The sequence below is a fragment of the Podarcis erhardii genome (genome assembly GCF_964252035.2).
Source record: "Podarcis erhardii genome assembly, chromosome: Z".
NCBI classification, from domain to species: Eukaryota; Metazoa; Chordata; class Lepidosauria; order Squamata; family Lacertidae; genus Podarcis; species Podarcis erhardii.
This window is the reverse complement of record NC_138504.1, coordinates 50,073,026-50,637,016: the sequence shown is the minus strand read 5'-3', so window position 1 is coordinate 50,637,016 and position 563,991 is coordinate 50,073,026. Positions and strand designations below refer to the sequence as shown.

Below are 563,991 nucleotides of genomic sequence, written 5' to 3'. Positions count from 1 at the left end.
CATGAGCTTTGGAGGATCCAGCACAGGGGGCTCACTTAATTACCTCCAATTGTATATGACGTTGTCATGTTGATTTACTAAATATACGTGGGAAACCTCTTTATTTTGCCAGCCCATAGAGGATATAATCCAGAGCTCCCAGGAGCAGCTCTGACACCAATTCCCTCTGGTTATGTTACCTGTCTTTTCCACCTGCAATTGCACCGATGAAGCCCGGAAGGGATGTCAATAACTAATTTATTCATTTTACTTCTGATTTATTATAAAAAGGAGAAGATGTCAGGGCAACTTGTATCGAGTGACAGTGAAGCTCGCAGTGCCTTCAGAAAAGTCTGTGCCTTCAACAAGTAGGGATCAGCACATGCCCCAGCCCAACATCGCATTTCTTGATGCAATAATAATAGGGCACTTCAGAGGTCCGTGGTTGTGTGTTTGATGGCCAGGAACATTTTTGTTCCTTTCCAAGACACTACCCCCCAAGCTGGGACCATGCAAATTCTTTGCTTGCTTGTTTGTTTACATTTCTATCCTGACATTTCACCTGGCAGGACTTTTCACCTGACAGGGCTTTCCACACCGACTCACACAACCAAGGTCCTTGGCACATAGCTCCCCTGGATTGCCAAAGTGTCGCAAAGATGATGGGCAGTGTTTCCAGACAGGTGTGAGGAACATTTTTTGGTCTGAGGACCACATTCCCCATTCAAGAAGTTTCTAGGGGTGACAAGGCAGTTGTGGGTAGAGCCAGAGGCAAAAGGTGAGCGAAACAACAGGTGTGGCTCTTTTTGCATATTTTTTATTGCTCAATTTCCACATAACAAATTATCAAACCATATAATCGCCTACATAATTCCCCCCCCCATGGACCTCCCTCAGCTCCTCTCCCTGATTTCGCTGCACATATTTTCTCAGCATATTATAAAATTGTATATATCCTTACATATCTGTCCATCATGTTATCAATAATAAATTTGTGTATGTTTATTCAAAACCTGCCAAGGAGTCCAGATTATTTTGTTGTGTTTTTAAATAATTTGTGAAAACTTTCCATTCCTCCTTGAAATCACAGTTGTCTCGCAATTTGTATGTCAGTTTAGCCAGTTCTGCATAGTTCATCAATTTTTGTTGCCACTGTTCTTTCGTCGGGATTTCCTCATTCTTCCATCCTTCTGCCATCAAGACTCTTGCCACTGTTGTAGCATACATAAATAAGTTCTTTATTTTCCTTGGCAGGTCTTGTCCTACAATCCCTAACAAAAATGCTTCTGGTTTTTTTTTTACAAATGTCATTTTAAACATTTCCTTCAATTCATTATGTATCATTTCCCAAATGTTTAAAACTTCTTTACATTCCCACCACATATAATAAAAAGTCCCTTCTTTGTCTTTACATTTCCAACAAATGTTAGAGCTGGTTTTATACATTTTTAGGTGTGGCTCTTATCTTTGCACGGGCGGCTGCATTCCCTCTCTTCAGAGGCCAGCACTTCCATGAGGAGAGGCAAAGAAACCCCTGGCCCTGACCCCTAGCGCCACTGTCAGCCCCACCACAGCTTCACCTGTGCCAACACCCCCACAGTGTCCTCACCACCAAGCCTGTACCCTCTCTGCTGTGCCATGTGGGGGTCAGCAGCATCACAGGCACAACAGTGGGGACACGGGGGGAGAAGTAGGTCAGCAGGGCGTTTTGCCTACAGTGTCTAAACATCCCAGGGTTTCCCCTGCCCAAGCAAGGGATTTAGTATGTCCAGAGGAGGTCACTCACAAACAGTGAATGAAGTAATAAAAAATTAAACAACAAGGTTGGTGAGGGAAACTGGACCCTGAGCTTTGCTACTGTGTAGGTGTAACCTTCACAGAAACAGCAAACAGCTCTGAGGATGCTCACAACAGATATGGGTCTACCAAAAAAGTAGACTTGCCAACATGGCTGGATTGCCATCATGAGAAAAGAAGGAAGAGGGATACTGCACAGCCAGGGATAAGAGCCAGCAGCTTCATGAACATACACATTTACTATCACATTGCTTGTCTTCCTGGAGACAGTTGGCCATTACAACGCTTTTGGACTGAGATGGGCTGAGTGGTGCAGATAGCTGGCCAGGGAGGTTGACAGATACATCTCCCTGACCCTCTATAAATTCAAATGGATTATGGATCATTCCTATATATGCTATTGCCTTTTGTCTGCACCCATCCACTTCCCTGCCTCTCCACCCGAGAGGAACATGCTGAAAGAAGGATGTAGCTTACAGTATTATTGTTATTTTGCCAACTCGATATAATATGAAAATATGGAACTCACCCTTTTAGAACTCCCTACTGTTGGATCCCCAGAAGGCTACCACACTCCAGGACTTTTCGAAAGCCTGAAGACCAACCTGTTTCATAATCAATAGCTGTGAAGGCTGTGGTGGTTCCTTCCATTAAACATTCTGTTGAAATTGTGTTTTATATCATGGACTGTGGATGTGGTTTTTAATGTCTGCTGGATTGTTAATTTGATATTGTGGATACTGTTCTAAATCTTACTATGTGAACTGCCTTGGATGAGTTGTACTCAGGAAAAACAGCCTATGACGATTTTTAAACAAACAAACAAAACAGTATATTTCCTATCTAAGGGAGATATTATTTTCAAAACTTGTAGAATACTTTGTGCATGACTCTTCTCACAGGCAAACTCTGTGCCACAGCAACACATCTGGGACTGCCGATAAACTTTGAGTACAGAAGGAAATATTGGGCCCATTCACACCATCAGTTTAAAGTACTATGATGCCACTTTAAACATTCATGGCTTCCCTCAATGAATTCTGAGAGTAGTACAGTGGTACCTCGGGTTACATACGCTTCAGGTTACGACTCCGCTAACCCAGCAATAGTACCTCAGCTTAAGAACTTTGCTTCAGGATGAGAACAGAAATCGTGCAGCAGCAGCAGCAGCGGCACAGTGGCAGTGGGAGGCCCCATTAGCTAAAGTGGTGCTTCAGGATAAGAACGGTTTCAGGTTAAGAACAGACCTCTTAACCCGAGGTACCACTGTAGTTTGTTAAAGGTGCTGAAAGTGGTTTCACAATTAATTCCTCTTCACAGAGTGATGGCTGTATCTTTGTACTTTTGTTCTTCTAGTCTGTGATGCTTTTTGGTTTACATTTTTTATTCTTCTGTGTGTGTGTGTGTGTGTGTGTGTGTGTGTGTGTGTTATGCTTGCAGCTCTTTGTTGTTGTTAACAAATCAATAAAACGCTGTTTCGTGGGGGAAAGCCACCATTATTTGGCACTCATATAAGTGCCCGTTCTGCCTATTGAAACAGTTGAGTGGTCGCAAACTTATTAAAATCAAGCCTGTTTGAAAGTGCTGTGCCTTTCATCAAACCTCCATCAACCACCAAGGCTGTTTCTTGCTTTGTACTCACTGGCCTCTGATAAGTTGCGATGCACAGCATTGGTCAGACTGAGGGGTGGGGATACTTGTGGTTTTCCAGGTGTTGTTGGACTTCTGCCAGCCCCAAACAGCATGGCCCTTGTCAGGCATGATGGGAGTTGAAGTCTAGAAGTCTCTGGAGGGTCACAGGTTCCCCATCCCTGGTTAATTCTGAACAGAGTCACTTCACAGGGGCCTGCCCAGCAGTGTGGGGAAATCCTCAGCGTCCTGTCAGGGCACTTAAAATATTTTCCAGTTCATTGGCTGGCAGCTGAGCTGCCCCAGGAGATTACATGAGCAGCTCTCTGGGCACGGATCCATTGTTACACCACAGATGCTTTTGTGGTCACCGCTGGTGTGATACCCTCTGAGTTGCCTGGCAAGGAGAGTGACAATTTGGGCTGCTTGGAGCACTTCTGTAAAGACCTGGTGCCAATCGTGCTTTTAAGAAAGAAAGAAAGAAAGAAAGAAAGAAAGAAAGAAAGAAAGAAAGAAAGAAAGAATCAACAGATTTCTGAATGAGCAACTGCATTTGGAATACTGAGTACAGTGGTACCTCTGGTTGTGAACAGGATCCATTCCGGAGCGCCGTTCGCAACATGAGCAGAACACCACCTGTGTCTGCACGTGTGTGGGTCGCGATTCGCCGCTTCTGCACATGATGTCATTTTGAGCATCTGCGCATACGTGAGCGGCAAAACCCGGAAGTAACCCTTTCTGGTACTTCCGGGTCACCACGGGGCGCAACCTGAAAAGACGTAACCTGAACCGAGCGTAACAAGAGGTATGACTGTATAGTTCTGGTTGCCTTCCCTCAAAAAGTATATTGTAGAGTTGGAAATGGTCCAGAAAAGGGGCAATCAAAGTGATTAAGGAGATGGAGGGACTCCCCTGTGAAGACAGGTTGTAGAGTTTGGACTCTACTCACCTTGAGATGAGGTGACATGATGGAAATGTGTGAAATTATGCATGGCACATAGAGAGTGGACAGAGGAAAGTTTTCCTCCCTCTTCCTAACACTAGAACTCATAATAATTCCCGCACAGGACAGCTGCCTATTCCCTTACAACTCAATAATTCTATGATTCTATTGTTCCAGCAACACTAGATTCAGGATAGATAGAAAAGATGATTTCTTCATGCATCCCATAGTTGCACTATGAAACTTGCTACCACAGGAGGCAGTGATGGCTCCCAACTGGGATGGCATTAAAAGAGGACCAGGCAAATTCATGGTTGAGGAGAGGGCTACCAGTGGCTCTCCATCCACAGTCAGAGGCAGCAATGCTCCTGAATACAGTGGTACCTCGGGAGGCGAACGGGATCCGTTCCAGAGCCCCGTTCGCATCCTGAACAGAATGCAAGACGCAACAGCACGTCTGTGCATGCGCGGGCCGCGTTTTGCCGCTTCTGCACATGCACACGACGTCATTTTGACTGTCTGCGCATGCGCAAGCGGCGAAACCCGGACGCAACATGCTCCATTACTTCCGGGTCACTGTGGAGTGCAACCCGAAAAATATTATCCTGAAGCATATTTATCCCGAGGTATGACTGTACCAGTTTCTGGGAACTGCAGGAGGGGAGAGTGTTTGTCTTCCTCTAAAATCCTGCTTGCTGGTTTCCCACAACCATCTGGTTGGCCACTGTGAGAACAGGATGCTGGACTGGATGACCCCCTTTGGCCTGATCCAGCTGGGCTCCTCTTACATTCTGAACAGCTATCAGCCATGAAAACTAAAGGCTTATTCATTTAGTTCTGATGTTCCATGATTTCTTCGGTTCGTCCCATGATATCTAGGCATGCATCTGATGGGTTTTTCTATTGCCCCCCTGGAAATAGCTGCTGTTTACTAGTGAATCAGAACAAAGATCAATCCACAGAAAACCCAAGAGACGTTTGTTCAAATTCAGCAGTAAACAGTGAGTTTTCAAGGGGAAAGCGACAGAACACAAGAAAAACCTATCAGGCAGACGTGTGTCTAGAAATCAAGGGGCAAACAGGTGTGGATGAGCCCTAAATGAGACTTCAATGGCCAGAGGCAGTTTACCTGTCAATTCCGAGCGACTATGGGAAGAGGCATCCTTCTGAGAAATGATAAATGCACCAGAGCTCTGCTTATGTGCTCATCTGCCACTCTAGAGGGTGCTAAGTCCTGGTCCCAGCAGACCGGCTTCTCCCACCTCTGCATACAGTGGACCAACATGCAGCTTCCTGGGCAGAGACCACAAAGGCTCCCCAACACCCCCCCCTCTGGCAGGAGCCCCCTTTCTCCCCCTCCCCATGCATTAGGTGCACTCTCCCTTCCCACTCTCCACATGCTCCTTTCATCAGATGCCTTTGAGGTTCTTTAGAAAACAGTACTTAATTAGACCCAGTTACATCCACTGGTGCAGAGAGGCTTCTGTCTGATCTTAAAGGCTTCCCTGTCAAAGCAAAATAATAGTCCCAATTAAATGCATTTTGTTTATTCTGTGAAGTTCAAAAAACAGAGGGGCAGCATGCTCCCTCTTGCCCTGTTCTGGAACATGACGAAGTTTGCGCTGCGCTTGCAAAACAGCTGCAGAGAGGACCAGCAACAGCAGTGGGCAGGTCGACCCTGAGGCTCTGGCAGCCGATTCTGGGCCAAGGACCGGGGGCTGCCTGGGGGTGGGGCCTAGCCCAGAGCCTGAACAAGATGGCTCTGCCCCATTTCTCCTCCACTCCACTACCCTGAGCAGCTCACCACAAGGGCGCCCCAGCATTCAAGCCCCAGCAGATCCCATTGCACACCACCCAACTTTTCCAAAGCCAAAACTGGAGTGTGCGTCTTCCAGGATGCATTCCCGGGTGAGTCAGGTGACCCGTGCCACACTCTCAACCTGTGGCGGGGGAGGGGGGGAGATGGCCAAGTCACTCTGCACAGAGCTGACCCCATGCCACCACAGCCTTTTCCACGTCATTTTATTTATTTTATTTAATAAAATTTACACACCACTTGAGGGACGCGGGTGGAGCTGTGGGTTAAACCACAGAGCCTAGGACTTGCCGATCAGAAGGTCGGCAGTTCGAATCCCCATGATGGGGTGAGCTCCCGTTGCTCAGTCCCAGCTCCTGCCAACCTAGCAGTTCGAAGGCACGTCAAAGTGCAAGTAGATAAATAGGTACCGCTCTGGCGGGAAGGTAAACGGTGTTTCCGTGCGCTGTTCTGGTTCACCAGAAGTGGCTTAGTCATGCTGGCCACGTGACCCGGAAACTGTACGCCGGCTCCCTCAGCCAGTAAAGCGAGATGAGCGCCGCAACCCCAGAGTCGGCCATGACTGGACCTAATGGTCAGGGGTCCCTTTACCTTTACCTTTACACACCACTTGATTGTAAGGAAAACATCTAAACTGTTCACGAAGAGGTTTATCAGTAAAAAACAACTCTTTTAAAAGCATTCAGAAGATAAAATCAGACACACTAAAATACTGTTCTCTTACAGATGTTCAGCATGTCTTATGTGGCACCTTTAACAGCACTGATTCCACGGGGGGAAGTGGCTGAGTGCACAAAGATAAACAGGTCACAAGTTGTTAAGGGCTCCATAATGTAGTAATAGTGGCACCTTGAAAGTAGCCTGCTAGCCAACTGGCTCTCTAGCCTCCTTGCAAGGTGTTGGTCTGGCCTCCGTGCCCCGACCCTCCCTGCGGACTGCTGAGCCCCCATCACCAGAAGAAGGAGGCGGGCAAAATCCCCCTTTGAGGTTTTGGCACCCCTGAAGCCTCCCAGCGCACTTATCTCACCACAGGTAAAGCCATGACTCATTTTTCCTCTCGCCTGCTGAGGCTTGAGGTCGCTTCTTAGAAAAAAGGAGATGGGGAAGAATGCGCTAATCTGTCACCAAGAAGAACAAGATGTGTGATTCTCCATTTCTACTCCCTCTTGCTTTTGAAGAGGTGTTTCATAACTTTCACTTTTATTTTATTTTATTCCCTCTCTTTTCAAATCCTTTTTCTCCCTGCAGGTATTCAATAAGATGGACAATGAAATTAAACATGAAAAGTTTTAGTTCAGAAAAGAAAAGAAAAATCTAGATCCGTAGCTGGGAGATACCTTCATTAGCAGCGACAGCCAAAAAGTCACAAAACCGCATAACTTTTCACGGGGCAAGACATTACACAAAGTAGGAGGTGGGGTGAAGAAAATACCCCCAGAAGTATGAAGATAAGGCTGGGCAAAGTGTGTTTACTCCCAGTTCCAAGAAGGAGACCGCAGGTTGCCTTCTAGACCAGGAGTCAGCAAACTTTTTCAGCAGGGGGCCAGTCCACCATCCCTCAGACCTTGTGGGGGGCCGGACTATATTTTGAAAAAAAAGAAAAGAATGAATTCCTATGCCCTACAAATAACCCAGAGGTGCATTTTAAATAAAAGCACACATTCTACTCATGTAAAAACACGCTGATTCCCGGATCGTCCACAGGCTGGATTGAGAAGGCGATTGGGCCAGATCCAGCCCCCGGGCCTTAGTTTGCCTCCCCATGTTCTAGACCAGGAGTCAGCAACCTTTTTCAATCCACTGTCCCTCAGACCTTGTGGGGAGCCGGACTATATGGGGCAGGGGGAATGAACGAATTCCGATGCCCCACAAATAACCCAGAGCTGCATTTTAAATAAAAGGACACATTCTACTCATGTAAAAACACTCTGATTCCCGGACCATCCGCAGGCTGGATTGAGAAGGCGATTGGGCCGGATCCAGCCCCCGGGCCTTAGTTTGCCTACCCTTGTTCTAGACCATCACTGTGTTTGGAAAGAATGGGGAAGGATAATTGATTGGAAGCTCTTGTGCAACAAACCCACTTCCCCCAAAGACCAGATGTTTTGTGGCAAAGGAAAGAAACTGATGAGGAAGCTTGGATAACAATTCCTTTTGATGCAACATCACCTAATCTCCTTGAGAACAAATCAGGATGAATGCTCATTCAACAGATACACTGTAAGGATGTTGCTGCCATTTTACCATAAGATTGTAAGAGGAGCCTGGCTGTGTCAGGCCAAAGGGGCCCATCCAGCCCAGCCTCCTGTTCTCACAGTGGCCAACCAGATGCCCAGAGGGAAAGCTAAAAGCAGGACAGAAGCACTAGAGCACTTTCCCCTCATTCCTGCAAAGAAAGAGGCAGGGATGGCCACCAACCAAGTGGCAGCTTTGAAAGAGGATTAGACAAATTCATGGAGGAGGAGGAGGAGGAGGAGGAGGAGGAGGAGGAGGAGGAGGAAGAGGAAGAGAGGGCTATCGATGGCTGCTAGCCAAAATGACTATGCACCGTCTCCACAGCTGGAGGCAACAGTGCTTCTGAACACCAGTTGTGGAAACCCCGGGAGGGAAGAGGGCTGTCTCTGTGCTCATGTTCTGCTTACTGTTTTCCCACAGGTGTCTGGTTGGCCACCATGAAGAAGAAGAAGAAGAAGAAGAGTTTGGATTTGATATCCCGCTTTATCACTCCCCTTCAGGAGTCTCAAAGTAGCTAACATTCTCCTCTCCCTTCCTCCCCCACAACAAACACTCTGTGAGGTGAGTGGGGCTGAGAGACTTCAGAGAAGTGTGACTGGCCCAGGGTCACCCAGCAGCTGCATGTGGAGGAGCGGAGACGCGAACCCGGTTCACCAGATTGCGAGTCCACCGCTCTTCACTACTACACCACACTGGCCAACATGGTGCTGGAGCAGATGGACCCCCTTTGGCCTGACCCAGCAGGTGGTTCTTATGTTGACAGACCTCCAAGGTCATCCACAGGGCAGCCATCTTTTAAGGTGGAGGAGATGGGCGCTGACCACGATGTCCTTTCTGCACCAGAACCCAAAGGTCTCAACGCACTCAAATGCCTCTTCTCTCCTTTCCGTTCTTCAGTTCCCCTTTTAAAGTGTCAATAATGGGAGTGCTTACTGGGACCCCTGAACAATTCAACCCTTATATTTTATTTATAACCACTGGAGCTCAGAAAACAGTCAGAACAAGGACACAAAAAAATAAAATAAAACCATAACACTTTAAATAATTGAAGGCAAAGGTATTAAAAGTACACAGGCAGTTACAGTTGTTGCAGAAATTCATCCCCACAGACCTGACGGTGCACACAGTGGCTGCATTTTTAATTTTTAAAACATATTTCTTTCGGAATTATCCAGTAATACAAGAGAGCCGCATTTATGGGGTGATAAATTACTGCAATAAACTGCCTGATGTCCAAAGGCAGAGGGAACCGAAGGAGGAAGGCAAATGGGCTGGCCCTGGAGAGCCCCAGGAGACCCGTGAGCAGGGGAGGGAGAAGGGGGCTCCTAGCGAGCTCTTGGCCTTAATTACTGGGAGGGCTTCATCCTGCCTGTTCTTGGGGGCCCTTTTTTGCTTCAGCTTCAGATTTCTTTTTGTCTGTCAGCCCTGGGTGTTGTGCATATTGAGAGGAGCGCTGAAACTGGAATCCCACACAAGAAAAACTCGCTTTGCCACAGAAAAGGGAATGAGGAAGTGGGGGAAAAGAAGGCAATCCTAGCTTGCATCAACATAAGTCAAGTGTCCAAATCAATCATAGCACTACAGTGGTACCTCAGGTTAAGTACTTAATTCGTTCTGGAGGTCCGTTCTTCAACTGAAACTGTTCTTAACCTGAAGCACCACTTTAGCTAATGGGGCCTCCTGCTGCTGCTGCACTGCTGGAGCACGATTTCTGTTCTCATCCTGAAGCAAAGTTCTTAACCTGAGGTACTATTTCTGGGTCAGCAGAGTCTGTAACCTGAAGCGTATGTAACCTGAGGTACCACTGTACTCTATTCAGCCCTGGTCAGTTCTGGGCGCCAGTTCTGTGTCCAGTTCTGGGCACCACAATTTAAGAAGGATGTTGACAAGCTGGAAGGTGTGCAGAGGAGGGCAACCAAGATGATCAAGGGTCTGGAAACCAAGCCTTATGAGGAACAGTTAAAGGAGCTGTGTATGTTTTGCCTGGAAAAGAGGAGACTGAGAAGAGATATGATAGCCATCTTCAAATATCTTAAGGGCTGTCACATGGAAGAGGCAGCAAGCTTGTTTTCTCCTGCCATGGAGGGTAGGACTCAAACCAATGGCTTCAAATGACAAGAAGGGAGATTTTGACTAATCATCAGAAAGAAAGGAGATTCGGACGAAATATATGGAAAAAACTTTCTGACACTAAGAGCTGTTCAACAGTGGAACGGTCTCCTCGGGAGGTTGTGGGCTCTCCTTCCCTGGAGGTTTTTAGGCAGAGGTTCGGTGACCCTCTGTCATGGATGCTTGAGCTGAGATCCCTACATTGCAGGGGGCTGGACTAGATGGCCCTCAGGGTCCCTTCCAGCTCTATAATTCTCTTATTGCCCTTCCACGTTGTCAGGACTCAAACATTCCGAAGGAGCCTTTGACAACCTGCTGCCCTCCAGATGTTTTGGACAGCAACTCCCATCAGCTCCCGACCAGCATGGACTTACAATGGTGGGGTTGATGGGAGTTGAGTGGCACCAGGTGGGGGGAGGCTGTTCTAAAGGAACTCTTGTAAGCTCTGGCTGAAAAAAAGGCCCTGGGATCAAAGGAGGCAAAAGCCAGCCTCTTCCTCTCCTTTTCCCTTGATCCCCAGAGTGTCCCAGGTTCACTCCAAGGCATCGCCAGATAGGACTGGGAAGGACCTTGTTAAGTTGTGGGTGAGCATATCAGACGCCACAGCGATTCTTCAAACAGCTCTTGTTTATTCACAGGCCAGGACAGAACTGAACTGAAGGGTTCAGCCAGCCTGCTTATATAGAGCTCCAGTACAACGTAACTGTAACAACTTTCTAAAACTATCCAATCACTGAACGTCACTTTTGATCCCTTATTTGCATAACTATCTACAGTATCCCCCTGCTGGCCCAGGGTGAGAACTTCAGTACATAACAGACCTTCCATTTCAAACCCTGTGGTGCCACAACTGAGGTAGATGGACTCGGTCTGGCTCAGCATAAGTCAGCTTCCTATGTTCCTATGTTAAGACAGAAGACAGAAAGTAGGAAGTTATTCTGAGGTGTGTCTGCACAAGAACCAGTCTCAGTAACCACTTTACTGCTACAAAACCAGTACAGTCATACCTTGGGTTACAGATGCTTCGGGTTGTGTGATTTTGGGTTGCGCACCGCGCCGAACCCAGAAGTACCGGAATGGGTTACTTCCGGGTTTCGGCGCTTGCGCAGAAGCGACCCACGCATGCACAGACGCGGCCCTGCATGTTGCGAACACAGCAGGTTGTGAATATGCTTCCCGCACGGATCACGTTCACAACCCGAGCGTCCACTGTACAAGTAGGGATGGCATAAGAGGATTGGACGAATTCATGGAGGGGAGGGCTATTGATGGCTCTGCTCCCACAGTTGGGGGCAGTAATGCTTCTGAATTCCAGTTACTGGAAACCACAGGACAGGGAAAGAAGAAGAAGAAGAGGAGGAGGAGGAGGAGGAGGAGGAGGAGGAGGAGGAGGAGGAGGAGTTTGGATTTGATATCCTGCTTTATCACTACCCGAAAGAGTCTCAAAGCAGCTAACAATCTCCTTTCACAACAAACACTCTGTGAGGTGAGTGGGGCTGAGAGACTTCAAAGAAGTGTGACTGGCCCAAGGTCACCCAGCAGCTGCATGTGGAGGAGCGGAGACTCGAACCCGGCTCCCCAGAATACAAGACTACCGCTCTTCACCACTACACCACGCTGGCTCTCAAGTGTTTGACTTGTGCTCAAATCCTGTTTGCGGGTTTCCCAGAGGCATCTGCTTGGCTACTGTGAGACCAGTATGCTGGACTAGGTGGGTTCCTTCGACCTGATCCAGCAGACCTCCCAACGGTGAGCAACAAGGGAGCAAACAGAGCACAACGCAGCAGATTGGGGAATGGCCTGCCTCCATTTTAGTTCAGTGAGATGACTTGGAAAGACACTGTTTTGCACAAGTGTCGTCCTGCACCAGGCAGTAGTCAGGCAAGGGCAGACGGACTCAGCGCCATCCGCCTTCTCCATGATGGGAAAATCAGACCCCAGCTGCACATGCTGCAGAATTTCCTTTGGCCTCAGCCTGCACTTCACCTCGGGACTCTGGAAGAAGCTCAGCGTTTTTCAGACAGTGTCCTATTAAGTTACCCTAAAGTATTTTCAGAGAGGGTGTTCTCTTGCTTGCAATTCTGCTTGAGTTAACAAGAAATGACAGAGTTGGGGATATATATATATATATATATATATATATATATATATATATATATGAGCCCAAGAAATGACAGAGTTGGGGATATATATATATATATATATATGAGCCAGGCAAGCAGAAATCTAACCGGAAGGCAGACAAAGCAACAGGAACCAACTTGAAATTACGTGAATAAGTTTGTGCTTGTTCTGAGCTGCTCTCCCAGGGCGAACAGCGCCAGAGGTCGCTGTTTTGAAAAGGACCCAAATCACTCATCATGCTGAGTGACTCAAAATCCATTGTCATGGTTTTTATGCAAAGTCTTTTCATTTGGGGGGGGGGAATACCTGGGCTTGGAATTATCTGGGCCTCCAGAAAGAGGCTGTTCTCTTTTTTAAACAAAGTTTTGTTAAGACCTTTTATAATACATTACAATATAAAAAGCTACTGATCAAAAACAAAGCAATAAAGAGAAAAGAGGAATACAAAGTGAACCCTCCCATCTCTCACCTGGGAGCTTCCTTCCACCCTGGGAGACCTTCCCTCCCCCCCCCCGCAGGGTCCTGCCAACTATCCACCACCTTCATCTCCATGGTAAAGGTAAAGGTAAAGGGACCCCTGACCTTTAGGTCCAGTCGTGACCGACTCTGGGGTTGTGGCGCTCATCTCTCTCTCTTTAGGCCGAGGGAGCCGGCGTACAGCTTCTGGGTCATGTGGCCAGCATGACTAAGCCGCTTCTGGCGAAACCAGAGCAGCGCATGGAAAATCCGTTTACCTTCCCGCCGGAGAGGTGCCTATTTATCTACTTGCACTTTGACGTGCTTTCGAACTGCTAGGTGGGCAGGAGCTGGGACCGAGCAACGGGAGCTCACCCCGTCATTGCGGGGATTCGAACCGCTGACCTTCCAATCTGCAAGCCCTAGGCTCTGTGGCTTAACCCACAGCACCACCCGTGTCCCCACCTGCATGTCAACCCCATCTGTGCTCCTCAAAGGAAGGAGGCTGTTCTGGGCTTCTCACCTCATCATCACCCTCTGCTGTTCCTGAGCAGCATCAAAGCAGCAAGGGCAGTGAAAAGTCTGCTGATTCCTGTGACCCTGGCTAGCTGCCTGAAAAGTCACCGAGCACTTGGGCTTCCTTGGCAAAGCATGAGGCATAATAAGAGCATGAGAAGAGCCTGCTGGATCAGGCCAGTGGTGGCCCACCTGATCCCACATCCTGCTCTCAGCAAGCAGCAGACAGAACATGAGCACAAGAGCCACCCCCTCCCCTCCTATACTTTCTGGCAACGTACAGTGGTACCTTGGGTTACAGATGCTCCAGGTTACAGACGCTTCAGGTTACGGACTCCGCTAACCCAGAAACATTACCTCGGGTTAAGAACTTTGCTTCAGGATGAGAACAGAAATCACGCAGCAGCAGTGGAAGGCCCCATTAGCTAAAGTGGTACCTCAGGTTAAGAACAGTTTCAGGTTAAGAACGGACCTCCAGAACGAATTAAGTACTTAACCCGAGGTACCACTGTATTCAGAAGCAGCACTGCCTCCAACTGGGCAGGCACCAACTCTAGGGGGCCGAGGTGTCTTTGACCCCCTCAATATTAGTTTTAAGGGGGCTGGGCCCCTCAATATTGAGGGGGTGGAGGAGGCTATGGAGCTGAGCATGGCACAGCGGACTGTCTCGCCAGAGTGGTGCATGCTCTAGTTATCTCTCGCTTGGATTACTGCAACGCGCTCTATGTGGGGCTACCTTTGAAGGTGACCCAGAAACTGCAATTAATCCAGAATGCGGCAGCTAGACTGGTGACTGGGGGCGGCCGCCGAGACCACATAACACCGGTCTTGAAAGACCTACATTGGCTCCAAGTACGTTTCCGAGCACAATTCAAAGTGTTGGTGCTGATCTTGAAAGCCCTAAACGGCCTCGGTCCAGTATACCTGAAGGAGCATCTCCACCTCCATCGTTCTGCCTGGACACTGAGATCCAGGGCCGAGGACCTTCTGGCAGTTCCCTCACTGAGAGAAGCAAAGCTACAGGAAACCAGACAGAGGGCCTTCTCGGTGGTGGCCCGCCCTGTGGAACGCGCTCCCATCAGATGTCAAAGAGAACAAAGAGACATCTGAAGGCAGCCCTGTTTAGGGAAGCTTTTATATGTTTAGCAGGTTATTGTATTTTAGTGTTTTGTTCGAAGCCGCCCAGAGTGGCTGGGGAAACCCAGCCAGATGGGTGGGGTGTAAATAATAAATTTTATTATTATTATTATTATTATTATTATTATTATTATTATTACTATTATTACTATTATTACTATTATTATTATTACTATTACTATTATTATTATTATTATTATTATTATTCAGTGGCTGGCTCCTCCAGACATTGCAACATCACAGGCATGTGACATCACATGTGGCTATGATGTTAGCTGCCTCCTCCTCCTCCTCCATGAATCTGCTTGGTCCTCTTTTAAAGCCATCCCAGTTGGCGGCCATCTCTGCCTCCTGTGGGAGGGAGTTCCACAGTTTAGCCACGTGCTGTTTGAAGACGAAGGAACTTCCTTTTGTGTGTCCTGGATCGTCCATCATTCAGCTTCATCTACCAGTTCTGGTGTTGGCAGAGAGGGAAGAAAACTTTTCTCTCGCCACTTTCTCCACGCCGTGGGGTGCTCTGCAAGAAAAGAAAAGAAATAAACGCCCCCTCCAGCAACTGCGTAAGGCAAATCTGCAGCATCAGCCCCGGCAGGCAGAATCGCTAAGCGGTGCTGAATGTCTGTGGCATGAACAAAGCCATCGCATTAATGCGCTTCTCTGGATTCCTGTCATGGGAGCCAAGCCTATGCAGCCCAGTAATGATTGCGTCAGTAATCTTGGGACACGGAAGAGGGAGGAAATGGCAAACACCAGGGCCGCTAATGGGCGGTTGCCATGATCAGTCACAGATCGACTAACGGGCAGTTATGAGAGATTTTCATGTAGCTTCTCTCTCATTCTTGCAGTTCCAGAAGGGGGGTGGGGAGGCAGCTGGATGGACTTCTTAGAAGGACAAGGGTGCCCACTGGCAACCGCAGGGGGTACCTAGAGGCCCACTGGGCAGAGCTGTAACTATGGGGAGGGGGGCTAGCCGGGGGGGGGGTTTTGCCCTGGGGGAAGACATTCACGGAGGTGCCATTGAGGCTCCCGGCCCCTCTCTCTCTCTCTCTCTCTCTCTCTCTCTCTCTCTCTCTGTGTGTGTGTGTGTGTGTGTGCAATTGTGCATGGGAGGGGGTGCCAAACTGGGTCTTTGACCCCGGTGAAATAAAGCCTTGTTTTCCCTCTTTAATGGGAATAATGGGAGGTGGAAACGAATTGACTGGGAATCCGCACAGAAATATATATGCCTGCTCTGAATGAGCCACAAACAAAGCAAGGGATGGATTTCGAGAAGGAAGGGAATGGGTCACAGGTTTCGTGCACATTGATCACATGGATAGGGTGAAATGTGAAGTGTTAGGAGTACTTTGTGCCATAAATAAATACATTGAGAGGCTGGCCAACAGTTTCCCTGAAAGACTGGATATTTATACAGAAAGTGGGAGTGTGCTCTTAGGGCAAAAGAAACACATTGGATCAAAGTGAATGGGATACATTCAAGGAAAAACATTTTATATTTTACTGACTGTTGTAAAAGTCATATAAAGGTAAAGGTAAAGGGACCCGTGACCATTAGGTCCAGTCATGGCCGATTCTGGGGTTGGGGCGCTCATCTTGCTTTATTGGCTGAGGGAGCCGGCGTACAGCTTCCGGGTCATGTGGCCAGCATGACTAAGCCGCTTCTGGCAAACCAGAACAGCGCACGGAAACGCCGTTTACCTTCCCGCCGGAGCGGCACCTATTTATCTACTTGCACTTTGATGTGCTTTTGAATTGCTAGGTTGGCAGGAGCAGGGACCGAGCAACGGGAGCTCACCCCGTCGCAGGGATTCAAACCGCCGACCTTCTGATCGGCAAGTCCTAGGCTCTGTGGTTTAACCCACAGCACCACCCGCATCCCCAAAAGTCATATAGCACACCCAATTTAAATATAATTTAAATAAATGTATGCCACAAAACAGAAACTCAGACTGCACTGATCTACTGGGTGTACAAGGGATAAGGTGGCTCTCAAGCAACCTGGCTGCCCTAAGGAAAGTCCTGTGGTGCTCAGAGACAGCCCTGGTGGACTGGATTTGGCCTCTAGGCCTGAGGTTCCCCACTTTGCCTTAAAGACACCACACCCCTGCTTTTCAATTCATATTTGGCTTTGACACCTCTACAAATAAACACGTACATAATCAAATCTCCCCATTTGTTTTGAGCCCTCTAACTGAAATGTGTGGAGTTTAATTTGCTTTAAGGAAAGATACTTTGTTGTTATCTTCCCGCTCCCACACACACACATCCATGTGCACAAGTCTTTTTGATGAGCACCCACTGGCTTTTAAAGGGAAACTGATTAAATGAACATAATGCTGTGATCTTAAAGGAAGCCGCTGCACAACTTTTACAAGGTGCTGCTCACCCACAAGTAATTAAAACCTATCAAGGCCACCTGGGAATAAAAGTGAAATGAAGTTAGAGCCCCTGTTTAAGACAATTAGCGGGAGACAATGATCTCGCAAACAGGCTAAATGATTGAGGCTCCATGCAACTGGAGTGAGTGCTTCGGAGCCAGACAGTTAATAGCCCAGCGCGCCACCAGGGAATCAGCTGAAAAGCCATCAACGTGGGATAAAGCATCCCCTACCACTCTCTGGAAACCATTTGGATCCATTAAGGGGGGGGAACCATCTGAATTGGCTCCACCTCCCTGCAGAGGAAAAGGGTCACATAGAAGTGCAGTTGCACCAGGAAGTGATCTGACCATGGCACTTCTTTTGTTTCACTTTTACTTAGATCACCCACGTCCATAGAGGTGACCACCAGGTCTAAGGCATGCCCGTGACTATGAGTACGGCCAGATTTATTCAGGAACAGCCCCATGTAGGCCATGCTTTCCATGAAGTCCCAAGCAGCCCCTTGTAAGGTGGTGTCAGCATGGATGTTATAATAATAGTTGTTGTTGTTGTTGTTGTTGTTGTTGTTATTAATTTTTTACCCCACCCATCTGGCTGGGTTTCTTTCAACAGAACATTAAAAACAGAATAAAACTCCAAACATTAAAAACTTCCCTAAACAGGGCTGCCTTCAGATGTCTTTTAAAAGTCAGATAGTTGTTTATTTCGTTGACACCTGGTAGGAGGGCGTTCCACAGGGTGGGTGCCACCTCTGAGAAGGCCCTCTGCCTGGTTCCCTATAACTTCGCTTCTTGCAGTGAGGGAACTGCCAGAAGGCCCTTGGCACTGGATCTCAGTGTCTGGGCTGAACAATGGGAGTGGAGACACCCCTTCAGGTATACTGGGTCAAGGCCGTTTAAAATCACCCAGGACCACCAAATTAGGTGTCTCCAGGAAAACATCCGCCTTGAGCTGAAGCAGCTCAGGCAGGGAATGCTTGGTGCAGCGGGGAGGTCGGTACACCAAAAGGAATCCTGTACTGCCCCTATTGCCAACTTCCAGAACATGCACTCAGAAAACTGGGTCTTCCCAATAGGACGCCTGGTACAAACTAATGACTTCTTAAAAATCACTGCAACCCCCCTCCCCGCCCACATGACCTGGGTTGCTGTGCATAAGAGAACCTGGTGGACAAGCAGCGGCAAGGACAGGCCCATCTGCTTCATCCAACCAAGTCTCTGTCACGCATGCCAGGTCAAGTCCTGCATCCACAATCAGGTCGTGGATGGCAGTGGTCTTGTGAATCATTGACCTGGCATTGCACAGCACCACCTTCAGGTCATGTGGGTCTCCTTTGTTGTTTCCAGTATCATCCTGGTCAGGACCAGATCCGGAGGCAGGGATAGTCTTCAAACAATGACTAAACCTGCTTCCTCAGTGATGATATGGTGTGGTCCCAGCATAACCTCTCCTCCTACCCATAATCCATCAGAAGCAGAGGAGGAAAGGGAGGAGATCTTTGTTGGTGGTCTGCTAGGATGTCCCAGCAGAGGAGGGAGAGTCAAGCCAAGCAGCCACCAGGCCACCTCCAGAAGTCAAGGTTGCCCTGGAAATCAGGGAGGCACATGAGCCTGAGTCAGACAGTGAGCTGGCTGCTGTGGCGTAAGAAGGGGTGTGTGGTGGGTGCAGGCCGCCCCCGGTGTCATCACTGAGGGGGGTGACAAAATGGCAAGAATATGTGTTTTTAAAATAAAATCTTAAAAAATTGGGCTCATGACACTTAAAAAAACCAAAACTCCTGCACCCACTGCACCCCCCCTTCCTATGCCACTGGTAGCTTGGTGAGGTGGGGGGCACTGGGCACCACACTGCGGGGCCTGCAGCGTGCCTGAGTCATGTGTCTCTCCTGAGGGGGAGGCTGTGGAGAGGTTCCACACAGTGCGCCCTGCCTTGGCTCGCCCTGCCCCCGTTGGCAGCTTGCCCCTCCCCCGGCTGCAGGATGCCAGCGCCACACTGGGCACCCGAGCGGCTAGCTACACCACTGGCTGGCTGAGCCAACTTAGATCACCTCTCCATGCATCAGCACAAGCAGACTCAGCCCCCTCATGAAAGTTCCCACCCACTGGCCTCATTGCTTGGGACAAGAACAAGCTAAGGGGGGGGGGTGTCAGGTGTTAAGACAATGTCTTAGTTTGCACCTAGCCATGTATCTTGGGGCAGATCCACACCACACATTTAAAGGTAAAGGTAAAGGGACCCCTGACCATTAGGTCCAGTCATGGCCGACTCTGGGGTTGTGGCGCTCATCTCGCTTTACTGGCCGAGGGAGCCGGCATACAGCTTCCGGGTCATGTGGCCAGCATGACTAAGCCGCTTCTGGCAAACCAGAGCAGCGCACGGAAATGCCGTTTACCTTCCTGCCGGAGCATAAACTAATAATTCGTTACAAAGATTTTCTCTTTTTCATTCGACAATAATGTTGATCCTTATAATTTATCACTTTGTAATCTCTGTCAGAGTTTGTAATCTCTATTTGAGTTTGTAATCCTTGTCAGAATACATACTTTTGAATGGATTCGTTTTTGTTACAATTGACTATTGATTTGTGAGTAGGGACCACGCCCACTACTGAAACTTACATTGGCCTGAGTTCTTGGTGTGCTTTTTTCTTGGTATATTTAATAACAAGAACTCCAACTTATTTAACATCCTAACAAAGGTTAGCACCCTTAACAAACTACAGCTCCCATAATTCTTTGGGAGAAGCCACACCTGTTTAAAGGGGCATCATAGTGCTTTAAATACATGGTATGAGTGTGACCCTGGGTGCATAGGTACATATGTATGCGAATCTAGAAATAATTATGACAGTGCATCTCACCCCAGCGGGGAAAAGTCTAACAAGGTGCAGCCTGCCTGCTGGCTCCTCCTGTTTCCCAAGCCCCTTCCTGCTGTCTCTCTTTCCTTTAAACCACTGACTAGTTCCCAAACTTTTTCAGGCCCCCAACCCCTTGGTCTCATAAACTCATCTCCAGTGCCCCCTACCCTATCCTTTGTTGTTGTTGATGATGATGTCGTTTAGTCGTGTCTGACTCTTCGTGACCCCCTGGACCAGAGCACGCCAGGCACTCCTGTCTTCCACTGCCTCCCGCAGTTTGGTCAAACTCATGCTGGTAGCTTCAAGAACACTGTCCCACCACCTCGTCCTCAGTCGTCCCCTTCTCCTTGTGCCCTCAAACCTATCCTATAAAAAGCATTATTCAGAAGATCGGTTTGCACAACCCACTAAGAAAAATAACGCAATAAAATTCAAAACAGCAACAACAATTAATTGCACATCTATTCAAAATCCAATTACAGTGGTACCTCGGGTTACATACGCTTCAGGTTACATATGCTTCAGGTTACATACACTTCAGGTTACATACGCTTCAGGTTACATACGCTTCAGGTTACAGACTCCACTAACCCAGAAATAATACCTTGGGTTAAGAACTTTGCTTCAGGATGAGAACAGAAATCGTTCTCCGGCGGCAGCAGGAGGCCCCATTAGCTAAAGTGGTGCTTCAGGTTAAGAACAGTTTCAGGTTAAGAACGGACCTCCGGAACGAATTAACTACTTAACCCGAGGTACCACTTTAAAACTATTTGGTTTAATTAATTCAACAAAATTGATGAACGTGATACCATTGTTCAAAAGTCTGATAGTCATTTACGTGTCCAGGGTTCCCCAGCTGCACCCCTGGTAATCCCATCGCACCCCAGGGGGTGGTAAGACCCACTGTGAGAGCCCAAGCTCTAAACTGAACTTGTACCAGATCATGGCTAGGCAAACTAAGGCCCGGGGGCCGGATCTGGCCCTATCGCCTTCTAAATCTGGCCTGCGGGAGGTCCAGAAATCAGCGTGCTTTTACATGAGTAGAATGTGTCCTTTTCTTTAAAATGCATCTCTGGGTTATCTGTGGGACATAGGTATTAATTCTTCCCCCGCTTTTTCCAATATATATTCTGGGCCCCCACAAGGTCTGAGGGACAGTGGACCAGCCCCCTGCTGAAAAAGTTTGCTGACCCCTGAACCAGATGGTCCTTGAAAGAGAGGACTGTCTTCTGTAAAGCAGGGAGCATGGTCACCCTAAGCAGACCACGTGGAGAGCACCAGCTCAGCTCCAACATACGGAGGCACCAAGAGCCCAGTGACAGCTTTAAGGCTGGTTTATTCTGCGGGTGCCATTACAAGGGGGGAAGCACGTTTGACCCGCTGAAGCCACCGCGGAGCCACTGCAGCCACGCGGGTCCCCAGCCGTTCTTGCTGGCCCCATTACCAAGGCCGGGCTATTTGGAAGCCAGCACAACAAATTCCAGCTGTCTCCCGCCGAAGTGGCCTGCTCTCTGGGGACCCACAACCCTCCTGCATCAATATAATACTTGAATCACACTTGTATATCACATTAGCACTCCTGCCTCCTATTTTCATCTCGATCCCCCAACATTTACTCCTGGCTCTAAATTGTTCTTTATAAAAAGGTCTGCAGGGACCTTGTTATTTTTATGACTGCAATAAGCCAGTTCCACAGTCAGGGCAAGGGCGGGGGAGGAGGGGGGGCAGCTCCAAAAGGCGGAGAGAGCCCAAAAGTCAGCTCCAGAGATGGAGGGGGGGTCTTGCCAAAGATGGGGAGAAAGTGGTGTCCATCCAGGAAGCGGGCCTGAGCGTTGCTGACCTTTGAGAAAAGAGAAACTCTCTGGTGGTGGTGACGGGGTTTCAGTAAATCCGGGACTATTCTCGGCAGCATATTTAGCTGTATGATTAAGCTAGCTTCAGTCTGGGAAATTAGCAGGAAATAAAAGGGGGGGAGGGGGGAAGTGCCCCAAGAGTTCTCAATGTTTCTTTTTAGATCTCACAAGGCAGCGATTGATGTGCCCATTGCACTGGGCCTTCCTAATATTTCATTGCCCATCTTGTTTGATTTTGGTTCAAAGAGCTCATTATCTAGAAGTATTATTCCTCCTCCTTCCAACCACCAGTCTACCCCCCCCCCCCGCCCAAAATAAAACCCTGACCCAGAAAGGAGTGTTGGGGAGAGAAGGTTATGTACCTAGTGCTGAATGCAGAAATACCAAGTGCTTGGCTAATTATTATTTCACTGAGGTTTGGTTGCTGAAAAGCTGAATCAGAAGCCCTGCTCGTTATCAGTTGTAAAACATAATTTCCACAGCTCCATTAATTAACTACCGAGAAGAAAGAGAAGAGGAAAGGAGAGGCACATAAAGAATTCATCATTGCAAGAAGTTCTTTTTGCTCAGAGAGGAGATGTGATCTCGGAAGGTGAGGGATCGGTGGCCTCTGTAGGCCTCCAGAAAAGCAAACAGTCTGGCCGGCTGATGAAAAGCACAACAGTACTCTTGGGCACGTGCAGAGTGCCTTTCCTCACCACTGGAAAGGGTTTGTGTGTGTCTCTTGGCAAACATTTCAGAAGCAGCAAAATTCTTTGCCAATTGCCTCGGGAAAGCTTGGAAATGTAAGACACCTGCACAACTGAAATAGTTTCTGCATCTGCTTCATGGAAACTCTTTATCAAAGGAAATGTTTAACACTTCCTGCTAAAAACTGTTTGGGGCAAATTCCCTACCAGTGTTCTCCATTGCCTCTGTGAGGGACAGATTTGATTAGACACAGAGGAGCATGACACTACTCCTGCATTGCAGGGGGGCTGGGCTGGATGACCCTCAGGGTCCCTTCCAATTCTGTCGTTCATCACTTTACTCCCGCTTGGCCGGGATAGCCTGTGTGGTGGCTCAAGGGAGAAGATGCAGCAACGGTAATAAAAAATGGTGCTGAGAGACAGCTGGGAGGCGAGTGACATCCGAGAGCAGGATTGCTGGGTGTGGGGGAAATTTGTGGGTCCCCCTCCTCCCAGAGGTATTTCTCCTCCCCCCCTTGAAAGCTCCTCTTTTGATGAGAAAAGTGAAACGGAAGATAAGAGCATAAGAGGCTGCAGGATCAGGCCAAAGGGGGCCCATCCAGTCTAGCATCCAATTCTGCGCAGTCAGGGGAAAAACAACGCTGTCCAGGGTTGTAAAGACTGTGGAGAGAATAATTGGGAGCACTCTTCCCACCTTGGATCAAATCTACGCTTCCAGGTGCCATAAGAAAGATGCAGGGATAGTGCAGGATAGTGCCCACCCCGGAAATGATCTCTTCCAGCTTCTGCTTATAAAGACTAGGACTAGCCGCCTAGTCTGCTTATAAAGACTAGGACTAGCCGCCTGAGAAACAGTTTCTACCCAAATGCAATTTTGGTTTTAAACGCCGTGTAAGGCAGTCTCTATGGGAGTATACTGTACAGTGGTACCTCGGGTTAAGTACTTAATTCGTTCCGGAAGTCCGTTCTTAACCTGAAACTGTTCTTAACCTGAAGCACCACTTTAGCTAATGGGGCCTCCTGCTGCTGCCGCGCCCCTGGAGCACGATTTCTGTTCTCATCCTGAAGCAAAGTTCTTAACCTGAAGCACTATTTCTGGGTTAGCGGAGTCTGTAACCTGAAGCGTATGTAACCTGAGGTACCACTGTATTTAATTATGGGGTATTTTTAGGGGGGTCAATCAGGCTGGGATAGTTGGGATAGCAGGTTTGTTGTTTTTTGAATGCCTGATGTAGATTTTTTCAATTTCATTGTTCTGTATGGGCCAATGACAATAAAGATGATCGTATTGTATCATGTCATAGTGGCCAACCAAGTGCCCCATTGGGAAGTCCACAAGAAGGACCTGAACACAGTGGCTATCTCCCCTCCTGTGGTTTCCAGCAACTGGGATCATGATTGCCTCCCACCATGAAGCATAGTCATCATGGCTAGTACCCATTGACAGCCTTAACGCAGGTGGTGCTGTGGGTTAAACCACAGAGCCTAGGACTTGCCAATCGGAAGGTCGGCGGTTCGAATCCCCGCGACGGGGTGAGCTCCCGTTGCTCGGTCCCTGCTCCTGCCAACCTAGCAGTTCGAAAGCACCTCAAAGTGCAAGTAGATAAATAGGTATCACTCTGGCGGGAAGGTAAACGGCGTTTCCGTGCGCTGCTCTGGTTCTCCAGAAGCAGCTTAGTCATGCTGGCCACATGACCCGGAAGCTGTACGCCGGCTCCCTCGGCCAGTAAAGCGAGATGAGCGCCGCAACCCCAGAGTCGGCCATGACTGGACCTAATGGTCAGGGGTCCCTTTACCTTTACCTTTACTCTGCTACAGTCATGACATTCAGGTGTGTTCCACCCCCAATGTATTTCACTTTAGAATAAGGGTGGGGAAGCTGTGGTTCCGCCAGTTGTTGAGGGACCTCTTCTTCCCCCATCTCTGACCATGCTATAGGAAGCTGTCTTGTACTGAGTCAGAGCAGTGGGTTCCTCCCCCCTCCCCCCCAGCAGCACCTACCTGGAGATGCCCCAGAGGACTGATGCTGGGACCTTCGGCACGCAAGGCAGATGTTCTGCCACTCAGCTACATCCGTTTCCCATCCGAGGAGACCAGAGAGGTCTGGAGGGACACAGGTGCCCATTTCCATTTGGGCACTAAGCCTTGAACAACACACCTGAATAATCCAAAGGTTGGTGTAAGTCAAGAAGCTGCTGGCTCCAGGTGGACTCCCTGAACCCGCTGTGGCTTCTGGGGAGTGAAACTAGATGCAAAAGCAGCTCCTTGACTTCGTTCAGCAAATAATTTGGGTTTATAATTTGATTTGATAATGCTATGTATTTTTATTGGGTGCTCTTGTTCTGTTTGTAGGATGTTGGATTCGACTGTGGTCTGTTTTTCATACAAAAGAGGGGAAAATTTTTTATTCAGTTTGCATTTAAAGGCAGGTCTACCTAAATCACACTTTCTGAAACAATGCGAGGACCCAAAACACAGCCATCCTTCGGAATCCACCCCTCCCCCATTTTGCAATGCTGTTATCCAGCTAAGCAAAGTGTACAAAGGTCCATATGCAATAAATGTACATATAAATGCATATATTAGGAGGAACATACATTCAAAAACGCATAATATTAGGGGAAATCAGTTCAGAAAATTTGGTACATTAGGCAAAGTGACTTGCAAAAGTGCTTGCTTTAGGAGAAATTCACACTAAAGCTCTGATGGCATTAAAAAAACAACATCACAGATCACTGCAGAAATGTGCAGAACTGAGGTTTAAGGTAGGAAAAATGAGAAACTGAAATTGTTATTGTTGTGAGCTTCTTTCACCTCAACACTGTTGTTGGGAAAGCAGGAAACCCACATTACAGCCAATCCAATTGAACTGGAACGGAAACTGACAGATTTCTCTGTCCTTGATGTTTAGTTACTTCTTTTAATGGACGTGCCATAGGTCTTCTTTGGGTGTTTTTGGTGAGATGTAAATCCCCATAGAACCAGAACGGCATAGGGACCCATGCCTTCCCTGGTTCTTTGTCTAGACAAAAAATCTCTCTCTCTGTCTCTCTCTCTGTATGTGTGTGTGTATCTCTGCTGGTGTTCAACACATTGCCTGATTCTGTGTGCACAGAAGCTGAGGTTTTGTTTTTTGATTCCCAGAGCACAGAATAGGGCTATTAAAGAAGACATCCATTTGTCTCCCTTTATCCCATTTCCTCCTCTCCTGATTCTGTGGCATGGGATGTGGGAATCAGCTTCTCCGAAAGGCTCCACCATAGAACTTGCCTTCCAACAAAAAGAAAAACACACACCAATAAATAAATTTTATAAAGGGGCAAGATTAGATGCGCATGCACAAAACATTTTTTTAAAAAAATATCAAGACTCCTTGCACCCCATTTCCCCCTTCTTCCTGTCCTGGACGCCCCATGCCCTCTGCCTGCCCCTCAGGTCCAGCATGTCACAGGGGGCTGGGCCTCCGCAGCCCCCTCTCCTCCTCCTCCCCCCCTGCAGCCCAAGAGAGGAGGCTGGTGGAGGCGGCCAGGGAGATAGAATAGGGTGCTGCTCCCTTGCAGCCACAGCTGCCTCTCGGGACAAGTGCCGCTCATCCACTGCACCGCTGGGGGTACATTTCAGGATCAAATCAGAACCCGGGGTGGCTTTTGTAATCCCAGGAAAATCAGGACACATGGAGAATATGCATAGAGTCCACAGTGTTTAGCTGTGTCATGAAGTTTTGTTTTGAATGTGGAGTTCGTCTTCTGGAATTGATTAATCTCTTGCTGAGCGGGTCGGGAAGAGCATCCCCACCCCCAAAATGATGTAGTATTAAATGCTCTGTTTTTAGTTTGGTGATTTGTGTTTTAATGGTTGGGCCATTGTTATTTTAACATTTGTCTTTATCTACATAGACCACTTCCTGCCCCAACCTAGCAGTTCGAAAGCACATCAAAGTGCAAGTAGATAAATAGGTACCACTCTGGCGGGAAGGTAAACGGCGTTTCCGTGCGCTGCTCTGGTTCGCCAGAAGCGGCTTAGTCATGCTGGCCACATGACCCGGAAGCTGTACGCCGGCTCCCACGGCCAATAAAGCGAAATGAGCGCCGCAACCCCAGAGTCGTCCGTGACTGGACCCAATGGTCAGGGGTCCCTTTACCTTTACCTTACATAGACCACTTTGAGAAACTACCCTGTGGAATGGAAAAGTGAGGTATTATTTTTTCAGAGAGATAGAAATGAACATATAATCCTTATTAATACTTATGTTCTTATTCCTCATTTTGATTCTAGTCTCACGCTATACAGTGGTACCTCGGGTTACATACGCTTCAGGTTACAGACTCCGCTAACCAAGAAATATTACCTCGGGTTAAGAACTTTGCTTCAGGATGAGAACAGAAATCGGTCTCTGGCGGCGCGGCGGCAGCAGGAGGCCCCATTAGCTAAAGTGGTGCTTCAGGTTAAGAACAGTTTCAGGTTAAGAACAGACCTCTGGAAAGAATTAAGTTCTTAACCTGAGGTGCCACGGTAATAACAACAATGACAATCACAACAACAATAATAACCTGCATTTCAAAACGCATTTTCATTGTGCCCACTGCCATAACATTTCCGGTTGAAAGAGAAGCAAAAGGGGCATGAGGTGGGCTATATCTCTGGCAAGAAATGCAGCCGGCAGAGGCTATCAGCCAAGGTCACTTTGGTGCCCGAGGCAGGAACCTCTGAAGCATCTCCCCCTGGCAGCTCTGCCCAGAACACACGCCCACTGAGCCTGGTTGCCTTGGAAGGAGTCACTCCGCCCATCACCACCATCTCTGTCCTCCTCTTCAGACCAAGGAGGAAGGCTGGTCCTGCCGCCCCAGCCTCTCCCAGCCCTTGCTCCTTGATTGAGCTCTCTTTCATCTTGAAAGGCCTCTTGGTGCGCCTCCCTTTCCCGCTTGCTCCTGCCCGCTAACCAATCTTCAGACTGCACAGCAATTCTCTTCCTCTCACCGGCTCCCCACTTTTAGACAGTAACCTGCGATGTGGGATGCTGTCAAGGACCCTCTTGAAGTTCCAAGCCCCTCTGTGGCTGCCACTTTGCCTCTTGTCTACGCCGACAAGGAATGCATGTTCTGAAGAAGAAGATTGAGGGAGCGGGGGAGGGAGAAGACATTTCCAAAAGTTAGTGAAGCAGAAAAGTTCCTTTCCGGAAAGCACTCTGGCTACCTTTGGTCAAGCTGTGCTTTTCTCCACACGCCACCTTTAATCTATTAAAACATTTTCTAAGACTTCCCTTCACCTGAAGGCAAAGTGAACTTGCCAGCAAGACCCCGCTACAAGGCTGGGTCGCTCCTCAAATAATGGCAGGAGGTTGGCCGCCTTCCACCTTTGAGGAATCTCCGGTGAAACGTGCCAGCTTTGTGAAGTTGCCTTTCTAATTTGGAGCTGCAGTTCCTTTAACCTTTTAATAAGAGAGACGGAGGGGAGGAGGGAGGGGCCAGGCCTTCTGCTTTGTCTCTTCCCGCTCTGCCCGGCTGCAAGCAGAATTTTCTGCACTGCCCTTTGAGGAAAAAGGCCTCGTTCCCCACCTTTCTACTTAGCAACTTTGGTTTCAAGCTGAACCACTTCTGTGAAAAAGGTTCTCCCTGCCGAAACTCCCATCCGCCTCATCAGCATTTCTGTTCTCAGGTTCGGTGTGGAAATGAAATTGCAAACTCTGGTCTCTGGCCGTCTCTCTCCTGGCTGTCAGAACCCCGAATACCACCAAATCCTGCTCTGTGCTTCTACTTAAAAGCTGCCCCACAATTATCAAGGAGTCCCATATATTCTGCCTGCGTGCAATCGTTCCCACAACGTTATCCCGTGGCTGGATTCATGGCCTCTGCCGAGAAACAGCAGTAAAACTGTCTGGAGTTTGCCATTTTACACCTGCCTGTTCGCTCTCGAGAGTCTCTGGAGTAGCTGTGTGAACTTCAGCCTCACAGTCTCCTTTCTTCCTGTTTGCCCCCGAGGTGCTGGTGGGGAAATCACTCAGCCAGCCATGGTGGTGGTGGCGGCGGTTACAGCTCTTGCATCCCAAACAAAGGTAGGACCGTTAAGCTGGCCTTGTGACATGGGATCCTCGCCATCACTGTTTTTTGGATTGTTGCAAAGAGCCAGCCAACATATTTAAAGTAGCCTCACATTTAGAGCAGCCTTAGTTAAAACATATCACAGTGGGCGGTGTTTTATGTCACCTCCTTTGCACATCTGCACTTCCACATCATGCTGAAGGAGCTGCAAGTTTTTCACTGGGAAAGATTAAGGTCCAGGTAACATGAAAGTCAAGACAGGGGTTTTGTGGCACAGCCAAGGGGAATCTGATGGAGGAAATGGGGTCAGGAGGAGCGGAGAGGTCAGCCTTGACCGGCATTGCTAACCATAAGGCCAGTCAGGTGGCTGGGAGGAGCATCAGTACTGGGGAGGGAATGATGAGCCAGACTCCTAAAGGGGCACAGCTGTTAGAAATGCCAGCGTAAAGAGGCAGCAGTGCCACCACACAATCAGCACAATCCTGAAGAACCAAGGTCTTGGCAATATATATATGCAAGGCTCAGGCCAAAGTTACCAAATGGCTGCATTCACACATAACACTAATCTGTGGTTTGTATTAACTATGACTTGTTCCAGAAATTGTCTTGCAGATGAGCAAACTGTGTCTGGAATAAAGCAGATCAGTTGGAAAAGTTTCACTGAGGGAAAACTGAAGAAGAACGAGGTACTGTATGTGGGAGCTTTGTCTTATTCACAGGCCTACGCAGGGGTGCAACTCATTCAGAACCACTTTTCCCTCCCCCAAGTGTCAAATTTCAGCCGTCTTCCTCACGGACAGCTAACTCCCACCTGAGTAGAACCTTCATGTCTTGTCCCTCCATAGCTTGGCTTCTTTTCAAGTTGCTTTGTGCCTCTGTGGTTTGGTGAGCCTCTGAGGTGGGGTGCACAAACAAACCTTGTTTGAGCAAGGATGTTGGGTACGGGCATAGCACCAGACCATAGTTATCAAAGAATGCTATCATTCAGAAGTGAACAACAGGCCATGGCTTCACATTGTGGTTTGTTGCCAGAAAACAAACCATGGTTGGTCTGAAGTCAGACGGGTGGTCAAACAAACTACAGTGGCTCAGCATTATGTACAAACTAGCCCAGTGAGAGGGAGTTGAAACTGGACCAAGTGGACAGAAGACAGGAGGAGCAAAGGAGCTGTGTGGTGGCCCAGGGAAGTGAAACAAAGCAGCAGCGTCCCAGAGGACAATTCCCACCCCTGGAGACGGGGAGACAGGGAGAATAGGTAGGCCAAGAGCTGGACACGTTCTCGTCCTTCTCCTCCACTGCAGAACTCAGAACATCAGGATGTATTTCCCACACGCCCCAGAACGGAGCAGAAAATTAAAGCCCTCCCCACTGTGTTCCTTGCTAGCATTGCAAGCCAAAGCTGGCCGACCAACCTTCTTCAAGACGGTGGCACCCCCGTTTCAGACTGCTCTTCTCCCCCTCTCTTTTGAAATATGAGTGGACAAGGCAAGATCATTCCATTGTTAGTGCAGCTAATGCAGCTCATTAGATTTGTTTTAAACTCTGGGAAGCAAATGAATATCTAATGAGATTTCCCCCCCAGGTGTAATTAGTGACAAAGCATCGCACGTTTCTCTAAATATACCCCCCATTTCTCCTTCTCTCCGCCTTCCCCCCTACACTTAACTGAGTACAGGAGACATGGAAGCTGCACTTCCATTTAATGAACTGAACAAAGCAGATTGGAAACTAAGAATATTTTAATTATGTTTATTTAGCCTTCAGCAAAGGATCAGAGAGATTGGTCCAATCAAATTAATTTCAAAAATGTGCCCATATAAAGTTGTCCAGCCGCTGGAGATGTCCGCATGGATCATTTGTGGCAGGCTGTGCCCTGAACGGACAGTCAGTTGGCTAAACAATGCGATAGCCAGGATATAAGGCCTTGTTTAAAGAGGAGAAAGACAGGAAGGAGACCCAGCAATAGATTTTTATTCATCCAACAGAAAGCGAAAATGGTGTTCACAATTCCCACAATGATAGATAGCAGTGTCTTCGTGTGTTGACGTGATCAGCGTTGATACAGAAGGGTCTTCTCTAAATTTGGCCAAAGATGAGGGTTACACCAGCATATATATTTCTCGTTCATTTATGTCATATAACTTTTACACTGCATTGTAAAAAAAAAAAAGCCTCAAAAGCTTCAAAACAGTTTACAAAGAGAATAAAATGATCAGTAAGAACAGTAAAAACAACGCTAAAACAATCAAAAGATAAAATTATCAGTAAACTAAAATCCACATTAAAACATACACTTACATGAAAACATGAGGCAGGGAGTTCCAGAGGGCAGGTGCTGCCACACCAAGAGACGGAGTTCTCAAACCGACCTCAGGGGAATTATGTGGCATGTGCAGTGGTGCCACTGCTGTGTCTGCCCTGGAAACATCCAGGGATTGGTGCAAGCACGGCTGGAGGTGTGGAATGGCTCTCATTGAAACTGCTTAGCATGGATGGGGAACTGGGGAACCTCCCTCCGAATCAGGACCCTGCAAAAATCTACCTTCCCTGCAAAAGTCACTGATTTGCTAGAAATGAAAACATCTTGGGTTTTAAACTGTGTTAGTCCAGCTCAGAAGACTCCCATTGAAGTTAATGGCTATGACTGATTTAGGTCCTTGAGCTTCAGCTGGATAATAATAATAATAATAATAATAATAATAATAATGATAATAATGATAATAATAAATTTTTATTAATACCCCCGGTGGATGCTAACAACAAGCTCAATTCTCTAGGTGCTAATCTTTATTGTGGATGGGGGGGAAACTGGATTCAGTCCACATTTAAAGGTGAGCCCATCTAATTCACACAACTCTAATCAATATATGAACCAAAACGCAGCTGTTCTTCGAAATTTGCACTTTTCTGAATGTTGCAATGCAGTTCTCCAACTAAATAATGTGCAGGAAAGTGCACATACATATGGGAATTACATACCCAAAGTGAATTATATTAGGGAACATTGCTTTCCAAAAATGTTTATATTAGCATAAATGTATGTGCAATAGAATCATAGAGTTGTAGAGTTGGAAGGGACCCTGAAGATCATGTAGCCTGACCAGGAATATGCAGCTGTCCAATACGGAGATGTAACTTTCAGCCTTGCCATCATCAGCACCATGCTCTAACCAACTGAGCTATTCAGGCTAGAAGATCTTTTAGGAGAAAATGCTGGTGAAAATTCACATTTCATAGGAAAACGTCAGCAGGCTAGAGCAGGACCTCAAGGTTTGTAAAACTACAAGCAAATATATTATTATTATAGGGTTGCCATATTTCAATAAGTAAAAACCAGGACATGACAAAAAAAAAAATATTATTCAAAACCACCAAAACCACAAATTTTTTTATTGTCTTGTCTAAGATCCAGGAAAAAGCACCACCTTTCAAAAATTCCCACCGTCAAGTCCACCTTTCAAATCCCGGTAATGTCTGGAAGAATCTGGACGTATGGCAGCCTTAATTATTATTATTTTAGCAGGGGGAGTAATGATAGCCTAGTGAGGACTGAGCATGCTCAGTGGGCGTGGAATGCTTACTGGCTCTTAGAGAAGGGAGAGTGCAAGACTAGGGCGGATATAGTTGGCTGGTTGGAACCCTGAGCAAGAGCTGTTCAGGCTGCAATATTTTATTGCAGGCCCCACGTGTTATGATAGATGCAGAAGGAGGCCGCCCTCCAAATGCAATACTTGAACCATGCGCTATTTGACTGGCCTCTGCCTGACCCAGCAGGGCTCATCTTTTGTAAAAGAGAATGACTTATTCAGCTACCATTGCCACATGCCTCTGTGGAAATGAAGTTCCCAGAAGAAAAGCTGAAAAATTGTTGTTGTTTAGTCGTTTAGTCATGTCCGACTCTTCGTGACCCCCTGGACCAGAGCACGCCAGGCACTCCTGTCTTCCACTGCCTCCCGCAGTTTGGTCAAACTCATGCTGGTAGCTTCGAGAACACTGTCCCACCATCTCGTCCTCTGTCGTCCCCTTCTCCTTGTGCCCTCCATCTTTCCCAACATCAGGGTCTTTTCCAGGGAGTCTTCTCTTCTCCTGAGGTGGCCAAAGTCTTGGAGCCTCAGCTTCACGATCCGTCCTTCCAGTGAGCACTCAGGGCTGATTTCCTTGAGAATGGATACGTTTGATCTTCTTGCAGTCCATGGGACTCTCAAGAGTCTCCTCCAGCACCAGAATTCAAAAGCATCCATTCTTCGGCGATCAGCTGAAAATAAGCTCCCTCAAAAGCCTGCTGGAGATGTCCCTTTCATATCACTAAATGTAAGAACCATTAAAAAAAAAAAAAAGTTTTTCTGGAATTTTTCCACCACATCAGCAATTGAACAAAAATAGACTTTGGAAGGATAGCAGTTGGGAGTCAGCAGAAATCTTCACTCTCCTTAACCACAAAGTCCTTCCTGGAAGATTTCCGGGGCAAATTGTCTTTCAGAAAGAGCTGATGGCCAGGCTGGTGTCGCAACCTGCATCTGTCCTGCACCCCTGCCTCTTGGTTTGCTCCTGCAAGTTTTAAGAGGATTTTTGAAAAAACAAAACCCTCCAAGGGCCTTTCTGTACCAAAAAATGTCACTCCTCGGCTGAGTAACGGATAGGAGAGTTAAAAGGGCATCTTCCTCCCCTCCCCCCCTTTCCAGATCCGGAAACGTGTCTTGGAATCCCTCTTTCCCCTATGGATTGGGTCTCCCTCCCACCCACCCCATGTCTAGATAGTCACATTGCATCTTCCTCTGACAAGTCCCTATGTGCAAATTGCCTGCCCCCCTCCCTCCAGAGTTCCACTAAAAGGAGAGCTAATTAATTCTGACCATCCCTAATGGTCTTCTAGGTCAAAAAGAAAATGGAGATTCAACTGCACTAATTTGATCTCTAATGTCTTCGTCCCCCACATTCTCTGCCCGATTAACTTCTTGAAATTTAGTTTCGATAAGTGGAGGCAAGCAGGGCAGAAACTTCCAAAGAGATTTTCTTCATGAGCAGCGGACGGACGGAGCCTCTTTGGACCTGCAGGGAGAGAGCAACCTTAATTCAATTCCTCAGCAGCCTTGACGGATGTGGTCGCCTGGGCAAAATCTGGGTCACTCTGAAGGCCCAGAAGATTTTGATATGTACGGGAGGAGAAATATGAAACGAGGAAGAAGTTGGTCGTAGTTTTAGTAGCGCTGCAGCAGCAGTGGCAACTAATAATGTGGAAAACACTTAACAGGAGTACCATGAAATGAACCGAAATGTAAGAACAGGAGCAAAACAAAGTCAAGCAAGGGGTCAAGCAGTTCGCTTTGCTGTGGGCTGCCAGCTGCCGACCAACCCACCGCCAGGGGCTAATAGCTACCTCCGTGGCCCTGCTGTTGGTGTCAGCAGGGTGAGCCCTCTGCAGAAGGAAGTAGGGAGGTTTTTGCCAACTGCAGCTCCAGGGACAAAGGGAATTTCCTGCTCTGGGGGCCTGGGGAGGGGGCCAGAGGGTGTGTCCTGCTTGGCAAGCTGAGTGGAGAGGCAGCAGGCCGGGCAGAGGAAGCCAGCTTTCTCCCACCCAAGTCTCTGCCGCCCGATGCTTAGCCAGCGCAAAGCATTCTCCCCAGCCGAGGTCTGTTCGACCGGGGCCCTTTGACCAGCTCATTGTTCCCTTGCCAAAGGGCCACACACAGGAGGGGAGAGACAATGCGGCAGCCCTTGCATTCACCCAGAGAGATTGGGGGCGGACGGGGGTGGGAGAGCAGGCCTAGAAAGTGTTTGCTGCTCTGAGAGAGCCTTTTCAAACCCCTTCTTGGCGGACGCAGAGTGACAGTTGAATTGCAGCCCCGCTTCCCGAGAGAGCCAGATATTCCCCTCGGCCACTTTCGCCAAGAGCGACACCCCCCCCCCCGTTGCATTCACACAGCTCCCAACACAGCTGCAGTTGTTGGGAGGTCTTGCCATTGTCTTGCCCAAGAAGAAAGGTTCCCCACTCCCTCCAGTTCTGCTCCCCCACCCAAAACCTTGCAGACCTCTATTGCTGACCAGAAGATGCAAGATGAATGGAAACGTTAGCCAGAGACGTTGGGCAAGTGTGAAGAGGGGGCCTCTGGGGCTCTGTGCCCTGGGCTCACCCTGGGCTCACAGCTGGAGGGGCAGGGGGTGGGGGCAGGAGGAGGGCAGCTTGAGGAACCAAAGACCTTGAATGTGGAGAGGAGGGGAAAGTTAGCAAGGGCACAAGCTGCATGGGGTTAGGAGGAGGACACTGGGAAAAAGAACCAGAGAATCATAGAATTGAGGAGTTCGAAGGAACCTCAAGGATCATCTAGTCCAACCCCCTGCAAAGCAATAATCCCGACTAAAGCATCTATGACAGGTGGCCCACCTTTACCCCTGCTTTACAACCTCCAAGGAAGTGGAGTCTACCATACTGTCATTTAGGAAGCCAGGGCCATAATTACAGATGCAGCTAGAGATATGGGCACATGTAATAATAATAATAATAATAATAATAATAATAATAATAATAATAATTTATTATTTATACCCCGCCCAGCTGGCTGGGTTTCCCCAGCCACTCTGGGCGGCTTCCAACAGAACAATAACCTGTTAAACATTAAAAGCTTCCCTGAACAGGGCTGCCTTCAGATGTTTTCTAAAAGTTTGGTAGTTGTTGTTCTCTTTGACATCTGGTGGGAGGGCGTTCCACAGGGCAGGTGCCACCACCAAGAAGGCCCTCTGCCTGGTTCCCTATAACTTGGCTTCTCGCAGTGAGGGAACCGCCAGAAGCCCCTCGGAGCTGGACCTCAGTGTCCAGGCTGAACGATGGGGGTGGAGATGCTCCTTCAGGTATACAAGACCGAGGCCGTTTAGGGCTTTCAAGGTCAGCACCAACACTTTGAATTGTGCTCGGAAACGTAACACAAGCATCCACACTGGCTGCCCACTTAACTACTGAGCCAGGTTCAAAGTTCTTGTACTTATTCACAAATCCCTATGCAATTGAGGTCCATGGAACCGCCGGGACTGGGCTGACCAAACTCTTATATTCCAGCTCCACCACTGAAATCATCTGCAGGAGTGTCACTGTCTGCTCCTCAAGTTGGTGAGGCTCATTTGATAACAAGAATAAACCAGCCTTTAGTGTCATTGGGCTAGTCCTGTGGAACACTCTGCCACTAGAGAGTCAGCCTTCTGCGTCAATGCCAGCTGGGAAAAAATTCCACCAAGCTTATGCAGGCAATTATAAACACATCCTTCCGCAACATTTTATAGCTGATGATTGCTTTTAACTTTTCAGTTGTTTTCATTGTATGGTTTTATGTTTTTATTGCTGTAAACCACTTAATTTTTTGTAATGACACTTTTTAAAATAAATAAATAAATGTATAATAAATACAGTTTGGCCTGTAACTATGTTTAGAAAGTGAACACTGGTAAGTAGTGGTGAAAAAGGAACCTTTTATCATATGTGATAGATGTAGGGGAACCTTCAAATTTGGGATAGAAATATTTTGTGAACCGGGAAAAGTTTCCAATCAGATGATTCAACCAAACCCTCAGATATCATCACTGCTGTTGATTTTTAATAACTCACCTCAACAAATACTTTTTAAAAATTTAGTAATAAAGGCATTGGGCCCAACCCCCAGAGGCACCTCCAGTTGAGGCTGGGAAATAATCTAAAACCCCAGGGAGACTGCTGAAATTCAGGGTAGTAGAGGAAGCACTGAGACAGCTATTAGGCAGACCTCTGCAAGGCAGCTTCCCATGGTGCTTAAGGGAAATGCAGGCAGATGGCGTTCGTTGCACAAGAGGGTTTCTGTTTGAGCAAGAAAGAGAACTGGGGTCACCTCAGTGGGCCTTTGCACACATGTGTACATTTGGTGCATAAATGTATTCCTGTCACTACTGATTTTAAGCTTGTGGTGTGTATACAGTGGTACCTCTGGTTGCGAACGGGATCCGTTCCGGAGGTCCGTTTGCAACATGAAAAGCCCACAACCCAAGGTGCTGTATCTGCACAGGTGCGCGGCGCGATTTGGCACTTCTGCGCATGTGCAAGTGGTGAAACCCGGAAGTAACCCTTTCCAGTACTTCCGGGTCACCGCGGGCACAACCTGAAAGAATGTAACATGAGGCAAACGTAACATGAGGTATGACTGTACAACCAATGAACTCAGACCCTTCAATCGTCCCTATTTTCCAGGGCTGTCCTTGATGTAGAGAAGCTGTACCGGTTTCTGATTTGATCCCGGAATGTCCCACTTTCCCCTAGGATGTCCCCATTTTCCTTGGAGAAATGTTGGAGGGTATGGAGTTATCCGACCCCCAAGACATCTGAAGGCAAACTTGTACGGGGAAGTTTTTTTTAATGTTTTGTTGCGGTTTTTAATATGTTTTTATATGTTGGAAGACAGCATCTTAAAAAGTAGAGACATCACCTTGCCAACAAAGGTCCGTATAGTAAAATCTATGGTTTTCCCAGTAGTGATGTATGGAAGTGAGAGCTGGACCATAAAGAAGGCTGATCGCCGAAGAATGGATGCTTTTGAATTCTGGTGCTGGAGGAGACTCTTGAGAGTCCCATGGACTGCAAGAAGATCAAACCTATCCATTCTGAAGGAAATCAGCCCTGAGTGCTCACTGGAAGGACAGACCCTGAAGCTGAGGCTCCAAGACTTTGGCCACCTCAGGAGAAGAGAAGACTCCCTGGAAAAGACCCTGATGTTGGGAGAGATGGAGGGCACAAGGAGAAGGGGACGGCAGAGGACGAGGTGGTGGGACAGTGTTCTCGAAGCTACCAGCATGAGTTTGATCAAACTGCGGGAGGCAGTGGAGGACAGGAGTGCCTGGCATGCTCTGGTCCAGGGGGTCACGCAGAGTCGGACACGACTAAACGACTAAACAACAACAATATATGTTGGAAGCTGCCCAGAGTGGCTGGGACAACCCAGTAAGATGTGTGGGGCATAAATAGTAAAATTATCATTACAGTGGTACCTCAGGTTACATACGCTTTAGGTTACAGACTCCACTAACCCAGAAATAGTGCTTCAGGTTAAGAACTTTGCTTCAGGATGAGAACAGAAATCATGCTTCGGCGGCGCGGTGGCAGCGGGAGGCCCCATTAGCTAAAGTGGTGCTTCAGGTTAAGAACAGTTTCAGGTTAAGAACGGACCTCCGGAACGAATTAAGTACTTAACCCGAGGTACCACTTTATTGAATATGGGATGTCCCTATTCTCATCGGAGAAACGTTGGAAGGTATGTGGAGGGCATTTTCTGAGTGCAGGCAGTACAGCCATTCGCCACTAGATGTCAGGCTCACAGCCGCAACAGAACCTTTCCCTCCCCAACTGGATGTTAAGATGCTGTGATCCTCTGTTTAAAGGTGTGCAAAAAATGAGAATAAAACAAATGAAAGAGAGAAGGGAGGGGAGAAAGGAAGGTCCCTTTTCTCAGAAAAGCAATTTCTCAGACACTGACACTGCCCCCACATAAAGACCTGAGCTCAGCGGCAGAGCACGTGTTGTGGGCATCTCCTGTATCCACTCCTGGCACCTCCACCTGAGAAGAGCCTTGCGAAGGATGGCTGTGGGTCACCCCTGACCCTTCACCCAGCTGACTGGTGAGATAGAGCTCTACAACATCTGGAGGGTCCCAGGGTTCCAGCCCCTGTGCTAGACATGGTCTCATCACGTGCTGATTGCAGACCAGCTCACCACCTAAATCTTCCCCCTAAGAGCAAGCTTTAAGTTGGCCACACATTCAGAAGACTGAGAAAGGATAGGATTGTTGTTGTTGTTGTTGTTTAGTCGTTTAGTCGTGTCCGCCTCTTCGTGACCCCATGGACCAGAGCACGCCAGGCACTCCTGTCTTCCACTGCCTCCCGCAGTTTGGTCAAACTCAGGCTGGTAGCTTTGAGAACACTGTCCCACCATCTCGTCCTCTGTCATCCCCTTCTCCTTGTGTCCTCCATCTTTCCCAACATCAGGGTCTTTTCCAGGGAGTCTTCTCTTCTCATGAGGTGGCCAGAGTATTGGAGCCTCAGCTTCAGGGTCTGTCCTTCCAGTGAGCACTCAAAGCTGATTTCCTTAAGAATGGATACGTTTGATCTTCTCGCAGCCCATGGGACTCTCAAGAGTCTCCTCCAGCACCAGGATTCGTATCTCAAGGGCTGCCAGTCGTGGAAGATGGAGCAAGCGTGTTCTCTCCTGCTTGTTCTCTCCTGTTCCTGCGACCAGAACCAATGGATTCCAAGTACAAGAAGGAAGAACTTTCTGAGGATAAGCGCTGTTCTACAGAGAAGCAGATACCCTTAGAACAGTGATGGCCAAACATGGCCCTCCAGCTGTTTTGGGACCACAATTCCCATCATCCCTGACCACTGGTCCTGTTAGCTAGGGATGGTGGGAGTTGTAGTCCCAAAACAGCTGGAGGGCCAAGTTTGGCTATCACTGCCTTAGAAGGTGGTGGGTTCTCTTTCATGGGATGTTTTTAAACAGAGGTTGGGCGGCCATCTGCCAGGGATTATTTAGCTGTGGTTCCTGCATTGCAGGGGGTAGGACTAGATGACCCTCAGGGTCCCTTCCAACTCTACAGTTCCATGATTCTGTGATTTGGTGAGACCTACATTCAGTTGTTGCTGCACATGTCTTGGGTTCAGTGTGCTCTCTCTTCTCTCAGCTGACCCAGATCCTGAGGCAGACTGAGGCAGCTGCCTTGGGTTACAGAATCCAGGGGGTGTCTCTGCAGATGCCCCTCCCCACAGCCACCGGAGAAGAAACGTCTGCTTCCAGTGAGATCTCACAGGGCTCTTGCAAGATCTTGCCAGAACCCAAAAGCCATAGCTGTGCGACCTCGGAAAGTGAGGCTTCAGCAGCAGCAGCAGCAGCAACAGCAACAGCAAGGCAGCAGAACTGGATGGGTCACCCCAAGCCCAGATGGGGAAACAGATGATTTCATTGTTTCAGAAACTCCTAGAATTCATGTTGCTGCCTCACCAACGAGAGACAGGATTTGAGAACCAAACTTGTTCATTTTGGCAATTCAGCCTCCCCTCCCTTTCCCCTGATTTGTTTTTATTCCTCTGAATGAGGATGACTGCTGCAATCTGTTTTTAGACAGTGCCGAAGCCACAAGATAAAAGAGGCAAAAGGAATCTGCTCATCTGCATATTTAACGTCTTGCGCTGCAGTCGCTGCATAATTTAAGCCTGGCATTAAAAACGCTGCCCAGATTTTAAAGGGTTTCTGTTTAAGCAAACGAGGGCTGCTCCACAGACAGTCTATTTACTAGGCACTCAACCTGATTTGCTGACACAAAGCTCACACGGAGGTTAGACTATAGCTGGTCTTCGTTGAGCATTTGCTTTGATTTGTTTGTGGGGAAGTTATACGACGGTGAGCTTTCATCCTGGTTTGCCTGTGGGATGTTAACGCATCTTCCTATAAATCATTCATCACCCACATTCAATGCATTTCTCTGTCACTTTCCTAACTGCAAAAAGAACCATGAAATAATTTAACAACAATTAAAAGGAAGAATTTGAAATACATACACAAATACATACAGGACTCCCCTCACATTATACAACTTTTTGTTTAACTTCAAACTGCTAATAATAATAATTTATTATTTGTACCCCGCCCATCTGGCCCGGTTTCCCCAGCCGCTCTGGGCGGCTTCCAACAAGAGATTAAAAATACATCAAAATGTCACACATTAAAAACTTCCCTATCAGCTTCTATACAAATAGTAGTCCAGGGTAATAACTTATATTAATTGGTTGTTATTTTGTATGTATATTTAAGCACAAGCTTCTGGATTAGAGTGGGATATTTCATAATTTATCCTTATGGTGTTGTTGAAATAGTAATAATAGTAATAATAGTAACAACAACAACAACAAACAACAATAACAACTCTCACATTTCTTATTTTAAAATGGGTGTGTTGCACTGGGGAAGGTGTGGGAGACCTCTGACCAGATGTTGCTGAAAAAGCATCACCATATTTGCTGGCCCTGGTGGGAGTGTCATTTGGCAAAATCTGGAGGGCCAAAGGCTCCCCTATAACTACACTAAGTAAAGGTATAGCAGCACTTTCAACCCACTTTAATTGTGGAAACCTGATTTCCACAGTATGCACTTGCATTCTATGATATCTCTCCTGCAAAATACCCCTGAGCAACCCCTAACTCAGACACCTGACAGCTGAGCAACCATCTCTCCCTCCTTTTTAAAACACAGGATGGTTGCATGTTATGTGATGGTTCCGTTCCAAGGGTTCCATGTATACACAAAAGTCATGTATGCCAGTGGTTCCAAGTTAGGGGTCCAGGGACCCCTGGGGGTCCGAAGAATGTACCCGGAGGTCCGCGGCCCCATCCTCTGCCTTCCCCCAACTACTTTTTTGGTCATTTTTGCATGGTAATTACACAAATTTTATGGTCTGTTTTAGTGCTGTGCGGGTTTTCAATATATTGAAAATTACAGATGGAGGACTTGACCTGGCACGTGTGACAGAGACTTGGTTGGATGAAGCAGATGGGCCTGTCCTAGCGGCTGCTTGTCCACCAGGTTTCTCTTATGCACAGCAACCCAGGTCATGTGGGCGGGGAGGGGGGATTGCAGTGATTTTTAGGAAGTCATTAGTTGGCACCAGGTGTCCTATTGGGAAGACCCAGTTTTCTGAGTGCATGTTCTGAAAGTTGGGCAAGAGCGGCAGTACATGATTCCTTTTGGTGTACCGACCTCTCCACTGCACCAAGGATTCCCTGCCTGAGCTGCTTCAGGTCGTGACGGATGTTCTCCTGGAGTTTGGTTGTCCAAACATTCATGCCAACATGACCTTACAAGGGGCTGCTCAGGACTTCATGGAAAGCATGGTCTTCATGGGACTGTCCCTGAATAAGTTTAGCCCAACTCATAATTGTGGACATGCCTTAGACCTGGAGTTCACCTCTATGGATGTGGGTGATCTGACACTAAGTAAAAGTGAAGCAAAAGAAGTGCCATGGTCAGATCACTTCCTGGTGCAACTGGACTTCTCCACGACCCTTACCCTCTTCAGGGAGGTGGAGCTGATTCAGATGGTCTGCTCCTGCCACTTAATGGATCCAAATGGTTTCCAGAGAGATCCAGATGGTTTCCAGACAGCCAATATGGCCAACTATCGCCCAGTCTCAATTCTTCCATTCTTGGGCAAGGTGATTGAGCAGGTGGTTGCTGAACAACTCCAAGCGTGCTGGGACCATTTGGATCCCTTCCAACTGGGATTCTGGCCTCATCATGGGAGTGAAACTGCCTTGGTCGCACTGGTCAATGATCTCCGGCAGGCTGGGGACAAAGGTGAAAGCTGTTTCCTAGTTCTGCTGGATCTCTCAGTGGCCTTTGATAGCATCGACCACAACATCCTTCTGGACCAGCTAGAGGAGCTGGGGGCAGTGTTATGCAGTGGTTCCACTCCTTCCTCCTGGGCTGTGTCCAGAAGGTGGTGGTGGGGTGAGTGTTGAGACCCTGGGGCTCTCACCTGTTGGTGCCTCAGGGTTCGGTGCTCTCCCCCATGCTTTTTAACATCTACATGAAGTCGCTGGGGGAGATCATCAGGAGGTTGGGGCTGGGTGTTCATCAGTATGCGGATGATACCCAGCTCTACCTCTCTTTCAAATCAGAACCAGTGAAGGCAGTGAATGTCCTGTGTGAGTGGCTGGAAGCAGCTGGAGGACGGATGGTGGTTAACAGATTGAGGTTGAATTCTGACAAGACAGGAGTTCTGTTTTGGGGGGACAGGGGGCAGGTGGGTGTGGAGGACTCCCTGGTCCTGAATGGGGTCACTGTGCCCATGAAGGATCAGGTGTGCAGCCTGGGAGCCATTGTGGACTCACAGCTGTCCATGGAGGCGCAGGTCAGTTCTGTGTCCAGGGCAGCTGTCTACCAGCTCCACCTGGTACGCAGGCTGAGACCCCTCTGAGGCGGTCCCTCTGGACTACTGCAATGCACTTTGTGTGGGGCTGCCCTCTGGCAGCTCCCTTACTGTGAGAGGTTACAGGGAACCTGCGAGAGGTTACGGTAAGGTTACAGGGAACCAGGCAGAGGCCCTTCTCGGTAGTGGCACCCGCCCTGTGGAACGCCCTCTCATCAAATGTCAAGGAAATAAACAACTATCTGACTTTTAGAAGACATCTGAAGGCAGTCATGTTTAGGGAAGTTTTTAATGTTTGAAATTTTATTCTGTTTTTAATGTTCTGTTGAAAGAGTGGCTGGAGAAACCCAACCAGATGGGTGGGGTATTATTATTATTATTATTATTATTATTATTATTTGGGGCAAAATCGGTTTTGAAATCATACTGCGATAACAATTTTAACCCAGCAATACGCAGCAATATCTCACTCCCCCCTCGAGGGAGAGCTGGCTGATTTCAAGGCAGTGTGGCATGATGATCTCAACCGATAATGCTACTGATCTGAGCTGCCTTCCCTCACGCTGAGGGAGACCAGGGCGGCCGATTGTGAGGCGCTGCCTTCCCCTCACGCTGAGGGGGACCAGGCAGCTGACTGTCCTCCTTTCAAGGCCCTGTAGCCCTACCTTCCCCTGGCAATGGGGCGGAGCAGCTTTTCTCAGTCAGCAGGAAAGCAGCAGCAGCAGCAGCCACAGTGGATGTGCATCTTTTTGGGCTGCTCTGCTGATGCCCCCCCTCCCCTCCCCTCCCCCTCACTTCCTCCTGCTTCCCATCCAATCTCCGGGCTGTTCCTTCCCTCATCCCCATGCCTGATCTCCAGTTTCAGACATCATGATATTATTATTATTATTATTATTATTATTATTATTATTATTATACCTCCCTGTACCCCGGGGTCTCAGGGCAGTTCACAGAATAAATATATATATCAGAATATCATGGTGTTCAGTTGCTGATATAGTGTTCAGTTGCTCAGCCCTAGTCTGTTTTTTAGTATACCTGAAATCCTTTGTTTATTAGGGGCTACCTCACATTTTGTTCATGAAATTGCTTTGCAGAGATAACTACCATAGAGTTATCAACATTTCCCAAAGGTGGAGGGTGTCCCCATGGCTTGGTGTTTGAAAAATAGGGGGTCCTCAGTAATTAGGTAATTGGGAACCACTGGTGTGTTCCAAAACCCCTGGAGCCACCCTGTGGCTGGCAGGTGAGGGGGAGAGAGGAAGTACCCCTTTACTCCCAGAGCCTCTGTACTGAATAGGCCGGAAGGAGGAGAGCTTACAAGCTCTTTTTGCACTGGATAACCCAAGCAGAGTCAGGATAAAAAAGATCTCTGCCTTGCCTAGGGGACAAGGTCTGCTCTGGTGCTGGAGAGCTGGGAATCTTCATGCAAGATCTCAGGTGGCCCCACAAGATCTCTCAAGAGCACCCCAGAGCCCATACAGTGAGTGGGTCTTGCCCTGTAAGGAAGACAGATATCTTTAAAGGCCTTTCCACACTGGGTAACTCCAAGCTCTTTTAAAAAGAGCTTTCTCCTCCGTGCTTGGACTTGTGCAACTTCCGCCAGACCACCTTCAAGTGTGCATGGTTGAAACTGTGCAAGTTAAATGCACATACGATGTGATCATATTGGGAAATGGAACAAATGAGACCCGAAAGAGAATGCAGTGCTAAATGCTGCAGAGAAATGGAGTATTGGTGGGCCTTTTTGCACCTTATGCACCTGGCAAAACCAAGGTTTGCCACTGAGGACACCACAGGTGGCTCTTCACATATGTGAGCATCTGCAGTCATGTCCTCTTGCTCTTCATGCTTTGCAGGAAACCCCTGCTGGTGCCCCGAAAGGCCTCTGTGGGGAGCGCATTGGCAAGCCCCATTTTAACATATCAATGTTCTCCGCCCTGGAACCTCAAGCAGAACTGAAATAATAAACAAACAAAGTGGAGACCTGCAACGTTTTGTTGAAGTCTCACTTGTTTCATCTTATTTCAAAAGGGAGGGAGAGGCAGTTTCGAGCTCTCAGCTTAGAGGTCCCATTTAGAGATTGTAAACGGATTTGGTGGCAAGGTTGTGGATTCCCAAGGCACATAGGGAGGGGCAGCACATCCCTACCCTTCCAATATTGCCCCCCTGCCCTACCCTTGCTGAAGCCTCCCTTACCTAGGCTGCCTGGTGGTGCCCATGAAATGGCAATGTCAGCAGTGAGTTCCGGCCAGATCTCATGAGATATCAGCAAGATTTCATGAGGCGTCTCCAGAAGCTGCTGCCACCACCACTTCTTCTCCAGAGACCGACACCTGACAGGAGTGCTGCCTCTGGGGGTTCCACTGCCCGGGGTTGCTGCCTCAGCCCCCCTGACTAGCATCTGACCTCTGGAGCATGCACATCCTGCAATCAACGTTGCCTCCTTGTTTTCCTGAACTCAGAGTCTTGGTGTGATTCTGTCCCAGGGCGAAGAGTTCTCCTCCCAAAGAGATTTAGTGTGCAATGCAGTTTCTGTTGGTGTATTTAAACTCCAGGCGCCATCAGAGAGCAGGGGCCATTCTGGCTAGACTGGTAGAGGTCAACATTAGGTAACAACAACATGAGCAGCTGGGGATGAAGGCAGGCAAAGGTGAGGCCAAGCAGTAAGTAACTAATTACGATTGATAACCTGCTGATCTGTCGCTGCTGTTATTATTTTGGCTGCAAAAAGAACCACCAAAATGATGACGGAATTGGAATAATCCTCCCCCTCCCACTACTAGGAAAAGTTTAAATATATGGAGCTTTTCAATTTGGGAAGAAGGGGAGACATGAGTGCGTTGTGTGAAGTTTTGCATGATGTGGAGAAAGCAAATGGAGTGCTTTCTCTCTCTTGGAGTCATCCGGTGAAGGCAAATGTTGTGGCGTTCAAGACAAACTTCTTCACACAGCATGGGATTCAGAGCATAGTTACAAGCAACACACCGTTAAACTCCCTGCCAAAGGAGGCAGCAATGGCCACCAACTTGGTTGGCTTAAAAAAAGAGGATTGGGCAAATTCATGAAAGACAAGGGCTATCAATGGCTACTAGGCAGCATGGCAATATTCTGCACCCACTGTCAGAGGTATCCTTGCTGGGAATCGCAGGTGGGCAGAGTGCTGTTGTTCTCGTGTCCAGCTTGCAGGCTTCCCAGAAGGACATTTGGCTGTGAGAACAGGATGCCGGGCTATTGGCCTGATCCACTATGCTGTTCTTATGCTCTTGCACTCAGGTTGCGCTTTGCGGCTTCCTACAGGCTTCTGGCTTGCCGCTGTGAGAACAGAATGGTGAGCAAGATGGGCCCCCCTTGGTGTGATGCAGAAGGGCCCTTCTCAAATTATGATCTGCCCTATCAGCCAGGCTCACTGTCTTGCTTTGCCTGGGCATAGAAACCTCTGCCTCCCTCTCCCTCCTGCTTGGCACCGCAGCCCAAGTCTCTGCCTCCATGGCCCCCTCAGTCACTCCCTTAAAAACCTCCCTGAGCTTTGCACCTCCTTCTCCTAGGCCACCTGGCCACCCGCAATGGCAGCCTGGCCCTTCTTGACCAGCTGGCGTCTGCCTGGCGCAGCTGACGGCCAGGGCTTCCTTCATCCTGCTTTCTGGTGGCAGGTGCCCTTCCGCCACACGTGGCGGGTTGTGGATTCCCCTCCAGTCCGTCCTCTGTGGCCAAAGAGGTGCGAGTGTGTTGGCGAAGCTGAGACAGACAGCTCGATCGATGTGGCAAATCCCCCGTCCCTTCCCCGGCAGCTGTAGCCCAATTAAACCCAACAGTGCACAGGTGTTTGCCGTAATGACTTTAACATGAAAAAAGCAAGGCTCCCTTTAGGGCCTTTAAAAGAAGAAATGTAGAGCTCTTAACGTTTTATATACCAACAACATCAAACCAAAGTAGGAAATAATAAAACGAGGGAGGGGGAGGGGCGGCAAAGGGACCACGTGACACGCCGTGGCAGCCTCAGCCAGGTGCTAATTAAACAAGAGCCAGCGGAAGGAAGGAGGCAAATTTCTCCTGCCCCCAAGGGATGGTCCCACTCTGGGGAAAGCCGGAAGCACAGCAGCCTCCAGGATTCTTGGCTTGTTTCATGGTGGCTGCCTGCACCTTGCAGCACCAGTTCAGTGACTCAGCGTCACCCACTGCGAGGGCGGGAGCTGGGAGACAACAGAAAGGCAGTTTGCCAAGCTGGGTGGACACAGACCCAGGCCACATCCATACCACCTGTTTAAAGCACTCAGAAACCTCTTTGAACAGACATGGCTGCCCCCAAAGAATGATGGGAGCTGTAGTTTGTTATGGGTTCTGAGAGCTGTTAGGAGCCCCCTCCTCGCTTCCCATCCAGAGCTACAATTCCCAGTTCCCTGGAAAGAAGAATCGACTGTTAAGCAGTCTGGGAACTGTAGTTCAGTGAGCTGGGAGCTATTTCCAGAGGGCTTGGGCTGCCTCACTAAAAGTCCACTTTTCAGAACAAGCTAAGCATATCTCTGGGGCATGTGGCACCCTCCATGGTACCCCCATGTGAGCAGCACAGTTAGCAGACAGAGATATATGGGGGAGGCAGTCCCTTAGGTAAACTGATCCCAAATCGCTTAGGGCTTCAAATGCAAAAAGCAAAAGACTGGAAGTTCTCTACAGCCTACCCTGTGTCCGCCCTGTGCAGCTTTCTGCCCTCAGGTATGATGGGGAAGGTGCTCTCATATTGCCTGGGTAGTCCTGGGGAAATAGAAGAGTTCTCAGCAAGGGTTTAAAAGTTGAACAGAAGTTGCCTATAGGCACAGAATGTTCCACGAGGCTGGACTGATAATGCTAAAGGCTTATTTGTTGTTGTCCAAAGAGCGTCACCAACTTGGGGAACAACCAGAGAAGCCCCTGCAGACGATCTTGGTGACTGAGCTAGGATAGAAGGGTTCAGGCGCTCCCTGAGGTACCCTGGACCTAAATTGTAAATTAAGACAAGGGCTTTAGTAGTAGATGGGTAGCCAGAGCAGATGCTTTGAAAGGGTTGGCACATCTTGTTGGCCAGGTGGCCCCTCAGCAGTCCGGCTGCCGCACTCTGCACCAGGTGCAGCTTCTGAATCAACCCAAGGGCAGCCCCACACAAAGCGCATTGCAGTAGTCCAGCTTTGGGCCTACCAATGCATGTGGAATTGTGGGGGCACAATCTGTCACAAGCAGCAAAATACCTTGGGTCATGCCCTGTTGGACCAGGCCTCCTGTTCCACTGAAGGGTTCACAGAAGGATTGTCATTGTCTCTCCACCAACGCCAAACGATGCAGGAGTCAAAAACTCCTGCTGTACTTTGAGCAAGCCCTCTAGGGCTTCAGCTAAAGGAAAGACACAAGTGTGAGTTGAGCTGGGATGGGATTCAAGAACGCTCACTAACATCAGCATCTCCAGTGTTGTCAGACTTCGCATTTTATATGATGAAACACATTTTAGTTCAGGGGTCAGCAAACTAAGGCCCATGGGCCGGATCAGGTCCAATTGCCCTCTGGATCTGGCCCATGGACAGTCCTGGAGTTGCTGCTTGGATTGGCACAATAACCATTTTTTTAAAAAAAATTGGGCGCCATTTCCCCCTGAGATTTCCCACACACACACACACACACCGTGACGGCACCTCCTCCCTCCCTCTTCCTGGCTTCTCCCTGCCCTGCAGAGGAATAATAATAATAATAATAATAATAATAATAATAATAATAATAATTTATTATTTATACCCCGTCCATCTGGCTGGGTTTCCCCAGCCACTCTGGGTGGCTTCCAACTGAATATTAAAAACAGTACAGCAAGGGGGCTGGGCTTTAATAGGAAGCCACGCTGCCCGCTGGGGAAAGCTGGCATGGAGAGGAGTGGCGCTGCAGAGCGGCGGAGAAGGTAGGCAGGGGGATTGGAGGGCTGGGGGAGAGAGTGAAGCCCCCTCCATTGCATGCATGTGCGCACACATGCGCATACACAGTCCGGCCTGCAAAAAAGACTGGGGGACAGTGAACTGGCCCCCTCCCAAAAAAGTTTGCTGACCCCTGTTTTAGTCCATTCATCTGCAAAGTTTATACTGTAGTTTGTTTTTCCTCCTGGAGAGAAGTGGTTCTCTACATGAAGAACCCTCACCACTCCATTGCAAACTAAGCCTCAGGAGGAACAGTTGAGGGAGCAGAGCATGTTTAGCCTGGAGAATAGAAAACTGAAGAAGATACAACAGCCATCTTCAAACACATGAAGGGTTGTCCCATGGAAGACTGAGCAAGCTTGTTTTCTTCTGCCCCAGAGAGCAGCACCCGAACCAATGGATTCAAATTGCAGGCAAGGCCCTAAACCTTAGGAAGAAGTTTCTGGCAGTAAGAGCTGTCCAGTAGTGGAACAGACTCCCACAGAAGCTAATGGACTCCCTTTCCCTGGAGGCTGGTCCTCTGTAAGGGATTTTAAAGCTGTGATTCCTCCATCAATTCTGTGGGTGGGTGTGCATTGTGTTGGGGACTCTCATTTGCTCTGACACCCATCTATTCTGTCTTCCACCAGCAGCTCTGAACAGCCCCCTAGGGGCTTACCCCCTTCTTGCTCTCCCAAAACCCTTTCTCAACAAATGCAGGCAATGATAATGTACCCCTGGGCAATGAGTGCAGATGGCGCCAGTCTCCCTTCATCAAGAAGCAACATCTGAAGGAAGCCGACAGAGCGACATGGCGCACATCACAACATTTCCCTTCCCTTCCCCTCCATCTCCATTTCAATTTATAGTTCACACAAGCAGCTTAAACACGCCGATTTGAGATCAAAACAGAACTGGGGGGGGGGGAGAGACTTCAGAGCATCTGTTCTATAGGAGGATGCCGTGTGCCTGGAGATAATTTTAGACGAACGTGTTATAAACAAGATCTGTGGAACTTCACAGATCATGGCGAGCTGTTGGGACGGGTGCATGTGGGGCTGACTTACAGATTAAGTGTATAAAATGTTTAGCACGGAGCTGTGAAGTCAACTTTTCGTTTGTTTTAAGAAATATTTGAGGCAGGTCAGAAAGGAGAGAAGACGAGTCCTTTCGTGGGTGAACCAAAACAACTGAGGAACAGAAGGAAGCAGGCACTTATCAACAGGCAAGTGTAAGAAATGCCTTTTCAGATCAGGTTAAGGTCAATCCAGACCAACTTAATACAACATGGTGTCCTCCAGATGTTTTGGATTACAACTCCCAACTGGGCTGGCTGGAAGAAGAAGAAGAGGAAGAGGAAGAGGAAGAGGAAGAGGAAGAGGAAGAGGAAGAGGAAGAAGAAGAAGAAGAAGAAGAAGAAGAAGAAGAACAACAACAACAACAACAACAACAATTTATTTATACCCCGCCCATCTGCTTGGATTTCCCCCTCGAGTAGGAGGAAGATTTTCACCTTAAGACAAAGCCTTTGGCCATTTTCAGCTGGCATTGGTAGATACAGTTCCATATTTAAAATAGTTCAAACCCATCTTCCAGGGCAGACTGTCCTCCCAATGATTTTTGCAAAGGTTTAACACATGCAACTTAAGTGTGTTGTTGTTGTTTTTAACCCTCTCCAATAATTTTATAAGGAGCATTTTTTTATTCATTTTTAACGTCAACATTAAGCAGTGTAAGAGGATAAGAAGAGCCTGGCTGCTGGATCAAGGCCCATCTAGCCCAGCCTTGTGCTCTCACAGGGCCAGGCAGATGCCTCTTTGCAGTGGCTCTCAAAGACATGTCACACTGGTGTGTCAGGAGAAGATGGCAAGTGTGGCAGGAAGATTCAAGGACAACCGAAGGAACATTTAAGCACCTCAGTGTAGTATAGTACTGTATCGTATCAAAATATATTTTATTATTTTCTTAATATGGATAAATATCTTCTCAAAATGAAGCACTGCTAGGAGTTGTTTCTTTTTGTTTTCCACCATGTATGTTATCAATAAAAAAAATCAATGTAGCACGAGCAAATTTTTATTCTGAAAGTGTGGCCCAGAGGAAAAAGTTTGAGAACCGCTGCCTCAGTGGGAAACCTGCAAGCGGGATTTGAGCACAAAAGCACTCTTCCCTCCTGTGGTCTTCAGAAACATTGCAGAGCATGGACGTCACATGCCATTGATAGCCTCCTCCTCCTCCTCCTCCTCCATGAATTTGTCCAATTCTCTTTTAACGCCACCCAAGTTGGTGGCCAACATTGTCTCCTGCTGCAGCCTCCATTTGTGCACTGCTTGAAGATATATTGCTGAGTTGAAGATAAAAATGGCTTTTTAGGTCCTCTGAAGACCAGCAATGATAGGGCCAGACATATTTCCCTAGGACAGGTGGATCAGAGGTGAGAGGTGAGCATTGAAAAGGACCTGAACAATGGGTACTCACCAGCCTTTCACTGGTGACCCAAAATTCAGGGCCCCTGAAGCAGAACTCAAGACTCAGGGAGGTACATTTGGGTACAGGCAGCACTTCAGGCAAGACCCTCACAGACCCTCTAGTGAGGAATGAGAGTGGGTGGCCACTCTGCTCCCACCCTGGGCTTCCCAGAGGCACCTGGACTGCTCATGGTGTGAGCAGAATGTTGGTGTCACCCAGCGGGGCTCTTCTTATATTGTTGCGTGTGAAATTATGCACGGAGAAAGCGAATGGGGAAAAGCTCCTCTTCCTCTCTTCTATAACACTAGACCAGGGGTCAGCATACTTGCTGCGTCTTGGGCCAGTGTCTCCAGCACCAATTGCGCGGTGAACCGGAGGGTGGGGGAGCGAGTGCCCATATGCATGTGGACACGCTATTTCCGGCACACTTCCAGGTCAGAGGAGCAACGGAAATAGCTTGTGCGCATGTGCACGGGCCTCCTCCAACCCAGATTTGCACCGGAAACAATGCTTGCACATACGCACAAGCTATTTCTGATGCTCCTCTGACCTGGAAGTGGTCAGCCGTGTGGCGCAGCGCCAGTGAGAGCAGGTGGCCGCAGCGGGTGGGGGCACCGCGGGCCGGATAAATGAGTCCCTCGGGCTTTATCCAGTCCGCAGGCCTTAGTTTGGGGACCCCTGCACTAGACCTCATGGGCATTCAATGAAGCTGAATGTTGCAGGGTTCAGGACACATAAAGGTAAAGGGACCCCTGACCATTAGGTCCAGTCGCAGACGACTTTGGGGTTGCACGCTCTATAGGCCAAGGGAGCCGGTGTTTGTCTGCAGACAGCTTCCGGGTCATGTGGCCAGCATGACTAAGCTGCTTCTGGCGAACCAGAGCAGCTCACGAAAACGCCGTTTACCTTCCCACGAGAGCATTACCTATTTATCTACTTGCACTTCGTGCTTTCGAACTGCTAGGTTGGCAGGAGCAGGGACCGAGCAATGGGAGCTCACCCCGTCGCGGGGATTCAAACCGCCGACCTTCTGATCTGCAAGCCCTAGCCTCAGTGGTTTAGACCACAGCGCCACCCATGTCCCAGGACACATAAAAGGAAGTCCTTATTCATGCAGACCATAGTTGAACCATGGAACTCGCTCTCACAGGAAGCAGGAAAGGCTACCCACTTAGATGGCTTCAAAATTCAGATTTAAGGTGCTGCACTGGCTCCCGGTGGAGTACAGGGTCAGATTTAAGGTGCTGCTTTTGACCTTTAAAGCCTTTCACGGCCTAGGACCCTCATACCTACGGGACCGCCTCTCCCGGTATGCCCCATGGAGAGCCTCAAGGTCCATAAATAGCAACACCCTAGTGGTCCCGGGCCCTAAGGAAGTCAGATTAGCCTCAACCAGAGCCAGGGCCTTTTCAACTCTGGCTCCGGTCTGGTGGAACGCTCTGCCTCCTGAGACCAGGGCCCTGCAGGATCTGATTTCTTTCCGCAGGGCCTGTAAGACAGAGTTGTTCCGCCTGGCCTTTGGCTTGGAGCCAATTTGATTCCCTCCCTCCCTCTCTCTCTTTTTTTCTTTTTCCTTCTTTTCCTTCTCCTCCTGCGATGGGCTACATTTTAATATTTTAATGTTCCATTATTTTAATGTTGTATTTTATTTTTGTTTTTAAGTTGTAATCATTCTTCTTGTTTTTATTATTGTTTGTAAGCCGCTCTGAGCCCGGCCTTGGCTGGGGAGGGCGGGGTATAAATAAAAAATTATTATTATTATTAAAAGAGGATTGGACAAATTTATAGAGAGGGCTGTCAACAGCTACTTGCCACACTGACTCTGCTCTGCCTCCACAGTTGGAGGCAGGAATGCTTCTTAATGCCAGTTGCTGGAAACTGGCAAAAGGGGGGGGGGGCTCTTGCTTGGCTCTTGCTTGCAGGTTTCCCCCAGGCATCTGGTTGATTGCCATGAGAATGGGATGTTGGACTGGATGGGCCCCCTTTGGCCTGATCCAGCAGGGCTCTTCTTAGGTTCTCATGCAGGGGTCCGCAAACTTTTTCAGCCGGGGACCAGTCCACCGTCCCTCAGACCTTGTGGTGGGCCAGACTATATTTGGGGGGGGGGGAATAGGAATGAATTCCTATGCCCCACAAATAACCCAGAGATGCATTTTAAATAAAAGGGCACATTCTACTCATGTAAAAGCACACTGATTCCTGGACCGTCCATGGGCTGATTAAGAAGGCCATTGGGCTGGATCCGGCCCCCAGGCCTTAGTTTGCCTACCCATGTTCTTATGGCTTTAAAGGCCAGAATTAGCACGTTAAACTGGGGTGCAGAAAAATGAATGTGAGTCATGTGGAATTGTTGCAATGTGGACAGATACCTGTCTCTCCAGCCCATGGTGGCTCACTGCAAATTGGTTCTGTTAGTGATGCAATTGCCAAGCTGAAAACTGTTCAAATCTCCCCTCTCTCCCACTCTGCAGCTTTTCAAAATGACATTGTATTTACATTTTGATTCCCACCCCCACCCCACCCCCCAAAATACCAAAAAGCAATGAAAGAAAAGGAACACACTTTTTGTACTGAAATATTGAAAATGTCAAAACTTGTTTCTGCTTTTCTCCGGCAGTGACAGATGTTGGTATCCTCAGTTGTGAAACGACACGTCAAAATGTCTAGTGAAAACATCAAACACAAGCAACAGCACTGCAGAGGATTCAAAGCTGAGCTCCTTGGAGCAACTGGATCAGGAAGGATGAACTGAGAGGTGGGGTGGGGTAGGAGGGAGAGGGTGATGGGGGTCTTGCCATGGCAAGAAGGCCTGGCATGTGGGGGGGGGGAGACTGAGTGAGGAGGAGGAAGGTTATCTAGTTCCAGTGCTCTGATGAAAAAGGGGCCTGTTCTGGGTCTTTACTTCTTCTCTCCATTTTTTGCATTGAGTTGCTGGGGACAAATTTGATTCCATTTGCATTTAGAGGCAGACTTACCTCATCTGCACTTTCCTAAGCAATATGCAAACCAAAACACAACCGTCTTTCAAAATTCACACTTTTCTGAATTTTGCAACATAGTTCTCTGGCCAAGTAATGTGCACAAAAATGCATATATTAGTGAAAATAACATTAAAGTGTGTTATGATATAGAGTAGTACCTTGGGTTACATACGCTTCAGGTTACATATGCTTCAGGTTACAGACTCTGCTGACCCAGAAATAGTGCTCCAGGTTAAGAACTTTGCTTCAGGATGAGAACAGAAATCGCGCGGCAGCAGCAGGAGACCCCATTAGCTAAAGTGGTGCTTCAGGTTAAGAACAGTTTTAGGTTAAGAACGGACCTCTGGAACAAATTAAGTACTTAACCCGAGGTACCACTGTATATGGCTTTTAATCCTATCAAGGCAGATTCCGCTGAAGCCAGGATGGCCAAGGACCTGGAGACCACGATGGCCAAATCTCTACCTGGCCATGGAGCTCTAGACCTGTGACCACTGGGGACCAGTCGCTGCCTCTCAGCCAAACCTACCTCACAGGGTTATTGTGGGAATTAAGTGAGGAGTGGGGAGAACTTTCTTGAGTTCCCTGGAAGAAAAGGCAAGATAGAAATGCAACAACAATAACAACAACAATGGAAATACTGGACAAAAATGTGTACATTTGGCAAAATTACATACAATTTGTGTATATGTGTAGAAATTCACTGATTAATTTTATGAGGGTTGTATTTTTTTTAAGCACAATCTGATGTGGAAATGCAGAGAAATGAACTGAAGATAGGAAGAAATGAGAAATTGATAGAAACTGAAACCGTCATATTTGCCTTCCCCAGGTCACATAATTCTTCCAGTGCTTCATCCTGCAAAGGGGTCACTGGCAATAGGTTGTATGAACTAACTAGAATCCCCAAGAATGATTATTATTTTGGGGAGTGGGGGCAATACAGTATAGCATTTGGATGACAATGATATCGTGTGGATGGAGTAAAAACAAACCACCCTCTGGAAGCCCCCATGGAGCTGTCTCATCCAGGGTTGGGTCTCCTTCCAAGGTCCTACAGATCCACCTTCCTAATCCACATCCACATCAGCCTGCAGTGGAAACACCAGAGGGAGTGAGGATCAGGGCCAAAGAGCCCCTTGGGCTACCAGCTCCAGGCCACAAGGTACATTTTCCTACCTTGAAGAAAACTCCAATTTATGGGAGAGGTTGTGGAAAGAGGATTTAAAATTTACAGCTTGTTGTGCATTGAAGGAAAACTGTGTGGAAATGATGTACCGTTGGTATTTGACTCCAGTAAAGTTGACAAAAATGTACAAAAATGCATCTAAGTTATGCTGGAAATGTAAGGATAGGGAGGGTACCTTTTGCCATATGCAGTGGTCATGTAAGGCAGTAAAGGGCTTCTGGGAAATGATATATAATGAATTGGAAAAAAAAATGTTTAAGATAACATTTACTAAAAAAAAACCCCAGAAGCCTTTTTACTAGGCTTAACAGGAGAAGAAATACCATGAGACCTAAAAAGACTTTGTGTATATGACAACATTTGCAAGAATGTTGTTAGCCCAGGTGTGGAAGGAAGAGAAGGTCCCGAAAAAAGACGAGTGGATTACCAGACTGATGGACTATGCCAAAATGGCAAAGACGACTGTGAAGATCAGGCACCAAGGTGACAAAAAAAGTAATCAAGAATGGGAAAAATTTGTAGAATACCTTAAAAACCACTGTACTGTAGTTACTTAGAAACATTAACCGGATTGATATAGCATTTATGAAGTAAAATGGACTAAAGTAGTAAAGATGAAATAGAATGAATAAATATAATTATATGCAAGAAAAGAGGGTAAAATATAGAAACCGGAGGGGGGTGGGGGGAAGTCCGAGGGATTTGTATAATCTCAGTACTGTATATATGAAAAATGTTTGGAGTGCATGGAAATAATGTTAATATAAAAAACTGAAAATTAAAAAGAAATTAAAAAGAAAAGAAAAGAAAACTCCAAAATCCACCGCTGGGCAACACCTTCATTTTGGATCAACCAAAATGTCACAAAACAGAAAGTGGAGCTTTTGAGTTCTCCAAAGCCTTTTCATCTGGCTGGGATGTTATGCAAATCAGGAGGAAGGGGGGGAGAAAACAAGGAAAAATAGGAAGCAAATAAGTGCAAGAATTAGGCTGGGTGTTGAAGCAGACTGATTCCAGCCTCTGTTTGGAGCTGTAGGGATCAGGCTGGATTCTGGAAGCAATGGCAGCTTCTCATTTTTGAAAATGCAAAAGGCCGCTGTTACCCAGCCTTGCATGAAATACACAAGTTCCTGGTTAGACAGAGAGCAGAAACAGAGACAAAGGGCAAAAAAGCCCTCTTTTTTGGCGCATCTGACCTCTTCTTTCCTTCCTTTTAAGCTGGGGGTGCCAAAGATGGATCATGCAGGCTGTTCTGCACACAAGGAATGCGCTCTGTCTTAAGTTTCCAGTCCTCATTGAGGTAAGTGGGTGGGCAACTCCAGCTGAAACCTCAGAAGCAAAAAGGAAAAGGCAGGGCCAGGGCTCGCCTTCCCAAGCTATTCCACCACCACCACCACCCATGTCCAGCTCATGTGCTTTCCATTGGGGCCATGTGGTTGGTGACTGTGGGCAACTGGATGATGGACTAGATGGGCTCAGTTCAGCTTGATCCAGCAAGATCCATCTTATGCTCTTAAGCTGTAGAGAGATAGATGAAGACAGGAACAGATATCTGAATGGTGCAGGCAAGGCTTTTAAAAAATGCTGTCCTTAGCATACATAGGTGGGAGAGGCCATTTGGGGTTCTGGCTCAGGCAGCAAAATATCTTGGACTGGGACAGGGATGGGGATAGGAGATGGAAGAAATCATTCACAGTTCTTCACCACAGTCACCTTGTGTAGTGAAGTACCAGCATTCCAGGTCAGAGCTCTTCACCAGGGCAGCAAAGAGATCCCAGGTGTTGCAATAGAGTTAACTCTGCCCACCCACCCTGGCCATTGACTCGCCTCATCATGAAGGCCACCTGGGTGGTGACTGTCTTCTCTCGCCCTGGACCTTAGCTGCCTTAACTGTTGGCCTTGGGTTCTTGCCACTCACTTGACAACTCAGCCCAAAGTGAACAAAGGAAGAAAACTAAGCAGAACTGTGAAGACTGCACAACTGTGCAGACTAAGAGGCAACCTGAATATTTGAGGCAACCTGAATATTTGCATTAATTGAAAGTGGTTGCAGGATCCAGTCTTCCCCAGCACAGAATTTGGATCGCTCCTTAGCACTCCTCTCCCTCTCTATCCGGACCCCATCAGCCACTTCCACTTGTCAAATCACCTGCAATTTGAGCCAGAGAGCTGGCCGACTTCTCAGAGTTTATATTTAAATAAGCCCTTCTGCTGAACTCAGGCTTAAATATATCTCCCTTTAATCTGATAGCATGAGTGGAAACCCGCAGGAGGGAGGGAGGGAGGGAAGGAGGGAGAAGCCCACCAGGCAAAGGCATCTGTAGCAGCAACGCTTGCAGCTGCTGCAGGATTTGAGATGGTGCATTTGGGCAGGAGCTTGCATTAATACTCGGGGTGGGGCTGGAGGGGGCAACCCAGGATCTTTGGCTGTGTTTATTTCTTCACTAACAAAATGAATTGCAATATGGACAAATGCCTGGTTCTGCACTTGGGCAGGGAGAACCAGCTACACAAATACAAGATGAGGGGTCTTAGTGGACCACAAGCTTAACACGAGTCAAGTGTGGTGCGGCAGCAAAAAAAGCAAATGCTATTCTAGGCTGCAGGGATGCAGGTGGCGCTGTGGGTTAAACCACAGAGCCTAGGACTTGCTGATCAGAAGGTTGGTGGTTCGAATTCCCGCGACAGGGTGAGCTCCCATTGCTCGGTCCCTGCTCCTGCCCACCTAGCAGTTTGAAAGCATGTCAAAGTGCAAGTAGATAAATAGGCACCGCTCTGGCGCGAAGGTAAACGGTGTTTCTGTGTGCTGCTCTGGTTCACCAGAAGCGGCTTAGTCATGCTGGCCACATGACCCGGAAGCTGTACGCTGGCTCCCTCGGCCAATAAAGCGAGATGAGCGCTGCTACCCCAGAGTCGTCCGTGACTGAACCTAATGATCAGGGGTCCCTTTACCTTTTTATTCTAGGCTGCATCAACAGAAGTCTAGTGTCAGATGCAGTGGCGTAGCGTGGGGGGTGCAGGGGGGGCCAGCCGCACCGGGCGCAACATCTGGGGTTAGGGCAAATCCACGGGTTAGGGGGCGCAAATCCACGGGTTAGGGGGCGCAAATTACTTGCCTTGCCCCGGGTGCTGACAACCCACGCTACGCCACTGGTCAGATGCCAGCTGGAATATTGTTTCCAATTCTGGACAGCACCATTCTATTTTTTTTTATAATAATATTTATTAAATTTTCCAATAAAACATACAAATACAAAACAACTACAATAAAGACAAACACAAACAACAACAAAAAACAACAAGAATAATTTCAAAACCTTATTTCTTAACCTTATTTCCCCGACTTCCTCATACCTCACCATTTTGTATTCTAGTTTCATTATTCCATCAGCAAGTCCCTTCCCTTATTTCACCATATAATTTTACTAGTTCCATTTCTTTTCTTACGCTAATGTCTCTGAAAACCAATATATTTTTAAAATCCTTGTCAAACTAACATTCTTCAATCTTATAATATTTATTTAAATAGTCCTTGAATTTCTTCCAATCTTCTTCCACTGTCTCCTTCTCCTGGTCTCGGATTCTGCCCGTCATCTCTGCGAGTCCCATGTAGTCCGTCATCTTCATCTGCCATTCTTCCAGAGTGGGTAGATCTGGCGTCTTCCAATACTTTGCGATAAGGATTCTTGCTGCTGTTGTAGCATACAAAAACAACGTTCTGTCCTTTTTTAACACCACATGGCTTACCATACCCAGGAGGAAGGCCTCTGGTTTCTTCAGGAAAGTGTATTTAAACATCTTTTTCATTTCATTATATATCATTTCCCAGAAAGCCTTAATCCTTGGGCATGTCCACCAAAGGTGAAAAAAAGTACCTTCATTCTCTTTACATTTCCAACATTTGTTATCTGACAAGTGGTTAATTTTTGCAAGCTTGACTGGGGTCATGTACCACCTATATATCATTTTCATAATATTTTCTCTCAAGGCATTACATGCCGTAAATTTGATGCCTGTGGTCCACAACCTTTCCCAGTCAGCAAACATAATATTGTGACCTATATCTTGCGCCCACTTGATCATAGCTGATTTAACAATTTCATCTTCCGTATTCCATTTCAACAGCAAGTTGTACATTTTAGATAAATTCTTAGTATTGGATTCTAACAGTTCTGTCTCCAATTTAGATTTCTCCACCTGGAAGCCAATTTTCTTATCCATCTTATAAGCCTCCATTATTTGAAAATAATGAAGCCAATCTCTGACTTTATCCTTTAATTTCTCAAAACTCTTCAATTTAACATTGCTACCCTCCTGTTCTAAAATTTCCCAGTACCTCGGCCATGTGGACTCCATATTGAGTTTTTTCAAAGCTTTTGCCTCCATTGGCGAAAGCCATCTTGGAGTTTTATTCTCCAGTAGATCTTTATATCTGATCCACACATTAAACAATGCTTTCCTGACAATATGACTTTTAAAACCTTTATGAACCTTAACTTTGTCGTACCACAAATATGCATGCCACCCAAAAAAGTTATTAAAACCTTCCAAATCTAAAATGTCTGTGTTTGTGAGAAGCAGCCAATCCTTCAGCCAGCAGAAAGCTGCTGACTCATAATATAGCTTTAAGTCTGGCAGGGCAAATCCCCCCCTTTCCTTTGCATCAGTTAAGATCTTAAATTTTATTCTGGGCTTTTTGCCCTGCCAGACAAATTTGGAAATGTCGCGCTGCCATCTCTTAAAACACTCTGTCTTGTCAACGATTTGCAATGTTTGAAACAGAAATAACATTCTAGGCCATACATTCATCTTAATTGCTGCTATTCGGCCAGACAAAGAAAGTTTCATGTTAGCCCAAATTTCTAAATCTTTTTTCACTTGATTCCAACATTTCTCATAGTTGTCTTTAAATAAGTTCACATTTTTAGCCGTCATATTAATCCCCAGATATTTGACATTCTTAACCACAGTTAGACCTGTTTCCTCCTGAAACTTTTCCTTCTCTCTTACTGTTAGATTTTTCTCTAGTACCTTAGTTTTTAATTTGTTTAATTTAAATCCTGCCACTTGACCAAACTCTTGAATTAATTCCAAAACCCTTTTCGTACTAGATTCTGGCTCTTGCAATGTAAGTACCAAGTCATCTGCAAAAGCTCTCAGTTTATATTGTCTCGCTCCGACCTGAACCCCTTTAACCAGCTGGTCTTTTCTTATCATATTCAGCAAAACCTCCAGGACCAAAATAAACAACAGTGGGGAAATTGGGCACCCCTGACGTGTCCCTTTTTCTATCTTAAGTTCTTCTGTAATAACATTATTTACAATTAGCTTTGCTCTTTGTTCAGAATAAATAGCGCCTATACCATTTTCAAAACCTTGACCTACCCCCATCCCATGGAGATTCTTCTTCATAAATGCCCAAGAAATATTGTCAAAGGCTTTCTCCGCGTCCACAAATATCAGAACAGCTTTTGTATTTATATTAACTTCTAGCATTTCCAAAATGTCTATTATGTTCCTTACATTGTCTGATAGATGCCTTTTCGGGAGAAAGCCCGATTGGTCCCTGTGAATCTCCCCCATCAAAACTTTTTTCAATCTTTTAGCTAGGATGTCAGCAAAAATTTTGTAATCCACATTTAATAGAGATATTGGGCGGTAGTTCTTCAGTTGAGTCTTTTCAATCTCTGTCTTCGGTATAAGCGTTATATAAGCCTCTTTCCACGTATCAGGTGCTTCTTTCCCTTCAAGAATTTCATTACAGACTTCCTTCAGTGGTTGTATTAACCATTCTTTTAAAGTCTTGTAATATTTGGAAGTCAGTCCATCAGGTCCCGGAGATTTGCCTAGTTTCATATTTTGAATGGCGTCTTCTATCTCTTGTTCAACTATTTTCTGATTCAAAAATATTTTGTCTTGACTTGAAATTTCCTTCATCCCATTTTTCTTCAAAAATTGTTCTATGTCAGTCTCTTTTTCTGGCCCTTGTGCATATAATTGCTTAAAATATCTCTGGAAGCAGCATCTGATTTCCTTTGGATTGTTGATGTTCTTTCCGTCCACTTCTAAATTTGTTACTGTGTTCAATTTTTGTCTCTTCTTCAATTGCCAAGCCAAAAATTTCCCACATTTATCCGCAGATTCAAACGTTTTCTGTCTCATTTGTTTAATTTTCCATTCTATCTCTTGGTTCATCAATTCCATATATTGGGTTTGATATAATTTAATTTCTCGCAAAATCTCCTGAGACTTTGGTTTTAATCTCAATTTCTTTTCACCTTCTTTGATTTTTTCTAAAATCTTATCCTTTTTCTCATTTTGGCTTTTCTTCTTTATTGCATTTTGTTGAATCAAGAAGCCTCTCATAACTGCTTTGCTTGCTGGACAGCACCATTCTAAGGCTTGTTGACACTTCCACTTGTCCCACCACTTTCCACTGGGGAAACCCTCTCTTTACCATTGAATCAGAACAAGCATTCATCAGTTTTCCTGGGGAATTGGTGGGGCAAACAGAAAACTGCTTGGGCCCTTGCTTTCTAGGCACAGGACAAGTGGAAGTGTGGGCAAGCCCTAAGAAGGATATTGGACAAACTGGAGCATGTGCAAAGGAGGTCTGGAAACCAGGCCCTATGAATAATGGTTGAAGGAGCTGGGTATGTTTAGCCTGGAAAAGAGAAGATTGAGAGGAGAAGGGATAGCCATCTTCAAATACCTTAAGGGCTGTCACATAGAAGAGGGAGCATGCTTGTTTTCTCCTGCTCTGGAAGGTAGGACTCGAGGCAATGTTAGATGGCCATCCATCCTAGATACTTTGGCTGAGATTCCTGCCTTCAACCAGGAGGTTGAAGTAGATGGCGCTTGGGATTCCTTCCAGCTCTACAGTTCTGTGATCCTAGTATCACAAATTGTGCCCCAGGGGAGTCTACAAGGGGAGTGACACCAAGAGCCATATTCTCTTCTAAGAAAGCTTTCAAGAATTGCATGCTACTGGTGGGCAGAGCCAGAGGCAAAAGTGGGCGGAGCAAGGAATGCAAATTTTCCCCTTTACACAGTGCGGTAGTTTCTGCACATGTGCTCCGGACACCCCTCCAGGCAGGAGGAGAGGAGGATGACCAAAATGATTATATTACAGTATATCAATTTATTTTTTTTAAAAAAAACCACACACACGTTTAGAACTTTTTAGGATGCTTTAGGATTTGGATGTTGTCTTTGTCCATGGAGTCACGAAATTAAAAGACGCCTGCTCCTTGGGAGAAAGGTGATGGCAAACCTAGGCAGCGTCTTAAAAAGCAGAGACATCACCTTGCCAACAAAGGTCCATATAGTTAAAGCCATGGTTTTCCCAGTAGTGATGTATGGAAGTGAGAGCTGGACCATAAAGAAGGCTGATCGCCGAAGAATGGATGCTTTTGAATTCTGGTGCTGGAGGAGACTCTTGAGAGTCCCGTGGACTGCAAGAAGATCCAACCTCTCCATTCTGAAGGAAATCAGCCCTGAGTGCTCACTGGAAGGACAGACCCTGAAGCTGAGGCTCCAGTACTTTGGCCACCTTATGAGAAGAGAAGACTCCCTGGAAAAGACCCTGATGCTGGGAAAGATGGAGGGCGCAAGGAGAAGGGGACGGCAGAGGACGAGATGGTGGGACAGTGTTCTTGAAGCTACCAGCATGAGTTTGAGCAAACTGTGGGAGGCAGTGGAAGACAGGAGTGCCTGGCGTGCTCTGGTCCAGGGGGTCACGAAGAGGCGGACACGACTAAAGGACTAAACAACAACAAAGGATTTGGATGGCTTCAAAAGAGGAGTGTGGCCAATTCACAGAGATGATCCATGGCTACTTACCTGGGTGTCTCCACTGTGTCTTCACAACCAGACTGCCTCTGAACGCCATTTGCTTGGAATCACAGCTGAGCAGGGCTGGAGTAAATTGCCCTAGTTCATTGCAGGGGTGGTGGTTTTTGTTATATATATTCCACCTTTTCTGCTGGCAGGGACTGAAGACTAAATGATACTTTGGGTCCCCTTGGACTCTGCAATTCTGTGATTCTATGAGAGTTCTGCTGTACTCAGATCCTGCTTTTAGGGCTTCCCATTGGGTCATCTGGTTGGCCACTGTGAGCACAGGAGGCTGGACTAACTGGCCAATGGCCTCATCCAGCAGGCTCTTGTCATGCTCCCCTCTTCCAGTAAACCAACTAGCTCCCTGTGCATAGACCAGCACATGAGGGAGGAATGTTCAGACCCAGCCTCCTCTCTGAGGCAGACCTGTTTTGCCTGCCAAAGTTCCTTCAATTATGCTGTGTGTGTGTTCCACGCTGTAAAAAGGATAAATCAGGGACGTATCTCAGGAAGTGTTTTCTCCATCTCAAACGCATCAAAAATATTGCTGACACTGATCCATAGCTGGGAATGTCATTTCTGAATAAACATGATGTCATTCCCGTTCCATTCATACTCCTCCTGGACAGCTGCTGTCAGCATCACTGAAGAAAAATGCCACCTCACCAGTGACAGCTGCCATTTGAGCTACTTTGTGGATCAGCCTTGCTGGGAGCGGAGAGTGGGAGGGGACAGAGCCACGGGCGGGCGGGCGGGGGGGGGGCAGTCATGCAGATGCTATTTAAAGTATATTGCATCCCGGTGAGAAGTGCAAGAGCTCGTCTGTGGCCAGAGCCACGTTCTGCTTAAACCAAGGCAGTGGCAGACAAGCAAAGCTCCTTGCCTTGCTCTGCAGAGAGATTTAGTTCAGGGCACCAGATCTGAAGTTGCAGTGGTGGGCTTGCAGTGTGTGTGTCCGTTTGAATGATGCCCTGAGACCCTGAGACCCTTCCATTTATTGGAGTCCCATACCTAGTGAGGGATGGAATCTAAGAGGGGATCCTACTGCTGAACTAGTCAGGCAGGTTTCTTTGTAAGACGTGGCCTTGGCTGGCCACCGCAGTGTCCTCGTCAGCCTCCAATGAGAGGCTGTGCTGCAAAAGCGACAAGCAAGTGATGGGGCCCTGCAGGAGAAGGGGTTTCCTCCACCCACCTCACCTAGCTGCTAGAGAGAGGGGGGTGAGAGCTGAGCTTAGGGTTGGACTTGGGAGAGTCTGCAGTGGAAGTACTGTAAATTGGGAACAGCCACCATCAATGCCTTTCTTTGTGCCGTGGCTTTCTGAACATAAAGACGTGAAAAGAGCCCTGCTGTATCAGATAAAGGCCTGCCTGGGCCAACATTCTCTTCTTACACTAGACAGCTAAGTGCCCTTATGGGAAATCCACAAGCTAGGCGTAAGCGCAGCTACAATAACTTGCTCACGGTCCCCAGAACATCCTCAAATGCATCCCAGGGCATGTATTCCTTTTTGGCCAGCATGGATGCAGGCAGTGGAACTCAGTCAGAGAGAGGACAGGTGATCATCAATGGAACTAATAAGATCTGTGCAAGCAGGGTGATATGGACTGCCTCTCCCAATGTGAACAGACCTGGACCATCACCATTTTCCATGGGAGATGAGAGCGGGCCTTTTCCGTGGTGGCTCCCCACTTGTGGAATGCTCTCTCCAAGGAGGCTCACCTGGCCCCATCATCTCTCTAGGCACCATTTCTTTTCCACCAGGCCTTTGGCTCTTAATTATCTCTGGCGCTTGAGTGGGGTGGGGCGCTTGAGTCCTTCCTTTTAAAAATAGGAATGGGCTTCATATTTTTCTATGTTTTGCTTTATGCTGGGTTTAGTGAACGTTATTTAATTATTGGTGTTACTTGCTTTGAGTTAGTTTTATATATACAGTGGTACCTCTGGCTACGAACGGGATCCGTTCTGATTTGCCGCTTCTGCGCATGCGCATGACATCATTTTGTGCTTCTGCGCATGTGCGAGCGGCGAAACCCGGAAGTAACCCTTTCTGGTACTTCCGGGTCACCACAGGACATAACCTGAAAGAACATAACATGAAGCGGACATAACATGAGTTTGACTGTAAAAAGGAAACTACGTGCTTCTCATTCTCTCCATTTTATGGAAGGTCAGGCTGAGAGAGTGAGTGACTGGCCTGAGGTCATCCAAAGTGAGCTTCATGGGCAAGTTGGGATTTGAACACTGGTCTCCAGGGTCCGCGGGACGCGGGTGGCACTGTGGATTAAACCACAGAACTTAGGACTTGCCGATCAGAAGGTCAGCGGTTCGAATCCCCGCGATGGGGTGAGCTCCCGTTGCTCAGTCCCAGCTCCTGCCAACCTAGCAGTTCAAAAGCACGTCAAAGTGCAAGTAGATAAATAGGTACCGCTCCGGTGGGAAGGTAAACGGTGTTTCCGTGCTCTGCTCTGGTTCACCAGAAGCGGTTTAGTCCTGCTGGCCACATGACCCGGAAGCTGTACGCCAGTTCCCTTGGCCAATAAAGCGAGATGAGCGCCGCAACCCCAGAGTTGGTCACAACTGGACCTAATGGTCAGGGGTACCTTTACCTTTACCTTTTACTCCGGGGTCCGAGTCCAGTGTTCTGTCCACTGCACCACACTGGCTCTCATCTTCACTTCTTCCCCGTGCAGACCTGGTGAGCCTCAGTCACTCAGCTCCATGCCACCAAGTCTGGCGTCCATCCCGCATGGGGGAGCATATGCTTTTTTGCAGCTGTGATTGCCGTGCTAATAGATTCTCTTGCCAGCCATCCTGGCCCATTGCTTTAAGTGTTATTGCCACTCTTGTTGCTTAACGGCTCTCAGGGGTCATTGTTAGGCAGCGTCATGCGCAGATGGCAGAGCAAGGGCAGTGGCGCTGAAGTTCCCAGCTCTCCCCCCACCAAACGCCACGGCTTCTTTGGACCCATTCTTGCTCATCAATCGTCACCGTGATCTTGGGACCTGGAAGCAGACTGACAGCCGTCACTTGTGCCAGCCGTGCAACTCAGCAAGCGTTTTGTCTGCAAGCTTGGTCGTTGTCTTGTCTTGAAATGAGAGATAGCATGCGATGCTGGCTGCATTCAGAGGCAGTAGGTGCTTCTGAATGAATGCCAGTTCCTGGAGACCACAAAGCAGGAGAGCTCTCTCCCCTTGGAGCCTCTTTTCAAAGTTTCCAGTGAGTATCTGGGTGGCCAGAGTGGGAACAGGATGCTGGGGGGCATGGGCCTGATCCAGTATGCTGCTCTTGCGCTCAGGCCCTGCTTCTGGACTTCCCACAGAGCTTTTGTGAGAGGTGGAATCTGGAAAACCATGAAGATGACCTAAGGGGTGGGAGGGAATAGTATGACGCCCAATATATTTCCCTGCATCGAGTTGGCATCATAGACAAGGGCATTCAAAGAAGAAAGGAGGCATTATCTTAAATGCGAAAAGTTCAAAGAACAAGGAAATTATAAAAAAACAATTTTGACAAGTTGGAGTAGATCCGACTTGTTTCAATAAGCTGCTATTATGAATTTTAAAACAAAAAAACAGTAACAGGCATTCAGAATTTCTATTTTATATCCTGTACTAATGTATATATTTTAAATACATGTCAGAATTCCTCACCGGAGGCAAATACAATATTTATGTGAAGCAAGCGAAAGACTTCAAAACCACTCTGGAGATGTTAAGCAGCCGGTTTATTTACAGGCTTAGAATAATTCAGGGAAACAGAGTGACAATAACGTAGACACACACACACATTGTTTACCGATGCATTTATTGTGGCCCTTGCAAAAAAAAACCCCCACATCTCTTAGAGCAATTGGGGAGGTGGGGAGGAAACCTATGGTTGGTTTCCCCACTTCATTGCTGCTCAAAGTTAATAAGAACCTAAGAGGAGCCCTGAGGCTGGATCAGGCCAATTTAGTCTAGCATCCTGCTCTCACAATGGTCCGCCAGTTGCCTCCCTGGGAAACACACCAACAGGACACCACAACAACAGCCCTGTCTCCACTTGTGAGTCCTGGAAATTGCTATTCAGAGGAAACCTGCTTCCGACCGTGGAGGACAGAGCACAGCCGTCCTGACTAGTAGCGACTGACAGTCTCTCCTCCATTAATTTTTCCAGTCCTCTCTTAAAGCCATTCAATGACTCAGCTACATTAGTAAAGAAAAGGCATTTTATATGCATTACAACACTGTGACACCAGATGGCGCAAGTGGAGTTCCGTCTTTCGCCAATGTGATTTCCCACTTCGAGGTTTACAACACGTTTTCCTGGTTTTTATTTTTTTTATGTGTCCAGCCCAAGATGGTGGCCATCACTGCGTCCTGTGGGAAGGAGTTCCACAGTATAACTACATGCTTCACGAAGGACTTTCTTTTGCCTGTTCTGAATCCTCGAACATTCAGGTTCATTGAACATCCCCGAATTCCAGTGTTATGAGACAGGTATAAAAAAATCCCACTACCCACTTTCTCAACACCTTGATTAACGTCATATACTGCTATCATATCTCCTCTTACTTGCCTTTCCTCTAAACCCAAAATTCCCAAGTGTTGCAACCTTTACTCACAGAGGAGGTGTTCCACCCCCTTGAAGATGTTAGTCCATAGCTGAGTAAAAAATGAAAACAGGCCGTGCCTGGTTGGTCTCTTTGTGCAGAGGGGATTCCACCAGGGGCGTGTGGAGCACCCTGCTGCCTTTGCATGCAGGGCCAGCCAAAAACATTTTACTGCCTGAGACAGAACAGCACCCACTCCCTTCCCACTGGTCAAGGTGTGTTAGTATCCAACACTGACCCAGCTATTTTGGCTCCTGAGGCAGAACACCTGACAAGCACTTCTCTCTGAGGTGGGGGTTAAAATAGCACAATAAGGGTGGTAACAATTTGCCACCCATTCATAACACTCAAAATGAGCTGCCTCCGTCTTAAAGGGCAGAGCCAGCCCTGCAGTTTTAGTTCATCACATTGGGGCTTGTTTGGGTGAATTCCCCAGTGGATCAGGCCCTGTCAGGGTCAGGCCAGCCTGCTTCCCTTTGTTGCTCAAGACAGGTTCACCTCTTCCTTGACTCCTACTGAAGGCCAGCTCTTTATTAGCCTACCTGGGACCTGGGGGTTTTGGGTTACACCGACAAAACTGAAGGGAAGATGCAAACAGCAAAGCAATGGATTTGCAGCTCAACTGAGCGCAAAAGCTTGTCAACGTGACCTGAAGGCTCAAGTACAGACTGTGTTGCAGTGGGATGGCAGGGAGGTTGGTTGCTGCTGCTGTTGTTGCTGCTGCTGCTACAGAGCTATGGAGCCCAGCTGCAGAAACACAAACACCAATCCCTCCCCAGGGAAGCACAGCTGGACTGGTCTCCCGTGGAGACTATTCGGTCTAGGAATAAAGAGACGCCCCTTAGAATTTCATTAGGAGCATAGAAAGCCTTACACTGAGTTGGACCATGGTCCATCTAGGAGGAGCTGGTGGCGCTGTGGTCTAAGCCTGGGTTTGCTGATCAGAAGGTCAGCGGTTCAAATCTGCACGACGTGGTGAGCTCCCATTGCTCTGTCCCAGCTCCTGCCAACCTAGCAGTTCGAAAGCACACCAGTGCAAATCAATAGGTACTGCTGCAGCGGGCAGGTAAACGGCGTTTTCATGCGCTCTGGTTTCCGTCATGGTGTTCCATTGCACCAGAAGCAGTTTAGTCATGCTGACCACATGACCCACAAAACTGTCTTTGGACAAATGCCGGCTCCCTGGACCTGAAAGCAAGATGAGCGCTGCAACCCCATAGTCGCCTTTGACTGGACTTAACTACCCAGGGGTCCTTTACCCTTACCTTTAGCTCAATACTGTCTACACGGACTGGCAGCATTGGCTTTCCAGGGTTTTAGGCAGGAGTCTCTACCAGCCATATCTGGAGATGCTGGGGACTGAACTTAGGACCTTCTGCACTGAGGAAGAAACATTTGTGGGCAGCAGCCTATTGCATCAGCTGCCAAAAAGTGCATCAAGGAAGTGGTCGGCACAGACACAGATTCCCCTTGTTTGGGACTGGGAGCTCCTTAGGGACAGCAGCTGGTCATCACGGACTCTGTAGAGCACCATGAACACATTGTTTTCAAATAATCGGCTGATCTGCTGGTGCTGGGTCTCCATTCCTTCTGCTTTGAAAAAATAGTTTGATCCCAGCTTTTTGTCGGTTACAAAGTTCTACAAGGAAAACCTCTCTCTCTCTCTCTCTCTCTCTCTCTCTCTCTCTCTCTCAAGCTCAGGTTGTTTGTTTGTTTGTTTGTTTCACCAAGCACTTCAACACACTTATCTTTCTTTCACTCTTAAAGCTCTGTGTCTGAGCATCCTTTTTTCCCCTCCAGAGCTTTCCCTGTGAAAACCTGCTCTTTAAAGCCCAATAAGAGCAAACTGCAATCCATGAAAACCCCAAATGGATCTTTGCTTCAATTGAGTGCTAAAGAGCAGTTTTTCGCAGGAAAACTTATTGCAGTTATTAATATTGCACATTTGGTAGCAATAGGATGAATAAAAACTGACTCCTTGAAATAAGAAATGTCCAGTCCAAAAATATGGTTCAAAAGCTTTACTAGCAGAAGTTGCTTCAAAACAAACATAAAACAAATAATACTACATCCATATAGTTGCATAATATCATGTGCTGATCCCAGCCCAGGTAGAACATCTAAGAAAAATGAAATAACTTTATCCAGAGCTGAAATCAAAGCTCTGCCTTTCCCACACAATCTCCATTAGCCTGAGGCTGTGTTCTCCTGGAGAGAGATTAAGCACATGTTCTTTCTCTAAGCTTCGTTATCTCTACAGAGCTTCAGAACAAAGAACTATGCTATGCTATGCTTTTAGCAGTATACATACAGGCATATACAGAGTTAGGTAAAGGTAAAGGGACCCCTGACCATTAGGTCCAGTTGCGAACGACTCTGGGGTTGTGGCGCTCGGCGCTCATCTCGCTTTACTGGCTGAGGGAGCCGGCGTCCAGCTTCCGGGTCATGTGGCCAGCATGACTAAGCCGCTTCTGGTGAACCACAGCAGTGCACGGAAACGCTGTTTGCCTTCCCGCCAGAGTGGTACCTATTTATCTACTTGCACTTTGACGTGCTTTCAAACTGCTAGGTTGGCAGGAGCAGGGACCGAGCAACGGGAGCTCACCCCGTCGCGGGGATTCGAACCACCGACCTTCTGATCGGCAAGCCCTAGGCTCTGTGGTTTAGACAACAGTGCCAGAGTTTTTTCCCATTAAACAATTATACTTAACAAAGCTCTGGGGGAAAAGAGCGGGAGAGAAAATGCTCAGACACAGAGCTTTAAAATACAGGCCTTTGCCTGGAAAGTGCAGTGGATAAGCCCGAATTGAGCCTGGAAAAGGAAAGGAAGAACAAACATGCAGCTGCAGAGAGTAGCTCTTCATTTTACTCCTGATTACCCTGCCTTTTTTTAAAAAAAAAGAAAACTGAAAAGTCAAGGATTGCCAGTTGCTACCTATGCACCAGGAGTAGGAAACCTGTGGTCTTGCAGAGGTCATTGGACTCCAAATCCCATCAGCCCCAGCGAACACAGGCAATGGCCAGGGATGATGGGACTTGGAGTCCAGCTGCAGGCTCTATGCTCCCTGCTGTAGACAAGGCAGGTTTAGCCATAATAATATCTGTGGAAGGTCTTTTAGACTGATCCAGCAATGCTATTGTGTTAGCTAAGAACAGAGCCTCCACATTCAGAGGCACTCTGCCTCAGGACACCAGGTGCTGGAAACAAACCGCGAGGGAGGGCTGTTGTCTCTGTGTGGCGGCTTCCAGGAGGCATCTGGCTTGATGGGTGAGAGGCTGGCCCACCTTGTTCTGAGTATGCAGTGCTCCACTTACAACCCCTCCTGCCTTTCTTTTAGGCAATTCCAGTTCCAGAGATGCTATTACCCCAAAGTTCCTAAGGTGTGAGTGCAGGGTAACAGCAGGTGGAACTACTGGAGACAGAAAAGCAGGTTGCAGCCTCTGAATGGGCAGGCTGCTTGGGAGGAGGCAGTCTGGGTGGGGAAAGAGCCAAACTTCACAGCAGCCTAGAGGGTCACAAGCAAAAGTTTGATTCTCCTGGATAAGAACTGCAGAAACAAAACAACGAAACTTCTTCAAGTCAGGCCCTTCCCCTGGACCTTCCTCCTTCTCCTCTGTGAAAGTTTTTACATGAAGAGGCCAATGTAGTAGTAGTAGACCTTTCATTGGCATCACATGCAACATCCAAAACAAATCAATACAGAATTGCCACTTCCCCAGTGGCACAAAACATAAGCTGAAAGAAAGGAGGCAGAGCAGTCTATCGTCACACCTCTTGGTCTCCAGGGGGATCAGACGTCTGCAGTGTATTTCGATGACAAAAAACCAAATAGAGATATTTGGCCACTAGCTTGGTGAGCTCCTGATCATTCCCCAGTAATAGAAAATATATGACCTCCGACTCTGGTTTCCATTTGGGGATAGAGAGTTGATCTAGAAATTGCTGACGGAGATCAGCATATAGTTTTCAGTTGAGAACCAGATGTGTGAGGGTTTCCACCAGGTGGTCTTCACATGGGCAAGTTCTTTCTCCTTCCACCCTGCCTGAGAACCTCCCCAACGGAGGTTGGATGGATTTGAATTAGACCTGGCCAGCGAAAATGCCCTTCTTTCTTGAGGGTTAAGCAGAAATTCAAGGTAATTGTGGTTAGTTTCATGTGCCCAAGAAGGTTGAAAATAAAGAGGGGAACAATGTGTGATGTGTCTCTTTAACCCAAATAACATGCAGCCGAATTCCTCCTCTCTCTCCCCAAAGAAATCAGAGGCTAAATCAGGCATGAAGTAGCAGCTAGTGGGGAGGCGAGAAGGAAGTCCTGCTTCAGCCATTAGAAGGAGGCTTTCCCTTCACCTCCAGACACCTAGTGCCCTGACTGGCTGCTCAGGTGTTGGGTCCACAGTCCGCTCTCCAAGCAGAATGGTGCTTTCTGAATGCGACAGGAGCCAGCGGGGTTCTTCTGCCACAGCCTGTGAGCGTGTAATGTGTAGCCTGGCTACAGCAGCTAGCTGCTAAAAGGTAAGGGGGAACACGAAAAAGGAGGGGTGCGGAGGATAAGGCAGATTTTGACTGCCAAGGGAACATGCACCAGGATTTCCTGGGACCTCTGAGATCCAGCAGCAACCTCTCGTTTTGGAAAGGAGGAACACAGGAGCCTTGCTGCGTCAGACAAAAAAGTCCACCTGGCCTTGCGCCCTGATCCCTGCAGTTGTCAGTAAGATACCTCCAACCTAGCCCACAAGCAGGATACGAAGACAACAACCCTCCTTAGCTCAGTGTCTTCAGTCCCGGGGCTGTAAGGTAGACTGCCCCTGAATATGGAGACTGTGCTCTTCGCTTTTATAAGAAGAACCCGCCAGGATTAGAAGAGAGGTCCATGGCAACTGCATCCCGCTTCCCACAATGGCCTGTCACGAAGCCCACAAAGAGGGAATGAAGGCAGTCTCATCCCCCAACTCTTGCTCGACCTGCCAGGCAACTGGTATTCCGTGGTGTACTGTGCCTGGACCTGGAGGCTCCTCTTATCCTGTGTAGTCAATGTGGCTTGACATCCTTCCCATCCTCTGCTCTTTGGGACCTTATGCATCACCTTTATTAGTAGTAGTAGTGGTATTCTTGTTGTAGGTATTATTATCTCACATTTCTCACAGGCTGGGGTTCAAGGTGACTCACAACTTTTAAAACCATTACAGAATGCAAAGCAGCAGAACAAACTAATTAAAAAGCAGTGGTTGAAATAACCAGGGTTAAAGTACAGTTTGCCTTGACAGCTGCCCGGTGGCCAGCATCGCCTTCACCTTCGTTTCCAAAGCCCTGTCCTGAATAGGAAGGTCTTGGCCTGCCCAGCAAAAGGGTAACAAGAAGAAGGGAGCCAGCCTAACCTCTCTTGGGAGGGGATCCACAATCTGGGAGCAGCCGCAGAAAAGGCCCTGTCTCATGTCACCACCAGCTGTGGCTCTGATGTTGTTGTGCCCAAGAGAAGGGACTCAGTGCCTGATGTTCTTAACACCTGGGCAGGTGCATAGAGGAAGACAGCCTAGGCCCAAGCCATATACAATTACATGCAAAAGTCCCATGTACATTAATTTACCTGTCTGTGCATCTCTCTGCAGCATCCATTCATCTGCTCTGCATAATTTGCCTTCTTAAGTTGTGGACCATATGAGGTCAAACAGACAATCCATTGTTCATCTCTTCAAATATCCGTATTGCTATGACACTTCCCTGACAGATGGCCTTCCGACCTCTGCTTTAGAAACCTAACTGGAGGTGTTAAAGCAGAGGATCCATGGCCATCTGACAGGGATGCTTTAGCTGCAGTTCCTTCATTGCAGGGGGTTGGACTAGATGACCCTTTGGGGTCCCTTCAAACTCTACAGTTCTACACCCTTGTGCAAATCAATTGAAACAAAGCATGTTTTCTATCTTACTCGTAACCCTGTACTCAAGACAAACACGAAAAGTCAGTTGATCATTGTGGTGTCGGAAACCTGCAGCCAACAGAAGGAATGATGCGCTTGCCACAATATATTGAGGTTCTACGAAAGAGAGCTATCCCAGAGCTGGAAAAGAGGTACTGGGATATTGCAGCAGGACCTAGCCCCCTGTCGCACATCGAAAGTGGTGAAGAAATTCATGACAGAGCAGCAAATACAGGTACTTGATTGGCCAGGGGATCCCCAGACATCAATCCCATTGAGAATGGGCTATATGCAAAAGTTGCCTCTTTGCTGTAGACTGTACGACTCTGGAGAAGCTCATTCAGGCGCTGATTCAAGTGTGGTACAGGGATCCAAAAATCAACAGTGACTGTTCGAAACTAGTAGACTCCATGCCAAACTGTTCAAATGCTGCTTAAAAATAGTGGAGGTCATATCCGTTACTAATGTACGTATATTTGAGTTTTGTACATGCATATGTGAGTTTTGTAGAATAAACTACATGTTTTGTTTCAATTAATTTGCACAAGGGTGTGTGAAAGGAAATAAAATCTGGGACATTGGCCTGGCTCAGCGTGAGGAAGCGTCCTTCCCGTTGCCTAATCCCGCTCTTCTCTTCAGGGCCGGTGGCTCAGGAACGCACAACTAGCCAAGGAGAAAGGGAGGTGATCAACTGCTTTATGGCATTCAGTGGAGGCAGGTGGGGAATCATCCAGCCACTGATCAAAAGCTCTCCACTCTGTTTGCAGACAGCTCTGGTGAAGGAATGGGCAGAGCAATGGTCCCCTGGCTGGGCTTTCTTCGAAGAGGCTTGAAGGAACAAGGTTAGTGGCGCAGGCAAGGGACGGTGCACAACGTGAAGGAGGTCCCATAAGCCCCACCTTGTGTGGTGCTGGACTAAGAGAAGAAAGGTGTCCCTGGCAGCAGGTACAATGGGCACAGATCTGGGTTCGAATCCAGTCAAACTTGTGAGCTCCTTGCCAGGCTGTGCTCCCCACCGTCCTACCTCAGCCTCAGTTTCCCCTGCTTGCAACGTAGCTTAGCAGCCTCCTTCCGAGAGCTTTTCAGTGAAGAAAGCAATCAGATCTATATTGTGCTTTATGTGCCAGCTGCTTCTGCTTGCTGCCTCCCCTGACAGCTCAATAACTGCATATGCTCATAATCTTAACACTTTCCTTCTACTTCATAGGGCGGTGGTTTGTTTCTTTCACAGGGTTTCAAGATGAAGAGATAACTCAAACGGTCTGCAGTCCAGAGCAGTGGTTTTCAAAGCGGCTGGTACTGTTCCCTGGGGCATGACAGTGGGATTAGGGGAGGGAGGACACGAAGGGGGAAGTGGGCAGCAGGGGGCACTGGACGTTGATCAAGTTTATCAGTTAATTGGATTAATTAAGTTAAATAAATTGGATTAATTAAGCTAAATAGTTTTAATTTGATTTTGAATTAATATGCAATTTATAATTGCACTTCTGAATTTTATTGCTGTGTTATTTTCCTTAGTGGATCATGCAAACCCATTGTTTTTGTTCTTTTTTTATTGCACGTTTTGAGTGTTTATCTTGTATTTTTATGCTGTGAACCACTCTGAGATCTTCAGATGAAGAGTGATATACAAGTTTAATACAGTGGTACCTCGGGTTAAGTACTTAATTCGTTTCGGAGGTCCGTTCTTAACCTGAAACTGTTCTTAACCTGAAGCACCACTTTAGCTAATGGGGCCTCCTGCTGCCGCCGCGCTGCCGGAGCACGATTTCTGTTCTCATCCTGAAGCAAAGTTCTTAACCTGAAGCACTATTTCTGGGTTAGCGGAGTCTGTAACCTGAAGCGTCTGTAACCCGAGGTACCACTGTATATAAAACAATAACAAACAATAATACAAACCACTATTATGACTAATGCATTTTATAGGGTAGGGTGGGTGGCACTGGAGATGCGTTTATGGAACCAAGGGGGCAGTGGCCCCCCCCAAAGGTTTTGGAAAGCACTGCCTTAAAACGTGAAGCAAAACAATCCCCCCCCCAATGCTCCACTGGGCTCAGGTCAAGCATGCAACATGCACAGCTCTGCCCCCACCCTCAGTGGAAGGGAATGGGCGGGGGGAAGGCTGCTAAGGGGAAATGGCCAAAGGAACTTCCATTGCTGCCACAAGCCCACTCCTGCCTGGAACCTGCCACCTGAGGCAGCCATGCCACTTTGACCAACAGTAGGGACGGTCCTGTGAGGCGTGCTAGCAGGGAGGACATAGCAGGCTCAGGTTCCATTATTCCCCTCTTGTGGAGATGGCTCCCTCCGCTCTCCCCCGCAGCCCGTGTTGTTTTCACCTGCAAGACTCATGATGTGTTGCCAGGGACGGTCTCAGTGATGCAAGCCCAAGGTGTTGTTGCAGCAGTCAGCTGGCTGGCTGGGAAAGCCTTGGGGGCAGCAGCAGCGTCAGAATATTTCTGGAGCTGGCCACCTCGAGGGAGGAAGAGCAATATGGAAAAGAGCCAGGGAAAGACGCCGTGAGGCAGAGAGCAGGTGGCACTAATACGGGGAGGGAGCGCTGAAGACTGTACGACTGTTTAGAAATCAGATTGGGCGCAAAGGGGAGGCGGTTGAAGAGAAAGCCTGGAAGGGGGCCGGGAGCAGGACTCAGTTCTCTGGCTTTTTGTTCTCTTTAACCACCAGGGCCAACCCAAGACATCTTGCTGCCCGAGGCACAGGACAAGATGGTGCCTCCACCACCACCACCCGCCACTTACCAGGCTGGCAATCAAATCCTTCTTGAACGCTAGCAGAAGCCTCCTCCACCCCACCTGAAGAGGCCAGCTTAGGGGGCAATGGCACCCACAGCTCCCTCTGGTCCTGGCTGCCCCATATCAGCTTTCGGCCGTGGCAGCTGCCACCCTCTGCCTCATGGTAGGGCCGTTCCTTCCTGCAGAGGTGATTTCTCTCCCAGGGAAACCACAGAGCTGCTCTTCCTTCTGCCTACCAATGAAGATCCACCTCCATCCATTGCTGATGGGATGTGGAAATAGTCCTTTCTGTCCAAAGGGATGTTCAGCATACAGGTACATGGGGTGGCAGGAAGCCTGGGGAAGTAAGGCCACCCCTCCCCACACACTGAAGCCCCTAGGATGCCACTTTGAACAATCACAGCACCCCCCAAATAATTCTGGGAACTGTCATTTGTTTGGTGCTGACAGCTGCTGAGAGACCCCCGTTCCCCTCACAGAGCTACAATTCCCAGAGTGCTTTTAACAATCGCACCCTCTTCCCAGAGGAACTCTGGGAACCATGGCTCTGTGAAGGGAAGGGGGGAGGGCTCCTAATAACTCTCAGTTACCATAATGCTTTGGGGAACCATAGCTGCTTAAATTGGCACCACAAGGATTTAAAGGTGTGGTTTGAATGTGGCCTGACTCTGCCCAGAATGGAGGGAGAAGTGCAGGGCAGCGGCGGCAGGTGATTGGCGTGGCAGGAGAGGATGGAGAGTGTAAGTGGGAAAGTTCAAGGACAACCAAAAAAACATTTCAGTGTAGAATGGTAGTATCCATGCCTCTCTTCAAGGGCCTTGGCGAAAAGTGGCCAAGAGACTGATGTGGATGAATTGGAAAAAACAAAGATAGGATGATACCCTTTAATCAACAGGCGCAGACTTTGCTTGGATAATATTTGGAAGGACTTTATATAAAAAAGTAGTCGGCTGTTAACATTTGCATAAGTATTAGGATAATAACACTATACCAATTTATATAAGACTGTATGGGAATATCGTATATTGCATTTTTGCACGCACACGCACACACACACACACACACACACACACACTTTTCAATATGTGTGTTTGTTGTTCTCCCCTCCCTCTTTTCCTTCTTTTTTCTGTATCACTTAATTTCTTTTAATTGGAATCACTTTAATAAAATATAAATAAAAAAAAGAGCCTTGGCTATTCTTCTACAGATCTCAATGACACATGGTTTTGAACAGGGATTTTCAGCTCTGACAAATGTGAAATATCGGAAAAGAGAAAGGCTTCTTTGTGTTGATGAAGGGAGGAGAGTTTGTTTGTCTAAAATTAGACTAAATATACCCCTCCTCACAACAGTGTTGTTTTGGGGATTAAAGAAGGAGGGGAGAGCCATGCAGCCCACCTTCAACTTCTGGGAGAGAAAGTGGGATATAAATGCAACTAATAAATAATAAGCTGAGAATAGTGAAGGATGAGCAATGTGCATAAAGAGTGGAGGCATTCAGTCAGTGATCCTTGGCATGGCAAAAGGGATGACCACACAAGAGGGTCCCTGTTTCCATCTGGGAAATGGTGCAGGGGGCGTGTGGAGGTACACAGGAACCTGACTCAAACAGAGTTGGGACATTGGTCCATCTAGCTCAGAAGCAGTCACCATCATTCCTGGCCCCGTTGGCCATGGGAGTTGGAGTCCAGCAACATCTGGAGGGCACCCATGGGCATGGTTCAGCCTTGCAACTTTCTCTGCGTGGCAGGCAAAAATTATTTCCTCATCCAAACGCCTTTCCCATTGGGGAGAACTGACCTATTTACTGAACTTGGCTCATGCCCCTGCCATGTTCATTCGGGGTGTGTATGTGAAAAGGTCATGTGTCTGAACAGAATAAGAGCCCTGCTTGTTCAGGCCCATGTCCCATCCAGTTCACCATCTTGTTCTCACACCAGATGCCCTAATGGGCAACCATCGGGGAGGATCTGACCACAAAAGCCCTCTCCTCTTCTGTGGTTTCCAGCAACTAGTGTTCAGAAGCATCACTGCCTCTGACAGTGAAGGTAGCACACAGCCATCTTGGCTGTATTTTGAAAGTCAGAGGCCATTTGATGGACCATCATCAAGGCTGTTATATACTCCTCCATTTAGCCACCATGTTGGTCTTGCCAATGGGAGGTCTTGAAATGGATCCATCCTTCCTCCACTCCTCCCTCCCTGCCAACCTACAGGCATTTGTACACACACACACTCGTACACATGTAGCCTTCGCCAGCCTGATGCCCTCCAGGTGTTTTGAACTACAACTGCCAGGCTGATGAGTGTTGAAATCCAAAACACCTGGAGGACACCATGTTATGGAAGGCTCCCTTAATGGGCCCGGCATCTCAGGCTGGGGCTCCTGGTATTCACAACAGTAACCAACATGAACCATTTTCCTTTAAGTGGTTTTATTACTGGTTAGATTTTTACAAATTCTGATAGCTGAACAGACTTTTCACTTTTAAAATTCTAAAACATCAGAACAATCAATGAAGGGCTTAGGACTAATTCAAAGTAACAAAACTCTTATTAACATTTTTTTTCCATTTATTTTTTCTTCTTCTTCTTCTTTGTGTTTGTTTGTTCTTTGCCCTGGTCATAAATACACAGAGAGGAAAAAAGGAGATGAGCATGGGTGGGGGGCATGGGTGTGATCCAAAGGATGGGAGAACAGTATATAAGGCACATGGCAGTCTTTGAAAATTACAGAAGCTTTAGCCAACTTAAATTAATTGCTGTTTCCCTCGCCCAGTCCACAAAACTGTACATTGACACAAATGTTGTGTGGCAAGTTGCTCTTCCAAGTGAATCCTCCGTCCGCCCTGTGACCGTCACGCCAGACCGAACCGTGCTGCTGTTCTCCTTCTCCTCAGAAATACCCTACGCTGTGGCTAGCCCAGCTGTGAGAAAGTCTCTAGTAAAAATACGCTTGGAACTCAACTAAGAGTAATTTCTTTTTCAAAGGAAAAATAAGAAGAAGGGGGGGATGAAGGAAGGGAGAGAGTCATCAGAAAAGATTTGTGAGCGTTGTCTGTGAAGGGCTCCGAGATTCGTGGACCTCCAAGCCCCCGGGCACCGAGGTCAAGACCGAGGTGACTGATGGCATACTGGGGTTTGTCAAGTCCGTTAAGGTAGTGGGGGTGCTGGACGGGCTCATGGAGGTGTTGGAGATTTCGGAAGCAGGGCCCGAAGGCGTTCCGGCCTGGAGGGTTGAGTCAGACGTCTTGTCCACCCCTGTGTTCTCTTGGCGTAAGAGGTTCCGTCTGAATTTAGCACGTGCATTTTGGAACCAGACCTACAACCAGTCAACAGGAGGGTGGGGGTGAAGGGGGAGAGAGAGAGGGTGGGTGGACTATCAGTGGGTGGTTTCATTTCAAAGCCCCAATTGGTAAGCATGAAAAAATATACATTTACAATGCGGAATGGATATTTTGAACAACAACTGAAGCATTTTCAAAACAAGACGAAATAAAATATTGAAATATATGTTCATATTATTCCTTGCAATTTGTAATATTTCACTACCATGTGCTCTTGTTAAGCATCAGTATTGTGGAACAACTCGCCCCTTCCATGGTTCTCTTTTGCTGGCTGGAAAATACATTTTTATACGGGCAGACTTTTGCCTGCTAATTCTTACCTCTGGTGGTCATTTCTACCTCTAATCTTTTCCACTGTCAGTTTTTAAATGCATCCCTAACGCTCCGCATTGTATGTATTTTTAATTGGGGGGGGGCGAGACCCTAATTTTTAATACATTTTAATTGTTTTGAAGTGTCACAAGCCATCCTGAATAGTGCATGGACGCCAGGAAGGCAGGATGAATTTTTAATAAAAAATAAATAGCTCAGAAAAATGATACGTTGTATCTAACTACATTTTACCCAGAGTAGACCCACTGAATTAAATGGGCATGACTAACTTAGGTCCATTCACTTCCATCAGTCTACTCTTCAGCAGAACTTAAGACAGAGACACCCAAACACCTTGCAACTGTATGTACAATAATAAATTAACGATAATTATAATAAAAATATTAAGATTGTACAAGTTGGAAGGAGAAAATATCTTGGCCCCCCTGTGGGGAAAACTGCACATTGTGATTCAAGAACAGAAGTGCTGACAGTTTCACCTGGCTGACCAAAACTGCTTGTGTCCTTGTCTAAGCGCATTGATGCACAGGAGAAAACACGTTACTGATTGATTGGTTTTCATTATTGTGTTTAAATCCAAAGCCATGTTTCCCAGGAAACATAAGTACCTAAGAAGAGCCTGCCGGATCAGGCCGACGGCCCATCTAGTCCAGCGTTCTGTTCCCCCCGTGGCCCATCAGATGCCCATTGTGGGGAAGTCATTGCTGGCTCCAGTTGAGAAGGCAGAGTGAAGTCATCATGGATAGCCCTCTCCTCCATGAATTTCCCTTATGCTTTTCTAAAGCCATCCAGGCTAGAGGCCATGACCACTTCCTGTGGGAGCGAGTTCCATAGTACAAACAACCTCCATCGGTTTTGCCGTGACAGCTCAGCTCCACCTGGCCTCCTCTCCCCACAACTCTCCCCTGGAGGCGGCCACCCTGTCAGGCTGCCTCAGTGGGAGAGATATGAAGCAGGAGACTCGTTCCACCTGCTTTGATGGAGGCCAAGGTCCACCAGGGACCTCCTGCCAGCTGATCAACACAAGAACAGTTTTGGCTTTCCTCTTCCCCCTTCCCCCTTCCCCCCTTTGTGTTGTATTTTTTATTATTATTATTTATTCGAATGTAAGCCTGTGGATAGGGAGTGTCTTGTTTTGATTTCATGTAAGCCACTCTGGGAGCATTTTTGGCTGAAGGGCCCAGAACAAATGCTCTACGTAATAAATAATCTCTTGCCTTCGCTGACAACAATCACATATTCAAGCAGAGAGCACAAGACAGGCTCAAAAGTCTCTTAAGCCTCATGCTTCAGGCCTTTTAAAAAAATGAAATGTGGATATACCACCCTTCATCCAAAGATCTCCAGGGGGTTCACAGCATAAAAACACAAGATGAAAACAGAAAATACATAAAAAGGAGAACAAGAACAGAACAAACCCATAACCCCTCCCTCCCACAAACCCATTTCAAAGGATATAGGATGTTGGTCAGCCAAAGGCCTGGCTGGAGAAAAACCTTTGCCCCTGGTGCCTAAGGGAGTATAATAATGCAGCCAGGTGGTCCTTCTTGGGAAGAGCATCCCATAAACAGGGAGCCACCACAGAAAAGGATCGTTCTTGTATTGTCCCCCTCTAGACCTCTCATGGAGGAGGCACGTGAAGAAGGGCTTCAGGCGACCATCACAGGGTTCAGGGAGGTTCATATAGAGAGAGGCAGTCCTTGAAATATTGAGGTCATGTATTATTTCTACTATTATTATTATTTTTAGATTTATGGTACATGCAGGCTTCAAGGAAGTCATGTTTTAAAACGAGTAAGTTGCTTATTTATCAGAGGGAAGGAAAAGGAAGCTGGGAAAAGACTTTCACATTTGGCTGCCCAAGGCACACAATCCTGGGGGTGTTCTGTTCATTCACAACTCTATCTCTTCTGAGTCAGCCTTAAAGTAAGAAACAAAACAATAGGGGAGGTCTGGGTTTCTGGGTTCCTGGCCTGGATGTGGCCCACTTTGTGGAAGGAAGACAAAGAAAGAATTGCTAGTCACCCTGATTAACAACTTGTAGGGGAAATCATGCAAAGCTTTATGGGTGTAAAACATCCCCCCCCACACACACGTCAGGCTGATAAAGATGTGTTTATGGCAGGAACATATCCAACACCCATTTCATTTCTGAAAAATTACAATTGTTTGATTGGGAAGAATACTTAGATTCCCCCTTCTTAGTTCTCCAATGGGCTCCTTCTAGCAGTCCATGTTGTTGTTGTTGTTGTTGTTACCACATCTCTTTCCCTGATGGGACTCAATGTAGCTTACAGATAAAAATGAAACTGTTTAATGAAATTGTTAAAAAAAAGTAAAAATGGTTAGAACTACATACATACATACATAAAATCTATTAAAACTATAGAAATAATTGCAATAAAAACATCACGGCACCAGCCCTTTCATTAAAGCAGTCAGTTCCCAAAAGCCTGTCAAAATGAAACAATCTTCACTTCCTGGCAGAAGGACAGCAAGGAGGGAGCCAATCTGGCTTCTCTAGGGAAGGATTTCCAAGGTCGGGGGCAGCCACCGAGAAGGTCCTCTACCATGTCACTCCCAAAGCATGCCTGCGAGGATGGCAGGAGTGAGAGAAGGACCTCCCTGAAGATCTCAGAGAACAAGCCACTTCATATGAGGGAATGCAGTCTTTCATATACAGTCTTCCATGTAGCACAAAGAACTGCACTAAAGACGAGACATAGAATAAATATTATTTAGCTCAGCATTACCCTACATGGGGCTACCTTTGAAGTCCCATGTAGGGAACTACAACTAATCCAGAATGTGGCAGCTAGACTGGTGACTGGGGGCGGCCGCCAAGACCACATAACACCGGTCCTGAAAGACCTACATTGGCTCCCAGTACATTTCTGAGCACAATTCAAAGGGTTGGTGCTGACCTTGAAAGCCCTAAACAGCCTTGGACCAGTAGACCTGAAGTAGCATCTCCACTCCCATCGTTCTGCCCGGACACTGAGGTCCAGCTCCGCATTTCCCTCATTGCGAGAAGTGAAGTTACAGGGAAACAGGCTGAAGGTCTTCTCTGCAGCGCTGCCCTCCCTGTGGAATGCCCTCCCATGTCAATGTCAAGGAAATAAACTTCTGTATAGGGAAGTTTTTAATGTTTGATGTTTTGTTGTGCTTTTATTTGTGCTGGAAGCCACCTAGAGCAGCGGGAGCCACTAAGTCAAATGGGCAGGGTATAAATACTAGAATTATTATTGTTGTTATTATCCCCTTATGGAGGCCCAGTTCTTGTTGACCAAAATTTCAAGTGATGAACTTGTGAACCAGCCCTAAGTGGTGTTGGGTCAAACTAAGCCAGAGGCTCCATTCCTGCTGGTGTCCTTCCACTGATTCCATGTAAGTTTCAGCTCTGTAAACTTACTTACTTCTTCACCCTCCCAAAACCCAGATACATCGACATCCTGGAAGCTTCCTGGCAGGTCAGGAAAAAGTTGGATTTCGGCTGCTCAAGGGTTGCATTAATTTTTATTACAAATATCCCACCTTTTCCCCAGACCAGGGCTCATGGCTGCTTATGCAAATTAAAAACAACACAGACAAAATACAAAAAGCTAAAAACATATAAATGATAACTATCAAAAAGTGTTTAAACTCTAACAGAATTAAAACAATATAAAAAAATTTATTGAAATACAGATAATAAAAACAGCAAGGCACTATTAAAAGCCATTTCCTTAAAAGGCATTCGGTTCTGAAAGGCCTTTCAGTATAAAGCAGTCTTCAGTCGCCGGTGGAAGGACAGCAAGGAGGGAGCCAGTCTGGCTTCTCTAGGGAGGCAGTTTCGACATAACTGGATGTGACGCCATTAGCAGAATTAGCTTGACAAATTGCTTCGCCAACTAAGAGCAGCCACTCAGCACCAGCCACAGAATCAAGAAAGAGCTGTCAGTCTGTCAGTCTTTTCCGTTTCCAGGCCCTAAGTTCCCAAGGAGTTCTGGCTCCAAGCTGCTCTTCACGCAGTAGCTCTGAGCTCACAAAAGCCCCATTCCCACTCAGTGAGAACTTCTGGACATGACTCTGACCACTTAATAATAATTGTGTTCATCAATAAAGCTGGGACGGAAGGTTTTTTCAAGCAGACAAAAGTAGCTGGATCAGTGTTTCAAAAGTTCTGGCACAGTGTCATAGTGTGGGTTGCTAGCACCCAGGGCAAGGCAAGTATTGAGCCCCCTAACCCACAAACCATTCGCACTCCTTGACTGCCTCCCTCCAGTCCAGTATCAAACCCCTTACCCCCACCCCCACCCCCAGCACATGTATTTTAAGAAAATACTGATGTTATTGAAGTAAAATGCATTAAATGCTAGTATATTAAAAGTGATTTAGAATCACCTGCTTTTAATTTTTTGCAAATTTTTAAATACTAGTATTGAAATCTACATTGAAATCTCTCTCAGTTGACAGTATTGCTATGTTACTCAGTCTTTCTTGGCTCATTGTAGATCTCTGACACGTTTTGATTAAGTTTTGAGGAACTTCTTTAACAACTGGCAGTTGTAACAGTGATAGTTAAAAAGATTCTTAATGTCACAACAAAGTTAGTCAAGCTTTCACTTTTACACCCACTAAAGCAAATCTAAAGCTGTCCAGTTAGTAATCTTCCTTATACAAGACAATATGGTGCCAAAGGCAATTTAGGAAAGTTTTTAATGTTTGATGTTTTATCATGCTTTTACTGTTCTGCTGGGAGCCGCCCAGAGTGGCTGGGGAAACCACTGGTATAAATAAATTATTATTATTATTATTATTATTATTATTATTATTTTCCCAGCAATCATAGCTGCAGCATTAAACTCTGCATACTTAGCACATGTGTGCTGAATTTGTTCAATGATAAAATCATCTTTTTCTGTATCCAACAATGTCTGGATTTGCAAGAAAGCAAATCGCTGGTAAAGCATATTCATCTGTATTGTACATTTTGTGATTTCTGCCTTATGCCAATTACCAGAGCAGGGGCAAAGCTGGGGCTACACAGCAAAGCTGGGGCTACGCAGATGCTCCAGCAGAACCAGTCTAGTCCTCCCACACAATCCTGCCTCACCGCTGCCTTTTTTCTGCAGAAGCTGCTGTTGGGAGGGTGACAGCACAGCAGTGCTCCACTGGACTCCTGCAAAACCACTTTGGGCACAGATGTATTTGCATACCCCAAAAGTGTCCTTTCTTCTATTTCCTCATACCTGTGAAAGCTATCCAGGCACCTGAAATAGAGGGCCTTTAACTACCACAGCAAGAATCTGTCAACCAAAACTGGCACATATCCAGCAGCAAAACACCATTAATATGCTTCTAAATGAGATCTGGTTAGCCTCAATTACCAAACCCACAATGAACAAAATATTTATTCAAAGGCTGAAATGAAGCCACAGCCTGTTATCCTCAAGGAAGAAGATTCCTATTTTGATTGCTAAACCTGCTGCATATTCTACAGCTATCAGTCACAGCATTAGCAGTGGGCACAGAATGCCCAGGGCCTGGACCGTAATAAATTACTACTTCTGCAGCAATATACCCCAAAGCATTTCATCCCCAGTTGGTGGGGCAACTGTCTTAAGGCACAAAGGACGGCTGCAGGGCAGGGTCCCACCTTCAAGTAACAATACCGTTACTGAGATGTTCTACTAAACCCTGATGGTGCTTAAGCACGCTGAGGGAAATCCCATCATGTGATGAGATGCCAGGGTAAGCAGGTGAGTGGCAAAGTGGGCAGCTCACAGGCCCGTAGGCAAAAGCTCTCTTATTAGGGTGGTGGCAAAAAATGACACACATGCCAAGTGCGGTGGAGAAAAGGCAATCACTCTCATCTTTTCCTGGCCTGAAACATGGGTGTAGCCAGGGGGGCAGGCAGGGGCAGCTGCCCCCACCTAAATCAATAAAAATGCATAGCTAAATGATGTTCTGCACCCCCCCTAACAAAAGGCCTGCCCCCCCCCCAAGAAAAATCTTGGCTATGCCCCTGCCCAGAAACCAAATGCCTTGGAATGTAGCAAACACTTTCTACAAAAGACAAAGTGCTTCCCTGATACCATAATGAGAAACTCTACGTTGTTCTGCGCCTTCAGACTCGGCAGGGGCATTCAGAGGAGCCCCGATCCAAGCATCTCTGGAGCCCTAGACAATCTGAAACACAATCTCCCCCAAACCACTTTTTGGAGGGGCCTGCAGGGCCTCAGAGGCCATCGCCTCTCCTTCCCCTGAAGATGCTGCGTCCAGCCCAGGGACTGACCTCAGCTAGAGTGCAAGAGCTTGCCTGGCCCCTGCGAATAGTGAGAGTGCTTCCCCAGCTGGCCTGTGGTGGGAATGCCCCTGCTTAAAGCTTCAGCTGCCAAACGTGGGGCTCGTTCACTCACTCACAGCCACCTCTTCCCTTGGGCTGAAAGGAGGGATGCTGACATTTCCTTCTTCAGCAGTTGGGGGCGAAAGGCAGGTCGCTCCAGGCGTGGCTGAGGCTTGGGGGTAGGGACGCATTTGTTGCCCAACTTGCACCCCTACAAATTTTGCACCTTGTGCAACCACCGCAGTACCTCCACACACTACACCACTGGACAGGCCTGGAATGATCTGCAGTGAAGAGCATTGGTAAAGCACTGGGAGGTCTCAAACAGGGTGCTCTGCCAGTGGGTTCCTGGTGCCAGAGCCTCCAAGGCCCTGTTTTGGCTTGCCAAAGGAAAGAGCTGCTGACCTGCCCCCTCACCTGGTGTAGCGCCATCCCTGCAGGTGCCCAGAATAGGATGCTGCGAGCTTGGAGCAAAGGTCAGGATTCAGCCCTGCTTAGACCTCCACTCAGAAGACCAAGGGGACCAGGACCCCTCAGCAGATCTCCCTCCAGCCACACTGTCAGCAAAACCGGAGGAACTGTTGGATCCTGACATCCCTGGCCCAGGACCGGAGGTCTTGATGCCTGGATTCATGGCCAGCTGTGAGTCACCCACGCACCAGTTTGTCACCCCAGGAGGCTGCAAGCCAAGGCAGAGTGTCAGGGCTGCTGGCAAAGTGCCCGGCCAGAGGAGGGGGGCAAGGAACTGCCTGAAACAGGACCTGGCTGAAAACCAGGCAGGGATGGAGCCACAATGTTTGTTTAAGAAGGCAGTGTCCAATATAGACAGATGTTGGAAGTGTAATGCTGAGAAAGCGCAAGCACATGACGCATCCCTTCTGGCCTGAGGTTGTTCTATTTGCCAATTTTGCACTGGCAAAACCCTTGATAATTGCAGGTGTACACTTTTAAATCATATTCCTGTGCTTATGGGGATTAACAGCAAGACAATAAGTATGGACTTTGCAAGCCCTTATGGTTGCTAAGTGAGTTATACTTTGAGCCTGGAAGGACAGGTGTCCATCTTCTATTACACAATGACCTGAGGAATTAACTGCATTAATGCTGAATTTAAGATGCATGCACTTGTGGTTACTGTATCCGTAACGTGAACAGTTGGTGGCTTTTTTTGTTGTTGTTTAAGTTAGTATTATCTGTATATTATTATTATTATCATTCAATTTACTCCATGTGATTGTAAAAAATCACCTAACAATTTACAAAAAGAACAATAAAATCATCAGGGAAGTCAGCTCTTTAAAATTTCCAAAAAATAAAATAAAATCAGCAATAAACTTGAAGATTAAAACATACATCAGCATCAGTATTATTATTAGTATTATTATAAGTTTCTTATTTCTCTTCCTTTCTTTGTCAAATCTGCAAATAAAAGAATTAATAATAAAAACTAAGCAGTGGAGCCTCCAGCTCTGATGCAAGTCTAGAAGGCTTCACCACTGACACAACAGCTCCCCTAGAGCCTCAGCTGCCAGCACAAAGCCTTCCTGGACTAGTAAAATGAACACCAGGTCACTTCAACAGCGCACAGAGTTTCTCACCAGGCCCTACAAAGTTTCTAAGCATATCCATGCACCTGATCATGTGGGTATTAGGCCACAAAAACCTATTCCACAATAATTCTGTTAAGTCTTAAAGGTGCTGTTTTTGCTGCCACAGCAAGAAAACCCACTAGTTCGATGAATATTTTGACTCAATGTGCAGCAGCTGTGGAAAAGGCAGATTCCACGCTAGGGGTCGTCAGAAAAGGGTCTGAAAACTAAACTGCCGATATCATAATGCCTTTATACAAATAGCTTTTGTTCAGTTCTGGTCAGCTTGCCTCAGAAAGGAAACTGCAGAGTTTGAAAAGATTCAGAAAAGTTGATAACACCTGGACGGGAAAGATTAACGATCTGGGAGCTGCCAAAATAACAACTTTCAAAGAGCTGGACAGAACTCTGGAATTGGATGCAATTAAAGAAGCAGTGCGATGAAAAAAAACAACAGCTGAAAGAGTACAATATACGGACAAATCTGCACTCCATAGGGAAAAAAAGTATCTGTTTTCTGACATGAATGAGGATCGCAGAACTAGAGTCAAAACGTGGAGATATGGAATCAGATATGGAATTATGAAAAACATTGATGATGATGATGAGAGGCAGGACTATGATGTTGAAAGTGCTTCGGAATTCAGACCGTGGGAAGCCAAAACAAAAATTATCATAATTTGGAAGACAATTGGACTTTTTTTAAAATTGGATTTAATTTGATATGTTAATTAGATGTTCTTATTGGGAAATTAATAAACGCTTTAAAAAAAATGAAAAGATTCAAAAAAGGTCAGCCTCAAGAAGTGAGACCCTATGAAGAACTGTTGCGATACGTGAGGTTTTTAGTTTCGAGAAAAAGCAAGGAAGAGGGGGAATGATGGACCTGCATAAAATTACACACACAATGAGGAGAAAGAGGCTCCACAAACCTTTTCCTACCCCTCTCATAACACCAGAAGTTGGGGGCATCCAATCCAGCTGAATGATGGAAGATTCAAGACTTTTCATGCAGCACACAGTTTAGACTGGGGAACTCCCTCCCACAGGAGAAAGGGGTGGCCACCAGCAGTAACTACCCACGGCTACCAATCGCGATGGCTGTGTGTGCTGGCTCCAGTACCAGAGGGATGCAACTTGCCAGGCTTCACAAGAGGGTCCAGTGCTCTCGCACTCGCGCCCTGCCTTCGTGCTTTGCATAGCTGCCTGCCTGGCCACTGTGAGCAAGGAACAGGACGCTGAACTAACTCATCCAGCAGCCAGGCTCTTGTTCTATTTTATAATTATCTTTCTATCTCACTTTTCCTTCAGGGAGCTCAAAGTGGCATACACAGTTCCTCCTCCTCCCCATTTTATCCTCACAACAACCCTGTTAGGCTGAGAGAGCAGGACTGACCCAAGGTCACCCAGTGAGTAGGGATTTGAACCTGGGTCTCACTCTCCCCAGTCCAACACTCTTACCACTACACCACACTGGCTCTCACCGTATGGCAATCACAGAATCATAAAATTGGAAGGGAGCGCAAGGGTGATCTAGCACAACCCCCTGCCATGCAGGAATCTTTCCGTCCTACCTGGAGCTTGAACCCATGAGTCTCATGTTCTACCAACTGAGCTATCCCACAGGCATAAACAGAAGAGGCTGTCCCAGATCAGACCAAAGGTCTGTCTCTCCTGCAGCCCAGGCCTCAGGATGGGTTAGACGTGAGCATGTGGTCCAGCCAGTGCCGGATTTACGTATAAGCTAAACAAGCTATAGCTTAGGGCCCCACCCTCTTGGGGGCCCCCAAAAAATTTAAAGGGGAAAAAACCTGGATGTACATTTCCAAAATATAAGATAAAAAAACAAATAAAATGGCTTTAGATACCTGTTAGGTCCATAAATTACCACATAGCATATATTCAACACAAAAAGCAGCAGCAATTGTTGTTGGCAAAGGACAGCTGGACATATAAAGGCCCCATTACCTTCAGGAGCCGAGGGCCTCACCAAACCTAAATCTGGCCCTGGGTCCAGCACAAGGCAGGATGAGGGCTGGGTCAGGGTTCAGAGCAGGATAAAAGCTTCTGAGGGCCAGAGGCAGACAAAGGTCAGGATGGAAGCCAACACCCAAGCAGAGGGCGCAGGAGGCTGGAAGAATCATCTCGGAAAGGGTTTTATAGGGCCAGGTGCACCAGGATTGGCTCAGAGGTGGGGTCAGCTGACAGAATCTTGGTCAGACTGGCATGACAAGCTAGGGGGCGCACTTGGGGGCCGGAGTTCATTCCACCAGGCTTGCAGCAGAAAAGAGCAGATAGCAGCCGCCATTTTGCAATATTCTGCAAGAGCAAATTCCATAAACAAACTATTTCATTGGGTGATCCTGAGTTCTTGTATTATGGAGGAAACAGGGTGGGGGTGGGGAACTTTCTCTCTTAACTTTCCTCACATTATATGTCATTTTATAAATTTCTATCATGATTGATTCCCACCCCTTCAACTTTTTAAAACTTCTCCCAATGCCCAGAGGTGAGAAATTCAAAGTCCTCCAGATGTTGTTAATAATATTTATTTATTTATTTATTTATTTATTTATTTATTTATTTATACCACGCCCATCTGGCTGGGTTTCCCCAGCCACTCTGGGTGGCTTCCAACAGAACACTAAAATACAATAACCTATTAAACATTAAAAGCTTCCCTAAACAGGGCTGCCTTCAGATAGTTGTTCTTCTCTTTGACATCTGGTGGGAGGGTGTTCCACAGGGCAGGTGCCACTACTGAGAAGGCCCTCTGCCTGGTTCCCTGTAACTTGGCTTCTCACAATGAGGGAACCACCAGAAGGCCCTCGGAGCTGGACCTCAGTGCTCAGCTGAACGATGGAGGTGGAGATGCTCCTTCAGGGATATTGGGCCGAGGCCATTTAGGGCTTTCAAGGTCAGCACCAACACTTTGAATTGTGCTCGGAAACGTACTGGGAGCCAATGTAGGTCTTTCAGGACCGGTGTTATGTGGTCTCGGCGGCCGCCCCCAGTCACCAGTCTAGCTGCCGCATTCTGGATTAGTTGTTGGTCTACATCTCCATGGAAGTCAAGGTTCACGAACATCTGGAGGGCTACAAGTTAGCTACCCCTATTCATCCTCATCTGCAATATTCCCAGTATGGAGACATCCATTTGGAGAGCCTCACCATCCAGCAAAGGATTTCGCAATCCTAAATAATTTTTGAGTCATTCACAGGCTTGGCCACCCCTGACTCCAGATTGATTGTTTGGTTGGTTATTTAATTGTTTGTTTGTTTGTTTGTTTGTTTGTTTGTTTAAAACAAAATAAAAAAATTCCTTCCAGTAGCACCTTAAAGACCAACTGAGTTAGTTCTAGGTATGAGCTTTCGTGTGCATGCACACTTCTTCAGATACGAATGGTATTGGTATCTGAAGAAGTGTGCATGCACACGAAAGCTCATACCTAGAACTAACTCAGTTGGTCTTTAAGGTGCTACTGGAAGGAATTTTTTTATTTTGTTTTGACCATGGCAGACCAACACGGCTACCTATCTGTTTGTTTGTTTGTTAAGCATACCACCCTTCATCCATATATCTCAGGGTAGATTTCACAACATAAAAATACAAGATTTAAATACAATATTAAAAAAAAACCTCAAGGAAAAAACCAAAACAGTACCCCCCCACATACCTCTTTCCACAAACCCATTTAAAAGTAGGATATTAATCAGCCAAAGACCTGGTTGAAGGGCAACATTTTTGCCTGACACCTAAAGATGTGTAATAAAGGCAGCAGCCGAATGCCCCTGGGCAAAGCATTTACGAATAAGTTCTATAGCCTCAGTTTCTGATCCTCATATCTCATGACTTTTAGGTTTACTTATTGTGAAGGACTCTATCAAAAGTTTTTCTGAGGACTCACTTGCTGCCTAGGTAGAAGTAGACCAGAAATACTGTATTGTTGGTGATTTGTCACATTTTATAACCATAGTGCTCTGGTTTATTTTGTAATCTCTCTTGACCTTTTGCCTGTTTCCCCTGCTTCCTTTTGTGCTTAATAAAATTCACAGTTCGACTAGCAAACTCTGTGTAAGTTGCCAGCTCCAGGAGTATGGAAATCCACACATTTAAAGTTCTAAGATAAGAGTGCATAAAGCCAGGTTGTTGTTTTTTCTATTCTCACGGAGAAGCAGAGATGGAACGCTAGCCTTGCGCTCAGAGAAAATTGCAAGACAATGGATGGAGAGACAAGGCTCACAGATCCAGAAACCCTGCATCTAATTTTTAATTGGACATCCCTTGATGTCCCCCTAAAGAGGGTGGTAGTGACAGGAATGCACTGCAGAGCTGTTGTGCGGCAGTGAGACCAGAAAGGGAGCTGGAAGGCTCTCTTGAGCACTGCCCCCTTTTCCACACTACGAATGCCCAAATATTTGTGAGAATTATACTCCCCTTCCCACTGCGGAGAAGGAGTGCAGTAGAAGAGACAACAGCTGCAACTCTCCCTTAGAAATCTTGAACATTTAACAGTGACGGACATCACCTCATCGCAGCTATCTGCCAATCACCCATTCCCACCACCCTTCTGAGTAATACCCCTCCCCACCTTCTCACTATATAGAAAGGTCCGGTGACTTCTGTTTCAGTGTATCTGAAGAAGTGTGCATGCACACGAAAGCTCATACCTAGAACTAACTCAGTTGGTCTTTAAGGTGCTACTGGAAGGAATTTTTTTATTTTGTTTTGACCATGGCAGACCAACACGGCTACCTATCTGTAACTGGGACATCACCTCTGGTAAGGATGGGCAGCACAGAATGGGCAGGACAGTGAGGGGGTCTGGAGACAGTTGCACATGGCAGTTCATGGCAGACTCAGGACCACTCACACATTAAAGCTTTATGCAGTGTCAAAGTGCCATCCCATATCCCAATTCCTGACAAATATTAATCCGGGCTACTAGTTCCACAGCTTTTTGATTTATGGGGTTTTCTGCAGAAACAGGGCTCCTCCCGACTTTTGCTTGCACAAAGTTCACATGGTGGTTAGATGGGGGGGGGGGTTTCCAGGCTCTATTGAGGGCTCATTCTGTTTTGTTTATGAGGCATTTATAGGACACTGAGCTTCTGCCTGATTTGCTGGCAGGATTTTTTATCTTTAGTCATTCTTTCATTCCTCTTTTTTCAATGCACCCCCCCCCCATCAAAAGTCCATGAATTATTATTATTTTGTTAGTGGTGAGTTTGCCTCACTGGGATAAACACTTAAAATCCTCAAACCTAAAATTTCCAGTTTGCATTTGAAACTCTCCTTCAAATATTGAAAGCCTGAAGGTCCCCCCGGGGTGGGGGGAAGATTGAATGGGGAAAATGATACAGGACAGCATTATGATGAGGGTGTCCTTGTTCACATGATGTGCAAACATGAATGACGACAGAAGCTGCACCTCAACCACCACACACTGATAGGCAGAAGACCCAAACTCCCAAAAGGGCATTGGCTTGCATTATTAAAACAACAACAACAACAAACAACATTTATTTACATATCTATGAAACTTATAGTGCTATTCATAAAACATATCAGAACAGATTACAACAATTATATGTAAAACCATGCAATAAAAACCTAATAACGTTTTTAAAATAAAAAATCAGCTAACTATTATGCAAATATATATTCTTCATTACGTGCATAAGCCTAACAGAATGTTAAAGTTTTCTGCAGGCATTTAAAAGGTTGGCACAGAAGGCACCTGCCAAATCTCTGTCGGCAGAGCAATTCCACAGGACTGGGGCAATGATTCTAATGGCTCAGTTTCTTGTTGTCAAATGAGCCTCACCAACTCAGGGGATTATGAATTGAGACCAACATATCATTATTTCAGAAAAACTCCCCATACAATTCTGGAGTCACAAACTATCAGAGGCTTAAATCCTTAAGTTAATACTGTCCGGGGTGGGGGGAGATACAGAACAACTTTTGTCCCCCTGAAATCTCCTTTCCGTTCACAAAGAAATCTGCATCTTCATTGGGAAATATATGAAAGAAAAGTAGACACCACAGAATTGCATGAAACAGAAATCCTCAAAGAGAAAATAATTGCCTTGGTGGTGTAATTGGTTTATTATTTCTTATGTGTATCCTGTCTTTCTTTCTAGACAAGAAACAAGGAAGCAAAACAGGAGAGAATGAAGGAATAAGTCACAGCACCCACTATCCTGAAATTGTAAACACATTCTGCCCCACCTGACTACACATTTTGCCATGCACCCCTTGCAAATTCTGGCCGGTGTCCAAATAATACAAAATTCAGCATCCAAAGAATATCCACTGAGAAGGCCTCCCTGCTCTGCTTAGGAACACCCCAGAGACATATGCCCATCACTGTCCAAAGAACATTTCAGGTAAAGGCAAGGCTGAAAGCTCAGGTCCAGGAAGTCACCCCCAGGTGATGGTTTGAAGCTACCTAAAATCATCACCTTGCTAAAGCCGAGAAGGTTCGGGAGTGGTCAGTGCCTGGGTTGGGTGGTCACATGGGAGCCACACCTGTACACTGCCTCGGGTTCCATGATGGAATAAAGTAGGATATAGAAGAAGCTAATAAGAAAGTGAATAAATAACATCTTGAAGTAAACTGGGTTTTTTGCGGAGATTTAATATATTTTGTTTTGCATTATGATTTGCATTTAAATTCTTACTTCTTTGCTGCACTTATCTGCTGAGCAATAACAGGACATTCTTATGACGCTTGGAATCAAAGGCTCTGTTGTTTGCAGGGACAATTTGTTTATTTACATTCATTTTCTCAATGAACTACATAAAGACATTTGGTGAAGTGTTTGCCCCAAATCTTGTAATTTTTAGGCTTAACTTTGTTGCCTGGTGCTGCTCCTGGCCATAAGAGCAGCATGAGACACAAGGATGTCTCCCTTAGAGCATGAATGTCCAACCAGTAGATTGCAATCTACCAGTAGATCCCCGGCTGATCCTGGTAGATCGTGGGATCCTTATTGTGTACAAAAAGTTACGGGGGGAAAGCTCAACAACCCTGGGCAATCCACCCACCCCACGCACGCTCCTCCTCCCTCCAATGCCAATGGGTAGATCACTGCCAGTTTTTTAATACTGGGAGTAGATCACAGTCTCTTGGGAGCTGGACGTGCCTGCCTTAGAGGACAGTTCTGCTGCCCCTGTGGATCATGCTTCATGGGTGGGGTGGGGTGGGGTGGGGTGGGGTGGGGTGGGCCGGCCCTGTCTGGTGGGCCAGTGAGAGAACAGGATGCTGGACTAGACAGACCTTCTGTTGACCCAGCAGGAGTTCTTTTTATGTTCCTTTGAGAGAGGAAGCGAAGAATAACCTTACGGTTCAAATATGCTCCCCCTTTAATTGCCTCCCCCCTCTAAATTAAACAGTTTCCCAAAGGTGGAAGACTGTCTTTCACTGGAGATTTTGAAGCAGAGATTGGATGGCTACCCTGTGAAGGATTATTTATCTGTGATTCCTGCGTGTTGGGGTTAAATGTCCCTTGGGGATTCCTTCCCACTTGACAATTCTGTGATCTGGTGCTGAGCCTCTCCAAGCAAGGAAGGTGTTCCAGTTGCTGATCCTTCTGGTTATCCTTTCCTCCTTCATTTCCAGCTCTATGCAGTGGTACCTCAGGATGCAAACGGGATCCGTTCCGGAGCCCCATTCGCATCCTGAAGCGAACACAACCCGTGACTGTGCATCTGCGCATCCGTGTGGCATCATTTTGAGCGTCTGCGCATGCACGAGCGGCGAAACCCGGAAGTAACATGTTCCGTTACTTCTGGGTGGCCGTGGAGCGCAACCCGAAAACGCTCAACCTGAAGCTACTTCAACCCAAGGGTTGACTGTACTGCCATGTCCTTTTTGCTAAAGGTGACCATAAGTGCACGATGGACTTGCTATCAAGGGCTTTTGGCCATGGTGGCTCTGCTCTGCCTCCGCAGCCAGAAGCAGCCGTGCTTCTGAATACCAGCTGCTGGAAACTGGCACAGGAAAGAGAGAGTGACCTTGCTCTCAGGTCCTCCTTTCGGTTTCCCAGAGGCGCCTCTTTGGCCACTGTGAGAACACGATGTAGGGCCCTCCCCAGATAGGGCCCTCCCCAGATGCAGCCGGCTCTACTTAAGATATTGCAAGGACAATCTGATTACTGGCGGCTTTATTGCCTTGTTTGTCAGGGAGACCCGCATGCCTCCAAACTGGACCAATCAGAGCCCAGCCCCCCTTAAGGGCCGAAGCAGCCACGGACCCTCTAGCCGAAACGTTCCCAGGCTTTCCTGCTGAAAAATCCCAAAACAATTACGTCCTGCCTCTGATAGCCATTGTCATTATCAACATGCTCCAAGACCCAACTGATTCCAAGCAAAAAGCACAAAGCAAACTCGTCATCATTTGCAAACCTGCCAGATGTGAATATTTTCAAAGATTTGCACGTTTTTATTTAAAATAACCACAGAGCCCTTTCACCTCAAGGCTAGCTGCTGTATTACCTGAGTTTCCCTCATAGTCTGGAAAGGCTGAAGGCTGCCAGTCTCCCCACAGAAGACTCTCTCAACCCTGATCAACCTTGTAGCCCTGAGCTGCTGCCTTGAACACAGGAGGCCGCAGGTTAGATCCCGGTCATCTGCAGGCAGGGCTGGGCAAATACCCTTTGGTTTGCTGGTCAGCATGGACGGGGGGTGGGGGGCGCTTCCTAGGCTATCAATGAGAGGTTTGCACCATCAAGACCCAATACTTGTTGCCTCCCAGTATTACCCTTCAATAACAACCCCTGCCTCCATTAAGTAAACAAAGAATTCCATGCCTAGTGTTAGATACTTCACTGTAGCCACTTTTCTTGAGAGCCAGTGGTTATAGTGCTGGACTAGGACCTAGGAGGGACGCGGGTGGCGCTGTGGGTTAAACCACAGAGCCTAGGACTTGCCGATCAGAAAGTCAGCAGTTCGAATCCCCGCGACGGGGTGAGCTCCCATTGCTCAGTCCCTGCTCCTGTCAACCTAGCAGTTCAAAAGGACGTCAAAGTGCAAGTAGATAAATAGGTACCACTCCGGCGGGAAGGTAAACGGTGTTTCCGTGCGCTGCTCTGGTTCGCCAGAAGCGGCTTAGTCATGCTGGCCACATGACCCAGAAGCTGTACGCCAGCTCCCTCAGCCAGTAAAGTGAGATGAGCGCCGCAACCCCAGAGTCGGCCACGACTGGACCTAATGGTCAGGGGTCCCTTCACCTTTACCTGGGACCTGGGAGCTCAGGGTTCAAATCCGCCCCAACTCAGCCATGAAGCTCACTTTGGGTGACCTTGGGCCAGTTACTGTCCCTCACCCTAACCTGCCTCACAAGGTTGTTTTGGTGATTACATGATAAGGGGAGGGGAGACAATGTGAGCTTGGGGGGGGGGGAGGTGGGATGAAAATGCAATTTAAAAATAAAATAAAGCTTGTGTCCTTCACATGTTTTGCAGTTTCTCGGGGAACTGCTTGTTGCCTTTTAGTTAATTGTTTCATCATGGTCTGACTGTCGTTAGGCTCCAGTGTGTCAGTCCCCTTGAGCACTTCTGCAGGAAGTGGAAAGGCAGCTGAGCAACCGCTTTAATGCAATCATTAGATGCTTATTGCTGGAATGGGGTCTTCACAGGGGCCATGGCTCAGCAGCAGAGGATCTGCTTTGCATTCAGAAGGCGCCAGGTTGATTCCCTGGTACCTCCAAACAGAAAGCATCTAAGCAGCAGGAGGTATGGTGGAGGCAGCTGCTGCCAGTCAGAGCCAAGATGAACAAGGGGTCTCAATCAGTCTAAGTCAGTTTCATGTCGCCCACGCAGCATGAAAATGGCAATTGTTGTTTATTTTAATGCTAAGATTCGTAGAACGAATTTCAGAACACTTTGATCTATTTGTCTGGTTCATCCAGGTGACCTGTTTATTGAGCTTTCATCCTGGTTGGCTTGCACAAAAATTCTGTGGAAGTCAGACTATGCCTGGTCTTTGTTGAGCATCTTTTCCATTTTTTTAGTGAAACAATGCATATTCACCCTGACTGGTTTGCACAAGGGTTTATGAGTCTTCCCATTAAACCACTGCCCTAAACCATGACTGAGTTTCCTTTACGTACAAAACAAAACATAATTCTATGCCAAGGCAATTCAAGTTCTGAATACTGTGCAGTGTATACATTAATAGGCAACCGTAAATATACTTTCTCCAGGTTTGTATAATTATGCAGCTGTTAATACTACACATTATCACACAGGAATATTCTGGATTTGTTGGCTGCCTTCTGTACCCAGTGCTACTGAATCGATTGCAACACACACACCCCTGATCCCCTAAAATGTCAGTGTAAATGAATCCAAGTGTATGGATTTGTTGTTTGCATCTTGCTTTTTCTCTATGTATCAGGATTTTCCAGGCACTGTGCACCACCATCTGCCAGAAGTTCCCTTCCAAATTCCACACAGGACAATCTGGCCACTCTCTCCACACCAAAGAATAAATGGACGCACATCTGATACTAGAGAGGGTGATACCCAGAAACCAGCAGAACATGACAACCACACAGGATCTTTATGAAGTCATTTCTGACCAAAGGAACTTCCAGCAGAAACTCCCAGTGGAAAACTCATCAGAAAGTACAGGATTTAATCCTACTACAGGAGGGGAGTCAATCGACCAATGCCAAGATATTTGCGTTATCGTCAGTTCCACTTCATGAATGGCCACGGTAACTATTTTACATATGTTTTCAGTTTAACCCAGTTATCGGTGTTTGCATTTCATTTTCCCCTCACCTCACAGCTAATGTTTTCTGTTTCTGTTTCATCCCTATGAGTATATGCCTCTAACAAGTGAAAATGGCACTGCATGCATCTGAAGAGGAGGCCACTAGCCCACGAAAGCTTATGCCGTAATAATAATGCCCCTTCTCAGTGCAGAAGTCATTCAATCTCTCTCTCTCTCTCTCTCTCTCTCTCGCGCACACACACAGCACTTTGCTTAGCATCTAACCTGATGAAGAATTTTGCTGGACTCAGAACCTTGCTCGCCATATTGTGGACATTCAGGTTGGTCCCTGTTGAAAGGACCTTGCTACTTTTATTTGCTTGCTTTAACCCTTGCTAATATATGCAATCCACCTCTCTTTCCACACAGTTAGTTGGGGGGCTTTCTCTCTCTCTTACTTGGTATGCAAGCATTGGCAAATGCACACCCCTGCTGTGGAATAAATAATGGTGCTCTGTCATGTCCCTTCTCCACTACTGGCCTGGCCTGGCTGAAGGCCCTGTCCTAACCAACCCAGTTTTTATCCCACTGGGCAAAATGCTGCCCTTTCCTGTCTTTCTTTCTTTCTTTCTTTCTTTCTTTCTTTCTTTCTTTCTTTCTTTTTTAATTTTATTTTTTTATTAATAATGCACACACAACATTACAAATACAACCATTCAAATACCGACAATACAAATACAAACATAAATATTCCACCTACGTGACTTCCCTCCACCCGCGTTCGTCATTTCTTATATCCTTATTTATATTGCAATTTGTAACTCTCATCTTTATTATTGTTATTTAACTGTTAATTTGTTATCTGTATCAACTTTACAAGCTTAATCTAAACATATCAGCATGTTATCTGAATCCTGCCTTTCTCTCTTCCATGGTCGCACCCTCAGGAGAGAGAATTCTGCAGCTGCTTCTCAAAACACAGAAGTCTGTGGGTCAGGTGGTCCCTAACCTCCTCCAGTGGGTCTACTGTGCTCACTCATGAAAAAAAGGCACTCTGCACATGTTCAGAAATCTGGCTACCTCTACTTCTTTACACACACCCAGGCTGGTGCAGAAAACTGGCTGGGGGACACAGAAATACTGGAGTCCAAAACACTGATATACCAGTATTCCCAACACTGACTGGCAGCAATAGTTCTCCAGGATGGATTACAGGAAGCAGTAAATCATCAGAAGCAGGAATTCCTTTTTAACTTGCACATCTCAAATTCTAGAAAACAAATAAAACACATCGCCCCCCCCAAAAAAAAACCCTCTACGTAAGGGATATCAACCATAAGCAAGTGAGGTGGTCACATATTTTTGCATATCAGCCCAACCCCTGCCAAAAGGAAACTTCTAGCAGGGCTTAATTCTTTTGTGGTGATGGGTCACTTGAACTCAACACTCCAGAACCTGCTTCCCATACCTGGCAACGTCAACACTATGGAAGGCAGGGAGGCAATACAGATGGCAGAGTCCGCTGTGTATACAACTGGGCTTGCACACTGCTTGGAGATTTACTTATTTATTTTCGAGCATGCAGTTTTATAAATTTTCTAAACAAATAAATAAAACTAAAATGACGCAACCTAAACCACCATGTCCCTTGGAAAGGGCTTGCAGACTGAACTGTTTCCAGGACACCCAGCAGAGCTTTCCAGCACACAATGACAGCCATCATCACAGACAGTAGAGGAAAGGAGAGGGAGAATTCTGGAGGGCAAAGGTTAAGATCAGCCTCTCTGGCAGGTGCCCGTCAAGGTGGTGTCAAAAGCCAGGACATAGCTAATGTTTGCTCTATTGATTTTACCTTTTTTAAAAAATACTTTATGTATATTTGTTTTTAATTGGTTCATGGGGAGTCAGTCACATTTTATATACATTTGGACTTGTACACTGCTTGGAGATGTTTAGGGTTTTTCCAGTTTATAATTTTTATAAATATAATGCAGCCTAAGCACCACAATCCCTTTGCCAAAGGGCCTCATGGGATGGCGAGTTAGGCCTAGGGGGCAGGAGGAGGCAGCTGGGGAGCCCCAGTGCCAGAGGGGGCTTCAGTGCAGAGATGGGATCATTGGTGGGAATAGGGCAGAGAGAGTCTCTAAATCCAAGAGACAGGATTTCCTGTTCCACGCAGGTGACTTGCTCTTGCCCACCCCTGCACCAAAGCCAGAGGCACACCTACAAGTTGGGTTCAGATCTGCTCCTCACATCTCATACAAAACTGACTTGTGGAACTCATCGCCACAGGATAACCACTAACATGAATGGCTTTTAAAATGGTTACCTAAATTCCTGGAGGCTGAGCCTCTGAATAGCTAGTTGGTAGAAAATTAGAACAGTCCCATAGGCTGTTCAGCCTATAATTCTCAGATGCACGCTTGCCTTTCTTTGTACAATCCCGGTTTGACAACTTGGGGAGGGTTTGGTAAATGATGGGGAAGCTGAATTCCGCACAATATAGAGCTGTATATGGTATTACAATGCTCTTACATTTTTTCAGCTCAACCTCCCTGCAAGTCGTGTCTTTCCATGTCTAAATTCCTCTTACTTATTAACTGATCTCCTTAGCACAAGCTGATTCCTAAATTCTGTACCATCATCTACTCTTGTGGATGGTTGCCATTAAAACATAGCCTGCACATCTGCCTGCACAGTGAATTCTGTTCACTTCCCTGACTGCAGAAGGGATGCAGCTCAGCGGCAGAAGAGCTCAGCTGTGCCCGCAGAAGGTCCCAGGTTCATCGCCTGGCAAGGAGAGACTGTGTGGTACCCTGAGCTCATTAGATCAGCAGCCCTCACTTGGTGCAAGGCAGCTTCCAGGGATGCCAACCTGAATAAAATATTGGGGAGGCAGGTAAGCCCTGCCCCACACAATCAATCACACGACACAACACACACACACCCCCATTTGAATAGCAATGCCCATCAACTGTGTCGGGGGCCTCAAGTATTTTATGGGGGGGGCAGGGTGGCAAAGGTACCTCCACCCCGAGAGGTTGGCTCCTATGGCAGTTTCCCGTGTTCCTCCAGGCATCTTGTGTTTGCTCAGGATGACAAGCAGTGAGGCAGTTAATTAATTTTAGACTTCGGAATTAGTGGTCTTACTAGTCCTCCTTTTCCAATGCATACGACTTCACTTACTTCGAAATGCAGGGAGCCAGCCTGGCTGCATTTACACCCTCTGCTCATTCCTGCAAGAGTTGGGTCCCCTGGACATCCACCCAGGCAGCAAATTCAGACTTTGGACTCCAGGATAAGGCAGTCGCAATTCATCTGGAAAACTGATGAACCAAAGCAGGTTGTCTAAGCAGGATCTGTTTCTGGAAATGTGATATTTTATTTCATAAATGAGCAGGGTCCCATCCTCTATTACCTCGCTATCCCTTTTTAGTGCTTCCAGGCAGGTGTTTGCTGTGAAATTGGTGCAGCGAACGCCTGCAAGGCTTTTGCAGTGTCCAGAAACATGCAAACATCCTGCAATCCTACCTGATTTAATTCAGATTTGCCCTTTTCAGAGGAAATCTAATAAAATTTACACATTGCTTGTGTGTGTGTGTGTGTGGAGAGAGAGAGAGAGAGAGAGAGAGAGAGAGAGAGAGAGGTGTAAAGGTTAAGTCCAGTCTATGGGGTTGTGGCGCTCATCTCACTTTTAGGCCAAGGGAGCCGGCGTTTGTCCACAGACAGCTTTCCAGGTCATGTGGCCAGCAGGACTATACTGCTTCTGGCACAACGGGACACTGTGACAAGTGCCAGAGCGCATGGAAACACTGTTTACCTTCCCGCCTCAGCGGTACCTATTTATCTACCTGCACTGGTGTGTTTTTGAACTGCTAGTTTGGCAGGAGCTGGGGCAGAGCAACAGGAGCTCACCCCATCGCAAGGATTCGAACCGCCGATCTGCTCAAGAGGCTCAGTGGTTTAGACCACAGCGTCATCCATATATATATATGGTGATGGTGTTGGGGAAGGGATTGTAGGGTTAGAAAGGACCCTGGGGGGTCATCTGGTCCAACCCCCTGCAATGCAGGCATGTCAGCTAAAGCATCTGTGACATATGGCCACTCAACTTCTACTTAAAAATCTCCAAAAACCCACCTCCCCAGGAAGACTTGAAACTTTAACCTTCTGTAGAATAAAATAGCACCACTGGTTGACTCTGAAAACAGAGAGCTAGATTAGCAGTAGCTCAGCACCCAGTACAACAGGGGTGAGATGGCTTCAGGCTTGTTCAATCTTGTTTTGTTTTGTTTTGTTTTGTTTTGTTTTGTTTTACACTGAAACCCTGCTGCTACCCACCAACTGCAGCCAGAGGAATAAGAGTTCTTCAGCTGGGTGGACCTACGCAAGGAATCGAGGATCAGGTTGTTTCTGTGCATACACATGGTCAGCCCAGGAAATGCAATCAGTACCAAAACCAATTCCACGGGTCCTTTCACACAACAATCCACTCCCAGTTTTCAACCCAGCAGCCTAATTTATAGAGAAGGTAAGTTTATTGGTTGTTGCTATACAGGCCTAAGACATTTTGGTGTCTGAGGCAAACCACAAAATGCCCCCTCTCACTGAGGAAGAAGGAGTGAGTGAAGATCTGTGTCGGGAACAGGGCAGCGAGGATCAAATCAGCCTTACCCGGCAGTCTGAACTGGGAGTCAAGGGCTGTCACAGTGGGAAAGGGGCCTGATCTGAATCACATCAGGTGGGCAAAGACCCCAGAGGGCAGCCCTTGCCATTTCCTCTCTAGGGGTGGGAGGAGACCAGCATCACATCCTATTTGTTGCTGTGGAGGGGGAAGGTTTGGCATATGTTGTCGCTGCTCCCATGGCAGCAACAGTGGGCATTGTGATCCTCGGAGGTCGGATCAGCCACTCCTCTGGATCCGGCTGTCCAGGGCGGTTGCCTCACTTCGCCTCTTGGGCAGGCAGTCTCTGTTGCCATAGTTAGACCATTGGGAATTGGAAACCCCTTGGTGATCTATGGCAAACCACCAAGAGAGACACAGGAAAGGATCCTGATCAACTTTGAGCCTAACAGCAAGCTGGTAAACAAAATATTAGACATAAACACAAAGTTTCCCACTCATGTTCGGCAGAAGCAACACACAAGAAGGCCAAATCAGTTTGTGCCTTTTCTGTACGAGAGACGGGAGCAATTCAGCTCATGCAGTGAGTTAGTGGTTATTTTCTGAGGTGCAAGAGCTCATCATGACAGTCCTCACAGCCACACCTCCAAGTAGGGTTACTGGTCACCAAGCAACAGTAGCACAAAACATAATGCTCAGTTTATTGAGATTGGATGAGCATCGTGTAATACTAAGCTGGTTTTTATCATGACTTCCTCTATGCTAATATATCACAAGCAATAGCAAAACTTGAAAGCCGCATTATCACTTCCCCTACTTGCCTGTTCAAGGAGGATGTAATCCATCAGCTGCTTTGGCAAATGTCATCATTATTCCTGCCCCCATAGCTGGATCCAATGTGCTGACCCTCCTCAACATCACTGAGTCTAGGCCAGCTTCTGCCATCCTGGTGCCCTCTACCCATTTGTAGACTACAGCTCCCATGACTCCTGTCCATTGGCCATGATGGCTGATGTGAAGGACCATGGCTCACTGGGTAGGGCATCCCAAGTTCCTAGCATCTCAAGGGAAAAGTGGGGAAAGGATTCTGCCTGAAGCCCTGGTAGAGCTGCTACCAGTCAGTGTAGGTATCTCAATACGGAGATAGATGGACCAGTGATTTAAATCAGGATAAAGCAGCTGCCTCTGTTGCTTTGATGGCAGCTGTCACTCAAAACATCGGCAGGGCACCAGATTACATGCACTGATGCCAATAATATGGAACGTTCTGCCTTTCCAAATCTTGCATGTAAGTGCACCATACATGCAGCACACATTTCTGCTGATGCATCATAGAAACATAGAATCATAGAACTGTAGAGTTCGAAGGGACCCTGAGGATCATCTAGTCCAACCCCCTGAAATGCAGGAATATGCAGCTGGTCCATACAGGGATCGAACCTGTTATCAGCACCCTGGTCTAACCAACTGAGCTATCCAGGCTCAGGGAAGACTCTACAAATCTCCAGCCCAGCTGACCACATGCAGACAAGCTCCAAGCCCCACCACAGTGGGCTGACCCACAGGTCCTCCTCCTAGATGGTTGCCACCTCCTGACCACAAAATCATTGAACTCAGAACTAGCCCTGGGTGGGGGACACTCCCTTCCCCGGGGAAAAGAAAAAACACGCTCCCAGGTGGCATGATCTGCATCCTGATGGACTTGAAACATCAGCAATCGCCCAGCCCAAAAGTCGCCTCTCCTCATCTAAAATCCCCTTAAACACAGGAGCTGCTGGTGACAAAACAGCATTTTCAAACTTTTCTGGTTCATGTTTGTGGATGAACTGCAGGTCACAAACTGTGATATTGGTGCTGTGCTGCGCCTGGTTTGGGACAGGTAGCAGCTACGCTCAGCATTAGGCAATCCAGAAGAAGGGCAAAGCCTGGCGTGTGCAGCTACAGCAACGTAACTGAGAGCCCAGCGCTGGGTTTCTCGGGCAGCACCTGGCTCTGTGGGGCAGCATTGGCGAACACCAGCAGCTGCAACACACTCCGTTCATGCAGGCAGAGGCACCACTGTCGGTGTGGCAAGTGACAGCAGGAGAGGCTTAACTGCATCACTGCAAGCACAGGTCCTTGCTGCTGTGCTATTTCTAACAGAAATGCAAACTGGCAGGCATAAGGGGTGTTGTTAGCAGCCCCAGGTCATTTGCACTGGGCCCTAGATCTGCTGCCCAGTGGCAGAGCTTCATGCTGCTTTCAAAACTGCTCTGCTTTTTTATTTATTTCTAATTTCCAAGCATCTTCAGGTATGAGGCTGCTAGTAAACCGTAAATTAGCATGAGAGCATGCACTGTTTAATATTGTGCTTTATTGCAGATACTTTTAACCTTGTGATAGCTTTTTAAAATTGTTGCTACCCGCTTTGCAAACCTTTCAGTGATGAAAGGCAAGCTATAAATTGAAGTAACTAATCTGCAAATTTGCATCATGGGCCTGACGCCCAAGTCAGCCTGCAATGCCCCCCCCCATGCTGCAAGTTCGCTAGAGATCATTGGGTGCAGGAGGTTGACAGCATTTTTGAAATGATGGGGTCAGCTGGCAAAAGCCAGAAGCTGCAGCCTCAAAGAGGCAGTGCCAAAGGATCCTGCAAACAAGCCGGCAGTGCCCTAACTAAATATCCTTTCTCCTAACTAAATATCCTTTCTGAGGCATTGCTGTCGACCCCCCCAAGTGAAAGACAGTGCAGGCACAACCCAGTTTGCCTCGGGAACATTCTCCTGATGGTGCACCACAGATACGTTTTGGTAAAGCAAGCATCACAGTGGCCGTAGGCAGACAAGCATCAGCACAGAGCACACACAGGGGTTAGTATTGCCAGAACCTACAAGGTATTATTTCCACAGCTGTGGCTTCTACCTCTTGCAACACTCCAAAAGCACCGCAGTTCACGCATCAGGCAAACACAGGACACATCTTTAATCTCTCAGCTACAACAAAAGGCATTCACAAGGGCACAGAATTGTTGTGAGTCACAGGGGCTTCACTTTGGGAGCCCATATCTATGAACCCGTGAATGGGAGCTCACTCCCCATATATAGGAGTATATCAAAATGGCTTGATCAACCTGCCTGCGCTTAAGGAATGGATGATGCCAGGAATCTTGGCCGGACTGCACAATTTTTGCAAACCCTTCAGAGGTTTGGAAGAGAAGTTACTAAACTTGCACCATAGCAGATTCGAACCTCCTATGCACCTCCAGATGACACAGAAGACCCCACATCCTCTCTTACCTGGAGAACCCTCTTGGTCAAGCCTGTTTTCTGAGCAAGCTGTTTCAAGTCCTTGGCATCCGGATTGTGGTTAATAGCAAAATAAGACTTCATTGTCCGCAATTGGTGGTGTTTGAACGATGTCCTCATGCGCTTCGTTTTCTGGTTGCTGGGGTATTGCTGGTCTCGGTCCAGGTGGTCCCCGTCATTCTCATTGCAGCTCAAAGCTGGGAGGAAACAAGGACGGGGTAGGGGGGGGAGGAGAGCGAGTCATCATAGCTACTGAAGAAGCAAGGCCAGGGCAAGTATTATCAAGCCCTTTCAGTCCCTCCTCTCTTTCTTCTCCATACACTTATAGGGCTACAAGAACCCTCACCTGTGCTTTTGCAGTGACAGGTGGCTCTCTCTTTTCTCATCTGCAAGAGCAGAAAAGGCATCTCTGTCCCCCCCCTTCCTCTCCGCATTTCCAGACAGCATGAGAACAACTTTGCAAAAAAATGTTTTAAAGCACTGTCACTCTGCATTGTGCAGCTGCAGACCCACAGCCCACCACGTCCACTTAACCTTCAAGAGGGGAAGGAAAAAACTCATTCAGGCCCTCGGTATTCTTCCCACCAAACTGAGCTACGCAGAGCACAAAAGAGACCCTTAAATAAAACACCGTTTAAAGAGGGGAGGGTAGATGGAGAGAGGCTGTGTACACCTGACAGCAAATTCCAGATATAATTTGACATAAAGTTGGGGGTGAGCGGGCAGGGAACAGTTCCAAGGAGGTTTGACTTATACCAAAAACCAAACAGAAGCTGCAAGTAACTATCCACATTTGCACTCCGTTTAAAAAAACAAAAAAACAAAACTCCCTTGAAGGAATCTGTTGTTTCCTCTCCCCTCCCCCCTCCCCATGTGTTTACTAGAAACAATTTAGATCAAGACTCTTATGGCTACAAAAATTCACTAATGAAGCTTCCACAAAGAGGCAAAGGAACTTTACAATAATTAACAAATGGAGCTACAATTTGCACAGCAAGCATAATATGCATGCATATTAAAAGGGTTTTTGTTTTTTTACATAAAAAATGCATCTACACCTTCCAAGAACCAAGCACAAAAAGTTCCTATTTAAAAATAGCAAACACTCAGAGAAAAATTAGCAATGCATCTGGTTGTTTGGATATTCTGTCATTAACATGTGTTATCGGTGCTTATCAATTTCCCATAAACTAGCTTTTTCAGGTATGTTGAAATAAGAGGGATTCTCAGGAAGCTTCATTTTATGCTCTCCCTTGACAATTCTTTATCCACTCTATGAAATGACTAAGAAAAAAGGCGGGTGAATCAGATATATATCTATCCTGAGAGCATTAGAATGTGAATTATTGATCCAGCTGTCGAAACGCATCTGCTTTTGAAATTGTCCATCATCACAGATCCTGTGTACTTCCAACAAGGATCCAAACCAACACACAACCTTATATCAAATGCAAATTATTTATCCTGCTTAAAATCTACCGATTACACCAGGATTCCCAGAAAGTTAAACGCTGCAACAGATCTGCAGTACTCTCAGTCATGGCATGCTCTGCCTTAAGTGGCCTAATGCTCATTAGTGCTATGGCAAGGCACTGGAATGCATGCAAAGCAGCTGGTTTGCAAGAAATGGCCAGTCTGGGGAGGGTTTCAGTGGTCGGTGTCTACTGCTGCAGGCAAAGGCCCAGTGGATAACTCCCCCCCCTCCAAGAAAGAACACATCCTATCAGAAAATGAAGGGCAACTTTTCTGACGCTTGGCTTCCATTCCCCAAATATATTAAAGTAAAGGTACATGACTGGCAGCCGCCCTCTTCTCATGGACTCCTATGGAAAAACATCATTTGATAATGTAGTTATGAAGGACAAAAGAAATAACATATCATCACCACCAACAACAAAACAACAACAACAAATATTAAATTGATTACTCGTCCTGCACAAGCATGTCCCAAATTGGCTTACAACAATTTAGAATTAAGAACAGTTTAAAAAGATCACAGCACCAGGAGCAGGGTGGATCCCGAACACGCGCACGTACCCCTCAGATGTCAAATGACAATGTGAAGAGGTGAGGCTTCAACATTCCAGAAACAAAACACGACTCTATAGTGAATGTGCCAGACACCTTCTGTGGGGAGGGGATTCTGCAACTTAGGACCTGCCGCAGAGAAGACCCTCTCCTGGCCACCAGCCCCCTGGAGCTTCTGAGGGCAGTGGAACTACCAGGGGGGCCCTCTCTGCGTATCTTAATTCCCAAGGGAATCTGTAGGAAAGGAGGTGGCCTCTCATATATTTGGGGAATAAGTCATTTGGGGATTTAAAGATTAGCGTAAACACCTATACAGAATTCCAGATCAAACCACAGAATCTGCTGTCATGGCATCTCCATATGTAACCCTCAGCTACCCTCTGGGAAAGCAAGATAGCCACCCCTCCCTATTTTGCCCACTGAAAAGGTACGCTCTCCCCAAACCCTGAGGCTCCATTCCCAGCTCTCAACCCCGAAAGGCACAGGAAGGCGTGTCCCCCATACTGCTTGGCATATCTGGTCTCAGAAAAGAAATCATACAAATGACGGGAGATGGAAGGAAATTTGGCTTTGCTAGCAAAGTTTAGAATCGCACAGGATCCTTAGCCTGCTTGATCAATAACCCTGCATAGTTCAAAAGTCTGCAGAGTAAAACCTGGTTTTGTTTTGTTCCCCTCCATATACATAACAAGATCTGCATTGGCACATAAGTATTCTTGTGGGAGGCGATGAAATTGTGCATGACCCATGAGGCAAACTTCAATGCAATGTCCCTGAAGTTGCGAATTCTGTGCAATGTTCCTGAAGGCAGTGTGAGGAAATGCTCTAAAAGCGGCACTCCAGAGTTCTCTCTTCAACACTGCAAGCAATATTGTGACCATGGAATGCAGCTGTTGGGGTGGGGGCCATGGCATGTCTGGAGCCAGTCCTTGAGCTACCCACACCACCTAAACATACCACAGCAAAATCCCAGCCTTGTCTGTCTGATGTAAAAGACTAGAAGCTACTTGCAAACATCTTGCATGTGGTGTATTTCATCCAGTACCCTGATGGACTTTTAAAAATGCTTAGGATTAGTCATAAGAGGGATTGCCTTGCTTATTCCACAGCAGACAAAAAGGAGGTGATTACATGAACAAAACAGAATTTGCTGACTTAGTCCATGGGGGGGGGGGGAGAGAGGGAAATAAAATGCATTTTAAACCTCTGCATAGAAGTACTGTATATTTAAGACTGAATTTTGGATTAAAACAAATAAAAAATAGGGGAGATGTGTGTTAGAATGAGCATATACTCCCCTGAGAACTAAGGATCTTCACCACAGCGAACTGAAATGGATTCCAAACGTATTTTCCTGAGGCCAGGAGCCTTTTCCACAAAAGAGGCTCCCCTCAGTGTCACATGGCTGATCATTAGTTCCCTGTAATAGAAAGCTTAATTTCCCTTTCACCTGACATTGCTCAGGCAAGCAGCCTGGGATGTGGGAAGCAAGAGGGACACAGTTGATCTTGCCTTCTGTGAAGGAAATGGGCAAGCAAGCAAAATGCTTATGAATTCACAATAAATATTGCAATTTCTATCACCTAGAAAGGGAAACATCCCTCCTTCCTTTGGGGCAGTATGATTGTCCAGACAAGAGTGGGGCTGGAGAACCACTTTGCTGAAGGGGAGAGGGCATATAAATGAGCAAGGACCTACAAAATCATTGTCACTGAGCTCTCCTTGCTGCCATCTTCCTTACTAGGATGACAACCATGTTGTTCAGTGTGGGCAGCTGTATGAGTGTGGGGGAGGCAGCCTGGAACCACAGCTGAAGTCTGCATCCCAGGGTCTGCAATGGTTCTCCAGCCATTATGTTGAGTTTGTGGAGTATCACACAATGGTCACCAACATTCCTAGGGGGTGGGTGTTATTGTCAGCCACACAGATGAGCAGCAAGCCCAGTGGTTCCCAAAGTGGGTGAAAGTACCCCCCCTAGGGGATAGTGGGATTACCTGGGGGGTGCTAATCTGCAAGGTGGTGGCAGGTGGGAGACACTGGATAACTATCAGACTTTGAGAAGTTGGTATCACTCGCTCAAGTTCATCAGTTATGTTGAATTAATTAAACAAAATAATTTTAATTAGATTTTGAATAAACATGCAATTAATTGTGACAGCCTTGAATTTTACTGTGCTATTGTCTTCCATAGCAGGCTGTGCTTTTTCTAGGGTGGCACAGGGGGCACTGGAGACAAGTTTATAGAATCAAGGGGTGCCCCCCCCAAGTTTGGGGAGCACTGAGCTAGCAAAAGAAGGAATCAAATTCCAGATAAGGCCCAAAAGGGGTTGCATATTCTTGGCAAGAAGGGAATTGGTAGCAAGATGGGGAGGACAGCAAAACCCAAGAGATTGGATAGATTGACCTGGCAACTCAAACAAGGCTGGATAGAGGTCTCCATCTGAGTAGAGACCCAGGACTCCCTAGGACTGGGGGCAGAGGTGACTCCCCCCCCCTTCAGTGGATGTTAAATGCTAGCAGAAGAGAAAGACCCATTTTAAACCAGCTCCTTCCGTCGAAGTCTGCAAAGGTGACACATCCAAGGACTGCTGCATCCTCTCAGAATCCATTCAATCAATTGTTCACTCTGTTTAATTGCCAACAAAACACAAGCCATCACGGAGGGAGAATAAGCACACACAGTCACAGACTATCTCAAATCAGCAGGTCCTCGGGAGACCTCCATTCAGAATGGCAAGACTTGGGCCAGGGAGCAGGCAAGTGGAAGCTGAGGTCTTCTGTACAAATCCCCACCACAGCTGACTGCTCTACCCACTAAAGAGTCAGTGTTTCTGACCTGCTTGCACCCTTGAAGAACACAATACCCAGCCGTGCTCCCCACACACCCTTTGCTTCCCCTCCCCCCTAAAAAAATAATAAACCCAAAAGACCAAGAACTGGTCACTTTTCTACCCAAAGCATTCCCACCAGCCTGCAAAGAAAAAGAATTAATGAGGCCTTAATCTAACTTTGTTCCCAGCGAATAGTTCCAGATGGGCACTTGGCCTGGTGGAAAGTGGGAGGGAGAAGACGAGTCAACCTGAGCCAAGTTTAGGAGATAAGATTTTCCAGGGAGGGGGAGGGGGAGGGGAAGGGGCACCCATCACCCACCCGCCCACTCCTGCACCTGGAAGGTTTGAGCTGAAAACAAAAAACAAGTCAGGCTGTGGATGGGCACTGCAGATCAGAAAAGGAAGACGGTCGTTTAGGGATTTAAACTTTTTCAGTAAAATAGATTGAGAGAGAGAGAGACCAGTGTTAGCACCCATAGCACCCCCTCAGCTCACAAATTTTGCCCACTGTGCTTTGGTTTAAGTAGAGCAGTGCACTCTGAAAGCCTGCAGAGTCATCAGCATGACATGTGCAACACCACTTTCACAGGATTGCTCCCAGCTCATCTCTGCTGCTTAAGATAAACATTCTTAACACAAAGTGGCATTGCATAATGAAGGAGTGGGGAGGGGGAACTTTGGCCAGTTTGGGAGTGGGGTTCCTCTGTGGAGATAACATTCCTTTTCCACCAGTGTTGCCACAGGCTCTGGGAACCCAGGCTTTTCTATGGCCAGTCAATGGAAAGCTTGCTTGCAACACCTGGACAAGAATGTTCTGGGGAGCAGTGGGTCTTGAAAGGCAAGAGGCAAGTGCGGGGGGGGGGAGGCATAACAGAAAGGACTGTGGGAAAGCCTTGCCCCAACTTTAGATATGGCTGCCTGTGGCTTAGTAGGAGCCTGGAAACACACTCAGACAACCCACCCACACATACCCCCTACCAAGACAGGAGCATCTGGAACTGCTTGGGAAAACTGAGCTGCAGAACTTGGCTTGGCCTCCGCGGAACAGCCTGCTCTTCACATAGTCCCTCCAATTGCCGCTCCAGCCACTGGTGACCACTCTACTCAGCAGTGTGGCCTAGATGAAGATCCAGAGCGGCGCTCTGCTCATGTTCATGCCCTCATTTGTCACAAGCCAACCCTTCCCCCACCCCCCAATTGCTTAGATGTGATTGGCTTCCAGTTCAGGTCCATGCCAATCCCTACTCCCCCTGCCAGGGCTGGACCCCTGCCATGTTGCTGGACTCCAAACTCCCATCAGCCGCAGAATGGCCCAAAGCCAAAGGGCCCTGGGGTCCAACACCAATCTGCGTGGCCCCAAGCTCCCCAGCTCTAGTTTAGCTGGAAAGCCCAAAGTGTGGGTGTTGTTGCCCCTGTGACGCACCCCTATACAGAAAGCTCTTGCAGCTTGGCTGCAGCTCAACCCCCCTGGGCTGAGAGGCTGTGGTATCCACCCTTTGCAACCCAGAGGGTGCTCCACCATGATGTAACGTCCCACAGCCTCACTGCCACCAGCAAGACAGAGCAGTGGCTCTTCACTTAGGCAGCTTTAACCAAAGATTTAGCAAGTTTCTGGAGGGGAGATAAATGTGCAAACAGGGAGTGCTTGGATGGCTGGGATCTCATAGGCATTGCATTTTAAAACATGCCAGGTCACTGTAAGCAAAGTCCTTTCAAAAATTGCTTAAAGCGGGCGTGGAATATGGGTCCCAATGCAAAAGACTGGATCTCAACCTCCTATGTCATCCTCTAACAACACCCCCCCCCCAGGGGCCTTCAGCTAAGCATCCTAGAGAGGCATCTAGCTACAATGGTGTCATCATAGTCCCCCTCAAGGGAAGGGGGGGGGCTCAAATGCAGCCTGGCTAGCTAGCCACATTTTTTTCGAGTAAAGGCTCTTACATCCAAAGTCCAAAATGACTAAATGGCACCACTGCTGAGCTTTTCTGCAGCTGAAATCGAGGTGCTGGGTTGAGATGGATCTGGAGAGGTCAGACCCAGGAAAACTGGTATCATGTTCACAAACAGGTAGTGAGGGAAGAGCCAAAGCAAGTTGAGGGTGGGGCCCAGCAACCAACCTGCTGCTCACATTGTGCATATGAACTAGAGAAGGGGATGTGGCCTTCGTGAAATACACCCATCTCTCTCCCACTACTCATCATCATCATCAACAACAACAACAACACATGCACTGGCTCCTGTAGAGAGGGGAGGGGGAGGGTCAGCATCAAAGGGGTGGGAGGTTGGGGGATATTCACCCTTGTGCCCATTTCTCCAGACCCATGTCTTTTATCCAACTCAGTTTGCATTTTCTGCCAATAAATGGAAGTGGGACACAGAATCTCCAGATTAGTGTGTTGACACACCTGATTAAAACATTTTTGTTTAGGCAAGCCTAGCCAGACATGCAGATACTGACACCTTTAAATCTCCCCTTAATTTACTCCTGGTTATATATATATATTACTTGTTTGCAACAGTATTTTATTGATATTCTCAAAGTTTCTTGTGAACCGCTTAGAGGTTTTTGTTACAATTAAGCAGTAATTAAGTAATTAAGCAAGGAACCTAACTGCAAATGGTCAGTTGCTACCATGGGCCTGAATTATAGGAAAGTTCCAAGGGTGTGCCAGGGCAAGTAGGAGATTTTGGAGGCACCTTTGGGTTCACCCCCCCCCCTCCTCTCAGGCAGACTTCTCCTCCTGCAGCCCCAGCCCCACCCCCACTGAGAAGAAAGTAGCCTGTTGACCAAGGATTGATGTCCTGACTTGTAAGGAAGACCCCTTTGGCTTAATGGGCCTTGCTTCCGAGTAGGCACATCCCTCCACCTTTAAAAAGGCGTGGTGCCAACCTTACACACTGGCTATAAGAAGGGAAATAGAGAGTGGGAAGACCCTAGCTCCCAGACCCCCCCTCCTCCTCAAACCGTGGAAGGTGGGGGGGGAGAGGGAATAGGTCCTGCTTTGGCAGCAGAGGAGGCCCCTCCTGAAAAAGCAGCTCTGAATATGGACAGTCCAAAAAGGAGAGCAGCAGCTCTGAATATGGACAGTCGCCCCCCCCCCCCACTTTGTCACATCTAGATTCCAGAAGAGAGAACATTGGGCAGGAATCTCTTGCCACACTACAAAATGCTCAGCTACCTGAAATTGGGGGTGTGGAATTTACAGTCTCGACTCAGCACCTTACCTGGCAAGGTCTGTGCAGAGGGAGGGGTTAATAAGAGTCCCTCCTTAAAAGCCTTACACATCTGAGTAGGGGCAGTGAAGAAGCAGCTATTGTACCCACAGATGCACCCATGCGCTGGTGGAGCCCCCAGTCCACAAGCCCCCTCCCACTCTCCAACAAACCCCTGTCTTATAAAGACATATTATTATTCATTAGGTTTCTTCCTCACTTGTTACCTAAAGGTCCCTCGCAACGCATTAAATATCAATCACAGATACATTATAATATTAAAGAAATATAAATTACCTATCATTCATCAATATCTAAATATCGCATACATGCACGCACACAAAATATCCCCCTTCTCCCTGAAACACATATTTTTGCACGGAAGGGTGAACTCGGGACCACAAAGCGCCCTCGTGTAACAGCTGGGGGAGGCTGCCGCCGAGAAAGGGTTAGGAGGGGGCTGTTTTTGAAGTCCCGGACGCCTTTCTAAGCCGCTTTCCACTTGTCACAGCCCATCGCGTCTCCAGGACCAGAGCCGCAGGTCCCGCCGCCGCCGCCCCCACGCTGGGAAGGAGAGGCAAAGGCCGCAAAAGACCCGCCGGAAGAAGCTCCAGTTTGCTGGGTAATTTAGGTTCAAAAATACCAAGTTCGGCGCACTGGGGAGATGAGGCGTTCCCAATATTTTGGCGAATAATAATATTGTTATATTTATAAAATATAATAACAATAGTAACAATGGAAGAAAACTGTTAAATCAGAATTTTCTTTTAAAACGAAAGTGATAATGCAAGTCATTTATTTTGGGTAGGTGTGATGCCCTTTCCAGAAAGAAACTCCACTAGGTTCGGGGTTTTTTGTTCACGTTATATAAGGAAATTTAAACCAAAACGAAACAGCTTTCTAAATTCTCCCTGCTACCGCTTTAGCGTAGCAATACTTCGGATCGCAGCCTTTCCCCGCTCCAGCAACCCCTCTCCGCGTTATTTCTGGTCCCGTCGCTTAAAAGGAGCTCAAGAAACATTTCGAAGTTTAGCGGCGGCTGGAAAAGGAGGAAGCGCCTTCGCGGAAACTACCATTATCTGAAGGAACGCAGATCTCGGGGTCTCGTTTGTAGGGGAGGAAGGAAGCGAAGCCTTCTTCCCCAGGGATGCCAGCAACTCATTTTAGGAGGTTCCACACTGCTCCCCCCCCCCCAACCTCTCATATTTGCTCTGCCAGATACAAGAGATTTTCAGGCGCGGAGAAAGGTCCCGGGTTCAAACAGCTCAGAGCGCGCGAAAAGCTTGTTTTGCAGCACCAGCGTTTCATAAGCAGCCCCCTCTGCTTTACAACACCCCCCCCCCAAAAAAAGAAAAAATTAATCCAACATTCTGAGCCCCTCCTTTGGAATCATGCCTTTTACTCTGCCAGCCAATCCGAAGTGGCTCCCCGCAGCTGCTTTTTCTCCTACTCCGAAGTCGCGCCCCTTCCCTGAATCATTTTCCGCGCCTCCGGTTTCGGGTTGGGGTGCCCCACGCCCTTCCCCGTTCGGGGCAAAAACGGCGCAACTGGGCTTCATCCAGCCCCTGCAAAAGCTGAGCAGTCACACGCCCGGCAGAGCGCCCCACTCAACCCCCACCATAGCACAACCAGAGGGGCTCCAAGGCGCCCCGATTTTCCCCCTCCAAGCACGCGCGTTCTAAAAAGGCACCGCCGCTCAGCAGCCCCAGCTCCGACCGCCCCGTCGAGCCTCCCGCCACCGCCCGCTCCCTTTACCTGCGTTGTAGGCGGCCAAGTCAGCGCCGGGCCCGGGGCTCTTCCTCTTCCTCGGCCGTCCCTTCTGCACGGTACCCACGCCGTTGTAGTAGGGCAGGCCGAGAGTGGCGGCGGCGCCCAGAGCTGGGCCTTTGCCGGCGGCGCCCTCGCCGTGGTTGAAGTGCAGCTGGTACTCGCCCTGGAGCAGCGCCTCGAAGTGCAGCCGGCAGTAGACCAGGTTGTCCTTCATGCCGAAGTGGTCGCCCGTGGTCAACATTTTGGCGCACGTCGAGCAGGTGAAACAGTTCAAGTGGTAAACCGATTCCCGGGCGCGCATCACCATCTCGGAGGCAGAGATGCCCAAATGACAACGGGCGCAGCGCTGGACCGAGAATCTCCTGCAGGGAGGTCCAGAAAGAGAGAGGCTCAGGAGCGCAGTGGAGACGGTCCCTGCTATCTTTAACATATATAGGGCACATGGACAGAACTATAAGGTCCCTTCTCGCGAGGAGCTTACAATCGCAAAGTGCACTGAGAAACTATTGAGCAACTGAAGCAAGCGGCGTCAACCCCAAACTTCCCGGGAGTTTCAGCGGTCACGCACCCTTCACCCCTTCCCTCCCCTCCCTTCCTACAAGTTATTTTCCACGGTGTTTTTTTTTCTTTTTTTTCTTTTTTTGGAGGGGGTCACTTTATGGAAAGTCAGGCAGGCCCCAAAGCCATGGGATCCAGTGAGCGGAAGGAAGAGGCGAGTGGTGAAGGGCCCGCTTAGATTTTGAGCTTGAATGCCCGCTTAGATTTTGAGCAGCCCAAACTTATTATGGATGAGGCCCCATTGGAGTGCTCTACCACAGAAACGCAATACTCGCTGCAGCCATCCAGGATGCCCGAATTAAGGGGGCCTCGACCCGGCCTAAGCACTCTCTAGCCTGGCAGCCGCCGCCCCCATGCCTCCTCCTCCCCATAGTTAGGCAGGAGGCCGTGGGTACTTTCTGTAAGATTCAGGGGGCCTGGGCCTCTCTCTCCATTGAATGGAGGTCTGAGCTCAGGCCATGACGCGTCTCCTCTACAAAGGAGAGATTGCCAAATCCGGCTGCATTCGGGGCAGTGAACCTAAGAACACAGTAAGAGCGGACTGCTGGATCAGGCCGGTGGGGCGTCTAGTTCAGCATCCTAATCTCACAGTCCCCGACCAGATGGCTCTTCTGCAAAACCCGCAAGCAGGTTCGGACTCCTGCCTTTTCCAGTAACTGGCGTTCAAAAACATTTACTGGCCCGGCTGTGGAGGCACAGGCGCCGCTTAGCCTTCGTGGCTAGTAGCCAGGGTGGCTACTTGTGGTGGTGGTGGGCTGAAAGTCGCAGCGGTCCCCGGCCGGGCCTGCCCTGCCCTGCCTGCCCTGCCTGCCCTGCCCTCCCCCTCCGCCCGGGGGCTTTACCTGTAGTAGTCCTCCTTGCAGTAGATGCTGCCGTCTTTACTGAAGCAGGTGAGCTCCGACTCCAGGTTGAGTTTACACTCGCAGCATTTGAGGCAGCGCATGTGCCATTGCTTGTCCACCGCCAGGAGGTAGTAGCGGTCCGAAATCTTCCCCCCGCAGCCCGCGCACAAGGCGGCCCTCTCGCTGCTGATGGAGGGCATGGCGTGCTGCGGAGGGAGGGAGCAGACAGACAAGGCGCGCGCTTATTAGGGAGCCGGACGCCGAGGAGGCCCGGGCGCGAAGTCCAGCCCCCAGGCCTTTCTCGGGTTCGTCTCCCCTTCCTTGTTGAAGCAAGGGCCGGGGACAGGGGGTCCCACCCCGGGATGGGAAGAGAGAAGAGAGGGGTTTTTTTTGGGGGGGTGGTTGTCAGCCACAAAAAGCACCGCTCCCGCCCACTCGCCCAAAGGAAGCGCTCTTGGGGGCCTGGCCCGCGGGAGCTGCCCAGACCAGAAGCCTGGGCTGGGTGGGGGGCGGTGGGGGGGAGAGAGAGAAACTGCGAAGCCAAAGAGCTAAGAGAAAAGGCGCTTCTCTTCCCCCCCCACCCCACACGCCTAGAATGAAGCCGCACCTCAGTCCAGGCCCACCAAAACGGCCCCTGGGAGAGAGGGAAAGAAGGGATTAGTGAGAAGGAAGCGACCGTTGAACCCGTCCTTTCTCCCGCTCTCAATCTGGATTGTGCCACACCGAGGGAGGGGTGCGAAATGCGGGACGGCGGGGAGAAGAGAAGCAACGCAAGGCTAAGGCCGGCGGGGGAGGGCAGGGCTGCAGAGCAGAAGAGGTTTGGCTGCGAAACTGGAAGAAAATAAAAATCTGAGGGTTTAAAAGGAAACGTAATCGACGGACATCGCAGCCCAATCTTAAATCCTTGCAGAATGAAACATAAACAAGCAGTGATTTTAAAATGCATTACATTGCTTACGAAAAGAATAAATAAAAAATAGTAGTAAACAAATCTCGGACTGTTTTAAAGAAAGGGGAAAGGAAAAAGAGAAGGGAGTTTCTAAAGCCGCTTTTGCACAAAACACACCCAAGTCTTCCTGAAAGTACTTAGATCCTCAGCCGCTTGGGGCTGCCAGCTGACCTGCGCTTGCTTGGGAGTAAACCCCACTGAGCTCGGTGCGACTTCCTTCAGAGTAAACATGCGCAGCATTTTCAGCCCTGGGCTTAAGGCGCAAAACATTTCGATGCGACATGTGGCGCGATCCTGTGCGTGCCTACTAGGAAGTAAGTCCAAGCGAGCTGAAGCGGGCTTCCTCTCCAGAAGGAATAGGACTGCTGCCTAAGTCCGCGTCTGCTTCCCTATCCCTCTTTAAGTCAAACGAATGAACGAAATGCGTGTTCAAATGCCCAGTCCTCGCCTTCTTGCGCTTGTTACAAAACAAACAAATGTCCCAAGTTTTGTTTCATGTTTCCCCCCCCACAAAAAAAAAAAAAACATTTGCAAATTGAACCCAGCTGGGTTGTTGTCTTTGTGGAGTCCTTTAGTTCCTTAAACTAATGCGTAAAAATGAGAAGAGACAGGAAAACAGGGGCCGAGGCTTGGGGAATTCTCTTAAAACCGCCCCTCTTAAGCAACCCCAGAATTTCGGGCATCGGGACACCCGACGGCTAATTTATCCAAGTTCTGAGTTATCCGTTCCACCTTTGAAGAAAAACATTTTTAAAGAGCAAAACGGGGACAAACACCCAAAAATAAAACAAAAAAAGAAACCCGATTTTTTAAAAAACAACAATAATAAAGCAAAATAATAATTCCCGCTCTATTTCTTTTCCACTTAGCAAATTCCAAAAATATCCGAAATCAAAACGGGAGGATAGTGACTAAAAAGGCGACTGCAAATGTCATGTTCTGATTAATGTAAATCGGTTCCTCTCTATTTTCAATAAAATCCCAAAATAAAATAAAACACATAGAATCGGTACAAGCATTTATTTATTGTTTCCCAGGCCTGAGCGTGGAAGCGCCAGGCTCGAACCGAGAAGGGTTCGGAGCCGTCGGCCCACCGGAGGCTCCCAGCGCCTCTGGCTCCCCACCCTCGCGACAGTGGGCGAAAGAAGGAAGGCACAGAACGGGTAAGGGGAAAGCACTTTGCTGAATGGTCAGTCTGTTTTAAACTAAAAAACAGGATAAACTAAAAAACGGTCTAATTTCCGCCCCATAAAAAAAGAAAAGAAATAAAGGCCTTTGTCACTTTGAATATCTTGTGCGCAACGAGAATGAATTTAATCTATTTTTAATATATAGTTTTTTATATAAATAGATAATTATATAGAGATATTACTGACTTTACCTTTTTTTGTTTTAAATGGGGAATCAGAAAGACAGAAGGAAAGAAAGAAAAAGGAAGGAAGAAACATAATTTTAGTAAGCCAAAAAAATGAAAGAAAAAGAATTTTATTTATCAGCCAAAGCCACTCCCCCTCTTAAAATTATTTCTTAAACGAATGCATTTTATTTATTCACTTATTCACCCCTTATGGCTAGCTACTCCGAACCCCTGAAACGCAGGATCTTTCCCAGAAAAGCTGCTGCGCTTTTCCTCAGCACCAGAGTGAACCGCTTTGGCAGGCTCACTGTTCCCCCGATTTCCCCGATTCGGTTCCCTCTATTGCAAGTGGATTCTTATTATTTCAATGAATGCATATATTATTATTATTGTATTATTATTATTTCAATGAATGCATATATATAAATGAATGCAATTATATATGTAATATATATATATATATATATAATTGCTCGGCCGCTGGGCAAATCTGGGGTTCCCCTGCCCTCACTTTCCCCAAACTTTGGGATCTGGGCCTTCCTGGGTGAACCAGAGGGAAGCCACTGGCGCTTGCCCATCACCGGAGCAGCGGAGAGCGGGGTCTCCTTCTCGGCGGCCCTACCGTTTCAGTCTCGCCGCGGTCGATGGCGGAGCTGATGGCGGGCGTGTCGCCTTTGGCTCGCCGGTCCATCTCGTCGATGACGCCGTGCATCTCTGAGCCGGCCAGGCTGTGGAAGAGCATGGCAGGGCTGGGCTGGTGGCCGGCGGGCGCCGCTTGGGAGGTCCCGCGCTTCTCCTGCTCGTCCTCCGGCCGCTCCCGTTACTCGCGGTGAGGCCACGCCATGCCTCCAACGCGGCAGCGCCGTCTCGCCTTCGTTTCCTCCTTTCTGCCTGCCTGCCTTCGCGGTTGCTTTCAGTCCCCTGGCGAGGTCGGCTCAGGCCAGGCCAGCCGGCGGGTGGAGAGCGGGATGGCGGGGTAGCTGGCTGGCTGGCTGGCTGGCTGGCTGGCTCAAAGCATCGCCGCTTGCCTGCTTGCCTCCTCGCCCCTGCGCAGCCCCAGGACGCCCGGACGGCGAGAGCTCCCGCCGCGCTTGGGACGAGCGGGCAGCCGGCAGGAGGCCTACGGGCAGCGGCTGGCGCAAAGCTCCTGGACTGGCCGGATCCGCGGCGGGGCCGGCCGGAGCACTTCTCTGCAGGGCAGGCGCAACGGTGGCGGAGGTGGCTGCTCCGGGGACCGAGGCACGGGGGAGGGAGCGAGCGAGCAACTGGCGGAGGGGAGGGCCAGGCCGGGCGACCGGGAGGAGGAGGAGGAGGAGGAGCCGCGATCCGGGCAGGAGTCGCTGTAGTCCCAGCCCAGCGCAAGGCTCCGCGCCTTTTCTAGCGTTGCTCTGACATCACGTCGGGCGCGGCGCCCATTGGCTGCTCAGCTCCGGGCCAGGCCCGGCCACCATGTGCTCGCGCGGGCCCGGAGAGGACGGAGGCCGTAGCCGCCGCCGGCCTGACGCGCGCAACCCAGGCGGGCACCTCGAGAGCTCTGTCTTCCTGGCCGCGCCGTCGGGGCCAAGCCCAGCCGGGCTGCTGCCTCAGTCAGAAGCGACCTGGAGTGAGGAGTGGCAGCGCAGCGGCAGTCTCCGCGGAAAGATCCTGGTCCGGGTAGAGACCCCCTCCCGCTCCTCCCCGCCACTCCCAGCCCTCCTGGGGAAAGCAGGGGGGGGGGGGAGGAGCTTCCGCCTGGCCCCTTTCCTCGCAGGAGGAAGGCGAGAAGTGTCACTTTTAGACCCTCCAGGGCAGCCCCCAGAGGCTCCCGGGATGGAGCGAAGCCGCGCAAGCTGCGCTTTCTATTTCAGCACCCGCAGGGAACGGATCCTGCCACCGCCCAGCAGCGCCCTGAGCATGACCCTCCCTCTGGGGACAGCTCCCCCAACAGAAAATGATGGGAAGAGGCGGGTGGAGAAAGAGAAGGCGGCAACAAACATTGCAAGAGGGGTGCAAGCTAACGAATAACTCCTGAGGCAGGGATGGCTCATGGCTGGGGCGCGGGCCTGAAGACAGCGGCTCAATGCTATTCGTATGAGCGCAACGACCGTTTTACCAGCGACGTGCCCTTGAAGCGTTCAAGAACTTGCCCTACAGAGTTGGAAGCGCAGGTCCCATGAAGCCCCCATGAAGCCCGTTTTCCACATCTCTAAGGGCAGACGTCGCCCACCTGGTGCCCTCCAGATGTTCTGGACTCCAACTCACATCCGCCCCTGCCTGCAGGGCCTGCGGTGCTGGAGCTGGTGGGAGTTGTAGAGCCAAACACCTGGAGGAATTAGGTTAGCGAAGAGACAGAGGGTAGCTTAGGAATACCGACTTGTGGGGCACTCTGCTGGTTTTGTTTGTTTGCTTGCTTGCGAACTCGACCTTTCAGAATCCCAGGACTACCTCCCTAACACTCGTATATTCTTCGTGACTTTTCCTTCCCTCCACAAGGAAGGCATATATTAAATGTCCGTCTCCTAAAACCGGCGTCCCAAAATGCAGAAGGGGCTGAGGCGAGTTAAAAGGAGGCGCCCCTTAAGCTGGAGTGGGGAAAGAATTGGGTTCACCACACCATGCCGCTCCTCACACGCACCATGACTGGGGATCCCTCCCCCTTTTCACGCGGAGGAGCCCCTTACCAGCTGTTTGAGAAACCCTTTGCTTAAAACTAGGAAGTCAGGAAAAATGAATAAAAACATTGTGGAAGGAAATTATGGAAAGAGAGAGAAGGAGGGACGGAGGAAGGAGATACGAAGATAATTCTCCACTGGCCCTGTCGTTTTAGGCTTCCCACATGGGTCAGACACGTTCCCAACGGGATTCCGTCCTGATCTCTGACCCTACAAATACTTGGGTTGCTTAAATACCCCCTTGGAGGTCTCAAGGCTCGACCCTGCAGCCTCTGCCCTCCCGCCCCGCCCCCCAGGACACGATCCAGACTAAGGGGACCGCAGTGGAGAGCCCTCGGTGGGTTAAGCAGGCGCTGGGAACTCCGGGTCGCTTGACGCCCAGAAACCTGTCACTGATACCAACCAGCTTTAAAGCGTTTGACTGATCTCTGAGTCTTTTGCCTAGGTGGCAATGAACGACAAGCAAGGTTGTTGGGTGGGCGGCCTGTGGGTGTCCAGAAAAGCGGGATGAAGCAGGCAGTGGCATCACCTGGTCCCTTGGACGTTTCCATTTCCCCTGGGCCATGAAGCCACAGGAACATGGGAAGAGGCTCTGCAAAAAATCAGCCATTGGCCCATCTACGTCGGTATTGTCCACACTGACTGACAGCGGCTGTCCAGGGTTTCAGGCAGGGGACATTACCAGCAGCTCTCCCGGGACTGAAGCTGGGATCTCCTGCCTGCAAGGAGATCTGCCACTGAGCAGCACCGGGCCTTTTATAATAATAATAATAATAATAATAATAATTTATTATTTATACCCCGCCCATCTGGCTGAGTTTCCCCAGCCACTCTGGGCGGCTCCCAATCAGTATTAAAAACAATACAGCATTACATATTAAAAACATCCCTGAACAGGGCTGCCTTAAGATGTCTTCTGAACGTCAGGTAATTCTTTATCTCTTTGACATCTGATGGGAGGGCGTTCCACAGGGCGGGCGCCACTACCGAGAAGGCCCTCTGTCTGGTTCCCTGTAGCCTCACTTCTCGCAATGAGGGAACCGCCAGAAGGCCCTCGGCGCTGGATCTCAGTGTCCGGGCTGAACGATGGGGGTGGAGACGCTCCTTCAGGTGTACAGGTTTTGGACCTGGGCCGCCTCCGCCGTTTGAGCAAGTGAAATGGATTTAGCTTAGGTGGGCCTGACATAATCTGTAGAAAGGCGGGAGTGGACGGACACCTCCTGCTCCAAACGTGGTGGTGACAACAGCAGCAGCAGCAGCTAAGCTGCAGCCAAACTCTCTGGGCGTTTTGGAAAGCAACCCAAACTCAAGTGGGCAGAGGCAGACAGAAGGCATCTCCGGTTGGGGCTGAGGAAAGGCGCCTGTCTGGAACGACGGGAGGTCAGGGGCATCAACGCCGGGCTAGGACGACCTGTGCCTTGATCTGGCAAGGTCTGTTCGACAGTGGAACAGACTCGCTCGGAGGAATGGTGCGCTCTCCTCCACTGGGAATTTCAAGCAAAGGATGGGTTGCCATCTGGATGCTTCATGCATGCTTTAGTTGAGATTCCTGCATTGCAGGGGGTTAGACTAGACGACCCCCCAGGGCCCCTTCCCACTCTACAGTTCTGCGCTGCTAAGGCAGCTGCCCTCTGTTCTTGCCTGGGAGTTGTGTCGATTTGCTAGATGCTTGCGCGCGTTATGTGTGCGGGGAGCAGCGCATCCCGAGGAACCGTGGACCGGCTCCGGAGCGCCCTGTGCGCGAAGCCTGCTCAATCGAGTCCCTCCAAGCAGGGCAGGGTCCCGGCCTCAGGCCCCGCTAACGATCTCAGAGGGACTGGAGTCTATATTTTATGTAATTAGATTGATTTAATGCCTGGAAACAGCAACACAAGGGCTATAATTTAAGAGGGATGAGGGGGCCCCGAAAGCCCTCCTCTCCCCTCACCAGCTCCCTCTCCCACCCACCCCTCACTCTCATTATCTGCTTAAGTGAAGTGCGAGCACAAGAAGAGACACCCAGCGTGGAAAGGATGGATTCTAAGCACGCCGGATACCTGGCAAGCTCGCTCCTGACATCCCAGCGCCACGCTCACATCACTCAGGACCAGAGCAGCAGCAGCAGCAGCAGCAGCAGTGCCACCAGCAAAAATCTATTAATCGTTGTTGTTTTTATTAGTGTTGTTTTTATTTTTATTACTACTACTACTACTACTACTACTGTACTATTATTATTTCAAATACCTTTTTTCCAAGGGGAGCCCCTTCTCAGACAACCACCCCCCTCCACCTGGTGGGAGGCGACAGGTGAGCGCTCGCCCGGCCCAGCCAGGGCCATCTGCCGCCCGGCAGTCCCCAAACGCCAGGCCCGCTCCCGCGACAGAAGCCAAACAAAGGGAGGTTTCCACCGAGGGAGGCGGAAGACCCTGCTAATTGCCGGGTTTCAGGTGGTCCCTCCGTCTGTCTGTCTGCTTGCCTGGGATGCCAAAGGGAATCGGGGCAGGCAGGAGACCCCCGGGGCCCCCTCCCATTCTCCCAGCCTAGGCAGCGGCTTACAAGGGGAGGCAGCTCCCTGGCACAAACCCTAACTCCGGATTGAAAGCGGACTGTAGAGTCATCTCCGGTTTCTCCGCTGCGGTGATAGGCCCGTTGTACGCCCAGACCCAACAAGGCAGTGAGGGGGCATCGCGTGTCAATGGGGCGGGGTCACCTTGGCAGGCCCCCGATAACTGGGCGCAAAACTCCCACATCAGGGAAACGGCAAAAAGGCGGGTGCGCAGAAGCTCGCGAGGTGCCCAAAGGCCTCGGAGGGGGACTCTCAGTTCTCGCTTCCCGGACCAGCGCCTAGCAGACTCCAGGCAGCTGCAGCGCTGAGTTTTCTCGTCTCCAGTTAGGTGTTTTCGCCCTTTTGTGTAAGAGAGTTCTTAAATGCTTTTAATAATAACAATAACAGCAACAACAAAACAAAAATAATTTACCCTACATCCGAACGAAACAGTTTTGTGCTAGGAGCGGCCCGAATGTAAGGCAGGTTGTAAATAATAATAATAATAATAATAATAATAATAATAATAATAATAATAATAATAATAATTTCCATGAGTGGAAAGTGTACAACTTAATGCTTTTGGAACGAAACTTCTGGGGGAGGCTAAGATCTTCCTCTCGCCTCTTTTTCCTTCCTTCCTCTAACCCCTCCCTCCCTCCCTCCCCCCACTCTGCTCTGCACAAAGTTTCTTTTCCCACCAGGGTAAGATTCGGCTATGGAGGAGAAGGTTCCTTCCCGCCCCACTCGCAGGAATAAATTGGGAGAATAACCGAGAGCGTCTCTGCTTTTCCATTTTTGCAAACAGGATTAACAGCTCGCGATGGATGGACGGAATGGAAGCCGTAATTCGGCGTGGAAACGCCGAGGCTGCTGCTGCTAATGAATGGATGGATGAATTACAAACAAGGTGCTAAATCGTATAGGTCGGTTGCGTGGCTTCTGTCCCAGGAGGAAGTTTATTCTGGAAGAGCGCAGGGTCGAATCCTGCCTTGCAGCCGCCTCCATCCCAGCCCGCCCAGCTTCTCTTTCCTTGTGCAACACTCCCCCCCCCCCCAATCGTGTGTCCTAGTCGGGGAAGAACACGACATTTTAGGGCGATTTGAAAAGCTGTCAGTCATCGCTAAATCAGCTCGGATCGCCCTCCATCCTGCGCCGATAAATTAGGTACAGTAATTAGATGCCAGGAGGAGGCCGAGGAAGGCCGAGGGCTTGGAGTCGAGCCATCAGGAAAAGAAGGGGCTCAGCAGCCAGTGAGGCAGGCAGGATGAGGCCCTGGGACAGAAAGAGAGGAGGGGGTGTCCTGGCAGGGCTTCTAGAAGTCCAGGGCTTTTAAAGAAGCGCCCCTCCTAACACACACACCGCCTCCCTCCCTCCCTGCCTCTTTTTCTCCAGGTGTCAAAGAGGGAAGAGAAATCTTCACCACACGATCCTCTCTAGGGTCCTGTTAAATGCACTGAACTTAAAACAGAACAAGACACGTGAAATATGGGTTTTGAGCGTGCAATGTCAGAAGCGTAAAAAGGTTGGAAGTCTTTCTGTCTCCCCTCCCCCCCTTTTTTTTAAAGAAGCAACGGGTATTATTAATATTGTATAAAATGCAACTGGAGCACAGAAAAAAGCGGGGGGGGGGGGAGAGAGAAAAGAGCTGGATCTGTCGGGAAGAGGAAACCGGTTTCCTGTTCGGGTTTACTGAGGTTCTGCGTGTGTCTGTTTCTGTCTGGAAGCTGCGATTTTGCTCCAGAAGAAGAAGAAGAGTAGTTCGGATTTGATACCCCGCTTTATCACTCCCCTTCAGGAGTTTCAAAGCGGCTAACATTCTCCTTTCCCTTCCTTCCCCCCAACAAACACTCTGTGAGGTGAGTGGGGCTGAGAGACTTCAGAAAAGTGTGACTGGCCCAAGGTCACCCAGCAGCTGCAGGTGGAGGAGCAGGGAAGCAAACCCGGTTCACCAGATTACGAGTCCACCACTCTTAACCACTACACCACACTGGCTCTCCAGGTGGGTCAACCCTTTCCCAGAGGAGGGCACCCGGGCCGGCCAGGCGCCTGGCGTGGGCTTTAAGGTTTTGCCAAAGGGATGGCAAAAATTACTATTACTATTATTATTACTATTATTATTGCAGAAGCAGCTCGATGGTAGAACATCCGCCTGGCACACAGAAGGGCCCCATGTTCAGACCTCAATGGCATCCCTGCCTAGGGCTGGGAGAGACATCAGCCTGGAGCGGGGTGCCAACTTGAATAAAATATTGGGGGGGGGAGGAAGCCCCGCCCCGCATAATCGATCACATGACTGGGCACACCCACACTGAATGGCAATGCCCATCAATGGGGGGGGGCTTTACTGGGGGGAGGGGGCGAAGGGACCTCCGCCCCTACGAGTTGGCTTTTATGCCCTGGAATGCTGGAGAGTTACTGCTGCCAGTCCGTGTAGACAATACTGAGCTAGATGGACCAATGGAGAAAGGCGAAGGAAATGGGAAAGAAGGGGGCAACGGATCGGTGCCTTCTGCAAAAGAAGGGGATATTTGGATTCCTGGGGAAGAGAAGGCAAAAAAAGAAGAAGAAGAGCTTAGGCGGGATTGTGCGTGTTCCCGACGCGTGTAGCACAGCTAATTTTAAAATAAATAAGCAAAAATCAACAACATCTCCACCCTCTCTGGTCAGACGCGAGTAGCCCCGGCAGAGAGAGAAGGAGGCAGGTCCGTCGGCCGATTGAGCTGCTCCTCAACTGCTGCCCCGCGGAGGAGCCTCGCTAGCGGAATCCGCAGGAGACCTTTGGTGTCTCGTTGGTGGCCGTCCGGTTTCACAGCACCCCCTTTTCCTCCCCTCTAAGGGCCGCAGTCGAGACCGATCATTGCAACAAATCTGCAGAGGATTTAAAACGCCTTGTCTCGTAAGGCAGCCCGCGCTGCTGAGATCCAGGAGGAAGAGGCTCGTTGGGGATGGGGCTGTGCGCCCCCCCCCCCCCGGTTTGGCTCTCCTTTACAAGGCAGCCGAAAGAAGCTACTCGCCCAAGCCTCTGCCTCAGCCCCGAGCGGACGGGCTGGGGGTGGGCTGGGGGTTTCAAAGGGGGAATTGCCTTCCTCTCCTCATCCCTCTCCCCCCGTCCCCCTCTATCCCAGGCCCCACCGAGCTTCTCCATCCTGACAGTGGGGCACCTCCCTCTCTGCTTTCTCCACCTGGTTGCCAACCTAACCCAACCTTAGAATTAAAAAATGAATAAAATAAATAAATTTACGAGTTCCGCGTGAACCAATCGGAGAGGTCCGGAGGGCTGGGGCTGGGTTTTGGGTGGCTGGTGGGCTGCGTAAATATTGTGGCACAAGGAGGGGGGTGAGGGGGCGGGAAGCGGCCCTTCAGCAGTAGCTTGGGCAGGCAGGGGGCTAGACAGACGGATGCCTGCCTGCATCCAGGTACGAGAGAAGAAGGCGAGCGAGGCAGGACAGCTTCCAGATGTGAAGCAGGCAAATGGAAGGCCAGTGGGCGTCCGGGATGAGGTCTTCTTTAGGTGGCCGAAGGGCAAATGTCAGGGCCGGCGATGGAGGAAGGGTCTTGGCCCAGGATCCATCTGGGGTGGGGGTTGCAGGATTAGGTGGAGGGGGTGGCGGAGAGGGGGTCGCTGCTGTGCTTTCACTTCTCCTGAACGAGCTGGAGGAGCACCGGCCCCAGTCCGGAAGGTCTCCTGCGCAAACCTTATTGACAAAATAAATGGAGGGGGGCCACACAAATATACCCCTCTCTCATCTCCTTTATTCTTTTTCTCCTGACACCCTTTTATTAAGGTGCGTTTTGCCATGTGGATCTCTAAGCAGAAGCTTTTTTTCACACTTCCTGTCGGTTTATTTACATATATTTTAGATATAAAGCAATATTTCTGTTTGTTCTTCGTTTTCGTTTGGCTGCGGAATCACGATTATAGCCCTCAGTTCGGAACAAATAAAACCCAGTATCGAGATGTTAAATGACGTGATTGGTTTAGAAGGATTTTTACCATTACAAATAACATTTTGTTTTGTTTTCGCCCCTCTTCCCCCCGCCCAGCAATCATATAAATTATCACCCCCGTTTTTTGTCGAAGAGGGGGCTCTTAACGAAGGTCCTCCTCGGTCGCCTTCAGCCGAGAAACCTCGCAGCCCCCGCGGGGGGGACGGGACGGAAGGCGAAGGCCGCCTGAGTGGGAAGGGGAGGCTCTGGCACCGCAGGCGGGTGGATGGGGCTGGGGTCAACAACTGCATTGGGCCGAGTGAGTCCAGGCTCGCCCCACCCCCGCCACGTACTACCTTTTCTAGCCCATGCTGCCCACTCTCGATTTAATGCACTGAAATTGCGGGCCAAAAGACGCCAGCCGATCCGGGATATCTTCCCCGATTCCCCTTCCATTATTTCTCTCTCTCTCTCCCAAGATCACCTGGTCACTGCATATTTATTCTCCATTTCCCCCAAACTGCCCTAATTGGAGCCTTCACCCTTTACAAACCGGTCGCTGATCCACCCTGCCCCAACTTCGCTTGTTCCTCTACGTCACACTCGCCGTCCTCCAACCAACCCACCCCAGCGATACCAGCAGCGTCTCTCCATCAGGAGCCCAGGAGCCTTCGACGGCAGTGCAGGATCGTTCCCCAGCACTGTGGGGAGGGGGCAACCCGAAGGAAAAATATTGCCGAGGCAACGAGGAACCTAGTTGCCAGAGATCTTTTCAGGGAGCGCAGTTTCCCACCCCTGCCACCTCTCTCTCTCTCTGCTCCCCGCACCCCAGGTTCTGACGCTGGCCCAGCGCGCTCACTTCTGTCTCGCAAGGAGCAATTAGCGGTTCTTTTAATTAATGAGCCATCCTCCGAACGGCGCAAAAACAGTTCTGGCAGCCACCGGCTCCTTCCGCTTAAACGGAGGCGAAGAGCTGCTCAAAGATGAGAAACAGGCGACTGAGAAGGCGAAGGGAGAAGAGGAGCCGGCCAAGGTGGGAGCCGCCACGTGGACCTTCGCGCGCCTGGGTCCGTCTCCGCGGCGAAGAACCCGGGCCAGGCTGTGGCAAGAGAGAGGGAAAAGGGGAGGGGGCCGGATGCACAAGCCTCCCCGGGAAAAGGGCCTTCCTGAGCGCAGCAGGCTGAGGGAGACCCCTCCTGCCCCGAGGTCGGAACCTTCTCGTCGAGGCCGGCAGGAACTGCTGGGTTTGGGAGCCCTCCTGATGCGCGTGCGTTTGGGGAGCCGAAAGAACAACGCGGGGGAGGGCTTTCTCGGGGTAAGGGAAAGCTGTGTGGATCCAGCCTGCCCCTCCCGCGTTTCTTCACTGCCAGCTTCTCTCCCACCCACTGAAGTTATTTCAAAAATTATCTCTCCCTCCCTCTCTCTCTCTCTCCCTTTCTCTCCGGTGAAGAAGGGAGCAAAAGATGCTTTTCCGTACGGGCTTTCGTCAGAAATATTGTTTTCTGACCCCCGCGGCTCAGGAACTAACGAACGCACGCGCACGCTCTGTCCCGAGCACAAGCGATGCACAGCTTCCTCGGGCGGCTGCTGCTATCTCCTCCTGCGAGGTGGGAGAGTTCTTCGAGAGAGCGCCCCTCACTTCCCGGCACGCGCCCTGCCCTTTTCACACAGCCACACGGGCGCCTTCCTCTCGGTTCGTGGTCGGCGGGCCCATTGTCCAGTCAACCCTTCCTCTCCCGACGCAGTTCTTCTCCTCGCAGGTCACCCAGATAGGAGCCAACTCCTAGGGGCCGAGATCCCTTTGCCCCCTCAGTAAAATATTTGAGCCCCCCCCCAAAAAAAGTTAATGAGCACTGGCATTCAAATAGTGGGTGTGTGCAGTGCCATGTGATTGATTATGCGAGGCGGAGCTTACCTGCCCCCCCCCCATTTCATTCAAGTTGGCACCCCTGCTTCTTAGACTGGGCAAGGGAACCCCTTTCCTACCCCGGATCCCCACAGGGACACGGGTTGGCGCATGCCCACGTTACAAAAGCGGCAACATCGTCAAGAGGACTGAGAGTCAAGGGATGCCCCCTCCCGTGCGCCCTTTTCTCACTATGCAGATTCTTTCCTCGGCCACGCCCATCTCTCCCGCCCCGCCCCTCTCGTCTCCCGATCCCTCCGCAACCACATTTCTAATTATTCTAACGAGGAAGCCTGGCAGGGTGTTCCGGTCGCGTTATTCTTCTCTCACCCCCACCAGTAGCACTTGCAACGCCGGCGCGTCCCTATATCTCTGACTAATGTGACGGGGGGCTCCGGAGGCAGGACGGCTCCCCACTTCATCCCTCTTGCGTATTTGGGGGAATCAGAACCCAGCGGCGCCGGATCAGTACCCACCGGCTGGAAGCTTGAGCTCGGCAACATGGTCCTTCGGGGTGGGGGCTCGGTGTTTCCAAAAGTGCCCAGCGGCAGGCTGGCCGGGCCGGGCGACGGGCCCTCAGAGGCGCGCAAGGCCGGGCAGCGAAGCGAGGGCGTCTGCAGGCAGCAGCCTCACAACCAAATTGGCCTGTTCTGACTCCCGCTTGCAGAGCCTCCTGCCCCTCTTAGATAAGTTGACTAAAAGCGCTGCAACAGCGTCAAGTGGAGGAGAAAGGGAGCCGAGATCTCCCTCCTCGCCTCGTGTCTTCTTTCCCTCCTTTCCCTCTCGCTCGTTCCTTCCTTTCCACGCCAGCTCTGTGCTGAGTGAGCTCAGTGAGCGCGCGGAGTTGAGTGAGGAGCCCCGGCAAGGGCACCTCCGTATCCTGCGCCCTCTCCCTCGGCCTAATTTCCCCAAGCCCTCCTTCCCCGCCTCTGCCCCGCTTCCTGCCCTCAGCGGAAAGCAGCCGGCTGCCCTCTTTAGAGTCTCCGGGCAGGCGGGCAATCCCCTCGGGGCTTTCCTCTCCCTCCCCAATCACTTCCTTGCGAGTAAATGGTCCCGGAGTGGGTTGGGACCTGCACCTTCGGAAGTCAGCTCCGAAGGAGGCAAGCGGAGGATTTCCATCCAATAAATCAAGTGAGGAGCGGAGTTTGCGAGAGGACCCATTCCTGAACAAAATAAAAACACCGCCACGCCGGTGCCAAAATACAAAGGGGGGGGGGGGGGCGTCGGCGGATTAGCTGCTCCAAAGGCCCTTCAGGGCTTCTGTACCTCCAGAAGCGGAGTTTTGCAAAACCGCCACCCGCCGCTCACACACAACACGGAAGCGCGCTGAACTCACTATAGGGACCTAATCTTAAAGCATTATTTAGATGCTGAGAAGAATCCAAATTTGGGGGGTGGGCGTGGAAAGGAGAGGAGAGGGAACGTGGTCAAAGTGCGTGTAAACCGTACAGAAGCGAAGCAAACACGGAAATCGCGACTTTCGCGCTATCTTGGTTGGGAGCACAAAGGTGCCTCTTTCGCTCGGGGACTAGGAGGCGACCAGGGGGGACCGCACCGCAGCATACCGCGCGCCTCCTGGGCGGCTAATCCTACCCCCGTGAGATCGGCACTGCGGGGAACAAAACCAAAAGCAGATAAGAAAGATTGAGCGGGAGGGAGGGAGGGAGAAAACAGCTCTGATGGGCTGGACATCAGTTTAGGAGGCAAGGAAACCTCTCCCGGCCTGGCTGGAAAAGCGCTTGCCCCGGAGGAGGAGGAGGAGGTCGAGGCAGAGGGGGAGCACCTGCCCCGCTGAGTACCTAGGAGTCCCATCCCTACCCCCACGCCCGCAGCCTGGAAGACGACCACCACCACCACAACAACCACCACCACCACAACTATCAGTTATTTCTTCCTTATTCTATGGAAACCAGCTCCCTGCCAGAGGCCCGTCAGGTGGTCGGAGGGAAAAGAAGAAGGTGAAAAAGCAGGACACGAAGGAAGGAATGAAATCCCACGAAAGAGGGAACAAGAGAGAGGGGGAGAAGGAGGAGAAGGAGCGGGAACAGAAAGGAGGGGAACATCCCCGTTTGCTCTGCTCGGGAGGCGGCGCGCCGTCAGCAGCGAGGGAGCCGGACCTACCCCGGCGGAGGAGGCACTGAGCCCCAGCGCGGCAGCGTCCGGTCCCTCCTCTCTCTCTCTCTCCCCCCGGCGGGGTGCCCACAACGAAGAGGCCCACGGGCGACTCGGGACTAGCACGCGCCGAGGAGCAGCAGTTATGCGAGCGGCGGCGGGGCACCAGCAGCGCCAGGCGTCTTGGCTGGCAGGAGGCACATCCACCCCGCAGGCAGGCAGGCGGGCGAGCAGTGCAAGGGGGAGGGGGCGCCGCCTGACCATCTCCCCCTCCCTTCCCGACGCGCACCTGGGCGCCGCCTTACCTGCCGCCGCCGCCTCCTGCAGTCGCTCGACGATCAGGAGCCGCGGATCCAGCTCTATGGCCCAGATGCGGAGGTCGCGCCCGCCCCGACGGGACGCACCGTGGGGGAGACGGGGCGTGTGCGCGCAGCTCTTTCGCCCGCCTGCGCGCCCGGAGCGTGGCTGGAGGACCTGGGGGGGGGGGGCGAGCACCACCTTCAGGGTGAGGAGATCCCTGCCAAGCGTCGAAGCCAGCAGGGGTTCAGAAGCTGCCGGCTTCTGCTCATTCCCCCCGCCTCCCACCCGTTTGCCCAACGCAGCTCGAGCTTTGAAGACAGAGGAGAGGGCTGGCAAGGAAGGAGGTTCTAAAGATGGGGAACAGGAGAGGGGTGAGGAGAGGGAGTAGGAAGACCCCAGCGTCCCCTGTTTGTTAGGGGTCATTGCCGCCAATAAGTTCAGGCTGCAGAACTGAAATCCCGGCATCAGCAGAGTTGGGAAAACATAAGTAACCCACGGAATTCTTTGCCGTTGGATGTTAAGGGTTGTAGGATATCCAGAAAGAGCAGACAAGAGGAACATTTCCTGTTTGCTAGAATGGACACTCAGCGGAATGTGGGCCCAACCGGGATGACTTACTGTCAAACCTGGGGGAGCTGCTTCCCCTGGGTGCAGCCAGGTAGGCACTGCGTTTTTTCCTAAAAAAAAAAAAAAAAAAAAAAAAATTAAGGGTACTCTCATTTTCCTACTCATATTGAAATATTGCCCCTCCATGAGGCCAAACTTAGATTCACAAAATGTTTAGGGGTATGCCTGCCCCAGCGTCCCCCCAGAAAAAAAGCAGTGCAGGTAGGGATGGGTATCACTCATGTAAAAGTTACGTCCATGTAAGTACCATGGAGTCCTTTGACCTCAGACTCAACAACCAGCTGCATCTCTAGAGATGAAGTCAGAGAGTAGGAGAGCAAGAGAGAGATGGTGATGTTGCCAGACTTTTATATAAACTAGGGATGATAGGAACTGCAATCTAAGGACATATGGAGGGCCAGTAGAAGAAGGGTCACTTCCCCAGTAGAAGAAGGGTCACTTGCTTCAAATCTGGCTTCTGAGCATCTCAGAGTCCCTTGGCTGCAAGACAAGAGAAAACTTTGGGCTGATCCATCCCAGTGGTTCTTAATCTTATGAGGGTGTGTGCATGTGCATGCAATAATATGCAGTTACTAGCACTTGTCTTCTGGATCCACAAGTATCATTTCCATTTTAATTGGAATATGGAACATTCTTGGGCTTGATGATTGAACGGTTGGTGGTTCGAATCTGCATGACAGGGTGAGCTCCCGTTGCTCTGTCTCAGCTTCTGCCAACCTAGCAGTTTGAAAGCATACCAGTGCAAGTAGATAAATAGGTACTGCTGCAGTGGGAAGGTAAACAGTGTTTCCATGCGCTCTGGCTTTTGTCACTGTTCTCTGTGCACCAGAAGCAGTTTAGTCCTGCTGGCCACATGGCCCGGAAAGCTGTCTGTGGAGAAATGCCAGCTCCATCGGCCTAAAAAGCAAGATGAACGCCACACCCATAGTCGCCTATGACTAGACTGAACCGTCCAGGGGTCCTTTATGTTTACCTTTACCTTCAGACTCTGGCTCACCTCTCCACTTTCAGCCCTACTATGTGTCACCAATTGGGAAACAGAAAGGCAAAACACAGTTGGGTTTTGTTCTTGAGAATGGTCCAGATTGTGCCCACAATGGGGACTCAGGAAGCCATTTTTTAAGGCATTGCAGAAAGAGGGAAAGGGATAGCTTAGATACAGGATTCCAGGTTCAGTCCCTTATGGCATTTCCAGGTAGGGCTGAGAAATATTCCTTGTCTGAAACCCTGGACAGCTGCTGGTGGTCAATGTAGATCAATACTGAACTAAATGGATCATTGGGTCTGACTCAGTAAAAGACAGCTTCTTATGTTCCCTATGTAAACAGGGCATTCAATATATTTAAAAAGCGAAAGTCTTCTCCAGAGTCAGCCCAAGAGATTTCACTGCCTGGGATGAAGGACAAATTGCCCCACCACAACCATTCCTCATACAGCAGCTGACAGGGGTGGCAGATGAATCTGTGCAAACAATACAACGTCCTGCACTGCACCTGAAGGCAGCACCATCCTGGTGCTTCCTGCCCCCTGGCATCTGCTGCCCGAGGCAGCTGTCTCACTTTGTCTAACGGTGAACCAGGCCCAGCTTATCTCAGGATTCACAAAAATAGATAGCATCAGGGTTTGATGGAATGCATCAACTCTAGGGCGATTCAAAACATGCCCACATATTGGACACATCGAAAAACTGATATTAAAAACTGGGAACTAGGATCTTTTCTGTGGAACCAATTAATGATGATTTATGAGCATGCAAAACTTTCCAATGTTTCACTGACCACGACGTTCAAAAGCTCATGAACGTGGGGTACTTCCACACAACAGTTTATTATGGGCTTTGTGCTGCTTGTGTAATCTCAACACAACATCAAAATGCATATTCGTATTTTGTACCCGTTTAATCTGGATTCATTGTATTGAAGCAAGAAACCCTGCAGGGTAAATGATAAATCTGGATTAAATGGGGAAAATAAGTATGGAATGGTATTTGATGAGGACTTTATCCTGAAGGGTACTGCACAAAAGTTTAACCCCTGAGCAGCCCCAGATTGGTAAAAAAAACCGCTATGTAGAAGCATCCTTAGATGCGATTGTCTACACACACGTACACCCCCCCACACACCCTGGTCATTTCCATGCTTCCTCTCTGCTAGGCTTTGGAAACAACTGTTAGCATATGGAGTCTGTGTGCAGCCCCAGGAGCCTTTCGGATGGGCTTTCTGTGTATGTGTCTTAATGAATAGAGTAGAATATGTCATGGGGGTGGGGAGGTGGTGTGTATGAATTCAACAGTGCTTAGCTTATTTTGTTAACGTGGTTAATTTTATCTTACAGATTATTACTGCTGCTGTACTTTGTGAATCCTGTGATATGACTTTTGTTATAATAGTATATTTTTGTATTTGTTTAGTTAATAATGTTTTGTAGATTTAAATTGTTTTGCTGATTATTGGTTAATTATTCTATGTGATTTACATTGTGTTTGTGATGTTCTATTATGTTATTGTTATTTATTGTTTGTAAGCTGCTTTGCAATTCATGTGAATGAAAAGAAGCATAGAAATATAATCAATCAATCAAATCAACCAACCAACCAACCAATCACTTCTGCTAGGTGGAAACAAGGTCTTCTTAGACCTAGACATCAGTGATAGAGCTTTGCACCCTAAGGTGTCTCCTTGAACATAAGAAGCCCCAACTTTGCTCCCCCTCACCTCTGCTTGATGGTTGCCTTTGGCCTTTCCCCAAGGGAACGCCATCTTCCTCCTGGCAGGTCCCAAACCTACCAGAAACTGTGCTGCCAAGCTTTTGCTTCAGGACCAGGGCTAAGATCATCCATTTTTTCCCTCTTCTGCCTTTGGATTTTGGACAAATCACTATTCAAAGCTGATCCCATTTTGATAGAGCACCAGGCACCAGTCAAGCCCACCAGAGCCTCATCCTGGAGACATTTTAAAATACCAAAGTGTACCAGAACCTACAGTTTGATAAGCGAACACTCTGGGACGGCCTGACATTTTTAAGTTGGCTTATATATATAATGTTTGGGGGTACTCTCATTTTTCTTCTAATATTGAAATACTGCCCCTCAATGAAGCCACACTTAGATTGACAAAATGTTTAGGGGTATGTGTACCCCAGCGTCCCCCCAGAAAAAAAGCACTGTATATAACCAATTCAATTTAAACACATGCGTATATTGCCAAATTCTCAATACAGCTGCCTATTAAAATATATTGAAGGGTGTGTTGGATGCAGAAATGCAGTTCCTTGTTAGAAGGGAAGGGCATTTTCACTTTTTCTTTTTCATTCCCTGTTGCAGCAATGCTCCAGAACTAACCTGTGTTTCAAATGCTAGCCTGCGTGGACCCTTAACTCCTCACACCCCCAATTTAAATAAATAGCTCATGTGGCGGGGGGGGGGAGGGATGTTTGCTTGTAAGCTGCTTCCCCCAGCAGACAAGTGTCTGTAGAAAAGATTCAATCAACTCATAGATGGCGCACTTAAAATATGTGGGTGATTAATAGCGGAACCTCCACCATCAGGAGCAGAATACCTCCAATTATCAAATGGTAGAAAGAGAGGGTAGTAATTTCCCATCATGTCTTGATGGATTCTCTTGGGCTGTCCATTGCCAGTGGGGGCTATTTAACATGCAGTCAAACCAACAATTTATGTTTTTCTAGATAGGCACATGTTAGGAGCTGATGCTCACAGATTTTTCCTGTAAGCTTGCTAGAGAGGACTCTGCGAGAGACACTCCCACGGTGCCCTGACAGAGGGAGGGCATAGCTATATGTTCTCCTATCTGCCTGGGCACACTATCTTACTGTTCCCATCTCTTTCTACCCTGCCAGCAATGTGAGAACACCTGCAAAGTCTGAGCTCCAAGCTAGACTTATACTTAACTGAATTACCATTTTAAGCCTGCCTAAACAAAGCTGCTGTACAGGGATGCCAACTTGAATAAAATATTGTGGGGGCCCAGGTAAGCCCTGCCACGCATAATCAGTCACATGACGCAGTGCGCACCATTTGAATGGGAATGCCCATCAACACGGCCCCTAAGAGTTGGCTTCCATGCTGCTGTATCTGTTACTGTTCAACAAGGATCCTGAGTGAGTAAATGTTATTTTTACATTTTACAAGACTGTGTGGTTATTGTTTTAAGGCGAAGAAAAGGAGGAAATACCAGGAAAACCCAGTCTTAATGCATCCTGGATTACTTAAACTAAAAATCTAAAACTGGCCTATCTAAGCTTTCTTTTAAGCTGCAAAGGGAAGCACTCACAACCTGAGGAAAGATGTCTATTTATTAGATAATATTTAATAAATATACCCTCTCCTTGTATCTGTTCACATTCCAACAGCAAGAGGCACAGACCAACTAGAATAACTTTTGGTCTAACTGGATCTGCCCTTATTACCATCTCATAGAATCCAGGTGCCCACAGATCACTTTGTGATCTGCGGGGGGGGGGGGTGCCGCAGATGTTTCATTCGCAGACAGTTTGGTTCCCCCTCAATCCCTCTCGTCTAGTAATTTTTGGGGATCAGTGAAGGCCCTGAGAGGAGTCTTTCAGGAAGGGGATTTAGTATTGTTGTCAACGGGTCGTTGAGAGATCGCAAGGAGGTCTTTGCAGCATTTTTGTTTGCGTTTCTAAAACTTGTCAGATGTCCTCTCACAGGAGTAAATTTGGGGGGTGGCGGAATACCGGCTGGCATTTTGATGCTGCCAAAATTTTTTTTTAAGATGAACGAACGAGCAGCAGCCACCCCATAATACTGGGACTGCCCTGAAAATAAAATAGGTATGAGGGTATGGGCAGGAGAGTAAACAAAAGCAATCTTCTAAAGTGAAACTGAAATGAATACATGTTGTTTTGTTGTTTCGCAATTCACGTGTCTGTAATTGTGAATGCAATAGCCAGCGCCAGCGTTCCATCCTGCGATGGCTCTCGCGTCCTTTTTAACCTGTATTACTAGCATTCACACGTACTTGGAAGGAGTACAAGACAGCCTGAGCCGTTCTTTCAATTCCCAAATTATCATATGCTCCCGTCTTTATAACTGCTCTTTATGACACATGCAGCCGTCAAAATTTCTATAGTTTATCACTGATTCTTCCCTTACACCTCAGTTTCTGCATAAACTGTGGTTCGTTTTGTAAATCAATTCGCCTCTTTCCTCATTTCATCTCCTTGCCAAAAACACAGCCCCCAAATGGAGTTTCCTTTAAAAACAAGGCCCCTCCTCCCACCCACTCTTTTTGGCACGCTTGAAGTGAACAGATCCGTGCACTTAAATTAGACTGTCCCTCCCCCCCCATTTATTACTAATACAATCCTCTTAACTGTGATTTATTTGTTAAACAAAGTGCCATAATCCGTCACTTATTCATCTTAATTTCAACAAAATTAAAGTCGTCGCTGTTATGCTACACCTAATTGCGCTGGCAATGAAACAAACGGAGATGTTAATCAAAATAAATTGAAGATAAACAATAAAATCATTAAATCTTTGCAGCAGTAAGTGTAACTAATCAGTTTTGACTTGAAGCAACCGAACACAAATAATGAATCTGTCAGCAAAGACGCGCTCATTAAATAAAGCCACGTTCACTGGGGTCCAGAAGACCGCCTGCACCAGGCAGCCCCCTGTGACCCCCCGCCCATCCCTCCCCGCCCCCGCCCCCTCAACGCACAGGCGCTGCCAGGGAAGCGAGCGGGGCACCGGGAGGCAAGCAGGACCCTCGGTCGCGGTTGTAATCCATACAGTTCTGTCTCGGGCAGACAGCGGCTTACGAAGGATGCTCAGTACACAGGCATGGATCATCTTTGGCCTTGTGGTACTACTGCGCGGGAAACAGCGGATGCGGCGAGGAGGATAAAACAGCAGAATTCAGCGCGCTTCTGCCGCGCTAGAATCGCTAGCATTACCAAGCACAGCGAAGAGGCTTGTGGCTCCTTAACGACTAAAGAAAAAGAAAGATTTATTTAAGTAAGAATCATCTGTGGACTAGAATCTGCTTAATCAGATGCATGAAGAGTAAACCTCAGTTGGCTCAGGAATATGGATAAGCAATGGGTACAGGAATGGCGGCAGTATGTTTTGGGGTGTGTGTGTGTAAACTGTTGGGGGCTAAATGTCAATGGGATGCAAAAAGTATACTGTGTGCCAAGTGGGAAATTATATGCATTGTTTAAGATAAGAAAAGCATTTTCTATAATAGGGTTAACCATCATAGAACAAGTGTGTTTTTAAGGTGAAGCAAAACTGGCTGGGTGCTGCTGCCACAGCCTAGCACAACAACCCCCCTGGAAATTGTGATGAAGCATTTTTTGCAGCCCTTTAAGGGCAACTCACAATGCTGCAACACACATCTTTGCCATCCTTGCAACCCCCTAGTTAATGAGGCTGGCATTGTCATCTATATATATGATCCAAAGACCAGACCAGACCAGAACCTCAGACCAGACCAGAACCTCACTGAAGGTTGAGCAGGGCTGGGGCGGTTGATGCCCGGAAAGCCTTGAATTCCATGATGGGAGAAGTAAATGAGAACAAAACCCCATGTCCCAGATGGGGACTCCTGAGGCTGAGAGTCTTAGGGCTTGCCTAGAAGCCACCTGGGGCTAATGCATTCAGATGCTGGGAATATTGCACTACCTTCCCTGGCTATAATGCCAGAGCTCCTGTTTTCTAATGCTGCAGTAATAGTAATTATTATTATTATTATTATTATTATTATTATTATTATTATTACCACCCTTCCCATCTGGGTGGGTTTCCCCAGCCACTATGGGCGGCTTCCAACAGAATATTAAAATACAATAGTCTATTAAACAGTTGCATTATGGAACTGTGGCTCCTTGACTGATATACTGACATGCCACACTAAATTTCACCCATACAGCCAACTAGAGCACAAGACCACAACACAACTGGAGAGTTTTAAATACCCACACAACAGATTGCCAAGAACATAAGGAGCGTCCTCTGGGTCAAACCCTCAGCAACAGCTGTCCAGAGATAGCCTGCCTCTTGAGCATGGAGGTTCTGCTAAGCCACAGGTGAGGAGAACATGGCCTTCCGGTTGCTGCTGGAAGACAACTCCCATCCTGCCTGACCCATATAAGCTCTGCATGGCAAAGTTCTTAACCTTAGCCAAGACTTGAGGTCAATCTTCAACCTTATTCCCTCCTGCGGCTGGCTCTGGTCCCTTGTTGTCTGCACCACTTGCATGTATAGGGTAACAATTCTTCCAGTGACCCAGTCAATACCCAGCTTTGGGGGGGGGGGTCATGGTGAAGAAAAGGAGTAAAACAGGACCTGAATATTTGAGAAGCCTGTCACTTTGGTCCAGGGTACCTCGGGGGTTGCCTGAACTCTCCTCCCCCAGCTCGATCACTGAGATAATCTGCAGGGCTGCCGTTGGTCATACCCTGAGTTGGCGAGGCTCATTTGTAAACAACAATAAACTGACCCTTTAGTTCAGTCCTGTAGAATATGCTGCCAATAGAGATTCAGCAGGAACCTTCTGCGCCAACTTAAAAACAACAACAACAAAACCTGCTGAAATTTTTTCTTTTCTGCCAGTCCTATGCAAGCAATTAAACACACAACCTTCCACAAATTATTTATTTATTTTTGTACTGGCTTTCGTCCAAAGATCACAAGGTAGTTTACAACAACAAAAACCACACAACATACATAACACAATAGTGTAAACAAAACAAAACCTGTCTGACAGACATTTAAAAGGCCGTGGGTGGTTAATTTATGTCTGTTTTAAACTTCTTTTGTGGTTTTTATGGTTTTATTGCTGCAAACAGCTTCAGTATATTTTTTAATGACACGGCAATATGCAAATACTTTTTACAAACAAACAAACAAACAAACAAAAACAAACAAAGCAGTGTCACATTGGCAACTTCCAGGCCCCATCTTCCCCTCAAAGCTGGCATTAGAGAGGAAACAAACTAAGACAACCAGCTGATACCAGGGTGCAAGGCAGCTTTCTCCATCATGGCCACCTCCAGATTTTTTTAGACTCCAACTCCCATCAGCCCCAGGAAGCATTTCCCCATGGCCAGGGATGATGGGAGTTGGGAGTCCAAAATATGTGGGGCATGTTAGGTTAGTGGAAGCCTGGCGTTAAGTTTCCATGTGAGCCACTCAGACTCACGCAAAGGAGCGTGGTCTCCGTGTGATGCACTTACTAGGATGGGCAGATAAAAGAGGAAAGAAGAGCTCCTTCCCCTTTAAGAGGGAGTGACAGCTGTCTCATAACACTAGAACTTATGAACATCCAGTGGAGCTGAATGTTGGAAGATACAGAACTGATAAGAGACAAGACTTGTTCACACAGAGCAGAGTTAAACCGCAGAACCCCCTCCCCAAAGTGGTAGTGATGGCAACCAACCTAGATGGCTTTAAAACAAGATCAGACAAATTCATAGAATAATTTTACTGGTGGCCACTAAACATGGTGGGAATGCTCATGACATTTACTGGAATTTCCTCTTCTACACAACTGTTAAAAGCACTGGAATCCTGTCCTATTTCGTATCTGGCCATTGTCTCAGCACCAATCAGTTTCTCTTTTGGCAAAAATGGCCTACCCAACAATAACATAGGAACAGAGCAGGTCCAACGCACCTGACTATGATTGCAAAGGACCCAGTATGATACAGGCAGACATATTAAGACAGGGCAGACTTCTTGCATAACAGATTTGCCTCTGGAAGTCATCTGGTTCATCCTTAAATAGTTCCAGTGCAATAGGTGCCGTGTAAGTGTTAGAGCATGAATTCATCATGCGAAAGGCTGGGCTGGATGAATCCGAAGCCGGAATTAAGATTGCCGGAAGAAATATCAACAACCTCAGATATGCAGATGACACAACCTTGATGGCAGAAAGTGAAGAGGAATTAAAGAACCTTTTATTGAGGGTGAAAGAGGAGAGCGCAAAATATGGTCTGAAGCTCAACATCAAAAAAACGAAGATCATGGCCACTGGTCCCATCACCTCCTAGCAAATAGAAGGAGAAGAAATGGAGGCAGTGAGAGATTTTACTTTCTTGGGCTCCATGATCACTGCAGATGGTGACAGCAGCCATGAAATTAAGAGACGCCTGCTTCTTGGGAGGAAAGCAATGACAAACCTAGACAGCATCTTAAAAAGTAGAGACATCACCTTGCCAACAAAGGTCCGTATAGTAAAAGCTATGGTTTTCCCAGTAGTGATGTATGGAAGTGAGAGCTGGACCATAAAGAAGGCAGATTGCAGAAGAATTGATGCTTTTGAATTATGGTGCTGGAGGAGACTCTTGAGAGTCCCATGGACTGCAAGAAGATCAAACCTCTCCATTCTGAAGGAAATCAGCCCTGAGTGCTCACTGGAAGGACAGATCGTGAAGCTGAGGCTGCAATACTTTGGCCACCTCATGAGAAGAGAAGACTCCCTGGAAAAGACCCTGATGTTGGGAAAGATGGAGGGCACAAGGAGAAGGGGACGACAGAGAACGAGATGGTTGGATAGTGTCTTCGAAGCTACAAACATGAGTCTGACCAAACTGCGGGAGGCAGTGGAAGACAGAAGTGCCTGGCGTGCTCTGGTCCATGGGGTCACGAAGAGTCGAACACGACTAAACGACTAAACAACAACAAGTGTTAGAGCAGCTGTTTTGCACACAGGAAGTCACAAGTTCAATCCCTGGCATTCTACTTAAAAATATTGCTGAGATGCAGCTCAGCTTGCTGAGGGGTTAAGGCAGATTGAGAAGGGGACCCTCAACTTTCTCAACTGTCACACTGGCCCTTGACCTCTGTGCTGCTGACCCTTCCTTTGGTGTTAAACTGATATTCTCCAGTTTCAGCTGTCCCTTACCGCCTCCTTCAGTCTTTTCTTTGGACCCTCTTAGAGAGAATTCATATTTTCGGATCTGATGAAAACAAAGGGGCAATCATGGCTCACTTAGTTAGCTGGAACAAAGAACTTTCCTACCACAGGAGCCAACTCCTGGGGCCAAGGGACCTTCGGCCACCCCCAATAAAATATTTGAGCCCTCTCCTGAGTTGATGGGCATTGCCATTCAAATGGTGGAGTGCACCACGTCATGTCATTGATTATGTGATTATGCTGCACCTGCTTTCTACCCAAGTATGTATTTTCTATAACAAAACTTTCTCTCTTTCCAGACCAGATTGCAGCCAAAGCAAGCCAGATTATTCCAGCAAAATATTCAGTACATAGTCAGCTCCAAGCTGTGTGCTAACTCTGCAAAGCAATTCAACAACAACAACAAAAAAGGGGGGGATAACAGGAGACTGCAAAAATGCAGTTCTGCCTGAATCCATGGGGAGCTTCTCCCAGTCAAGAGTAGACAAGATTGGGCTATCAGAGCTTTCCAAACTTTTCATTTCGGTGACACACTTTTTAGACACGCATCAATTCATGACACAGTAATTCAGTTTTACTAGCAAACCAGTGGTTAAACAAACCCCTTTCCAGCCCCAGGATGAGCAGGGCAAGCGTTCACACGACACGCCTACACAAAGCAGTTGACACACTAACATGTGGCAACACACAGCTTGGAAAGCTCTGGGCTGGATGGACAAAGAGCCTGACCTGCTTTAAGGCAACTTCCCACGTGCCTCAAGCAAAGAAGAGGCTGCTGGGGTTGTGTTGTGGGTACTGGTGTGTGTTTTCAGTGGATTTATAGTGGACTGTAGTGCAAAAAATAGATGGAGAATTTTTTTCTCTCCCTCTTTCGTAACAGTAGAACTTGTGGACATGGAATGAAACTGAATGTTGGGAGATTCTGGACAGTGCAGAGTTAAACTATGAAACTCCCTCCAGGCAGTAATGGCCACCAACCTAGATGCGTTAAAAGAGGATTAGACAAATTCACAGAGGAGGAGAGAGCTATCAATAGCTACCAGTCAATATGGTTGTGCTCTGCATCCACAACTGGAGGCACCAATGCTTCTGAATACCAGTTGCGGCCAGAAGCAACAGGACAGGAGTGTGTTGGTCTTGTGCTCAGGTCTTGCTTGAGAGTTTCCTACAGGCAACGGGTTGGCTAGCAGGCTCTTCTTATCTTCTTATCTCCATCTGCACCCCTCCTGCTCTCTACACCATCCTCGGAAATGCCTCCTTAATGATCCCACATCACATGCATTCTCATCTGACTACCATGGTGGCCTGGTGTGACTGGGGACCAGGTAGAGTGAAAGAAAAGTGATGATGCAGCAATGGTCAGTCCTAAGGTGTGTGTGTGTGTGTGTGTGGCATGCCTACCTAAGGAAGGTGTCAGGTGCACTTCTGTAATAATCTGAGTTGACGCCTTACAAGTGTCAGGCTGCACACAGGTGCTACAGACAGAGATCTCAGCAGTATCCTGATATGTAGAGGAGATACAGAGATACCCTCCTACTAGAAACTTCTGCCAGCGCAGGATCCATGCTGCATTCCAAAGTGGCTTTGATACAGGAGCAGTCAAACTGCCTATGACTGTCTTTTGCCCCCACGAGGAACCAGGCCATGCCCAGCTTGGGGAAGGGCATGGATGGCATCTTCTATCCGTGAGCTGTTAGGCTGCTGAATGAAAAGACAACAACAGGGCAACTGACTTTCGGGTTTGGTGGGTGTGCGTCAGTAAACGAGGAGAATTAAGACTAAGAGAGCTGAGTGGGGGGAGCTCGTGTAATCTCACTGTATACAAGTTGTACAAGTGACAATAAAGTATTTCAATTTCAATTTCAATTTCAATCAATTTCAATTACATTCCTTTCATTTTCCATTATAAGTTGTCCTGCTCCTATTGATGATACTCTGAACGACCCCCCCCCCGATTCAAGAGGTGACCCCCCCACCTGCCACACCAGGCCGTGTGCTGCGACCGCTGCCGTTCCTTTCATTTAAGGTTCCTCCAAGCTGTTTCTGTGAATCTGCTTATATACAGCTTCCATGCTGAGCCAAAGGTTTTTTAATTTCCTTGCTCTAGACTTTAGGGTCTTTTTAACTAGCTTCCGCTGGTCCTGTCCCCCACCCCCAGCAATCCCTCCCCTGAGGTTTTTGAACATAACTACATTGTGGTCAGTTTTAGTTAGTGTGTCTGCTTGAGTTACAGCACAGATCAACTCCCAAGTGTTTTCTGAAACATCATTTGAAGGAGAGTCTCTTGCCTCAATGCCCCAGTACAGGAAGCTCCCCTTTTTTTTCCTTCCAAAAAGGGAACTATTTTAAAGTGTCAGGACAGATAAAAAGAAACCTGTCCTTTGAGTGGGACATATTTAAACTATGGAACTCCCTGCCACAGGAGGCAGTGATGGCCACCGACTTGGAGGGCTTTAAAAGAGGATTGGACAAATTCATGGAAGAGGAAAAGGCTATTGATAAGCCACGTTGGCCATGCTCTGCTTCCACAGTTGGCGGCAGCAGTGCTTCTGAATACCAGTTGCTGGAAAGCATAGGATGGGGAGAAGGCTCTGGTGCTTTGGTCCTGCTTGTGTGGGCACCTGGTTAGCCACTGTGAGAACAGGCTGCTGGACTAGATGGGCCCCCTTTGTCTTGATCCAGCAGGGCTCTTCTTCTTCTGTTCTGAATTCTCTGTTTGAGCCAAGGCAGTATGCCGCTAGAGAACAATAACAAGGAGGGAGTCACTGAAGCACTCAAATTCTGTGCACAGGATTCCCATCTGGGCACATGGTTGGTCACTGTGGGGACAGGATTCTGGACAAGGTGGACCACTGGCCTGATCCAGCAGGCGCTTCTTAGGCTCTTATGTGTTCATAAATCACATATTTGCAGCTCCTAGGCATGTAAATTAATATCTGCCTCTGCATGGCCCAGGAGTAAAGAAGTTCAATGTCCGTCCCTCCTGTATGGATTGGCTGCAAGCCTTGCCAAAGCTGCTCTGAATTACTTCCCTTACAATTGTCAGGTATCTGAAGACTAATACAATTTGCCTGAGACCTCCTGAGTCATCAAGTCATCATCATTCCCTTGAAGCCATTTCCCGGGGGACATGCAGCCCCTGCTTTGATGAAGCTAAGCACGTCTGGGTCTTTTCAGTGCCAGGATGGGTGAACTCAGGCCTAGGAAGCACAGGGAGACTCTTTTGGGTTCCCAGATGGAAGAAAGGCAATATATTAATGTTACAAAACCAACAAAGAAATAATTTCCCCTTCCCTGTTTTGAATTTCTGACTGGAAGCCCTTCAGGGCAGGGACCTTTCCCCCTATATCTTGTAAAGCACGGAGATGGCCCATAGATGGTGCTATTTAAATATGTCATATTAACAAAGTCTGCTTCTGGAAGGGACTAGTCCAGTGATGGCTGTTCTTGGATTAAAGGGAACCATGACCTTCCAAGTTTGCCCAGCTGTCCTGCTGCCTTGTGGAGTGACTGTCTGCCAAACCCATCTAATCAACATTTATCTAACCTGGTCTTTGAACAAACTCCTATAAGGTACTAGCCATGCCCTCTAGGTATTTAAGAAACCTAAATGACAATCTGGGCAAATTCTCCATTTAATAGTCCAGTATACCTAAAGGAGCGTCTTCACCCCCATCGTTCTGCCTGGACGCTGAGGTCCAGCGCCGAGGGCCTTCTGGCGGTTCCCTCATTGCGAGAAGCAAAGCTACAGGGAACCAGGCAGAGGGCCTTCTCGGTAGTGGCGCCCACCCTGTGGAACGCCCTTCCAGCAGATGTCAAAGCGATAAACAACTACCTGACATTCAGAAGACATCTGAAGGCAGCCCTGTTCAGGGAAGTTTTTAACGTGTGATATTTTACTGTATTTTTGGAAGCCGCCCAGAGTGGCTGGGGAGGCCCAGCCAGATGGGTGGGGTATAAATAATAAATTATTATTATTATTATTATTATTATAAAAAGAATTTACATAGCAACAACCTATTGCTTTTCATATGTGATGTCAGAAATATTTACAAGAACCTTCTAGGACTGGCTCGTATATTGTCCCCCTGTTGCAGATCCAGGACTGAAGCTGCGAGAAAAGGGCTGTGTAGGGAGCTCATGTCTGAGACAAGGTCTGAACCTGGGATTTGCTGGTGGAGCGGCTCACTCGCACAGCGACAGCTCTGCACCAATTCTCGTTAGAAAGAAAAGTTTCTGCTCTAGCACCAGCAGAAATTGTCATCTATAAACAGTTATGTGGTGGTAAAATAACAGCCACGCTCCCAAACAGCCTGTAGCCACATTTTGAAGGAGAGTTTTGTTTTGTTTTTTAAAGGCAGGCAACTGTGTTGGTCCCCCCCCCCTCTCTCTCTCTCTCTCTCTCACACACACACACACCAAAAAGCAGCAATGCATAGCATAACACCCAATTTATTACAATTGGCATGACTTTGGGTCCTGTACAGAGCATTCCAGAAGTCAGCTCTATTTAACAGGGGTATTTACTTCTGACTGCATAGGTTCCACCTATGGAAAACACATTGAGACTTAAAGAAAGATCTTCTGCCAGCTGAAATGCAACCTTTAGCTTTTAGTTAGAAGTGCTAACAATTTTGCAAAGAGGTATTACTATCTAAAGGATTCTCCTTTGTTGGTGGGTTTTTAAACAGGTTGGATGGTCACCTGTCAGGGATTGTTTAGTTGTGGTTACTGATTTTCAGGGGTTTGGACTAGATGACCTTTGGGGGTCCCTTCAAACTCTACAGTTTTGTGATTCTAGAATTCTAGGAGGAGGTGGAACCGCCAACACCCAGCAAAAGTTTCAGGTTCAAACCTAGTTGCAGTGACTATTTAAGCTGCCAATATCATTATATAAGACCAATTAATTTGACAGTATAGCTACATTTGTATCATCAAACAACAACAATTTTATTATTTATACCCTGCCCATCCGGCTGGCTTGCCCCAGTAACATTAATTTTGGACAGTAAACATTAGTTTATTTAGTAGTATGTTATAATTTCCATAAAAATTAAATTTCAGTACTATTGCAAAACAATAAAGCACATACACCTCTTGGCACCTGCTGCCTGGGATATTCTGAGCGATTGTAGGACCAGGAGAGGTGTGTGACCAGGTGACCTGTATCCTTGCACTCTCTGCTGCCTATTTGTTGCTTAAAGTTGATGGGCAGCTTCAAGACCTTTCAAGTCTCCTGATAATTATTGAGACTGGACTTCGGCGGGCCTTCAGATGTGTGGGAGATTTATGCAGCTAAACATAACTGTGCATAATTGTCTGCAATAAAAAGTTTAAGGCCCACTAGTGAAGACTCAAATTGGTCATGACCCATCAGATTTGAGAGGGAGGAAATAAGGGTTGTTTCCTCTCTCTCTCTCTCTCTCTCTCTCTCTCTCTCTCTCTCTCTCTCTCTCCCCACCCCCCACCCCCCGCATTTTCATTTTGAACCATGTAATTGTACAGATGTATGAGGCTGGGGCTTCAGACTCAGACAGCGTGTTTGAGACTAACGCCTGTCGTTTGAAACTAGGAATATCTTACCTGTAGTGTTTCTGCTGATTCACTGAAGGATGCAGGAGTTAAGACCCCTGCTGTCAGCAAAGCATTTAAACTTACTTAAGGTCATAGAAAAATGGAAAATCTTATTGTGAATTTCTATTCCTGCAGGGCAGTCCTCATATGGGATGGCTCCTCCTCTCTTGCAGGTAAGTCCGGTCCAATTTGAATCCTCCTGGGGGAAGGGCTATCCTGCCCTCTCCAGACCGGCTGGCAGAGAAGAAGAAGAAGAGGAGGAGGAGGAGTTTGGATTTGATATCCCGCTTTATCACTACCCAAAGGAGTCTCCAAGCGGCTAACATTCTCCTCTCCCTTCCTCCCCCACAACAAACACTCTGTGAGGTGAGTGGGGCTGAGAGACTTCAGCGAAGTGTGACTGGCCCAAGGTCACCCAGCAGCTGCAGGTGGAGGAGCGGAGACGCGAACCCGGTTCCCCAGATTACGAGACTACCGCTCTTAACCACTACACCACACTTTATTTATTTATTTATTTATTTATTACATTTGTATACCACCGTATACCCGTAGATCACAGGGGTGTTCACAACATGAAATTACAATATAAAAAACACAAAATATACAATAAATATAAGAACAAGAACAAAAACCAAAAATCCCCACTCCCTCGGCACTTCCGAGGGCCTTCTGGTGGTTCCCTCACTGCGAAAAGCCAAGTTACAGGAAACCAGACAGAGGGCCTTCTCAGTGGTGGCACCCGCCCTATGGAACACCCTCCCACCAGATGTCAAAGAGAACAACAACTACCAGACTTTTAAAAGACATCTGAAGGCAGCCCTGTTTAGGGAAGCTTTTAATGTTTGATGGACTACTGTATTTTAATGTTTTGTTGGAAGCCTCCCAGAGTGGCTGGGGAAACCCAGCCAGATGTGGATGTGGTATAAATATTGTTGTTGTTGTTGTTATTATTATTATTATTATTATTATTATTACTACTACTACTACTACTACTACTACTACTACTACTACTATAAAGGGCATTGGATGTCAATCAGCCAAAGGCCTAGTGTTAAAGAGGAACATTTTTGCCTGGTGCCTAAAGGTGTATAATGAAGGCACAAGCTGAATCTCCCTGGGGAGATCATCCCATAAATGGGGGGCCACTGCAGAAAAGGCCTGTTCCCGTGTTGTCCCCCCCCCTCCGGACATCTCATGGAGAAGGCACACGAAAAAGGGCCTCAGAGAATGATCTCAGGGTCCAGGTAGGTTCATGGGCATCTCCAGGTATTAAACCATGTCTTAAACCATGAGGAACTGCTACTATTGTAGGTAAGATGGGTCAATGCTCTAACTCAGTAAAGGAAACTTCTTATGCCCCAGGCCAGTGCTTCACCCAGACGGCATGCTTTTAGCGTCTTGGATCTCTGCAGGTTTAACACATTTGTAGGTGGAGTGGTAGCTGGTTGACTGATCGAACCCAAAGAGTACTCCTAAGTGGTTCCTCATCATCCTGGAAAAAAGTGACAAGAGGGATGCCGCAGGGTTCTATCCTGGACCCATTGCCGATCACAGTCTTTATAAGTGACTTGGATGAAGGAATTGAGGGGATGCTCATCCAATCTGCAGATGACACCAAACTGGGACAAATTCGACTGGACTTAACTGTCCAGGGGTCATTTACCTTTACCATGATTCTATATTTCTCAGCTCCATGTTTTTTTGAATTCAGGCTGTTAGCCATTCTTTTCTTTTGTAGTTTCCTACACACATGGAACTTCAGGATTAACTGGTATTCACCAGTTACTGTACTTTTCTGTGTATAAGACTATTTTTTTTTATTCCGACATCATGTTCAAAATTAGGGGTCGTCATACATGGGTAGTGCATTGTGGGGCCGAGGCATTGGTTGCTGCTGCAAGTTGGAGATGGTTATTGGTGGCTGCTGCAAGGGCTGCTGTTGACTGGCTGTCGCTGCGGCAATTGGGCAGTCGATTTGATGCTTTTTTTGGTTATGGGACAGAGGATAGGTTGCTTTGGCAAAAAAGCTCAACAACTTATTAATTTTGAGTCCCCCAAAATAGTGGGTGTTATACACGGGGGCGTGTTATACACGAAAAGTACGGTATTTCCCAACAAAATGGATTACTTCTTCAAACAGAGGGTTTCCCTCTGACAGCCCTTCCAGAAGCAGACCCTCCTCTGTAAAGCAGGCAAGTCCCACCAACCCACTATTCTGCTAATACAACTAAACCCAGAGGCATGAACTGGTTATTGGATTTATGTTTATTATTGTACTGGGTTTTTTTTTTTTTTGTAAACCATTTTGAGGTTTCTTCTATAATAAAGTGGTATATAAATTTTATGAAACAGATATTGACATTCTCACCTGAAAACAATATGGTTCCTACCATGGACAGAGGGGTTGTCATTGAGGCTGGTGGAACAAAAAGCATCTCTGGCCAGTCATTTGGCAGTGAGCAAAAGACTCTGTAGATAGAAAACAAAGTGTGTCTCCTGAAGAGGAGGGAAATGGCTGCATCTAAACTTTGGGTACATCAAGTGAGGAAATGGCTTTAGTGGAGAAAGGCAACAGTGCTGGACTGTTGCTGCATAAAGGTCTCCCTTAATTATGATCTGGTAGGAAACATTCTCAGGAGGCATGAGGGGCGTGCGTGAGGTTGCTAAGCAATCCTGGTTGAGGCTTGTGAAGAAACATCAGGACCAAAAGACAAACCATTGTTTCTGGGCTCGAGGGCAGCTGATTAGAGGGGAGAAACTTAGCAGAAGTTGTAACTGGGAGGTTCTCTTGGGTATGAAAACAGCTGTACATTGTATGTCAGCACAGTAAAGATTTAAGGCTGGGAAAGGCTGGAGTACAACACAGCATTAGGGAGAAATTGACTGGGACACAAAGGGGAAGAACCGCAGCTCAGGGGCAGAACATCTGATTTGCATGCAGAACATTCGGGGTTCAACTCCAGCACTGCCAGGAAGATCTGGGCAACACCCATTTCTGAAATCCTGGAGAGCTGCTGCCAGCCAGTGTGCAGACAATTCTTAGTGAGATGGACCAGCGGTCTGACTCAGTAAAAGGAAGCTTCCTATGTCCTGGGTGAGGGGGCTTTGTGGCTCAGGGGTAGAACATATCTTTTTAAATCGCTGGAATCTTCAGGTAGAGCTGGACAAGACTTTGGCCTTGTGCCGGAATCTGCCAGTCAGTGTAGTTGGAATTGAGCTAGATGGACCGGTTTAAAAGCTGCATTACCTCTAATCCAGAACATAAGAAGAACCCTGCTAGACCAGGCCAAGATGGGCATGTTTCATCATCAGCCCAGTGCTTCTCAGCCTTGGGTCCCCTGCTGTTGTTGGACTACAACTACAACCATCCCTGGTCACTGGTTCTGCTAGCTAGGGATGATGGGAGTTGTCGTCCAAGAACGCTTGGAGCCCAAGTTTGAGGAACACTGAGCTAGTCTCGTATTCCCAGCAGCAGCCCCTTCGAAGGTTTCAGGCAGCCCCAAGGAGGGCACAAAGACAACAGCAGCCCCTCCAATCTCATTTACCCAGCATCTAGTACTCATGGTGTCTGCAGCAAAACCGCTGAAAAAGTTACTGCATTGTTGGTTGAACCCAGGCTGTATATAGATGGTGGCAGTGCAAGAGGCCTTCAATACAGGCCTGCAGCAGGGTTTCTACTGCTTCCAAGAGAGGTGGCAGGAGGGGCGAGTCTGCACTTAATGAGACAGTGAACTGTAAATTCACCCTGCCTGAATGCACCACACACAAAATGTAAGGATAATCCAGATAACTGGGAATTTCCTGACCTTTAATGTGCCTTAAAATTTGAGGTGGACCACAACACCCTTTCTAATGGTAAGAGTGGTTTGCATCAGATTGCCCTTTGTTTCTTGGTGGTTTACTCATTTGTCAATTCAAGAAGTATTTTTAGTCTTGAGTATGTTGCTCTCTCCTCTATGTACAGCTGTATAGGAAGACTGTTTATACAGGAACCCCCCCCACACACACACTTGTGCATGATCGACTTGCACGTGGCCGCATATATGCACACCACCGGGAAATAAATATATAAATTAAAATTAAAATTAAAAAATTAAAATTAAAAAATTAAAATTAAAATTAAAAAATTAAAATTAAAAAATTAAAATTAAAATTAAAATTAAAATTAAAATTAAAATTAAAATTAAAATTAAAATTAAAATTAAAATTAAAATTAAAATTAAATCATGCCAGGAAATGGTGGGAGAGAGCTGGAGAGTCCTTGTGGCTCGTGAGGAGACTCTCCCCAGAGCCTGAAGAGAACTTTAGAGAGAGCAGAAGAAGCTCCAAAGAGACTGGAGGCAAAGTGGGGCTTTGTTTATGCTGTTCAGCCTCCCCACCTAGCAGCTGACCTGATCGGTAGTGCAGCAGCGGCAGCAGCAGCAGCAGCAGCGGCAGCAGGTTTTCCAGACGTTCTCCAGCCTCTAGCTGGCTCCAGAGCTTTAACTCTAGTTGAAGAGAGAGTTGTGTAGAAAGAGAGTGTGAGGGTAAGGTGGAGAAGTGGGGGGAATAGGCATTTCAGGGCTTTTTTAGAGGGTGGCCCCAATTACGTGGTTTTCACTGGGAGACCAGAAACATAACCCCCACATTAGTATATCATCCTGTATACATCATCCTGTATACATAAAAGTGTAAGGCTGTCATCGTGTAGCTCCCATTGGAATATTTGTAGTGCCACATCACAATCCTGGATTTTCATGAAAAAATGGAATCGGCAGGGCTTTTTTTCCAGCTGGAACTCACTGGGACTCAATTCCAGCACCGCTTAGGTGGGCGCTATTGCCATTGTAAGAGAACAAGGGAGGCGTTTGTGCTGAGTTCCGGCACCTCTTTTTCTAGAAAAATAGCACTGGGAATTTGGAAGGTGAAGAGTGAGCTTAGTAGTTGCACAGGGTGGGAAGATGAAGCTCTGCTGGCATCCATCTTTCTTGGGAGACAACGGAGGACTGCACATTTGGGGCTGAGGGCAAGCTTTTGGAAGGTTGTAGTGCCTGCTGTGGCTGTAGAGACCAATGCGGAAGAGACATGTTTTGGTCATTTTTCTCTGGTTACTGCTGTGGACATGGGTGGCACTGTGGTATAAACCACTGAGCCTCTTGGGCTTGCTGATCGAATGGTTGGTGGTTCAAATCTGCACTACGGGGTGAGCTCCCGTTGCTCTGTCCCAGCTTCTGCCAACCTAGCAGTGTGAAAGCACACCAGTGCAAGTAGATAATCTGCCAGTGCCAGATTTAGGTTTGATGAGGCCCTAAGCTAATGAAGGTAATGGGGCCCTTTATATGTCCAGCTGTCCTTTGTCAACAACAAATTGTCACTGTTTTTTGTGTTGAATATATGCTATATGGTAATTTATGGACCTAATAGGTATCTCAAGCCATGTTATTTGTTTTTTATCTTATATTTTGGAAATGTACATCCAGGTTTTTTCCCTTTAAATTTTTTGAGGGCTCCCAAGAAAGTGGGGCCCTAAGCTATAGCTTGTTTAGCTTATACGTAAATCCAGCACTGGGTACCGCTGCAGTGGGAAGGTAAACGACGTTTCCTATGCTCTGGTTTCTCTCACGGTGTTCTGTTGTTCTAGAAGGGGTTTAGTCCTGCTGACCACGTGACCTGGAAAGCTGTCTGTGAACAAACGGCGGCTCCCTCGGCCTGAAAGCGAGATGAGCACCACACCCCATAGTTGCCTTTGACTGGACTTAACCGTCCAGAGGTCCTTTATCTTTACCCTTACTTATGGATAGGCAATAGCTGACCAATGAGACACAATTATCTCTTCCCCCAACAGAGGCAACCCATAGCACTTTTACCTTATGCCAATCAGGTTGACCAGAGCAATCTAAAATGTAGGGATGCCCTGAGTGATGATTAACCCTTAAACCACATTCTCCTCCTTCCTAAAATTCACCCAGTGTGACCTTTACACTGCTGTGGTTAATTGCTTTGAATGCATATCAAGTGATTAGGTGAGAGATGCAGTTTTCTTACAGGCTCTTCTTTCCCCTTTAGTCTCCAGCAAGTGTGTTTCTAAATGCAGCTTAAAACATCCTTATTTTACTTATAGAGGGGGAAAGCAAGATCTTAACTGCAGAAAAAGACCACATGATAATTGCATCAAAGTAATGCTTATCTCAGGGACCTATTTCTACTAAAAACAAATCAATGTTGCCATACACCTGTGTAGCTTGCTAGTAGATCTCGCACCTTGCATACAGAAGGTTCACGGAACCATAGAACGGGAGGAGGGATCTTGAAGGCCATCTCTTCCAACCACTTACTCCATTCAGGAAATTCAGAGGTGCAGAGCATTCCCCAAAGATTCATCAACCGCTGCTTGGAGACATAAGAACATAAGAAGAGCTCTGCTGGATCTGGCCAAGGCCCATCTAGTCTAACATCCAAATAGTTCTAGTCCAGAACCCAAATAACACAAAGTGTATGCTAAGGTTACCAGACGTCCCCGTTTCCCGGGGACAGTCCCTGGATTTACACATCAGTCCCCATACAAAATCCATTGAAGTTGAAAAGTGTCCCCAGATTCATTGAAAAAAAAATCTGGCAACCTTAGTATATGCCTCTGTGCTTCCATTTCCTGGGGTGGGGGTAAGAGTGCACTGAGAATTGGCACCCTCATCTTAGGCTGGAAAAAGGTGAGACCTGCTACATCTGATTGGGGCAAAGAGATGGCCACACATATAGGTTACATGATACCGTAAAGGAAACCTTTTAGAAAGAAAACCAACCAATTTTGATATCACATTTATATTAAATGATATCAAATTTATGTAAAAGGTGTGAGACTACCAGTGAAAAGGGAGCAGGGCAAGTATCATTTTTAAATTCATTCAATGGACAGTAGTCTCTCTGTTCTTCTGTTCTGTTCTCCCAGTGGCCAAGCAGAAACAACAGTTAATCAGCCACTGGTATTCAGAAGCAGACCACCACTGATACTGGAGGTCATACGTGGCCATGATGTCCAGTAACCATTCATAGCCTTATCCTCCATGATATGGAGTGATCAGAGTAATGCTCCATGGCATAGAGGGTTTGGGATTAAAATACTCATTTTGGGGTGTACTATCAGAGACATCACCTTGCCAACAAAGGTCCGTATAGTAAAAGCTATGGTTTCCCCAGTAGTGATGTATGGAAGTGAGAGCTGGACCATAAAGAAGGCTGATCGCCGAAGAATTGATGCTTTTGGATTCTGGTGCTGGAGGAGACTCTTGAGAGTCCCATGGACTGCAAGAAGATCAAACCTCTCCATTCTGAAGGAAATCAGCCCTGAGTGCTCACTGGAAGGACAGATCCTGAAGCTGAGGCTGCAATACTTTGGCCACCTCATGAGAAGAGAAGACTCCCTGGAAAAGACCCTGATGTTGGGAAAGATGGAGGGCACAAGGAGAAGGGGACGACGGAGGACGAGATGGTTGGACAGTGTTCTCGAAGCTACCAGCATGAGTTTGACCAAACTGCAGGAGGCAGTGGAAGACAGGCGGGCCTGGCGTGCTCTGGTCCAGGGGTCGGACACGACTAAACGACTAAACAACAACAACTGAAGTATGCTCCAAATGTTATTTTATATATAACATCCAGAAATAAAATAAAGTGCATGACTTCTAAACAATATATTAGAATTCTAAAACACTCGTTCAAGTATATCGTTCAAGTATATGCTTCAAATTTTAACCAGAAGTGCAGAACTATTTAGAAGTAATGCTGGTAATAACCCCCAACCCCCAACAGCGACCAAACTTTGGATCATCCAGGCATGTGGGATGGATGGATGATGTACTTAAATCTTAATGGCTTTGTTGCAAGTTAATGCCACACTTCTTGGGGAAATGAAGGCTGATTTACGTATCTGCGCTTGTGTATGCAGTGTGTGTGTGCCTGGCTGCATGAAAGGGAGGAGGTCTGCTCCATCTTGATTTATCGGGGATCAGCTTTCCGAGCTGATTTAGGGAAGCGGAGCATCGCCATAATATTTTTAAGCAAATGATGATGCAAACTACAAAAAGGAAAGAAATATAGCCAAGGAAGAGGGATGCATTCCATCACTGGAAAGTTAGTAAACATTTAGAGAGCGAAGGAGAGAGCCAAGGGGAGCCCGTTCATGGTCTCCATGGGCTTATAAATCATGGGGCCGCTGTTAATCATGAAGGGTTCTGCAGACAGGCAGAAGTGGTCTGTTGAGAGGCAGTAAGCCTTGGATATGTTCTTCCATATTTAAATCTCCTTCGACTATAAAGAGGAGGGTTCATTCCAGGTCAATCATCATGTGCTCTTCTCTTTTGGGGACGGGTCTCCAGCTTGGCTAAGGGTTTTTTTATGGGCCTGAGTTATAGCTTTTGGTATAATCATAGGCCTGAGAAATAAGAATGGTTATTTCTTATTCCTTTGTGAATGGGGCACAAAAAGGTCACACGGTGTATGGTGCTTCAAATGCTTTGAAGGAAAATATATTATGCCGCTTATGCAGTTGTCTTGTTAGCGGCAGGAGGAGAAGCCTTGCATAATGTTGTCCCTATTGTGGGGGCATGGAGGGGGGCTGGGGGGGGGAGAAGAAAAGGCGCTTGGAGCACATGTGAAGGTGGCCATTTTCTCCTTATGAGAATGACAAATTGGAGGACCAGCAGAGGGGAACTGGAGGACCAGTTTGGGACGGTAGGAAGGAGGGTGTTTTTTGTGTGTGATAAATTATTCTGTTAGTCCCTGGGCAATGTATACATGGTGTATGATGGTGAAATCTCACAAAGGAAGGGAGAGAGGGAGGGAAAATGCAGTGTGGAAATGGTTAGGGTGAGGAAGCAAGACTGAGCCGGCCCCACAGTTGGGTCTGTTCTGTTGGGGAACAGAGCTGTCTGTGTCACATGACCACACTTGCTTCATCCATCCATGTTTAGCTGGGATGGGACACTTGCTTCTGTATGTTGAATTGCTGGGGGGGTGGGGCGTATTCTTTGCCTCAAGCAGCGAAGGAACCTGATCCCTGGAGCAAGAGAATGGGTGTGTGTATGTGACATATATATCCATTCCTTAATCTGCTGCTGCGCCGCCGCCACACGATTTCTTTTCTCACCCTGAAGCAAAGTTCTTAACCCGAGGTACTATTTCTGGGTTAGTGGAGTATGTAACCTGAAGCATCTGTAACCCGAGGTACCACTGTACAGTTCTTGATAGTGCTCTGCCCATCTCTTCATCTGCTTGTGGAGGTCTGTGGTGGTCTCTCTAGATATAACAGTATGTATATATAATCTAAAAAGATATATAGCTATAAATACATAAGATATACTCTTAAAAACATATAACCAGATAACTATCTTACAATACACAACACACCCATAAAGAACAATATCTGGTGATCTCATTACAACTGTAATCATCTAATCTTCTATATACCAAAGAAGAGCTGCCTTTAATTAAAGTATATTACGGGTGCTTAAAATGTCATGTCCTGTAAAACTTATTTGAGGCAAATATTGCAGCAGCAAACTCAGACCCCTTTCTCCAAACCCCACACCAGTTATGAACGACACCCCTTTCCAGTCTCTTTTACAGAACTCTTCTGGGCTTGCATGACTTAGGCCAGTGATGGCCAAACTTGGCCCTCCAGCTGTTTTGGGACTAACTCCCATCATCCCTAGCCAACAGGATCAGTGGTCAGGGATGACGTAAAGTGTAGTCCCAAAACTTCTGGAGGGCCGAGTTTGGCCATCACCGACTTAGGCTGACATAGCTGGAAAGCTCCTGGACAGAAGGTTTTCCTTTTCCAGCAGTGTGTTAGACTGGACGTCTATAATTGCATGTTTCGAGTCCAGTATCCAGGATGAAAGGGAGGGCAGTCTGCAGGCAAAAGTCGAGTATTAAAGGTGTCAATATTTGCCGTTTCTTCTCTCTTACACAGATCAAACAGATATTCTCTTGCCTCCAACTCTAGGTACAAATGTGCTCCAGAGAGGTTAGTTCAACAGAGGCAAATTTCCAATTATTTCCTTTAACTTCCCTTATTTTTCTATTGTGCAAAATGATCATACCTTTGGGCACCGAGGCATGAATCCTTTCCCAGGCATCCAAGTCTGAACTTTGTAGGCCATACTCCTCACCTGTCTCTGGCAATGAGGCCTATCTGGACAGTATGCCAATGATGCTTACCTAGGCTTAATCCCTGCATCATTCTTTTATGCTTGGCAGGTCCCCGAGTGCCTCCTTTTGTTTTGGTGCTCAGCAGGCTGAGATCAGTAAAGAGGGAGATCCACAGCTAATCTGCCGCTCTGTTCTAGTTTCTCTTGAGCACAGCTGCCCAGAGGACAGGGCAGTTGTATGGTTAAAGCTGTTCATTGCCCTGTGCCAAGTGTCTCTGTGGTCTCCACTGACTTACAAAAAAGCTACAATTGCCTCCATGCTGCTATGATGGGATGCAGCAAATGGCCCTGTGTCTTAGTTTACACTCTGTTTGAAGAAGTCCTCTGAATGTGTAGTTCATGTCTAGATTATATATGAGGAATCATAAGAACAGAGAACATGGGTCTTCTAGTTGCCCATCCCTTGTTAACACCTTGAGAGCTGACTGAGCAGCACACCTAAGAGATCTTGTGAACATAAGATCTTGGCAGCTGGATCAGACCCTAAGCCTATCTAGTTCAGCAACTTGTTCTCACAGTGGCAAACCCAATGCCAATGGGAAGTCCACAAGCAGCTTACCTGGTCAAAGTGTTTCCCCGCTATGCAGAAGTAACTATTTCTAAATCTACATCTTAGCATAGTTTCATAGTAATGGGGATGCGGGTGGCGCTGTGGTCTAAATCACTGAGCCTAGGGCTTGCCAGTCACAAGGTCAGTGGTTTAAATCCCCGCAACGGGGTGAGCTCCTGTTGTTTGGTCCCAGCTTCTGCCAACCTAGCAGTTCAAAAGCATGTCAAAGTGCAAGTAGGTAAATAGGTACCGCTCCGGCAGGAAGGTAAATGGCGTTTCTGTGCGCTGCTCTGGTTCGCCAGAAGCGGCTTAGTCATGCTGGCCACATGACCTGGAAGCTGTCTGCAGACAAATGCCAGCTCCCTCGGCCTATAGAGTGAGATGAGCGTGCAACCCCCAGAGTCGTCCGCGACTGGACCTAACGGTCAGGGGTACCTTTACCTTAAACATAGTAATTAGCACATGCATTTTTTATGCACATGTGTGTTTCTTTTCCTTTTTTAAAGGGATGCATGGGTGATCACCCTAGTTTGGAAAGGTTGCATTTTCTTATGTTGTTGATTTGGGGATCTCATCAATGTTAGTGCTCACCTGGTCATAGGACCAATGATAACTGGGTCTTCTGATCGAGGTTTGAATAACCCTGTGAGGTATGGATTAAAAAACAACCAGTGATAAAAAATCGCATAGGCTCAAGATTGTAGCTGAAATGATTTAATCTGTTTATTAGCATCACATGCTTAATTTGAGGGAAATTTATATTCATATATAATAATATTATAAAACTTTGAAGAAAATTAAGCAACTTGAAACTTGAAGTGATGTAATATAGCAGGCACATCCAACAGGTGAATGAATGAACTTTATTACGGTCACAGACCAGGATAAAAAAACAATATATAAATAAAATAGCAGGTAGGATTTTTTTTAACTGATAAATGTTGGAGCAAATAAGGACAAAGAAACAAGCATAGGATAAAACATCTGAATAAAATACAAGATTAAACATGGATAATGGATGGATAAAAACTGATAATTAAAACAGATAAGAACTAAAAACAAATAAAAATATGCAGTTAAAACAACTGTAAGAGCGTAAGAACTAAAAGACTCACACTTAAAACAACTATAAGAGGCTGCAGAGTAGAAGCCTCTGAAATAGATGACACTCACAGCATTAGAAACTGATGTGCAAATATGGTTAAGACAGGCAATTAAAACAATGTACAATAAATTTAGAAACAATGTGCAACAATAAACTATCCCAGGGAGTTGACTCAGAGTCACCCATGGAACCGAGTTTGGGGATTTTCATGCCGCCTATTTTGAGTTGGGCGATGGTCTGCGCCTACAGATTTGTACACAGAATCTGGCGACCATCCAGGTCTTTTTCTGATCTTTGCCTAACAGCAAAAGGTTAAAATTTTGCTTTTGCGGGAGGTCGGTGAGCCTCACCCGTAGGGGATCAATGAACTTACTACGTGCCTCTTCGTAAAAGGGACATTTAAAGAACAAGTGTTCTGGGCTTCCTATCTCTCCCAATGGACAGGTGCAAAGTCTCTGGGCATAGGGGACTTTTCTAAAGGCTCCATCCAGGACCAGCGAGGGAAGAGCCACACTTCTGGCGAGTGTAAAGGCCCTTCTTGCATTTCTAGATACGAGAAAGAAGAGGTATGCTGCCAGTGCAGCTATATCTCTCTCGATTTCTCCAATTTTATAGTCGGGGCACCTTGCGCAGTCCTGTTGTCTCTTGGTATCTAATATTCTTTGCCTGACCGTGGCTTTTGCCTGGCCCAAGCCCAGACTTAGAAGGGCTTGAGGGTCAAAACCCAGTTTCTGGAGGGTGTTCAGAACTGCAGTCTGCCAGCCTGACTGGAACTGGCATCCAACAGGTATATTGTGATCTACTGGTAGATCACTGGACGTCTGTGGTAGATCACTGGCAGTCCACAGGCTCCCACAAAGAAGCTGCTCAACAAGTTTGGCTCCCCTAAAAAAAGCCTTGCACTCCCAACAAATGGGGCTTTCAACAACTGCCAGCCTCTAACTCTGTGATTAGATTGCAGGATTGCAGTCTCTTGGGAGTTGGCCACCTTTAGAAAATATAGTTTTAAGATGGCATAAGGATAGTGTTATGTTTTTGGGTCCCTGAGTTGTGGGTGCAGGAACTCCCATAACTTCTGGAATTAGTAGAAATTAGAATTAATCAAGGTTTTGTTAAAACTGTGCAAAATACTACTGGATTAAGTTTAGGATAACAAGCCAGCCCCACTGGACATAACTAGCGAGGGATAAGCCATTAGCAAGAAATAAAGAGAGCAGAGTGCTAGGCCATTAAGAATGATGGGCAATGCAAATATGGCCAGACAGAAGAGGGATGGTGATCCTCCACCCTCACTCTGAGCGAGTAGCAGAGGAAAAGGCCATGCTTAGATATTCAGCTTTGAATGATTTAGGCTGGGAGGAGCAAGCCCTTCTTGAGATGTAAATCCTCTGAATTCTCTCCACAGTAGACAGGTGTAAATAAAGACACTACAGTCTCCACAGTACCTTATTTTTCCAAAGGAAACACAAACTCTGGTTAAGTGCCAAGATCCCTGGAATCTCACCCTGCCTGGCAGAGATGGGAGTAGCCTGCAACAATAGTATTACAGTTCTCTAGCAACTTAGCATTTTGGAACAAAGTTCATAGTATCCATTCAGGGGTTGTGGGCAAGGATCCCATGAAAGCTCATGAAGCAGAGCTGAATAGACAGCAGGCAGAGAATTATTATTTGAAAAGCCTTTATACTGATCAGGAACTGGACCAGGGATTTTTTAATCTTTTACAGCAATTTCATTACTTATACACGCAAACCTCCATAAAAGGTAATTAGGGCATTCCAATAATGTTTATAAATCTATTATGACACTGCTGTTCTTGTGGTTATGTTCTGCAGCATTTTTTAAACAGGGAAACACTATCCTATTTATGCTAGTGATGCAATGTTGTACTTCATCTTAGCATCACCCAAGATGCCAAGGCCTCACTCGACTGCAGTTGAGAGCCAGCAAAAAGTTCCAAGCAGTTTGCACAAAAGCGGCACGTTCCTGTTATTGCAATCTATTTTAGCCCATCGTGTCTTCTCTGTCGTTTGCTGAAGTTTGCTGTCATCAGTGGTTCTGCAGGACTAGCAGGGTCCAGAGTAACAGCCACTACAGATCCAAAACACAGATCTAAAACTTGTTGAGCATTTGCCATGTCTTGAGATACCGTCAAACAGCAGTGGGATCTCCCAGCTGGTGAACTGCTGCTGCTTAATGGGTGGTAGAGAGGGAGCATGGCGCAAACACACCAGCAGGAGCACCAGATAGGCTCAGCTGCCATGCTGGCACTGTGCTGATCTCACCAACACCTGATGCTCCTCCATGTATGTGGCAGTGACTCACCTGCTGAAGGGGTCAGGCAAGCACTTCCACCCCACACCTACTGCAAACCATTTGAACCCTTTCCATTGTCACCCCTTGCACGCATGCACACACACACACACACACACACACACACACGTATAGTCTTCCATTTGCAGCTGTAAGGAAACTGTGAAGCAATTAATGTAGAGAGAAAAATGTGACTTTGGTTTGCTATACAGTGGTACCTCGGTTACATACCCTTCAGGTTACATTCGCTTCAGGTTACGCACTCCACTAACCCAGAAATAGTGCTTCAGGTTAAGAACTTTGCTTCAGGATGAGAACAGAAATCATGCTCTGGCGGCACGGCAGCAGCAGGAGGCGCCATTAGCTAAAGTGGTGCTTCAGGTTAAGAACAGTTTCAGGTTAAGTACGGACCTCCAGAACAAATTAAGTACTTAACCCGAGGTACTACTGTATAAAGAAGCACTGGATGGATATAATAAAGCAAGTTGCATAGGTGATGATAGGCCACCATGATAGAAGGGGATCAGTCTGGAGCATATACCTGAGCGTGTGGGATGCACCTGAGACTTCTGGAGATGAAGAAGACTTCAGACATACAGGGGACATCCTCCCAACCAACCTGTTGGTTTTTTTAGTGGAACTTGGCAGGGGGCCTGCCCATCACCAGCAATGTGGTGCTTTGTTGTAAAAGATACTTGCGCTACAAGTTAACTTTATTCATCCAGATTTCCATGAGCAAAGACAAAGCAGCAAGTGATCAGGAACTGAGTTCAGAATTCCCAACCATACAGCTTTGGTGCTCTGCATGGAAACTATTCCAGAGGTGCCTCTGCTCCATGTGAACTCACTCGGAAGTGGATGTGCATTCTGGGTCTCTCAAAATCACCAGCTGTTACTACCAAACTGTCAAACCCAATATTTTCATGTTTTAAGAAACATAAAAAATGTAACCCCGTCTAGAATGCAACTTGGCGGAGTGTCTGTCATTCAGAATAGACAAGATGCCAGGGTACTTTCCCAGACTTCAAGGAGACCCTTTCTTCAAAAGAGGCAGATGGTACTTTTAGCACGGAAAATAAAAATGTTCAGGAACTGAATAATAACAACTGTTGTTCCAAGGTGTCAGTGGCAAAAACAGAGCACAAAGAAGACAAACACAACATAAAAAGAGGACTTGCCTCAGATACTGTAGCAGTGGAGCAAGCTTGGCTTTCCATAGCTCTCATAATTTGAATGACAGGCACACATATCAGCAAAGTGAACACACTGGGTTCATCTGTCAATCTTTCCCTTTCCCTAATCCTCCAGGCAGGCCATCTGCTATTTTTAATTTTTTTTAAAGTACCACTTGCATTTTTATTGATTCATTTGCTGCCCTAAGAAAGAAGCAAAAATGTTATTTTAAAAGGCCAATTCAAAATGCTGGTTTGAACTTTTTAGTTCCAGTCCTGTACACTTACTTTGGAGTAAGCCCCATTGCACTGAGTGGGACTTTTAAGTAAATGTTGAACTGGGTTTAGGGAAACACACACCAAAACACAGCCTTTCATACGAAACTATAGTATAGGTGGTGGATTGTGGCTTTCGGGGTGTGCATACCACTTCCCAAACCAGCAGGGGCGCACTGGATGCAGAGCGAATGGGAGCGCATGCACAGCTGCATTAGCACATGGGAACTTTTGTCTAATCTGCAGGGCGCTGGCTCTTGCAGTGGCTTCTGGTGTTGATGCCCTTGCAAAAATGCAGCGCAAGTTTTTACTGCAGAAATGGCAATGATGACTTTGCAACAGGCGGAAGTCCCATGAGTTAGTTTCAAAAGCTGCTTCTTGTCGGAGAAAAAAAAAGCACTCTGCACATGCTCAGAGCACAGCAACAACTGATTGATTTTCCTTATATGCTGTTTCCCACAAGAAAGTTTCTGGTACAGTGGTACCTCGGAAGTCAAATGGAATCCTTTCCAGAAGTCCATTTGAATTCCAAAACGTTTGTAAACCAAGGTGCGGCTTCCTGCAGCCAATCGGAAGTTGTGGAAGCCCTGGGTTCCAAAGAGCGTTCGCAAACTGTAACATTCACTTCTGGGTTTGCGGCATTCGAGAGCCAAAATGTTCGACTTGCAAGATGTTCGGGATCCAAGGTACGACTGCACTGCTATAGGAGCCTGGCCTACATGCTGTTCAGATGTGAGGGGTAGGTCACTTATAGCTGCCATACTCCTGAGAAGGCTGACAGTAGCAAAAGGGAAATCTTGGGGAGGGAAATGATGGCACGTCTCTTCTCCAGCCCCCTGAAAGTATCAAGAGCTTTTTTTAAAACAACAACAACAACAACATACAGTGGTACCTCGGGTTACAGACGCTTCAGGTTACAGACTCCGCTAACCCAGAAATAGTAGCTCGGGTTAAGAACTTTGCTTCAGGATGAGAACAGAAAGCATGCTCTGGCGGCACGGTGGCAGAAGGCCCCATTAGCTAAAGTGGTGCTTCAAGTTAAGAACAGTTTCAGGTTAAGAACGGACCTCCGGAACGAATTAAGTACTTAACCTGCGGTACCACTGTACCATTTTTAACACTTCATTCCACAAAGAAAATGCACCCAGACTCCTTACCTCCAGGTTTCAAAACAAAAGCCGACTTTGTGAATGAATAAACAAAACTCAACAAACATACATTACTTAACAGCAGATCCCTATACAAGAGGGAGAGGGCCTTCTCCGTGGTGGCAGCTCCTAGACAGCTTTGGAACTCCCTGCCTAGGAAGCCAGACTGGCAAATAACTTCTTGATCCAGCAGGCTTTTGGGAACTGGCTGCTGTTACTGAAAGGGCTGGTTCTGTGCTGTTTTTATTGTAATTATCCACATGCATATATGCAGCTTTAATTCTATCCATGTTTATTTGTATTTTGATGATTGCCCCCCCTCCCAGTTTTTAGCAGTTATTTTTACCTGTAAGTTACCATGAGTCTCCTTAGAGAAAAAGGCAGTGTATAAATAAATAAATAATGTTCAAGGATGCTTGAACACAAAATGTTGTTTCCCCATCTCCGATTTTTCTGCACGTTCTTCCAGGTGAACACTACTTCCTTGGGTGAAAGGGAGCCCTTCTTGGTTCACAGTCGCTGAGTGGGATCCACGGATGAAGGGTGGTATACAAATCTTATTATCTATGTGCACACACTGACACAGAATCCTTGACTTGGGGGGGGGGGAAGCTGCTGGTGCCGCGTATCCTTGAAATACGCCCGGGAAACCTAAGCGCACTTTGCACATGCTCAGGCGAAGCGGGCGTCAACACACAGAATCCTTGACTTGGGATTGTTTCTGGTTATGGCGAGGTTAAACTCATTATTATGGGCTGGAGAAGCAGCAAAACGGGGTAGTTTATTCAGCGGCAGAGCGGGAATTGTTATTATAAGCAGTACTGTACTCTTTTTCTTCTTTTTAAGGAAAAAAGGTGCCTGCGCTCACCATGAAGTTGTTACAGCCAGGACCACAATTCCTTATTTATTTATTTATTTATTTGGGGGGTGGGAAGCTGCTGGCGCTGCGTACCCTTGAAATACCCCCCCGGGAAACCTAAGCGCACTTTGCACATGCCCAGGGGAACGCTTGCGCGCCGGCGAAGCAGGCGTCGTCCCCGCGGGGCCAATGGCACACGAGCCGCGCCGGCCGCCGCCGCTTGAAAAGGAGGCGAGGCGGGTTGGCCTCCGGCTTCCGGCATGGCGGGACTACAACTCCCGGCGTGCCCCGCGCCAAAGCGCATCCGGCCCGCCTCCCCCTCCCTGCTCGCCCGCCTGCTCGCCTCGGTCCGTCGGCCGGTCGCGCTCCGGACTCAGCCCGGCGCCCGGGCGGGATGGAGTGACCGAGCCCGGCCAGACCCCGGAAGTCCCACCGCCCGCCCTGCCCGGGGCCCATGCGGCCCCTTACAGACCATGGGGTCCCGCATTAAGTGAGTGAGGAGGAGGAGGAGGAGCAGGAGCCCCCCAGGACGGGAGCGCGCCCCTGTGGGGGGGGGAGGGGCAGGGTGCGCGCGCGCGAGGGAGAGAGATCCATCCATCCCTCTGTGTCTGTCTGTCTGTCTGTCTCTATAGCGGGGAGTATGTGGGGAGGGGGCGGTCTTGGGAAACCCACATAATGGGCGAGGGGCGCTCGCAGCAGGGGGGCAGGTGGGTTTGGCGTGGGAGTCCAGCGACCCTCTGGAAGGAAAACTCAGAACCCCCTTTTGAGGAGGAGGAGGAGGAGTAATAGTAATACCGTAATAATAATAATTCTCCCCCGGAGGGAATGAGGAGAAGCCCCCCTCAACCTGGGAGCTGCCCCTCCCCCCGGGAGTGTGTGCCCCTGGGGGCACGGTGGGTGTATATGTGTATTATATAGAGAGCATGTGGGGCGGGGGGGGGAGGGGGTCTTCTCTCCCCTTCCTGGGAAACCCACTGAATGGGCAAGAGGCACCCACACCGAAGCAGCAGTGTGCGGGGGGGGGGTCATGTTTAAGTGCACCTGCCCTCTTGAAGAAAACCTCAGAAAACCCATTTATTTCAGTTCTTCTGACTCCACCCTGCCCTGTCTTTCTAGGTGTCCTGTTTAGGCAACTCCTCATGCAATGAGTGACCCAGGGCACTGCAAATATCTGTGGTTTTTCTCACTTGCATCTGGCTTTGGGAGACGTCTTTCTCCGTGTTTGTAAAGAGAGAAGCATCCATAATGTGTAGGAAGAGGAGACAGGCAGCTTTTCCTCCTCTTTGAAAGTGTGTAGAGAGTCAAAAATGTGTTTTGGGGTATATGTATGTGACTGCACCGCTTCCTCCCATCCCACCATGTTTTGTTAAATATGAAGGAATGTTTTCTTTATAAACAAAAAAATTAAAAAAATTGCCCAGTAGCACCTTAGAGACCAACTAAGTTGTTTGTTGATATAAGCTTTCGTGTGCATGCACACTTCTTCAGATACACTGAAACAGAAGACACCAGACCCATATATATAGTGGGAGCATGGAGTGGGGTTTTTCCCAGAAGGGTGGTAGGAGGTGGGTGATTGACTCAATGGGTATGGTGAACCTGTTGACACTGCTAAAGCTATTTTTGGTCATCTGCATACTATCCCTTGCTTTTTCCTGTAGGACTAATTGCAGTCATTAACATTCCTCCACAGGTTGACCATACCCATTGAGTCAGTCACCCATCTCCTACTACCCTTTTGCAAACCACCCCACCCTCTCACTATATATAAGGGTCTGGTGACTTCTGTTTCAGTGTATCTGAAGAAGTGTTCATGCACACGGAAGCTTATAACTAGAACTAACTTAGTTGGTCTCTAAGGTGCTACTGGACAATTTTTTAATATATTCGACTGCGTCAGACCAACACGGTTAGCTACCTGAAGCTGTTTTCTTTATGTATGTGTGGACATACACGTGATCAGCAGAGATAAAATATTCTCTCTGCTAATAGATAAATAGGGAGTACCTATTTTTTTGGAGTTAGCATTAGAGATAACTCTTTCAGAATTTGGTATTTTACCTGCTCAGTTGTGTTTACACATGTGTGTGTCTTAAATTCAAGTTGCAAAGCAGCGGCTGATGCAGATGTCTGTCTTTCTTCCAAAGTTCCAGATGCTGCGCTCCCCACCCCCTTGTATAAAGTGTTTCATGGGAAGTGAATGTGGTGTACCTGAGGTGCTGCACAACCTTCACTGAGTGAACGGGGATGTGTCTTTGTGTTCCTGCCCCCTCCTGCATTTCTTCTTTCATGCCAACAAGCCCTGAAGAGGCAGGAGCAGGGCAAGCTGCCTGGTCAAGGAGCTTCATTGCCCTGGGAAAGGCTCCTGTCACATTCTGAGCATTTGCACAAATGGATGGTTTTGAAAGAAGAGAAAAGGTGACACCAGAAGGGTGGCAAAAGTGGCTTCTGCTAGCATTCAGGTGACATAGGCTTCGCCAGCAGGCAAGAAAGAGGGGGAAGGAGCTGCTTTAGCAGAACGACCTGTTTCTCATTCTCATCCAGCTAATCTTCATTGGGTGGGTTCTTCTTCCTAAACTCCATAGGGTTTGGATGAGCAGAGGGGAGAGAAAATAGCTGGTGTTCTGGTCTTCAGGATCCTTGAGACTTCCACATACACCTAGGATATTGCAGGACTTTCTTTGGCTGTGTGTGCAGCCACTGTCTGGAAGTTTGATTCTGCTGGCTTTGATAAATTGCTTTTGCAAAAATGGGAGCTGGGAGAAAATTTTTATCTACAGCTTACAGCTTTACTTCTCCAGCTTGGCTTGAGTTGTCTGGAGCAGCCAGATGGTTTATCCAGCCTCAGAGTGATTAGATGAAATTCACCTGGAAGTAGCCATGGCTGTTTGTAGGAACAAAAATGGGATACTCTTATTAAAGTGCAGGTTTGGGCTTGTCTTCTGCCAGTCAGTTTCCAGAGTCCTGCCAATCAGTTTCATGCGCTATTAGCTGTTGCTGGTAAGTTAGTCCGAATTGATTGACTGTGGTCTTGAGCAGCCTTCTCTTACTTGGTGCACTTCAACTGTTTTTGACTACAGCATTTATTAATCCTTACCAGCACATCTGTGCTGGCTGGGGTTGATGTAGTTCAAACATCTGGGTGGCATCAGCGGCGGGAAAGCAGGTCTAGAAGTTTGTGCCATTTATATTAGTTGCTGAATTTCATAGCAGTCCGCCCTCTCAAGATCTGCTTGGTGTAGACAGCATGCTCCCTGTGTTAGCAGTGGGCTGAAAATCACGACAAAGAAAGGTAACATCTTTGGGGACTGTTGCATCTGTTCTGCTATATATGGGAAATTGTGTGTACACCTGTGTATACCTGCACACACCTACATTTCTCTCCACTAACATAACTGAGCAAGTCAGGAAAGTTCCTAGGGCAAATAGTTTCATCAGACACTCTCTGTGGGACAATATTTGAAATCTACCTAGAAATAGTAGGGCAGTGTTAGACAATCGGTTCCTTAGCTAGTGGACTTTTCTTCGGTCATAACAAGAATTTACAGTCTGTGCTGCCAGTATCATGGTTCCCTGGTTGCTCTTGTGGTCGTAGCTTGACCTTGAAAGCTATAAAAGGTTTGTAGATTGGCTGTCTTTAGAAACCGCCTGTGTCCTAAACAAATATAGTAGGGGTCAGAAAATATGCCTTTTGGTACAGGGGAGAAGTGAGTGCTTATAATCCATTATAATGCTGTGGACTCACTCCTAGAAATATCTTGGCTGGATTAGGAAGTTTGAAACCACACTGTGAAGTGGTTTTCTGTAATCTTCAACCACACAGATTAAGTCCAGCCATTCTGTAGCCACTGGAAAATCTCTGGAAGAGCATCTGTGAATCTTGGAGTCTTACATAGGCTACTCCAATCCAAGTTCTGTTCAATGACAGAGGGATCGTGTGACTTCCTTTATATCTCCAATCTTTCGAGGAAAAAAACAAGCTTTCCACTCTTTACTGTGTAGAGAGGTCGCTTCTGGATGGGCAGTTAATGATTGTCCAGAAACCAGAGGCAAGGAGATGTTCTTGCTGAGAATGATTGTAAAATGCGGAAGATCCTCAAACTGTAAGAACTTGTGCTCTGCGAGGGGCCAAAAATCTTTCCGTAAATTACCCCCAACACACTTGTTTTTTAGATTGCAAAGGGAAACAAAAAGTGTTAATAAGGCAACTGGGAGCTTGAGTTTCTGCTCAGCCTCACAGAACTGCTTACTCCCTCCACTTGTGTTCAGACCCCCAGATTTATTAACACTTAAGGGCTATGAGAACTCTGGGACTGACTAAGACATGAGACCCATATTAAATTTCACTGTGTCAGGATACTGAGGATTATAAATAGCTTAAGTAAATTTTATGGGTTGACTAACTTGGGCTACTTAAAGCTGGGAATAATAGAATTGCCTGAAAAATGTACCGCAAGTTTTTGGTGATTTCAACAGCCTATGTTGTTCCATGTGTCAGCGTGTTGTTCCTTTGGCTTCTGTTTGATTCTCTTTCGCTTTTGCTATCTGGAGGTGGTTTTTCAGAGGCCCCTAAACCTAATTTCTCTGTGTCTTCAGAGTCCTGGCCAGTTCAGAATTTCTTCTCTCAAGAGGAGCTCAAAGAAAGGATCATTTAGCGGGACAGATGAGCAGAAGTTTGAGAGAAGGAGTCATTGAGTTGTGATTTCAGAGAATTGCTGAGATCCAAGATCCTGTTTTTCTGGTTAAGTCCTGGGTGCTGAATCAGAGGAGGGCAGATATAAGTCCCCAGACCAGGGTTAGCCAATGTGGATGCTGCTAGAGTATACCTTTCATTGTCCATGTTGCATGGAACTTAAATAAGCTGGAGTCCAACAACACTAGAACTTAAGAGCAGCCCTTGTGAATCAGACCAAGGGCCCATTTTGTGCAGTGTTGTGTTCTCATGGTGGCCAGTCACATTCTTATGGGAAACCTGCAAGCAGGACATGAGCTCTTCCCTTCATGATCTGCAGCAAGTGGTGTTTGGAGGCATAATGCCTCTGATATAGGAGCTACTATTGCCATCATAACTAGTAGCCAGTGTCTGGAGGCTCCCATGTTGGGCTATTCCTGCCCCAGACAGCAACTAGGAGACAAACCTCTGCATTCTGAATTGGCACTGCCTTTTCACCTTCGTGTGCACAGTGAAGCGCAACCTTTGCTGCATACTTGTGAGCTACTATAATGAAGTGCGACCAACCTGGCACCTTCTAGATTTTTTGACTACAAATCCCATCATCCCCAGCTAGCATCATTATATGATGAGGGAGCATTGCCATATATGCTGGTGCTGATGGAAATTGTAGCCCATAGCATCTGGAGGGCCCTTGCTAGTTGAAGACTGATGTATTGGGTCATACTGTAACTTCAGTTTAAATTTGATGCATGGCCTGGCTAGCTTGAAGATTCAGATCCATATCTCATCCCTGCAGTGCAGCTTGGGTTATTTGCAAACCTGCTTGCTCTTCCTGACGTGCACTGTCCATCTGCTGTGACTTAAGCACTTCAACTTTGGCATTAAGAGTGTGGTTCCAGCCCCAGACCTGTATATTGGGGGGGGGGGGGTCTGTTGCCATGGCATCTGAGGTGCTTATGGAGCGGCATGGTGAATTGATACGGGTTAATTTGGGCAAGTGCCCTTAAGCCAGGTTTGTGCTGCTAATTGATTTTTGTTAAGAAATAAAGTTCAACAGGAAGTAAGGATCTGTGGCTAAGCAGGGGAACTCTGAACACTTTTTCTTATGCCTGAAAAATACATGGGTGGGTCATTCGTTTTCTTGGATATTGCTCAATTTGTTTTCAACTGTGGTGGGGAGAAGGAGGAAGCCACATCAGAGCAGTAAAATATAGCATAGCTTGTGAGAATATAATGTTTAGCAATGGGCAGAGTGAGATGTTCATCTCTGGAAAAGAGGGTAGTTTGGAAATGCTATGCTGTTGGGTTTTTTATGTTAATTTAGATACTGCTCAATGCCCAAATAGACTTCTAAGTGGTTTACAAAGTATAAAAAACTAGTTACACAAACATTCGACTATAATATCAGTAATTAAAATATGCAATAAAACAATCTCATTAAAACAATCTAGCAATTAAAACAAGATATTTGGATTGAGAGGTCAAGGGCTATGTAAACTGTTACGAGAGATATGTGAAATCTCAGAATGTGAAATTGGTAACAGATTACGCCTTTCCGCACCACAGGCCATTTAATACCAACTGTCCTGTGAGAAGGAATCCGTGAGAGAGAGGGGGTTGGCAGGTGAAGACAGCACTTTTTCTGCACCCCCCTGCAAACACGCCACCCCATGATAACCTGCACATTCCACACATTGCAACTAATTACCCCTTCTGCCCAGTTATGAAGCCACCATCCCTTCCTATTCCTGCAGACCCTTTTGTACCCCTACTTTAATCTTGACCCCATTCTCTGGCCGCCGCCTCTTTTGCAAAAACTCCTTTGCACCTTCATTTTCATCTTAACCCCCTTTTTCCTTCCCCCCTCCCCTGCTTTTCTCAACTCCCCCTTACATACAGATCACCCCCAATATCAGTGACTCCTCCTCCCCTTATTCTGTGGCCCCCTCTTACACCCCCCCTTTTCACTTTCAGCTCCTTGCACACAGACCACCCCCATGACTCCTGAGGGCCTGAGATCCCTGAATGAGAGTGGGGAGGCTGGGACCGCAGGTTACATTGAGTAAGATAATGGGGTGGGTGGGGCTGAGTTTATTCTCACTTTATTTTGACATATTTTACTGCAGGTCTTTAGTTATTTCCTTGTTTCCAGCATAAACTTGTGGAAAGGAGAAGCTGGACCAGAGCAAGGAATGCTGTGGCCAGTGAATTATTTACTCAACCTAAATTCAACACTGGGAAGCGTGGGCCTGTCCAGCTGTGCCTTTAAAGACAACCATGAAAGCTGACCAGGCTTGTAAATAGAATCTTTAAATTAACAGGTGATACTTGAGAGGGCTAGTAATGCGAGTCGGCTGTTCACAGCATCTTGTGCTAGATCCCTTAACAATCTTGGATGCTCAGAATTAGAATGTGTTGGCAGTAACCCAGCCCTTCCACAGTTTGGCACCATAGGGTCTTCTGAAGAACCACCCTGCCCTGAGCAGAGGGGAGGGGAAGCAAAAAAGGGGTTCTTGCTCCCATCTGCAGCTTTGTGTAATTTCATTCATTTTATTTCAAAAAATTTATACACAATTTGTTCGTAAAAAAGCTCAAAGCAGTCTACAAAGTGATGACAGCTGCTTGGTCTCAGTAGGCAGGGAGTTCCAAGTGTTGGTGTGGCCACACTAAGAATTTGAGTTATTAAAAATGCTGAATGGTATTATGTGGCAACTGTAGTAGTGCCAATTCTGCTGATTGAAGTGGTTGCTTGGGCATCCGTGGGGTAAAGTGATCTCCTAAGTAACCAGTAATAATAATAATAATAATAATAATAATAATAATAATAATAATAATTTAATTTGTATCCTGCCCTCCCTGGTCGAGGCTGGGCTCAGAGCGGCTAACATCACAAAACAACACAATATGCATAAAAACAGACATCAATTAATTAAAATGCATCTTAAAATTAATTCAGACAAGTTAAAATCTGGGCAGGTGGCAATTATCAGGTTGACACTGAGAGTGGTTAGTGCTTGCCAAGACCGACTGTCTCCACTGATCATACAAGGACCCGTGAGCGACTTGGGGGCTCCTTTGGGCTTGTTTTATACAAAGGAAAGTAAGTCAAACGGCATCCTGCCCAAAGGCCTGGCGGAACAGCTCCGTTTTGCAGAAAGATGTCAAATCCCACAGGGCCCTGGTTTCTTGTGGGAGAGCGTTCCACCAGGCCGGGGCCATGGCCAAAAAGGCCCTGGCTCTAGTTGAGGCCAGTCTAATTTCCCTGGGGCCCGGGATCTTCAAGGTGTTGTTGTTAGCAGACCGTAAGGTCCTCCGTGGGGCATACCAGAAGAGGCGGTTCCGTAGGTACGAGGGTACTGATGCTCTTTGTTTTAATAGTATGATATAAACCATGCTGTGAGGAGGTCCACCTAGAAAGCAGTATACTGAGTGGGCGTTGGATCCTTATTACTCTTCCCCTGTACGCTCCCTCCCACCTGCCAAAGTTCAGAGGGACTCTTACTGTAGGTAATAGCAGGTCCCTTTAAACTAAAGTCAGGTGGAGACTCTATACTAAAAAGGCAAGCAAGAGGCAACATGATAGACGTTTATAAAATTATGCATGGCATGGAGATAGTGGATGGAGAAAAGTTTTTCTTCCTTTCTTGTAACGCTAGAACTAATGGACATCCCATGAAGCTGAATGTTGGAAGTTTCATGACGGATAAAAGAGAATCCTTGTCCATGCAATGCATAGTCAACAGTGGAGCTTCGTCTCCCAGGAAGCAGTGATGGACACCAACATGCGTGGCTTTAAAAGAGGATTGGACAAATTCATGGAGGAGGAGGAGGAGGAGGAGGAGGAGGAGGAGGAGTGGCTCCTGGCCACAATGGATATGCTCTGTCCACAGTTAGAGCCAGCAAAGCTTCCAAATGCCGATGGTTAGAAACCACAGAAGAGGAGAATGCTCTTCAGAATTCTGATCTCTGGTTTCTCACAGGCATCCAGTTGACCACTGTGGAAAAAAGGATGCTGGACTACATGAGCCACTGACCTCATCTAGCAGGCTGTTTTCATGTTCTTAAAAGTCAGGTTGCAGGTGCAGTTCAAATCCAAACTGTGCCTGCAGATGCATGGAGCACAGGTTTCTGATAGCGCTGATCAGCTGCTGACAGTGACCCCCCTGGGCTGTTCTAGGAAGCTCCCAGTGAGGAACACCTTAGTGCAGTGGCTCTGTCAGCTGACTGGTGCAGTCAAGTCACTGAGCTCTACCTGAAAAGAAATAACCAGGAGCTCACTATTAGCTCCTAGTTGTCCCTTTTCCTTTTCCTTATGTGCCTGACATCATATATGATGTTAGGTGTGGAGCAGGTGAGTTTGCTCTTGGGGTAGAGGGTCTCGTGGGTCGAAGTAGGACCTGTGCAGACCTAATTAGGCCCAAAGGCCACAGGCTCTTCACCCCAGACTTAAATCAACTTAGAATAGAATGCTGCTGAAATCCGGAATCTAGTGTTTGAGCAAGGTTCCTAGCCAAGGCTTTGAAAGATGGATAGCAAACTCAGCACTTTTAAATATATATGACAGTGCGCTTTAGAGGGCCAAAGTATATTAAAAGCAAATGGCAGACGAACTGTTTCTTGACAGTGTGCTGCAGCTGAATTTTTCCCCGTTGTAGAAGCCAGGGAATCGGGTTCTGCTGGATTCCACTTCCCATCAGCCTTGCTCACCACGGTCAGCATTCCTTCTCCCACCATTTCCTTCTTCATTTCATTCCCAAAACATTTTCAGTCTCTTCCTTGCTGAGTAACTGTAGTCTGCTGCTTTTTCAGGCAATAGTGGCAGGAGCTGAGCGAAACTGACCTATTTTTTCACTTTAGGTGTCACCCAGGAAGGCTCTACATAGCTTCTCAAGGGAAAGTGTTAATCGGTTCAGAAAGAATAAGACTTGCCTGTGTCTGCTGTTGCTGGGGAACCTGCATTATTTGGGTTCCAGTCTTACCTGGGTTCCAAAATATTCAGTGAACGTCAGAGCAGTGAATATTAGAGCTACAACACACAGCCCTTTTCAGCTAAGACTGGATGTATCCCAGCTGCCTGGTTGTTCTTGTTTGCACTTATAAACTAACCGCCCTCACTAAGTGCAGGATTTGTGCTTAAGAACTTGGTTTCTCTCTAGCTCTGTGTTTGGTGCAAGGGTACCTTGGATCACTGTCCTAAATTCATACTTGAATGTTGTTAAGATTTGATACTTGGTTCTCATAGCCAGTACAGTGGTACCTCGGGTTACATCCATTTCAGGTTACATACGCTTCAGGTTACAGACTCCGCTAACCCAGAAATAGTACCTCGGGTTAAGAACTTTGCTTCAGGATGAGAACAGAAATCGTGCTCTGGCGGTGCGGTAGCAGCAGGAGGCCCCATTAGCTAAAGTGGTGCTTCAGGTTAAGAACAGACCTCCAGAACAAATTAAGTTCTTAACCCGAGGTACCACTGTATTACTCTTCTATGTCTGCTCAGGGTGCATTTGGAAGAAGATACCCAACTGCAAGTCCAGATAGTTCACTAGGTTAGCCTGCCTTCCTGTGTCAGGAAGCATGGCATGAAACAAGGTGAATAAGAACATTGGAAGACCAATGGCTGGATCAGGCCAATGGCCCTGAGTGACAGCAACAGAACTCTCCCCATTTGTGGTTCTCAGCACTTGGTATTTAGAAGCCCACTGCTGCTGACAGTGAAGGGGGAACATAACAATTGTGGCTAGCAGCCACTGATAGTTTTATCTTCTATTAATTTGCTCAGTTCTCTTTTAAAACCTATTATATAATTTTAGTAAAGCTTCAAACATTATACAGCCTTTAAACCCCAAATTTGAATAAAGTATGGATATTGTTTAGAAAGAAAGATGCCCATTTCAGTTCCCCGTCCTAGAGCTTTTGTTGCAGAAGTAAAGAACTATACCTCCTACCCCCGTCACCAAGATGTAGGATTCCTTTGGCACCTTCAAGCAGCCTTGTAAATAAGCCCATAAAAGTTACTAGTCTGCAAACCCTTTTTACTATCCTGCTGGGGGCTGATCCCCCCCCCGTCCCTCCTGGAGCAGCCTCCTGCATTTCATTACTGGACATGGAAGAGAGGTCTTTTGTGCTGGGCACGGAGGATGGATCAGCCACTTGCTTCCTCCTCCACCACCAGCCTGCCTCATTTGCCCTCATGCAGCTCCCAGTCTCCTGTGGCTGTCAGGCCAGTCCCTAAATGCAAGGCTGCCTTAAAAGACCAAGGACTTTTCTTTGGCTGAAGTTTCATAGGCAAGACTCTACTTGGGTGCAGTTGTTTCAGGCTTTGTCACCAAAAGTCTCCGTCCACAGGCTTTGGAAGCACCATACTGTAGACTTTATTATTTATTCGGGATTCATGATAAAACCATTTTTCCTATTATTTATTAAAATATTTGTATATCGCTATACTGTAAAAATATATTGAAGCGGGTTTACAGAAAAGCCCCCACATAAAACCGTATGGTAAAAGCATGCAAAAAGCTAAAAACAAGCTGAAAACGAAGAAAGTTAAAGAGAGACATCAGCAAACCATGGTGGAAGGATGTCCTCTTAATTACCTGTATAGGCTTGGCAGAATTGAACAGTTTTCACCAGGCACTTAAAAGTTGGCACAGAAGGTTTTCCCCAAAGTTTCTACTTTGATTAACCTGACTGTAAGCTTGCAATCCTATGCACACTTACAGGTGACTCAGTGTCATGTATCCTGCAATGGAGGGGTGTGTGGCTTCTGAATAAATTTGAGGATTAGACTGTAAGAATCACTGAGCATTGTGTCTGAAGTGGGCTGTGTTCTTTGAAGGCTTATGACACAATAAAGTTACTGGTAGGTAGCTGTGTTGGTCTGACACAGTCAAAATATAAAAATTGTCCAGTAGCACCTAAGTTTGTTCTTGATATAAGCTTTCGTGTGCATGCACACTTCTTCAGATACACTGAAACAGAAGTCACCAGGCCCTTATATATAGTCTGCTGCCGGCCTCTTCCTCCTGTGGGCCAGAGAGCGGAGCGGATGAGCTCGCTCTGCCTACCCACTTCATAAGAAGCAGCAGCAGTGGTGGCAGCAGCCCCTGGGGAGGTAAAACGCAGCGCCTTCTTTCTCTAGGCGTGGATGAATCCTGTTTCGCGCCACCGCCGCCAGCCCTTCGGCAAATGAGGCAGGCAGCAATCCTAGAAGGCGGCTGGGTCTGGGGTGTGTATGGGGAGGACACAGTGTGTATAGGAATTCTTTTTATATTTTTTAATATCGTCTGGCCCTCCAGAAGGTCTGAGGGAGAGTGGACCGGCCCCCTGCGGAAAAAGTTTGCTGACCTCTGATATGCACCTTTTAAAATTTGGATCATTAGCAGCACAAGCCTGCTTGGCCTTCTTTTGTTGCTCATTCATTTCCCACCAGAGCAGGGAGGTCCTTGCCTGATGTCCTGTGTGAGTGCTCTTGGAGGGACTTAGGGTGCTGCCTTACTTGGAGGCAGATCATTGATCTGTCCTGTTCAGTATTTATTTATTTACGCACATATGTACATACTTACTGCATTTATTTCCCACCTTTCCTCCAAGGAGCTCAAGATGGTGTACACAGTCCTCCTCCTCCTCCTCCTCACTGTTGTCCTCAGAACAACCCTGTGAGGTAGGTTAGGCTGAAAAACTGACTGGCCCAGGGTCACCCAGGTGGTGTCATGGCTGACTGGGGATTTCAAGCCCGGTTTCCCGGGATCTAACGCAGCACCCTCATCACGATGGCGTCCAGGCTGTCATCATCTACATCAGGGTGTAGAACGGTTTCCCCCTTGTCTGTGCCATCATTTCCTGAATGGTAAACTATCATGTTTGGGGGTGTGGTGGCGGCAGGGGCCAGATGGCAAAGGGGGTGAGTTCAGAGCACTGCTTCTTGCGTTTACCCTTCTTGAGTGTTCTGTTTATCATTTATCCTCAAACAATCCTTTTGCTGCTTGTTTGTGAGCCTTCCCCATGCCTTATCAGGGCTGAACATAATGGGAGTTGAGGAGAAGGGCCGCCTCATAATGTTGACAATTAGCGCAAGAGAAACAGAAGGTTGTTGAGTGGAAGAAGATGAATCCTACAAGGCCTAAATGAAAAAGCACAGTAGGACACTAACTTGGAGGATCAGGAAGCTCAGGGAATTCAGGAGAGGCTTTTCAAAACTTCAGATCCATCACATGTACACTTGGCTGCCTGTCTCGTGTACTAAAATATTCTACAGAAAAAGTTACGCATGTTTGTGGGAAAACTCGGTACTCATTTGAAGCACTTTCAGAGCTGTGCTTATTTTCCTGTTTTTCATAATGTGCTGTTATGAAGCCTACTTTAAGAAATGGAGGGTAGCACCTTCTTCACCTGTTTCATAACAGTTACATGTCGGCAGACCTGAAAAAACCCCCAGGTACCTGAAGGCCTGTGGAGGGCTGCTTTCTTAAAATGTGAGACCGGTTCTAAAACCCAAACTGAAACTGAGCTTGGGATTTTGAAATACAGTGGTACCTTGGTTCTCAAACGCCTTGGTACTCAAACAACTTGGAACCTAAACATTGCAAACCTGGAAGTAAGTGTTCTGGTTTGCGAACTGTTTTTGGAAGCCAAACGTGCTCTGTTTTGAGTGCCACACTTGTGTTTGAGTGTTACGCTGAGCTCTGTCAGTTTTTGCTATTTATTTTGCATTTTTGTGGCTCTTTTTTGTTGTTTTTGTGACTGTGTGGAACCCAGTTCAGCTACTGATGGATTGCTTGTGTGACTGCAGTACATTGTTTATTGCTTTTATTTTGTGGGTCAGTGGTCTCATTAGATAGTAAAATCCATGTTAAATTGCTGTTTTATGGGTTGTTTTTAAAAGTCTGGAATGGATTAATCCATTTTGCATTACTTTGTATGGGAAAACGTGCCTTGGTTATGGAACGCTTTGGTTTTGGAACAGACTTCCGGAATGGAACGGATTAAGTCTGAGAACCCAGGTACCACTGTATATACTAAAACAGGGCTCCCAAACTGTTCTGTGGATGACTTCTACAGTGATACCTCGTGTTGTGTTAGGTTCATGTTGCGTCTTTTTGGCTTGTGAACGCGGCAAACCTGGAAGTGTATACTTCTGGGTTTCGCTGTGTGTGCAGACACAGAAGCGCTCTCTCACGCTCTGCTCTTGTGCAGAAGCACCGCTTTAGTTGCGGACTTTTCGGGGTGCGAACCACACCCTGGAATGGATCGTGTCCGCAACTAGAGGTACCACTGTACTATGTAAGTTTACTTTAGGTGCTCTATGGTGTGTCTGTAGATTTGTGACTGAAGATGGGCACATACATCAAATTATTCATAATCGATTTTAAATTGTATTGTTACTGCTTTATATTATATTTTATTGTGTAACAGTTGTATGCTAAAAAACAATATGTAAGAAATAAAAGAAGCAATAAGCATATAATTAAAAATCACACAGCATCTAGCCTAGCTCATAACCTTTCCTGCAACAGGCAGAAAAATCTGTTAAGTGGTCTGCCTAGATCCTCAGCAGCTTTCAAGTTGGCTGGGGGAGGGGCGGAGTTTGGGAACCAGTGTACAGCCATACCTCAGGTTAAATGTGCTTCAGGTTGAGCGTTTTCAGGTTACGCTCTGTGGTGACCGGGAAGTAACGGAGCGCGTTACTTCCGGGTTTCGCTGCTTGCACATGCGCAGACACTCAAAAGGACATAATGTGTGGAAGCGGCGAATCGCGACCCGCGCAGACACAGGTTGCGTTCGCTTCAGGATGCGAACGGGGCTCCGGAACAGATCCCGTTCACATCCAGAGGTACCACTGTACTGAAATGTAAGGAACAGCCTAGCAGTTGTTGAGGCCCACAGCCCTCCTGCCATAGTGTTTTCTGCCCTGGTCCAGCGGTTGGGGTGTTGGACCTAGGACTTTGGGAGGCTAGAGTTCGAATCCCCACTTAGCCATGAAACTCATTGGCAGTGACTTTGGGCCAGTCACTGCCTCTCAGCCAAACCTTACCGCACAGTTGTGGGGGTTAAATGAGGAGATCCTTAAGATCCTTGGATAAAAAAGGTGGGCTATAAAAGCAAAACGCAACTACAGTTGTACCTTGGAAGCTGAACGGAATCCATTCTGGCAGCCTGTTCGACTTACAATACATTCAGAAACCAAAGTGCAGCTTCTGATTGGCTGCAGGAGCAATTGGAAGCTGCCAAAGCCCCATCGGACGTTCGGGTTCCAAAGAACGTTCACAAACCAGAACACTCACTTCTGGGTTTGTGGCGTTTGGGAGCCAAAATGTCCAAGTACCAAGGTGTTCAGGATCCAAGGTATGACTGTAACTAACTAACTAACTAACTAATTAACTAACCAACTAACCAACCAACCAACCAACCAACCATCCGTGTTGCTTCAGCTGGAGATGTCCATGGGTAGAGGCAGGCACTTCTGAGATGTCCCTAGCTACAAACCACCACTCTTTCCCAAAGGAGAGTGTTTTGGCAATTTGGTGTGTTTTGAAATTTCAGGATCCCTGTTTCCCGGTCTCTTCTGCTGTCCTGGAGAATTGTGGTTACAGTGGTACCTCAGGTTACATACACTTCAGGTTACAGACTCCGCTAACCCAGAAATAGTACCTTGGGTTAAGAACTTTGTTTCAGGATGAGAACAGAAATCGTGCAGCAGCAGCGGGAGGCCCCATTAGCTAAAGTGGTGCTTCAGGTTAAGAACAGTTTCAGGTTAAGAGAACGGACCTCCAGAACGAATTAAGTTCTTAACCCGAGGTACCACTGTACTTGAAAATGGAAAACAAGCAACCCACAGCCCAAACCTGTGAGTTTTTGTTTGGAAGTAGGAGTCTGTGCTGTGTTTGATGTGACTGACTTCCAAGTTAAGCTGATTTTAGGATTTCCAGCATTAACTGTTGCCCATTTTTAATCTGTTACACTACACTGTGACAGGCTTGTGAGAGCAGAAGATCTTGTATGTGTGTTGGGTATATTTATATTCTGAACTCACCCATACAATGAAAATACAAAAGGGAACAGTAAAATTGCAAAACTTTCCAGGTGATAACTAGATGGCAACAGCTACAACAAAACACTAAAACCAACTGCTCGACATGCCGGACTTCCTGGGCCAATGAAAAAATGTCTTCTGTTGGGGTCAAAAATGGCATTTCCATTGGCACCAAGTGAGTTTCCCTGGGGAGGGCAATTCCAATAAGAGCTGCCTCGTCTGCCAAAGGGGAACCCAAAGGATCCCTTTCTATGATTGTTGTAAAAGATACCCAGTGCCTTCAAATAGGTTTTTTTTAGGCTGTTTGCTCACCAGTTGGAGGTTTCACCATATCTAGAAGAAACTTGCAAGTTGGGCCTTTAGCCACTCTCCCCCCAACATGGCACAAGAACTCGTGGGCACCTAAGGAAGCTGAACGTTGAAAGATCTAGGAGAGATATGCAGTGCATTGTTAAACTATGAAACTTTTCGCCACAGGAGGCAGTGGTGGCTACCAATTTAGGTGGCTTTAAATGAGGACTGGACTACATGTGGAGGAGAGGGCTTTGGATGGCTGCAAGCCACAATGGTTATGCTCTGCCTCGATGGTCAGAGGCAGCAATGCTTCTGCATCCCAGTTGCTGGAAGCCACAGGAGGGGAGAAGAGGGCTCTTGGGCTCAGGTTCTGCTTGGGGTTTCCCAGTAAGGCCAGTGTGAGAACTGGAGGGTAGACGAGAGGGGCCATTGGCCTGATCCTGCAGGCACTTCCCACATTCTTGGGTATTTGGCAGGAGACTGACCAGGATCAGGCTGGAGAGGCTGAACTGCCCCGTTGGCTGGCTCCACTCCACGCTCTCGAAAGAGTCTTCTCCAGCCATCTTTGGCAACACGTTCGAAATATTAAAGCACACATTTAGCTAAAATGAAAACAGGACTAGCAAACTGTGGGCCCATTTTTAAAACTACTCCAGGAGGTGTTGAAAGGCTGCCTTGGTCTAATTATAGCTGCTGTTAAATAATGTGTTGCAATAATTAATCATCAGCTCTGCTTGTGGGGAAGGGGAGCAGGCAAACACCCCACGGGCAGATGTGGCTGATGGTCTCACTGCTTCTGTTTTCCTTGAAGCCTGCAATTGTTTTGGCCGGACGTGTTGCTGAATGTGACCCCTTACTCTTTCAGAAAATCACAGATGCCTCTGTTCTTTCATATGGAGGTACATAAATAAAAGCCACACTGTGCTTTCTGGATCCTGCTTTCTATCACGGTTCTGTTTTGCCCAAATTGATTTGGCTTTCATCTTGATGACAGACTCTAATCAAGCCTGTATCTTTTAGGGGGGCTTCCTTGACATCAGCTGATCATGATGCATCAAGTGGAGTAGGCTGTTGCCCTGTGCAGTGCCGGATCTACGTATAAGCTAAACAAGCTATAGGGCCCCACTCTCTTGGGGGCCCCCCAAAAATTAAAGAAAAAACAACAACCTGGATGTACATTTCCAAAATGAAAGATAAAAGACAAATAAAGTAAAACCTACATACAGCAAGAGTGTTGTGTAGGCTCCTATGATGTAAGTAATAGGCCCCGCCTGCTTATATAAAGGGCCCCATTACCTTCAGTAGTTTAGGGCCTCATCAAACCTAAATCCTGCCCTGGCCCTGTGCAGGCTTAAGGTTGCTACAACTTGATTGGTAGGTCTGGATTAACAAAATGTGTAATCTACTGTTTTGAATTTTATTGGGTTGTTACATTCCATGGTGGGTCTTTCAAATGGCTGTTCTGAATAATTCCTTTTAGAGGAAGGGTAGAGGGCATTGGGGATGAGTTTATGGAACCAAGGGGGTGGTAAAAAAGATTGGGAACCACTGCTTTTGTTGGTATGATCTGATAGTTGACATTTACCTTTAATCTACATTCTTAGCTCCCATTTAAAGGAATGTTGGGCAACCAAGAGGATTAAGGGTATGGAAACAAAGCCTTATGAGGAGTGCTTGAAGGCGCTAGGTATGTTTAGCTTGGAAAAGAGGAGACTGAGAGGAGATATGGTAGCCATCTTCACATCTCTTAAGGGCTGTCACAGGGAAGAGGTAACAAGCTTCTTTTCTTCTGCTCTAGACGGTAGGACTCAAACCAACGGCTTCAAGTTACAAGAAAGGAGATTCGGACTAAATATATGGAAAAAACTTTCTGACGCTAAGAGCTGTTCAACAGTGGAACAATCTCCCTCGGGAGGTTGTGAGCTCTCCTTCCCTGGAGGTTTTTAAGCAAAGGCTGGGTGGCCCTCTGTCCTGGATGTTTGATCTGAGGATTCCTGCATTGCAGGGGGTTGGACTAGATGGCCCTTGGGGACCCTTCCAACTCCTAAGATTCTGTGATTTTATGATTCTGTGAATCATTCCAAAAAGCTTTACTTAGATTTATTAACAACTTTATTCTTTTTCAGGCAAAACCCGGAAACAACATTTGAAGTCTATGTTGAAGTGACCAATTCAGCATCAGCGGGTCCAGGTACTGTAAAATGCAGATGCTGTTTATGTATTGTACCTACAGTGCTTTTGAGGGCTTCCACCAGGGTTGTGCTATTTGGGGGGGAATTGGTTCAGAGCAGGGTGGTCCAATGAGTGGCCCAAGGGCCACATTTGGCCCACAAGACCTTTTTTGTGACCCTTGGCAACATTTGACACCACACCCCTGCCATCGCATTACCCAGTTGGGTGCTGGGCTTTGGGAAGGAAGTGGGAGGGCTCTAGGGCTCTGCTGGTGCCCCGTGTCTCCTTCCCAAAGCCTGTCACACGCTTAGCTGTCTTTGGGAAGGCAGTGGAAGGGCTGTGGGGCAGGGTTGGGGATCCAATTTTGGCCTCATTTCCCCCCACTGCACGTCGAGGCAGGGTGCGGCCTGCAGTTCCATACTGAAGTCCCCTAGTGGAACACCTGGTAAGAAAAGTGGAACCGCTTAGGTCAATATAGGAAGCTGAAGATGTGGTCTTGCTGAGCTTCTAATCCATTGTTGGGCTGAAGTTGCTTCTAGTTCCAGAACACTGGCAAACGTCTGATTTCCAACATTCAGAGGAAATCCTTTTGTTAAATGTTGACACCAGTCGGAACTGTCAGCCTTCTTTTGAAATCTGTAAATTTCACCCACAGCCCGTTATCCTTGTGGGCAGCTCAAAATACTGATCTCTTGAGCTGACTTGACTTTTTAGTTGCAGTTTATCTGAAAGTTGTAATGTTGCTGGCGTTGGTTGTCTGCTTTTTCCCCATTCTATTTTATCACCCTATTAATGACTTAAAGATAGTGTATTTTTTCACTTATAAAATTCTTATCGCTGTGGAGAGAGTTTATTTATTTATTGCTTTTATAGCCCAACTTTTTCTCCGAGGAGCTCAAGGTGGTGCTCATGGTTCTTCCTCTCCTCATTTTATCCCCTGTGAGGGTAGGTTAGGCGGAGAGGCAGTGACTGGCCCAAGTGACATACCCAGTGAACTTCGTGGATGCGTAGGATTCGAAGCCTAGTCTGACACTCTGACCACTGTGCCACACTGGCCGTCGTACCTTCCCTTAGTGCTGCAGGTCAGACCTTGAGCACATCACCACACCCTGTAGTATTGCATGCCTGTTCACCCCAACTCTCAGTCCAATATTCTTAGGACAACCCAATATAGGGTGTTGCCGCATTTTAAAAACGTTCACCTATACTTATTATTTGTTAGCTCTGGCCCTTCTCCATCAATAGTAATCCTAAATAACTGGGATGCAACAGCCTTAGAAGCCTTCTCCCTAGATGATGTCTGCTTCACTTCCCAAGGAGGAAGCCCTGTTAAGATGGTCTACTCTTATGCTCTTCTCAAACTGGAGGCAGGTTGGTTTGGGAGCAAGCACTTGCCCAGGTATGCTCTCCTGGCCATGGGATTTGAAGAAATGGCAGAGTCCATTTAGAAACTAACTCTAGCTTCTGCCCAGCTGAACTCTCACCACCCCCTGCTTGAAAATCGGAGGAAGTGTGAACTTAAATGTTATTCTGTACAGTAGTAGTGTCTGGTAGTAATCTTCTGTTTTGAAGCATGTTTGTGTCTAGGGGGATTAAGTTCCTACAGGGAGAAGGTGGGTTAAAAAGTTCAGATTTTTTAAAACTAGATAATTTAGTAAACATTTTGTTCCAAAACTCAAAATCCTTGTGCTTACTGATTTTTTTTAAAAAAATAGCATTTGATGCCAATTCATTTTTCAATGAGATAATCCATTTTTTACCAAACTGCTAATTTATTCGCCACGCAGACAACTTGGAAATTGCTGAGGTTCTTAGTGAACCACTCAACCTTTTTTGGGGAGTGGGCCTATAAATCAAGTACCGTATTTTTCGTCCCATAGGACGCTCCGTCCCATAGGATGCACCTACTTTTTTTTGGGGAGGGGAAATAAAGGAAATTTTTTTCCCTTTATTTCCCCCCCAAAACCAGGTCGGGGAACAGTGGGATGCCGGCGCTGCGCCTCCCCGCTGTCCCCCGAGCTTGTGGGGCTGGCCGATGTCTGTCGGGCGCGCGGGGCGCTCTGCTTCAGGGCGCCATGCGCGCCGGGCGGCAGGCTGCTATCCGCAGCGTGGGGAGCCCTGCGGGGAACTCCTGCAGGGCTCCCCACGCTGCGGATGTCTGTCCGGCGCGCGGGGCACTCTGCTTCAGGGCGCCCCGCCTGCTGGGCGGCAGCCTGCGGACACCTGCGCGAAGCACGGGGCGTCCTCCAAAGGGCGCCCCGTGCTCCGCGCTGCCGGCTGCCGCCCGCAAGCCCTGCGCGCCGGGGGGAGTTCCACCGGGCGCCCAAGGCTTGCGGACACCTGCACGAAGCACGGGGCGTCCTCCGGAGGGCGCCCCGTGCTCCGCGCTGCCGCCTGCCGCCTGCAAGCCGTGCGCGCCCGGGGGGAGTTCCCCCGGGCGCGCAAGGCTTGCGGACACCTGCGCGAAGCACGGGGCGTCCTCCAAAGGGCTCCCCTTGCTCTGCGCTGCAGGCTGCCGCCCGCAAGCCTTGCGCGCCCGGGGGCAGTTCCCCCGGGCGCGCAAGGCTTGCGGATAGCTTCCTGGAGCCTGGAGAGCAAGAGGTGTCGGTGCACACCGACGCCTCTCGCTCTCCAGGCTTCAGCGAAAGCCTGCATTCGCCCCATAGGACGCACACACATTTCCCCTTCATTTTTGGAGGGGAAAAAGTGCGTCCTATAGGGCGAAAAATACGGTACCTACATAATTCATATAGTCTCTGTCTTGCCTTTCAAATGTTATGGGTATCCTTGGTTTTGTTAGCAAAGTTGATCTCCATCATCAGAAAAGTCCCCAGCCAGGTATAGATACTGTTTCACCACTTTTCTGCAAACCACCAACATGAAGCTAGAAAGCCACAGAAGCCCACAGTGGGATTTGTGAACCAAAATCCAGGTAGTATGCCTGTGCTTGGCTGAAGAAGATGCAGGCTTAGAGTGTGTACCCAGCTTCTAATGGGTCCGTGCAGTATGGGAGCCTTGGTGTGAGAGGCTTATGACAATCAGGTGTGGGGTCCCACCAAAAGCCTCTCTGAGCAGGTGTTAGGATAATGAGGGAAAACTGGAAAGAAAGACTTGGTGGCTTTGTTGTGTGGGAGTGTCTAAGTGTGTGAATCATAGAACTGTAGAGTTGGAAGGGACTCCAAGGGTCATCTAGTCCAACCCCCTGCAATGCAAGAATCTCAGCTAAAGCATCCCTGACAGATGGCCACCCAACCTTCAAGGAAGGAAAGTCCACCTCCTCCCAAGGGAGACCATTCCACTGTCAAACAGCGCTTGCTGTCAGAATGTACTTCCTGATTCTCAGTTGGAATTTCCTTTCCTGTCAGCTGAAAACATTGGTTCGAGTCCCTACCCTCCAGAGCAGGAGAAGACAAGCATGTTCCCTCTTCCGTGGGACAGCCCTTGAGATATTTGAAAGTTTTCACAACACAATAAAAGAAACAAACTAATCCACGGGAAATAAAGAAACTAAAGAAAGAAGGAACATAAAAAGAAAGTACACGATCCTCCCTCATCACTCTATCTTAACTTTCATCCCCTGTGGAGGAAGGTGTGCCCGCCCACCTCTCACCTGGGCTCATCCCTCTCTTTGTACCGTCTCTCACCTTGTGAGATCTCCCCTTACCCACCTCTCACGTGGGGTCCATACTGTCCTTCCCCTTCATCTGTATACATTTCTAATAAAGTACAATGAGGAAGAGTAGTAATATAAAAATAATAATAAACTATCAAGAGAGATAAAAGTGAAAAGAGTAAACAAATAGGTAAAAGGATCTCCAGCTATCCATCTGTCAGTTGTATGTAGAATATTCCTTCAAAATACGTATTAAAATGCTCAATCCAGGTTATTCAGTTATTCCTCCCTTTGCTGGACATTGTTTTTTCCAGCCTTCCATCCAATGCTCACCAATTCGTTTACCTTTTTCAGTGCAGAAAGTCCAAAGAAGATTCTCCAGTTACTGCCGTCACAATGATAAAACTTTTGCTTTATTCTTTATCTCCTCCTTCAAGAGATAAGCTTTTTAAAAATATTGTATTTGTCTATTAATGCATGGTAGTTCAGTTAACTTTAAAATCTTAATTTGCGTCCCAATCCATTTCTTGTGCCATTTCCATCTAGAAATCTGTATCAGTCCTGTTTGTCCATACTGGTCCACCAGTCCTGTTTGTCCATTCTTTCTCCTCTTATTCCACTTAACCAGAAGAGCAAGATTCCATTCAGATTGCACACAAAGTCAATCCTTTCTCCGCCGCACCTCCACTCCTGGGTTTTCCCCCCAAAATCAAAATTCCAGTATTTGGCAGCTCTGTTCCTTCCATCCTCCACACACCAATTGCAACTCTGCCATTCTATTCTGCTTTTCAGACTGCGTCTTGGATTCAAGGATTTTCCTCCTTCCTTGCCCCTCCCCCCCCTGAATTGAGTCTATAGCTTTTATCTACTTTTCTGGAAGTTCTGGCACTTCATCAATATATTCTCCTAGAATCATTTTTCTCATATGTGCATTTATTTCTTCAAACAGTGTTCTTGCCAAATAAAGTCCTCGGTCTAGATTCTGTATTCTGTGGCATTAGCTAAACCTCCCAGTTTGGTGCCATCTGCAAATTGGATGAGCATTTCCTTAATTCCTTCATCCAGGTCTTTTATAAAGACGTTGAACAACAATAGGTCCAGGACAGAACCTTGAGGCACCCCACTTGTCACTGTTTTTCAGGATGATGAGGAACCATTAATGAGAACTCTTTGGGTTTGGTCAGTCAACCAGCTACAAATCCACCTAACAGTTGACTCGTTCAACCCACATTTTATCAGCTTGCTTGCAAGAATATCATGGGGGACTTTGTCAAAAGCCTTACTGAAATCAAGATACACTATGTCCACAGTATTCCTCTGATCCACCAAGCTTGTTACTCCATCAAAAAAAGAAATTGTATTGGTCTGGCATGACTTATTTTTGAGAAATCCATGCTGGGTCTTAGAAATCACAGCCTCTTGTTCTAAGTGCTCACAGACCCACTGTTGAATTATCTGTTCTAGGACCTTTTCTGGTATCAATGTCAAGCTCACTGGTCGGTTGTTACCTGGGTCTGCTTCCCCACCCCCACCCCACTTTTTGAAGATGGGGACAACATTTGCCTGCCTCCAGTCTGCAGGGACCTCCCCTGTTCTCTAAGAATTATCAAATATTATAGACAGTGGCTCTGAGACACTGAGGTCCACTTCCATGGGTCTTCTGGCAGTTCTCTCACTGTGAGAAGTGAAGTTACAGGGAACCAGGCAGAGGGCCTCACAACAGTGGTGCCTGCCATGTGGAAAACCCTCCCTTCATATGTCAAGCAGATATCCTTAGAGTCCCTTCCAATTATGTCGTTCTATGGTTCTGTTACTTTTTATTAAGAGACCTGTTTGATTCTGAAGTTGTGTGTTGCTGACAGTGTCATGTTGGCTAGTTTAGGCTGTGCCTGTTCTGAATGTTCAATGCCATCACAAGCATGATTCCCTGAATATTAAACCCACCCACACCAGTTGAGTGGTCTCTGAATATGGAGTGCTGCCTTTACAGAGGGAGAACAATTGATTTTTAACCTTCCATTTTAGTGATACTAAACTTGGAAAAAGTGAAGGAATTGGTTGATCAGTTGAGAAGATGGGCTATTAATGGAAACAGTTTTGGGGGCCACCATCTGTATCAGACCTCAGGTACTGCTGCCTGTTCCTTTAATTTCAAATTTCCTGCAAGATTTTTTTAAACACCAACTTTGCCCTTGGAAGCTTTGATATGAAACTGCCATAGACATTATCACCTACATTCTCATAATAAATAGAATCATTCTTATACAGATAGACTGAAAGAAGCTTATAAAAGTCACGCACTGCAGTAAGAATGAAAAACCAGAGCTACTGCCTCTTTCCTCTTTTCTTTTCCTCTACCTTCAAATTGCCTGTTTTGTTTTCTTCAAGGAAGCAATCACGTGTCGTGTGCGAGAAATGAGCCGTTATCAGAATCCAGTGAACTTTGGAGACCTCTGCCAAAGGGTCTTCCTTATTAGAAAGAGTGAAGAGAATTTGGATATAGCTCTGTGACTAATAGCATAGGGTGGGGGAGAAAATGTATTTGTTAGTCTAAAGTAACTGATCAAAATAAGTCACCAAAGCTGGAACATTTGAAAGTGAAAGGCTCACAAAAGTGAAATCCCCCCCTTGTGTGGGAAGCTTTTGTGTAGGTTTTGTGTGTGCGTGTGTGTGCTTGCCAAAGAAGACATCAGAAAAGAGTGTTGGATCCTCTGCTTTGCCACGCAGTGAGCCAGAAGGCCCCATCTCTCCAAGGACCTCCTCTTTCATCTTTTTGTGAGAGCCACGCAAAAATCTTGCTGTGTGTTCAAGGAATAGCTTAAAATGGTTTAGTGCAGCTAAAGTATTCCTTTCATTTCCCTCCTCCTTTTAAACACACACCCACACCCCGTATGGCTTTAAGTTGGAAACCTAAATGTGGTACATAACACAAGGATGAAGTGATGAGCGTGTTACGGGGCCGGGGGGGGGGCGGGGTGCTCAATGTTCCCCAGGATTAGTAAAGGAAATGGCAGTTTCGGCTGCTTCCTTTTACAACAAAGGGATTTAAAAGGCCTAGCTGCTAAGTCTCTCTCTGTGTTTCGTTTCTTTTCTCCAAAACATACTAGTAGGTTGAAAAGGGAGATGAATCTTCCTGGGGAAATTATTAACTCTGAGGGAGTCTATCGTTGTTTGAGAGAATTTGCATTTGAACTGGCTCAGAGTGCAGTGTGTACCCATAATCTGATTCCTGCTGGAAGCTGGCTGAGTAGTTTGTGGAACTAAGAGTTTCCTACTTTGTGTTCTGATCTCTGCATAGCAACAGCTTTATTTTACTCAGCAGATCACACAAGGTCTACCTAAAAATAATCAAAAGTCCCAAGCTCTGCTGGGAGATACCACCAGGTACTGTACATCTTTGCAGCTCCCTCATCTCCTGTGGTAGGACTTCCACAGGTGAGAGTGAAGTGAAAACTTGGCCTGAAAAAATGGACATGAACACTACTTGGATTATGAGTTTATAAGAACTCTGTTGGATCACAGACCAGGGAGCACAGCCAGTACAACATCCTGTTTCAGATAGTGGCTAGATAGATGACTCTGGGGAGCCCATAAGCTGGACATAAAGGCAGCAGTGCTCTCTGCGCTCATTTGTGAGGGTGTGGCCATGGCAGCAGCAGTCTGGAAGGAGCCAGGAGCTGGGAACTGGGAGCTAGGACTGTCGAGTAATTGGAATCCGAGGGCAAACCAGTAGGCAGAAGAAGCCAGGAGTCAGGATGAAAAGCAAGACCAGCAATGCAGGACATGCTATAGCTCAGGTAGACCCTGCTGCTCAGGTAAGACTCAGCTGGAAAAGGAAGTTGTTTATACTTCTTCTTGCCTGCTAGGAATCACTGGTCAGCCTGGATGGGTGAATACAAATCAGATAATTCTTCCCCAGTAGGCAGAAATTATGTGGCTTACCACATGGATACCACATAGATCAGCAGTTCCTGACACCATTACTCCCCAGCAAGTTGAATTCAATGGTATGCTATATGAAGTTGCCATTTAGTTTGCACAGCCAATAATTGCTGGTAGATCTGCTCTCCATTTCCTGGTCTGTGAACAGGTAAAGCTGCGTTATCCTGTGTTAGACTGTTGGTCCATCCAGTCCACCCTGAGGGATAGCAGCTTTCCAGGGGAGAGGACGACTTCTTTATGCAGCCTTCCTACCTCAGATGAGATCCTGCACATTCTGCACATAGAGCAGCTATGGCCACCCCCACATCTTGTGGCAGCTTGGTTCTGACGGATTGTGGCCCCTCTCCTGGTGCCCCAGGCACCAATCCTTCCACTTGGACTCCATGTTGTTACATAAGACCCCTGTTCAAATACGGTCTCTGTCGTGAATTTTCTGTCATTTGCTTTATGACAAGCAGCTTGCTATTCTCTCAGCACCTCCTCTGCAACATGGGGATAATACTGACCCGCCTTTCAAGGTGGTTGCTGAGTTTCCTGAGAAAATGTATGTGAAGGTGTTTTGGAGGAACCAGGTTGTCTTAAGACAATCTGGGTGCGATAAATGTACTTTGGACTCCTCCCTTCTTGATGACCGTTTTAGAGATTTTGTGTGTTCCATCCACTTCTTCTTCTTCCTCCTCCTCCTCCTCCTCTCTTTTTGCACAAGAGGAAAAAACCCCTCCTTTTGTTGATTTTTATATTTTTAAAGAGAGCTTGACATCTTCATCAAGTTCACAGTGGGCTGGCTTTGTTTGCTTTCTTCTCAATGCAGGATAAGACTTTGTCCCCCTGCCCATTGTTTTGTGCAGTAAGAACGGGCCTCGCCATGGCTGAGGTGGTGTTTTTCTTTTTCCCCTCTCTCTTTTTTTTGGTAAACCCACAATATGGTCATTGTCTGGTACTGAATAATTGTGGCTGCTTTTTGTACAAGCAGAACGAAGGCTTTGGCTTTGAACAGATTCCTTCTTAGCGTGAAAAGAGACTAATCCATGTAAATACAGGCCAGAAATAAAGCTTTACAGAAAAAGGGAAAGGCGGCTAAGCAGGAGGTCAGAGGTCAGCAATTTAACCTTTGACCTAACAAATAAGAAGCATGAAAGTTCCCGAATTGGTTTACAAAGGCAAACTCCTGTGATCTGTCAGTTTTTCTTTTCATGATGGAGACGGGTGAGAAATCTGACAGCCAGTTCCTTCTCAGCAGTGTGTGGAAATTTTACTGCTAAGCTCAAAATTTCTTAGCAGGTTGAAATTTACTTTTTAATGGTATATATATATGTGTGTGTGTTATTCGTGTCCCTTCATTCCCTTGTGTTTGTTTTTTTGTTTTTAACGTGGTTTCCCATGCACCTATGAAGAGTCTGCCTCACTAAGTAGAATGAAGAGATTCCACTTCAGATCTTGTTGAGTATTTGGGGAGCGCTAAAGCATTAAGGATCTGCTGATGAAGCACTTTTTGCAATTAAGTGCTTGTGAACAGGCTTCTTTATGATTTTCAGGAGTTGCATTGAAATAACTAGACGCAAACAGAGTTTTTCTCTCTTTTGAATAGAGTTGATGGGTTGCATGGGTTTGGTAAAAAGAAAAAAAAGTTTAATTTAAAGGTATTGTTTTAAACTCTCTTCCACTCATTCACAAAATTTGCAAACAGTTTTCCTTGTTTGTGCTTCTTTAATCACAACAGGTAATCTTGTTAATGAGTGTTAATTTTTTGCTTTAAGCTTAATGCACCTGAAGTTAGCTGTTATATCTCACTGTAGATAATTCTGTGACTAGGGAAGAACTTTAATTAGAGAGTCATTGAGATTAAAAAGAAACAATGAACTAATGACTTTAAAGCAGACTCCCCATAGATTAATAAGGGCATTGATTAAGATGCTTAACTTAATGTTGTACAACCATATTCTATTTTCAACTCATGCCTTTATGACCATCCACTGCTTTAGAGAGCAGCTGCTCAGGGACATTTCATTATAGATATTTCTGGAACACAGAAAACCAAGTCCATGTTGTATTTGCTGGAGTACTCCAGGAAAAATGCTAGTCAAATTGAGTTATTTCACAAGAATGCCACTACTTGGGTGAATAATACTAAGGTCTATAAAAAGTTGTTTTTAAAAGCATAAGTGGATGCCATTTGGGCAAAGTGCCTACATTGAAGTTTTCTTTGGTTATGGAAAAGTTAAATAGAAACATAAGTAAACATTTTGTACCATTGTAATACATGGTAGCAGTAGATTCACATACTGCTTCAGACTAATATACAGTGGTACCTCGGGTCAAGTAGTTAATTCGTTCCAGAGGTCTGTTCTTAACCTGAACTGTTCTTAACCTGAAGCACCACTTTAGCTAATGGGGCCTCCTGCTGCCGCTGCGCCACCGGAGCACAATTTCTGTTCTCATCCTGAAGCAAAGTTCTTAACCCGAGGTACTATTTCTGGGTTAGTGGAGTCTGTAACCTTAAGCGTATGTAACCCGAGGTGTTGTTGTTGTTTAGTCGTTTAGTCGTTTAGTCGTGTCCGACTCTTCATGACCCTGTGGACCAGAGCATGCCAGGCACTCCTATCTTCCACTGCCTCCTGCAGCTTGGTCAAACTCATGCTGGTAGCTTCGAGAACACTGTCCAAACATCTCATCATCCGTCATCCCCTTCTCCTTGTGCCCTCCATCTTTCCCAACATCAGGGTCTTTTCCAGGGAGTCTTCTCTTCTCATGAGGTGGCCAAAGTATTGCAGCCTCAGCTTCAGGATCTGTCCTTCCAGGGAGCACTCAGGGCTGATTACCTTCAGAATGGAGAGGTTTGATCTTCTTGCAGTCCATGGGACTCTCAAGAGTCTCCTCCAGCACCAGAATTCAAAAGCATCAATTCTTCGGCGATCAGCCTTCTTGATGGTCCAGCTCTCACTTCCATACATCACTACTGGGGAAACCATAGCTTTAACTATATGGACCTTTGCTGGCAAGGTGATGCCTCCGCTTTTTAAGATGCTGTCTAGGTTTGTCATTGCTTTTCTCCCAAGAAGCAGGCGGTAACCCGAGGTACCACTGTATTTAGTTTCAAGGCTAAGCTTTCTGTATTAGGTACTGTGTGGGGCTGCCCTATATGACTGGATGCTCTAATGCAGAAAGCAGAGTGTTTTACTGTACAGTAGCCCCTCCCCCGGCTTCCTGTTGACTTTTGGGTGCAATGATGGGGCTGTGGGCTTGACACTAAATGGCTTGAGCCTCATATACCCAAGAGACCAGCTGAGCGCCCGTGTTCTGATTTCACCTTCTGAGCTGAACAATTAATAACTTCCAGGAATGTCATTATAACCTTATGCATATGGCAAGAGGCATTCTTATTGGTTACTCCCGCAGTTCTGGAGTTTAATTTTCTTTGAGCATCTTTTTAGAAGGGTTGTGAAACCATTTTATTTTATTTTATATCTTAAAAGAATTTTTATTCAGTTTTTAACAATTGAAGAGTGCATAACACTTACACATTCTCAGTCTAGGTTGTATAGAAAAAATAAGTGCTTCTGATTGAGATATTATAGTTATTTAATTATCAATAAGAAAAAAAACATAAAAGAGAGAAAAGGAAAGGAAATAAAAAAGGGTAGGGAAAGATAAAGGATCTATGAATTGAAAATCATGCAACATTCAGATACACTTGGTTACATTATTTGAGTGGAATTTTTCTAATTATAAAATGAGTCTGGATCAGGGATGATTATTAATAGATTAAATGCTGCCTTTGTTAGTATATGAAAGTTATATATATTTATATAAATTTGAATACAGTGGTACCTTGGGTCAGACTCCGCTAAAACAGAAATAGTGCTTCAGGTTAAGAACTTTGCTTCAGGATGAGAACAGAAATCGTGTGGCGTCAGCAGGAGGCCCCATTAGCTAAAGTGGTGCTTCAGGTTGAGAACAGTTTCAGGTTAAGAACAGACCTCTGGAACGAATTAAGTACTTAACCCGAGGTACCACTGTATAAATATGACAATGGTTATGAATGTGGTAGGAAAGAGAGAACCTGGGGAAAGGAGAACATGGATGCCCAGCATCCATGTTTCTTTTTGTAGGATTATTCTAGCCATATTGAGTTGTATGCTGTTGGGGGGAGGGGTTTGATTATTACCTGGAAGACTTGCATGCATAATAAAATTACAGCAGGTAGTTGTTAAGTTATCCTTTTGTTTCTGTTCTCTTAACAACTGTAACTTATTTCTTAGTTTTTCCATTAGAGCGATATCCCATATACTTTTATACCAATTGTCTACATTCACCCATGAGAGATTTTTCCAATATCTAGCTATATTTCTAGCTGCTGATAGCAAATGACAAATGAGTTCTTTATTAAGCAGATTTGCATTATTACATTGAAATATATTCAGTAAAGCTAGTTATGGTATTATTTCTATTTTCTGCTTAGTAATTTTGCTAATCTCATGTAAACCTGACAACAAGAACTGTTGGATTTTGGCACATTCCCACCACATATGAAAATATGTACTTATAGATAGGCACCTTCACCAACATATTGCTGTCACTCCTGGGTGTATCTGTGCTGGTTTTCTTGGGGTTAAGTACCATCTATAGATAAGTTTTAACGTTAGCTCCTTTATACTGGCAGAAATTGATTTAAAAGGCAGTTTAGACCATTGTGTTGGGTTAAATCTATTTCTTGACCTAAATCTAATTCCCATTGTTATTTAATTACATTGGGAAATCCAACAATATTTTGGAGTAATATTTTATAAATTACAGACACCGTCGCTCTACCTCCTGTAGCTAGGAGTTTATCAAAAGGGACTAGTTGTCTTGTGGCTGTTATTTTCACAGTTGGGTTGGATAAAAAAGTTTGCAATTGATAACGAAGTAGCCAGAATATTTGAATTTCTCCTATTTTAGTTTGCAATTCATGACCTATTAATGGGTAACTGACCTTGTAAAAGTCAATTAAAAGGTATAGTTGTTTGGTTTTCCACCTTATCGCAGAGAATTGTCGAAAAAAGTTGTTAAATAGTGGTTGGAAAGCCAAGGGGAGCAAGGAGGATAAACCTAGAGGCAATATTTCTGTTTTCTCCTTCCATGCTTTGAATATACTTTGCATAAATCTATTGTTGATTGCACTAATGGTCTTAAGTCTAGTTTTAAGGAAAGGGTAGACTCTGGTTGGAATGTTATCAATTAAACTGTTTCTAAGTGTACAAAGGGCAAAACCTTTTTATGCATGGGCTGACTTTTGGCAGTGAAGTCCAGTGATGATGCAATGTATTGGAAGCATGGGGCACTTTTAAACAAATGAATTGCTTAAATATATGACCAGCTTCTTGAAGTCTCCACAGTAGCCTTCATCAGCCTGGTGCCCTGCACATGGTTTGGACTACAACTCAGCCACGCTGGTTAGAGCTGCTGGGTGTTTTATTCCAAAATATCTGGAGGGCACTAGGTTGGTGAAGTCTGCTGTAGGTTGGTGAAGTCTGCTGTGTATCTGAAGAAGTGTGCATGCACACGAAAGCTCATACCAAGAACTGACTTAGTTGGTCTTTAAGGTGCTACTGGAAGGAATTTGTTTTGTTTTGACTATGGCAGACCAACACGGCTACCTATCTGTATCTGCTGTGGAGGTACTACAAAGGATGTGTCATAGAGCAGGTAGAAGTGTGTCTATCTCTGGCTTCGAGTCTGTTGAATGACACAAGTGACGTGGGCTATGAATCTTACTTACTTTTTAGACGCTGAACGTAAAGTACCCAGGCAATTGTGAAATCTTTTCTGGAATTGGAAATGTCAGTAGTTCAGGCTTCGCCCATGAACTGTATTTTGTCTCTTCTCCTTTCCCTCCTTCTCTAGTTTGATAACTTGCCAGAGGAGTATCCTGAAACCAAGTTTGCCATGTGCATCAGCTTAGAAGCCTAGATCATTCAGCTGCTGCCAATTAGGGAATCTTACCCTAAAGTATTGTTTGAAACGAACCGTCTTCCTTTCATGCTTAATGGAGAGGGCTGTGAGCTCTGTGGAGTGCCCTGTGGGTAGTCTTTAACGGGGTATTTGTGATAACATCTGAAAATAGGTTGGAAACACACACACACACACACACACACACACACACACCCCACCGTGGTTGCCCCTTCATAACTGAAGCATTAACCAAGCAGTTTATGGGATAGTTTCGAGAAATGTTACAGGGAGAGAGATGCTCTTACTGAAAGCTGGAATTTACTGATTGCCTAACTCAGAGGGCTGGTTTTCAGCCATTTATTTAGCTAAATGTGCTATAATGGGGCTTTAAAAATCTGCACCCTAAGAAGGTTTTCCTGTTGGGTTTCGGAGCACCACTGGCCTTTGCTTTTGCTAGATGAAAGTTTTGTGGCTTTGGGTCCACCACACAAAGCAGTATGTTCCGTGTGATTTCCCTTACTATGGAGACAGTGCATGACTTGATGGTGCCTCGACATCAGCATCTGAGTAAGAGTGATAGCAAATTGCATAGACTTGCACAGTTCAGGATTCAGTAGGATATAGCTCCCCTGTGTCTTTAATTGCCTGGCAGACAGGTGAACTTGGGCAGGTGGAGCCCACAGTGGTGGGGAACCTGTGACTCTGCAGATGTTGATGAACTCCCGCCAGTCCTAGCCAGCATGGCCAGTGGTCAGGGATCTTGGGAGTTTGTAGTTTAGGAGAACCTTACAGAGCAGTGTTAGAAGCTCAGATATTTAAGCTCAGGTATGTAAGGTGCCAATGGCACCTTAAACCTAAGTATGGTCACCACAACGGATTGTCCAGGCATCATTTAATAATAATACAGTGGTACCTTGGGTTGAGTACTTAATTCGTTCCGGAGGTCTGTTCTTAACCTGAAACTGTTCTTAACCTGAAGCACCACTTTAGCTAATGGGGCCTCCTGCTGCTGCCACGCCGCCACTGCACGATTTCTGTTCTCATCCTGAAGCAAAGTTCTTAACCCGAGGTAATATTTCTGGGTTAGCGGAGTCTGTAACCTGAAGTGTATGTAACCTGAAGCATATGTAACCCGAGGTACCACTGTAATAATAATAATAATAATAATAATAATAATAATAATAAATGCTTTATATTTTAAAGAAACAATATCAAAGCAGTTTATAACACATTAAAGCATCAAATGAAACAGTCCAGAATAAAACAAATTCAACCTTCAAGGAAAATATTTCGGGTCCTTCTCTAAGTGACGTTTTGCTTTCCCAATCTTTATTTTACCTACTTAATTTATATAGCTTCCCCATAGCAGAAGGACACTAGGAAGCTAGTGTGGTGTAGTGGTTAGAGTGTCAGACCTGGGAGATCAGGGTTCACTCTGTCATACAATTCTATGATTCTATGAAGCTCGCTGGATGATCTTGGGCCAGTCACAGCCTCTTAGCCTACCTCAAAGGCTCGCTGTAGGGATTGACTGAGGACGGGGTGGGGGTGAACCACGTACTCCTTGGAGAAGAAAGTGGGATATAAATGCAATAAATAAGCTCTTCTGCTTTCCTGCTTAAGGAGACCAGCCAGATGGAGATGTAAGTTGCCAACCGCATGGTTGCAATTCGACCTGCGCCAGATGCAAAAGGTGCCTGGTGTCTGGGGAATTTCCGACACTGTTTACAGAGGTCCTGTGAGATGGCTCCTGTAGTCCACCCATGGTCTGGCTTTGTCAGCTCCATTGCTGAACATGATGTTTGAACGCTCCAGCTTGTTGGGAAGATGATAAAATGAGGAAGGGAGAAACACTGCTGTGTGTAATGCTGTTGTGTGTGTTGGTATTCCATGTGAAATGAATGCATCCTTTTATTCTGCTAGCGTTGGAATATTCACTTCTTCAGCCTGAAGAGGACTAAGTTAAACACACACACAATTACTTAACTGGAACCAATTAATACCTGTTTGAGGACCAACAGGGAAGAGTTGTAACTAACAGCATGAGTACTGATTCATAGTTAGAGTTTGCATAGGTCAATGCATTGAGTGGGCTATTTGTGTACAGTTAACTCTACAGGTAGGAATTAAGTGAAGTTAGAGCACTAATTCATGTTTATCATTGGTGTTCCCGTCTTTCCTTTAAAAACACAGGCTCTTAGGCCTTTTGTATATAATTTAATTCAATTGCATGGTGGAGATTGATCCAGTTATTCTAAAGAGCTGTTTTGGTCTTACATGCTGGGCTCTTGTGAGTTATGGTCCTATCAAACAGTGAGCTTGGGAGATCTCCTGAATGCACTACTGTAAATTTCACAGTGTGGCTTGTAGTTGATAGCTTAGGTTTTTATTTCATGTTGTCAGGACTTGTGGATGTTTACCAAATAGTAACTGGAATTGAGAAAAACTCTTTGCCTGTGCAAAAGCATGCTTGAAGGTATGAGTTATGAGCATGGTTTTGCAGAGGAACAAATGTGTTAAACCTGCAGAGATCCAGCATGCTAAAAGCGTGCCCTCTGGGTGAAGCACTGGCCTGGGGCATAAGAAGTTTCCTTACTGGGTTACAGCATTGACCCATCTTACCTACAATAGTAGCAGTTCCTCATGGTTTAAGACATGGTTTAATACCTGGAGATGCCCATGAACCTACCTGGACCCTGAGATCATTCTCTGAGGCCCTTTTTCGTGTGCCTTCTCCATGAGATGTCCGGAGGGGGACAACACGAGAACTGGCCTTTTCTGCAGTGGCTCCCCATTTATGGGATGATCTCCCCAGGGAGATTGAGCTTGTGCCTTCATTATACACCTTTAGGCACCAGGCAAAAATGTTCCTCTTTAACACTAGGCCTTTGGCTGATTGACATCCAGTGCCCTTTCAAATGTGTTGTGTGAGCGGGGGATTATTGGTTTTTGTTCTTATTTTTATTATGTGTTTTGTGTGTTTTTAAATATTTTATGTTGTGAACTGCCCTGAGATCTACGGGTATAGGGCAGTATACAAATTTTGATGATGATGATAGTAATAGTAATAATTGTTGTTGTTGTTTAGTCATTTAGTCGTGTCCAACTCTTCGTGACCCCCTGGACCAGAGCACGCCAGGCACTCCTGTCTTCCACTGCCTCCCGCAGTTTGGTCAAACTCATGCTGGTAGCTTCGAGAACACTGTCCCACCATCTCATCCTCTGTCATCCCCTTCTCCTTGTGCCCTCCATCTTTCCCAACAGCAGGGTCTTTTCCAGGGAGTCTTCTCTTCTCAGGAGGTGGCCAAAGTATTGGAGCCTCAGCTTCAAGATCTGTCTTTAAGAAAAATAATTCCAGGAGTATGAGCTAGAGACATATTTAGCCTAGCAGGCCAAATCTGATGGGGGTGTGGTGGGGGTGGGCTGCCCACATGTAAAAATCACTTGGGCAGGGTTCCCACTTGGGAACTGCATTGCAAGGGACGTTGCCAGACCCAAGTTGGCACTTTAGGAAGCTCTGAGCATTGGGCTGTCAAACCGCTTGTTTCTCTCCTCTTGTTTCGCTTGTGCACCCAACCCAGCGCTTGGCAGAATCGCTTTCCTGTCACATGGGCTGATGTGAAGGAAGAGTGATCCTGCTTAGCATTGGGTACCCAAAGCCTTGTTTGCAGCAGTGCTCCCCATCTCCTTTAAGTGACGGAGAGAGGGATGTTTCAAACACTTTAGGGCAGACCTCACACTTGTTTCATCATGATTCAGGCTGTGTTGGTGCATCTCAAAAGTGTGTTTGAAGCAGAGAGGGTGGGCTTGCTTTGGGGGAAATGGTCTAGCAGGCCAAGACTGGCTTGCAGGCCCTCTTCCTGACTTATTGCCATCCCTGTTTCATAGGTACTCGAGGTATATCTATGGAGGTGTACATGTTTGAATCTTAGGTGCTGCCTCTTCCTTCCTGACATCTGAAGCAGAGGCCCTTCTCTGGGTCCCAACTAAAGATGAAGCACTTTTGGGTGAGACTAGAAAGGGCCTTGTCAGTGGTTGCACCAGGTTAAGGAATGCATTTCCCCTTGAGGTGCAGTTTGCTGCCTCCCTTTTTATTTTTGCTGGTTGCTGAAGACTGTTTCTGGAAGGAAATTTTAGCTGTACTGTATGTGTTAGATGTGTTTTATGTTTTGGTGTTTATTGCCACACTAGTCTTCTTTGGTTTGACTGTGTTACAACATTTTAAATTACAGTTTTGCACAAGAAAGGTGGAGTAGAAAAGTGTTATTTTTTAAAAAAAGTATCTCCTACCCTATCATCTTAAAGAGATGGACAGAAAAGATGGGTTGTGTTGTTGTGTTGTGTTGTTGTGCATTTACCAGTATCTTTTAATAATTACTATCATTTTATTTATAACCACTTATTTTACAAATCGTAAACATAATGTAAGTACATATTTATATTTACATTCATATTCACACATATGGAGTTATATTTACATTGTCAAGTGGGAAACATCTTGAATATTAAACCATAAAGTCTACTTTCTGGTACCATCATTGATCATCTTCTGTAATCAGTCAGATTGCTCCACCTCATTACCTTTTTTGTTCCTTAAATCTTGTATGGTGAGTCAATTTGGTCTTTGCAACAGATTCCCAAAGTTCTCCCCATCCATTTTGTAATAGATGGCATGATAGTCGATCTTCACATCTTTGCAAAAGGTGTTCAGGCAGTGGCCAGCATATAAGAGACCATTTCTTTATGTTCTGGTTTCACTTCCACATAGCTTAACAATAAAAACACTTTGTGGAAGGGAATTTCATACCCTAAGATTTGTTTCAGTTTGGCATTCAATTTCCACTCCTAGTACTTTTTTTTCTTACCAGAATTCCACTGCATGTGAAAGAAATCTCCTCGTTCTTTTTGGCACTTTCTGCATGCGGTTGGATAGTTTATATTCATGTTCTGAATAGGGACCAGGGCAATACACGTGCATTTGTATGTTCACAAAAGAGCAGAATATCATTTATGCTTGATGAAGATACTTCCTTTGGGATCAGGTCTTGGGGGCTGAGGGCTGGTGAAGCCAGGACAGGGCAGCCCACCTTGCTGTTGTTCCCTGCTGCAGGGTGAGAATCAGTTGGAGAGAGAAAGTGGGACAGAGTTTGTGTATGCTTTGGCCTCACTCACTGCTGGCCTATGGCCCTCAACACTTCCTTTGAGGGAATGTGGGCCTTGGTTTAAAGGAGCCCACACCTGCGCACTTCTGTGCTGACACAATACTAGAAACACACACTGTTGCCCCTCCCTTTTGTGGGGAAGTGAAGTGACTGCAAATTCACATTCTTCATTTATGCAAGTTGACTTCTGAGCATCCAGTGGTGAATATCTTTGCTAGATTTAAGAGGTGTTTGTTCTTAAGAATGCCAGAATATCACAAGAAGCCAGTAGTTTTCCCTCTTTCCAGTGTGCCCCTCTAATCTCAAATTGTGGCCATTTTCTCTATCTCATGTGGCGATCAGTGTTCGAAACTCCCATTGTTCCAGGCGCATTTTGTGACAAGGAACAGTAGCGCAAGCAGTTTCTGAGCTATGGGTGCAGCACTGTGCCTAAGATTTCAGATTAAAACTGCAGAGTGGAAGGAAAGGAGGACCTTTTTCTACCTCCCCTCTTCCATCTACTCTCTGAAGACTGGAGAAGAGACCCTCTTAAGAACATTAGGGAGGTGGTGGCAAGGGAAGGACGCAACCATGTGAAAAATGCGAATAATATTTTAGCTGCAGTTCATTCCTTTCCAATGTTGTATTCTTGTTTTTAAAAAGGCACAACTAGACTTTTTGTTGTTGTGCCCATAACTTGGTTTAAGGTGCCATTTAGCTCCTAGCTTTCATATCTCTGTTTCTAACGCTGGTGGCAATTGCACTGGAGATGCCTCCTGGACTGTTGAAATGCAGCCTGCAGTTGGGTTCACCCTATCCTCACCAATCCATGGTGTCCTCCAGAACAAGATGTCTTTACAGACATCTGCTAGTTCTAGTGGTGTTCGTCAGAAATGCAGCTTGATTGATGTGGCCACGGGAAGGGAACCTGGGTTGGGGCCAAGAGTAGAAGCCAGAGCAAACATGGAGCTAGAGCAAACATGGAGCTCTGGTGGTTGAAGGGAGGACATCCCATAAGGTCTTGACCTTGTGCAGTCTGTGGCTTGTTTGCTGCCAGCATTGGCGTTCCTAGTATCATTGCAATTGGGATACAACTTCTGTAGATTAACAGAGAAGGATTTTGGGCACCAGGAATAAATAGTTGAGCAAGCTTTCCATAGAGAAGTTAAATGGGAGAATTGACATCTTTTAAAAGCATCTTGCTCTTATTTATTTCAAACTTTAAAAAAACCCAATGACCTCATTGCAGCTTCACTGTAATTACCGTGTTTAAAGTTCTGTGCATTTTTTTTAGTTTAAACAGCCTTTGTTTTTTAAAAAAACTAAAAGAAAATTAATGAGAAGAGACAAAGAGACATCAAAGTGGCTTTCCCTCTGATTGCAGTGTTAGAACTCCTGCCTGAAAATAGGTTACATTTCTTCTGTTTGCAGTTGAATCCTCATTAACTTTACATTTTAATGATGTCCAGAGCAAATCATGCCATTATGGAAGATGGCTTAAAGGAAGGCTTAAAGGACACCTTTTCAACGTTCCTTGCTTTATTGGAAAGTTGCCTTTGCCTCCATATTATAAATAGTGACAGCCAAGGCTTTTTTTTTTTTAATGCCTGGCTGGCATCCTGTAGAAATATTTTTCTGCCATTTATTTAGTTCCCTAATATGTTTTCCTAATTTTAACATCATCGTAATAGTTTGCGGATCTAATGCTTCCATTTTGAAGATGTAGCTTCTGGAAGGATACTCTATAAGGCTGTTTACAAATTATATCACCCCTGACTCCAACTGCTTTCAAACTGGAGTTTTAATGTATAGTGACAAAGCAGTCAGTAAAAAAATGTTTCCAACGTAAATTTTATTCTCCACTGTCAACATAATAAAAATGGATTTTAGTATTGTTGAAACATTGTGCAATTACCGGTATTTATTTCTTAAAATTTATGCAATACCACTTGGTCATTGGGAAACCTCAAAGCAACAGTCACTTTTTGTGCTGGGGTTTGCTTTCTGTATAGTTTAGAAATATACCATATGCTCTAGTAGTGGAGTGGGCCTCCTCATTCCTGTTGAATGCGTGTTGGTGCCTTGATTTTGGCCAACAGATTTTCTCTGACAAGTATGAGGAAGCTCTGAAGCCTTGCAGATGTTATTTGACATTGACTTGTATCATCCTGACCATTGGTCATGCTGGCTGGAACTGATAGGATTTGGAGCCCATTAATATATGGAGGTTCCACAGGTTCCCCCACACCAACTTTATGGCATCATGTAGCACACATCAATCAGCATGGTGACTGGAGGAGCTGGCAGCCACTGTGTACTAGAGAGGAAGGAGTGGGCATGATGGAGGCTCCATCAGTGGGTTGGTAGAGGTGCTAAGGGCATCACATAGTTTCCCACTGGAGTACATCCCTCATGTATAAGCATCTTAATACAGTGGTGCCCCGCAAGACGAACGCCTCGCAAGACGGAAAACCCGCTAGACGAAAGGGTTTTCTGTTTTGGAGGCGCTTCGCAAGACGAATTTCCCTATGGGCTTGCTTCGCAAGACGACAGCCCATAGGGAAATCTCCGGGACAGTGGGGAAGCGCAGCTCGTCTTCCCCGCTGTCCTCGGACCTCCTCCGAAGCCTGGCGGCGGGGCGGGGACACCTCCTCCCGCCGCCGGGCTTCGGAAGGATGCCCCGATGCCGGGCGGCGAGGCGGGAACGCCTCCCCCCGCCGCCCGGCATCAGAACGATGTCCCGAAGCCGGGCGGCGGGGCGGGAAAGTCTCCCCCCGCCGCCCGGCATCGGAACGATGTCCCAAAGCCGAGCGGCGGGGCGGGAACGCCTCCCCCTGCCGCCCGGCTTCGGGGCGGGAAAGCCTCCCCCCGCCGCCCGGCTTCGGGGCGGGAAAGCCTCCCCCCGCCGCCCGGCTTCGGGGCGGGAAAGCCTCCCCCCGCCGCCCGGCTTCGGGGCGGGAACGCCTCCCCCCGCCGCCCGGCTTCGGGGCGGGAACGCCTCCCCCCGCCGCCCGGCTTCGGGGCAGGAACGCCTCCCGCCGCCGCCCGGCTTCGGGGCATCGTCCCGATGCCGGGCGGCGGGGCGAGAAAGCCTCCCCGCGCCGCCTGGCATCGGAACGATGTCCCGAAGCCGGGCGGCGGGGCCGCGAAGCCTGGGCACCCTGGCAACTCTCCGCAAGGAGCGCTCCCGCTGCTTGCGGAGAGGTCCGCGAAGCCTGTCCTGGACCTCTTCTGAAGGCAGGCGGGGGGCAAAAGTCTTTGTCCCCCCTGCTTGCCTTCCCAGGGGCTTTTAAATCGCCCGGACAGCGGAGAAGTCCTCCGCTGTCCCGGGCGATTTTAAAATGCCGCCCGCCAGAAGAGGTCGGGGGAAGGCGGTTTCCATAGGAACGCATTAATTGATTTTCAATGCATTCCTATGGAAAACCGTGCATCGCAAGATGAAAAACTCGCAAGACGAAGAGACTTGCGGGACGAATTAATTTCGTCTTGCGAGGCACCACTGTATGCTGATTACAATCTACAGTGCCATAGTGAGAGGCCACATTGTCCAATCAAGCGAGCTGTCATTAGGTGGTATCAAGTGATGTCATCAATATGTGGATGATACCACGCTCTGTTTTTCCATTCCATCTAAAATGAGAGAGGCCTGGTTCCATTGTCTCTTCTGCTCCCCCCCCCCCCCGACCATGGAATCTCTTGCTTTGGCCTTCCATACAGAGCCGGGGATCAGAGGATTAGATGTTCCAGACACTTCTCATGTAGTTAATACATTCACATATGACATAGCATTAATGTTGTCTCTTTCTGGGGATGGTTCTCACTTTGATGAGACAGTTACAACTAGCAGTATATGGTACAGTTTCAGGAATTCCGGTAAACTATACTAAGTCTGAACTCCTGTGTGTCCATTTGCCTCCAGATACAGAACTTGCATTGCTCAGGCTATTTGGATTCCACTTGTGAAATAATCATTTTAGATATTTGGGGGTAAAAATACCTAAACATGTGGCAAAATTAGAAACACTATACTACAAACCACCTAATTAAAAAGTCATATCAAAAATAAGAACATGAAATAAATGTACCTTGTATTGTTTGGGATGAGTGACAACTGTTAACGTGATGGTTCTGCCATGCCTACTTTATTTATTTTGGGTTTTATTTGTCCATTTGGCAGCCTCCAGAAATGGCAAGTACTAGTCTCTAAATTTATTCATGTCAATGAAAGGCCATGCTTGCCAAAGACAACACTACTGTATATAAACCCAACTATATAGTGAGTCAATATGTGGTTTACCTTTTCAGAAGTTAATTAAACAATTCTTATATTTAGTTAACCTAATCCATTTTTCTCCTCTGACCTTGGGGTCTGGAAAGAATGGTTCTCAAAACAAGCCTCTTCAATATCACCTATGATGCCTTTAATATATTACCTATTATTTTATAATGAAGATGAAATAAAATTATTTGGACAAGGGGAAGGGGTGGGGCTTATTTGGCTCAAATATTTTTATACAGGCCAATGACCTCTAATAGGACCTGAGTTGTAACTGACTGTGATGCCAAGTAATATACCAGCTCCTGCAAGGCAACAAATGATCCAAACACAGGCATTATGTTAATTGATTCCTTTTGAAAAGCTAATTTTTACTTATAATCTATTACGTAAAGACCTTTTTTCCAAATCTATACAGTCATACCTCAGGTTACAGATGCTTCAGGTTGTGTTTTTTTGGGTTATGGACCGCCAAAACCCGGAAGTACCGGAATGGGTTACTTCTGGGTTTTGGTGGTCGCGCATGCGCAGAAGCACCAAATCGCAACCTACGCGTGCGCAGACATGCAGCTGCGGGTTGCGAATGTGCATCCTGCACAGATCACGTTCCTAACCCGAGCGTCCACTGTATTAAACTCTGACATGCTGCCACCTCTCATAACTCTAAAGGCAGGATGGGAGAAGAATTTGGATGAGCCATTAGACAATACTATATGGAACAGAATCAGGATAAAAGCTCTATTTAAATCTGCTTCAGTAAGAATCCAGGAAAATGCACTCAGTTATACACTGATGGTAAATATACCCATTATTATTGAGTAAAGTGACTAAAAACAAATCAGCTATGCGGTGGAGAAATCGTAAAGCCACTGGCTCATTTATCCACATGTGGTGGCAATGCCCCAAAGTCTTCTTGTTTTGAAAAAGGTTTTTTTTTAGGAAGCAGGGATTATCACAAAACAAGCTATCCCTCAGTTGGAGAGCATGGTGCTGATGACTCCAAAGTTGCAAGTTGGATCCCTATATGGACCAGATGATCCTCAGGGTCCTTTTCAACTCTACAATTCTATGAAACCCTTTTAGATGTTAAGATTGGCAAAGGGTGCCCTCTTGGTAGTTCCTCTTCCCTCAGAAACTTGGGGGATTGTGGCCCGGGGGAGGGCATTCTCTGTGGCAGCCCCTTAGTTGAGCAGCTCCCTCCCCACTAAGGTGCTTCTGGCAAGTTCAATGTACAATTTTTGGCGAATGCTGAAGACACGCCTCGTTAGCCTTTGGCACCACAAATCTAAATATTCAGGGCCAGCACAATGTTTTTTAATTTCATTTTGGGGCAAGTTTCTTTAATGTTGTATTTTAAATTGCTGTAACCCACTCTGGGACCTTAAAGTGAAGGGTGGGTAATAAATACTGATATGAACAATAATCGCAGTGGCCAGTAAGCCCAGCTCTTTCTGCTGAGCTCCAGGCATTTATCTTTGTAGTGTTGTGCTAGTGATTCTTCTTCCTTTTGGAGGGAGGTGCGGGGGAGTCTCATATCTTTTATTCTATATTGTGAACTTTGTACTATAGAAGACACTTGCATTTTGCCTTCCATTTTGCAAAGCCATACAGACTGAAAATAATGGTGATGTATAGTAGAAAGTGGGGGAAAGGCCTATTGAGAAAGTCCTTGTTTTCTGCCTTTCTTGACACAATTAGTGATAAAAAACAAGGAATGTACTTCCTGGAGACTCATTTGCCCAAGCGCTCGGGGTCTGGCTATTTCCACCTGGTTATGCGCATGGGAGAAACATTCCATGCGTTCATGCACCAGGGTTTCCTTTCTAGTATTCATAGCTTTGCAACTCTCTCTCTTTTGCTTTTTCCTCAAGCTTTGTTTTGGTCAATTTTCTCAGCGTAATAGAAACAACATTTGTGTTGCCTATCTATTCTCTGCTTCCCTCCCCAAATTTTCACATTATTATAGAGAAATAGCTTACCAGAGACGAGATCTATTCATGTTCAAAGCTATTGATTTTTAATTAATGTTGCCTGGGCTCCTGCATATTGGTAAAATTTCTAACAGCTTGTGGCATTTTCATTTCATTTCATTTCATTTGTATTTTGACAGTGCCATTCAGATCTCATGATAAAGTACCTCCGTCAGGTTAAATGTGTTAAAACATTGAGCAGAAAGAACCGAATGCAGCACTGGGGCTGCCTGGAAACCTTGATATTGTGCCAAAGCATTTAAACAATTTGGTTTCCTAGTTCCACACTGCTTCTCAAATCCCTTGCTAATTAATCCAGTTAATTCTTTGTAGACTAACTTGTAGGCCTGAGCCTCATCGTCTAAGCTTCTATCAGTGAGAGCCTTACTTTGTGTTCTGAGCGAACCTGGGCTCTGTTAGGAAGGTGTTTGTGAAATGAGTACTAGCAGATGTCAATACATTTTTGTTAGTCTTTCATAATGCTCTGTGTGGGTGCATGCAGAGTTGGGTGTGGGTGGGTGTGGAGTTTAATGCCTACGTGTGGCAGATTTAAAGAGACTGAATTATTGCTGAAACTTATGGAAGCAGTTATCCTATTCGTGCCCTCTTCAGTAGGAGCCAAATCTACCTTTCGGTGGTGAACTTAAAATCCTGGATCCTGCATTTTAAATGCTACTTAGTACCACACAGCAAGAGGAAACAGAGCCAATTTGGGAGCACTGCCTTTTTAAAATTTGGGCTTCTGAGACATTGGTATGCCTGTTATTTCAGCAGTAATTTCATTTCTATACTGCTTTATATTTTAAAGAAAAAAACCTCAAAGCAGTTTACAACACATTAAAACATCAAATCCCCATAGCAGAAGGACACAAGGAAGTCATTGTGGTGTAGTGGTTTGAGTAGGACCTGGAAAAGACCAGGGTTCAAATCCCTTCCCCGTCATACCATTCTATGATTCTATGAAGCTCACTGGGCCAGTCACAGCCTCTTCCATTGGGTCTTAAACAAGACAAGGCCATTTGTGTTTAATTTTCTCCAGATGAGTTCAGGATTCCTACCTTTGAGAACTAAGGGTCCATGATTGTCAGAGATGTAGCTAGTCATATAGTCTTCATCCTTGTCATGTATAAAGTGCAATCAATGCCTGGCTGCAATCTTTTGCATAGTTTCATGGAGGTAAGCTCTATTGAACTCACAGGTGCTTCATTCTGATTGCAAATGTGTGAACTGATCCTTTAAATATCTTCAGCCAGCTGAAATGCAGAACCTTTAGCTTTTAGTTAGAAATATAAACAATCTTTCAGAGCAGGATTACCACCAAAACTGTTAGCATGAAGTCCGAATCATGAAAAGAGCACTATCCAGCCTCTGCTTTTTATTTTGCTTTCCCCATTCTCTGGGTTGTTGTCGTTTAGTCGTTTAGTTGTGTCCAACTCTTTGTGACCTCCTGGACCAGAGCACGCCAGCCACTCCTGTCTTCCACTGCCTCCCGCAGTTTGGTCAAACTCATGCTGGTAGCCTCGAGAACACTGTCCAACCATCTCGTCCTCTGTCATCCCCTTCTCCTTGTGCCCTCCATCTTTCCCAACATCAGGGTCTTTCCCAGGGAGTCTTCTCTTCTCGTGAGGTGGCCAAAGTCTTGGAGCCTCAGCTTCAGGATCTGTCCTTCCAGTGAGCACTCAGGGCTGATTTCCTTAAGAATGGATAGGTTTGATCTTCTTGCAGTCCATGGGGACTCTCAAGAGTCTCCTCCAGCACCATAATTCAAAAGCATCAATTCTTTGGCGATCAGCCTTCTTTATGGTCCAGCTCTCACTTCCATACATCACTACTGGGAAAACCATAGCTTTAACTATATGGATCTTTGTTGGCAAGGTGATGTCTCTGCTTTTTAAGATTCTCTGGGTTACCCTGTGCTAATGTGTCCCACACAATCTTGAAAGCTTCATTCTCACCTCATTCAGTTGGTAGAACAAGGAGTGTCCATCAGTTACCCTGGATGAGTTACCCTGGATGTACTGGCAGATGACATCAATAGTCCTGTTCTGAAAAAGTCCTGGAGCTGCACTTCTCTGTGCTTGCAGTGTTCTCAAAATGCTTGTACTCTAAATTATTTACTATCTGTACTAGGGCTTCCTGAAATAGAATAAATGAGAAGTTCAAATCTGGGCTGATTTTTACGTATAGCATAAATTGCCCATGACTCCCAATGGGTGGGACTTGGATTTGAATAGCATCTTCCTAATCTGCATTCTATTCATGATATTTCTTGGCTGGTACTACTTCTAAATTGCCCCATTCAAGCTGCTTCCGTCCCCCCCCCTCAAAATCTGTCAATTCTATTGGCTGTGTGCAAGATGGCAAACATATCCAGCATGTGTTGGATGGCTATGTTGACGGTGTAATACTAGCAGTATAAATGTGCCCTGAATGGAGCTGTCGGATTTGATTACAAAAGCCCACTTATGAACAGATCTCCTTCCTCTTCGTTGTCTTTCTTTGAGCTTCTGCAACTCCCCTCCCCACAATTATTTCTCAGAGGTGAAAGGCATTTCTTGAATTTGATCAATGCCATTAAAGATTGATTGGGAAGCAAGAACATGCATCCAAGCAGGTGTTCAGCATTTCCTATGGAGTTGGAAGGATCTTTATAACTTTTGCTCAGTTTACCTTCGGAGAAGGAGCTCAACAAAGTGGGGGAAATAGCTGGTTGGTAGGATGCATGTTGTTGTTCTTGCCAGAATCTAAAACTCTTTGTAGTTTTCAAATACATACTCTTCCTGTTTCCATTTAGTATGGGATTACATGCGTTTTGAGGCCTTCACCTTGATTCCAGAACTGAGGTGGATGCGCATGTAGCTCAAGGGAGCCTATGCATAAGGATGCACAGTGCATTGTATGGCCAACCGCATAGGCTATTGGGCGAATGGGGATTGTGGCAGGACTCGCTACTGGCCTCAGACTTGGGGATGGTAGGACTGGAAGGGAAATGAGTCAGGAGGACCACAGTCCCAGTTGCCCTGAGATAAGGCCTTTCCCCAGAGCTCACTTGTTGCAGAGGTGATGGCAGGCAGCAACCAGCCAACCATCAGGGACAGACCGCAGAAGAGTCAGCCACCTTACTGAGGCTAAGTGGGTCTTGGTCTTGTCAGTGTCTTGGAGCAATGCACATGCTGCTTTAAGACTGAAGATGTAGAAAAGTGGAATATAAATGTAATAAATAAATAAGTAGCGGTGAGGTGGGAGAATAAGTGCTGTAGGTGAATTCTATATTGCCACAAGTGTGAGTGTTGAAATAAAGAGGTTGGAATGAACACTCTTGCAGCAGCAGGGAGCACGAGGGGACCAGGGGCGGGGCGCGTCACCCAAAGGAGCATGGTGTGTGTTCTGGGGGCATGGTGCACCGCCCGTAGGGGCGTGGCATGCCACCTGTGGGGGCAGAGTGCCCAGCGCAGGCAGGGGGGGCAGCTGCAATGGAACCCTACTGGAATGGTGCTGCCGGGGGCGGGGCATTCCCCCCGCCCCCCTCTTCCTCTGCCTGTGCCAGGCCAGACACTTCAAGCAATGCTGGGCAATAAAAATCCCTGATAAGATGGTGTAGGAGTGGGCTTGCTGTGTTTGCTCTAGGTACCATAAATCCTTGGTAGACGGAAAAAAGTTGTAGTGGGCTGTTGTACAGCCTGATTCCTTGGACATCATTAAATCGACAGAGAGAAATGTTGCTGGACATGTTGGACAGGAAGCTATTTTGAATATCACTAAATATCAGGGACGCAGGTGGTGCTGTGGATTAAACCACAGAGCCTAGGACTTGCCGATCAGAAGGTCGGCAGTTCGAATCCCCGCGACAGGGTGAGCTCCTGTTGCTCGGTCCCAGCTCCTGCCAACCTAGCAGTTCAAAAGCACATCCAAGTGCAAGTAGAGAAATAGTTACCACTGCAGCGGGAAGGTAAAGCGGCTTAGTCATGCTGGCCACATGACCCAGAAGCTGTACGCCGGCTCCCTCGGCCAGTAAAGCGAGATGAGCACCGCAACCCCAGAGTCGGTTGGGGATCCTAATGGTTGGGGGTCCTTAAATATCAGTTTCACAGAAGAAAAATTGTGATGCCCCCCTGTCAAACAGGCAAAATACATAACCCCTCCCCCAAAATAAAACAGTAAAGAGGTAACTCCTCCCCCAAAACTAAAAAGAGGTAGCACATCCCCCAAAACAGACACCCCCAGCTCCCCCAAAAGGCAAGCTTCCCCATATAAAAATCAAAGTGATGGATGCAAAACTAGTGTGTGAGGGTGCTGTGGTGCCCACAGGTGCCAGTTGGGCACCCCTAGTCTAAGCTAAAAATAAATAAGAATCAGTTCCTGTGAGTTCAGAAGCTAGCATCGCTTTATAGCAGACACGTTCAACGTGTCGATTGTGTGATGGATTTTCGTTGATCACGACCAAGGCCTTGGTGCACCTCCACCTGCCGCCCCCTCGCATGGCCGCTGGGCGCCCTCCGCAGGCGACATGGGTGGTGGAGGCTCCGCTTAGCCAGGCTTGCTCACCGCTGCTGCAGCAAGCAGCCTCCACCTTGCCGCCGCTTCAGCCCCACTCTGGCCACTGGCTTTGCCCGCTGCCCAATCAGCTGGCTGACCTGGAAGGGCGCAAGTCGCCTGCCTCCACCCCCTGCAAGCCGCAGCCTCAGGGCAGGGAGGCAGAGGGTGGTTGACAATGCGCTTGGGCTCTGCACGGGCTGCAGCAGGAGGGGGCTGGTGTGGGGGTAATTATTTCTTATTATTTTTATCATCATCATCATCATCATCATAATTTATTATTTATACCCTGCCCATCTGGCTGGGTTTCCTCAGCCAGGTTAAATAGGTTTAAGTTCAGGGGTTGACAAACTACAGTCCGCGGGCTGGATACGGCCCGAGGGCATCATTAAACCGGCCCCTGGCCCTTACCGCCTGCTTGGTCAATTCCTGTGTGGAGCTAATCCGGCACAGCGCGCCGGTTTAGCTCCGTGTGGGGACTGACTTCCAGGACGCAGCCACGGCTTCCTATTGGCTGCTGGAAGATCCTGCAGCCAATAGGAAGCCGCAGACACCTCCTCCTCCCCCGCCATGGCTCCGAAAGCCAGCAGGGAAAGAGCGGCGGGCATGTGCATGTGCTCCTGCGCACTGACGATCCGACCCGCTGGTGGAAAAGTTTGCCGACCCTTGTTTAAGTTGAAGAGAGTGTGGGAGATCACTGCCAGTTTTTGATACTGGATAGTAGATTGCAACCTAATGGATGCAACCTAATGGGAGTTGAACATGCCTCTTTTATAGCAATAGTGTAGGAATACAATGAATGAATGTAAAATCTGGGTTCTTGGGGAATACTTTGATGCCAAGGAAGGGAGGGTCTGTGAAGGTTCAATCTAGACAAATTGGACCGGGAAGGAGAATAAGTAGTCAGTATAGGTGGCATTGCTGGGTTTACTGGAGAACAGCAGGTGGTAATATGGGAGATTGGGACAAAAGATAACCATGAAAGTAGGACTTTTCCCCCCAGCCAGAACTCACCGGAACTCTCCAGCATCTCTCCGGTGTACACCATTGCCATTATAAGAGAACAAGGGAGGCATTCACGGTGAGTTCTGGCACCTTGTTTTTGCATAAAAGGTATTGGGAGGAAGAGTGGACCGGTTTATACATGGTGCAGGGGGGGGGGGTGGATAAGAGTGCGGATCAAAACATCAACAGGCAAGAGCCAAGTTTGGACATGAAATAGTGCTTCCCTTCCTTTGGGCTAAGATCTGGTGTGTGGTTTTATATCTGTTTTTGGGATTTAGTGACAAACACAAAGCCTATATGCCTCTGAATATTGGTTTCTGGGAATTACCCGTGGGCAGAGTGCTGTTGTGTCCCAGGTCTACCTTCATGATTCCCATAGGCATCTAGTTGGCTATTGAAAGAACAGGAAGCCGGACTAGATGAGCCATTGGCCTGATCCAGCAGGCTCTTATGTTCTTAGTCTACAAAGTGTAAAGGCATGATAGATTTCTTCTGGGATATTAGGGTTTTTCCTGTTTCTGCTGAGCTCTGTTTTGTGGAGTTGCAACAGCTCTGAGACTTTCTTTGGGAGCAGAAACCAATGTATTGGATCCCAAAGGATATTTTCTCTCTCCTCCATGCTGAGGTGTTTTGAAATAAATAAAAAAATATTTATCTGCACCTCTGTATCTGTTATTCCAACTGGCTGGTTTAGGAATATCTCATCTTAACATCCAACAGCCTGCTTTGTGTTTGAAACTTTGTTGTGTTTCTGCCAATTTGGCCCCTTCAGAGCTCACTCCCTTTTCCAAGACCATTAATGAGTCTCTAAAAGGACGCACAGGGTCCAGTGCAGATCGTGGGGTGCCCTGCTGCTTTCCTCTCTCCATTGAGAAAATTGGGCATTTATTCCTCCCCTTTGTTTCCGTATCTTTTCACTGGTTGCTGATCCATGAAAAGGCTCTCCTTTCTTATCCTGAGTCTACTACTTAGCCTCCCGAGAGCCTTTGCCAATGGATTTTTCCAGGTTCCTTCTGCAAATCCAAGCAGACCATGAACTGCCCTTTACCATATGCTTGTTGACGTACTGGAAGGATGCAGATATTCTTGAAAGCTCCCATTCTTTTCCCTTTCCAATTGTGTTTTGAGGGGGACCTTTTCCAGTTCTCCTGGATCAGTTATGTGGGATGCATTGATAGCAAGTGCAGTCTCCCATCAAAAAAGAGAGAAAAGGAACAGCCATGAAGCCTCTTCTGAGAGGTGTGCAGTATAGAAATATTATTGTGGTACTTCTTCTGAAGATCAAACCTATTGCAGGGAATAACAAAAGCAAGCTCCTGCAGGAAGATTCCACGTCCCCGCACAGTTTCTAATACAAACAAATACTGCCTTTAGAAATAATAATAATTCTGTGTGCCTAATGCACTTTCAGAAAGAGCACCTATTCATTAGTGGAAAGGTATGGAGAACGAGCCACTTCTAAGACTGCTAACCCTGTGCTGCCGAGGAGCTTCTTCTTATTCCTGATATAAATTGGCTCTTAGAAGTACAAAAGCACTAATAAGTTTTTCATTGTTCATATTTTTGCACGCTCCTTAGCCTAGCCATTCATTTTTATGGATGCTGCCTTCTGCAGGATAGGCTGAAATAGATTAGTTTTGAGAGAAGAGCCCATGTACTGAACCTTGAAAAAGCAGAATATAAAGAATTCAAACATATTACTCCTCTCCCTTAAAAGTTGCTATACAGTGGTACCTCGGGTTAAGTACTTAATTCGTTCCGGAGGTCCGTTCTTAACCTGAAACTGTTCTTAACCTGAAGCACCACTTTAGCTAATGGGGCCTCCTGCTGCTGCCGCGCTGCCGGAGCAAGATTTCTGTTCTCATCCTGAAGCAAAGTTCTTAACCCGAGGTACTATTTCTGGGTTAGCGGAGTCTGTAACCTGAAGCGTCTGTAACCTGAAGTGTATGTAACCTGAGGTACCACTCTATTAGCCACTGGTTTGGTATATAGTATATCATCTTGAGTTCCAGGCTCAGCTTCCTTGCATATGATGACCTTTGCATGACTGCAGTTCAACAGCTGCAGAATATTCAGTGCAATTGACCGTGGAGTCCACAAGTTGTTCCATGATTTCTGGACACCTTGTGTGTAGGAATGGGGGCCTTTAAAACTCCTTTTTATGAGGGATGCTTTAAACTGTGTAGCTCAGCCTTTGAACATAATGAGAGCCTGTTAGATCAGGTCAGCGGCCCATCCAGTCCATCTTTCACCAGGCCCAGCCAGTTCAAAATATCTGGAGGACACCAGGTTGGCAAAGGTTTAATGTAGCTGCTATAGCTCGACCTTGGAGTAACTGAAAATTACCATTGATGTAGTGAATAAGGGGTAATTGCATAAGGATAAGTTTTGAGGTGGGCGTGACCATACTTTCTGTTTCAACACAACGTCTGACACTCTGTGTTGCCTTTTCCTAACTTCTTACCTTAGCCCAATTGTAACAACATTTCGGAACAGCAAAAATGGCTAGGTGTTTGATGTGCTGGTTATTTTCCACCACCCGCTTCTTCCAGGCAGACATTTTTCTAAACATTTCTGTCGTGTCAGAGATATCAGTTTGGCACTTTTGAGCAGGAAGTACTCCAAAACTGAAAGTTATCTCTCAGGCCTGTATTCTGTGTTGTGGAACATTTTCTTCTCTTATCCTGGCTGTGCAGAGTTCTGTGAAAATCTGTTGAATAACCTTTTGGATTTTGGAAGGATATTTGTCCAAATTAATTATTCTGGAGTCTCAGACTTTCTTTTTTCTTTTAAATTGATTTTTAATTTCAAGTAACAAAACACAGCCATACAAAATAGAACTCAGTAGTTGTACAGAAAAGGAAGAAAAAATAGTGGCTTATGATTGTAGTTTTAGATGTTCCAAGAAAGGCAGTCAAATGAAAGTGTGTCTCCATAAGGTTCTGTGAGTTGATCAAGGGTGAAAATCATGCTCAATTGTCTTAACAAAGTTAATAAAATGATACCATGTCATCTAGGAGTTATGGGTCTTCCCTCCCCCAACTAACATTCTGTTTATTTGGCTGATTTAGAAAATGTATAATCTGGTGTATCTCTAAGCAGCCACATGGTATATCTCCCAATATAAAATTCATTTCTGGAACTGTAGGAGTCTTTTGATTAGTGTAGATTAGAATAAGTCTCTGAGTTTATATAATCCTACCTAACAAATGAGCCTTATTTGGCTGCTGTGCGAAAGGAGGAGTGTTGAGTTATTGAGACTAAAGGGGAATCAAAAGGTAAAAGTTTCAGTCTCCATTCCTTTCATATGGTCAAATCTGATTTTAGTAAGGGCTTAATGTCTTCTAGTGTCTTCTTGTTCATTTTTCTGAAAAGGAAGAGATCACATCAAGTCTTGACCTCTATCATCATCCATTTTTAACCAGGGGACCTGGTCTGAGCCTTGTAAAATCAAAAGGATATTGTGTAAGTGAGTGCAGTCTTTATACCATTTTAGGTTAGGTATTGCTATACCTCCATCTTTCTTGATTCTATAAAGGCCTTTATGAGGTAGCCAAGGTCTCTTGTTTGCATGAATAAGATCTAGTAGGGTTTTTTTTTGCCAGCTATTGGCGTGACAGATGGGTATGCTTATTTGTAAGACTTGGAGTGAGTAAAGAAGTTGCGCTAAGATCAGTCAGTCTGCTGATGTGGAAGGCAGTCTATGTTTCTTGTGTCATATTTGCATTTGTCCATCCATAAATCAGGTCTTCCATAAATCCGTTTCTGTGTTAATCTGTATTTTAAAAATAATCTGCATAAAATTTGGATTTAAGTAGGCATTTCTAAACTTACTGTCTCTCTAAATATACATTTTTGATATATTCAAAATCCTTTTCTTAAAAGCTGAAAACTGTGTTGGAACATTTGGGAGTTCACACATTTGTCTGGAAGGTACAGATCAGTTTGCTGGGAATATGCAGTCTGAATTCCAGAAGGTGGTTGGATAGTTTGAAGGTTATCATTCTCGCTTATACAGTCAAACCTTGGTTCCTGAACAGCTCTGTTTTGGAATGCTTTGGCTCCCAAATGCTGAAAACCCGGTTTTCAAACGTTTTTTCAAAAGCTGAATGTCCGACGCGGCTTCTGCTTGAGTGCAGGAAGCTCCTGCAGCCAATTGGAAGCTGCGTCCTGGTTTTCGAACGGTTTCAGGAGTCGAATGGACTATGTTCGACAAGCGAGGTTTGACTGTACAGTGGTACCTCTGGTTGCAAACGGGATCTGTTCCGGAGGCCCATTCGCAACCTGAAAAGAACGCAACCCGCGCCTGCGCATCTGTGCACATGCGGGTCGCAATTCGCCGCTTCTGCACATGCACGTGAATGTGCGTGATGTCATTTTGCGCATCTGCACATGCGCGAGCGGCGAAACCCGGAAGTAACCCTTTCTGGTACTTCCGGGTCGCCACCTGAAAATGCGCAACTGGAGGCAAACATAACATGAGGTATGGACTGTATATGATTTTCAGTAGTGAGTCTCTTGACCATCTGCATGATGGCTTATTTGGTATTGTTCCTTTTGCCTCAGGATTAAGAAGAGGAAAAAACCACAAAACAAAACTGATGTTGCAAATCTTAGATTTATTTGAAGTGACATTTTATGGGATCAGGGAATTTTTATGGGAAATGTATTATGGGATCAGGGATTAAGTATAAAGGGAACTGTTGGCACTTTTAAAACAATTAAAGATCCAACTTTAGCCAATCTTGTAACTTTCTGGCATTTGTTCAGTATTTTTCTCTCACTTTGATTCCTTTTTAAGGAACTTCTGGTTTCCTACACAGCTTCTTTGGTTTCCCCCCCTTGGTAAACTATTGCTGCATCCCAATAAGTTCTACTACAGAGCTTCAGCATCACGATTTATTATTTGCATTCTTTTCTCCTTGCTTTATCTTGAAGACTGCAGCTACAATATGAGTAGTTTTTATATGCTTTATACTCCCCCCCCTATAGATCCTTGGGAGGGTGTTCAGTTTCATAGCAGGTTTAGCCTATCCTATTGAAGTAATAAGTGAGGGGGGAAAGTATTTGATCCCCTGCAAAATTTGCCCGTTTACCTTCTGATGAAGAAATGACCAGTTCATAATTTTAATGGTAGGTTTATTGTAGCTGTGAGAGACAGAACAACAACAGGAAAACCCCCAAAAACCCTGAAGACAAAAGTCAGAGATTGATGTGTATTATAATGAGTGAAATAAGTATTTGATCCCTTTGCAAAAGATGACTTAGTACTTGGTGGCAAAACCCTTGTTGGCAATTACAGAGGTCAGATGTTTCTTGTAGGTGGTCACCAGGTTTGCACACATCTCATGAGGCATTTTGTCCCACTCCTCTTTGCAGATCCACTCCAAGTCAGTAAGATTTCGAGGCTGATGTGTAGCTACTCGAACCTTCAGCTCCCTCCACAGATTTTAGATGGGAATAAGGTCTGGAGACTGGCTAGGCCACTCCAGGACCTTAATGTGCTTCTTCTTGAGTCACTCCTTTGTTGCCTTGGCCATGTGTTTTGGGTCATTGTCATGCTGGAATACCCATCCTCGACCCATTTTCAATTCCCTGGCTGAGGGAAGGAGGTGCTCACCCAAGATTTGACGATACATGGTCCCGTCCATCGTCCCTTTGATGCGGTGAAAGTGTCTTGTCCCCTTAGCAGAAAAACACCTCCAAAGCATAATATGTCCCCCTCCGTGTTTGACAGTGGGGATAGTGTTCTTGGGGTCGTAGGCAGCATTCCTCCTCCTCCAAACACGGCAAGTTGAGTTGATGCCAAAGAACTCGATTTTGGTCTCATCTGACCACAACAGTTTCACCCAGTTCTCATCTGGGTCATTCAGATGTGCATTGGCAAACTGCAGACGGACCTGTACATGTGCTGTCTTGAGCAAGGGGACTTTGCGGGCTCTGCAAGATCTCAGTCCTTCACGGTGTAGTGTGTTACCAACTGTTTTCATGGTGACTATGGTCCCAGCTGCCCTGAGATCATTGACAAATTCCCCCTGTGTAGTTCTGGGCTGCTTCATCACTGTTCTCATTATTATTGAAACTCCACGAGTTGAGATCTTGCATGGAGCCCCAGACCGAGGGAGGTTGACACTTATTTTGTGTTTCTTCCATTTGCAAATTATTGCACCAACTGTTGTCACCTTCTCACCAAGCTGCTTGGCAATAGTCTTGTAGCCCAATCCAGCCTTGTGCAGGTCTACAATCTTGTCCCTGACATCCTCGGACAGCTCTTTGGTCTTGGTCATGGTCGCTATTTTGGAATCTGCTGGATTGATTGCTTCTGTCGACAGGTGTCTTTTGTACAGGTACTGTAACGAGCTGGGATTACAGGTAAGACCTCTTCCTTACAGCAGGTGCTTCTAATCTCAGCTCGTTACATACAGTGAAGATACCAGGTAGATCTCCTATTACACTTTCATATTGCTTGCACTATGTCAGCAAAGCAAATACTTTACTACTCCCAATTTTCTACAGGACTTCACATATTTTACAGCTGATACACCAGTCATAGGCAAACTCCGGCCCTCCAGGTGTTTGGGATTACAATTCCCAACATCCCTGACCACTGGTCCTGTTAGCTAGGGATGATGGGAGTTGTAGCCCCAAACATCTGGAGGGCTGGAGTTTGCCTATGCCTGTGATATACTCTGCAAAATGTATGTTCTCTTCTGTTTCAGTGCTTCTGTTTAAAAAAATGGCTGAGGAGTTGTTATTACAAAGTTTTTGATTCCTACTCTCCTCACATTTGTCCACCCACCTGTAAGTACTGCAAGGCATGGTGCTACGTTGATTTTTTTCTTGCACAAATTCCATTACGCGTTCATATTCTGATTCTAAAAGACATTTGATCAAAGAATGTCTGCTGGGCAGATAGTAAGATGGTTTTAGTAATTTAAAAGCTTCCTGCCAGTGTGCATTTCTTGACAGTGGCATTCCAGAAGAATATATTGGTCTTGCAAGAGCTTGGTCAATTTCCCCCCCTGATCTTAACGTGTCACCTTGCCTACAAATAAAGCTATTGAGTATTTTTGGGATGAAGTTGTTTACCGGAGGATGCTGACTGGGCAACCATTTGTGAAATTGCTGATGTTGCAGAAGGAGTAGAAAGGAGACTTCTGGAATGAGAACATTGGGGAAAGCAACTTGTACTTTCATCATTATGGTCCATTTTGCTGAGGAGGGAGAATAATTTTATAACTAGCTTGTGGGTAAACACTAAGCTACCGGTGATGGTGAAGCTACCGGCAATAGGACTTGGACACAGGCTACCTGAAAGTCTATATCTCCCTATATGAACTTGCCCAGGTGTTAAGAACCTCAGGTGAGTGTTTCTCTTGGTTCTATCAACATCAGATGCATGGTTGATGGTGACAATGGGCTAGTGCCAATTGGACTGGAGGCTGTGGCATGAATGGCCTCCTGCTCCTGTGCTTCTGTGCTGGTAATGGAGGAACAAACCTTGTGGCTAGTACAGAATTCCTGGTCACCTATGTTTGCTAGGTGAATTGTTTAAATATATATGGCTTAGATTAATAATAGATTTGTAGAGCTGGAAGGGACCACAAGTGTGGGGCTCAGACCCTTTACCCTGAGATTAAGAGTCTCATTCTCTACCAACTGAACCTACTTCCTCAAGGTATCTGCTCTCGGCAGATTCTGTGTTTTGATTGCAAGACTTAGTGTTTTAGACTTCAGAGGTCAAGTTTTGGGTTCTCAAACCTGGCAGAGCAACAAGTGAGCTTCGTGAAGATTCAGATCTTACATCCATGCACGTTTTGCCAAAGGCTGCCATGCTGACGGGTCCCCCCCCCCCCAAAAAAAATGTTGTTTCTGCCTGGAAGCCAAATCTTCCAATGCTGGCTATAGCTGATGGAGTCCAGCAGCATCTGGAAGGCTACAGGTGCCTATCCCTGATGTATAACTTGTATGGGCTTCCTTTTGTACAAGGAATTTCATAAATTCCGAGTGTAGTCATGTCCGTAACCTTCCTGTTTGCTAGGCAAGTTGTAGAACTGATACTGTGGAGGTTACAATTTCTGGGGAGGTTTGGCATGCAAGGACTTGAGTTGAAGGATCATTTGAGCAGAATAAAAAGTTTGGTTTATTTTTCCAGTGGCAAGCCTCTAGCTATTTTTTGCCCGTGTCAGCTCTCTAAATGTTCCCAGCACTATGGCCTGCTTACTGTATTTTCTAGTTGCAGGGCTGCTCTGAGCCATAGCTGACACACAAAGGCAAGCAATTGTTACTTTGTGCTTGCAGTGTCAACACTGCGTTGCAGACCACAGCACTGCATTAGTAATCAGCACACACTAAACAGTGGTTTGTAGGGACAGCCACATATAGGATTGGGTTTCACACTGAGCTGGACACACTGATTTCCCCTGTCAAGGACATACTGGGTTCAAAAAGATCAAATATAAGAGCCTCACTCATCTGACCAAGCGTCCCATCTCTTCCAGCATTTGGTTTCCAACTCTGGCCAACCAGATGACTTTGTGAAGCCCGGCCTAAACAGGGCATGAAGGCAGCAGCAATTCCCTGTGGTTTGTTCCCAGCACCCTGCTGCATATGGCCTCTTAGTGTGGATTTCCCATTTAGATACCGTGGGTAATATTGTTAGATGACTTCTTTGTGAATTTGTCTACGCCTCATCTTTTTAAAGCCTAATGGACATCACAGCAAAACTTGTAGACAATGACGTTTGAAAGCTCTCAGATATAGGTTCTGACATGTATAATAAGAGTTTCAGGGGCCAGTTTGTAATATGACGAAAGCAGCTCACGGCTGTCATCCACCCAAAATGTCACCTGTTATTTTTTTCCATCTCCTCCTTTTCTGATACCACATTTTCCTTTTTGTGTTGTCACATTTCTGCTTCTTTCTCTTGCTAGAGCAAAATGTCCTAAATGAAAGCTTTCTCTGTCAGGGTGAGATAACATTTTGTCAGGTAGAGGAGAGATTGGAGAACAGCGTTCTATACCTCTCTGAGCTCCGTGGTGGGAGGGCAGGATGAAAAAGCATGAGTGCTGCTCTTTGGGTGAACCCCCTTTCTATTGGATGTCAGCTGTACACTTTGAGTCTGTTTGTAGGTTAATTATGGTGGTGGCATAAAAGCATTTTCCAAGTTATTTGTATGCTTCTGGCAGCAAAGTCTCGTTTTTAAGCATTGGTGGGGGGTAGGAGGAGGTAATTGTAGAAATAAATACCGACCCACATGTAGGCGCACTTTTGCTTGCTTTCATTGACAATAGTTTATTATACAACAGCTGATGCATTTAGTATTTGTGGATTCCCTTAATTGATGACTGTACTAGTTTCAGAGCAGAGCTCTCGCAAGTGAAGACAATAGGTCAGTGTCTACTCTTCATGCATAAATAGCCGGAGACATGCCGATTGTGTCTGAAGGGTAGGATTCGTTGTTCCCGTGGAGTAGTAATCTTTCCCATGAATGGAGGCTTGGTCAGCCGGTCGAAGGTGGATTGTGCTTTTCCTTGTCCTGCATCCTGCTGGTTCAGAGGCTTGTGTTTGCATCAATTAAGTGCATGCGCAAGGAAGAACAGGGCCAGCGTTTCCTTTCACAATATGGGGATACTCTAAAATGTGCTGGAGCAGTGAGTTATAAAGCACATGTACTGTAGCTCTTTCTTGAAGATCTGGTTCTTACAATGCCAAATAAAACATAAGAAAAGTAAACAATTATCCCATTAATTTCAGAAGGCCTATTTTATTTTACTTTCTCTTACTTACAATTACCCCTCCCCCTTTTTGCCTCTGTTGTTGTGATCGGCCGTACGGAGGCTTGCAGCCTGCAACTGTACCAAACAGTTGGGAAGAAAGTAGGGTTTCATTTTGTTTCAGCAAGTACTAGAGTTTGTAGCATGTTTCTAGATTTTTTTGCGTAGAGTTGTAAGAATTCGAGTTTCTCTGCTCAGTTCTGTGTTTTGGAAAGGGAGGAGATACTGAGAGCAGGGTTAACCTATGATGATGTGGAGGAAGCCAGAATGGCTTGGCAAATGATCTTCTGTTGTATTCTCAGATGAGTCCCCTTTTTACACAGCCAGACCCGTCCCAAAGGCCTGGGGTGGGTGACAATAAGTTTTTAAAAAGACATATGGATAATGAAATCGAACTATGAACAGCTGTAAATAGCCAAGTGGTCACAGTTTTTATAGTTCCCAGCGAATTCAGATGGTAGTTTCATTTTTGTAAAGACTTACGAACATCAGTAATCATGTTATTTTACTGGTGTGTTGCACCTTGATGCAGGGAGAGGAGCCTTTAAAAGGTAAGCAGCATCACAGAGCCTCCAAATTCCAGCATGGAGAGATGCAGTTTTTCCGATATGGATGATCTTAAGCATTAAGCCACATTGTTGAAACTCTGGCTTTGTGGTTGAAGGGTGCACCAAAACATCTCTTCCAATTTGCTGAATTTTGGTATCCAAGTGACACGGAAATGGTCACAGAAAAGAGCAGTCACAAACATGCAGCGGATTCCCACCCTGTCAGCTGGAAAATTAAATCAGGTTCCAGTTTGGGATTAACACTGAGGCTGCAGGGAAGGGCAGGTAGTGTCTTAAATGGCATGAAATTGCAGAATGCGATTAAAAAACCCACAAATTTCTGCTTTAAGGTCTTTGTTAAGGATGTTTCCCTACCGCTGGGCATTAACAATGGCCTGCATTAACAAATATATTAACTGCATTTGGCAAATTAAAGCTCAGTTGGATATGTGATAAATAGTGGAAGGCACTAGGTCATGAACACACTAGATCTATTACTCCAAAAGAAGTTTATATAAGCAGTTTAATGCTGTTTTGCAGTCGTCCTGTCTCCAAAATGTGTTATATGAAGGAACAAAAGTCCAGTTTGAGGTGAAATACCACACACAAACTAGCCTGATCTAATTTTGATCCTTTTTTGAATGTTCAGGGTAAGCTATAAACCCTTTTAAAACCTGTAGATAAACTCTAAAAGACACACACAAGACAGCAGGGTCAGGGAAAGTAAGTAAGCTGAAATTTTCTTCTTAGTAAGCTTGCATAGGATTGTGTTGCATATACAGTGCTACCTCCAGTTGTGCACGGGATCCGTTCCAGAGCTCTGGTCGGATCCTGAGGAATGTGCAACTGGAGGTGCCTGTTCTGTGCATGTGTGCGGGGTGAAACCCGGAAAAATACTTCTGGGTTTGCTGCGTGCGTAACCTGAAGGATACGCAACCAGGGGTGTGCCTATCCACAGGTACCACTGTATAATGCAAAACTGGAATCCGGTATGTGAACAAAGTGAAGAGGCAAAGCACTGGCCACATAACTGAGAGGTTGCTAGTATTCCTTTATTTAAAACTAGAAAAGATTATTTAAAAGGAGAACAGAAGCCGGTCTGAATTTCAAAATTCAGCCACCAGATCTTGCCTCTGCCAGCTTATATAACCAGCATATTTTTATAATGCCGGAAGTATTCTGCCTCCCCAACTACCCACCCAAGAAAAGAATGAAACTGAAGGGACATTTTTGTATTCCCACTGGGGCAGTGAGCTAATTCATGTTTTACAGCATAAGAAAACAAAGCTTCTAATGGGAGACACAAATTGTTTTAAAATGTAGGCAGCCTTCTTAAATAAGCTGTAAATGCTTTATTGGTGCAAACCCCACATTTTGGAAAGATCTCATTATGGCTTTTCCATGGTAATTTCTAAATGCCGTAATTCCCCCCCCCCCCTTTTTTAAATTTTCCCAGTTATTCATATATGTGGTATGAAGCTTAGATATATTTAAAACTTTGTGGCACATCAGAAACATTTGTCTGCACTTCTCTCCCGGAAGAAGAAAAAACAGCCAAGAAAGATATCCTGGTTTTAATGGCTTTCCAAACCATTGTATAAGCATCACGTGGAGTTGGTCATCAGGGATGGAAAACCTGCAGTTCTCCAGACCTTGTTGGAGTACAGCTCCCTTCACCCTTGACCAATGGCAATGCTGACCGGGGCTGATGAATGTTAAGAATCCAGCGACAACTGAAGGGCCACAGGGTTCCTATCCTTGGTCTAAACAGAGATTTAAATTTATATATTCAATAATTGATGCTTTTGAATTCTGGTGCTGGAGGAGACTCTTGAGAGTCCCATGGACTGCAAAAAGAACAAACCTATCCATTCTGAAGGAAACCAGCCCTGAGTGCTCACTGGAAGGACAGATCGTGAAGCTGAGGCTCCAAGACTTTGGCCATCTCATGAGAAGAGAAGACTCCCTGGAAAAGACCCTGATGTTGGGAAAGATGGAGGGCACAAGGAGAAGGGGACGACAGAGGATGAGATGGTGGGACAGTGTTCTCAAAGCTACCAGCATGAGTTTGACCAAACTGCGTGAGGCAGTGGAAGACAGGAGTGCCTGGCTGCTCTGGTCCAGGGGGTCACAAAGAGTCAGACACGACTAAACAACAAAATAGAAGTTCACAGTTGCAAGCATATCCTTTCATGAAGATCAGCTTTCCCTAGTCTGGTACCTTCTAGATATTTTGGACTCAGGTTCCCATAAGCCTTGCCAGCACGCTCATGCAGTCCAGAACATCAGGAAGGCACCAGGTTGGAGAACGTTATAGAGAAAGAGCCCTGATTAAAAACTTGGGCATTGGTTTGATGAGGTCCTTTGCTGTGGAGATCCAAGCTGTCATACCACTGTACTGTTATTTTTTAAATGCCCTCTGAATATTCAGTATACTTAAAATATATTTAAACTTGTGGGCTTGCTTGTGGGCTTCCCAGAAGGATTCACCGGGGCTCTGCTTATCATCTTTTATCCATGCATCATTGAAGCTACCTTGTGTCTAGAATTAATGAATCAGTTTTAAACACAAACCTTCATTAGAACACCTTTTTCATTGAGCCCTGGGTTTTTGCATGCAGACACACATGTTGAATGCCCAGAGTTTTACTTGGAGACACTCTCATTGAATTTTGATTTGCTAGCTCCTCATAACATTGCGCTTCTTGCATCATCATGCTTTTGTTTTGTTTTTTTAAAGAATATTTATTAAAGTTTTCCAAAAAAAGAAACATCATCATGCTTTTGAGGGCCACCGTGCATAGCTTAACCTTAGAATTATTAACTTCACCTAAACTGGCTGGTGGTACCAAATCATCCTGGTTTTCAATGGGAAAATGTTTTTTCGCTTGTGTTATTTTGCACATTTATATCCCTCCTTTCCTCCAGGGAGCTCAAAGCGGCTTACATGCTTCTCTACCCATTTTGTCTTCAAAACAATCCTGTGCGGTAGGTCAGGCTGAGAGTGACCGGCCCAGTGAGCTGAGTAGGGATTTGAACCCTTTTCTCCCAGGCCCCTAGTCCAGCACTCTGGCTACTGCCAGACACTGTCTCTCTGAGGAGAGGAGCAGTTTCCCCACTCTCTTCCTCGGCTTGTAAAAGCCTCGGTTTGAGGGGTTTAGGAGCTGGGCCAAGAGCCAAGAGTCAGCACAGTGTGGTGCTGAGCGTATCAGAGTAGGACTTGAGGCACCCAGGTTCTAAACCCCACTAAACCAGAAAATCTGAAAATATGAGGGAGTTGACATTAGCCCTTTTGTTCTCTTTCAGCCTGACCTAGCTCACAGAATTGTTGTGAGGATAAAACGTGGTTGTGGGAATCATATCTTGGGCTCCCTGAAGGAAGAGGCGGGTAGGGGATTTAAATCCAGTAAATAAAAATTCTGTAAGATATTCAGGAGTTAGGAGGGGTAACACAACAAGCTCCCTTTTCCTTTAATAAGACCACTGTTAAAGTAAAGGGTATGTTTGCTGGTTGCTTTTCCCCAGTATTTACATCTTGCTCTTCAGCCATGAACGCCTTAGGGTGGCTCGCAATTAATAAAAAATGGCACAGTCCTTGTCCACATGCCACAAAAGAAAAAAAAGGGCTGGGAAGAGGAAAACAAGCAAACTGTTCTAATAGTACCTACCTGAAGCCTTTGAAAAAGCATAAGGGTTAGGAATATAATCATAGAATCATGCAGTTGGAAGGGGTCCCAAGGGCCATCTAGTCCAACCCCCTGCAATACAGGAATCTCAGCTAAAGCATCCTGGACAGGTGGCCACCCAACCCCTGCTTAAAAGCCTCCGAGAAAGGACAGTCCACAACCTCCTGAGGGACACCGTTCTACTGTCAAACAACCCTTACTGTCAGAAAGCTTTTCCTGATGTTGAGTCTGAATCTCCTTTCTTTATAACTTGAAGCCATTGATTCGAGTCCAGAACAGGAGAAAGCAAGTTTGCTCCATCTTCCATGTGACAGCCCTTGAGATATTGGAAGATGGCTGTCATATCTCCTCTCAGTCTCCTCTTGTTTTCTTGTTCAGTCTTGACTGCCTAGGTTAGTTCTGGGTGTGCTTCTTGCTAGCTTTAGTTTTTTCTTTTGATTGGTTTTTAAAATTATTGTACTTTGGAAGCTGACTTAGGTTGTATTTTCAAGGTAAGGGAGTCCTGTGGAACAGGGTCTTAGGCTTCTGTTCTTCTACATGGCTTGCATGGAGTGAAGGTTGCCAAGCAGCTCTGATGTGTACAGACCAAGTATTTGAAGAGGACATCCAATTCTTTATTGAGGTTGCATTGGTTCTGGTAGCTAAAGAAGTGTGCATGCACACGAAAGCTCATACCTAGAACTAACTTAGTTGGTCTTTAAGGTGCTACTGGAAGGAATTTTTTTATTTTGTTTTGGTGACTAAAGGAAGAGTAGGAGAGCAAGATGCACACTGACCTTTGTGTGGTAGGTTGTGCTGGATTGAGTGGGGAGTGGCAGGGAAAGGAAGTGTCCATCGTTGAATGACAGAGCACCTGCTTTTCACCCAGAAACTCAGGGTGCACCCTCTGGCATCTCCAGCATGAAGGATGTTGAGTAGCAGGGCTTCCTAGAGGCAGTTGGTTGACCACTGTGAGTTTAGAATGCTGGACTAGTTAAAACATTTAATCTGATTTACAAGAGCCCTTCTTATGTTGTTTTGGCTGCCCATGTAGGGCAGCTACAGAAGAAACCTCTACCCAAATGTTGGGAAGAAGAATATGCTTTGTAGCACATGGATGTGTAGCACAGATATGTTACTATGAAATAGGAGGAAGTCCCATTTCATAAAAGTAGAGGTATTGCAAAGATCCCCTATTCTGGAGTTCTGTATGGATTCCTATGTGTCCATCAGTGCACAAGTGCAAAGCTGGCTTCTCCATTCACTTCAATGGAGGGACAAAGGGGGTTCACAGAGTAGACTCACACAACTCACACTGTGTGTAAGTTGGGTGTGCCTAAACCAGGCATGTTCAAAGTCCGTCTCGGGGGCCTAATCCGGCACGCCGGCCTCTGTGGCAGTTTGGTTGGCCCTCATGGCCCTTCACTTCATCAAATCTGGCCCTCTTTGAAAAAAGGTTGGAAACCACTGGAACCCTTTGAATTCAGTAGGGTTGGGTATACTTCACTTTCACTGGACCGTCAATAGTCCATATGCTTTTCTGAAACCAGCTTGCTCATGCTACTCTCTGCAGACTGTTAACCGAAAGTGCTACAGTACAACACATATATTTTGCAATCTTTTATTTTTTTCTTTGGAAGCTGTAAGAGTAGAGTGGAAGATTTGAGTTAAAATATCTTGAAGGCAACTCCAGGGTTGACCACTAGAATAAGAAGCCAAAACAATGAAAGTTATAAAGAAGACTGGATACTGTTTACAGAATATATGGAAAAGCGTTATAAGCAGACAATTTACCTAGCAGGATGGCAAAATTTTCAGCAGAGTAAGAAATAAATAAAGTATATTAAAGTGGGGGCGATAGATGGGGTGAACTAAGAAAACACAAAGAAAAAAGGGGTTAAAAGGAACCATGGAAAGAGAGGATAGGAAGTCAAGGAATGTTTTCTGATTTTTTGTTGTTGATTATTTAAAATCTTTGGAAAGAAATACTTTTCTTCGTTGTATTGTTTTTGTTTATGCTTTGGAATGTTATCAGAAGAGCAAATAAATAAAATATGTAAAAAGTATATATTGAAGGCTAATCTATTTCATAGCTGATGATTGTGAGTCTAATATTCTGCCATCTTCTGGATAAGTTACTTTATGTCTTGATCACCTTCTTCCCCACCCTGTGCAAAGGCTCCCTCTCAAGTCCAAATGCACAACTGAAGGACTGTGATCAAACTTGCATCCACATGGAAAATTTAATAGCAGCTTCCATCAGTTAGCTTTCTTTCTTTCTTTCTTTCTTTCTTTCTTTCTTTCTTTCTTTCTTTCTTTCTTTCTTTCTTTCGTACCCTGACTGTACATCTTAAATACTTTGTTGAAAGCAAAGTATAGTTTAGTGAAAATTCTGCATCTGCTAACAATTGAACCTGCCAATTAACCAATTTATTAGCAAAACAAACTTTGCCTGTGAGGGAGCTAGAGTGGGTTTGTTTTTTTAAGTATATGATGTATACATCATAAAATTATTCTCTGCCCCACAAGCCTTAACTCTGTCAGAGGGGAGCAGTAATTGAGCAGTAAAGATTGTTTACAAATCCCTGCTCCCTCCATAATGATCAAAACTTGTGGAAACATTTTTTTGTTTGTTGCAGAAATGGAAAGCATCTGGTTAACAATACATCCTGCGTTGCAAGCCCAAAGAATTCAAAATGTGCTCACAATTGTGCCCAAATGTTGGTCTGACAACGGGCTCCCTGAATAAATGACAACTCCTTTGCAAAATTCAAGGCATCTAGTTTTTAATCTATTATTGTTGTAATTATAATTACACTGATAATACGGAACCTGGCAATCCTGGAAACACTGTTAGGAAAAGCAGATGGCCGCAACAGAGTTGTTTTGAGATGGTTTGTCATAGAAATTATTTCTGTCTGGGTTTTGTTTTTTGTTGCTTCTGTTCCATTTTGTGCAATTGAACTTGTTCAGAACTACTGCTTCTTATGTTGAACTACCATGTTTATCCCGAGAAACGATGGCGGGAGAACTTGTGGCTTTTTTGGGGAGTGAGGGATGTTACTGGCATAATGAAGGCTTAAAACTAGGGCTTCCTAATGTTAAAGTAGTTCAGTGCCACTTTAATTAGATATTTACGAATGATGATCCCTCCCACTTCAATTTTTAAATAGTCCGCTTTCCCTTCTACCCACACACTTGAGTAAGATGGGGGAAAGCTATGATTGGGTCCCACTGAATTCTGCTGATGGGTTGCCTTTCCCCCACTTAAAGTCCAGTCCTGTAGTTGACTAAAGAGGTGTCTGATTAAAAATAAAGAGTCTAAGCACGAGTCACACGTAGCTGGCAATTTGCACCTGGTTAGGTTTTTGCATTAGATAACAGCCTAAAGTTAACAGTAGCATCAGGTCTCTCTAATTTCCTTTTTGTCTTTCTGGAAAGAGGGTAAAAGGAGAGCCTCGAGGATTCCTTACTTCCTCTTATCAGTGGCTCAGCCTCAGCTGCCCTTCTTGGATCCCCTGCCAGGGCTGCTATCATCTTCTGATCAAATATTAATGTGTGATTCTCTGCTTGCTCACTAATCCAAAGCCAATTAATATTATCTGTCAATTATTTACAGATCCTGAGGTGCGGAGGCAGTTCCCAAAGGACTACAGTGACCAGGTTTGGAATGCGTAATTAATTTTTTACATGACAAAATTCATTTCAGGGTTGTTCAACGTATTATAGCTGTTCTTTTCCCCTTAAAAAACACAAAACAAAATAGAACGCATGGGGGGGGGGAGGGAAAGGGAATTGTGATTAGAAACTTAAGATTTTTTTTAAAAAAAATGTATACACAACATGTAAAACCTGCATGATAAACTTGAATAGATGGTTTTGGTTCTCAATAAGGCTTTCCCAATTTCAGAATCTATTTTGAGAAAGCAAATTCATGAATTTCACTCCTTTTTTAAAAAAAAAAAAAAACTTACTTTGCCTTGGAGATGCTTCAGGCTGCTGTTAGTTTTAGGGTTTATGAGTTTACTTGGCATCACATCACTTTTTAAAAATTTCATGGTCACATCAAATCTGGCAGAATGATGGAATATAAAAAGGGGAGGGAGTGACTGCATGTAAAATGCCGTGGGAATTTTGCAATTAGTGCTCAGAGCAGAGGGGAAAGGGAACAGACCCTGCTTTGCAAAATTCGTGTGGATGGCTGTGGTAACTGAAAGCTACTGCTGATCTTGATGGCTTCTTCCTCTTTCAAATGCATCTTGTTATAGAGTAATGTTGAGAGGGAGGGAGGGAGGGAGGGAAGTTTTATTTTTGCTCCATCGGTGTACTTAGTACACTCTAGTTGTTTTTGCTAGGAAGCTCTCCCTTTGGGAAGGGGTTTCGTGTTCAGCCATTGCAAGTCTGGGTTGAAAATCGATCTCTGGACCAAATTCTCCTAATTGTTACAACCCTGAAAAATTTCCATTCAGCTGGGTGCGGTGAAGTTTGCACAGAAAGGCTCCCGTAATAGTCGTTATCAGGTTTTAGTTACATTTTCTTACGGGAGTGTTTGATTCTGATCCTTTTCCTTCCTTCCCTCCCACATTTAAAAACGTTTCTGTTCCGTGGAAGGTGCAGCGGTGTCTCCCGCCTGCTGCTGAGCACGTCCCAGCGTGGGCCCCTCAGGGCAAACAGACCTTGTCTTGTAATGGTGTGTGCAGCGGACGGGACAATAGTCGCCCCTGATGCCTGCAGTCCTGGAGAGCCCCTGTAGTATTAATATAATTCTTTTAAAAAAATAACACCCCCCGGCATATTGCTTGAGTGCTTTTTGTTGCAGTTTTATAGTGCCTGTCCCCCCCCTCGTACTTGCACCATAGTGTTGAGGTGTGCAACAAAGCATCCTTTTGTAAACACACAAGTCCTCATTGCCATCTCGTGCCAATAATCTGTTAATAAATAGCTCCCTAAGTACACTCTGCAGCGTTGGGCCACAATGTGTGCTGAAAGAGCCGCTAGTCTATCATATGAAATGTAGTCGGATTAAGGGTCCCTCCGAGCTGTTGCTGTCTCTTGTGCCTGTGATCTATGGATTATAGGACTGTCTCATACATAAAATATTTTTCCTTTTTGTAAAACAACAACAAAAAAGGAGAGAAATCTTAGTATGCTGTAAACCACCTCTGAACAAACGCAGCACAACCTACAGAAATCCAAAGATGCAAAGCTAATGTGCTGCTGGAACTTCCCTGATCTTTTTATTCAGCTCGTGCTTTTAAAAGATCTTTAAACAAACAAACAAACAAAAAGAAATGTGGACAATCAGTTCAGGAGGTGGGGAAGGTAGCAGACTTCTCAACCTTAAACACACTAATTTCAGGTTCACAGCGACCTTACTTTTGGTGCCTTTTTAAGGGGCTGGAAGAACGTAAACTGCGTTTAAGCCTTGAGGTGACACCAGGCGCTTGTGTGAACAAAACTAAGCAAGACTTATGGTCAGCATACCGTTTCTGAATGCTTGTGAAAGCGATTCGGAAGCAGAAGATGGCCATTTCTAAACAAAATGAGGATTCTTTAATTTAGTTAACAAATGTGGCAAACCTAAATGCCACATTTCTGAAGGTGTCAAGTATGTGTTGTTCGTTAGCAGAGGGTGGAAAGTTGAACGGCAAACGCACTGCAGGGTTTCTTTTTATTATTTAGGCTCGGTCTGCAGCAAAGGTGGGAATGAAGTTGAAGTTTTAGGTGTGGTGGCCTTTTGAAAAAAAATATCAAATTACTGTGGGGGTTTTTTCCCTTGTAGCATACCTTTAAAAACAAAACGGTTCCTTTTGGTTTTATGTGATGCATGTGCAACTTGTACACAAATGTTTCTTGCTGACAATCCAAATCCGCGAGGAATATTGTGAGTTAAATCAACACAAGGCAATTCTCTCATTAGTACGAAAAAGCCCAAGTTCTACCCCCCCCCACTTCCCCAGTCTAAATTCTTGGCACTTGTTTTTACATACAGTGTGTTTCCCATGTAGGCAGCGCATCTGATCAGAGCCCTTGCTGCCGCTGGATGTTTTATTCTGTGTGTTCTTTGTACCTAACAGTAAAAGAATCTGTCACAAATTATTGTGGCTCCCAGCTTTAGAAACCTGAGAAAAAAGGGAGGTTAGACTGACATCTGTGGCTGAATAATGATGGGCAGCCTTTTGGCTCCCCTTGAGCCACAAAGCTAGCATTGCCTTTAGAGAGGAAAAAGGAGTATAAGAAGAAAGGGGGGAGTGATAAAAGGAGGTTACAAATCTGTGGTCCTGGAGATGTATTACTGTTGGGCCAGTTGTCTGCATGGCACGATAATCCGTTTTGATCTCCTGTCTTAATTGTCTGCTAAAGACAAATGGGCAGTAAAAGTTCATCAGTTTCATCTCTCGCTCTCTTTTTTGCTTCTCATTTAGAGGCAGAATAAATGATCCGTCACTACAGAAAGAACTCCTTTCTTTTCCGACACGGGCGGAAATGCAGGACCCCAACACATTTTTATTAAAATATTTCTCCCTCATTATTTCAGCCCCCTCAGCTCTGATAGATCTCGCTGTTTCATGAAAAATGTAATCTGAAATGTAAATAAGGGGTTTGGTACAAAGGGAGGAAGTAATGAGCCGACTAGCCACATTGCTGGAATCTTGATTGTAATTACCCACCAAGGTGGACACCCCTGCTTGTCCTCCCCCACCCCTGTTGGTCAGACCACAATAGTAAAAGTGACTTAAATCTGTAAAAAACCTATTCCAGTCCTTGGGATTTTATTTTCAAAGGTCATATGCATCATATAGGAGGGGGCATCCGAGGGAGAACTAGTGATTTCTTCTAATTTTTTGGTAACAGAATCAATCATTTTAGAGGACTATGCTTTCATGTTGGCCGTTGTTTATAGCATGTCCAAAATTAATAACTTGTTTTTCAAACATGTTCAGCTAGCGCCCTTCTCCCTCTTTTTTTATTTTTAAAAAAGGTGTGTGCTAAATTTTGGTGTAGATGTTTTGCACGCTGGCTTTGGTGAAAGTCGTGTATAATTATCACAAGGGTTGTGGTCTCTTTCTACCATCTTACATAATATATCCCATATGCTAGAAGACATGTTCTAAATTGCTGAAATAATTTTAGCGACATTTTTGTCATTCTTGAAGTCTATACTTTAGATTCTCAAGCAGATAAAAGGTTTAAAATAATTTTCAGCCCCTCTGTTCCTAAAGAAAATTCTAAATAACCTCTGCAGTTAGAAAAAAGGCTCCTTTGTGAGGAAATGCAAGCAAACACAAATGTGGATGGTTAATAAATAAAGTGTGTTTAAAGAACCAAATTAATTTTTTGTCTCAATTCCCCCCATATAACTTTTAATTTGAGGTTTTAATGATTCTATATTTATTATACCTGTTCCTGAAGATGAACACCAGCAAAGCTTTACCCTTGGGTTCTCTGATCTGATTCATATACATGAACCAGTCAGATTTAACATGCGCTTAAAATCTATCCCTACTGAAATTAGCAAGACCTAAAAGTCCTTGCATTGTGGTCAACTGCACATTTGGGCCTTTACTGTAATCTCTACATGGGTAAACCATGGCAGGTAGCAGTGAGTGAAGACTTTTAAGCCACTTAAAATGACTCAAAAACTACTTTTTAAAAAAGTTGTAATCAAGATTAAAGTTTAAGAATATTATTATTTTGGTGTGAATGACATAATGAACGTGGAGTAAAAGTGGAATTATTAGGGCATTCTGCTATATTAGTTTTTTGCATAATCTCTAGTATTAGAGCCTCCTCTCTTCTGCAATTCTTTTATTGGGCATTGTGTGTGTGTGTTTGTGCGCGCACACACACACACACACACACACACACACAAAAAGCTTTGATTTATATGCTCCATCTGCTTAGTAGGCATATGATGACAGACGTTCTGTGTATAATTTGATCAACTGTTGTATGAAGGTGCTCCTTCAGAATGGGTACTTCAGTGTTCTTTGCAGGTATTCCCCCTCCTTTTCCATGGGCACAGAAACAGTGGCTGTAATGAATCCTTACACATTTATATGGAAACCGTAAACTTTATATGGGCCACTTTATATAGAAACTAAGAGCCTTTCTTGTACAAGCTCCATAACCCATGTAAGAAACATGGCTGTGGTGGTGATGGTAAAAAATTAAAGAGGAATATCCTTTTCGTTACCACGTTGCAAACTGATTTGGAGAACGTTTGCGTTGCGTTGGTTGTATGTGCGTGGTGTAAAACTTGCAACCTCACGGCCATGTGTGCTGGAAGCCTGCCTCTACCATGAGAGAGTGGGACGTAGCCTTGCCATGGGAGAAGTTGGGTGCCATTGCAGACAGCAAAGTGTGGAAATGGTTTTGACCCAGGAAGGACAACCCACTGAACAATTTCCTACCTACAATCTCCCACCTTCTTATCTCCTTTAGAATGTTACGTAAGCCTCTCTGGGAGCCTTTTTGGCTGGAGAGCAGGATACAGATGTTGTAAATGAATGAATGAATGAATGAATGACTAAATGGGACCTATGCACAGACAGTTCATTCCAGTGAAGCTTATTCACAAGAGAGTTTGGATTGATTGTACACCTTCTAATTAGCATGACAAGCCCTTTGGATTCTATCCACCCCCAGCTCAGTTGTGCCTTGGGTCAGCAGTTATTGCAGTTATTGATTGCATAAAAAGTTTCTCCATTATTTCTCTATTTGTAATGTATAGATAGACTGTTGTGTAAAGTACCTAATGCATCGTTAGGTGCTTTATATGGAATAATTATAAATCATTCAGTATGTGTAATCCAGTCATATTCAGGTTGAGGGCATCTGTGTCTGTAGATTTACGATGCAAAAAAGTCAAACAAATAGTCCATGGCTGTGTGCGTAATTATTTTTGGAATTTCGTTTGATCATAGGAGTCCTTGTACTTGATCCTCATTATGGTAAAAGTAGGAGTCAGGGTGGGGAGCAGGGAGGATGAAGTTCTAAGAACTGAATTGTTGGCCTTGAACCTGGCTTGTAGCTGCTCCTTCAGGAGATGAGAAAACCGCTTCATGAATGGATGAAATTAGGCAACTCCTTTAGTATTGCAATATGTCAGTGGGACAACATAATGATGAGTATTGTGACGAAGAACCAAGTCCTCTGTTTTCTCCCTCTCCACCACCCTGCATGTGTAGAGATGGTTCACTCTGAAAGCTACAATCCAAGCCATAGTTGGCCTATACAATTGACATTTCATCGAAGTCATCACAAGGGTGAAGCTGGTATGGTTCATTAAGTAGTTCAGAACTTAAAATAGATGCTTTGGAGTGTGATTCTTGGAGGCAGAGCTAATTAAATCTCAGCACAACTTCTTACATGTAGTTACCACCCCCCCATTTTATCCCCTACCCTCCTTCTATCCTGGTGGCTCAGAACAGATTATGGTAATCATGCACAAGTCCTAGTCCCCTGCTCCCAAAGGCCCAACTATTATCATCACTGTGCATGAGTGAAACACCAGAAACATTAGGTTTTTTCTTACCTTAAAAACAACAACTTGTTTGATTATAAAAGGACCCAAACCTCCTGCTGGGTCACTTTTACTATCTCTGTTCCGGAGGAGCACCTATCAAGATGATGTGTTTGACTTCCTTCTCTCGGTTGATCAATTGATCTGTTGTCCATATTTTCTGACTCCAAACCTCTGCCAAGCCATTTTCTATAAATACCAGGCAGAGGTAGATGTTTTTTTGCTTCTTATCTGGGACCATTGTCTTCCTTATTCCCACCAAAAAGGAGGGAAGGAATCCTAGATAGTTATAATCTTTCCACCAGCTCACTGATGGAGAAATTAGAATGGGAACACCAAAGGACCCATTGCCTTTTGTCTGAATGCCTGCTTTTGTGTAGAAAACAAGCATTGGTGTTCTTCCCTGCCCCCTTTAAGAGTGTGTATACAGTATATAGCTTTTCAAAAAGCGTGGTTCACTTCCAGAAGCAATGCTGGTACTAGACTTGCCACTTAGATTTCGAGGAACCCCTTTTAAGGCTCATTCCTTTGTGAATTTAAGTCAGATTCTGACCCAAGGCCTAGTGGGCATCCAAGTTGCTTTCCTTATTCTCTTCTTGTCTCTTTTTTTTTTTTTTAAAGACCTGTTCCGATGGTTGTCAGAATATGCTGCCTCCATAACAGCAGTACATTGATCATGTGGGGGGGTTTGAAGCTTCCTAGAATGTCTCCAGAACTTAATATCAGTCACCTTCATTTGATAAATCAAGTTTCATTTTGAGAAGGAGGAACTACTCTCTGCTCCCCCTCTCCATGCTGTGTAGAATTGTATAGTCCCATATCTGCATATAGCAGGCAAATGCAATACTGGTGACCATTGACAGCAATGGATGAGATATTGAGACATCTACTGTAGGAGGAGCATGTGGGGCTGTGTGAGTGCATGTGCAAGGATTAACAGCCTTGAGGCTATGTGGGACCTGCTAAAATGCATGCTTTATACACACAGACAAACAGTTGTGCTTCAGATATACACAGGAAAAGGTACTTTGCATCTCAAAAGGCTGATTAAATTATTCAGAAATAAAATATGATTTAAAGTTGTAATTGGCATAATTAAGGAATTTTAAATAGCTGGTGAATAACTGCTGTATAATACCATCACCATAAGGCTGCCAAAAAAGGCCACTTCTGGCAGTTCCCCAGCATATTTTTTTTTCTGATAGCTTGCGAGATTTAAGGCAAAATGGAGATTTCTCAGATTTCCTTCTGCAACGTGTAGGTTTTTTTTTTTTATTGAGCAGTGAATTAATCAGCTAAAGGTTTTAAAAAGTACCTGTAATAAATTTGGTGAGGCTAAAATGGAAGGGTGTGTTGCTGTGCAGACTACCAAAAACCCCGGTTCCCTTAAGTGCTGATTCAGGGGAGATAAATGAGAAACTTTATACGTACTGCTCTTTTCCCAGTTAGCTTTTGATGGTGAAACTCCAGTAGCTTTCCCTCTGGTACTGGAAACCACAGATAAATAAAACTACGGTACTTGGTAGAAATCAAGGTTGCATCTTCTAAAACTCATTCTTCAGCAATGCTGATTGGATTTGATCTTGTTCCCAAATAAGCTACTTTGGGGTTGTTGTTGTTGTTTTACTGAAAAAAGAAAATCTTGTCGATCAACGAAGCAATTCTTAAGAAAGGCGTTTTCTTCCAGCCAATTCTCTTTACCAGATTGGAAGGTCTACCTCTTTCAGAAGATGTCCCTTTAAGAACTGGCATTTTCTTATTCATATATTTCATATATTTATATACAGCTTAAAACCAGAATGGTCTTTGTGAGGTTTACATATATGCACACAGACAGTACTAAAAGAGTACAATATCAGATCAATAAAATCCCTCCAAAAGCGAAACGCCCCCCCCCCCGACAAAAAAGCACAAAAACCCCCACCACACTTTAAAAGCATGTTTAGAAACAGGAAAATGACTGCTAGGTATCTCCAAGGTGTATAGAAGCAGCCATCCGACTGCACCTTCCCCTCCCCACTCACCAGGTGTATTTTGTTATGCCATATGTCTTCAGTTGTTTCTGTTTAAACTATTTATTTGTGTTTTAGATCTTGTTTTTATTTTTGTGACCTTCCCTGAGATCTTTTGATAAAGGATGGTATATAAATCTAATAAATAAAATAATAAAAATAACAAATAAATAAATGTAGGCAATTAAAAGCCTAATGACTACCGTATTTTTTTGCTCTATAAGACTCACCTTTTCCCTCCTAAAAAGTAAATGTGTGTGCGTCTTATGGAGCGAATGCAGGCTGCGCAGCTATCCCAGAAGCCAGAACAGCAAGAGGGATTGCTGCTTTCACTGCGCAGCGATCCCTCTTGCTGTTCTGGCTTCTGAGATTCAGAATATTTTTTTGTCTTGTTTTCCTCCTCCAAAAACTAGGTGCGTCTTATGATCTGGTGCGTCTTATAGAGCAAAAAATACTGTAATTACCGGTAATTAAATATTGGGACAGTAGGTAACAGTGGTGTGTAACTATTTTCACATTTTGAGGTTGGTGGGAGGAGTATACATGCCAGTCTTTGCTAAACAGAATATCCTTTACAAGCTTTCAGTTTTCCACCTCTTGGCACCAAAGCTTGGCACTGATTGGACATTTTGTATGTAAGAGAGATCCTGCCCTCCTTGACAATGCAAGTCCATTTTGCCCAACGTTTTGATTGAGGTAATCCCTGAGTACCTTGCAAGAAGAGGCCAAATATAGTCGCCATTGAAATCTTGCAAGTGTAGTTCTCTTACAAGTTGTTGGAGGGGCACTTACTATTCCTAAAAGGGGAAATAAGAATTAGGCTGGAATGTCTGAATGTTTTTTGGTTGGCCAGGTGCCACTGCGTTGAATTGGTTGGATTTCCTTTCTTCTTTAGTCCAATTACGTACACTTAAATCAATACATCAGTGAAATTTGTGTGTCTTTCTGTCTGCTGAGGCAATTGTGTTGTTTGGGCAAAAGAAGCTGTATCCTAGAACAGTGTTTTGTTATCCTTGGGTTTGATATGCTTTGCACTTATTCCAGCAGCTTTGAGACTGATGTTTTATGTGAACATTTTACTGCTATAACTGTTAATATTTTTTATATATGCAGTACAAACTGAAAGCATTTGCTGATGACTTAGTATTGACTTTACAGGAGCCAGAATCTAGTACCAAAAGGGTACTGGAACTGATTCAAGAATTTGGACAGGTAGCAGGCTTTAAGTTGAACAAAATGAAAACTAAGGTCTTAGAGAAAAATTTAACTGTGAATGAGCGAGAGAAGTTCCAGAAAGAGACAGGATTAACATTGGTTAAGAAAGTGAAATATTTAGGGGTTAACATGACTGCCAAGAATGTGAAATTGTTTAAGGATAACTATGAAAAATGTTGGATTGAAGTGAAAAAGGACTTAGAAATATGGTCAAATTTAAAGTTATCATTGCTAGGTCGAATTGCTGCGATAAAAATGAATGTATTGCCAAGGATGTTGTTTTTGTTTCAAACATTGCAAATTTTGGACAAGATGGATTGTTTCAAGAAGTGGCAGAGAGATATTTCCAGATTTGTCTGGCAGAGCAAGAAGCCTCAAATAAAATTTAAGATATTAACTGATGTTAAAGAAAGAGGTGGATTTGCCCTGCCAGACCTTAAACTTTACTATGAATCAGCTGCTTTTTGCTGGCTGAGAGAATGGCTGCTTCTTGAAAACACTGATGTGCTGGACTTAGAAGGTTTCAACAATGTATTTGGTTGGCATGCATATCTGTGGTATGATAAGGTAAAAGCACATAAAGCGTTTAAAAACCATATTGTTAGAAAAGCACTGTTTAATGTTTGGATAAGATATAAGGATTTGTTAGAAAATAAAACCCCAAGATGGTTGTCACCAATGTAAGCGAAGGCACAGAAAAAACTCAATATGGAGGCCAAATGGCCGAAATATTGGGAAATTTTGGAACAAGATGGAGACAGAGTAAAACTGCAGAGCTTTGAAAAATTAAAAAACAAAGTGCGAGATTGACTCCATTATTACCAAATAATGGAGGCATATAATTTGGACAAAAAAGTTGGCTTCCAGGTGGAAAAATCAATATTGGAAACAGAATTGTTGGATCCAAAAACTAAGCATTTGTCAAGAATGTATAACTTGTTGCTGAAATGGAACACTCAGGATGAAATGGTGAAATCTGCTATGATTAAATGGGCACAAGATGTTGGACATAACATTATGATGGCTGACTGGGAACAGTTATGGACCACAGGTATGAAATTTACGGCATGTAATGCCCTAAGAGAGAATTTACTGTAATGAAAATGATTTATATGTGGTACATGACACCAGTCAAGCTTGCAAAAATTTACCAATTGCCCGAAAATAAATGTTGGAAATGTAATGAGATTGAAGGTACATTTTTTCACCTTTGGTGGACATGCCCAAGGATTAAGACATTCTGGGAGATGATTTATAATGAAATGAAAAAGGTATTAAAATATACCTTCCTGAAGAAACCAGAGGCCTTTCTCCTGGGCATGGTCAGCCAATTGGTGCCAAAGAAGGACAGAACTTTCTTTATGTACGCAACAACAGCAGCAAGAATACTCATCGCGAAGTATTGGAAGACACAAGATCTACCCACCCGGGAAGACTGGCAGATGAAGTTGATGGACTATATGGAACTGGCGGAAATGACTGGCAGAATCCGAGACCAGGGAGAAGAGTCGGTGGAAGAAGACTGGAAAAAGTTTAAAGATTATTTACAGAAATATTGTAAAATTAATGAATGTTAGAAAAGTGATGGAATGAAGTTATATGGCTTTAGCAGAAATTTTATAAGGAATTAGGTACAGACAGATTGTAAATGTATTAAAGGGGAAAAACAAGGTTAGAATATGTTAAGATAAATTATAGGACAGAAAACAGAGGAAGATGGAAAGGAATTGCTGAAACAATTAACGGAAGTGGAATACAAAAAGGGAGGTGTGAGGAGGTCGCTGAAACAAGTGAACGAAAGTTATGATATCGAAATTATTGGATGTGTTTTTAAATTGTTTTTGTTTGGTTTGGTTGATTCAATGTTTTAGGGTTTGGGTGGTGTGGTGTTTTTGGTTTTGTATTGTATTGTATTGTTTTGTATAATTCTTTTTTTTCCTTTTGTAATCTTTAAACTGCTAATAAATATTATTTTTTTAAAAAAATATTTTTTTATATGATCTGTATGGGGGGAGAAGCTATGGTATGTACCTTATAGTTTTGGATTTCCTTGCTAGGAGCACAGCATGAACCGCAGAACTGTAGTCACCCTCCTTTTCTGCATTCACATTATTGATATAATTAAAATGTGTGTTTCTTTCTCAGCAAGAGTAAAGAATCAGTAAAAATAATTGTGTGGTGTTCAACACATGCGATTCTTACGTGGCTTTCTGGAATTGATTCCATAGTTCATTGCTGGCTAGTGGATCATCACTTGTACAGGAAAAACAAACCACATTCCTTGATTCGGACATAGCAGGAAGCCAAGACTTCCTGTTTTCTGTTTTTTTGTTTAGCTACACTAGGGGACGAGCAAAGTGAAAGCGATTGGGCAACATGTACCAGTATGTTGCTCGTTCAGTATAAACCATGGGAAACCAGAAACCCTGTTTTATCATTGCATGAGAATGTGACCAGTATCTAAGAACGTTCTCTGACAATGCATGTCCAAAGACCTCCCCCAGCCATAATTGCATAGATGGCCACCAAAATTAATTAGAATTAAAGCGCTGGTAGTGTCAAAGGCAGATCTTTCATCGTGTTTTTAGAAGCGCCTTTTTAAAAGAGAAGTTGGGCAACAAATTTTGTTGACCTGTCTAGTTTGGTTTTGCCATTCTTTCTGGATTTGTTATAAAGTAGACATCAAAATAGTACTATAACTTAATTGTGTTTTATGTATGTACTCATTTACAAGAAAGGGTTTGTGAGCAAAACACGGCTGCCTGGGATGGTGATTGAAGTGCCATACTTGACAGAGGACAGACTTCAGTGGGTTTGGACTAGTCCCTCTTTTTCAGTTTCCCTCTTGTGATAATGTGTTTATGTACCAAATGTATCAGAATTTGTTGTTGGGATGAATGAGATTAGAGGTTTGAAGCTTGGAAAAACGAAACTAAGCAGAAGTCCAGATGAAAAATAACTAAGTATTTGTTCCAGTTTGCCAGGAGTTGTATGTTGACTCATCAGCCTGCTTATTTGTGGGTTCATCAGCATACTTAGCAAAGATGCAGCCTTTAATGGATTATTAGATTAATGGATTTGATTAATGGATTATTGGATTAAAACATTTATTACAGTGCAGATCCCCATACATGTGTACACAGACATAAGCATGATTGAGTTCAATAGGATCTACTCCCCGGGGAAGTGTGTATAGGGTTGCAGGTTAAACCTACTGAAATAGTGATTAATTGAGCATTTAAAAATAAATAAATATTATTTTCTATTTATTTATTTAGAAATGCCTTCCACAGGAACACCTGCATGGCAAAATCATTTCTGTTTAGCTGTGGCCAATGGCTTACCGTGAGCATGCAGATCTCCCTGGCTTTGCTGTTCCCAGTAGTGAGTGGGAGAAACAAAACAGAATTCTTGGAGAGACCTGGTTTGAATAAAGACATTGGATTCTTATCTCATTATACATGACAAAGCCATTTTTCACCTTCTCACCCCTTGCTTTTTCCTGTTAGACCTATTGCAGTCGTTAAGAGTCGTCAACAGGCTCATCGCAGCTATCTGCCAATCACCCATTCCCACCACCCTTCTGAGTAATACCCCTCCCCACCTTCTCACTATATAGAAAGGTCCGGTGACTTCTGTTTCAGTGTATCTGAAGAAGTGTGCATGCACACGAAAGCTCATACCTAGAACTAACTCAGTTGGTCTTTAAGGTGCTACTGGAAGGAATTTTTTTATTTTGTTTTGACCATGGCAGACCAACACGGCTACCTATCTGTAACCAGAATTCTTGGCTTAGTGTTACATCTGAACCAGTTATCATTGCTTGTTTCACTCCATTCTAGAAACAGAATCATGGAGTAGGAAGGGACCCTGCGGACCACCAAGTCCAGCCCCCTGCAATGCAGGAAGATGCAGCTGTTCCACATGAGGATCGAACCTGCAGTCCTGGCATGATCAGTACCAGGCTCTAACCAGTTGAGCTACCTGAAGCCACTATTTGTTTTGGCTCACTAATTAAGGCTTGTTTCAAGTGAAACAAGCCAGAACCCCTGGTTCAGATTTAACACTAAGTCAAGGATAATGGTTTTTGCTCCCCCTCACTAGCAGGGAGGAGTGAAGCTGGAGAGATCTCTGTGTTAATGGCAGACCTTTAACCATGGCTTACCAGGATGTGTTTCATGCAGCCATGGACTAGTAATGATAGCCATTGCTATTTCAACATAAAACCCAAAGGAGCAGCACACAGGTGAATTAAAAAATTATGCATAGCACATGCAGAATAAATTTCAATTAATTAAGATGGAAAAAAATTAAAAGAAATCAAAACAAAGGTAAGTAAAAATGTTATTGATAATGCATAATTTCCCCTTTTCCTTGTAGCTTGAAGAAGAAATCAAATTTAGCCACAGCCCTTATATTGTTTGTTTTTGTCCAGCATTTTATAAAAGCTAATCCATATAGAAACAGGTTTGCTCTCAGTTAGCAAAACTTTCCTGAACAAAATTTGCCTTTCAACTTTGTACAATGCTTATTTATGGGGATCTCTAATACCTATGTTCATCACAGTTTTACACATTTGTTTTAAGGCTCATGCAACACAGTCCTTTTCTGACCTTTGTTATAGTTTTTGCATTCTATGAGTGTTGTTAATTTATCATCATCATCATCGCGATTGTCATCATCAAAATGTACATCCCGCCTTTCTGTAAAAATATCAATGGAAGCTTAACATTTAGAAGTACACAAAAACAGTTACTATAATCTAGTTGATTAGTTGTACAAACGAACTCCAGACCCTGGTTGAAAGGTAATTGCAATAACGTGTGGTGCACAAGAGCGTTTTCAATTTAAGCAAGAGTGCTAAGGTGATAGTAGAAATAGAAGAATATGATCTTCTCCATATGGGAGGGATTGTCATGTTCACTATGGTTCACTAAAGTGGCTTGGAGTGTTGGAAGCAAATTGGAAAATAGACCTTCCAGTGTATATGTATACCTGTTGGCACTGTTCCATCTTGTCCTTTTCAAAAAAGAAAAAAACGTTATCCTGCCAGACTCTAAATTCTAGAGTGGTGTTACTTGTGTTACATATTACAATTTTGCAGAAATTGTTCTTCTGTTTTAGGTTGATAAATACCGCACCACCTCCACCAATAACTTCCAAGATGGTTAATTCATTTCTCTTCTGGTGTGGTTAAGTTTGGCTATTTGTCCAGCTCATGCAGGCCAGATTTTTGGAGATGAGACTTGGGGCACTTCTATGAAAGCCAAGAGCACGGAGCCCAAATAGCCTGCCCCATGATAATTCAGCCCACACTGAATAGCTTTGTTGTTCTGTCAGGCTGAAGTGCTGCAGGATGTAGGCAGGCAGAATTTCCCCCATCTCTTCAGTCTCCTGCCTAAATCTTGATTTTCCCTAAGGCCAGGCTGTTAATCCAGTGGTAGATACTCCAGGCCTACTGCTTTCTCTTTGACTTGGATAGCAGGGTCCGCAAGTGGACGATGGGTTTGTGTACTCTGTTTCCCTCCCACCTGTCAGTTCCCTCAAGTTATGCTGCTCTCCTCCTTTCAGTCCTCCTTACTAATTGAATCAGCTACCCTGAGTGGCAAAGGAAGAATTAAGATATTTACTCTTCCTTGACCCGATGGTGGGCTTCCTTTTTCTCTTTGCTGCTCTAGCAATTACTTGGCATTTACATTACAGTAATTCCCTGAGCCCACAATTCTCTGCATGCTGGGTTTTGTATGTACTGCGTGCACTTGGGAATCTTTCATTGGGATTCTTTTGTTGTGAAAGAAAGAAAAAACTGGCAAAGTAAACAAATACATAGAGTGGCAGCTCCCGTTCTCGTGAGGAGTAGCGGGCTATTCAGTGGGTTCAGCTTTTTCTTATTGTGTGTTGAATTCATAAAATAGTGTGTGTAGACTGACACCTTATCAGCTTAGAGGATTTGCTGTGGAAAGTTGCCAAGATGCAAATCAAGTTGTGGTAACACACACCCTTTTTGTGCAGAAGGTATAAGGTTTAGTTCTTGGTGTCTCTAGCAGGTGACAAGAAAGACATTTCTCTGCCCGAGAACCACTGCCAGTTCGTAAAGGGCTAGTCTGACCCTGGTGTAAGGCAGGTTTCTATGCTCCGTCACAATTCTCCTGACAAGATCTCTTTTGATACTATGCATTTTTGAAGTATTTGGTAAAAAATATGTTGGCCATCAGTTTAAAAGATGTGTGCCTTGCCTGTTTCTGTGCAAAGGGATGGTCGGCTTCCTCCTCTTTCAGTAAACTTGTCCTTTGCAAGGCTCTCCAGTGTTTCACTTGAATAACATGTCTAAACTATACAGTACAGATTCCTTATTTTAGCACTAAGACTTACAAAGGCTTCTTTTAGCAGCCTTTAATTTTGTACTTATGTATGGGAGATAGCCTGTGGCTGTGATATCTACTGTGGATCTGCAGTTGTTTGGGGATGAAAGAAGGCAGCAGCTGGAAACTCGGTAGCTACATCTAGCCATCTACCTCAAGAAGGCCTTGATTTTCGAGTTTATCTAAACAAGCTCGACTAATCCCAACTATCTGGGGGGATCCACTGTCAAAACAAGCAGCATGGCCCTAAGGCAAACACAACCATACAGAAATGAAGGCTGGGACTTCTAATACTCCAACGACTGCCTATTGGAGGCCTTTTCTGCTTTTTCTGAGAGACTGTAGGAGAGAGGTAGCATTTGCATAATGCCTTTTTATTGGGAACTTTTGGAAAGCTGACAGAGGTCCAGCTTATAGCTCTCAACCACAATGCAGAGTCTATAGGAGAATCCTTGAATGACCTAACCATATTGGGAAAGGGGGAGGGGGATGAAAGCGCCTTAGTACAGCCAAGGGAGGCGGGCAGGAGGGGGGCCGTGGTAAGAGAGGAAAGGGGGGGTTGCTGCATTGTCTAACATCTGCTCTCCTTCTCGTTAGTTTTGTTCTTTTCTATTCTATGTGGACTTTGGAGAAACCTAAGACAGCCAAACACGGATCCTATAATCTTCCTTCTGAATATTTATGCAAGGAGCCAGCCTCTAAGCTGCCCTTCGCATCATCCTTTCTCCCTACTCCCATTTTCATGCTTTCAAATGAGGCCAACTTTTCAAAAGCTTAAATAACTGTTTGTGGATGTTTATAAAAAAGATTTGCATTAATTTGGTTTTATTTGGCAGATCAGTGTTATTATCTATATCTATATCATCTATATATCTATATCTATATCATCTATATATCTATATCTGTCATCTAACACACACACACACACACACACACACACACACACACACACGGTGGCATGGAGGAGGTGGGGAGCAGGATTCTCACCTGAAGGAAGCAGGATTGTTGATTAAGAGGGTGAAATTTATTGTGATATTTAGCGAGCTTGCCCTTGAGAGGCCAAATGATGATTTTTGGGAATCGTTATTCCTCATTGCTTGGTATAACGGGAGTCTTCTGAAGACTAGTTTCCAGGAGGATTTGAATACCTGCAGGAAACCTTCCCAAACTTTCTCTGCATTGCAGAGTTAGAAGACAAAATGACAAAAGCTTGTGTTTTGAAATGCAAGGATACCTAGTACATACTTTTTTCTCAGCTCATTTATAGCTGCTTTGTTGCCTATACTGAAGGTGATATTCCTACCTACTTGGAGAAGACCAATTGAAATTAAAGTTACCTAAGAGCTGACTCTATTCTGAACTTAAAAATGGAAAGCGTAATGCTGGTGGTCAACAAAAGAGGTTCAAAGACTCTCTCAAGACAAATCTTAAAAAATGTTGTATCAACACTGACAGCTGGGAAACTCTGGTCTGTGAGTGCTCCAAAGGTGTCATGGGTTTTGAAGACACTTGAACTCAGGACGAAAGGGAGAAATGCGCCAAGAGGAAGGAACCCTCACTGTGATCAGCTCCTGCCCGGAAACCTCTGTCCCCACTGTGGAAGGGCGTGTGGATCCAGAATTGGCCTCCACAGTTGCTTACAGACTCACTTTTAAAACTGTGTTTATGGAAGACAATCTTACTTGGCCACGAGTGATCGCCAAAGAAGACCACGTCGTCAAAATCAGCTTGCTCAGTACATTTAGCACTCTTGCATATTTTGTGGGTACTGTTTTATTTATTCAGAGTATTTATAAGCTGCTTTTTATTTGTAAAGGAAAGGTGTATGACACTAGTGTAAGACACTATGAGGACAAACGCATACATAGATTTAATCATCTCAGTGGTTCTTTCCCTGTAATTTGGTCTATAAACTGGGACTAAAGGAATCTGAACTTTCAGCTTTCCATTGTGTGTATGTATTTTCAGTGCAGCATTAATTATTATTTATTAAATTTGAATTTAAATTTTTATTAATGCTACCGAGAAAGTCTGAATTTTAAAATTATGTTTGAATTAAGTTAGCATAATGTTTTATGTCTGTGTTTAAATTCTGCGTGGCTGAGAGAGAGGTTCCCTTTCCCCTCTCTTTGCATGTGAATGCCATTAAAGGAACAAGACGGAGCTATTTTTTTTCCTCTGGCACAATTTTTTTCTATCACATCTGCTAGGTCTGTGTCCCAGGAGGAGAAGCACAGAGCAGTGAATTCAGCCCAGGCCCATTATCTCCTGCTTTTGCCTATGTTGTATAAGGAGCAGGACCTCTGGGAGGCTGGGACTTTCCTCCTGTGTAACGTCCAAGCCAGATTTGAAGGGTTGGTGGCCTTAGGGGTGGATTTGACGAAACAGGCACAATCAAGTTTTAAAAAAAAGTCAGGGGTTATCGAAACTGATAATGAACGGGCTTCCTTCCCCACCCCACTTACCAGACAGTAAATAGTTCCCCATCGGTGTGCTACTTTTGAATTTCTGATTTTAAATCCATACATCTCTTGCTTTGCTTACAAAACTTCCCCCTATATTTTGAGATTCTTTCTCCCCATGTGGGGCAATTGGACCTTTCCACTAAAAGGATTTTCATTACCCTTTACTTAGCTTCTCATTGCTCCTGCAAGCAAGATGAAATATGTGTGTTGCTCTAATTGTGCACAAAGTTAAAAGCTCAATAGTTTGGGGGACAATCAGCAAGCAACTTTTGTTTATTAGAATACCATGTTTCTGAAGCATTATTTTTAAATAGCCTTATTTTCAGCTGCAAATAAGAGGGAAGAACTATGGCCTGCTTTCATTAAAAACAGCAATGGCTCCTTAACACAACGGGACTTCCCAAATAACACTCTTGTTTCATAATCTGCTTCTTATATATCCACTTTGTCACAAAGCCTCCCCTTTTTATACGTTGTTCATAACGGAGCGATTTACTGTTTGACTGGTGTCTTTTCACAGAAGGAAAGTGTATGGGTCAGCCCCACAACCAGCAGGTTCTCTGACTGAGCTGCCTCTTCACACTCTCTAGGGATGACTTTTGCCACTCCCTGCCTTGCCAGTCCAGTTGCACCTTCAAGCAGTTTTCCTTTCTGTGAACTCCTCAGCTTCTCCTAAAGTGGATTAGATGGTCCATTCATTGGGGGAGCAAGTTGCCTCCTCATTGACAATTTCTCCATAGACGTTGTCTCTGAGCAAGCTCCTACATTATGAAACTTGAGGAACCTGGGCCAGCATGGGGTGGTGCCAGCCTCGAGGGCAGTCTGCATGTTTATATCTTTCCATGACCCCCAGGTTTCCTCTTCCCAGTTAAGTTTGCCTGAAATCAGTTTGGAAGCTGGCCTTGGAGGCCCCCTTTAAAACACCAGCGCAGTTGTACAGGCAAGAGGGAGGGCTTAAAAGGACGGCTGGTCTCCCACGCCAGCCTTATTTTGAAGTTTTACATTCAGGGGCACATCTGATGTTATCAAGCAAAGGGAATTGTGTTGTGATTTTGTAAACTGCCCCCGAACTGAAGCAGATGAAGAGTGGAGTGTAAATATTTTAAATAAACAAATGATTGGAAGAGAAGCTCCTTAGACTCCTACTTGTGATGAACGTGGTGACTTCTAGGAGTGCAGGAAATTACCTTATGCAAGCCCAGTCTTGCCTGTTGGCTAAGGCAGTGGTGAAGAGTTTTTCCAAGCTCTGTCCCTTCATCCTTCCTCCTTCTCCTCTAAACAGGATATGCCGTGGGTTGGAACTGGGCAAAGCACATGTCCTGCCACTTGGCTCTGGTTCCATTCACTTTCCTCTCCATCTGATTCTGCCCCTGTATCAGATTTGTGGTCTTGTTAACAGTCTTAATTTAAAGACGAGTCAGCGCACCCTTAGTCACAACCACCCAGCTTGTTTGCCCAGAGGATGAGCAATATGAGCAGTAGGCATTTGTTGAAAGTCCCATGTCCTGGGTCCCATCCACTGAAATAATTGGTAGTGAGCTGTGATTATGCAGAGATGAGAGAAATGTGTACCACCAAGTGTTGCTGTTGTGTTGCGTTGGGGTGCTCATGGTGCAGGTAGTATTGTCGAGTTCCAACACTGAAAAAAGCTTTTGGGGTTGAGCCCTGGAAGCTTTTGGCTGCCATCTTGTTAGCTAGTTGCTCTTCAAACAGAATGTCTTCCTCCTCAAAACTATTGGTAGCCTTTGCCCGGCTGGTAAACAGCACAGGACCCACTTGGGGGGAATTTGCTTTGCTTTAGAAAAAACTTCTTTTGTTCTTATTGCTAACAATGGATTTCCAAAGGGCAGAGAAAAGAGTCAGGTGAGGAGTTGTTTTCTTAGATCAGTAAGAGAGAGTTTTTGAGTGTGTGAGTGTCTCGAGGGAAAACCGCAACAGGAAGGATTGGAGTGTGGGGAGAGAGACAGAATGTGACCCGTATGCAGTGGTACCTTGGGTTACAGATGCTTCAGGTTACAGATGCTCAGGTTACAGACGCTTCAGGTTACAGACTCTGCTAACACAGAAATAGTATCTCAGGTTAAGAACTTTGCTTCAGGATGAGAACAGAAATCGCGCACCGGCGGCAGCAGGAGGCCCTATTAGCTAACGTGGCGCTTCAGGTTAAGAACAGTTTCGGGTTAAGAACGGACCTCCAGAATGAATTAAGTACTTTACCAGAGGTACCACTGTACTCCTATGTGGAACTGCTTGAAGAATGTGAGTTCTGCCCCAAGGGAGAGTAAGGGACTGGGTGGGCACAGGAAAGAGGAGACCGATAGGTGTTGTTGGAGGGTTGGGCTTGAGCTTGCTTTTCTTTTGGCTTCTCTGGCATTTGCCGCCATATGCTTCTTTAACTATAATACTAGATTGTAAAAAGTCTGAGCCTCTGAGGCAGGAACTTGATCTACATCAATTCTTCCTCCAGAGTGTGTATGTGTGGAAAATATATTTGCACAGTACGTGCTACAAAAAGAGCCAGTATGCTGTAGTGGTTAAAGCATTGAACTAGGACCTGGGAGACCAGGGTTCAAATCCCCCACAAGCCTACTGGGCGACCTTGGGCCACTTACTCACTCTCAGCCTAACCTACTTCACAGGGTGGTTGCTGTGAGGATGAAATGCGGAGGAGGAGGAGGAGAGTGGCGCATGCCACCGTGAGCTCCTTGGCGGAGGGCTGGGTATAAATGAAATAAATAATAAAATAAAATATTCTGGGTGGAGGGTTAGACCTGAATACGTGAAGCTTTGTTCAGGTCTCCACTCAGTTCTGAAATGGGTTGGGGGAACCTTTTGCTAAAGTGTGTCTCTATCTCTCTTGTCTCTCTCATCTATTCCACTGGGTGTGTGAATGATGCTTGGCCTCCCCTTGGAATAACAACAACAAAAACAAAAACAACAAAACAGTAGCAGCAAACTCCTGCCTCAAATTCCTTGGGCTGTAAAAGTGAGTAAGTAATGAGTTGTTTCTTGGTGCCCCTGTCTGTGGTGGCCGGAGTGGGGCAGTCCCTGGGCCCCAAGGCTGCCCCCATCTCCCTTGGCTACTTTACAACACAAGGGAATCTGCCTTGTCGCCCTTGTGACTCATTTATTTTGAAAACTTTGGTGTTGAAACCAAACTTAATCAATGAGTGCTGTGTTGTCGCCAATAAGTTACACATTTTGCTGGATCGATGAAGAGGGATTTTAAAAAGCCCATGTGGGGTTTATAATGTCAGCAGTATTTTCATTATGAAAAGAATGGGAGTTGGGGGTTGGGGGGGCCTTGTCTGAGCCAGGTGGCAAATGTCCTGGAGCCAGCGGTGAGGCGCTTTCCTGGAACCCCCCCGGGACGCGGTTCATGCCCTGCGCTTTAACGACAGGGACTGGCTGATATGGATTCACTCTCTTTCTCCTTTAATGCTCATTAAAATGTTAAAAATCAAACTGCATACAAAAAAGATTTGTGAAAATACAAACTTGGAGATTGATCCAGAAAGCAGGCACACTCTGCCCTTGGGACCCTGAGCAGCAGCTACCGAGGCGATTTGCATCTTCTCAGCTGCGTCCCCCTCCGTCTTGGTTCCTGGGCTTTGTGTATGTGTCTGTGCTTTCTCCCTCCCCCCCAACACACACACACACACACACACACACTCTCTCTCTCTCTCTCTCTCTCTCTCTCTCTCACACACACACACACACACACACAACCCCCAACACACACACACACACACACACACACACACACTCTCTCTCTCTCTCTCTCTCTCTCTCTCTCTCACACACACACACACACACAAAATGGTGGAGAAAAAGGGTATGTGTGAGGGGAGGCATGTTCAGTTTTTGTCACATGGAGGCACCATGAATCAAAGCAAAAATGAATGTGATTTCTTGTTTCTATCTCCCTGAGGTTACCATAACAAAGCAAAGTTAGCCGTAGGAAAGGTGTGGGCATTGGCATGAGCCTTTGCTTCAGAAGAGAAGCTTGTGTACCTGCATGTACAAAGGTGGACCCTCAGTCCCCAAAAAATGCAATGCAATGGGGGGGGGGGATAATGAGTTTTATAAAAGCACACAGCTATGGAGTTTGTTTATTTATTACATTTTTCTTCCCAGGAGTTCAAGGTAGCATACATGGTTCACCTTCCTGCTGACTTTGTCCTCACAACAACCTCGTGAGGTAGGTTAGGCTGAGAGTGAGTGCCTGGCCTGAGGTCACCCAGGGAGCTTCATGACCGACTAGGGATTTGAATCCTGGTTTCCCAGGGTTCAACACTGTTAACCACTGCAGCACCCTGGCTCTCAGTTGAAGGGCTTGTATGCAATTCTGTTGAGGAGGTGAAGGCGTGATGTGGGGGAGACTCCTGCTTTGGTAGCGCATGGCTCTTGTAGCCAGGTGTTACCACTGCACCTTGCCCAGTGCAGCTGGCAATGGTTCCAGGCCCCCCACACCCGCTCAGCGGCTTCATAATGAGTGAGTGGAGGGTGTTATTAAATATGAACGTAGAGTTGGCATCACAGACTTGGGAGATGAGACCTACAGAGCGTATAGGTTGTGGTTTCTCATGTTCTCTTGGCACCATGTTTGGTTTGGCCCACCCTAAGCCATTTAAATTCTGTATCCCACCCACTTAGAAAAGCTCTGGCTGCGTAACACTCCCTGCCCCACAGAATGGCAGGAACACAGCTGTGCTTACTCACTTGAAATGGTAGTCACGTGGTGCTTCACAGACCTAAAATATTTAATGGCGGTAGCTCTCCTTGTTGGAGCCGCTTTGTGCTAAAAGCAGTCAGGCTTAAAATGAGTGAACCTGAAGATACTTCATGCTAATCACCAACTTAACCTCCACCATCACCAGCCCAAATGAACACAATGACTTGGAGTGTTCCCATCTGATGTTCAGTCTGTGTTGAGTTTCTAGTGGCAGGAATTTCCAGAGCTGTAGAACAGCTGCTGACAGTGCGCCTTGATCTCAAATAGCACTGCTCTTTGGAATTGTGGGCTCTTCGGAAGAGTTCTGTACTGCATGGGCTTAGGATTGATTTTGGAATTACATAGACAGTTAAATGAACAGTCCAAATCTCTGCCAATTTTGTTGACAGCAAGTAGGTGGGAATATCCATGTGCCTTGTTTTCCACATGTCCCTGCTTTCAAACCAGAAAGCCTCCCTTTGTGGCTTTGGGGATCAATTCCTAACATAGCTAAGATAGGATTGAATCAGTTCTGCACAGTTGTGACTAGGGCCGGTGCTCTCATCAGGCCAACTGGGCAGCCGCCTGGGGTGCAGACCTCAGAGAGTAGACACTGTACTGACCTTTGAGGGGCATAGTTTTATACAGATTAGCTTTTGTTGAATCTTATAAATTTCTGATAATATTTTACTTTTATTTTATATTCTGAAGAATATTGGAATGCTTGATTGCTTTTGCAAAATGTGGCATACCGTGGTACAGCTGAAAAGTTGTACACAGCTAGCAATGGACATTTTTGGAGTTTGTAGAATATCTATCCCTTTTGATCTCATCATGAATGACCATTTGTGCAGTGTTGAAGATAAAAAAAATGGTTCACCATGTAGGAAAAGATACGCCAAATGAGCTTAAACAGCTTGTAGCAGGTGCTATAAAGCAGAAAATTTTAGCGCATGCAAAGTAAGCCAAATACAACTCAGTTATTCTGGACTGCACACCTGATGTTAGTCATATTGAACAAATGACAATGATTGTATGCTATGTTGATGTAATAAAACCATTAAATAATGAGATGTCTGAGCCTGATGTTATCGTAAGAGAACATTTTTTTGGGATAAAGGAGACTACAAGTGCCTTCTTGGTCAGCTTGAGCAAGTGGGATTACCAATTGAGCATCTGTGTGGTCAAGGTTATGATAATGGAAGTAACTTGAAAGGCAAATTGTGTACCAAAGAAAGTCCTGGACATAAACCTATGTTCCTTTTTTGTGCCCTTAATGCACACTCTTTAAACTTGGTAGTCAACGATGCTGTTGTTGTCTGGAAGCAACTGGTTTCTTCAGTTTGGTTCAACAGATGTCTAATTATTTCTCTGCATTGACCCAGCATTGGCAAATTCTAACTAGCTGTGTATAGCATAAATGTTAAGCCATTGAATGAAACAAGATGGGAGAGTCAGATCGATGCTCTGAAACCACTGAGATATCATCTTGGTAATATATATGATGCTTTAATAGAGATCTTTGAAAACACAAGCCTAAAAGGTTTTTCTGGAAATATGTATTGAATTGAAGCTTGCTGTTGCAATTTGTAAGTTCGAGTTTGTGGTATTCCTTGTTACGTAGTACAACACCCTTTTTTGAAGCCAATCTTATAAGCAAGCTACAACAAAATAAGGAAGCTGATAAAAATTCAGCTACCAGCCAGTTGCAAGTGACCAAGAATTTCCTTGTGGGCTGCAGAGGTGATGAGGGTTTTCAACAAGTTTTGACAGATGCTACTGAGATTGCAATATGGGGACGCGGGTGGTGCTGTGGTAAAACCTCAGTGCCTAGGACTTGCCGATCGTATGGTCGGTGGTTCGAATCCCCGCGGCGGGGTGAGCTTCCATCGTTTGGTTCCAGCTCCTGCCCACTTAGCAGTTCGAAAGCACCCCTAAGTGCAAGTAGATAAATAGGTACCGCTTTATAGCGGGAAGGTAAACGGCATTTCCGTGTGCTGTGCTGGTGCTGGCTCGCCAGAGCAGCTTCGTCACGCTGGCCACGTGACCCGGAAGTTTCTCCCAACAGTGCTGGCCCCCGGCCTCTTAAGTGAGATGGGCGCACAACCCTAGAGTCGGACATGACTGGCCCGTACGGGCAGGGGTACCTTTACCTTTACCTTTACTGAGATTGCAAAGAAACTAGAAATTCTCTCAACCTTTGAGGACAGAACAAGTTAGAGAAAGGAGAAAGAAAGGGTATTTTGAGGAGGAGGCCCAAGAAGAGACCTCAAGATCCAACACAGAAATTCAAAGTAGGTTTCTGCTATGCTGACTTAGACATGACCATACAATCTATTGAATATATTCCCACAGCCACAGCAATGTGATTCCTTCTTTGGCTTCCTGTATGATATTTATAGTGTCAACAAAAAAATCTACTGAAGATATACTTAAGGCTTGCAATGATTTGGAAAAATCACTGATGCACAATGGAAACAAAAGATACTGGTGCTGAAGGTCTGAGCAATAGCCCAATATTTCTGTTGCTCTAAGGATCCTTCTCACACTTCCAGTGTCAGTGGCAAGCAGTTTCTCAAAGCTCAAACATAAAAAAACTTAAATATGCTTAACAATGTTGAGAAAGAGACTAGTTTGCTTGGCAGCTACATCAGTTGAACGTGCCCAAGCATAAGCTTTTGACCTGAAGGAATTGGTGACAAAATTTGCAACGGAAAAACTTAGAGACTTAAATTTACAAGATTATTCAAAACGATTTATGTGCTAAAACGTTTTCTTTTGTATTTCAGACAGATAATCAAAGTTGTATTCCTTATTCTTGCAATTTAAAATAAACATAGCAGTTTAAACTTTTGTATTCTTCATTTTCTCTACAGGATGCCTGGTTTTGAAAATTGAAGTTAGTATTTTGGGGGGGTGCGTGCAAGGGATTAGCTTTGCCTAGGACACAAAATAGCCTGGCACAGACATTAGGGCTGGGCGAAGTGTCAATACACTGATCAATACTAGTTTGAAGTCCACCTTGTGGTCCTGATTTCGTAATATTTGACGTGGCAATGTACAGTGGACCCTCGGGTTACATTACATTCGGGTAACGTAACTTTCGGGTTGCGAACGTGGCAAACCTGGAAGTCTATTCTTCCGAGATTCACCGCGCACGCATGCACAGAAGCGGCTCCTCTACTTGAGGATTTTTCGGGGTATGTACAGACCCCTGGAACGAATTACATTCATGTCCAGAGGGTCCACTGTATTGTGAATAACAATGTGTGCATGTGCTATGCAAAAATCGCAATGTGGGAAAACATGAATTTGGTCATTGCTCGTCTCCTCATTCCTACTGCCCCTGTTGCTCTGCCATCTACAGAGAAGCTCAAGAGCATGCCCTGAAGATTGTTTCTGTTCCAGACATTGCAAATTTTAGATAAGATGGACTGTTTCAAGAAGTGGCAGAAAGATATATCTAAATTTGTCTGGCAGGGCAAAAAACCCAGAATAAAATTTAAGATTTTGACTGATGCAAAGGATAGAGGGGGCTTTGCCCTGCCGGACTTAAAACTTTATTATGAAGCAGCGGCTTTTTGCTGGCTGAAACCATGGCTACTTCTTGAGAATACAGACATTCTGGACCTGGAAGGTTATGATAATAGTTTTGGTTGGCATGCATATTTATGGTATGACAAGGTAAAGGTACATAGAAATTTTAAAAACCATATTGTTAGGAAAGCATTGTATAATGTATGGAATCGATATAAAGATTTGCTTGAAAGTAAAACCCCCAGGTGGTTGTCACCAATGGAAGCCAAGGCGGTAAAAAGACTGAACATGGATACAGAGTGGCCAAAATATTGTGAAATTATAGAATATGATGGTGAAAAGTTGAAACTACAGAGTTTTGAGAAATTGAAACCTAAAGTTCGAGACTGGTTACATTATTTCCAGATCAATGAAACTTTTAAGCAGGACAGAAAACTAGGATTTCAGAAGGAGAGGTCAAAGTTAGAAACAGAATTGCTAGAACCCAATACCAAGAATTTGTCTAGAATGTATAATCTGCTGCTAAAATGGAATACACAGGATGAAACGGTTAAATCAGCTATGATTAAGTGGGCACAGGATATTGGTCATGATATCATGTTTGCTGACTGGGAGCAGTTATGGACCACAGGTATTAAATTTACGGCATGCAGTGCCCTGAAAGAGAACATAATGAAAATGATCTATAGGTGGTACATGACTCCAGTCAAGCTTGCAAAGATATATCATTTGCCCAATAACAATTGTTGGAAGTGCAATGAATGTGAAGGAACTTTTTATCACCTTTGGTGGACCTGCCCAAAGATTAAGGCCTACTGGGAAATGATCTATAATGAAATTAAGAAAATCCTTAAGTGGACATTTGTAAAGAAACCGGAGGCTTTTCTCCTGGGCATGGTCGGCCAATTGGTACCAAAGAAAGATAGGACCTTTTTTATGTATGCAACAACAGCAGCAAGAATCCTTTTGGCGAAGTATTGGAAGACTAAAGAATTACCTACTCTGGAAGAATGGCAGACCAAGGTGACTGAATTTATGGGACTGGCAGAGATGACCGGCAGAATTCGTGACCAGAGGAAAGAGACAGTGGAGGAGGACTGGAAAAAATTTAAAATCTATCTTAAAAATTGTTGTAAAATTTCGGAATGTTAAGATGTCAAGGGATTGGATACAAAGAATTACAGCTATAAATTGAAATTTATAAAATAGAATTTTTTTTAAAGAGAATTAAATATAAAAATGGGATGAAGAATTGCTAAAAATTTTTTAAAATATGGATGCAGGGAAGGGGAGGTTTGGGGAAGTCGTGTTATGTTTATTTGTTTTTTGTTTATGTTGTAAAATCAATAAAAATTATTTAAAAAAAAAAAAAGAGCATGCCCTGAAGAAAGTAGCCTACCCGGGAACTTTCCCCATGAGCTTCTAGTTTTAAGTGCAGGTGCCAGACTGGTAGGTGGTTGAGGGAGATGCTGGTCTTGCTGGGAACTCCTTTCCCCTTCCTTCCTCTTTCTTTGGGCTCCCTCTGCTGGCAGCGTCTGCCTGCGAGACCCTGACACCCAAGCCCTCTTGTGACCCTTGCAAGAAGAGGAAGCCTTTCCGCCTCGTCTCCCCAGAACTCCAGAGCTGCTGCCAGGCTTGCTTGGAAGCCAATGCTAGTCCCCTGGAAAAGTTAACTGGGATTATTTACTTCTGAGTTAAAGAAAATAAAAACAGCTTGCCCTCTTGTTTTTGCCTCTTTCCTCCCTTCTCCCCTTCTCTCTCCCCCTCTCCTCCCCTCTCTTTGTCTGTGTGTCCCTTGTGTCTATTAGGGAACATTCTTTCAACTTACCTATGGTACTAATTACTCCTACAGCTTTACTTTTAGAGAAAATTACCCATACTATATAAGACAACAGTTGTAGCAGTAGGCTAAAGGTAAGTAAGGAATTGTCAGTTTCAGGCCCCAGTTGCCAGGACATTCCCTGTTAGCCTCTACATATTGTGATGTTTAGTTGATGATGTATCACAGTGTTGAAAACCAGACACTGCCCGGCCCTAACAGGCACTGGTTGTGATTCATTAAACCAAACCGTACCCAGCAGACAATCAACCTCATTTTCTCTTCTTCACTGTCTTCCTGGGACAGAGGGGTTGTTAAGCTCCTGGCAGGAATCCACATAGGTACTGAATTTTGTCTCACTTGTTGGTTTCCACAAGCATTAGACCTGGGATAAACCAAGCACTAAACTATTCCATTGTCTAAACAAGCTGTTCTGTGCTTTTAGAAGAGAAATTATAGAGCAGCCCAGCCCTAGATTGTGCCCCTCTCCTCTTTCTCTCTCCCTGGCCCTTTCTTCCCTTGGCTGTGCTCCATAACCTTTAATTTGGCAATACTACTCCTCTCCCCACTTTTTAAATAGGTGATGCAGTGTTGAGCAATTGAGCTTGAAAGCATATGAAGGAATGGGGCATGCTCAATTGAATTGTGTAGGAGGACCATGTTCTTGCCAGGAGAGTCAATATGTTTTCTGCTCCATTGAATGGGTGATTAGATTGATGTGGTTTATTTGTTAAATGATGGAAGTGGTTTTAAAAATAAATGAAGCACGAAGCATCACTTCTGCTAGCACAGATAATTTATTATTACTGGCCTGGAAAGTGCTTCGTTTTGTAAATTGATCATTAATTTTATCAAGTGTTTGTTTAATGTAGTTCCACTTAAAAAATCATCAAAAACCACTTGACTTATTCTTCATTCTTGAATATGTAAATACGTAGAGAATGGGCAACGTAATGTCGTTTTTATAAAAAGGACAATATTGAATGTTTTTACTTTTAAACACAGAGCTAGAGCTTCCCTGGTTCTTGTGCTGTTCTGGGTAATTTTCCCTCGACGCGCTATTGTGCTTGTGTACCTCACTTCCTGAACTACACTAAACAAAGAAGAACTTAATCTCTGTGATTCCTTTTAGAGGGATATTCAGAGAACAGATGGTCCTAAAGTGTTTTGTTTTCAAGATTTAAGAAATATACATATAGATGGAATCTTAACTTCCTCCCCTCAGCCCTTACTTACATTATTGCATTGTATTATTCAGCTCACTGTCGTAAGTTTCTGTGACTTGTAATTTTCTCCCGAAAGCAAACTTCTGCTAAGCCTTCTCTTAAAAGCCTCCATGCTGCCTGTGACCCCCCTGCAGTGTGGCGAGAGGGACAGTGTGCCTAGGATAGCTCCGGAGAGCCTTTGCTGGTTTTATTCTGTGCTGTGTTTGTTGGGAAGCCTTTTCCACTCCCAGCAGCCCTTGTTCCTAGGATACGAGCAAGTGCTGTGCCAGGAGAGGAAATGCTGCCAGGCCAAAGAGCTGTCTTGGCCGGATGGTGTTCACTGGTGTCCATATGGTCAGGTCGGAGCGTCTCCCCAGAGGCAAGTTAACGCACACTGGCTCAGCCACCTCCTTCCCTCCGGAGGTCCGCTGGAGGGCTCCTGCTGCCTGCCCATGTGTGAATCTTGATTAATTTTTCATTTTTAATGAAGTTTGATCATGTTTATTATTTCACATGATTGACTGCCTGGTACTCCCTCCATGTAATTGATAAAGCACATTTCTCTTCATCTGTCTCTTGTTTCTTCAGGGCAAAGTTATAAGATTGTGTTCTGTGGTTAATGTTAGATTTATTGGTCCCATTAGATGTATAAATTATCTCTCTCTTTTCTCTCTCTCTCCCCCTTTCTCTCCACAGGAAATTCTACAGACTCTGACCAAGTTCTGCTTCCCCTTCTGTGTGGACAGGTAGTGTTAGATTTCTGTACTTTACAAGAAGGGAAAAACAAAAACAAAAATAGCCCTCTGTCAATAAAACAGTTGCAGAGAATAAAAACCGCATCGTTCTTAATGCTTTTCCTACCTGAACCTGATTTAAAACACCCAAGTGTAAATTATAGTGGCAACATCCTTTTTTCTAAGGATTTTTATAGGCACCATCAAAAAAGTTTAAATTTTACCATGCTTCGACCAACAGTCGTATCACTTTTCTTCTTGCTACTAATGAAGCTTTTAATGCCAAACTTAAAACTTCTGCTGATTTAATGGTTAGACTCCTGTGCTTGACAACTTGCTGCATTTACAACCATGGTTATAGGTATTCTGCAAGTGTGAGTTGCTGTGTTTATTTAATTTTGGAACTTTCTAGAGTTTCAAAAGTTTTGATTGGAGTAGTAAAAATATGTGTGCTGCCTCCCGCCCATGCACTCTCAATATCTGGAGCTAAATATCTGGATTTTGAACTGGGCTGATCCAGAGCTACTTAGTGCCCTCCACATCTGGTGGTTTTAGCCCTCAGTCTCATTGTTCTGCTGCTGCTGCTATTCTTGCCATCATTCGCCTTCTTGTTTGTCCTCACTGCCACATGACGTGGTTGGCGTTGCTATGCAATGCTCACGGGTGTCTGCAAACTAAAATCTGTGTGGGCCAATCCAGCCACTAGGCTTATATGGCGGTGCAGGTAAATGAGGCCAAGGGCATTAAGGCCAAACAGAAGAGGAAAGATAGAACCCAGGAGCAGACTCCAGGGAGGACAAAAAGGGAGGAATAGCAGTGGCAAGGTGAGTAGTTCTTTTTCTTCTAATCATTCCACTGTGCCAAATGTCCTAGTCAGGGGTGCCATCTCCTAGGGGCCGAGCCCTTTTGGGCCCCCTCAATATTTTTGGGAGAGGGGGCCAGCCTCCCCCAATGCTCAAAGGAAGTGCAGGAAGTCAACCGCGAAGCTGAGCGTAGTGCTACTTCAGTGGTCGACTCCTCCTCCTCTCCTCAGAGGATGGAGCGGGGAACAGCTCCCAGCCAATGGCGGAGGCAGCAGCAGCAGCCGCTGGCCATTTAACCCCCCAGCTCCTCCTGACGTAGAGACGGCATCCATGCAACGTCGGCCCATCCATTCTCCTTTGGTGCTAGTTTTGGCATGAATATCCATATGAAATTCACCTGGAGAGCTGAGTGGTGGAGTGCAGCCTTTGCTGCAGAAAGTCCTACCCCCAGCGTCACCACTCAAATTGACCACATAGCCAGTGATGGGGAAAGCCCCTCTCTGCCTGAGACCTTGAAGAGCTCCTTCTAGCCTGAGGAGGCCGTAGTGGGCTAACTGGACTGCCATCCAATTCACTGGAAGGGGGCTTCATATATTAATGGGGAATATTTGGGGCAGCTGTGCTAGTACTAGCCGAATAGTTTGCCTGTGGCCTTCTCTTTGGGAACTCTTTTTCCTGAGCTAGGAATACTGAGATGATAGTGATGATAATATAGCTGATTCACTTACAGTGGTGCCCTGCAAGACGAATGCCTCGCTAAACAAAAAACCCGCAAGACGAAAGGGTTTTCCAATTTTTAGCGGCTTCGCAAGACGAATTTCCCTATGGGCTTGCTTCGCAAGACGAAAGCCCATAGGGAAATCTCCGGGGACAGCGGGGAAGCGCAGCGCGCCTTCTCCTCTGTGCTGGTCCCGGGGGAAGGTACCGTGGGTGTAAGCAGAGTCCACACGAAGAGGGGCGAGGTCCAAGACGGGGAGCCGGGCGGGGAACAGGTACGCTGGAACAGGAGGCCAAGCTGGGAACTGGAACACCGGATAGTCAGGAACAGGAGGCCAAGCAGGGATCAGGAACACAGGAAGGTCCAAAGCCAACAACGACGTTGCTCCCGCAACCTGGGGCCAGGCTGACTGGGCTTTTATCCTCTTCTAAGGCCGGGGGCGGTCCCGACCCCCAGGAGCCCCGCCTCCTCTGGCCTTAAGGCGAGCACTCCTCCTGGGGGCAACCAGTTCCCTTCGCCTCTCTGCCCTAAGCCTCTGCAGATCAGGAGAGGCCGAAGGGTTACTGGGCCCTGGAGGAGGCTCACCTGTGGCCACTGAGTCGTCAAGCCCCTCTGGGGCCAGAAGGGCTTCACCTGGGGCCAGCTCCTGATGCTCTGTCACAGGTGCAGGCTCTTCAGCATCTAGGCCTTGCCCCAGTTCAGCCGGCCCTGGAGGCGGGGACTCCTGTGCAGGCTGGGATTCCTCTGGTTCATCCTCTGAATCGGAATCCCAGGCCATCACATCCTCTGTTCCTGGACCTGTCCTGAAGGCTTGCGGTTGGAGGTCCGGGAACAGAGGAGAAGGCGCGCAGCGGACCTGTCTTGAAGACCGCAAGTCTTCAAGACAGGTCCGGGAACAGAGGAGAAGCGCTGCCGCCTTCCCCTCTGTTCCTGGACCTGTCCTGAAGGCTTGCGGTGGGAGGAGGGCTTTCCTCCCCACCGCCAACATTCAGAAGGCTGTTCTGAAGGCTGGCGGTGGGAAGAAAAGCCCTTCTCCCCCGCCAGCCTTCAGAAGAGTTCCCCGCAGAAGAGTTCTCCAAGCTGCGGATAGCAGCCTGCTGCCCCTATCCGCAGCTTTGAGAGCCCTGTGGGGAAGTCCTGCAGGGCTCCCCAAGCTGCGAATGTCTGCCCCGCGCGAGGGGCGCTCTGAAGCAGAGCGCCCCTCGTGCAGGGCAGCAGCCTGCTATCCGCAGCTTGGAGAGCCCTGCGGGGAAGTCCTGCAGGGCTCCCCAAGCTGCGAATGTCTGCCCCGCGCGAGGGGCGCTCTGCTTCAGAGCGCCCCTTGCGCCGGGCAGCAGGCTGCTATCCGCAGCCTAGGCAGCCCTGCAGGAACTCTTCTGAAGGCTGGCGGTGGGAGAAGGACTGTCCCCGGACCTGGTCTGAAGGCGGTCTCCCTAGGAACGCATTAATTGATTTTCAATGCATTCCTATGGGAAACCGTGCTTCGCAAGACGAAAAACTCGCAAGAAGAAAAAACTTGCGGAACGAATTAATTTCGTCTTGCGAGGCACCACTGTATTTTTGCTTCTTAATGTGCCCCATTCTGGGCCAGGTAAGCACTTTCAAATCTCTAACCCAGCTACAGAAATGATAGCAAACACCTACCAAAAAGCAAAGTTCCCTTTTGCCTTGTGTATTGGTATTTCCTTATGCTGCCTTTACCCTGGATGTGGCCAAGCAAGATGTCTCAAGATGAGCTCTGCCGAGCCTTCAGGGGAAGGAAGCGGATTGCCAAGAACACCTTCCTCCTGGGCTCTGCAGCGGATGGAAAGCATGATCTTAAACCACACAACTGGTCTTCTAGTGCAAATATCTAGAAGAAGCAGATGCTCTTGCTGCCGACTTTTTAACAGCAGTATTTCCTCGTTCGCTTGGTAGTAAATATTCACATTGTGTGAAGTGGTACCCCTGCCGCTCCCGGGCTCCCATCTCCTTAGACTTGCAGTAGCTAACGTCAAGAACTATTTTTGACCATAATCTAAATCTGATCTTAATCACAATCGTTCCAGAAACATGTTTTCCTCATTTCTGTGGAATTTGCATGGCATCTGCAGGCAGGAGGGTCTCCCCACCCCCACCCTTGAATAAATCATGATTATTTGCAATTCATACTTGTATTTTCCTCTGAGCATTTGTTCACCTATCATTTTTACCCCACAGGCCAGACTGAATATGTATCCAGGGGATAAATCAATATGTTCTTTATATATTTTTAAAAGCCAAAAATCTCTTTAAAAAAACAAAGTAAAACTCTACTGACATGAGGATATACACAGGAGTTGGGCATTTTAATAGCATCAGCCCATTCTTTAACTTACCCCAACCCTGTTTGCATAACTGGTTGATATTTTTTGTATATACAACGCGCGCACACACACACACACTTTTGCCGGGGCTTAATTTATGCTTTGAATGCTGTATTCAATTGTAATTTATGCTTTGAATGCTGGACTCAATTGTTGTAACAAGCGAAATAATGAAGAAAAGAGTGCCTCTGGTGGTGTGCAGAGTCCTTTGTGTCTGGGGATGCTACAGAGCTTTCATGTTAGTGTGGAAGGGGGCTCACAATAAGCTTCAGCTCCAGGACCTACCCCCTCCCCATAGAAATTAACCACTGAATTCCTTCCCTGCCCTGTAGATACACTGTTCTGAATGTTGGCGGTGCGGAGGAAAAACCCTCCTCCCACCGCAAGCCCCTAGATACACTGGTCTTCTGCTGAATTGCCTGTGTATCTGTGCAGCTCCTTAAATAAAAGGACCCCAGTGGAAGAGGAATGTGGCAAAACCTCATGAATTTCTGTGGCAGGGCTTAGGGGTAGGGGAGTCTGATTCCATCCTCTCATCACCATTTTGTTGCCGTTGCGACTTAAAAAGACTCATACACTGGAAGCAGAAATGAGCTTTGTCAATTACTTCCCTACCTCTTCCTATGCGGATCTGAACAGCCCCAGGTTTATAACTCTGATTAAGACAATCAATTCTGGGCAGGTCCCTTTCTGGAAGGAAGCTAACATCTGTTTCTTGGCACAAGCTAAGGGTGGATCTTGGGATGGAGTGAAAGGCTGAGAGGCCTTGGCGCTGGTGGAGAATTGTCCTGCCTTCGAACATTGGCCTGTCTCCCCCACCCCATGTTCCTTTCATCTCAGTTTCATGATTCTTTGAACTTTTAATTGAATAAAAGAATAACTAGAGATAATGCTGTAATTTTGGCAAGCATTACCCAGAGATGGTCTTGGTGAAATAATCACTGTTTGCTCTGGGAAGGGAAAAAGGCGCCTCCCCCCTTCTTCTCTGCCTACCTTCAGTGCCCTTTCTTGGCTCACTCTGGGGGCTTCCCACAATTCCCGATGGCTAATAATAATAATTTATTTGTACCCAGCTCATCTGACAGGGTGCCCCTGCCACTCTGGGTGGCTTCCAGTTTTGCTATGCTCATCCTGTCCATCTCTTTTGGGTGGCCCAGCTGGAGTCCTTGCTGTTTTGTGGCTGTTTCATCATTCACAAAAAGGAATGGGTTATTGACAAAGTATTCCGTGATATTCTTGCGAGGAAGCTGGTAAAATGTGGGTTGAACAAGGTAACTGATAGATGGATTGGTAGCTGGTTGACTGACCAATCCCAGAGTACTCACAAATGGTTCCTTGTCATCCTGGTAAAAAGTGACAAGTGGGGGTGGTGCAGATGGTGATGGGAGCTGTGATGTGACTGGTAAGTTTGGGAATCTGTCTCTGGGCAAGGAGAGCTGAGTGAGGTTCCTGGGGAGTCGTCAGCTGCAGCTTGGCATACGGCAGAGCAGTGAATGGTTGTGTTGTCTGGGCCCTGACTGCCTGGCCAGCAGGATATTTTCTTGGCCTGCACAATGTTGACTTCCCTGCTTAGGGAATTCCTAGATGCTGGTTTTGCAGCTCCAGCTACTAGCACAGCGCTGAACCATAGAAGAGACTGTTCCTGCCCCTGTTCCTCAGGGATCATTGAACCAGAGGTTCTCACTTGTGGAAAAGGGAGACTCAGATTTATCTTAGTGCCTTAGCAAGTTAATGAAAACCAATCTCCTTTTGTCATAGAAGGTGTGCCCGCCTCATAAATGCTCTGGTTTTAATTGTGGACCAGTGTGGCATATGTCTCTCATCCTCTAACCTTCCTCTTACTAAAATTAAGCATTGAATCACCATAGTAACCTTGCATCCACAGACCAAGTAGAATGGCCATTGGAGAGGGTCTTTGGAGATTCCTAGGCAGAGGCCTGGCATTGAAAGCATTGCTTGTTTGTTCTCCCTTTCTGTATTGCTGGGACCTTCTCTGCTGCCTTCTCATTCTTAGGCTCCCGTTTTCTCATCTGGAGAAGACATGGCCTTTTACCTCGGCTGTTCACAGGATTCCCACGTTGGTGAGGATGCCTCCCTAGTTCCTGATTGCATTACTTGTAGGTCCAAGCTGCATTTTAATAGTAGGGAACCTGGATCTCATCATAGGTTTTTACACTGCAAGAATGAGAGAGAATTAGGGGGTTGAATTCAGAAGGGTGTTTACCTGGCCCAATCTCCTGCTGAGAGGTCTTTATGCCTGCCAGTCTCACTCTCCTGTGAATAAAGTTTCAAAGCTCAGACCCAAGGAGAGAGCAGTTGCTTTGCAGATAAGTTCCCACAGAATGAAGTGCTCTAGACATTTCATAAGGTGTCTAGCAGGCAGTACTTATCCACCCTTACAACCTCTGGTGTAAGGGTGATGCTGGGTTTGAGCCTGATCTTTCTGCAGATGGTGTATCAAGGCAGGCAGAGAGACTAGTATAATGTCATCCTATAGGTTTTTACATGAAGAGTGTTCTTGCACCAGATTCCTTAGTCTCGGCCCTTCTGCCTTCCCTATAGTTTATTTTGTTTTTTTCCGCCCATATTACATTTTGACAGATGGAAGTTCTGAGACAATCTTGGTTTGCAAACCTTCAAAAAGTGGGTTGAGCAATTAGACATCCCTCCCAATGGGTATAGGGACGCGGGTGGCACTGTAGGTTAAACCAGAGAGCCTAGGACTTGCCAATCAGAAGGTCGGCGGTTCGAATCCCCGCGACGGGGTGTCGGTCCCTTCTCCTGCCAACCTAGCTGTTCAAAAACACGTCAAAGTGCAAGCAGATAAATAGATACCGCTCCGGCGGGAAGGTAAATGGCATTTCCGTGTGCTGCTCTGGTTTGCCAGAAGCGGCTTAGTCACGCTGGCCACATGACCCGGAAGCTGTACGCCGGCTCCCTCAGCCAATAAAGCGAGATGAGCGCCGCAACCCCAGAGTCGGTCACGACTGGACCTAATAGTCAGGGATCCCTTTGCCTTTACCTAATGGGTATAAGGTAACCCAGGTTGAAGAATAAACAGTGTGCCACCATAAATTTATTTACAAATGCAGCAGTTAGCAAGACAACTGTATGAATGAACAGAGAGTTACTCCATGCATCAGAAAAGCTGTTGTTGTGCAGTTTCCACAAAGAAGAAACTTCAAGGCTACTGGTTCAATTTCAGCTTGGCCACAAATCTTCCAGGTGGCCTTAGGCTAGCTGGTCACTCTCGAAGCCTCAGCCCCCTGCTTCTATAGGGATAATATTTCTGACCTAACCCTTAATGGAGTTGCGCTGAGGTTTTCTTGAAAATAAGTATATAGCACTTTGAATGCTGAAAGTGCTCTACACATGCTAAGTATTGTTAGCCTTTGGCCTTCTTAAAGAATGATCCAGTCCTCTGCTTTGTCTCTGAGCCATGCCTGATTGTTCTGTAGGAGTGAGCTCAGGATCACAAGCCTGCAATTTGCTTGTGTGTGATGTGGCATTCACAAAAACCTGGCAAAGCATAAAGAAATTAGGCTGCATGTTATATACGTTTTTCCTCCTGTACCCCATTCTGGAAATTCATGCTTTAAGTAATAGGTTTCACACATGGTATAAAGCAAGCTGTTATTTATGAGAGAGGTATCAAGCTGCTAGCAGTAATATCCTTTACTAATTATAGTGTTAGGAAAGGAGGCTTTGTACCCCTGCTTTTAGCTTCAGGTGCCTTTCTTCCCCCTGCTCTGCTTCGGTTTTTAGCCAGAGATGTTTTTTTTTTAAGAGTGTTTGAGGAGTTGCCCCTATAGAGGTGAGCTCCTTTGCAAGGCAGGAGGGGGCCCAGCATTGTCAAACAATATTGTTGCATTGTTTGCTCTCTTGTAGGCAAGGCAAATGAGCACCTTGCCACAGAGTGCAAGTTGATCATAACTTTCAGAAAAGGCCCAGATATGAACCGTGTTATCAAGATTGTTCCTTGGTGTGTGGGATGTGCTTTGGAGCAATTGTGCAAAGAGGGTGAGCTTTGGTGAAGAGCAGTCTTGCTGCTACAGCACCTCTCGGAGGAGGACTCTGGAGCGTTCAGCATTCAGGCACAATTCAAAGGAAAGGCTGCGCCTTTTTGTTAGGGCATATTCTGCGCTCCCATTTAATTTCCTCCCCCCCTTTTGTCCCTGGAATACAGTAGTTTATTTTTTTACTTGTAGTAAACTTGGGGAAATGGGTCTGAACGTTTTTGAACTGAGGTATTATTAAAAGTATAAAATGTTATCCAAACCTGGAAACACAGCATCCCTTTTGTGTGCAGTTTTCCCCCTTAAATGAATACTTTAGTTTTAAAAAAGAAGTAACCAAAAGTTCTCTCCCTGTTTCTTGAGAAAACTCAAAGCTTTCTATTCTGGACATAGAGTCTAATTTTTTTTATATATATAAAAAGAGAGAGTGCTGCATAACTGTGTTGGTTGTGTTACATAGTTTGAAAGCTTCATGTAAATTTAATAATAATAATAATAATAATAATAATAATAATAATAATAATGTTATCCATCTATAATTATCTACCCAAAGACCTAGGACAAACAGACCTAAAACTAGTTGTCTTCAGTTGGTGGTAATCAGCAGTATCAAATACCTGGTTACATAGAATGGAATTTAAAATCTCTCTTAAATAAGATATATAACCTTTCTGTTGATTAACGGGAAGGCCTAGTTAGAGAGATAACATTTTTTCTTTGGGTAGTGTCTTCACACACCTGGCTGAAACTTGCAGTTTTGGCCACAACAGCCAAAAGGCTTATGCAGTTCTTCAGATATGTTGGGTTTTTCCCTACCTAGCCAGTTTTATGGCTGGCTTTTAAAAAAATTTAGTAATTCGGAATCTCTGTTAGTGATGACATCCTTAACACAAACAAATAACTTCCCACGAAAGGTCAGACCCAAAACACTGGCCTTGTCTAGCTGAGAAGGTGTTAGATGGTATTTGCCACCAAACAAGTCTTCTGCAGAAACCCACTTATATAAAGTAGGACTGCAATGTTTGGCTGATTAGGTTGTGGTGGGAACTGTAACAGCTGGATGGACCAGGTTGAGGAAAGCTGGGTTAGATCAATCTATTAAAAACTAGGGTTGTCACCTGTTTAAAGAAGTATTAGTTAATCATCATAATCTTAATTAACCGAAGCAAAAAGCATTGTTTGACAATGCATGCATGTTGTCATAGGAGACGTCATCTTACGTATTCGCTCTGTGTTGGGGGCAGAATGCCTTTTGAAAAGTCTGCCGTGTTTCAGAAGGCCATTTGGCTTCTTTAAAATTACCTTGAGTTATTGTGCTGCTTCTCAGTGGCTAATTTCCAGTGGTGGAGAGAGGTCGTGGAAGCCTATCTCTAGCAATCCCAAATTTAAGGGAAAGACACTCTGCGCATGCTCAGATGCACCCTCCTATCTTCAAAACTAATTTTGGCAGAACTGACACATTGCTCTCATCTGGCTGTTGGCATACCTGTTTCCTTTACTGAAGCACTGACTGTTACCCCATGATATAAGAAGACAAAGAGGGAAAGTTTGTTGCACCCTGTAAAGAAGCCTAAATCCATTTGACTAAAACTGCCTATTTCCCCTTGTTTATCCTTGCTTCTCCCCCCCTCCCCCCGTTTTCTCCCTTGGGTTGAATTTTAGATTGGAAGCCCCTCAGGACAGAGACCTGTCCTCTTGGGCTTGGTAAAGCAGTCATGTGTCCGGCCCTCCAGAAGTTGCTGGGCTTCAGTCCTCATCACCCCTGAGCACTGGCCATGTGGGCTGGGGTGACACCTGGGGGCCACAGGTGCTCCATCCCAACTGTGTACAGTGATGACACTACAGTATTAGTATTATGGCTAGTGCTGTGGTGGTTGTCCCTGTGGTTTGTACTATTTATTAATAAATGTGAATCATGAAACTCTTCCTAAATTGTAAGGTTATAATCTGCAAAGAAGCCAGGGGGGAGGTGATTCAGCAAACACACGTGGGATGTTGGCTCTGCCTCAGTATCATAAATTTAAGGGATCCTTAAATTCAAAGGTTTGGGGCTGGTGCAGTTTTGGTTTTAGGTAGTACTGTACTTACCACGGTGGGTCCAGCTAAACTGGAGCTTTACCTGCCTTTCTTTTCTCAGAAGCGGCACAGAGAGAGGAAGTGCTGCTGGTTCAGTGACTTAAGTCTGTTTAGATACTTGGCGTGGTTGCAATGAACAGCCCATTAATAGATTCCTTTGTTCTCCCCATTTCCAGCCTCACAGTTGGCCAAGTTGGCCAGAACTTCACTTTTGTGCTCACAGACATTGACAGCAAGCAGAGGTTTGGGTTCTGCCGCTTATCGTCGGGGGCCAAGACTTGCTTCTGTATCTTAAGGTAAGTTAGAATGCAGCCCTTCTGCTGCCGCCACTGCCTTGCTCTGGGAAGCAATGTTGACATCCTGCTTCTGTTGCTTTTAATTAACACTTTCCAGCTGTTAAGAGAATCACTTTCCTATCTGTTCCTCGGGAAGTCACTGGACTTCAGGAGATGTGTGTGTGTGTGTGTGTGTGTGTGTGTGTGCGTGCCAGAAAACTTCTTGTGCTCTGGCGTTCTTTCTCTCCTGTTATCAGCATTTTTAATTTTTTTTGACTCAGTTGTTTCTGAGTTGATGGGAGAATCATCGCCTTGTCCCTGTGGTGAACTGGCTGCGAGAGAGGACAGTTGCTGCCACAAACTGGCTGCGTAGAAGTCTGTATAGGTAATTTTTCTGTGAAGGAGTTTTGATTGGAACAAGAGAGGTATTTCTTGGGAGTCGGCACACATCATGTCATTCTCAAGCATGCCACAAGACTGTTGCTGTGTGAACAAAGGCAATCTGCACTGGCCACTTTTGTTGGGCATTAATCAGGAGGGTGTTTGCCTGGCTCCCATATCCTTTGCACTCACTTCATTTTACAGGAGGACAGTTCCTCCCCCTCCTCCTTCTTCCCATGAGGAGCTTCAGTTTTTAAGAAAGAGAGAGGTATTCCCTGATTCTGGTGCACTGAGGTGCCCTGGGAAGGGTTCGGACACACTCTATTTTCGTAACATTCACATGAATAAACAGTGCAAGAGTGTATATGCATGTAAATGAGTGCTGCACATCTCAGCAATGATTGAAACAACAACAACAACAACAACAACAATGTGCTTATATACACCATTTTGCCACAAGTGACCTCAAAGCTGTTTACGTAAAAATAAATCATACCATTACAAACCACAGAGCACAATTAAGATAACAGTAAAATCTCACCAATATCGAATTACAAGAACACAACATCATTACTATGAAACAACAAACCCCATGCTCAAAAACATTCTAACCATAGCCAGCAAAATGAGAAAAAATGAGCCCGTTCTCACTGAACAGTGACAAAGAAACATGTGACCAGCCATATGACACCAGGCAGAGGGTGTTCCAGAACTGAGGCACCACGACCCTACATATTTTGCAGCGTAAATAAGCTGACTTTGTTTACAAAGACTACTAAGGGTGCAGGCTGTGTTCTGTTTTGTATCCCTGGCCCTTGCAGTGCAACTATGTTCCTCTTGCATCCGTTTCCTCAAGAATGACCCTCGTGGCTAATTGCTCCTAAACCAGGACGGAAGCTTTTGATAAGTGAAGGCTAATCAAGCAGTTGACCAATAATGCTTTGGTGCCTAAAGTGGAAAATCCAGATAGAAAAACCCAAATTATATCACCCGTACAGGGGCTGGGAGGAAAATAAAACTTGTCCACTGCCACTTTGCCACACATAAATGTTGCTCAAAAATATGGTGCCTCGGACAGTTTTGTGCTCTTGTACTACTTGTGATCTTGGACTTGGCCCCGGTCCTGAAGATGAGTTGTGGAGTTGAGCCTGGTGAGCAGCAGTTTTTCCTCCACCCACTATGTTTATCTTGGGCCAAAATCACACCTCACCAGCCCAGGCTGCCCTTGCTTGGAACTCTGGGAGGTTAGGGTATGGCTGGTTTGCACTTCAGTGAGGTTTGTCTGAGTAAATATAGTTTCCTTGAGTTATTGTTAAAAACAGTAATGGCTCTGGAAAGGAAGCAGGAGGTTCTCCAGGACTTCAGAGGGGATTCTCTTCCAACTACCTGGAGATACCAGCGGGGATGGAGCCCGGGGCTTTTTGCTTGCAAGGCAGGTGCTCCACCGCTGACTATGGCCCTCCCTCTCCTCTCAAGATTCGCAGCACAGGCATAAGACCCCGCTCTCTCCTGCTGCGCTGGAAAGGAGCTACTTTTCAAAGGAGGAACTGTGGCCGCACGTAATCCCTGGGCGATTGTAAAATTTATTTTGAATAAAGTGGATGTAAGAGATCCTTGAAGGGAAATTGGTTCCATCTAAATCTTTCACTGGTCTGTCAGTTTTGTGGTTTGTTTTGAAGATGGAGTTGCTGAAAGCGCCCGGCTGCTGATCTCAGTCGGCTGGCGTAGCTGCATTGTCCTGGCAGCATCACTAGGGCTGGGAGGTCTCAGTGCCCCAAGGCTCCCATCTGGTAGGTTTGGTCTCCAGGTTTCTCAGAAGGTGTTTGCTGGCTGAGAAGGTGTGTCCTTTATAGGACATGAGAATGGCACGTTTCTGCATGGAGAGCATGCAAATGTTTCCAAGGTTTAATGTCCTCCCAATGGTCAGGGCTCCCCTGGGCCTCTAAGAGAAGGGAATCCCATCTAACTCTGAGGGGCCCTGAGTGCTTTCAGGCACAGTCACTTTTCACATTGCTGCCCAGAAAGAATTGGTGGAAAGCTTCTCTCAGCTGATCCTGGAGATCAAAGTAGATCATTTGTAACTGTGGCTTAGCATTTATAGTTTCTTTGGCAAACCACAGTTCCCCATTTCCTCAAGGGCTGCTTCTAATGAGTCTTGAAACTTATTCTGTGACATGCTTAAATGTTGTGTGTGGATTACTGACTTGTTCCTTTAGGTTAACGAAGGATGTTTGCTCTGCTCTGCTATCAGCAGAGGGCGCTGCAGAGCACAAAGCGCATCACATCTTCTTCCCAGTCAGCTTGTCTTCTGTGATTTTGAAGTTCCAAACTATATTAAATATATCTTCCTAAAAACCTGCAATTTACCCACTGCAAGATTTAAAAAACACCACCTTTTTTGAGAATTTAAAGGAAGAGGCATTGCAGCAAGCATGTTTTCTGAATTTAAAAGCAACTTGGCACTATTAAATCACAATGAAAACTGAATGAGTATTCTTAATAGGAAGGTTCAAGCAGAGATTTTGCTGCTTTTTCTCTCTCACTTCCTGATACAGGATATTTTTCATAGGAAGACCCTTGCATTTTATATCTTTTTATCTGTACTAAAATGTACTTCCTTTTAATACACAACTCCTTTTTCATCCTTCCTTCCCTGCCTCATTTTTCATTCTGTAAACCTTGTTTTGTAAAAAGTATCAATAATACCATTATTCTGTTTCAGTGTATCTGAAGAAGTGTGCATGCACACGAAAGCTCATACCAAGAACTAACTTAGTTGGTCTTTAAGGTGCTACTGGAAGGAATTTTTTTATTTTGTTTTGACTATGGCAGACCAACACGGCTACCTATCTGTAAATAATACCATTAGTTATTCTAAAATGGTGGTACTAAATTTTTCTTTAAAGTGCACAAAACTTACATTTGTTCCTACTGCATCTTTGTTTCCTTTGTCCCAGCTTGCTCCCTTTTATTCTTTGGTGAGAATATGAGGATTTTTATTTTATGTTTTAATAGCCACTTTACTGGATCAGGTGAACAGTGACTGTTGCCCAGCATTCTGTCTCCAGCAGTGACCTGGTAGATGTCTCTGTAGCATGCCAGGAGGACATGCTGTGAAATGCAGCTCATGTTTTGGAGGGAGGCTGCCTCTGAATTATGATGTCCCATGTTTAACAATTATAGGAAAATAAACAGGCACCAAAGACGGGGGGGGGGGGGGACGGGGGACCTGTGATCCTGCAGCTTCGCTTAGCTCCAGCCAGCAGAGCCGGTGGTCAGGGATGGTGAGAGCTGCCGTTCAGTGACACCTGGAGAGCCTCAGCTTCCTCACTCCCGATCTGTGCTTTCTTTCAGTCCTGGCAAATAATTTCTCAAGTTATTTATGCTTTGTGTGAATAAATACTCCCTCTTGTCTGTCTTCTAGTTACTTCTGATTGGTTTCATAGGACACCCCCACGTTCTTGTGTTTGAAGAGATCCCCCCCCCCTCTGCTATCCCTACGCTTATGAACTTCTATCATAGCCCCCTCATTAAAACAGCAACACACATCTCTTCTCCGTAATAAAAGACCATGAGGTCTTGAAAATCATGGAAGAATTCAGTCTTGGAATTCAGATCTGGATGAAATGTTCTGTTTGTTGATCAAGACTGCAATGATTTCTCAAGCCGTGTGTGTGTGTGCGCGCTTTTAGCTCTTTTCTTTAGGAGTGCCATTAGCATTGAAGTAAATAAATATTAAAGCAATAAAATGATACCTGAAGCAAGAGTTTGTTGAGTTTGTTTAAAGTTTTTGTTGCGGTGATGACTGGGTTTTGTTTAATAGTATGTGCATGTGTCTTGCACAAACTAATATTGGTTGTTTTCAGAGCCGGCTAATGTCCTGGGTTTTTGATGCATTAGGCTCTGGTTTTTGTAGTAAGGAGGAGCAGAGTTCATCCTGATTTTTTTATTTTGTGTTAAGGTTTTTATTGGAATTGCTGTGTCTGTAGTTTATGTTTGGTGTACCCCACTCTGGTTTATATGTGTGTAGTGCATGACCATCTATCTCTTTGAAGAGAGCCTGCATCTGTGTGCCACGGCAAGCCACTTGCTTCACCCATCCCTGCTCATCCCTGGCTTTAATATTAAGCCTGAAATGGTTACTGAGGTTTGTTTTGCTCCCCGAAGCCCACAGTATGCATCCAAGGTATGTTCTTGTCTTACTTCCTGGTGCAACTGGACTTCTCCGCGACCCTTCCCCTCTGCCGGGAGGTGGGACCGAATCGGATGGTCCGCCCCCGCCACTTAATGGATCCAAATGGTTTCCAGAGAGTGGTAGGGGATGTTTTATCCCATGTTGATGGCCTTTCAGCTGATTCCCTGGTGGCCTGCTGGAATGAGAAGTTAACCAGGGCTATCGACTGTCTGGCTCCGAAGCGCCCTCTCCAATTGCATGGAGCTCTGGTTTCCCCCAGAGCTGTGGGCGATGACACAATCATTGAGATGGCTGGATTGCCAGTGGCGGAAAACTTACTCTGAATCTGACAGGACACGGGTTAGAGCTCAACGTTGAGCCTACCAAGTGGCGATAGTGATGGCGAAGAGGACCTTCTTCGCCGCCTCTGTTGCATCTGCAGAAAATAGCAGCAGGAGACTCTTTTAGGTGGTTTGCAATTTAACGCAACCACCTTTGCCATTGGGGCCTAGTAAGGACCCCAAGATCTCTTTATCCACCTAGTTCAGAAAGTGGTGGTGGGGGATGAGTGTTGAGACCCCTGGGCTCTCACTTGTGGGGTGCCTCAGGGTTCTGTCCTTCCCCCCATGCTTTTTAACATCTACATTCAGCTGCTGGGAGAGATCATCAGGGGTTTTGGGCTGGGTGTTCATCAGTATGCGGATATACCCAGCTCTACCTCTCTTTCAAATCGGACTCAGTGAAGGCAGTGAAGGTCCTGTGTGAGTGTCTGGAGGCAGTTGGAGGATGGATGGCGGCTAACAGATTGAGGTTGAATCCTGACAAGACAGAAGTACTGTTTTGGGGGACAGGGGTGAGTAGGGCACTCTCTGCTCCTGAATGGGGTAACTGTGCCCCTGAAGGACCAGGTGTACAACCTGGGAGTAATTTTGGACTCACAGCTGTCCATGGAGGCGCAGGTCAATTCTACCAGCTCCATCTAGTATGCAGGTTGAGACACTACCTGCCCGTGCACTGTCTCACCAGAGTGGTACATGCTCTGGTTATCTCCCACTTAGGCTCTACATGGGGCTACCCTTGAAGGTGACGCAGAAACTATAACCCAAAATGCGGCAGCTAGACTGGTGACTGGGAGCGGCTGCCGAGTCCACATAACACAAGTCTTGAAAGACCTATATTGGCTCCCAGTACGTTTCCAAGCATAATTCAGAGTGTTGGTGCTGACCTTTAAAGCCCTTGGGCCAGTATATCTGAAGGAGCGTCTCCACCCCTATCATTCAGCCCGGACACTGAGGTCCAGCACCGAGGGCCTTCTGGCGGTTCCCTCACTGTGAGAAGTGAGGTTACAGGGAACTCGGCAGAGGGCCTTTTCGGTAGTGGCGCCCGCCCTGTGGTACGCCTTCCCACCAGATGTCAAAGAGAAAAATAACTACCAAACTTTTAGAAGACATCTGAAGGCAGTCCTGTTTAGGGAAGCTTTTAATGTTTGATGTTTTATCGTGTTTTTAATATTCTGTTGGGAACTGCCCAGAGTGGCTGGGAAAACCCAGCCAGAATGGCGGGGTATAAATAATATGTTGTTGTTGTTGTTGTTGTTGTCATTATTTATTACTACTACTACTGATTATAGTTCATTGCATTGAAATAAACCACAGTGCCTTGTTCTGATATAAGGCTAAACTAGAAATTGCACTTTGTGTTCTGAAGGGTGAGTAAACAGCAAAGATAGGCATGTTCACGGCAAACCATTAACTATAGTTTATCTCATGATGTGTGAAGCTGGCCAGAAAGCACTGTTCAAGAAGAGCAGAGGTTTAAAAACAGCACCAGTGGCAGTGGCAGGGCACCTGATTTTTAAATAAATACCAGATACAAGCAGCCCTCTGTTTGGAGGTGTTTGAGATGGGAAGAAATCCCCACTACTACTGTGGCAAAGTTGTGCTTTTGACCTGTGAGGTGAACTAGAAGGCTCATAAATGTGGCAAGTATTGGAACTAAAATTGGATGCCCTTCTGTTATCCCATGGAAGCGAAAAGGAATAATAAAACATTTTGCTTGCTAACTCCTGTATGGAAACTTTGCCTTTCCCTTTCCCATGGAGAAGAATTGGGTGTTTAAAGGCCCGCTGAAATTGCAGCAGCTGATGCCTCTTCAGCTTTGCTCTGGCAACGCATGGGTCCGTCTTTGCCTCCTGCAACAGGGGCTAGCGAGTGGCAAGTGGCTGCTGGGTGAGGCAGGGGGCTGTGGCATATTGTTGTGGGCATGAATATGCGCTGCATGGGTCCACAGAAGAAGTTGCAGGCAGATTTGAAAAATTACAGATAACGGAAGCTTTAGTTGTGGAATCGCCAGCCACATTCCAGCCCTGAAAAACAGAGTCGCTGAGGGGCCTCCCATTGGCTTTCAGCAGACCTGACAGGCAAAAATAAAATAAAAAAAGAGGAGGGAGCCCCTTCATGTATGTTGATGTTGAGACTGACTTGTTAAAAATGCACATGGGAACTGTGTAGCTGCAGTTGGCTTCAGGGAAAAATCTTTTATTACTAGGTGGATAAAGTTTGTTTTGTATTGACCATGCACTATAAGAAACTCTGTTTTGCTTTGACACGTATAAATAATATTGCCTAAGTTAGAGGTTTTCTTCCCTCCTTGCTTGATTTATGTTGAATTAATTTGTTCCTCTCTTGTTTTCAAATCCAGCTCAGATAGTTGTAATTCATGAAGGAGGAACAGTCTCTGGATTGAGGACATAAACAATGTTTTCCTTGGTCTGAGACTTTCTTAAATTTCTCTTGCCACAAGCATCCCTCCTTCCCCACCCCACCCAATCTTTGGAAATATTTCCATTGTTTGTTGCAAGAAACTAGTCAGCCATTGAGAGCAGTGAGGAAAATCCTTTGTTAAATAGAAGAAGAGCCTCACAAGTGAACTACAAGCCATGGCTGTTTTGTTTTCATTATTCCTCCTTGAAGGGATGTGTTGTGAAATATGCAGCTCTGAAATGTTTGAGGTGAAACCAGAAAGCCACCTCAGCACTGTATTTGAATGTCGAAGCAGACTTTGAAAAGATAAAATAATGTATAATGTAAATTGAAAGGAAATAAACTTACCGAAATAAGTGTTTGAGGTTATGAATATGCTGTAATTTTGGCCTGGGATTTTTGTTTACTTGATCGGTACAGGGAAATCAAAGATAGTTCTCTCTCTCCCTCCCCCAACCCTTTTAAATGGTGGTTGTGGTGGGAATGAGAAAAACTGAATTTTAAATTGTTGGAAGGTGTAAGAAAGAGGACATTTCTCAGTTTCATTCAGCAGTTGCAGAAAATGCCCTCTGAGCCATCGTTTGATTTGAAATCCGTTGCTATACTTGATGCAAAAGGAATATTTGTTAACCAATTCCAAGTTCAAGGGATAATTTATGGGTTTTAATCCATGCTGTTTCTGAGCGAGCGTCTCTGAAGTCAACTTCTCGGTGTTCCGTGTGTGCTCTGAATTATTCTGAAGCCCCTTTATTCATCCAGCATTTTTAACCAAGTCTCTTATTGTTTCCAAAAACTAGCTAGAAATAACTGTTGTGCCCCCGCATACCTAGTTTATCTGAGGGGGGAGAAAATACTTAAGATATAGTTATTTGTGAAAATGTTTCATTTTTTGCTTAAATCAAACCCAAGCTTCCTTTGACTTTCATTTATAAATAACGAATCTATAAGAAACCTACATATCTCTATGTCAACATTAATCTCTCCTAGGATGGCAAGACTTTATTTTTGTGTACATGGAGACTTACCTCTTCCTAATGCAGATTCTAAAGCTTACTTTAATAAAAGCCAGTACAGTGGTACCTCGGTTTAAGAGCAGCCCTGTTTATGAACTATTCAGTTTACGAACTCCACAAAACCGGAAATAGTCTCTTGGTTTGCGAACTTTACCTGGGTCTAAGAACAAATTGCGAACAATGGAAGGGCACTGGCGGCGGGAGGCCTTGTTAGGGAAAGCGCGCCTCAGTTTAAGAACGGTTTCGGTTTAAGAACGGACTTCCAGAATGGATTAAGTTCGTAAACCGAGGTACCACTGTATGTTCATATTTAGCTGGGGGCTGGAACGCTGGTATAAGATTAGATTCTGTACTCATGGTTTGCTTTTCATATGGTTCTTGCTTTCCCCCCTCTGTGTCAAGATGTTCTCCAAACCATTAATTGCTTGTGTGTGTGTGTGAAACCTGGGTTTCCTATTTACCCCAGCCACTACTATTTTCTGCCCCTACCCTCTGCTAAATGGGCACATATAGTGTTATAAACTGAATCTTTTCAATCAGCTAATATGTTGGTATGCCTGGCTTCATGCAATTTTGCACAGCTTTTTCAGCACTAACTTCCCACACCTCCAGTAGCAAAGGCAGCAGAGTAAAATATGTCTGGGATGTTTTGGGGATGAAGTGAAGAAATACACAAAGAGAACTGGGGCTCTTGTTTGTGCTTCCAAATAACTTGTTTAGTTGTTATTAGCTTCTGGAATAGCATCTGTTTCTCTTGCCCTTTTATTTTATTTTAAATATATGACTTACTTTATAACTAACAAATTTAAAATAGACAGTTTGGCATATAAGCCAATATATGCTAAAACACAGTCCGAATGCACACCTTCTAGGGTACTAAAAGGGGGGAACGATTCTCTGCTAATTCATTCTCACACAACATCCCCGTAAGGTAGGGCAAAGACTTTTGTATTGCCTAAGGCCACCCTCTGAGCATGGGCAGGAGGTGGGGTGGGGAATTGCACAAAAGTTTCCCACATCCGCATCAAAGGGCAACCATTTTGCAATGCACTAGAATTGCCCTAATATTCAATGGAGCTCCAGAGCTGGGTTTGTCTCCCATGTAATAATGCTTCATTGGTTCCAGGTAGAATTGTGTGTGCTTGACTGTTGCAAAGTTGTTTTTAACCTCACAAGAAAAGAATGGCTGATCAACATCCTGAAAAACAGACACTAAAAAAGGGTAGTTCATTGAAACTTACCTTAGCTGAAAAGTGGGCTCAGTTTATTTGCTGTTGGAATAACATTTGTTGGATGTGAATGATTGGAAATATGTGATTTTTGTACATTTGAATTTTGGTCTCTTCGTGTTTGAGCTACACAAGCGAGCTTGCGAGCTACACACACACACACACACACACACACACACACACACAGAATTTTCCCCAAAACCAGTTGCTGAGGATGACCAAGCAGTGTTGGCAGAAGAGAGAGCTCAGCCTTGGCTGGCCATCTGTCTTGGGGTGATATCTCTTATGTCAGGGTTGCGTAGTCACCCTTCTTGCAGCACTATTCAAGCTATTGGAAAGGGGGGTGGGCTTGCCTCTTCGATTTGCAAGGGCGCTCTTATTCCAAGGAAAACTCTATCCTAATTGCCTGGCTCTGCTAGGGATAGAAGTCTTGTGGAAAGCGGGGGGCAGGCCAGGAGAGCCTTTGGGGGTTAAAACGGGGCCACAGTAACAGGAAGCAAGAGTGTCACCCCCTTTCTGGTCCTCAGTCTTTTCTATATTGTCTAGGAAACTTTTATATTCTGTTTACTTATTTAACAACATTTTTTGTTGTTCCTGCCAATCAGTAATAAAACCATACATTTTTACTCCACAGAATATTGAAGTATAACATGAACATCATATCAGAACGGTTAGAATCAGAATTAAACTAGAATAAAAACAGCAAGTGTCCATCATGTTAAGAAAGAAGCACTAAAACATGTTTTTAAAACTGAAACTCCAAAGGCACAAAAACCAGTACAGTGGTACCTCAGGTTAAGTACTTAATTTGTTTCGGAGGTCCGTTCTTAGCCTGAAACTGTTCTTAACCTGAAGACCACTTTAGCTAATGGGGCCTCCTGCTTTCGTGCCGCCGGAGCATGATTTCTGTTCTCATCCTGAAGCAAAGTTCTTAACCTGAAGCACTATTTCTGGGTTAGCGGTGTCTGTAACCTGAAGCGTATCTAACCTGAGGTACCACTGTAAAGGGAATCCTTTCCACAACCACTGAATAGGCTGACTCCCAGTAGCTCACTTGCCTCACCTCACTTAGCAGGAGAATCTGTGGAAAGCCTTCTGAAGGTGATTCTTGGGTCTGGGTGGAGACCTACGGAGCAAACCACTGGTGCCTTCAAGTAACCCAGGCCCAAGCCTGTTAGGAAGGTGTGGAGAACCTTTGGTGCCCCAGATGCTGCTGAACTTCAACTCCCATCAGACCCACCAAGCATGACCAGTGGTCAGAATTGTGGGAGTTGTAGTCCAGTAACACTTGGAAGGCAATAGGTACCCCATCCCTGTTTCAGGGCTTTAAAGGGCAAAAGATCCGTTCTGAACAAGGCAGAGTTGTGACGCACAGGAAACTCCGCTTTCTCCCGCCTCCGCCATGTACAGCAATCCAATCTTGCATTTGGCAACAACTGACTTATGCTTATGTATTTTACATGGGACCTGCTTTAAATTAGTAATTAGAGCATGTTGAACACAACTGGAATGAATGGCATGCGCACAGATGGTTTTGGCCAATAAGGGAGCAAGATTAAATTGAAAAATTAGCAGTACTGGTGTTCAAGCCTGCCTCATTTGACTCAGAAACTCCTTCCTTGAGATATGTGAGGGCAGGCTGAAGATAGAGGTGAAAAGAGCTCTTGGCACTTGGTCAAAGAGATGGTATTTATAGTTTATAGTTACTTCATGTGTTCCAGGCCTGAGCCTTGATGACTCCTGACTACAGTTATAACCTAGTGGATGTTTAGAATGGAAGTAGTGTTTTCTTCCTGGGGCAGCTGAAAGCATTGTGGAGCGTGGTGGTCAGGGTGGGGACTGAAGAAATAATTCCTGGCTCTGGCATTTCTTGAGAATCATTTTTGAAATTTACGATCTGGCCCCTGGACCTGAAATGGAAAACATATAGCCATTTTAAATGTGTGGGTCTGCAAAGTCTCCAGTAGCTGAATTTCACAATTCTGGATTTAAAAGGACCTGGTCTGCAAAAGTGCCTAACAGTGGGAAGACAATTTAACTGCCTGAGCTTGGTTCCTCTTAGCATTCTCTGAAGCTTCTTGCTTTATTTTTCTTATGTGGTTGGATGCAATCTCTGCCTTTCATCCATTTATGTTGTGGAAAGAACAGGAGTGGCTGATGGTGATTGTGTATATGTTCGTTCGTTCTCGTTCTCTCTCTCTCTCTCTCTCTCTCTCTCTCTCTCTCTCTCTCTGTTCTGTGGGCAACTGAGAGTTCTTTTTTAATTGAGCAGAAACATGTGGAAGGATCAGGAATATCTTGAAGGATTATGGTGGGGGGATTTCAAATTTGTACTTCTTACAGCTTGTAGCTGGAGCAGGTTTTGCTGGGAATAAATGTTAGTTAGCATGACCTGTGACCTTCAGAACTGTTGACATGGATTTCAGCCAGAAACTAGCCACAGAACTCCTTTGTTCAGCTCATTCATAGCTCCTTGAAAACTCCCAGTCAGTGCAAGTTGCCAGCTCAAAGGCAAGAAAAGCACAGCCCCCTTTTTCCCATGCTTTGGAAACAGCGGACGCCCCCTTCAACGGCAAGGCTCTTTTAATAGGACTCTGCGGCCCAAACACGATCAGAATTGACAGCTTCCTGGCCTAGCCTTGCCAACTGGCTGGGCACCGAGGCACAGGGGAACAAACAGCTTTGGGGGCCCATAGTTTGTGTGTGTGTACACACACATCAGATAAAACGTAACTTTCCTGTACTGCAATATCACTCTGTGCTGCAAGATGGGGGAGGGCAGTGGGGGGGGGGACCCTGGTGAGAAGACAGTTTGAGCCCCCTCAAAAGGACAGCTTTGAATTATACCACAGGTGTCTTTGATGGTTGAGGGAGTCACAGGCCCCCCTCCCACACCTTCTTCCTCAGGGCCACCCCACCCCTTAACTTGTTCGTTTGTTTTCCTCTCTGCCGCCCGAAAAACAGGGAGGTTAAGAAGTTAGAAATCCTGAAATCTCCTAGCTTTTGTGCTGTAAGAGAGATACAAATAATTGCATGCATGCATTATAACAACGCTGCTACCAAAGCCTTGCTGTGCTGTGCTTAGATGAGTGGTGCTGCTATTAAGAGATGCAGCCATTGGATAGATCCTGCCAGTATGACTGGCAAGAGCTAGACGAGTGCTGGAAAAATATCCCAGGCACCAGGGCTCCTGGGCAGATAGTGCTGCTGCCTAAGAAGTTCCCTTCGGCCTTTCAGCCCTAGGCATCCTGTTTCACTTCCCCCTTCTCACTTTGCTTCCTACTTTCGGTTGGCAAAAATAAGTTGCACATTTTCTCTGGGCACTGTTCAGACTCAGTGAGATATGCTGAAGGAAAGCATTTTGGTACGAACCCACACTAGAAATTGTGACAGCATGGACCTCTTCAGAACCAAGGTAAGGCACATTATTATTATTTGTATTATTAGATTTATTGATGATAACAACAACAACAACAACAACAACAACAGTGCTTTACATCAAAACCAATTTAAAATATTCAGTAAAATAAACCCACAGCTATACAGATAAAAAGCAGGACTCACAGATCACACACCACTAAAATGGGGCCACAGTGCCACCCTTTGAATTAAAGGCCAAAAGCCCAGGTAAAAAGAAAAAACTTTGCCCACTGCCTAGAAATAGATAGAGATTGTGTGCTTTCCTGGGGACAGCATTCCGCAAGTGGGTTGCTACCACTGAAAAGGCCCTGTCTTGTGCTGCCCCCTTCTGAGTCCCAGGGAGGGTCCTCTTGAAGAAGGGGCTCAGGTGATGTTTGCAGGGCCTGGGTTGTTTCGTGTGGGAAGAGGTTCTGAGGTGCGTGGGGCTTTATGGGTCAAAAGCCAGCACTTTGAATTGAGCCTGGAAGCTAATTGGAAGCAAGGGCATTTCTGCCAGAAATTAAGTACTTCTACAAATGCAATGTCCACTGAGTCTCTCTCTTAATGAGGCATTTGCTTCCTAGGAGTTCACATCAGCAATGTTACCTGAACTGAGACTTTACCAGCAGCACCTCAGATCCTGTCCTGGGCAAACAGCCGCTGGTCTACTCACACACATCCCAGACGTGAAGTGCATGTTGGAGCAGGCTGTGCAGAATCCTTTTCCTCAGGTTTATAATAGCTGCATTTTGGTGGCAGTTCTTGCTGAAGTCATCTTTGCTGCCTTCAGTTCTTCCCTTGAAAGCAGCTGTGGGCTCTCGCCTGTCTCCTCACAGTCCCTTCCGCAGCAGCCAGTGCTGACTTTGAGGATAAGCAGAATTCCTTCCTAATAAAACCCTGTTTTCAGCCAGATGCGTTTGGCAAGGGACACAGCAAGCGGGCATCAGCTGGCTTTGCAGTGTCACCAGTGGCTTATTTTATTATTTTTAAAAATAATTGCCCAAGTTATTGTTGTTGTCTTAAATACTGTCAAGTCTTGTTAATCCAGCCTCCTAAACCATCAGCAACAAATTCTGGGCAGTGCTTTATCACTTCTCCTTTCATCCAAAATGGATTTAAAGATGCGCTTGTGGCTTCATGTATAAACCCCTTCATCACTCCAGAGGCTGGAAGGCCTGGTTCACTGCCTTGCTTTTGATGCAGAGTGGTTGCAATAGAGCAGATCCACACCTGCCTTTCAGCTTTTAAACATTTTTTCTGCTTGTGTTTAGACTGTCATCTGTCCCAGGGTCGTACTTTCACCTGGGTCAGGAGTGGGATACTGAGGGAGCTGTGGCAGCAGACAGACTGAGCTCTGAATCAGGAAGTGTGGCCTTAAAGCCCCAGCCTTTAATAATCCTAACCACAAGCTGGTGAAGTACCGTAGTGTAATTATCAAAGTGTCACTGATTCCTCACCCCCTTAAATTTATTAGCTTCTTTGAATATTTTGTAGATAAAAGGTGGGTGTATAGGAACAAGCTATATGAAAATGGTTGAAATAATTGTTGGGTTGGATTTATTGAGGAGACTAAAATGTTTTGAGGCTTTGGTGTGGGTCGAGCTAAGATGAAGGGGTGGGTGGGCACTGGGTGAACGGCTTCTGCTGAAATTGCTGTTTTAGCGCTCTTAGAAAAGTGCCATCCCTAGAGGAGGGGAAGTACTTGCATGTCCCCCAAAACTACATTTTAGGGTGTGTCCCTATGCTGGAATGAGGCTTTTCACAAAGAAGAGTGATGTTTTGAGTGTGCATCCAGTTGAGTGCACTGATCTCTCCCTCCCTCTCTCCTGGGTGTCTCAGTTGATTGCTGTAGATCAAATGAGGGTTGTGCAGCCAAGTGAGAGCCGCTAATATTTATCGGGTTAGCAAATGGGCAAAAGAAAGGCGGTTAAGCTTAGAAAAGGAGAGAGCTCAACAGGTTGCAGACCTCTTTCTGGCACTGGATGCCTATTTTAAAAGGCCAGTCTATGACCAGTTGTTTTATTCATTTGGATTTGCATCCTGCCAAGTTTGACCCAGAATAGGATTTCAAGGCAACTCTCATGATGATAATCTAAAACATGGTTGGGGAACACCTGTGGCCCTCCAGGTTTCCTGGAACTCCCGTCAGCCTCAGCCAGTGTGGCCAACGGTCAGGAATGATGGGAGTTGTGGTCCAGCAATATCTGGAGAGCCACAGGTTCCTCATGCCCAATCTAGCTAAAATAGACTTAGTTAAGATCAAAGCTGTATACTTTATAGCTGGAATACAGTCCTTGTAAAACACACGTCCTTCAAGGAATCTGTGCTTGGCTTCTCTTGAAGGAGCATCCACTGGGAGGGACAATTTGTGGGCCCAGTTTACCCTGGCCTCTGCTTTCCTCCTTTTCCTCTGTTGTTACGGTTGCACCTACTACTAGTGCAGCACTTTTATGGTGCACTTAGTTCTGTCACCCATGAATTTGTTTACCCATGGCTACTTGGCACAATGGCTATATACTGCCTTGGGCATTTATTCCAGTTGCTGGGAACAACAAGGGGAGGGAGAGAGAAGAACTCTGGGCAAAATGGGCCCAGAAGATGGGCTCTTATGTTCTCCCTCCCTCCAGGAAGCATGGCTGGGGGTGGGGGGCTGAATCTGTATCTCCTTGATCCTTGCCAAATACTCTGACTGCTGTACCACACTGCTGCTGTTGCCTCTTGTGTGTTGAACTTTAGACTGTAAGATTCCTGGGGCAGAGGCCTATGTCTTGTACTTTGAAAACTGTCATGCAAATCAACCATGCTATATAACATTAGCTCCTTGCTTGCAGACTTCTCCCTGAAAAGTTAAAATGAGGAAAAGTCCTTACATTGTGAGGCAAGCTGGCTGCCCCCTGTCCTGCTGTCCTGGGGAGGTCATGTATGTGTTTTGACTCTTGCTGCCATGAAACGTGACTATAAAGCAGTTTTGAGAACATGCAAAAGCAGGGTATAAATTTGGTGTGCAAAGCATGCCATGGTGCACCCTGAGAGCCTGTTGCCTAGGCTCCCCCAAATCTAGCTCCCCCAAACCTAAGGGCTCTGGCTGCACACATGTGCATCACCATAAGGGCCCTGGGGGCTGGGACTCCAACAGCAACCTTGAGCCATCAGCAGAAGCACAAGGGGAGAGTGAAGGCTCAGAGGCAGAGAAAGAGAGGGCTGGGCGGCCCATTGAGGAGGCAGGATTGAAGCTGGCCTGGCTGAAAGAGAGCTCAGCTCAAGCTCTTGTCCCCGCCCCCTTTAAAAAATATTTTATTTTACGTTTTTCCATTTTACGATATTCAACAATAAACGTCAATCCACACAAATCTAGTAATGTTTCCTGCAACTTCCCTTCCTCCCCTTCTGCGGTTTCTTATTTTTCCATCATATTCTTATTGCATATCCAAATTTATCCTTTTCACCAGTTTATTTTTTTAATTCCCTTAGATTTCTTACTGCTCGTGTTTAAATCAATCCTGCTAACGCTTTTAATTGTTTACAGTTTGTTTTCATATACAAATATTTGTTTTCCTTCCGCTACAAATAGTTTATCACATTGATCTCTTAATCTTCTGGCAAGTTTCGCCATCTCTGTGTATTCCATCAGTTTTAGTTGCCAATCATCTCTTTTTGGGGTCAGCTCCTCTTCCCTATTTTGGGCATATATCATTCGGGCAGCTGTGGTAGCAGACATAAATAGTTTTTTCTGGTCTTTCGGCACCTCTTCTCCAAGCTCTTGTTTCAAGGGCGAAGGTCTTTCTGCTGGAAAGCAAAGCCTGTCTCCTCCAGCTCCCCTTCCTCAGCTGCTGTTTTCTGTATGTCTTGGGCAAGACGCTTGCCCAGTGGTGATGACAGCGAAAGGCAGCTTTTAGTGTAGGAAAGAAGCACCTCTATTCCCTGGCTTCCTTCAGGGGGAAGGTGGCAAAAGTGCTGTCTCTCTTTTGGCCACTAGACTTCCCAGAGTCGCTTTCCGGAGGCAGTTCCTAGCCACCTTCCTTCCTTCCTTCCTTCCTTCCTTCCTTCCTTCCTTCCTTCCTTCCTTCCGCCATTCCTGCGAGGCTCCATCCATCCTGCCAGCCTCAGCTGGAGCCTTGCCCAACTGCTTGCAGGAGGTTGACCAGACTACCCACCAGCCCTTCCTTATGTATTGGGACTTGAATGTGCTACGAACAGGCATGGAAGCTAAGGAAGCACAAGGCGCACTGGGAAGATGCCATGGTAACCTAGCACATGCTCAGCTGAACCTCGGAAAGGACACCGTGTTAATCGTGCTGCTAGAGGCTCCACAAGCATGGAGGCCTCTTTCTCTTCCTCCTCCTGCTCCTCCTCCCTCCAGCCCTTCAGTTCGATGCCTGCTGTGTGTATACAGGGAGACCTTTATTGGAAACTTCCCATGCTAGGGTTTTGCATTTATGAAAGTTATCAACTGTAAGCTTGCTGCTGAGGTTAGCAATAGCCAGCTTCCTATGGCTTCCAGCCAAGCCTTTTGACAATCAAGCTAAGTTACGTTGGCTTCAGTTTGGTCTTGGCTTGTTGCGTGGCTGCATCTTCCCCTCCCCTCCGGCTTTTTCTTTCCCGGTTTGGAGTTTTAAAGTGGTCACCAGCAGGCATTTGTCTTTTGCTTTCAGTCTTCACAGAGAGTGGAGGGACTTGTTTGAGGCGGTCGTATTTTTTTTGCCCTGGGAATAATCTGTGTGGTTACTCCTGCTTAAAAAAAAAAGAAGTCTCCCACAGCCAAAAGGACAGGGAGTTGTTTACAGAAGAAGCCCATCGATTCTCCCTCTTTCTGCTGAAGCATTCAAGCAGCAAGACCTGCACAGTCTGTTTGGCACAGTAGCCACTCTCAGCTGGCCCCTTGCCCTCCCGCTGTTAGGCAGGGCAAAGGATGTGCCAGATCTCCAATTGTAACAGAGCAGGCCTGCCTGCAAATCTGCTTGTAGTTAGCCGGGGGGGGGGGGGGCGCTGTTCTTGGCAGCGCTCTGCAGCCGATTGATTTAGTTGCAACCCGTTTTCCTTAATATTTTCCATCTGGCCAGCAATGACCTCTAAAGGCAAGCACAAAACAGGGTTTGAATTATGAGGACTATGATGGGAAAAAACGCTTCCAAGTCTCACTCTAGAACCTGCAGGGATGGACAGCTGCCATCGAGCACTGTGGGTGGGGAGGGTCTTCTGTTGTTCAAACATGACCGAAAGGACTTTCGCTTTCTCAGAAAATGTCTTGTTAGGGACTCAGGGCCATGAACTGGAAGCCTCGGAGCGTGAGCCTTGAGAGCTACTGTTGGGATGGGCTCTGAATTTCACCCCCACTCCCTTTCAGGCACAGAAAGGAACAGGTGGGCAACAGTGGTGGGCCTCTGTGATTGGCAGGAGAATAGAGCCTTTGAACTGGGTTGACTTGGTACTTAGGTTGCCTGATCTGGTCCTTGGAAAAGTACATTTTGCTTGTTGTGCCTTGTACTCCAGCTCAGGCTACTGACCTTGAGGGTTCTGATTTGGAGAGAGCGCTTGCTGGGCTTGGCTTTGAGTATTGCCACTCATAAGCCTGGCCTAGTGCAACTCTCAGCTGACCCATAGTGTGTGCACATGTTGCTCTTGATCTTGGGCAGAACATAGAAGGGATGTCATGTCTGCTACCCGGGGCTAGCATTCAGCACACGGGGGGCAAGAAGAAGGAGGGCAGAAGTCAGGGATATGGAAGTGGGGTGTGAAGGTGAAGTAGGGAAGGCTCAGGTGTGGTTCAAGTTAATGCAAACTCCAGATCACCTGGTCTGTTCTTCACTGTATCACTTGCAGCTACAGTTGAAGTGAGAATCCTGTATGGATAATCCAGTTGAAAAGTTGGGGGAGGCAAGGGGAAAGAGAAAATAATATCGCACATAGAAAATAAACATATCAGGCAGAAGGTAACACTAGAATCTTTCTCCCTGATATCTTAGTTTTCGTATGCAGGCTATATCTCTGTTATGCCATGTCTCCCATTTGGAGCCCTTGAGGTGGAACGTTCAAGGAAGGTCTTCCCTTGTGAGATCTACCAGTTGTGTAAGTGGTGAAAGAATGGCTTTACTGAAGTGGGAAGAAGATGGAGTCTTTTGGTCACTGGAGGAGGTTCAGGTCTGGGCATGAGGCTGGGGAGAGGGCACACACTGTCACCTAACACTTTTAAACCACCCTCAGCCCGGCTTTTCCCCTTCTTCTGCCAGAACTTCCCTTCTTCTTGCCCTCTGCATAATTTCCCTCACCGTTGTCTTTATTTCTCTAACGAAATCCTCAGTACAGCTGGGCAACCCAGACCTCTGTAAATGTGAGCAAATCATAGAAAGGCCTGACAACAGACCATTGCAGAGGTTTCTGGGCCTCAGAAGGTAAGAAGAGCCTTCTGGATCAGGCCAAGGGACTACTTAGTCTGGCATCTTGTTCTTCCATTGGTTGAACAATTGCCTCTGGGCAACTGGGCAACAGGACTCAACCACAAGAGCTTGTGGGGAGGTCCATGGAAACATGGAGAGCCTCTTGTGGCATGCTGTGCTGGGGTGGCCTTGGCTGGTATTCACCTCTTGAACCTCCCAGCGGATCTGTCTCCTGGCCCAAAAATATACAGCAGAGACAGAATAACATCTGGCTTGAAATCCAGCAGCCTTTCTCCCGGCGAATCTTCACAGGCATAACCTTGGTGTGAATTTTAGTGCATTTAGTCTCTAAATCTTAACATGTTTTTCCTGAATGTACTGTGTTTTATACTATCAAAGGAAGTTTTTTAAAAATATAAGCAAAAAGTGACTTAATAAGAATCTTGGGAGATATTCCTGCAGTGTTTCCCAAGTGCTAATATTTTATTTTTTCCTGCCTCAGGATGGAATTAGAAAACCAAAGTTTTAGGAGCTTCACAAACAAAAGCACTAGTGAGCTTTATTTACCAGAAACTCCTTCTCCTCCCATTCATTAATTAGGCCTTCCTAAGGCACCTTCTCTAGTTGCCAAGCAACCATAACAGTAGTCGTTAAAATCCTGCCACTTTTTATTAACCCTTTGGCCCCGGGTGGGTTGGGAGCTCCTCTTTTAGCACTAATGCAAAATGCATTAGCACATCACCTTGGGGAAACCCAAATCCCCCGCATCAAAGAGGGGGAAAAGAGGGATGCAGCTGAAGAGGCAGCCAGGAAGATTTCCTTTTTCTTTCAGGAGCTGGTCACTTCTTTGGTTCAGGCTTGCTTAACGGGTCCAGAAGGCAGCTGTCAAGGGTAAAGCCTCTCTTGACTGCTGACAGACACACACAACATCCAGGCGGGAGATTAGAAGGCAACTTCCTCCTTCCGAAAACAAGAGCTAGTGAGAGCCCCTTGGGAAACAGACTGATAATTAGAGAAGGGGGAAGGGAGAGGTGTGAGAGGAGGAGAACCACATGTGGAAGCAGCGGGGGGGGGGGCTCTCTGTGGGGATGGGCGCCTGCTGTGCTGGCACTCCTTAAGCATCTTGGAAAAGAGATCTTCCCTCCAGGCAGTTCTTGCAGGCGCCATGGGACTGAAATCCCGACTCTATCGCTTGCCTTGGACCAGGGATTGGAGTGACCTGGTCTGCCTCTAGGATAGTGTTCCTGCCAGTGGCTCACATTGTGTTTGATAGCACAAGCACAGTTGGCTGAAAAGCACCCTGCTGTAGATCAGGGGGTGGGGGAGCGGTGTCCCTTCAGATGTTGCTGGACTCCAGTCATCCCCAGCTGTTGGACGTTCTTGGCCAGGGTTGGTAGGAGCTGAAGTCCAACAACATCTGGAAGGTGTTGTATGTTGGCTGACATGTTTTGGGTGGTCACATGGGTAAGCCTATGACTTATGTGTCACGTGCTCTTCTCAGCTCCATATGAATATGGTGGCCTCTAGCCATGATGACCGTGCTCTCCCTGGACAGCTGGAGGCAGCAGTGCTTCCGCATACCAGTTGTTGGAAGCCACAGAAGGGGAGAGGGTTGCTTTTGTGCTCGAATTCTGCTTGCAAGTTTCTCACAGGTATCTGGTTGGCCACTGTGAGAAAAGGATGCTGGGCCAGATGGGCTAGATGCTGCTAATCCAGCAGGGCTCTTGCGTTTTTATGTTCTCTTGCTTCTTTTCTAAAGTTCTTATTTTATTTTATTAATAATTTAGACGAAAGAGCAAACAGAAATACTCAAAGTGGCACAGCAGGTTGAAAGCAGGATAAGCTTGGACATTATAATTGAACATTTTCCAGAACATTGCAAAAAAGACCCACTTCCCCATAAACTTGTAAGGCTGGTTTATATGTATTCTTTTGTAATAAGATAGATTAGTCATAATTGCTGTGGACCAAATTCGATCCATTCAGATATAGTAGGAGAGAGGCTTTCTCCCCAATTTTTGGCTTAGCAGCTAAATGCTTAGCTTATTTTTAGCTTAGTAGTTATAAGGTTGAACACAATTCCTTCTTCATTTTCTAGAACAACATATTTTAGGTAGCCAAGCAAAAATATTTTAGGTTCCAAGGGTATATTATATCTTAACATAGCAGAAATATCAGCCTGATTGATTGAATTGGTTGTTTCCATTTGTTTGTCTAAGGATTTTCACCCCAGCCTTCTAGTGTTTACACACTACACAGGGCAGCTAACAATAGTTAAAACCAAGCTATGAAATAAAACCATACTCTGTAAAAATATGAAAAGGCAGAAAGAGGTCCAGCATATGAAGCTAAGACCATGAATAGGTTAAGAGCAGAATGCGGAGATCGGCTAGAACGAGGTATGTTGTAGCCAACATCAGTATTTTCCTTGAGCTCAGTACATAAGTGACGTGCATAATAGTGGAGTGAGGGGGGGAAAAATTGAAGCATCTTCAGTCATCTGTACCTAAGAAATATTCTTCTTTTGTGTATGGCAGTGCTACCCTAAATGGAGACACAAGTGGTGCTGTGGTCTAAACTACTGAGCCTCTTGGGCAGGGGTCAGCAAACTTTTTCAGCAGGGGGCCGGTCCACTGTCCCTCAGACCTTGTGGGGGGCCGGACTATATTTTGAAGTAAAGGGGGGTGAATTCCTATGCCCCACAAATAACCCAGAGATGCATTTTAAATAAAAACACACATTCTACTCATGTAAAGCACGCTGATTCCCAGACCATCTGCGGGCAGGATTGAGAAGGCGATTGGGCTGGATCCGTCCTGTGGGCCTTAGTTTGCCTACCCATGCTCTTGGGCTTGCCAGTCAGAATGTCGGCGGTTTGAATCCCTGCAACGGGGTGAGCTCCCGTTGCTTTGTCCCAGCTCCTGCCAACTTAACAGTTCAAAAGCACATCAAAGTGCAAGTAGATAAATAGGTACTGCTGCGGCGGGAAGGTAAACAGTGTTTCCGTGCGCTCTGGCTTCCATCACAGTGTTCTCTTGTGCCAGAAGTGGTTTAGTCCTGCTGGCCACATGACCCGGAAAGCTGTCTGTGGACAAATGCTGGCTCCATCAACCTGAAAAGCAAGATGAGCACCACAACCCCATAGTCACCTTTGACTAGACTTAACCGTCCAAGGTTCCTTTACCTTTTGCCTTTACCTACCCTACATAGTCAAAATAGTAATGAAGGAAATTATGTCCAGTGTGTGGATTGCTGCTTCTGTAAAGATCTCCCATCCCAGGCATGTCATCACTCAGCCTGGTGCACATGTCCCCCCCTCATTTCATATCACTGTGCTACCTCTTGATAAGAACTTCCTCCTCTTCCTCCTTCACACAATCCACCCAACTGAATAGTATGCAGCATTCTGAACTCTTGGTGTTAAGCATTGCTTTGAAATGAAAGCAGCTGAAAGCTCTTGGTACACTAATTGCATGATGACAGGAAAGAACAACAACCCAGCACCACTGCCTAGGTGGAATCTGCATGAATCAGGAAACACAACATAGTAAGTGCTAAAAGGACGTTTTCAAAATGAACAAGGCACCCAACTTCACTGGCAGCTGCTGGGGCTGCCATCCTAATGTAAGCTATACTTCTTGAAAATGAATGTCCCCAGAAGGATGCTTTCAGCCGCTGGAATCCAGTACGGGAGGAGTTATAAGAGCACGTGCTTTGTGCACAAAAGGTCCCAGGTTCAAACCCTGGTGTCTCAGGCAGGGCAGGGAAAGCCCCTGTCTGAAATCCAAATTGTGGCTTAGCAGAACTGTGCAGGTTCCCAGAGAAACGCTTGCCACTGCTGTACTCCTCCCCTGGGTTTTTTGCTGCTGCGCTGAGCTACTTGGTTGCACAAGCCCCAAGCTGATCAACACACTGAGCCAAACCTCAGCTTAGTGTGATCTGTGATGTGCAAACCAGGCTAGTATATTCTTATGCTCAGGCATCCTACTTGTTGCATCTTGTGGGGTGGGAGAAGGTACTGGGAAGAACCCTGACTCAGGCAGCTGGGGAGAGAATCATTTAATGAAGTCTTAACATTTTGAGACCCGTAAGGTTTAAAAGTGGTTGTTTTTTAGCGGTTTCAAAATTGCACAAGGATTAGCAGAGAGAAAGCAAAGTTGAAAAGAAAGTTATTTTGTTGATTCCATCTTTAATACAACTATGATTTTTAAATTTGGGTACTCACGGTTGTTCTTAAAGACTGCTTTAGTTTGGAGTGCAGCTGTTGATTCTGAAAAAGAAGCTTGTGAAATAGGTACAGTGTGCACACTAGCACTGTCTTGAAATTCATGCTTTCCCCACAGGGCTGCTACTGAATGCAAGCATATTTCTGGGAGTTCTCCCACCCTCCAATCAGAGAGATCTTCAAAAACATTTCTAAAAGTTTTTTGAATACAGAATCACAAACTTTTCTTAACATTGTGATACCATCAGCATGCCTAAGCAGGGAGTGGGACCCACAAATTACATTTGGCCTGAGTAGCCAAGCCAAAATGTGTGGTCACCAGGACTCTGCTTCTTCCCTTTGGTACAATCCTGCCTGCACATGTTCACTTGCAGGTAAGTCCCATTGTGTTCATTTGGGCTAGGAATATTTCTCCCGAAGTTCTGTTCCTTTTTGTGTTTTTAAAAAGTGCACAAAATTATATAAATTTTGCACACATTTGCATATATTCTTTCTCTAAAATATGCATTTTGTATGGTTTTCCATGGCTTCCTCCTAAAATTCTGAGAAGTGAATACTGATCAATATCTGCATTCCAGCCCACATAGGAACCTATAACAGGTGAACCAGGTCAGTTTTCCTTGAAATGCAGACTGGATAGGTAAGTGCATAGGGTTGCAGTCTTAGGCACTCTTGCCTGAACATAAGTGCCATTGAAAGCAGTTGAGCTGCTTCGCAATGCTGTTAGTTGTTGACCTTGCAATTGGCACCTCAGGGTCTGGGACAATCCCATGGTCTTTCCTCCAGCTGCAACGTGGAGCTGCTTGTTGTGTAGCTGCTGGGTGCTGCAGGTGTGTTGAATGCCTCAAAACAACTAGCCTCAGTCCTTGTTATCCTGGAGCTGGAATAGTGGGGCAGAAATCTTCTCTGTCCTTTTGCTGAACCTTCTGGACCTCTGTGCAACTGCAGGGGTGATTCCTGCCTCCCAGTCCTCGGCTCCAAGCTAAAGTGGGAGGCTGGGGTTTGTGCGTGTCTGTTTCTTTTTGGGGCAAAAAACCCTGCTGCTCTCCATCTTGTGATCTTTTCTGATGTAGCTGGAACAAGTTGGCTAGCTGGATTTCAAATGTAGTAATACATAATTAATTCCCATAACCAGTGTTTGCCTCTCTCCCACCTCCCTCCTCTCCTTAAAATTAATATAAGTTTCGGCATGTGCCGCTTGTTGTTCCTACGAATGATGGCAGCAACATGGTGTCTCATTGTGAACACCTGCCCATCACAGTGGAACTGACAGCAACCAGGTTTCCTAACTGCTTGATGGACTGGCATAAAATATTCAGCAAGGAAGTATAAGCTGCTTGCCAGTCATTCTGGGCATTGTTGCCTCGTTAGGCCTCCAAGGGTGCAAGGTATCATCACAGACCTCAAATGTGCATTTTCCTTAAAACAACCACTTCTGTTTCTGCTCAATGCAGTTCAGAATCATGTCACTGCTTCTTATTTGTCCATCCCTATCTAATTCATACCCCAGTCCTGCAATGGCTTAGGTGAAATTGACGACAGGATATATATATATATATATATTATGATCTGTGATATTGTGTATGTTGACGCTGGTCTGTGACCGTATTAATAAATAAATTCATTCATTCATTCACATGAGCTATGCTATGACTCCAAGCCTTAGCCCTGCAAATCCACAAGTAAGTTCTGCCCTTGTTCCTGCCAGTGACTCTAGTGTTGTTCCTTGTGCCCTGGGGCATTTGAGGGGTTCCAAACTCTGGGTGCAGTGCCCCACAGTGCAAACTGAGCAGCACCCAAGATAAGCTGAAGCTGTGCTTGTACATTAAAATAAAAGGTTAAAGTTTGGCTGAGTTATGGGCAGGAGAGGGATAGCCAATCATCTTCTGGGTCGGTCACCTTGCCTCGGACTTTCACATAGATGTTAGCCATGGTGTTTGGGTCAGCAAAAAGCAATACAGCCTGACCTTTCATGGAATGCACAAGTATGTAACTAGCTGTGGCTACTTGACCCCTGACCTTTAATAAGTTCAGTCTTGGCTCTCCTTGGATGCACATGTGTGTTTAGTATCACTGGTTTCTTGCTAATTATGGGGTTCTCATATTTTCCTCCTGAAAGTTTCATGGTAGTCAAGTCCTCGTTGTTCAGTCATACAGAGGAAGTTGAAACTGCTACCCAAGCAAGCATTTTATAATCCTGCTCTTGGTGGCAGTTTCAAATATGTTATAGGCAGGAGATGTCCCAGTCAGCATTGAGTCCAGTTGTGTCCAGTCCTCCTCCTCTTCTTCCAAACATACCTTGCCTTTTGATATCTTTGAACAGTGGAAGCAAAAGGGGTGCCTTGTATCTTTCATTGGATTGTTGAAGGAATAGAGCAATTTGAATATAGATTTTAGGGTGAGCAACCCCTGAATTGCTCCCCTTTCTCTGTGTTATTTATGTAGAATGATATGATATGATATGATATGATATGATATGATATGATATGATATGATACAATGGCCGCAATTAAGAAAAAGCGGAAGATGTGGTGGGGGAGGGCAGTGTGGATAGGCCTGCAGTGAAGGGTGGAAAAATCCCCTGAGGTGAACAGACTCCTGAGGAATGGAGCCCAAGGACTCCCAGAAGCCTCTCTGCACATGCACTGAGCTCTGCCTGCTTCCTTACTGGGCCATAAAACCAGTTCAAAGGGTTCTTGCTGGCACACAGCAGAATGCAATCACTCTCTCCTTCCATAGTCAAGACAGCCCAGTGGCCCTTGATAAATCTCTCATCATCTTCTCTGTCGACCACATTGTGTGAATGCCGGCAATCCCCATCTTCTTGCCATGTGCTTCTGGCTCCCCGCTTGCCAGAGGGGCTGCCCTTCATTGCTTTTATTAGAGACGTCTTTGTACTCTTAATAGTCAGTGTTTGCTTGGTAAATGCAAACAGACTTTCATTTTGAGTCCTCTGTCTCTACCTTTATTAGGTGTCACGAGCCCCCCCCCCATCTTTATCCTTCATTCTCCTTAGAACAGCCTCCTTTTGCTTTCAGGCCAAGAAAATTAAAAGAGTTTTTACAGCTCTGCCCAGGGAGGAGGGTAGGGAGTCAGCACTACTGTGTTCTGGAGTTTATTGGGGCTCCCACCTATTTTCATGGACATTAACATAGCTTGGAGGAACTGTAAAACCACACTCTTTCTCCCCTGCACCCCACAACCCAAATGCTTTGCAGGCTAATGGGCAAACCTCTTTAGAGCTTACCCCCCCCCAAAAAAACCCTTTTGCTTCAATGTACACAGAAAGGGACGTCCTTCCCTGCCGAGTCACAGCATGGAGAGGAACAGGCTGAACTTCAAACGTCTCTTGCAATCATGAGGGATCTGTGGGGTTGTAGAGGTTGCTTGCTGTAGGCTTTCAAGAAACACCAGGCCACTGTGGAAGTCCCTTCTGAGATGGCCTTTGCCCACCTCCACTGCCGCCATTGAGGCCAGTCTCCAGCAGGGCCTTCAAGAGCAGCTTCAGTGTTCAGGATGGCATCTCTCCCTGCTCCCTTCCGATGTCCTTCCTTCATCTGAATAGAACCGCACTAGAGAGTCAGATGACAGGTAGTGATCAAGACTGTTGGTGTGCCAAATTAGGACCTTGAGCTTTTCTTTGAAACAGAGAGGGGAAAGGAACACCAACATTCACCTGTTCTTTAAACCCAGGAAAGAAAGGCTTTTGATAGATTCTGAATTATAAGCCTGGGTAATTGGTCTCTGTGAAGGAGGATTGAAGGAGACTGGGTAAGGAGTGGGGAGAGGAATAGGAGGGGGCAGGGCATTCTGAATTAAGAGCTGTCCAGTACCTTATTCTGAGCTGTTTCATATGAGGTCAGGTCAGCAGTCCAACTAGACCAGTGCTGTCTTTACTGTGAGTGCTGCTGGTGGTTCAGCCAGGCGTTTCCTAGACTAGCTCTCCAATATCATTTTTAACGAGGGATGCCGGGGATTGAACCTGGTCCTGCCACCTCTGCCATCAAGCTATAAGCCCTTCTCCAGCCACACCAGAAAGGAGCAGCTCAACGTGTATGGCTGCTGAAAAGTGTATGCTCTTTTGTGCATTACCTTTTCCTTGGCCTGGAAAACAGGACAGTTGTGAAGATATTCAAATGCTTTCCCGCATGTACTCATGGTTCTATGCAAGGGCTTGTTCTCTCTCTGTCTCTGTCTCCCTGCACCCCAGCTGATTATACATATTCAGATGGATATTCAAGTCATCTGCACATGGTTCTGTTTTCAGAGTTGAGGTTTGCTTTGTTGGACAAGGTTTTTATTTTTTGTCCTCTCAGTTAGATTACGGCTGGCTAAGAAGTGCCCTCCGTCCTGCTGCTGCTGCTCTTCCTTCATGCTGTTCTTTGGGTTCTGCTCCAACTGAGTGGAATAATCCTGCTGCTCCATTGTGTACCTTTCTCTGCTGTTGTCCCTCCAGTAGCAGAGAGGACTCCTCTCAAACCTCTTTTGTGGCAGGTGGTCTTTCTTGAAAGGGTTGAATGGGCCACGTCAGGCCTGCTGAGTCTCTTCCCCCACTTTTAATCACCCTGTTCAGTGAGTTTTCTCCTCTGCTCTGCTGTGATGCACATAGTGGTGGTTGGTACCGCATTTCCGGTTAAGAGATTTGTAATTAAGGTTGAGCCTGATGTTCTTAATGGAGAACGACTTGTAGTCCTTCAGGAGAAGAGTTGCATCTCCGCCGCCCTTCTCCAGGAGAACCATGGCTGTACATGAACAAGGTCCTGGTCCAATTTCTGATATCTCCAGGCAGCACAGGGAGAGTCTGTGCTAGTTAGTGCCTAGATTGCTAATCTGTGGCCCTCCAGATGTTATTGAATTCCACTTGTCATCAGCCCCACCTTTCATGACCAGTGGCCGGGAATGATGGGAGTTATAGTTCAACATCTGATGAGCTACAGGTTAGACCAGGAGAACCAAAGTTGTGCTCTCCAACTCCTGCTCCCAAGGGTTGATCTAGAGCAGTGTTTCCCAACCTTGTGCCTCCAGCTGTTTTTGGACTACAATTCCCATCATCCCTTGCCACTGGTCTTGCTAGCTAGGGATGATGGGAGTTGTAGTTCAAAAACAGCTGGAGGCACAAGGTTGGGAAACACTGATCTAGAGCCATGGTTCCCAGGGAGCAATTTGATTTTTAAGGGGGACAATTCGAGAAGGAGTTATTAACAGTTGAAGGCCTTTTAGGCTTCCTCCACGTGAATAGGAGTTCACTTTTAGAACCACAAGAATTATATGTCACTGGGCGGGGGGGGGGGCATCAGGATTTTAGAGATTCTTAGGTGGGGCATGGCCAAAAAAAGGTTGGGAGCCACTGATCTAGAGCTTCTCTTATGACAGTGATTCTCAAAGGGTGCAGCAGGAGAGGATGGCAAGAATAACATTTAAACACCTCAGTGTAGTATAGCATAGTTTCAATATAGTAAAAGGTAAGGTAAATGACCCTTCAAGGGTTAAGTCCAGTCATATAGATATACAGTGGTACCTTGGGTTAAGAACTTAATTCATTCCGGAGGTCCGTTCTTAACCTGAAACTGTTCTTAACCTGAAGCGCTACTTTAGCTAATGGAGCCTCCCACCACACCATGCGATTTCTGTTCTCACCCTGAAGCAAAGTTCTTAACCTGAAGCACTATTTCTGGGTTAGTGGAGTCTGTAACCTGAAGCGTATGTAACCGGAAGCGTCTGTAACCGGAGGTACCACTGTAGATATACAACCAGAAACAGTATCCATCCCTCTTTTCAAGAGCCTTGGCTATTCTTCTACAGAGCTCAACCACACATTGTTGTGAACAGGGATTTTCAACTCTGACAAATGTGAAATATCAGAAAAGAGAAAGGCTTCTTTGTGTTGATGAAGAGAGGAGAGTTTGTCTAAAATCAGACCTAATATGAGTGAGATTACTCAACAAAAGCAAGCTTACAGCTCTCACTGAGTTTGTATATATACCTAAGGTACAGATGTAAGAGGCTCGTCTATAATTATATTTTGGGAGTGATTCATGTATTTATGTAGCTACACTTTTATACTTTCTGGATGTCCCATCATCGTATTATAAAGTAGTTATGAATCATTGCTTATTTTTGTTTTCCAATGTATTATCAATAAAAAGTTTGGTGTGGTGCGATCAAATTTTTATTTTGAAAGTGTGGCCCAGAGAAAAAAGCTCGAGAACCACTATCTCAGTGGTATAGAAAGCAGCCGTATGCCACCAAGCCAAACCGCTGGTCCATCTATCTCAGTAATGCTGACCCTGGAGTCGGTCAGCATGGTGGCCTTCAGATGCTGTTGAATTACTGTTCCCATAATTCCCAAGCTGGCTGGAGCTGATGGGAGTTGTAGTCCAACAAAACCTAGAAGGTGCAGTGCTGGTTACCCCTGAGATAGCTGTACTGAGCTAGGAAGGGCAATGGTCTGGCTTGGTGGAAAGATACTTTCTCTCTTTCAAGGAAAAAAAGTCAGGAGAGGGACCTGGAGGCAAACCTGCCTCCCATCACCTGCTCTTGTAGCTCACTGAATATTCCAAACATTATGCCCCGATGAAAAACTCCCTGCTCCCATTTCACTGCCTGCGAATGTACAGTGGAATGGGAAGGTCAGTTTTCACTGAGCCTGTGACAGCAGCAGCAGCAGCAGCAATCTATATTTCTCTAGCAAAAGTCTAGCACAAAGGTCCAGGTGGATTAGGCATTTATGATACCATATAGTATATGTGGTATCATAAGGAAATGTGTTTGAAAAGCACCAGTGGGTTCACAGGTGAGGGGATGGTTCTCAAGGCCAGGTGAGGAAGCAGGTGAAGAAGTCTTTCCCGACAGCTGAGTTAACCTACAGCCATTTGTGTCTGTAAGAGCCGCTGGACCTGGTCAGAGAGTGATTTGTTCAAATGGTTCTGTTTTGCAAAGGAACTTCCATTCTGTTAATGTTGCCTTTGTGTGCTATAAACATTAGTCTTGGCTTGCTCATGTTGTCACTGGAATGCATAATATGTATAGGGCATGTGTGCAAAGAAATGCAAGTGGAACACATAAAATAAGATACACAAGTACTTGTTCTGGGCCACGTTCTTTTAAAATCTGGGGTCATATCTTTGTCTTTGATGCAGCCTCTGGGGCTGCATGCCCTGACTATAGAAGTTTAAGGGAAATCTCTCGGGGCCCTGCAACTAAACAAACTCAGCTGCATGGAAAGATCAACTGGGCATTCCTCAAAAGGGCCTTGGTGAAGAGAATTGGCGGAGGCCATGAAAGCCAGGAGGTAAAGGCTTCAGGGGGCGTCTTTCTTCAAAGGACGACAGACGGGCTGTGCATAGGGCCACCCCCCTTTCCCTTTAACGAATCTGGTTCTGATTGTAGTGACTGAGGTTGAATTCCCTGCATCGTAGAAATTGAACAATAAGGGCTATGTCTCAAGAAATCTTGTTGGTTTGTTCTGTAGTAGGTGAACCGGAGTCTCATCAACATGCACTGTTGTTGCTATGGTGATGTGTGTGTGTATGACTTAAACTTGCAAGTGCAAGGATAGACCGAGAGCCTATAAGGATGGGAGGGAGGCGTTAACAATGGGTTAAGTTGTGAGAGGTGTGTGCAACTCATTTGTGGTAGGCAGGAGGACTGGGAAGGAAAAGGGAACATGCTTTCTGGAAGTGGCTGGCCAAGTAATTTCTAGCAAGTGCGAAGAAATATAATGGAAGTTATCTTTTCTGTCTCCCCTTCCCTCAAGTTCATATTTGTAAATGAGAATGTGGGAAGAGCTAAAGGTGCCACCTGAAACAGCATTTTTGGGCATTCTTCGCTGCCTCTAGAGTTGTACAGTTAGGTTTGTTTAGTTGTTGTTTAGTTGTTTAAACCTCTTCTAAACCTACTGGTTTTGTTGGGTTTTAGGAATTCACAAAAAGGTTTGAATGTTTGCACACTTAAATGCTGCTTGGTACCGTTGTTTTCTCTTTCCTGTGAGATCGGAGAGGCTATGTGGGGACTAGGAGGATACCACCACCTTATCCAGCTACTCATATTGGATCAAATGATTTGTCCATCAAACCCAGTAATTGTCTACTCTGACTGCAAATGGTTTTCCAGGGGCATAGCTTAAGCTAATGATGCCACTGAGACAATATGAGAGAAACAGAGCAAAAGATGGCAGTGAAAACGAACCAGCAAATTTTAAAAAATGACAGATGAAGCAGGATAATTATTTGGTGGGGGGGGGGGTAAATAGGTGGACAGGCATTTGACAACATGTCCACCAAACTGGGGATTCGTTTTGTCTCCACTGTATTTCAGTATCCCTCGATGGAAATGCCACATAATTTTGTACTAGCCTGGAAAAGTGCAAAATTCACAGTCAATAAATTGCATCAAAATACTAGCTTTGCCTCTTTTAATCTTTTTACCTGCCTCCCCCCCCCCATGACGCACATCATTTTCTGTCCTGTGCATGGCGTCTGGTACATTGATTACAAATCAAACCAAATTGAATTAATTTAATACAATTTCCAAGATCATTGTCTCGGTGATTCTCCCAAACCGCTCTCCTGCTTTTGATAATAAACGAGCAGGTTTGGTTTTCTAAATCTTGCAAAATGGATTCTCCGAGATTGGCCACAGCTCACCGGGTGTTGAGTCCTGGGCCTGTGATTCCCCAGGTGATCAGGGTGGTTTATCTTTTCCACCCCCAGCCCCCTTTGAGGCAACTGCTGCCTCCCACCCAGCAGATACTTCGCACCGCGCTCTTCGTTGCACCTGACCTTGGGAGCGCTTGGTACTGGGAGATAGCCTCTGTGATTAAGAAGATCCCATGCCTACCTCTCTGCCATTCTAATGAGCTCTTTAAAAAGAAAAAAATCAAAGGGATGTTAATGGTGGAATCTTCACATTTCAAAGGGAAGGATATTTATTATACAAACCTCGACTCATTAGGAATGTCTCGATGTGAGAAGAAACAGCTGCTTCGGCTTTGGGGTGTGTGGGGGAGCAATGTTCTCTCTCTTTTTGTTTCCCACCTCCCTCCTTCAAAGATTGGCAGAAATCAGCTAATATTTAAATGTTGTTCTCATTGAACTGTATAACGGTGCTTCAGTGTTTTTTCCTCATCCTCTGTTGTGATGTGTTCATTAAAAAACCAGCACACTGAAATAGTTATGTTCCTTCTAAGGATGTGCTGTCATGCACCATTCGTCTTGTGATACATGTCGCTTGCCTACATGAAATATGAAAACCTCTCCTTCTGAATCAGGCCAATGTCCCACCCAGTCCAACATTGGCTACTCTGACTTGCAGCAGCTGTCCAAGGCTTCCCCCAGCAGGTCTTCTGCTACTGAGCTTTACGTATTATGGGGCAGCAGCATAACAGCCACCCATTCTTCAACAATTGCTAAGAGGCGGTGTGTCGTCAAGGCCCTGGAGAGCTTGTGTCAAGGCCTGGAGAAGGCAGAGATGCAAGAAGCTGGAACCTGCAGTGTAGACCAGGCAAATAAAGCCAGGCTTCTCACATTTATACCAATCATGGTGAATGCTTACCCGTTACAGGGGCTGGTATTCCATACACCTCTGTTTCCCCTTCGTATCCTGAGGGTTCAGAATGGTGGCTACGTCTTGGGAAGTTCCTGCCTCCTCTAGCCGCTCCTCCAGATCCCCCTGTTGTGCTCCCTTGGAATGCTGTGCAACCCATGTGTCCGGGCGTTCTTGTCTACCCCGTCTCCATGAGCAGACTTTTAGATGCCTGAGAAATGCATAAACACAACAAACTTCATGCATAATGTATGGCAAGATGTGTGTTTGTGGTGTTAGGGTGACCCCAAGTCCTTTAAAGCAATGGGGCTCCTTCAGCAGGAAGCCCTGCCAAACTGTGTCAGAAGCAAATGCCTTCAAGTTTCCCTCTCCGCTTCGATGCAGAAAGAAATTTAAATGTGAGCCGATTTCTCCCTTATCTTTGATGAGAAGGAAGGGGAAAAAGAGATACATTTTCCTCTCCCCCCTCCTCGAAACCCAAAGCAGCTGTCTCATTTCTCATTGAAGTTTCTCCCTTCCCCCATGAACTCTAACTCAGATTAAACTCTGGGTATAATGGTCTGTTGCTGGATCAGACCAGAGGCCCATGCGGGCCAGCGCTGCGTCTCCAGCAGTGGTCCATCAGATACGTCAGGGAGCTGGCGGCTGTCTTCCCTTATTGCTGATGATACGCAAAGAGTCACCTTGGGATTCAGTTTAGGTCTTGTGCCTGGTGACATTGAGTGTGTGGTGGATAGCACGTGACCACAGAAGTCAAAGGGGTAAAATCCTCCAAAAGATGACTTGTGCAAGCGGAGGTAATTCCAGGGTGTAAATGCAAGTGGGCAGCTTGCCCTCTGACCATGTGCCGTGCCAGCCCCACACTCTATTTTAGCCAGGGAAAATGTGTCTGGTAGTGCTGGACTTAACCACTTGGTGTATAGTCCATTGAACCAAGGGGGGGGGGGTTGTCCCCTGGAGTTTTCTGACCCAGTGGCCTCCCGTCTCTGTGTGCTCTGAGCTCAGCAACTGATCTGTGGGGCTTACAACGTTCCTTGTTTGCTTTGCAAGCACTTAAAGCTTTTTAATTTGTGGCTGGTGCGAGCCATTGCACTTTATTCCAATAAAAGTTAAGCTCAGACATTTGTAACAGATAAAGTGTTAGCTCCAGTATGTTTTCCTAATGACAGATTTTTTAGATTCTTATTACTTTGGCTATCTTTTTAAAATTATTATTATTAGTTTGTACTAAATCTTGGTGGATTAAGTCTGGTCCAATTAGTTAACGAAGAACAATGGATCACATACCTTCCGCTAGCAAAGCATATGGAATTATTTGCCGTTCTGAGCTTGAAAGAGTCATTCATGGAGGAACAGCTTAAAATGCTGCTGACACATTTATGATCCACGTGTTTTGGTTTGGTTTTTGCTTTCAGTTCACTCTTTGAAACGGAGTCCCATCCCCCCAGAGCTTCCCTGATAAAGTCCGCAAGGATAATTATAAAGGACATTTCTATTAACCCCCCAGGGCCATTGTATGTGGCTGGAATAATTCTAAAGGTAATTGTTAAGTTTACACCCTTTGCAGTAGCGAAATACACATTTCCCAACACTTAAAAAATTGCTGGCTGGTTACTTACACCAGATGCTTCTGGCCTTGGCCAGCTTTGCTGCTCTGAGGCACTGAATGGGTCTCCTCCGGCTGCATTTCCCCCTGCACTGATCTGCACCCATGAACGTCTGCTCCTTCCTTTGTCCCTTGCGTATCTTTGTAAGATACAGGGTTTGTCATGAGAACTGCCTGCGTCTCTAGATACAGCAATACTATGGTTTTTTTGTTTCTTTTAGCCCTCTTTAGGTGGGCTTCTGTTAAGATGGTGCTGCCTTTTCTGCTTGTGGTGTGGTACCCAGGGTGCTTCCTTATTCCCAGCCAGGCTACTGGGCTGAGCAGCTCAATGTTGTCCACACGGATCGGCAGCGGCCCTTTGGGGCTTCAGGCAGAGCTTGGGCTTCCCACATGCAAAGCAGGGGCTTTTCCACAGAGCGAAGGCCCTTCCCCAAGCTGATTAACCAATTCGTTGATCTGTGAACAAGATGATCTGTGAACATGATTTTGTTTAGTGCAAAGCAGCGGTTTGTGTGGGATGCTGTGGGTGCCGGAACTTATTTTTCCTATCCTCCTCTAACCTGTAACATCTCCTCTTCACCTCGGTGAGCTAAGAGGTTTTCAGATCAGGGGGAAAGGTTTCGCTGTGCTTGCTTCTCACGGTTGTGGTTTAGCCATCCTGATGTGCAGCTCTGCTGCCAGTGGGCTGCCTCCTTCTCACTCTTCCAAGTTGGCTAGAGATGAAACACTGTTTTGCTTCTGCGCTCTAAACTGTTCCAAGGGCTTCTTTACCTGCACCCCTTTTTAGACATTCCCTCCTGGTTGGTAGGCAGGGGGGAAATGTGGGGCCTTGATGAAGTGGGGATCCTTTCTCCCCATGTGGTAAGCATGGCCAGCGCAGAGGGAAGCTGGGTGGGGGGAGCAGGAAGCTCCATTGGCCACAGTACAGCATTTTCATCTGGGGAGCAGCAGCAGCAGCAAGCAAGCTGACTGAGGGTGGCTTAGTTTCAGCTTCACCATATGAACGGCCATGCAATCCGGCCCACAATGCTTTGTTTTTCTGCGCAGCCTACTTAGAAGAAGGTGGAACAACAGCGAGCCCTCTGGCAGCTGAGACTGGAAAAATTATCATGGTGGTGGAATTTTTATTGGTGAAACTGTACTTCACCAGATGCGCTGTCTGTTTCATGCATCTGACAGAGCCTCCTTCTGCCCACGGTAGCTCATGCCCCCAGTAGTTTGCTAGCTCATAAGGTGCCACAGGATTCTTAGTCTCTTGAAGGAAGAAAAACAAAGCAAGCACACACCAGTGCAGCCTAACAAACATGGCTACTCTCCTGGAAGTTGTAAAACTTGGTAGCGATACCTGCCTTGCTGAATGAAGGAGTCAGACTCACGCAACGGAGAGAAGGCAGGTCATAAAAAAATGCAGGGGTTTTTGGTGCCCACTCTTTTTAAAGACAAACAAGCACACTTCCTTCAGACAGGCCTGGCTCCAGCCACGTGCCTGGCTTGCTTGCTTGAGAGAGAAGCCCAAAAACGAGCTTACTGATGGACAGGTGGAAGTTGGCTGTGATTGTGTTGGTTTCTTGCGATTTCTGGACAATACTGTTGTATCTTAGCCAAAAAGAACTAACTGCACTGTGGGAGAAGCAAGAGCACCTCTCGGTAGGTAGGTTTCTTGGCCTCTAGTAGCGCTCTGATTTATGACCACTGGAGTCTTTGAACTTCAACTGTCTGGAACAATCTCTAGTGTATCACTTACTTTAGCATTTCTTGAACAGGATTGTTCTTCCAGCCCCCATTTTGTGACAGAGCTCTGGGCAATTTCAGCATAGAGTGCTTCCCTTCCTTTGTTTAACCTCTGACCTTCGAAAACAAGAGTTAATCAAAAGTTCTGAGGTAGCTAAGAGGAAGAGGAAGTGTTTGGTTACAAATTAAATATGAGCAAGCCATGCGCCATAAATCCCTGATCGTGCTACTAGTGGGGGTTTTGGGGGGTTTTTTGTATTGCAGTTCCATGCGGTGCAGGGTGTTGTGGTTATAAATCCAGCCTCTGTGTTCTGAAAGGGGGAAGTGCAAAGTAAGTCTGACAAGCTGCTTTTCCCAAGATAAATTTTCTCTCTCTCTCTCTCCCCCCCCCCCCCCCCCGCTGGTCCCCTGGTCAGCTGGACTTTAAAGTTTGTTAGGCAGTGTGTGAATGGGAGCAAGGAAAGGAAACCTGGCAGCCGGCAGTGGTGGTTTAACATGGTCAATTCCGTCAGGGTCACCAAGCCAAAATAGAGGCAGACATGTAGCTCTGTCTCATGGCTTGGGGATCCACCAGCGAGGGACCCTGGTGTGCAGCTTGTGGTGAGAGGCATTATTCATGTTGCACTGAGGCATGCAACAAGCATTTTATCATATCCTCACTGTGTAGCGGTTCTTGAATGTTTCACATGGAATTCCTCTGTAAGATCAGCTGCTCATCAATCCTGAAAGCATTTTAGCCTGAAGATTAAAAACAAAAACAAAATAGCAAAAAACCCTAACCAAATTCCTCATTCAATTACAGATTGCCAGATGTTTTTGTGTGTGTTTTAAATAAACGTATTAACAGTAGTTGTTGGGTGAGGCACTTTGGCTTCCATTGCAGCAGGGGGCAAGTGGGTGTCCCCTATGCATCTTACTTGCCCTGGCAGGCAAGGCTAGTTAGGCACACCCGAAAATGCTGCTGCACTGAGATTACACAGTATGTAGACCTTGCTGAAAGTGGAGAGAAAGTCTCTTCCTTCCCTAGTCAAGTATTCCAAGTGGTCAGGCTGGGGACGTTCCCTCTGCATTCTCTCTGTGTCATCTGTCAAGTCTGTTGATCTCTGTGCCCTAAACCCGGGGCTGTTCAACCCTTTGCACTGAAATGGTTCTATCCAACACTTAAGCTCTCCAAACTCTGCATCCAGAAGAGCTAGATTCTGTGACCTGCACAAACCTATGCAAATTGAGCATCTTTCCACATGCGTGTGTTTGCACGCACACACACACACACACACACACACACACACACACTTGCTTGGCATGTCTTGCTTTACATTTTTACTTTTCTGCACAATTTTCTGCATCTTGCCTTTCCTCATAAACAGCTATGTATCTCCCTCCTAGTACAGTGGTGCCCCGCAAGACGAATGCCTCGCAAGACAAAAAACTCGCTAGACGAAAGAGTTTTCCGTCTTTTGAGGTGCTTCGCAAGACGAATTTCTCTATGGGCTTGCTTCGCAAGACGAAACGTCTTGCGAGTTCTTGCGAGTTTTTTCCCTTTCCCCCCCTTTTTCTAAGCCGCTAATAGCCGCTAAGCCGCTAATAGCCGCTAAACCGCTAATAGCGCTAATCCGCTAAGCCGCTAATAGCCGTGCTTTGCAAGACGAAAAAACTGCAAGACGAAGAGACTCGCGGAACGGATTAATTTCGTCTTGTGAGGCACCACTGTATCACTTGGAATCTTCTTCTGTGCTTTCTGGCTTCTGAAAGTTCAGCAGGCATTGCCCATATTCTTTCAGACATATATCTGCAGCCACAGGGGCTTGAAACCTGTTTTAAAAGAGTGCAGTCCAAGTTATGTGAAAGTTGGGATTCTGCAGCCACTAACACTGTCTACACTTTTGCTCTGCTTCTGTGGGGCAAAATGAGCTTTGCTTGGGTAGGCAGAAAGCGAGAAATGCTTTTAAATTGTTTCTGGAAGTTAGTCTGGTCAAGAGAATCAAGCATAGGCTTGGATTCAAATGCTTCTAGATGAAATCCTCGCAGATTAAGCAAAACTAAATCACAGGATAAAATTGAATAGCTTATGAGTGGCAGAGTGGGATACATTAGTGTTTTGTCTCTTGCAAAAATATTTCTGAAACAGCCTGTCACTTGTGCACACGATGGCATGGGATTGGTTATCCTTGCCACATTAATTGAGGGGAATCTATATTGTGCTATTATAATTTGAGTCAATTTGGAGGTTGGTTTTTTACCCTGATTTCTGACTGGGCACGAAGAAGCTGGCAGAAAGACACCGCCCCCCCCCCCGGCGAGGCTTCCTGGTGCATTGAAATTGGCCCTTGTCTCCAGATAACTGCTCAAGGCAGAACGTCTGCTGCGTTCTCCCCCCCCCCCCCCGATGAAAGGGCAAGACAGGCCCCTGGGAACTCTCTGGCGCTTGCAAGAGCCTATTTAGAGGAAAGGGAGCTGGTGGTACACAGTTGCTTAGCAAACTGAGCCCAGCTCCCCAAAGACGTACTCTGGTACGTTTGATACCTATACCTTAGAGAAAACCATAGGCTGCGCATCTAAACCTTTTATCAAATATTCTGGCTTTCGTCCTTCTGTGCTTGCCAGTATTTCTGTTGGCTGTTTTGTTAATAAACTGCCTGTTTGAAATTGCAACGTCCCCGTTTTTCTGAAAGTGGAATGTCCCTCGTCTTTGCAAGATCCTGTTCTATTCCCCAGGTAGCCCGGGTGCCCGAAAGGGCTGCGCTGCCCTGATGCAACTTTTCAGACTATAAAACACCAAGCACACAGATTCCCTGGGAAACCCAGCCAGATGGGCAGGTTATAAATAATATATTATTATTATTAATATTAGCTGCAACCAGAAATCATTTTTTAAAATACTTTATTTTAATTTTTTTACAATATAACAACAATTTCCCATTCAAAATAACACCATATTCATTTGTTTGACTCCCCCCCCCGTTTCCCCCCAAAAAATCATTTCTTTTTCCTTGCATATAATTACTTTTTCCATTTAATTTCCAAATATTTTTAAACCTAGTTAAAAAATTACTTCATAAATGTTACATCAATCCTGCTAATGTTTTAGCATGCTTACAGTGTTCCTTAAAACAGTCTATATATTTTTCCCTTTCTTGATTGAATTTCTTCTTGTCTTGATGCCTGATCTTCACGGTAAGTTTAGCCATTTCAGCATAGTCTTATCATTTTCGTTATCCATTCTTCTTTCATTGGGACCTCTCCTTCTTTCCATTTCTGGGCAAATAATATTCTAGCGGTTGTAGTAGCATACATAATCAATCTCCTTAATTTACTTGGTAATTCATCACCTATTATTCCAAGAAAAAAGGCTTCTGGTTTTTTGATAAACATTATCTTATTATATATATATATATTTAAAAAAAATCATTTTATATCATTTCCCAGTAGCCCTTTGCTTTTTTGCACATTCAGTGGATCCCCCTGCTTAGGGTTGCCAGTATTAAGTCCTGCTGGATTTGAGTTTGTTGGTTCCTCTGGTCACCTCTCTCTCTTTCATCATGGATGGTAGCACATATTATGGCTGTATGCTCTGTACTGTTTTAGTAGTACGTTTGCTATAGGTTTGTCATGGCCTTTGGCTAAAACAGTAAACTTACGAACTGAACTGAACAAAGGTATACATGGAATCTCCTTGAGGTTGGGGAGCAGGAATCATTAGCAGATCTCCACACTGTTGGTGATTCTGATGTCAGTGGATCTTGGCATCCCTTATCCAGGACTGGAGGTCACCACACTGGCTCTCAAAACATCCCCCCTTCCCTGCTTTCCATAGCGCCATAGGAGCAGAGGAGATGGTGACCCTGGCAGGAGGAGCAGAGTTGCTACTGAAGGGCCTGACTAGCTGAAGGGGAGACTGTTCCAAAGGGCATAGAAACACTTGTCCCGATTGTGGACCTGATTGAGACCCAGGGAGGGGCGGAGCCTCCTCCTCCTCCTGTATAAAATCCCAAGGTCTAAGCTGCTCCATTGCTAAAGCAACATCTCCCTTAGAGCTCCAAGCTCCCTGGACCAGGGGAAGGGGCAGCATCTCAAAGTACTGAGTTCTGTCAACACTTGTTTTATGCACACTGTTTCTTCACTTCTGTGCTTATAAGTGCCCATAATAAAAACTACATGCATGCGTACATACATACATACATACATACATACATACATAATTTCTTTTGTATGACGCCATTCCACAATTGAAACCAGGCTCAAAGCAACTTACAAAATGAAAAAAAAAAAATCATAACTACAGCATCCTGAAGCTGAGGCTCCAAGACTTTGGCCACCTCATGAGAAGAGAAGACTCCCTGGAAAAGACCCTGATGTTGGGAAAGATGGAGGGCACAAGGAGAAGGGGACGACAGAGGACGAGATGGTGGGACAGTGTTCTCGAAGCTGTGAACATGAGTTTGACCAAACTGCGGGAGGCAGTGGAAGACAGGAGGGCCTGGCGTGCTCTGGTCCATGGGGTCACGAAGAGGCGGACACGACTAAACGACTAAACAACAACAGCATAGCAGAAATAGATATAAATAAAACATTAAAAGTACACAACTAGGCTGAACAGTTTCCACACAAAGCACAACAAAATCTAAAACTGACAAGAAACCAACAGCAACAACCCTTCAGACCCAACAACAAGACCCCAGCCGAAGAGTCTGTTCAGCAGCCTCAGCTTTTCTGGCTGGAGTCAGCCAAGCCCCTCCCTCCCTCCCTCCCTCCCTCCCAGGCCAGTTCCTTTCATTCTCTGCTGGAAATTCTCCCTCTAAACTCCTCCTTTTCATTGTATTGTTTGTGCTGCAAGACACACAGCACTGTCCTCAGGCTGCTAAAGATTATACAGTCAAGCCTCAGTTGTCGAACGTAATCCATTCCGGAAGCCCGTTCGGCATCCGAAATGTTTGACAGCCAAGGCGTGGCTTCTGATTGGCCGCCGTAGCTTCCTACATTCCCACAAAGGCCATGTCGGGCAACCAGCTTCCAAAAAACATTCGGAAACCGGATCACTTCCGGGTTTTTGGCACTCAGGAGCCGAAACATTCCAAAATGGAAGTGTTTGGGAACTGAGATTTGACTGTACTTGCCTTAGTTTCAAAGAGTTGCCAACACTTGGGCAGCTTAGTTCTGGCTCTGCGGCGTGGAGGAAAGTGGACTTCGCACAAGTGCTGATGCTAAAAGTAGTTCTCAGCCCTGAATCTTCGTTCTGCTTGAAGGCTTTGCCTTGAAAAGCATAACTGCTCATTAAATTTGGCCATCCCATTTTAGAGAAGAGGTGTGTGTTCTCTCTCTCTCTCTCTCTCTCTGTGTGCGTGCGCACGTGCAGGCAACAAGTAAGGAAAAAAGAAATCTTTCTTTAAAAACCCAAGATTTGACTTGTAAAATTCAGCCCTGTAATCTTAATTGTTTGAAGGATTTTGCTGTTCATTATTAAAGCATTTATTAAATTTATATTCTCACCCTTCCATTTGGAGGAATTGTTTGTTGTTGCAATATTGTGTGTATAGTATGATTTGATCGGTTGTATGTTTCTTTAAATCCACCCCCCCAAAAAAAAAGATTGAAAAGCAGTGTATAATTTTCAGTGAATAAGTGCAGACTTCGAAGCAACATCTATGGACAAGGACCCAAGCCTGTCTCTAGAATAATTCAGTTAAGTCTTCCCTGGGGCTGCTCAAAAAGATGAGAAGCAAAGCAGCTCTTTCGCCAAGCACTCCAGTCTGCCTCCCTCTCTTTCCTGCTTGGGTGTGTTTACCAGATTTCTTCTTAATCTGTGAGCGAGGCTGCTGCTCCAAGGAGGCCCTCTCTCTTTCTCCTGCTCTTGTGGTGGCTCTTAACTCCATTGAGGTTTATGAGACTAAGAAATAGGAAGTGGAACTTTATCACCCCCTCTTAATCCCCCTGGAATGTTTACATTCTGATGCCAAACTCAGAATTTCTGTTCCAAAGTAGTAATTGTCTCTCAAGCTGCCAGTGAGCAACAGCTCCTGGAGTTGCTCAGAATGTATCAACAGATGTGATAATTCTGTCGTAGAATGTGAAAAGTTTAAGTTCTTTATCAGTGCAGGGTTGATAAGGTACTTAAGCTTTACGGTAGCCTTTGCAAGCTGCTGGCAGATGTTAGCATTAGTGTGCTATTCCCGTTATCTGTCACGTCTTCTGCATCTCACTTCATTTATTACTGTGGCCTGACGGTCAGAGCACTGACTCCTCTGCCAAGGCAGCTGCGCTGCGGAGGAGCTGTGGTCCTCATCACTTGCGGTGCGGTTCAGTTCCCTGTTTCCCCTGGCAGCGAGAGGCAAAGGCATTCTTGTAGTTTCCTTGTCCACCATTATGGTTTTAGCAGAATTCTTGGAAGAGTTTTTAAAATAATCCAGCTGACCTCAAAACCACAAAACTCCATTAAAGTGATCTTGCAGCACACAGCAGTGGCAGCCCTTGTTTTTGTGGGGTTGGCATTTCCCTGGAAGATGCATTACTGGTGGGAAGAACTGGGTTTATTCATCTCTCCCTGCCACAGTTGATCTTACACCAGCAAACCTTCCAGGGAACAGAGAGACCAGTGACGGTGCCAGAGCCCTGGCAAAGGATCCTCTGTGTTGCACAAGCGCTATAGCAGTTTTATATTTGTTGAGGTCACTCTGCAAAGTGAAACAAGTTTTTCTTAAAATGTTTTGAAAAACTTAATCCTGTGCTTTTCTTTTTCTCCTTTCTTTTTAGTTATCTTCCGTGGTTTGAAGTCTTCTATAAACTGCTCAACATCTTGGCAGACTATACAGCGAAGGGCCAGGTAACTGTGGAGAATTGTGTGACTGGCTGGGTGAGAGAACCTTTAAAACATTGTTTAAGGCCAAACCTGAGGCTCTGTTCAAATGTGATGTTTTATATCTTGGGCTCACTCACACAGGAAATGGCCATATCTTGAAAACTATAGGTAGTAACAAAATCACACTTCCTGCTTCCCCAGCAAAGAAGACTAAAATTTTGCCCAGTTCATCAACCTCTCTTTATGCTTTTCCAACTAATATACAAACGTGGGGATTTCTCATAGGAGCTTCATATCTGAATTGTCCTGAGAATGCTCTTGTAGGTTTCTTAGAATTTGGCACAACGTGTAAAACCTATTTGTAGTAGGCAGCATATGGGGCTTCTGGAATTACATACCTTATTTTGCATTGAAATTGATCCCCACCCCAAATCTGCAGTGTAAATCCATTCTTCAAACAGATCCCTTGCATTTGGAAGCCCTTAGTGGCCCCAGCCCCATGCTCCACTGTGTGCCTGTATCTCAGCTTCTAATACTGCAAAGCACACTAAAAAATTTTTAGTAAAATAACTGCCATTATAATAAGTGGGTGGGACTGTAAATTGCAAAAATTCCAGCCAGGGGGTTGAGACATATTTCAGCAACCTTTCTCACAGTCTCTGCTAGAGGAAGTAGGTTTTATTATTTCCCCAAATGCAAAATAAACTTTCCTCCTACATGAAAGAAACATTGTCTTTGCACCAAAGAAAAATTACAGTTGAAGGACATGCAGTTGAGGTGGAAGCTGAATTTACCACCTGACATTGCGGATTTCAAAAGTTAGGATGCCAAGCCTGTCCTTATCTCCTTGAGTTTGCCCTGATTCTGTTTCTCAGTTTGTGTATATATGAGAGAGACAAACAGGCTGACTGTCATCTGGTACGCAGGCTGAGACCCTCTCTGCCCATGGACTGTCTCGCCAGAGTGGTACATGCTCTGGTTATCTCCCGCTTGCCTTTGAAGGTGACTTGGAAACTACAACTAATCCAGAATGCAGCAGCTAGACTGGTGACTGGGAGCAGCCGCCAAGACCATATAACACTGGTCCTGAAAGACCTACATTAGCTCCCAGGACGTTTCTGAGCACAATTCAGAGTGTTGGTGCTGACCTTGAAGGCCCTAAACAGCCTTGGCTCAGTATACCTGAAGGAATGTCTCCACCTGTTGTCCAGTCCAGACATGAAGGCCCAGATCCAAGAGCCTTCTGGTGGTTCCCTCACTGCGAGAAGTGAGTTACAGGGAACCAGGCAGTTGGCCTTCTTGGCAGCAGTGGCGCTCTCCCTGTGGAACACTCTCCCATCAGATGCCCAGGAAATAAAGAATTATACCACTTTTAGAAAACATCTGAAGGCAGCCCTATATCAGGAGGTTTTTAACGTTTGATGTTTTACTGGGTTTAATGTTTGAATTTGTTGGAAGCCACCCGTAGTAGCTGGGGCAGCCCAGTCAGATGGGTGGCAGATCAATCAATCAATCAATCAATCAATCAATCAATCAATCAATCTGTGTTAACAAAAACGCTTGTTTTAGAAATCACCCCCTGCATTTATTTTTGTTCTAGGACAGCCAGTGGTATGAACTTCTAGAAATGCTCTATAAACTACCCATCCCTGAGCCTGGCTCATCTGTTCATCTCAGTGTGGTAAGTATCACAGCTAATACATTTCCATGGAGTCATTCCTGCTCTGGAGCTCCCTGCCTGGGGGCATTAGACAGGCGCCTTTACCATACTGCTCCACGTGCTGATTTTTTTCTTTTCAGCAGGACTGCCCAGACACATGATTTAGTTACATTTGTTTTACACTTTTATTGATTTTATCTTGGTTTTGAATGCTGGTTCTTTGTACTTATTTTTAATTGGATTGTGGATTTTAGGCATGTTTTATATCTCATTGGACTTGTACACTTCTTGGATAATTGAGCAAGCAGTTCATATATATACACCCAGCTAAAACACCTACACTCCAAAACAATGAAACTCATGACAAAAAAACAACAACCAAAACCCACTCGGGAAAACAGCCCCCAGAACAAATACAGCAAAAAACCCTTCAATTTCAGAATAAAACTGGGGCAGGGGGCCTTGGTGGATGATCTCAGTCTCTGGGCAGCGCAGTGCACATGTTAAGGACTCCAGGTCTGGTAATAGCTAGATAATTAATAATAATAAATGGCCCACCCATCTTCACGGAGCAGTAATGGTAACAGCACACCAACCTACAAGATGACATTGTTATGAGGCCTCTTCTCCATTAAATTGTATAACACTGAATCACTTCGAAGTCCATCTGAACGAGGACAATTTAGGTGAGTTGTTACGTGTCTTTACTGGAGCTTTGAGTGGACTGTGTCTGCCTCTCTGCACTGATTATTAGCTTGGGAAGTTAATAATCTCTGCCACTTGGCAAAGAGCTAACCTTACTCCCTTCTCCCCCACCGCCCACCCCAGTTCCCACCCTAAGCACTGCTTTGCTCAGTCCGCAAGCACTAGCCACGTAGGCTGTTGAGGTGCCCAGAGGGTGTGTGGGGCACCTCAGTCACATCCCTGCTCAGGACATCTCTCTGATGCAGAGGACAGGCCACCTTGCAGGTGTGTTTTGGTCGTTGCTCCTGACCTCCCTTTGCCCTGGACATTTCATGAGCAGTGGAGCAGGGAAAGACTGTCAGAGCAGAGCTCAGAGGCTGTGCTTATTTCAGGCTCTGCCTGCCTGTTTCCAGCCTGTTACGAATCCATGCTTATTTTGCACCACGCTCTGCACCACCCATTTCCATTCCCAGTGCTCTCTCGCTGTCTCTCTTTTCCTGGCCTCCTCCCCCCTTCCAGCCAAATTAATATGGTGACAGGTTTGGAGAGTGAAGGCTGCGTTTGTACCTGTTTCTTCATCTCTCACGAGCAAAGCCTCTTCAGCTTCAGAGTATTCAGCCCATATGCTGTTTGCAAGGTGCTGAAATGTCAGATAAACAACAGATATAGGACAAACTCTGAGAATCCTCATAAAAGCACAGTACAAAATTAAAATAACATCAGTATCGTTGCAAATCACAAGAAGCTTGATGTGAGGCTTCTATTTAGCAATAGCTACTCTACGCTACAAGGAATTGCAGTTCCATGTCCAGAATATATAAATCTCCATCTGTTTGTTCCTTATGCAAAAAAACCAAAAACAAAAAAAGCACGCAGAGCGGTGGAAGCCCTGGAGCTCCCGCCAAGGAAATCAGCCCTGCATCCCCAGCTTTCGCTGTTCCACCAGATGCTGCTAGTGCTGCTTAAAGTTTGTCCATAGCCACCTTAAGAACCACAAAATGTTATTGCATGTTGCTTAGCTTTGCAGTTTACACCTGAATAGAACAGCTGGTTCTTCATATACCCAGCATTTTCCCTCCCTTCTGCCTGAGCTTGCTTTGCCACACAAAACGGAAGCTGTTCTGTGCGAGAGATGAAACCTCCTCAGATTCTCTTCGCCAGCTTTGCAGCAGTGACTGCAAATGTGCCTGTGGCACAAATGCTGGAAAGAAGTTTTGAAATAAATTAAGCATCATGCCCCATTTGTGCAGCAAAGATATTGACTGGCAGCAAATTGGTTTCTTGGGCAGCTGCTGGCAGTTGGACCACAGGGGCTTTGGGATGTTTCTGTTTTGTATGACTAGGTTTACCTTTTTGTTTTTTAATATTGTATAAATGATGTAAGTTCTAAACTGCATTTAAAGCAGAATAAGAGGCAGGGCATAAATGTTTTAAACAAATGCAAAATATATGGTGCAAACAAACAGACAAATAAACCCTTTTTTACTCCCCCCCCCCGCTCCCTACTTTTAGCACTCTTACTTTACTGTGCCTGACAACAGAGAACTTCCCAGCATACCTGAAAATGTGAGTAATGCTCTCTGGTGGTCACATAATGCAGATCCCACATGTTTGGGGGGGGGGGAGAGTCAGGGGAACCAAAGAGACAAGAAAGTGTCAACTTGGATATATTTTCTCTGCCGCTTGTAAATTGTGAACACATATGTGTATGTGTGTGTGCATGCATATATACACATGGGTGTGTGTGTGGAGAAAAGAATCAGTATGGAGAGCTTGTGCTTTCTGTTTGAACAGCCAGCTTCTCCAAAGACAGAAACTTTCCCTGGCTTCTGCTGCCATTGGCAGGGTAACTTATCCTGCGCCTTGTCAGAGGTCACACCACCAAAAACATGACTGCTACTATTCTGCTGTTTCCTGAACTGAGTAAGGCAGCCACATGGTTTGACCTACCAAGGTTTGTGAAATGGTGCATATTGGACATTGGATACAACTTTTGGGAAACTTGTTTTTAGTCCTTCTTCCTTGGGATCATTAGGAACATCAACTTGCTGATCTTTTCCAAGTAGGTTTTTGTACAGAGACTGTAAAGAACACCAGATTCCTTACCTGGAAGAGATGTTTGTGAGATTGCAAGTTAGATGGTTCAGTCTGCCCTCCTTTCTCTAGAGCACAGCTTTGCAAACTTTTCAAGCTGATGACACACTTTTTGGACATTCATCATTCACGACACAGTAATTCAGTTTTGCATCATTTCATGACACAGTAATTCAGTTTTACTAGCAAACTGGAGGTTAAACTAAACCTTCCCAGCCCCAGAAGGAGTGTGGGGACCGTTTGTGCGACACACCTACACACTGCAGCCGACACACTAATGTGTTGCGACGCACAGTTTGGAAAGCTCTGCTCTAGAGAGATGTTCCTTCCAGCAGTCATAATTTGGTGGGGAAGATGATCGGGGGCAGCCAGGGGGCCACACATGACAGGAACATGTGGCCTTCAGGTTGCCCACTCCTGTCATAAAACATGTGAGTGGGAAGGTGCTTTTCCTGCCCCTTGAAGCATGCTCAGAATAGTAAGCTTCCCTGGGCTTCAGTGCTAAAGGGGAGCACTGAATACTAGAGCACCTGATTTGCAGGTAATAGGTGCCACATTCATTCCCTCCGTCTCAAGGTACGGCTAGGAAAGATGCCTGTCTGACACTCCAGAGAGGACTGCTAAAAAATAAAATAAAACCTATTGCAGGCAAGTAACCTGTTTTTCCTTCCACTGAGAGGAACATCCTTGAGTGTGCTAGGTTCAGTTTGCAGGTGGGTAAATTGAGAAGCACAGCAAAGAAGCCACAGCAAGGTACGGGAATCCCTCCAACCTCTTGTTTAGGTTCCTGTGTCTCAATAGCACATGTTTGTGCACACATCCGCATGCGCATGGACACATGTGTTGGTTTTAGAAATACAGGCTTCTCCCTGCTTCACCAGTGCCTTTTCTGTGTGCCAGCATTTGTTGGCAAGAATTCCAACACATGAGTCAACTTCCCATAACATTTGAGCAGTAGACATTCTGAATGCTTATGAATCAAAGGATGCTATAAAAACCAACGGCTCTAGGCCAGGAAGACTTGGAAAGGATTGCATGTTCAGCCTGTGGGGAGGGTGCAACTTTTAGTGCTTGAAGACCTATTCATTTAAAGTGTGCGTTTTTGGGGTGGAGAAGGCAGGGCGTGGGGAGAGGGCTGGAGAATGAATACAGCAGATTTGGGTGGTGTCTATGATGTTGTCATTGAGGGGTGTCCAAATAAGTTGCTTTAAGGATGTTGAAGGCCCACTAGGGAAGAACAACAGAACAATGAGAGTGATAAAAGCACAGCCCCATAAACTTTTATTTGGCTTTGCACGTGTGGGTCTTGGAGCAAAGAGAAGTAAATGCAAAACGAATGCAGAGGCTGGCCGCTGCTTCCTTGTTGTTCTGCTAGTTCCTCCTCCATATTCATCACTTTCACACTCTGCAGCCTCCCCAGGATTGTCTCGTCTTGTTTGCCTGATGCTCACTGTGCTCCGCCTTGTACAGCACCTAGCGCACAGCTGAGATACAAAGACATTCAGCAGCATTTTGTGCTAGTAAATCTTTCCTAATATTTCCAGAGAACTCTGTACCAACAGTTATAAGGCCAGGAAATCTAAGTCATGTCACCTAGATCCCTTTGAGCAAAGTTGCCGATTTTGCAGCTTTTTTAGTCCTGGAGACATGCAAGGCATGAAACAGAAGAATGGAGATGTCCTATTAGTGATTCATGACATCCCATGTTACTTAATAATCTGTATGCCAACTTTTCGTGCTTAGTTACAGATCAGATTTACAGTGCATTTTAGATCTAATCGTCAACTAGGAACCAAATCTGCAGTTTTGACTAGGCTTAACTGCAGCTTAGTGGGCTTTATTCCTTCTGAATAGAGCTGAGTAATAGCAAAAGTATGTTGGCTGCTCAACTGCTTCAAGCATAATGCCCTTTGCTTTGCTTTGGAAATTGGGTTAGGGCTTTACCTTCTCTCACAGCAGTTTAGTTTTCCATTTGCCCTGTTGGAATCCCCTGTCTCTTGGGGACACCTGTGCTTCTGAGCCTCATTGGTGGGCCCTTTCTTTCTCCCCCCACCTTTCCTCCCAGCGCTTTAGCACACGGTGCCTTCCAGGAGCCTTTCTGCCCCGTTCCATCCTTTCCCTATTGGGGGTGTGGGGAAAGAGAGACCCTATGTGTATCAAATTGGCACAGGCACTTTGGGCAGCCCACCTTGGTTTGGCACCCACTGCTGCTGCTAAAAGCAAAAGCATCTTAAAGAGTGCCTGAGTCTCTTGGTTCCCTATTGGCCTTCCCTGGGACCTCAGCACTTTCTGGCTAATTCTGCACTCCGATGAAAAAGCTCCTGCGTGTTACTACATCAGTGTCTCATAGAACTGCTGTCATGCTCAGACAATTTTTACAAAGTCCCAAAAGCTTATCAAATCCCCATTAAACTGTCAACCTCCTTTTTGCTGTTTTGCCTTCTGTGAACAACTTCTTTGACCATTCTGCCTCTGTCTTGGTGCAGCTCGTTCAGCATAGCAAATGCAAAACTGCCCAGCACCCTTTTTTTGCTGGCATGCCCAATTTCTGTTGCTATGGGTGAGGCTTGGCCTGAATCGTACCTCCAGATCAACCTGCTGTTACATATTGAACTATCTCTAAAGGAGTGCAGGTGGCCCTGCCATGGCGCAAGGTAGAGTGGCAGACAATGAGTGGCAAAGCAGGAGACAGATCTGGGACACAGTCCACTGGGAAGTATAAGAATACCCCCTCCTGTCAAATCCTTAAACTCTGCCCTTTTGAGTTTGATTGATGATGTCGCCTGAAGGCCTACCCTAGAGAACCCGGCCCCAATGGCATCACTGGAAGTTGTGATCCAGGAAGTGGCAGGGGCACATGACCCTCCTTCTATGACCACATAACCCCTTGAGTCCAATGAGGTGGGGGTTTATTCCTCTAAGCCAAAATGGGGTATCTGATCGGCTTTTCTCGCTCCATGCTCCTGTGCACCTCCTGTTACTCTCAGCTTTCGAGTGGGGCTTGTGTAGGACAACTTCCTAGTGGATTACATATCTCATGTTACTTGGCGGGAGGTGCTGTGCTTTGAATTTTCCATCACCAGCACCACAGTGCCTTAGGCAGGCCTGCAGTGACATCCCCTCGCTCTGGGTTTTTGTTGTTGTCGCTGCTGCCGTCACTGTGCCCTCAGCAACTGCAGCTTCCAAACGGCTTCTGTTTAGACACAAACATCTTGCTAATCAGCACAGATGGGATAAGAACATTTTTTTGGGGGGGGCGGCACGAGGGGGGGAAACATGCCAGTTGAAACGCTTTTTTGACAAAAATCTGCTTTCTCTTCTTCTCCCTCCCCCATTCCTACCTGGATGTGATAGAACCTTTCTCACTTCAAGCTGTCTAATAAGGCCTGAGTGGTGCTGGTATAGTGACATGGCCTTTGTTAACCAATGTGTGTTTGTTGTTGCATGTGATTTTTTTATTTTTTTTAAGCACAATGGATCTCTACAAACCCCCGTGCTTAATTTTTGGTCTGTAGCTTTTCCTTTGTATTTGAACAACAAGCTGTGGAACATATTTCAGCACAGTATGAAGCTTCTTGGCAAACTTCTCAGGCCAAGTATTGGGGATTTTAGAGCTATCTTTGGATCTGTCAAAAGTGCTAATGGGCTCTGTGAGCTTCTTCATGATTCTAAATCCTATTTGCTCTTTGTTTTTTTTGGGGGGGGGGAGGACCTGCGTGTGTGTTGCCTTGTTTATTTCATTTTGTAAAGGGTTAAGGTCTCAATTGAATTCATAATGAGCATAAATGTGCTTTTATTAATACACTTGCTTGTGATTGCTCTTTACCTTTATAGCAGTGTAAAAAAAAAAAAAAGACCTGCTTGCTGAGCTCTTGAGCACGTGATTCATCTTGGCTTGGTGGCCATCCACCCAGCTGTTATTCCTGATCACTGTGTTATGAAGCTGCTGCTTCTGTTGCTGCTTTGAAACCCAGCAGCCTGGTACAAATCAGCACAGTTTTGCACAGTCAGTGGAGTGATGCCTGTACCTGGCACCTCTGCTCCACACTTGGATTGGGAAGTCCTCAGCAAGAAGAGTCAGAGGACATTAGAATCAGTATCTTTGGCCAACCTTGAAGCCTTGTTTGGAATTTCTAGGGAGAGCTGCTTGCAGGCAGTAGACAAACCTGCTGGGTGTGTTAAGACATTCCCACCCTCCCATGTCTTGGGGTTGTTTTGGATAAGTCTAAACAACCCCTCAATCCGCAGTTGCAAACCCTGGGCTGCTTGTCAGCAACTGTTCTTGTGTCCCCTCATTCCACAGATGTTGCAACAGCTACTTCAGGAGGTAGTTAACTTACTGCTATCTCCTTTAAAAAACATATTCATAAAGTTCTTCCTTCCTTCTTCCTTCCTAGAGAAATCTGACGGAGTATTTTGTAGCTGTAGATGTGAACAACATGCTGCACCTCTACGCCAGTATGCTGTATGAACGACGCATCCTTATTTGCTGCAGTAAACTGAGCACTGTAAGTTGACAGTGAGGCGCTTGCTTCCTTTTGGTCTACCAGGGAAGTCTCTCTTGGGTCACTCTGCAGGAACCCTTAGCAGTCTGGTAGGCTGGTCAACCTCCAGAACTTTCACAGACCATTTCACACCCCCTGACTGGACTCCTGGGGATGGGTTAGGTGATTTGAGTAAAAGACACAGTGCCCCCCCCCAAAAAAAACCCTGTCTGAAAACCAATTGTTTGGTTTTGTACATACAGTCATACCTCGTATGCTTCATGATACGTCTTTTCATGTTGTGTCCCACGGCGACCCGGAAGTACTGGAAAAGGTTACTTCCAGGTTTCACCGCTCGTGCATGCACAGACGCACAAAATGTCGTCACGCGCATGCACAGAAGCGGCGAATCACGACCCACACAGACGCGGGTTGCGTTCTGCTGGTGTTGCAAACGGGACTTGGGAACGGATCCTGTTCACAACCAGAGGTACCACTGTATATATTTATGTTAATGTGTGTGCAGCACACTAAAGTCGTAAAGGAATTACTTTCATGTGATTTCCAGAGCAGCTCTTTTGGTGTACTAACAGTAAAAAATCCTCTGCATCATATTGAGATCAGTTGAAGCAGAGTGGTCTTTTCCCTTGAATAGTTAATTCACAAAGCTTTTGTCTCCCGACTCTACCCATTGCCAGCTCTGGCTCCATCTACTACCAGCATCCCCATCTCCTGCCTGATAAATTACCCCTAGGGTAATTCCTGGAGTAGGAATGGGAACTAGAGAGAAGGTTATTTCTTGAGATGGGGGGTTGATTGGCCAGAGGCTTGTAGTGCTGTGGAGAGATTGTTGGGCCGGCCACACTTCTGGGTGTGTGGGATGAATTGGGATAACCTCTGATGCACACTTCCTGGGGTGAAAGGCGAGTTACGTGTGTGGTGCAGTTTTATTTATTTTAAAATAGTAATTATCTCTGCATCAGAACTTGGGCCGAGATGGTTGCCCTCTCCACCTTATGTGCCCCTGGCAAGTATGTTCCTTGCCTCAGGCTGAATGCCCCACGTGTGTTTGCTGCCAGCAGTGCCTGAAAATGTGCCTGGCTTTGTGTGTGCCTTAATGGCAACCTTAGCAGCATATAGGAGCTTGACAAAAACTCTGAGAGTGTAGCAGGTCATCACTGAGGCTTCTTAGCCTTTGAAGTACGAAGTTTTTCCTCTCAGTGCAGGTGTGTTATAATAACATTTCTGCAGTATTAGCAACAATGGGCTGTTTTGTGTCATCTCCCTCCATCTTTCTATCTCTGTATGTTTGTGTGTGTGTATGTGTATATGAAAAAATAATTGATAAACGATGGCTTTTAGGTGGCTCTTCTCGTGACCTTCTCTTGATGAACTCTGATGGTGGCTGATAAGAACTGCATTTTTCGCAATTTTGTTTGATAAGAATGCAGGCTTAATGCTACTTAGGGTCCATCAAGCACCTGAGAGATGAAAGCTGTAGTGCACTCAAAGGACCATCCACTCCAGAAATGGCCCTACATCATTACTCGAAAACAACAACACAAAACACCCCAGTTTGATATGGTTCAAAAGTTTAGATCTGTGTTTTTCAAGGTTTTAACAGTCAATAAGCTTGTGCATTTTTTTTTATTAAAACCCCCCCTAAAGTTTTCCTTGCTGTTCACTGTGTAAATGGATATTGATTGTGGGTTTGTATTGTTGGTTTTAATTCCATGATAAATGCTGAATAGCATGGACTTCAATTGCAGAAGGGTGTTTTCTGAAGTTCTTGTTTCCTTGCTTGCCAATGTTGCTGTTATTCTGGTATTTAAGTGACTCTCTACTCACAGATTCTGATCTTGATTGTATGATATTGCAACAGATGTCCCCAAAAACATGTGTTGGCTAAAGGGGAAACAAGCTACACTGAAGTTCCTAAAGAAAAGAAGGCCAAGCCCTGTTGATAGAAAAGATGAAGGGAACGAATAATTGTTAAGGCCCAACACCAAATAATACGCACTCTGTGCCCAAATTCTAACAAGTTCTGGTGACAAGCAAGCCAGTTGGAAGGTTTAACCTCTGTATTCTGATGTAAGCTGCCCAGAGTAGCTGGGGCAGCCCAGTCAGACGGACGGGATAAAAAACAGCAACAAACTTCAGCCATTATTGTGTGCTCTGCAGCTCCTCCACTTTGAGTTTTATACCTTTCATACATGTGGCTGAATAGAAAACACATTATTATGAAACAGGAATAGAGATATGATTTGTAATGGATATATTAATATAGGCTTATCCTTGCCTTTTTCTAAAGAAACTTGTTCACAGGCTGGGGTCTTTCCCTTCTATTTTCCCTTTCAAGATATTTGCTAGACCCTCATTGGTGGGGCAGCTTTTGAGAGCAGGAAATCTGCTTTTCCTGTATTTCCCCCAACTTCTATGCATCAGAAAAGATAAAGTGATGGTTCTATAAGACTGGCTTGGATATACTGTGACTTTCCTGCAAGTCAGCACTGTAAACGTCAGCTGTGTTCTTTTGTCCTCTGTGGAAGCTAGGATGCCGCAACCAGAAAGTGACCGAGCCCAGAGCTCTCTCAGATATGCCAGGAGTCCTGGCAGTGACTTGCTGTCGTTTCTTCATTCTCACGATCACATACTTGCCCTACATTGGGGAGGAATTTTCCTGGAGATGAGAGAGGGAAAGGCTTAGTTAAGGTGAAGATACGGTCTTTGTGGTCCTTTGAAATTGTCTGGTTTATAAAGCCCTATCAGTCTGAGAAAGTGAAACAAGGTTTTGGGTTGTAGAGAACAGAGAGTGACTGAATCAACACTTAATAGCTGATCAGTGAGCCAAACCTCTAGAAGATGACTGCTATTAGGTTTTTTCCTTTATGGTGTCTGTGAGTTGCATTTTGCTCTTGAAAGAGGCGCATAGAACCCAGCAGTTGTGATTTGGCCTGAATGTTCACCAAATAGACTTTGACCTCAGTAGATCCCTCATGTTACATTCTCTACAAATATAAGCCAGTGAATTTAGTAGAAGGCTATTGGAACTCAAGAGTGCTTCCAGATAAAAGCTTTTTAAATTATTTTTAAACCATATACTTCTATTCAGAGTCTCCCCGCCCTCCCCCCCCCCCCAGCCAGAACTCACCGGAACTCAATTCCTGTCCTTCTCATGCAGGTGCCATTGCCATTATAAGAGAACAAGGAAGGTGTTCATGGTGAGTTCTGGCACCTCTTTTTCTCTTTTATAAAAAATACCAGAGCTGTTTACAATTGCGCATAAAACCATACAGTGAAAACCATATTAAAAGGTTAAAATCAGAAAACTATTGTGGAAAGAACCCAAAGGTTTTCAGCAGACGTTTAAAAGTAGGAACAGAAGGCGTCTCCCGAGCATCTATTGGCAGAGCATTCCAGAGGGCTGGGCCAATGGGCACTGGGCTCAGTTTCTTCTTGTCAAATGAGCCTTGCTAGATCAGTGAATAACCAGCAGTGCTCCTGCATGTGATCTGAGTGATCAAACTGGGAAATACGGGTTCAGGCACCCCACCCCCAACAGTCACTGGAGGCTGAACCATGGAGCTGATCTCATTTTCAACCTGCTGAAATCCTGCAGCTTTTACAGAATCTCTCATTACTGGAGTTATCTTCTTATTAACAGCATGTTTTCTGTGCAGCAGCCACTGATGAATATCGTTGATGAGTTATTTCTTTTCATTTTTGTTTTTGGTGTTGGTGGGTCACTGTCGTCCTAGCCACCTGAGTCCCATGTTCTCTGGGGAAGGGGAGCCCTGGCCACAACGAAGTGTACTCCTCTACTTGCCTCCCCCTTCCCTCCTTTGAGGTACCTGCTGACTCTGGATAGCAGAGCAGTTATTTGCCAGGCTGCCCCTTATCAATCAGCTTCCAAAATTTCCCTCGTGCTCCACTGTTGCTTCCTTAACACTACGGGTGTGATGGTATTCACATTTAACTGAGGCCACACGGGTTATGAAACATGAAATGGGTTTACTAAGATGGAAAGAATACGGAGTACAACGCATGCAAATGTTACAAAGAAAGAAATGCAATTTCCCCAAATTACAGAAACCCAAAACTGAACCCCTTTGGGGTTAAAAACAACCCAAAACTGAATAAAAGCAATCCCTGGTTGAATAATAATCCATACTATCCAGAGTTATCACACTGAGATTCTATTGATCTAAAAAAATAATCCAGGATGGCAATTGCTGACAGAGATTCCCCGTCAGTCACCTGCCTTGGATTACAAGTCTCAGGAAGTCTGGTGCTTTTAAATCTGCTTCCCTCAGATGAGGAATGGGTAGTTCTGTGCATCAATAATGCTGGGTGCCTTTGTCTTGATGCCTAGAGCCTTGGGGCACCTGCTAGGACTCCCTGTAATCTCCCTACAGAGATATGCATCCCATGATATACGCAGGTAAAATTCTTCATTCCCGTGTTTTTTCACAGCAACCGTTCTTACCACACAAGAATGTAAGGCATCTGCTCATGAGTAGCTGGTCAGGGGATCCACTCTTCATGTGTGTGTGGAATTGGAGAGTTGTAGCCACAGCTTCTCCAACAAATGGCTTCATTACAGCTGCTGTCATTACAGATTTCATGTTGCCGGGTAACTGGAGGCAATTAAATCATTGTCCATTGAGCAAGAACTCTAGAAAAGCAAGCTTCTCTAAATGTCACTTTCACTTTTGCGAAGAGGCCCACTGTTTGGAAACAGGGCTGCATTCTCAGAGAGTCTCAGCCCAGGATTGTTAACACACTTGCTTTAGTACTTACCACTTAGATTCTTTGGACATGTTGGGTTAGTAAAATTAACAGAGCATCCGCAACAACATTTTGCTTGTGTGGTTTATGCAAGGCGGTGGCTGCCTCTTGCTAGAAGGAAATCAAGTTCATTCATTGAGCTAAGAGATATTGTGTCTTACTCCTTCCTAACATAAATATATAATGATGGTTTGGCAGCTCTGAAAAGGTGCCATGTAGTAAAGAATAAGATGTAAAAACATGATAGACATGCTTCTGCCACTGCTGAGCTTCTCAATATATGGCGTTATTGTGACTCCTCCTCTGTGTCTTTCAGTAAGTACCAGCAAATTTCCTAGTAATTTGCTTGCTTTAAATATCATAAGACACGTTGAGATCCGTTCAGTTAGGTGCAGATCTTGCAAGTTCACCACAAAGCAGAATTTTTTATTACTGTGTTAAAACTCAGGGTTAAAAGAGAAGGCCTTATTCAGGGTGTTTCAAGGCATCCTGTCAGGAAATGTCCCCAACTAAATCTGGTTATTCCTTTATTAGCTAGGACAGGGATAGCCAACATGGTGCCCTCCAGATGTTACTGGAGAGCAGTTTCCTATATCTGGTGGGCACCATGTTGGCTACCCTCTGAGCTAGGAAGGTTGCTCATCTAAGCCAACGGGAAAACAATGGTAGGTCTAAGGATTCCCCCTCTCTATATATCTGTGGGACCCTCTCCCTCATTTCTTCTAGAAATCTGTAACTTGAAACTGATACAGAGCAGCAGATACAGTGGTACCTCAGGTTAAGTATTTAATTCGTTCCGGAGGTCTGTTCTTAACCTGAAACTGTTCTTAACCTGAAGTACCACTTTAGCTAATGGGACCTCCCACTGCCACCGTGCTGCCGGAGCACGATTTCTGTTCTTATCCTGAAGCAAAGTTCTTAACCTGAAGCACTATTTCTGGGTTAGCGGAGTGTGTAACCTGAAGCGTATGTAACCTGAAGCGTCTGTAACCTGAGGTACCACTGTACTCAAAAACACTCAAGTTAAGGGATTAGTCTGTTACACATCCTTATTCCTAAGCATCCTCATTGCCATCACCTGTCATGGCCTTCAACGCTATAAGTTGGTGGCCATTGGCACTCAGTGGCTACAAGTGCCTTTTACCAACTACCATTGGTACTACAGCTACGACTGTTCCTGATCCGAGAAAGCTTGGCCACAGAACTTAATGTGCTGGTTACTTCAAGGCTGGACTACTGCAGTGCGCTCTATGTGGGACTTCCCTGACACTTTATCCGGGGGCTTCAGTTAGGGCAGAATGCTGCAGCTCGATTGCTGGCAGGAGCGGGGCCTTGTCAGCATTTAACACCTTTGCCTAGAGATCTGCACTGGCTGCCCATTTGCTACCGGGCCAGGTTCAAGGTGCTACTATTAATATAGAAATCCCTTAACAAGCAGTTTACCTGTGAGATTGCCCTACCCTATATAGGCCCCACTCGACTGCTTCAGTCTATGGAACCAGCACTGTTCCGCATTTATAAGACATCAGTTTACCTTCCCGCCAGAGCAGTACCTATTTATCTACTTTCACTTTGACATGCTTTTGAACTGCTATGTTGGCAGGAGCAGGGACTGAGCAAGGGGAGCTTGCCCCGTCGCGGGGATTCGAACCACTGACCTTCTGATCAGCAAGCCCTAGGCTCTGTGGTTTAGACCAAAGCGCCAGCCACATCCCCGGTTTTTGCGTAGTCAAGCTCAAATTCTGTGAGAGTAGCTTGGCTGCTCCTGTGTTTTGCTTCTTCAGCATGTAGTAGAGGTTTTGTGGAAGTGTTGTTTTTGTTGCTGTTGTTATCATTTTTATACTGCTTTATATTTTAAAGAAAAATCTCAAAGTGGTTTACAACAAATTAAAACATCAAATAAAACAATCGATGGTAAATCAGCTTCAAGCTTCAAGGAAAATTCAAGCATCACTCCCTTAACTAATGTGTGTCCTTTTCCTTATCTGAAATGGGGATTTATGACATCTGCTAGTTTTGAGTTAAATTCCAGTATAGCTTTTCACTGAGTTTACCAAGCCCGCTGAATGAGTTGGTGAATAAATCAACAATAAGCTTTTATTATTCAAATAGATTAATTTTCCTCTATACTAGGAAAGCCAGTATTTATAGTCACAAAGGAGTGTAGGGGAAAGTGGTGAATTAAGGAGTGTATTCAGTGCATGGGGGCCATTAACTGCTTGATCCCCCTTCCTCATTCTCCCCCCCCCCCCATCGCTTCTCCTAGCAGGAGATTTGCATTGCCAGAGTCTCTTGTGCTCAGGTGAAGACCACACCCCTTGTTGTGAACAGGTTTTTTCCCCTGTGTACAATGGCATAAAATAACCCTTGATAGATGCCATTTGCAAATGATGAAAGGCAAGAGTTGGATCTGTATAGGGGGGGAAATTTAATATTAGCTGTTATTGTAAGCTCTATTTCTTTTGGTGGTGGGCCAGGAAAGAAACAGCAGAACAGAGTAATGACTTAGTGATTTCATCAGGTGAAATTGGGTTGTAGAGTTGTGCAGCACTATTTCTACATGAATCTGCTCTGTATTGTATTTTAGCCAGAGCAAAGCACAAAGTTCTGACTTTCACATTGAGAAGTTTGTATCTCAGTCACAAAAACCTGCCTAGGGATTACGCTTGGCATGTGCAGCCTTCCCCTGGGCGTGATTGTGGGGGAAGAAAAGAAAAGGAGGATTAAAAATCCATCTGTTTTTCAAGTAGCAAATGGTGAAATCTATTTTTGTTCTCTTTTTTGTGGCTGCTTTCCTGCATTAAGGTTCAGAAATGCTTGTCTCCTCCCTAATGCACCCCAGAATCTCTGGCTACCCCCTTATATCCAGCTATGATCTTGCAGTAGAGAACCACCTGCAGCCAGGATCCAGACTCCTAGCTACTAGCAGAACTGGAATAAGGAATAAAATGAGCTGAAGCAATGGGTTGAAGTGGATAGGCAGGGCTTTTTTCCAGCTAGAACTCTCTGGAACTCAGTTCTGCCACCTCTCAGGTGGGCGCCATTGCCATTCTAAGAGAACAAGGGAGGTGTTAATGGTGAGTTCCAGCACCTCTTTTTCTAGAAAAATAACACTCTGTATATGTCACCTTTTTGGTACTTCTCCCTGGGTATCTTCCATAGGATAACGTAACCCAGTAAGCTGCCATCTTGTTTGCTGAAAATGCCTTGGTGGATATAGTAACCTAAATGAAGTTTCTGAACACAGGCATCACCATAACCCCTTCAAAAGTTGACTTGCCATTAATTGTATTCTGCAGTTAAAAAACAGCAACCACTTTTAAGTGGTTCTAAAGTCCCTAAACTCCCCATTTTTCCAAAACAAACTAAAGAAAAGCCCCACAACACAAAGCAGGTTCACACAGACCACACTTAAATCACGGAAGGAAAAAGCAGGAGCAATGTCCTCGGCCTTATCCCTGCTAATCCCCTTGGCCCGTCACCCAGAGTTCCACTATGCAGCACAGAGCTTCCAGGCAAGTCAAAGGCCTGCACCACCTCATAGACTTCTGCAAAAATTAAAACCTCATACCGATACAAGAAATACAAAACAAATGAGTGGACAGCCAGAAACCCTGGCAGACCCGTCACCAGCTATGTGTCTTCTTAAGCAACCCAGAAACAATGAACAGGGTGGTGATACAGTGGCTACTGCAATCGAAACAAGATGATATCACTACAGCAACTATCTGTAAACAAACAATAAAGGTCCTGGAGTTTTTCAGCGACCACTCGTTCAACCACCTTGCCCAAGAATGGAAGATTTGAGACTAGGCAATAGTTGACCATATTGGCCAGGTCTAAAGATGGTTTTTTAAGAAGCGGTTTAATAACTGCCTTTCAGTGGGTCTGGGAAGGCTCCCTCACAGAGGGAAGCATTCACCACCCTGCAGAGCCCATCGCCCAGCCCTTTTATAAGCCAGGATGGGCAAGGATCAAGGAGACAGGTTTCACTCGTCGAAGCAGCCTGTCCACATCCTCGGAGGTAACAGACTGGAATTGATTCCATGCAACTTGACCAGACAGGGCTCTAGCACTCTCCTGCCCCAGCCCTGCTCCCACGGTGGAGTCTACCTCCTTCTGAATCTGAGCGACTTTATCGGCAAAAAACTTTGCAAAATCATTGCAGAAGATCTTGGGGTCCTTACCGGGCCCCAGTGGCGAAGGTGGTTCTGTTAGATTGCAAACCACCTGAAAGAGTCTCATGTATGGTACACCCCCCTACTAGAAAAACTAATGAACTGAAACTATCATGATAACAAACAAAACAGGACCCTGGTGTGGCTTCGTTTTACTACATACACAGGCTAGAAAGACAACGACTGATCCACTCCAATGACATATGAATCAATATGGCTGACTTAACCTAGCAACACCCCCTCCCCCCATCAAAACACCCTGCAGCCAATCAACTGCAACCAACTACACTTTGGGTCCTCTGATCTCTCTCTCCGCCAGCAAAAATAAGATACCTATCTACCAAGCACCACTCATATACTCTGCGAAGAATGAAAGTTTACTGTCTCCCCAACCTCCTTCCTTCCTTCCTTCCTTCCTTCCTTCCTTCCTTCCTTCCTTCCTTTCTCTCTTTCTCTCTTTCTCTCTTTCTCTCTTTCTCTTTCTCTATTTTCCCCTACTCTCCCCCTTTCTCTTCCCCCCTAAACCCCCACATTGTCTACAACAAAAATGTCTCAAATTGGCTGTAATTGACCTGTATGAAAAGTCCTACAATTTGAAACAGAGACACTGAAGGTATGGGAAATCTGTTAATAAAAACATGTTTTTGATGATGATGATGATGTTGATGTCGATGTCCATAAACTCCTTCTGACAAAGGTCAGCCCATACAGTCAGGTCTTAAACACTTGACGTGCCTTTTCACCTTCATTGCATTCTGGACAGTGGGTGGTGATGGAGCTGGCAAGAGGATGCGTTGTCTCTACCTTGGAGATTGTTGGGAATAGTGTTGCCTCTTGTGCATGCATGTGCTGATGTTGCTCTCTTCTTTTGCCTTTCAGTTAACCGCCTGCATCCATGGCTCTGCAGCTATGCTTTACCCAATGTTTTGGCAACATGTTTACATTCCTGTCCTTCCTCCACACCTCTTGGACTACTGTGGGTAAGGCTGCACATGTCTTTTTATTTAAAACTGAACCTCCGTCTTATGAGCCTGAACTTCTAAAGATTTCAGTGGTTTGGGGTTTTTTTGTTTGGTTTTTTAACAATGCAGCTGTTCAAATCTGTGTCAAAAACATGTGTGTGTGAATATTAAGTGGCTGATCCAGAGATACAGATTTTTCATGGCCTAATTTAATAGTACAGGACTTGTAACTTGCTGTAACATATGTTCCTATGGAATATTTTCATAAAGGAATTTAATCATATAGAATACTCTCACTGTCTGCATTTGAGTTGAGAGGAGATCAGCAATATGGTTTTTTCCCTTTATTTTGAGTTCCTCTCCTCAAATTCAGAAGTTGCTTTGCTTTGCTAATTCCCACCTGCTCTTATTGTGACTTTCAGATAGTCTTGCACTAAATAAAAATTGGATGTTTGCAGAGTGTGTGGTGAAACCTGCTCCTTTTCATTCCTTGTTTCACCATAGCATATAGCATCCTCTTTTCACAGTGGCAGTTTGCTCAAATTCTTGGTGTCCATTATCTCAGCCTCCACTCCTCAGGTGCCTCTTGTTCCCTTGCTAACTATAGCTAAGTGACTCCGACTGTGCCTTTGCACATCTCTCAAGTTGCAGTCCTTGGGTGAAGACAGACGTCCCATTTTAAAACAAAATAAAAAAATTCCTTCCAGTAGCACCTTAAAGACCAACTAAGTTAGTTCTTGGTATGAGCTTTCGTGTGCATGCACACTTCTTCAGATGCATGCACACGAAAGCTCATACCAAGAACTAACTTAGTTGGTCTTTAAGGTGCTACTGGAAGGAATTTTTTTATTTTGTTTTGACTATGGCAGACCAACACGGCTACCTATCTGTAACTGGTCCCATTTTAAGAACAGGAGATGCAGCTTTTTTAACACCTTTGATGCCCTCAAGTCACGGACACATTTTTCCCTCCTGTGTTGAGCTCTCAAGGGGTGATGGGGTGACTGTTCTTGCATGTTTTCTGTGTGGTATCAGGCTGAATTCAGGAAAACCCCAACACCTCAAGAGAAACCCCTTCACCCATATGAATCTACATGGGTCCTAAAATTGGCACCTGAGGCCTTTCTCTGTGTCTCCCTTCCGATAGATGTCTGGAGGGTGGCGGCAAGGGAGCAGGCCCTCTCTGTGGCAGCCTCTTGTTTATGGAGGGAGGGAAGCTCACCTGCCTTCAGCACTGTCCGCTTTTCGGAGTCAGGGGAAGGCGTATTTCTTTCCCCAGGCATTTCAACAACAATAGTGCTATGGCTTTTAGTGACCTAGTTGGTGTTCATTCTGGCAGTAGGTGAGAGGAGGATAACTTTGTTTTTAAGTGATGATTATGGAGTGCACTCTGCTTTGTTTTTGTTGTATAAGATTCATTTTCAAAACAAAACCCAGAACAGCGACTCCCTCCCCCCACATATACCACAAAGAACTACCCCTGCACCCACACACCCTTCCTCCTGGAACAGATGGTCAGTTTGTCAAGTCCCGCCATAACCTCGTTTATGAGTTTGGTGGATACCAGCCATTGGAATGTTTGTTTGAGAACCTTATAAAGGGATACCAAATTTATATAAAATGTAAGTCACTTGAATCTTCCTTGGCTGTGGGAAGTGGCTGATAAATTTAATAAATTCAAAACTAGCTGAACTTTGCCGCTACGATCATTAGTATTGTGGTGTGTTTGGGGACAGCCACACCAGCTGCTCAGGAAAAGTTGCTGTTTGCTGCTTTGGGCCTCTGAGAGAAAATGACTTGCAACAAAATATAATTACTTTAGGGGACCCAGCTATTTCTCCCCCTTGATTACAGTATCCTGTTGGCAAAAATATTGGTTAGTTACATACATTTACTCAGCAGAGAATAAATAATGGTTTCTCGCTCCGCTCCCCTCGCCTGCATTAGGCAACATATAAAGCTCCTTGCTTTGGCAGCAACTTAAAATTTACCAATAAACACCTGCCACGTTTTTTAAGAATAGCTTTTGAAGTTCAGCTCCCCCCACTCTATTGGCAACATCCCTACAATTTGCCAGCTAGCCTCACGCTGCTCCCATTTCTCTCGATCCTGTTAGCTTTGTGTTGCACCTTGTTAAATTCCCTCCAAGGAGCGGAGTGGCGGGGGCAGGAATAGCGGGCTTTGCAAAGAGGAGGCCTACAGGTTCTGAAGAGCACCTGATTGACCTGGAGGCTGGCGTCCCGCTGAGCCCGGGCACAGACCCACGGGGGTCTTGGAGCGAAAGAGGAAGATGCCTTGTTTTCTAGCTAGATAGGTTTGGTAAAGAACATTTGTTAGCTCATATATAAATTAATGAGAAGAATGCCAACATGGAGCCAGCTAATGGTCCCAGGAAAGTGCACATGAGTGCCTTCTGCACAGGGGCTGGTTCAGATACTTACTGGTGGTGCCAGTCCACGTATAATGGAGAAATTGCATGGCTGCTCCACAGGCAGACAACATCAGATGTGCGCTATGTGGGCAGTTTGGGTTTTATTGGGGAGTTTTTTGTAAGTTGCCTTGAGCTTTGGAAATGCATAAACATTTTAAATAAAGTATCTGCATTGCCCTATTCTGTCCCCCTAGGCCAAGGTGGGGCAGGGGGAGCGATTCCCCCGATCTGGCACCTGTGAAGAATGCCCACATCTCCTGTTGATTTTGTAGGCATGTTTCCTTGCTTCTCCAACATGCAGAAGCCGTCACCAACAGCTGGAATCTCTGAAACATAATTGTGATTTTAGGGGTGAACGCTCCTAAAGAGTTTCCCCTTGGGGCAATATTTAGTGTGGAATAACAGTACCAAGTTGCCATTTTAAAATAATTTTATACCACCCTTCAGTTGTGGCAACTCTCACAGCAGATGAGCAGATGAGCCACTTTGGAAACGGCATGCAGTGCTGTCTGTGCCATTGGCAGCCAGTGCAGTCAGAGTGAGGCCTCGTCGCATGGTGCTCACATCTTGTTTTGGAGACCAGTTCAAAATAAAAAGTAACCACAAGGGGGAATAATGGGGTGGTTTTGTATTTCATCGGATTGTTGTTGTTGTTGCTTTTGGAGAAAAGGGGCAGGGCTATCTGGCTGATAATTTTATTATCTGGTTCATGCATTTTCTTAAGCAATCTCTCTCTCTCTCTCTCTCTCTCTCTCTCTCTCTCTCTGTGTGTGTGTGTGTGTGTGTGTGTATATATATATATATATATATATATGTTCTATGCCTTCTGAGTAAGGCACCAGCAGGGATAACTAGCCTTCTAAGTGAAGTGTGAGCAGCCTGAAACATGTAAATTTCAAGGAGGTTTGTTCCTCTGTGGATTATTTAAATGTTAAGTACATCCCCATGTCAAAGAGACACGGAATGGAATCTAGAAACTATTATCTCCTGGAGGAATGAATCTTCCATTTCACTCTCTGGTGCAGGAAGGGCCAGTTCCCACTCATTTGCACGGCCAGTGGGTGTTCTTTCTCTGCATAATGGGCTGCCCGCCTGTAATTAACACATGGGGGGAGGCTGTCACTGCCAGCTTTGTCTTGCTGCTTGCTGCTAGGAGTTCTCAGGATGCTAGTGTGTTGCACACAGGAGCAGCAATGCTGGGTCAGGAGACTAGGTCCACTTTGGCTCCCCACCAAAGCCAAAAGCGCAGGCCCAGCATTTTCAGAATGCAGGTGCATGCAGATGGGGAACAAGCGCTGCACCCGACCTGCTGTGGTGGCTCTTCTGCCCCAGGAAGGCTTCTGGGAACGGGAACGGCTGAAGTTGGGGCACTGGAATGAACGAGCCAAGTAAGCAAACTGGAAGCATAGCTAGAAAAACCCTATAATTACCAGGAAGAATCTAATTGCACTTTTGCAGACACAACAACTGATTACCGTAGGCTGATGTGAACTTTAATTAGAGCGATAATAGCACGCTATACTTGTCTGAATAAATCAGTTTGTGTGCCATAAATACATTCCCCCCAAAATAACTTCCATCTATTTTTGAAAACGGTGTGAATGCTGGAAAGGTGCTTTTGGGCACAAAATCATCACGACCTGCGTGCCTCCCTCTCCCGCCTCCCCCCGCCTGGGCTTTCAGAGGGAGGGAGGGGAGGTTTGGATCCCACAAATTGGATCTTTATTATTTCTTCCTTTGTCTTTGTGTTGGGTTTAGATTGCTAACCTTTAGTTGGTGTTTGGTTGTCTTCTTTGCAGCTGTGACATGAGAAAGAAAAGAGCAAAAACAGAAGCAGATGGTAGAGGAGAAATTTAAGTGACTGAGAGTTTTCCAGCTAGATTTGTGTTGCTTTCACCTGATTGAGATATATAGATATATAGATATATAGATATATAGATATATAGATATAGATATAGATATAGATATAGATATAGATATAGATATAGATATAGATATAGATATAGATATAGATATAGATATAGATATAGATATAGATATAGATAAAGTTTGCACAGGCATCACTGCCCAGTCTCTTATGACCCAAATATAGTACAGGAGAGCTTGGGGGGGCGGTTTCCATTATTTTACCTAGAGCATCTGTGTGTCTTTCGTGGATCATACATGCCAGCAGTTATGTGTCAATTTGCAGAACTGTTCAGGAGATGAGGAAGTGCGTAGTGGAAACCGCACCTGGCAGGTTTTGGTGACACTCCTCCTTTTTAATGACTGGAGCTGGTCTTTTCTTTCCCTGAGTGGCTGCAGATTCCCCTTCGCGTCAGTTTTTAAAAATACTTTTTGTCCCAAACAGCAATATTTTCCTTGGTAGCATTTGGGCTTAAAATCTCCCTTAATTTCACCTGCCAGTTTTTCCAATTAGTAGCTGCCCACCTCTAGGGTGAGTAGTTAACGCAGCCTCTAGTTAGCCAGAGGAAATGAATTAAACTAATTGTAAAAATGCCGCTGCAATGAATGGGGCAATATGTTGCCATTAAGTCCACAATATCCATATTCATGCTTACTGACTCCTTGGGTTCTTCAGCATTTAATCAGCATTCTCCCGTTACAGCATTCTCGTTGGGAGGTGGCAGGATGCATGGCATTTCTTCATTTCCAAAGGCCCAAGCTGTGTTTTTGCTTATATAACTATGTATATTGCAGAAATAGTGTTTTGCCCCACTCGGCCGGAGTGGGTTTTGGCTGCTGACAAACAGCCTTGTTTTTAATTTGTGCTCATCACCTCTGAGGAGCTCTGGAGCTGGTGAGTGGTAGGAGGCGTGGATGCCCAGTGCCCGCATTGTGCTACTCTTGGCTGAGGTTCTAACGCCACACCAAGCTTCAAGTTTGGATGCTGCAACAACCACATTGTGTGGGTTTCCTCTCCCCCATCTCTTTGCCCCATAAAATAAGTGCCATTAGATCATAGATGGCTATGCTGTGGCCTCTGTAAGTTGGAGGGACTACAGTTCTATTCACCCACAGCTAGTATGGGTAGGGACAGTGGGAGTTTCAGTCTACCAACACCTTCAAGAAGATGTTAGCCACTCTTGCATTGGACTGTTGGGCCATATAATAAGCAACATAATAAGAGATTTGCCTTCTCAGACTCAAGTCCCAGTATCCTGTTTCTGAGCCTTAGCGAAGTGCCCAAGTAGGGCTTGCAGACTGTTGTTGCCTGATCCTGTTGTTGCTTCCCAACAGCTGAGCCTCAAAGCGCAGAAATTGCAAAAGGCCTTCATAGACTCAGTGCACCCTGTTTATTTATTTAATTTCTATACCGCTTTATATTTTTAAGGAAAATCTCAAAGCGGTTTACAGCATATTAAATCAATAAAACATAAATAAAACAATCTGAAGAAAGTCAAATATAGCGTATACAGTCAAAGCAACGTAATTAAAGTATTATCTTAAAGATTTCAAAATAAAACATTACAAAGGAGGTAAACTACAGAATACATACCTAATATAAAATTAACAAAAAAAATCTTAAAACATTTCAAAAGAAAACATTGCTAAGTGAAGTCAAATATAAAATGCACATTTAAAACAGCATAATTAACAAGAGAATAAAATATTATCATAAGCGTAACACGGCTGTTTGCCAGGCACAAAAAGAGCGCAAGAGAATCCAATAATTGGGATTTGTTGTCAGGCATGGTGATGCCCCTCTGGTCTCCCAGGAGCCTCTTTCGTAGGGCTGGTGAGTCTGGCCAGGTGGAAAGGGCCTTGCAGGGAGCGGCCTTCACACTCACAGCCGGGCGATGTTCCTCCAGCCTCATGAGGAGCCTCTTCAGTAGGGCTGGTGGGTGTGGGCCTCGCCTACACATCCAAATCTCTGGGACTTGTTGCAGGTGGTCATAGCAACATCATCCCTCATGTTGGCCCCCGCCATCCATTTATCAAAAAACAGATGAATTGAAGAGATTGCACCCCTGTCTTTTGGGGCTGCTGGGTTCCCATCGAGTTAACCTCCTGTGTCTTCGCATTGCCCTGTTTTAAAGCCACATAGACCTGCTGCCGCCAAAACTTCCTTTGCCAATGAAAATGTTCATAGGTTAAGTATGTGTTGCATGAGAAGCACTTCCTCTTTTCCGGTCAAGAGGGCTGGAGAGGAAAGAGTGCAGCACTGCTTATGCATTGTTGGGCCTTGCCTTTTTCTTCTTTTTGTAGACTGTGGCCTTAGCCTTGGTCACTCTCATATGTAGAGCATTCTGAAGGATGTCTGCTTATTCCCAAAACTTAACCAAGGTGCAGGGGTTGGTCTGCTCACATATTACTTCATTTCTCATTATTTGATTACTTACCCCTTTGGGTTTCTGAATAGCCTCCGCCAGAAACCATTGTGCATGACGTGATAAAAGAGCCCACTTTGTGCTGCTTTTGACCTTTGGTGGCCGATTGATGCCCACACATCATCTGCAGTCATCAGTGTGTGGACAGGACATGAGTGTGACAGGCAGACCAGACTTTGGGAGCCTCATTCTATGCAGGTGGAGACAAGCTTCTCTTTGCACTTACGTTCTCCACTTGTCTTTCTCAGCCCCTTTGTGCTTTGCAATATCTTAGATGTTTTTGATTTTGACACTTGTATTAAATATTTTGTGCTCCCTGTTGCATTCCTTGATTAATTGAGGACAACTGACAGATCAATACAAAGCAGTTAATTAAGTTTTACAGATCCGACTCTCCCCCCCCCCTTCTGACAGGCTGTTCTCCTGGACGCCATAGCGGAGGCCCCGCTTTTTATGGAATTGTGAACTCTTCCTGCTCTTTTTCATTATCCTTTCCGAGGTTCACAAGATGAGACATTTGCAGCCTTAAGACTTCCTGCCAAGGTTTAGATTTTGTATTCTTGACATTGAAGCTGTCCTGTTACTGAATCTACTTAATTAGGAACACATTTTGGCTCCATGTCTACTTCTGGAACAGAGCTGGCAGCCTAGCCAGCCACTGGCCCAGGGAAGACAGGAGTTTTCTGTGGCTACACAAATGGTGTACTGCTTTGAGTTTAGGTTGACCTGGTGTAGCTTTAGCCCTGGAACACAGTACATTTCAAAGGCACTATCTAGTTATGATTCTTAAACATTAGACAATGTCAAGCAAAAATATCCTAGGGTGTGAGATTCCGCCCAGTTCCAGGTGGTGGGTGGCTGGCTGCCTGTTCATTTTCCTTAACCTGAACACTTAATGACCCAACATGCACTTTGGGGCATTGTGGGTGAATTTGGGGATTAAAAACTCAGAGACAACAGCTTCCTTCCTACAGGGCTTTAAAAAACTCTGCTAACAACTTTAAAAATTTTGGGCTGAGAGATGACTAGGCTAAGATTCTATTGCATAATGCCAAGCAAGTCCACTAACCTGTTGGTTGCCAACCCTCCCTAAATGGCCTCTTTCTGAAGGAGCAACCCTACCTTCGCTCTGCTGGGAGGATGCTCTCGTTCTTGCATTTGTGTAGCTCTTTAGCTGGACTGTTTAACTGGGCTGTTCCCTTTTACTGCAACACAAACATTGTATGCAAAGGCCCTGAATGGGAAGCTGAGACGGGGACTTTCCATTTCCACAAGACTTGCACCAGGGATCCTCCTGCCTGGGCTCTGCTCTCAAGGTCTTGTCTTCATGGCGTCCTTTGCAGCACTAGTCGCATCTCCTGGCACAGGGGAGAGAAATGTAAAATTGTGCTACTTGTGTAAGGGCTTGAGGAATGTGAAAAAAGTGGAGGGTCAGGGAACGGGATAAAAGTCTGCACTTGGATTTTATCTGAATCCCATTTATCTTGTAGCACCATGTCTTGTTACTTAAGTGTTTAGTATTATGTTATTGTGTTTTAGTTGAATGTTTAATATGTCAGCCCATGGCTTCCTCTGTATTTTGAGGGAGGAATTAGCTGGGGAAAGTCTGCCAAAGCCATCAAAGCAGACAATTCTGCTGCTAAGGGATCAGACCTTGGCATAAGGCAGCTTTGTGTGTTTATATGATGCTAGGCCTGGAATAGTACTTTGAGTTTTCACGTGTGAGCATCTGATTTCTAAGAGAGCTTTGGTTGATATTCTTGCTGATGTCACTTCCTGTAACTTATTTACATCTGTTCTTTAGTTCCTGGGGCCTCTAAGGGCTGTGGGGCCATATTCCTTTTTTATACAATTGCTGGTGCCTCTCCTAAGCTCTGGGCTTCAGGTGACACAGGAATTAGTATGATGCTGAGCTTTTCTGCACAGAGCTGCTTCCATTATCTAGGGTGCTTCCAGATAGAGGCGATATATTGCAAAGAGGTAATTCACATCTGATGTTTCCATATGTGCAGCTGGCACCTAAGAGTTTACACATGCCAGGCAAAAGAGGGTTGTGCTCAGGTGAGGAACGTAGGGGTGCAGCGACAGAGGCCGCCAACTGAAATGTCAGCATACGCATGACATACCGAACCTCCCCCACCCCCAATGCATCGATGTTCTTCCACACCAGCAGTGACTGGATGTATTTCGGGGTTATTTTTACTTACTGAATTTTCTACAATTGAAATGTGAATGTGGGGGGGGGGAGAGAAGACGGGAGAGAGGGGTGGGGAGAGAGAGTACAGTCTTGTATTTTGATAATGACATCATGTGGACAGTGTGACAAACTTGTGTGCATGAACATCACCATTTCCAGTTAGATTCCATGTGACAATACAGTGGTGCCCCGCAAGACGAACACCTCGCAAGACGGAAAACTTGCTAGACGAAAGGGTTTTCCGTTTTGGAGGTGCTTCGCAAAACGAATTTCCTATGGGCTTGCTTCGCAAGACGAAAATGTCTTGCGGGTTTTTTTCCCTCCCCCCCTTTTTCTAAGCTGATAAGCCACTTATCCGCTAAGCCGATAAGCCGCTAAAAGCCGCTAATAGCGCTAATCCGCTAAGCCGTCAATGGGCTTGCTTCGCAAGACGAAAAAACCGCTAGACGAAGAGAATCGCGGAACAGATTCTTTTCGTCTTGCGAGGCACCACTGTAATCCTAATTGGCTTCCTAACTTTTCTCTCTCATACTAAACCAGTTGTTTCTATTTTGTTTCAGAGCTCCAATGCCCTACCTCATAGGAATACACCTAAGCCTGGTGGAAGTAAGTTCATCTCTTCACCCTTGATTTCCTGTAATGGGTTCTTATGACTTCTGTCTTGACTTGCATGGTTTTATTTTCTTCATTCTTTTATTTAAAGCACTTTTATCCTGCTCGTTAGTCAGGGGTGGGGAAACTCCATCCCATGGCACTAATTAGGCCTGCCTGACCATAATTGTCAAGCTACAGTCACTTGCCCCATCAGGTGGGGGCGCAGGCGAAGTTGCAGCTGGGCCATAAAGAGTTTGGCAGGACTGCCAATCAGTTGCTAGATGTTATCAGCAAAGCCATTTGCAAGGCACCTTAAAACCCCAACTGCAGTGGTACCTAAGAACAGCCCTGTTTACGAACTATTCAGTTTAAGTACTCCACAAAACCAGACATAGTGTCCTGGTTTGCGAACTTTACCTTGATCTAAGAACAGAAGCCGAACGATGGAACGGGCACTGGCGGTGGAGGCCTCATTAGGGAAAGCGCGCCTCAGTTTAAGAACGGTTTTAGTCTAAGAACAGACTTCCGGAACGGATTATGTTCGTAAACCGAGGTACCACTGTATTAGCTGATTTCCAGGGTTTGAGACAAAATGCAGCACAGGGCTTTCTGCAAGCTTCGAGGATCAGCTAACTGTTGGGGCTTGAAAAGAGCTCTGTGCAGCTGAAATCCCAACAATCAAATCCAAATTTGCCTGTTTGCAGCCAGGGGGCCTGGGGGAAGCTGTTTGTGCCTCCTCCAGCACTTTGAATACAAGCTGCTGCCTGTGAAAAGGAAGAAATGCTCCATTTTTACACAGAAAAAGCAGTTTGTATTTAAAGCTGTTTGAATACAAATGCTTTCACCACAGAAGGGAAAATGGTTTGCTTTTAAGGCTATTTTTCCATCCGCATAACCTGTAAAGAGGCTCCATGAAACCAACTATCAGCTGATAGGCGGTTTAAATGAGTCTCTGTGATGGCACACTTCAAGTGCCAATCAGCTGGTTGGCGCTGAAAGCAGGTGTTCAGAGGTTGCTCTATAAGTCATGGTTACAGTGACCACTTTGGAACTCCTTATGATGTCAGGTGATTGACAGATGGGTGGTTCCACCCACCTATCAGTTGGACCATGTTTGTGGGGGAGACAAGGATCTGGGCCACTGGCAAGGTCCTGTTCCCCATCTCATTCTAGGCCAAAAGCCCCTCAGGGTGGAAATCTGTCGTTTTATAATTTGAAAAATGCCATGCACATGTGTGGCACTATATAAACGATCACTTTAAAAAATGTTGCCCCTCCACCTACAAACAGATTGTTTTCCTATTTTTATTTACCAACTACCATAGAATTTCAGCAAAAAGTCTATGAGACATTTAGTTTCTTCTGAACATTAGTCAGAAAACCGAAAACAGTCAGTGAAAGATTCATAGTTATGGAAATAAACAAATAAACTTAATGTATTGATCTGGTTTGCACTTTCCACAGCAGGAAGAAAATTCACAAGAACATCCTTACTTAGAGCCATTAAATTTAAAATGTTTTCCCAAGTTATTACAATAAAAAATGATGGAACACCCTCCCATAAGATGTCAAAGGAATAAATAACTGTTTGACGTTTAGAAGACATCTGAAGGGAAGTTTCTTAATGACTGATGTTTTAGTATATTTTTAATCTCCTGTTGGAAGCCGCCCAGAGTGGCTAGGGAAACCCAGCCAGATGGGCGGGGTATAAGAAAATAATAATAATAATAATAATAATAATAATAATAATAATAATAGTAATGCCAATTAATTTTGCTGTTCCTTTACATGACATACCTGCTCTTAGTGGACAGTAAGTGCACTGTGACTATATTTTGTTCTGAATTCTGACAATGATGGTAAAATATGTTTACCTTATAGCTCCATGTACACCTAGAAGGTGTACTAAGAAATGTGACAGATACTCTAGCACTAGTACAAAGACTCCCTAATATTCTGAGCAACGTTAATACATGCATTGTGATCCATCTGGGGCAGTTCATTTCACTGAGCTTGTGTAATGGCGACCCTTAGATCTCTCCGTTCCAGGTGCTCAAAATACTGATGGAGCTGAACAGGAATAACCATAATATTTGGATACAGTGCAATTGATTGACAGGAAGAAATATCAGCACGGTTATTTGGAATAAATCATCTTTCAGACATTGCAGTAATACTATTTTGGTGTTGTCTGGGCTATACAGATAGGGAATTGCAAAACCTAAATTCAGAACTGCAGCAAGGAACTTGTGCTGCCAAAGTAGCACACAACTCTCATCTCATCTCCCTCTTCTTCTGTTCTTTGCATAGGCTAGACCTGAGGCCTACCTCCTGTTTGTTTGTTTGTTTGTTTGTTTGTTTGTTTGTTTATATTAAAATTTGCATCCTTCCTTGCTCGGCAAAATGTCAGCTCAAGACAGCTTACAGTATCTTAACATAAAAAGATGAATTACCTTCAAAGCACAAACTAACAGTAGTAAAAACAGAAAAGTAAAGAAGAGAAAATCCAGAACAATATCAACTAAGGAATGCCTGCTGAAATAATAGTTTTTAATTCCTGCTTGAAACTATCCTTGAATCCACAAACAATTTTAGGATTGCTTGGGATTCAGAAAACATAATGAGAAGGCAATGAGTTGGGAAACAGGGCACCAATGGAATCATTTTCTGGCCCTGACTTTAATGGTGTAGAGTGTTGCTTGAATGCTCTTTCTCTGTCCCATGGGGATGACTTAAAAGTAAGGAATGTCATGCAGGCTCCATAACATGCAACCCTCCCCCTCCCCAACTGTTCTTGCAATTCACAGTATTTATTTGTGATTCTTTCCTTCCCCATTTTCAGTGATGGAAATCACCTTTCCCAAGCCACATTTGTGAGTCTTTACAGATACTTGTAAATAGCGTGTAGTCCCCTCACCCACCTCCATGTTTTAGATCAGAGTACCTAGCTGTGTGTAGGACTTGAGCACACTGTGCTAAATGAATGTGTTGCTGTGGTAAATCTAGAGAGCAGCAGCTTCAGTCTCCCATGTTCGGTGTGTGTGCTGATCACTAGGTATCCTGCCCTTAAGTTAGCTTACAGTGAGGTAAAAATCTCTCACTGTCCTAGTGGTGGACTTCAAAGCAACGTGTCTGCTTAACCTTCTCCAAAGTTTGCTGCTTTAGATGCAGGCTATCCCTAGTGGTTCTCTTGCCCTCTCTTTGCTGAGTTCGAAGAGGCATTCATAGATGAATTTTACACAGTAAACCAAGCCATGGTTTAAAGCAAATGCATGGTCTCCCAGAGAGGAAATTGTTGCTTCTTTGCACTTTCTCTGGTCCTGCTGTTGTGCCACTGAGGGCATCTGAACTGAGGTTTGTGATTTGTCTTGCTCCAGGCAAACAGTGAACTGCAGCCAAGTCTAGACCTATGGCTTACTGTTCAAACTGTGGTTTGAACAACACACTAAGCTAAAGCATGGCTTAAGTCACTGTGGCACAGCAGCAGGAGGACCGGGAGAGGACCACTAAACCAGGGTTTGGCTTAGCATTAACGGGTCCATAGTTTCCAAGCTTCCCTTTGTTTTGCTTTACAAAAGTTCATCAAGTGGCGTCCAACGTGTTTCAGGGCTGTTATTTCATGAAAAGAACATGAGCATGGTGGTGTTTCACATGAGCCCTAAAGCTAAATAAATAAATAAATAAAAACGCCCCATGGGGTGACCAAGATCCATCTTGTTCTCTCTGATTGGCTACCAACAGCAGCCAATCAGATTTCCCCTTAGAAGCTCCCCAGCAAGACAATATGAAGAGACCCACCCCACCCTCTGGTGATTAGAGAGGGGGGAAGAGGGGGGCAGTTCTAAACAAGGAGGCTGCATGCCTAGTTGCCATGGTGGGAATGTATTCTCTTTGTGTTCATCTAATAATGTTGTGGCATTGCTTAGGAACAGGCCATAGTTCAAAGAAGAGCACATGCTCTGTGTGGAGACGATCCCTGCTTGGATCCCCAGCATCTCCAAATCAAAAGGATCAGGTGGCAAGTGGCAGATAAGACACCTCACTACCTGAGATCCTGGAGAGCTTCTGCCAGCTTGACAGTAGTTGGCCAGATGAACAAATACTTTGACTTCGCATCAAGCACGTTCCTGGGCTCAGTGGCCATGGCAAATCCCGTGGCCATTTAGGTCAGTGATTTGCGTGAAGCACCTCAATCTTCTGCATTTCCACAACTTGTTTCAAAAAAGTCCTTTTACTTTCACAGAGTGGAACAGTTCCTCTCTCTTCACTCTGCATGGTTGACAATTTTATAAACTATTCTCATATCCCCAGTTCTGTTTTTCCTGAACTTAAAAGTTTGGTGTTCTATGTAACTCGTAGTTAAGTTGTTTTGCTTACTGTATTCTGCTTTCTGTGTTTATTGGTAATACTGCTCAGAATCTGAGAACTCTTACTCCAGTCCTCCCCCATTTCCTCCTAAAAGGAGCATGGAGAGAGTTCCTTGGCTCACTTTTATCTAGACCCTTTGCTGTCTGCCACTATCTATATATCCATCTGTGTTGGAAATATAGGTAGACTTCAGTTTAGTGCTCAGAATCGTTTGGGACCACTGTAGAAGCAGCAGTTAACCTGCTAATGCAAGTAGACAAGAGTATATTTGAGGGTTAAAATATCAAAACACATCCATAGGTTGTTACATCTAATTTGCTGTGACTGGAAGGCTCTCTGGTGAGATAAAGTAATCTCTGTTTTTAGTCCAAGAGCCTGTTTTTGATTTACAAACCCACTTCCCCCAGAGTGGAATATGTGGAGCTTTGCACAACTCCGTATTTTCCAAGGTTTCTATCATCACCTAGTCAGTCATTCTATATGACTCCCATTTAGCCATCCGTAAAGCAACTTCAAAGGAGAAGGGAAGCTTATAAGCCGCTGCTTATAAGCAAGGTTGAATTCTGTTGCATGAATAATGGAACACCCCTTTACTGCACTAATTGAATTCATATTAGGAAATAATAAGTGTTTAGCACTGATAAATAGCTGGTAGATAACAGAATCGGATCATCTCACACAGAATTACCTATCTGAAGAAGTGTGCATGCACACGAAAGCTCATACCTAGAACTAACTCAGTTGGTCTTTAAGGTGCTACTGGAAGGAATTTTTTTATTTTGTTTTGACCATGGCAGACCAACACGGCTACCTATCTGTAACTAGAATTACCTGTCTGTAAGTTTTCCTGGCCAAAACTGAACCTTTTTAATGTTCTTTATGTTCAGCAGCCATTTTCAATCAAATATTTATCTTGCCATTCCTTGAAGGAGCTTGGACCAGCATCCACATGGTCTCTCAAGACCACACCTGTTGAGTTTGAGATACAGAACTTTTTTTCAGGTGCCTTTCAGATTTTCCCTGGGCCAGATGGAGAGGCCGACCTAACAGCATATGCTTCTTAAAATGGACAGAATTAAGCACCCATGGTTCTGCATGCGTGTCATATGACATGTCATTTGTCATGTGTGAGTGTTTATATCTACCACCAGCCCAGACTTGAGAAAACATTTAGGCTCAGACTTTTTGGCAAGGAAACTATTGAAGGGCAAGCCACAGAAATGTTCTCCTTCCAGAGGATGCTGTTGACTGGACTTGAAAGATAGGAATGGACTCCACCTATTTTTGGGTTACAAAGCAGCATCTTGACAGTTGCATTTATGCTAGAAACGGACTTCAGAGAGTGTCATCATCTGCAGAAAGTGGCCATAACATTCTTTGTGCACAGAAGGCCCCAGCATCTGCTCTCTAAGAGGCTTTAACTGAGAACATCTTTTCTTGGAGACCTTCTGCCAAAAGAGTAAAAGGGCGCGGGACTTTGTGGACCAAGGTTCTGGCCCTGTTTAAGACAGCTGCATATAACCTGACCTGTGTGATATAGCTTCAGATATCCTCATCACAAATGTGCCAGTGGCAGCCCAGCTGAATTTATTGTGGTCTAAAAAAAACACACACAGTGGATGGGAGCCGAAACTCCCTTTTAGGAGAATTTCTGTGTCTTGAGATTGCCTGATGGTTCAGCATTGGAAGCAGCCCTGAACAGCAGCATGCACACACCCGACCAATACCTTTTCCACTTTTGTCTGGGGCGTGAGAGAGGTTTGTTGCTCTGTTAGTGAGCAGCAGCAGCTGTCAGCGATAAGTATTTCGGGCATCACCTGTGTAGGATCAGGGGGGTGTCTGTACATCAAGGTTAGCTGACTGGCGGAAGAGGGGGAAGAGGCACAGGAGGGGGTCAGAGGCCACCTGCTGGGCATGGATCAAAGGGTTCAGAGGTCAAAGAGCACTTGGAGCTTAACCATATCTGTCTGTGGAGTGGCTATTTCAGATTGCAAATCTGAGGGCCATTTTTCATTAAGGCCTCTTTAGTGCTCTGTCAGCCCATGGAATAATAAAATGTGATATCCGCTGTTCACCCCACCAGCTCCAGATTGATTGTTGTCTGCCGTGCTGCAATGATTTGCGGGCATCAGAGGTACACCTTCAATAAGCCCAAAACCGTGCACTTCACACGGAGGCTAGTGCACTCTTATTCCTGGTGGTGGTTGTGAACATGAACACTAATCTTTTCTCCCCAAACTTGATCATGCACTCACTTGCTGGTGAACCTGGCACAACTAAGCCAAGGTTACCAGATTTTTTTCCAATGAATCTAGGGACACTTTAATTGATTTAATTAATTAATTAATTAAATACTACACGTTCAGGACGTTGATGCTGCAGCGATGACGGTGGCAGAGGGGTGGCTGCCACCTTGACCTCAACCACCACGTTTCCCCTTCCTCCAAGGCTTCTACCTCCTTTCTCCATGAGCCTGGGCAGCCCCTGAGTTGTTGGTTCTTCAGTGGTGGTGGTGGGGAAGCGGTGCGCAGTGCGTCAGGCATGGAAGGCGGAGAAGGAGGGCTGAGAGTGGCAGTGGTGAGGCTTGGGCAGCGCAATGCCTCCCTTCCCAATGGAGCAGCCCCAATCCTATTCCTACTTCCGTGCAAGCAGGAGGGGGCAGGGATCCCTCACCTGGGAAGGGAGGCTACCTGTTGCCTAACTGAGAGATCCCTGCCCCCTCCTGCTTGCATGCAAGCTCTGATAGGCAGCATGCAGCCTCCCTTCACAGCTTAGTTGCTGGGGTCAGGGAAGGTGGAGGTAGCCCAGAAGCTGTGTCTTAGAGCCCCTACACCACCATCATTTGAGGACTTCCGAGCAGCTCCTGAAGCCAGCCAGAGCTAACTGCTCTGGGCTGCTGAGAGACTGCCACTGCTGCATTTCCCGGAGACCTTAGATGAAATCCGGGGACATTCTGGGGATGGAATTTATCCAGAGACTTATTCTCAAATCCAGGGACTGTCCCTGGGTAATCCTAAACTAGGCTCATCTCTTCCATTTATTAATAATGTTCTCTTTGCTTTCTCTCGTCAAAGGAGACTTTGAGCTTTCGTTGATAGATTTATCAGCTCAGACTCGTGTTGAGCACTCTGTAGATGGTAGTTTTTGTTGATGAGGGCAAGTTTTCATCAGTGGAGCTGAGAATTAAAGGCAGTCTTTGTTAGTTGTTACTTTTTGCTGTTTTGATTCTCAAACAACTGTAATTCAGCAAAAATAAATAAATCAGGTTTGATTCCTGGTGTTATCAAGTCTGGCTGGGAAGGGCTGCTGCCTAAAACTCGGGAATCCATTGGTTATCATTATGGACCAGGGATAGGCAACTCCCAGCCCCTCCAGGTGATATTGGACTGCAACTTGCATCAGCCCTGGCAGGCATGACCAGTGGTTAGGATGATGGGAGTTGCCTTGCACCACATCTGGAGGGCTCCCTATCCCTAGTGGAGGCAGTACTGGCAGTGCGTTCCTAACTTTGGTGTGTTTCTGAATTAGAAAAACCACTGTGTTTGTCAACAACAGAAGGCACAGTCCAGCTGAAATAGAGCCATTCATTGGGTCTTGGCTGCAGTTCAGACTGCTACATTCATCATCATCATCATCATCATCATCATCATAGCCATACTTAATTCTCCAGTTAACTGTAGAAGAATGTCCATCTTACCACAGTGGCAGTATAGGTCAATATAGCCACCAGTTTCATTGCCAGGAGTTACCAGTTGCTGTTAGAAAGAACCATATCTGTTGTTATTCTTCTTTATTTGTTTTAACAACAATTGATGCTAAATAGGAATGGAAGCCCTGAGATTTTCGAATAGCAAACCTGAAGATGACCAAGCACTGAGGCAGATATAAGTGGAGCCCATTTTGGGGCTGCTAGCATCATACAAACCAGGATAGCGTAAATCCTATACCTTGACAGTCACGTTTGCTTGTGATGTTGCATGGAATTCTTAGCTGTAGAAAGGAAGCAAGAACAATGCCATTCTCAGTGCTCCATGATGTGATCTGTTAATTCCTAGCACTCCACAACATGAAGCAATTCCTTTGAGTTTTTGCAAAACCATTACATTTGTGAAATCTCACAAAAACTTGCCTGCGAAATCAAGGGCTGTGTGGAGCTGCGGCTCATGAACACAGCAACACACAGCACCTGCTGATAGTTTACAGGCACAGCATTTCAGATCCGCTGCTGCAGTTTGTTTGGGAAGTTAAGAGATTTTCACAAGTCCAGGTGCCATTTCTAATTTTTATATCTGCCTTTGTTTTTCCCTATTTCTTCCCCTTCAGGAGATACTGCTTAAGTTTGTAAACTCAGTAGTAAACCACATTTTTATAGGTGACAGGGGAAGAGCAGAAAAGGGATCTGAGCGTGGGCAGCCAGTGGGTGGGAGTGGGATTTTGTGTTGCGTGAAAGCGACAGTGCAGAAGGCAGATGGGTCTGACCCATGATCCACCAGGAAGTTTGACTGTGTTAGTCCTGTGCTAGCACACAATTCCCATGTTACAACATCTCCAGTTATTACTGGTTTGTTTGCAGGTGCAAGCTGAAGTGCTGGTTATAACCTAGAAAGCCCTCTATGGCTTAGGCCCAGGCTATCTGAAGGAACGTATTCTCCCATATGAACCTTCATGGGCACTGAAAACTTCTTGGGAGGCCCTTCTCTCAGTCCCACCCTCCTCATAGGCACACTTGGTGGGGACACAGGTGGCTGCTCCCAGGATTTGGAAAACCCTTCCTAATGTGGCTAGACAGATTTCCTTCTCCTTGTCCTTCCACTTTTATTCTGGCAGACTTTGGGGAACTGACTAACTAAACTATAACAACAACAGTCCTGCCCATTCATTTTAATGAGGCTTTCACTGAAGAGCTTCACAGTAAATGCTCCATAGTAAGTGCATGCACACGTGTGCATTTATTATTATTATTATCATTAGTGGTAGTAGTAATTAGATTTGTATACCACCCTGTACCCGCAGGGCAGTTCATTCATGTATGTGCACATGCCATTTTGGGTTTTTCCCTTCAGGCACTAAAATGCCTTGGGCTGGTCCTAAATCTGAATGTCATGCTGTGTGCAAATGGAAGGCTCTTTCAGCCACTGTGGAGTCCTGGCATTACTTTATGCTGCAGCTGAAATTCTGCCTTTAGTGAGAACCAAATCTGTTTCTGCTGTCAAAGTGTAGGAGGAGGCCTCTTGCCCAACCCCTTTGACCAAACTTCTGGCTTTAGTTAAGTCTTTACCTGAAGACTTTTTTTTTGTTAGGCCTATGAAGAATCATTTGGCTGTAACCGATTATTTTTGTAGTTGTTGCTTAATTTCCCAAGCCAGGAAGGTGCCAGTCAGTTGCTGTGCTGCTTCCTGGCTCCCCAAAGAAGCAAGTCTCCTGAGCTGGATTTGAGTCTATCTGATATGTGTTAAGCAGATGACCTTTTGGTTCTTTGAAGCTGGGGGAGGAAGTGGTGGTGGTGGAAGGCCCTTTTCCATTATTTCATAAGGCAACAATCCTCTTTGAATCTCAGACCACCCCCACCTGTGACTCTGCTGCAAATTATTGGCTGAAAATTCCCAACATCTAAATATTGGGCACTGTGGGTCATATTAAAAAGATTGTGTTTGCCAAACTGAGGAAAACCAGACCGACAGCTGTCTGTCTGTTTGTCTGATTTTCTAAAGAGAAACTTTCACAAAGGTGCCCATTGTTTTCAACAGTGTACTCATGTTCATTTTTGTACAAACGCAGCACTGGTCTTAGGAAGGGCTGAAGAGCATTTGACTTCTGAATATCTTAATTCTCTTGTGAATTAGAGAAAACTCTTGAGTAACCTTCAACTTGTAATGCAGCAAGGAGAGCCAACCAACGTGGCTCTTGGGATAGCCTGCAACCTGCCCCAAGGCTTCCACCACAGCTTGTGTGCCTGAGCTCTTCTGCAGACTGGTCATACCTAAGATAAAAGGGGAGAGGTGACCCATTGCCTTGGGTTGCCACCTCTGCATCTTAAGACCATTGGAACAGAGAAGAGAGGAGGAGGCTGGGCTGGGTCCTCGTTCTAAGAGATAACCAGATGAACATTAAGCCAAGATGCCGTTGATTTAGGGTGGCTGACGACATGTGTGTTTGAGCTTCAGAAAACATGATGTGAAAGTTTGATATAGCAGGGAGAGAACAGGGATCTGACAAGAACCAAGCAGATGTTATGTAGGGGTCAATAGGTGTTAGGCTTAAGTAATGACATTGTCCTTTTATCTTAACTTCTTCATTTTCAGAAAGTCCGAAACATGGCCCTGGAAGATGTGGTCGTCCTCAACGTTGACACTAACACACTCGAAACTCCTTTTGATGATCTTCAGAGCCTGCCAAATGATGTGGTGAGTGCAGTGGTCATGGGTGAGGACAATGCCTTTGTGTAGTCTGCTTCTGCTCCTCCATCTTCAATCCTCAGTGGAGCAGGGGAGGTGGGGGAGAAGGGGGGGGGCAGCCCTTGACTCTCCACCAGCCGGACCTCTCTCTCCCTCCTCCTGAACTCTGTTCTTCACCCTCCAATCCTGCAGCTTCTCCTGCCTCTGGCTCTCGGCTCCTGGTTGTTACAGGCTCCCCCAAATCACTGATCTCTTCTTTCAAGTCAGTCTCCACCCCCACCCCCCTTCTCCAAGTGCCCACTCCTCATTATCCAGCCACCACTACTCGAGTGTCCAGCCAGTCTGCGGCACCTTCCTTATTTGTGTGTTCCATTGCTTTGGCTGTTGCTCTGCCCCTCGTGGGGCTGGCTGCCAATTTCCCCAACCAGTAACATGGCTGATGCCACTGCTTCTCCCCATTCCATGATGAAAGACATCCAGAGCATCTTGAAGCCGCAATAATAACCACCCCACTGATTCCACCACAGGCTTCCACAGCAGACCAGCACTGGGAAACCTCCAGATGTTTTTGGACTCCCACTATTGTTAGCCCAAAGCGTCATGTCCAGTGGTCAGGGATGATGGGAATTGTAGTTCAGCAATTGGGGAGAGGGATGTCACAGGTTGCCTACCCATCCTATAGAGCAGTGTTTCCCAACCTTGGGCCTCCAGCTGTTTTTGAACTACAATTCCCATCATCCCTTGCCACTGGTCTTGCTAGCTAGGGATGATGGGAGTTGTAGTCCAAAAACAGCTGGAGGCCCAAGGTTGGGAAACACTGCTATAGAGATAGGGAGCCATCCAATTCTAAGCCCTCTTCCAGAGTGGAAACCTGGCTGTGAGCTTTGACACTGCTGACAATAAACACAGCACCTTTTCCTAATATGAGCACAATCCTTGTGAAGTAGGCAATTATTCTGGATTTCCCTTTAGGCAAGTACCTGAGTCTTTCCTAAAGCTGCTTCATTTCCAGCTGGACTGAGCTTTGAACTGGGGTCTTCTTCCATAAATCTTTAACTGCTGTGCTTCACTGGTTCTAATTGCTGCTTACCTTACTTTACCCTCTTTGCAATACTTAATTTTCATTTTTATCCTCACAACCACTCTGTGGAATAAGTTAGGATGGGAGATGGTGACATGCCTCAAGGCCACCCTTCTTGACTGAGCAGGGACTTGAACCTGCATCTCCCTCACCTCCAGCTCAGGGCTCTTGCTGTTGCGCCACAATGAGTTGGTCGCAGTGCCTTGGGAGGAAGCTGCAACTGGTGGTCAAGAGGTCACGACTCCCTGTTTTCTTCTAAGCACAATGAGCTCCTCCCTGGTTTCCTTCTGTGCAGTGAAGGTGCCAGCTGATGTCCCCCTTCTTGGAGTAGGGGCTGGATCCAGGCCCTTGCACCCAGGGATATGATTTGTCAACAATCAAGTGAAATATTTGATTTTATGGGACCTCATGAAAGGAGCCGTTGCGAGAAGGCAGCAGAACATCATAAGAGACTTTGCCAAATAAACTCCAAATTGAGAGCTTTGGAATGTCATAAATTTTAAGAGAGTTCCTTCCGTTCATTTATTTCCTTTTATAACACAAGAGAGCTGCATTTCACTAGTTAAAGCTTACTGATTTGGGTTTCTGTGGGTCTGCTTGAAGGCTATGCTTTTTTATTATCAGCATCATCATCACCATCATTATTGTCATCTTTTGTTATTCTTGTGGTGCTTGTTTTGGAAGGATGTTTGGGGCATCGCAGAGGAAGTGCTGGCAGCAATTTCCATTTAACCAGCTGGAAACATATGTGTACACAGCCTGGGGTTTCCCCCACCCCACCCCACCCCAAATTCAGTTGGGTTTTAATAGCATCTGTAACAAAGCTTTAACTAGCATCCTCTTGCTTTGAGTAATTAGTGTCTTCTGACATGCCCACTGTTGTTACGTTAGGTACCCAGATAGGGAAGCTTTCTCCTCCGCCTTGAGACTGTTCTCCATTCTGGCTTTGACCACTAGAGAGCAGATATCTTGCTTCTGCTTGTAATTGGATTTCTGTCAAGTGTTTTCATGCTTCATGTGTTTGGAACTCAGCCTGGATCACATGGTTCCTGGCTGCTGGGGTATGTATAAATCCGAACTTTCACACACTTCTTTTTCCCCTGGGGGGAGCAATGGGGTCTGTTATCAACTTGCATCCCCTGGGCTCGTGCCTCAGGAAAGCCATTGAGATGTGTTGAAGGCCATGTATATGGAATGACCCATGTGCAACATAGATGCAAATATTTCCCAGGACTAAAAATGCCATCAGCTTACGGAAACGCTGGGCGTTTTGTGAAACTCCTGAGATCACCATTGATGAACTGATGTTTGCTTGGGCTGGGTTGAAAGGGAGCTGCTGGCATCTTGCAATACAACTGCACATCGTGTACCAAACACCAGGCACCCTGGGTCATGACAGCAACCCCAGTCTCAAAGGGAAAAAACTCTTCCAGTGAGGAATGAAAACCCAGTTTCATGACCTCTCCAGTTGCCCAGCACCTGACCAGGGATGCAGTTGGCGTCACCCAGCAGTGCTTAAATTCTTGCTGAACTTGCATGTGTGAGTGTGAGCCTTTGGTTATTCAGAAAAATGGCTCCATTTCACGTGCTCCGTTGGGGCCTGAGCTTTGTCAAAGGAACTTCCATTATTCCTGGGGTTTGCACTGGGAGCTGTCCCAGTTCCTGCCTTGCCTCACCTGGCCTGAGCTGCTGCCTGGCCCCTGAGGATTATCTGCTGCCTGGGGTTGGAGTCTGCATCACACACACACACACACACCCCTCCTCATACCTTCTTCTGGAATCTTCGGGTGCAAAGCCTGTGTGCTTTGCACCTCTGAATCTTGTATTCACCTATAGGCAGGAGCATACCTGCCTCCTGAGAAGGCATCCTACAAGGCCAGGCCGGTCGTCCCTCTGCCCCAGGTTCAAAAGATTTTTGTAATTTTTAATTTTTTTAATTACTACTTTTGGTTAAGAACAGGACAGGCTACCTGTCGCTATGCAGAGAGGTGCAGAATGCAGCCATTTGTCCCTATTTATACTTTCGATTCGTTGTGTGAAGAGCACCTTTGGGTGCCATTAATCTTCCTTTAAGCTACCAACTTAATTGATTTTAAACTTTTACGTCCCACCTTTCCGTAATTGATTTCAAAAACAGTTAACTGAAGTCAAAACAGTTAAACCACATGCATCAATTAAAAAGCAGCTTAAAAAAAAAAGACTATCATCAGAAATTCAGCAATGAACACCAAAGGTAATATTAAAATGTTTCTTTTTAAGAATTCAGCAGAACAGAACAGAACAGGGTTCACATAGCATCTAACAGCAAATAAAGTAGGCAGCAGGTGAGTGTCTGCATGGGAAAAATCCTATTATTAGGGTGCCTTCATTGAAAGGCCCAGCCCCCAGTTGGCGGCCAGCAATCTGCTTAGGGCAGGGGCTTTGGTGGTGAAAATTGTACCACTGGGTGACTTTTTTCATGCCCGTATAAAACTTTGCATCAGTGACTAAGAGGAATTCAGATTCCTTACTTAGAATCATAGAATCCTAGAGTTGGAAGAGACCACAAGGGCCATGGAGTCCAACCCCCTGCCAAGCAGGAAACACCATCAGAGCACTCCTGACATATGGTTGTCAAGCCTCTGCTTAAAGACCTCCAAAGAAGGAGACTCCACCACACTCCTTGGCAGCAAATTCCACTGTCGAACAGCTCTTACTGTCAGGAAGTTCTTCCTAATGTTTAGGTGGAATCTTCTTTCTTGTAGTTTGGATCCATTGCTCCGTGTCCGCTTCTCTGGAGCAGCAGAAAACAACCTTTCTCCCTCCTCTATGTGACCTCCTTTTATATATTGGAACATGGCTATCCTATCACCCACTTGGACACACATACCTCACAGGTTTCATCTAGAAGTGGCATGCTATTTTGGGAACATAAGAGATGCGCTCTCTTTTTTGGAAAGTGAGTTTCAGATGAGAGATGAACAAAGTTGGGGATTTCTTGGAGGAAACACACCACACAAAGCACCAGACCCTTTAATCAACAATGTTTCAGCGCCTCAAAATGTTACTCAAAGATCAGCTCTTGTGAACAGGCTAATTGGCTTGTGATTATTTTATTCTGTCAGTGAAGTATCCCGTCTTCTTATTTATTAGTATGGCCTTAGGAGGAGGAAATCTCTCTCTCTCTCTCTCTCTCTCTCTCACACACACACACACACACACACATGAATATTTGCTTTTTCACGTTGTGGGCATTTAAACTTGCTGAGTGGGTCACATGAGTGCAAAGCTTCTGTTTTCTTGATTTTTTTAAAAAAGTAACTTGCATTTATTTATTTTTTCCCCTTTCTGATATTGTGTTTTGCAAAGGAATGTGTTTTTCTTGCTTTATTCATGTTGACAACTAAAAGCCTTGGATCTAATTAAAAGAATTTCCACTCGCACCTCTACTGAACCATTTCATTATGCTGCACTGCACAGATTGCATTTTGAAACATGGTGATAGCTTAAGCCTGACCTTTAATCCTGAGCTGCCAAGAGTATAAAAATCTTCTCTAAAAACACTTCCAGGATTGGCTGTGTGTTTCTGTGCCTGCCTTGGTAAGAAGCAGCCTCTGTGTGTAGCGGCTACCGTCCGAGTTGGAAAATATGCTTCCTTTTGCTTAAGCAGAGCAGCTGAGCATTGGGTGCCTGTCTCAGCTTGTGGGCAGCATTTCCCCAGAAAGGGGGGCAGTGGGGCGGGGGGGGGACACTTTTGGCAGCTGCCCTCTTCTTTGACTTGGGACTCCAAGCAGAGAGGGCTTGATTTCTGCCAGGAGCTGAACCCCAGAAGCTTGTTTTCTCATTCGTAATCCAGTTTGTTTTATTTTTATTCTGTAAGCCACCTTATGAGGACCGGGCCCTAATAAAAGGCAGTCTATGAATTTGTATATGAAATAAATAAATCAGCTGATTTCAGCTCTGGAACGTGTAAGATAAAAGTGGAGGAGAGAGGGCCCCTGGGCCTTTGCAGTGTGCCCTTTTACTCAATGCAGAGCAAGGACAGCTGATGGTCACCACACACCTGTCATCTGCCAAGAGCTAAGTCCCTGCAGAGAACGTTGGTTCCCACATTCCGAAGCACCAGACCTGGAGCTTAGGGCTGGAAATGAACTTTGACCTGAGCTACCTCCCCAACATGCCATTTGCTGGCATGGACAAGGACTAGCAAAGTGTGTTTAGGTTGTTGAGACCCAAAACTGTTCCTTCTATCTCTTTAACATCTCTTTTTTAAAAAAATAATATTTATTCGAGTTTTAAAAATTACAAAGAGAAAATTAGAAACAAACAAAAAAATACAGAGAAAATAGACAATTAGAAAAAAACAACAACAGCTCAAACCTTTACATAACTTTCTTTCCTTTGCTTATTTCCTTGACCTCCTCACACCTCCCTTTTTTGTATTCTAGTTCAATTAGATATTTCAGCAAATCCTTTCCAGCTTTGTTTTTATCCTGATAATTTATCTTAATATGCTGTAATTTTACATTCTCGTCTTTCACCAATTAAAAAATCAATTTTTACCTAATCCTTTATATCATTTCTGCTAAAACCACATTACTTCATTCCAACATCCTTCTAACATTCCTTAATTTTACAATGTTCCTGTAAATAAACTTTAATTTTTTTCCAATCTTCTTCCACCAACTCTTCACCTTGGTCTCGGATTCTGCCAGTCATTTCCGACAGTTCCATATAGTCCATCACTTTCATCTGCCATTCTTCCCGGGTGGGTAAATCTTGTGTCTTCCAGTACTTTGCGATGAGTATTCTTGCTGCTGTTGTTGCATACATAAAAAAAGTTCTGTCTTTCTTTGGCACCAATTGGCCGACCATGCCCAGGAGAAAGGCCTCTGGTTTCTTCTGAAAGGTATATTTAAATACCTTTTTCATTCCATTATAGATCATCTCCCAGAAGGTCTTAATCCTTGGGCACGTCCACCAGAGGTGAAAGAATGTAGCTTCAATCTCCTTACATTTCCAACATTTATTATCGGGCAAATGATAAATTTTTGCAAGCTTGACTGGTGTTATGTACCACCTGTATATCATTTTCATTATATTCTCTCTTAAGGCATTACATGCCGTAAACTTGATACCTGTGGTCCATAACTGTTCCCAGTCAGCTATCATAATGTTATGTCCAACATCTTGTGCCCATTTTATCATAGCAGATTTCACCATTTCATCCTGAGTATTCCATTTCAACAGTAAGTTATACATTCTTGACAAGTTCTTAGTTTTAGGGTCTAACAATTCTGTTTCCAATTTTGATTTCTCCACCTGAAAACCAATTTTCTTATCCAAATTATACACCTCCATTATGTGATAGTAATGAAGCAAATCCCGTACTTTGTTTTTTAGTTTTTCAAAACTCTGCAGCTTTAATCTGTCTCCTTCTTGTTCCAATATTTCCCAATATTTCGGCCAATTGGCCTCCATATTGAGCTTTTTCAGAACCTATCTCTTTAACATCTCATGGAATGCACACTTTAGTGCTTTTTGCTTTTTTTTAGTTTACAAAAAGGAAAATGCAACTCTTGGGGGGGTGTAGCAAGGAATAAGGGAAACACACTTTTTTTGTTAGTAAATGCCTTATTTACTGCTTTCTTCCTCCATAGTTGTGCAAAAAGTAATGCAGAGCTGCCCTTTTGCTAAACAAATTAGTGAGAAAGAAGTGGCCATTCTGCTTTGCTTTATGCTTCTGGAGTAATCTTGGTACCTCCCAAAAATGTCCAGTGTGGTGGTCTTCACACAACCAAAAGTTGCATCAAATATGACATTTTTTGCCGTTGCTTTCCACTGAGACTGGAATCCCTGATTTAGATCTGCGTATTAAAGTCCTCTCTGTTTAGCTGCTGTCTTAAAACATGCAGAAGACTAGAGCTCTGAAGCAAAAGAGTTTCAGCACCTGTTTCTGGAGTATCTGTCTGAGATGCTAAGAGATGTCTACTTGTGAGTATCATCAGAAAGAAATGAGTCCCCTGTGGAACTTGCTGGTAGTCTTCCCCCACTCCCAGGAATCATCTCTCTGCAAGGTGCATAGACAGTCTGTCTGGACATTTGCTAAATGCTTCAGTAATCCTTGCCAGGTGCTGTGCTGGTCAGGCACTGGTTTCCACACTGCCTCTGCCACTGGAGCTGCTGGTCAGAACAGGAAGTTGTCGGCAGTTCAAGCCACAACACAGTTGCAGGCTTCTATTCAGAATCCCCCTTGCCTCAGCCAACATGACATCAGTGGGCCTTTCTCCTGCCACCCCCTGCTTTGAAGATCCTTGATCTGCTACACTCCCTCAGTTTAGGCAGTGCAACACAGAGGATGCCAGCCAGGCTAATCCCTCTGCATCTCATTATTATTACTACTACTACTACTACAATTTATATACTGCCCTTTATGTGAAGATCCCAGGGTGATGTACGACGTTAAAAACATATTTTACATAGCATAATAATAAAAGACAATTTTAAAAATCACAGAAAAAAATCATAACAGTACCCACACATTTTAAAAGGCCATAGATGGTTTAATGGGCAAAGGCTAGAGTAAGAGGAATCTAAAGCCATGTAATGTTGGTGCCAAGTGAGCCTCTTTGGGGAGAGCATTCCACAAATGGGGAGCCACCACAGAAAAGGCCTTATTGTTGTGCTGTCACCCTCGAACCTCTGGGGGGAAGGGGCACTTAGGTCATGGCCTGGCACTCAGGTCCAATTCAGGCAGGTATATGTGAGAGAAGTCCCTTCTACTTCTTTGTCTTTCTCCCCTCCCCAGCCCCTTTCTACTAACTTAAACGGTGCACATCTTCATTGTAGCCACCCCTGACATGCCCCATGGCTAATCAAGACAAGTCCCTGCTACTCTCTGTGGTGTTGCCTTGTGTCAGGTGCACCTTCATGAGTTCAGCTGAAGTCCTCCTCCCTGGTCAGGCAGAATGCTGGTTCCTGCTGCGCTTCAAAGCTTTGCGAGAGCCCTCTGCTCCAGTTGGATCAGGAGAGGATTTTGCCAGTTGACCTGTTCAGCGGTTGGCATTCATTGAAACAGCAATCTAGCCCCTTCTGATAGAGAGTGGCAGGAGCTAGTAAGCCCCTGGGGCCAGCTGCAGTTCCCCCAAACCTCTTACCACATAGCCAAAGAAGGGAGCACAGCCTGTAGTAGAGGTGACCCCCAGAAGCCTAAACGTCCTTCTCATCCTTCTCGTCTTCTGTTATTTGTAAATGGCCAGTGTGCCTGATCTTCTCTACAGCCATGCAGATCTTGAGGAACTCAGTTGTTAAGACACAGAAGTTCTCTCTGCAAAGCCTGCCCCCTCTGCCCGCGCAGCCTTTCCCAGGTCTTCCATCCTTTGATCTACTTCTGTGCTTCAGCAGCGTAACTCAGTTGCACGAAGGACGAACAGGAAGGAGAGCAGTTTTTTCCATTGGTGGGAACACTTCCGGTCTCAATCCGGAAGGCCCAAAATGTGCAGTCACCACCTTTGTAATGGTTGCAGATGTTCAAAGGCACAGTGTTACTGGTTTTTTTTAAAGGAAACAATATAAAGGCAGTGGCCATTTACTGGGGGGGGCGCTCTATGAGAAGCTGGGACTCAGTGAGGCAATTATAAAAGTGTGCATTAATATACAAAATACATTTGCCAGCTCTCCTTGATTACATTAGAAAGAAGATAACTGCTTTCTCTCAGCTACACTATGTAGATATCTAAATGCCAAAAAAGATATTTAAATCATCTAGCCCGACTATTTTAGCTGGAGCACAGAGCACGATAATGAATGAACAGGAACCTCTGGTTTGTGCCTGGAACACCAAAGGCACATGATTCAGGTAACCTTGAACGCTTGTGTTAATTTTGAGAATTTGTCAGTGTAGGAAGGTGTGCAAGTTGATATTGCTCAGTTACCATCATGGAGTACTTCTTTGTGTAAATGGTAATGAGACCGTTAGGTCTGTGTTCACCTGAAGTGCAGCTCTGTGAATTGGAGGCAATTAAACACCTCCAGGATGAAAGAGAAAGGGCAGTGAAGGTTAAGTGAGGAATAATCTGATGCACAGGTAGCGAGAGTCTTTGAGAAGTGAGGAAGTAAAGAGCTGCTTCCAAGGATGAAGATGTTGTAACGTTGTCAATGAGCATTGCACTTTATATTTCATGGTGGAGCAGGATAATACCCCCTGCCTTTTAAAGAAAGGCTTTCCTTTATAATTCATTCGTCGCAACCAGGAATTTTCCCCTCTCCCTCAATGTTTGCAATGGGCAAAACTCTCTTGCCTCTGCTAAAAATACTTTGCAGGGTGTTGTGACGATCAGTAACTTAGGAATTGTAAAGTGCTTCATTCATTCATTTAAAATCTTGTTTCATCACCTCTATCCAAGCCTGAGGTGATTTACAGCTATTTAAAAACTTTAAACACACAACATAAAGTTAACCTATGATGAGTTTTTAAAAATTCCCACTATGCATTCCCAAAAGAGCAAATTTGTTCCATTTTGCTCCATTGGTGACAGCTTTCGTTAACTGGCTAATAGTGCAGTTCTAAAAGTGTTTACTCAGAGGTAAATCCCACTGACTTCAGTAGGACTTAGTTACTGGTACATTTAAGATGGACGCCAAATGCTCTCCCATGATAGGCATCCTACACTTCTCCTTTCCTCAAATAGATGGACTCAAATGTGATTCCTTTTGAGGACGTCATTCCAAAGCCTTAGGGCTAAGGCAGTAAAGGACCTGGTCCTGACTCACAGTGGTCAAAGGTTTGTGAAGCAGAGTCCTTGGTGGTGATCTTAATAGTCAGGGAGGGTTTGTGTCTCTTCCCTGGCCCAACCTAGTCTCTCCTGCGCTTACAGCCATGATTCTTCTCCAGTCCTGATCTCCTGTCCCTTTTAATCAAGAGTGGAGCAGAGCCAGCAATGAGAACGTTGCTATTTATAAATAATAATTATTGTTGCCATTAATATTATGTGATAGAAGCCATTATCTTTCCTTCAGTATTGAGATAAAAGCTAATGAATGTGAAGCATATTTCTAGGAGCGCAGTTCCCTTCCTCTCTCTGACCATGGCCACCCCCACCAGCAGTGTCCCTTCGCCGCCTTGCTAGTGTGTGCAGTCTCCCGGCTTGTGTTTCTTGAAAATAAACCCTCCTTGTGGGCCATGTGCTTCCAGGTCTCTGCACTGAAGAGCAGGTTGAAGAAAGTCTCCATGACCACAGGCGATGGTGTGGCCAGGGCGTTCCTGAAGGCCCAGGCTGCTTTCTTTGGGAGCTACAGAAATGCACTGAAGATCGAGCCCGTAAGTTGTCTGCCGCTCTTTAACACAGAGCTCTATTCTCCACAGGTTGCATCGGTTTGGGTTATTTATTTTTGTTTGGTTAAAACTCTCTCACACACCAACACACAAAAATATATGTACACCGCATTTTGCCAGAGAAATATATCCGAAGCAGCGTGCAAAAACAGTAAAACACATCATCAGATAATAATAACAATATACAAGCAAAGGAATTCAGCGCAACATCCACTGAAGGCAGGTTTATGTGCTGGAGTAATATTAATAAGGAAGGCTAGGGTGAACAAATATTTATTTCTTGCTATTATTATTTTATTTAGAAAATGTATAATACACGTCCTGTTAAAAAATGCAAGCAGTGTACAGATACAATTATAGATTAAGCATGGCTGAAATCCACAAATTGAAGCAAACTCACATAAAATCTTCATCATTAAAATAAGGGTTTTTTTTAAAAAAAAATATTATAGAGAAGTGAACATAGCTAGTGCATGCCTGATTTCTGGTTGTGTGGTGCTGTAGAGCTGCTGTTTGGTCACTCAGTGCCACTGTGGCAAAGCTTTTGCGTTTTCTTGAAGGTGCGGCAAGCAGGACCGAAGGCTGGGGTGTAAGTATTAGAGAGTGTCAGAGGGAGAATCCAGTGAGTAAACAGCAATCTCCAAAATAGCTGCTGGGGGAGCAAAGGGCAAATATCCCCAGACTGCACTTAGTGCAAACAAACAAGCAGCCACAGAGGGACTCCAGAACAGAGGGGTTTTGCGGGGCGGGGGCTCTTGGCAAGGGTGGTGGGAGGAGGCATTTTCAGCCACATGGGGTTTCATGGAATTGATCAGAGACCCATGCAGAATGCATGCAACACAAACAAGCCTGCATGGATCCCGGAGTGCTCATTGCCCATCCAGTATTTGAGAGAACGGAATAAGAGCCTGGGGTCCACCTGTGATTCTCCATTAGCGGTAACAAATTATTTGTGCTTCTGAAACAACAAAAAAAGAGGAAATGGTTTATCTTAACTCCTCCTGGGAGCACGTGTCGCTCTCGCCCTTTCTCTTAATTGCTCGAATAAAATGCTGTTGAATCAGCAGGACGTTCTGAGTTTATTTTCCTCCTGCATAGCGTGGAGTGTACCTCTGACACTGAATATAAGAGCAGATGTATTTGTGTGTGTGTGTGTGTGCGTGTTTCTATATGGCTCATTAAAATGTCAGGTGTAAGCATTATGCTTCTCAAGTCCCAGCTGTAGCTTTAATTCCCAGCCATGTAAATAGGAGCTCAAGGCACACGGAGGCTGCTGAACTCTTAAACCTCCCTCATCCATGGCAAGCAGCAACCAACCTCTTTCCTTCCTGGAGGCAGTTCATTTGTGTTCCCTGATGCTCCTCCTGCTGGTTGCCTGGCAACTTGAGGAGGGTGGGTGCCCATACTGTTTGGGGTAAGTGGGGATTAGCCAGCCAGATAGATTTATGTTAAATAAAGATAGCCGCTTCCTGGAGGACTCCTCACTAGGCAGTGCTCAGGAGGCAGGCTGCTCCAGAGGAAGGCTTGGAACAGGCTCTCTGTGACCCTTCACCTTCTCAAAATTTGCTCCTGGGCAGAGTGGCTTGTGGCAAGAGAAATGGCAGAACCTCTGTTTCAAATCCTTATCCCCGAATCTGTGATGTCCTGCACAATGAAAGGAGGGCACTCTGGTCTTGCTTGGAGTAGGGGATGGGGACGTAGGCTTCTTGTTGACTTTGCTGAGATGCTCATGGCAAGATGTGTCCAGTTTGGATAGACGAACTTGGGCCCAAAGGGGCTTGTGCAGGAGAACTCCCTGGTGAATCGTGCCCTCAGTTTGCATGATAACTTAAATCGGGTTTAGTGGCAGTTTGGGAAAGGCAGGCCGCCTCTCTCTCTCTCTCTCTCTCTCTCTCTCTCTCTCTCTCTCTCTCTCTCTCTCGGTCAGGGAAGCCAGCAGTCTGAACTGAGCTTTCCAAAAATAAAACAGGAATCATTTTTTGCCCCTCGCGGTTGAAGGCAAGTCGGGCGAGTGCCACTCCGTAAATACAACTATGTGCATTTTGCTTTCTAAACTGTGAAATGTTAAAGGTTAAAAAGTGATTTCAAGCATTCTTCCTCATAAATAGCCATTTTAATTACTTAATAGTGTGGCGATTAAAATATTTATAGCCTTTTTGCTGGTAATGGAAGGAGACACTGGGCAGCCCCAAAGTGTCTCCTCCGCCAGGAATGTGTGGTGCTCTTTCCTAGAGTGACACCTAGTGGCCAGAGGCCGCAGCACTGCGTCCAGTTCTCTATACAGTAGAAGTGGCTCTTCCTGGTGTTCAGAGCCAAAGCATAACCTTTTCATTTAAAGGAAAAATGAGCAAGTCTGTGTGTTTTGGGATCAGGCAATTAAGTAAATGCAGCTAGAGATCTGCAGCCAGAAGTTTGGCTAATAAATTCATAGGTTCCTATTTGAGGCTTTGGGATCCCAGCCTACCCCAGAATTCCCCAGCCCTCGACCTGCCCATCCATTCCCTTCCTGCCCCTATATAGTGCCCCTCCTATATCTAAGCTCTGCATGAATATTCCTCACAGCCTCCCTCCGTCCCTGACCCTCAGATCCCTGCCTGGACCTTTATTCCGCTTCCTCCTGCCGCCAGCGGCTCAAAGGGCTCATCGGGATAACCTGTTCATGGAGCATGCATCCTGATCTGCTTCCACAGAGTTCAGACTGTATCCAGTTCTTACTGAGCATTCCTTCTGATTTGCTTGTGCTGCTTTTATCCATCTTTCCATTAATCATTTGATCACCCCACACTTCTCAGTACTTCTCCGTACCACAAGAGTTCTGTGGGGTTTTGTGTTTTGCTTTGTTTTAAACAAGTTGATTCCACTGGAATTTTGCAAACCTAAACCTTCAACATGTGCTTGAATCCCTCTTGCGAAATGCAGACAGTCTGGAGGAGGGGACTGAGTCCAATTGCAGATGTCACAGGACTCAGAAATCGCCTTGTGTGGAACCCTGGAGAACTGATTCTGTTTAGCATAGACAAAGCTGAGCTAGATGGATAAACGTTCTAACGTTGTGTAAGGTTACTTCATTCTTCTGCCTGTCTACCATACAGCTTCTCCTGCCCCCAGTGAGGTTTTCCCCAGTCAACCGGGCAAGGTTGGAATATGGGTTAAAATTGGATGCAGAAAAGAGGCAGGTGATCCTGGTTCCGAATGGTCACAGGTTAGATGGAGTCTCCCTGACTGTGAGTGATTCATGTTCTCTAATTTTCTGGAGAAGCAGTTCGGCGTTACTGCCTGGAGTGCCATTCCCCACCCTTAGCTCAGCAGAAGGCATTCCCATTTTATGGACAGGTCAAAACGTGCAGCATTGATCTGCCATTTTGTGATCTTTCTGTTTCATTGGAGGTTTTTAAGCAGAGGTTGGGTGCCCGTCTGCCATGGATGCTTTAGCTAAGATTCCTGCATTGCAGGGGGTTGGACTAGATGACCCCCCAGGGTCCCTTCCAACTCTACAAATCTATTATTCTATGATTATTTGCAATGTGCTTGCAGTCAGGCTGCCCTTGAAGATGACACAGACACACCAGCTACTGCATTTCCAGCCTGTTTGATGCCACTTGTGCTGGCTACTGAGTTGCCTGTGGGCCCAATTTGAGGGTCTGGCTTTGACTCTGAAAGCTTTGCACCCTCAAAGACCATCTCCCCCTGCTTGCCTGTTGAGATCCAGCCAAGAAGCTTCATTGTCTTTGTGCTGTCTTTAACAACTGCGGACACTGATATAGTAGAGCAGGTCTTATACTATCGTTGCTCCAAAGCTATGGAAACTTATTCCAACAAAGGCTAGGCCTGCTGCCTCGACTTTCTTTTCATAAACATTGCAAAACTTTTGAAAAATAGATTAGCATTTGATTGAAGCTTTTCTGCGGCTGTTACTGTCCTGATTGCTTGATTCTGCTAATGCTTTACTGTTTCCTGTATTTTTAATTGTTGGTTGTAAACTGCCTTGAACACCAGAAAAGTGATATATAAATATTTTTTATATCTAGCCAATTTGGCCTTGCGTTCATCCCCCAAAACCTCTTCTTAATATTCTGTGCCATTGTTGAAGCTTTCCATCAGAGGATCTCACACTTTTGGAAAAGTTTTGTGATTTCACACAGCTAAGGCAGACAGCAGGTAGGTTTTTTTTAGCTAGCTAGGCTGATAACTTGCTCTAATAATGTAAGGAGACTAAAGGCTGCCTGCATTGCCCAAAGAGAAGACTAAAGTGGAAGTCTCCACTTCCCCCCCCCCTTTTTTCCCTTAAAAAAATAAGGCCCAGCCAAGGTCACTTAAGATTTTACAACCCGGGTTGTCAAGGTAAACAAACCTTACTTTATTTGTCAGACACTTGGGTTTTGGTGGTTTGTTTTGCTGTGGGTGGGGTTGAGAAAGAAGGGACCCTTAACTTCCATCTTTTCTTCTTGGGTTTGCATAATTTGTTCAAGTCCAGTTTCGAAGGAGGTGTTACAGAGAGTCCCTTAGAACAGGAAATACTGACACATCCTTCTAATTGGTACCATGATAAGAGTCTTTTAATTGAGGGTGCTTTAATATTGTAAGACGTTAAAAAAAATTGGTTTTGACAGCGTAGGCAAAGAAATTTTGGAATGAATGAATGCATAAACAAATCTGTCTTATGATTATGGATGTGGCTCTGCGTTTTCAGCCAGTTTGGGGCTGGCCATTATTAAATCATTACAGCTGTGTCGTTGAGGATGCGGACATTTATTCTGTGAGGACAGTTTTGAATAAAAACAAGTTTTGATTTAAAATCAAACTGAATTTGTGGGTTATAGTAGGCAAACCTGAAGGTGAACAAAATTTTGAAGGTGAATTTTGGACACAACGGAGAGGTAAAAGATTTGGATTACAGTATTATAAAAGATGCAGTCGGAAGCGACTAACAATCAGACCCACAAAGGGGAGGGGGGGGGAGACCAGGAGATTCCACGGAATCTCGTTTCTGTGATGTTCGATATGTGGCTGTAAAATTTTAATCTGAAAACCAAATAAATAAATTTATTTTAAAAAGAGAAGATGAACAAAATAGTTAATACATTTTGTACAAACTATGACTATGCTTTTAGTTAATTTATTTTTGCAAAAATTGTCCATAATAAAATCTCTGTTAGATTATGATTACTAGCCCTTGTTGATCTGACCTTAGATTGGTGTATAACAGCAACGTGCTGTTTAAAAGCTTTATGGCTGACTCCTTGATGGTTCCGGATTTTATTTAGTTTGAATTTAGCTGAAAATTTCGCTGGTTGAGATGAAAGGCAAAATGTCAGAGCATGGAAGTGGATGCGCCTTTCCACTCCTGTACACATCATGCTCTTCCTTTGATGAACCTAATTGCCAATTGGCTAAGGCCGAATAGCAGGATTGCATGTTTTATTTTTAGTCCTTCTCAAACATTGCTTCAAGATAGCGCACAAATATTGTTATCCAAATGCAATGCAAATGTTGGTTGCAGTTGCTAACGGCAAGGTTAGCTGCACTGAAGTCGACAACGAGACGATGAACGATTCAGTAGGAGTTCTTCTTGCTCACTGGTCTTCAATCAGTGGGTTGGGACTCAGCAGTGGGTTGCACCCTGATCCAAGGTGGGCCACAGTAGGAACATTAGTGCCTTGTAAATATACCATCAATGATTAAAAAATGGGTCCCCGGATGCATGTTTGGGCTAAAGTTGGGCCCTGGTTTTGAAGAGCTTGAAGATACCTGCTCTAGTTGACAGGCTGGATGGTTCTTTCAAAGCTACCCTAGAAGCTGCTCTTTGCTCTGTAAGGAAGAAGAAATGGACATGGAGGAAACATCTGCACTAGGAAAATCTGTGCAGATTTTCTGGAGATTTGTTATTCTATTTATTTAGAAAAATGTACATACTGCTTGATTGTAGTAAAAGTTCTCAGTGGAAGAGAAAGCCATTTCTCGTAAGTGGCTCTTTGTGGTTTTAGGTCCCCTAGAGATCTAAGTCGTTGAGTTACTCTTAGTCCTGTGCAATAGCCTCAGCCCCAGAGCCGTTCTCAAATCCTCTACCTTTTCTTAACATTTATTGACTTTAGTTGCACCAAAAATCTTGTGTCTTTACGGAAAACACAGTATCTTTGTTCTGTTTAAAAATCGGTGGGAGAGGTAAAGCTTCGTTGCAGTTGAGCCCCTTTAAAGCTTCTGCTGTGTCACATCATAAGCAAATGAGGTAGCGAAGTCAGGGCTGTCAGGGGTCACAGATAGCAGATAACGCAATGTGGGGCAGTGATGGGGAAGCGGAGGCCTGGTCCAAGAGGCCTGCCAAGGCCTGTGGCGAACGTGCTGCTGAAGCAGTTGCATGTCTTTGCCATGGGTGTGGCTTTCACTGTGGATTTCACAAAGATCCAAAACAGACTTGCGATGCACAAAAGCCAACTGAATTACCAGTGGATGCATGTGGAGACCCTCAATGTGAGAGGGAGATGGGGAAGAGGCTGTTCTGCGGGGTCATTGATTGCCATGGAGGGCTGGCTGGCAACCGAGCAGTCCCACGTGTCCTTTAGAGTTGGTGAAGTCTGTCCCTTAACAAAATGTCTAAGCTATTTATTAGAAGATTCCCTAAAGCATTTCTGTCTTTAGAGCTTTAATATATACAAATTTGACATCACACTAGTGGATAGTCTGTGCTTTCTGTCGAGAAATCAGGTCAAACAAAGGTTATCAGCAGAGGGCCTCTCCTGTGCCTCACCTACCTCTGTCTGTGTACAGTCATACCTCATGTTACGGATTACGTGTTTTCGGATTGCGGACTGCTAGAAACCCGGAAGTACCGGAACGGGTTACTTCCAGGTTTTGACGCTTCCGCATGCGCAGAAGCGCTAAATCACGCTGTGCGCATGTGCAGAAGCTCCAAATTGCGCCTGCGCAGATGCGGCACTTCAGGATGCGAACGCTGCAGGTTGCGGATGTGCCTCCGTCACGGATTACGTCCGCAACCCAAGGTTCCACTGTGTGGGGGACACAGGAAGAGGGCCTTATCTCTAGTCACACACCTAGGCTGCGGAACTCTGTCCGAAGAGGGGAATGTTCTGTCCCCTTTTTGTTGGCTTTTGGCTGACAGGAAGGATTTTTATTTTGGGGAAAGTCTTTGGGTTTTGACCATCTGTCGCTTAGGTTTTATTCTGTGACTGCTTTTACTGTGTTTCATGTAGCATAGTTAAGGCATAAATATGTTTTTTAAAAGCAAACGAATAATCAGACCTGGAATCGGCTTCAAGGGTCATTGAGGTATTGCTAACTGTAGTCTGCAATGATGTAAATGGCTGTGGGCTTTGATGGCAGTGTCCATCTCAGATTGGCCAAGAGCAGGCTCAGCGGTGGGGCACAGGCTTGGCTTGCATTGGTTCCATTCCTGGCATCACCAGCGGAAGGATTATGGGCATCAGAACTGCCCGAATTCTGCTATGTCATTCAGGGTACATAGTGCTGGGTTACATGAACCACCTGACTTTGTCGAAGTGCTCATTTTGGCAAGGACTCCACAATGGTGGGACTAGGTTAAAGTTACCAGATTTTTTCCACTGAATCTGGCAACACACTTCAACTTCAGTGGATTTTGTATGGGGACTGATTTGTAAATCTGGGGACTTAGACTAGGTTCTACGTGAGACGTGGGTGGAGCTTTGAGCATCTTCTAGAAATTACATTTCTGATTGGGGCAGCTTCTCAGTTGCTGGAATCAGGACAATAGAGAGAAATGAATTTTAGTATATTATATACAGTATGTTGTAAACCTCTTTGAGTTTGTTGGGTTTTCATACAACCAAACAGTGTATAAACTATATGAATAATAATGATGATGATGATGACGATGATGATGTGTGAAGCCGCTTACCTGAATCATGCTTGTATTTTTAAAGTGAGAATGCTTTATAGTTTCAAGCCATTAAGTTGGATCAAATGTAAAGCCTGAATAAATACTCACTGAGCAGGGCGGAATTTGCCAAGCTCTCCTCCACTCCATTCAGCTTCGCTTTCACTTCTGGGAGAAGGAGAAATGAAAGCCCCCTTCCCATTCGTTCCTTCTTCCTACGAGGAAGCATCTCCCAGTGCCTTTAATGGGAGGAAATATTCCTGCAGCCGCTGGAGCATGGTGGAGTGTCAGCTGTCATTGAGACATTCAATTGGAGCTGAACTTTCCATATGCCTCAGCCCAAAAAGGGGCCCCCTTCCAGCCTCGGGAGGTTTTGTTTGTGGTTGTATTAATCCGCCCTTGAAGGGTTGATTCCTTTTCACTGTTCCCTTGGTGTGTCTGTGGGTGGAGCTTTGTGACAGGGGCTCTGAATTCAGAAGTAGGCTGCGTTTATTAACTCTGAATCAATTAACCCCAACATTAAAAACTGGGCACAGCCCCACTACACCTGAGCAGAGGATGGCATAGGAGACGTTTACTGCTGCCTTCTTAATTTTATTTCAGGACACTTAAAAAAATAATCCCCAGCCTTTTTTTGTGGCGGGACTGATGATGTTTGCCTTCTGGGAAGATGCCGTGGAAGTAAAGTAATAACCATTTGAAAGCCTCTTTAAATCTCCCCGTTACTGAAGAAGGATTTGGAGAGCGGGAAGTGGCAGTGTAATATTTTAGCATTAGTGAAGAGGGAATTTAAGTGTTCAGCTGATAAATTATTCTGCCTTGACTCCCTCACCTGACTTCCTGTCTTTCTGCCTTTGACGTTGCCAATGGACAACCTGAAACTAAGCGGTGGTGGTTTGTCTTAGGCCATCAAAGGACAAGGCTATCAAAGGCCATGAACCACCATGGCTGTGCTCTGCCTCCAGAGAAGTCTGGCTCCTGAATACCAGTTGCTGGCAATCACACATGCGGAAATGCTGTTGTGCTCAAATCCTGCTTGCTGGTTTCCCATCTGGTCAGCCCCTGTGAGAACAGGATGCTGGACTAGAGGGGCCATGGGCCTGATCCAACAAAGCACTTCTTGTGTTCTTACCTAGTTATTTGCAGCAGCTGTGGAGGGATCGCAGCAAAATGAAACAGAAGCCTGTTCCTGGCAGGGCGCAGGATCACTTGTTTGGTCAGACCCTGCATCAGTTTGACCTGGAGTAATTCAAGTCAGTTGCAGCTTTTCACTGTAGCAATCTGCCAGTTCAGATCAACAGAATATGTTAAATTAGCAATATTCCCTGAAGGAAAAAAGAGTTGGTTGAATTAATATGGCCATGGATAGATAGTTGTAGCTGTAGATATGTTTTTGGATCTATGACCATATAATGAAGTGTGCATTGCACTGGAATTTTTGATGAAGCCCTTGAGTAAATCCCTCTCAACAGAAGTGAGGCAAAGAAAGCAATAAGCACCTTGTGGTGTGAGAAACGAGTCTCCCCACATCAACCAGGAAACACGGGGGTCCTCCTGGCCGCCCAGTGGTGGGTGGAGCCTTCAAGACCTGGTGCATCCCTGAGTTTTAGCCAAGGGCTGGGAGTGTGAGCTTCGCTGTTGACGGATTGGCTGGATCACGCTCCTCAAAGCAGCTGCTTTAATCTAGCGGGGGGGGGGGGGGGAGTCCTAACTGAATGTGTTGCTTTCTCTTCTGCACGTTTCCTCACAAACTGACAGATTTTGTGTGTGCGCGCGTGTGTGCTATGACTGAAATATACATTTTGTAAATGGTAACTTTTTCTTGCTATTTAAATAAGCTGTGTATGTACAGCATGAGAGATTTATGCACATAACAGCTGGGAAGCCGCTTTCTTCGAAATTCCAATGGGTGCAAAAATGTCTTTCTCAAGTCACAGGAAGTGCATTGTGAAATAGACACTTCTATGGTAATTGGGAGCTCCATTTCTGTCTTCCCTCCATTAATCCTCTTTTTTTTTTTTTTGAATACAATTAGCGCATCACATGCGCTTCACTTGGCCTCCCTTCGTTTACCTCTGACACCTCCTTGATGTTTAGATGTTTGTTTCTCTGCTTTGAACTCCCATCATTGGTAATAAAGACAAACTGGATTTTATTAATAAACATATTTCCTATTAAAGAGATACAATTAGTGTGCATTGTTAGGCAAAACTATATACATATTGAAGTGGGTTTAAGTCTTTTACTGATTTGTTCAGGAGATGGCAAGAATTGTGAAAGGATTTTGGAGTTAATATCCAATGAAAAGCAATTCCTGGGGAAAACAGTTAAAGGATGATATAAAAAGAAACCTTATATAAAAGGATGACAACTCTAAAAATGCATAAATAATATATGTAATTTGAAGTGGTTTTCTTTTCTTTAAGGCAGCAGGAACACAAAATGCAAAAACCAGGGGCTTGTTTATGCTTTCTAGTGTGACTGGTACAGCCATTTTGACATGGTTGCCATTGAGGTGGGGGCAGGAATGAAACTACAGGGAACCAGAGTTACTTCACAGTTTTCATGGCAAATTGTGTGTCCTGCAGCAAACATGCATAGTGGGGGCAACAGACATGTACCCTAAAACACTTGCTTTCATGCACTGCTGAGACCTGCTCTTTGTCTTTGCAGAAATCCTATAAAACCAGTTTCCATAAATTTCTTGCCTTGCAGGTCTTGCAAGGGAATTCGAAAGAGGGCATGACTCTGCACATGACTTGAACCCTGCACTCTTCATCTCAGTGTTCACTTTTCTTCCTGCTAGGCCACACATGACCACACGTCTCCTTGCTCTCCGTCCTTAGAGAGGAGAGACGTATTGCTGTATTTAAGGGAGTTCCACTCCCCAACCCCATCCCATTACACAGCTCCTAACTCAGTATTATCTATGGCTTCTGCTGGGAACAAGTTAAGCAATGCACCCCATTTTGTTCTTGTTGCCACTAAAGCCTCTGTAGAAATTTCCTGTGTTTGAACTTTCTGACAGTAAGAGCTGTTTGACAGGGCAGCTGTCTCCATTGGAGGGAGGTGGACTCTGTTTCACTGGAGGTTTTCAAACAGAGGTTGGGTGCATTGAAGGGAGGTTGGACTAGATGGCACTCGGAGTCCACTGCAACTCAACAGTTCTGTGATGCTATGACATTTCTGTGTTTTACCCTATAAGTAGGTCACCAAACCTTTTCCAGCTGCCCTGCTAATTCTTTCATTTGTCCATTTGCACCACCCTCGTGCCCTGTGTTGCTTTGTGCTAATGTCTCCTTGTGTTCTGGCTCCAATTTCTCTTCTTTTGCCCTTTCCTTTGCAGGATATATTGCAACAATTACCATTGACCTTGTTTCTGAGAGTCTTGCGCAACCCCAGCTATGCTATCATCCACTCCATGCCCATCCATGTTTTCAAGATGTAAATTGTCTTGAAATGTTGCAATTTTGAGATCAAGTGGCAGATGTGTGTACTTGAGAGAGGGCTAAGCAGCTATGAAATTTAAAAGTATGGGTGAGATATTTTTAGTACATAAGAACATAAGCCTGCTGGATCAGGCCAGTGGTTTGTGTAATCAAGCCTCCTGTTCTCACAGTGGCCACCCAGAAGCCTGTGGCAGCCCCACATCCCAGGACATGTGCCCAGCAGCACTCTACTCAACCAGCGATTCCGAGAAACTGGAGGAGGCAGAGCATGCCAGTCGCCATTGAAGATCCTCTCTCTCCATGAATTTGCCTTATCCTCTTTTAAAGCCATCCAAGTTGGTGGCCATCATTGCCTCCTAGGGAACCAAGTTCCATCGTTTGTGCGGTGTGTGAAGAAGGACTTTCTTTTATCTGTCATAAATCTTGCAACGTTCATCTCCATTGAATGAGCACGGGTTCGAGTATTATGGAAGAGGGAGAAAAAGCTTTCTCTACCCACTTTATCTGTGCTATGAATATTTTTATAAACTTCTATCATATCACCTCTTAACTTTTCTCTAAACTAAAAAGTCCCAAATCTTTCATCATAGAGGAGTTGCTGCATTTCCACAGTCATTCTGGTCGCCTATTTTTTCTGAACCTTTTCCAACTCTACAATATCCTTTTTTGGATGAGGCAACCAGAACTATACACAGTATTCCAAATAGGGTCCCACCACAGATTTGTATAACATCATTATGATATCGGCAGTTTTATTTTCAATTCCTTTTCTAATGATTCCTAGCATGGAATTTGCCTTTTTTACAGCTCTCAAAGTAAACCATTCACAGTGGGATCAGGTGTTAAACAGGGATGTGTTACCACCCCAATTCTATTTATTATGTACATGGCCATGATCCTACATATTGTCGAAGGGAAACTCCCCACCAGGGTGGAAATCATATATCAAACAGATGGAAAGCTATTTCATCTGAGTAGGCTGAAAGGTTACCATAACTTCCACCATAGAGCTTCAGTATGCTGATGACAACGTAGTGTGTGCACGCTCAGAGGATGACTTCCAAACCATCCTAAATATCTTCACAGAAGCTCATGAAAAGCTTGGCCTACCACTCAGTATCTAAAAAAATCAAAGTGCTTAACCCACAAGCACAAATCAACCCCTCTGCAGCGCCACAAATCCAACTTAATGGTGTAACATTGGAAAGTGTTGAACACTTTTCCTACCTCAGCAGTTATATTTCCACAAGGGCCGACATTGAGCCTGAAATCCAGCATCACCTGAGCTCTGTGAGTGCAGCTTTCTCCCGATTGAAGCGCAGAGTGCTAGAGGACTGGGACATTCACAGGGAACTACCAACTTTACTGTACGCTTGTGAAACATGGACCACTTATAAACGCCATCTCCAAATCCTCAAAAGATTCCATCAACGGTGTCTCTGAAAATTTTTACACATCTCTTGGGAAGACAGACGAACTAATGTCAGTGTACTGGAAGAAGCAAAGATCATTGTCAAAGTAATGCTTGGGACAACCATGCGCTCATTGGAATGCCAGGAGCAAAAGGAAGAAGCTTTCACTTTAGGCACCGCTGTAGAACAAGTTCTCTCCTAGATAATGCCTTCTCTTGTTTTAGACACCAGGGTGATCAGGGTCTCTGAGGAGGAATTTAACATATGAGTTTGAAACGTATGCCAGGAAGCAGTCTATCAGACACCCTTGACCAAATGTAAGCACAAGACCTTTGAACTGTGCCTGGAAGCTAACTGGGACCTAATGGAGTTCAGAACTGGTCTCACTTGTTCCCGTGGACTGATCTCTGATTGCTGTTTGATAGTTGCCAGTTGTAGTTCCTGAAAATATTTCAGAAGGCAGAGTCCTCCTCCAGCACATTGCAGGTATCTCTCTTAATGGTCTCTACATAGATGGTCCTAAACACACCACAATCTCCACTGACTTTCATTCTGAGGAAACTGAAACCTGGGTAAAGGGCTTGAGCTCCCCAGAGTCTCTCACTGCTCAGAGATTGGGGCGGTGTGTAACTCTGTGTATTAGCTTTTGCTGCAGCCAGTTTTAGTGAATGCCACCTGGAGCATTTTTTATGCAAGGTAGACACAGGTAAACCAGTCGGGTGGTCAGAAGTTTTGTCTGATCAGAATTGTGTGTCTTGTGGAATCGGCAACAAAATTCAAACATTCTCTAAGGCTTTGAATACGCATAATGGTAAAAGTGAAAGATTTCTCAGTACATGAAGTGCTGTAGCCTTTTGTGGAGTGTCTGGATGCGGGAAGTATCCGACTGCATGCACACAGCCAGCAAAGACTGACCTTTCTGAAGGCTTAATTCTTGATCTGTTTCTCAAATCACCACCACTCTTTGTAGTTCTTTTTCAAAGATTAGCTACAGAATGAGTTTTTCCAACAAGTATTCTGGTCTCCATGGAGCTGATGTCCTCCCTCTCTCAATCTGAATTAGATGAATACAGTATAGCCTATATTCTTGCATTAGTGTTAACAAGGTTCAACTCCCTGTAGTGCTGTAACTATTTCTGTTGCTTTGTGCAGAGGTGTTGGAAGAAAAGAGAAACGCTGGAGCCATCCTTGTGGTCACAAATTACTCTTTCCTTCCTGGACTTTCGGAGCCACAGGAGGAAGTTGGAAGCTTGCTTTCTGTTCTCAAAGCCCAAGTCAAGGTTGCTTTTGTGGTCCAAAGCCAACACAACTTGATGGGTGTGAGAAACTTGACTAATCACATAAGGTTGGAACTTTGGGTGGTAAAGAGGTCACTTTTGGAGTTGCCCATGAAAACATCTGAATAATGGTAATGATGAACAATAAGTCAGTGAGCTTGCTGAAATGGGGGAGGCTACAGAAACCCTTACAGCTGTGTCCCAAGATTATTGTCGGGGACTGGCAGGACACTGATGAGTGTGCACTGGAGAAAGGGGGGTGAGTCTAATTCAGGAGAGGGGGTGAGTGATTCGTGGGGAACTGTACCAGCCAGGAGGCTAGAGTCAGACACAGGGGAAGTTTCATACCTGGAAGGTGGAGCACAGGATGGGGCAGAAAAAGAGGAGGAAGAGACAGGTCAAGCAAGTGAAGGGACTGAGGACTTCTCCAGCTTCTTCTGCCCCACAGTCTCCCAGAATCAGGAGGGGGCTGAAGAGGGAAGATCAGAGGAAGCTTCCATGCAGGCTCAGTTTCTGGCTGCATGTGTGCAGGCCATCAGGGTAGGGTACATAAACAAGTGAAGACCCCCAGTTCCTGCAGCTGTTCCATAGACCCCGGACCTGGGAATAGCTGCCTAGACATTAGACTGGTCTGTGAGGCTATTTGGAGCCATTGAAGTGACTGCGTCTGCTTTGACAATAGTTAGGTATCTGCCATGTGCATTCCTTTGGCTGTGGAGGACCCTTGACAATTACATTGTCATTGTCCTACATGCAGATGAGTGCAGCCTTAGCCACTGGGAAACTGCCCCTCTGTCAATCTAGAAGAAATACAGGTGCCTCGCAAGACGAAATTAATCCGTTCTGTGAGGCTCTTCGTATAGCAGTTTTTTCATCTTGCGAAGCAAGCCCATTGACAGCTTAGCGGATTAGCGCTATTAGCGGTTTAGCAGCTTTTAGCGGATCAGCTGATAAGCAGCTTATCAGTGGATCAGCTGATAAGCGGTTTAGCGGCTTAGGAAAAGGGGGGGAAAGGGGAAAAAACCCGCAAGAACTCGCAAGACATTTCGTCTTGCGAAGCAAGCCCATAGGGAAATTCGTTTTGCGAAGCGCCTCCAAAACGGAAAACCCTTCCGTCTAGCGGGTTTTCCATCTTGCGGGGCACCACTGTAACTGTGCAAGGTAGGCCATCATCTCATACCAATATTGCTGGTTAATATTTTCGTGTCACTATGGGGGATTGAGACAGGGTGAGTTGAGGTTCCCATGGCAGGTTCAGGACAAGAGTGAGGCTGCCCAGACAAATCATTGGACTTTGTTTTAAGCCCAATTCATACATGCAGCCGTCCTGGGAGGATGATGTAATATGAAAAGGGATCTCATGTCTGATTCTCAGACTGTGGTGTGAGCTTGACCCCCTCCTTCTGAGCTCAGTGCAGGAGCAGAGTCAGTCCATGTGGTGAGTACGCTTCAAGACTCACGCTGTTACTCTAAACATATGTCTTCCCCTACGAGTGGACACACCCAGTGCAACCCAAATTCAACATCTATATGCCACGTTTTCTTCAGCAGTAAGAGTTCCCAGCAGCTCACAACAATAAAATAAAAAACATATATAAATAACACTTTCACCCGTATACACTAGCATAATATGTTTTGGAATGCTGCTTCTGAACAGCAACTCTGAGCGTGTCTTCGGTTTGAGAGAGGCAGGTCTCTTACAGTTCCAATATTTGACCTTTATGTGAAGTGTGATGATTCCAGGCCTGGTCTCCAAAACGTGACCTGTGTGGGTGATCATCCTCCTGAAGAGCCTAAACCCGCTTTGCACAGATCCTTTAGCGACAGGAGTTTGTAGGGTTAAGCCTCTCCCCAGCCTCCCAGAAGGTGCACTGTCAGGTACTCAGGTGTTAACTTGGGAGGCTTCTAGGCCAGTCAGTCAGTCACAGAGGAGCCAGATCAGCTGCTGTTCTGGGGTAGAGATTACAGAGCTTAATGATGAGCTACTCTAAGCTGCAGCTGATGCCAGACCCTTCCCCCTTTACACCTAATTAGCCTCATTAATGAGCTCTTCTGCTCTCTGCAGAGAGGGCGTCCTCCTGGAATAGCAGGCAAAAATACCTCTCCCAGGTAGATGTTCCGAAACCCTTAATTATGGTCTGCTTCTGACTCTTGACGAGGAGATGGATGGATGAGGGTGCTTTAACCGGAATTGTGCTTGTTTACAATGACCGTTACGCAAGACGGTTAACTCTTAACATGCGTCAGGTTGCTTTTAAATAAATTATGGCATTAACCCACAAAACAAAATAAGACCTTCAGAGATTATGCTACTTAAAGAAGAAGAAGAAGTGGATAGGAAAGGAGGGAGGATTTCTGACCTACTTAGAAGTGAAGTGTGTGCAAATATTTATTTATTTTTTAAAGCGCTTAATTGAGTCCTTGATGCCATGCTGTATTGGATTGCTTGCTATAGATTACCCAGCAAGATTTGATTTATTTATTAAAATTTGCAACTGGCAGTTGTAATGATAAAACATCCTTTAGATTTCCAGCCCATGAAACAAAGATGAACCTGGACAGTGCAGTGTTCACACCAAACACTGGATCTGTGGTGGTTCAAGGTGACCTGATCCTGTGATGGAGGACTTTAGATGAAAGCTCAGTCTTCCTGAAAAGACTTGCTAGCAGTCAGAGGAAAATACCAAGTATCAAACTCAGTTTATTACTGGGTTTGTTGTTGTTGTTCAAAAAGAATCTATGATGACTGAATGCGACACAGTCCAAGGCAAAGCAAGTTTTATTTGTGTACTTCTAACTTACCTAGCATTACGGGTCGGTGACAACACTTGACAAGCAAAAGATATTTGAGAGTTATGAGAACTGGGTACCTCTGAAATATTTGTAAAACCATTCCTGTTTTTCTGAGTTAATTCCTTGCAATTAAACCCAGGTCAAGTTTTTTAAAAATGTTTTTACAGCTTGTTTTATAAAGGATGCTGGGTTTTTGGCACACCACCAGGAAAAGGTAATTCCATTGCTGTGGGTTATTGAAGAGAGAACTCGTGTGTGTGTGTGTGTGTGTGTGTGTGTGTGTGTGTGTGTTCTACCAACTTGGCACATGCATGGTGTGAGGAGGGCAAGCACTACTGCAAGCATGACCAAAAGATACACAAACCAGCCAGATTAGCAGGTGCTGGAGGAACGCAGCAAAGGAGCTGTGCTTGGTGTTTTCCACTCTGGAAATTCCACTTGTTCTGCAGCTCTTTTGTAGTAGCAGCTTTGACACAGGCACTAACATTAAAGGTGTGTGTAATTCCTGGGCAGGTTGATTTTACAGGATGGAAATTATCCTTGTGCACCTCCAGGTTTGGAGGGGCCTGCCTCTGTGCCTTTTGGCCATCTGACTGGCTGCCCATCTGCTCTCTGTCAGTATGTGTTAGGAGTGTGCTTGGACTCATGCCCCAGAGTTTCCGTGCGGGGTTGGTCATGTGCTTGTCTCCACGACAACTCAAGGAGATGTGTAAACTGCCATGCTCTGAGCCAGATGCTTCTCTGTCCATGTGATCTAATTAAATAGTAGCTTCCCCCCTCCCTCCGCCTCCCCCTCCCCTGCCTTGATGAAACTCATTGATGTTGCCCTGTTTCCCTGGCTGAGGTGTGAAAGGAAGCTGTAACAGGGATAGAAGGGATCACTGGGCTCTGTATTAACACCCTTGCAGATACTTCCATTCTGCGCTGGTCCCTTTTACAAACTTGGAGTTCCAAGTCCACAGTGCAAAACTGGGGGTGGGGTGGGGGTGGGATAAGTCAGAAGCACCCACCAAGTGGAGTCCGTCTGGAATTAAGTTGGTGCTCTTTGCCTCATTTGCAGAAGCCGGGGACAGTTTGCCAACAGTAAAACACCCACCCGCAATAAATGTGCCGCTACATTAGTGCAGCGGTGTGTGTGCACGAGGAGAAGAGAAGCCGTCAGTCAGTTGGGAGACCCTGGAAGCAGTCACTCACTCCAGGGGCGGGAATTGGGGGACATGCAACATGCACTGTTGCCCTTTGGCCTTCGGTTCTAACCCAAGGCTATTGTTCTCACCCTGAACACCTCCCTCGTTGTCTTGGAATGGCAATGGTGCCCACCTGAGAGGTCTCAGACCTGAGTTCCAGTGAGTTCCAGCTGAAAAAAGCCCTGGTTCTTATGGGAATTTTGTTGCCCCCCACCCCACCCTCACCCTGCTTGGTGGTGGAGGTTTTCAAAGGCTCCGGTCCAATGTGGTTCCGTGTCACAATTCCCCGTTCTCTGATCTTTCTTTTGTTCCAGCTGTTATGGTTTGGGTTGCTCAACCATTTCCCCTCTCCCACCACTCCCCCACTCCCCCCCCCCCCGCTCGCTGCACCAGAGTGAGAATCCCTGCCATACAAGGGATGCTGTACTAGTCCAGTGACCTCAGCTGATCTTGTGTGGGGAAGATACGCATCATAAATATGTTGCATTTCATTGGATAATTAGGTTTCCTTGGAGACCATCACACCGCAAGAGCTGAGAAATGTGACCTTTTCGCGACTGCCTTCCATCACCACCTTTGATTAACCTTCCTGGAGCTCCCGTCTCTAAACCCTCCCTCTTCCCCAACCCATCTTCCCCGACGTGGCTGCAAATCGTGTTGTATAGTCAATTAGCAGGTGGAATTTTCATGTCTGAACATGGTTGCTGCATCCAAATACCAGGGCTAAGGGAAAGCTGAAGACTGGCCGGCATGCGTTGTGTTTCCCAGGCAGGGAAGGAGCATCCGTGCTTCCAGGGGAGGAGTCTAGCTTGCTGGCCACAGGACACTTGCTTTGCATGCAGAAGGTCCCAGATTCAGTTGCTGGCATCTCCAGTTGAAAATATTACATTAGCAGGCGATAGATTTAGAATTTCACAGTCAAGCCGGCTAGTTCCTCCCTCATAGCAGGCCACATTATACCGTGCTGGTTTATTTGTCCATGTGGCACAGTATTGTTCTCTGACAGGGAGCCTCTCTCCACAATCTCAGGCAATGAAAGATACTTCCAAAGAGCTGTTCAGCACTGGGAAAAAGTACCAGTAAAAAAGAGTGGAATCGCTCATCAATCAGAAATGCTGTCGGCTCAACAGGATGCCATCTTGCCCTGACAAAGTGTGGTTGTTTTGGGTCTCCCTTGGTACCCCCTCTGTTTGTTGTAAATAGGAAAGGGAGCATAGTTGTCCTCAGCCATAATTTAGGATCTAAAACATTAAATAAAATACTCGCTTTTTTAAAAAGTCAAGACATAGAGGAATATAGAGCCTGTTGGGTCTAATTAAGTGTGGGGGCCATTATTCTTGATGGGCTGCTCATCTAGCCTCCAGGACTCATGGCTCTTTGCATAACCGAAATCCTCCAAGTTAAAACTCCTCTGCAGTTTCACTTTCTTCCTCTTTAATAGAGTTTATATGCAAAATTTATAATCCAGTGTGATATAAGCAGGCACAGCACCATAAATCGCTGCAATCACCATTCCTGGTCTTTATACCCTGTAGTGCCCTTAACTGTCACATACACTTTTCCTGCACACACGTAAAAGTTCCATTGTGGCTTTAGTATACCTCAAGGTGCTTTATGAGCATGGAACATTTAGAAATGTTTGTAGAATTCAGCCCTGGAATAGGCGGCAAGGGGAATATTAGCTACAGTAGCTCATGTGCTATCGCAAAAAAGTGGTGCAGGAAATGGTCGCCTATGCAAATTGCAATGCAAATCAGGTTATTTTTCACCAGATACAAAGCAGTTGGTGGCTTTTTCTGCTATCCCATTCATCAGAGGTGATGAATGGAGGCTCTTTTGTGTTCTGACCCACAGATGGTGCAAATTGAATAACGGTGGATTTGGCCACAGCGGTAAGGCCAGTCCTTTCTTCCTGGCACAACTCCTGCCCTCCATATCTTTATTCCCCATCCTGGGTGTGGTGTCACCTGCCTCCCAAGGCTGTAGCAGTTTAGCTGGAGAAATCATCTCCAATGGTGTTCAGCTCCTAGAATTCCTGCTTGCATTTTTGGCAGTGCAGTTTAGGAATGTGGGCCAAGTGCAAGGTGATCCCAAACTCCCTCTGGGCAGAGGAGGATCAATAGGGCTAACAGAGCAGGAAACTCACAGTTCAGTCCCAGTGGAGTGGTGTGATCCAGGAGAGGCAGAAAACAGCTAGAAGAAGGCAGTGTTAGAAACGGAGATATGAAAGCTAAATGGCACCTTAAAACTAGGTTGTGGGCGCAACAACAGAATGTCTAGGGTACACCTTTTTTAATAACAAGAATACAAAGCTGAAAATGAATGAACTACAGCTACAATATTATGTTCATTTTTCACACTAGTCCAGGGGTAGGCAACCTATGGCCTTCTCAATTGCCTTCTCAATCTGGCCCCCGGATGGTCCGGGAATCAGCGTGCTTTTACATGAGTAGAATGTGTCCTTTTATTTAAAATGCATCTCTGGGTTATTTGTAGGGCCTGCCTGGTGTTTTTTACATGAGTAGAACGTGTGCTTTTATTTAAAATGTATCTGTGGGTTATTTGTGGGGCATGGGAATTCGTTATTTGATTATTTTTTCAAAATATAATCCGGCCCACCACATGGTCTGAGGGATGGTGGACCGGCCCACGGCTGAAAAAGGCTGCTGACCCCTGGCCTAGTCCTTCCCCTGCCCACCCCCCTAATGTTCTTAAGAGGGTCTCTTCTCCAGTCTTCAGAGAGTAGCTGGAAGTGGGGAGGCAGAAAAAGGTCCTCCTTTCCTTCCACTCTGCAGTTTTAATCTGAAATCTTAGGTGCAGTAATGCGCCCGTAGCTCAGAAACTGCTTGCGCTAATGAAATTCCCTGTCGCAAAATGCAGCTGGAACAATTGGAGTTTCGGACACTGGAAGAAGGAATGCAGAAGGATGTGCTCTCTGTGTGGGAGAAGTACAATTTTCCACATATGGACATTCCTTATAGGCATTGCTCCCCCCACAGGCCAAGATCGCCAGGGTCTTCTGTGATTGGGGGGGGCACCCCTCCTTCCTCCGAGACCTGAGGATTACAGGAATGCAGCTGTAGAGTTGAACCATGAAACCGAGGTGGCAGCAGCCCATCTGCCTGGAATGATCTCTCCCCCCCCCCCACCCGCCCCTGGCTCATGGATGAAAAGCACTGGGTGTACTTTTTCATTAGAGCATGAAAAGACCTCTGCATTAACTTAACATTGACATAATTCTACTGCTCCGTCTTACTGCCACTTTTCAGTTGCCATAAATATATTTACTCGCTTTGCTGCAAATTTGCAGATTTAAGTGCAAATTTGCAGATTCATGCAGGACATGAAAAGAGATGGGTGCCCCACCCCCAGCAGATACATAATCAACTTCACTATTAATGTAGTACAACACAATACACTTCCTTTCCCCCCACCCCAAAGTTGCAAATGGTGTTGCTTTGCTGCATTTTAGAGATAAAACTCCATTCTTTTTGAAAACACCAAAAAAGTTTTCCAATTCCTTTTGGCCCATTCAGAACACCTGACAAAGATGTTTGTGGCCCTGTGCTATGTCAAGAACATTGACAGGATCATTGTTGAGTTATCAAGGCCTCATTTGTGCCTTCCTTGGATTTTAATTTTATTTTAATGCCTGGAGTCTGGAGCATGTGGATTCACAAAGAGTGCTTCTGAGAATGAGCTGAAGGCCTTCACTTTGCCTCTGAGCAAGAACCAACAATCCCCTCTATGGTTGGTGGGATGACTTCCAGCTAAGAGCCCCAGGTGTCCCCTGTATTTGGAAATCAAACACGAGACATTAAAAATTGGTTGGCTGACCCACAAGGCACAGGTTTGTGGGGCAGGGGGAGCACAGCCTTCCTCTTCCATTTGCCTGGAGGAAGTAGATGACCATTGGCCAATCTCCCTGGCTTTTGCCCTGGTTAAGGGCCTGCTGTCAGGAGGTGGGCAAGTTGATTGGGGAGGCCTCCTCACTCTCTGAACCTTGCTCCTCAATGTACTTGTCATGGTGCTTAATGCAGCTCACTGCAACTCACTGGTTGGGCTTGTACTCTTCTGGGAGCATTTGGTCACTTGTAAGTTAACTCGTCCTCTAAACTCCATCTTTCCAGGCGGAGCCCATCACGTTCTGTGAAGAAACATTTGTCTCCCACCGGTCTGCCACCATGCGACAGTTCCTGCAGAACGCAACCCAGCTGCAGCTTTTCAAGCAGGTATTGCAGGTCGTTAAACAAGAACCATCCCCATCCCCTGCCTTGCTTTTGTGCACTGTGATCTATACTGGGCTATGTGCCGTGAAATACAGCTGGCCACTTTGTTTCATAATTAGCTTAATTTATGGGTCAAAATGGGATGTGCTCTACATTAATATCTTTTTCCAGCCCAGCTGACAATCCGTTTACAGGAGCACTGTTTTTGTTTGTTTGTTTGTTTTCCTCTTTTCTGTTCTATAATAGTAAAACCTGACATGCTCTTCTGCCTCTGACTCTCCATTGCAAGTCCCTTCCAGTTTTATATTGGAGGCCCCACCAAGCCAGAAAGCTTGAGCAGTGGATCTCTAGCCTGGTATAATAATATGAGATGCCTTGAAAAAGAGAGCGAGTGTTAGCACCTTGGCAGGGAGTTGTTCTTCGGGGCTTTAGGATGGCCTGTATGATCCCCTCTTGGTGTGCTTTCTTTTTCTTCTCCTGAAGTTTATTGATGGCCGCCTTGATCTTCTCAACTCCGGAGAAGGTTTCAGTGATGTCTTTGAGGAAGAGATCAACATGGGCGAATATGCTGGTAAGGAGGAACATTTGCTTGAGTTTGTGGATATCACTTCGAAATGCCGAGCAAAGGAGATGACCCTTCTCTTTGGACCAGAAGTGCCAGGCGGCTTCCTTAGACCTTTAGAAAGATTAGCAAGGGAAGCAGAAGAGGGTTTTCCTCAAGCTGGTCTGTGACTGCACTTTTCAAAACTTCATGCTGTAGACAATTAATTAGGTTCCAGCCTGGCCAAGGTAGTGAGGTTTTAAGTTACATAAAGGCCTGGGGGACAAAACAAGAAATGAAAAGCAGAAAAAACACCAAGGAATAAATATATTTATAGCCCTTTCTCTATACTGCTGGTGTCTTAGAAGTCAAATAGTGGGGGAAATAACATATAATACCTGCTTGTATTAGCAAACATAGAAACAAATTTTGAAAGCCTGTGAATTAGAGATTCGGTTGAAGTCAGAATGAACTCCCAAGCCTGGTCCTTGGCAGAATTTCCCCCCCGTCTCTTAGTGGATTTCAGTTTTGTGGGTCTTGTGGGCTGCCTCGTGTTCTAGTTTTGGTAGCTCTTCAAGGCTAGCCCTGTGTGGCTGGGGGCTCTTGGATGTTGGGGTGGCCAGTGCCTTTCCTTCACCTTCCTCTGGAATACAACCAGGGATTCACGGCCAGCCCACTGACAGGGAAGCTTCAGCCAGGAGTGTTGATGCGGGGAGGGAGACACAAACAACCCTCAGAGCAGCTTTCTATACTTAAACAAGACTCCTTGCTATATTTAGACATGAATAAAAAGCAGCCTCTTTATTGCTCTTTTCTATGAAGACACATTCAGAAGGAGCTGTTATCTCACTAATTGCCCTAGTTTTTATTGGGGGGGGGGCAAGTGGGGAGCTAACTTCGATGCATTGTCCTTCCAAAGGAGGTTGCATCTCCATCATAGCTGCATTATCCTTGGGGGGGGGGGTGTCTGCTGATGGCAAAATGAGTGCTGCCAGTTCTCATCTGTCTGCTTGCCTCTTTGTGTCAGGTAGTGACAAGCTGTATCTCCAGTGGCTGTCAACGGTTAGGGTAAGTGTCCCCAGCAGCCCAGGTGCTCCTTATTCTGATCGTTCAGCAGTTTCTGAGTCCTATGGTGAGGGTGCTGAGATGTGGGCCAAAGCTAGTTAAGGCTTAAAGATGCTGCTGCACCTTCTCCCAAAACAGGAACTCTGCTGGTGCTCCGATGCGCATGAACAACGGGTTGCCAAAATCTGTTGGTTTTGCTACAAGGTAGGGAGGCAGGAGGCGGCCACCTTTTTGGTATTTGGAGTACCGCTGTTAACTTAATTGATACAGATTAACTGCCATATGATAAATATTTATGAACAGCAGACCCAAAATAGATCCCAGGAGTTGTGGTTAAGTAGTCTCTCCCTCTCCGTATTACACACATTTAAGATAGTAATGGCAAAAGAAATAATTAGCAGAAGCAAGCTCACTGTCTTCCAAGCCCCAAACTTACTCCAAGCAGAGCAGTTTCTGTCAGGCGGGAAATGAGGACCGGGCACCCTTGATCACTCGGGGTTCTGAGACAAATAAAAGAAGCTCTGTGAAAACATCCGACGGGCTCCTCTGACATTCTCTTGGAATGCCAAATAGTGTTCCAAGAGCTGCAGAAAAAGAAGTGCTATGAATTAATAAATTAATCATCATCATCATCATCCAGTTCTCAAGGGCACAAATATTTGCAATATGGTTCGCTGGAATAAAGCTCACTGTTAATTGTAAATTAAAAACTAGTATTGGGCAAAGTTAATTATTAGTTTTAAAAAATAGCTGTGCCTGAGTGAGTCTTTGTGGGGGGTGGCCAGGGCTGGCAGGGAGGGTATCTGTCTTTTGTGCACGCTGGATTTTATTTATCAAAATAATACATTATGCAGCAAAAGCCAACGTGAGCTGCAAAATAAATAAAGCACTAACTGGACTACTAGATTATTCTGTCTGACATATCAGAGCCTCGTGCGTCTTTCCTGGTTGTGCCTCCTGTACGTGCAGTTCGGCCCTTCTGGAAGGAGATGGATTTCCCCTGTCCCCCGTTCCGCCCTCATTTCCCTCTCAACGGTGGAAGAACGGTGGGCATAAGCAGTTTCAGACTGATGTGGGAGAAGGCACTTCACACTCAAGATACCAGATATTTTCATGTGGTGAAATAGATACACAAATAGGTTTTACAAATGGAGACTGACCCCCTCCTTCCCCTGCTACAGTGATCTTTGAGAATTCAGACATTCTTCCATGTTTAACACCATATTTGTTTGGTGCTATAGCCTCCTATATGACAAAAATGAAGTATGAACTCAATGAACTTAGAAACACGTATCTGGCTATTCAAGAAAACGTTGAAGTGTTCGCCCTGCTTCCTCCTTTAAGAAATTAAATAACCGGATGTTAAGAGCAAAATGCCTGAAGCCTTTTGTATTGCTCAGGTGTGTTTGCAATACTTCTTTTTAGTGTGTGTGTGTGTGTGTGCAGAAATTTGCATTCCAAACCGGGAGTTATGTTGGCTCTTCTGCCCCAGTAACAGTTTACCATGTTGTTCCTTTTCCTCATTGCAGAAAGGAAGTGGTGCCATTTTGAATACAGTCAAGACCAAGGCAAACCCTGCCATGAAGACAGTCTACAAGTTTGTAAGTGTCATAGAGTTGCATAGGAGGTGCAAATATATAGGGGAAGGCTGGGGTTGCTTTTAAGCACACAGGCGGTCTGCTGCTACACAATGTGTCCTTCGTGTGAGTCATGTAACTTGACCAAACTGGTAGGTGCATGAAACAATAGAGGGCTAAAAAGCCAGGACAGAAAGTATTTTTTGTTACTAGATTAAAAATGAAGAATCCCTCGGAAACTGCATAAAAGCTACATACTGTAGCAATAATCATTATTAGCTTTTCATCAATCAGACACTGAAATGGTTCTCAAGGTGCTGGCATAAAACTGTTGGATGAAATGTTTTTTTTATGGAAGAAAAAGACTAAACAATCAGTATGAAGAGGAGAAAGTGATGCAGTGTGAATGTTCTCTCTCCTCCCCTCCCCCTGCTGCAAGCCCTGCCACCTGCTGTTAGATCTTTAGTAGGATAAGAAGCAGGAGGAGGAGGAATTTAGGGAAATGTACATGGAAGCAATGCTGTTCTAGCAGAAATTTAACAAAGGCACTGAGGATAAGTCACACATGGATACTCAGACTTTAAATTGCAACCAGAGACCAGTAAGTTCTCAAGTAAACAGTGGAGCTGGTAGGAAAAAGGTTTCCAGCAAGAGCTCATCTCCCCTTCTGCCCCATAGCAGAAGGTGCGTACCAAAGTTGGCAGAGACCCGGCCTGGAGCAGAGTCTCCTCCTTTGTGTTCCAGCTTTGCCCTTTATAGGACAGGAGGCCACGGGCAGGAAATTGTCGTTGGGAGCTTTGGTGGAACTCACATTTGCCATCGTTCCTTAACCTACATTCAGCCAGTATGGATCGAAATAGATTATGGAACTGATATTCTCTCACCATCCAGAATCAAGCTCTGAGTGGTGGTGCAGAGAAGCCAGGAAGTGTGCTTATGAGCCTCCCTTAGATGCTGCTAAGAGTCGGGTCCTGCCCTAGTCAGGCTTCTTACCCTTACCCTTACCATGCAACACACACACAAAAATAATTAGAGGATAGAGCAGGAAACCTAGGCTTTAGGAGGCAGCGTATTCTCTGCAAACAAAATCTCTTTCCCCCTCATTAAATATTGTTTTTTAACCTCTTGTATCTGTATTTGTTCCTATACCCATTATGTCTTCAGTTTGGTGGACCAATTTCCCCACCCCTCCCTATTCTCAGTAATCAGAAAAGGTGGGTCTTGATGGGAGGAAATGAAGCCCAGTTGCCTCTGCAGCCAGAACAGGGTTTCTGACTTAAATTAATCTCCCTCCGCCCTTTTTTTTTCTATGCAGGCAAAAGATCATGCAAAAATGGGAATAAAGGAGGTGAAAAACCGCTTGAAGCAAAAGGTACTTGAAGTTTGTATTCTTAAAAAAAAAAAAAAAAAAGAGTATAAGAACTACTTGGCCAGGAAAAGCATTATGTGATCAATAGAGAGCTGTGTGGTGCTGTGTTGTTAACACACTTCAAAATGCATTACCAGCTGTCCTGGATTTTTCCTACTGTTATAAATATTCACAGACAAAAAAACCAAATACATTAAGACCTGATGTGGGATGTGTGCCCCTTGCACCAAAAAAAAAGGGAGGAGGAGAGATAAGGCAAGTCATTGGAGGTGGCAGCCCCTTGCTCAGGCGGAAACCGCGGAACTGTTCCTTTCTTCTTTCTTTCTTTCTTTCTTTCTTTCTTTCTTTCTTTCCTTCTTTCTTTCTTTCTTTCTTTCTCTTCTGTGAGAGAAGTCGAGAATCCCTGGCGCTGCATCAGTTGTTACAAATTTATTGCACACATGCACAAAAAGTTCTGTGTGGCAACGGTAGGCAAGTCTTGTGTGGATGGCGTAGGTTGCACACGCATCTGTTTAACATCCATGCAGCAATTTATGTACACTCGTGATGGCTAAACTTACAGGTCAGTTTCTGCACGCCATTTTCTATGTGGAAAACAGTTTCCATGCAAAATTGGCAACGGGTAAAGCATTCTTTCTCCTGCCAACCTAGCAGTTTGAAAGCATGTCAAAGTGCAAGTAGGTAAATAGGTACCGCTCCGGTGGGAAGGTAAACGGCGTTTCCGTGCATTGCTCTGGTTCGCCAGAAGCGGCTTAGTCATGCTGGCCACATGACCCAGAAGCTGTCTGTGGACAAACGCCGGCTCCCTCGACCAGTAAAGCGAGATGAGCGCCGCAACCCCAGAGTTGGTCACGACTGGACCTAATGGTCAGGGGTCCCTTTACCTTGACCTTTAAAGCATTCTTTAGAAGCTGTGCTGGCATCCTACAACCAAGTGTGATTGTGTCTTTAATATTAGACAGACACCATCTCTGGTGCCATTTTGCTGCCTATGGAAGAAACCTTTGGCTGGGCCTGTTGATAGATCCATCAGCCCAGTCTGAGCTGTTTTTCCATTTGGCATCTGCAGATCCTGCCTTTGGTTTCCCTCACTAATGACAGTCTTCACTTTTGTAAGTGAAATTCTGCCTGTGTGCAAAAGAGAGACAGACAGACAGACAGACTAGGGTGGGAGCCTCCCTCCCCAGCTCCCAAGACTGGGCTGGTGTTCCCCCGTCTCCTGGCCGATTTAATTTGAGGCTGCCATGAAACTGACCTCGCTACCCCCTGCATATTTTCCAGCATTAACATGAAAAGTGTCCCAGCTTTGGCAAGGAATAACCAAACCTTAAGCCTCACCTTTACGATCTTGGTTGCCAAATAAGGAGTGGCTTTTCTGTACGACAATGGGAGGAATTTTAAAATGCGCTGAAGACAGGAAAGCGGCTTTCTCTGACTGTGCATAGCAATGATGACCTCTCAAATATAATCAAGAGCCTGCTTTTGCCCTTGGTCTGCTCCATCTCTGGGTTTGAATTGCAAATGGGTAATGCTGGGTTGACCTCTGGAGAGGTCAGGCTGGTGTATGTAAGGTCCTCCTCTAATATGATCGCAGAGATTGAATGGAGCTCCCTTCCCATACCACCTCCGTTTGTGGTCTGGGGTTTTAAAAGCATCTGCAATCATTTCCACTGCCTCCTTATGAATGAGAGGAAAAGATTGTTAACAGAGAAAAAGCATGGCAGCTTCATTTCATGCCCAGGGACATTTTTAAAAAATAAAATAAAAGTAAAGGCAGCCTTTCTTGCCCCATTTCACAAATGGAAGAAGGTGGTCCATGTCAAGCTATCATCTTACTCTGTCTCTTTTGAAACCCGTCTCCGTAGAATTGGGCAGCACAAGGGAAGAGCCAGGAGGAGGGAGGAGGGCACTGTTTTCTGGCCCTGCAAATGGTGAAAGGAAGGCATCAGTGGCCAGCTGCAAATGAGGCTGCTAGTTTATTTGCTAGTTCCAAGAGAAGCCTTGTCCTTCAACCCCTTGTACTTTGCGGTGCCTTTGAGATGCACCATTTCCAGGGGCCTATAATGCCACAGTACGAGCGGGGTGGAAGCTTGTTCTATGTTAGACTGTCGTCTTGATGAGCCAAAGATTTTTAGCCCTAAAATGGATGTTCTTTGGGGAAGGTGTGCCTGCATGGATGGGCAGAGAGCAGTTCCTTTCCCTTCACACCTGAGCATAATATGTAATATACCTGGGGCAGGGGGAGAGGAGGAGTCTGGTCTGTGCAAAACTTCTTACTGTCCTGGCATATGAAAGGAAGAGAGGCTCAAACCTCCAGAATCAAGGATCTGGCAGAGACCCACAGAAACCCACAGAGTCAGAAGGATCTCACTGGGTCACTGCTTCAGGTGCCCACCCCACCCCGGGGAGATGGGAATATTTACTGGCAACTTGGCCTTCACCAAAGGCCCCAGGGCACATTGCAGTACAACAAAACAATAAAATGCAATAGACAGTAGACAATTGAAATAACAACCAACCAATAACACAATAAGCAGAAAGAAAATGATATATAACAATTTACTTTAAAAATTCCTTGGGTGGCCACTCATTTTAATTATTGTTTGGTATTGCTTTTAATGGTTTTTGTATTGCTATGCACCTCCCTGGTATTTAAATAAATAAATAAATAAATAAATAAATAAATAAATAAATATAAAGCATTGCACATTCTCAAAACCCTTGATAAAAAGTTACGTGGTTGTGTGCTTTCTGAAAATCCCCAGTGTGGGAGCCCATCAACGCCTGTTTCCTTCGGCGTTCCAAAGAGAGGCTTCCCTGCAGAGGACCTTTGTAGGCATCTGGCCCATTGCTGTATTGTCCAAGTATTTGGGAAGCTGCTCTTGAATGCTCAGCTTAACTCGACATGTCAGAGCAAATATTTCTTGTAGGACCAGTGGGTTGTATCAAACCAAGCTCTGATAAGAGTAGGCATACTGAAATGAATGTACATAAGTCGGTTGAAATTGAGAGGAACTCAAAATCTTTTTTTGTAAACTGCTTTGAGGTTTTTTCCTACAGTATATAAGTTTTATGAAATAAATAAATAATTGTGCCCATTGATTTCAATGAGTAGAGCTAGCATTGTTTTTTTAAATATTTCACCAGGAGACTGGCCTTTTTCTAAGCGTGAGGTCCCTTTCACAAATGTTCTTAGGGTCAAAGCTGCAGCTTGCTTTGGTCAGTATGGTGTTGAAGACCTCAGCCTAAGGCCAGGGAGGTGACCTGTTCAAATCAACCAGGTGGCTTTCCATGTTTTAAGAGAGTGAATCACCACCCAAGTGAATGCTTCTCCAGTGCTGTCTGGAATAAGCTTCGGTGGATGAACACTTAGTCACCTGAGCAGTTCTTTTTCCTGCTGCCACAAACGAATGCAGCTGCTTCTGTGCCCTCGTTCTCCTTTTCGGTGGCGCCTTTTCTTTGTCCTCTTCTGAACAGTTTCAGAACACTATCTCCTGTGCTGTAATGCTCATGCATACATCTCAGTCGATTTGCAGGACACACAACTAGAAGACACAGCTGGACACCCGTCTTACATGTTCTTGATGTGACTTTTCAAAGGCTGCTTAGGATCTCCAGTTGCTTTGTTCCTTGTATCTCTTCTGTGGATGAAGGGCATCTCTCTGTGTTACCTGAGCAATGGAATTGCCAAAGGAGACATATGTCTGTCCCTACCCCTTCAAAATGGAAAACCCGCCAGGACTTGTCAAGTTGAAATGAGAAGAGGTCATGGAGGTTGGTGAACCTTCACTTCTTCACCTGGGCCCTTACCTTGCAGCGCCACTCTGTGTAAAAATAGCTCAAGAGGTTTGCAAAAGGACCTCACAGAATTCTTCACCTTCTCTCACCAGGCCTTTGTTTTGCCTTCTGTGCTTGTGTACTCTTGAAATCCACCTGAGAAACTACACCATTACAAGGGCTGTTCTCCTCCACCTGTCAAGGTGTTCCAGCAATGGCATTGACCTCTTTTTTTCTGATTTGTTTTGCTCGTTTCTGCCAGATATGGTCTCAATCTCTTTGACAAAGTTGTGTCTCTTACATCCATGGCTCCTGCCCCCCTAATGCCCACTTTGTTGTGTTCTACAAAGACAAGAGGCTATTGTACCATTCATACAAAGTTTCTGTCTAGGGGCTTCTCTTTAACAAGTTTTTAATTTCCGCTGCCACCCTTCCTGCCTGCCTTGATGGACGGTGGCTCCACCAGCTGGGTCTGAAAAGTCCTCTTGTTTTTCTGTCTGGAGCAGACAAAGCTCTTCATAAGGTCCATCTATCCTTTGTCTTGTTTGACCTGAGTGTGTTAGGTCATCCTGTGTCCAAAAGAATCATTTCTAATTGGCTATCAGCTTACATGTCTCATTATAGTGTTTGAGCAAGAGTAGAACTTGAGGGGGCATGTCAAAGGTCACTCCATCAAAGCAGCTGGCTTCGGGGTCATGTGTGCGTTCAGTGCTCTCTCTATATTTACCAAGCACTGTTTCCTTGACATTGTTGCAAAGGGGTTTAAAACTGAGGATCACCAGGTTGCAGGCTTTCTTCCTCAACTGATTGTCCCAAGCTTTCAGTCTTCTCTGATCTTCTAGGAGCTCCTGCCTCCCTGTCTCTGCAAAGACTGCCCCTCAATCTTGCTTCGTCTCAACATGTTTTCATTACATGGCATGCATGCGCACACACTCACCTAACCATGAACTCAAGTCACTAGTTTAGTTCAATTTTCTTAAAGGCCAAAAGGTGTTGGCTTGTCAGTTCCCACCGTTCCTTACTAGCAATCGATTAAAGACTACTTAAAAATATTATCAGCTGTCCCGCTTTTAACCAATGGATTGATTCATTACATTTAAATATATTTGCACATTGCAAAGCTTCAATGAAACATGATTTATGGTTGGTTTTGTTTGTTTGTCTGTTTCTTATGGTCAGTCCTGAAAGCAAGAGCTGTAATTACCTTCCTGAATATTCTCTGTTAAATCAAATGTAAGCTTGTGGATTCATCCCTGCTTTGATTAAGCACCAGGTCCAAAATTACTCACAAAACCAGCAAGGGAGGGGCCATAGCTCACTGGTAGACCAAGCTTGCTGAAGGTCTTGGATATGAGCACCGCCAGCATCTCAAGGAAGAAGGATCCTTGTGCAGGTGGTGAGAGGGACCCTTCCCTGCTTGGGACCCTGGAGAGTCAGTCACTGCTGGTCAAGGGTAGGCAATACTGGGTTCCCCTGTCAGTCTTGTGGGAGACTCTGGGTCTAGAAGGCGCTTGGACATGGCATTTAGTTAGCTTTGGGTACAGCTTACTTAATTTTAAGAGTTTTCAAAAATCAAACTTGACATTTGCATGTGCAGAAGGGAAAGGAGCCAGTGAACCAGTGTGCCCTGCAACAACTTACTGTAACAAATTGCATTATTGTAAGGAAATTGGTGCACAGTCAACAAAGTGCCCCACAAGGAGACAGAAGCCAAGGGGGGGGGGTGTTCATCATAGTAGAGGTCTTTCTGTAGCCAACAGAGATCTATTGCTGGCCAGTGAATGTTTAAAATATCCACCAGGGGGTGCTCAGATGGGTTGGGATTCAGTTCAAGCACTGGCTCTCCAAGGGCAAACATCCACAATAGGGCTTTACACTCCTGACCTGACCATTCTCAGGCTCCCATAACATGTCAACTGCAGCTTTAAGGGGCCTCGATAGCAAACCCTCGACTTCTCCCCCCCCCCAATTTTATTTTATTTTCCAAAGGTACACAATATTCAGTTACCAATAACAACACAAAATAATAACAAAAATAAATAACCAGAAACAAAGACAGAAACCAAATCATGCACCCATGTGGGTTCCCTCCCCCAATACTCATCATCTCTTAATCTTTAGATTCTTACTAACATGGCGTCTTTTGGTCATCCTTAATATCCTTAATATATTACCTTTTTCGTGTTCTACTTTACAAACTTAGTCTATACATACCAACATATTATCCTTAGAATATGTTTCTTCATGTAATCCTCAAAGCATTGCCATTCTGACCTTAAATTCTGATTAGTCTGATGCCTTATGGTTGCTGTTAACTTCACCAACTCTATGAATTCACTTAAATTACAGATCCAATCTTCCTTTGTGGGGGATAACATTTCCTTTCCAGTCACTTGCAAGGAGTAGTCTGGCTGCGGCTATGGCATATAAGAATATTTTTTTCTTATCTTGTGGGATGTCCTTTCCTAAGATACCCAATAGGTACACTTCCGGTTTTTTCTCTATAGAAATTTTTAACATCTTTTTTACGTCATTGTAGAGACATCCCCAGAATCTTTTAACTTTTTTGCAGCCCCACCATGCATGTATCATAGTCCCCTCCACCTCCTCACACTTCCAGCATAGATTAGATTTTAACTTACATATTTTGGCAAGTTTGGAGGGTGCCATATACCACCTATAAAACAGTTTCATTTTGTTCTCTTTTATGGAATGGCTGGCGGTAAATTTTATACCCAACTTCAAAAGTCTTTCCCAGTGTTCTTTCTGTATTACATGGCCGATGTCTTGGGCCCATTAGACCATTACTTATTTTATTTATTTCTCTTTTAATTCCCATTCTAGTATCAAATCATAAGTTTTGGGTAATAATTTCTTGCTGTTTTTTAATAATGCTTTTTGTAATTTCTTCTTTTCCAAAACCTAATTTTTTAATCGAATTGAAAACATTATTTAATTGATGAAATTGGAGCCAATCGGTAAGATAGTGTCTTATCTCCTCAAATGATTTTAATTTTAATTGTCCTTGATCTTCTCTTAATAAGTGAGTATATGTTGCCCAATTAGTTTCCATATTTAATTTTTTTACTGATATCTATTTCATACCTTATACAAAGCATTTCTAAGAATATGGTTGGTAAACCCTCTGTGGACTTTTACTTTATTGCAAGCCCTCAACTTCTGTGCCTCTTCTTGAACTATCTAAAATTAACTGCTGGCAGATACTACAAAATGGTCCTCCTTGTTTCCTCTTGCTTTCCCTCACAGGTAACAACCCACTTCTGCATCAGTATTAAAATAAATTTGATTACCTTTTCCAATTCTACAATATCCTTTTTTGCGGTGTAGTGACCGGAACTGTACACAGAGTAGCTGGGGCAACTCTGTCAGATGGGTGGAGTTCTACTACTACTACTTCTGCTCCAGATGTGGTCACACCAGACATTTATATAATGGCTCTATGATATTGGCAGTTTTATTTTCAATTCATTACCTAATGATCCCTAGCATGGAATTAGCTTTGTTCACACAGAGCCACTGCACACTTCCTCAATCTTTCCACTATGACCCCAAGGTCTCACACCTGGTCTGTCACCTCCACTTCAGACCCCATGAGCACATATGTGAAATTCAGGGTTTTTTTTTTTTTTTGCTCCAACGTCCCTCACTTTGTTTTCATTGAATTGAATTTGCCATTTTCCTGCCCACTCACTCAGTTTGCAGAGGTCCATCACAATCTTTTTGTTTTAACAACTCTGAACAATTTAGTGTTATTAGAAAACTTAGCCACCTCACTGCTCACTCTCTAGATCACAGGTCCCAATACCAATCCTTAGGGGGCCCCACTTTTTCCATTTGCAGAACTTTCCATTTATTCCTACTCTTTGCTTCCTGCAACTTAACCACAAGAGGACCTCTCCTCTTATTCCATGGCTCTTAAGCTTACTTAGGAGTCTTTGGTGAAGTACTTTGTCAAAAGCTTTTTGAAAGTCCAGGTACACAATGTCAACTAGATCGCCTCTGTCTATATTGCTATATGCTGGGAGGTGTGAGATTCCAGAGGTTCCAGGTGCTTCGCTGGGGTTTGTGTTTCCTTTGGAAATGAGACACAGCGGAGACTGTGGTGTCTTTAGGATATATGGCTTATTTACATAAGCCTACGATGGAGATGCTCACAGCATTAACTCTCCAAGAGGTTTCTTCTCCCGTGGCCCAGCTCCCTCTGCTGCAGCTTACTGCGTTTAACAGACTGCCACCTTTTCCCTTCAGCTCACATCAAGGCCAACTGCATTCCTAAACTCTACTCTGCTTTGTCTCTGCTGTCTTAGAGCTGAGGGAGGGACCTTACCTCTCTACCCTCTGGCATACAGCCACTCCTTTGTGTCCCTTAATGGTTCCTCATCTTCCCTTTTGTTCTCTTCTAATGGCCCCTCTGTCAGGTGATCTCTTGAGCACAGAAAGCCAGGCTGGCTTGATTTTAACATGTTAAATCCAGTGTCTAGCACCCAGGACTTAGAAGGGAGGGTCCAGGAATTAGAAAGGGTGTTCATGGCACCCCACAAGCTCTTAACAATATGCTCTCAAAGAATTCCAATAGGTTTGTGAGACAGGACTTTCCCTTGCAGACGCCAGCCTGGCTCTGCTCCAGCAGGTCTTGTTATTCCATATGCTTTGTTTTGGATTGTGCAATGGTTTGTCTTTGGTGGACCGTCTTTATGTGTCTGATTAATTTTATGTATTTACTTAGGGCCACTTCATCCAAAGTTGGAATTTGGGGGATATTTTGTTATTCTGTAGCATGTGTGTTGAGTTTTTATATAACTTGTGAAAGAACAAAAGTGTGGCTGTGGCTTATATGCTAATTGGTTTCTTTTATCTATGCTTTTTTGTTGTTGTTGTTGTTGCTGTTGTCATTCCTAACATCAAAACTTGTTCAGTCAGTTTTATCCCCGAGTCCTTCCTTTTTGCCCCTCGCCCTTAATCAAGAGTGTTCCTGGCCATGCAATTCACCATTTCCTACCATACAGGACGTTGCAGAGAACGGCTGCTCCACTGTGCCAGAAAACTCCCTGCCATGGACAACTCCTTCCCCACTGGCTGAACAAAGAGATCCCAGACTCCACGAGGACAGAAGGCCAATCACTGTGCACTTTGGGCAGGTACGTGGGGGAGGTCGGAATTATTTGAAGTGCATGATTCAAACACCTTGGCTTCCTTTTTGCTTTCTCTGTAGGAAGATGCACACACAGACTCATACTGGTCCCTGGGAAGCCAAGCAGTTCTGGGTCATGTGCAGCCCCAAAATCTGTTGGATCACGGGCAATCCATGTTGTGTGAAAGGGTTATTGTGTGCACAAAACCAGACTTTGCACATCGCTACAAAGACACCTGAATTTGGAGCTGTGCAGCATCTTCTGCTTCGCACAAGTGTCTTGCTTTAAAGTTGGAAGTGGCAGCTGACTCAGATCTGAAGCCCTCACAAGGCTTGCATAGCATGCCCCTGCCTGTGTTTCTCTTGCTCATACTTCTGAGGATCTCTTGCCATGTATTAACCTGGAAAGGGGAAGCATCCTGCCGGTTCCATCGCGGAGGCGACAGCTTTTTCCTTCCCTGTGACTCCGTTTAAGGTGTCTTCTGTTATCTAGCCCAATTATTAGTGTCAGCAGCGAGCGGCTTATTATAATAAGCACTTCGGCACACTTTGAACAGAAAAAGCAATGAACTGTGGTTGGAAAATCAATTAATGGTTCTTTAATAGCATATTTCTGTATTGACTCTGGTGCTCTGTAGGCTGGTTATTTTTATTATGGCCCTGGCAATATATTTGTGAAACTTAGCCAGGATTGGAGCAGATAATAATTAGAGAAACGTATACAAAACTACTGAGATCAACTTTCTAGCTTTCGCCTTGGCGGGGGTGGGGGTGGGAGAGAAGTGTGATGGGTTCACTTTTTGTTGTCACAAGATTTGTTGGCCCCAGTTTTAATTTTAATCTAATCTTCCGTACTAGTCTGTGAAGTTTAAATATTAAAGGGCAGGTGTGAATTAATACCTGATTTCTCCAAGTGTCCATGTGACGGTAGGTATAATTATACTGAATACTGAAATAGCACTATTATTTTTAAACGCTTTAATGCTTTTAAACAACAGTAGTGTTGGATGCCACATTAAGGCACCAAATATTTTCATTTAAATGCACACACAGGTTTGAAAACTCATGTCTCCTTATGCATAAGATGCAATCATTCACTGGTGTATCTTTATAATGGCTGCTTTTATGCAAACCTCACTCACTCTCTAACATACACACATGGAGAGAGACATGTATATTTAGAACGGGGCTTCAGAGCCTCCTAATGAAACTTCTGTATTTGCCCAGCTATTGGAGTATTTTTCTCTGCGTGAGTGAATGGGTTTGAGATCAGTTGCTCTTGTGTTGCAGGAATGTATCTCCCTTCCGCTTTGTTTATCAATACAGGTTTGCTTCGTTTGCTTTCTTACACTTATTTCCTTCCTTCTGTCATAGAACCCAAGGCAGCAAACATGTAGTTCCCAGGCAGTCACCCCTTTCAGGCACTGACCAGGCTCAGACATGCTTAGCTTCAGAAGATGGTGGTGGCCTCATGTGTCTTCCAGGGGACCCTGAGAGCTTTTGGGCTGTGCTCCAACAGCTCCTTTTTTATTCTAACAAATAGCAATGTCCCTCTTCTCCATTCATCATTAGAAGACAACTACTTTTCAGAAATCACCAAGCAAAGTCAGTTTGTGTCTGGTATATTGCACACAAAGGATTTACATGGGGAGTAGAAAATCTGTGTGCTGCTGCTGTTAGCAGGGTGGGTTAATAAGGCAGAAGGAGATTGTTCCAAAATGATGTAGTTTTTACAGTAACTCTCCACTCCCACTTTCTTTGCCTTTGTTTCTTCCGCTGGTTTGGGTCTCTCCTCAAGAGAAACACATTAACGACCGTCCTTAAATTGCAGACGCCACATTCTGCCAAACCTTTGTCCACATTTATAGCTTGGTGATAATTCGGATTAAAAGCTGTCAAAGCATTTTTCCTGAGAAGGGATGGGTTTTAGTGTGGAGATGTGAGTAGAAACCCCAGTATTATTATTATTTTAAGTTTAATGTTGCATTTTAAGTGCCTCATACAGATAATTAAAAAGGAGTGAAAATCCAGGTGAGGGTGGAGCGGTTTGCACATTCCCAGAACGAGAGGAAGATGTGAAAGAAGGGTGTTCACTTCCTCAGTTATTCCTTGCTACCCATGTCTGTTCTCATCCTGACATCCTTTATTCAGAAAATGCATTTGTGTTGGTCAGGGTCAAGCGCCTCTCCTCCCCAATCTTCTTCTTCTTATTTGTTATTCTTATAAACCACCTTTTCCTCCAGAGGAGCTCGAGGTGGGGTACATGGTGCTTCCCCTCCTGGTTTTATCCTTGGAACAGCAACCCTGTGAGGCAGGCTGGGCTGGGAGGCAAGGACTGGCCCAAGGCCACCCAGGGAACTTCTGAGGCCAAGCGGGGATTCAAACCCTGGTCTCCCAAGTCCTGTTCCAACACTCTTCACCACAACACCACCCTGGCTGCGTTACATATCAGTAGCGCAGGCTGGCTTGCTGTGGCTGTGGCAGCTCCTCAGCCCTCCAGCCCCAGCAAGACGCCTTAATTGAGATATGCTGTCAGAGTGACAAACACATTTGCATACAGTCTATTTATTTTTCTGGGAGACGTCTGCTGGCTGCTGTGGGTTGAAATCCTTAATCAGCTTGCTGAAAGTGAGCCGGCAGCTCGGCTCTCCCTGTCCTACGCCACCAAGCAAGCGGGCCTTTTCTTCATTAAGTGACAGATTAGCTGAAGGGGAGGAGGGACAGGGCTGGCGAGCCAACGGCAACATTTAATTTTAACTCATTAGGGCTTGCCTGGCTGTAGCTGGCAGCAGCCAGTGGTGTGCGTCTTGTGCCCCGCTTGGTCCTTGTCATCACTCTGCTGGCAAAGGGGCCCAAGTCCAGCTTAGATGACCAGGCAGCTTCAGGGTGACCTGGGCCACGTCTTGCTCTGTCCAGCTGGAGGTTTTCTTCTGTGTGCCATGGGAGCATTTCTGGCTCTGCAGTTGTTTCGCAGCAGATTCTCAGGCAGCCTGGGAAAGCAAGGTCACCACAGCATTACTCTTCCCGCAAAAAGCAAGACAAGCTGTTTGGGAGTGGAATGAGATGCTTCAGAAGGTGGCGGATGTTTTGAAACAGAGGTTGGGTGGCCATCTGCCCGAGATTCTTTAGTTGTGATTCCTGCATTTCCATGGGTTAGGCTACATTACCTCTTCAAACTCTACAATTCTATTGATTCTAAGCTAGCTAAGCCCCTATCTTGAGAATTGCAGCCGTCAGGCTGTGTGGAGAGAACCCTGTTTGCTGCCTTTGCTCAGTTCCGGGGCTTGAAACCTCTTTGGGAGTGGGGACGGCTGCAGTTCCTGTCGCTTTGCACCATGTGGCTACGGGGCAAGGCAGGGAATTGGTGGTATTTAGAATCTTTTGAGCGTGTTAAATCTGAAGCAGCCAAACCTGCAACATTCTCTTGCCTGTTTATGGAGCTTTGAGTTCAAGATCAAGGAGCTAGAAGAGCTGCGTGTGTCTAGACCAGTTCTTAATTTCCATTATTGCTCAAGTTGCAACCTTTAGCTGGCGGTTCTGACTTCCATACCCTGGTCTCTTGACCACTGCAGGAAGTGTCCCTAGAGGGATGCTGTACAGAATGTAGCATGAAACAGTTTCACAGCTGTGCGACTCTGCGGCTGGGTCATAACTGGCTGATGGGAGGAAAAAGTCATCTGTTTCCATTTTGAGATATATATTTTTCTACTTTTGAAGCTGTTTGTCAAACAGTTTTCCTTCTCCAGTGTAATAGTACACATGCGTGCTGCTCAGTCCTTATCCCCCAGTGAGCGGGAGAGAAAGGATGTAATCCCTACAGGAACCCCCCCAGTTATGTGGCAAAAATGCGTCTGAAAGTGAAATCTTGTTGCAGAATGTGCTAAAGAGGAGCCCATCATGACATGTTTGGTGCAAACCTGTGAAGCTCCACCCAGACTCTGCCACAGAAACGAGGGGGAGGAGAAGTTTTTGCCATCAGTCGCACTCTTGTTACAGCCTTAAGCCATGCCTGTGACATGCCTGACCCATCGGGAAGCCTAAGGAAGATGTGCCTGGATTCTCAGTGGAAGCCTTGCTCTTCCAGAGAGTACACTAAGCGGTGCTTATCCCTCTTCCCCTGAACAGTTCGCTCGCTTGAAGAAAGTACAGCCTGGGGTGGGACAGAGCTCTGCAGGCTATTGCCTCCTTGTGGGAAGGCTGTTCTGCAGTTCTCAGCTGGTAGCCTGTTGCTTTGAGAAGATTGGGAGGTTGGGGGTATGAGGAGGGAAACAAGGAAGGACAGCCAAATACATTTGCAAAATGCAAAACTTGGTCATTGAGGCCAGTAGTGAGTGGTAGAGTGAGGCTCACTTGACCCCAGCCAAGTTGCTTTCCTTATGCACACACGCATAACACAGTGGAACAGTGAGCATCACAGCAATCTTCTGCCTCAAGTAAATTGGGCAGACGGTTGGCTTGCTGATGGGTCTCTGCCCAAACCCCTCTGAACTTCCATACTCTTGTGCTAACACAACCAAGAGCTCAGCAAGCTGGCATGTTTCCGGAATGATAGTTTTATATATATATGACTCCATCTGCAGGAGAGGAGAGACTGTTCTGTTCCTCCCCAGATAATCAAGCTCATGTCTGTTGGTATTCATCTTAAATCAGCTGGTGTGCCTTGGGTTTTGTAGACGTGTATTCCAGCATTGATCCTGGCAACCAGCAGCTCCCCATGAGAAGCTGCAAGAATGACCAGCTTTAAAAAGAAGAAAAGGCGAGGAAGTTTAAAAACCTGGTGTGGCTTTTTGTCTTTTGCTTAATGCACAATTGGTGAATTTTCCTTGTTTTAAATGAGAAATATATGCAGTTAGCTCTCTGCTGACAGTGTCCTTGAGGATTTGACAGTGAAATTTTCCAGCATTTGCTCTTCGTTAGGATCCTGGCGGTGTCTAACAAGGCAGCCGAACTGCTGGTACCTTCGACTCCTGTTTGTTCTCCGAGGGCTTGGGGGCTGCTGCAGTAAGCACATCGACCGGGGCTGATCATTACAAGGGCGTACGCCACCATGAATAAAAATGTCACACATACTCCCCCTGTCTCACAGCAGTACAAAATGTCAGCCCTGTCAAACACACATTGCAGGGAGCACTGAGCAGTCGGTACAAATTGGAAAGCCGAATATTCCCCCGGCTTCCTGATATTCTTCATTTGAAGCAGAAGAAAAACAGTTGTTAACCTATTAGCTGTGTGATTTTAAACTCTGCTGAAGCCAGAGATGGACAGGTTTTCTGGGCACGCTGGGCTGAATGTGTTCCAGGTTTTGAGGAGCTGACCTCTCTGCTGTTGTTTTTTTGTCTTTGAGGGGAGCCCACAACGACTTTCTTGTGGACGTCTGCTGGTTCTTGGTGGCATTTCAACTGTCACGCTTCAGGAACTTGGAAAGACTTTCTGAGCAATTTCCCCCTCTTGTCCCCTCCCCCACCCTGCCAAAAATGAATTGAGCTCATGCTCTAGACAAGCGTCTGGGAAGCAGTTTGCTTGTTTGTTAGTTGCATTTATATCCCACCTTTTTCTCTAAGTGGCGCCCATGGTTTCCCCCATCCTCTTTGAATCTCCACAGTAGCCCTGTGAGGTAGGCTACGCTGAGATATGCAGTCCCTTGCCCAGGGTCACCCGGTGGCCTTCATGGTAGTGGGGGGGGGGGGGATTTGAACCCCGGTCTCTTCCAGCTCCTGGCCCAGAACTCTTAACCTTATGCAGCAGTGTATATTGAAGGAGCAGAAGGCACAGCAGTGCTTTTAATTAAGTAATCGGTATTTACTTAAAGTCCGTATAGTTAAAGCCATGGTTTTCCCAATAGTGATGTATGGAAGTGAGAGCTGGACCATAAAGAAGGCTGATCGCCGAAGAATGGATGCTTTTGAATTCTGGTGCTGGAGGAGACTCTTGAGAGTCCCATGGACTGCAAGAAGATCAGACCTCTCCATTCTGAAGGAAATCGGCCCTGAGTGCTCACTGGAAGGACAGATCCTGAAGCTGAGTCTCCAAGACTTTGGCCATCTCATGAGAAGAGAAGACTCCCTGGAAAAGACCCTGATGCTGGGAAAGATGGAGGGCGCAAGGAGAAGGGGACGACAGAGGACGAGATGGCTGGACAGTGTTCTCGAAGCTACCAGCATGAGTCTGACCAAACTGCGGGAGGCAGTGGAAGACAGGAGTGCCTGGCGTGCTCTGGTCCATGGGGTCACGGAGAGTCGGACACGACTAAACGACTAAACAACAACATTTACTTATTTTCATTATTTATATGCTGCTCACTCACTCTTTTTTCTGGGTGGCTTAGAACAATAAAACATACAGATCATCAATCAGTAAAACAGCAAAAAGCAACATGAAATTTCAGTAGCAGCAAATAAAACCATATAATAATGTGTGCAACGCCACTAAAAGTTGCTGGAAAGGGAGTACAGTGAAGGTGCCAGGCATACTTCCCTGGGGAGAGCATTCCATGTCTGGGGAGGCCACCACCGGAAAGTTGGACTTTCAGTCTGATTCTGTAAGACTGCCCCAAAGGCATTGACATTCTAAATAAATAAGTAAATTCCAACCACGATAGCAAGGCCTTTAGGAGGTTGCTGGGCCTTGGTAAGCAAGGAGGTCATGATCTAAGCTGGGCTTGGGGGGCGGGGGATATGGGGATCTGTGGGAGGCACAAATAAGGCTGCACAGTGCATCCATGCAGTGTGCTTTTATATCCCATCGGCCATGACTTGGAATCCAGCCAATTCACTGTTTTGCCTTTGACTTTTGTTCAGAATCTGACATATGTCACAAACCCAGACTCTTCCATGGCTTTCGGGTGGGGGTATCCAATTTGTGGTTATGATGGGAAGGTCTTGTCCATCTGCTTTGGAGGTGTTTGCTGTTGGCTTTGAACTGTGCAGCTGGGACCATGCACAGGTGTGCTTTTATCACTATCTGACGGATGACAACTTTTGGTGATACTTGTATTACCTAAAATAGGATGCTTTTCCTCTCATCTTTTCACCATTTTTAAATTTCAAATAGGAAGGAGCATGAGGTTATCCAAAAAAGGATGTTTCCACTTGAGAGAAGTGGAGAAGTAAGAATTCTGTGGACAGCTGAAAACTTGATTGATATGTGCTGCCTTCCATTGTTTTTCAATATTTCCTTTTGAGAACGTAAAAAGAGCCCTGCTGGGTCTGAATAATAATAATAATAATAATAATAATAATAATAATAATAATAATAATTATTATTAATAATAATAATAATAATAATTTCCGCAGCTACTCTGGGCGGCTTCCAACAGAAGGTTAAAAATACAACATCAGTTATTAAAAACTTCCCTGAACAGGGCTGCCTTCAGATGTCTTCTAAAAGTCAGATAGTTGTTTATTTCCTTGACATCTGATGGGAGGGAGTTCCACAGGGCGGGCGCCACTACTGAGAAGGCCCTCTGCCTGGTTCCCTGTAGTTAGGTGAAAGGCCTAACTGGTTCAACATCCTGTTTCCCATATTGTCACGCAGATGCCTCCCACTGCCCACCCCCGTCCCCCAGAAACAGTACTTCTGTCTTGTTGGGATTCAACCTCAATCTATTAACCACCATCCACCCAAGTGTTGAGAGAGAGGGGGAAAACCTCTGCTTTCTGCTTTCTCCACAGTTTATACGTTATTTTATGGAACCCTGTTAGTCACTGTTATTCTGCACTAGGAAGCCCCATCCATTGTCCTCAAAGTTGCCATTGATGGGCGGGCAGAAGCCCTCCGCTGGTAATAATAATAATAATAATAATAATAATAATAATAATAATAATTTTTATTTATACCCCGCCCTCCCCAGCCAAGGCCAGGCTCAGGGCGGCTAACAACCAATAATAAAAATGAGTTGAATGTATACAACTTAAAAACAAGATTAAAATACAACATTAAAACGTTAAAACAATTAAAATGCAGCCACATCACAGGAGGAGAAAGGAAAAAGAAAGAGGGGGAGGAAATTAATTTGACTCCAAGTCAAAGGCCAGGCGGAACAACTCTGTCTTACAGGCCCTGCAGAAAGAAATCAGATCCCGCCGGGCCCTGGTCTCATGAGACAGAGCGTTCCACCAGGCCGGAGCCAGAGTTGAAAAGGCCCTGGCTCTGGTTGAGGGTAATCTGACTTCCTTAGATTTATTCACTGGTAGCAGTGAATAAAGCAGGAGCTGCCTGGAGAAGACCCCCGCCCATCACTTCAGGAGAGCTCAGAGCTCTCTGCTGTGTTTCTTATCTATTGTGCAGGTTACAAATATGGTAACATAGGGTGGCAGGGGGTTGTCCTTTGCTGATACAGGGTAGTGATGAGGAACATGTGGCTCTCCAGATGTTTCTGGACTCCAGCTCCTGTTGAGGACGCTGTCTGGGGCTGATGGGAGTTGGATACCCAGCGTTCTCTCTGGGACCCCAGGCGAGCTCTTCTTTTTACAAGAAAGGAGGGTAGGAAGCCAACATCCTATCTGGGGCTTTTCGAGATCAAAGGCAGTGTCTTCAGACCCTGGAGAAGTGGTGTGAAATCCACACCATCACCATCTCTGGGCTCAGGCCAAGGCTCCTGCCCAATGCCCTCGCAGCGGGCGCATGCAGAGTGCATCGCGGCAGCCATCCGAAGAGCCGGGAAGCTTTCCGCCCCACCTCCCTTCCGGAGACCCCACTGCCTGTTCCTTTGACAACAGGCCTGAGACAGTAATTTAGCTGCCTTCAGCAGCACCAGCGTGGACATCCACAGCCTCATCTATGTAGCACAGGTAATTAGGCTGATGTTCCACCACAGCTTCCACTTCTGACCTTTTGGAAACAATGTGTTTTGCTGCATCAACAAATTAACTGCAAATCAGATGCTGGTTTTAGTAAATATAATTTTCACGTCCTTTGAATATGTGTTTGCAGTATGACGGGGGGGGGGCTCCTGAACTTGAATAGAGAAAGCACTGTGGGAGTGGGTGGGTGGGTGTCGGACTCGCTCGCTCACCTTCCTTCTGCTCCCCCTTGTTACTTGCCTTGCCAGAGAAAGATGGGCCTTCCTCACAGGCCACCTCCATTCCAGCAGTGGCCATGACTACGATGTTTCAAATGCGGGGAGAATGAGATGCGTCCCCTGTGGCCAGTCCTACATGTGGGCAGGAGGGGGAAACATTCCATGCAGTTGCACTGTGCAAATGGGAGTTTGGTGCTGAGTATCACGGTCCATGCCCAGAGGATCTCTGGTCTTCTTTCGTCATTTAAAAAAAGCAGGCTTCTAGCCCTTAACTTTTCATAGAGGCTGGGGAGTGTCTGGGCACTGCAGAATTCCCCAGGGGCTGCCATGGGCAGCTCTTTGCATTTTCTCATGACAAAGCAGGCGGGGGGGGGGGGGAGAAAATCCCATCAGCTTTCCTTAAAGTACAGCGTTTTTGGTTTTGCTAACCGTTCTGCAGACCCCTGCATGGAGCAGAGCACAGGGGTGCAGTGAAGGTTTTAGTCTTTCTGCTCCTTTATAGAGCTGGCTTCCCAACCTGGTGCCCTCCAGCTGTTTTGGACTGAAATTGGGGCTGATGGAAGTTGCAGCTAAACAAAGCTGGATGGCTCCAGGCTGGGCAAGATGCAGCCAGATTCTCCACATTTCAAGGCTTGCAAAAGCACCACACTTCTAAATGACGTTCACAGTGACTGCAGTGCTGTATTTTGGCCTGTGTCTGTGTTATAAATCTTAAAAGATATAATATAATGCACGGTTTTCCCAGAATGTAAGAGCAGCTGTTCTGGGTCAGACCGAAAGTCAGTCCGGTCTAGCGCCCTTCTTCCTACAGTGTCCAACTGGATGCCTCCTCTGAGAAGCAAGCAGGGCAGAAGGGCAACAGCCCTCCCCTGATGCCTCTCCCCTCACCCCTCCAAACAGCTGGTATTCAGGTAGACTGCCTCTGAACAAGGATGCTCCATTGAGGAGTCACATCCAGTATCCACTGATAGACCACTACCACTGCCTCTGTGACTTTGTCTAATCCCCCCAAAGGGCTCCTGAAATGGACTAGAGATGGTTCCTCACCCCATTTACTCGCACCTGCCCTGTAGGGGTGTTAGACCTGTCAGCTGCGAAAAGCTTGGGGGCGCATCTCAAGGAGGCCTTAAGGCACTGCGTATTTAGCATGCAGCAATGTCCAGTGTGCATTGTATTTGCTGATGACTGAAGTTTCCGCTTTGATGCCACAGCTAAGCACCCGACCAGCAAGACCACCTCCTCCCAAGATCCACCGCTCCTCCAGGCCCGTGAGTAGCTGGCCGTTCTTCCTTTCTGCTGCCACCTTTAACCCTGCGCTCTCCATAGCCTTACTAAATCCTGCTTGGTGGGCCTTGCCAAGCCCAAAAGGGAACCGCTGCCCTTTCGTTGGTAGACTTAAGTCTAAAGGTCTTCCTTTTGCTCCGCTTGCCTTCAGCAGGCTCTCTGCTGCTCTGCTGACACCTTTCTCTCACTTTCAGTTCCTCTAGGCTCCGCATGCAGTTTTAGCTAGTGAGCTTTTGAAGACTTGCATCGGCCTCTAAATTTGGACCCTAGGTTTGCAAACATCCTCAGCACTCTGGATCTGTGCCCTCCATGTGTTCTGGAAGAAAACAAAAGCAGTCACAGAATCACAGAAATGCTAAATGAAGATCAGGTTAATTTTTCCTTTTCAGTAATCTGCATATAACTGGAAACAAGTAGCTTTTCAAGCAGAGGACCTTGCAGTGTACTGTCATTCGGCACAGGATCTACATTAAGGAAATGCTGGTTCCGTCTTAGCAGCATTTCATTCTCCTTCATATGTCCTCATTGCCAGGTACCTGCGAAGATGTGGCATTGATTCTAGGACTCTTCCTCCTTGCCCAAAGAAGGAGGTTGGTGCCTTGTGTGGAAGAGTGGTTAGCATGTTGGACTTGGGTTTGGTGAGACCACATCCCTGGTCAGCAGTGAAGTTTAGTAAGCTAAAAAGGATCCTGTGTTGGGCAAGATCTGCCCCCCAGGCCCCCTGGCCCTGAGAAACGCCATTCCAGCAGATGACGCCATTGCTGGAACACACCTTGACTGCCCACCCCAAAATCCCTGCACCACAGTTGGTGTCATTCAGGCTGCTCTCCTTGCAGCCTTTGATTTTTGACCTGGTAGCCCTCATTTTACCAGAGAACCCTGTTTTCTTTAATCCGATTTGTTCCATGAAAGTGAGATCAAAGAAACCAAGGGCAAGTTTCCAAACTGTCTTGCTAAAACTGAATAAGGGAATTTTGCTGCTGTTGCTGCTGCTTCAGATTCCTGCTCCTGTTGGTTGGCAGCCAGGTCAGGTGTGCCATTTGCTCTAAACTTCCAGTGCATGTTTTCTGAGTTTAGTTCCGGTCGTGCATGTCTTTGCAGTGGGTGTTCAGCTCAGCACGTCATTGTTATGGATTTATGCATTGATAATTTCCCTTCCTACATGTGTCAAAGGTGGTGCTGATTGCTTCTGCCTCTGTTGTTCAGAGCCCTTGATGCTGGAGACCCTTGAGGATTTGTTGAGATTCATTACCTAGGAAATAAACTTTCTCTCTGTGTTTTATCGCCCTATAGCTAAAAGCTTTGGGTCATGTTCCCCTTGTTTTCCTCCCAGCAGGCCATTGCATCAAGAGTTTACACAGACAAAATACTGCTGAGCAACCTTGCTCCAAGCTGGCTGGTCTTGACATCAAAGCCCATTTTGCCAAGGGTGTTTGATCTCTCAGCTGCAGTGCCTTAGTTGTCCTCTGAGATATTGTCACCCGTCTGTGTGCCAAACATGGTGGATTAGAGGGCTGGGAGTTAACCGCAGAAGGTGCCATAATAATAGCTGGTTGTTCCTAGATGGGAAGCTTTATCGCAGGACATGTCGGAAGGGACATCCCTGCACAGCATTCCAATTTCTCACAACTTGGGAGACTTTGGTTACACAGAACCAACTTGGAGGAAAACTGTTGATGCTCCCAAGTGATTCTTGGGAGCTTCACAGATGGTTTCATGCAGTCAGAGTCTCTTAGATCATGTTGCTACTCGCTGGACTCCTCTCTGCAAAAAGTATTCCCAGGATCTCAGGCCCAAGCTCACAGTGGCATCTGCTTTGAAAACAGTCTGCAAAGTCTCTCCATTTCCGTGCATGTGTTTTAAAAAGTCACATTCTCCCCGGTGAAGATCATTTGCTAGAAATGTGTCAGGGATCCCTCCCTTTGAATAAATCATATGTTTCTGTACCCAGGCTTGCCAGCCTGTGATCTTCCAGATACTGTCTTCCAACAATACCCATTATCCCTGACTGCTGACCATGGCTGGGGCTGATGAGAATTGGAGTCCAATACCATTTGGAGGGCCACAAGTTCCCCACTGTTGGTTTTAGGCTTTCAAGCTCCATGCCAGCACTGTGAACTGGACTGGTAGGAAAGCTTCGTTCTGCCCCAGCTGAAGTTTCCAAATGCACAGAGCACATTGCAGTAATCTAATCAAGCTGTGGCAGTAGCCAGATCCCATTTGCGGCACTATGGAGGTTTGTGGAGGACAAACCTAGTGCTGTGTGCTGCTTCTCATCCACCCTGCAACGCTCCTATCCAGATTCTTTGTTGCTTGGAGCGCTTCAGGCTTGGAGCTGGGTTCAGGAAGTGGCATCTGCACAGAATCCACGTGGGGCAGCCTTTACTAGCCTGGTGCCCGCCAGCTGCATCATGGCTTCTGTGGCCGGGGCAGATAGGAGTTATTGCTCCAAAACATCATGAGGGAAGCCCGCTGTCTGCTGCCTCGGAATACCTCATCCTTCAGTTCCTAAGGGCTGACCAACAAACCACAACTTCCTTTTCTTTCTTCCCTGCAGCAACTCTTAGAATAAAAACCTGGTTCCAGGACCCTGATCCATTTTACGCCTCCAGTACTCTTTCCCTAAGAACCTCTCTCTCTCTCTCTCTCTCTCTCTCTCTCTCTGTGTGTGTGTGTGTGTGTGTGTGTGAGAGAGAGAGAGAGAGAGTGTTGCTCAAGGAAGGCAGATTCCTCATGTGTCATAAAGGTCAGCTGATGTCCCCAGGTAGGCAGAAATTCCTGTAAACTGCCCATTCAGCCCTCACATGATTGGCCTTTGCCCTCCACATTGTTGCACAGGCGCATGGCACTTTTGCACTCAGTGCGCATTTAACCCTGTTCTTTGGTAGCGTCTGAAATCCTGCTGTGATTTGGCCCTTCTCCCAACCCCTCTCCCCCATAATAGTCCTCTCAGGATCCAACACAATCCTCTTTAGCATCCCTCCCCTGGTGCTGTGGAGCTGCCTTTGCTGGCAAGAACGGGCTGCGTTCCCCACCCCGAGAGGGCTGCCCCTAAGGTGAAAGTGTTCGCCGCACAGTGACAAGCCAGCTTTAGGCTTAATTAAACAGTTTTCCCTCTCCCTCTTTCTCTCCCCCCCCCCTTGCTCCTTCTTTCTCTCTCTCTTGCCTTTCCTTCTCTCTGTGTTTTATCATCCCTAATGAAGCAGTCTCCTCCATCGATCCTGCTGATTGCCAAGCCATTCCTTTTGTTTGCTGGCGCTGAGCCATGCAGCCGCGCTCTGACAGCTCAGCTCCTCTAATTAGCTCTGTTGTTCTTTTCCCCCATGTTTCTCCGCCTTGCAAGTTCACTCGAAGTTGCCGCAAACTTAATCCTTCTATTCCTGCCATGAATTCGCCGCCTTAAGCCGTCTTGATTGCAGAGCGAGAATCAGCCTTGTGTGCAGGCCAGTCTCTGAGGCCTCTAGCATCTGGTCCTCCCTCCTTCCCATGGGGCAGTGGCATTCAGGACCTCTCTGGGGTCCTCCCGGCTTCCCCAGTGCTGCTGCCCTCATGCCATTGCTTTGATAGCAAATTTCAAATGCAAAATGCTGAATCCATGCTGAGCTGCATGCTGGCAGGGCCATTTCCTGCTGTGCAAACCAGGGCTTCAGGGAGGGCAGGTCAGCCACGACTCCTTTGGTCAGAAGCATCTGGCGTTGAGTCCCTCGCCATAGCAGAGAGGGAGAGAGAGAACCCACTTTTTGTCTTTCATAAAGCAGCACTTTGCTTGTCCCCCAAAGCCTACTCCATTGTGGAGATTGACCAGTAGACTTCTCTGGAAGGGGTTACACTCCCTATGAGAAAAGAGGTCCACTGCTTGGGGTTCTCCTGGATCCATCTTTGTCGCAGGAGGCTCAAGTAGCCCAGCTGGCAAAATGCACTAGTGCGTTTTGCCAGCTAGAGCTAGTATGCCAACTGCAGCTATTCTTGGGCTGGGATGACCTGCTCACATTGATTCATGCATTGGTGACCTCAGGGCTTGAGGGTTGCAATGCCCTCTCTGTGGGGCCAGCCTTGGGCTTGGTCTACGGCTAGATTATTGATGGGGACAGACTATCCCCAGCACGTAAGAGGGGTGCTCAAAAGCATGCACTGGTTGCCCGTGCACTGCCAGACCTGTTTCAAGGTTCTTGTGCCAGTTTACAAGACCCTTGACAGATTTGGGACGGGTTTCTCAGGAGCCACCTGGTCCTTTATATCCCTGCCCAATCACCAAGGTCTTTGGGAAAATCACTGTTCTGTGGCTCAGATGCTCCATATCCACCAGGAGCCAAGCATTCTGCTGCATGGAACGCCCTTTCAGCTGAGGTCAGGCAGGCCCCCTCCCTGCTGAACTTCCCAATTATTTTATTATTATTATTCCAGCAGGCATTTTAACTGAATTCTGATTTTATAATTTTAATTTATTTTTATTTTCACTTTACTGAGTTTTTTGTACACTGCCTAGAGACATTTGTGATTAAGTGGTATATAAATTGTCAAAGATAAATAAACAAACAACAAACATTTATTCTGCAGACGAAAACCCTGGAAAGCACAAAAATGCTGTTTCTTTTACAAAAAGCCTTGTGATTGTGTTCTCATTTTGTATTTTTATGTTGTGAACCACCCTGTGATCTTCAGATGGAGGCTGGTATACAAGTCATTAAAAACAGAAGAAGAAAATATATTTTGGGGACAATATTTTTGGATGGCATGGATACCTGGGCTATGATAAAGTAAGATCACATAGAGGATTCCTTAACCATATAGTGAGGAAAAGTTTATATGACGTCTGGGAGAAATATAAATTAATATTAGAACAAAGAACTCCATGGTGGTTATCGCCGACTGAAGCAACAACGATCCACAAGAAAAATATGAGTGATAATTGGCCAACCTATAAAGATCTAGTAACGGAATTAAATAATTGCCCTAAATTAAAAAATTATTAAGAGCTAAAGAAAATAGGTATAACATGGCTAGAACATCACCAGCTTAATGCTGTTTTTGAAAGAGATAAAAAATTGAATGGCTTTGAGAATAAAACCTCTATTTTAGAGAAAGATTTGCTGGAAAATAATAAGAAAACCCTATCCAAAATGTAGAGGTTACTTTTGAATTGGGATTTAAAGGATAAAGAGATAAAAGATGTGATGAATAAGTGGGAACAGGATGTAGGACACCCGCTAGAGCTAGAGATGTGGAAGAAGGTATGGAAGAAAAACCAAAAATTTAAAGCATGCTACCAAATAAGAGAAAATTGGATGAAAATGCAGTATAGGTGGTATCTTGCTCCTGTCATATTATATAAAAATAATGAAAACCACAACAATAAATGTTGGAAATGCAAATCGCAACTGGGAACCTTTTTTCATATGTGGTGGTTGTGCCCAGAAATCAAAAAATTCTGGGACACGATCTACGATGAAACGAAAAACTATTAAATATTACATTTCATAAAAAGCCATTCCTTCTTGGGATAATAAATAGAAGGATTCCAAAAGAAAAAATGAGACCATTTTTCTATGCAATAGCGGCGGCTACGGTATTAATAGCCAAAAATTGGAAGGGTAATTATATACCAACTAAAGAAGAATGGCTACAAAAGTTAAGTGAGCACTTGGAACTTGCTAAGCTAACCGAAGCCTTAAGGAATAAGTCCAAAAAAACTATCCAGAAGGAATGAGAATGCCTACTTGTTTATCGAATCAAGGTTCAACAACCAGGATTTGGCTGTGTTTTGAATAAACCAGTAAGTGAGAATATGACTCCTCATACCAAGATGAGGAATATAAGGAAATACAGAGAAACTGTCTTAGCCACAGGAAATGAGCTGCTAAGTGATTGACGGAAGTCAAAACCAAAACATAAGCAAATGGAGCCCATCCCAGAAAAGCCAGCACCTCAGCAGAGAAACAGCTCCCTGGGGTGTCTTTCTTAGTTATTTACTTTATTGTTTATATTCTTCGAATTTGTTCCATTTTCGTTGCTTATTTATTTTTGTACCTGTTTTGTTTTTGTCTGTATGTATGTAGGGTGTGTGTGTGTGTGTGTGTGTTTTCTTTTTCTTTTATTTGTCTTCATTTGTATAATAAATCAATAAAAAAGAAGAAGAAGAAAAGATTGACTTAGGCCAGTTTTGCTCATGGGAAGCCCTTTCTTTTAAGGTACATTCATAAGAAAGCCTTCCTGTGACGTTAAAAACTTAGGCGGAAAAATCATTAAAAAACAATGAAGCATTGATAGAATTAAACCTATACAAATATATAAAATATGTTTAAAACGTACAAATAGTTAAAATAAAAACAGCATGGCACCAGCCCTTTCATTAAAAACAGTCAGTTCCCCAAAGCCTGTTGGCCCAAGAACATCTCTTCACCTGCCAGTCGAAGGACAACATCCAAGTACATTTCTGAGCGCAATACAATGTTGGTCCTTACCTTTAAAGCCCTAAACGGCCTCGGTCCTGTATACCTGAAGGAGCGTCTCCACCCCCATCATTCTGCCCAGACGCGGAGGTCCAGCTCTGAGGGCCTTCTGGCGGTTCCCTCATTGTGAGAAGTGAGGTTACAGGGAACCAGGCAGAGGGCCTTCTCGGTGGTGGCACCCGCCCTGTGGAACGCCCTCCCACCAGATGTCAAGGAAATCAACAACTTTTAGAAGACATCTGAAGGCAGCCCTGTTTAGGGAAGTTTTTAATGTATGGTGCTTTATTATCTTTTTGTTTATGCTGGAAGCCTCCCAAAGTGGCTGGGGCCACCCTGTCAGATGGGCGGCATATAAATAATAAACTAAATCATTGTTAGGGCTGGCTGCTTAAAGTGAGGTTAAGTAGGCTGGGGGCTTCCCTTGGAGACTCTTAGAAATGGCCAAGACCCACATTTGTAGCCAGTGATGCGCAGAGCACAGTTCTGCTCCCTGTTTGCTTGAGGGCCTGTCTTGTGCAAGCTGTATGCATGGTGAGACCTCCGCCCATTGAAGGCTCATTCCTGGCCTCTCTGTTTGTGAGGTACAAAGCGAAGTGAGTATGTTGCACTGTTGATGCTGCTTTTGACAACCTGCCTGGGAGATACGTTTCAAATTCGTCAGTTCACTGTTCTGTCTCCACTGTTGGAGGCAGCAAAGCTATGGCTGCCAAGTGGCTGGGAATGGCAAGTGTGGAGAGTGCTCTTGTTGCCATGTCTTGCTTGTGGACTTCCCACTGGGCATGTGGTTGGCCCCTGGGAGACCAGGAGGCTGGACCAGGTGGTCTCATCCAGAAGGCTCTTCCTATGTTCTCCCTTTCTTGTTACGCTCTTAGCTTTACTACAGGAGAGTGTGGTGCTTTCCTGGGATGAACGGAATCTGTGCTCCTGGCAACACACCCCATTAAAACCAGTGAAAGACACCCAAAGCACCTCACCCATTAACAGGACAGTCTGTGCTCTCCACTCAGTGCAGTTTTTCAACCTGTGAGGCACTTCCCATTATTGTGTGGATGCTCAATTTTTATTTTATTTTATAGTAAAACTAAGGCTGTGGTTCTAAGCTGGTTTACATGATTGTAAGTAAACAATACTAGAATCAGGATTATTCCATATAAAAGGGCTTAGGATTGGGGTGTGGATTTATTGCAGACAGATGTACACCCTGAAGACTGTTTGGTGCCGGACTCTGGAGTTCTCCGTTACTCTGCACCAGGCTGGATAAGTCCCTGGATGGTGAAGTGTGTTGCCCTCCCCCCCCCCATTCTTGCACAGGCCTCGCACCCAGCCCATTTCAAAGGGGGCTCCCCGAAATAGATTCTGGCATTTAGGAATTTGAAGTGCCTCTTTCCAACTCTGGCTTCCATGTGGGTCCTGAAGTTCCACTTTGGGAGTTCATGCCCCGAATTTCACAAAGCCACCTGCTGCTTTTTCTCTCCCTGCTTCATGCCCACAGCAGACCAAGTGCCCCCCCCCCCGACCTGTGTCTTCCCCCAGGACACAGGTGTGCTGGCTACTTGTCTCCCTCAAAAAAATAAAAATTCCTTTGTTTGGCTATTCTGTCTGTCCACCCACCACCTTCTGATCTTCCAGGGTTTGGACGTCTTGCTGGTGAAATTGTACGCAGGGCATTTAGCAAAGGGTGTCGGTTGTCATTTGCAGGCATGTTGAAATGGGATCCATGTTGAAAGGGAAGGGATTGATTTTTGTAGGTTCCGTATGAATTTGTGTAGCTTGTTGGAACTGCTGAAAATGTCTCCACTCTCCTGTCACATAGGTTCGGCCCCCCAGACCCCAGGTGGCCAGGAGGCCCAAAAGCAACGTTGCCACTGATGGCCAGAGGACTTTTGTATCCAGCCCAGACCAGTGAGTAGCTGTGCTCTGCATTCCTCTTGTCTGAAGTGTGGGGGGGGGGGAGCGGTTGTCGTGGGGGGGGGGGTATATTCCTCCTATCCTTCCATTTCTGCCACTAGTGCAATAAAGTTGAGAACATTCTGCAAACGTCAGCCTAGCGCCAAAGCCTCTGAAGTTCTAAGAAATATGCTTGATTTCTGCGAAGAGGCAAGCAGCTTAACTTTGCTGAGGGTCTTTGGGTCCAGGATGGGTGGGAGGAGGAGGTGTTCTCGGTTGTTCAGTGGAAAACAGTCACCTGCCTTTGAACCTGGGCAGGAGCCTCCCGTCAGTGGAACGTGGTCGCCCTCTTGTGGAAGAGGGGGCCAAGTACCCACAGTCATTAAGGAGGGTTGGATTTGTTCAAGGTATGAAAGCAGCTTTGCTTAGGAATCTTTGTTAAAAGTGTGTTTTGCAAATCATGGAGCAAAACCCAGTGATCCCTGTGGCTTCTCTTCACTGCCACCCCCATGTACAATCAGAAGCCAAAGGAGGAGCTAATTGTGTTTTAGAAACAGTTAAGGAAATTGGTCTGCTTTCCAGCAAGGAAAGGCAGCATTTCCTAGAGATGAACCATTTAAATATAACAAAATTTGAATGCGCTGTATTCTTTTTCTTATGCGCTCTTTGTATCTGATGACTTCTTTTTCCCTTTTGGGTTATGCGAAAGCATCAGAGAGAATTAAGACTTTTAGATAAATATAGGCACAAGGAAGACTGTTGTGTTTGACCTTCCCTTCCACCATCACTTGTCAGAAAATGGGCTCCAGAGAAGAGTCTGTTTATCCCAATTGAACATCCTGAGGCTAAATCCTATGGCTCTCAGATATTTAATGTCATGCGATTGCCTGTTGCAACTACAGGTGAAACTCGAAAAATTAGAATATCGTGGAAAAGTTCATTTATTTCAGTAATTCAACTTCAAAGGTGAAACTAACATATGAGATCGACTCATGACATGCAAAGCGAGATCTACTTCTCAGAGGTCCAATCCTGCTCAATTTGCAACCCTTGTTTTGCTGATTTCCTTGAATATTCTAATTTTCTGAGTGTTAATTTGGGGTTTTCATCAGCTGTACGCCAGGATCATTGCAATGATAACAAACCAAGGCTTGACATATCTCGCTTTGCATGTCATGAGTCGATCTCATATATTAGTTTCACCTTTCAAGTTGGATTACGGAAATAAATGAACTTTTCCATGATATTCTATTTTTTTGAGTTTCACCTGTAGAACAAATCAAGGCTTGACATATCTCACTTTGCATATCATGAGTCTATCATATATTAGTTTCACCTTTGAAATTAGTGAAAGAAAGGAACTTTCCCACGATATTCTAATTTTTTGAGTTTCACTTGTAAATGTATTTAGCGTCTGATTCTCAAGAGAATCCTGAGAAATGGGTGGATAAATTATCATGGGGAGTTTGTGGCAATGTTAATGGGCTGTGCCCAAACTGAAGGTGTAAATGTTTCAGCGCCAAGGCCCAAGCAGTTCCCAAAATCTCACTGTTGTAAATCACCCTGTCTACCCCTTTGCTGCCTGTAAATCTAGTGGAAGCGACATGTAAGTGTGCTTGCCTCAAGTGCTATGCGGGCTTCCTGGGGGCTCTCCTCACTGCTGCTGCTTCTCCACCACCTCCGCCTGTGAAAGCAGAAGGCTGCCACCAGCCACTTGGTGTTAAAACAAACAAGGCAGCCCTGAGGGAGTCGTGTGGCAAACAAAGTGCCCTCCCCACGGCCCCCTTCCTGGTGACGGACGCCTCCTCAGGAGGGCCATCAGGAGAAAACGTTGTTCTCCCCCAGGGGGACCAGGGTGGGATCATCTCCCTTAAGGTCTACTTTCCTTATTATCATTTTTTGTAATATCTAGTCTTACCTCTTAAAAACCACTCAGGGCAGTTCATTAAAGCAAAAACAACACACACACACCCAACAAAATTAGTACATACATAAAGTAATTCTTAAAAGCATTCAAAAGCTGCAAGTCCCAGGAGCACCAACATTAGAGGCCTATTCCCTAATTGGGGGCAGATCATGGCCAGATTTTAGATGTGTTTGTAAGTTGCAGCTCGTGAATCCCTATTTCTCTTCCCTTCTCCTCTCCCTTTCTCTCTTTCCCCAACTTTTTCTTCAAAGGGGAGGTGGGAAGGACTAGCCCTGATGGAAGCTGTTTCCCCCATTCTCCTCTACTGAGTCATGAGGGATGCACTTGCATTCCTCCTGGTGACAAAGGGCAGATTCCTTCATTGAGCTCCTGAAGTCCCTTCACAGCCCTTCTCCCCAGGCAGCTCTTGAGCCCAGCGGTTCAGAACTGGCAAAGCACCACAGAGGTCAGGTCAGCGCTGCTGGTCACTCCAGCTAGTTTACCGTAGTTTCTTTTTAAACACTAGAAGAGTCTTCAGTGCCCAGGAAGACCTTCCTCTTCTTGCTGATTCTTTGTTGGACACTGGCAGAAGGTGGCAGAAAAGGTTCCTCCAAACCGTGGTGCTTCACTGTGCTTTGACTGTTGTGTGCTTTTGCCAGAGGGCAATGGCTGAGGTGCCCAGCCACCCAGAAAGCAGCAGGAGCTCAGCAGTGCTCACACCACAGGTTATTAGTAGCATAACTGGCAGGGGCTCTGTGTGGGCCCATGGCTGCTTGAGCTCCCACAGACCTTCACATTCTCAGCTCGTATCAAATATGTGCCCCAAATTCCAGATCCAGGGCCACACTTGGTAACTTCTACTGCTGCTTTTCAGGCAAAGGCCAAGACAACCATTCATTCATCCATGTTCAAAGCACCTTACAACAAAGAAAACAAACAATACCAAAACTGTTTTATAATAACATAGCAAAACAATACAACAGCAAATATACTAACAAAAAACAAGGTTACATAAACAACATCCAGCATCCAGTACACACACATTTCTTTTCTGAAGGGGTGCTGAAGGATCCCCGAGCGGAAAGGGGCTGGGTTGCTTCCCGAAGACGGCTTTGCCATGGGACACCTCTTCATCTCCACCAGTTTTTCCCTGCCCCCCCCCCAAGGCTGCCCTTCCAGCTGCTGCTCCCATTTGTTTCTGCCCCTTTCCCAGTTTTATGTTATGCATTATGTGCTTACAATTTTGTAAGAGACTCTTTTGCATAGCAAGCAAATAATAAATTGAATTAATAATATTTCTCAGTCCCAAAGGACTTTTCAGTACAACTAGCCATGTTGGGGATAGGAAAGAATGTTATGCTGGGGCCACAAGAAGCTCTTCTTTTGCACAAGTGGCGTGAGGTTATCTTAGGAGAAAGGGTTCTCTGTCATGTTTCCTCGGGATGAGTTTTGCATGACTTGAACCTCCCCCTTGCCTATTTGAGGATCAGTGTTCTCCAGCCCCCCACCCCCCCCCCCCGGAGGGATTAGCTACTGATTTCTGAAGGTCAGAGTGCTTTCCCCCCCTAGCATGTGGTTTTGTTCACTTGCTTGAGCCATCTGCTTAGGAGCCACCTCTTCTTCTCTGCACCTGTTCTCTCACTTTGGCCTGAACTGTCTGCCTGTTGGGCTCCAGCGGTGCCTCCTTCTCCTGGTGGCCAGTGAAGGGACGACTGTCCCTGAGCAGAACTCCTGCTAGCTGGACTTCCCCAGCCTGCGCTGGTCCTTCCCTGGGGCCTCCCTCCCAGCGTGTCCCATTGGTGGAGTACATGTCCTGCAGCGGGAGGGCAGAGAAGAAAGCCAGCAGCTTTCCTGGGACCCACTGGCACCCCCCCCCCTCGTGCTGTGCAGCTAAGGGAAGGGCTGCGCTTGGTGCCTCAGCCTGCTTTCTACCGCCCTCCTCCAAGACCTGGCGCAGCTGTGGCTCCCGCACTGCTAGGACGCTGCCATGCCCGCCAAGCAGTGCTGGCCACCCCAAGCAGTAGCTTGCTGAACTGAGAGTGCCTACGCGGCAACCGACAAGCAAACTCCATGAGGAGCAGCCACCCCGGGGGGCAGTGAGCAAAGTGCACCTGTTGCCTACTGGGCAGCACCCACAGTGAGGTTGGGGAGCACAGTCCTTGCCTGACCCTGGGTGCTGTCAACACATGCCACCCCACTGTGCTCCTGCACCAGCACTTGTGCTCTTAGGAATCAGAGACTGCTGTGTCCAAACAGACCTTTGCCCTGGCTTGTGTCAGACTAGGGTGCTCTTTGAAACAAGAGACTTTTGAAACAGAACTGACCAAGGCCTTCCAGGACCTGCCTTTTGTCCTAAGCCTGCAAAGCTCCGCACTCCAAATGAAGCCTGTCTCCTTCCCCATCTCAACCTGGCGACAGGTTGAGATGACAACCTGGCCATGTGATGGCCGTCCCCATGGCTCAGCCACTTCCCCCCTCAATTCCCTCCCCTTCTTTTGTTTCCTTTCCTTTATCTGTCTTAAGTACGTTTAGGTGTCAATTAAATTTGAAATATCTACATTTGTCAGCACTTGGTTTTTGGCCAACGTGATGTGCTGCTGATTTGTCCAGGCATCCTGACACATTGGTAGGGGGGAGGGAAAGCCCCCGAAATGCAGATTGTCCTCATTAAAACCGAAGCAGCAACTCTCCTAATGGTAGGCAGCGCCGTGGAGCGCGTCTTCGGCTTTATTGCGCCGTGATCCTGACATGATATTTAAAAAGGAACAGCCACGGCTGTCAGCACTGTCATATGCTGGCGCTAACCGGAGACATGTTAAACTAAACATTAGAAGGAGATCAGCAAGCCATCTGCATGGGAACTTGGTGAAAAGATTAGGGAGGCAGGAGCCCCAGCAGTCATGTAGAGAGCTGAGGGCTGGTGCTGTGACGGACAGGTCCCTTACCTCCCCCCACCCCTGCAAAGTTCCCACTGCCGCTCGCTCGCCTCAGAGCCGGCTTGCTGCGACCGCCTTTCCAGAGACAGCTCTTTGTGTGTGAAATGCGAGCGAGTGGTAGGTGGCAGTCGGCAGGAGAGAGGAGCCGAATTGGGTTAATGAGGGAAGAGGCTCACACCGGATTCAGCTGCCGCAAGCTAATGAAAAATTTACACTTGGACATTTTCAAGCACTCGTCCCTTCCCCTCTTCAACCAAAATCCCATCCTGGTGCTGAAATTTGAAGCAGGTTGCTGATGGCATCCACTTTGTCATAAGAGGCAGCCTTTCAGCAGTGGTGGCTGTTTCTTGGGTAGTCAAACTATTTTGGTGGGATGGCTTTCTGGTGATCTGTTCATGTCTTTGATAATTTTTGGGGTCATGCAAAATATATTGGCCCTCCATCTGACTCCTCCCCTGCCTTCAAGCATCATGTAAGCTTCATCATGAGTGGGCTCTCTTTCACCAGGAAAGGGGGGGGGGGTTGTATATTTTGCCCCTCCACTGTTCTTTGGGTATGGCTGAGCCAAAATATAGCCTGAAAAGCACAACCTTGTGATTTCGCTGTTTCTTCATGCTGCCTTCAGAACTAGTAAAGGGAGGAATTAAGTCCAGGCATGCTTAGCTATACGTGCTGAATTAAGAGAAAGGAGAGGTGGGGAGGTTTTCCAGGGTGGTGAGTGTGGTCCAGCACATCTCCATTCAGAAATTCAGTGCTTCTCCAGGTCTTGCAGTTTCAGCCCCTGGTTACCTGATGACTAGAAAGAAGATATCCTTCTTGAATGATGTTCTAGTCCAGTCCTAAGGGAGAATTCACCCAAGAGCTAAAAACAACATTCATAAATAATTTAAAACAACTAACGCTAGAACTCAGGGACTTCTGATGAAGCTGAATGTTGGAAGATTCAGGGCACAGAAAAAAGTATTTCTTTATGTGGCACATAGTTAAAACTGCAGGAGGCAGTGACAGCCCCCAATTTGGATGACTTTTAAAGATAAGACAGATTTTTATGGAGAAGGCTACCAATGGCTGCTCCTTGGACAGAGGCAGCGATGCTTCTGAATGCCAGCAGCTGAAAACCACAGGAGGGGAGGGGATTGCTCTTGTGCTCAAATCCTGCTTGCTAGTTTCCCACTAAGGTGTCTTGGCGGCCACGGTGAGGATACTGGACCAGATGGGCCCTTCGCCTGATCCAGCCTCAGGGCTCTTACGTCAGCTTACAGTCATAAAAAGAAGTTCACTCATCAGTGGACCTTTCTGGTGTTGTTGTGTTAGACCTCAATGTGTTGTGGTCTTGCCTTAGTCTTGTACTCTGCAAAAGCGGCACCCAAGTAGTGATTTGCAGGCAGTGCAGCTGCTTTGCATGCAGAAGGTCTCAGGTTCAGGTTCTCCAGGTCTGGCTGGGAGAGACTCCTTTCTGAAATGCCAAAGAGCCGTTTCCAGTCAGTGTGGGCAGAACTGAGCTACATGGCCTCAGTATTCCATCGTGTGAATAAGCCAAGAGACAGCGCCTTACAGGCCTTATGCAGTTCACTTCGTTCTGATGGAAGGGATTGCGAAATGCATAATCTTTGCAAGGCAAATATTGTCTGTCCCCAATCCCTGGGCTGCAAATTTCACAATACTGTTTTTCAACAGATTTCCCTAAATTTTCCACTTCAGGGTGTGGCATGTACAACTGCAATGCATATGAATCTAAAGGAGGAGGTTAAGGGGTGATATGATAGCCATGTTCAAATATATAAAAGGATGTCACATAGAGGAGGGAGAAAGGTTGTTTTCTGCTGCTCCAGAGAAGTGGACACGGAGCAATGGATCCAAACTACAAGAAAGAAGATTCCACCTAAACATTAGGAAGAACTTCCTGACATTAAGAGCTGTTCGACAGTGGAATTTGCTGCCAAGGAGTGTGGTGGAGTCTCCTTCTTTGGAGGTCTTTAAGCAGAGGCTTGACAACCATATGTCAGGAGTGCTCTGATGGTGTTTCCTGCTTGGCAGAGGGTTGGACTCGATGGCCCTTGTGGTCTCTTCCAACTCTATGATTCTGTGATTCTATGGTACCTCGGTTTATGAACTTAATCCGTTCCGGAAGTCCGTTCTTAAACCAAAACCGTTCTTAAACTGAGGTGCATTTTCCTTAATGAGGCCTCCTGCCGCCGGTGCCCTTCCACCGTTTGGATTCCGTTCTTAGAACGAGGTTAAGTTCACAAACTGTGACACTATTTCCTGTTTTGTGGAGTTCGTAAACCGAATTGTTCTTAAATTGGACTGTTCTTAAACCGAGGTACCACTGTAGGTGGATTAATAAAAAACAAAATTAAAAAATGTTGGTTGTTCATGGCCTTTTAGTGCAAAAAGTTGCATTGGCTGATTTAGGAATTGCCGCAAAAACCTTCATGCTTAACAGATTCCGTTTCCTCTGGGAACTTCTCCTGCACAGGCTCCTTTGACATGAGCAGCAGTGCATGTTTGGCACATCCAGCCCCCTTTCCAATAAAACACCTTGTGGAGCATATTCGTAGCTGCTGCCTGCCCTGTTGAGATCCACTGAAGTGAGATTGTTTTCTGTGACTGCAGAATCCAGCCCTGGACCTCAGAAATGGCACATGCTTTACAAATCCTTGTGTATGAGAACACCCCAACCGATATGTTTTCTCTGGAAACATCCAGACATGTGGGTTGTAAAACTTGTCTGTGTGTAGGCAGAGCACAGAGCATCCACTGACAAGGCAGATGTATTTTTTATAATAATAAATATTTTAGTGATGCGTCACAGCTGAAAAGACAACTCAACTTGTTTTTGAGGAGAAAACTTTGAGCTACCATCTCCAGCAGAACTGACATGGACGCTGTTTGTGGGACCAGTTCGCACCTGTAAACCCACCTTCTTCTTTTCTCTTTTTCCTCTCGGGATCATGTAGAGCAGCATTGTCCAGCGCATTAATCGAAATTGACTGGTAGATCGTGGGATTGGTTCTCGTCAATCTCTCTCTCTCTCTCTCTCCGTCTCTGTGAAGGAGAAGCAAGTGGGCACGAGGCGGGAGAAGGCGTATGCAGATGGAGGGGCCGGGAAAGAGAGAGAGAAGCCCTGTGCGCTGGCTCATCAAGAGAAAGGGCTGGTTTGGGTCCAGAGAGAGAGAGATGGTGCTGGACATTCCAGGATCCAGCCCTTGAGGGGAGGACTGCCTTGCCCCCCCATTGTAAACCAACGAGGGAGGAACCCTACATGGCTGCTGCCATCCCACCCACTCTGCTCCGCTCGGAGGGATTTACCGTATTTTTCGCTCTATAAAACGCACCCGACCATAGGACGCACCTAGTTTTAGAGGAGGAGAACAAGAAAAAAAATATTCTCTCCCTCTCTGCGCAGCGCCCCTTCAGCGAAGCAGCAGGAGAAATGGAGCCCCTTCCGTTTCTCCTCCCGCTTCGCTGAAGGGGCGCTGCGCAGAGAGGGAAAGCTGCACAGCGCCTCTCCAGCGAAGCAAAGCCAGGAGAGCAAGAGGGATCAGTGCGCATCAATCCCTCTTGCTCTCCTGACTTCAGGAATAGCCACCCAAAGCCTCCGGAGCACAGCGGGAACGCTCCTGCTGCGCTCCGGAGGCTTCGTGTTGCTTTCGCTGAAGCCATGGAGCCTGCATTCGCTCCATAAGACGCACACACATTTCCCCTTACTTTTTAGGAGGGAAAAAGTGCGTCTTATAGAGCGAAAAATACGGTGCTTCCGAGAAGACATACAAGAGAATTGGGCCGAATGCATTGATGGGAAAACAAAACAAAAGTCCTATGGGATGTGCAGCATGTCCCCCCTCCTCCCCCCCCCAAACACCCCACCCTTTATCTACAACCCCCTTTCCACGCTAGTCATTTGCAGCAGCAGGCGAGACCTTTGGAGAGGTGCGAGGCTCTTTGGCTCTCTCGCTACCTGCAGCTGCAGCACTGGGGCCCTGCCTGCCTGGACGGCTAACTCAGAAGGCAAAAGAGCAGGAAGGTTGGGTGGGCGGGTGCAGCCCTGTGTGCTGGCTCCTCAGAGAGAGAAAGGGCTGGTTTACTCGAAAGGAAGGGGTGGCTTGGATCCAGGAGAAAGGGCTTCTACAGGTTCTGTCCAGTTCTTAAGGTGGTGCTCGAAGGCTGTCAACTCTGCAGTTGAGTTTACCCAATTTCTGTTTCGAACTATGGGGGAATCCGCTGTGGCTGACATGTGCCCCTGACTCATTTGAAAAACAGCAAGAGTCCTGGGGTACTTTAAAGACTTAACACATTTATTATGGCATGAGTTTTTGTGAACAACAGTCCGTGCATAATGTTCTGATTATGTAGGACCCTGTCCTCAATTATTTTCTTATGTTATTACAAGTATACAAATCATGTGTTTTTTAAAATATATTGACTTATGATGAACTTTTATGGAAGCAACTATCATTGGTTATTATTTTTATCATAAGCTCAGAATGACAATGGGAGAGTGTGGTAGATCACTGCCAGTTTTTGATACTGGATGGTAGATCTCAGCCTCCTTGAAGTAGGACTTGCCTGGTGTAGAGAAATGCCACTCTGAGCCAGGTTGCACACAAACCTGCAGCCACTTCCAATATTGCAGTAGGTTTAAATGGTGCCACCACAGTGGTGGAAACAGGTTCTGCCTTTCTACACATTCAGCTTTCTGTATAGAGAGGGTACTTGAGAAGAGAATACCAGCTTATTTTTTGGACTGGAACATGTGCATGCTTTTCTCAGCCCTCTTTGGCTAACCCCACCCTCTCAAGCAGGGCACCGGTTCTGGATGGCATTGCCTGAAGGAGAGGTGATCACCTGTCTGAGTTCCTCCCAGGGGAATGTGGCTGAGATGACTTAAGTTTCTGACAGGACCTGCATGCCAGAGATTATCACAGGCTCCAGTATTTTTCCATTTTGCCATCGGGGAACTTTTCCTGCTGTGATCTTGTCAGACAAAGTCTTTCCATTTATGCAGCTAGAAGCCTGTCTTTGTGCTTTTGTAAGGTTGATTTTGACCTGGGGTACAGCATTCTAGGTGGGGGCTGAGGTGGAGTATGGGATAGTAGCCAGAATATAGTAGGGCTCCTTGAGTTTCTTTGCCTTCCACCTCTTACCTGAAGTCAGCTCCCCAGGAGTGTATAAAAAGACAATCTTTACTTAAACTTTCCTCCCTATAAGCTATGTCCTTCCTGAATGCAGCTACCCAGTACAGAAACATAGAAACTTTTGACATTTTTGTATGTGTTAAGTTTTTCTTTCCTTCTGCAGGTTCAGTTCAGTAACTTATTTCCTTCCTTCCTTCCTTCCTTCCTTCCTTCCTTCCTTCCTTCCTTCCTTCCTTCCTTCCTTTTCTCTCTCTCTTTCTCCCTCGTTTCCTTCAGCCTGGTAAAGCCTACACGCCACTATAAGGTCTTTCTCTCAGAGGACTCTTCCGGCGATGAGTTTCCGCAGGAAGATGACCCCGGCTCTGCCTTCTCTGACAGCTTCCTCTTCTCTGCTCCCTTTGAATGGTCTATACCTTGACTCTTTGCTGCACTAGCCAGAGCTGCTCCCCTTCCATGCTTGGGGCACCCCACTGATGTATTAGTCTTTCCCTTGCTTGGGTGTTTCTGTGGCACGTGTCATGCATGTGTGTGTGTGTGCATATGAGCATGTCTCCTGCACAGCTCTTGTTATGGACTTCCAGGCTTTGCTCTTCCAGCACAGCATGTTTCTGCATGTTTCTGTGCTGAGTCGTGCTTCTTAATGTACCTTCCGGGCTTCCAGGTAGTCATTGCCCCCTCATCACCATGTTTTCTTGGTTTAGGGTTATTAAATGTGTATATCGCTTCCCAATTAAAGAGTCTTAAAGCAATTTACAAGGAAGGAAATATCAAATAGCGAAATTACAAAAAAGAAAACAACTTTAACAATATACTATATTGGTGCTGCCCAAAACAGTTAGGAGAATGAAAGCGTTTTTGCTTGGCACCAAAACACTGTCAAGGGGAGCTTTCCATGAATGGGGAGTGGCTACAGAGAAGGTCTGTTCTCGCATTGCCACCCTGTGGACCTCCCTTAGGGATAGCATGCAGCGAAGGGCTTTAGGTGGTCCAGGAATGTTCATATGGGGAAAAGTGCTCCTTTATCTATATTAGCCCCCGGCTGCATAAGGTTTTCAGGGTAAAAACCAGCCCCTTGATTTGGACTCAAAAAATAATGGGCAGCTAGTGCAGTCTAGCCAGTACTGGTGCTATATTTTCACACCTTCCTTCTTGTTCTGCAGAACCATCTGGCGTCTTCCTTCTGTACTCACTGTCATTTCCAAACCATCTTCAAAGGCACCTCCATGTGTAACACATGGCAGTGCTATAGTCTAGAGGTTACCAGAGCACAGGCAACTGAAGCCAGGCTTTCCATGTCCAGAGAGGGTTGTGGCTGGTATGCCAACCTAAGCTGGCAGAAGGTACTCAGGGCCACGATTTGTACCTCTAATGATAAGATTGGATCCAAGAGTAGCACCCGCCCCCACCCTGCCCCCCATCCCTGCCAAAGTGGCACAGCTGCTCCTTCAATGGGAGTGCCACCCCCTCCAAAACAGGATGCATTCCATTTGCCAGCAATTACCTGGACTGTGCTTCATCCAGTCCATTACCAAGTCCAGGCACCAATTCAGCACATCCACTGACACATGTGCTTGAGCTGTAAAGGAACAGAGTTGTGTGTCATCAGCACGCTGATGACAGCACTCTCCAAAAATGACCCTACTCAGCTAGAGGGATGAGATCAAACTCTCTGGAATCCCAGATTGAATCTCCATGGGGTCAAGCAGCTTCCCCAAATCACCACCTTCTGGAGTTGAGCATCCACGTCAAAATGGAACCAGTGCAAAGCAGTGCCGCCTGCAGCCAACTCTGGGAGTCTCCCCAGGACAGTACCATGGTCAATGGTGCAGAAAGCAGCCAAGGGGTCAAGGAGAATCAACAGGGGCACACTCCATCTTCTCCCAAAATAGGTTGACGTTCTGCACTTGGGTACCTTGTAGGTGACACTTTTCATCTCCATACAAGAGAGAGAGTGTGTGTGTGTGTGTGTGTGTGAGTGAGAGAGAGAGAGAGAGAGAGAGAGAGAGAATGAATGCCTGGTTGCAGAAAATTCTGCTGGCTAAAGCTTCCGGTTCCCCCACAGGCAACTCTGTGTTGTGCCCGGCGGTAATGAGGCATCCACCGTATCTGAGCAAACTGCGTTTCCTTCTCTAATGGGGGGTGGAACGAGCCACCCTTTGCTAATGAGTTTGCAGGGTGCAGTTTATCAAGGCGCCAGAGAGAGACGAGGGCTCCCTTGCTTTGCTGCTGTTTCCTGGTGCCTCTCCAATGTTTTCCTCAATCTGAAGCCTTGTTTAAAGGGCACGGTGAGACTGGCTGCCAGTCAAATGCCAATCACCATAAAAATGCATGTCAGTTTATGGTGTTAATTGGATGCGCATTGCGCTGCCTCTCCCTCGCATGTGGAGCCGACATGCAAATCGCAGGGTGTTCAAGGCCCATTTGCCAAGGTACGCGGGACCAATGCTGGTTGGTGCTCAATGAGCCCACAGTAGATTCTCTCTCGCCCAAAATGCACCATGGTATCTCTTGATAAGGTGACACTGGTTTAATCATTGATGCTTACCTCAGCAAAGGCACCAGGAAGACCTTGCACTGAGTCAGCCAGAGCGAAGGGAGCTGAGCTGTGTCTCTGGAACAGCAGAGCAGGGACCCTGCCTGGGAGGGATGTGTGATGTGCAGTCAGTTTCATGTGCAAGTGTGCTGGGACTGCGTTCCCCATCTCATGGGCTTTGTATCTGGTTCCAAAGGCCCCCTCAGGATAATGGGGTCTCAGGATAATGGGTTCCCTGAGTTTCCCCCATCGGGGGCCAGTACAGATTCACTTCCTCCCTCAATGCATTCAAAGTGCCACGCACATGGATGTTAGCCCTCCCCTTCCCCCACCAAACTGCCCTGGCTCCTTGACCTTTTCCAGTCTCCACTGGTTTGATTGTGATAAGTGCATGTCTTAGTCTGTAAAGGAGTTTGTCAGCTATAGTTACTACCTTATTTCTCTTACGAGGCACGTGAAACATCAAAATCTGCTCCCATTTTAAAAGCCTGGATGTGTTACACTGAAGTTAATGTGGCATCAGCGTTCAACCATTGCTGACTGGCATATATCTGAATATTTTCTCTCTTTTTTTCCAAACGCAGTTTTGGAACTTGTGAGAGGGTCCAGGCTAGCCTTGTTTTCAGGTCTCCTTGTATTTGAAAGCAAGAGCCTCATCTCCGACCCGGGAGATGTTTTAGACGTGTGGACCTACCAAAGTGACTTGAATTCCTGCTGGCTTTTTCTTACTATGAAGTGGGTTGGTGAATTCTTTAGCCGTAGTACATTAAGCTGATGAAATTTCCCTGCCCTCCAGGCCTCAGCCTTACCGTGCCCTGAAGGAGTCCAAGAGCGCAGAGAGCGAAGAGGGTGTCAACCCTGATGGTGGAAGTGCTCCCCCACCCACACCAGACAGCCCTGTGGAAATCAGTCTTCTGGGAGGCCTCTTCTCGGGGCTGGAGATAGAGCCTCCATCCCAGCTGCTCAGCCAAGCCAAGAGCTTAGAAGACTTGAGGGTTCCCAAGGATGAAGGGGACCAGCAGGGGACCTTTGACTACCAGGTATGTTGCTTGCTTCTTCTGGGGGAACAGAAAAGCACAATGTGTGGGGCTGTGGAGAAAGGGGGGAAGGGGCATGGACGCAGAGATTGGATCAGGGCCTGGGGAAGGGGGCCTTACCACATAGGTCAGGGGGCCTGGAGGAAGAGGAGCGGGGGAGGAAGGGTGGGGTGGCTCCCATGGGAGGAGAAAGTGATGCTTCCAGGAAGGCCTTGCCTCAGTGGATTGGAGGAGGGGAAGGATGAGAGAGATCCCGGTACAGGGAAAGGGGGGAAGTGGTGGAGAGCTCTTCTGATTCTATGATTCTATGACCTGCTGTGTGCTTCCTGGCAGCGAATGGATCCTGGCTTCTCCGAAAAGAGCTGGATTTCTCCAGGGATGAAGTTTTCTCACCCCTACAAGCAGCTTTGGGGCCTGGGTCAGGATGACATGGCCATTCCCACCAAGTATTCCCAAAGTTCCCCGGAGAGGCCCTTGGCTCCTCTTGAGAACATGTCTTCCGCCCCATGGAGGCCGCGGAGCAGAGACTCCATCCTGGATCTCCCCGAGAAGGACGTTGGGACCTCGGCTGGCACTCAAGGCAACATCACAATCCCACGACCGCAGGGCAGGAAGACACCAGAGCTGGGCATCGTTCCGCTGCCACCTGCACCCAGACTTGCCAAGCAACAGGCACTGCTTGAAACCGCAACCTGCCTTGCAGGACCCAGTGACCTGGCTTCAGAGCTCATGCTGGACACTTTTGCACCCAGAAACATCTCTCTGGACCCTGAATTCAGGCAGCCTGCTGGTTTTGCCACTCACCAGCACCAGCTCTTGCCCAGCAGTGGCCATGGAACACAAATGCTTCAGCCAGTCAAGGTCTGTGTGGAGGACACGAGCAGCAACAACGACTCTTTCCTTGCCTTCCTAGATCCATTGAAAGCAGGGAGTTGTCAAGAGATGAGCTTCCAGCCCAGCGCCAGAAGCCTGCTAGGGTCATCATCTCCCAATCTCACAACTGGTTTCCCTACAACAGCAGGTGACCTCATGCCACCCGTGTCGGCTACACTTGGTCAGCCACTGGGATACCCTCCCTCTGCAGCACCATTTGGGCAGGCATCTCTCAACCCATTTGTGCAGGGCACGCCAGCACCTGTGCCGTTGTCCCTGGTCAGGCCCCCTGGCAGCCCCTTTGCTCCTTCCCTAGGCCATGCTTACAGCTCCAGCATTATCACATCACACTCCACCTTCTATCAGCCCCAGAGGCCTCCTCCAAACCCTCTGACGCTGTCCATGCCTAACCTTTTTGCCCAGTCTCCAGCAGCCCCAATGCAAAGCCAGCTCCCTTCCCAAAGCAATACCCTGCAGCCAGCAAAGCTTTGTGGCTCTTCCAAAATTCGAACATTGCCCCTGACCCATTCTGCCTCAAAACTAGAGACCAAGACGAGGCTGGCTGCAAGGCCCATTGACCTCCCACTCGTTCCCCACAAGGCCAAAGCTGTAGAGTCAGTGTTACTCCCTAGCAAACCTCAGGCTACTAAAGACCCCTTTGAAGACTTGCTAAATAAGACAAAGCAAGAAGTTTCCGTCACCCCAGGTAAAGTGGAACAGATGAGAAGGCAGTGGGAAACATTTGAGTGAATCTCCCTGTAGGAGGGGGGCTTCATTCCCGTTAAGTTGTGTGTTGAGCCAGTATAAAAGCACCGAACTCCATTGGAGCAAAAGCGTTAGTCAGCCAGGAGCTACTACCTGCGCTCCAACTCCTGTTGGTCGGGTGTCCTGGCTAAACACTGTTAGGATCCCCCTGAAACCTTCACTGGCTCCCTTCCCATGGATTATCGTCATCCTTTAAGCCTTCAGAGTAGGTGAAGAAAACACTGGGGTGGGGTAGATAAGTCATATTCCCAAGCTTCCAAATTTTGTCAAAGTATCTACTGAACTGGAGAGTGTTCAGTTGTCAAGAGGTATTTCCTTGCAGCCACGGCCCTCTCTCTTCCTGCACCCACTAGGGTCCACTTCCTCACCAATGTGATCAGTATTGAATTTAGGAGTCTTTCCTGTGTTTTCACAGGCTGCGAATCATGTTTTGCTTCCAGGTGTAAATGCAGGTATAAACACGGGATGAATTTGCCACTGGACTTTTGAACCGGGACTCTTTGTTAATAGCTTCTTCCTCATTCCAGTGCACTTTTGATTTAGTGGACATGTGGCTCTTTGAACTCCCTGCACTGTTCCCCACCCCCCACCCCACAACCTCTGCACACAGCGGGGGACCCATTTGCAAAGGGGTCCCTGCTCCCCTCCCAGTTTCTCTGTCGATGTTGGAGACCACCACACTGCTGGGTTGCTAGGAGCGCAAGCACCTTTTCAGGCTCATCAAAGAATTGGAATCACCAGCAGTGGACCTGTTTAGAGCAAGACACACGATGCCCCTATCATGGTTCCCCAAACTCTTATATAACTGTGTGTGAATATTATATAATATTATATAATATTATATAGATATATAGATATATATATATATGTTACTAGGTGGCAGTACTTCGAGTAGATGTAATCGTACCTTATCTTATTACCAAAAAGGGAGACAACCAAGGTGTAAAGAGTTCTTGTTTGTGGTGAGCAGCAGCAAAGCACCCCAAAGTCAAAACTGTAGAGCACGGGGGGACAAGTGTGGGCTTTTCACAGCACGTTTTAAATCTGGGTGTAAACTGCTCTTTAGTAAAAGCGGCTTTTTCCAACCTGGTTCTTCCCAGGTGTTTTGGGCTGCAAATCGTTTCAACCCCATAACAGCACAGTTGTGTGATGCTGCCCAAAAGCCACCTGGAAGGCACCAGGAAAGGCAAGTCTGCTTAGGAGCATGAAGAAGGCAGCCTGATTCTTCCTCCCTTGTCATCCCTTGCTAGGGAGCCACGTTGCTGCGTCCAGCTTCCTTTTTGAGCAAAGAATGCACAGCCAACGCCAGTTTGATCACCACCAGAACGCTGCAAACCAGCTACAAAGCCCACTGCTGTGTTTCCCCTGGGCCTTTTGCAGCCCTGGAAATGTCAGCAGTTAATAGAGCAGTCTTGTTTCATTTGGTCAGTTAAGTTTTTGAGTTTTAAAAAACTTGCCTGAATTAGATTTACCACCACCCCATAAAAAAAACACACCTTTGGGACCGTGATTAATTTGCCACTGAATCTGTATACACCAGAAGTCACCTGCAAACACAGGGGAAGCCAGTCTCTGCCTCTTTCCTCTCCAGTGTATGATGCTGCTGCTGCTGCTGCCACCACCTTTGTTTCTGTGACCTCCTTGCAGTTTCCTTCCTGCTGCTGAAGTGTTATTGAGGTTTTATTTCTCCATGCTTGAGCCTGTACAGTGCAAGAACGTATTTTGATTCCTTCAGATGCTGACTGTCAGGGGGTACCTCTTGCCACTGTGTTCATGTCATCACACTTCTGTCAAGCACTGTTGCTTTTACTAGGCATTCTGTCTGGTTTGTATTATTTCTTTTTTGCTGGTGTGGGTGGGTGGGGAAAGATGTTTTGATATTGCCTAGTTCTGAATAGTAAAATATTTAAAGCACACTAAGCAGGAGAGTGCTGGTCTGCTTCATACAGGCTTGGGGGGTGTGCTGGGGGGGGGGAGTCAGGGGGCAGTGCTGTCCTCCAGTTCCAGCTTGCAGGTGCCCAGAGCTATTGTTGAATGACCACTGTTAGGATGCTGGCCTTTTGATCTGGCTCAACAAAGTAGCATGTGGTATTTTTAAGGCAGCAGCTGGGTCATGGCTTCATGCAAGCAAGACCTGATCAGCCAAGAGTATCAGTAGCTTGCAGGGATTGGGGCTGCCAGCTGCTCACCACATGTGAATCCTCTCAACCCTATATGGTGGCCTTCCTAGCCTTCAAGCCAGGCATAGGCAAACTTGGCCCTCCAGATGTTTTGAGACTACAATTCCCATAATCCCCGACCAATTCCCATCATCCCTGACCCCGAGCACAGTTGTAGTCCCAAAACATCTGGAGGACCGAGTTTGCCTATGCCTGCTCCAATCTCTCAGGACTGTCCCCAGGCCATATCACCCCTGCTTCATGCCATCTCCAAGGGTCTTTGCCTGCCTGGGATGTGTCCCTGAACTCTGATCATGCCTCCTGGTTGCCTGGATGGAAGGTAAGAGAGGGACACGTGGGTTTGTGCAGAAACTAGCCTATTCTGCAAAGGAAAAGCAGACGTCAGTTGCTCCACCCATCTTGGCCTCTGGCAAAAAGACATATGGCCCCCCGTAAGGAATGTGGGCCTTGGGCTGAAAAGGGCTCCCCACTCCTGGATGTGATCTCAGTTGTATGAGTATTTGTGGTTCTACCTTTACTGCAGTTCAAATCCGACGTTTAAAGTAAGCAGCAGCTTGGGTGGGCAGAAAACTGGGATGGCAGGTGAAAGAAACCAGCCCCTTCACCATTCTGCCTAAGGAATGAACTGCAGTCACTGGTCAAAGTGCAAACTTGCCCCCTTTCTATGAGTGGGCTGTCACAGAGTTCTGCCACCTTAGGTCCTGGGGGTTCCAAGCGGCACATATTGCCAAATTTGGCTGCATTGTATGTAGGGAGTTGAGCAAAGCACGCCTTACGACACACCACCGTTCCTGCATTCCTGCTTACCACCTATCAAAATAGGTGTTGCAGGGGCTCCTCCACCTATTGTGCATCCCACCTGTAATATTTTACCCGTTTTCTGAAATATAACTTAAGAGTTATGCACCTCCTACATTAGTTTTCTTCTAGGGGTTGGGGTAGTGGAGAAAACCAGTTTTGAGGCACTGACAGAAACAAGGGGGGGGGGGAGATGGGAGTGTCTCAATGAATTGAGTGTTTTAAAGCAGCAGATTGTGTTGGCAGAGATGGAAGGAAGGGATTCAGGTGGCAAAAACTGCCTAACCACATTCTGAGAAGGACAGCAGCTGATAACGTGAAACAACTGAGCAAGGTGCTTTGAAGGCTCAGTTTGGCCTTTGTCACGGAGCTGTTTTCTGGCCAAGGGGTAGCCCCTGGGCATGATGCCAATGCCATCTTCTTCTGTCTATATGAAGTGTTGAACTCAGACCTTTTAAAAAGCAGGATGGGGTTTTCATCAAATAGATCATTGGTCAGCAATGCTACTTAAATGAAGTATTTGAACTGAACATGTGCAAGCATGCCCAAACCTTATTGCCGGTGGGAAGTAAGAGCAAAGTTTAGAGAGGGCCGCCTTTGTGCTGAATGGGCCCCTCCCTGCCCTTCTAACTGGCCCTTCGTACTTTTCTCAGCCCATGCTCCCCGCCCTCCTCAAATGCTTCTGCCTGGCTAGAGTGTTGCTTGGGTGGAGAATGCAGAGGGGTGCATGTGCAGTGTGCATGCAGGAGAAGAAAGCTAGCTTTAGCATGACTTCATTGTATGACGGCAAGAGCCACAACTGTTGCTGCACCCGCTTCTGGCATGCTGACACAAGGTTCGTCACCCCTGTAATAGGACCACAGAGACAGAGGAGTACAAAAAAATGTTTCCAAGGTCATTCAGATGGGAATATTGACACCACAATCCCATTAGAAATAGGGAAACACATCCTTCACTTTCCTCCTCTGTGCTGTCATCGCCAGCCTCCTGGTGGACCTGGCAGCATCATTCCTTATTTTTGGCCTGTAAAGTGAAGCATTATCACATACAATGGGACCTCAGGAGATACACAGGAAAGACACCTGGCAGCTGCGCCTGTTCCTCCTAGCCAAGATCAGAATGCTGAATTTACTGCTTGGCATCTTGTCTGCTGAGCATATTTAAATAGGATGGAAACTGGATGCAGATGGCCTCTAGCCATTGGCTGAGCTGTTCATAAACATTTAACCGGTGAAGGTGAAACTGTTAGTAATAATAAGCTTAGAATACAGTGCAGCCTGCTAAACTGTGAACGGCACTGGTTGCCTTTTCTCTCGCCCCTCCTCTTTCTATTGAAGCATGTGCATCATGCTTGAGTTGCTATGGAGCCGCTGTTTGCCCTGGGGGAGTTTCAAAAGCCCCATCAAACTCCCCTCAACTTTCTGATTGCAAATGCATTTCTTTGTGGAATGGTGAAAGCTGAACAAATAGATGCAAATTTTAATTACAACAATCACCAGTCTGGTTTTTTTTTTTAAAAAAGGAACGTACATAATCTGTAGCACAGCAGCTTTGTGAAAAAATATATCCAACATTAAATATCAAAAGTATGTTAAGTTCACAGTGGGGAAACAGAATAAAAAACATCCATAAATTAAACAGCAGAGAGGTTAAAAACACTGGTTTATATCTGTAGCGGAAGTTGGGCCTCTGTGATCCTCAGAGCTCAGGTGCAAATCTAAAAATAGGAGAGGGGCAGACAAGGAGTCATGGCTTCTCATTCATGGTGGAGGGGCTGTTCTTTGAAGGCTGGTTCACAAACCTGTTTTGATGTGATATCGAAAGTAACTGGGCTCCTCTGCATGATTCGTTTTGGACATGTGTCTGACACAAGATGGTTCCTTGTTGCCACCTCCTGGAAAACTTCAGGTATGCGTTGTACCAAGTGCTGGTAAATACAAGGCTGGTTGCCACACCAAGCAGGTAAGGCTTTAGTCCAGATTCTGTGGGAGTGTCTCAGTCAATCCACAGTCACCCTACTACAAGGGAGGTCTTCCTTGGAAGGTGCAAACTGTTGCTGGAGGATCCCCTCACAGCAAGTGTCTTTGTTTCTGCCCCAAAGTGCCCCACCTCCTGTTGACTCAGGGTTTGGGATCCATGGGGTGGAGGCAGTTCTACGATTCTTAGTCTGCTTCCTCGGCTGTAGCCCTCACCTCAGGAATCAATGATGCTTCTCACTTGCTTATTCCCCTTAAGAGGCCTCAGAGATTCTTGAGCAGGGTGGACAAGAAAATGCTGCTTTTGAGGCACAGGCCGTGCGGATCCTGCCTCATGCTCAAGGGCGAAAGTGTTCCACCCGCCTCCAAGGCTGAATCCTTTGGGAGAGAGGTGGTGTTCTACTTGGCTTGGCTTACTTGCCACAGCCACCTGTTTAAGCTCCCTCTTGCAGGCAACCTTCGTCAGGGCACCCTTGGTTCTCATTGTGCCATGTGTGCTGAATGGTGTTGGGCTCCCTAACAGACTGCTAGGGAGGGTAGCGAAGGGCCTCATGGAGGGAAGCTGGACTAGCAGAATTCAGCCCTTGCCAAGCCCCATCAACACACTCACATGGAACCGCTGCTTCCCCAGCAAACCCGCTTACGTCCCTTCCAGCTCTACAGTTCTATGATTTTGACCCGACTCCCCTCTCCAACAGTGGATGGGCCTGGCCAGCTGCTTCCCTCTCACAGTCACAGTGGGAATTGCATGGATCGCATCCATTGGAAGAGGCCTGGCATTATGTGCTGCCCAGCCAAGGCTCACGGAGGGGGCTAGATTTCCTTTTCCTCCTCCTTTTGGATGTGTTGTGATTGCAGCAGCTAACACATTGAGGAAAGGAGGTGGGGTGGGAATGTTCATCTGAATCTGGTGGAAGAAAACTCTTAATTAATAGGAGTGCTGGGATCCTCCCACTAGTGATGGACTTGGAACCCTTTCCCCTGCAGCAGGATTTCCCTTTCCTCTTCTGGGGACCTAGCTTTGGTCACAAGCCTTCAGCTGTGTGTGTGTGTGTGTGGCGCTCAGTGTCCCTTCCAAAGGGTCGGGAGGTAGGGTGTGTGGCAGATTCCTCAGAGAGGGCTACGTATCAGGTCAGCCCCTTATGGAATCAGTTCTCTTTTGCACAGGTAGCATTTCTAAAATATTTACAGCAGAAGTATGAATCGTGTACTTCTGAGCAGCAGCAGCAGCAGCAGCCAGGGCGCTCCCCCCCCCCTTCAACAGTCTATAGGAATTCACACCTCCCCTTATTAAGCTGGGCTTTGGTGCTTGGAGCAGATAGTGTTTGCTAAAATATTTCTCACTCCTGTTGATGGTAATTGGACTGAAAACGCTAATGATTTTGGGCCGCAGTTGGCCATATCCACGCAGGTGCTCATCTTGTCTCGGGCGCATGGTGCAGAAAGAGGAGCCAGCACACAGCGAAAGGATGCGCTGCTCTTTCCTGTGGGGATGGGGAGTTCAGTAGGAGGGAGTCTGATGCTCCCCTGCTCTGACCATGGCTACCAGAGGAGGGGGCGCTGCATAGCTAGCCTTGTACCACTCCCCAATAGATATTAGAAGCCAATGCTGGGCAGCTTCCCTTTGCTGGATGGCTGTCCTCATCTGAGCAGCATCCCTCCCTCCTCTTGCTCTGGAGCGTTGAGCTGGAGCACGGCTCTCCCACCTTTTCTGGTAGCTAGTGCTGCAGGCCATACTTTCCCCTTGCGCTCCACAGGGATGGGAGTTGGAGAGGTTAGTTGTAGAGCCCATGCTTTGTTACAGAAGTTTCCCCAGGTCCACTCCCTGGCATTTCCAGATAGGACTGGGAATGGCCACTGCCTCCCACCCACAAAAAAAAATTCAGGAGTTGCTGCAAATCAGGGTGGACAATTCTGAGCAAGATGAAACTTTGATCTGACAGGTTCCCACATTCCTCAACCTGACCACTGTCTGCTCCCTCTTCAGGATAAGGATTTGCCACCCCTTGCCCAGTGCTTCTGCCTGCCCATGCAGCAGCACCTGCCAATCACATCCTCATTTTGTTCAGTTGGGGTGCAGAGAGTGACTCCTGCTCTTGTATGGCCCCCAACTAAAGAATGGGGGCTCCTGTAGGGTTGCCGCCCATCTCCAGAAAAATGGGATCATCCATTTAGTTATTTTTGGAGAAAAGTGTCGCCTGTCCTTTAGCACATAGAATTGTAGATTTGGAAGGGATCATCTAGTCCAACCGCCTGCAGTGCAGCAGTATGTAGTTTGGTCTTCAAACACGATGACTTTTTCATAGATTCGAGCTCAAAACAGAGGTTGGGTCTGGTGGGAGCAGAGCGAGAGCCTGAGCTTGTGTTGGTGGTGGCAGAGGGTGGGTCCATGAGGAAGAGAGCTGAGAGGGAGTCGTCATGGGCTGGGGGGCGGGAGGAAGAGCTTGAGAGAGGGTTTTTCTCAGAAGGCAGAGGGGGTCTGGTCCAGTGCAGAAGAGTGCAGAAAGGACGGAGAGGGCAGACTTGGAAAAGGGGCGTTGCACAGCCCTGGTGGAGACTGGGGGAAAGAGGGGTTTTGCATGGGCAGAGGCAGAAGGGTCAGAGACGGAGACTCATGAGTCAGAAAGTGAGAGGCCCCCCCTCCCATTTTTTCATTGAATAAAACACTAACCCCCATGTGACATTCTAATGGATTGCTTTTAAGTCATTTCTGCACCAGGTAATTTTTAACCCCCAATTCCCTGCGCCCCCACCTGTCCCGTATTTTCCTCGACCTGTCCTTTATTTTGCCTGACTAAAAGTGCCAACTCTAGGCTCCTGAGGCCCTCCTCCTGCTTTTGTGGAGTTTCTGGCTCGCATTAGCCCCAGCCAGTATGACCAGGAGTCGGGGGGGGGACCTGGAGTCAAGGGGGACGTGAAGAGCCCCAGGATCTTTACCCTGCCTTAACTGATTCAGTGTCCTGCAAGCAAGATGCCTCACGCTCAGTTTGTAGCTGCTATTTTCTTTGTTTTGGCTGATTGTTGTACATAATATCTGCTTTTATTGCTCTTTTTCTTTTTAAACTGTTCTCATTCTTGGCAAGGAAATACAAGGACAAGAGTGTAACTAGGACAAACTGAAAATGAACAAAACCTGCAAGTTTCCCACCTTGGGAGATGAAAGGGGATTTTCAAAGCAATGGCCTTGTGACACCAAGGAAAGAGAATGCTCTTGGTTGGGGGCTCTTACTTTGTGCAACAAAAACGGGAGCTGTCTCTGGAAGGAGGGGGGACAGGGAGGCCCCACCCGCCCTTCCAGTTTTAATACTGTCTGGGGTATCTTGTTCACAAGGCACCGTAGGCCACTGCATTGCGGTTCATCCTTGGCAATCAGCTGCAGTTCATTGGAGTATTAGTTCTGGTAATGCCTCAGCAAGTAGGGATGGATACCCTGGTGTTCTAGCAAAGGGAAGGCTCTGCTTATCACTGGATTCTGGAGATGTGTGTGGTATTAGAACAAGCACAGAAGGGCTTGCTCCCAGTCTTCATCCAACCCTGTTCTGTCTCCATGCCACTGTTTGACTAATGACCAATGCAAGGTTTGTGCTGAGTTCCTAACCCTGAATTTTGCTCAGCTTCTCCCTGTACGTAGACAAACAGCGCAGGCATCAGGTGCTTCTGGTCAGGCAGGCAGCAGGACTTCGGCCCCTGAAACACTCCCCACTGTGTTCTTCCGCCGCTAGCTAACCATTCACCGAATACATGTCGGCCCAGCGCAGAAGGCCCAGTGGAGCAACAGGGAATCTGACTCTCTTGCCTGTTAGTTATGCTGCAAGGAGGGATCAGATGAAGCCGCACCTGAGAAGCGCCATGGGGAGTGAGTCGCTGCAGTCTTGAGTTCATGGGCACACAGCCGCCACCTCCTTGGCATTCAGATCAGCCGCTCCAGTGGTGGCAGCTTGATGACGTTCCACATTTCCACTCGAGCCCCATCCTTCTCCTGCCGGCTGGGGCTGTATGTTCCTTGGGTGGCCCTCCTCTTCTTCATGGCAACCATGGAGAGGCCGAAGAGGGTGATAAGCACTGCGCCCCCAGCTGCTCCCACGGTGCCTACCAGCGTGGAGCTGCTGACTTGGGCCCAAGCTGGTCGCTGTGGTGGAACAAGATGCAGTGGCATTTCAGACAAGGTGAAACCCTGCAATCACTGGGCAGGTTCTGTACATCCCTTGGTAATCTACAGGTGAGCATCCCTGAGCCAGGAAGCCAACCAAGCAGCTTTACAGTTACCACTTGAGATGGTGGCAGCAGCATGGGAGCCAGAGGGCTATTAATGAGTCTCAATCTCAAGTGGGTGGGTGGGCAGGAAGGGAGAGAGAGAGAGAGGACCTGCCCCCCACATGTCCGTATGCAGGCTCTGTTGCTGCTTTTTCACTGCACCTGGCTTCTGCCATTACTGAGTCCTTAAGGGGCCACAAACCCTTTTCCATCCTACGGCCTCCCACACCATTTGGCAAGAAGAACTGAATAAGCACACACAAACATTCACCATCTCCATCACTAGCACCACCAAGAAATGGTACCTGTGGGAATGTCAAGAGAGTCCACCCCCAAAGGGGGCTGTTTTATAAAACGAGTTGGTTTGTGCAAATGTTCTCAGTGGCTTCTGAGAAGTCTCTCCACCCCTTGGAGCCATGTCTGACAGGGAGGCAAGATCGGAGGTGCTGTTTCTGTTGAAGGTTGGCTGGTGTTGGTGCTGGTCTTGGGAAAGCGCCCCCCCCCCCCTCGGCATAATCGGGCAGAGGGAGCCTGCAGTTCTGTCTGTGAGAACAGCATTTTGCAAGGGAGGCTCCTCCTTGAGCCGAGGGATGGACGGGGAAGGGGGCAAGGGTGATGCCTAACTGCTGCCTCTGGGAAAGAGCCACAGAGAGTGGGCTGGGGAGCCTCGGGCATTCCCAGGTGCACCTGTGGCCCAGCCACTCACGCGCTTGCAACTCCACTGCGCTTAAGGAGCTTGGTGAGGTGGGCGAGCAGGTGCACAGCCCGGGACAAGCCCAGCACCTCAGTGCCAGCCTTGCCAAGGCAGCCCTTTGCCTCACTAGAGCAGGGCCTATATTAAGCGCTCCTCCGGCGGCACCTTGAGCACACTGTCCATCTCCAGGCGAGCTCCTGCCACCTCCTGCTGGCTTGGGCTGTAGGTCCCCTCAGACTGGCGCCTCTTCCGGGCCGTGAGGATCATAAGCACGAAGATAATAATGAGTAGCAGCAAGCAACCACAGGCTACTGGCACCGCTACTTCAATTAATGGGAATGGGAAGAGAGCACCTGGAGTCCCCCTCTGCAAGAGAAATTAATGGAAAAAGAATGAGCCTTTGGCGGGCAGTGGGGGAGTCGCTTGGCAGCTGTGTGGCACTTGAGAGGGAAAGGAAGGGGTGCATGCTGTCCCCCAGGTCAGTGTTAAAAGTAGGCCAAGGCTCAGGAACAAAATGTCAGTAGTCAGGGATATGGAGAAAGGGGCTGGATTTCTGGCTGCAGAAAGCAGGCACTAGAACTCCCTCTAGGAGGGAGGCATAGCTAGGATCCAATTGGCTTCAGTCCCTGCCAATTCAAAAATGCTAGCAGCGTGCAGCTCTGACCTATCACAAGTGTGGCTAGAAAGGACATGCAGCCCCAAACATCAACCATGCACAGAAGCAGGTGTGGGGAGTATGGTAGCCTCTGCCCTCGAGAGGCAAGAGTGCTCCTTTGTCATATGGGAACACTTTCCTGTTCCTGTTACGAGTGTTGAGCAGGGTGGTTAGTAGGAAGCACCAATTGCCTGTGCAAGATTTTCTCCAGATCAGCAGGAAGAAATCTAATCTCACAACATGCACACCTTATCAATGTCTGGTCCCCTTCCAGGGTGGCAGTCCGGCTAATGCATCCTCAGCCAGGGAACTTGCATGCAGATGCTGTCCACAGCAGTACAGGAAAAGCAGCTACCTACAGCTCAGAGCTTACTCACAGAACTGTTTCGGGGACACAAGATTAGCGTAAGCCTTACTAAAAACAGCAGTGTGTCAGCTCAGCAGCTAAGACGCTTGCTGGCCAAGCCACCGCTACCTTCCCAGAGAGAAACCGGGAGGGAGATTTGTAAGCAGGTAATTGGGTGGATTTTGAGCTCCTAAGCCTTGCAATTGGATATATCAGATATGTTGTGCAATTGGAATAGGGTTTGGCTATATCAGAGGGCAGTTTAAGCAAGCAGCTTCTCCACCCTGGCGTGGGGCCAGCAGATTGCAGCTCAAAACCTTTTATCTGCTGCACTTAACAAGGTGGAGCATGTTCTGTGTCAGATTTCATGAGGCTCTGTCCCACCAGACAGCATCACAATGGGGCGAAGGGGCAGGCTGCAGAGGGTGCGCTGTTCAGAGCCAGACACACAGGGTAGTTGTGGTCTAGAAATGAAAGAGAAGAGGCAGCAGAGCAAGCATCAGCATGCAGGAAGCCCACGGGAAGGACCAGCGCCAAGACCCCTGGAGGCAGTGGGGCTGCTGCCTCAGACTCAGGCATGCAAAGGCTTCTAAACAAAGGGGTTGTTTAGAAGCATCAGCCGGAGGAGGCACAGCTGCAACAGCAACAGCAGAGAGCCTGTCTCCCCTGCAGACATGCAATGGCATTAAGGGCAGGTTCATGCAGTCAAGGTTAGTATGTTACCGGTCCCCAGTCACCCACATGCAACCACATTCCATGCAAGGAGGAGCATGCAGGGCCGGCGAGGAGAAGCCCACCCAACACAGACTTATTCCCCTGTCTGCTGAGCAAAGCATCAAGCACTTCTCTCCCACCACAAGCAAACAGCAGGCTCGGTTAGGGTATTCTTGGCCTTATTTTAAAATTCATATAGATTTCCTGGCCCTCAACACATACAGGCACAGACCCCTCTCCTCAGGGCACTTGGCAGACACTGTGCCTCTCTGTCCCTCTTCACCTCCTGGGGACCCTGTTCCCTCACACTTCATCACTGACCTATGCCCCCCTCCCAATAATACTTAAAACTTTATGAATTCCACAACCATCCAAAAATTTTGCTAATGGGAGTTATTTGATTGCATTTTCATAGAAGGGTCCTGAGGGTCATCTAGTCCAGTGTTTCCCAACCTTGTGCCTCCAGCTGTTTTTGGACTACAATTCCCATCATCCCTTGCCACTGGTCTTGCTAGTCAGGGATGATGGGAGTTGTAGTTCAAAAACAGCTGGAGGCACAAGGTTGGGAAACACTGATCTAGTCTAACCCCCTGCAAGGCTAAATAATAGAAGACAGTTGACTATTGAACCTCTGCTTCAAACCTCCAAGGACAGAGAGAGAGCATTTTGGCCCGATGTTTAAAATAAGTACTGAGTGCAAATGCTGAACTCTCCTGGTGCGAGAGTTGTGGGGAGGAGACCCAGCGCCCCCCACCCTCCCAGCCTGCCTCTGAATCCCACCAGGATTTTTAAACAGTTCCTTTCCCTCTTGGCCAAACTGCCTTAGCTTTAAGAGACCAAAGCCCGAGCCACCACTACGCACAGGAAGCATTGCCTTACGTCAATGTCGCATCGCTCTCCAGTGTAGCTGGCACTGCACACACATCGATACCGGTTTACGGAATCCTGGCAGGTCCCCCCATTCTGGCAGGGATTGGGGTCGCAGTCATTGATGTTGACCTGGCATCTGCAAAAGAAATTGGCAAGAGTCAGCCTCAACCCAAAAGAAATGTTGGCGTTGCAATAGGCACCTGGAGGTGAGGTGAGGGGTTGGTTTGGGGCTCTGCCTCTTCAGTGGGTGAACTTAGCAAGCTGGGAGAGGCTTTCCTCCAGGTGCAAGCTAACTGTACTGCAAGGGTGGAAGACTCAGCTGCCATGGTGGGCTTTGCACTCTCAGCAGTGCCTGCTTAGAAACAGCCAGAGGTCTCTTTTCCTTAAAGGCACCAAAAGCTTAAAAGGTCTGCCTGCTGTTTGGTCAGTTTCCCACTTCCTGCTTGCTTCCATCTGTGGGCTCCAGCCCTCCCACAGGTCCAGCTGGCTTACTGGTCAACTGCATCTTACGGTGGTTTGCGCTTCTTGGTGCAATAAGGACAGGCCAACTGTGTGCTTTGTGTCAGTCTCTCATGGCAATAGTCTCTACACACAACAAAGAGACCCAAATATATCCAAATAGTATCTATACTGCACTCATACAGATTTATAACCACCTCCTTAGTCTTGTGGAGACTTTCAAGCAGCTTGCATTTTATATAGAAGCACAGTTTGGTACCCAAAAGCAAATTTTCTATAAAGGAAGACTGAGTAAGTGTGAATTGCACCTATTTCTCAATGATCTTTGGTGAACCAGAGCATTGATTGAAAGTGAGGTCTGATAAAGATATTTCCTCTAAGGCAGTGGTTTTCAACCAGTGTGCCATGGCCCCCTGGGGTGCCTTGAAGGATGGTCAGGGGTGCGGTGGGCAACCCTGGCCTCTGTCCCTCTTTCCTTCCTTCCCTCCCTCCTCTGATGCCCTCTTGCCTCTCTGTCTACCCAAGGCTTGCGCAGCTGTTTGTCGCAGCAGCCCTGGCTATAAGCTCCCCAGGCGAATGGTGCACCTTTGGGTGGCCATGGGGTGCTTCGCCAGCCCCTGTGGGGCAGTGTAAGGAGCCATCTCTCTTTGGGGCAGGGGGGGCCCGCTCAGAGACCAGGGACAGCAGCTGCCCAGAGGACTCCCAGGGAGGGGGGGGAGAGGAGGCTGAGGGAACACTCCACAAGGGAGGGTGTTCAAAAAGGGGTGAGGGGCTGCCAGCTGTTCAGGGAAGGGGGGACGTAACTGGGCTCCTGAGCCCCACAGGGGAGCCCCAGAAAGAATGGAGGTGGTCAAGGGAGCCATGGACTCAAAAAGGTTGAAAACCTCTGCTGTAAGGAATCAGAAGCTATAGCCTATTTGCAGGAACGAGAGAGACTCCTCACTGAAATGAGGTTGTTGGGAATTTCTGGTTTCCATTGCCTTTTGATATTCTGTATGCAGTTGTAGGTGGGATGTGGGTGGGGCTGTGGGTTAAACCACAGAGCCTAGGACTTGCCGATCAGAAGGTCAGCGGTTCGAATCCTCGCAACAGGCTGAGCTCCCATTGCTCTGTCCCTGCTCCTGCCAACCTAGCAGTTTGAAAGCACGTCAAAGTGCAAGTACATCAATAGGTACCACTCTGGTGGGAAGGTAAACGGCGTTTCTGTGGGCTGCTATGGTTCGCCAGAAGCGGCTTAGTCATGCTGGCCACATGACCTGGAAGCTGCACGCCGGCTCCCTCGGCCTATAGAGCGAGATGAGCGCCGCAACCCCAGAGTCAGTCACAACTGGACCTAATAGTCAGGGGTCCCTTTACCTTTACCTATGCAGTTGTAAACTCAGTATTATATAGATATTATTTGGATACATAGAGGATTGTTTTTAAAGGGTAATACAATGAGAATGCATTCTGTGAAAACAGCCAAGCTGCTCTTTTGAAGAAACCAGTTGCTGGGCTCCTTGGGCCACTGGCCTGGCCTGCAATGGGGAACTCTGGTCCTACCTTCTGCCTGTGTAGCCTGGCTTGCAGGTGCAGTTGGCTCCCCAGACGCCACTCATGCACTTGCCGCCATTCAGGCAGGTGAAGTTCTTCCCGCATTGCTCAGGTGGGTACGGCCACCTGGTTGGGAGAAGGAGAAGGAGAAGATTGTAAGCATACATACAGCATACATTTTCTAAGTTTGTTTAAAAGGGGGAGTGACTTTTAACGAAATCAAAACAAACACTGGCAGTGCCGGCACATCTGCACTTGTAATAGATACAAGAAATAGATGCACTTTGGCCACACCCACTTTGACCCCGGGGCTGTGATTGGCCGCCCCTGCCCTGATACCCAGGAAGGCTTGGGACGGGACTACCCAAGAGGCCGCCACGTCCCATCTGCATCTGTCTGACCCCGCAAGGTCCTTCCAGAGGCCAAATGCAGTGAGGCAGGCAAGGCTTCTCTCTTCCCAGGGAAGCTCAGTTCCTGGCACCAGCTTCACAGCCCTTTCAGTGCCAGGCAGGGGCCTCTTGGTCCACCCAGGCTACTGGAGAGACTTGGGCAATCCAGACCTCTGCTCTGCATTTTGGAGGTGAAGCAGGTCCCGTTTCACTGCAACTCAAAGGGCTTCAGCTCAGTGACTGAGCACCTGCTTTGCATGCTGAAGGTCTCGGGTTCAACCCCCACTGTCACCTCCAGGTAGGGGTGGGAGAGACTCTTGCCTGGAGCCCCAGAGAGACTCCACCAGTCAGGCTAAACTACAGGTGAAACTCGAAAAATTAGAATATAGCGGAAAAGTTCCTTTCTTTCAGTAATTCAACTTAAAAGGTGAAATTAATGTATGAGATTGACTCATGAAATGCCAAGTGAGACAGGTCAAGCCTTGATTTGTTACAATTGTGATGATCATGGCGTACAGCTGATGAAATGAACCATCTCAGAATATTAGAATATTCAGTGAAATCAGCAAAACAAGGATTGCAAATGGAGCAAGATTGGACCTCGGAGAAGTAGAAGCAGATCTCACTTTGCATGTCATGAGTCGATCTCATATATTAGTTTCACCTTTTAAATTGAATTACTGAAAGAAATGGAACTTTTCCACGCTATAAGCCTGCTTCCTAAACATGCCAGGTCTCTCTCGTCTTTTAATGGTTTCTTGTTTTGATTTAAGGTTTTCTTTTTCTTGTTTATCACGAGCTGCTTAGGGAATGTTTTGCTGTGGAGTAGCGTGCAAAAGGCATCAGTAAAGAAACAGTGTATTGGTTATTAACTGTAGTGCAGTAATCTCCCTTCTGTCTCAATTGCAGCAGCCACTACGAAAAATTATCTTAATGCTCTAGATTGAAGTGTATGCCCTGTGGACGCGAGCTTAATCTGCAGCATAGAAGATTTCCCAAAAGTCTGTTTTGATGCCGTGTGGATGACTGCATGCAAAACTCAACATCTGCACATTTGCCCTGGAAGACAGCAATTTGCTTGGTAATTGTGTTTAAATATAAATAAAAACAGAGAAACAAACAAACAGCTTGCTTCAGGCTAATCTTCCCAGGACCATCCCTGGAAGCTCTGCTCCCTCCAGCAGCATCCTTAGGGGTCAGGGGTCGGGGGGACACCTACTCGCAGTGAGGGCCTGTGTACTGTGGGGGACACTTGCAGGAGTAGCTGTAGACCCCATCCACACAGGTCCCACCATTCTGGCACTGGTGCCTAATGCAGTCGTCCACGTTAATGTGGCAGCGCTTCCCAATGTAGCCCTTCTCGCAGTTGCACTGGAAATCAGCCACTTCATCTATGCACAGGCCGTGGAGGCAGGGGCTGGACTTGCAGTCGTCAACGTTGGCCTCGCACAGAGGCCCCTCCCACCCAGGGCTGCAGGCGCAGCTGAAGGTGTTGAAGAGGTCCTGACAGGTGCCCTGGTGGAGGCACGGGCTGGAGGCACAGACGTCTTGCCCCTGGCAGCCAAGAAGGGTTGCCCGGCTGTTTGTCTGCAGGAACTGTTCTGGCTGTGGGTACGCGGTGGGGACAGCCAGTGGCAGAAGCACTCCACCCACATCTGCGTGCCCAAGGCAGCCGGTGAAGTTTTCAGCCAGGACAATGAGTGCGTTGCTCTTCAGGAAGTCCAGGTTCCCAGCATTGCCCTGGAGGGTTGTGTTGACGGACCCATCCAGACAAAGGTGCCATCTTGACGAGAGAGCCAAGGGATCTTCCATGGACAGCGAAAGCGTGTGCCAGGCGCCATCTGAGACTGGCACCGGGCTGAGGAGGTTTGCCCCCTCAACGCCGTTCCCACTCCTGATCTCTACCAGCAGAGAGGAGTTCTGGATGGCCACCAGGAGGGAATCCACAGCCACCACGGCCCGCAGCAAGATGCTGTCTTGGTCCCTTGTTCTGAAGTCCAGGCGGAGGCTATGGAGGGCTCTGGTGATGGATGCGTTGGCTGTGAATTCAACTGCGTCACGCTCACGGAACGTGGCCGTGGCCAGACCTGCAAGGAGGAGAAGGTGAACATGGCAGTCAGAGGAGGCAGGTCTGGGGGGGGGGGCTCCAATGAAAATAACAAGGATCCCCATTTGAAGGTATCTTCCAAGAGAGAGCAACACTGACTATCCCTGTGTACTGAGGAGCATCACTGTCTATATCTCTCTTGGTGCCAATCCTAGCCACCACTTTCATGACATGAGGCCACTAAAGAAGGATGTGTTGCCCCCTAAAACAAACTTCCATGGCAAATCTGTGGTCTGTTGAAGGCAGTGTGCCTCTAAACACCCGCTGCTCAGAATCACAAGTGAGAAGGGCTGCATTGTGCTCATCTCCTGCTTGCGGACTTCCTGCTGGGGCAAAGGGTCCACCACTGAGAACAGGAAGCTGGACTAGAGGGGCCTCTGCTCTGATCCAGCAGGCTCTCATGTTCTCACCCACAGTGAGCATTTTAAAGGATGAGGAGGTATGGGTGGAACAGGGATATTTACCTGCATTAGTCACTGTGAAGGGTGGGGAGATTTTAGTCCACAGCTGATATGATCTGCAATTAGGGGCTTTATTGTGATTTGCAGATTGGTTTTATGATTGGTTTTATCTCATGCAGTTTCAGATACTCTTATGCTTATGTATTCTGTATTAAGTGGTTTATGCAGAATTCATTGAGGAGAGGGCGACTGATGGTTACCAGCCACGATGGCTGGGCTCTACCTTCGCAGATGGAGGCAATTATGCTTTTGAATTGTTGTTGGGAACCGCAGAAAAGGAGAGTGCTGTTGCACTCTTCCTGCTGTCCTACAGACCTCTGGTTGGCCACTGTGAAAATAGGATGCTGGACTAAATGGGCCTTGGGCCTGATCCAGCATGCTACTCTTATGTTCTTATAAATTCTCTAAATGAATGATAGAAAAGGGGAGGCTCTTGTGCTTCTTGCTTCAGGTTCTCTTTGTCCCTTGCATGATGCTTACAGACATAGCCGGAAGGGACATCCACGCAGGTTGTGGCTTGAGGACACAGCTCACTCATGCACCAGACTCTCTCGTGACAGCGCTTGCCTGTGAAGTTGGCTGGGCAGCTGCAGCTGAAGTCATTCCATGTGACGGTGCACTGGCCGCCATTGAGGCATGGCCCAGACTGAAAGACAAGAAAGGAGCCTGGTCAGAGGAGGAGGAGGAACAGGATCCACTCTTCCTTTTGCTTTGGAGAGACATGCATTGCTGGGGGTCTGAGGGGCAGGGGGAAGGCTAGCAGATTTGGATGAGGAATGCCTGGGAGCCGTAGTTGCCGTTGGATGAAAACGGTGGGATGCATGGCTAGCAACTGAATTTCCAACCCTAGCTAGAAGGTGTCTAGCTCAGTGGTAGTGCTAGGAGGTCCCAGGTTCTCTCCCTGGTATCGCCAGGTGGGGTCTGAGTGCCTCCTCTCTGTAACCCTGCAGAGCCCCTGGCAGTCAGCATAGATCATGGTGAGCTACATGGAGAAATGGCAGTTTCTCATGCTTACGCTCGACTTTTCTGCTATTTTCACTTTCTCACCACCCATGTCTGCCTCTTTGTGCTTTTCTTTTCTGCTGCAAGCAGGACTCTGGTGGCAGCTTTGGTGGTGTGAGGGAGGGCACTGTGCTCAGGATAACCATCTCTAAGATTTTCTGCTCCCTCCCCATTTGTAACAACTGGAAAGCTGGGACTTGGCTTCTCGTTTGCACTGGGTACTTTAGGAGAGGTCTGAGGCCAAGTTATTATCGAGTGGAATTGATCTAGTCTGGGGGAATCTCTCTTTGTACTAATGAGCTGGATGCTTTTAAGCCCCATAAAGATGGAGCATTGTCCCTCTGTAACTTACTACAGAGAAAGAGAAGTGGTGGCCGGGGGGGGGGGGTCCCCTGCATCTGTGTGTCTCTATGTAGGTGGTGCACTGGATCAAATTCCCCCCTGCCAAAAAAACCTTCTTTCTAGACCTCTGTGTGTGCAAGAGATGCCTTTAGCCCCAAGCCAGTTCAAGACAGAAAGGTTTCAATGCATGCATGCAGTTGCCCTTGTGGCAGAAGATGCTCATCTGAGGGCCAAGCGAGGGAGTGAGAAGCTGGATGAGGACAAAGAGAGAGACCATGAGCACATGCTGAATAGAGGAGAGAGGCAAAGTACAGTCCATACTCCACCTTGCCAGGTTAATGCTGTTACTCCTGCCTGCCCAATGCCTGGTCCTTTGACAGCGTAAGGAGGAAGAACATAGGGAGGAAATGCTGGAAACATGTAAGCTTCTAGACCACCCTTCACCAGCCTGGTTTGCTGGGGTTGATGGAAATTGTAGTCCAAAACAACTGGGGGGAACCAAGTTAGCAAAGGCTATTTAAGGAGATCCTATTAGCCCCCTTGGCATTCACCTCCATGCCAAGCCAGTGCTAAGGCAAGAGCAGCAGTGAAGTGGTGGTAACAGCCCTGCGTGAGCTACTGTGCAGGCCTTTCCTCTGGCAAACAGGGACTCACTGCCCCTCTTGCTTAAGTGTGTCATGGAAAAAGAGGTGGGGGAGATGCTTTGCATGCAGAAGGTCCCAGTGAACTTCTCAGCATCTCCAGGTAGGGCTTGGCATGCCCACCTGTCTGAAACCCTAGAAAGAGACTGCAAGTCTGTGTCCACAACACTGAGCTAAATAGACTTAGTGAACAGCGGCTTCCTCTGCTGTTCTTGCAGGAAGACCATAGACGGAGTACATGCTTTGCATCCAGAAGGTCCAAGTTCAATCTCCAGCATCTCCAAGTAAGGCTAAGAAGGACACCTGTCTGAAACCCTGGAGACCTTCTGTCAGCCACAGTAGACAACACTGGTCTAGATGGTCTGGCTCAAGATAAGGTCGCTTCCTTTGCTACTCTGTCGCTGGGGAGGAAACTGGCAGAGCAATTGTGCACAAATTCTTCTGGGCTCCGCTTTGCATGCACCCATTAGCCCATTTGCAATCGCTCAACAACTCATTTATATCAGGTAGTTGGGACCAGTGGCGTAGCGTGGGGGGTGCAGGGGGGGCCGGCCGCACCGGGCGCAACATCTGGGGTTAGGGCAAATCCACGGGTTAGGGGGCGCAAATCCACGGGTTAGGGGGCGCAAATTACTTGCCTTGCCCCGGGTGCTGACAACCCACGCTACGCCACTGGTTGGGACAGAAATGTGCAGAACTCACTTCCAAGTGGCCAAGCAGATGCCTCTGGGAATCCCACAAGCAGAACCTCAGTACAACAGCAGCTCCCACAGTTGAGATTTGTCCCAGAAACTGGTACTGAGGCATACCGCCTCTGACAGGAGAGGCAGGACACAGCCATCATGGCTACTAGCCAACGATTAGCCTTATTCTCCTGCATGGATTTGTCCCATCCTCTTTTGAAGCCACCCAAATTGGTGACCATCACAGCCTCTTGCAGTGGGAGGTTCACAGTTTAAGAAATAATGGCTTTTGTTGGTCCTGAATCTTCCAACATTTGGCTTTCTTGGACATCCATAAGAGTTTTGAGACAGGAGAAATGCATCTCTATCTGCTCTCTACACATCACACATACTTTGTACACCTCTGTCATGTGTGTTCCTCAGGGTTTCTTGCCTTCTCTTTAAACTATAAACAAAAAGAAATGTCATAACTTTGCTGCCTGGCAAAAGTAAACCCCATTTCACACGCCTCCTATGGAATTTGTTCCATGGGTTGCTTGGATGGCCCTGATATAGTTCACAAGGTGTGACTCCCTGGCAGGATACCTCCAACTGCCAGCTGCTGGAGGCATATCCTGCTTGTGGGCTTGCAAGGGAATGCTGGTGGCCACTTGAGGAAACCACCACAGAGCTCGTTAGGCCTCCTTCTGCCCTTCAGTTCACAGAGGTACAAGTTGGCCTCTGCCAACCTGCTGTCACCTCCAGATGTTTTGGACTACAATTCCATGCTGATGTGAATTGTAGTCCAAAACATCTGGAGGGCACCAGACTTGCAAAGGCTGCACTATAATACCATTCTCAGCAGAGACAGACAACTGCTGGCATTCTCCTTACCTTGCAAGTGTCATCAGAGGTGCATCCGAAACCAACGTTGGTGGTTTGCCCCACAAGCCTCTCTTTTGGGCCACTGTGGTTAGCAGCCAGATGAGGGGCAAGCTGCATCTGCCAGTCATTGAGTCGAACATCCTGAAGGCAGCCTTTAAAAGGCCCTCCCCATGTGGCAGCACTGTCTTGGTCCGGGAGTCCACCCACATGAACCACAAAGCCAGGAGAGAGAGGAGTCACCACCAGGGCTCCCAGTTCCTCCTCTCTGCCTAAAAGGCTGGTGTAAACAAGACCATTGTGGAAGGAAAGCGCCACAAAGTGCCTGGTGCCATCCGCCAGCTGCCCAGTTGGCCCAATGGGAGCAGCAGAAGGTGCCTCCAGCTGGAGCTGCCCATCCTTCAGATACACTGTGAGGAAAACTTCACTTTGGTTGCTGATTTGGGTCACCAGACCACTGGGCCTCAGAGTTCGGATGAAAAACGAAAGGTTAAAGTTTGCCCCGAGACTGCTGCTAACTGCAAAGGCAGCAAAGCTTGAGGAGTTGTCTTGGCTGAAAGTTCCTGCAGGAGACTCTGAGGAAGAAAGAACAATGCATGGCAACTCTGAGCTGAAGGGAGCATCAGAACAAAACCATTCTGAGACCACTAGGCTGGTCTCAACCCATTCACCATCCCTCTGGGACCCTTGGAAATGGCTGAGGTTCTGCTTAAGGATCACAGCTGAACCTAGGCACTGGTAATTGCAACCTTCATGGCCATAATTTGCTGTGTGTGCAATTGCCCTTGAGCATTGGAGAAGAGCACCCAGCGGCACTTTGTTGTGGCTCTTTGTTGGGTCTACAGTGGGTGCCCAGGAGAATTGCCTCTATTGCCATAAGATCAAGCACATGAACCATGAACTTCAACCTCTCCACCCCAGGCCTACATCACCTCCCCCAAACAGAGGATTGTTTCCAAGCCAACCCACCTCCCTCTCAGAGGGGCCGACAGGCAATCTCACTCATTACTCACCATAGGCACATGTACGGCCTTCGTAAGGCCGAGCACAGTGACAGTGGAAGTCTGCCCAGAGGTCAATGCACTGGCCGCCATGTGAACAGGGCTGGGAGTGACACCACTCTGTCCTCTCGCAGCCCAGCTCAAACCCAGGGGCTTTCAGTCCGATCACCTCCTGTGGCAAGACAACCTTAGAATCAATCTGCAAGTCTTCCAAGCAACCAAGGAAACTCTTTGTTGGATTAGGCGTTAAGTCCTCTTCAACTCCTCCAATATATATGTGCAAAAAGGAGGGCAGGAATGAAATGGGGGCTCCCTCTCCAATGGGGCTGCTATGCAAACAGACACCCCCAGCACAGGCTTCATGCCAAAGTTTGAGCACGAGAGAATCCTGCAGCAGGACTTCTGCCTTGTGCCAATGGCCATCGGCCACCTTCGGTGCCTCCAAGGTGAAAGACAACGGGGTGTCCCGCATCAAAAGTGTCACTCGCAGGAGGCCACCAGAGAGCTCCAGAAGAAGGTGGTCTCCTGGCTGGCCTCGGTAGAAGAGGATGGCATCGGGGAGGGTGGTCCGGAACCGGAGAGCCACACTGGCTTGGTGCCCCTCTGGCGCCTCCCTGGCACTCTTGTCGTCTGCAGTCATGTTGATGAAGAGGTAGACACTGGCTGTGAAGGAGAAGGTGGTTGGCGTGGAACAGGTGGAGCCATAGAAGCCAGGGTGGCAGCGGCACAGGTGGCCGTGGGACTCAGACTGGTAGGTGGGGATGCACAAGGCCTCGTTTTGGCAGCTGTGGTTCTGGCACCCAGTCAGCTCCACAGAGCAGTTCTTCCCACCCCAAGCAATGCCGTTTGGACCAAGGATGCAATGGCAGATGTAGTCAGCGATGCCATCTTCACAGGCTCCTCCGTTTTGGCAGGGGTGGTCTTCGCACTCGTCAATGTCAGTGGCACACTCCACACCTGGCGTACACCAGAAGGAAGGAAGGAAGGAAGGAAGGAAGGAAGGAAGGAAGGAAGGAAGGAAGGAAGGAAAGGGGTAAGTTGAAGTGGGAACTGTTTGCTGAGAGACACCACTCCCAACCCTGACTCACAAGCCCACCACTTGCTTTGCTGCTTCCACTGCAGCAGAGGAGCTAAAGCATCTGCTGGGTTCACTACAGCGGGGTGAACAGAGGCTACGAATCAGGCCTGGCAGAAGGGATGTGGTGTCCTTCTTTGCTAGTGGGCTGGCAATGAGAGCAAACCCTTGATTAAGAAGGCCTATTACCCCTCCAACCCCCTAACCCAGCTTCCTACTAATCCACCAAGACAGCTGCACAGATAAACAAAGCCTGGATTATTCCACTTAATGGCATTATTACGCCTGGCCTGCAGGTTTGGGAGGAACCAGAGCACGAGAGGAATGTGGAATTTGGTCCTGCCTTTGCCCTGCAGGCAGACATGGAAGCACTGCAGGAAGAGTGTACAAGCTAACCTTTGGGGATGCAACTATAGCCACCCTTGCAAAGATGGGTGCTTGAGGATTTCATGCTCCCACCTAAGAATGGAGAGAAGGTAGTGCGGTTCAAAGCTGTTCTTATGTCAGTGTGAAGGGGGAGATTAATTTCCTCAATGCTGCTTGAAATTCAGGAGCCAGCTATTACAGAAAGAGGGCTGGTGCATTTGTGTGTAAAGCCCTAAAGCTATGCAGGCCCCCTAATATCTGAGAGGCCACTTCATTCCTTGCAGACCCTCTCAAGTGTTAAGATCAGCAGAGAGAGCTCTTGGTAGTTCTGCTGCCCTGGGAAATTCAGAGGAAGTGGAGGCCTGGGACAGAGCCTTCTCTGTGGCAGCCTCTCAACTGTGGAACTCCTTCCCCCAGAGAGGTGCACCTTGCACCTTCACTATACAGCTTCCTGTGAATGCTGAAATTGCATCTCTCTATCCTGGCCTTATTTTTGTGATGATAAGCTGCTTTAGGCTGTATTCTATATTGTGTTTTAATGTGATACCCCACCCTGGGGCATTAGGGTGAAGGGCAGGCACCGGATTGTTCGCTCTATAAGACGCACCAAACCATAAGACATACCTAGTTTTTGGAGGAGGGAAAGAAGGGAAAAAAATTCTGAATCCCAGAAGCCAGAGGGATATCTGCTTTCGCTGCGCAGCAATCCCTCTTGCTGTTCTGGCTTCTGGGACAGCTGCGCAACCTGCATTTGCTCCATAAGACGCACACATATTCCCCCTTACTTTTTAGGAGTACTTTTAGTGTATTTTTGGTTTCTATGGAAGCCGCCCAGAGTGCCAGAGTGGCTGGGGAAACCCAGCCAGATGGGCGGGGTACAAATAATAAATTATTATTATTATTATTATTATTATTATTATTATTATTATTATTATTATTATATAGGAGGGCAAAAGTGCATCTTATAGAGTGAAAAATACGATAATTAACAACAACAACAACAACGCTATCTAATGGCCTTGGCAAGTCCCTGCACTAGCAAATAAATGTCTAGGCACCATTTGGCTATGTGAAGCTGCACAGGCTCCTATTGTGCTGGTGGACCTGGGCATCAGGAACAGCTGTGCTTTGAAGTTATTATTTCAACTTTTTCATCGCACCTTTCCTCCAAGGAGCTCAAGGTGCTCTATGTAGTCACCCCCCTCCCCATTTAATCCTCACAACCAGATTCTGAAGTACATTAGGTTAGTGAGGTACGTGAGTTAGTGACTGCCCAAGATCACCCAGGGAGCTTCATGACTGTGTGGGGATTCGAACCCTGATTTCTCTAGCCCAGCCCCAAAACTCACTCTCTCCTGCGACTTCCAGCAACTGGGATTCAGAAGAATTGCTGCCTTTCAGCCGTGGACGCAGAGAAGAGTCATTGCGGCCAGGAGCCACTGATAGCCTTCTCCTCTTCCGTGAATTTTTCTATTCCTCTTTTGAAGTCATCTAGGTTCGTGGCCATTACTGCCTCCTGTGCAAGAGTGTTCCACGGTTTTAACTACGGATTTTAAGACACGGTTTTAAGGGACACGGGTGGTGTCTCTTAAACCACAGAGCCTAGGACTTGCTGATCAGAAGGCCGGCAGTTCGAATCCCCGCGACGGGGTGAGCTCCTCTTGCTCGGTCCCTGCTCCTGCCAACCTAGCAGTTCAAAAGCACATCAAAGTGCAAGTAGATAAATAGGTACCGCTCCGGCGGGAAGGTAAACGGCGTTTCCGTGCGCTGCTCTGGTTCGCCAGAAGCGGTTTAGTCATGCTGGCCACATGACCCAGAAGCTGGACGCCGGCTCCCTCGGCCACTAAAGCGAGATGAGTGCTGCAACGCCAGAGTCGGCGACAACTAGACCTAATGGCCAGGGGTCCCTTTACCTTTTTATACTTCTTTTTATCTGTCCTAAATCTTCCAACCTGCAAAACTCTGTGCAGTGCATTATACTTTGAAGCTCTGGCAATCAACTGATAAAAATTGCCAACAATAAGCTGATTGTCAGGGCTACAAAGCACCTCCTGCAGCTCACCACAAGACCAGTAGGTCTTTAGTGCTTTCAGAAAGGCTTGCACAGTGTTTTGATGCCCTGGCAATCAACTAGTTGCCAGGACTCCAAAATGCCATACTTGTGCCTACACAATGTTAATTTCAAACCACATGAGTGTAAATGGGACAGCTGACATCACTATGACCATTTGGTTGCTGACCGGTGGGCAGCCTGCAAGAGGTGGGGAAGAAAAGGATTTAGCTGGAGCCAGTTCCCCACCAGTTATATGCTGGCCTGAGTAAAGGGGCATGACTGTGGACGATTTTAGCATTTTCTTACCACCCTGGGGCTTGGGGGAAAAGAGGGGCTTGGCCAGGGCATGTGTGTTGGGGCAGGGGCAAGAATTGCCTCCTCCCTCCACATTCTTGCCAGGACCAAGCTGTCTGCCTGCTGGACTTCTGCTGGGTTGCCTCTGGAGCGCATGGGGCCACCTGCTAAATTAATCCTCCTGGTGAACTGGCAGCCCCCTGCTGGTGGCTAATTAAGTGTGGAGTCTTCATCCACTGGGAGGCTGGGCTGTTTTGATTCCAGCTTTGTTTGTGGATCAGAGCAGGTCTCTGCTGGGTGCCTCTGCAGTGCCTGCAGGGCTACTCTGCGCAGCCCCACAAAGCAAACAGGTGCTTTGGAAAAGGAGCTCTTCTCTAACACTGTCTTCCTTCAGGGACAGTGCAGTCAGCAATGGCCCAGCAGAGCTCATTCCCACTGGCTCACTGGTTCTGTGCCAGGACTGGGCTCATCTGCATTCACCCTTGGCCAACTCTCTTGGGGGGGTAGGGGTGGCGGCACACGGTTCGGGTGGGTGTATCCAAAAGTGTATGTAGTCACAACACACTCTTGAATACATGCATGCTCTTTTGCATGCATGCACACACATACACACATGTGCACATCAGCCAAGGAAGCCCCCCCTTACAAAATTAATCTTCCAATGACTAGGGAGGGGGGAATTTGCACCCTCATCAGTGTTCTGTGCTGTGCTGGGCAGAAGGGTCTGAACTTCTCTGTCTACTCCTTGCCTCTTTAATCTTTTCTTTTCCTGTCCACACAAGTGGGGTGGGGTGCTTAGATGGGGTGGCTCAGGCCCCTGGGCCAAGGGTTGCTTCCATGGGGCAGACTGCTTCTCTGCCTTCTCAGCATCCATGCTCCTTGTGCAGCAGCCACAATCTCTCCCCCTCTCCACTTCACTTTCTTGCCAATGCTGAGTGTGCATTCCTGCGTACGAAGGGCCACTCTCCATTTAGGTGACACACAGAAGCAGCAGGACTTGCACATAGTGCCACACTCTTCATGACCATTCCCATTTCGCAGGTGGCTCTTCTGGTAAGAACAGGCTTTGTGAGGGGGCAGCCTGGCACCACGGTGCAGCTCCCCTTCCTCTTAATGAGTCTGTGCAGGAAGACTTGCCAGTAGATTACGTTCTTCGTTGTCAAAGGAATTAGCATTCTCAGACATGAGTGGGGCAGCTGGGCAGGGCTCAGCCTCTCAAACAGTCTCCCCCTAAGCTGGTGCCTTCCAGATGTTTGGGCTGCACCTCAAACCAGCCCTGGAGGGCATCAGCTCGGGGGGAGGGCTGGCCTAAATAAAATATTGTTGCACACCACCCCAATCTCTGATAGGTGAGAGGTTCCAGGGCTTCCAGGCACATAGAGTCATAGAATCATAGAGTTGGAAGAGACCACAAGGGCCATCGAGTCCAACCCCCTGCCAAGCAGGAAACACCATCAGAGCACTCCTGACATATGGTTGTCAAGCCTCTGCTTAAAGACCTCCAAAGAAGGAGACTCCACCATACCCAGGGTCTAGCTTCCTTGGAATGAGGGTTGGCGGAGACTGTGGTGTCTTTGTGATCTATGATTGTATCTATACAACCTGAGCCTACAATGGAAGGGCTCACAGCCTTAACACCCCAGAAGAGCTCACTTCTCCCAGTCAGTGGTTCTAGCCAAAATCAATCATGGCTTCTGGCTGCTTCTAGCCCAGTTCTCAGCTCAAACACTCTCAGGATTTTGTCTTCTCATTACCAGCCATCTGAAGGAGGGGGCCCACCCTCTGCACACACCCCCCCCCCAAGCCACTTCCTTTGTTATACTAAGGATGGTGCTTAGATGGCAACTATGTCAATTATTTCACAAAGGAACTTGCCAGCCAGTTCAACAATGCAAAGCCTGCCAGAGTGGCTGGGGAAACCCAGCCAAATGGGCGGGGTATAATTAATAAAATTGTTGTTGTTGTTGTTGTTAGACTTTAACCCAGGGGTCAGCAAACTTTTTTGGCAGGGGGCCGGTCCACTGTCCCTCAGACCTTGTGAGGGGCTGGACTATATATATATTTTTTGGGGGGGGGAATGAACAAATTCCTACACCCCACAAATAACTCAGAGATGCAGTTTAAATAAAAGCATACATTCTACTCATGTAAAAACACTAGGCACGCCCCACAAATAACTCAGAGGTGCATTTTAAATAAAAGGACACATTCTACTCATGTAAAAAAACATGCTGATTCCCAGACCGTCCATGGGCTAGATTGAGAAGGCGATTGGGCCGGATCTGGCCCCCGGGCCTTAGGTTGCCAACCCATGCTTTAACCCTTTCTGGATCCAGGACCCCACAAATAGGAAGGGACTCAGGCTTCATGCAGACCAATTTCCCCAAACTCACAACTCTTTCCCTTTCTCTCTCTCTCTGAGAATAATGCAGTCTTTGGAACAAGGGGGGTTGTGTAATCTCCCTGACGTGACCCACAATTACCCTCCACAGAGTACCACTCACAACTGTACACATATATTAAGCCAGTGAAGAGGAGTAATGCTATCTGAGTCCTGGTAAGAGGCATGGTCCCTCAAGAGAAGGCAACTCCGCTGGCTTCATTTCTTACATACTTCAGTTTTGGGGGTAGAGGAGGTCTTTGTGGACTTGCCTGTATTTACATATTCATTTGAAGCAAAGGCTCAGGAAGGCAACCCCTTTCTCCTTCTCCGGAAATGAGAAGGTTTTGCTTTAGGCCTTTCAGAGGTTGGCTGGTACAGGCCAGGAAATAACCTACACTCATGTGGGAGGGAGGGAGTTTTGGGAAGCCTCTTGCAGAGAGGGAGGCAAATATCCTCTTGGGGGGGGGGTTTCACTTTAAAAGCAGAGTGGGTAAAACTTTGGTGTGCAACCACACGACTTCAGGCCTCTTCCAAAAGCTGGGGTTTTCCATGCAAAAGAGTTTTCCATGCAAAAATAAAAATGAGCACATTCTTACCATCACAACCTTTCTGCCTGTGGCAGCACCCCTAAATCCTAAAGGCAGCCACCTCACCCCCTCCAGGCTGATTCATTTTTTGCAGGTATATTCTGCAAGGTGTCCTTCACACAATAATAGTACACACGTGGTGGGTTCATACTGGACGACCCACACATATTCTCACACTTTGTTAGTTGTTCTGCAATGTTCCCCCGATGTTTTTGCATTATTGGCATTCAGAGTGTTACTCTTCCACAACGGCAGGACTGAAAAAAGCCCAACTGGGACACTTGTGATATAAAAACTCACAGACTTTCAGCAGGAAGCAGCCTGTCTGGTCCCAAAACCTTTACCACCCCATACCATTGTTAATGCTCAATTAAGAAGGAAGGCTGGACGGGCCTTCACGTAACCCATAATCTCTCCTTCTTCCTCTGCCAGAAAAGGAGGAGAACCCCTAAACTGTAGCAAAAAGTTGAAGAGCTCTTGGGAAAGCTGGCCACCCTCACCACCTTGAGAAGGGCACTATTAGAAGGCTGCAGGTTTTGCAGTCAACACAGTTGTGCCTTGAGTAATGAATGACGTGCTCTGTCATTCCCTTGTGCTGCAAGCCTCCTTGCCAGGTATATTTGAGCCACCTCCTGTGGACCCTGCCGGGGGGTGGGGGTGGGAACAGCATGGGGGAAATCACCTTCTTTGGGCCAGGGGCTACTTCTAAATGGTGGGAGGGCAGCACAGTCCACCAGCCCCATGGCAAATGATCAGAATGAGGGGAGCTCTATTCTAGCAACATCCAGAGGACCACAGGTTCCCCAATTTTCTGCCAGCCTGCTGGTCTACAACTGCCGGGTTGGAATCCTCTACTCAGTTGCGGCCTGATCCATGACGGGTCTCAGCCGTAGTGCAAACACCATACAGATATATGGCAAAGAATAAAAAAGCCCATTCTCAAATGTACATTCCTAAAAGGTGGACCACTACCCGTGCCTGTGCCACAGACTGCATGCGGAGTGTCAGGGGTCTGGATTAATGAGCATTTAGCTAAAAATTCGCTGGCCCTGCATTCCTCAACGTCCCACGCTAGGGGAGTGAGACTCTGGGTGGGCAGAGCCTGCCTGTCACACAGGCCCCTCACCCCCAGCTCAGCCTAATTAAAGAATCCTACATCTCTTAGCAGGGGAATAAGCACCAACCTCACCCTGGCCATTTCCATGGGCAAGGGAGCCCCCACCCAACCCCACCAACCCCAAGAGAGGAGGAAACAATCTCCGCGTTCTGGAAGGAGAGAAACTCTTGCTGCTTCAAGTGGTGGAGGCTGGACTACATACCACAGTCCTTACCTACTGGAGAGAGAGAATAGGGCTCCCCCCCCCCCTGCACTCCACCCTGACCCCTGCCCGTCCCAGGGCATCTGAGCGTGAAGCAAGAGCATGAACCTGAAACAACAACACTACGCTCCAGGCACAGCCAAGCGCGCACACACCCACACACACCAGAGCTAAACTTTCCCAAAGCCAGACCAGCTAGCTGAACAGCTAACCCGCATCTTCCCTCTACAAGGGAGTCGTACGACCATCCACGCTGCCTTCCATCCCTGGCTGGAGTCTGCGCACCCTCCCTCACACAGGCAGGATAAAGAGGCGCCTCTGTCTGTTACCTGCCAGGAAGAGACAAATTCCACCCAGGAAGACGCCAAGCCGCAGGGCATTCATGGCTGCTCCCTTGCTGACATGGGAGGGCAGGCGGGTCTCAGGAGGAGAAGCCAGGAGGGGGGCCAGTGCTCAGCTGGGCTGGGAGAGCAGCGTGCACACTCCTGGGTCCCAGGCAGGAGGAAAGGGATTGGAGAGGAAGCCTGCCAGCACACAACCACCTAATCCATCTCAGCTCTAAACCTCCCCAGCTGGCTCCTATCACTGCTGACAAGAATGTTTGCTTGCGACCTCCCCTGCAGGGCAAGGCGGGGCTGGGGGGGGTGGCAAGAGAGAGGGGTTGCAGTGTGCGGGAGTGTCTGGCCGCAGCTCATGGGTAAAGTGTCTGCTTTTCATGCAGACCATCCCATGTTCAACTCCCAATGGGATTTCCAGGTACGGGTGAGAAGGAGCCTTGCCTGAAATTCTGGGAGAGCTTCCGCCAGCCATTGTATTATAGTTATTCATTGTACTTGTATTAGTTGGGACGCGGGTGGCGCTGTGGGTTAAACCACAGAGCCTAGGACTTGCCGATCAGAAGGTCGGCGGTTCGAATCCCCGCAACGGGGTGAGCTCCCGTTGCTCGGTCCCTGCTCCTGCCAACCTAGCAGTTCAAAAGGACGTCAAAGTGCAAGTAGATAAATAGGTACCACTCTGGCGGGAGGGTAAACAGGGTTTCCGTCTGCTGCTCTGGTTCACCAGAAGCAGCTTAGTCTTTCTGGCCACATGACCCGGAGGCTGTACGTCGGATCCCTCGGCCAATAAAGCGAGATGAGCGCCGCAACCCCAGAGTCGGCCACGACTGGACCTAATGGTCAGGGGTCCCTTTACCTTTACCTTACTTGTATTAGTTACACCCAACAAGTGCTGCAGAAGGAAGTGAGGAGCTACCTAGGAGACGGGAAAACTCTAATACTAAACCTCCACTGCCTTGTGGGACATCTTTGGGAGATGAAAAGGCTAAGGAGTAAACACGACAGATATCTGGAGCAGAGTCCGTAAGGATGCTTCCTTCCAGCAACTCCTGGTGCCAATCATCTTGCTCTGCTTTCCTTTGGACCCCATCAGTGAGGCCAAGAGGGGGTCTTGTCATCTGGGCTGCCCAGGACCTCAAAACACACTGCCCAGGCTTGTGTCCCTGTGGAGGTCACTTCAGTGTCGCTAACACAGTGGTTTGAGTTCACCCCCAGAGGCACACTCTATTGTCTCTCAAGACAGACAGATACCAACAACTTGTGTGTCACACACATCCACACACACACACATGCTTTTACCAAAAAAGTAAACACAAAGCGACTTAAACACAAAGCGACTTAAAATACAATGCAAAAATAAACCAAACTACAGAAAATAAAAGCTGGTCTGAGGCTTCCCTCCATGTGCTTGACAGACCAGTGGCCTGAATCAGTGTGAGGCAGCTTCCCCTGTTGCTGTCAGGGAAGGGTCGTACCTTAGTGGCAGAGTGCATGCAAAATGTCCTGGATTCAATCCCCAGTGGCATCTCTGCAGCAGCAGAAGGTCCCACAAACTGTTTTGTGTCAAAGTTCACAACACCCAGAGAAGATAACTGAAGCAGAGTCGCTCAGTGGGTAGAGCACCTGCACTGCATGCAGAAGACCCCCCATTCAACACACCTGCTGGAATCTCCAGGTGGCCTGGGGGAGATTCCAGATGGATGGACGGCCTGACTCAAGAGTAAGGCACCTTTCTGTGTTCCTAGAGAGAAACTTGTTCAAGCCAGATCCTTGATTTCTTTATTTAAAAAGCCAGAAAAGAATAAAATAAACTAGCAACATCCTGGCCGCAGCAAATACCAATTCACAAGAGTGACCTTTAAATGCTCAAATGCCAGTGAAGCCCCAGTATATCACCTGGAAGCCATCTTGTGGGGGGCTACAGAGCAAGCACAGGTGATGCACCTCAGCCTTCTGTTGACGTGAAACCAGAGAGGTAGCAGACTATGCTGGTGGGTCCCCCCCCCCATGTTATTGTCCCACAAGCTCTTCCTCCCTGAGGGAAACGTCTGCTGCTCCCTGTAAACAAACTGGTGCTTGAAAAGGGATAGCAGTTTGAGGGCCCCCTCGGATGGGGCTTTCCATGGGGACCTGCAAGCTCCCTTTCAGTCCAACAGCATATTTACCTTTAAAAATGAGGTCAGCTATGTAGGGCAGCTGGATGTGGCCTGGCCAAAATGGTCTGGTGGGGCTAATAATGTCTGAGGGCTGAAGCCAACCCCCCCCCCACACCACTGCTCTAACAAAAGAGAGCTAAACTGATCACCAACCCCCCCCCCCCCCGATCTGACTGCAACACAGGCAAAGAGAAACAGTGCCAGACAACTCAAGCAAGTGAGCCATGCCTTATGCTGTGAAGGAAACCACAACATCAGTCATTTTAGATGCAAGGAACTAGCAGGAGTGCAGAAATGAGAGCAGATCCACACCATATATCCAAAGCATATGACTTACACACTCCTGAATCCTGGCAACTGTGGTTCCACCCTCACAGAGCTGCCATTCCCAGAGTTCTATACAGGTGAAACTTGAAAAATTAGAATATCATGAAAAAGTTCCTTTATTTCAGTAATTCAACTTAAAAGGTGAAACTAATATATGAGATCGACTCATGACATGCAAAGCGAGGTGTGCTTCTGCTTCTCAGAGGTCCAATCTTGCTCCATTTGCAATCCTTGTTTTGCTGATTTCATTGAATATTCTAATTTTCTGAGATTGTTAGTTTGGGGTTTTTATCAGCTGTACGCCATGATCATGGCAATGATAACAAATCAAGGCTTGACATATCTCGCTTGGCATGCCACGAGTCAATCTCATATATTAGTTTCACCTTTTAAGTTGAATTACTGAAATAAAGGAACTTTTCCACGATATTCTAATTTTTCAAGTTTCACCTATAGAACAAATCAAGGCTTGACATATCTTGCTTTGAATGCCATGAGTCAATCTCATATATTAGTTTCACCTTTTAAGTTGAATTAGTGAAATAAAGGAACTTTTCCACGATATTCTAATTTTTCAAGTTTCACCTGTAGGTGGGGAGATATGTCATGTGCGCTGAATGCATAGTTTGGATCTGTACTCGGGGGACATGGCTTTGGGCGTACCCCTCCTTCCTTGGCTCCTTCCCTCCAGACCCCTAAACTGTCCCCTGGTTGTTCTGGCAAGGGGGCTGCAAAAGGGGCTTCCTCTACCTGCTCCCCTCCTCCCCTCTCAGCAGAAGTCCATTCGCAGCGCAGTCTGAGCTGTCAACAGACAGGCAGTTCAGGGCTCCTGCTGATTCCATCCCTTAACTCAGCCCTGCTTCAGAAAAGGGGTGAGGGCTTCAGATGGGGGGGGGGGGCTCAGGGACCCAGATCAGGCTGGCAGCAGCCACTCATCCCAGGGGCTGCTTGAAAGAAAGGAAAAAACCCACCGCAAGGCAGGGCAGGGCAGGGCTGCCACAGAAAGGCATATCAGGACCCATTGTGGGAAGCTTCCAAAGGCTGCTCCGTGATCCTAATGTGAAGTAATAAGCTGTTTACCCAGCAGGACCAGACTGGGATTAATTGACAAAGCAGGAGAGATTAATAGCTATTATTTCCCTGTCAGCTTCGCTCCTCCACAAACTCTCACACTGAGCTTGCAAGGATGCAGAATGCATTTGCAGCCAGGCCCCTGGGCTAAACTGACCCCCCCACCCCATATACAAGGCAAAGGGCTCCACGGGCCAAACAAAAGCACTCCCTGGACTCTGATCCTCACCATCAACCTCCCCCGCCCCCCCCCAAGAAAACACCTCACATGCAGTGACAAAACCGAAGAACGCTCTCAGATCAAAACCAGGAACTGAGAAAAAGGAGCTATAATCAGCCCACATGGCTGAACCCCTGGCCAGCCAAGGACAATGGAGGGAACCAACTTTTCCTATAAATAATGCAGACCAGCCATGTCGTTGTTTGGACCTTTAATTTTTTATTTAAAAAATTTCATATAAATTACTTGCTCAGACATGGGATTGTTGTGTCACTGCTGAAGCTCTTCTTGGGTGTGGACCCTCAAGATCTTTGCATTCGTCTGGCCGTCAACAACCGGGTGTCTTTCAGATATTTTGGACTGCAACTCCCCTTCAGCCCCAAAGAGCACAGCTGTATGGTGCTTGGGCTAAATAATGGGATTTGTAGAGTTCAAAACATCTGGAGGACACCAGGTTGGTGGGTAGGGTTGCCATATTTCATAAAGTAAAAGCCAGGACATCCCAAAAGCCTTTTTAAGGAAGACCCCCAAATTGTTGAGCTTGTTTTTAAGGAAGCCACCCAAGATTGTGTTGCGTTGTTCCCTGGACGTCAATTCCACCTTTGAAATCCCTGTAACGTCCAGGAAAATCCAGATATATGGCAGCCCTATTGGTGTGGGCTAATCTTAAAAAGCAGAGACATCACCCTGCCAACAAAGGTCCGTATAGTTAAAGCTACGGTTTTCTCAGTAGTGGTGTATGGAAGTGAGAGCTGGACCATAAAGAAGGCTGATCGCTGAAGAATTGATGCTTTTGAATTATGGTCCCATGGACTGCAAGAAGTCCCATGGACTGCAAGAAGATCAAACCTATCCATTCTGAAGGAAATCAGCCCTGAGTGCTCACTGGAAGGACAGATCCTGAAGCTGAGGCTCCTATACTTTGGCCACCTCCTGAGAAGAGAAGACTCCCTGGAAAAGACCCTGATGTTGGGAAAAATGGAGGGCACAAGGAGGAGGGGATGACAGAGGACGAGATGGTTGGACAGTGTTCCCGAAGCTACCAGCATGAGTTTGACCAAACTGCGGGAGGCAGTGGAAGACAGGAGTGCCTGGTGTGCTCTGGTCCAGGGGGTCACGAAGAGGCGGACACAACTAAACAACTAAACAACAACAACAATCTAGGGTGCTTCCAGAAGTGGGCTTAATATTGGAAATGAGTCATTGGCAGCAGGGGGTTTGAACTTAATTATACTTTCTGAGGAAAGGATAGCATAGAGAAACAGACTGGCATTTTGATGCTGATGAAGTTGAGCGGGTATTGCGAAGGAAGTGCATGAGCAGCAGCAGTCCCAGAATAAATACCGGGCTGGAAGTGCCCTTACTGTGAGAAAACCAGCCCCAGTCCTGTTTCTTCCTTCCTCTTGCAACTACAAAGTTCTGGGGTGAACTCAGAAGCAGGAGGAAAATGTGTCATTGGTCACAGGCATGGCACTTCACAATCCCACAAAGGACCCTGCAGTCTGTCAGAAGAGCACTGCAGCAGAATCAAACTAAAGCAGTTGTCAGGTCTAGTAGGCATGGATAGCCTTATGCAGGGGTCAGCAAACTTTTTCCACAGGGGGCCATCCACTGTCCCTCAGACCTTGTGGGGGGCTGGACTATATTTTTTGAGGGGGAACAAACATTGACTCTTCCCTCCCTTCTCCACAGCACCGGACGAGCCCCAGTTGCTGCTTACCTGTGCCTTGCAAGCGGCAGGGGCTGGCGGTGGCAGAGGGACGATGAGTGTCGCGAAAGGGCTGGCTCTGGAGAGGGGCTGCTTAAAATGGCACTCAGCCAACCACAGCTCAACAAAGCCCAGCCCCCTTCCTCCTCTAGGCAGGGCAGGGAGAAGCCAGGAGGAGGGAGGGAGGAGGTGCCATTATGGTGTGTGGGGGGAATGGTGCAGCCCGAATGATCAGAATCCCCACACCGATCCATGCGGCGATTATCAGACCATCCGTGGGTCAGATCCAGAAGGCAGTTGGGCTGGATCCAGCCTCCAGGCCTTAGTTTGCATACCCATGGCCTTATCCATCCATCTGTCCAAACCCCTTTTGAAGGCAACACAGAATATTGTGGCCTTTAAATACTGACAATGTAGCCCAAGCGTATGTAGACTACAGTCCATCAGATGCATGAAGTATTATTCTGAGAGGCACACACACGTGTGTGTGTGTGTGTGTGCGCGCACACACACACACACACACACACAGAGAGAGAGAGAGAGAACAAGTTGTGGGGGTGGGGGAATAAACAGCGAGGTTAGAAAGAAAGGGAATGCAGAAAAAATGCAGGTAGCAATCATTCCCTTATTAATATTGACTGTTCGCAAACACACAAACCAATAGTTGATAACACAGACATTCTGGCATTGGGAAGCCAATTAGCGCATGCATGTGATAAAAAAAATTATTGTGCTGCTTCAGTCCACAAGTATTAGCATAAAACCTCTTCATGCATTGCAATGGTCTAAGGACTGCAATCTCTCTCTGAAGTTCCTGCGTTTGTAGATAGCCACCTTTTAGTCAGGTACAGATAGTCAGTTACAGAGTGTCCTAGTAGTGTCAAAACAGGGTCTACAATATTCACCGATACCTTGCTGGCTGGTGGGTTTCCCGAATCTTTCTCAGAATTCCTTTGCACATTCCTGGACTGAGCAATGACTGAGCTCCAGGCCAAGCCTGGAACAGGAGGAGTTGCTACTGCCCTAGAGAAACTAACAAGCAGCTTCTTTCAGCCTTTCAGATTTCTCTTCCTCCCACAAGATGGCAGACGCACAACATGTTAGAAGACCCAGGACAGAAGGAACTGCAAAGCTAGCTGCAGGATTCCATGAAACTGAAGAGTGAGGATGAAGGGAGGGGGGGCAGGATGCTTAGGAGTTGCCAGTCCAGGACAAAGACTGATGAAGACTCTTTACAGCTAAATCTTAGAAAAATGAAAGAGAGGGTGCAGCTCATCACTGGCCTCCCACTTTTAAGCTAAAGCACAGCAATCTCTAGTACCGTATTTGAGGCACCACAATATTTCAACTGCAAAGCCTAGCAGAGATCCATGGGCAGCTGTGAGTCCACAATGACTCCCAGGCTGCACACCTGGTCCTTCAGGGACACAGTTGCCCCATTCAGGACCAGGGATGTTTCTTGTGAAGCAAACCCACTTCACCAAATGCCTTTATTACCCTCGATAACTTCACCCCGTTCTTTCAATCATCCCAGTGACTTGAAATGTTTTATACTGTGATGCCAATAAAGGTATTTGATTTGATTTGATTCCCAGGCTGAATGATCATTAAATGGGTCACTGTGCAGGATTTCCTTCTCAGGAATTTAAAGGTGCCAGATGAAAGGGGCACATAACAAACACCCCTCTGAAACTCAGGAAATTCCCTGTGTACATGCCATCATAATAAGATGCCCATTTTTACCCTTACCCACTTGAGGCAAAATGGGAACATGCCACCCTGCACTGACACTGGCACCATCAGACCCCACTGCCCTGCCACTGCTGAAGCTTACCTCCACGAGGTCTCATGAGATTTTGGTGAGCTCTTGAAAGATCTCATCAGAAACCAGTTTGCCTACCACCAATGCTTCTCCGCTGCCAGTGGAGGCAGCAGGGACTGCCGCTGCTCAAGGTGGTCACCAGGGGTGCCAACTTGAATAAAATATTGTGGGAGCCCAGGTAAGCCCTGCCCCACATACAGTCATACCTCGGGTTGAATGTGCTTCAGGTTGAGCACTTTCGGGTTGCGCTCCGCGGCAACCCGGAAGTAACGGAGCACATTACTTCCAGGTTTCGCCGCTTGCGCATGCGCAGACGCTCAAAATGATGTCACGCACATGCATGGAAGCAGCAAAACGCAACCTGCGCACGCGCCCACGCGCCGACGCATCTTACATTCTATTCAGGATGCGAATGGGGCTCTGGAATGGATCCTGTTCGCATCCCGAGGGACCACTGTAGTTGATCACATGATGCAGTGCACACTCACTTTTTGAATGGTAATGCCCAACAACCTGGGGGAACAGCCCCCTCAAATATTTTATTGTGGAGTCTGAAGCCCCCACGGCCCCAAGGAGTTGGCTCCTATGGCGTTCGCCTCACCTTGTGGGCTGGCCCTGCTTACCTGAGTACCCTGGCAGGCAGTGACACTGATAGCTGTTCACCAGATCCACACAGCTCCCTCCGTTCTGACATGGTTGGGATGTACATTCATCAATGTTGAAGAAGCAAGTCTCTCCTTCAAACATGTCAAAAAGAAATTATGTTAGACGTCCCAACTATTTCCTCACTGATTCAATAATCTACACATAATTCAGTTAAGCTTCACTAATGACAAATATACAACGGGTGAACTATTTTTTAGATCCACCTTTTCATTGTTGTTGTTGTTGTTATTTCAATTTATTAGTCACTTGCCACATAAGAGTTTCCAAATGACTTATAAAATTTTAAGAGAATAACATAGAATCAGAAAAAATAACAAAGCATTGCAACAGTAAGCGCTGAACGGTAAGAGCCTATAAAATAGAACCAATAAAATGGAAAAACCACAGCAGCAAGAACACATCATCCGTAGACAGCAAATCATCATAATCTGGCACTGTCATTATTTGGGGCTGATCAATTATCTCTTGGTTTTGTTTTTGATGAGCTTTTCGTTAATATGTTTGTGCCTTGTCTATTTTTGGATGCTTTGCATGGGTGTATTAAGGCATCTTTCCCCTTGATTTTCAGCTGTGGTGTAGCACTGTGAATTACTTAGTTTTAAAAAACTACAAAATAGAAGTAAAGCCAAGATGATGCACACGCTCAGAGCCCCAGGTCATAGAATTTACAAAGCTCTTTGATCAAGCATCTCCTCTGGAGCATTCAGAACGAAACATGCGCTCCACCTGGCAGTGTACTACTTACCATCAAAGCCTGGCTGGCACCTGCAAATGAATCCAGCAGCTTCCTGGTAGGTGAAGTGCAGGGGGAAGTCTATGTGATCTCCGTAGTGGCTCTGATTGGACCGTTCAAAGCACTGGCCCCCATTGAGGCAGGGCACGGCGGCACATTCGTCTACATCAACTTCACAGTGTTCCCCTACGTATCCTGGTGACAAAAAGGCAAAGGGGGCAGGAGGCCAGATGAGCTGACATGTGCCTCATTTGTCACAAAGCAATGGGCTAGATCTAGGAACCCCCTAACCCGGGGGTTGGCAAGGTTTACCTCACCTGGGCCAGTTCACTCCAGCGGAGATCCCTCCCTGGGCTGGATCGCGTGCGCGCCTGTGATTTCCGGCGCCTATGCAGACACAATTTCTGGCACCACGGAAGCAAATCCCTGTGCCGTGCTGGTTTAGTGTAGCACACAGGGACTTGCCGAGCAGGTGGCTCGTTTTGGGGGCAGCTCGTGGGCCGGTTAAACAACCCCTGTGGGCTGCTTGTGGCCCATGGGCCTTAGGTTGCGGACCCCTGCTCTAACCCAAACACTCCATACTCGGGGTCGTTCTGTCCACCTAAAGAGACGCCAACAAGACATCTTCCTTCTCTAGCAAGCTATTCTCAGGGGTGCTTTGCTCAATGGTGGCGGCAGGGGCATACCTAGGGGTTGGGCAGGTTGGCCCCAGCTAAGGGTCCAGGCCCCAGGGGGTGCAGAAACAATGCCTCTTCACTCTGGCTTGGGCTAGGAGCCTGCCTGCCTGCCTGCCCGTGTACTCCTTGGCCACTCCTCTGCTGTTCTGTGCAGCCAAGTGAGTGCATAGGCTTCTCTGGGCTCCTTACTCAGTAGAGGAATCTGGCCACTGGTTTGGGCCACCACAGTGGCCCTGAGGGGCCCTCCCCCCAGTTGGCTGGCAGTGATCTTAGAAGTGTAAACAGAACACCCTGTGGGGCTGGAGGAAAGAAAGATGGAAAGAGCAAGTGAGAGATGAAGTAGAGGGAAAAGGAAGGAAGAAGGAGACAGAAGGGAAAACGTTGAGTGAAGGAGATAGGTTTTCCCAGTAGTGATGTATGGAAGTGAGAGCTGGACCATAAAGAAGGCTGATCGCTGAAGAATTGATGCTTTTGAATTATGGTTCTGGAGGAGACTCTTGAGAGTCCCATGGACTGCAAGAAGATCAAACCTCTCCATTCTGAAGGAAATCAGCCCTGAGTGCTCACTGGAAGGACAGATCCTGAAGCTGAGGCTCCAAGACTTTGGCCACCTCATGAGAAGAGAAGACTCCCTGGAAAAGACCCTGATGTTGGGAAAGATGGAGGGCACAAGGGGAAGGGGACGACAGAGGACGAGATGGTTGGACGGTGTTCTTGAAGCTACCAGCATGAGTTTGACCAAACTGCGGGAGGCAGTGGAAGACAGAAGTGCCTGGCGTGCTCTGGTCCAGGGGGTCACAAAGAGTCGGACACAACTAAACAACAACAACGTGAGAAAAACTAACCAATAAACTGAAACTGGCACGGGGACAAATAGAAGAAGACGCCTTCACCCCAGCATGGTTCCTCTTTATCACATACACAGCCCAACAAGACACCGACAAGTATCCGCCGACGGCATACAAATCAATCTGGCTAACCTGATCCAAACACACACACAACAAATCTCACTACAGCCAACCAAAGACAACGAACCGCTCCCTAGGCCAACCCCCAACCTCTCTCACCACCAAGGAAATACAACAAGAGACGCTGACACAAGACCCCACACATACACTAAGTAGAAGAATTGAAGCCTTGCCACCTGACCCCACCCAACTCACCAACTCGCTGCCCCCTCTTTCCCTCCTAACCTAATACTGCATGCAACATTAATGAAACTGATCTGTAGAAAACACAACTTGAAAAAGGAGACAATGCACATATTTTTGTAAACCAAGAAATATTTAATAAAAATATATTTTAATTTTAAAAAAAGCAAACAAAAAAAGTTTCTGGTTCATGGTTTCCTCTGGCTTTGGAGGCACCAATACAGCTCCTTGTCAAGGGTTCAAGGGAGCCCAGGTATGCCTCTGGGTGGTGGTGGGGCACAGACTGAATTTGGAGGTGTCCACAGTCAGCTTATAGTGAGTGGAGACTTCCCAAACTAGGGAACCTTTCATTCCTGTCCCCTGGTTATGTGCTTATCACCATCACCCATTCTTCCATTATAACTTCTCTCAAAGAATTCTGGAATTGTAATTTCATGTGTATGTGAATAATTCATTCATTCATTCATTCATTCTCTCTCTCTCTCTCTCTCTCTCTCTCTCTCATCCCAGCTCAGAACTACATTCTCTGTAGATTCCTGCGAAAGATTTGAGCAGGTCGGTGGGGTGTAGCCAATACTAGTCCTACTCAGAGTAGACCCATTGCAAAGAGTAGGCCCATTTGTCTTAATGGGTCTACTTTGAGTAAAAGTTACTTGGAGACAAAACAAAGCGTTGTGCTCACACATCAGTGAACACAGATTCATGGAGTCACACAGCATGAACCGGCACGACACCCGTCCCTGCCTGTATTATAGAAGGACTCCTGCTGCGTAGAAGATATGCTGGCAATCAGAACCAGGAATGGACGGACCTGCCTACTTTGGTTTCTCCTGGCTTCTCATTTTAGCCATCTTCACCATATCGTTGCATCAGTTTTCAATTTAAAAAAACACAACTATTTAAAAAAATTGTTTTAAATGTCCCCTAATTCCCTATTACAATGCATATGTTAATTTTCACTAATATTTTATCCACACTTTCCCCCAATACATACTGTTTTGGAGGCAGGCATTGAAGAACTGCATCATGAATTTTGGAGAAGCACAGATTTCAAAGCTGTATTTCATTTCAAATATTGTATTGAGACCTGAGCATTAAATAGGTCTGCATTAATGCAAACAAAACCAAATCTCACTCTCCCGCTCCCAAATCACTGTTCAGGACCCAAAGCCAGACTTCTGGGAAGGCAGCATGGAAGGTCAGTCAACCTTGCTGAGATAATTGAGGTGATTAACGATAGCTACTGTCTATTGTATTATCTCTGATGAACAGAGATAACAGGGATTAACTTCCAAATGCACTGGAAGGATAACTCCCCACCATGGAACCAATAAACCTACGAGGAACACAGACAGGATGAGTGACCAAAGAGTGGAAGAACCATAAAGGTAAAGGTAAATTGGCTTTATTGCCTCGCTTTATTGGCCAAGGGAGCCAGTGTACAGCTTCCGGGTCATGTGGCCAGCATGACTAAGCCGCTTCTGGCGAACGAGAGCAGTGCATGGAAATGCCTTTTACCTTCCCGCCGGAGCGGTACCTATTTATCTACTTGCACTTTGACATCCTTTTGAACTGCTAGGTTGGCAGGAGCAGGGACCAAGCAATGGGAGCTCACCCCGTCGTGGGGATTCCAAACGCGACCTTCTGATCGGTAAGTCCTAGGCTCTGTGGTTTAACCGACAGTGCCACCCGCGTCCCTTGGAAGAACCATAACTTTGCCCAAATACCACATAATAGCCCTAGAGGTCAGTCCTTAGGGCAATGACCAGCAAAACCAATTTTCTTCAATTATTTTTGAAACTCCTATAAATTACTACTAAGACTATCTCACTGTCAGTTAAAATGTTCATTTGAAATACGACCCGGCGGTTGGCTTACGAGGAGACATCATTAAGGGGCTAAAAATGAATAAAGTAAGAAGCATGCTCTTAAGATACATACCGAATGAAGTTTTTCAAACAGCTAAGAGATTCTCCAACTCTGAGAAATTCTTACCTCATTGTGCTCTATTCCTAATTCTCCATCTCACTGGTGAATGTGCTGTTTATAATGTGAAACTACATGGTTGCCTGCTGTGGGAATTTGAGGCATGCAATCTCAGATAAACAAGAAGTGTGTGGATTTCTGAGAGAGTACCCAGGGTGGTGAAAGTGCTGAAAAATACCCCATTGACTATCACTGTAGTACAGAAATTATTTGATGAACAATTGGAAGAAATTAGAGCAGAGAGATGTAAAATGATTAACAAAAATGCCCTGGACAAAGCTGAGGCCAGATAAGTTACAGAGTACTTGGGAGCAGGGGGAAATACTGATGGAGAATTGCCAGAAGAGGAAAATGGAATGGTAAAATTAGAGGCAATAGATGATGAAATTGAGAGGACCTCCATACAGATGCCTGAAGGAGTGAGACAGCTAAATGCTGGAGGAGGGGGAAGGTATCAAGGGATGAAGAGACTAAGAAATATCCTGAGCTGGCAGTTGAGAAAGAAAGAATTCTACATTCAATTTGGATTGAATTTAGAAGAAAAAGCTATTAAGCCTCTTGCAACATTTTTGGGAAAGGAATGGCAAATGAGGAAATGGAAACCATGTTTATATATATATAAATGGATGAAAAACCATGGCCAACAGGAAATGCATTTGGAAGATAGGGATCTGGGTGTGAATTAATGACTTTACAATAAGTAAATAATTATGGATCATTGTCTTAATACGTAACAACAGTAAATAAACCCTTGAGGGAATAAAGAACACAGACTGAATGTTTCTTAATCTTGCAGGTAAAGCTGTGGTGTTGGATTTGAGGAAGACTATTGTTGACTTTTATCCATAAAATGAGAGCCAGTGTGGTGTAGTAGTTAAGAGCGGTAGTCTCGTAATCTGAGGAACCGGGTTCGCTTCCCCGCTCCTCCACCTGCAGCTGCTGGGTGACCTTGGGCCAGTCACACTTCTCTGAAGTCTCTCAGCCCCACTCACCTCACAGAGTGTTTGTTGGGGGGGGGAGGGAAAGGAGAATGTTAGCCGCTTTGAAACTCCTGAAGGGGAGTGAAAGGCGGGATATCAAATCCAAACGCTTCTTCTTCTAATAATAATAATAATAATTAGAGAACCTCTTTTGGACTCCTTGCCTCAAAAGAAAAATTAATAAACCTGAGATGCCCAGTCAGGAGACTGGAAAACATCGCCTAACAGAGGGAGGATCAGCTGGATTGAGCACTCAGCTGTTTTGAAAAACTCTTGTATATATAATTGGCAGAGGGATAACAGGAAGTCCTTTTTACTTATTTCTTTTTTTAAAAAAAATCATATTTTCCCCCTTTTGTACTCCTTCATTATTTCCTTTAATACCCTTATCTTTTTGTTCTGTTTCCTTTTCCTTTTTCTGTTTTGATTTTGGGTTCGCTCTGCTTTGATTTTGTAATGTTTTGTGTTGTCCTCTACTCAGGGTTAAGGAGGGGTTAACATGCATATGAAGGTGATGGATAGATGACAGTGTGTGACAGGTAGGGGGGTGAAGATCTCCCAGGGTGGAAGGATGGGAGAAGCAAGAGAATCTCCCAGGTGAGAGCAGAGAGGGTTCGGCTCTCTCTGTGTAGGACAAGTTAAGATTTACCTGTGAAAGTGGACTTTGTATTTCTTTTTTTCTTCTTTGTCTGTTTTTGTTTTTGTTTAAATAAGTTCGCTTTGTATTGTAATGTACTATGAAAGGTCTTAATAAAATCTTTTACGAGAAGGAGAAAAGGACCCAGAGCCCTGCAAGTATCTTGTGTGATGGTTTCAAGCTGACTTTTGGGACAATATTAGGATAATGAATGAATGCAACAGAGCCTGGGAAAGCTTTTGCAAAGTTAGTAGAGCCTGGAGGTTCACTGCCAGATTTTCACAGCATTTGGGGATGAGTTTACTGCTAGGCTGAAAGTCACAGGGACATGTTGACTTCACTTTTTGGAAACAGCTTTTGGACTATAGGAGAACAACACAAAGACTTCACCCACCTGGCCAGCAAACACAGCTGTAGCATCCAACCCCTTCCAGGCAGGTACCGCCATTCTGGCAAGGCTGGGAGGCACATTCCAAGATATCCAGCTCACAATGTTGCCCTTCAAAGCCCGTGTTGAGGCAGTCACACTGGTAGCTGAGGAAGAACAACAGCACAGAGCCATGATTCATGGTTAGGGACCCTTTGCCACCACCCATGGAGAAAGACCCTTTTCGGGAAATGTTGGAAGATTCTGGACAGATGAAAGGAAGTACAGTGGTACCTCTGGATGAGAACGGGATCCATTCTGGAGCCCCGTTCGCATCCAGAAGCAAATGCATCTGTGGAAACCATGGTATATACTGTAGATAAGCTGGTGGGGGCAAGGTTGGGAGATAACAGGAGCCATATCAAATCCTGCTGGGTGAAGCCAGAGCCACTCACCTGTTGATGAGGTCGAGGCATCTTCCCCCATTGAGACACGGGTGGCTCTGGCACTCATTGACGTCCACCTCACACTGTGCTCCCTCATACCCAGGTGTACACGAGCAGGTGAAGAACCCAACATGGTCACTGCAGGTGCCGCCGTTCCAGCAAGGGCCCGGCTCACATTCATCAACCTCCACTTCACAGTTCACACCTTTGTTGGAAGAGCAGAAGAAAGAATGATGAATTGACAGGAATATTTACACTTTTAAATTTTTCAGTGCTTTGGAACTTTTACTTCCTTGTTCACTTTACAGGAGAACAGAAGCCCAACAAGTCTGAAGGGACTGGATGAGACTACTGCCTCATGTAGCTCAGTACTGTTTACTCTGACTGGCAGTGGGTCTCTGCAGAGTCTCAGGCAGAAGTCCTTTCCCACCCCACCCCACAGGAGAGGCCAGGGATTGAATCTGGCGGCAGGTACTAGGCCACTTGTCAGGGAACTGCCATCAGCTCAGAGGTGAGAGATGGAAGGGCAGTTGTGTTATAGGGAGCCTCTGAAAATTTTGCGAAGCAGTTCCACTTCCGGGGAGGAGGAAAACACCACCTCCAGTAGAGAAGAGGTGCAGGGACCAGGGGATGCTAGGGAGAGCCTCAACACCGAGCCTGAGCAAACTGGAGAGGCAGGAAGTACGCCCCTGCCAGCGCCCATTCTGCGCAGTAGGCTTTGGCGCACGAAGGGGCGGAAAAGGCTGGGGGTACGCGACTTTTATGCTGGGGGAGGTACAAAGACCGACCACTCCCAGATTCTGCTAGCGATTGAGCCAGACATGAACTTATGACGCTCTTCACTGTAAATAGTTTGCACCAAGAATAAAGCCTGGAAAAGATAGGTCGGAGTCTTGCCTATTTACTCTTGAGCAACCACACCAGCATCTGACACCACTGAACTAGGACCCTTCCTCCAGAGCAATGTTCTAATGCCCCTTCACTGGCCAAGCCAGTTCAGCACTGTGCCATTACCTCCAACTTCAAAGGTAGGAAACTGAGCCTAAGAGAGGATTTGACCTGCTCAAGTTGTTGCAGGGGTGAAATCCAGGGGGCCACACCTACATGCTATGTGTGGGTGGTGCCTCCACTGATCCTCTCAGTCTGAGTGCACTGGAGACCCCAGCATGGACCTCTCTGCTGCCAGGAGGGATGTCCATCCAGAAGTGAGGGTGCCCCCATAAACTCCAAATGAGATGGGAGTTGTGTAGGAGTTAAGGGGGTGCTTTGGGGCCTGATTGGGCTCCTGTAGTTTTCTCCCAGTTGTAGCTGCTGAGTGGAACTTTCCCCCCAGTCTAGTGATGTTGCAATAAAGTGAGGTTTTGTTTCAAGGCCTGACTATGTCGTATTTTCCCTCTGAACCCCCAACTCAATAATGAGGCAAGATGCACCCTGGCCAAACTTTAAGATGGCCTTGAAAACACACTAAGGGCTTGTCCACACTTCCACATGTTCCGCATGTTCCGTCTAGGAAGCATGTGTCTGAGCAGTTTTCTGCTTGTCCTGTCCTTTGTAGGCTCCGCCCTTGCCTCTCTGCTTTCCCCTGGAAAACCTTCTCTTTAGCACTGAATCAGAGCAAACATCAATGTGGAGAAAACTCGGTGGATATTTGTTGTGATTCAGAGGTAAACAGTGGGTTTTCCCATGGCAAAGTGGCAGGACAAGTGGAATTGTGGATGAGCCCTAAGTCTTGGCTGTTTTATGGAAATGTTTTAATTGGTCTGCAGAGACCCTGGTGCAACATCTGTTTGCTTATGTTGTGGTTTTATGTGGGTTCTAAGCCGGCTCTTTTCATATGCTGGCTATTTTTAAGTTTATTGGGTTTTTAAACAGTGAGTTCGTCTGGTATTGCTCACTGAATGTTGTTTAGTATTTATGTTTGCCACTTTGCAATCGGCCACATTTTACTGAGAAAGCAGAATAAAAATCTTATAAATCAATGCTTTTTGTTACTATTTCTTTAAAAACAGTGCTTTTGTCTAACCAGTCATTAAGAATATTAAAGCAGTGTATGAAAGACAAAACTGCCCAACGCATTATATGTGAATGTGCGTGCTTGAGTGTCTGTGTTTAATTGCTTCTTCAATACTGCTTTTCTTTTTAAATTTTTAGCTGCTTCTATTTTATCTGTAAGATTCCTTGAGTCCCAATCTCAGGGAAAAGGCAGGAGATGATGACGATGATGACGATGATGACGATGATGATGATATTGATGATGATGATGATGATACAATAACATACACCAACACAGTTTCTAATCTCCACCATGACTGAACAAGTGTCGCAGCCAATACTGGGACTCAGGTGGGTGATTCAGGTGGGTAAATAGGCCCCTGTTCTTTCTAGAAACACTTCCGGAGGTTTTTGGTTACCCATTGCAAGGCAGCAACCATTTAGATGCTTCTGCAGACCTAGTGAGCCTAAGAAGTGGGCCGCTAAGGAGCTGCACAGAAACAGCTATTTGCAGGCTTGGGGGAAGGCCCACAAAATATAAGAGGGGTTCTGACATAGGCTGCCCTGTCTCTGGCATCATGAGCTGCTGTGGTTTAGCATTAGGCCTGAGCATACATCTCGGCGCTGGCACCTGCTAGTCCACCTAATCCTAGTTTCTGGCAGAGTTCTGCTTCACAGCAGTCGTGGCTATGCTTAATCCACAAGGAATGTACAGGCCCCCTAATCTGGTGGATCAAGAGCTGTTGAACATTCAGCAAACTTCCTTGCATCCCATCTTGCCAAAGAAGGCTCAGCCCATGCCGGCCAAATGTCCGTGGCTACAACCCCATGTTTGTTGTGGGGGCATGCAAAGTGTGACTGGGTGGCATATGGATGTCGGACCATGCTATGGCCAGGTGTCAACACACAGCATGCTTCAGTCACCAGGGAGGAGGCGGCCCTAGAAAAGGACACCTTCTCTTGCCATTGCCAGATCACGCTACATTTAAGCCAAATTTAAGCTTGTGGGTCTGAATATTTTTGGACACATTTGTTTCAAAATGCTATTTGCCTCCCATCCAAGCAGCAATTGCCTTGTTTGAGATGTCAGATATGCAAGTATTTTTAATCATCATGTTGCAAGTCTAACTACACAATGGTCAAAGAGCAGCATCAAAGGAACAATGCCCTCTCCTCCCCACAAGTCCCAGGCTTAAGATGACCCCCACCCCCCTCTCACATTCACACACACTTTCCATTCCTATGGCAGATGCAAAGTTTGGCCACAGAATCAAGAGAGTTGAATAAGTGCTGGATAATCCCTAACAAATGTCCCGTCCGGACTCAGCCTGAAACCCCCTGTCCCATGTAAATTGGTTCCACTTGTTCCTCCTAATAGTCAAGAACAATCAACTCTCCTCTAGTTGAAGTTCCACCACAACCTTCCTTCTGGGGCCATATCACAAGTCCTTGCCTTCGTCTCTGCAAAGGGCATTCAGGTATTTGAAACATAGTGATAACATCCGCTTTAAAAATAGCTCAGTGCCCTCCTGCTGCACCAAGCTTGGACAACAAAAGGGCATTGAGAACCATTCTTGCCCAATGCTTCCTGCCCCTCCCCTGCAGGCTTGACGAAAGGTACAGCCCAGCGTCTTTGGCTGGAAGGCCAGTTTCCCCAGATTGGCGCCCTCCAGGTGCTTTGGACTACAGCCCACATCAGCTCCAGCCAGAAGGGCTGTACTTTTACCAGACCCAAACTCATATAGCCAAGCTGGCAGAGGGGCACCAGGCTGGTGAAAGCATTGTTGCTTCTTTTTTGTGGGCTGCCTTTTTTGTCTGTCTGTCTGTCTGTCTGTCTGTCTGTCTGTCGCATTAATACCACACCTTTTTCTCCAAAGGAGTTCAAGGTGGGGTACATGGTTGTCCCTCTCCTCATCTAATCCCCACAACAACCCTGTGATTTAGGTTATACTGCGATATCTTTTTTGAAAAGATATCTATCTATATTCTGCAAATTAGATGATATAGATAGATAGACAAGAGAAACTACAAATACGGAAATATTTACCGTATATGCTTCTTTGATTGTCTTTGGTTCTTCCTCCCATACTTGCCACCCTCTCCTGCCATACCCCCTGCTCTAACTACTACACTACACTGTCTTTGATTCTGATGATCCAAAGTGGCTGAGGGGTGGGCAGGTGTCCTTTGTTTTTTAAAGCATTTGCCACGTTTGCTTCTGTACCTTCCAGGCATCCTTACCCATTTTTGTTCTCAAAATGCTACCTACTCATCCTGGGGTGGGAGGGTGCAGAGAAAGAAAAGGTGGAAACCAGGAATCTACTTAAAGGGAATGAAATCAAGATGGATGGCATTTCATTCTCTCTCTCCCCCCCTCCTCAATTTTCTCAGATTCCTCTTGTCGTTCTCCTTGAGTAGAGCAGACTTTTCACTGCCAAGAAAGCGCTTGCCTCCCACACCACTGGGGGCAGGGGGGGTGACGGAGAACCAGCAGAAGGGGAATCTGATGCTGCTACAGCCCCCCCTCTGCCTACCCACCCTGTCCCATCCCACTATCTTCAGCCAGTCACCCTGACATTCCTTCACAGCAATGTAACTCCTGTAACAGCCCCTGCTGTTTATTCCGCAAGGAAGAGCAAGGTCAGAAAGAGCGTCTGCGTGCTGGCTGGTACCAGGTACAGGCGGGGGCACTCGTGACTGGATTCCACCCTGATAACAGAGGTGGGGGTGCAGACACTGAGAAAAGACCCTTGTGGGAGCTGCTTCAGCACAAAGCCGGCAAGTGGGGAGTGAATCAGGGCGCATTGAGATGGTTTGGTGTCACAGAACAATCTGAGCTGTAGAAAGGAATTCAAGAGCCCCTTGTACTGCCCATCCTTAAGATAATAGCTGTCTTCAGTATTCACAACAGGGATGAATGGCCAACTTAGGGGCCTCCAGGTGCTGTGCGCTACAACTCCCATCAGCTCCAGCAGACAGCATGGGATGATGGGAATTGTAGTCCAGCAACATCTACCTCCAGAAGTCACCACATGGGACCGAAGACATTTCCGATCACAGATGCCCCCTATGACAAGCCAGTCTGCTCTCTGCTCCAACCTCCTAGGACCACCATCCATGTATAACTAAGTTGCTGCTGTTAATTACCCACCCTTCACCCAAAGGTCCCATGGTGAGTTAAATAAGTTAAGTAGATAGACAGCAAGATGTTCTCCCTTGTGATCCTGCGGGAAGATGCTGGTGACCCATGAAGTGCCCTTAGCGCGCTGGGGGAACCTCAGGAATGGGGGAGTGAATGTGGCCCTCCAAGCTTCCCTGCCTGGCCCCTGGGACTCTCCCAAGGCCATAAGCCTCACTGGCCATGCTCCACTGCCTCTTTGAGTTGCATCCTCCTGCACAAAGGTAAAATGTGCTACTGTTGCCCCACCCACTTTTGCATTTGGCACGCGCCCCTTCCCCTGCAGTTGCCCCAAAGGAACACAGCCCCCAACCTGCAAGTAGTACCTGTGTAGCCAGGCAGGCACTGGCAAGCATAGTGGTCCATCAGGTTGAGGCAGGTGCTGTTGTGTTGGCAAGGCCGGGAGGCACACTCGTTGATGTCTATTTCGCAGCGGTAGCCCTGGAAGCCAGGCACACAGAAACAACTGTACTCGTTAGCCCTGTCCAGGCAGATGGCCCCATTCTGGCACGGGCTAGAGGCACACTCGCCCACATCCTCCTCGCAGTGGGCACCGCTGTAGCCAGGTTGGCATCGGCAGCTGTACTCCCCAGCACTCTCCACGCAGGTGCCGTTGTTGCGGCAGGGCTGGCTGGAGCAAAGGGAAGGCCCAGCCTGGCAGCTGCCTCCGGTAGGGCACTGGCAGCCATACCCACCGGGCAGCTCCACACACTGCAAGTGAGGCTGCAGGCAAGGGCTGCTCTTGCACACCTCGCCTTCGCTGCTGCAGGAGAGACCTGCCGAGCCGGGCTGACAATGGCAGGTGTAGTTCAGGTGTCCAGGAGTCCCGCGGCAGATCCACTCAGGTAGGCAGGGGTGCCCAGCGCACACCTCGTAGAGGTACTCGCAGTCTTTTCCCACATGGGCTGAGAGGCTCTGGGGACAGAGGCACCTGTAGCCATCTTCCAAGTCTTTGCAGGTGCCTCCATTCTTGCATGGAGATGAGGAGCAAATGCTGACCAGCTCGGAGGAGACAAGCCCTGGAGACAGTGAGGGGAGGCAAAGGCAACTGTGAGGCAGCTGGGCAGCAGGTGTTGGCGCAGTGTGCTGCAAATGTGCAGTGTGCAAATATGTGCTGCAAATCCTGGTGGGGAGCATTTTCTAGGGAAGGGCTGGGGGAGTGAGAGCTTGGTCCCTTGCTGTCTCCAGTAGCATTTGGGTGAATGCCTACATTGAAATTATTGGCAGCACTGGTAGCAGTGGGGGAAGAGGCGAGTGAGGTCAAAGATGTGGAGAAGACAAGAGAAGAGGGTCCAAAGGGTTAAAACCAAAATGGCAAATTCCAGGAGGATTCCTGTATGCGATGACTTACATTTTTGAGAGTAGGTACAAACCTTTCGCTACACTTGTACAAGTGCCACTTGTAGAGACAAGGCTATGATTCTGACCTTTGTGTGGCATAGAGGTGAGAGTGTTTGACTAGGACTTGGGAGACCCAGGTTCAAATCCCTACTCACTGGGTGACCTTGGGCCTGTCATGCTCTCTCAGCCTAACTTACCTCACAGGGTTGTTGCGAGGACAAAACAGGGAAGGGGCAGAAGTGGGTGTGCTACCTTGAGCTGCTTTTATACAGTCACCTCACCACAGAAAGGATATTGTTGAGTTGGAGAAGCTTCAGAAAAGGGCAACCAAAATGGTCAAAAGGATGGAGCAGCCCTCCTACAAAGGAAGGTTGCATCGTTTGGGACTTTTTAGTTTGGAAAAATGGTAAGAGATGACAAGACAGAAATTTATAAAAGTATGCATTGCATGGAGGGAGGATAAGGAAAAGTTTATCTCCCTTTCTCCTAACACTAGAACCTGTGGACATCCAATGAAGTTGAATGCTGGATGGTTCAGGACAGATAAAAAGTCCTTCTTCACACAGCAGTTAACCTGTGGAACTCTCTCCCACAGGAGGCAACGATGGCCACAAATTTGTATGGCTTTAAATGAGGATTAAACTAATTCATGGAGTAGAGGGCTAGTTTCCAGGTTGGATTTGTGGGTGGGTGGTATACTAAGCAGATCCTTAATGATTTTTTTTATTTAATAAGCTTATATAACACTTTTTAAGCATTCCCTACCATCACCAAAGTGGTTTTCCAGCCACTTGTCATATACATCCAACAAAACCAGGAAAGCAAAACCATAAAAAATCCTGCACAAAAATCTCAAAACATTTTTTGGGAAACATTACTAAAAGCAAAGAGTGTCAACCCTAATCCAGCAATATGTAAAAGGATCACCATCGGGCAAAAAGTGGGGGAGGCGGTGGGATGCTAGAGTCCTTCACTGGAGAGGATGTTCATGAACATTTTAAACTGTCTTCGTTCATTGTTGGGGGCTTTGCGAACCTTCACTGCCCCTTCTCTTGAGAGGAGGAGCTGAGGGGCTCCCTTTGTCTGCCCTGGTGACACTTCTGCGTCACCCCAAAGATGGTCTGCATAGTCAACTGTGTGGCATGTGTGCCACCCTCCTGGTTGCGTTTGCAGGGGGACCTCCCTGTGCAGATGCTTATCCTTTCATGCGCGCGCACACACACACACACACCATTCCTGCCTGTTTTCAAGCCACATTCCTCCATGAGCTACCTTCCACCCCGGGGTGGGGGGGTTTCCAGGATGCAGGCTTCCGTTCCATCCCTCCGCCCCCGCCAGCCCAGCTCCATGTGACGCTGGGGAATGTGCTGTGCTCCACACAGCCCAGCGCACCCTTTTCATCAGCCCTTTTATTCTTGAATTCCCGCTCAGGCAGAAAAAACAGGAATGACGGAACATGCCTGGAATCCGCTGTGGCAATTAAGAGTGGGAAGCGCAGGCAAGCCTCTCTTAATGAGCAGCCAGGAAGCGCTTCGAACACGCCTGCCCCAAAAAGCACTGGCTGCTTCTGCCATGGCAGACATAGCTGGACGGGGTGTGCCTGGAAGGGACCCCCAGCTGCAGGTGGGAAAGCAGGTGCTGAGCTACACCTGCTGCTGGGTGAAGGCTGGAGCCAGAGAGGCCAGCAGTGGCATCCTCTGAATGCAGGTGGCCACGGGCACCTGACAGAGGACGGTTCTCTGTTTGAAGAGCTGCCCACTCCAAGCCCAGTTTGATGATCTAGAGCCCTAGAGATAGGGCCAGCTCACCCATGAGGCAAGGTGAAGCAACCGCCTCAGACAGCAGGGTGCATAAATGCAGTAGGTCCTGATGTAGATCTTTATCTCCCCCCACCCCTTTTCCCTGACGTGGATTTTCACTCACCCCTTCCTCCCGGGTGTGGAGGGGGACACCACTTTGTGGTTTGCTCGGGTGCCAAACTGTCTTCAGTCAGTCCTGCCTGCAGGTGCCCTTCAGTGGTGAGTGTCAGCAGACTGAACAGGCCCATAGCTTGCCTGGTCACAGTCCTCCCCACTAGGGCGAGATGTATTGCATTTCTGTCAAAATCACGTTGTTCTTTCTAAAACTGCATGTCTTTTCAATGATACATTTTCTCTCTTTGGTGATGCATAACTGCTCCTCCAGCAACCAGGATGGTTCAGGAAGGGAGAGGCAGTAGGACTAGCCAGCAAATCAAAGTCTGGTACCAGACAGAGCACAGATTCACCTTCCTAAAGCAGAGGGGTGCTTCTCTCCTCCCCCCGGGGCAGTCCAAGGGGGGACGGGGGACGGTCCACCCTTCCAAAGGGGCGGGGTGACAAAATGCCAACCCCCGATCGGCGGCACCCCCTGAGGTGCGCCACACCCCATATGAGCGGTGCGCCACGCCCTCGGGACACGCGCCACACCCCTGGGATGACCCCAGCTGCAGGTACCAGAGCAGGTTGCTTCACTTCTGCCCCCCCCCACCCCCATTCACATCTTCTTAGTTGAAAGCCCTAATCCCAGATATCAGGTCTGATTGTGATTGTTCAGTGGGTAGGAAAAGTATGCTTTCCACAGCTTTAGGTGCTGCTACGAACAGGTTCAATGCCTCTGCTAAAATTCACCCCTGCATTGTGCAAATGCATCTTGGGCAAGGTGATTGAGCGGGTGGTTGCTGAACAACTCCAAGCACGCCTGGAGGAAACGGACCATTTGGATCCCTTCCAATCGGGATTCAGGCCTCACCATGGGACCGAAACTGCCTTGGTCGCGCTGGTTGATGATCTCCGGCGGGCTAGGGACAAAGGTGAGAGCTGTTTCCTAGTTCTGCTGGATCTCTCAGCGGCCTTTGACACCATCGACCATAACATCCTTCTGGACCGTCTAGAGGGGCTGGGAGCTGGGGGCACTGTTATACAGTGGTTCCGCTCCTTCCTCCTGGGCCGTGTCCAGAAGGTGGTGGTGGGGGGTGAGTGTTCAGACCCCTGGGCTCTCACTTGTGGGGTGCCTCAGGGTTCTGTCCTCTCCCCCATGCTTTTTAATGTCTATATGAAGCCGCTGGGAGAGATCATCAGGGGGTTTGGACTGGGTGTTCATCAGTATGCAGATGACACCCAGCTCTACCTCTCCTTTAAATCAGAACCAGTGAAGGCGGTGAAGGTCCTGTGTGAGTGCCTGGAGGCGGTTGGAGGTTGGATGGCGGCTAACAGATTGAGGTTGAATCCTGACAAGACAGAAGTACTGTTTTTGGGGGACAGGAGGCGGGCAGGTGTGGAGGATTCCCTGGTCCTGAATGGGGTAACTGTGCCCCTGAAGGACCAGGTGCGCAGCCTGGGAGTCATTTTGGACTCACAGCTGTCCATGGAGGCGCAGATTAACTCTGTGTCCAGGGCAGCTGTCCACCAGCTCCACCTGGTACGCAGGCTAAGACCCTACCTCCCCGCGGACTGTCTCGCCAGAGTGGTGCATGCTCTAGTTATCTCACGCTTGGACTACTGCAATGCGCTCTACGTGGGGCTACCTTTGAAGGTGACCCGGAAACTGCAATTAATCCAGAATGCGGCAGCTAGACTGGTGACTGGGAGTGGCCGCCGGGACCACATAACACCGGTTCTGAGAGATCTGCATTGGCTCCCAGTACGTTTCCGAGCACGATTCAAAGTGTTGGTGCTGACCTTTAAAGCCCTAAACGGCCTCGGTCCTGTATACCTGAAGGAGCGTCTCCACCCCCATCGTTCAGCCCGGACACTGAGATCCAGCGCCGAGGGCCTTCTGGCGGTTCCCTCATTGCAAGAAGTGAGGCTACAGGGAACCAGACAGAGGGCCTTCTCGGTAGTGGCGCCCGCCCTGTGGAACGCCCTCCCATCAGATGTCAAAGAGATAAAGAATTACCTGACGTTCAGAAGACATCTTAAGGCAGCCCTGTTCAGGGATGTTTTTAATATGTAATGCTGTATTGTTTTTAATACTGATTGGGAGCCGCCCAGAGTGGCTGGGGAAACTCAGCCAGATGGGCGGGGTATAAATAATAAATTATTATTATTATTATTATATTATAAATGCTGAGAGAAAGTGCACTATTTGTTCACACATTCTGGTGCTGTTAAACAGGTTGCAGGCTGAGTCCTGGATTGGATCTAGTTTTGTTTAGCTCTGGCCAGAACAGGGTGCAAGATGTACTCTTTAAGGTCTGGGCAGTGTGACTCAAGGTAGACCCCTACAAGCAATAACACTGCAGAAACCATGCAGGGAGCAGAACCACAACCATAACCAAAGATCACATCCAGGGCCTGTGAGAAGAGCTTCTTCATTTGTCTCTACATTAGGCACACAGCACCCTGCAAATCCAAAGTCAGTTGCACAGCCATGTACATACACGCCTCTCTCTTGGGAAGGAGCGCTGAGGTCTGTCAGGGACCATGGGAAATACATAAATAAAACACAATGAATAAAGTCACATCATAAATGCCCTGCTTTGTTCTTGAAATGAGACGTTTGCATCCGAGAACTCACCCTTTTCCATAAACTCTGCTTTCAGCCTTTGAAGTGGTCTGGCCTATGGGCTCAGGCTGTTATTTTATTAATGAGTGCCGTGAATACGTACCATGCATAATTGGCACAATGCCACAATTAGCCGCTGCTCCTTAAACGGCTCAGAGATGGGAAGTCTGCTGCATTAGGGATGTGATGTGTGGCCACCTTCTTCTGCATCAATCTGCACAGGATTTGTTTCTGCTGAGTCCTTCTCAGAGTGCCACCACCATCAGAAATTGAATGGGTGGCAGCAGGAGAGGAGCCTACTTCTCTGTGACCTACAGGGACTGGCAGCAGCGCTCCAGGGTTTCAGGAAGCGGTCCTACTGGAGGAGCCTGAGGGTGGAACCTGGGACCTTTCGCAAAGCGAATGATGCTCTTCTGCCACTGAAAGGTGTGTGTCAGGTTATTTTTTTCACAGATCAGATGGGGAATGAGACTATATGATCAATACTGTAGATGAGTGATCAACTCCAGCGTCTGGTTTAAAATATGTGATAAATTTGGAAAGTGCTTTTAATTCTGTTCTCCTGTAGAGTTTTAATTGTGCAATTGTATTTTACTGTAATTTTCAATTGTGAAACTCCCTGGGATATATTATAAAGGCAAACATAAAATATTTTTTAAAATGTGTTGGGACTGCAGGAATGTCTGGTTTTCTTTAAATTATTGTTATTTGTTTGATTTTGTTTCCCCTGTCTCTTCCTCCCAAGGAATCCAGGAAGACTATACAACATCTAAGTTGACAAAAATAATAATTAAAACATTGCCACATTTTATAACAACTGAAAAGATGTATCAGTCTATAATGCCCAATGTCCAGCTGCTGAAAAGTGACGACTGTCTTGCACAGATGCTGCAATCATTGGTCTACAAGGAACGCCAACACCTTGACCTCTTGCTCTACATTTTTATGAGAAAACAGCACTGGAGGAACCCACTACCTTCTTCCAGAGCGAATGCCATGCACATTTGAGAAGGGAGAACTGATTAGGATAAACTTCAAAGCCAGCCACAGTTAAAGAGCATAAGCAGAACACTTCTCTCCCCCCCACCCCTCCTTTTCCCACCTGGGGGGGGGGCAGTCTGGACATCACATTTACAGATGTCTTGCTAAGTAAATTGCTTTGACATGGGATTCTGTGCAAGATGTGATAATTTCCCCCTTTAATGTCAACACAAACTTTCAGTCTGATGCTGACTGAATCTCAGAGTTTCCCATGAAGAAGGACTGACTGATTGCTAAACCACTCTGAAGAGAGGGAGTGCAAGCAACTCCTAACTACAGTTCCCATAATTCTTTGGGGGGAGCCATATGACTGTTTAAAAGTGTTGTCCTGTATGGTGTGAAATTGGCCGCAGCTGCCTTGAAAGAGCTTAGCCTGCAGAAGAGAAGATTAAAGGGATGCGTGGCAGAGAGGAGATGAAGCAGGTTCATTATTTGTTGCTCTGGGGGGCAGCGTGAGAGTAAATGGGCAGAAGCTGCAAAGGAGCTTTTTGGCTAGACAGGAGGAGACCCTTCAGAAGCTCAACGGACTCTGTTAAGGATGCTCTCAGTGCACTGAGCCGGGAAGGAGAAGAGGGGGTCAGACAAGGTTATGCATGGATGGGGGGGGGGAATTCTCACCTCCTAATGCATATCTATCTGAGTTACATTTCCCAAAACAATATGCAACCTAAAACACAGGTATTCCTAGAAATTTTGCATTTCTCTGAATGTTATGGTGCAGTTCTTCATCCAGAAAAATGTTACAGTTAAGTGTGCATAAAACATGTGTAATATTTCTGAGACTAACATACAGAAAGGCATTATCGGAAACTGCTGGCAACAATGTGTTTGTTAGGAAAATTGCATGCAGAAATGTGTACATTCGAAGGCAGGTAACACTTAAACGCTGACAAATTTTGGGGAGAACTTTAAAGAAACATTTATAAACTGATCTGGAAATGTGGTAAACTGAATGTGGAAATGTGGGAAAATGAGGAACTGAAAGAAACCTAAACTGACAGATTCAAACCATGGACAAGAAGACCTTTGAGATCCTTTCTATGCTTCTACGAGACCATTTTGCGAGGCAACAGACTCAAGGGGGATGTGTGCTGTTTTGATTTATTTTTCAGTCCTTCTCAGGGCACAAAGAAAAAAAGTTCAAAACAATAGTTATAATTAAGGGAAGCACTACATGAGGACTAAAATTAATGAGAAAAAAATCAGAGCAAAAAGCAGCAGAAGTCCACAGACAAATGTCATAGGACAGCATCAAAAAAGTCATGCTGAAAAAATAAGGCACTGGGGCTAAACTGGATGGTATTTAAATATGTAATTAATTTAACAAGTGTTTTTCTGTTTTCCTTTAAAATATAAGCAGCCATGTGGGGTGATCAAGATTGAGATTGCAGTTTAAAAGGAAGTGGGGTGGGGTGGGGTGGAGTGTTTGTGTGTGTGTGTGTGTGTGTGTGTGTGTGTGTGTGCTTCTCTTCCCTGTGCTGAGGTCATGATGAACATCACCTATTCATTTGAAGTTGCAATGGATATCACCAAGCCTCTGTTTGCCTTGGGAGTTAAGCTGCTAATGGCTATCATTTTCTTGTACCGTGAAATCTGCCTCCCCATCCCACACCCCGCCTGCCTGCTCTAGTAGGTGCTTGGCTAAAGCTGGGGATCCACCAGAGAGATGTTCGTGTGTGTGCGTTTGGAATTGGGGACAAGATACTGTCTCATGCAGGAGTTTATTGAGAGGGAGGAGGAGTCAGGTGGAGAGAAAGACAATCAGTTAGATTGCATCCACTACTGGTGGATTTCGGTTTGATTTTCCTCCAAATGCCCTTTATATCCAAGACAAGCTTTGTTCATGATTAAAAATCTGGGGGGAAACTAAATTCTCCCAAGCACACTCCTCTGAGGTCACAGGGCTCTGCAGTGGCTCCGACCCCCTGTGTACAACTGGTACCTTAAATGTCACTCTAACATTAGCCATGCACACCATACTTGCTTCTTCATACTCTCCCAGACAGCTCTGCTGATAAGCCCCCTCCTTGATGACCCAACCCCCCACTTAAAATTCCAATGGGGAAGCTGCAAGTATTGGGGTTATCAGTTTCTGCATCTTCTGCTGAGGCCAGAATGGCAAAGGTTTCTATCACACTTGGAAAGAGGACCAAGCAAAGAAAGGAAGTCTATAAAGGAAGGCTACGTGATTTGCCCAGGTCTGCAACTAGCTCAGTGACTCTCAGTGTGTCAACCTCATCCTTTCACTGTGATCAGATATGATCTCCACTGCAACCACAGAATCACAGAACCATAGAAACGTAGAGCTGGAAAGGCTACCCTGTGGGTCATATAATTCAACCCTCTGCAGTGCTGGAACAAAACTAAATCATAGATGACAGCTGACTATCCAACCTCTGCTTAAAATGAGGCTGCATTTTAATGTTGTATTTTAATCTCGTTTTTGTTTTAAGTTGTATTTCAATCAATTGTTTTAAACCAGTGTTAGCCGCCCTGAACCTGGTCTTGGCTGGGGAGGGCGGGGTGTAAAATTTAATAATAATAATAATAATAATAATAATAATAATAATAATAATAATACAGTGGTACCTCGGGTTACATACGCTTCAGGTTACATATACTTTAGGCTACAGACTCCGCTAACCCAGAAGTAGTACCTCGGGTTAAGAACCTTGCTTCAGGATGAGAACAGAAATCGTGCTCCGACGGCTCAGCGGCAGCAAGAGGCCCCATTAGCTAAAATGGTGCTTCAGGTTAAGAACAGCTTCAGGTTAAGAACAGACCTCCGGAACGAATTAAGTACTTAACCTGAGGTACCACTGTACAGGGTAATAATAATAATAAGCTCCAAGGAAGGAGAGGAGAGTCCATCCCCTCCTGAAGGAGTCTCTTCCACTGTCAAACAGCTCTTACTCTCAGAAAGTTCTTCCTGATGGTTAGTCGGAATCTCCTTCCTTGTAACAAGAATCCATTTGCTCGGATCCTGCCCTCCAGAGCAGGAGAAAACAACCAGGGCCCTACTAAACAGGCCTTATCAGATACATCTCCATAGAGTCTCATTAATAATAATAATAATAATAAATAAAATTTTATTTATATCCCGTCCTCCCCAGCCAAAGCCGGGCTCAGAGCGGCTAACAACAGTAAAAATAGCACAGTTTACATAAAACACAGTCAATTAATTGAAATAAATTCTAAAATCAATTCATTCTAGAATCAGTTCAGAATCAAATTAATGGCAACCATTGGGCTAGAGTTCTATGAGGATTACCAAAGGACGGGGTCAGACTGTGCCTTGGCCAAAGGCCTGGTGGAACAGCTCTGTCTTGCAGGCCCTGCGGAAAGATGTCAAGTTCCCCCACTCCACACAATTCCTCTTCCACCCCCAAATGCAGCAGGGGTTGTGGGGGAGAACAACACTATTTCACTGAGAAAAGTGAATACAAGCACACTTTTTGGCATTGCTGCTAGAAAAAATTCAGGAATGCCAAGCTTCAAACGGAAACTCTTTCACCTAGCTCGACCACAGATTTCTAAGAGGTTTGATTTTCAGTGTCAAAGATGCCACAGTGGTGGAAGAGAGCAAACAAGCTTCTCTGAAGGGAGCATCATGCTTTCGTGCCTGTTCACAGCCATTGTTTCCCCAATGCTCTGCTGATGCAGCACTATTAAAAGAAATAAAACCTTAAATGGCTTATTTGCTGCACAGTCTCTCAGGGACCACATGGTACGCATGATGACCTCAGAGCTCCAGGTAGCCATTCAGAGGCGCCTGTAGAATAGGGATGAGCAAATCTCTCAGTTTTAGTACTCCACATCTATTTGTGATTTAAAAAAACAACAACCACAAATGAAAATTCATCAGCATTTTAGTGCTACTTTCTCCTAATAAATACATAAAGGTAAAGGGACCCCTGACCATTAGGTCCAGTCATGACCAACTCTGGGGTTGTGGCGCTCATCTCGCTTTATTGGCCGAGGGAGCCAGCATACAGCTTCCGGGTCACGTGGCCAGCATGACTAAGCCACTTCTGGCGAGCCAGAGCAGCGCACGGAAATGCCATTTACCTTCCCGCCGGAGCGGTACCTATTTATCTACTTGCACTTTGACGTGCTTTCGAACTGCTAGGTTGGCAGGAGCAGGGACTGAGCAACGGAAGCTCACCCTGTCGCGGGGATTCAAACCGCCGACCTTCTGATCGGCAAGTCCTAGGCTCTGTGGTTTAACCCAGCGCCACCCGCTTCCAATACATATTTGTATGTAATTTGGCCTAATATAATGCATTTTTGAATGTGATTTTATTTAGTTTATGTACTTTTAGGCACACATTACTCTAGCATATGGGTGTAGGTGTGTTTTACAACTTGGCTGGACATTGCGGTGTTTGGAGAAGTGTGAATTTTGAAGGGTAGCTGTGTTTCACCTTGTGTATTGTTTCAGAAAGCACAAATTAGATCAGGTTTCCCTATAAGAGTAAATTGAATCAAATTTCTCCCCCGTCCCTTCTATGGACTCCTCTAACTGCCCTCACTCTGATGGAACAGAAGGACCACCTTTGCCCACCCCAACATTTGCCTTTTGCCACGACCAGCCTCCTTTGGAGTAAGCTACGTGAGTCAGCAGTATGTAATCTAGCCTGGTGAGAGGACCTCTCCCGTCTGAACTGCATTTAAGACAGGATCTTTGGAGTACAGCAAGACCAGTACCAGAAACATTATTGCCAGTTAACTCTTATTATGCTTCTCTGTGTACTTAAACCTAGATTCCTCCTTTCCTTTCCCCTTTTTTTTGTAATACTGAATTTATTCTGTGTTTGTTAAATTGTTGGTTTTTGTCATTTTTGAGTTTATTGAAATTTAGTGAATTTTGACGCTTTGTATGTTTGCTGCAAGCCGCTGTGGGCTCAGCTCATTGTGGAAAAGCAGCCTACAAGCAAACCTAATTTATCAATACAGTCCTACCTCGGGTTACAGACGCTTCGGGTTGTGTTTTCTTGCGTTACAGACCCGCCGAAACCCGGAAGTACCGGAATGGGTTTATTGCGGGTTTTGGGGGTCACGCATGCACAGAAGCGCTAAATCGCACTTTGCGCATGCGCAGAAGCACTGGATCGCAACCGCGCATGCGCAGACGTGCCGCTGCAGGTTGAGAACGTGCATCCCGCATGGATCACGTTCGCAACCTGAGCGTCCACTGTATCTCATTTTTCTTGTCACTTCATAATGGGGCCAGCTCTGATGAATCCTGGTTCAAGCCAAGTCCTGGATCTGGGGTTCAAAATTCAGGGCTGACCCAATACTTTTTGCTACCTGAGGCAAATAACAAAACGGCATCTCCCCCACCCACCCACCTGCCTCCATTCCACATATAGAAGCCAACTCAACTGGCAGCTCAATCTTACTTCAAAGCTGGAAATGTGACAGGCGAAAGGAAGACCTTCTTTGTACAGCCTGTTTTTGAACCATGGGATGAGACAGTGGTGGCCACCAGCACGAATGGCTTTACATGAAGCATAGATAAATTCATGGAGAATAAGGCCATCGGTGGCTGCTAGCCACAATGGCTATGCTCTGCCTCCACTGTGAGAGGGAGTGTGCCTCGTATACCAGTTGCTGAAAATCACAAGTGAGAGGAGTGCTGCTTCACTCAGGTCCCAAATGAAGGTTTCCCATGAACATCTGTCTGGACACTTTGAGAACAGTGTGTCTGATCCAGCAGGGCTCTTCGTATGTTGCCCTGGTCTGCTGAAAATTGAGGGCAACAGGCTAGCTTAGCAAGAGCAGGCTTCAGGGCACATGAAGCTCTGCTTTCAGCAGCTCACTGCTGCTCCATGTCCCTTCTCATTTGCCACCTGAGGCAGTTGCCTCACTCTGCCTAATGATAGAGCCAGGCCTGTGTATGACATTCCTTGCATGAGTACATATATCAATGCAGAATTTTGTTTGGTTTTAGCACTGCTTTGAAAAGGACAAATCCTTGGCAGGCAGTTGGCCTCAGGTGCTCGCTGACTTGCCAAACTCTCAGCCTTTAGTGTCAACGGCATAAAAGGCAGGGAGGGGCACCTTGGTCTCCAGAAGACACAAGAGTTAAACAACAACTCAGAGGGCAACTTTGAAGGTGTGATGGAAAGAGTTATGTTTCCATGGCAATTGAAAGGCATGTGCTTATATTAGTAAATCCTGGGTGACCTCTGCTGCCCTCCTCCTCTCCTGGTCAGCAGAAGAGATTAGCAGAAGGGCATTCTCTCTGGATGACTCCCAGGAAGGAAGGAAGGGGACCAGGAGCTGAACAGCTCAGATACAGCTCCCCACCCCCCACCCACAAGCACCTTGCTTCAGTTTAACAACCTCAGCACCAGTCATTTCCCACACTGGTGCTTCACCAAGGGGTAATAATGACCACGGGAGAGTGTGTTACAATGGACTTGTGTATAGTCTTGGACATCGGTCTTGAAGCTTAAAAGCCTTTCAGTGCCCCAGTGACATTAAATGTACAGAAGTGATGCAGGCAGATTCAGGGCAGGGAAGAAAAACAAATATTAAAAGAGAATACCACTCCTTGATATTGCTTGTAAGCCAACCTAAGCAATGACTTGAACCTCTACGTTCTGCCTTTGTTGGTCTGTTTTATGTTCACTTTTACATACATAATAAGTAAATAATTATAAAGCTAATAAATAATTAGTAATAAAATTTACTCAGGCAAAGGATCGGTGGACAGGAGGGGGGAAGTGCTTCTGCAGAAGAATATATGGATTTTGGCATCTGTGCGATCAGTGAGAGTGACTTCATTTGCAGCTGGACATGGTGCCTCCTTGACCTGCTTCACTTGGAATCACCCTGGGCAGTTGGCACGCTTAGCCCTTCTATATCCCTCTCTTGGTGTCATCTGCACTCAGGAACAGGTGCCAGGGCAGAGTGAGGAAGTGACTTAAAGCTGGATCAGGAAGGAGGAGGAGGAGGCATCTTCTACCACATTCCTTCAATTCAGACCCAAGTGGTCAGGGAAGGAGACATGTTCATCAAAGCTCCTAACTGGGGAACTCCCTCCCCACAGAGGTGTGTTGTATAGGTTTTTCTGTATGCTGAAGACACATCTCTTTACCTGGCCGTTGACAGAAGGTTTCTATTTTATTATATGGGACCTGCGTCTTTTACAGAATTTCTACTGTTCTGTTCCATTTGGTTTTAACTGTTTTTATAATTGCACACTGTACAATTGTAACCCACCCTTTAACCTTCTGATGAAGGACAGGTAAGAAATTTCTAAATACAGACAGACAGACCTTCCTCCCCTTTCCTGTCCCATGCATGCAACACAATATGTTTAATTTTATTTTCTAGGATTCTATTTGAATCAGGGTATCAATGCAATTCCAGGGCTTAGTCCTAGAACAAGAGCAGTGAATGCAAACTATCCATCACTGAGGAGCGGCCACATGTTTGCTCCACACTTATGAGAAAGAGATGTGTGGCTTTTGAGTTGGGGATGTTCCAGGAAGACACAATGTTTGGTTCCTCAAGCAAGCCACAGGTCATAACCACAAAAAAGCAGCGAAAATCTCACTGGAGTCAGGAGTACATTAAAACAGGCGGCAGTGGTGGGTACAGTATATGATACATACTCTGGTAATTGCTCCCAACTACAGCGGTACCTCGGTTTAAGAACTTAATTCATTCCGGAGGTCCGTTCTTAACCTGAAACTGTTCTTAACCAGAAGCACCACTTTAGCTAATCGGGCCTCCCGCCGCGTGATTTCTGTTCTCATCCTGAAGCAAAGTTCTTAACCCGAGGTACTATATCTGGGTTAGCAGAGTCTGTAACCTGAAGCGTCTGTAACCCGAGGTACCACTGTACATGTCAGGTTAGTGAAACCAATACCAAATGGTAAAGTTCCCCTTCAATGTGGAGGAGGAGGCTGGTGTTAGTGCTTGAGTTTCCCTTTAAAAATGTGCACTCTTCTCCAGTTGTGTGACTCACTGATAAGGCAGAAGCATTGTGACAGGAATGATAGAATTGAGAGGTGCAAGACAGCCTATGTTTGTTTGCACATGAACAACTCAGCCACCTACAGAACTTGAATGGACTACGAAGTGCCCCTGCCGTGGTTTGCAGGTGTCAGGGGGTACATCTGAACTGCTCACCTGACAAATGGTGACTTCACCCCCACCCCACCTGAAAAACCCTCTTGCCCGGAAGCACCTGCAGACACAGCTGCCTATTTCAGACTCTTTTTCTGCCTCTGCAGGGGCTGCCGGTGCCAAAATGTATGCATTAAATATTCACAGTGCCATTAAGTGCAGCTTGAAGCAGATGTTCCCTGAATAGAAGACCGGCCAGGTGTGCATCTTATTATCCACCTACCATTTTCATACAGCCTCTGAGATGAAACTGCTCCTATTATCAGGTTTCGAGGAGGGGGCCATACAAGGCCCATAAATCCATGCTGGTTTTATGGTTGTCTTGCCTACCCTGCTCCCGAAGCTCTTTGATCTGCCACTTCCCATTGTAGCCCTGCTCACCCTGCAGAATACCCCCTTTGTAAACACTCCTCAAGGGTGACCTTCATGCTTCCCACCTCCTCTGATCTCGCTGCTGCTGCTGCTACATATCAAACAGGGAAATGGGATCAAGGCAGGGGGGGGGGAGTTCTTGTGTGTTCTGGTGAGGCACGCTGGCTCTCAAGCCTTAATTCCAAATCCAATCTAAATACGCCAGCAGCTAAGGCAGGCAAATCAGCCACTTAAGAGAGGAGGAAGGAACACTATGGCTGGAGCACGTCTGAGCTGCACTCCAGGTGTCTACATGACACCAGGACAGACAGAGCCAGATTTGCCTCAAGCCGGGATACGAAGCACGATTCTTATTCTCCTCCTCCTCCTCCATTCTAGGTTGAATGGAAAAGGCACAGATTCCCAGTCCCCCACTCAAGTGCAATACTGCCTGTGACTCAGGACTCAGCCACACTAGCAAAGAAAAAGCACTCTGTATCTGTTGTGACACAGAGGGCACTGTGGAGTTCTATTTTTGCCAACCTGATTTCTCATACAAAGTTTACAACGTGTTTAACTGAAACGCTTCTCTGATGTGTCTGGATACAGCCTCAGTGCCCCCTTTTGCCCTCTGAACTCTGCCCCATGATCCTCAAAGCATCCCCTCCCCACAAGTGGTATGCTGATGGGGCTATCTGAAAAACTTCCAGGCATCTGCTACTCAAAAGTGGGAGATTTGAGATTTGCCTCAGTGGCACCGTAGGCAGGGCTAGGCAGCCAGTGGAAGAGATGGGCTCTAATGTCATTGCATAGGGGTTTTGCCCTGCAGCTCACAAGGGTGAGACCTGCTACTACACCAACACATCAGAACACTTTCCCACTCACACCAACCGCCACTCCCAATGGAAGCATGCTTAGGGCAACTACAAACCAAGCATGCTAACTGAACAAGACTGGCTGGCATTGGCAGGCAACACACAATATGGAGTAGCAGCTAGAGTGTTGGGTGTGCTCTGAGAGATCCGGGTTCACACTCAGCCATTAAACTCACAGGGTGACCACTTACTCTCAAGCCCAATCTACCTCAACAGGGTTGTTGTGAGGATAGAAAGGGGAGGGGAACTATGTAAGCCACCTTCAGCTCCTTAAAGAAAAGGTGGGATACAAATGTAATTAATAATAATTCATTTCATATCATTTGTGAACTGCTGCTTTACACACATACAAACTGGTGTGCAACTACTTTTTAAAGGCCACAAATCATTTGAAACAAATTGATAACATAGCTGTTCTAATCAAACTTCACAGTAACAGAAATATCACAAGGCAAGCAAAACATTTTTTTAATTAAAAAAAAGCTTAAGTAGAAATGTCTTTACAGCCCATCTAAAGATAGGAAGAGAAAGGGACTGCTGGGTGTCCTGCTGGGAGGAATTTCTACAGCTGTGGAGCCAGTACTGAAAAGACCCTGTGTCTGATATTCACCCATGGTTACAGGAGGCAGGCCTTGGGTATTGGCTTGAGCAGATCAATCAGCTCATACATTCCATTTTCACCAGGGTAGAAATATTAGACCTGCAATATTACAATTGCCCAGACCTGCAATATTACAATTGTCCAGCTCCTGGACCGACTGCAGCTATGAGCCTTTCACTTGGCCTGCAGGTGTCTCAGTTTTCCTGCTCTGTGAAATGGGGGCTGTGCCAAATGCCTACATGTAATTACAGGGTCGTTGAAAGGTTTGGAATTCTCCCTCTAGAGGAAGAACGAACAATTTCAAGCAGTGAAACATGCTGGCAGAGCCCCCTCTGCTAGTTGGCTTAGTCTGGAGATTTATACAGTTAGCAGGGCTCCCTGAATGCCAGATAGCAGCTTTGAAGCGGCATGCCCGCCCTTGCGATCCCTCTAAAAACCAAGAAAGGATAAGGAAGAACAGCCTCCTCCAAGCTGTTGTCCCAAAGAAAGATCGCCCCACGACCGCATTCTGGCTCATAGAGGAGCAGCCCCGCGCGCCATGGGGCCTGCTCTCTGCAGCCACACAAAAGCCTCCATCGTTACTTCACACGCTCTCTCTGTAGCCATGGTTACTGGACACAAAAGCAGCCCGGTTGCGTCCCAGGAACCAACGGAATGCCAGGAGCCAGACAAAGAAGTCGGTCCAGGAGAAAAAGAGGGGAATTACTGGGTGCAAACGTTTTCCTTTCGGCTCCTGCGTTGGTCAGGACTGAGGAAAGGGCAGCCCGGCCCAGGCTGGGAGCCTCAAGTTGGAGAGCGAGGAAGAGGAGAAGGCTCCTCTGAACAAACACGGACTTTCCCTATTCTGATGTAGCTCCTCTTTGCCTCCTAAACCGCCTCCCCGGGGGGCAGGCAAAGAAAAGGAGAACGTTCCCAGTCCACCCCCCTTCTGAAAAGCGGGATAAATTTCTGAGATGACCTTGCAACTCTGCAAAGGAGTCCAATAAGTTGGGTTTGTTCTCAACCCTCTCTCTCTCTCTGGCCACCCGCTCTAAACTATGTGCAAAGGAGGGCATAAGCTGCCCCGCAAAAGTGCGCGCGATCGCACACAGAGATTCCTCACGGGAACCACCTCTTAGAAAGCTGAGAATCGGGGCCTTTTGTGCGGGAAGCCACCTGCGGATGACGCCCACCTAGGGAACTTCCTCGCCCTGCTTTTCTTTACAGCGTTGTCCCCACCTACCAGCACCTGCAAGACACAAAGCTTTGCAAAAGAATAAAGTGGCCGGACTCTTCCTTCCACAGCCAGAGCAAAGGGAAAACATTATTACAGTGTTGGGTTTGTTTGCTTGTGTTTGTCTGTTTGTTTTACGCCGTCTGCAGCTTCAAAATAGCCCGCGCACGTGCTCTTGAAGATGAGCTCTCTGCACGGGAGGCTTAAAGCAAACTGCGGCTCCTGAATTCGGCACTCCGCCGAAGGCGCAAAAAATCGGAGCCAGTCCCGTGAAAGTGGGGAAGAGACGCCGGTTGAAGAGCTACTTACCGCAAAACCAGAGGGAGAGGGAGATGGGCAGCAGCGGCAGCAGCAGCAGCCGGGAGTCCATGGCCGGCTGGCCGGCGAGCGTCTTGTGGTCCCCAGGCGAAGGTGGCCTCAAGGATGGGTCCTGGTCAAGCTTGCCCCCGACGCCCCGCGCATCCCAGGCTCAAGTGGCCATGCTCCGGAATGCCGAGGCGCTTGCCGACTCCATGCTTTGCTTCAAACAGGCTGCTGGACAGACTCGCTGTCCACTCGCCACCCTGCTCTGGAGCAAAGGGAAAACGGAGACTGGATCACATGGACTGGAGGGGCAGGAGAGAGTCATGTGCTGGGCATTGCTAAAGAGTAGCGTGCAAGGAGGCGCCCTCCGCTGCGGCCTTAGAGGATGATGGGGAGAGGGGAGGCTGCGCCCTTTTATCAGCCAAATCTTAAACGCCTGCTCTGATTACTTTTTGTTTCGCCAGGCCTATGCAGGCAAATAAGAGTACAGCCTCGCAATGGTCTGCTGGTTTCATATATATAATATATTTATTTCGATTTTTTTTATATACTTTATTTCGATTTTTCAAAAAACATTACAAACAAGAAAATAACAAAAACACAAATCACATATGCATATATTTGACTTTCCCCCTTTTGTGGTTTCTTTTAAATTTTTATTTTCATACTGTACTTTCTGTAGGACTTCATCTTTGTTATTCCTTAGTTTCTCATAATAATCTGTTTTAACTGCTAGTTTTATCTTAGTCCTGCTAATGAGCACATGAATATTTCAAATATTCCACAAATTTTCCCCAATCTTTAATAATTTCTTCTTTTTCTTGGTTTCTTACTACACCTGTTAATTTTGCCATTTCGGCATAATCCATTAATTTTATTAGCCACTCTTCCTTAGTTGGTACTACATCTTCTTTCCATCTCTGGGCAAAAACCATACCATTGCATCATACATAAACAATTTTTTTTAGATCTTTTTACCTCCTATTCCTAAAAAAAAAAAAGCTTCTGTTTTTTGTTAAAAGATCTTAAACATCTTATTCAATTTGTTATAAATCATTTCCCAGAAAGCTTTTACTCTTTTACAACACCATCACATATGGTAGAGAGTACCTTCTTTTTCTTTACATTTCCAGCATGTATTTGGTTTTGATTTATGCATTTTTGCCAATCTACTAGGAGTTAAATACAACCTGTACATCATTTTCATGCAGTTTTCCTTCAGTGTATATAACATGTTGTAAACATGTCCACATTCCACAACTTCTGCCATGCGGCCATTCGTTCCTTGGTTTTTGCTTTTGCTTTTAACTGTCTATGATTTTACTGTCTGGTTTTGTGTTTTTGTATTGTTGTAAACCACTGTGTTATATTTTTATGATACAGCAATATATAAATATATTTTTAATAAATAAATAAAAACAAAGACTGAAGCTGTTCTCTTCACTACATCTCCATGCTTGGATAAGCTGCACATTCTTAAATTGATTTTATCAAACTTTCATGTGGTGGTAGTGCTGCTGGATCAAGTCTCAGTAGACGGTCCAGAGGGGAAGACAGTATCAAGTTATATGGGCAAATACCCAGAGAGGGCTGGGGAAAGCCCTGTCTGAAACACTAAAAAACCCCACTGCCAGCCAGTGTAGAGCTGCCTTTGCCAACCTGAGGCCATCCAGATGTTGTTGGGCTCCTCTGTTTTCATCATCCCTGATCATTGGCCATGCTAACTGGGGCTGATGAGAGTTGCAACATCTGGGTAATCTAGGTGTAGAGCAGCCTTTCTCCACCTGTGGGTCCCCCCGATGTTGTTGAACTACAACTCCCATCACCCCTAGCTAGCAAGGCCAGAGCTCAGGGATGATGGGAGTTGTAGTCCAACAACATCTGGGGACCCACAGGTGGAGAAACGCTGGTGTAGAGTAACAGCAAGGAACCAGGTGGACTGGTGTGAGCCCACAAAGAACCATGTTAAGCTAAGCACCAGCACCTAAAATGACAAAAAGGACATTAAAAATAGCATTACGCCTGATTCACCCTATCCCTTTTCAAGCACATACAGAATATTATCATGAATCTACCCAATTTCTTATTTTAAAATCTAAAAAGGGACTTTAACTCATCTTTTCCCAACATTTATTGAAAAACAATCATTTCCTGTTTCTTTCATTGTTCTTTAAATATAAACTTGCTGTTCGGATATTATTGAATCTCATGAAAGGAAGTTAAAAGAAAAATTTAGAATGGGGAAGAGGGACTAGGCAGGCCAAAAGTTTGATAGCTCTCTTTTGCCAAATTCACGCCTTACATTTAAATTGCAATGAATCCACTGGAAACAGTCATTGCATCCCCCAGAGAATTCTGGGAGCTGTAATTTGATAAGGGTGCTGAGAGTTCAGGAGGCTTCTGTTCCTCTCACTGGGGAATGCTGTGGACATAGTGTACTCCGCTGACCCAGAAATAGTACCTCGGGTTAAGAACTTTGCTTCAGGATGAGAACAGAAATCGTGCTTTGGCAGCACGGCAGCAGCAGGAGGCCCCATTAGCTAAAGTGGTGCTTCAGGTTAAGAACAGTTTCAGGTTAAGAACGGACCTCTGGAACAAATGGAGTACTTAACCCGAGGTACCACTGTATCTGGATTTCAGCAAGGCTTTTGACAAAGTCTTCCATGATATTTATGCGGGGGTAGTAAAATGTGGGCTGGACAAGGTAACTGTTAGGTGGATTTGTAACTGGTTGACCGACTGAACTCAAAGAGTGCTCATTTATGGTTCCTCACCATCCTGAAAAAAAGGGGGACAAAGGTCATGGGTGTGAGTCCCATGTTGGGTGAAAGTCCTGCATTGCAAGGGACTGGACTAATTACTTTGTGGTCCCTTCCAACCCCACAAATCTGTGATTCTGTGGGGCTTGGCAGGGTTCTGCCCTGGGCCCACTGTTATTCAATGTCTTTATAAACAACGGGTGAAGGAATTGAGGAGACGGTCATCAAATTTGCAGGTGACACCAAACTGGAAAGAGTAGCTAATGCCCAAAAGACATAATTAGGATTCGAGATAACCAACAGATTGGAGTGTTGGGCCCAAACTAACAAAATGAATTTGAAAAAGGGTAAAGTTCTGCTGCACCAACAGAAGTCTAGAGTCTGTGTTGGTCAGACCAAATTTGGAGTCCTTTGTCCAGTTCTGGGCACCACGGTTTAAGAAGCTGGAAGGTGTGAAGAGGAGGACAACCAAGATGATCAAGGGTATGGAAATCAAGTCTTATAAGGAACAGTTTGTGTTTGTTTAGCCTGGAAAAGTGGAGACTGAGAGGAGTTGGAGACCCATCTTCAAATATCTTACGGACTGTCATAGGGAAGATGGAGCAAGTTTGTTTTCTCCTGCTTTGGAGGGTAGGACTTCAACCAATGAATTCCAGTTACAAGAAAGGAGATTCTAACTACACATAAGAAAAGTGCTGTAGTTAGGCCATTTCAGAGCCTGGGCTTTAAAGGGCTTATGAGGTGGGGTGGGGTGGGGGCTTTTCATATGGCAATATGTCTTAGCTCATTCTACTTTAAATTGCGATGAGTCAGTGCTGTTTCAATCCCCCACCCTCACAATGTGGTTGAATAGAGCCCTGGACTTCTGCTCCAAAGTCTTACACAGATAGCATGACTAGTAGATATGGGCTCCAACAGGACCTGCTTTTGCTCACTGGACTCAGCTGCAGGAGTCAGAAACACTGCCTTTATTGGGAGCTCATTAAATGCTAGCTGTCCAAATGTTCAATCAGAATCAGAACTGGCTACAGCACAGGTAGCAGAAAGGTGGGCCACAGCTGAGTGGTTACTTACTGCCATGTGCAAACAGGTACTTCCTACACCCCAGACCAGAAGGGTCACACGGCACAGATCAGAAGGCACCAGAGAACTTCAGCTCATTTGTGACCTCATTGCAGCATCCAATCTAAACAATGATGGGATTAAATTAACTCTAATGGGAGTTACGAATGTTCACTGTGCTTTCCTCCTTGTTAACCCATGGAGATGAAGCCTAAGTCCCAGACAGCTCAAATCCCAAAGAGTTAGCAGCTGAAGAAGACACAGCTATGGGCACTAAATCAGCAAGAGTCCTTTAAAAAAAAAAGTTGTGGTGGACTCTTTATGCCTTTGCAAACAGAAACTTGTTCAACAAAGGAAATAAGGACCCGGGATGGCCACAGCAGCCTTTTCCATGCTAAAGAAAGAATAAGGATAAGATGAGAGGCTCTGAGGGCAGTTCAGCCCAAACTGCCCCCTTTCAGCAATTGGTCAAACCCTTAGCTAGGAACCACTATAAACCTAGGCCTGTGGTTTAAAAAACAACTGAAAGTTCTGGGCCTCCTTAGGAAAAACTAAATTTTGCAAGTTGTAAAAATTATGCAGATCAAAATGAATCTTGCATTTATTTGCTATGGCCAACACTGTTAAAAAGAAGAACACCCTTATTTCTAAGGAATTGCTGAAAAGGGGTGGGGATAATGAAATTGTGGAATGTTTGATTTAAAAGGTCTGGATCAGACCTTTTCCTTAAAAAAATCTGCATAAAAATGTGTGCTCATCCCCGATTCAATATAGTTTGTTAAGAAAATTCTCTGACCGTAATAAATTTCATGTTCATGTGTGCTCATGTATCTATTTAAAGACATTTTTACCACAATGCACACATTCCTAAATGCATTTTACCCCAATGTATTTGTTATTGTTTATGTCCTGCCTTTTCTCCAAGGAAAAGAAGGTGGAGTAAATCCCCCTCCCCGTTTTTTCTTCCCAGGGTAGGTGGAGAGACTGTGACTGGCCCAAGTGAGCTCTAAATGGCGATTGAACCCTGGTCTCCCAGGTCCTAGTCTGACACCCTAACCATGCACTGGCTCCACTCAACTCATTTCACCTCAGAATGCTGCTGCTGCATCGTGAGTGCTTGGAGTGTAAGGCCTCTCCCTCCTCAGGCTAACTCCATCTGGCCCAGGGGGCGAGGCCCAGGCTCACCTTCGCCACGGCTTTAAGAGGCCTCATTGAGGCCAGGGACATTGCTGCTGCTGCATCGTGAGTGCTTGGAGTGTAAGGCCTCTCCCTCCTCAGGCTAACTCCATCTGGCCTAGGGGGCGAGGCCCAGGCTCACCTTCGCCACGGCTTTAAGAGGCCTCACTGAGGCCAGGGACATTGCTGCTGCTGCATCGTGAGTGCTTGGAGTGTAAGGCCTCTCCCTCCTCAGGCTAACTCCATCTGGCCTAGGGGGCGAGGCCCAGGCTCACCTTCGCCACGGCTTTAAGAGGCCTCATTGAGGCCAGGGACATTGCTGCTGCTGCATCGTGAGTGCTTGGAGTGTAAGGCCTCTCCCTCCTCAGGCTAACTCCATCTGGCCTAGGGGGCGAGGCCCAGGCTCACCTTCGCCACGGCTTTAAGAGGCCTCACTGAGGCCAGGGACATTGCTGCTGCTGCATCGTGAGTGCTTGGAGTGTAAGGCCTCTCCCTCCTCAGGCTAACTCCATCTGGCCTAGGGGGCGAGGCCCAGGCTCACCTTCGCCACGGCTTTAAGAGGCCTCATTGAGGCCAGGGACATTGCTGCTGCTGCATCGTGAGTGCTTGGAGTGTAAGGCCTCTCCCTCCTTAGGCTAACTCCATCTGGCCTAGGGGGCGAGGCCCAGGCTCACCTTCGCCACGGCTTTAAGAGGCCTCACTGAGGCCAGGGACATTGCTGCTGCTGCATCGTGAGTGCTTGGAGTGTAAGGCCTCTCCCTCCTCAGGCTAACTCCATCTGGCCTAGGGGGCGGGGCCCAGGCTCACCTTCGCCACGGCTTTAAGAGGCCTCATTGAGGCCAGGGACATTGCTGCTGCTGCATCGTGAGTGCTTGGAGTGTAAGGCCTCTCCCTCCTTAGGCTAACTCCATCTGGCCTAGGGGGCGAGGCCCAGGCTCACCTTCGCCACGGCTTTAAGAGGCCTCATTGAGGCCAGGGACATTGCTGCTGCTGCATCGTGAGTGCTTGGAGTGTAAGGCCTCTCCCTCCTCAGGCTAACTCCATCTGGCCTAGGGGGCGGGGCCCAGGCTCACCTTCGCCACGGCTTTAAGAGGCCTCATTGAGGCCAGGGACATTGCTGCTGCTGCATCGTGAGTGCTTGGAGTGTAAGGCCTCTCCCTCCTCAGGCTAACTCCATCTGGCCTAGGGGGCGAGGCCCAGGCTCACCTTCGCCACGGCTTTAAGAGGCCTCATTGAGGCCAGGGACATTGCTGCTGCTGCATCGTGAGTGCTTGGAGTGTAAGGCCTCTCCCTCCTCAGGCTAACTCCATCTGGCCTAGGGGGCGAGGCCCAGGCTCACCTTCGCCACGGCTTTAAGAGGCCTCACTGAGGCCAGGGACATTGCTGCTGCTGCATCGTGAGTGCTTGGAGTGTAAGGCCTCTCCCTCCTCAGGCTAACTCCATCTGGCCTAGGGGGCGAGGCCCAGGCTCACCTTCGCCACGGCTTTAAGAGGCCTCATTGAGGCCAGGGACATTGCTGCTGCTGCATCGTGAGTGCTTGGAGTGTAAGGCCTCTCCCTCCTTAGGCTAACTCCATCTGGCCTAGGGGGCGAGGCCCAGGCTCACCTTCGCCACGGCTTTAAGAGGCCTCATTGAGGCCAGGGACATTGCTGCTGCTGCATCGTGAGTGCTTGGAGTGTAAGGCCTCTCCCTCCTCAGGCTAACTCCATCTGGCCTAGGGGGCGGGGCCCAGGCTCACCTTCGCCACGGCTTTAAGAGGCCTCATTGAGGCCAGGGACATTGCTGCTGCTGCATCGTGAGTGCTTGGAGTGTAAGGCCTCTCCCTCCTCAGGCTAACTCCATCTGGCCTAGGGGGCGAGGCCCAGGCTCACCTTCGCCACGGCTTTAAGAGGCCTCACTGAGGCCAGGGACATTGCTGCTGCTGCATCGTGAGTGCTTGGAGTGTAAGGCCTCTCCCTCCTCAGGCTAACTCCATCTGGCCTAGGGGGCGAGGCCCAGGCTCACCTTCGCCACGGCTTTAAGAGGCCTCATTGAGGCCAGGGACATTGCTGCTGCTGCATCGTGAGTGCTTGGAGTGTAAGGCCTCTCCCTCCTTAGGCTAAGTCCATCTGGCCTAGGGGGCGAGGCCCAGGCTCACCTTCGCCACGGCTTTAAGAGGCCTCATTGAGGCCAGGGACATTGCTGCTGCTGCATCGTGAGTGCTTGGAGTGTAAGGCCTCTCCCTCCTCAGGCTAACTCCATCTGGCCTAGGGGGCGAGGCCCAGGCTCACCTTCGCCACGGCTTTAAGAGGCCTCATTGAGGCCAGGGACATTGCTGCTGCTGCATCGTGAGTGCTTGGAGTGTAAGGCCTCTCCCTCCTTAGGCTAACTCCATCTGGCCCAGGGGGCGAGGCCCAGGCTCACCTTCGCCACGGCTTTAAGAGGCCTCATTGAGGCCAGGGACATTGCTGCTGCTGCATCGTGAGTGCTTGGAGTGTAAGGCCTCTCCCTCTCCCTCCTTAGGCTAACTCCATCTGGCCTAGGGGGCGGGGCCCAGGCTCACCTTCGCCACGGCTTTAAGAGGCCTCATTGAGGCCAGGGACATTGCTGCTGCTGCATCGTGAGTGCTTGGAGTGTAAGGCCTCTCCCTCCTTAGGCTAACTCCATCTGGCCTAGGGGGCGGGGCCCAGGCTCACCTTCGCCACGGCTTTAAGAGGCCTCATTGAGGCCAGGGACATTGCTGCTGCTGCATCGTGAGTGCTTGGAGTGTAAGGCCTCTCCCTCCTTAGGCTAACTCCATCTGGCCTAGGGGGCGAGGCCCAGGCTCACCTTCGCCACGGCTTTAAGAGGCCTCATTGAGGCCAGGGACATTGCTGCTGCTGCATCGTGAGTGCTTGGAGTGTAAGGCCTCTCCCTCCTTAGGCTAACTCCATCTGGCCTAGGGGGCGAGGCCCAGGCTCACCTTCGCCACGGCTTTAAGAGGCCTCATTGAGGCCAGGGACATTGCTGCTGCTGCATCGTGAGTGCTTGGAGTGTAAGGCCTCTCCCTCCTTAGGCTAACTCCATCTGGCCTAGGGGGCGAGGCCCAGGCTCACCTTCGCCAAGGCTTTAAGAGGCCTCACTGAGGCCAGGGACATTGCTGCTGCTGCATCGTGAGTGCTTGGAGTGTAAGGCCTCTCCCTCTCCCTCCTCAGGCCAACTCCACCTGGCCTAGGGGGCGAGGCCCAGGCTCACCTTCGCCACGGCTTTAAGAGGCCTCATTGAGGCCAGGGACATTGCTGCTGCTGCATCGTGAGTGCTTGGAGTGTAAGGCCTCTCCCTCCTTAGGCTAACTCCATCTGGCCTAGGGGGCGAGGCCCAGGCTCACCTTCGCCACGGCTTTAAGAGGCCTCATTGAGGCCAGGGACATTGCTGCTGCTGCATCGTGAGTGCTTGGAGTGTAAGGCCTCTCCCTCCTTAGGCTAACTCCATCTGGCCTAGGGGGCGAGGCCCAGGCTCACCTTCGCCAAGGCTTTAAGAGGCCTCACTGAGGCCAGGGACATTGCTGCTGCTGCATCGTGAGTGCTTGGAGTGTAAGGCCTCTCCCTCTCCCTCCTCAGGCCAACTCCACCTGGCCTAGGGGGCGAGGCCCAGGCTCACCTTCGCCACGGCTTTAAGAGGCCTCATTGAGGCCAGGGACATTGCTGCTGCTGCATCGTGAGTGCTTGGAGTGTAAGGCCTCTCCCTCCTTAGGCTAACTCCATCTGGCCTAGGGGGTGGGGCCCAGGCTCACCTCCCTGATAAGGACGGTGCTGCTGCAGCAAATGCTAAAGATGTTTTATATATTTTAATGTGTTTTAAACGTGTTTTTATTGCTTATTTTGTTGTACCACCATGAATGGTGGGTTTTATCTATGTATTCTTGTTTTGTTTTATCTTGTTCTGTTTTGGGGTGGGATATTGAGTGGGGTGGGGATTGGTTTGTGTTTGGGCACAATTGTTTTTTGGTTGTTTTGTTTTTCTATTTTGTAAATGGAGGTTACTATGAGGCTTGGGATTGCTACCGTGGAGGGGCGAGGGAGGTATGGCGGTGGGGGCAGATGTTATAAGCGAAGGGGATCGAGATACGGATATGCTCGTACCCCTTCCAATCTGCGCCCCATCCCGAGAGACGAGGGTAGGGTGAGCAAGGATTACTCACCTCCTTCACTGGTGTTGTGCAATGCCAGGTCTATAGGCAACAAAACCGCCACCCTGCGAGATTTCTTTACCTCGCAGGGGGTCGACCTGGCTTGTGTGACGGAGACCTGGGTGCGCGAAGGGGTAACTGTTACCTTACGAGAGATGGCGCCCCCGGGTTTCTCTGTCCTCCACCAGTCACGGACTGTGGGCCGGGGGGGAGGGGTGGCATTATTAATCCGGGAAGATTGTTCTTTCAGGGCTCTACCATCGCCATCGATCCCCGGCATTGAATGTGTTGGCCTAGTGTGGGGCTCCGAGGAGAGCTTGGCTGTCTGGCTGGTGTACCGGCCACCTAGCGCACCAGCAGCCACCCTGTCAGGCCTGCTGGAGGCGGTGGCCGGCTGGGCCTTGGAGTTCCCCAACCTATTGGTATTGGGAGACTTCAACTTCCATGCTGATGCCGCTCCCTCCTCACAGGCTCTGGACCTGGTGTCTTCCATGGCGACACTAGGGCTCTCCCAGTTTGTTTCGGGCCCCACACATCAAGCAGGCCACACGCTGGATTTGATCTTTGGTGCCGGTATAGATGTGATCATGTCTCCTTCGATGAAGGTGCCATGGTCTGATCACTACGCTCTGAAAGCCAGGATTGACTTTCCACCCCCACCCTGCTTAGGTGGCGAGCCGATTTGGGCTCGCCCGCAGAGGCTGTTGGACCCTGATAGATTCCGTCAAGCCTTGCGGGACCTTGCTCTCCCTGGCGACTCAGTGACTGAGCTTGTTGAGGGCTGGAATACCCAGCTCCTGGCAGCCATCGATGAGATCGCACCTAAGCGCCCTCTGCGACCCCGCAGAAACCGGGCTCCCTGGTTTACCGAGGAGCTTCGGAAAATGAAGCGGGACCTCAGACGGCTAGAGCGAGTATGGCGGGGTGCCCGTGACGGAGCCTCAAGAACATCTTATAGGGTTTTTATGAAAACCTATGAGATGGCTGTGAAGGCCGCTAAGAAGTCTTACTTCTCGGCCTCCATTGCATCCGCTAGCTCTCGCCCGGCGCAATTATTTAGTATAATTCGGTCTTTAACGTCCCTTGAAGGGCAGCCAAATTTAAATAACAATCTGACATACAGCTGTGAGGCATTTGCGAGCTTTTTTGCGGAGAAGGTCCTGTTGCTCCGCCATGACCTCCCTGCCAATTTGGATACAATAAAGGAACTGGAGGCCCCTCGACTGTCCTCGGGTTCAGTATTGGACCATTTTGACCGGATATCTCCAGCCGATGTGGACAGACTCCTCCAAGCTGGAAAGCCCACCACCTGTCCTCTTGACCCGTGCCCGTCATGGCTGATTAGAGCGTGTCCAGACGAGGTGCGGGCCCCCCTGGGGGATATCATCAATTTGTCCCTTGGCACCGGGATATTCCCAGGGGAACTGAAGGAGGCAGTGGTGCGTCCGCTCTTAAAGAAAACATCATTAGATCCCTTAGATCTATCCAATTACCGCCCGGTTTCGAATCTTCCATTCCTGGGTAAGGTGATTGAGAGAGCGGTTGCTGAACAGCTTGGTAGGTTTCTGGATGAAACATCTGCTCTGGATCCATTCCAGTCTGGCTTCCGTGCTGGTCATGGGACCGAGACGGCTCTGGTCGCCCTAACAGATGATCTCCGTAGGCAGCTGGATCGAGGCGGGTCGGGGCTGCTGATCCTTCTAGATCTGTCAGCAGCCTTCGACATGGTCGATCACGAACTCCTGGACCACCGCCTTGCCGACGTGGGGATCCAGGGCACAGTCCTTCAATGGCTGCGCTCGTTTCTCTCTGGTCGGGGACAGAGGGTGGCGCTCGGGGGGGAATTGTCATCGCGCCACTCCTTGGTGTGTGGAGTGCCTCAGGGTGCGATTCTCTCCCCGATGCTTTTTAACATCTTTATGCGCCCCCTCGCCCAGCTTGTCCGGAGTTTTGGGCTGGGTTGCCATCAGTATGCCGATGACACCCAACTCTATCTGTTGATGGATGGCCATCCTGACTCGGCCCCCGATACACTGGCGAGATGTCTGGAAGCTGTGGCTGGATGGTTACGTGGGAGCCGGTTGAAGTTAAATCCTTCGAAGACAGAGGTCCTCTGGCTGGGGCGGGATGATATGGGATTGAGGGGGCAACTCCCATCTCTTGCGGGGGTGCAACTAGTGCCAGCACCGTCCGTTAAGAGTTTGGGTGTAATCTTCGATACCTCCCTCTCTATGGAGGCGCAGATTACAGCTATAACAAAGGCGGCATTTTTTCATCTCCGCCAAGCTAAGCAGTTGGCCCCTTATCTCTCTCGCCCTGACCTAGCCACTGTGATCCATGCGACGGTCACCTCCAGACTGGATTATTGTAACTCGCTCTACGTGGGGCTGCCCTTAAGACTGACCCAGAAACTCCAGCGGGTGCAGAATGCCGCGGCGAGACTCCTTATGGGGTCTTCGCTGCGAGATCACATTCAACCGGTACTATACCAGCTGCACTGGCTCCCGGTGGAGTACAGGATCAGGTTTAAGGTGCTGGTTTTAACCTTTAAAGCCCTATACGGCCTAGGACCCCCGTACCTACGGGACCGCCTCTCCTGGTATGCCCCACAGAGAAACCTACGGTCTGCAAATAATAACATCCTCAAGGTCCCAGGCCTCAGAGAGGTTAGGCTGGCCTCAACTAGAGCCAGGGCCTTCTCGGCTGCGGCTCCAATCTGGTGGAACGCTCTGTCACAAGAGACTAGGGCCCTGCGGGACCTGACATCCTTCCGCAGGGCCTGCAAGACAGAGTTGTTCCACCAGGCCTTTGGTCAGGGCGCAGCCTGACTCCCTCCTCTGGCAACCTGCTTAGAATCTTGCTTAATTAGTTGCCATTAATTTGATTTTAATTGATTTTTATAATGTAATATTTTTAGAATGTGTGAATATTTGATTGTTTGATTGTTGATTGTTGTTAGCCGCCCTGAGCCCGGCTCCGGCTGGGGAGGGCGGGATATAAATAAAATTTATTATTATTATTATTATTAATGCACAGAAACTGGATTGCTAAAGCATCCCTGTACTTAATTGCTCCTTGGCAACCTGAGGGCATAAGCCTGTCTCTTTGTGGCCATGCTTTCGGTCAGGCTTCACCAACCTAATGTCCTTTTTGGCCAGAGCAGGAATGCAGAGACTTCATCAGTCAACAATGTTATGAGAAAAAAACTGCTCCTTTTCCCTTATGAGGTACTTAAGAGCCCATATACAGTGGTACCTCAGGTTACATACACTTCAGGTTACAGATTCCACTAACCCAGAAATAGTACCTCGGGTTAAGAACTTTGCTTCAGGATGAGAATAGAAATCGTGCGGCAGCAGCGAGAGGCCCCATTAGCTAAAGTGGTGCTTCAGGTTAAGAACAGTTTCAGGTTAAGAACAGACCTCCAGAACTAATTAAGTACATAACCAGAGGTAACCACTGTAGAGTCCTTTTGTAGGTTCTCTATCAGTAGGAGAAATAACAGAGGCCAACCAGAGAATATCGAGACGCAAAGCAGCTCGTAAGCCTGATCTTTATTAAAACGGTTGCAGCAGGGTCCTTCCTCACCACAAGCAGGAAAGAGGAGGAACCCAGAACAAAGGTGTGCCAGCCCTTATATAGACTTTTTGAAATTGCCCATCCTCAAACTCAAGACCACCCCCAGAAACATCATACATATATCAAAGGGGGCGGTCTAAAGCAAAATCCTGAGTGTGTCATCTCCTGTCTGGCAGGTTACCTGACTGCATTATCTGGGTTTTGGCCACTCTTTTGTTATTATAATCCGGTCACAGGTCACAGGCTCACCCTATTCACACCTTAAATGTGCCCTTAAGGCAGGATTTGTGAGCACAGAGACAATGGGGAGGTTTTTTCCCATTTCCTTCGACATTGCAGATAAATATTTGAGGTCATCCTGAATGGCCCCAGGACCTTTCTGTGGGTTTCAGACATGTGGGTTACATACCTGCATGTGGTTTATACACCTGCCTGGTACACCCACGAATATCCACTATATATATACTGTATAAGACCAGAGGTCGTCAAACTAAGGCCCACGGGCCGGATACGGCCCACCGGGCTCATTAATCCAGCCCACGAACCTTGCGGACCCTGCCGCCCACTCAATCAGTGGGCTAAACAGGCGCAGTGCAGAGGCAGAACCCAGAACAATGGTGCGCAAGCCCTTATGTAGGCTTTTGAAGTTTCCCACCCTGTAGCCAGAGACCACCCCCAAAAACATCATGCATACATCACAGAAGGAGGCGGGCTGCAGCAGAAATACATCACAGGGGGCGGGCTACAGCACAAATCCTGTCTGGCAGGATAGTGATAATGGTCACGATTGCTTCACCTGGGCAGCCTGGCCATTCTTTGTGATGGTCCATACTTTAATTCCTGAATCCAGCTCACAGGCTCACCCTACCCTATTCATACACAAAGACGCCCTAAAGACAGGTAAGCACAAGACAATGGAGAGGTTTTCCCATTTCCTTCAAAATTTGAGGTCAATTTGGGAGAGTCAACATGGTTTCAGGTTTGCTCTCCTGTACTATTTCAGACACATGGTTTATATACTTATGTATGTGTTTGCCTTGTAAATTTATGAACATTTAATTTATATATTTGAGACCCTAAGTTCTTATAACAGTGTCGTGGATGTGCCCCTCAAAGGTCGCTGGCCAGTGGTTGGGGGTCGCTGCAGCGGTATGCCCTGCCCCCACAGCGGGTGGGCGGGGAATGCTCCACCACTGGGTAGGAGTCAAGAATCTCCACATAATTTCCCAAACAAAGATAGACCACGATACTTGTTGTTGTTTAGTCGTTTAGTCATGTCCGACTCTTCGTGACCCCCTGGACCAGAGCACGCCAGGCCCTCCTGTCTTCCGCTGCCTCCCGCAGTTTGGTCCAACTCATGCTGGTAGCTTCGAGAACACTGTCCAACCATCTCGTCCTCTGTCGTCCCCTTCTCCTTGTGTCCTCCATCTTTCCCAGCATCAGGGTCTTTTCCAGGGAGTCTTCTCTTCTCATGAGGTGGCCAAAGTCTTGGAGCCTCAGCTTCACGATCTGTCCTTCCAGTGAGCACTCAGGGCTGATTTCCTTAAGAATGGAGAGGTTTGATCTTCTTGCAGTCCATGGGACTCTCAAGAGTCTCCTCCAGCACCACAATTCAAAAGCATCCATTCTTCGGCGATCAGCCTTCTTCCTACTCTTTCCCAAACACTTTTTGGATCCCATCCTTCTAGCTGCTTTGTGCCATGCATGGAAGACGCCACAAATAAATCACCTAGGCCAGCTCAAGTGCAGCTAAGTGGGTGGCCAGTTCATCACCCTCGGCTGGCAGCTCTCCAAACCTCTCCATTATAGAAAGTACAATATTAGAAGTAACAAATTATATAACACAAATTAGTAGCATTTATAACACATTTACATACATTGCAGAGATAATTCTTACAATGATCCTGTGAGGTAGAGCAGTGATATTATGCCACTAGCCCACACATTGCTAGGCAGAAAGGCAGAGGCTGAAATGTCCTTAAATACAAACATGTCAGAGCCATTCAATATGCAGTAATTTTTGTGCAGGAAAGAGAAATTTGTGTGTAGCAGTAGGTGTTGTTGTTGTTGTCGTAGGGTTGGGGGTTAGAAGGGAAATCTAGCTCCACATCAAACCAAAATGCTAACTCAGGTGGGAAAGGACAGCTATGCTCTCTTTAGGCACACCCAATGTGTTGGAGAACACTTTGTGGAATGCAGCTGTGAGCAACACACACCTATTAAGGATGTGCAATTTAAGGAATTGGTTTCATTTTGATGTATTAGATTCCCCCTCTCTACTCTTACAATGATCCTGTCTGGCACCTGGTGCAGTGGAAAGGGGTATTTGGGGGGTGGGTTGCTGGGGAGCTCACATAGCTAGATAAATCTGCAGAGATAACACAGCTGGAGTCTTGCAGATAAACTATGTTCACAATCCCTTTGATAGGGAAACAGAAGCTTTTGTACCCAGGGGAACCAAGCTTCCAAGAGGCAAATACCACCCCTCCTCTTTGTTTTTTAGTGCTGTTGACTTGCAAGCCCACTTCAATAAAGCATTCTTTGCAATTACCTGTTTGTTTGTGAGATTTAGGGTGCTTCCAGATAGGGGCTTCATATCACAAATGTGGTTGTGGGCAACAGGTTGGTGTGCCCCCCCCCATTGGATATTCCACAGAAAGAGCACATCCAGATTAAATGGGGGAAATATACAAGCCAGCATTTTGATGCTACATTCATTCATTCATTCATTCATTCATTTATACATGAGGCACTGATTCCTCCCCCCCCCCATAAACACCATCTGAAACCACTCATATTGCATCTTTTAACTCCCAAGGTGGCAAACAGTTAAGAGAATAAAACTGTACAATAAAGATTCAACCATAAAAACAAAAATCAAGAACAGCAGCAGCATCAACTAGTTAGCATTTTGAACATAGAACCACATTTTGGACTACAACTGTCTGGATGCGGATGATGAAAATTGTAGTCCAAAACCTATGGATGTCTCCAGCTCACTGTAGGCTATACCAAGCCATGAGAACCATCCACTTTTAAAAAATCTGTGCTTTGCATTTTGTTTTGTGATGTGAACCCAGAAGCAAATAGGGATTGCTTAGCCTTCATGAACTGGTGTTTGTGTTGTTGTTGTTGTTGTTGTTGTTGTTGTTGTTTGTGTGTGTGTGTGTGTGTGTGTGTGTGTGAGAGAGAGAGAGAGAGAGAGAGAGAGAGAGAGAGAGAGACTCCTGAAGTCATGGGGACAATAAATATCAGAGGAACTTGGCTCACAGTGCTGTATCCGAGAATCAGGACTAGCCCAAGACATCTTGTTGTTTATGAAATTGTTTCTCCACCTTCCCAAGTCAAGGTGCATAATATCCCAAAGCTGGTGAAGTTATTTAGGCATCAGAAGCAAGAATATCCCACAATTGCCTCTTCCACTCCCCAGCATTAAAAATGCAATAATGAGTGAAACAACTAACAATTTAATGCCATTTTATGATGCACACACCCAAAGCGGCTACTTGGTTTGCAAAAAGAAATCAAAAGGTTCCAGAACTGGCTTGCTTTAGTTTGGCTCTCCAAAATTTTATTTATTTATATTTATTATTATTATTTTATATTGCCCTTCATCTGGGCATCACAGAGCGGTTTACAGTATCAAAACACAAACCAAAAAATATCCCCCCAGCACACACAGTTGTTAAAACATCATAGGTTGCTGAATTAGCCAAAGGCCTGGGAAAAGAGGAATGATTTTGCTGGCACCTAAAGATCTGCTAACCTAGCAGTTTGAAAGCACGTCAAAGTGCAAGTAGATAAATAGGTACCACTCCAGTGGGAAGGTAAACGGCGTTTCCGTGCGCTGTTCTGGTTTGCCAGAAGCGGTTTAGTCATGCTGGCCACATGACCCGGAAGCTGTACGCCGGTTCCCTCGGCCAATAAAGCGAGATGAGCGCCGCAACCCCAGAGTCTGGACTGGACTTAACAGTCGTGACTGGACTTAAGGGTCAGGGGTCCTTTACCTTTAAAGATCTGTAACAAAGGCACCAAGTGAGCCCTCCTGGGGACAGCATTCCACAAATGGGGAGCCACTGCAGAGAAGGCCTGTTCTCGTGTTGCCGCTCTTCGGACCTCCCATGGAGGAGGCACACAAAGAAGAGTCTCAGATGATGATTGCAGGGAAGGGGTTCATTAATATGTTGAGAGGAGGTTCTATGAGCAACCTAGCCATTGAAGTTACCAAACCATCTTCAGACTCACCCCCATGTATAATGTTTTGCAGTTATTTAACCTAGAGATTACCAGAGCATAGTAAACAGATGTTTCTTTGTTTGTTTATAAATTTTATTAGGTTTTTGAAAAATTTTATACAGTACATATAAAACAAAACCATTTCAAACATTAAAATACAGAGTTCTTTCGAACCCTTAGACTTCCTTTCCTCCCTCTATGGGTTCCGTCATTAAGATTAAATTTATTGCATCTTTTACCCTTATCAATCTATTATAAAACCATAATTACCATAAAGAATTTCACATTACAAGTGTCTTTACATCCCTGCCAAAGATTTTAACTGTTCACAGTGGTCTTTCAAATAAATTACAAATTTGCTCCAGTCTTTAGAAAATACTTGATCCTCCTGGTTTCGGATCTTCCCTGCCAGTCTCGCCATCTCCACATACTCCATCAGTTTCATCTGCCATTCTTCCTTTGCTGGTACTTCTCCTTCTTTCCATCTTTTGGCTAGTAGCATTATTGCTGCGTTGTTACATACAATGTTTTTGTTAAATCTTCTCTTGGCAACTCTTCACCTATTATACCCAGTGAAAAAGGATTTTTGACAAATGTATTTTAAAATATTTTCTTTAGCTCATTATATATCATTTCCCAGAAAGCCTTTACCACATGTCCACCACATGTGGTAGAAAGTGCCCTCTTTTTCTTTACATTTCCAACACATTTTAGAACTTGTTTTGCACATTTTAGCAATTTTGCTCGGTGTTAGATACCAACAATACATCATTTTCACATAGTTTTCTTTCAACAAACAGCATGAAGTAAATTTTATTTCCTCTTTCCATTACTTTTCCCAGGATGAAAGTTGGGTATTATATCCAAAGTCTCTAGCCCAATGTATCATCACTGCCTTAACTTTCGTATGCCATTCTATTTGTACATTTGTACATTTTTGATAACACTTCCACATTCTTTTCCAACAGATCTATTTCAAACCTCAATCTCATTGTATCAAAACCTTTCTTTTTGTCAACCTTGTCAACATCATTTAATTGGTGATACTGAAGCCAATCCATTAACAGTCTAATATCCTCAATTTTTTTCAATTCTAATTGGTCTCCTGCCCTAGTGACCTAGGACCCTCGTACCTACGGGACCACCTCTCCTGGTATACCTCGCAGAGGACCTTAAGGTCCATAAATAACAACACTTTGGAGGTCCCAAGCCTCAAGGAGGTTAGATTGGTCTCAACTAGGGCCAGGGCCTTTTCAACACTGGCCCCGACTTGGTGGAATGCTCTCCCACAAGAGACCAGGTCCCTGCGGGACTTGACATCTTTCCGCAGGGCCTGCAAGACAGAGCTGTTCCGCCTGGCCTTTGGCTTGGACTCATTTTGACCCCTTATGTGGGATTTGGCATATATATTTTGTTAAGTTGTGGGCGAACATAGCAGACGACACAGCGATTTCTCCAGAGCAGCTCTTTACTTGCAAGCTGGACAGAACTGAACAGCAAACAGCTCAGCCGGTCTGCTTTTGTAGGCAGCCGGCTGTCAACAACAACCCAGAGTTTCCCGCCTAAAATAACTGACGTGGACCTGAGTGAAAACTATCTACAGACCTGAGTGAAAACTATATACAGTGTCCCCCTGCTGGCCCAGGGTGAAACTTCACTACATAACATATTTTCCCTTGGCTTTTTTGCTGGCCCACATAGGACCAGCATGGATAGCTGGCTCGGATGAATATCTGATGTTTCCTCCCTTTATGGTCTTGATTTATGAGCTACTACTAAAATGAGGCTGCAATTTAAGCTGTTTTTTAAGCTGTAATTTAAGCCGTACAGTCATACCTTGGGTTACAGACGCTTCAAGTTGCGTTTTTTTGGGTTACGAACGTGCCGAAACCCGGAAGTACCGGAACGGATTGCTTCTGGGTTTCGGCGGTCGCACATGCGCAGAAGCACTGAATTGCAACCCGCATGGGCGCAGACGCAGCGCTGCGGGTTGCAAACATGCCTCCCGCACAGGTCACATTCGCAACCCGAGCGTCCACTGTATTTTAATTAACTGTTTGTTTGTTGTTGTTTTTCTTCTATTACTTTTTATTGTAAGTTATATTTGGTGTTAGCCGACCTGAGCTCGGCCCTGGCCAGGGAGTGCGGGATATAAATTAATAATAATAATAATAATAATAATAATAATAATAATAATAATAATAATTTATTTTAACAAGTCTTTATAGGTGCCCCACTTGCCTCTCATATTTACTTTTTTAACTGAAATTGCTTCCAGTGGAGAGAGCCACCATAGTGTTCTTCATTCTAATAGATTCTTATATCTGTCCCATACCTCGTGGATTGATTTTCTTATCAAATGGTTCAGGAATCCCTTATGGACTTATGTTTTCATACCACAAATAAACATACCCCCAAAATCTATTACCACTACCCTCTAAATCTAATAAATCTGTATTTTTTAATAAGACCCATTCCCGCAACCAGCAGAGACAGGACACTTCATAATTATAGTATAGTATAGTAAACAGATGTCAGGTTATCCATGTCCAGATAAGGGTGCAGCTGGGCTACTGAGGCCACCTGTAACTCAAGTGACAGCAATGGATCCAGAAGGACCCCAAGCTGTATACCTGCTCCTTCAGAGGGAGTGTAACCCCACCAAGACCAGGCAACTTCCCATCCATCATCTAGGGAACCGCCTATTAACAATGGTGGAATCTACACACATATAAAAAATGTTTTGAAAAATACATTGAATTTTGCATAGCTCACTGTCGCCATCTAGTGTCACATTTTTATATTGCACTTTATAACACAGTTAAAATGTTTTATTTGCAGTGGCATAGAGCCGATCCTATCTGGATTCAGCTTCAGTTTGTTGGTCCAGCACTTCTACTGCCTCACCTGCAAGTGTAAAGGAGAACTGTGTGTCATCATTATACTGCTGACAACATACAGTGGTACCTTGGGTTACATACGCTTCAGATTACAGACTCCGCTAACCCAGAAATAGTGCTTCAGGTTAAGAACTTTGCTTCAGGATGAGAACAGAAATCAGGCTCCAGCGGCACAGCGGCAGCAGGAGGCCCCCATTAGCTAAAGTGGTGCTTCAGGTTAAGAACAGTTTCAGGTTAAGTACGGACCTCCGGAACGAATTAAGCACTTAACCTGAGGTACCACTGTACTCCAAAACTCTGAATGACACAACTCAGAAGTTTCATGTAGACGATGAACTGCATAGTGGATAAAACTGAACTCTGAGGAACCCCACACTGAAGACTACAAGGGGCCAAAGAGCACTCCCTAAACATCACCCTCTGGAAATGGCCATCAAATAGGACCAGAACCACCAAAAAGCAATGTCACCCACCCCTAACTTGGACAGCTACTGACAGATACCGCGGTTGGTGGTACCAAAAGCCACTGAGAGGCTGAGGAGAATTAACAAGGTCATATTTTCCCCGTCTCTCTTCTGGCAGAGCTAATAAAAAACTAAAGCAGCTTTGGGGCCAGAACTGGGCCTAAATCCTGATTGAAAAGGATCTAGACCAGTGGTTCTACACCTGTGGGTCCCCAGATGTTGTTGGACTACAACTCCCATAATCCCTGAGTTCTGGCCTTGCTAGCTAGGGGTATTGGGAGTTGTAGTTCAACAACATCTGGGGACCCACAGGTGGAGAAAGGCTGATAGACAGAGGCACCAAGCTGCCCCTAAGATTGAGGGGGTCAAAGCATGTTGACACATGTGACATCATGCACATCATGCAACGTGTGTGTGACATCGCATCATCTGAAGGAGGCCAAGCTCTCTGGAGGAGCCAGCCGTTGAAGCTGTGCCACACTTGGCTCCATGCTTGGCCTCCTCCTCCTGGCCCCCTTCCAAGAAATACTGAGGGGGCCGAAGAAACCTCAGCCCCCTAGAAGTGGTGTGCTTGGATCTAGAAAATCAGATTCCTTCAAGAGTGACTCCAAAATTTCCTTGTAGAGAAACACTGGGACCCCTCCCCTTTTAGTCTGGCTTCCTGGGGGGATTCCCAGGCAGTGGAGTCTTAAACTTGAAGCAGAACATTCGTTCCTCACTGTTTTAGGCACCCACCTGCAAGTGCCATGACCCTAGAACAGAGATGGACAGCCTCTTGCCAAGGAGCTAAATAGAGTCCTCCAGGCCCCTCTGTCTGCTCCTTGGGATTTAGACAGCATCTTAAAAAGTAGAGACATCACATTGCCAACAAAGGTCCGTATAGTTAAAGCTATGGTTTTCCCAGTAGTGATGTATGGAAGTGAGAGCTGGACCATAAAGAAGGCTGATCGCCGAAGAATGGATGCTTTTGAATTATGGTGCTGGAGGAGACTCTTGAGAGTCCCATGGACTGCAAGAAGATCAAACCTCTCCATTCTTAAGGAAATCAGCCCTGAGTGCTCACTGGAAGGACAGATCCTGAAGCTGAGGCTCCAATACTTTGGCCATCTCATGAGAAGAGAAGACTCCCTGGAAAAGACCCTGATGTTGGGAAAGATGGAGGGCACAAGGAGAAGGGGATGACGGACGATGAGATGGTTGGACAGTGTTCTCGAAGCTACAAACATGAGTTTGACCAAACTGCGGGAGGCAGTGGAAGAGAGGAGTGCCTGGCGTGCTCTGGTCCAGGGGGTCATGAAGAGTCGGATACGACTAAGCGACTAAACAACAGCAACAACAACAACAACATGCAAGGTGGAGAGGTGTAGGTGTGCCAAAAACTCGATGTCTGGGTGGCTGCAAGGAATTGCCTTGCCCACGTTTGCTTCTGGCCCCAACTGCTACTGGCATGTGGCCCCTGGAAGCTGCCCAAGTGAGCATGAGGGGCAGAAAAAGGTTTCCCACTCCTGCACTAGAAACTCATGGCTAGAATGCATAGATGAAGAAGGCATATCAACTTTCGACTCGCTCTGTGTTATTACTGGCACACATTTGCAAAATTGGGTCAAAAGGGATCAAGGCAGAATCCCTTTGGTGGCAAAGCTTTCCACACAGCAATTTCTTCTCCAGAGCATTTGATCCCAGCTGAACTCTATATGGTACATACAGATACTTGAAAATACACTCATTTATGCACCTGCTAATGTGGCAATGTACGAATGGGCTGTGGCACAGCAAGTGCCAAAACGCACCATAAGAAGCATTTTTAACACTAGACTCTACAGTGAAAGGGCTGTCTTGATGAGGGGTGGCACAACAAGTCCCATTTGCCCCCCTGAGGCAAAAAATAAAGGCAGCTCTGTCCCCCTGATGAATTCAGCCTCACTTTCTTAGGTTGTGTGGCTTGGGCTGCACCGTCTGAGCTCTGGCGAGCTCTAGTGAAAGCCCTACAAAATCTCACCAGAATCCAGAGAAGTGAGAAGGAGAACCCGGAAGCTGAAGCCACTTCTCTAGCGGTGGTGATGGCAGCAGAGGGCTTAAGTGCCCGCGACGACACAGGAGAAGCAAGCAGAAGCGGTGGCAGCAGTGGCTTCCGGCGAGATACCATGGGGTTCTTGTGAGAGGTTGCCGCCTCTTTTGCTAATTTCTCAGTTGGTGGAGGCAGCAGGTGGGCAGGGGGCTTGTGGTGGAGCTTCCCCCCTGGATTCTGCGGCCCAAGGCTGCTGCCCCAGTCTGCCCCACAGGTGGGCCAGCCCTGATCCTGATTAAAGGAAGGGGTGCTCTGCTTCGTGGATTCAGCAAATGCCGAAAGCCCCAGAGGGTGACTAGCTGCTGCCCTCTGCTTTTCCATATGAAAGTTCAGTGGCAAGGGAGGCTCAGAAATACAAAACAGTCAAAGCACAGGTAAGGATGAAGAAGAGCCATGTTGTGGTGGTTTGCTTGCAGACATGAAACCCCGCATATAAACGCTGCACTGGGAACTGCCATGCCCCCTTCAAGATGAGTGGGTCTTCTGGGATGGCTGGCCAGTTCGAAGCCTCCTTTGGCCTGAAGCTCATTAGCCCTGTTCAGGTCAGACCATCTGCTACCTTTATTAAACTGTAACAATCAAACCCTCTTTAATCCTTCTGCCCAACTCTCAGCTGACTTTCCCGTATTTGGGATGGTAATGGGAAGGATGGGAGCATTGCCAGCAAACTCACCAGTCAGTCAGCGGAGCACACAAACCCCATATGGTGAATTAACTGGCTTAGTCCAATTAAGGGACCTTAATATAAGACGTTAAGGCCCCAAATTGGCCAGCCTTGGCCACGCTCAGAGGGTTTTGCAGCATAAGCCGCCAGCCCTGAGTCATCCTCACTAAAGCCCCTCTGGTCCGGTCATCGTTTGTGCCACCTCCGCATCAAAGCAAACTAAGCCGCTCCTTAACGCAGGACTAAAATTAGAGGCAAGAGGATGCAAGTCGGCTCCGCATGCATCAGTCATTGAAGGAGGCTTATAGGTTGTTCTGAGCTTTCCTTCCAGGGCACAAGGGCATGGAAATGTGTGGCTGAACTTCAACTGTTGGAAAGGCTTCAATGCTGACAATAAGTGTGGGAGGCTCGGAACACACTCCTCAGCACCATAATGGGAGCGATAAGACTCATTTACCTTGTGCTCCCCAGATAGTACTTGTAGGATTACTGAAAGACACCATCCCAAAAAATTACTTGGAGGTGTTGGTTGTCTTGGTAGCAGCTTCAGAAATAATTGCTACAAAGAACTGGATATATAGGATGGAGAAGACGAGGTCTGTGGTTAACGATGATAATATTTAAAGCAGCCAAATATATGTATGGAAAAATGGAGGAATGTTCCTTTATGTTTTTGCAATGGTGCTTTCAGTTATTTTTTGCAATCCTAACAGTAATACAGGATGGGCACATAGACACCACCTTATACCGTAAACTAACTGACCGACAAACATATCTACATGCCTCTAGCTACCATCCCAAACATACCAAACAGTCCATTGTATATAGCCAGGCACTACGTTACAGCCGCATCTGTTCCAATTCTACAGACAGAGACTCTCACCTAAGAGATCTACAGCAAACCTTTTTAGAACTAAAATACCCAACAGATGAAGTTAGACAACAGATCAACAGAGCCAGACTGATACCCAGAGAGAACTTGCTGCAAGACAGACCCAAAAAAGAAAATAACAGAACACCTCTAGTCATCACATACAGCTCCCAAGTTAAAACAGTACAACGCATCATCAGAGATCTACAACCTCTCCTGGACAATGACAGTTCTCTTTCTCAAGCTCTGGGAGGAAGACCTTTCATTGCCTACAGACAGCCACCCAGTCTTAAACAACTCCTAACCCACAATAATACTACAACCAGACCTAACACGGACACTGGCACCAGAGCCTGCAATAAACCCAGATGCCAACTTTGCTGCCACATACACCCGGACAACACCATTACTGGCCCCAACAACATCACACATACCATCTCGGGACTATTTAATTGCTCATCGTCTAACATTGTGTATGCCATAAAATGCCAACAGTGTCCTTCAGCTCTCTATATTGGACAAACAGGCCAGACCTTACGCCAAAGAATAAACGGACATAAATCAGACATCAGGAATCACAAGACAGAGAAACCAGTAGGAGAACATTTCAATCTCCCAGGACATTCTATACAAGATCTCAAAGTAGCTGTTTTACTACAAAGGAATTTCAGAAATAGACTGGAAAGAGAAGCTGCTGAATTACAACTTATCACCAAACTCAAAACCATGGAGAAACCTGGTCTGAACAAAGACCTTGGATTCTTATCTCATTATACATGACAAAGCCATTTTTCACCTTTTCACCCCTTGCTTTTTCCTGTAAGACCTATTGCAGTCGTTAAGAGTCGTCAACAGGCTCATCACAGCTATCTGCCAATCACCCATTCCCACAACCCTTCTGAGTAATACCCCTCCCCACCTTCTCACTATATAGAAGGGTCTGGAAACTTCTGTTTCAGTGTATCTGAAGAAGTGTGCATGCACACGAAAGCTCATACCAAGAACTGACTTAGTTGGTCTTTAAGGTGCTACTGGAAGGAATTTGTTTTGTTTTGACTATGGCAGACCAACACGGCTACCTATCTGTAGCTGGTATTTGACACCCTGTAAGCTAGCAAAAATATATAAAACCAGCTCTAACCTGTGTTGGAAATGTAAAGAAATGGAAGGAACTATGTATCATATGTGGTGGAATTGCAAAAGGATAAAGGAATTTTGGGAAATGATCTACAATGAGCTAAAAATAGCTTAACCTTTGCAAAGAAACCGGAAGCCTTTTCCTGAGGATTATAGGTGTAGAGATACCGAAAGATTTAAGGAGATTATTTATGTATGCAACCACGGCTGTGAGAATGCTTTTAGCCCAATGTTGGAAAGGACATACCAACAAAAATGGAATGGCAGACGAAATGATTTGAGTACGCTGAGATGGCAAGATTGACAGGGAAAGTTAGGAAACAAGAAGATCAAAAATTTAACAGAGAATGGGATAAATACAGACAACATTTAAAAGATCACTGCAAACATGTAAAATCTTTGGCAGGCTTTGAATGACTCCTGCAATGTGATATAATTCTTGGAAGTATTGGATAATTGCAAAATAGATGCTATTTAATATGCAGTTGATATACAAATCTAGAGAACCCAAGTTGGGGAGGAGGGAAGTCTCAATATGTGAATAACCACCTTATGCCCAACTTTTTTTTACTTTTATTTACACTACTGATGGAGAGTTACAACTTTGATTCATTGTATATAATAAATAAAGATTAAAGAGAGAGAGAGAGCCTTGCTTCAAATTATTTTTAGTTGTAATAGTGGTAGTAGCATTTAATATTGTTACAAAAGTCGTGCCATCATCCCTCTCTCTGCACAATTCCTGAGGGTTCTAGGTATTCCGAGTGGGTCTGTGTTCCTTTGGAGAATTGAGATAGGGCAGAGACTGTTGTAGCTTTAAGAAAGAGTTTATTCACCTATGTACACCTTCAGTCTGTGTGGAGCGAGTCCAGATCCTACAACATGGTCATTTCAAGAAGGGCTTGTTCCCCACAATAGTGAAGCCAACCTTCAGCCAGCCTGTCAAATAGGGATCCCAGTCTCTCTTCTTCCAGAACGTCTTGCTTAAAACTCTCTTTTCCTGTCACCTCACAACCAGTTACCCTGGCAACCTTTCAAACCCACTTTCACCTCAGAGCAAGGAGGACGTTTTTCTTGCATTGCCGATGGCTCTCAATGGCCCTGTTTTGCTTGGCCATGTCGTTTTGCACAGGCTAGCTCAGGAATTCCTTTGCAGTTTGTATTTCTCCCTTCACACCCCAAATAATCAGAATCCTGCCATTTATTAATTTAGTGGGGTCCTGCCCCCAAATTATAGCAATATTGTTTGTATCCGTCTGTCTAGAGAGACAATGGAGGGGTGCACATTTTGGGGTTGGTCAAAGTGTTTGAAGATTACAGTGCCTGCTGCGGCTGTGGGGAACAATATGTTTTGACATGTTTTGTTGCAGCTGGGGCAGAGGAAGGCGTCCAGTTGTGCACAGCAGATGGACCATTGTGTTTCTTTTTTCTTTACTCCTCCCAGCAGTCATTCCTCCTCTGCTCACTGGTGTAGGTGCACGACTTGCCTCCAGGCACTGCTGTCATCCGCAAGGGATTACCACATGGCATGGTTGGTGTTGCCAATGTTATAAGAATTCTAGGGTCTCAAATATTAATGTTCATAAATGTACATGGCAAACACATACATAACTATATAAATCCCGTCTGAAATAGTACAGGAGAGCAATCCTGAAGCCATTTTGACTCTCCCAGTGACCTCAAATTTTTCTCTGCAGTAATGGAGGGAAATGGGGAAAGCCTTCCCATTGTCTTTTCGCTTACAAATCCTGTCTTAAAGGGCGTATTTGTCTATGAATAGGATGAGCCTGCAACCTGGATTCAGGAACCAAAGTATTAACCATCACAAAAGAACGGCCAGGCTGCCCAGGTAATGCAATCAGCGACCATTATCCTGGCAGACAAGATTTCTGCTGTAGACCGCCTCCTGTCATGTATTTCTGCTGTAGACCACCTCCTTCTGTGATGTATGTATGATGTTTTGGGGCGTGGTCTTGAGCTACAGGGTGGGAAATTTCAAAAGTCTATATAAGGGCACTATTCTTTGGGGTTCTCTCCTCCCTCCTGTGTGTGGGGAGTGGGAACCCTGTTGCAACAGTACCTTTCTATTGCAATAAATATCAGGCTCACTAGCTGCTTTGCTTCTCAATATACTCTGGTTCTTATAACACCAGCCTTCATGTCATGTCTGCAGACATCTTTTGTAAGACGGAGTAGTTCTGCCAACGGGTCTGGTGCCTGAAGCCTATGTACCGCTTAATTGCCAATGTAGTTTACAACGATAAGACCAGTGACAAATGTAATTACAATACACCACGAAGAAATTCCATCAAAACATTGAATGATCACCCACATCAAAGGAGAACATTAAATATTTGAAGAGCCCCACCATCTTATAAAATCCCAGACCAGTTTCTGCAATGTATATCTTTCTAACACAAAGTACACACAGAGGGGAAGCAATTTCCTCCCCCCCAGACAAATATGCAAAAATTGTGCAATGTGCAGGTCCTGCGGGACTTTGAAGGGCCCACCCCTTCCCAACTGTATGGCAGTGCTGTGCCTGGATGAAAAACTCCCTCTAACTGCATGCCTGGAATGTGGCCGGGCACATGTAGAAAGTCACATCCATTCTTCTGCCCACTTTTGCCTCTCACCCAACACTCCCATGTGTTCTACAGAACGTTGACCATGAGGGAATTTGGCCCCCAAACTGAAAAATCAGCCCCTACCCCTGATTTAGGGATTTGCTCTCTTTCTTCTTTACCCAAAGCAGTACATCAACTGCCCTCAAACCTCTCGCTTTGCCTGTGGGCAGAGAAACACAGCTTCTTGTTCCTCCATTGTGATATGCACATGCAGATCCACACAGAACTCCACCCAGTGAGTGTTCAATTATCCACCACGACACGTGATCCTGTTAATTTCACCGTCCTGGCTCTGAAGGGTCCCTCACCAACACCACCCAAGATTTGCAAAGCAGCTCCACACCCCTGCAAGCTGTCCCTCTTGCTGAGCTCTGGGGGGCAGACCTGGAAGCACAACCACAACATAAATGAATACATATGAATGTTGAATCCTCAGCACAAGGCGCACAGACAGAAAAGTGATGTGTATCATTATTTCCCCCACCCCCACCCTCACTCACCCCTTCTTCCCTGGCGGGGAGGGGGCACTATTTTATGGATGACCTCAGGAAAGCCTAGCACACCAGTCATGAAGCTCTGCGCTGGATAAACTCCAGGAATCTATACCATTTTTCAACTGCTCTGAAGAGATGCGGTTGTCACACTCCACCTTGTGGCATAAAATACAGACTGCAGTCACTACCAGACTGAAGAGCATGAGGAAAGCCTTGCTGCAGGATCAGGCCAGAGGCCCATCTAGCCCAGCATCTTGTTCTCACAGTGGCCAACTAGGTGCCCCACTGGGAAGCAGGATCTGAGCAGGAGCACTAGCCCCACTCATGTCCCCTAGCAACAGAGGCAGGCTAGCCAAATGGGAACTCCTTTAACCAGGGCTTGTTTCCTAGAAATAGGTGCTGGCACCACGAAGTCGTTGCAGTAAGTGCCACACCTTTAACACTGGGGATGATGACGACCTATAAAGCCTTAATCGGCTCAGGACCACACCTCAAGGACCGCCTCTTTCCATATGAACAACTCAGACCCTGAGATCATCCTCTGAAGCTCTTTCTTCATGTTCCTCCACCAGAGGTCCACAGGATGGCAGGACGGGAACCAGCCTTTTCTGCGGTGGCTCCCCGTTTGTGGAATACTCTCTCCAGGGAGGCTTGCCTGGTGCCATCATTACATATTTTCAGGTCACAGGCAAAAACACTTTGGCCTCTAGCTATCTGTGACCTATCTGTGGGGTATTTTTAAGGTATTGTTTAAATGGTGTGTTTTTTAATGTATGTGGTTTTTGGTTTCTGGATTGTAGGTTGCTTTGGGTTGCCACTAGCAAGAAAAAGCAGCCAATAAACTTAACAAACAATTTCTCTGCCAGGTGGTTCAACCATTAGGCAGAATAAGACAGGTTGTTTGGGACAGCAAATCACGTTATTGAATTCATTTTTGCAATTTTAGTGTCAGAAAGAGGGAATGGTACTTGTGGATAACATGGATCAGTGTTTTGAACGATGTGCCTTGACTGATTTGGGAGGTGGGGGACTATGTGCTGCTCTGCCTCAGGCAGCAAAATGTTTGGGCTTAACTGTCTATCATCAACATCAAGCTTTCCACACCCACCAAGTATCTCTACTGCCTCATCAAGTGCCTTCTTTACCTAGTTCCAAAATATTCCCGTCACCTGCGTTATTGAAATAAATCAGGACTTTATTGGGATAAAAACTGAGTGAACAAAGCTGAACTAATCCACAGCATATGCCTCAGATGGAATCTACCTTGGATTCCATTTACATTTATTTTAGTTTTTTCTAACCTGTTCTATCTGATCCAAATCATGATGGGTTGGGAACAATTAAGTAGTATAAAACATATAAAACAATAAAACATATTTCACTGCTCACCCTGATGAACAAGCTGAAGTAATATGTTTACCCCACAGATGTTAAGTTTTGCAAGATAAGCCCTTCCTTTGGAGATCATTTGTCAAATGCATGGCTCTGCATTTCAGCAGTTAAAATGTTAAACCATGTTTGCCAGAAATCGATGGCCAGAAGAAATGCCTGAAATGTGCATTAATAATCCATGCCCCGTATTCGGCAAAACCAGCCACCATCTCTCAAGACCACCGTTAAATCACAGAGTGATACTTAGCCTTCTAAAAGCATGTCTTCTTCATTGTGATTCCCAGTGCTTTTTCAAAGCTTCTTCTGCTCCAATCTTTAGGTGGTCATGGAAACACCAGGAAGTTTTTCATGCACAAAGAGACTCAAGGACAGGGCAAGGAACACTCTGTTATCAATAACCCCATTACAGTGACATAGGACATATGTGATGTGCAAGGACTCCCAAGAAGAAACACTCATACCCAGGGCTGGGCCGTTTTGCTGTGCAAAGTGAATAATACAGCACACACACCACCACAGTCCGTGTAAGGGAAGGCCTGCCAGTTGAATCTTATTTCGCTACTGGTGATGGGGCAGCAGGCTGGTTTAGTGAGTGCAGTGCAGGCCGTATGACTCACATAGCTCTGTCCCCCAATACCTCCCCACCACTCCCCACCATCTGCTGCCTGAGGCACAAGCCTCACTCTGCCTAATGGTAGGGCCAGCAATGCCTCGGAAACATAAAAGGGGTAAGCTGCTATCAGGAGGAAAGAAAGAGTTACAGAATTTTAACAGCTTCCCCCTCAGATAAAAAGTGGCCCAAGACATTGCATGCTTTGCATGTATAAGCGCTAGCTATCCCACAATAAGGAACCATCCAAAAGCACCCTAAACTGGCTGTGTTTTCTGTGTTTTTGGGGTGGGAGGTGGGGGAAAGGATCTACTCTAATGTTCTGTATCCTTCAGCACCCAACTACTTTTATTACATCTTTAGTAACAGTTTACAAACCTTCAAACCCAATAGTAAACCAGTCAAAGGATCAATATCTGAGGATATCTAGAATATGGCTTAAATGCACAATATATATGCTGTTGGTGGTACTAGAAAACGCATAGGCAAACTCGGCCTTCCAGATGTTTTGGGGACTACAACTCCCATCATCCCTAGCTAACAGGACCAGTGGTCAGGGATGATGGGAATTGTAGTTCTAAAACATCTGGAGGGCCGAGTTTGCTTATGCCTGTACTAGAACTACACTCCCCAGAGTAATTCTTTGTTCTTGGCAGTTGATAAAATTGCAAGCAGTGCTGAAGAGTGATAGATCCCTTTTAGGAGTTAACAAGTGGATAATGCACATGCCACTGATTCAACCATGTGTGCATAGTCTATCAGCACTCTCCTGAAATGCCCATCCATTACAGCTGATGGAAGAGCCTACAACCATGCCAGAGTAAAAGCTTTTCAAAACTTTGGAACTGTTAAAACTTGAAATATTCAGGTGCCAGAAATCCTGACAAGATCAAGATTGAGACTTATCGAAAAGCAGATCCCACACGTCCCAGTTACTGAATTTTGCAGATCAATATATCTGATACTTTGGCCAAGACCCGGCTGAGATCCAACAAAACCTTTTCCCTTAATTTGCTGTAAAGCAGGTTTTCTAACCTGGTAGTCATCAGATGTTTTGAACTGCCCTAGCATGCCCATGTGAGGCCAGAAAAGCACAGGATGGAAGAAGAAGAAGAAGAAGAAGAAGAAGAAGAAGAAGAAGAAGACGACGACATCTGGTGGGTGATCCACAACCTAGGTGCCACTACCAATAAGGCCCTCTGCCTGGTTCCCTGTAACTATATTTCTCATGTGAGGGAACTGCCAGAAGGCGCTGGGAGCTGGACCTCAAGTGTCTGGGCTAAACAATGGAGAATAGAGATGCTCTTTCAGGTATACAGAGCTGAGGCCATTTAGGGCTTTAAAGGTCAGCACCAACACTTTGAATTGTGATTGGAAACATCATGGGAGCCAATGTAGATCCTTTAGGATCAGTGTTATATCCACCTTTTGTGGATCCTTATGTTATTATTTCCCCCCCCCCATCTTTATAATTCCAATTTTTAATAAATCCTTAAATATTCCTTAGTTCAAATTAACTACATTTTAAATCAAACCTGCTAATGAATTTAATGTTTACAATAATTTTTCAAATAAATTATATACTTTCCCAATTTTTTTTAATTAAACGTTGATTCTTCCTGTTCTAATTCTGCCTGTTAATTTTGCCATTTCTGCATAGTCCATTAATTTTATCTGCCATTCTTCCTTGGTTGGGACTGTACCTTTCATCTCTGGGCTAGCAGCATCTGGTCAGCTGTGGTTGCATACATGAACTCCCCCCCCCCCCCGGTCCTTCGGTATCTGCACCTAATATTCCTAAAAGAAAAGATCCTAGTTTCTTTGGAAAAGTTACCGGTACCTGTAACATTATTTTCAACTCATCTTCCAGAAGTTTTTTTTACCTGACATGACCACCATCTATGGTAAAAGGTGCATACATTTAATTTTGATTTATAAATTTTAGCAATTTTACTAGGAGTTAAATACCATAGATACATCATTTTCATATAGTATTGCTTTCAAAGTCATTATTTGGTAATCACTCGAGTAAGACTGTCTTCCGTGAACACAGTGGAGGCCAATTCTGGGGCCACGTGGGCACAATGGGGTCATAGGTTTCCTGGCAGAAGTTGATCCCAGTGAGGGTTTGCCAAAAGTGCCTTCCTCTTAGCACGTTTTTTCCTTTCGCCCTGAGTTCGAATGTCTTCAAAGTCCCTGGTAAAAGCTGTTCTCCAATTGGAGCGCTGTAAATTTCAAGTCTACGTTCCATAACCTCTCCCAAGCAGAAACAGCACTCCTGTCTTGTTGGGATTCAACCTCAGCTTATATACTGCCATCCACCTGCCAAATGCCTCCAGACGCCCACACAGACACCTATGATATTATCAGGTATTTCCTGCAATGCGATTCCAACGTAGCCAGATATAATAGACCACAATGAAACATCCTAGAAGTTTACAAACAAATATATACATACTATAGTATGATTTGGACCCTATAGTTTCCCCTCTGTTGATTCTTTACATTCATGTTTTGTTCCTCCCCAATCATTCTTATCATTCATTTTCTCTCCTTTTACTTCCTTTCTATAAAAGGAAGCTACCTTTTTCTTTTGACCTTTTTTTTAAAAAAAACTTTTGTCGCTGTTTATTTCTCTCTCCCTTTTTTCCCTTCCCAGAGACAAATGAAGACATCTAAAGGTTAATTTCTCTATTGCCTTTTCTGTTCTAGTGATCATTCTTCTCTCTCTCTTCTTCCTCCTCTTATCAGGGCATTCCATTCAAATCCCACTGCAGCCTGGAATTCTGGATTGTATTTAGATCTTCCCCAGACTCATTTTCTATAAACAATTTGTTCCAAAAACTTAATAGGTGCAGCCTTCCCCACCATTCCAGGTAAGGTAGTGGGATGCCTGCTCTGTAGAATCTTCAGTAAACACCAGATGGCAGCATCCAACATGGAGAGATGGCTTCACTTTTCCAACTCAAGCAACCTTTTTATAGGATGCTGCAGTTCAGAAGGATCAAGAACCAGGAAAGGAAATCCACACATTTACCTATTCCAGCTGCAGTTCCACCACCACATCTCATTTTGCCCACACTCCTCTACTCATGCAAAATAAAAATACAACCTTGTGGACCCATCACTTCATCACCTCCAGTGGATGTATATTAAGAAGTGTCAGCTGATAACTGGCTCAGCAATGATTCTCTGGCATTCAGACCATCTTATTACAAAAGAATTTCAGAAATAGACTGGAAAGAGAAGTTGCTGAATTGCAACTTATTACCGAACTTAAAACCATGGAGAGACCTGGTCTGAATAGAGACATTGGATTCTTATCTCATTATACATGATAAAGCTATTTTTAGCCATCTCCCTCCTTGCTTTTTCCTGTAAGACCAATTGCAGTCATTAACAGTCATCAACAGGTTTACCACACCTATCAGCCAATCACCCATTCCCACCATCCTACTGCTAATACCCCTCCCCACCCTCTCACTATATATCAGGGTCTGGTGACTTCTGCTTCAGTGTATCTGAAGAAGTGTGCATGCACACGAAAGCTCATACCAATCACAAACTTAGCTGGTCTCTAAGGTGCTACTGGAAGGCATTTTGTTTGTTTGTTTATTTGGACTGTTACCGGAAAAATCCGAGGGCTCCCTTGGACAAAAAGTAAAGACACCAACCAGAGTAAATTGGAGCAAATCAGCAGCCTGTAGGCTTGGCCTTTATTGACTGTTGCAACAGGGTGCTCCCCTCACTTGCAGGTGAGAGAAAAGACCCAGAAAAATGGTGTGCAAGACCTTATAAAAACTTTTTGAAATTCCCCTCCTCTAGGTCTAGCCCACCCCCAGAAACATCATGCATACATTACAGAAAGGAGGGGTTGAGGGAGGAGCTGGTGGTAACCTGAGTGTCTTGTCACCTGGCTCGTTCCTCCTTTCCCCCCTCCCCATGAGTCACTTCCAGGAGACAAAGGGGAGTTTGCAGTTTCCTGCCCCCTGAGGGAAGAGCTGATCATTGTCCTTTGTTCCAGTCCATGCTGAATCCACTCCCATACGCAAGTTCTTTGTGATCTTGATTGTCTTCTGTCTGGGATCATGAGGGTTGGCATAACAACTGGGCAGGGCTCCTGTGGATGTGCTGAGATGGTGAAGGGATTATGGCTGACCAGAACCAAGCCACCCCCTTTTGATAGTCCTTGTCATATGGAATAAAATAAAAATCGAACAGTGCAAATCCGATGTATGGTTGATTTTTTCTATGAATTTATAACAGAAGTGTGGCGTATGTAGTGTGTGAGTGTGAGTGTGTGTGAAGTTTGTACAAACTGGATGATGGGGGGGGGGGTTTCCTGCTACAGGACGTTGCACTGTTACACTGTAAAAGAAAACATGCCCTTAGGGTGTTCCTGCTGGAATATGTGTTTGGTACCCTGTCCTCCTGCCTGCCTGGTCACGACTGTCAGCAGCCTGCAGTACAAGTCTGTCTGCAGTCTTCTTTGCTTCCCAGCCATCCCTTCTATTTCCAGTGCTTAGGTATTGCTCATCAAGACTGGCCCTACCATGAAGCAGAGTGAGGTAGCTGCCCAAGGCAGCAAATACTGAGAGACAGTGAATGGAGACAGCTCTCTTTCTCTGTGTGCTATGCAACTGCACCCACTAAACCAGACCACTGTCCTGGTGAGATGGATATTGAAATAAAATTCAGTGGCCTGCTGAGCTTTCGTATGTGGAACGGGACTGGAAGGAGGCATCATCTTGCCCTTCAGACTGCAAAATCCCTTGGGCCAGCTCATGTAGCCAAAACAACACAACTCATGTATAAAACTAGCAGGCTTGGGAGGAGGTGTCCCAAAGCTTGTAAGAGTGCATTAGTCATAGAGGGGACCCTAACTGCCAGGAGCCAAAAGAGCTGAATGAGGATAGAACTGAGCCCGTAAAATACTATTGGCAGGTGGGCAGGGTTTGAAATGGAATATGGAGGCAGGGCATGGCTGATTAACTGGAGTGCTTGACTGCAACCTTTTGTTACAGATCCCGCTTTTTGTTTCTGTTTTGTATTTTATACCAGCAAACAGGTTTCCTCTGTATCAGGGCAATCTTCATTGCTTTGTGGAATAGCTCAGTGACAGCATTTGTTTTGCATGCAGAAGGTGTCAGACTCAGTCCTTTACATCTCAGGTAGGGCTGGGAATGTCCCCTGCCTGAAACCCAAGACAGCCACTGTCAGTCACATAGGGCAACACTGAGCTGGATGGAGCAACAGTCTGACAGATCTGAGAGAATGCCAAGGAGTGGGGAGGGCTGGCATTCTTGCCTCCAGAAACCATTGCATCACCTCACTGATAAAATGGTGGTGGTCTTAACTAGTTGATCATTGGTTACTGCAACCTGCCCTACAAGAAGCAGTAAAGGATAAATGCAATGGATTTCTGGGCTCATCTCTTGGTTCTGGTGGTTTGTTTCCCGGTGCTGGTGTCATTATTTGTCTCATTTCTGATCTTACTCATCTGTTCTTGTTTGATGCTGCCTGGCTCCAGATTAGCTTCATCTCCTGGGCTCACACCAGAATTCTGGTTCTAATTTATCTTACTTGGCTCCCATTCATCATGTGCTCCAGTATCCTAAATCACTTTAAATTCTTACCTGGTTCTGATGCGTCAGTCTGGCACCGGGTTCCAACTCCTTTTCCCCCCAGTCCATCCAACTGACTTGGCTCTGTTTCCCCCATCTTGGACCCAGCCAACCCCTGGGTTCCAGCAGTGCCCTTGGCATCTGCTGCAGTTCTGGCTTTGCACCTGACTCGAGCCAAGCCACAAACCTCTGATGGTGACAAGCTGCTAAAACTCACACACCGTGAAAAGAACAGAAACCACAGCTGTCAGCTCCTGTGACAAATTATAAATAGCTCTTTGGCAATTAAGCAATGGGAGATGCTGACAAATGGTGTCTCTCAACTCCTGGCTACACACACACACACACACAGAGAGAGAGAGAGAGAGAGAGAGAGAGAGAGAGCAGCACAATGCAGAGTAGAGGAGTCCCACATGTATCTTCTACAAAGATGCAGTACATGATGGTGGGTGAAAATGAGCTGTAGCACGCATGAGGATTAAGCGAGGAGTCTGTTGTGCTCCCATGAGAGTCCCATGGACTGCAAGAAGATTAAACGTATCCATTCTTAAGGAAATCAGCCCTGAGTGCTCACTGGAAGGACAGATCCTGAAGCTGAAGCTCCAAGACTTTGGCCACCTCATGAGAAGACAAGACTCCCTGGAAAAGACCCTGATGTTGGGAAAGATGGAGGGCACAAGGAGAAGAGGATGACAGAGGATGAGATGGTTGGACAGTGTTCTCGAAGCTACCAGCATGAGTTTGACCAAACTGCGGGAGGCAGTGGAAGACAGGAGTGCCTGGCATGCTCTGGTCCATGGGGTCATGAAGAGTCAGACACAACTAAACGACTAAACAACAACAACAACAACAACTGTTGTGCTCAGATGAGGCACAAGTCATTTGCATCCTTGCATATTGGGGAAGGATGTTAGCTCAATGGCAGAGTACCTGTTTTGCATGCTGAAGGTCCCATGTTCAGCCCATGGCACCTCTAGGCAAGGCTGGGAATATCTCGCTGCCTGAAACACTGGACAGGTGCTGGACAGGTGATGAGCTAGATGGACCAATGTATGAAATAGCTCTCTGTTGTTGCTGTTGTTGTTGTTTAGGAGACTGAGAAGACAATTGACAGCCATCTTCAAATATCTCAAGGGCTGTCACATGGAAGAGGGAGCGTGCTTGTTTTCTCCTGCTCTGGAAGGTAGGACCCAAATCAGTGGCTTCACGTTTCAAGAAAGGAGATTCAAATTAAAGATCAGGAAAAACTTTTCCATGGTAAGAGGTGTTGGACAGTGGAACAGTCTCCCTTGGGAGGTGGTGGACTCTCCTTCCCTGGAGGTTTTCAAGTAGAGGTTGGATGGCCATCGGTCATCGAAGCATCAGTTGAGAGTCCTGTGTTGGTTGGACTAGATGACCTTTGGTGGTCCCTACCAACCCTATGATTCTATAAGCCCTGCCCCACATAACTGATCAAAAGATCCAGCGCACACACACCATTTGAATGATGATGCCCATCAACTTGAGGAGGCCTGACTCCTTAAGTATTTTGTGTGTGTGTGTGTGTGTGTGTGTGTGTGTGTGTGTGTGTGAAGTGACCTCGGTCCAACTCTCACTCTCACCCAACGAAGCCGAATGTTAGATGACTCAGAACAGATAAAATTGGTATCTGAAGAAGTGTGCATGCACACGAAAGCTCATACCAAGAACTGACTTAGTTGGTCTTTAAGGTGCTACTGGAAGGAATTTGTTTTGTTTTAGATAAAATTAAGTCCCTCTTTGTGAAGCACAGAGTTAAACTAAGGAACCCCTTCCCACAGGACGCAGTGATGGCCACCAACTGAGACCATGGCTTCAAAAGAGGGAAAGAAAAGAAGAACAGAGCAGAAGGCTATGAATGGCTACCAGCCACGATGGCTCTGCTCTGCTTCTGGGGTCAGGGGCAGCGAATGCTTCCGAACGCCAGTTCCTGGAAACCACAGGAGGGGAGAGTGCTTCTCATGCTCAAATTCTGCTTGTGGGTTTCCCACAGACATCTGGTTGGCCACTGTGAGAACAGGATGCTGGACTGAGATGGGCCATTGGCCTGACCAGCAGGCTCTGCTGATGCTCTTATGTCATCTTACATTAACTATCATGCTCCATCATGCAAATACATGCTAATGTTTACTAGGCAGGAATCAAATGTGTTTGGGCTTTTAACCCCAAGGCATATTACATGTCCTCATGTAGATACTTAACGCACATAAACAACAGGTGTGTAAGAGAGAGCACTCTCACTGGGATCATTGTCCCAAGTAATGTGAAAGATGGACCAAAGATGGTTGGGCTTGTCATGGCCAGACTATGGCACTTCCTCCCTGCAAAGGGGGTGAGCCCTCAGAGAATGAAGCAACCTGATGTGTTCCTGAACGCTCTGGGGGATCTTTCAGTGGAGAAAGCTGGTGGTCCTGTCAAAGACCCCATCTTGCTATGGGATGGCAAAATGAAATGGGCCGCTGACACCATTCCTTCCAAGTGGAATTTGGGAACCCAAACTGTAATGAGCACCATCAGTGTTTTTGCAGCAGCTAGGCCCTGAGAGCTGTGAGTATTTGCAGGGACCGGGCCCTGAGTGCTGCGAGTATTTGCAGGGACCGGCCCCCGAGTGCTGTGAGTATTTGCAGGGACTGGGCCCTGAATGCTGTGAGTATTTGCAGGAGCCGGGCCCTGAGTGCTGTAAGTATTTGCAGCTTGGTGGTTCGAATCCCCGCGACGGGGTGAGCTCCCGTTGCTCAGTCCCTGCTCCTGCCAACCTAGCAGTTCGGAAGCACGTCAAAGTGCAAGTAGATAAATAGGTACCGCTCCGGCGGGAAGGTAAACGGCATTTCTGTGCGCTGCTCTGGTTCGCCAGAAGCGGCTTAGTCATGCTGGCCACATCACCTGGAAAAACTGTCTGCGGACAAACGTCAGCTCCCTCAGCCAGTAAAGCGAGATGAACGCCGCAACCCCAGAGTCATCCACGACTGGACCTAACGGTCAGGGGTCCTTTACCTTTACCTTTAAGAAGAAATAGCACCACCACAAAAACAAAAACAACTGTGAGGGTAATGCACCTTTGACTGTCCCTGAAAACTAACAATATGCCTTTCAATAGGGTAAAATTTAAGGTTCTGCACATAGGCAGAAATAATCAGATGCACAAATACAGGATGAAGTACACCTGGCTTGACAGCAGTACATATGAAAAGGATCTAGAGGGGGGGTCTTAGTCAACATGAGTCAACAATATGATGGAGCGGGGGGGGGGGAATCCCTAATGCAGTTCTGAGCTCTGTTGTTGTTGTTGTTTAGTCGTTTAGTCATGTCCGACCCTTCGTGACCCCATGAACCAGAGCACGCCAGGCACTCCTGTCTTCCACTGCCTCCTGCAGTTTGGTCAAACTCATGCTGGTAGCTTCGAGAACACTGTCCCACCATCTCGTCCTCTGTCGTCCCCTTCTACTTGTGCCCTCCATCTTTCCCAACATCAGGGTCTTTTCCAGGGATTTCTTTATTGCATGGGTAGGCAAACTAAGGCCCAGGGCCTGGATCCAGCCCAATCGCCTTCTCAATCTGGCCCATGGATGGTCCGGGAATCAGTGTGTTTTTACATGACTAGAATGTGTCCTTTTATTTAAAATGCATCTCTGGGTCATTTGTGGTGCAAAGGAATTTGTTCATCCCCCCCCCAAAAAATATAGTCTGGCCCCCCACAAGGTCTGAGGGACAGTGGTGCTGAAAAAGTTTGCTGACCCCTGCTTTATTGGGTTGGAGGTAGGGATGCTTAGCTTGTGGAAGAGGTGGTCCTACATCATAGGAAGACTGAATTTAGGGGCAGGATTAATGCCTTCATGAAGCATGGAGCTACATTCCTTGAATGTGGAAGTATTTTGGCACTAGCCAAATGTTGACCCAGGGTATGCTCTGAAGGGAAATGATGGTCCAGTTCTAGGTGTCATATTTTACAAAGGAAATTAATAAACGGGAGCATGTCCCGGGGAGGGCAACCAGGATGGTGAGGGTTGTTGGAAACCAAAGTCCTGTGAGGAACATTTTGAAGAGCCAGAAGTGTTTAGCATGCAGACCCAAAGGTTAAAGGGAGATGTGATGAGAGCAACCTTCAAATCTCCGAAGGGCTACAATGCAGAAGATGGAGGAAGCTTGTTCTCTGTTGCTCCAAAGGACCAGACGAGAAGCAAAGGGCTGGAATGCCAGCAGCACAGGATATGGTAGACTTTCCTTCACTGGAGAAGCACACAACAGTTTAAACAATGCTATAAAACACATCAATGAGGCAGCCATCAAATACAACTTGTAAAAAGAGAATTCATGGGTAATATGAAATTATCTCAAGTAGCAGCAAAGGCAGAGCAAATTGAAAACATATTTGACCCATGAGGAAGTTGAGAGGAGGAAGGAGCCAAACACAACTAGCAGTGGGAGGAGCTCAGGGCCAATATGGAGAAGGCCCTGTGTCAAACTCAAGTAAAGACAGCCTCTGATAAAAGTGGAGCACAAATAAGCGCTCCTTCAAGTATCCTGGAACTAAGATGCTACAGACTCCGCTAACCCAGAAATAGTACCTCGGGTTAAGAACTTTGCATCATGATGAGAACAGAAATCGCGGCAGTGGGAGGCCCCATTAGCTAAAGTGGTACCTTGGGTTAAGAACAGTTTCTGGTTAAGAACGGACCTCCAGAACGAATTAAGTTCTTAGCCTGAGGTATTACTGTACATAAGTGCAGTGGCATGAATGCCTGAATATCAGATACTGAGGGAATTATAGAGTACCTTATGTACAATCACTGCCCTCTGGAGTTATTATTTCACCATTGCTATTGTTACATGCCATCCCAGTCTCTGCCATGGTAGCAAGAAGCCAGGCATACCAGGTGTTCATTGTGTTTCCAATGTGAATATGGGGCATGGTGGTGCTTGTAACATTTTTAGATAACATTTTTAGAGACCGGTGTGGCTCCCTAGGCTTGCGGATAGCAGCCTGTTCTGGGGGCTGGGGTCAGGGGAAGCTCGGGCTTCCCCCGCGTCAGCCCCATGCCTGGGCAGGAAATAATTTTTTTTTCTTTATTTCCCCCCCCCCAAAAAAAAACTAGGTGCGTCCTATGTGGCGGTGCGTCCTATGGGGCAAAAAATACGGTACATTATTTACACAATGGGCCCCACGTGATTGGCTGATTCCGGGATTCTCCTGTAGGCCAATCAGGTTGCAGATTCACTTCCACCTGGAGCTGGATTGGGTGGCTCCTGTGGACTAATTAGACTGCTGCATTCTGGATCCTATTGTTCTAGGACCAATCAGACTGCTGCATTCCGAATCCTATTGTTCTAGGACCAATCAGACTGCTGCATTTTGGATCCTATTCAACTCAGTACATAACAGCCGACTAAGGAAATAATGCCAGCCAGCCAGTCAACAATAGTGAGCATAAGGCCATTTCCTGTGTTCCTGTGATATAAGTGACTCCCTGCTGTCCTCAGCAGAATGGCCAGGAGACAAGATTCTTAAAGGATAAAATTATCCACTTGCTCTTTGGCTCTCTGTGCAGAGAAGCAGGAACACAGCATAAAAACACAAAATATGGGGGGCGGGGAGTACACATAACAAAACATAATAGTACTAAGTACTGGTTTTTTGGGGGGTGGAACCAGTTTACATGAGCTCAAAGTGACCCTCATCTCAGCATTAAAAGGTTATAAACTTCTCTGTTCTATAAGCCATTGATCACAGCTGACATGTCCAGAGAGCAAAATTCTATTCTGGTCTTGTCCTAATTCTATTAAACACTGCAGCAAGGTACCAGAGGCGGGGGAGGGAAGAGATCAGGCAATTGCCAGCCTAGACACAGAGATAAGCTCTCAACAACTCTGACAGCTTCTCCTGACAGTTTTGCCTTGTCTTTTCCTTGCTCTTAACACTGAAATCAGAACAGCTTCTGTTGATCTTTCTTCTTTTCCAGTATTACTTCTTTCCAAATTCCTGCATGGCATTCTATTACCAACACTGGAACCCAAATTAAACCGTGATGAATGAAATCCTAAATCTTGGCACTCAAAGATGTTTATCAGGAAAATACGTTAAATTGGATAGGTGCAGTTGATCAATGTAGGGTCTCTTGCAGGAAGGCTGCTTACAAAATATCACTGGATGCTCATGTTGGAGAAACTGGCTTTATAACACTTCAGACAAACGCAGATGGATGAGGTCTGCATCTAAAGCCCCATGCACAGCTTTCTATCATCCACCAATACAAGCAAGAGGCGCTATCAGAATTCACTATGGCAAATGGCTACTTATCACAAACAAAAGCAGCATGGCCTAGAACAGCAGTGAGGAGTGTTTTTGAGCCCAGGGGCCACAATGTGCAGTGCTCAACATTCTGAGGGCCACATGCCAGGGATGGGCAAGGGCAAGGCTAGCCTAGAAGCAATATTTGATTGAAGCAGAGGATGTGGCTTGGCTTTCTCCCATATTATCCATTTCAGTCACACATCAGAGGCTTCTACGCACCACACACATATATATCTCTCCACTCAGGCAAGCAAGCAGCACGGTTCAAGAGCACATTCTATCCAGCCATAAACAATCAAGGAGGACATAGAGGAGAACCGTGATGGGTGTTGTGCCAGGGAGAATCCCAAGGGCCAAATAGAGATCCCTGGATAACAGTATGTGGCCCTTGTGCCTGAGGTTTCTCACCCCTGGCCTAGGAAACATCACTGGGATGAAGTAATTAAGCTCCCAACATGATGACCTCCTTTCTTCCACCTCTTACAGACAAAAGGGGGGGGGTACCCAACCCACAAATCAAGTGTTGGCCTCCTCAGATTGTCTAGCTCCTGAGCAAAGTAGCTCACTCTACAGTGAGCAGCATTACGTGCACACATTACATACCATTGATTTCCCTCCATTAGACAACCTATACTGGGATCCAGCACCATAATAAGGCAAGCTCTCTACACATCCATAAATTTGTAATTATTATTATTTTTAAATGCTCATCAAAACTTACCAGCATTTTGCAGCAAATTTCTAATAAAATACGTGTTTTCTATGAAAGTTTCCCCAATCTAGACGTTTTTACAATTTCCCTATGCACACTTCATTAGTATTTTTGTACAACTATGTGACTAGAGAGTGGTATTCAGAAAAGTGAAAATTTCAAAGAACTGCTGTGTTGCAGTTCATGTATTGATTTGGAGTGCAGATAAGATAAGTTTACCTTTAAAGGCAAACCAATTCAAATTTCTCCCCCATATTTAGGAAGAAGCACTTCCGTTTATTTTTCCTTAACCTTCCAATATTCAGCTTCATTGGACAACCTCACTGGAGTCCAGAGAAGGGAAATCATTTCTCTCTCTTTCTCCACATACCGTATCATGTTCCTCCGAACTAAAAATGAATACTGATCGTTTGTAAGATTAACTCAAGATTTTCTTAACACCCTTCTACTGTTTCCTGCTCAAGGAACCTGTGCAGAAGGAAATAGAATCTCAGATCTGTGATAGTGTTGGAAGGGACCATGAGGGTCATCTAGTAGTCCAACTGTTTGCAATGCACAACTCTCTCACCCAGTGTGAGGCCCAAACCCACAACCCTGAGATTAAGGACCACTATACAGCTGAAAAATAAAACATTTTGTGCACATACAAATATGCAAACGGTGGTGAGCTATGGCAAATTCAATATATTTTTGAAAACATTTTTTTAAAAAAGCATCTTCACATCATGAAATGTGTGTGTACTATGTGTGTAGATTCAACCTAAGAGTCTGATGCTCTAGCAACTGAGCCATCCCTCAACCTGTCCGGACTCCCAACCCTGTGGGAAGAGCAAAGAGTTAGTGGAGTGTTTTGGGGACAGTGGAGGGGGGGAAATCACTCTGCTATGTATGGGTGCTAAATGTTTTCATGTTATATGCCTGAATTCTTTCAGCCCCAATCCCTTCAGGAGGAAATGCACACATACATGTGCACACGCACACACACCAAAAATTCTGGGAGGGCGTAAGCACCTACAATATCCAAATCGCCCATTCTAAACATTTGGCACAGTTCATAGCTGGAACATCTATTGACTGACATCAATGAAAGCCAAGGTCTGTGGTTTTGTTCTGCCCAGGTGTAGAGGGGCAGCCAGACAGTTCTGCAAATGATCCCTAAAAATTAGCCTTTGGGTAGCCTGGAGTTTTTGGCAATGGCCAGCCTGAGCTGGAAACCATTCTCCCTGCTGCCAGCTCTGTACGTGAGCAACAGATGGCTAAATGCTAAGGCAAATGCCTTCTGTGCTTGTCCAGTAATTTTTTATAGCTTTAAATGTCACTGGAAGCAGGGATGGGGATTCTCCTTTTCCACAACATAAGTACTTATGTAGCTAAAACAGACCAACTATGCGCAAGAGGGAGACATTGGCAGCCAGCAGGGCATCCTGAGGTTTTATGTTGCACAACAAAACCTTTGGGAGGGGGTTAAACTGGGGTGACCCAAATGTCCTAGATCTCCCCAGAACTTGAATCATTACTGTAATAAGAATTCTAAGGTGTCATAAATAAAATAAAGGTCCATTGTGCCCCAGGTAAGTACATACAGGTATTGAAGCTATTTTGACTCTTAATGAGCCCAACCATTTGCAGAAATACCTTAGAGAAACCTCTCCCAATGGCTCCTTTCACTTACAAATCCTTCAAATCCTGGGCCCGCAAATTAAGATTTGGTGTCTCCTCACATCCTAGCAATGGGTGGAGAAACTGTGTTGCAACAGGAAAATAAAGATCTGCCTTGCTTTGGGCTCCATGCATTCTTCTCTGCCAGTAATGGACAGGGGACTGAATCCCTTAATGGGCTCTAAAAGCCAACCCCAATTTTTTCTTATAACAATTACTAAGACTTGATTTTTTGAAAGCATTGGTTATACATGGTGGTACATGGCACCTGTTACCTGTAGCTAAGTCATTTATCCAGCACTCATCTTTTGAAGAGCAGGGTGTTTACACCCGTCATGGCTGTCTCTGTATGTTGTTTTTTAATTCCAGTGCTGATGTGTCCTTGGAGAGGGGTCAATCAGTTAGATCTGAGTTGTCTCTCAATGCCTTTCAGAAGGGTATGACTCTTCACTAAGGAGGGACAACACATAGGCGGCACTATGATCAGTGGTGTTGGGCCTGGGGTATCCAGTGTTCTGAAAGCCTGCTAGGCCCAAGATCTAGATCTATGTCTCCCAGCCCGTTGAGTCCCTACTGTGAGTTAGAACTCCTTGGGGCCCCACATTCAAGCGAAAGTAACCCCCAACCCACGAGGACTCTTCCTGGGGTCTTCCAACTCCCAATCTCCTCCCATTCCTTCTCAACATCTGACCATCCTCCACATGACGTTTTCAGGAACAACGCCCAGTGACCATGTGATGCTGGATGACTGTTGGAAAATTGGAAAACCTATGAGAAATGTAATACATAGAATATTCAGAAGAGAGCACGGCTGAATGGCTGAAATACTGAACAGGAGCATGCCAGGCTGCAACATTATCTTTCTAGCCCCACTTGTGTCATTCTAACCTAGATATAGTGCAAATGGCTTTTAAAAATAAAAACCAGAAGCATTTACCTGGCCCAAGCTTAGCAAGTTTCAAGAATATTACTGATAATCAAACCACATGGTACATTAGAAGAACTTGTAGGGCAGACTTGCAGCTGAAGCAGCCTGTGCTAAGCAGGGACAAGAGGTTTTTTTACCCTGCAGTAATAAGCTACAGTAGTAACTGTGAAGTAATAGCTCCTTCCAGGAGGTGAGGTAGACACTAGAACTAAGCAGAATTAAAGATGACTGTCTGGCTTGCTTGTACGTTCTTTTAAGAAATGAACACTGATACCAACAGTGATGGAGAATCACAGTTACCTTGTCAGATGTGACACAGAGGGAATGAATCACCAGAATATTTTATGAGCTCAGAAGCAAAGAAACAGGCAGTGGGAGCCAGCAGCTCAAAGTAGACAGCGAGTTTCACACTCAAGTGTTAAATATTTCACACTCAGTCTGGGTCAAGGACTGGAAAGACCTATTTCAGTGCAAGTACAGTCACGTTTTCACACTGGCTTCTGGCAAATAAACACAGAGCACAGTTGCCTGTGCTTGAGAACACATCCTCCACAGTCCATTTGTGTAGATCAGGGTGAGGAACCCTTTTTCTGGCGATCCTAAGGAAACACTGGATTTATATGAGCACCCCAACTCTGGCAACCCAGCAGCTTCAGCTGAGAAAAAGAATGACCTAGCTGCGTTTTAAGCCAGTGATTGTGTACACAGCCACCACCAGACTTTTCTCTGCCTTGCATCCCTCTCTCTTGTTTCTTCCACAAGCGATTTTTAATGATAAATAAAGAACTCAAGCCAGAATATTATGTCTTCAAAGTCTCTGTGCTGGACCACTTGCCCCAGCAGAAAAACCTCTGAAGGCTCATTTCTCATTTTCCAAAAAGGATTCATTTTTCTTTAGGAGCAGCGACATTCTCTTCCAGAAACAGTAGCAGCATCTGCTTCCTGATTAATGCAGTGGCTCAGCGGCCAGGCAGAGGCTATGCCAACAGGCAGTAATAGCAAACCACCACTTGGGGGCACAGGTGAGATGCTGCAGCAACATTTACATTTCCAAGAAAGGCACCTGCATGCTTATCCTAAGTCCTCAAGGTGACTCTCAAGAACTCGAGTTCTAATTACTATACATATTTATAAGCAAGTTACAGATTCAGGCTTAGATGCCTGTTCATTCTATTACTTACTTTGCAATCTAGCAGAATAAACAGGATCAGATCAAGTAATTATCATTGTGGTTCAAGGCGGTGTCACACATTTTGCTTTCTGCCAGCATGATCCTTCTCACCCGTGGGTTGTCACCACACACGCCAGGCATTTTCTCAGCGGCAGCAGCGTAACAAGACCCTTTCATCAATTAAAAGCAAATTGCTTGGGCTGCCAAGTCTAGCCAGAGAGCAGCACCAGGGATATCACGAATTAGACATCTCCCCCAGACATCTCCCCCTCTTTGGGTGACATCAAGACAGAACCCAGGGGATTTGTAGCTGGTCAAGCCAAATTGCCTTTCAGTGTAATAGATTTGCATAGAGACAGCATAAAGATCACAGGACAGTCCACTGTGAGCAAACAGAGTGTTCCACTTTCTGAAGCCTTGCAATATCTCTTTAGAAAAATTGTACAGAGGTTAAAACACATGCACGAGGTTCCATTGACCCCAAGAATGAGACAGATGCAACAAAGAAAAGCCAGGAAGGTAATCACACTATATGAGCTACAATTCTCAGTCTGCATGAATTTTGCTTGCTAATGAAGCTCCTCCTCTACAAAAAGGCCTGTAAAAATGGCATCACCCATTCCAAATACTGTGCCAGTCTTAATGAAATAATTGAGCCTCACCACTAAATGATATTGTAGCACTGGAAAAGATTCAGGAAAGGGCAACTAATGTTCGAAAGAACATTTCCCTGAGGTAAATGAAAGGAGGGGACATTGCAGAGGTGCACACAGTCATGGAGAAAGTGGATGGAAAAACATTTTTATCCCTCTTACATAATATTAGAGCATAATGGGGGTGATCCTATGAATCTGAATGTTGGAAGATTCATGACAGGCAGAAGGAAATCCTCCACATAGTTTAAATACGGAATTCTCTCCCACAAGACGTGGCAATGGATAGCAGTATTCTTCATGAATTTGTCCAATACACTTTTAAAGAGATCTATAGCTACTAGTCATAACAACTATATGCTCCCTCCCGAATCAGAGGCACCATGTCATGCTGGAGTGGGGGCAGCTTAAAGCATCAATAGAGGGCTATACGGAGACACATCTAGCTGGCCACTGTGGAGAACAGGATGCTGGAGACATAGAATTGAAGAGTTGAAAGGAAATTGCTCTTTGGGGGAGTTCCAGGGGCACCTAACTAACTGAAAGCACTTTTGCAAGAAGGAAACCAAGGTGCCAGGATCGCTCTGGCCCAAGAATGTTGCATTTTCCTGCTCTGATTCAGAGGACTCCAGCCCCAAAGCAAACACAGCCTCCCCCACTTCACTGACGTCAACAGCTGCTAAAGCAGGCTTCTCTTGGCAAAAGCAGAGCTAACAACTGAAATACAGCTAAAGCTTACCTCTTTGTGGTATTAGACTGAGACTGTGGAAGCAACATCTGAGCCCTGTATGAAGCTGTCCAGGGTATCCTTGCCTCTGCTTGGGTGAGTCCACCCAACCTCACCTCTTCTTTCCATCTTCTGATCCTAGAGAGAATTGAAGCTGGTGTCTCAGTGGTTCAGGAATAGGGTGAACAAAAGGGAACTTGATTCAGATAAGATGGAAACCCTGGGGAAAGATGGAGGAGGAGGAGGAGGAGGAGGAGGAGAATGTTTTATTCATCCTTGAATGGGATTGTAGTTCTCTTAAGCAGCAGATGCACTGTTTGGTGCTACATGGCCTGGCCCTTACCTTAGAGGTACAAGCAGTAGAAGTGAAGTAAAACACAGGACTGGTTCACCAGTTGTGGCCTTTCCTATGAAAGGAGGACCTAGCACCTATGGCGATTGCCCTGGTGAATTCGATGTGGACTTATTTCGAAGGAGAATAGGAACAACAGATGCAAAGTGCAATTGCCAGGTTGTTATGAACCAGGCAGAGGGCCTTTTCGGTAGTGGCACCCACCCTGTGGAACGCCCTCCCATCAGATATCAAAGAGAAAAATAACTACCAAACTTTTAGAAGACATCTGAAGGCAGCCCTGTTTAGGGAAGCTTTTAATGTTTAATAGGTTGTTTTATTTTACTGTTTTGTTGGAAGCCGCCCAGAGTGGCTGGGGAAACCCAGGCAGATGGGTGGGGTATAAATAAATTATTATTATTACTATTATTATTACTATTACTATTATTATTATTATTATTATTATTATTATTATTATTATTATTATTTACTACCCCCGCCCCACAACATTAAAGCATTTAACTCTGATCTTGTTCTATATACACCAGAACTTTCTGAAGTTTTCATGTTGGTGACTTTTTTTGACATCATTTCTCAACAAATTCAGTTTTGCATCATTTTGTGACACAGTAATTCTGTTTTACTAGTGTGGGGAGGGTTCGCGCAACACACCTACACACTGCAGCTGACCATTAATGTGTCGTGACACACAGTTTGGAAAGCTCTGATCTATACCATGCTGATCTGTGGTGTTGGAAATGTAGAGAGGGGGTACTTTTTACCATATGTGGTGGTCATGTTGTAAGGTGAAAGACTTCTGGGAAATGATTTATAATAAATTAAAGAAAATGTTTAAAAACACATTTGTTTAAAAACCAGGAGCCTTTCTTTTAGGTTTAATAGCTGTAGAAATACCAAGAAAAGACAAAAGACTTTTTATGTATGCAAAGGCAGCGGCAAGAATGTTACTAGCCCCAAAATGGAAGGAATAAACATTGCCAACAAAGGAAGAATGGCAGATGGAATATGCAGAAATGGCAAAACTGATGAGGAAGATCAGAAACCAAGGAGATCAAGTATTTGTTAGAGACTGGGGTAAATTTGTAGTTTATTTAAATAAACCATTGTAAACAGTTAAAATCATTGGTAGCGTTGTAATGACATTTGTAATGTGAAATTGACTATGATAAATTAGAGATATACAACGTTGGGAAAAGTATAAGATGCAAAACATTATCTTATAATATAAGAACCCAGGGGAGGGAGGGAAGAAGTCAGAAGGTTCATAGAACCTTGTAACTTTATATATGAATTGGAAAGAGATTAAATGTATAAAAATGTGAAAATCAATCAATAAATATTTTTAAAATAAATAAATAAAGTACTTAATCCTATAACACATGATTAAACTCTGGAATTTGCTCCCACAAGAGATGCCAATGTAGAATGTCATGACTGGTGATAGGGCAGAGACCTGATAACATGTGACACCTCTGTTAAAACATCTGCACTGGTTGCCCATATGCTAAAGGATTTAGTTCAAAGCTATCATAATAATATATAGAGCCCTGAAAATCTTGGGTTTAGGACACCTTAAGCGCCACCCGAGCCCTTATATCCCAGATCAAGGACTGAGATCAATCGGAGGAGTACTCTTAGCTGTCCTCCACGTTACAGAGGTCTATGTAGAGCATTTAGGGGCTTTTGCACATTCTTTTTTAAAAACTGTCAAAGTGTGACTGTATGCATTGTTCTAAGAGAAAATGAACTGTATTTTAATACCTACATTCTAAAATAATAATAATAATAATAATAATTTATTATTTGTACCCCGCCCATCTGGCTGGGTTTCCCCAGCCACTCTGGGCGGCTTCCATAAAAACCAGAAATACATTAAAATATCACAGATTAAAAACTTCCCTGAACATTAAAACTTCCCTAAAACATTATTAAATGCAATTTAAATATATTGTTATAGGTTTGAGGGGGTGCTGGGCTGTATGCCGAGACCCTTCTAATCCCTGGATCCAACCATCAGCTTAGCATCAAGGTGATGCAAACCAACACGAAGATAAAGTGCAATCAACAATGTGTACAAACGAGGCCACCCTGTTTATACTATTTATTATGTTCAAATGATATATGTATGAAGGAATAGACAATACAAAATATGGATAATATATAACGGAAGACTTGGCTGCAAGTCTATTTCAATTACCGTATTTTTCGCCCTATAGGACACACTTTTTCCCCTCCAAAAATGAAGGGGAAATCTGTGTGCGTCCTATGGGGCGAATGCAGGCTTTCGCTGAAGCTTGGAGAGCGAGAGGGGTCGGTGCGCACCGACCCCTCTCACTCTCCAGGCTTCAGGAAGCTATCAGCAAGCCTGGGGAGCCCGCAGGAGTTCCCGCAGGGCTCCCTAGGCTTTGGATAGCAGCCTGCCGCACGGCGCACAGGCACCCTGAAGCAGAGCGCCCTGCGCGCTTGGCAGACATCCGCAGCCTGCCACCCAGTGCACAGGCGCCCTGAAGCAGAGCACCCCGACCGCCGGGCAGATATCCGCAGCCTGGGGAGCTCTGCGGGCGTTCCCGCAGGGCTCCCTAGGCTGCAGATAGCAGCCTGCTGCACGGAGCGCAGCCCCACAAGCTCGGGGGACAGCGGGGAGGCGGAGCGCCGCCATACCGCTGTTCCCCAACCTGGTTTGGTTTCCCCGACCTGGTTTGGGGGGGGGGAATAAAGGGAAATTTTTTTCCTTTATTTCCCCCCCAAAAAACTAGGTGCATCCTATGGGACGGAGCATCCTATGGGACGAAAAATACGGTAATATATCTTTTTCAAATCCTACTCCCACCAGCAGTTATATAGCTACAGTTTTTACTTTGTTCGTTGGATTTTAGAGGAGGCAGCGCCAATTCTCAATTGAAATCTCCAGGTGCAATGTCTTATGCAATGGCGCAATGGCCCTCTCTCTCGCTGGCACCACTAAACCAGTCCTCTGTTTCCCTTTCCCTCAGGTGAAATCCCCAATGGAGAATGAATCACGAGTGACAGTGGGTTTTTCTGTTGGGAAACCAGGTTGCAAATAAAAGTTATTATAACAGATAATAAACAGATAAAGGAGTTTCAGTTCTTCTTCTTCCACAGAAATGTAACAAAGAGTGGTGTTGCTTTTTTATTAAAGGTATTCTGTCTCAAGTTATAGGCTGTATACTGTTCAGGCTTAAGGTTACTTCCTTTTACACATCTTTCATAGATCAGACTTCTCCACTCACACTTCAGGATGTAGGATTTTAACTGGACTGTTTCCTTAAAGGTAAAGGTAAAGGGACCCCTGACCATAAGGTCCAGTCGTGGCCGACTCTGGGTTTGCAGTGCTCATCTCACTTTACTGGCCAAGGGAACCGGCGTACAGCTTCCGGGTCATGTGGCCAGCATGACTAAGCCACTTCTGGCGAACCAGAGCAGCGCACGGAAACGCCATTTACCTTCCCGCCAGAGCGGTACCTATTTATCTACTTGCACTTTGACGTGCTTTCAAACTGCTAGGTTGTCAGGAGCAGAGACCAAGCAACGGGAGCTCACCCCGTCATGGGGATTCGAACCGCCGACATTCTGATTGGCAAGCCCAAAAGGCTCTGTGGTTTAACCCACAGCGCCACCCGCGTCCCTTGGACTGTTTCCTTACAGACCCCCAAATCCTCCCTGGCCTCGGAATCCCTACTGCCCTTTCCTCTGAGGACCCTTTTTCCTGTAAAACACTGTGTGGGACTGTGTCTTGTCTATTTTAATAGTGTTCTGTGATTCACAACCTAGGAGCATATACTGAGAGTTCTCTGCTCTCCTCAGCTCTACCACCTGTCAGAATGAACCCTCCTGAGTGAATCCCCCTCACAGACCAAATGAATCTCTCACACAGTCTCTTACTCCACTGCATCTGCTGCCCTTGGAACTCTGGCCAATCAGGAGCAGTTGCTAGTTAATTGTTTGCTGGCAGGCAGAAAAAAACAACACTCGGTGACTCAACCTGCTCAATAAACAAACTTTCCCGTAACATCTTCCTATAAATTTAAAATGCAGCACCACTTTTTGCTTAACAAACATGAGATAATCTTGCTTAAATTTAATTAATGCATGAAGGGATTAATTCCATAAACTATCCTGCCAGGCATTAGTTAAGTCACTCTCTCTCACCTTGGGAGGAAGGTAATCAAGCCTATTGTTTTGCCTGTCTACCTTTCTTGTATTCCTGAACTAATAATTTAGGAACTGCCTGTTTTCTGCTGTATGGAAAAGCACATAAATCTGACCTGTGTAAGTAAACCATATTTAGCTTTCTATGCTAGCGGAAGATGGAAGTTTTTGGAACTCACAAGAGCATATTTTAAAGGTCTAATCGCCTATATTTCCACACTTTACCTTGATGGCTTTTTTTGCAATATTAAATCTGAGGTTTTCCTGAGGTTCTCACCAAAGAGTACTTACTCCAAACTCAGATCTTGGCATCCAGGGAATTTGCTTTTTATACCTATCCTTTCCTTGCCAACAAACACAGACTTTAGAGACTTTTAGCTTTTCTTTCATCCAGTGCAGTGCATATGTTGCCCCTCACCTGCCTATGCTACTTGCAACAATTTCACGCACTTTGTGCTCACTGCTGAGGGACCAGGAGAAACAGCCTCAGAAGACCAGCAAGCCCTTCATGCTCACTGGAATTATCCTCAAAGCACAGCTCCAGGTGCAACAACACACCTGAAGGCTCAGCATCCCTCACACACTTACACACAATTTTTTGCAAGAGGAAATCCTGTTTCAATCTTTTTATGTCCTGGCTAAAGGTGTTTTGTTGTGCTTTGTTTTGGTCTCTGCAGAAATGTACCCATAGTAGATTAAGGAGGTTCATACTGTTAGAATTCAGGCTCGGTCAGAGGTATGTGCCTATCTCTCCAGGCACCAGCTGAATTCTTTTGACCTCCCTCCGGCGACTCCCGGCAGGAAAAACACACGAGGTCCGTTCCGGCGATTTTCCTCAGGCTGTGAGAAAAACACACCAACTGCTTCTCCTCCTTCTCCTCCTCCCTGCATATCCCCAGGGAGGGGAATGAGACTCAGACAGAAATTTAACTACATGCTTTTATTCCTGTCTTTAGCAGTCATACAGTCAAAGATGTCTGCTCTCTTCAACAAACAGAGAGAAACTCCAAACTCCACCCATGCACATCCTGTACAGGTCATATGACACACACTGAGCTCATATCCTGTGCTCAATAAGGAGAATGGACTGCCCCTTTGTTTCCATGGCAACAGTCACATACATCCTGTTTGGCTTTCCAGCCACAAGCAGCTGACTGAGCTGCTAGAGCCTTTGCTTGCTGCAGCATTGCTGCTTTAGAATAACACATACCAGGCCCATGTGGTCCACCTGGACTCATGGGGAGGACTGAAAATCTCTGACAGTGCTTTGCATGCAGAGCGTCCCAGATTGATTCCCAGGTGTTTCTGGGGAGGGCTGACAAAGGCTGCCCCCTGGAATCCTGCACAGCTGCTGCCAGTCCCAGGGGGGCACAATATTGAGCTTCCTATGTTCCTAAGATGAAGGAAAGGTACATACTGTGAAAATATTGCTCGCTGCTGTAATTGTACCTAAAATAGATACAGTAGTTGTGAACTACATAGTTGCTGCCAGTCACTTCTGGTTTCATCAACAAAGCTTGACTCTAATTGCTACAAGTCCATGGAGTTGACAGTGCAGTAGAACCTCGACTTACCACTGCCCCTACTCGCGAACAATTCGACTCACAACCGCAGCAAACCCACAAGTAAATACCAGGTTTGCCGCAATTCGCGCACACGCAGAAGCAACTTCTGCTGTCTGCACATGCAGAACGGTGCCACTGCCAAATGCGCACACGCAGAACGGTGCTTCTACCAGCGACCCGGATCGACTCACAAATGGACCTCCAGAACGGATTCCATACATGAGTAGAGGTTCCACTGTACAGTATTTGTATCTTTTCTCATCCTGGCATGGATCCTCCCTGCTCATGTTTGTGATGTACTTGTGGCCATGAAGAGGAGATAAAAATATTTCACTTCTCAAACAGGCATAGGCAAACTCGACCCTCCAGATGTTTTGGGACTACAACTCCCATCACCCCTAGCTAACAGGCCCAGTGGTCAGGGATGATGGGAATTGTAGTCTCAAAACATCTGGAGGGCCGAGTTTGCCTATCCCTGGTTTAATGCTTTGTCCAAACTATGGTGCCGCATGAGGAATGGCAGGCAGGCTCAGGCAAGCTGTTTAAAAAGGGTGTAGGGCTTGGGATGAGAGAGGAGGCAAGCTTTGTGGTGGGTGAGCTGTAAAGGGAAGGGGGTTGGTTTAGTGGGGGGACGACAAAGGGGTTGGTGCTAAGCAGGGGCAGCAGCCCCTAGTGTAGGCATATGCCTACTCTCACAGGATGAAGAACTCAAAAGATGGATTACTGCTTCTGCCCAAATCTTTAATGTTCAGATCAGTATGGTACACAGACAAGACAAAAGTTAAAAGGCACAGCAGGTGAACTGCATGGCTTAGCAAGCTAAGAGGTTGATCCAATAAGCAACACACATACACGCTTGCTTTTTGGTTTTAAAGAACAGTGCAAGCACAGCAAGCAAGGTGTGTATTTAGAATGTGTCTGTGCCAGCACTGACATCCATGTCCTAGGAAATGGGGGACCCTGCTGGGACCCTGTTCAAGATCATTGGATTCTCGCTGTTTGAGCTCTCTCACCCATGGGCATAGCCAGGATTTTTGTTAGGGGGCCAGACGGGGGGTGGGGTGGGTTAGAACTGCAGCAGCTATGTATTTTTATTTTATTTTTTGGGGGGGGAGCTACCCCTCCTTGGCTACGCCCATGCTCCCACCCTCCTAATTTAGTTTCAATCAGAAACATTTTTAGTATTCTTTGAGCAGTCTGTATCTTAGTTCCACGGTTCACTATGCTGAGCAGGAAGGCACTCCCCTTGCAAAGCCACCCCCTTGGAATTTAACTGCAGGCATGTACAAAGTGCTGGGGAAATGAAGCATTCAGTCTAAGAATACCTTTTCTTAAAGTGGCATTAAAAAGATATGCAAATAATCTGTGCTGATGACATATCCATAATGTAGCTCATAACATGGGGTTGGCATTTGGAAACTGACAGGTTTATGTGCTCTTACTTCAGCTTTTGGATGGAATACCTAAATTAGCCAGTGTCAGAAATGTGTGAACAAGCAACAAAAGGCACTGGGGGTGCGTTTCAGCACCAGCAGAGGGACAAGTCCTCTGCAATGTGGGAAACTGATATGTATGCACCTTTAAAAGGTCAAATTATCCCTATTTATAAATTTCACTTTTAGAAGCTTTGAACATTAATTACTGTACTGGTGGCCTTGTTTGGCACCTTAGTACAAGCTCAGGCTTGCTCACTTGCTTACACATGCAGGCACATGCATGTGCCTGTGCACACACGCAAGCGCACATGGCAGGGGTGCTAATTTCCACCTTCTTCCTAACACTCAAATGTTTTCTTTCTAACAGAACACAGAAATAGTAGACTATAATCAGAAGGAGACCCTGTAGGCTGGACAATTGTCTCACAAGGGAAAGGAGGGAACTTAAATAATATTGTTTCTCAGAATCCTGTAGTGCTCCTATGCTTTGTATTTGGAGATGCTATTCCAGTGACCTTGCTGGAAGGTCACCAAGCCAGATATCAATTAGCTAATGCAGAGCTGAGAAGCAGAATCGCCCACTTTCTACAGGAAGAACAGATGTGCTTCAGGATACAAACAAGTAATACAAACCTGTGGGTCTCTCACCTGGTGTTGGCTACAGTCTGCAAGATGCAAAGTGTAGTAGAATTGACATCAGAAGAAGCTCTTAAATAATTCTCCTCGTTTGGGGATTTTGCAGTATGGTTGTGGATTGCATCCCACCCCAGACTCAGTAACATCAACAATTCCATGTTATTAACACGTAAACACAAAGAAAAGTAAGTTATCCTGCACAAAAATGTTTGTCTACAGATTTCAAATATTGTAGTTTAGGAATATTTTAAATATTAAACATGTGTGGATGAATCTGTGTGCAAAAGACAACATGCACAAACAATTCACTCGTCTACCATATGGATTATTTGAAAGTCTGAATAATAAGGTGCCACTATGATCTACAGCACTGAAACTTCATCTGCCTTCCTGTTCAGTTTGCTAGAAACAGGAGAGCCTGGTCTCCAAACATCCTCCAAAGGGCACAAGTAGTATTAATACTAATATATTCCAACTAGCCATGGGAGCCACCTCCCTTGACAGATGCAACAGAAAGGATATCTCTTTCATTAAAGCGAACTGAGAAGCTTTCCAGGAAAAATGCTGCTAATACAGGGAAGCGAAATGCTCTGGCATAAACACCTCTTTAGGACGCGGGTGGTGCCACAGAGCCTAGGTCGGCGGTTCGAATCCCTGCGATGGGGTGAACTCTTATTGCTTGGTCCCTGCTCCTGCTGACCTAGCAGTTCAAAAGGACGTCAAAGTGCAAGTAGATAAATAGGTACCACTCCGGCGGGAAGGTAAACGGTGTTTCCATGCACTGCTCTGGTTCGCCAGAAGCGGCTTAGTCATGCTGGCCACATGACCTGGAAGCTGTACACCGGCTCCCTCAGCCAGTAAAGCGAGATAAGTGCCACAACCCCAGAGTTGTCCACGACTGGACCTAACGGTCAGGGGTCCCTTTACCTTCCTGGTTATTGTATATTGCTTTGATTCCACAATTTATTTTATTTCCTAATTTCATTACCTCAGTGGTAATGAATCAACGGTTCTCTATTAGCCTCTCTATTGGCTTTCTCAGCCTTGTACTTATACAAGGAATAGTTTGCATTTCAGATGCTTTCCTTTGGTCACTTCTGTCCATGTCTGCTGCCTGATGCCTTTGATTACCATCAAGCTCATGTTGTTGCATCTGCAGCCAACTCTGTCCTGTTTTGGAATCAGTTGAATCTCTCTTATGTTTCTCTCTTTTTTAAAAAAAAAATAAATATTTATTAAAAGTTTTTTTTTTTTTTTATAAATTACAATACAAATAAAGAAACAAGGTAACACATATCGTAACATATTTTCTTAACTTCTTTGGACTCCCTCGCATCTCCCGCTCCTGCGTTCCTAATTTATAAATATCTAACCAGCAATTTATCACCTTATTTCCATTCTTGTTATCTAATTTTCCAATGTTGTGTCTCTAATTTTAGATTTCATTTATTCAAACCTTAAAAGTTTAAATTTAGCCTAATAATTATCCAAAATTTGTCTTTTCTTAAATTTAACTTATCTTCATATATCACTTCACCTAGCTTAATGGTGCCAAGTTATTTATAATCTAGCATCCTTCTTAACATTCATACAATTTACAATGTTTCTGTAGGTAGGTCTTGAATTTCTTCCAGTCTTCTTCTACCGTCTCCTCTCCCAGGTCTCGGATTCTGCTGGTCATCTCGGCCAGTTCCATGTAGTCTATCAGTTGCATCTGCCATTCTTCCAGTGTGGGTAAGTCTTGGGTTTTCCAGTGCTTGGCGACGAGTATCCTTGCTGCTGTTGTTGCATACATAAAGAATGTTCGGTCCTTCTTTAACACCCTCTGACCGACAATACCCAGAAGGAAGGCCTCTGGTTTCTTAGGAAAGGTATACTTAAATACCTTTTTCAGCTCATTATATATCATTTCCCCGAAAGCCTTCACTCTAGGGCAAGTCCACCAGAGGTGAAAGAACGTTCGTTCATTTTCTTTACATTTCCAGCATTTGTTATCAGACAAATGGTATATTTTTGCAAGTTTGACTGGGGTCATGTACCATCTATATATCATTTTCATAACATTTTCTTTCAAAGCATTACATGCAGTGAAATTCAGCCCAATGGTCCACAACCTTTCCCAGTCCTCAAACATGATATTATACCCAATGTCCTGTGCCCACTTTATCATAGCCGATTTGACCGTTTCATCTTGTGTGTTCCATTTTAACAGCAAGTTATACATTCTTGAAAGTACCTTAGTCTTAGGCTCTAACAATTCCGTTTCCAACTTCGATTTTTCCACCTGGAATCCTAACTTTTTGTCAAGTTTAAAAACTTCTTTAATCTGAGCGTAATGTAGCCAATCTCGCACTTTCTTTCATTTTCTCCAGACTCTGCAATTTCCTATTATCTCCATCTTTTTCTAATATTTCCCAATACTTCGGCCATTCGGCCTCCATATTGAGTCTTTTCCGGGCCTTAGCTTCCAGTGGTGAAAGCCACCTCGGAGTTTTATTTTCCAATAAGTCTTTGTATTTTGTCCAGACATTAAACACTGCTTTTCTATCTTATCTCTCTTATGTTTCTCCTGTATGTTTGTCCATCTTCAGTTATCTCATCCCTTTGGAACTTAGCCAAAAGCTGTCTGAGGTAGGAGTGTAGTGTGGGGAGGACCGGGTGTGTGTTGCCCCAGGTACATGAATTTGAGGGGGCAAGCCAGGCACCCCAATGCTGGGAAACTTGCCCTGCCTGCCACCAGGGGTCTCTTATCCCTGGAGCCCAGCCTAGCTTTGCTTTGCCACTGCCCCCCCCCCCCCGCTGCTGAATGGCTGCCTGGCCAGAGTTGGGGGGATGTGCCCACCAAGGGCTGCGTTGGCTGGCTGGGCTCCCCCATGCACAGGCAAGCAAGCAGGCAGCACGGTGCAGTGCAGCCTCGTGAAACCTCTATGCCCTGTACCTGCCCAGCACCAAGGGTTGGGCTGGCACAGCAGGTTTTGTTTATGCTCTACACCCAGTCTCTGGTCTTGCCTGGTGCGCATGCACTCTGGACACCAGCGAAGGACATAATGCCGCCAGGCTGAGGCACCTACTGATCAGCTGCAAACTTCAAAGCAACAAGCAGAGGATGGGCCAACAATGACAGCAAAGCTGTCTAAGAAAGACAAAGTGATCATTAGCTTTGTCTTTACCACATTAATTTCGAGAGGGGGAGAAGTAAAACAAAGAGAAGAAAAACGTTCAGAATCCT

At 46.3% G+C, this 563,991-nt stretch overlaps 3 protein-coding genes across 14 annotated transcripts; 1 reads left to right on the top strand and 2 right to left on the bottom strand.

Annotated features, from left to right (window-relative positions):
• Positions 1-78,551: 78,551 nt before the first annotated feature.
• On the bottom strand, positions 78,552-134,897 carry LHX2 (LIM homeobox 2). Of its 3 annotated transcripts, none has more exons than XM_081847587.1 (5): positions 133,044-134,897; positions 117,606-117,811; positions 116,191-116,567; positions 106,355-106,560; positions 78,552-79,455 (listed from the first exon to the last, which is right to left on the bottom strand). In XM_081847587.1, exons 1-5 carry the CDS (start codon positions 134,085-134,087, stop codon positions 79,168-79,170), a joined length of 2,121 nt encoding a protein of 706 aa, XP_081703713.1. In that variant the 5' UTR covers positions 134,088-134,897; the 3' UTR covers positions 78,552-79,167. The 3 variants fall into 3 exon arrangements, with proteins under 3 accessions (XP_081703713.1, XP_081703715.1, XP_081703714.1); XM_081847589.1 differs by lacking the exon at positions 133,044-134,897 and adding an exon at positions 120,534-120,763; XM_081847588.1 differs by lacking the exon at positions 106,355-106,560 and having other exon boundaries at positions 79,290-79,455.
• Positions 134,898-167,367: 32,470 nt separating this feature from the next.
• Positions 167,368-436,835, top strand: DENND1A (DENN domain containing 1A). 9 transcript variants are annotated; one of them, XM_081847496.1, is made up of 24 exons: positions 167,368-167,533; positions 185,168-185,232; positions 233,233-233,276; positions 263,165-263,214; positions 273,337-273,456; positions 316,620-316,689; positions 318,266-318,346; positions 320,522-320,575; positions 325,501-325,611; positions 335,433-335,533; positions 345,035-345,080; positions 355,739-355,840; positions 366,085-366,210; positions 388,344-388,445; positions 388,926-389,013; positions 390,011-390,051; positions 391,578-391,649; positions 392,941-392,997; positions 401,799-401,930; positions 412,154-412,210; positions 420,489-420,577; positions 430,819-430,947; positions 433,872-434,115; positions 434,446-436,835. In XM_081847496.1, the coding sequence occupies exons 1-24, from the start codon at positions 167,517-167,519 to the stop codon at positions 435,733-435,735; spliced, it is 3,288 nt and encodes a 1,095-aa protein (XP_081703622.1). In that variant the 5' UTR covers positions 167,368-167,516; the 3' UTR covers positions 435,736-436,835. The 9 variants fall into 9 exon arrangements, with proteins under 9 accessions (XP_081703622.1, XP_081703621.1, XP_081703624.1 ...); XM_081847495.1 differs by having other exon boundaries at positions 320,508-320,575; positions 325,503-325,611; XM_081847498.1 differs by lacking the exon at positions 412,154-412,210.
• Positions 436,836-445,272: 8,437 nt separating this feature from the next.
• CRB2 (crumbs cell polarity complex component 2) lies at positions 445,273-505,106 on the bottom strand. Of its 2 annotated transcripts, XM_081847439.1 has the most exons (13): positions 504,643-505,106; positions 486,572-487,264; positions 481,085-481,280; positions 480,657-480,796; positions 474,844-475,026; positions 474,056-474,169; positions 457,729-458,673; positions 456,728-457,290; positions 453,667-453,832; positions 451,838-452,705; positions 450,239-450,355; positions 448,247-448,373; positions 445,273-446,018 (listed from the first exon to the last, which is right to left on the bottom strand). In XM_081847439.1, the coding sequence occupies exons 1-13, from the start codon at positions 504,701-504,703 to the stop codon at positions 445,791-445,793; spliced, it is 4,401 nt and encodes a 1,466-aa protein (XP_081703565.1). In that variant the 5' UTR covers positions 504,704-505,106; the 3' UTR covers positions 445,273-445,790. The 2 variants fall into 2 exon arrangements, with proteins under 2 accessions (XP_081703565.1, XP_081703566.1); XM_081847440.1 differs by lacking the exon at positions 486,572-487,264.
• Positions 505,107-563,991: the final 58,885 nt, after the last annotated feature.

Bases quoted from the DNA above. Each gene is read 5' to 3' on its own strand.
- LHX2 (XM_081847587.1), bottom strand. From the start codon at position 134,087: ATGGAGGGGCAATATTTCAATATGAGTAGGAAAATGAGAGTACCCTTA. The intron at 106,561-116,190 runs GTAAAGGGAGCG...GTTTCCTCCCAG, and splicing joins CTTGGCCGCCTACAACGCAG to CTTTGAGCTGCAATGAGAAT. The intron at 79,456-106,354 runs GTAAGAGAGGAT...GACTGGTTGTAG, and splicing joins TGACCAAGAGGGTTCTCCAG to GTCTGGTTCCAAAATGCACG.
- DENND1A (XM_081847495.1), top strand. The intron at 391,650-392,940 runs GTAAGTGTCATA...TTTTCTATGCAG, and splicing joins TGAAGACAGTCTACAAGTTT to GCAAAAGATCATGCAAAAAT. The intron at 434,116-434,445 runs GTATGTTGCTTG...GCTTCCTGGCAG, and splicing joins AGGGGACCTTTGACTACCAG to CGAATGGATCCTGGCTTCTC.
- CRB2 (XM_081847439.1), bottom strand. From the start codon at position 504,703: ATGGACTCCCGGCTGCTGCTGCTGCCGCTGCTGCCCATCTCCCTCTCC. The intron at 453,833-456,727 runs GTAAGGAGAATG...CTTGTCTTTCAG, and splicing joins CCTCTGATGACACTTGCAAG to TCTGGGCCATGCCTCAATGG. The intron at 450,356-451,837 runs GTAGGTGTCCCC...TCTCCCAACCAG, and splicing joins TACACAGGCCCTCACTGCGA to GTGGCCGTACCCACCTGAGC.